Source organism: Anas acuta, chromosome 1, assembly GCF_963932015.1.
Source record: "Anas acuta chromosome 1, bAnaAcu1.1, whole genome shotgun sequence".
Classification (NCBI taxonomy): domain Eukaryota; kingdom Metazoa; phylum Chordata; class Aves; order Anseriformes; family Anatidae; genus Anas; species Anas acuta.
In genome coordinates, this window is record NC_088979.1 from 164,081,808 (window position 1) to 164,658,523 (window position 576,716).

Consider the following 576,716-nt stretch of genomic DNA (forward strand, 5'->3'; position numbering starts at 1 on the left):
AAACAGGAGCAGTTGAACAGTACTGATATTTTTCCAGTATGAAAGACTTCTTCCAGCATGTCCTATAACACATATTGCAGCTTTTCTGTCATCCTTGATGTAGAGAAACCTTTCTATTGTCCTGCAACTACAAACAAGCACTTAGGTTTTATTGCTAGCAGCTGCTCCACTCCAAAAAAGGAAGCTTCCCTCCATTCTGATTCGCAACATAGTCTGAAGGTTTTATTCAACTTCAGAGATCATTAGAACAGGCAATAAGGCATCCTACTAAATGCTGTGCCTAAGCATGCAATTAAATTATAATTCTTGCATGTAATATTCTGCACAGTCTCTACAAACAGCATTTAGCTGAATCTTGTAGCAGTTAGTTGACCATCTTATCCTCTAAAGACAGTGGTTTATGGAAGAATGAGTTGCAGGCACTGAAGTCTGAATTAGGAAAGCACTTAAACACATGCTTAACACTATCCAGGGCTGAAATTAAAGAATGTTGCTCAATTTGAACACATAGTAAGACTAAATTTGTTCTTTAAAGTTAGAGGCACTTAAGCTAGAGATGAAACATACCATCTGGATGTAGCGTGTTAAATAGGCTGGTGATCTGGAACAAGGTATTAACCAACTCTTGAATAAGCAGTATTATTTCAAGTTCAGAAGATAATGTGCTGATGGCAGAAGTTTTTACAAGGAAGCTATTAATAACATATCTGAGACATACTGGCAGTACAAAAGCAGTAATACAGAGACATTAAGTAATAATGAGACTAATCACAGCAATTACTAAGAAGGCAATAAATTTTTCTCAAATAGCTTTTAGATTTCTTATTTCTACTAAATGAGAAATATATCTTCCCTGTAATGTTAGTTCAGTTAAGATGTAAGATTTTGCCTCCAGCCTGACTATCCCCAGACACAATCAGGAGTCAGTACCACTAGTCCAACACTGCCATTAGTTTGACCTGGATAAGCAGAGACGGGGTTCACTGAGATCGTGCCACGTATACAAAGTGTGCAGTAATGATTGAGCTAAATTATTCATTCTGCCAGTCAATTATTTCTTGTAGCTCAGGGACTGCTGTAGTTCTTTATTGTATGTAGCTTAACTGAGGGGAAGAACTAACCTGCACTGAGTTGCACTGAGAAGTTTTGTTGTTGTTGTTGTTGTTTTGTTGTTGTTGTTTCTCAGTCTGTGTATGTGTCTTCATTGCACTTGTAAAGTACAGAACACAGTATCAGAACATATTTTAGATGCACTGAATTATCAGTGCTAAAATAGAGCTCACTAGTCTAAATGACTTACTTTGCTAAGTCCCCAGGGTTTGGTCATAGAGCTAATAAGCATTTTGTCTGTTTCTTTCTTCTTTCAGAGCCATTCATTTATGGTGTGATAAAATCATTACTGCTGGTTATGTGTCATCATGTAAATGTTTTATTTTGTTACATAGCAGTTACCAGGTGCCTTTTCTTTCAGCTTTGGCATTTAATTGTCAAGATGCATTTTAGTTTCCTAAATTATGTAGACTGATTTAATAAAAAACTGCTTACAAAACAAGTAAATACACTGACAAAGACAAAACATTATTTCATTTATAATATTTGTTACTAAAAACAGGGCTCCACTTTGTGTGCTCACTCATTGCTATTTATCAATGTTTGCTTAAGGTTGCAGTTGAACAAAGAACAGTAAATGCAATTTAGTGTAGAAAGGCAAGGTCACATGGCCTGGGTCTTAGTTAATTTATCTTTCATGACAGATCCTATTTTCTGCTACTGGTATTATTACCCAGCAATACATTTCTCCCATGATAGTGCATCTGTAGCTTTTGCATTGCCAAACTTAGTGGTAGCATTTAATTTGTGTGACATTATTCAGCTATCAAGAAAAAGTAGTGCATGCTGAGAAACTCAGTGGCTATTTAATGATAGCTTAAAAAATGAGTTCTTATGAGCAAGAGCAATGTCTCAAGTACTTTGCTAAAAACACTTTCCTCTCCCAGGCTGTGCTATCCTGATTCCACCCTGGGTACCTGGGCATTCACCATCAGATCTTCAGATCAAGTACAGGTAGATGTGCAGACACAGTGGATACAGAAGGTGTCTGACAAATTTCATACCTTCTCCCTTACCTAATGGCAGCTGGGTAACATGCAGACATTGCAACACTGTATTATAGGAAAGTCACACTAAAAGGGGTCCCTGAAGTTGTCTAGTCTGTTCCCCTTCCCTTGTAAGATCAGCTCTGCGTATGTCATTTGCAACAGCAACTAATCGAAATCCATCCTTGGAGTCTAACAGTGGTGGAGAAGCCATGCAACTCATCCAGTAGTTCCTACAGCATTATGCACGCATGGTTTTGTGTGATGTTCTGATATTTATACCCATGTTAACTGGAATACAAATACACCAATGACATGCAACCCAGCGATGTGACTGTAGATCAGAAATTGTCATGGAGATTCCTAATGGGATTCACCAGGGTTTTGTTCTTGACACGATGTTACTTGCTACCTCCATCTGAAAACTGATTGGTTGGGTAGCAGTTTTGGGAAAGCAGGGAAGCTGGACGAGTAGTAAATTATATAGATGACAGTTGTAGATAATGATCTGAATCATTTGGTAGGTTGGGCTGATTTGAATATACTCTTTTAATACAGTTAAATTTGCAATCTTACATCTAAGGAGCAAAGAGCATGGTTTATACAGGCAGGATTGGACAAAGTGATTTTGAAATGATGCAACATGAAAAGAACTCTGGGTCTTGGTAGATAATTAACTGAACATGAGCCTGCAGTAGGATGATACAATTAGAGAGTGAATGTCACCACTGAAGCCTAAGCAGGCAAAATAAGAAGTGGGAGTAGGAAGGTGATATTAGTCCTGTTTATAGCATAAGTAAAGCCATCACAGGAATACCATGTGCAATTCTCATACCCACATGTCAAAAAGGACTCTGACAAAATGAAGTGTTCAAAAAGTCTTGCAAAAATATCTTGGGGTCTGGAAAGCATGTCTTTACATAAAAAGATAAGAATGAGCAAGCTACTTCCTTCTCCAGAAAAAAAGCAAGGAAGACTATTACTTAACATACATTATGGTTTTGATTGTTGTTGGCTTCCTAATACAGAAGGAAAAGGCATAACAGAACGCAATTTGGGTTATTTTTTGTCTTGAAAAGTAGGAACTTTTTAAGATCTATCTAAAATAAAGCACCAAAAAACAAACCAACCCACTGAATAATTAGCTGCATTGACAGTGATGTGCTAGAGCTTCTACTTCGTACTGTTAAGTTTTTCCAAGGATATGACAATTTCAGGGAAATTACAGACCTGCTGCTGAGACTTATAGCTGAGGTGCTACCACTCACTGGAGCATAATGATCTCTTCCAGCCTCAAAATCTATGATTATCTAACTAACATATTTGAACTTGCTTTCATTGAATTCTATTAAATTATATTGATTTATACCTTCTGAGGAAGTGGCCCTAAATCTTTCAGGTTTGAAAATAAGCCATAATAGTGCACCAGTCCTGTACAAGTTTGCCACCACTGAAATAAATATATTTGCATTTGAAGATAATCTCGAAAATGGGGAGCCTTTAAAGTTGTTTCTGAACTCTACAACCTGTTCTCACCATGGAAACAGGCACTCAAAAATAATATCAAAACCCTGGAACTAGAAGGAGTAGCTAATTTTGTTTTTACACAGATTAGTTCTGCCGAATTCAGAAAATTACATCCTTCAGTTTGTCACTTTGTTTATATGTTTTTGTTTGACATAATATCTAACCGTTAAGTGGTCCTGACTGCAAAAACACCAGACTGTGTTTTCAATAAATAATTCCACTTTAATGGCAAAGTAATAATTTAGACAGATACAGTGCGCACACCTGCAAAAAAATATACGCAAGCTGGTTTACAAGCTAGAGGAACAATAAACCAATAGAAAATACATCATCCAGTTAAGTCCGATGACACCAAATACTTATTATTAGGGCTTTACAAAGACTACAAAACTTTTCAGATGATTTATTTCACTGTTTCTGTCTATTTACATGATATGTTACATCAAAAATGTACAAAATATAAAATGTATACAGACAAATGTTTCACAAACAATTTCTGAGTTGTAAACTAGGTGGACTCACTGAGATGTATTGCAGGAAGTTTTGTATATGTGATATTGTGTGTTTGTGTGTTAAATATGGCAGGAAAAGATCTGCAGATTTGCTCAGAGCACAGGTACAGGAAAGAGCAGCTTTCCTTTAGTTCTTTGAGTCAGTCAGGATGTACGCACTGACATTGTACAGCAGAAATGGATCCAGATTTTGGGGGCATGATGTTGGTCTGACTGAATCCTACATGCATAACATCAGTTGGAGTTTTATTAGGGCAATAGCACCGTGTAGGAACCTCTAGATTCAGTGATGCAGCTCAGTGCCATTTGAAAACTGCATTGATTTATCTTTGTTTTACAGCGAGTGACCACGGGGTGGCCACAAAGAGTTAATAGCACCAAATACACATCCTGAAGATAACATCCATGGAGGTGTACAGTACATGTCTACACAATGCCAAAGCCCTTAGGTACCTTCTGGTTTATATGCACCTATTTGAACCGGATGCCTCTTGTGGTAAAGGAGCACTCCCGGATATTCTGAGCAGTTTTAATGCAATCTGGTTGTAGCCTGCCATGACATATGCACTTAAACATTTCCCGATGTTTTGTCCCCCAAAATGTATTGGCTTCATATAGATATTGAAACATGCTCACTGTAGCATTGATAGCTCCTGCATAGTCAGAACAACTGTAAGTACAGGACAAACACACCAGGTAATAACAGCTTTTAAGGTTTGCATTCTGTATTTGTTTGCAACATACAGGAAATCTCAGCAAGTGAAACATCTCTTAACACCAACAGAATAAAATACAATTTTTTGTTTGCTTGTTTTTGATTTGATTTGTGCAAGGCTTTTTTTGTTTGTTTGTTTGTTTTTCTTTTTTCATATTTACATTACCCACCCAGTAGACTGTGCAAAACCAACCCACTTTTACAGTATAAACTCTTCCTCTTCCACAGTGGACATCACTGCTTCAGTGTTCTTTTATGCTGATTTTTCATGTACAACAATAGCAATCAAAACAACATGCTAAAACTAGAAAAAGGAAAACAAAAACCAAAAAACAAAAAACATATATTTGTGCTCATGCTGCATCAAGTGCATCCAGCTCTGCTGGATAAAAATTCAAAACATCTATCCTCCAAAAACTCCATTCCATGGGACCAAATGGATTTGAGCCTATTTTCTCAGCATTTAGGTGGCAGTGAAAGTGGGTTTGGGTTCCTTGTGTTTTTCTGAGGGTAGGCAGAGCAATCTATTCACAAGATAAAAATATTATATAGCAACTGTTCTTTCTCCTATCCATTTCTTTAAAAAATCATGATATACAGATATGAGGCTACTGTGTTAACTGACGTTTTTTCATTAGTAAATGAAGAAAAAAACAGTGTAAATTACCAATGGTTTAGGAACTAAACCAACTGTAAAACTGTTCTAGAAATCTGTTTTAAGGCAGTGAGACAGCACCATAAGAAATGTTCCTTCTTTCACTGAAAAGGCTCAAACAAATGAAGCCCTAAGAAGCCTTTAATCAGTGTTGGTTAATAATTGGTATAAAACTGTTGTTAAGGAGTGGGCAGGTGGTTAAAAAAGACCTTTGTGGTAAAAACAACTTTATAAAATCTGTGACTCGTATACTAAAAACTTGATGGAGCGCATCACCGTGACCATGGCAGTTAGAATTAAATTGGCACTTATCCAGCATATCACAGTCATGTTTTCTGGTGATTGCACAATACTGTTTGTGCTTTCTGAGTTACTATCATCATCTCTGACTCATTTTGGAATGGGCAGTAGCGTACAACACAAACACCACTGCAGTCCTGTGACCAGCACCATGTGGCACAACAGAGGTTAGAAGAGAATTAGAAGACTGCATTGTTCATGCAGTGCCTCAGGGTAAACTAAAGGGAAAAAAAAAAAAAAAAAAAGAAAACCAACAAGAAAAACCCAAGTTGCACTGTAAACTTTTACAGAGAAACAGAGATGCAGAGAGAGAGGCAGAGAAAGAGAGAAAGAGAAAGACAAAAAGAAAAAAATAAATTCCAGTTTGGCTAACACGTGTGCAATCTGCTTAGATGCCCTTGATTTAGGGCATTTTCCAGTTGACAAATGGAGTCTCACTTGGCTCCGTAGGTATCACAACGCCTTGAAATTAAACTAATTCAAGCTTTCCACTTCAATTTTTCTTCCTGACTTTGCAGAGTTAGGTCTCCTGCCTACCTACAACACACCATTCTCATTCAGGGACCTCGGCGTGCTGCTTTAATACTGGCAGTGGTCTAGTGGAAACAGGTTTTACCATAATCCTCCACCAAGGTTTGTCCCTTTCAGAGAGTCGATTCAAGGGACGAATCCAAAATGTCGTCGTGGTGGCTGGTGCTATCGCTGTCACAGCTTTGTGCGCTCGAATAGTTGGCTGCCTCTTGAAGCCTCATTAGCATATTCATCTGAAAGAAGAAAGAAATGTTTACATAATCTTGTCTCATTTAATGCTGCAGTGGCCGTGTTAAAATTTAATTAAGCTGCCTTGCTGTACAAGGTGTGCTGGTATCTAGCTGAGGGGACCATACAAAAGGATTTCGGAAAGGGCAGGGTGTCAGCGGCTCCTCCTGGCACCCTTTTCCCTACCTTCTGGTCTTTAAATAGCAGTGTGCATTTAAAGGTCCAGAGAGCCAGAGGGATATAATGGAGCTGCCTGATAACTCTCTTTCATTCAGGGGTGAGAACGGCTGCAGCTGCACCACCAGCAAGGGAAGGAAGCCATATCACAGCTGGACATCTGGGCCCATATTTGGAGACAGTCAAGCTTCCAGATAATTTTTGGATGGTGTAGATGCACCATATTGAAAATGCAACTGAAAACATAATCACACTAACATATACCCTCTGCAGGAGAGAGATGGGGAGGGAGAGAGCGCAGGGTGGACCAAGGCCAGCTACTTCCAAAAAGGGTCCCATCTGCTGCTGACGGGCTGACTGCAGCAGGGGAACAGCAACCGACCTTCCTTCCTGAGAGAGGGCGAGCCCCCACAAAATTAATTTGGGCACTATTAGGACTTGAAGTCCATCTGAAAAAAAAAAACAACACATCAAAAACAGCATTAAGTCCCAGAAAATTACTTGGATGCTCAATGCCTAACTGTATATAACCATCAGGATTTTATTTGTAAAACATCCACTTCTGCCAGCATACTCAGGGCTGCAAGCACTGTTGACATTGTGAACACAATTTTATTGCTTTTAAAGGAACAAATGATCTGTCTTTAGAAAAACAAAATAAAAAAAAAAAAAAACAGACAAAGAAAGAAACAAACAAACAAACAAAAAGACAATGAAATACCAAAGAGGCAAAGATATCCTTGTGTGTGTGTGTTAAGCACCTTTTCCCTGTTTGCTCATGAATCCTTACATCTCTATGGTTTCAACCCACACAAAGCTTTCTCCTGGAATTGAAGAGTGTTTAATCAGGAAGCTTTTGCTGGAGGTTTATGTAAGTATCCATGCCTGAACATACTGGATATATGCAGTGGGTGTGTAACACAGCCTACTTGTGAAATGCCCTATTTCCTCAAGGATAGTCTTTGGATATGCTTGTGCTCCCCACCTGTCAGTGTCTCTTGCCTGGTGAACTCCACCTCAAGCCCCAAGGCTTCTGATAACTAGTTTGATAGAGGAAGCTGAAAGCAACTGATCACAGTGTGCAGGAAGCAATGGTGGCTGGACGCTGAACTCTGCCTGGCCAAGTATTTTCACCTTAGTGGAAGGGGATGCATGTTTGCTGGAAGCCTGGAAAATAAAACCTCTGGCAGCCTGAATCACAGGGTCAGTTACCCCAAGGCTTATGTTCTGAAAGACGAGAGATCAGATGACTTGATTTCCCACATTTCCTTGGGGTTCAAAGTCTGAGTATGAGTACCAAAAATTTCAGGGAGGCTGAGAAGTCATTGCTTTAGCACCGATAAGAGTTAAATACATTTTCCTCTCAAATATTCCCTTTTTCAAAGGGCTCCCTATGTGCCAGAGGTTCAATTCTCTAAAATAGTATTATGAATTATGATAAACACTGTCTATAGAGAAAGTACTATACAGAAACAGCAGTTCAATATATGCAATTTAATATTCCATTATCAGAGGAGGCAATGGTAAACCCAAGCATCTGGGATCATATTTAAATAAAACAATACATGGCACTTAGGGAAATAAACCTCTTATCTTTTAATGCCACTATACTTGCATTCCTTTTACATTAAGACTGCTATACAGTCATCAGTTATCTTGAAATGTTCTGGGGAATGGGAGGATAACAGTCTAATTTGCATTTCCACTAAATTCTCTATGACAGCAAAGTTAGATAATGTGAGTTTCTCAGTGCTTCATTTATAGAATGTAGAAGACAAACAGTCCAACCTGGAAAGGTGTTTTCAGAATAAGCTGATTAATCAAGTTGCTTAAGAATGGTATCCAAACATTATAAAGATTTCTGGGCAGATGCAAAATGCATATTATTTAGGGACACATTAATGTGATGGTGATACTTGCCCTCTTGCTAGATTTTTCTGTTATTTTCATTACTTCTTATAAACTGTAGTAGGATTTATTCTAAAAGCACACTTTGGAGCAGGTACACAGTACATTTTTTTACTGTACAGTGTAGAATTTAACATGTGACAGTGAAATACATACTGAAAAACATTTTTTCCAAAGTTTAAATCTTACCAAGGGATCCCCCTCCGTATCAGTCTGTGGAACATGCTTTGAGGTTGTTCCTTCTTTTGCTGATGCATAGCCTTCATAACCAACATCTTCTGGTCTTAACTGAAGTAATGATGGCCAGTCATGTTGCAGAGTTGCAGAGCTCCATGGATAGGTATCAGCTACCCACTTGGAAGGATCCTCCCAGGGTGCCCTCTTACCGTACATCTGTAGTATGGATAAAGCACAGGTAAGTATCCTACAGAGCTTCCAGTACCAGTTGTAATAGCAAATAAAAGTCATCAAACACACCTAAACCATTTTAGTAAATGTTTTGTTTTTAGACATGCTCAGCACTCAAATATGATACGACATTCAAAACACCTCATCTCCATTAGTGCTCCTTCAATACCCAGAGTAGCTGCAAGTTGAAAAGCACTCTGTAACTGGTGATACTTGTAGGCAACAGTGAGAGCTACAAGTTTTTGACACAATAAGCAATGAGACCTTTTGGTAACTTGCTTAAGGCATATCAGTGAAATTAACTCAGACCTATCTAAAGCATTCAAGTTAATTGGATTTTGTTTGAAGTGAATTAGGAAGTGCCAGAACTGATTGTTCTCTTCTCCTAGCAAAACAGGATGCAGAAGCAGACATCTGTCCACACCTTGAGATCTTTCATGAGGTTAATGAAAATAAGAAATTCACAAAGGATAGATTTTCCCTACCATGAAGCATGAAAAGGCTTATGCATCTGGAAGGATAGGAGGAAGGAAAATTAAGGAGGCCCAGAAGCTTCCTCACTAAAATGCACGCTCCCTGTAGTGCTGCTCAGAAGCAACATGTTAACTGAGAGACCCTTGGTTGCTGCTTTACAGATTTCCTTTAGCTGTGTTATGTGTGACAATGTGATAGTGACAATGACACATGGGGCTTGGGAGCCTGCTGCCAGAGCTTCCATGATTTCTCCTAGCTCAAGCAGCTTCACACAGTCCAGGAATGAGTGTAACATTGGCAGAGGCATTGAGATGGGCTGTACTCTTCATGGAAGTTAAACAGCGAAGGATTCTAGTGCTAAAGCCGGAGAGATGAGTTGTGCTTATCATTGTAACACCTGCTCCCAGGCACTTGCTGAATCCAGAGCTTCAGTTTAGGCAGTCAAGTTCCCTATATTGTGTACACAGATACTCAGACTCCTTCTGCCCTACACAGAGGTTCAGCTGCTTAGCAGGTACCTGCTTAAATAGGCTGGAAGTGTTTCTCATGGAGGTAGCAAGCTAACTCCTGATTGTAGGCAGCATTTCCCCTCATCTGAGAAGAACAGTAACTAAATCCTTTCTGGAATCTGGGGCAAGGTTTATAAACTCCACGCCTGGCAAGTGAGTTTACGAAGTGCCATACTAGAAAGTCAGTTTCTACCCTTCTCTGGTACCAGGAACATTTAACTATACCATAAAAAAGATTTCTGTTTATTATTAATAATACTATTCTATGGAAGGCATCCAAAGCATATAAAAATTGGAATGGTTCACAAAACAACATATTTTCTTCTGTCTGCTGCCATCTTCTGCTCCAGAATTGAAGTTTCCATTTAAGTACCTACCCTGTATGCTTGGAAAAATGTGAACATGAAGAATATCACCTCATTTTTATAGCTGATCTAAACAAGTGCTGTTAATCTCACTGTGGCTGTTCTATCAGATGTTTGGCAGTTTTTTGCACAAGGCATAAACACACTGTAATTCCCAGAGAGGTAAACAGTTGTAGGAAAGCAAGAGATACTCAACAGGCAAGATTTGAAACCTCCATCTTATCAGTATGTCACTATGTCAATACAAGGCCATAAAGAAACTGCAGCTGTTTACACAGTTCTTTGACTATTCCAAAACAATCCCCTCTGCACTGTGCAGTAATTTTTTCACTGTTATGAGTGGCAAAAATATAGCTTTTCCACAGTGCATATTTTCAGAGGGCAGAGTTGCACTACATGAAAGGAAAGGAAACAGGGAAAAGCAAAAAAAAAAAAAAAAAAGTCTGGATTAATTTCAAAATTTATGTTTACTTGAAAGATGTGCAATGGTCCTAAATCTTAAATTAATTGGGACATCTTATAGTCCTTTATATGGTGAATCTAGTTGTAGCCCTCCTTCTATTAAAATTGCTATTAAACTTTGCTAGTTCAGCAGCAATCAATGGAGAATGTTAAGAGAGTAGAACTAGTGTTAATGCCTGGAGAAGAAAGGATGGAGGGAATGGTGAACTAATAGCACAATGAACTAATATCCACAATGAGAATTACAGTCAGGAGAAAACCTTTGCCCATACAGAGGAAGAAAAAAGGAGAGATCAAAACTTGAGGAAATATAAACGGAAGTGCAAGATACAAGGGTAAAAAGGGACAGACCCTCATGTTCAGTGGGACCAAGGAGTAATCGATCTCAGTCTGGCTGGATATTTGTTCACAAGCTTTTCAATATGCCTGCATGAATATTCATGTACATAGTCGGGGGAGGATCAGGCAGACCAATGCTTTTTTCTTACACCACGGTAAGGGCTATTAACTCTCCCATGTAGAGGCTGGTTGAGACTGCCTTATACAGGGAGGCAATCTGAGCTTTATTAAGCATTGCTATGAACTCTATTTAAACAGAGGAAAAAGAACCCCCCACCTGTCAAAGAGGTGAAACCCTCTCATAAAATATTAGATATGCTACTGCTGGAGCAGAGAAAGACAAATTTTGTACGTCAGGTTATGAGCAAGTCAAAAGGAGCCCAACACTGATTTCTATAATCCCACCACAGATTTCTTGTAAATGCAACAGCATTCACAATTGGATGCGTTGATTAAAAGTAACTTGGAGAAAGACTATGAAACTAAGAAAAAAAAATGCAGGGAAGCAAATGACATACCTGAAGTCCCTCTCTCACTGCTTCCAGAAGATATGGAACCAAGGAGTAGTTCCAGAGGTCTGTGAACCACACTCTGGAGCCATCAACATCCATAGGACAAGGGAGGAAAAGGCGGGGACCTGAGAAGTCAAATTGTGTGTTGAAAGAGAAGAATTAGGGAGCATACTGAAAATAATCCTCACAGAATTAAAAAAGGAACACTGGAGTAAACTCAAACATAGAGAATACTAATGCAGGGCTACAGTATGGGATCTATCAGTAAACTTTTATTAAAAATGAAATAGTGTCACTTTATCCAATTCTAAGGCCTGATTAACACTTGAAAGTTTTAATGGCAAAGTTATGTAAAAAGATGACTTTTTGCTAACATAGCAATTCCACCAGAAGACCTCAGGTACAGATATGTCTCCCACTTGCTAGTTTGCTAAATGATGATAATTTACTTGAAAGTCTTTAGCAACCAAGGCATAAATAACAGGAAATATACACTGTCTTTCCATTTTCATTTCAACCTTGCTGGCAACACAAACCAGTCACATTCCCCACACTTAGGCTGTATTTACCACTGAGAGATGACAACTTTTAAAAAGAGAATTCAACCTTCAACCTTTAGATCTCTAAAATGGTTAGTCTACATCTTTATTTCAAACCACTCCACCAAGACTCACCAATGGTTACATCTGAAGAACTGTGTGTTTCTAGGAAGCTGTTGAGATGATGCCATGTTTTTGGGATCCAGTCAATGATTTTGATGAGCTCATTATTGCGTATGTTCTTTTCTATTTCAGTCTCAATCAGTTTCCTTCTCAGATATCTGCCCAAGAAGCCTTTAACAGGCTCTGTGTGATTAGCACACAGCACCCACCTGTGTAGAAACGATAAATGTCAAGTAGCAATGAATAGCAAGTATATAATTTCCTCTTAAACATACAGATGATGATAATGTCATAAGCTTCGAAGTCTCGTGAGCCAGCACATACAAAACTGCTCTGATAAACCATGTTATTCACTGTTACACTTTCCATCAGGAATTCAAGGCATTGCTGAAAACAAATGGAATGCAAGAATGCCATTATGTTCAGCATCTTTATAGAGATGCTGGAAAGTATCTTATCCCAAACACCATATCAGCACAGAAGAGCCACAGAAGCTAAAACACTTTGCCGTGATGAGACAAAGATCAATGTTTGTTGAAGAACTGGTCTGAGAAGCAGGGAGCTTGAAAGTTCTGTGCAAACATGGCCACAGTAAAAACAGAGTGAATGTACCTGAAATTGTGATGCAGCTCCAGATTTGGTGAAGAAGAAACTCCCTGGTTCATAGTTCCAATAATATAGGGACTGGAAAGAGAAGTAGTATGTTTTGTTGAGGGAGAATCCTTTCAGATATTCAGAGAATATTCTTTATTCTTAGCTGCACTACACTAATTTTGAAGAAAACGTGGATATGTTGTAGTTTTAGATTTAAAATATTTCTGTAGTACCTTTCCTTTTTTTTTAATGTAGTACTTTTTTTTTTTAATGCTTATTCTTGCATGATTTCCCTCTCTGCACATTTGTAGTTTACTAGCACTCACCTGTAATAAAGAAATAAATGAGGCAACCCTGTGTTCATGTACCTCATTATTTTGTAGTAAGCTTAGAGTTTTAATTTCAGAAGGCTGTGAATCTCATGAGTAGGACATAGCATGCAGTGATTTTATGAAGAGAAGTCCCTTTGATGGTGCTTTTACAATAGAAATAGCCAATATATTTGACCAGCAGAAGTCCCAGAAAACATTATTTTTTATTCTTGCTTGGCAATAAAGGACAGTCATCAAGCTTTACACTTCTGCACTACTACAGCTCACAGGAAAACTGTCCACCAGGTATAGAGCTGCTTCTGCATGGGTTCATGGGTTCGTACATGTCCCACATTCTACTATTATAAAGCACATTTCTTTTTACTCTCTCATAAACTGTCTTCAGGGTACTAATGAGCTTGTGTGATCTGACAGGGCAAAAGGGATAAGACCCTGATTCAGTCAAGGATTTAAGTACACTCTTAAATTCAGTGACACATTTACATCTCACTGAGATGCACGTACGTCATATATATAAAGCAGGCACATAAGTACTTGGCTGAAGAGGGTCAAAATTATTCAAGTCGCTAAATTAAAAGACCCACATAGGGTCATAGCCTAAGGGAGTCTAATTTTTCCCTGAGATATATTATTTTGCAAAGTAACAAACAGCTTTTACCATTTTAATTGCAAAATGTGTGTGGAAGGGGAGAAAATAGCTTCTACCTACCATTTATTATATTTACAATTGAGGAAACCATTGAAGATGTCACTTAGTGAACTGATGTGGTGGAGATTATCCAGAATTATGACCACAGGGAGGTCAGCACCATTGTTGTCAGCACTGCATTGTTCAGCTAGGTTAGCTAGGTATTGTCGCAGATCCTTCAGTAGGATTAATGAAAATCAGAAAGATAAAAAAAAAATAACCCAATTAAACCACAGATGCAATTTCAGGGGAAAAGATTTTCAGAAAGATAAAGAGGCTGCTACAGAGTTTCACCACTGTGGACAGTTCAGCTGGATGAGCACATGCAGGAGGACCTGCTTCTTAGACAGGACAACATTGAAGCCACATGCTAAGATGAACAAAGGCACTAAACTCAAGGCAAGTGACTGAAGCATACACATTCCCATTTGGTGGACACAGTCCTTAGAAACCTGCTGGCAAAATATCTCCATTGGAAAACAGGTTGCAGTGAAATATCCTATACATTTCTATGAATGCTACATTTATATGCATATAAATATATGCATATAAATATATGCTACATTTATATGCTTATATATATATAAACAAAACAAAAAGAAACAAAGAAGCAACCCAGCCCCAAATTGTTACACAACCTAGGCATATTGAACTGCTTCCTCAGATATCTCCTTTTACTATTGTCACTGAAAATCTGTTCAACCTCTTGGGGATACTCTATTACACCTCATAATAAAGTTCCTTGTGTAAATATTTTTGTCAGCTATCTGTTTGGCTGCCATATATTGCTGGAGTAAAAGCAAGCTTTCTATAATCAAAACCTTTTATATTTTCCCTGACACTTTGTTGCACTTGAGGGTCTGGGTTAGTCAAGTTTTACAGCTGTATCCCTAGAGGTGTCTAATTTTGTCAGTGTTAGGAATGTTCAGTATTACAGGCAAAGTTCCTATTGCCATTTCACTTCCTGGATCAGGAATAGCAGATTTTTTTTTTCTCTTTGAGGAGAATATGCAACCTTTTTCTTATTTCAAGAAAGACTTGTTTGGCTTTTTATGCTCTGGTGTCTTTAGGGAGCATCATGGTTTTCTTCCAAAAAGTACCATCTGTATTATTCAAGCACACTTGGCATTTTACAATGATGTTTTTTATTTTTTTTACTACAAACTCTATGTAAATTGTCCTAGAAACAAAGGAAAAGGAGAAAAAAACAGCCAACCAAAACTAAAACAAAACAAACAAAAAACAAACAAACAAAAATACACCACGTACAACAAGTAATTTTCCAGCAACTCAGAAGTTTGCTCTTTCACAGGACAATATCTGTTACGAATGTATATATGGTACAGCAATAAAACATGAACGCATTCACTGCCAAAGAAAAAGGCAACACAAATACTCTGCATTAAGGCAGAGAAAAGTGATGTTTTTACTGGAATGGTCCTCTCACCCCTTTGAGATCTGTGTATGCTTCCTTCTTACGCTATGTTAACATTCTTTATTTTCTGTGCAAATCAGAAAGCTCTGGGCAAAACTTTTCCTTTTCTTTCCTAGGGTACCAAGTTAGGAGTATACTCAGTTTAGGATAGCAAGTCATTAGTATAATCTGGGTAGTCATATTAGAAGCTTGATAATCTGAGCTGTGTAAATCACTCTGAGTGTGACATGATGCATGAAGTCATTTTAATATGGTCAGCTTCCTGACCAATTCATGTCAGAAACCATGGCAGCAGTCATATTTATGTACTGTTTATTAAGAAGCAGCACCCAAGAGAGTAGTTCAAAATCCTCATTCTCAAACCTTCACTAACAATAAACTGCTATTACCACTACAGAAAAGCAAGTTAGACCAGCTTTTTTATATATCCAGCCCTTCTGACAAAGGAATTACAGACACTCTAAGAACTAAAGTTACATAGATGTGTGACTCTGCATATATCCTTAAGATGAATTTCCTCAAATAAGGAAAAGTTCTGACTCCCTTTGCAGTGGTTTGTTTACAAGAGAATGATCTGGTCTCTAGTCTTCCCTGGGATTGGAGACTGAATCCTTGTAGAAAAAGATGCTAACTGAGCAATACAACAATATGCCAATTATTAGGGTCTACTCTATATTCTCACTAAAAACAATATGAAGGCAATAGGATATCACTTCAGTTGTAACTTACCTTGCTTGACTTGTGATCTACGTTAAAAGTTGCAATTGCATCCTCAGTTTTTTTCCTGCCAGATTTAGTTATAACATATTCAGCCATCCTATTAGCTAAATAGGTCTTTCCTGTGCCACTGGGTCCCGAAAGAATAATTCTGCGATGCTCCATTAGTAAATTAAAGTAACGCTGGGTAATTGGCTTAGGAATTAATGTGTCAAACACAAAACTGTCCAAACTGTTTTCTTCCACTCCTGGAACAAAAGAAAAGAAAAATGGCTTGTCTTCATCCTTGGTGCCATGCTCTAAAGCAAGGTGAGATGCATCTTCCTAAATCAGACTCCTATCAGGGGGTTCATTACTGTGGAAATGCTTACACCCTTCCACAGGGCCAAAATATTAAATAGTGTCAATGTCAGTGTGACTAGAAAGATGGGAGAAATGAAATCAAGTTAACTGTGCAAAGAAGGCTCAGCAAGGCAAAGGTGTGTGTTTCAGACACTATAGGCAACCAAGATAAAAAAAGAGGTCAATGTGACAGCCTCAAGGGTTGCTGGTTGTCATAACAATATATGGACAGTTCTTCTGAAGGCCCCCCTCCAACAGCAGATCCCTACAGCTTTTTAAATGTCTCCAATTTCTCCTACGGTACTGGGTAATGCATAAATATTTTGATCATAATATCTTTTTTTGTTTTTGTTTTTGGCTACTGTTCAGGAATTTGTATTTTGCTGTGATTTGGCTGTCAGAAAATGAAAGGGATATTCTTGTATTTGCCTCAAAATGCCCCACTTTGTTAGACATTGTAACAATATCCAATAATATTGTACAATATCTAAACTCTACAAAGAGTTTGTGTGATAAATGCATCTTCGAACTGGAGACAAAATACAGAAAGGTTAGGACTTAGGAAAAGAAAAAAGTATTGGGGATTTCAGTGATTGACTGTACAGTGTCTGCAAAAATATTCTTAGGGTTTTACCTTTCAGGTTCACAGTGATGATGTTATTATCTCCAACCAGATATCCACAAGGCAGCAGTTCAGGCACTTCTAGGCTATGGGCTCTAATTACATCCCCTATAGAATAGCTAGCAATGCAGTCAGAGCTTAAACCCAGGCTAGTAGCTGGGTCCACTCGGAAAATATATTCCTGAAATTATATTAAAGTATAAAATATAAACATAGATTAGATACGTGGTTATTGAATGAAAGAAGTTTGAAAAATATTTTGGTACAGGTGAGTTCATTTGGCAAGGAGATTCTTGCAGTCATATTCAATAGAAAATGATTATGATGATGAAAAAAGTATAGCAACATTAATAATAAAGGTTAATACTGGTACTAGCTATATGTTAATAAAACAATCAAACAAACAAACAAACAAAAAAAAAACACTTGTTAAGACAAACCAAAATATAACAGATTTTTCTTAATTGAGAAAGACTATTGAATTAATACTTGAGCTAATTTTTCAATGCCTTACCTTAAAGAGACGTCTGATTACACCATCTAAAACGTCCCATTTTGTTTTTCCACTGACTCCAATTGATCCTATCAGATATGCATGTGTTTTTTGATCCTACAAAGAGAGATTTTGAAAACTGGACTAAAAATGGAGGCAATTAGTTTGCTATAAAGATTCATTGTTTTTCCAATAAGGAAAAATAATATTTGGAATGTGATACTACAGCTTTGTTAATTGTCTCTGTGCTTGAAATATGTATAGATGATATTACTTTGGTATATCTTTATACAGAAGGAAATACAGTATCTTAATCTTCTCTAAAATTTGATCTGTATTTATAGAGAGTTGAATGTAAATAAAAGATGCATAGTATAAGGAGTATTTCTGCAACATAGAACATGAAAATACAACAATGGAATTCCACATTGATTACCTAGCAGCAGATTCATAGTTGCAGACTAAGAAGCAAAGGGCATAAATTTAATTTATAACCACTTTAAAAAAGAGTTAGCAAGTCCCAAAACATCTTACTACTAATTAAACTGAGAATTGGTGGTGTCTGAGCCACCACAAAGGCAGTAAGAGGCCATATGACAGTAGTCTATGGAGAGTGTGTAACTGTACTGAGCATGGATGACACAGGAAATAGCTGCTGTCTTTCCAATATTTACTGAGATCCTGACTGAAAATACTTAAAGGATCTTAGCTACTGTAATGCAAGATTTGTCAGAGAAGTAGTTCTGTGACTAGACCTTTGGATAATGAACTTACCTTGGCTCGGCTATAGCCCTTGCTTATAGTAACCAAAATTTTCACACTGTGGCCTTCTTTGTGGAGTGCTCCATCTGTGACATCATCCAACAAAATATCTGTAATAAAAGAAGAGACAAGATCAACCTGACAAATCACACAGTTATGCTTACCTCATCAGTTCAACACTTGCTCCGAAGGTTTTTTGGTTAAAAGGAAATCTTAACATCACAACTTGAAATCATTTTCATCTGTATTAATTCTTATTTTTCCTCTTCTCTTGAAAATGACAACAATTTCTAATTTCTAATTTTTCTTGAAGCAATATTAGGAGATTTAATCATGCAGAAATGATTTGGGAAACCAGAAAGAAACGAATACTTGCATTACAATTTTGCTTTTGCTTTCTTTCTTGGAATTTGTTCAAAATAAACATACACCCACAAAGTAACGTTGTTTAAAACCTAAATTGAGTTTATACCTTTGGGCACTCATTGTGCCCTTTAGAATGCTGTCAGGAGAAAAACAACAAAGCCTTTCACCAATATGTTTGCTGCTACAGTAAAATAGCATTTTAATTTCTTTCCAGCTGATTTCTTTACCTTCTGTACAAATGCTATGGACAGGCTTTTTTTTTTTTTTTTTTTTTTTTCTTTTTTTCTTTTTCCCCTGCAGTACAGGTTTACAAAGAGAATGTATTAGAAAGTCACACCACATTCCTCCAGAATATGTGACTCTGTATTTAGCCATTCCTCTAAGAAAAGCTTTTCATTTTCTTGGAGGTAAAGAGTAATTCTGATCTGTGTTGTGCCTCTGTTTCTAGCTCCTCTATCTGCTCACTAATCCCTAACATGAGAATTATGGACATATTTTTAACTGAAGACTGAGCCTGCAGCTTTATTGCAAGGGATAAAACTGCTGCCTCTAGAAGTTCTCTCAGCAATTTTACTGTTAGACATTTAAACTAACTAATAAATTAGGAGAGATTACAGATTTGCATTTTCTTCAAAGGTCAGCACAGTAATCCACTACCCTAAATCCTGCTCATGCTTATTGTGGTGACTGAAGAAATGCATTGACTTTGTATCATTGTTTGCACAAGGTTAGATATCATCCCAATTAAAGAAGGTGTCAGTGAGATTTAGTCACGGAAGTACTTGCTCAAAGCAAAACCAAAAAAAGCTCATCAATATGAGTTCAATTAATGTATTATAAGCAAGTAGGTCCTTATACATTTTTTGACAATCTACCATCAGACCTATAAAGCAGAGATCTAAAAAGCAGATTCTGTTGGATTGTTTATTTATTGTTTATTTATTGTTTATTTATTTTTAATGGATCAGATAAAGAAGCATTTCTATTGTGAGTTTAAACAAATCAAATCTATGCCTGTTTTGTTCCAGGAAGTCTGTTCTGTGTCCCCAATGCTAAATGTTTCACTTTACTTGTTTTGCATTTTGGCATATATGACAAACCTTAAGAGTTTCCATAATGTCACAGTTCATCTGAGAGCAATTTACAGTATTTCTGATCCCCCTCTGATACATTTCCAAATGACCCTCAGGTAGCCTTTCAAATGCAGTTTTCTGTAAGTCTATAGGAATGAGGCACCACTTTTTATCTAGAAAAAAAAAATTCCCTCTACTGCTGAGAGTTCTCTCTCACTGACACAAGGGGCTGAGAAGAAATGTCCAAGGGGGTCTAATTCCAGGGGAGTGCCAATTGTTTTAACTACCTCTTGCTCGGCCCCATCCCTAGCTGTGTTATGGTGGCCCCAGGGGAGCTTTTGTTAGAGCTCTGGCAAACTTTTCTTCATACACTACTGAGAAACTCCTGTACTGGTTCTTGTTTGCTGTTCTTTCACCTATCTGGAGGAGCTGGCCATACCTCTGGGAAGCAATGAATAGCTTTGGTCATTTCTAGTTGACACTGGTCTCCCAGGAAGTGCCATGGCATTTGTAGTGTGATGATAAAAAGCCTTTGTTATCTCTCTCAGCTTAGTTCCCAGCATGTTTAACCTCTTCATATCTCAGGGACTTTTGATTAGTAGTACTTCAGCTGCCTCAGAAACCCCACAGGACTTGGTAGGAAGCTGTCACCCTTCCAAGTTCTCTGGCACAGCAGCAAAATGATACTCATGATGACCAAAAAGTCTGGATTCATAATCCTCCACTCCTCATTAGGCACCCTTATTTCTTTAATTTCTTATAACCAAAAGTAATTACTTTGCATGCTAGAAAGACATTTTGAACCTATAACACAGAAAATTAAAGCTTATATTATGTTTATTCCTATATCTAGACAGAGTTAGAGCCAAGAGACAAAGTGCTAATAGCTGTTATTCATAAAAGAGTTTCTACAATTACCATTAAAAAAAATCTACTCTGCTTATTTATTTATTTGTTTTAATGTGTGCACATGTGTGAGCAGGGACAATAGATAAATGTTTTCTCCCTGTTTTTGTGACACTTTATTGTATACCACAGTCCAAGTTGAGTTCATCCATTCTAAAAGCTAAAACTGGTTAAAAAAAAAAAAAAAAAAAAAAGATTGGGATGCAAATAAATACATACTGATTTTCATATAAAATTTGATATTAGCCAGAAGAAATATTCAAATACACATGTAATCAATGACTGGCAAGATAATATAACTAACTGCCAACCCAAATTACAGTCAGGCAGTTTGGCACATTCTCAGCTGTAGTCTTGCCTAGACTCTTTCTACAATTATTACCCACATTTTTATTGCTTCCAGAGACTGCATTATACTTTCTGTGGAGTCTACGTTAATGAGTGCTGCTCTGCTTCTGCTGTGCTCCTGGTTCTAATGTTAGAGGCAGCACTTCTGTTTCTTGGCTACGTTATCAAAACAAGTGTAGAAGGCTTATTATCATAAACTCTATGACATGGAAAATAATGAAATGTTAATGCTCAGGATGTGGATCACAGTTTTGCTTGCTTGGTCTCATTCACAGAAGACAATGAGAGTACTTAATAAAGCAGGCGGGTTTGGCTCCTGTCATGAATGGTGATTTGGTCCAACATAGGCTAACTAGATTTACTGCGTTAAAAAAGTGTAAAGGATAAAGCTGAGAACACCTTCTGCCTCAGATGCAATATGAAAAGAAGTTAAGGGAGCTAACTAAATAATTAAAAATAAAAATAAAAATAAAAATAAAAATAAAAATAAAAATAAAAATAAAAATAAAAATAAAAATAAAAATGAAAATAAAAATAAAAATAAAAATAAAGAAGGAAAATTTCATGTACTATGTTCATTTGTCCCATATGGACAAGAATATATATATATATATATATATATATATACATATACATATATACACACACAGTTGTCATATACTGCAAAATAATACTAGTCTTTTCAAATCATTTGTAAAACAGATGATAAAATAGTATTGTAAACTAGGTAGGTAGAGAGTATCACTGCTAGAAACTGAGTAAATAGAATGAACACTCTGCTGTTAGCATTCAGAGCCTTCTAAAAGTTAAGTTTTCAGAAATGTCTGCCAAGATTGTTCTTCATCTCCATTAGTGAATATATATCTAATGTTCACGAGTGATACGAGGCATTTCACTTTTCAGGCATGCCTCTGGTACATGGCCCCTAAAAGGATTTAAACTAATAAATTCTTACTAATTGCTGAGACATGCATGTGCTCAAATTATGTTTACCTGATGTAACAGATTCTGTGATGTTTAAATTGTTCAGAGAAAGTCCTAGTGACTGCCGTGATGAAGATGATGATGTGCTGCTTGAAGACTCTGAGGACGGCCGAGCAGGCTTTCCAGTATTTCCAGTCTCTGCCTTTAAACGATCATTTTCAGCTTTCAGTATCTCTATTTCATTCTGTATTCACAAGAAATCAACATAAAAGCACAGGAGGTTACTCTTTCAGAAAACCACTGGCAGTGCTTATCCTGGTGCCCGCTGTTCACCTGCAGGAGATAAGTGGGTTAGCAGTTTCATGGCAGCAGGCAGCACTGTATCAGAGAGCGAAAGCCTTCACTTCTGAAGTGAAGGGAAAAAACCCTAAGACTTTGTTCTACCTTTTGCCTTGAGACAGTTCCTAAGCACCACAATCTTCAATTTTCTGTGTTTCTTATACAGTTGACCACAGTACAAGTGTGAGAAATTCCTCAGCTATCCTCAGTTTTAGAAGTTATTTTTAATCACCAAATATCTTAGGTCAGTTAAAGTTATTGTTAAAATATTAGAGCGTCAGTGTTCCTAAGGTCACGGAAATGATTATTGACATTGAATGCAAAATTTAAGCAACAAGTTCACAGAGGAGAAAGAAAAAATATAAAAAATACAAATTCATATTTTAAGTTTCATAACCCTCCTTAGTAGCAGATAAGACTTTTTGATCATTCAAACATGAGATCGTTCATGTAATTGCCAGCAAACCCTCTTTGATGAAAACGTACAGTGACAGATGAATCTGCACAACTAGGAAATTTTTTTAGCTAAATCCTTTGTGGTGCCAAGTGATCACTGGATGTACAATAATAAAATGAAAACAGCCTGGGAACAGCCTGGTACTAGCTAGATCTATCTTTCAGTTGCTTCATGAAGTGCAGCACAAAGCAACTGCTTATTCTTGCAGACCGTTTTGCACACCACATTTAATTCCACATTCATTAACATTCTGCTAAAAGTCCTATTCTTTTATAAAGGCTGTTTGGTTGGCCCATTATAGAAGTAAATCATAACGGATGGCATCACACATACACACAAAATGCAACTGCTACAAAAAGACTAGATCATATAGGCAAAAGTGAGAAGAAGGTGAAAGGGAAGGGCCAAACAAGGAAATATTGACAGAAAAAAGTAGGTGAAAGCCCCAATTTAGTCTTGGGTTCACATCAGGATCTACAATGAAATGTGGTTTGTAATCTTAATCTACTCTGCACTGTATGCTGGTTAACTACACTATTCTTAACAGTATTCCATTCAGCTGTGCTTTAGATTTTTAAGATGCTTTGAATACACACAGTATTCTTTTTTCTTTCTTACCAATCCAAATTTTTCCCCTTCCCAGTCCCCATCAGTTCCCCAAAATGTCACCAAGTCTGTCATATCCAAGGTGGATGTGTCTTTTGGGGAAAACTTGAGAAGTGATTACCAGTGACACCATCTGAAGTAGTCACTTCTGCCCAGTTTTGGTGGAACTTTGGTGGCATGTGACTAGAGCAAACCTCTCTGGAGATTTCACTTGGTTTAGGTCCTTGTAGCCTGGTTTAAGACTGTAGAGCACAGATCTGCTGAAGGACTTATGTCACACTCTGTGTGGATGTTGTGGATACTTTTGGGCACCCTCCCTGACACTAGGTAGTTTTATGTGGGCATGTAGTGGGTTTACGTGGCAAGGTTTTGGTAGCAGGGGGCCATAGTGGTGGTTTCGGTGAGAAGGATCTAGAAGCTGCCCAATGTTTGGGAAGGACCCCATTGTTTTCCATATCTGAGCCAATAAGCGATGTTGTTTTGCGCCTCTGTGACAGCATATTTAAGACAGGGAAAAAAACGCTGTGCCACACAGCAGCCGGGAGAGTGAGAGGAATGAGGAACGGCCTTGCAGGTGCCAAAGTCAGTGAAGAAGGAGGGGGAGAGGTGCTCCAGGCGCCAGAGCAGATGTCCCCTGCGGCCTGTGGTGAGGACCATGGTGAAGCAGGATGTCCCCCTGCAGCCCATGGAGTACCACGGTGGAGCAGGGCTCCACGCTGCAGCCCATGGAGGAGACCACGGTGGAGCAGGTGGCCCTACACCAACGGAGGCTGCTGCCTGTGGAAGACCCCTGCCAGAGCAGATTCCGGGCCGGACCTGTAGCCCGTGGAGAGGAGCCCACACAGGAACAGGTGACCTGGCAGGAGCTGCTGCCCGTGGGGGACCCAGGTTGGAGCAGTTTTCTCCTGAGGGATGGACCCCGTGGTACGGACCCATATCTGGAGCAGCTCTGGAAGAGCTGCTGCCTGTGGAAAGCCCACACCGAATCAGTTCATCAAGGACTGCATCCCGTGGGTGGGACCCCACAGCACAGGGGACGAGAGTGACTGAGAAGGAGCGGCAGAGAAGAAGCGCTGTAGACTGACCATAACCCCCATTCCCTCGTTCCCCTGCGCCGCTTGGGGGGAGGAGGTGGAAGAATGTGGATGGAGGGGAAGGTGCTTTTGGTTTCTTTCCTTTGTTTCTCACTTCTCTAGCTTGTTAGTAATAAGCAATAAATCTTACTGTCTCCCTATGCTGAGTCCGTTTTGCCCGTTACAATAATTACTGTGTGATCTTCTTGTCTTTATCTCAACCTTTGAGCCCTTTTCATTGTATTTTCTCCCCGTTCCATTTTGAGGAGGGGGAGTGAGAGAGCAGTTGTGGTGGAGCTTGGCTGCCCACTCAAGTGGAACCACCACAGGGCAACAGAGCTGAGTCCCATAAAGCTCCATGATACAGAGAAGAACAGTGACATTCTTTCTATATTTTTTCAGCCTCGTGTAGGGGAAAATCTTCTGACAACAAAGTCAGTGATGCTGGATACAATAATTTAATTGCGTTTCATATAGTTTGCTTCTGCAAGCCATGAGTAGGTTAGGAATTAAACATGATGAGAGGGTATGCACATATTTCCTCCATGGCTGAAGCATTAAAGTTCTGTAGAAATTTGCTTGTCTGTCATGTAGATTTCCCCAGCCATAGCGTATAGATAACAAATATCCTCTGGGCAGGGATAATACTTTCTTCTATCACTCTTAAACATTTTATTTATTAATATAAATGCTAAGACCAGTGTTATCATTCTAATAGTGAACACTTATCATACCCATCCGTTGGAAGTATTGTCCAACTGTATTATAGCAGTTTATTTTGTATCAACATTTTTGATAACCAAAACAAAAACAAAGAAAATATACCAAACATTCCTTTGGTGTGTGCCCCTGTGATCACTTAAACTACTGCACTGACCTGCATGCGGTTCATGGCTTCCCGAATCTGATCCAGATGATGTGCAGAGCTGAGGGCTTCAAGACGAATGTCTGTTAATTTTAGCTCTTTCTCCCTCAGCTCACTCTTTAGTTGTAGAATAATTTCAGCCTCTGCCTCTGTGCACTCACAGATCCTAAGGAGGAGCAGGAAACAGGCAAGAGATTAAAGGAAGGTTCTCCCCCCAAAGCAGTGTCATTACTAAGTATCAAAGTACAGAAAATGCTTGCTGCTGGTGAAACCTAAGAGTAAAGAGAGAATCCTATCAAAGAAACATGAGAAGGCTCAAATTGCAAATTAAAAAGAAAAAAAAAAAAAAGAAATTAAATTAAAAAAAAATAATAATAAAAAGGCAAAGAAACACCTCTCCAGATGAAATGATCAGCCTGGTTTATACCTCTTTAGTTTATTGGATAGTTCACTATGGGGAAAAAAAGCTGTTAAATTTTGGTCAGAAGCCCTTCTTTGACTGTGCATCACCCATGGGTTATAACTTGATTTTATATCTGTATTGTTGCTTTGGTGCAAAGGTTATGATTTTCCTATGTAGCAATAGTGAGAACTGAAGTATGCAGTACAGATCATTAGGCAATAACAATATTCTCTGTTTTAAACAGTACACAAAGAGACAGACCTTGACATCGTGATCTAGAAGATTTTATCTGTACTGGTTTTGATTTGCTTTTTGCCTATGGTTTGCCATTTGGAAATGTATGGTGTCTGAAATAACAGGATTTTTTCATTGCTTTTTTTTTTTTTTTCCCACTGAAAGATAGGATTAAAAGCCATCTCCATGTGATTATTTTTGTAAGCATTAATTTTAATGGAAGAAACCACTCAATTCTGAGAAAAGATCAAAACATGACTGGCGTAGGCACCCAGCCTGTCCAATTCCCATTTCAGACTGTTTTGCCTCTATGTGTCTATCAGACCCAAATCTGTTGCATAACAGAACCAGTAGAAAATAAAACACTGAATTTTGAATAAATTGTTATACTATGCAATATTTTCATCCAATTCAAAATGTTACATGTTCTTTATTACTGCCACTGTAAATAGTTAATATTTGCAGAACAATTTAAATATAAAAAACATTTTATAACAATAAGTATTATTATTGTGATTATTACTACTAATATACAAACAAGAAACAGAGCTCAAATTTAATTGCCAGAATGCATGCAAATGTATTTTGGGAAAGAAGATGCAGCACTCTTCAGGTCAGCAGTTGAGTATACAACTCCATGCCCCACACTCAATTTTACCGGGATCTATGCTTGTAGATCACATGGCCGTTATGCCTTTTCTTTGGTGGCCAGCCTAGAGAGGACCTGCATACACACGTATTGGACAGATGCAAAGGTAATGTTTTAGAATATGAGACTCAGGGCAAGAAAAAATATATAAAGAAACTGTAAGCAAGGGGGAGCTGTGGAGTTCATGACAAATGAAAATATGGCAAATTGAAGAAGAAAAATAATATTATTCAAAACGTGTACAAATATTTTAAATGTGAGTAAAAATGAATAAAGGCATTTACTAGGATTTTATTTTCCAAGTATTATGGTACAATTCGTGGTTTGAAGTGCCCAAAACTACACTAACAAAGTAAGAAATGAAAATTTCTTTACAGGCATATTTTAGCTTATATAGCAACTTGGACATCTGGGAAGTCATGTATCTATTTGTTGGCAACTTTTTTCCCCCACTGCATTTTGGGGGTAAAAATGAATGAAAATATAACTTGACAAGCCAGCTTCATAGAATTTCACAGAATTTCACAGTCTACATGAAAGAAGACGAAGCAGAAAGCCTGGCTCTGGTTCTGGAAGAAGCAGGAAGATGATGAGTAGACTGCTAACACAAGCAGAATGGAAGCAGAAAGTATGAATAAAATTTTCTTTTGCAAACTCTGGAGCTTGTCAACACTCAGCTCCTGCTACTGTAAAATTCAACAGGAAGTTCAGATTTCATCAAAAGGAAGAAAACCAAAAAGATAAGGTTGCATTCCTGAGCAGTCACAGAAAGAAGCTCAGAATCCTGATCTGACTTCAGACAATGATTCAGATTAGTACGAAATAAATCATTTTATTTTTTCTACCTTGTGACAGTCTTGGGATTCAGAAATAATTAGGTTATTTTGGGTAAAGGGAGCTAAGCCATGATCTTTAAGCAGAGGTTGCTGTCGATTACAACTCTTGAAATAAACAGAATTTTAAATGATGCAACAGAAAACAGTCTTTCAAAGAAAGTAATGTTATCAGTATAACATACAAAGAAATTAATCTAAATAAATACAACTTATGTGATCTCCCCACGAAAGAGAAGGAACCTATGTTTTACTATGTAGAAAGGTCGCAATAAAAAAAAAGGGGGTGGTATAATAAGATCAGAAAATTTTGTGTTCAGAAATGTTACAGAGGAAGAACTGTAAGTCTATGAACTGTGTGGAGATTAGGAAGTCCAGGCTCAGAGACAACAATGGGAAGAGCTTGGGATAAAAGACTAGTCATGTAGTATTGCCCTTGATAAATGCAAGGGATCTGCACACCTAGAGAGAAAATCCAAGAGACAGAGAAGAAAGCAGGGTTGGAAGAAATAAAACAGTTTCAGGTTATGAAAGCAGTTCTGTGAATCATTATTAGACAATGTTGTTGACGAACAGTGCTCTGTTTAACTTCAGGCACTTTCTATTTAGGCTTTTACTAGTGATTTTAAAGTTGATAACAAATCAGATTTGAGGGTACCAAACATGTAGAAATCCTCCCCCCAAAACATACATATACTTGAAATCATAAAAGTTTCTTATAAAAGACACAATAAAACTAGACAGCTAGATGAGATACTCCCTAGCAGGTTGCACGGAATGTGTGGAAAGAAAAAATTTTACTGTGGAGCAGTTCCTTTTGTAGGAATATTTGCTGTCAAATTCCTAAACCTAGTAATAAAAATCCTTAAGGTCTATCAAAAACTGATCATTAAAGGCACCTACCTAACACAGGGAAATTCTGCTTGAAACCTCAGAAATTAGTCACTACAATAGAATCCCCTGAGTACTTTAAGGAAGAATACTCATGCTCTGATTATGCTCAGTCAGGACAAGAAAAGGAAGGCTGGTACCAGTAAAATGCATTTGAGAGTGCGTTCAAAGAGTCAGATTTCCCCACACTGGAAAAAGTTATGAGTTCATAAAAAATTAAAAAAAAAAAGTGGAAGAATATGAATGAGGACTGAGAAATCTATAAGAATGTATTAGAAAGAAAAAAAATCCACAAACTACAAGCAAACAAAAAAAAACAAAAACAAAAACAAAAAAGATGATTTCATAAAGACAAAATGAGACAGCTTTTGATTGATGACTTGTTCTCAGCCTTGACACAGTAAATGTTGATTTGAATAAAAATAAAAAATAAAATAACATCCTGCAAAGAAATCCAAACTCTAAAAGAAGAAGATTTAAATAAAAAGAAGTTATGAAGTAGAGAAATAAATAACGAAAGGATGAACATTTTGTGAAAATCCAAAGCTAGCAGGAAAATAAAATAACATTTTTTATCATGTTGTGGAGAAAGGCAACTTTAGTATTTGGCTTTTACTAAATGCATATGATCAAGTTGTTAATGGTGCAGGAAGAGTACAACATGAGCTTTTGGATATTCATTTGTACAGAAATTTGTACTGCTAGATAATTTTCGATAAAGGCTGTGAAAGAAAGGAAAATGATAAGAAAACGCTGCCAGTGTCTAAATGGAGTGAAAATCGCAAGAAACCTAGCAAATGAATGAAGCAAGGGAGTAAAAGATCACAGCTGTTGACAATGGTTTCTGATTTGCAACACGTTTGAGGAGGCCTGTCTTACAGTCCATCCCATTTGGGAAGAAACATTTGCTAAGAGAGAGAAACTTACGCAGATGCTGACTGTGATGGTTTCATTGATGTTGCCCCACACTCTCCTGAGCTGTGGGGCAATTTGGGTGATGAAGGAAGAGAGGAATCTGTCAGCTCTTCTATGTCAGAATGTGAGGAAGGAGGCTTGGTGGACTTCTTCTTTCCAAAGGCCTGTTTGAAAGAGCTTCTTAGCTGGAAAACAAACATAGAGCAAGATAATTTTCCTCATTTCAGCAATTTGCATGCAGATAATGTTTCGAAGAGTTAGTTTGCAGATGCCATCCTAGCCACTGCCTGAGGTCAGTATACAGAAGCAAGGTATTAACATATGCAACACAGTATCTCTAAAAATATGATACAGTGTTTTGTTTTTTTTTTTTTTTTCATTTATTAATCCAGCGCAGCGCAAACATAAGTCTATGGAAAAGGTGCAGGACTGAGTGGTGCAGCTATGGCAGAGGGGTGCTCATTTAAAGCCATTAAGCCCCAGTGGAATCCCATTCCCATGGCATTCCCTTCCAGGGCTGGCTTTAAATAACCACTTCACATCTAGAGCAGGCAGAACCTGCTCCTTCTAAATGCTGAAATGAAAAGACAAGTCCAATTTACTGGGTTTGCCAATTAGCTTTCCAGATAAAAATTTGATTGATCAAACTATTTCAATGCTATGTTTTGGATCACAAGCAAAAGGACTTAAGCTGGGACATGAGGCTTGCTTTGCTGTACTACTGAGAAGAATGTTAGCTGAAAGGTATCTACTCTTCACTGCAGTTTCTTTTAGAGTAGTAAGATCTTTGAATGTGAAAGCATTGCCTTTTCTCTCTAGAAGCTCTTACCAGTATTGAAAAGGGACAGAATAGCCAAAGAGCCATTTATTTCAGGAGCCAAGATGACATCAGTTTTGTTTGCAGTGAGTTTTAACTAGCCCATTCTTTGATACATTTGTCTAAATACATAAGTTGGTCATCTTTAGGAAAAATGTGTTGTTTAATTTATTTATTTTCAGAAAGGTGTTCTGATTTAAAATTGAATAGAACTCAATGACAAACCTCTATAAAAATGAGGTACTCAAACATGTTATGTTCATGATATAATTGGAGAGTGGGGAGTGTGACCATTGATCAGAGAAACATTAAGTATTTTCCAGATCATGATATCTAACAAGAAAGAAATGGATTTTGGCTACACTCCCCCTTTCTATAGTCTAAACTTTGAGATTAAAATGAATAGAGGCAAACTGAGAAGACATACAAGATAATCTGTTTTAAGAAGGTGTAAAAGCCTACTGCCAAAATAAATAGCAATCATGCCAAGATAGGGTTCTTTATAGATGCATGCCAAATTTTCCATGGTATATATTCACCTCACTTCCTCTAGAGTTCACCTTGCAGAAACATGAAAGAGTGTGGAATTACAAATCAAGGGAATGAAGGCTGATAAGTATTTTAAAACAAGTGTTTATGCAGGTAATATAAAAACAAACAAACAAACAAACAAAAAAAACACGTATTTTCGTCTTTATTTAATGTAAGTATTTGATTAAACCCTTGGAACTATGTGGTATTTGTGTGTTCCATTTGAGAACCATCTTCCTTTCTTTAAACACTGTACTAATTTTACATGAGAATTCATAACAGATTTCAACTCCCTTCAAAGCTGGGTAAAGTATTTGACTCAAGCTTTTGAATCACTACTGCTGAATTAAAATTAAACAGGTTTTCAATGTGGCCCAGAGATATTTTGGGTCATAACAGCTATTTTAAGGCCATTTGCAGTTTTTATTTTTATTTTAAATTATCCTGATTTATGCAAAGAATTCCCCACTGGTATTCAACAATTTTTAGTTTGCTGATAGTGTCACAGTATGGGTACAAGTGAATTGCTTTGCATCTGTCTGGCCCCACACGAATATTGTAGATGAAATGGGCCATTATGCTACTCAGGCACTAGGAAATGACATAATAGCTAAAAGATAGGTTAAAACCTGCTGAGCACTTACCCAGTTTTTCTTTTTCTTCTTCTTGGAGTCAGCATCATTACCACTGCCAATGCTTGAGTGGCTCGTCGCACTGTTGATGCTGGAAACACTTTCTGAAGAATGTTGCCGTCTTATACGTAAATCTAAAGAAAACAACATACATTGAAAGCTATCTGGCTAGGTGACACAGCCTCTGCTTGAATATAATAACCGTTTTTTATATTTATACTGCATCCCACTCTTCAAATGGAGTCTAAATGCATATAAATGGCATTGATTCTTATTGTGGCTTGGATCCAAGATATTGCAGCCCATGAGAAGCCACATCAGAGTCAATGGGAATCTATACAAAACTCTTATGTGCTCCTCTGGACTGGAAGGCAAGAAAGCAGTGATCCCACACAGCAATCTATGCAGGCATAACCTCAGAGCAAAGTAGCTTCTGTTACAGATGGATTAGTTGAGTTATAACCATCATATGTACTACAGTTTGTTTGTTTTCCCTGAGGAGTATAGGCACTATGTGACTTGTAGCAGGGTTTATCAGCATTCAGATGCTACTTTCTAATATACCATGATGGAAATAAGCAGGCAAGAGTTCGTTAAAAACACATGAAACAAAATAAGAAGCAGAGAATATTTAAAAAGATTGGTGCAGCAATTTCTTAAGTCTCTAATAACTATAAGTTAATCACTGGCAAGTATTCTTGCAAAACATATCCACTATATTCCAAGGAAAATTACATTTTAGGCTATTTTCTACTTCCTAGAAGTTAGCTTTGCTATACTTCAGTCATGCAGTGAAATGACCTCAGGGTGAGCATCTAATTTAAATAATGACCTCTTTAAAGAAAGATCAATGGCACTTTCAGAAATTAAGGCTGTTATTTCTTTTTTTCTTCAAGTAATTCCTTTGCTATTGCTTATCAACAGACACTTTGAAATATATATTTATAATATAACATTTGCTAAACTGCAATGAAAAATTAATTCAGAATCTGGAATTTTAAATGTCTGCTTCCTGTACTGATTTGGCACTTTGTGAAGTGAATAAACTGTAATTAGTCTGTCTCTTAATGATTACAACTTTCAGAGCTACATCTTACACTGGATTTCTAAGGTATAACTATGTTTTGATGTAAGACTTCATTAGTGACTTGGGAGTACTTCAATACCTAACTACGGTGACAGGGTTGACTCTTGACACCCAACAATTCATTCCTGGCCACCCAGTTTTGAGAAGGCAAAGCTCCAGGAACTCGGCGGCAAGTAGGAAGCACATGCAAGGTTTCCAGTTGTGGAAACCCACAAGAATGCCTACCATTCACTCCAGAATGTACTTGCCCTTGCAACAGAGTCATCAAAACAACAGAAAAGTAGTGACTTAGCCTTTTTTTCCTAGGGAGAAACTCTGCACTTATTTTAATAGTGACAAAAGCATACCTTTGTGGGTATGATCAGGACCATTCAAGGCTCCTTGAATAGCAGCTTGTGCAGCAGAATTCTGGGCTTTCAGCATTTCAATGGTTTCCCGTAGCTCTATAAGCTCAGATTCCTGTGGGAAGAACAAAGAGAGCTTGAAATATATGGCACAAGAACAATGTTTGTCTAAGCTAAAGAGATAAGAGTGGTCCAAATGAAGTTCATGGGAATGCTTGGATGAATATAAGGGCAACACTAACTTGAAATTCTACTTCAATCTACATTGAATTTCTATGAAGATATTAAACTCAACTCATATTTACTTTTGTATTTATTCTATGCAAAGTTATCATGATATTTGTATGTAAACCAACTTTTTCTTTTTTTTTTTTTTTAATAAAGGTTACTTTAAAAGGGGTCCCAATTTAATATTCATTATAAAGTTAAGAGAGAGAGAAAAAAAAGTACCAAAAGACAATATAACCATTTGACTTGCATCCTGCAGTATGCAAGGCTACTGTTTAATGTCTGAATCCCAATCTGAATTTGTGTGTGTCTACTTCAAAAAAAATAAATAATAATAATAACATTAACTAATAATTCAATTAAAAACAAAAAAAAAAACAAAAGAAACCCACAACTGTTTAACGACTGTCTTGCAGTTTAAAGAAAAACTACTCCAGTGCAGGGAGTTCTGTACCAGAATACAACATCATTTTAATTTAAAAATAGCTTTTCTTTTACTGAATCATTAAAACTCTCCTTCCAGCCCTTGTTTATATAATGAAGATTAAAGGAATTTAACCTCAACAGTAGAGAAGAGAATGGAAGGGACATGTTCCAAGTCTTTTGGGGAACAAGCTTGCTTATGAGATGATTTATTTCAATGTCACTTTTTAATCTCTTTTGGAAAGAAAATCTTCTGAGGGAAATTATATTTTGTAAAAAGTCAAAAGTCTTTTTTTTTTAAATTCCTCTTCATTTATTTTGCTTGAGATGTAAAACAACAACAACGACAAACAGCAAAAAAACACAAGCAATAAAAATATTTTCTATCCATTTCACAGTTAGTCTTGCCATTTTTCACCTGTTGATGATCAACTACCCTGTGAAATTTTATTTTTATACACAGCTACACTGACTCTAGTGGTGAAATAGCTCACAGATATACAGTTTCTTCCATTGCTTGTCTCAATGAGGCCTTTTTGTTTACAGGATACTACTAAGGGCAGAAAACAGTTACAGTAGTTCAATCCTGGTAGGTGCTAAGCACCCTCTTAATCCTCAGCAGGGTACAAAGCCTGCTGAGGATTAAAGGTACAAAGGTTAATTTTAAGAGGTACAAAGTTAAATTTACTAGCTATCAGGTTTAGATTTTTTCCCCAATGTTCACAACAGCACAGTGAAAACCAAAACTGTTTCTAAGCAAATAGGATACCCAACCTACATTTACACTGAATGGAGGCATTTTTGTCTACTTTAAGTACAATCCTTCCCTTCCTGTACTGTTTTACTGGTGTTATTCTGACAATGTTGTCAGGCTGGAATGAAGTAGTCCAGTAGGTTATGATATGTCTTTGTTACAGGATCTTTCAATATGGATTAAACCTAGAGTCGCATATGTTTAATTAAAATCTTAAGCAAAGATTTTATCTTCGAACAATTCTATGATATTGTCTGGGAAAACCTGATGCTGCAGAGTTTAATTCTACTGGAGCTTTATGAAGATTTGATAGTAATGGCCATGAAAGAAAGATCTGTCTGTCTTATTGTCACAGCTGTCCCTGTTTCCTTTCAGTGTTTTTTAAACAAAACTCTAATATAATCTGCTGACTGCTTTCCATCTGCTTTGGTAAACGTACCTTTTGTTCAGCTGTCATTGTTAGACTTTGCAACCGGCCGGTCATATTTCCCAAGCTTTTTTCAAAAGCTGCTACTAGATGAGCCTGTGAAAGTAACAGAAGACAACATTCGTTGTTAGATTGGGTCTTCAATGCACTGTGAAACTTTCAGGTTTTATACAGGAGGCTTTATACATTTTGACTGGACAAACAATACTCGGCCTTTGTGAAATCCAGCACTTTCACTCTGGGCTTTCTCAAAGATCTATTTTTTTTTTTTTTTAATATTCTCTCCCCTCCAAGCGCATCTTCTCCAACGCTTTTGTATTAATTTTAAACTCAGACTGAACAGATGTGAAGCAGCCAAGTGAGGCCAGTGCTCCTCAGGCTTCTTTAGCCCCCAAGGAGCCTAGCTTAGCCTGGAAATGAATTATGGATTTAAAGTCCTGTTTGGAGTTTACTGATATATCGACCAGAAGAAGACTGCTCCCAAACAGAAGCCCAGGAGTGATTATTTTCAATTACTGAACACTTCAATAGAGGAATTCAGGTACTCTATCTTAAAATATAAGTTTTCAGTTCCCAAATAAGACACTCTAAAGTAATCCTGAGAATAAAACAAAAAACATCACAGTTCTTTTTATAAAAGGCCATTGCTTGGTCTGTTTGTCTTATATTGATTATACATATGTATGTATGTGTGTAGAAAAATAACATAAAACGTATATAAAATATAAATACATTTATACATATACATGCAAATATAAAAGACAATCTTGAGAATTCTAACATCTTTTCCACCTTGCTCTGTATATCCATTCCTCAAATAAAAAATGATTACCATATATACAACAGTGTCTCATTTCCACACCTCCAGTTCAGAGATGTTATGCTGGTATGTGGGTTTTGCGTTTTGAAAATTATTTTTGAGTGCAATAAAGATTTCAATATCTTACTCCTTATTACAAGGAGTTTACATCACGTAAAGGATATTATTGACAAATAATGCATTTATTTACTTAAGGGTAGGCTGGTCAAACCACCTGCTTTCTGCAGGTATGCCTTAGGGATAACTCTTTCGTTAAAGGATACGCACCCTAGGGACTACCTTAAAAAAATAAATATGAGACTAGATAAATACGCAATTTCCTAGGAATTACCTTGTAATTATTTAAATTCCTGTTTTAACATACATAGTTTTGGCTGTATACTTAAAGTTATAATTTTAACAAAATGCACTTGGCATATGTGTCAAATACAAGTCTGAATTCTGTCAGTCAATATCAGTTATTCTAGCTAGCTTGAAAACCATGGCCTTCAGCTCTTACTCTGAGAAGATAAAAGTCACTAGCTTTTAAACTTACTTTTTACTTGAAAAATCAGTTGAATATTAAAAAAGATCCAGACTAATTCATGGTGTTTTAATTCTGAAGTTGATGATCAATGTCCCAGAGCCCAGTCAGAGACACGGTAGATGTACTATCACAGAACTACAGCCAAATGTTCCCTTTTTAACATGTGTTTAACAGGAAACTAACTAATGGAGCTCTCTTCACTGACTCATAAAAAAAATCTGTGTCTCAGTGGATGGCTTTACCAACAATGGGTACTGATGGCTTGAAAAGAAAAATCATTTGCTTAATTATGCATTGCTTTTTCTGATTTCTCACAATTATATTGTGACAACTACAGTTCTTTGGTACATAACTATGCATATTTGTGCAAAGTAATTTCCTGCTCTATAGCTTTAGCTTATGCTGTACATGCATAATCCACAAGGAACTTATAAGAAAAAATAAGAAATAAAAAGCATCATTGAAAATGTCAGCAAAGGTCACTGAAACTATCAAGTTATTGTCTGATAGTCTTTAGAGAAAGATAGCCATGTTAGACTTATGAATTCTTAGTAAAATTCAGCCAGTGAATATATAACCTTGACTATATTATCTTGGAGAAGCACACCATGAGTGTTGCATCCTAAATGTAATTGGATCAAGATGATAATAGATCTTTCCTTAGTCGTTTGATATAAAGACTTTTAGGTCTTCATTTGATAGTAATAAAGAAGCATAATTAAAAGGCCCACTGACTGAAAACTACTCAAGAAAAAAAGTTCAATTACTTTGTTCATCACTTTAAATGTTTATTACAAAATAATATGGTTCTATGGTATTATTTTATAATATAATATATACAAGGTATTATTTTCACATTCAGTGCAATAAGCTGTGCTACTTTTCCCCATAGCAGCAAATATTTATTTATTCAGCAGTCTAGAGAACCCCTATTTGTTGAATTTTTATGCATATTTGTTCCAAAAGACATACTATGTAAAAAAATAATAAATGTTCATTTGAAAAAACAAACAAAAAACAGCAAAAACCATACCAAAGATAAACAAAAAACACACACTGTATATTTATATATGACTGTGGATATTATAAAAGGTGGATACGTATATATGCCCAGTTATTTTGCATATAAACAGTCTTTGCATATAAACAGTGAAATGCAAAGTAACTCAGAAATGAAAGCAATTGAAACAAATAGAAAGAAGTAACCTTAACTTTAAAAATGGAAATGAGAAATTAAATATTCAAATTGTTTGCTTATTTCACTTTTATTAAATTGGTATTTTTTTGATTGAATTGGTAATCCTCTGAATCTGAGCATTGTTAACTTTATCAAAAACATCCATTCTTTCATTCTAGCAAAAAATATTTAGAAGTTTTGTTTGTTTGTTTGTTTTTCATAAATTACAGTCAATTTCTCACACCTCAGAAGTCTATGTTAGATACGGCAGTTGCATTAATGGAATACATAATTTGAATACCATATAATATAGCATTCAGACTAAATGTCCTTTTAATAATACCCATTGCTAAAGGTAAACTTACATCTTCATAACTGAATGTAGCATTTTTACTAGGAGATATACTAGGGTTAGTTATGTAACTAGGCACTACTGGAAGTATGTCTGCAGCAAAATGTATCTGTCTTTAATATTGTATACATCTCAGACAAATAGAGGATATGCAGCTCTTAATCTCCAGGTCCATCATATGTGAATTAATTTTGACTTCTATTAACTTATGAAATTCCCGTTGGAAACAGTTGAATAAATAAATCTCAAGGAATGACTTCAGTGTGAAGATGACAGATTTGATTTAGAACATTTCCCAAATCTCAAATGCCTCAATTCTTAGATTTACAGGCTGTCTTGAACGTTCTACTGACATATCTGAAGACTCTTTACTGATGCACTTTGCCATTTCACTTGCTGCATCCAGGTCTATAAAACAAAGATAAATAAATAAATGTCCTCCCACCTGACACAGCTGAAGGAAAGAAGGTGTCAGAGGCCAGGAGGGGTCTGGCTGACTGCAAGAAGTGACTGTACATCTGCTGACCTTTTCTGTTCGCCGGCTGCTATTATCTTCTTGTTTGGCTGCAGGATAGTGGTTCAGGGCTGGCCAAACAAGAGCATTAGCCAGCAAACTCTCTCTGCTTTCCAGTGGCATCCTGGGTCTACTACAATTCACAAGCATGCACCCTTCAGCTTCATACAGTACAAAGCACTGATCAAAGGCCCTCCACACAGGCTGGGTTCAGGCTGCTCACTGGAATTTGAGCCCTTGTCAGTCACGTTGGAAGTCTGCTGGTTGGACATTTTCAGCACTGAAAACAGCCCTTTCTTAATTAGTATTGAGATTTGCCCTTCAGCAACATCAAAACAGGCACCAGGGAAAAAGCCAGAATCTCAAAAAAAAAAAAAAAAGTAAATTAAGCATCCAAACAACAGCTGGGACCTTCATGGATTTAATCATATGCAGGGAAAACACTTTGGGGTTAATCAAATGAAATAAACTGCTGAAATCAAGCATAGTACTTGAGTCCAGCCAACAACTCCTGAATAATTAATGTATCCAAGTAAGAAAAGTCTCAGCAGAGGTTTCCAAATGCTTAAGAAATGCTATAAATTCCATTTGTCAGATTTTGATAAAAAATAATATAAAATAATACATTGAGGAAAGGCTCGACCAAACAGTTCAAATTTCATTCTGATGGTCTTTTAATGACACTTGTACTACAAAATGTCTTTTATGGCAAAGCAAGGAAAAACACAAATAGTGTGATACTGAGATGAAATAGATGCTCATTTTTATTTTTATTTTTACTTTTATTTTTAATTGCATATAATACTTTCGTTTAGTTTTAAAAAGGGAAATGGTAATAACAGATTCAAGCAGATGAACTCTGAGGTAACGAAACTTCTTGCTATTATTATTATTATTATTATTATTATTAATAATAATAGTTTCTTTCTCCAGACCGCAGTGAGGAAAAAAATGTTGCCTATTTTCAGACAGTGAAAGTACACAAATCTGGGGGAGTTTGGGACTAAGGCTGAGATGATTGCATTAATATCAAAGGCATCAGAAATGATTGAGTAACTTTTTGTTCAGCAAAGACACTGCAGAAGATACCTTGCTCTCTGCCAGAGATGGATGTAGCTATATAAAAGACAGAAAGCAAGTAATTTTTTTTTCCAGAAGAATTACTGTTCGTTCAGGTTTTAGCCTACTGAAACACAAACATCTCAAAATGAAGATCGCAACAGTATTATCCATTGAGAGAGCTGAGAGAGTAAAACATGTTTTCGATTTCTTCTCTGAGAATTTTTATTTTTTTTTAATTAGAACTATTTCTCTTTCAAAAGCCAGGAGTTCATGAAATATGCCTGTTAGATTAGGAGATAAATGATATGCTAGTAAACCAGATCTATTTTATAGACAAAATTGCTAAGACAGAATGAGCTCATGAAAATTAAAAGCCCACCTGGGTTTTTCATGTTTGTCATATTATATCAGATATTTGTTAATTACTTTCATAATTTTTATGAAAAGTATATAATCACTTGCTTTGAAATATCAATTTTGTAATTAGAATTTCATAGGGCATATCACAATTAAAAGGTTGTATATACACTCTGTTTTCAAGCTGGATTTTATTTGTGATGTTTTATTGACACTTCATTGGATTTACTTACATGAAGTGCTCAAAGGACTGACAGAATTAGTACTATCAAATTTATATAGTCTCCTCTGATCCTTTGGACTTACATGAAAGTGTTCTTTATAATGCTTTACATCTTCTGTACCAGAAATAACAGGGAAAGAACTCAGAACTAGGCTTATTGGTTAAAGCTTTTACATTTTTGCTTTTGTAAAGGATGTATCTCATGACTACATCCCCAAAATATTTACATATGATAACTAGCAATACTTACTTTTCTTTAAAGAACGTTTTCATTGTGAAGGTTCTTAAATCCCTTGTTCATGCATGGACAAATTGAAGCCTTGAAGGTTCATGTTCCTGAGTTTAATTTTGAGGGAATTCCACATGCTGTGGTTTCGGAAGAAGGAGAGATTTCTCCACTACTGTTTAAAAACCCCACATGCTAACAGGATCAGATTTAGAGTTGCTTATAGGTTCAGAATTTAAGGACTGTCTCCATGGATATGGATTAGAAGGTGGATGACACATTCAAAAGAACAGCACTAAGTTAACTTGTACACAACATATGGCATGCATGCATGTATATATATACACACAAGCACATTCAGGTTTACAAATGTGGTACTTCTGGATAGGTAAAAATAGATGCACATGCATACAGTTTTTCTAAGTGTCCTGTTGAAAGTTTTACCTTTTAATTTAGATTGGTAGAAAAGCTATGGGCTGTAATCCTCTTACATGTTGGGAAGTCCAGAGTCCATTGGACCACATCCCCACCCAATACAACAGATTGAGCCCATCTTATTTCCTACGTGTGCAGCAGAATTAGTTTGGAAAAATAATCACAACAAAATCCAAAATGTATCCATGTTTCTAGCTTGACTAAGTTTCTCTGAAATGGTATTGTTATTAGAAACCACAGTGTTTACTCCACACAAAGGAATACTAGCCAGAGACATAGGCAATACTTCTAAGTATTACCAGGGAGACTGGACATAAGTGGGCAAAATCAACTGAACAATGGCCTTAGTGGCTCAGCTGCACAGGGGAACATCCTCTTACCCTGTTGCACTTGTTGCTGTATTAAAAGCTACAGCATTGCTGAAGAAGGACATATCCTAAACATCTGACTTCTAAATATCATCTTTCAACTTCAACACAACAGCAACAAAGAATCTGCTGGTGCTTTCTGTTCAGAACTAAAGGAAGGAGAGAAGTGCAATCTGTTTTCTGCCCACACAGTGGAATGAGGTATGGTACCAAGAGCCCTGAGTTACTACCAGCACAGGTGGTACCACTGGTCTGAGGTCCCAGACCAGTCCTAGTAGAGGCACCTGAGCACAGGACCTCCACAGCCCTCTTCCCCATGCTCCCCACCGCATGGCAGAGCTGCTGCAGCCATGTGTTCTCGGTAGAAAGAAAAGTACCCTGTGGAGAGCAAGAGGTTTTCTAGTGACTACACAAGACGTTGGCTAGGCTCTTCTGATTGTTCAGCACTGGCTTTAGTTTGTTCTCAGGATGGGCAAGTGAAGAATTGCCTAGCCTGGCAAAGATTATCAATGTGATCGATGTTTTAGTTCTAAAATATACAAGAGAAAGAACCCCACACCCAGGATATACATGCTGGCTATAAATTCCCAAATGAATAGCCCAGCTCCAAATCTTTTTTTTTTTTTTTTTTTTTTTTTTTTAAATTTACGAATACTGCAGGATTCCAGCATTGTTTGCTTCACTGATTTATCCTCAGAACTCAGAAAAGACTGGAAATCCATAACGCTCCAGACATACAAATGTCCTTTGCAGCAACCTGACCACAGCAAAAAGAGCTAAGATAGCTCTTCTTCACTTTCATGTGTGGCAGTCCAAAGGGATCAAGCAGCTTTCACACAACTAGAAATTATTTTCCCCCAGCATGAACACAGTGCTACAAAGACTGAAATAATTGCTCGAAAATAATGGCAGTATTTATAGAGCTAAATACTCAGTACATCTACATTATGAAGAAAGATGCTCTACAGGTTGCCCAAGACATCAGGGACCTGCTTTCTTGAAATGTATAATGATCCTCTCTTGCAACTGCATCTCTGCTCTCCTTGGGAATGATAACTATAGTTACATCCTGAATCACATTTAAAAATTGCTGTACAACAGTTGATCAGTAACTGGCTGGTAACTTCATCTGAAGCCATAGCAACCAAGCACAACTGTAGATCATATTACCTATCTGGCATTATTTTCTGATAAGTTCAATAACTCATATTACTGATGTATGACAATTGGAAGGAACACCAGGGAACTCTTGGTGAAATAGCCCAGTTTTCATGAGTTCTATATCAGCACAGTTACTGTAGCATGTGAATTCTATATACATTTGTATATTGTTTTTCTTTTCACATCAATCTATATTTTTCAGGGTTTATCTTTGTGAAATGTAACTATAATGAATTCTATCAACATTTTCAATTCATGCCCTTTTGTTTGTTCTTTTGTTGGTTGTGTCTCCTTGCTTTCTTTTTTTTTTTTTTCTTTTTTTTTTAAAAAAAAAACTTGATTCTGAGGAAAGACTGGAACTGAATGGGAGAGAACTACAGAATTATTGTCACATCCAAAGTGACAAAGTGACAAAATTATTCCTTGCTCTTACAGATAGGATAAATGCATTTGTGTGGCCATGCACCCTTTCTTATGCTTCTCGCTTTGTTTTGACAAAGTTTATGTTTATACAAATCATTGACAACTTTGAAAAGTAAAGATAAAATATTAAACTGAGAATTTAAGGAAGTCTAGTAATTTACAGTTCAAAAGGTTAACCAACATTCGAGTCTGTGGACACACTAGATGTGACACAAACTGCAGTTTATCTTGGTGCAATTGTCCAAGTGGAGTTTATGAAAGCTACATGTCCCAGATTCTTATAGCACCATAAACCAAAAAATACTAATGGCACTTCTTTAATATTTTAACAAGGTCTAATCCATAAGTTGTAACATGCTTTACAAAGCAGGTAAGAATTATTGCTCTATTTTATTTTAGATTGGTAACTAGGCTTCTAAATCATCACTGAGGTTTTTCCAGTCTGTTTTGTTAAGATAGAGCTTGAAAAAGTCCTAGATACTACTATTAAAATGTGTAGTTTCCTGCAATAACATGACTATATTCGCTGTCCAATACCTTCTTCTCTAGTCCTCCGTTCCTACTCTACAGGCACAGACAAATCTGCTGCTATCCAGAGTGTGTCTTATTAAGTTATATATAATTTTCTACATTCATCAATATCAGAATGAAACCTTGAAAGTTCATATCTGAGAACATAAATTTCATCTTAGTGGAAATCAAATCAATTAATCTTGAAGACACTGAATAAAAGAAAATTCACACTGAGATTTTTTTCCAGTAGTCTCTTTTTCAATAAGATTTAATAAAGCATTTGTTAGAATATCCTGATTTTTTTTTTTTATTATTTTTTTTTTTGCACAAAACTGCATCACCTTTACTGAAACTGATACAGCTATATTTTTGGTGCTTGTAACATTTCATATGTCAGGGAAAAGTTGCTTTTCAACTTAAAAAATGCAGTACCATACTGGCTGTAGCAGTTTAATACCCACAAAACTGACAGAATTTTTACTGTGACTCAAAATCTGTAATAAGCTTTAGAGTCTTGATAGTTTGGATGACATATAATGGAACAGAGTACTTCACCATTACTGTTCGGTCACAGTGTTTAATTTGTCTCTGATCCACAGTGAGTGCATCTCTATACCTTTCAAAAGGATTTTAAATGACCCAGATAAAAAGGGTTGGTGCTTCTGTCACTAAGCATGAGTCTGTCACTTTTTTACTTGTAAGGAATACAGTGAAAATTGCCACACACCAATTATCACACTTAAAATTCCTCCTTAGAGGACAGGTAATAACAAAAGAAAAAAAAAATTACAACCATTGATCTTTGCAGAACATTATTTTCTATTTCCATTGTGTATATATTAAATCAAATAATTAATTTCAAAAACACCAAAATAAATAAATAGAAGTCTGCCAGCTTACATCTTGATATAAGAATTAAATAAGAGTAATTAACCCATCTGAAAATATTTTTCATCAAAAGCAAAAATACTTACATTTGCTGAAAGTTGAGATGTAAGTGTAGCAACTTTTTCTTGTGATGCAACCAGCTCTCTCCGTAGTTTCTGAATTTGCTAGATAAAAAAATGCTGTTGTCAGTATTTCAGGGATTTCTTTTTGTTGCATTTTTTGTACTGCTAATATGTGATCACTAAACATGTGAAACAATACCTTAGTTCCACATGTTTTAATCACAAAACTTAAAAAAATACTAATTAATAAAAGTAATGACCTAATTCTGCTCCAGCTGTTTTGTTTACATATGCAAATGTCACTCTTTTTTTTTTTTTTTTTTACCAAATCATGTGGGTTCCAAACATATTCTTAGTGCAACCAAAAATAGCAGCACTGGCTGAGGCCTGAAATTGTGAAATATGAAGGAATTTGCAAGAAGTTCACCTTGTCTGACTGTAGACATATTATTCAATAACATACATTAAATGTCTGCATTAGATGCAGATGAAGTGCAAAAGCTACTCCTCCACTGCCTGGCATGAAGATGGTTTCAATGGCAATCTCAGGCAGATTTTTACTTCACAGATCATGGGGTACAGTAATATTTTTCTAACACAATAGTTCCCAAATTACATTTGATTCAAACATGTAGCTTCTTTAAAACTTATGTCTGTTTTGTTTGTTTGTTTTGTTTTTGTTTTGTTTTTCCAAAAACTCTCTGGCCAACTTAAAAAAATACATATATATAGATTTAGATGTACATGATGACAGAAAAATAAACTAAATTCAAAGATCCTGTATCCTTTTATGAACAATAGAATACTTAAGAAAAACATTCATTTGCATTTCAGCCAGGGTAGATATGAAGCATAAACTAGCACATCATTTAAAGTGAATTTAATCCTACTTGAGATCTTACTGGGACTCTGGGCATTGCACTAAACTTAAGTACAGTATAGCGTTTCACTTTGAACCCCTTTCATACTCAGACATAAAAGGAATTACTGCAGACTAGTGAAGTAAAATGTCTAAAGCCAGCCTAACAAAGGGAGCACATGGCATTCTCATACTAATATCTCCACTAATAAGGACTATTTAAGTATTTTGACTTTATGATTCCTGTGAAAATCAACAGGGAATACTTCATACACTTTAAAAGTGAAATAATTCCTGTACATCTGTGATACAAAAATGTCTATGTCATTTGCACTGTCTCAAAGTAAATGAGACATATTTTAGCTGTTCTCTATCCTGGTCTGGCCCCCCCTCCCCCCCCCCCTTTTTTTTTTTCTTCCAAGATTTCTTTTGGTTTTCAATAGCAATTATTTGAGCTGCCTGCTTAGGCTACACTTTCATCACATTCCTCCAAGTATACAAAGTCAGTTCTCAGAAGTGCTATTCAGCATCTCCTGCAAGAGCATTCACAGAGCACATCTAGATACCAGAAAACTCCTCACGTAGGAGAATATGAAAAATAAATGTTCCATGTGTTGTTTCTTTATGAAGGCAAATGAATTAAGGAATTGTTTTTTACACTACCGAGCTATGACACACCTTTTTAGCTCATTTGTTTTAACTTTCAGAGAAAGTAGTTTAAAAAAGTTCAGGAAAAATATATTGAAATAGACTGCTGTAAGGAAGAATATGTTTATTTGTTCAACCTTCTTAAGGTAACTTTTGGTTGACTTTTTATGTGATCAGAATAGTTAAAATAAGAGCAGAATAAATGCAGGAGTCTGAAAGCATATAGCTTGGTAAAGTGGAAGTGCACCACTTGGTGCTGCATTTTATTGTTTCTAATCCTTGGTGCCCTTTTAATATAACCAGTACTTCATTTTGAGAAAGGCTGTAATTGTATCCAGCTGCTGACCCACTCCTGTCACCCATTCTTATACACTGTGAGCTGTTTTCCACGTCAGATTTGATTTATATCTGAAATCAATCTGTGTTTCTCTGAAATACATTGAAGTGGTCAGTTTCAGAAATTTAATATAAAGCAAAATGTAAGTGATAGAAGTTCAAAGTGAACCTTCTAAGTATTTTTCTCCTGAAAGGCAGCACATTACCTTGAACTGCTTAGTCTCTTAGATCCAGTACAGAGTTGATTTAAGTCTTAGATCAGACATATTACAACTCCTCCACTCACCAGCCCAATCCTCATTGATTCTTTTCACCTTTCCAGATCCTCAGCCAAGAAGTATCAGCATAACACTAAGAAAATAACTTCTAGTGCAGCTACATGAGGTGTCCTTTTACCAGCATCTCAGAATTTTAGCCATATCAGATACACAGTAAACTTCTAAGTAACATCATAAAAATACACAACTATAAAAATGAAGAAAATTTCTTACCTCTGAATGTGCCTTTTCTTCTGCCTGCAAGAAAACAAAGAAGAAATGACTTAGAAATAATGTGCAACATTAATTGAGGTAATAGATAATAAATGCGAGCAGCTCTGAAGTGAAATGAATAGCTTCACAGATCTGTTACATTTAAGGAAGGTATGCAGTAAAAACAATAAATGGAATTCCTTTCAACTTACTTGGAGAGGCTCCAGCTGAAAACCCAAAGAGTTTGCCAGCATACTGACAGGACAAAACAGTGGATAAAGGAGGAACAGTAACAGAACTACAACAGAACTACTTAGAACTACATTTCTAAGATAGGAAAGAATATTTGCTATGCTGTCACTCATGTACGTTAGTCTGTACAAGTGAACTTTTATACCGTAATGATTATTACAGCTCCTACAACTATATTTGCTTAACTGTATACCGAACAACAATCCTAACCGACTAATCCCTGCTAAGAGAAGTTGGCAGCATACCAGGAAAACATATACGGAGGAAGGTGGGAGGAGAGGGCTACTTGAACTTTCAAGTAATGTATTCTAGAGTACTGACCAAAATATTAAGATCTCTCAGGGCTCGTTAAAATTTTAACTTAAATTTGCTAATATTATTTTATAATTGTAGATATTTTCCTCTTTGTTATGTAATGTGTCGTATAATGATGCTAAGCTTCTTATTTATTCATTAGTCTTTTTCAACAAGTGAAAAAACAAAATCATTACAAAGCATACCTTTGAAAGTCTGCTAAGATAAAAGTAATTTAATTTGTTAGCAGGGGAGTAGTCTAATTTAGGAGGCATTTTCCAGACAGAAAAAATCTTGCTTTAGTGAAATTCTAGTGGAAAGGAAAGATGTGGCATGAGAGGAAACCATTTGGTAACATAAAATAATTATCAGTGAGTGTACTGAAAATCAATGCACCCCATGACCTGAGGTGGGCCAAGTTCAAAGAAAGAGTCTGACATTGTCTGGAAGATTAGTAATCAATGAAAAAAAAACATGTGTAAAAGAATTAGATGTAAATAATGCTAGAAAGACTTAAAAAAAAAAAAAGGAAAAAAAAAAAAAGAAAAAGATGAGTTCCTCAGAAAATTCACGTTAGTCAGTATCTGTGTTATTACAAATTAAAATAACTATTTTGATGTTTGTTTTTGAGCCAGTGTTAAGCACAATATCTGTGTTGTTAGAATTTTAATAACTGATTACAAAAATATTTAATTTCTTAACCTGATGCAGGGGGAGAAGACTTTTAGAAAATGCCTCTTTCAATAAATGTTTATCTGTTAATAGTTCCTGAAAAGACTGAGATGCTGTGATATTACTGTGCAACACTTAGCTGAAGCTACTCTAGCACCTACAATCACTAAATGGGAACAATTTAGAATCGTGATTATTTGCCAGCACTGATGTGACACACTTACTGACATTAGCTTTCTAATTTATGTTCACAGAAATGGGATCTGCCTACAGAAAATTTTGAAAATCTATTCTCATTACTGTTACTTTAAACATGTAGTGTATGAAAAGTCATCAAAGGATCAAGAAAGACTATGCATCCTTATGAATTCTACTGTGCCAAGAAAAGCAAAAAGTAAAATAAAATAAAATAAAATAAAATAAAATAAAATAAAATAAAATAAAATAAAATAAAATAAAATAAAATAAAATAAAAAGAGTTGGCCTTCTGTTACTGAAACTGCCACATGGAGACCTCGTCCTTCATCCTCAGACCACTGTGGCTCCATTGGTGAAGGAAATGTTGCATGTTTTAGCAGATGGCTTCCTCAGCATACAGAGAAGTGTTGTCACTCTCCCCAGAGGTCAAAGAGAGAGCTGCTACAAGACATCATTTGTGGACAGTGGAGGAAGTAAATGAAAAAGAAATAAGAGGTTGCTGGGTGTATTTTCAACTTAAAAAATAAAATCAGAAAACCAAATGCAAGTGAGAAGTTTTCAGTTAAGAGTTCATGCTGACACCATTGTAATCCAGCACTTAGTCATTGGCTCACAACTTTAGAAATTTGCTCTAAAAGGAAATCATGTTCTTTTCCTCCCTTTACTTCTCTATCATATCTAAGCATCCAATCCTTGCAATATATTTTTCTCTTTTTGAAGTCTTACAGTATTAGCATACAAATGACATGTCCTTACACATCTCCTTTGAGCTTGGCTTAGCACAGCTAATGAATTCTGGGGATTCTAAGTGTAGCTAATGCTGAAAAGCTAGTGTGAGAAATAGAGCAATTAACTGAAGATATGCAAATATCAGTGTCTCACCTACTGAGCAGGAGGAGATTAAAACTGGAGACAACCTATCATAATTTACACTACCACACAGCTTTTTCAACTTCTTGGAGAGCTAGATGGCTGCCAAAATAGGATCAGTATTTCAGTCCTGGAGTCTACTATGTCCAGTTACATAGCATACTTTTATGTGAAATTAAATGTATGTCTCTGTACGTGTATATCTCCACTAGCTAGATTCCTAGTCTATTCAAGTACGTTTAGAAAACCCAAATGCAAACCCCCCAAAAAAGCCAGTACATTCAGAAAATACTAGTGAATGCAGAAGATCTGTCTCATCAGACTTACTCGTTGCAATAGCAGCAAATCATGAAGTGTCTTTTCTGAATCTCATATCCTAATTCTCAAAGAATCAATCTTTTGAGTGTAATTTCAAGTTCTTCAGCCATCCTCTGATAATAATATGTAAAGATCTTTATTTTGTACTTTGTCTGAAACCCTCCAGTGATTAGACTGCAGAAAAACACTAGCATTAAGGCTTAAGGTAATGCTTGAGGAATCTAATAAATGGCTTTGACTGAGACATTTATGGAAAGGCAGCTACTTTGGAGTTCCTGCTGAGTGATGTTGGCCTGTGTAAGCAAAATAAAACACCCAGTTTTTGTATTCTTTCTTGAATCCAATAATAGCTGAATGTGGACACGTGTATGGCTAGGTGTGCCATAACGCTGTGAAGCTATCCCTTCATGGAGGCAATGGGACACTGCACAGCATCACTGAAAAATTAAGTATTTCTCTTATACTTTCAGATGATTTGATACTGATTGCCTACTTCTCATCTTTCTGCTCCACTTCTGCCTCATCTCCTGATTAATTGCTGAAAAGTTTAAACATTTTTCACAGGATCAGAAGGATCAAGCAGGAGAAATTCTGATCAAAAATCATCCCTAGAGAATCAACCGTAGCCATTTTATCATATTAATTCTTTCCTTGTCCTTTAAAGATTTTTCTATAATTTTTATTATCCTGTCTGCATAATCCATAATTTTAGGAGGGAGGCTTAGCTACACTGTGAATTTACAGCCAGAAGTTTCAGAAGCTATTCTGCTGGCTTACAGCATGAAGTTAGATAAACAGTATTAAGTTTATTTTACAGGAAAAGTACCATTCTCTACTATCATGAGGATCATCTAGTTCTACCCCCCTGCCATGGGCAGGGACACCTTCTACTAGACCTGGTCGCTCAAGGCCCCATCCAGCCTGGCCTTGAACAGCTCCCGGGATGGAACATCCACAACTCTGGGCAACATGTTGCAGTGCCTCGCCACCCTCTGAGTTAAGAATTTCTTATGTCTAATCTAAACCTACCCTCTTTTAGTTTACAGTCATTCCTCCTTGTCCTATCACACATTGTGGAAGAAACCACAAGCAAGCATACTCCTCCCAGCAAAGAACTTGGGATGCTGACACCTTGCCATCCCCACTCTTCCCAGACTGGAGCCATTGACCCAGAGGAGCAGTGGAAGCATGAGCAGGACACCAGAGCAAAGGGATAGATCCTAGACATTGCATGCATAACAATTTAAACTGTATTGTTCTTATTGAGGCATTTCCCATATATAGCTATATTCCTATTTTTTTTCATCCTTCCTTTTTTTTTGTTAAAAAAATAAATCTGCATAATTTCTTCCCCTTCCCCTTCCCATTCCCCTTCTCCTTTTCCCCATACTTAATTTATACTAACAAAAAAAAAAAAACTCAGCTTTCCCTGCCCTTCCCCTGTAACAGGATTTTGAGTGTGAAAGGGCTTGCACAAGCATGGGCACACTTAAGCAAAGGATGACAAGGATTGCTGGACTCTGGCTAGAGCTGGAGTTAGATTTTGGTATAAGGTCAGGGTCATATCTCAGGTTTGCAGGGCTCTTTAACAAAGCATAAAGTCTTCTTAAATTTAACAACAAAGCTTGAATTATAATTTTGGATTCTCCCATGGAAACTGTGCATAGTGTCTCATAGATAGGGATATAGTAATACATATTTTTCCCCTACCAAAACATAAGCAAGAAGCTTTGCTTTGTATGCTAGTCGTACCTCATGTGCAGCCACTCTGCATGTACATTCTACCCCTAAAATAATTCAGGCTTCATCTGGACTGGAGTTGTTTGCAACTTGCTGCTAAGGCCTAGGCAAAACTAATGCATGTGTACTGATGTTTTAGACATGCTCTTGTATAGACATTTTTATGATTAAACATAAATAGGAGGGGGACCATTGTGGTAGATGTTAGACTACCCTCTTTCCAGGCTAGCACAAGTTTAGCATTGAGATAGAGCTATCAGTTGTATAAGTGGTACAGTGGCATCAGCTTGCATGGATTGCGTATTCTCAGGCAAGAACTGATTTTGGCCTGGACATGGCAACTGACACTATTCAACACCTAGAAATATGGAGAGGAGAAAACTATTTATGAACACATGGTATAAGAGGGTTGTTCTCTCATGACAAAAGGGTAACTACAGCATGTAATTGTGGTTAGCAAATAGATTGTAAAGCAGCCGTAATGTATTAGCAAGAGAATGGCAAAATGTGTTTAACTCATCCCATCTGGATGTTAGCAGAACAATGGAAGCAAAAAGTTTCACAGAAGATATATATATATATATATATATATATATATATATATAAAGATAATTAAATAAAAAAAGGAAAAAATAGCTTCTGCTTGAGACAGGAGAATACAGTTGACAATTACTTAGTCTAATTACCTAATTAACTAAGGTTAATCATTTTTAAGACATTCTCCTTTTAGAAATAATGCTGTCATTTTCAACAAAGATCAATAGACATTTAAACTGAACATTTTATCTCCCTTATCCTGAAGCAATCTTGTATTTTTAAAGAAATGCACCTCAAGCAGCAGCAAGACAAAAACACGTTGTAAATTGTGCAATTAGAAAAATAGCTGAAAATGAGCAAAAGCACTCAGCATTATTAACTACAATAACATAAGGTCCCCCTTGAAGTGAAAGTCCTAGATTATTACCTTCTTTCTAGCTTTCAAAATATACACTAGGCAATTTTGAGCAGTTTTAAATCAATCACTTAAAAAGATGGAAATAACATTTTAAAATAGAATAACAATAATGCCAAATGTTCTTGCTTTATTGCAGTGCAATTTTAATCCTTCTAAACCTCAAACTATTAAAAGTTTTATGAAAAAACGAACAAGCACAGCACCAGACACAACTTCTTTCTAAAATGTCAATACTCACCGTAGAGTAGAGAGAGGATGTGCTGGAGACAAGTGATAATGAGGACCCGTGTACTTCAAAAAAAAAAAGGAAAATAACATGAAATATTGATGGAAGCATAAAACTTCTTCCATGTAGCTCAATAACTAAACATCTTTTTAAAATGAGAAACAATTTTCCACAAAGAGCAGTTATTATAAGTTATCGGTATGGAAAAGCTATTGACATTTTTTCTTGCACTTGAAAAGATTGTTTATACAGAAAAATCACTTTCATGCATGCTAGGTAGGAGAGTGAGCCAGTGAGATTCAGCATTATTACCAGCAAACCAAACATCTCTTTTGTTGTTTTGACAACAAATCATCTGATAAATACAGTCTTTATAGAAAACAAAAATTGAGTTGTTTATATACCTGTCCAAAGCTCAGCAAACTGCTTTTAGAAAAAGAATATGCTTAGCAAAATCATTCACATTCCCCAGGATGAGCTCCCAGGATTTGCTCAGCAGGTTTCCCTCTTCAGCACAACACAGACCAGTGCATGCTGGCATTCGTAGTTTGTGAAGGGATACTGCAAGATGTGGTGACATACATCCATTAATCACCTGTAGAGTCTGCCTCAAGACCAGAGTGAAGATTGAAGGACTTCACCTTAAAAAGTTGTTCCTGGCCTCTCTGAAAATGTGGAGTGAAGACTAAACTAAGACCAAATTGCCCCTTCTGCTTCTTATGACACTCTAAGGACAGACACACTAATGGAAAACTTTAAATATGATTTATTTCATTACTTCTTTTAATTTTTGTTTCAAAAGAAACTTGTTTAATATTTATACTCTGCCATTGTTTGACAAATATACTATTTTGTTTAGATAGCTCTCTGTCTGTCAAGGTGTCTGTATCCCAATCTGGCAATACAAGAATACTTGGATTAGTCAAAAAGACTTTAAATCTAATTTGGTAACTGGGTAATTATTTACAAAGTTGTGGTCATCCCTGAAATCCTGTTGCTTGCAGTCAAGACCAGGTTTTCATCCTCTGCTTTTAAACTTTCAGCTAAGTTCCCATTCTGCTTTTGTACTCAGTGGTTCTACCCATTACCAGATTTGTTTCACTAAAATTTTCCTTAGAACTAATATCTTAAACAAAATACTTTTGGCCTTCCAACAACATAATTTCATAATCTCTAGTGACTGATGAAGTCCTGAAAACTGTTTATTATTGCTGCACTGACTTCCATTTACCGTGGTTGATTGCGGTTATCCACTCTAGCTGGATATGAGACATGACCAATGAAAAAGCTTTTTTCAAAGTCACTGATGACCCATTACTGAAATTCTACATTTAATACCTCTTTTTTCTATGCCTTTTTATTTCCCTTGTTTTCTCTATTACTCTTTCACTGTTTCTTTTGACAATTCACCTATTCCTCAGCAAAGGGTCTGTAGTCACCTCTGTCCTTGAATTAGGTGATATGCTTTTGTGCAGTCAGCCATCAGAGGATGTGCTGACAACTCACAGCTTGATCTGTCCTGCACCCTACTGCTAGTATTACATACCCAGATGTCTGCCTGACATATCATCTGAAATGAAGAAGGAAAAATTGAAAAGTAAAAGTAAAAGTGTTATTTGTCCGTTATTTCACCTACAACTCATTTTTTTCCTCTTTATCCCATAGCTATGAGCTTTGGAGGTAGCGGAAGATTTATTTTTTATATATATATTTAATTTGCTTGTTTTAAAGACCATTTATATTGTCATCGCTTAGCAGTAAGCAAGACTGGAGAGAATGAATCTCCATGAAATTTTACATTTTATTTTTTTTTAAATTAAAGGATGTGAGAAATTAGTACTTAACAGAATCCTGCAGATGATCAGATTTAACAGAAATGCTAGAAGAAAATGTTACCATGCATTTAGTTAAGACTTGTTAAATGCTCTGGGGTTAAAAAAGAAAATAAACCAACAAACAACAAAATAATTACAATAACAAAACACAAAACAAATCCAAAAAATAATATTCAAATTCCAGGTGTTGTATAGTATTAGAGAAACCAGAAAGACTAATAATCTGCATAAAGGCAGCAGCTTGGTTAGATTAAATGGCGGAATTTAGATGCAGAAATTCATTGTGTTTGCTGTAGAAGGCTGCAGGGAAGTAAGGAAATTAAATGACCACAAAAGAAAAGGGATAGTAAGTGACACGGGCTTAAAAAAAAAAAAAAGGCATAAAAAAGAAGCAGAAGTAGAACTAAAAAAAGCATGGAATCACAGTAGTCAAAGTATGCTAAGACACTTGAAATTTTGGTGCAAACGGAACAAAATAATTTTCCAAGAATGGCTTCCTTTCCCCTCAAATTTCTGGGACACATGAAGTAGTATAGTATGATGTACTCTGTATTGCATATTACTGTGAGAAATAACTATATACCGTGCTGTAGGGTAAGGAAGTACACTGTGGGGTACGCTAAGGAAGTATACTTCTTCTAGCTCAAGAGAATTCAAAGAAGTTTCACAAAATTATCTAAACTTTCACGTTGCAGTAGAAGTATTTGAACATTTTACTACACTTTGGAGATTTTGGGGCCTATTCACTTATCCAAATAATAATTCAGTCTTACCTTCCTCCATGCTGTCCCTGAATGAACCTGAATGACTAATGGCTCGTGGTCTCTCTTCTAGGGATGTAGCACTGCCACACAGTTGGGAGTCATCATACAGATCAAAAGAAGTGTCTTGTGCAGGGATGCTGTTTGAACGCATCATACTTGGTCCAGGAAGGTTAAACTGAGACAGGTTGGTTGGGCTCACTGGAATACAAGGCTTTATTAATGAAGTACATTTCCATTAAATGAACTTTGGTTCAGCACAAAGTTGCAATGTAGGAAGAGCATGGTTAGGCTGACTTTACATGGCTAAGAAAATGAAAGGCTTTTATTCCCATATCCAAAGCTGCCACAGAAAGGTGAAAGAGATGATCTCCAAGGAGCTGGAGTTATATGAGACTAGTCCTGTAAAACATGTGGTAACAGTAATCCTGGTGTCTGAATAAACACTTGTTCGTTTTGACAGCCAAAGACAGAAAAATCAATGGGAGAGATTCAAAAGTTAAAAGTTAAAAAAGGAATAAGAAGTTGTTAGTATTTTTTATAAGCAGCTATTTTAATAAATGAGTATTTGCATTTCAATTTTTCTTGTATGAATATTTTACCAAGTACTCTAAAGACCAAAGCTTTATTGGCATAAGGAGGACATATCTGTCCTTTGATTTTCTGCAGCACCAATAGCCATATTAAGTTAAAATTCTTCACGGGCCAGCTGAATCTCATCAAAATAAATAGGAATAGTCTGGTCACTCATGGTTCAAATCCAGAACAGTATTGATGAATCTACTTTAAGCTTTCACAAAGTCTGTTTGTCATAGGAAGGAAAGCCAGGTTATAGTTCACCTGGACTACAGTGCCAAGAAGAAGCAGCTAATCATCTATCCAAATTCAACCTAAGTATTTGGAGTTTTATTTTAGATCATTCAAGACATGCCTGAAATTGTGCTGTAAGAGACAATTATTCCATGGAGCTACAATAATGGTGAGAAGGAAAGGACGATGACAAAATAAATAATAATTTTAAAAAAGTATATCCTATTTCTCTCTGATGTGAGTGCAAGAACTATGAACAGAAAGAAAAAGAAGGTAGTAATAAGCAGAAAATGATAGAGTGAGAGAATCACTGCTCAAAGACAGCTGTGTCTCCTGCAAGTACATGGAAAAAATCCAAAGCAGTGGCTTGCTTAGACAGCATCCAATTTCATTTTTAAAAGTGGCTTTGTTCAACTTCTTTTTCCCATATGTAATAAAGACCGGCGTTTGTATGGATGATCAAATTGCTTTCAAGTGATTGTAACCTACAAATGCTATAAGCTGCGACAGAAGTGTGAATGCTTCAAAGGTTGCAGCAACTTCCACAGCAAGGACCTAAAACACAATAGCTCTTTGTGAACTTAGGTTTGTGTCCAGTGCTGTGCAAATAAATGTTTTTTTATTAAGCATTAAAGAAAAAATAAAATTATTAATAAAACTAGATTTGGGTTGTATTAACCTGAAGTTAGATCCAGAATAACCAAATCTAAATCTTAACCTGCAATCAAATAAACCTAAAGTGTGACTCACATCCTAGAATATTACATTCTCTTAAAGGACAGGACTTAAACTGGATCTAATGCTATAGCTAGGTCCAGCCACTGAAATGAATTAGAAAAGCCTGCCTCAAAACAAACCTGTACATAAGAAGAAAAACAATGCTTAGCATCTGGGTTGAACTAAAATAACTGGAAAGAATCCTACTGTCTCTGTGAATCCTCAGATTGACTAATAGAGGAGTAGCTTTGAGCTAAAGGCTAATTTGCAACTCTGCCTCAGATTTTTGTCTCCTTGAGCAAATCACAGAAAATCTTTTTTTTCTTTCTTTCTTTTTTATTTTCTTCTTTCTTTTTTTTTCTTTCTTTTTTTTTTTCTTCTGTATACAAAATAGGAGGTACCCTCACCTACTCCATGAAAACTTCTGTGAGTTTCTCTCCGTCACTGGAGTACCAAAATATGGCAGTAGAGATGTTTAAATGAATGATCTAGTTTAACAAACTAGGATATATGAACAGTTGAATTTTATGGTACTATTCTGAAGTGGGAGAAATGGTGAAGGGAAATAGCATTTACCCAGGTTGGAAAAGTGATATTTTCCAGTTGCAGATGAAGACATAGCTGAAGGAGAAACAAGCGGGGACTGACTGCCAGTGTCTTGCAGGCCTCCAGTTGAATGGGAGCGTAGCCACTCCTTTCCTTCCTCCTGACTCGTCTGCCGGGATGATGGAGTGTATCTGAAAAACCACAGCTGACATGCTCAAAACAACGACGAGGTTTGGAAAGAAATGGGTGTGACATAAATATACTTCACTGGTTAGAGAACACATAACCCTTTGAATGTATTGAGTCTAATTAGTGATTATCACCAGGGATTTTACCAAAGTAATGTTTACTGTCTTGTTAGAACAGAAAAATATACAAGACTTGAAACCCCTTCAGTTTCAACCCCCTCCCCAAAACAGTATTCCCTTTCTTTGAAGAGATATGATGATAAACCATAGAAAACAGACAACTGAGCTGGCAGGAGAGAACTGCAAAGCTAGCGGAAGTATATAGGGTGATGCAAAAGCTTAGGAGCTGCATGGCTAGGATGGGCAATGCACAGACTAGAAGCCAAGAAAAGTGAGTAGCTGCTTATGAAATGATACCTGCCACATCAGGTGGGCAGTTGGTTAAATGAAGGGAGTGAAACAGATCAACAGCTCTGAAAAAGCAGTTTGCATTGGTAATGACAAGCACTTGTGTTCATATGCATGGCCTGCTTGACACTGTGTCCTGCCCCAAATTTGGGGGAGGGAAAGGGACAGGAAAAATTTGCAGAAACAAGCTATTGGGAAGGAAGAAATCTGGAAATCAAAGCACTGATTGATTGCTTCCTATGAAAATCTAATAAAACGTGCAACTGCCACATGGGCTAAGAAGGAGAACTGATAACTCATTGCCCCAGACTTTTTTGGCAGGGCTGGAAGAAGGGCAATTCTGGCAGTGGTTAAACAGTAAAATGGGCAGGTAGTGTGGGTATTAACCAAGAGACTGTTTTCAGAAATGTCTGCAATAGCCCATGTCAATTAGCATTATATCCTGCAAAGAAATGAGCACCTTCTTCAACACTGTCATGAGATATCAGTGTTCCCCAAACAGCAGAACAGAAGGGGCTTTTGATATTCTGGCCTCAGGCTCATAAAGCACAAGTATTTCTGCTTAGAAAGCAGATTGAATGAACATTCTAGTTCTCATGTTGTGCTTGGGGTTTTATGCAGTATTCTAAGGCATTAAAACATCTTGTCCTGATTAAATATTTATTTCATTTCTCTTTTCAAAAAGACAGCAATGATCTTTGCTTCTAAATGTGGTGTAGAAGAGTTATCTGGTGGTTATCAGATCAGAGAGATGGGAAAAGGAGAATTCAGGATCTAGGTCTTGGGCTGGGGTCTCTGTACATTAAATCAAACTGACAGTCCTTCTGGAATTACTGATCAGGTTTGTATGCCTATAAACTGTTTCTCCACTCCATTTCACTTTCAGCTTTCAGCCACCATTACAGTCTTATAGCCACAAACCTCAGTCATTCCATTGTACCCTTGTTGGGTCCCCTTTATGCCTTCTTCATATCAACCACTGTTTCCGTTAGTCCAAAGTGATTGTTTAGGGATAATGGGAAAATCAATTAAATTATTTATAAGGAAAGGAAAATGCAGAAGAGCACTACCTTAAATTTTCAAAAAATACTGTTTTTTTTATTTTTTATTTTTTATTTTTTATTTTTTATTTTTTATTTTTTATTTGTTTATTTTAGCCGTGTAATTACAGTGACTGGAAGGCTGCAGAGTGCCTGTGTGCATGCACATATACCTTTGCTTGCCAAGTCTACTTCCTGGATTAAGGACATAAGCTCCCATGCCTGATGAGACAAGATAAATTACCTAATGATTCCCTATTTTAAACATGAAGAACAGAAGTGGGCAGATGACTTCTGTTTTCTGTGTTGAAGATGGCTCTAATTACTGGGGAATTAATAGCAGAATGGGACTCAACATTGCTAGGTAGGAACCAAAATGAGTAATTGGAGTAGGGATCATTTTGTCCTTACAAATCATGGATATAAAAATTATATTTTCTGGATTTATACTTGAGTAGGTCTTCAATTCAAATTGCATGAGTGTTTGCCTTCAGAGTTCAAGTTCAGATCTTCCTGTTAAACTTTGCTTTTCTCAATACTTTCAATAATTACTCACATTGAATTGCAAAGATACCTTGTTCTTTCTTTTAGATCTCCAGGATCAAATGCCTCCTAAGATTCATCCCATAAGAAAAGTGTTCTTAACAGTATTTGCTTTCCAAGATATATCTCAGAAAGAAATTTATTCACTAAGCAGACTTGGAAAGAAAAAGTCCACTGTCAAAATCTATGCTTTTTTGTTTGTTTGTTTGTTTTGTTTTTGATTTGAATCTAAGTATGAAGAACTGTTCTAAATAGAATTAATAAAAGGAGAAAGAAAGTGAAAGTGTAGAAAAAGTTACAGTAAAACAGAGAAGCAGCAGTCATGCTCAAAAAATGTATATACCTTAATCCCTTTTTGGGTAGTGTATTTCTGTCAAGCTGCATGCTGTTAAAACAAAAAAAATCCCTAAGGACATACAGTAAACAGGACTGTTCAGAATTACAAATTTTAAAGGTGTAGATATGTGTGCATAACAGAATGTTATTTAATGCTTTTTAATGTATCTTTCACAATAAATTCCTGACTCATTGAAGGGGACAAGAGGACACGGACTGTCACACGTTCATTTTTTAACTAGACAAGCTCTAAGCTGGGTCAATAGCAATTTGGAGACTGTCCAAGTCAGAAGGAAGTCTTTCCCTACCATTCCTATCCTTCCTGCGGCTTCTCCCCACAATCTGTGCAAGAATCATATGGTCACAGTATGAATCTTTATTTTTCACAGTTTCCTATGATGCACCAGTAGATTTTCAAAAGAGATGAAGGTTGTGGCACCTGCTAGGAGACAGCATGGCCTTGCCAGAAGCCAAATGACAGCTCAGCTTGAAGAAATGAGTGCTAAATATACAGACCCTTGGCTTTCTGTTGTGGAGCTCACAGAGTGAGGTCATGGTCTGGAAAATGAAAAGTGGCACCAAAGCAACATTGTTCCATATTCACGCACAAACAGTGGCAGGGCAGCTGATTACCAGGGATCTACAGCTGGAGTTTTCCTAATTCAAACCCTATCACCATTAAAGAGCTGCCTAAAAGGGCTCCCCCTAGTCTTCGTCATAATTGAATGTAATGTGGGCATTCCCTCAAAGACTTAGCAGATCAGGTTGAATTTGAACTTGTTATCATCAAGTATGTTTGGCAATGTTTTTTTCCTGTAAGAACGTAATGTCATGTCACCATATGGATTAAATAACAAAATGGCTTTATAAAGTTTTTGTATTACATATCATAATCACACCTCTGAGAGCAAGAGTAACTTAAGACCATACTTCCTACCCAAGAAAGTTCTCACACTGTTGCTAAAGGTCAGTTTCTATTGTACCAGGGATGCTGGGTGCCCTGCTTTCATTGGACTGCCTTCACCAGTAGATAACAAGCAGGAGCAAAGAAGGGTTGGTAGAAGGAGAACGTAAATTTCAGTGCATCATTCCTGTATTTTTTAGTTCCTTATAGAGAAGAATAGGGCCTCCTTGATGTTCCTTTATGTACCTTTATGCATCTCTAAATTTCAAAACAAATAAAGATGATTATAAGTGAAAGAGCTCCTTCTGCAAATACTTCAAACATCGAGCCCACTCTATCTCCATTCCCTTGTTTATTTTGCACTGCTGAAACCATCTGCAAGTTCTCTTGGTGGAAATACAGGAAGTCTTACAGTTCTTGGTTCCCTGCCCCTGATGTGGATTTCAACTTGGGAAAGGCAAAGAATGACCATGGTACAATGTCCTTGGGCAGAGAAGCTATGGAATAAAATAAATGAATGCAAGCTAAGGAATACCCAGAGCCAAGGTGATATGGGATGTATAGGTGAGTTTCTGTAAGTGGTTGAGCACACCACAAAATCTGATACATGATGTGCTGTTTCACACCTTAAAAACACAACTATCAACTCTGCCAATAATTTAAAACAATTGAAATTCTTGAAGAACTTAAGTGGATTTCCATGCATATTCATGGTCCTCAAGACTAAACTGCATTCTAATGAAGTAAAACGGAGCCAACCAGTTATGCAATTAGAAACTACTGCCACTCTGTTAATCTTAAAATGCAGGCATTATTGCCAATGAGACCACAGCAAAGTCCTATATTTCTGCATTCTTATGCACCCCTTGCTGTGTCACTTGGACCAAGCAGAAAAAAAGGTACAAATCTGTAATGCTCAATGGCAATTAAGGATCAAAAGAATTAATTAATGATGATGTATCCACATGGAAAATTTTATCAATTAAACCAATTATATTTCACCAGTTAACCCCAGCAGAGAGCTTTATTTTACAGTATGAGGAACTCTGGCTTATTTTAATCCTTCTAAATTGATGTAAACTGAAATACAAGTGTCCTCCCACATAAAGAGTTACATTGCTATAACAATGGAAGTAGAAGTAGACTTCTCTAAATAAATACTGCTGGTGCAAAACTGGCAAAAGTCCTGAAGGACATGCACATTTTGCTGGGAGGAAAAAAAAAAAAAAAAAAAAAGGAATATTTTGCCAATATTTACTGAAACTATTTTCTGCTTATTACAAAGCAATAGATCTTCATGGAATGACGTAAAATTTTTCTGGAACAGACTTTGATGCTATATGGATACAGCATTTGACAGGAGGCCTCTGTTTACTGTGTTTATGCCATAGCATTACTTTGTGGATAGCCTGAAGACCGACATTGTGACATTGTCTGATATCTCTGGAGGGATTGAGATGTGCCAGGTGTGTGTGGGCATGTGGCAGAGAACTTGTAGATTTGCTGTCTCTGTGGCAGGTAATGGCTGTTTTCGAGGTAGCAGGAGACATAGATGTGCCTTGAGATTTTTGGCCTTGTTTCTGTATTCTTTCCAATTGCAACAATTATTTCTTAAAACTTGATGTCCCAAAGTCTTTAACCTAAACCTAGAACCCCTTAGACATTGCCTCATCATTTTCCACTTAGTATATGTGAAAATATATCCTGCCCTATTACATTGCTTCAATCTAATAAACTGTCTCTCACTTCTCTGACAATTCTTTTCCAACCTGTTTAGGCACCTATGAGAATATTATTTGAAATAGCATAAAGCTCTACTAAGTTCGGGATTTCTGACCATTCCTTTCCTTGACTCACAAAATCTCTTTTCCTGCAACTAAGTCAACTTAGTATTATTTAAAATCACATTAATGACAAACCTCATGTCATCTGTTACTTAATCTGTTTTAACATCCTCTGTATTTTTCCAAGAATGTGAGGTCAAGCAAGCCTTGCCCATAATCACCTTGTTCTCTGTCCCAACCTACCTCCTCACTTTCCTTCAAAACTTATTTAGCCCCTGTGACTACGGGGCTAATTCAGACTCTGCCTGAAGCAAATAAGTGAAGAGTTCATCAGGACCAGTGAACTGGAGATGTAAGAAATTTATAAGTAAACTTTAACCTTTTCATTCCCTTTTGGCATGTGAGCTGTTAGTGATGTTTAGCGATCAAAACACAATCCGTGCTTCAACAAAGAAGAAAAAAAAGCAACACATCATTTATTTGTATTATTTATTATCAGATCTCTCTTCTCTTTTCCTAGACTTTTCTCTGCATAGAATATATGTAGCTTGCTAGTTCTGTCTCATTTTGTGCTTTGGTCTTTCTGATCTTGTCTCTATATTATGTTAGTATATCTCACTATATAGAGCACTCATTCAATCTTGTGTATGCTGTAGAGTGACTGAAGAAAAAGACTAAGCCTCTCTGAAGATAATTTCTTATGCCTTTCCAGAATACAAGAATTACCACAGGTATCTAAAATATAATCTGAGTCCCCCCACAAGAGTTTGCAAAGGAAAAAGGACATAACCTTTTGCCAACTATACCTGCTTTTAACATTGCAAAACAATGCTTTTGTTGTGAGAAAATACTTTTCTACGTGGAGGTTTTTCTTTTAAAAAGTTTAGAAATGACATAGCACTTGTACCAGACCTTTGAGAAAAATAAAACTGCAGAACCCTACTGGGGCTATAATTCCAGAAATGACACCATTTTCTCTAGGTACATATATTAGTTTTGAGGCCAGATCAACATGATAAATGGTTCTCTCTGGACTCAATCATTATATCCCCATATGGACAAATCTGAAACTTAAAATATTGCCAAAGGCAAAGTATTTGGAACCACTGGAAATTAAGTCACTGAACAAATACATAAAGTATTAGTAGCAGGGGTTGCTCAGGAGCTAATGCCAAACTGTTAATATTTTAAATGTGATGTTTAACATCCTCTGCATAAATATGATCTTTGGCATAAATTCAACACTTTTCCACATCATCTTATTGACCTCACCATCCATATATGCAATAGTAAAAGGTAGTGGTTGTTTTTCTAAACTAAATATTAAAGATTAACTCTCTAAGAATTATTGTCACATTCAGTTGATGGCACACAATGCAAATTACTATTAAAAAATTAAAGGCACAGTGCAAATTACAAATCATTCTTATCAATGTACTTTTAACTACTGCTGTCATCATAGACTATATTGGTAGACACATTTTATAGTACTGTAATTATGTTAGTTAGAGGTGTGATTTTAGCTGATATAGTAATACTCATGACTGCAACATAAGAGAATGAAATGTGAGGAGTGTTTCCATATAGGTTTGACCAAGAGATGTCTTGCTTTGTTTTGTTTGTTTAATGTTGCTTTACTGAAAGTGAAATCTTTCCATGGAAAGGCTTAGTACTGAATAATCTCTGGTTTAACATAAAGGGGAAAAAGTTCTTAACACTGTCTATTTTCACATGTATGACAAAAACAAATTTTTCTCCTTTAAATACTTATGCATTATCCAAACAACTAATTTTAACCCTAAAATATTGAAAATATTTCTGACTCAGCATAATTTTCTTTTCTCGATCCAAGGCTAATGAAATATTTAATATTGAATTTTCAATCCCCATGTAAGTTAAGAATTTCATTTTTAAATCTTGAAAATTTTCACAGGAAGTAAAAATTACTTACTACCTAACAGAGTTTATTTTTTTCTCCTCTACAAAAGTCAAACAAATGTTCCACAGAAAATACAATGAAAAACTAAAAATAAAAATTTTGGTATTGTTGTGCTTTCTCTCAGGGTAGTTGCACCATTTTATTACATAACTTGAATGGTAAAATGTCTTCATGTCAAAAATGTCTTTAACAGATGGAACAGGGGAAACCCCTTTCTTGCTTTTGTCTGTCTATTCCAGACACTTTCCAGGACTGTGTTTATATCATCTTTCAAACTGTCTCCCTGCAAGTGCAACTGCATTTATATAATCTTATATAATCTCTATATAAGAAAAAATTGTCAGGGCTGATATTTTAAGGCAAGACTGTGTGGTCAGCTGAAGCCAGAGGACCTCCAGCTTTGCTTATGCATTGAGCTAGGGGGAAGAAAACTGGTGAGGTCCCACATCTTGATCAGGTTTGTTAGCTAGAGGGCAGTGAGATAGCTTGGGAGCTACTGAATACTGGGATGGCAGGTAGAGCTAGCGTGCAGGACTCACTGTGTAGCTGTGTAGATGTGCCATGCCTTTAATTAGAGTTAATTAGACAATTTTCCCCTTTTTTTCTGTTTCTTTCCCAGAACAAGGGAACAAAATAAAAAAAAAAAAATAGAAAAAAAAAAAAGACAGAAAAAGCGCTTGTAAAACCTTAGAAGGCAATTGCTTGCATATCCAATGCCTGCATTTACTTTCAGCTTTCTTTTCTTCCTTCCTTTTTTTTTTTTTTTTTTTTTTTTTTTATTGTACACACAGAACTAGGCTGCTAATTAAACAGTGTCCCTTTAGGAAAACAGATGGAGGGTTTATTTCTTTTGGCTCCTGTCCTTTTGCCTCTCACTTGTTTTGTGGTCACTGTATCTATAGGCAAGCTCACCTTTCCGAAAGAGTAGATCTGACGCTTCCAGTCCTCATGAGCAGGCTCTGAACCTCCTGAGTGCTTGTTGTCAGTCCAGACAGAGAGCCATGATGGCTAAGAGGAAGGTCAATAGACTCGGAACTGGTGTGAAGGCTAGTCATGGACTGGTAACTTGGTGTGTCCTTACTGCCCGCTGAAGAGCTGCTCAGGTTTGCAGCCCACACAAGACCACCTGATGTGAAAGAGTGCACTGAGGCGGGACTGGAAGCCAAGGAGTGACTTAAGCTTACAACATCTGCATTTAAGTCCGAAGGTTTACTGAAGAGGGGGCTGCTGCTACCACTTTGCCCACCTGCACTGCCCATGCTGCCTGTGCCCGAGGATGGCGATTCCAGGCTGCCTTGCCGTGCCAAGGTGGTACTAGGGCTGGGCATTGCCGATGTGGGTTTCACACCTTCAGTACTGGGTGCAGAGGCAGCTTTACCACTTGCCTTGGCACCAAACAACCTAAATGTAAAACAAATAGCTTTAGAGAAACTGATAGCCACATCAAACATTCATGGCGTAACATCCTAAGAGCCAAACTACACATTTTTAATTACTGCTACTAAAATCATGCCTACCTAGTTGTTCAATGGCATCTCAAAATTAAATTTTCTTAACCATATCACAAAAATCTTTTTTTTTTTTTTTATTAGCAACAGCTCTTATTTTCTGCTATTCAGATGTGCTCTTTGCACATGCAGACCCTTTTACCCAGAGAGGTAAAATAGGAACATTTTTGTCTTATTGCATAAACAGATCATACTTTCACCCAAATTCAGGAATATAACATTCCCACAGCTAAGTCATTAGCTTTTAAACTCCTCACTTCTCAAATCAGCTAAAACAATTGCAACAAACGCTTGCAAAACTCCACACAGTTTTAAAAAACATATAGTATATGTATAAAATATTCCCCTTTTTCTTTTGTGCAGATACTCATGTGGTCATCAGTCATGTGGTAACCATTGAGACAGAATAAACTGCACCAGAGCTAAATGTGCTCCATTTGTTTCTACGAGCAGTCATGACAGAGGTGTATTTCACATAATTGTTCCCAATAATTCTATAGAAGAAAATTTCTACTCTGATGATGAGAATAAAACCAAATCCCCTAAAACTGTTGAAATAAAGGTCATGGGATGACTTAATGTCTTACTGGAAATGTTTTAAGCTGCAGTTAAAGTGCAGCTCATAAATTAATGAGAAATAAATGCAAAGCTTATCGTGATGCGAAGTAAGCATGCCTAATAATGTAAGAATCCATTTTACTTATAAACAAGCCCATAAAACTCAGTTGCAGCTCTTGCAGCAGATGGTAACTGGAGATGCTGTTTTGGTAGCTAGGCACGAGAGGGCACTCTTGGCTTTTTTTCCAACAGTGGAGCTGCTCCATACAAAAGTGAATGCTGATTTATACGTTCCAAAACTTTACATAGGGCATCTCCAATTGAAATTTAGTCTCGATTAATATATACGAAGAAAGGTGTAACAAAGCTGCTTGGATAATTAAACTTTTCTAGTTGGAGCTGCTGACAACATGAAAGCAAATACTTTATTAACCTACAGAGCTCATCAGTTCTTCGAACAGGCTACACCACCACCTGTTCAGGTGACAGACCACACCTGAATGAGTTTTCTATTTGGGGATTAATCAGAATATTGAGAAAGAACTTCTCATGTGCCTGAAGAGTCAGTAAATAACTTATTCAAGCTTTCAAACTGTTGTTATGGGAATGTACTTAAAATGGTCAAAGCTCAAGCAACAGCCATGTCTTGTCTGGGGAGGTCTTTAGGCCTACAGAAATATTTGTCTTGTGGAAAGACATATTATCCTTTTTGCCTTTTTTATACTCAGATCTCTGCTTGTGGGAAAATACGCCTTGAAAAAGCTTTTTGCCCAGTGGATACTGGTTTGATACATTGAAAATCCCTCCTTTATCTACAGCACCTTCAGGAATTCATAGAAAACACTTACCTTCTAAAAGTGGGTGACGCAATATCTGGGTATTTGGATCCTGGCTGCCTAAGACCCGGTGTGGCAGAGGCGCTTGCAGAAGTTGGGCTGGATTTGGGGGAACTTGATAGTGAGACACTCTCGGAATCAGACACGGCCACTTTCTCCTTCTCCTTGTCTGTCTGATTGATGGTGACAGGACTGGACCTCCCAGACCCGATCTTGCTTGGCTCCCGCAGTTTGGTGGCGGCAGCACCTGCAGACTTGCTGCTGACATTGGAGTCGATGCTGCTGGTGCTGGAGCGGTGTCCGCCTCGGCCGGGGATCCCGCTGCCACTGGACTTTGACGGGCGAGGCAGGCTTCGATACTGCAGTGTTGTCTTTGAGTTCATGTGCAGGACACCATCATCCTGGTTCTGGGAACCATCTAAGCTTGTCTTCCGCCCTGCATTGGACTTCCCACCGATGGCTGAAGATTTTGGCATTTTTCCCAGAGTTGCCGAGCCACTTGTGATTGTGGCGCCACTTGTGGTGATTATGGTAGAAGAGGCCATCCCAGACTTCTTGAACCCAAAGGACCCAGTAGCAGTTGATCTCCCAATGCCAGAGGGAGGCTTCTTTCCTTCATCGCCGCTGCTTTTCCCTGCATCTGATGGAGAGCGCTGAATGGAGGCTCCTTTCAGGGGAGTTTTCACTTTTTCTGAAGCTTTAGCATCATCTGTTTTTCCTAAATAAAAGTATATTTGAAAAGGTCACTTCGGTTGAAGCTGTAACATCTCCATATTTACTATTTCAAAATGAAAAGAATAAACAGAAATACTACCCTAAGAAAACAGACCAGCTTAGGACTCTGTAGTACCCCATAAACAGTCAGTAACAGGTACAATACATTAAAGTAAGCATTAAGTATTACAAGCCTGACATTCTTCTGAGAATTTCCAGTTTCTTGCATAGGAAGAGAGTGCACATGTAGAAAATATTCCAGAATGGACTACAAGGAATTTTATCTGCTGTGGGTTTTGTTGTTGTTGATTGTGATTACTTTTTGTTGTTGTTGTTGTTCATATTAATAGTATTTCTATACGTAAGAAATGCTAAAAAAAATAAATATAGTGTATGTGCGTTGCACTGTGCATTGTGTTGTATTGTGTATATTATTTCTGTATGTAAAAAGAAATGCTATTTGAAAGTAAAACATGAAATATAGTTAACATTTGCAGAAGAATAATTATGCATGTAGAAATTAATGGTACTTATCGAATTCCTTGGTTGTCATTGATTTATTTTTTTTTTTTAGCTTGTAACTAAATTTGTTCTTTTGTTAGTTATAAAAATTGCCAGAGAGAGATTATTTTGTCATGGTATGAATCTTCTTGATCTATAATGATATCAGTTATAGGAGTTAATAGTCTTTGTCATATCCTTGATGTCTTCAAAATTTTTGATTTTCTGAGAGGCTGTCTTCTATATGCCTATATACGTGTACCATACATGTATGTTCTACATAACATATTAATAAGGCATTCAGAAAGGTTTAAATAAGATACTCTCTTCTATCTTAAAAGAAGATGGCAGACAAAAATGCCTTTTCTATCATAGTCTAATTTCTATTTAAGCATCTATTGTATGCTCCAAATAAGGCACAAATACTTAGTACAACAAAGTATTTAATTCATACTTCAAACAATTACAAAGTTTTGGAAGTAAATGGCCTGATTTATCTTAAGGAACTAAACTGTAACGAAGAGCAACACCTACAAGTCAGAAATAAATCCTCTCGTGTATTTATACAGTGCACATTTTATGCCACACAAATACATGCACCTACCAAGATACTGATCAGACATCTACACTGCAAACACACAGACTATTAGGATATGCTTACAAATTTAAGGCTTCAGTTCTGTTGCAAAACTCTACACCGGCTGCTCATCTTCAGTAAAACGGAAGACCTGGAAAACTTAGCTTGGCTTTGGCAACCCTTGTAGGATCTCTTCGTTTAATTGCCAGTATGGGGTGTAACTACTGTAACACTGACCACTGCATTGATCCCTGGAGATCTCTCAGACCAGAGAATAACCAATATTTAGTAGTTCAAAATTTCAAAGAAACAGAAGTGACTTACAAAGGGAGGAGCTCCTGGTCAGTTACTGTTACAACCAGGTGTTAATCCACACTAATGAAGTGTTTGGTCAGACCAAAAAAAAAAAAAAAAGTGCTAGAAAATGTCCTACAAAGGACTGATACTGTCCTAGTAAAATTATGGATTAGAAGGTCTTAAGAACAATGGCTTCCACTAACTTTGGACTTTTGCTGCCAAAGTAGATTACAAGAGTGACTGTTACTTCTGAGAGACCTTTCAGAAGGTAAGAAACCATTTAGTACTAAATAAAGTCTATAAAAAACATATTTTTACAAGTTTTATTTCTTAAAAATGGACTATAAAATACCTACTGTATGTAGAACACAAATCCAAAAATTCTTTTAAGAATTCCATAATAGATGTTGATGTACTTATATGACAAGAAAGCAAAATTGATCACAGTTTATGCTATAGATACATTTGTATTTATTTAATAAATTATTGGTATGCAGTGTAGTAAAAAAAGTGCTTATAAAGATGAATAGTTTAGTACATTCTGGAAATCTTGGCTTGGAATCATTTGTGAGAATAAATACCAATATGCTTATGGTTCCTCATGTCTGTCACATACTTAAAATTTGTTATTTTTAACCCTGTAAAGATTCCTTGCTGTTTATAAATGAAGTCAAAGTTTAAAGCTTAATTTTTAACACAGCAAACTGAACTACGTAAGTTTCCTACCCGGGGTCTTGAGAGCACTGGTTCCTGCTTTGTGCCTGGACTGAGTTGCTCCTACTTGTGCAGTCATGCCTCTCCTCCAGGATCCAGTCTGTGAAACAGAGAGGGATGCTTTCTGACCCCCCTTCTCTGACTCTTCAGACAGCCCCAAGGGAAGGCCTTTCCACTTGCCACTGCTGTCTATGCTGCTGTCAAAATCTTCCTCTGGTTTCTTCAGCTCTTCAGTGCTGCCCCAAGTTTCGCTGTCTGTAACCGAGCGCTTCTCTGAGTCTGTCTTCAGCTAGAAGAGATTTACATGAGAAGTGGTCAGTCTCAGCATCTTCAATACTCGCTGCTTTCTTAAGTCTCAGGAAGGAAGGAGAATAAGCACTTATAATAAGATTTATTTGTACTGAGGGAAATGGAAACTTTCCATCGAAAATGTTAGCATCTTGATCATAAAAATTTTAAAACTCCTACTTTGGAAAGATATTTTCCTTTTTATTTTCAGAAGATTTCTACTCTTCCCTTCGTAGCTAAGCTGCAGTGAAGTAAAACATAACTTATTCTAATCATCAGCAGAAATACCCTATTGTTTGTAAGCCCCCTCTGAATTTCACAAGTGAGTCACTGTGCTGAGAAGTTGTAGTAAAAGTTTCAGTGTGGAAACTCCTAAATATATTACTAAAATCACCACAGTCTGGTCTCTTGCTTTTACCTACCCAAACCTTCCACTGACCAAATTAGAACTATTGCTCCAGCAGTACAGGTTATGTTGTACCACTACTGAAAAATGAAAATATCACCAAAATGATCAGTGTTGCAGTAAATGTCTTTTTCACTGGTTTGTCTCCTCTAAAACCAATCGCTTTTGAACAAGAAAGTGGCTTCTAGTTGAAAGTGGCAGCTTTTGCAAGCACTACCCTACCAGCAGGATGAAGGTAACCAGCTGGGGTCACGCTTTCTCAGAGACTCAGTCCCATGTGGAGGATGCCCCGGGGGACCTAACACCCCTGTGGCATCTGCTTTCCCACAGCCCGTGCTGATAAGGGTGTGCTGCAAGGAACAGCTCAGCAAGATATGGCAACATACCTTAAATAGATACATTAGATATCTAAAATGTGGCTTAAACAGAAATACTAGAGACTGATCCTACCTTTTGTATTGGACAAGACTTGCAGTCTCTGTGCTGACAGCCTGTTTATTGTAACATGTCCTCCTCTGTTTTCCTGCAGCCTCCTTACCTCAACCTCAAGCCTCAAGCCTCACCTGCCATCATCTCATCAGCCCTGTTCCCCTCTTTCCTCTTTCTTCCTTTGTCTTTTCATTTAGTTTACTTACTCCTCTTTAACAATAACAAGTGCTGCCCCAGTCAGGTACTGCTCATTGCTTTTGTCTGATGTAAGGAGAGCTCTGACCCCATACAGACACCCTAAGCAGGTATACAAAATGAATCTTGTTCAGAGGAGAGCTATTTATTATTCTGTTTTGCCACAATTCCTCCACAGAGACCCCTCTGTGGTTGCTTCCTAGGCACTGCTGTCATAAGTAGGATTAATACTGATTAGATGACCGATGGAATAATCAGTTGCTGTCACTTGTGGCATACAAACTGCAAAGGTTATCTATACTCTCAAAATTTCAAATGTGCTTTGGGAAGGCTTGCACAGATTTTGGGTAAGGATTGGTGGGTAAAGAGCCTAAGAAAACATCTACATATATATCACAGGGTCCTTCAGATGAGAGTTTTCATTGCTTCTATTGTTACAACACATGTAATGTTCCCAGAATTTTTCTCATAAATGAATGGTTATAAACACATAGTTATGCATTTTTTAAAGCATCATTGAAAACTGCATCATCTCCAGAAATGACAAGTACAAGACTTTTTAAAAGCCTCTCTTCACCATTATTCAGCCCAAAAAGCAATGTTAATCCTGTTTTAGTATGTAAACAGTAACAAAATATGCAATTTATGCTTCAGGATACAGCCAGCCTGCACTGCTATGATCACTTGAAAGGACTGCAAAAGGGAGCTCTGTTGTTATGTCCTACACCTGGAGAGCAGCTGGCAAAATCCTCATATATTGTGGTCATCTCAGCTTCTGGCTGAGATTCCAGCTAGTATGGAATACTCTGCTTTCTGATTAATCTGCTTGATGTGAAAACTAATAAAAGTCTGTTCATAGCTGTCATAACATAATGCAGCTCTGGCAAAAGAAAGCAATATTTGAACATGTGTTGTATCTCTGTTTATCACAGAACAAATTGCAAATATTATCAGGTTGAGTATCTGGAACATGAGATCACTCAAATGGAAAACGCAGAAAGAGTTAAATAGTCAGCCTGAGATTTCCCATGTGGTGATGGTGATGATGCAGTGGAACAAGTAAGCCAGGACCAGCTGGCCATCACCATTGACATGAAAGGGAAGAGGCAGATCTCCAGTTTAGAAACCATGGGAGACCCTGATAGAGTGGCAAAGGCAATGGTAGGAGCTGAAGAATGCTGGCACTTGTGTGAGTATCACTGCACAAGTACATCGGCCTGAAACTCATCTTGGAGCTTCTATTGCAGATTAATTTTCCTTCCCAAAGTGACTCTACTCATTTTCTGGGGGAAATGATAAAGATGTGTTTTTCTCATATTGACATATTCTGACATAATTTACATCTACAAAACAGTTCTCTGAATTTCTGACACTGCCTGCCTGCAAGAGTCTAAATGGAATTTAGGTTGTCAGTCTTGAATCCTGGATATATAACATCAAATCACTGAAGGCACAAATTCTTCCCCTATGCTGAGTTTTCAGTCTTGCAGTTCCTTGCTAATAAACTGAAGATGCCATGGCAGAGAATACTTTTCTAGTGGGACTCTTTTATTTTCCTTTCTTTCTTTTTCATAAACTGAGTCCTGTAAGCAGTCTACATCATCTTTTTCATCACTTTCAATTTAGAGGGGAGCTGGGAAGAAATATTGGGATGCCTGGCACAAGGGGCAGGTATCTAAGGGACATTACCTATCTATCTATTTACCTATCTATCTATCCATCCATCCATCCATCCACCCATCTTTCTATCTTTCTGCACACATATACAATATATATTACATATATGGCTTGTGGTTCTACTCTTCTCAGAACTCTATTTTGATGCTGTGCAGACCTTGGACTAAAACACTTGGATCGGTGTTCATGATTTGAAAGGGAAAAAAAAAATATGAATCAGTAGTGTCACAGACAATAGGTCATGGGAACATTTTCATTTGTAGTGTTTGCAACAGGGAACCAATCTGTTAAACTTTAAGTAATATTAAAGTACTTAATATTTTATTCGTGGGGTTATGGAAAATATGGTTAGACAAGACTTCAGTAGGTGTGTTAGTCCATGTTCCTGTTTAAAAGACAGGTTAACAGCCAGAGCAGGGGCTGAAATATATTTTAAAGTAAGCAAGTCCATACTACAAGAGCTACAACTCTATATGGGTATGCACAACACCATCTAGAGTCTTTAGCCTGAAATTCCTGCAGAACCAAGCAAACCCAGCAGAAGGATGGGGTTCTTATTTTTTTATGGCAGGCAACCTTAAAGAAAGCAAATTATAGATGACATTCCCATAGGCCATTTCCATTCTTGTACCTAACTGGGGAGAGGAAGCTCTACAAAATATGGACTCCCTACTTCTGGCTTTTATCTCCCAGTGGAGAAAATAGAAATAGGGAAAGAACATCACAGCCTATGCAGTTTGTCTCTGATATGTGTCAGATCATAAAAAATGAAAACTATTTCACTTTACGTTGTGCTGTCTGTTGCAAAAGATACTCACTCCAAATGCAATGAAGTGAGTTGAAATGCACTCATCACAGATTCAGTAATGATGTGGGTTTTTTTGGTGTTAAGGTGCACTAGGGACTCTCCCAGGACAGGCAGGGCAGGGTCTTGCCAGCTGGGGCCCATCCTACAGCTTTCATGGGTGGGACAAGCCCTGGCTGGCTAGATCCTGCCCTGTCTGCCCTCAGCAAGGGAGCAGGGCAGGCCAGAGAAACTGGGACATCAGCCCACAGGTTAGGGTTGGTCCCTACTCAGAGCTTCTCACCTATAACTGTAACAGAGGAACTTATACAATATGAGTATTTCATTTGCTTTGGAATATTGTTTCTAAAGCTTTTTTTTTTTTTTTTTTTCCCTCTCTCTCTCTCTCTTTCTTTTGTCTTTTCCCCCTCTTACTTTTTTCCTGTCATCCCACATGCTTGCGTGTTGTTGCAAGAAATGGCAATGGAAAGCTACTTACCTGGGCATGGGCATTCTTTCTTGAAGAGGCAGTTATATTGGAATAAGAGCTGACAGATGAGGTGGTGTTCAAATCATCTGTGCTGAGGTTGTCAAGAGTGTCACTGAGGCCACTACTTACTGAGCTGCTGTCATCCCAGCTGCAGAGAAAGAAGCACATCTACTTTACGTACTGTGTATCAATAGGAAGAAAGTGTCTCAAAACTTATAGACACAATTATTTATTCTTTGAGAGGTTAACCAGAAAATTTTCAGTACTATTTCCCAATATATGGTGAATATTAGTTTTCAGACTTTTAAATTAATTATTCACTCACAATTAATGAAAGACCCAGTTGTCTTAAAAATTTAACATCAGCTCTAAGCAAGCAGTAGTGTAAGTCATTAAAAATGTTGTTTCATGCTTCATTGCAATCACATTCAGTACACTGGCAGGGAAATCCATTAAACCTACCTGGTATTGCTAGCCAAAGCATTATTAATAGGTTGGAAAACACCTGATGGATTTCCAGGCTACAGAAAAATAAAAGGAGCATTTCTTCTGCAGCCTAATCAACTGTCAGTAGGAAGCCAGTATTTCCAAAAGTTTTATTTTCTTGTCTTAAGCCTTTGTCTCATGGGTGCAATGTCATCAAAATAGGATCCCTGACAATACAGTCGCCAGGGTTGACAGAGAACACGTTATACATCTCTCAAGAAACACAGGCTGTCAACTCTTCTGCTTTGGCAGATTGAGGCAGAGATGTAAATGAGAGAAAAGCTACTTTTACAGAAATGTCATCTACCTAGTCTCACAAAAGTATTGTTTTTTTCCATGGAAGTTGAAGTTGATCAGTGTTTCTCCATAGCGTTACATTATGACTATTAGTTTATTGCAATATAAATCATTATAGCAGTATACTTGTAACACAAGAAAAAGAACACCTTGTTCTGCTGTAACCTACATCATGGGCCATCTTTAAGGTCATATTCTGCAATTCCCCCCTTAAATCTAAAATTCAGTCCTACAGTCTGGTTACAGCTGCGTACTATTACTACCAGTTGTTCAGAGCAAACCAGGAAAATATCTGTGAATATTGTTTTGTGAGGTTAAATTCACTTGTTCATGTAAGGCCTAACAGCAGTGACAGGGAACTGCATGCTACAAAATGTGTGCTGTGTTGCACCAGAAAGTTCAGTGCACTAGTCTTGTATCATAGCAACTGCAGCAAGCATTACTTTGGTTTTGTGAACGGTAGAAAATCACATTACAAGTCACTCCAGTGACAAGGTAAATGTATTTCAGAGGGCAAGAATTTATTACAGTGCTGTGACTTCCTCTGTTGAGTACAATGACTAGAAATAAATACAACTTCTGCAACGTTGCCAGGTAATATACTTTCAAGTGATTTTAAAATGCAATTTCATATCTAAGCAATTAAAATATCAAACCTTATAGATTTCCCACATGCACCTAAAAACCCTCTCTCATTTACTAGTTATTTATACTGTCCACATTTTTCACTGTCTAATGTGATGTGGAATTTCAGTGATGCTAAATGCCAGATTCAAACGGTATGTACCACAAAAGAATATACCTTGTTATAACTATTAAAACCAAGAACCTTAAAGACCGATAAGAAAATAGATATTTTAAAATGCAGGTTGGTTTTAGAAAAGATAATATGACTTCATTAATAAAATAAAAAAGGAAACAATCATAAGCCAGATCCTACGTATTGGGCACTTGCACAAGCAACATGAACTTCTAATGTATGATCATTCATGTTGATTAATACTTGACCATCAGTTTCCTGAGTCTAAGGCCCTGGGAACAAAGATCAACATTTAGTTCTGTTTGCACGTTTGTTCACTATTTTATTTTATATTATTGTTTGCTACTTCATTTATTCTCATTTTTCTCAGTAAGAAGATTCAGATTTTCTAAATTCTGAAATAGTTCATCTGAGTCATAAAATATAAATATGACATTTGTTCTCTACAACTGACGTTGCCAGATAAAAATGACTATGCTTACATTCTATTATATCTTCTCTGTTGTGTTTCACACTCATCACACCTCACTCACCAGTGGCTTATTAGCAGGTTCTGGCAACACTCATGGCCATCTTGTAAGATACATAGAAGATTACTTTGACACTTCCACTACTGACCTTTCAGAGCCATCACTATATTTGTCTGTAATTATTTCTCTGATGATAAGTGGTCAAAATTTTTCTAAATTTGAGTGCTTTCATCCCCCCCAGATTTCTAATAATTTATATATTTAATACAAATGTATAATAATACAATATGCCTGTAAAAATGAGAATATCCCAAATTGCTTTCTTTTCTGTATGTCATTTTTCTAAGGACTATTAGAGGAACTGATTCTTACTTGACACAATCTTTTAAATTGTCCTTTTGATAACATATAGTAAAAAATGAAAACTACAACAAAATATATCATGAAGCAATGAAGATCATTGTACTGTGCTTACTTTAGTGCATTGTCCTGAGTTGTTTTAACGTGGCCATGCAGTTAAATCTCTTTGCTTTTGTCACACACCATTTCCACCTTTACAGAACTCTTTTCCCATCTCTAGATAGTTTAGTTGCTATCAGATAAGTTAATATATTTTTTGAATAATGAAGATGCTTCGTTTATAATTTGGAACACCACATGCATATTAATTTCTCCTTTAAGCTAAAAAATCTGGTAAAATTATACATGCATCACCTTGAGATTGAAAACCCATTTTTGGTAGTCTTCTGCAAATTCTCATCAAAACAATACTGACATTATTTATTGGTGGTATACCTAAGGGACTTAACATAGGCTTTTAATATACTGGCTAAGATTTGTCTTTCACTTACTTGTCTCTTTTTCATGCACCCTACACTGTTTATGACAAGTAAGGCTGTTCACTGCTGTTTATGCTGATGCCGTTTCCCTTGATCAAAACACATTTTAGCTACTTAGAACTTTGGCAAAACCTGTTTTCTGTTATTGTTGGGTATTAGCCTTGGGTTGATTTCTTTAAAAAAAAGTTGTCAGCAAATGCAGTTTTGCTATCTAGGAGACTAAGGCTAAGAGAAAAATGTCTTGTTTGACAAGTTCTGGAAACCTTTTCTTGAGAAACCCTTGGATCTCAAGAGGAACTGGAGAAGAGCCTTGAAATTTAGCAAGCCATAATCTTCACATCAGGGATGCACCTTTTGCTGTTCCTGTGAGGAATCATCTCAAATCTGGCTAATTTATAAATATCTTGCCTGGCAGAGACTTTTCAGCCTTTTTTCAGATAATAGCCCAAAGCCTCTACTCCACCTAGACACATGGCAGCTCAGCTCAGCTCAGCTCACCTCAACCTACTGTGAGCTGCTGAGGTCCAGGGTTCTAATCAGCAAACTGAGAGCAAGCCAGTAATCCAGCAGCCACTACTCTCATTGTGAATGCATGTAACAGTTTATGATAACGTAACCACATCCTAATTTTTGTTCTCTAGAAGTGCTTCTTTAATTTAGTGCTCATAAGAGGTCCGCTCTGTGAACTTAAAATCCAATTTTCACACACTGAAGTACATGAACCAAATAAAGAATATTTTATATGGGATAAGACACTATTTTACACAACAGGTGGATAAGCAATAGATCTCCAGGGCAAAGAAGCAATGACACAATCCAGAAAATACTTTATTTTACACTACATAATGAAGACCCGCAGAAACCAGCAACAATTTTTTCTGGATGTTTTCAGTGATAGCTGAAAGTACAGAATGCAATTAGGTAGGAGATGAATACTGAAGGTAAATGATAAGAAGAAGTAGTACTAACAAACTGTTAGCTCCATGGATACATAAAACTATTCTCCTTTTACAGTATTTGTTGTAGAAAATCAAAGCAGTCTCTTTAATTGCAGACAAGACACGGTGGAGGGCACAACCACAATGACTGTTCCTTTTGCCCTTCCCGTTTCTATTTTCAGCACTTTCCTTAAAATTGCCTGCTCAAAGAAGTCCACCATAATGATAAGCTGAGTCAATGCCTGGAATTTATTTCAACAGTGGCATATTTCATTAATGTTTGAGATTGCCTCCAGTCAAAGTGGCCTTCGTGTGCAAATAAAAGAGCTTTTCACAAGCACATCATCAGACATATGAAGGCAGAAAGACTCCAATCATTGTGCTATCAAGTTTGCTAGGAAAGTCTAGTTGCTTCAGTGCACCTTTGGCACAGTTTGACAAGTTGCTCACATTTTTTCTTTGGTTCATTACTGATTATTGCAAGCAGACGCAGGAGGTGCTGCTTGCCGAATAAAGCTCTGCAAAACAAACCCCCTTTCTCTTAAAGCATTCATTTAAGCCAAAAAAAATGTTCTCTCTAGGGAGGTTTGTAACTCTGAATTAAAAATAACACTTTATTAGTCACGTGCTTTGTACTGCATATAAAGGACTTTAGAGCACAATACTAGACCTAAGATCCTGGCATGTCTTCCTTACGAATGAGAAACCCTTAGTCACACACTTGCTAATGCAAGAGGAATTCACATAACCTCAGAGACTTATGTAGAGGCCATAATATATGGATATGGGATCCAGGGACTCTGAACAAACACAGTTAGCAAAACTACCTCTACTTGATCTTTAGAGCCACTCTGCGCTTTCAAAATGTGGCAGAAGGCCTTTAAACACTTCTAAATTGTTCATTATCATAGTGGGTATAAGTAAAACCGTGCCCATGTGTATTTCTTCAGTTAGGGGAAATGATCTTAGAGGATAAATCAAACATCTGAGATTGTGATAGAAAGGTAAAACTCAGGAATAAAAGGAAACTTAACTCCTGAGTTTAGAGTGTTTCCATTTGTGTGTTTGAGGATCTATGAATCCCCACTAAGAGAGATCGAGGATGAGCAACAGAGTATGAAAGAGTAAAACACTGTATAAGAGAGACATAGATCTACTGGAAAGTCCAGTGGACGACACCAAAGACTATGACTGGAGCATCTCTCCTATAAGGAAAGGATGAGAGAGCTGGGACTGTTCAGTCTGGAGAAAGGGAAGCTCAGGGGGCATCTTACCAATGTGTATAGATTTCTGAATAAAGGGTGAAAAGGGGAAAGATCTGGGTTCTTAGCTGTGTTCAGCAACAGGACAAAAGACAATGGGCACAAAATGGAACACAAGAAGTTCCCTCAATATCAGGAAGCATTTTTTTACGTGAAGGTGCCAGATTACTGGCACAGGTTGTCCTGAGAAGTTATGGAGTCTTCTTCCTTGAAGATCTTCATAAGACACCTTGACAGCATCCTGTAAGCCTGCTTTAGGTGGCCCTGCTTGCACATGGGGTTGGATCAAGTTACCTCCAGAGGACACTTCCAATCTCAGACATCTTGTGATTTTGTGCTTCTGTGAGCAGTAAGGTGTTATACCCTTTCTTTGGCTACACACAGCCGACTGATTTAAGTGACTGCAACCTAAGATGACGGAGGTATCCATGCCTCTCTCTGAGAGCCACTGGATGGTTCTACACAATAATTCATACAAACAGCATAGGTATGATAAATGAAATATGAACTATGAACAATTGCTTTCATTTCTATAGCCTACTTCTGTACTTGCCAAATGGGCTGCTAGTACACTGTTCCACTGCAGCATCTGGGATCAGGACACATTCACTTAAACTGGATAGTTATTTAAATTAGACAATAGTGCCCTAAAAAAAAAAAAAAAAAAAAAAAAAAAAAAAAAGGCAAAAAAAGGCAAAATCTAGCCACCTATGGGGCGAATGGCTACCTATAGTGTAAGAAGATCTGTGTAACTGATGCTCAAGGTATCTACATTGCATGTGACTTAAGGAATCAAAGGTTGGCATTTACTTCACTAATTAGTCAGATACATCCAATGGGTAAGTAGAAAAGTCTGAAAGTATATGAATGATATGACTTAACTCAGATGTCCAGAGAAAATAACTTGAACCTAGTACATCTTTCCCTACCCTACCTGTACAAGTTCAACCTTGCAAAAGGAAGACAGAACTCATTTACCACCAGCCCATGCCATACACTTAAATCCATAAAGCAGGGAAAAAAAATGCATAAATCAGCCTCCACAACACGGAGGCGCATGTTGCTTTTCTACCACATACCAGAAAAAATGGATATTAACATGCAGTCCAGGCTGCTGCCATGAACCATAATTCTTTCTGATGCCCATATTTCAACCCATTTCAGGAGAGTAAGGCAAGATTCAGCCTAAAATAAGGATTTTATAACTACTCCCTTAATAGACTTTTGAGAACAGAAATGATCTCTTAGCTCATTAAGAAGAAAAGATAAGAAAATAATTGGACTGTTTTACTCAAAGCAATTCCTCACTAGCATGCCAATATATCAGCTGGCAAACTTTCTCATTCAAAGTTCAATTCATCATGAATTAATCCATTTTAAATCTTTTACTGTGAACCCAGCTGTTCATTATTCATAAAATAGCTACACTGACCCTTCACTGACAGATTCAAGATGGCACAGAGTTCATAAAATCAATACTTTGTTTCAAGCCACAGGCTGCCAGAGCAAAAACCCAGGCCCTGAATCAAACCAGAAACTTACTGGAGCTATAAATTTCATTAGAGCTATTCTATCTTCATAGCTAAAAAAAAAAAAAAAAAAAAAAAAGGAAAAATGTAGTCAGTTGGACTCATACTTCATTGCCTTTTCCTCAGCAAGTGTAATGCATTACCTGCCATATCCAAACATGGTAACCACTGAAGCATTAATCCTGAATTACTTTGGGTTCAGTGATAGAAAATAGTGTCATGTTCCTTTCAAAATGCATTTATTTAGCATATTCTAAGGAAAATTGTTTACAATTAGAAAGAATAAAAATGCATTTATGGATCTGCTTTCATGCAGCATCACTTTGGGAGGATTTTTATTTCACGTTCAAAAAACTTCTAGAAGATACAGTCAGAAAATTCTATCCCACCATAGCCCAAGAGCACAATTAGAGCGAAATGCATTTTTTTTGCAAGGTCAGTGTATTTCCATATTTCTTCTTCCAAGCATTTAATAAGTGCTATAAGAACTAATTTGGTTTTAAAGCCTGCAGGAAGAAAAATGAATTGATGGAAGATTTATATTTCTCAGGATAATTATATATACCTTGTAGAACCCACAACTTAGGACCTGAATAAGTGCCAGAAACATTGATGGTTTGTACTTATTTCTGAATACAATGCTTAATATGACATGATAGGGACAGCAGAAAATCATTAACTAGTTCCAAATTCATAACAGAATGTATCAACAAAGGAACTTTGCAAAATGGAATTTAGGCAAGTATTACTGCAATAAAATAATAAATATCCAACTTTAAAAAAAAGAAAAAGATATTTTTTTTCCTGGACTGTACAGTCTTTTTTTTTTTTTTTCCTTTTTTGTTTTCATGGGGCAGATAAACAGCATCCATTTTTAATTACATTTCAAACAGCTTATGGAAAATAGTAATATAGGGCCGAAGCAAGATGTAAGGAAATAATTCTAACAAGAACTGTTGACAATATCATAACAAATGAAGGGAGAAAAGCTTTTGATGGTTTTATCTTTCCACTGCTGTTTGTTGTGCTTTTAATACACTGTTTGGATCCAAGATATATTTAAATTTTTAAAATGCAGATTCAGACAAGTTAATTAACATCAGTTGAATGGACATAAATAAACAATTTACAGTGTCTTTGTGGTTCTTCAGAAAATATAAAAGCAACTTTATTCCTTGCTACCTAGTCAAGAAGTAAAAATGTCATTCTTCACTTTGTATATGGTCACTTTGCATCCCCCCCAAAAATTAAGACAAATGAAATCCCACAAGCATAAAGAAATATCTCATGGGATCCATATTAGTATGTGAAGGAAAATCATATTGAAACCTTAAACACCCTGAGACACGCCCAATTTGCCATTCACCTTTGTAAACTGCCAGTCACAGGTTCAGCTGGGTAGGAAAGAAACTACTGAGAAAAAAATCAAATATCTTTACTGAACCTCGTCTTTAAAGTACATGAGCAAACCAAACAGATCCTACTGATAATTGTTCAGAGGATTTACTCTTCCCAGTAATTATTTGGCTGATGTTAAAGTCCTGATTTACCAGTAACCTCCTCTCTGTGCATAGTCTATCATGTTTATCTCTTAGAACTATCTGTTAGAAGTATCTGCTAGAACTATCTATCCTGGTTTTGCTTATGTGCAGAATGGAGGGATTTATTTTTCTTGTTAATAATTGACTAAATTCAATCTGAAGAAAAAACACACGTAACTATGTTAGCAGAATGACGAGACATAAATATCTGTTTATTTTTGTCATGATATTCATCCCATAAAACTCCATGAAATATCAACACTTAAAAACAGCAGTTTTATGCAGATTTGCTGTTGGGGCAAATCAAGGTTGTGAATTATTTCTGGATTGGGACAGGCATTTTTTACCCCACATAGTTCTTTGCAGAGGATGACAAGCATTACATTTTGTTTGTAATTTCTTTCTTTTAAGTAACATCTTAGTGCTGGACATCTCCCTTTGTCACCTCTGTGCAGCACTCCCTGGTAGTCTGCTTTCCTACTGGCATGAGGAAAGCACAGTTGGAAATGCAGCACTTCTGAAAGCATGGGGTGAATTTTACCTGGAAAGTTGGAAGCAATGGGCACCTTCCTACATTCAATGTGATTTCCCCCTACAGTGACATTTTGAAAGGGTGTTGGCTTGTTGAGTTAAGCAACAAATTGTAACTGTGGGAAAAGCTTCTAGGTTGACGCCTAAAGGGGCTTTTGATCCACACAAATGTTTTCAGATAAGAGGGTAAGCCTATTATCTGAAGCCTAATGGGCTTACATGCTTATAGCCAGAATTATGACAACAATCTGCCTAACAAACAACAAGGAAAGCCAAACACAAATCTGTTTCTTTTCCTGTTTTTGTTTGTCAAGCCCGTCTCATACTTGTTGCTCTTTTCCTGGGTTTTGCTGAGTAAAGACCCAGATTACTGTATGAAGGAGAAATGGACTTTCTCTTCTTTCTGCATAACCTGATTTTTAGCATTTTAGCAACAAAGACTTAAATGTTCATGTTCTGTGCACATCTGGTCTTCAGGCCCTTGCTCATCACTGCTGGCTGGTCATAACTGCCGGCTGATTTTAATTAAACTTTGCAGAAAACATAACAGCTCAAAATCACTGTAGTTTGTAATTCACATGAAAACAGGCAGCCATATGAAGACAGAGAGTAAAAGGCTCTCTAAGAGGAAATGTGCAGTGTGAATTAATTATACCAGATGTGCATGATTCTTCACACAAGGAAAACCAGACTGCTTAAAATTTGCTGTTCCCAGAAAAAAAAAATAAATCTATATATAATTAATACATATAATAATTAAAATTATAATAAATAATTATATATAATTTTTATTTATATAAATATATATTTATATATTAATATATTATTTATATAATATATATAATATATAAGATATATATTTATATTTATATATAATTTATATATATATATACAAACACATATATATATATACATATATATACATATATATATATATATATATATATATATAGACATATCAATCCTGTGTAGGCATTTCCTTTTTGTTAATTCTCTTTTTAATAAACTGTTTCATGGAACATTTTTACTCATTTTTGAGATTTGGAGTGTTTTTTTTCTCATGATTTTTATTTCTTTCTAGCCTCTTTTTCCTCCATGAAGGTCAGGCTGCTGTGTTCAGAAAACATAGATTCCAGAAGTAAGATTCTTGTTTGCAGATATTCAGTCATCTCAGCATTTATTTGATATTGTTTCCATTCCCCAATTGTTTAAGATTTTCTCTCTCTGCAGTAAAGAGCTCTTAGGGCATACAGGTTATTGAAATTGGTTAGCTTTAGATAAATTTTATTTGAAGAGTTTAATGTTATCTTTAATTCTGTCATATGCCAGACTTTTGCATCGATTTTAAATATTATTTAGTTGTGCCTCGTGTTATATTGTCACCTTTCACATGACCGTTAACAGCAGCCATTGATCCATAATATCTTTTCTGCTCTGAGATTACAGTTGGGATCAATTATATCTCTGAAAATTTCCAAGCATACATATTTTTTTTACATATGTGAGTGATACCCAATATTTGTTGGTCTTTTAACCTCTTAAAAAGTTCCTGTGTCATGTGCTTATCATCTTGCCAATGAGATTAGAGGGAGCTCATTTATGGAACAGTTACCTCAGGATTCAACCTAATCTCTATCCAATTTTTAGGAGTCTGGAGAAGAGAGAAAGTTAACTGCATACCAGGCTTCTGGAATTTGACAGGGCAAAATATCACTGGTGTATTTAGATATTTAGAAATTTCTAATCAAAACATATTTGATAAAGTACTGCTATGCTAATAGAAATAGAAACATTTCACAATATTTTAAAAAGCCAGATTAGCTCAATTTTGATTCAGAAACTCATTTTGAAATTTCACTCTGTACTTACATTATATTAGTCAGAAATTGTACATCTTTTTCACTGAGAAAACAGGTATAGTAGGAGACTGCAAAAATTCTTATCATATCTTAGATTTCAGACATTTCAATTTATCTTACTGATGTTCCAAATCATTATGGAAAACTTCACTGAACACTGAACAAAACCACCCTTTTCTAAATTCATCTTCAGTGAAATATTTTACCATATACTAGTCTTAGGAAAAAAAAGTATAGATATGAAAATAATGTAGAACATAAGAACAAATGCTTGAAATAAAACTTTAAAAAGATTTTTTTTTTTCTTAAATCAAACATATTTCGATGTATCTTTCAACAATTTAAAAGCAAACCAAACAAACAAACAAAACAAAAGACACTCAATTTAATGTAAAACAAGAGCCAAAATACCAAAAGTTCCCTTAACAGGAAAGGGCAGTTTTTGATGAAATCTATATAGAAGGGCAACCAACAGTAATTGTTTGTGGTATTTCATGAATCCTAAACTTTTCTGCATTCTTTCTAGTTACAGTGTCATGTAGTACAGTGGCAGATGTTTCCTGAAGGCATTTCTGTATTCTGTACTGTAAAAAATTTCCATTTAAAAAATAAGAACCCAAACACTTCGGAAGGTTAAAGTCCTGCTTCTGGATAACAGAATATTTCTCTTGGTTGTTTTCAACCTGAAGTTCAAAGAAACAGCCCATTAAAAGCCATCACTCCCTCCTCCTTCTTTCAGCCGAAAAGGTGATGCACTAATGCATCTCACTATGAGTTCCGTCTTTCACATGGACAAAGTACCAAAATTACTGTTATTGCCAGATAGACTGAAAGAGAAAAATGGTACTCATGATTTCACAGTACTCTTGACACAGCTCATCAGCATGGTTTGGATTGCTGGTTTTAAAAAGGGGACCCCTCTCAGTCTCTGCCTTCTAAGAATCTTCAACAGGAGAAAAATAATTAATGATACTCCTGTAGGTATGTCATAATACATTATTATTATTAAATTACTGCTTGAGAATATTTACTTCCCTAATGTGTCAGGATCTACCAAGTGTTTAATTAATTTGATTGTAGACATTTCTCAGGGATACTGGAGTGACTAGGATGTGCACTGTGATCAGCACCAAGGGGCAAAAAGTGGATTTGGTGATGGAAGAAAATGAGAAGTGGTGATAAAAGCCTTCTGCCTGGCCCTCCACAGCTCACCATAGCTGTATATGTGGTGGCATGGGCAGCTGTGTAAATGGTAGCAGCAGATGCAGACAGTGAATGGAAGAGACTTTGGCACTTGACGTACCTTGTCAACCCACTAGACCATATGTGCCACGCCTACCTCATCTTGCCCAGGACAGAGTTACCTGCAGGGTAACTGCTGGCTGGTCTCCTCCAGCCAGCTCACTTCGCTGTGTAGGACAGATCACATTAGAGCCAGGTTAAAACTCTCTCCAAACTGATAACAACATTGTGGTTGAAATTACAGGGGTTGCAATCAAGACACATCAGTGCAACTTATCCTTGTGATTGTGTGAACCCGTAAATAACTTTAGTAATAAAAAAAGGAAGATTCCTGTGCATTGTTACCACCCTAAAAAAAGCCCAAATAAGTCCAGGAAAGCTATGAAAGTGGAGAAGTGAGTCTAAAATTATCAGGAAAAAAACAAAAAAAAAGCCAACAAACCAATGCACACAGAGTTTTCAGTGCAGTTTTTCCATCTGAAAAAGAGAAAAAAAAATAATGGATGGGCATAAAGCCTGCAGTTCTGCTGGAAACAGAATAAAAAGGACTAGCATCCTCTTTACCTCCTGCTAAGAGAACTGAGAATGAAAATACTTTGTGATGCTGCAGAAATAATTAGAATGCAAGAAAGACATCAAAAAGACCAGACAGCAGAAGATTGTGGAAATATGATGTATTGCAGTGAAGAGGGATGCCAACACTCACATCCTGCACAAAAACAGGATGGATGTTACCTGCAAAGGTCAGAGCTCTTTACATTAGCAAGGAGCAGAGAAATTTGGAGAATCAAATTGCCATGCTGTCTCTACCCTAGGCACAGACAGAAGAGACAAAGGGCACTACAGACAGTGGCATATGGCCCGAAGCAATGAGTGTCTCCCATGTAACTCTAGCAGAGAAAGAGCAGTGTCTTCACACAAGTACTTTGTATGCTTATTTTTCACCTGTATTTGACCTGTTCTCTCCTATTGAACCCAGATTTCAGACAATCTGTGCTCTCTGTCAGACCAGATGAAATTTTCAGAGGCAGGGGATATTAAAGGGCAGAGGCTACTGCAATAGAGAGAAAAGTTTATAGAAGGCTGGAAACTTATTTCTTAAAATCCCCAGCATATACAGTATGTACTGCTACTGATCACAGCTCTTCTAGAGATAATCATTGTGTATATTAGCAACTGTTTTTTTCCCTTATAAGAAGTATTAAATTTCAAGTGTAGGCTCTAAAATTTTAACACCCAGGAAAGGTACAGGTTGACTGGGATAAACACATCACAAAATGGCACAAAATGGTTTTGAAGGAATACAGTAAGGGATAAAGAGACACCTAACCTTATATTTGGTAACAGTCACAACCATTGTGCTAATGTATTTTCTTAAAAATATGAGAGATAGGAATAATTATGAGAGGAGTTATTTTTATTCAAGTATTTAATTGTTAACAAATAAACCAAGACTACCATTTTCCCTCGTCCAGAAGAGACCCTTGCCAAAAACACTGCTCCCTTTTCTTGACTACATTCAGTCACTGCAAAGTTCAGTCAGGTTCAGTCACTGCAAAGGCACAGCAGTATCATGGAGGCAGTTCTTCAATCTTGATGTTTTGTGACTCTTTCCAAAGAAGCAGAAAAACAGAACAGAGTCAGACCTCTGACCTTCCTCCACTTTTTGCTAGCTCACCAGCTTAATAAAGACACTTGCTCTCTCATCCTTCCTTCAAAGCTCTGCTTTTCAGTTGGCACCTCTTAATGTTTCCATTGCATCTAGCAGAGCAGTTTGAATGATTTGCTGTGAACATCAGGTAGTACTCAAGTAACCCCATTCTAATTTTCTGATCATGAGAAATTTGGACACAGGTGACTGTTACAAACCTGGTCATAAAAATGAGTTAAGGATTTATTTTCTATAACTATGTAAAAACTGGAGACTGGAGAGAATGTATACATACTTCTCCAAAGCAAAGTAGCTACAGAATACTCTAAATTCACCAGTTAGGCATGGTATGTGTCTTTTCCCTCGCTTGGTACTGGTGATTTTCCCCTGCTGATGGGCTTGATTCATGCACTGGAGTAAGTATATGCTTGCTTTTGGCCTCAGGTTCTTTCTTCAGAAACATAGGTGTTGAGCCAAAACTTCACCATAATTAGTGCTTGTGAAGAATAAGACAAGATGGTCCTAAACCAAAGCCTAAATCCAAAGCCAGTTGCAGGAGCCTTCAAATAGACTTTTACAAGGTGAAGATGTCAGCAGCTGCTTCCACATACAGAAAAGAGAAAGTCGACTGCTACAGGTATGTGCAAAAAACATCATGGTATTCCTGCTTCTTATGACAAAAAGGCAGACTCCAACACCCTATTGCTTTTTAAATTCACTTATTCAAGCTTTTTCTTTGAAGAAATGTAAAGTTGCTTTGTCCCTCCTTGTATTAAGATATGGCTTGCAGTTGGCCATGGTTTGCCTGTAACACAGCAATGTCTTGGAGCCTCCTGAGACCAAGATGCTGCTTGGCCTCTGCTCTTTTGCTGCAACATTGCTATTAAAAGCATTTGGCATTGTTGAACATGACAGGCTTCTGGTTCAGGCCTCTGGTCATACTCAAATCTGTCAAATGTGATGGCTTACACTTGGGAATTTTGGAGTGTGCAACCATGTAAAATAAACAAGCTATTAAAGGTTCTTCCCTAGATTGTGCAGCATGAGTCCATCTTGTTGCGTCTTTCTTTCCTTCCACTACCAAAATAATCTGCTAGTAGAAGTCAAGACAGACATTTGCTTGTAAATAAATAAATAAATAACAATCTGACATCTAGAGATACTTGATTCTCTATTTTGCATTCTTTTATCTTACCAAGTACTTCAATTTAGTTTTTCCTAACGCATCTTTTTGGCTGACTTTTTGTTTATTTGTTTGTGTGATAGACAAATTTCTACCAGAGTTTGTCTGAAGGAAATCTTCACTATTTTATTTATAGTACTGTTGCTGAAACTCATTTCTTTTAAAATCCTTTGCTTGGGAGGACTTGCAAAAGCACAAATCTCTTTGGGAAGAAATGAAACAAATTGAGATATAAACTGGCTTGACAAAATAAGTATGAAATTAAAAAGCAACAACAGACAGAAAAGAAACATAGTTCATAAAGTTGTGCACAATTAAATGCCAGAGCCTACCTAGTGTTTTTAAAGGAATTAGGGATTTGTAACAATACAGGGAATATTTTTATATTAGAATAAGCATAGGAAACATCATATTCTGAGGTATAAATTACCCTAGACCTCCTAGACCTAATCCTAGGATTAGGATTGTCCTAGGACTTTCCCTTGGAGAAAGGAGATTTCCATTATTATTAAACCATAACTTATAGTGTTTTCAGCATTTACTTCTGAGTGATTCAAAAAAACAAATTAGATGATGTTATGTGGCATTGCTTTTCTTTATGATGTGTAGAATTTGGGTAGAGACCAAAGTTCTCAAGCATAGGTGCTTAAAAATGTGACATCTAGGCAGTTAAGGACATGATTAAATGATCTGATTTTCCCAAGATACTGCACACCCTTCCATCTGTTGAGAGACAGCCTGCCTAAAATTATAGCAAATAATGCAGCTGAGCAGGGAAAGCAGGAAGGACTTCTATTGCTTTTACTTCTATCTAGTACTCCCACACAACAGACAGATGAATTTACCCCTTTACATTAGCTGAATGCATTTTTTTTTTCTTTTTATTTCTGAAGTTTGGAGGAGGAGGAGTTGCTTTACTCCAGAGTACTGTCTCTCTCTTTTACACACTGCTGCTTTTCATTTCTCTGAAATCAATGAACTTTACAAATACTGGGGAAAAAAATATAATAATGGGAAACTGGTAAAATGTTCTGCTTAATGCTGCTTGAAAAGATTCTTCCATCTCAAAGTTAATAATTTCTAAGTCAGGTTATGCATGCACAGTACATCAAACTTGACAGCTTTACCCATAGAAAGGTTGTGCTTGATGATTTTAGGTGAGCTAGATCTGATGAATATTCATATCCCAAACCTAAAATCGTTGCCTCCCAGCTCTTCAAACAAGTCATTTGGTTTTCTTTATCTTTTGTAATAACTATTAAGTGCTCCTTGCAAAAAAATTGGTTGACAAACAACAGGTATAAACACTGGATTACCTTTTCGAAACTGGATCTTCCCACCTGAAATAAGCAGTATTGTTCTGTAGTGAAATATATGTGGATCCACCAAAATGCTTAAATAGACCAGTTCCTAAACTGAGCATATAGTTAAATTGATTCAGAAGCTGTGTATAAGTCCTGAGGACTCCTGTTACAATCTGCAAACTACATATGTGTCATATGTATTTGCAATGCCATTAAAATCAATGATGTTTCAGATACATGTCTTAAACAGGTGTGGGGGCACTCTTTACCCTAAAGTTTAGGTTTGGGACTGGGAGAAACATCTGTAACAAACGCCAGTTACTCTCCAACCTGTTAAGAAAGTTTCTATTTCACATTACAAAGTACTGCAGTAATACAGCAGTATACAGAACTAGTGAAAAATCCAAATTCTGGACTTCCTCAATGATAGAAAAGATAACATAGCATGAAGTTGGTGTAAGAAAAATATAACCCGGACAGAAGAACCTAGCACAGTATTAAATAAAGTTACTCATAATAAGTGGATCCAGACTACCAGTTTACCAAATTCCGCTAGCACCCTTAATGCAGCTGTGGATGAGGCTTGGTAGACTTGGTATTGTAAAATGTAAATAAGAAGCTGTCAATCACTTCTTACTTCTTACAATTTAGTTGCCATTTTGTAAACAGTTACTTTCTCATGCACTGCCATTTACATAAAATATCGTATATATAGGGTTCAATATACAGCCTAGTGATTTTTCAGCATGTAGCACTGTGAAAGATAAATCTTTGAAATGGCGTGACATTTCAGTATGAACTGCTGAGCCATCATTTTGCAGGCAAGCAATATTTCATAGCCAGTATTACCTACTGCAAGTAAGCGAAATTGTCTCAAGACCACTATATGCTACATTTTTCTATGAATCTTTAGAGAACTTGCACCCCAGCACGCAATAATTCACAACTGAAAGCAATTACTCCCATTTAAACAAGATGCAAAATTTACTTGGATTGAACAGGATTTCTCAGTGAGATACAGATACGTGCAGAATACTGCATGCAAATTTAAAAACAGAATAAAGACCTAAAGGAGCTTTCCATAGCGTAAAAACCTCTGTCAGTAGATAAAGGTCTTCCAGTTTCACCTTCTAAACCAGCAGTGCCATGTTTGCTCAAGATTTTCCTTTTGGAAACATTACCAACAAATAACACAGGGAGCAGGCAGGAGAGGAGCTGACAGCCCTGCAGAGGTGACAGCTGCCTGGCAATCGTGATTAGAAGCCCAGCGCAGTGTTGGTAGGCAAAGATAAGCAGGACACAATAAGAAAATCCTACTTATACCTGCCAATGACTAGCTTGCTCAAGTCCAAGCCTCTCTTTGTAGGTTTCACCTCTCCCAGTGACAAACCTCCCCTGTGTACTGCTGCAGTGACCTTTTCCTACAGGGCTCAGCAGCACTAATCCACCCTGTCAGCCATCTCAGCAACCACTGTACAAAAACCTTTGGTCTCGTAGTAAGCAGAATTAGTAGCTGCTGCAAGAACCAAATCATTAAGGCCAAATGAGTTCATTGACATTGTTGTCACTACAATGAATAACCTAATCTCAATTGCTGTAAAAAATATTGATTAAGAGGAAAGATTTTAAAGAAGTGGTGGCAGTTATTTTCAAGAATATGCCTGCAGAAAAATGGAATCTGAAAACAGCACCCTGAAAATTTATCTTGTTTTAATTTAGGTTGAATTATTTTACTGAACTTGAATTTCATTATTTTCAAGTCAGTTTACTGTGAATTGCTCTCATATAATTTGATGTTCAGATATTTGATGGATGAACACATTCTTAAACATTTTCTGCTAATACAGTGAACATTTTTCATTAATAACATTTCCATTAACTTAATGACATATTAATAGTAATATGGATATTAAAAACATTATCAATGAGAACAATCCCTTCAGAATACTGCAGTTCTGCCATTTCCTCTTCTTTTACGTGCCAAAAAGAATGTTGAAATAGGTGAATTTCATTTCAGTTGAATATATATATATATATATATATATATATATAGCATGAGGATTACTAAGGAATAACTTCTGAATTCCCCATGAATCCTATTCTCATGGCATAGTTCTGCATTTAACTTCTCTAATCACCTGATACTGCCTTCCTACCTTCCAGAATTAACTGAGCACTATTTGAAAGTTTTCTCCTTGCTTTTCATTTTAAAATGCTTGGATGCTTTATACTTCACATTATAAAGGTATCAAAGAACATTTCTACCTGTCACTGTTACTAAGTACTAACTGTATATTGATAGCCTAACTGCTGCCTTACAGAAGATTAGTGGAATGCTTTATCAAAATGGACACAAACATTGCTATAAGAGAAGCATCTTTTATAATTCAGTTTTAGAAAGATTATGAAATCTATCACTTTTCTTTTTCTATGGTAATTTTTTTATTATTGGTTTCATCGAATTCAGACTACCTACTTGTTTCCTTTGACTCCCAGTTCAAGAATTATTTTTCTTTTTAGTTTTTTAGTTTCTTGATAGCTATCTCACTTGTATTTCTTTACTTTTCCTCCGTTCTACTATCTACTGTTTTTATTATTTATTTATTTATTTTTATATTACTGCATTTGAGAAAATCTCTATAAAAACCCTACCCAGTAAGAAAAGGCAATTTCCAAGCAATCTGCTATGGAAGACCATAAAATTGTCACTCGGGGAAATAAAATATTCAAGGTAAGAACAGACAGCCAGAAATCACTATCCAGCAACAGTTCAGAATTACACTAGATGTACAGATGGACAACAAAGGTGCTTTCCAATCCAAATCTTTAATTTCACAGCCCCACCTTCTCTGTACAAAACACCTCAATTAACTTTTTCACATTGTTTTATTCATTCATATTTTAAGTAGGATATTTCAAGGAGGAATTCTGTTGGGAAAAGAACAGTATTCTGAAAGAAGAGTGTGACTGAATCATCGAGGAATAGCATTTGGTGATGGTTTTGAATTTGAACAATGGATGTAAAGTTAATTTTGTGAAGGTTGCTTTGGGTGATTACCATAACATTGATTATTGGTATCTCTGAGAAATAATAAAATACTTTGAACATACTGTGCAGTGGAGCAAGATGCAAATAAGTCTTTGCCTCAGGAAGTTTACAATTTCCATGGCATTTAGGACAGGACAGGATGAGAAAACAATCAGGGTGATCATAGAAGAGTCTGTAGTAACCAGATGCAGAACAGAGCAAAGCAGCAGATGAAAAGCCAGCCAGAAGCTAATCAATATCATGAGAAACAGATGCAAAGGGCAGATTTATCACAGTTAATAGGAAGAATACATTTTCCCAGTGCAGAAATAAAGCACAGCAAATATATGGGTGCTTCTGAGGCAAAAGTTGATATAAGGTTTTGGAAAACTTAACACTGAGAGACTAAAAGAGTGGGTAACTAGTCTAGAAACCAGAAGATATAATCATCTGATGATAAAAAATAATCAAACCAACAAAAATAATCTGTTCCCTCTATTTTCCTAACTCCAGAATAAGGAACATCTCATAGTAATGGGATGCTTGGAGTATCAATAAACGTAAGTGAAGACAAAAATAATAAAACTAAATAATTAAATAGTGGATAATTCCTAAAAACGTTGATGACATGGAGTATAGTAATAGAATATTTCCTTCTTTTGTCACTGTAAAAAAAGGAAAAGAAACTGTGCAGATTTTTTCCATTTCTACTTCTGATGTATACAGTAAGATAATGTCAAATAGTTATGACATACAGCACCACACTGTCAAGCAAAAATTAGTAAATAAATAGGAGTTCTGAACTACACTGTCGGGGTAAATTTTTAATTATCTATTTCAACAGACTGTAGTAATCTAAACAGCTTCTGGAGCCTGATGAATATTCACAAAATGTTTTCATAATTTTACCCTATGTGGACTCACTATGAAAATGTTTTCACTGTGTTTTTGTGCCCTTGGCTCATAGTGTCATCCTTTATCTGTTAGCTTCCTAAGACCCTTCTTATGCTCTATCTTCTAAGAGCTAAAAACTTAGCATGTGCCAACCATTTAAGGTCACATCCTCTTAGCTTTTAACTCCCACGATATTACTAGGTGACATTCAAAGTCAAACAGCTTTGAACATGGAACCTGCACAGATGGTGACAGCACAAAGAGGTAGCGCAGCTTTTGAAGCACCATGGTTTCCACCACTAACAACATGCCTGTATACTCTACAGAGGCACTAACATACGTGTCTGTATGTGTGTTCACACTCCCACCACTTGGACAGACTCATGCAGGCAGGATATACACAGGCAGATATCTGTGATCTTCTTGGAAAAATATGTTCTACCTATCCTGGCACCTCCCAGCAGTCCCACTGGCATATAAGAGCATTCCAACAGGTGACTTACCAAGATAGGCTTTCTGCAGAACAGAAAAATAATATTTAAGTTAATTCAAACCTTGTATGGTTTAGGGATGGGACACGGTAAAAAACAAAACAAAACAAAACAAAACAAGATTTCATCTACTGCAAATTTGCCTACTACAAAAAGATATCAATTTCTTTGTCCCTCCTTGGAAAAAATATTTTTTTCCAAAAATCAGTCCCTGCAAATTTTCTGTATTGAGAAAATTAAAAAAAATAAGTGACATAGTATTAAGCAAGGAACTTCAGACTTTTGCCCAACTTGTCTGTTCAATTGGGAGTTAATGTTCGTTTTTATGTTTTATTATTTATTTATAGGTAAAGCAATTAAACCAAGGTAGCGTGAAATAGAGCATACCTACTTAATACCAATTCCATCAATTCTGTATTGTGTTTCGTATAATTATGGGCTGAAAGACAGATGAATGTTTGCTATTTTGTATTAGCTAAACAGTGGAAAGATGTTCTTTTTATGCAGAGGCAAAGACAACCCACATCACAGTAATTTTCTTGCCTTGTTCTCTGATTATTCTGTTAGAAGGTCTCCTATTTATTAAGGCCCAAAGCACCTACACAAAGAATATGTCTTAAACCCAGGAGTGTTCACCATTTTGTAAAAACACTGCAAAACATACATATATATATATATATATATATATATATATATATATTTATTTATTTTTTTTTTTTTTCCCTGAGAAAGCAAAGTTAACTTGTCATTTAAATTACACAAGGGGAAACATGCATCCAAAATGGCTGGTAGCTACGAGGAAGGTACACAGTTTATTTGGAACCTATCACATTTTTATATTAAAAAATGAAATCGTTCTTAAGCTTTGAACTTGAATGTCAAAGTCTATGACTCAGCAAACTTCTGCTGAGAAGGTAATAAGACCTCTGGATAGCTGGGTTTATGCCAAAATCTCAGTCAGGGTGATAAGGGGAGCTGCTTTAATAAATCACTGCCAGAACAGCAGCCAATCACCATGGATCCATCCCCAGGATCCTGAAGCATTCTCATCTCCCGTAAATGTCATCTTGAGTTAAAGCCAGAATGGACCAAAAAGCAGGGCTACTTCTTGGCTGAAGCTACATAAGAAAAGATGAAAACCAAACCAAAATTAATGAAAAAATAAACAAAGGAAAATAAAAGAATCCTTCATCAGCTTGAAAGCTTCAGAAAGATGTAAGAGTGTACATCTCCTCTAGCCTATGACTTACTCCAGTTAGACTCCCAGGATTGTCACTAACCACCATTCCCAGTAGGTCACTAACATAAAGCTGGAGATGGCCTCAAATGGCTTCAACATTTGAAAAACAAACAAAAATAGCCGTTCATTAAAAATAAATCCTTTCCCTCTTTCTATACTAATAGATGATGGCAACACTTAAGCTGGAGAGCAGACTAGCAAGTCAGAGATGAAATACAAACATAACTGCAAACAACTTGAAAGCAAAAACACTTGAAGCCTGTTGCAATTAACAAAACCCCTGGCAGTTTAGGAGATGTTGTCCTCCTCCCATGTCTCAGCCTTCTTGGCTGTCTCATTTGTTACCATCCACATTGCAAAGCTGAAGTAATTTATTTGAATGTTCCACATCAGTAGCATTCATCAGGATGTAAAAGGCTTCTTTCCAAACTGAATACTGGCAACAGCTTTCTATTACTTTTTCTTATTTTTGCCTATTTGTCCTGTCTTCAAACTCCCAGCCAGTGTTCAGCACAGAGTGCAGTATTACACAAGTAAGCATACCAGAATGAATGTGAGTGTGGCAAGCCCAGCATAAGAGGTTGAAAGAGAAGCTGGAAAAAATACAACGCTGTTGAAACCAGTACACTGGACAAACATGAGACCATGAAATCAAACCTAAAAAGGAAGGGCAATTGCATAAGGCTGAATACAAGTTTCATACATGTAACTGGACATCAAAAATACATTCTCATATTTACTGAAGAAAGTGAGGGATGAAACAGTGAACTTCAATTTCAGAATAGTACCATCTCTGAGCTATAATCCTACCATGAAAAATGCAGTGGTGATAAATTTAAAATGAGGTGATGACTATGGGAATACGTAAAAGAAAGCACTAGCTAACTACTGGGTAACTCATGCAATCAAATATATATCAAGGCAAATCAGAGTTTATTTTGAAGTATAATCTATCCTTCAGAAAGGTGGGACTACCTTTATTATTAATAAGATTAATATTCCTTTCTTTTATAAAAAGGGAAAAAAAAACAGCAATGGTGAATATAAGAATAAACATCTTAATGAAAGGAGCAGGAAAAAAAATCTTCAAAAACAAACAAATAAACAAAAACATACAAAAAAAAAAGGAAAAAAAAAACACTACCAGAGTACAGGAAAGCTGGTTAAACCTAAAAGACACCCCGCGAGGTATAATGGAATTCAATACTGCTTCAGAAGAAGAATGCAAGAAGAAAGAAATGACCAGTGTGATTTTAAAGTTCGAAGGTTAAAGATGTCCTTTCTTGTAAAATGAAAAAGGGGAGGAAACCAATTAAATAAGATGGCTTCAGCTGAGTCTTGCAGGAGAGAGATAAGGCCTGAGAAGAAGCATTGTGAAGTAACGCCATCCAAATGGGAATACAGAAGGCTTTTATAAAAATATCAGAGGAAAAAAACTAGCAGTAGAAAGAAGAACCCATTAATGAAGGGTGTATTTTAAATTAGTAGTAACTCAGAAATAATGGAGATAATGCCTTTCCTTTAAGAAATCCCTGTTTAACCAGAGAAATTAAAACTCTGGCAAAAATTTGGCTTTAAAAAATCCTTGCTTTATCAGTGATTTTTTTTTTTTCCTATGATCTTTCTAAACTTTAGAGAAAAACAGCAGACAGAACAACTTCATGGAGAAATATTAATATACGTTAACTTTCAGGAAATATATGAATGATTCCTTGTGTTCTCATCCAACACATTATTTTGTGTTTGCCAAAAAGAAGCCAATTAACAATAAAAATATATATACATACTCAGTAACAAAAAAAAAAAAAAGCCTTATGCTTGTTCAACTGGTGCAAAATTAAAGGAATCTGAGCATATAAAGTGAAACAATGTGTAAAGCACACTGATCCTACAAGTACTAAATCTCACTACATACCTACCACACATTCATTTATTTATTTGTATTCAGTAGTTACTGCTACATATTTCTGTAGTGCCTCAGCTATCAGCTTCATGAAATTTTACTGAAATCATAATATGAAGCCAATTGATTCCTAGGATTTGCACAAAGTCTTGATGGAATTGGCACACAGACTTTGTTACAAATTGGAAACTAAATATTTATTAGAGAACTTAGAAAGTACAGCAGAGAGAAAAACAGTACTTTTTTGCTACTACAAAGAACTATTCTGAAGTACTAGGCTGATAAATATCTTTTCTGACATAATATAGCACTCCTTTATCTAGTATTTAATATAGGTTTTCTTCTATCTCATTTATCTGGCTAAAAATTTGCACATTCATATATTGCAGGTTAAATTCCCTCATTCATCCCAATTGTACCTTGACAACATCAATACCTCCAGGCCACACCAGGATTTTCATAGCCTGAGGGCAAATGGAAGTTACCAGAATGATTTTTGTAATTGATTTAAATTAATCAAATTGTTCTTGAGTGACCGTTTGGCTATGTGCAATATCTGGCAATAGCTAGAGCATGAAGCTGAGAGAACCACACCACCTCTGCTGGGTTTTTAGGTCACTGAGCTGCTGCCAGAATTGCAGGGACTCCTAGGGCTCTCTCTGTACCTGGCCAACCTCCTCTGCAACAAAGGGCCGAGAATATTCCACTAAAATAATCTGTTGCTTCCGTGCCAAAAACAGAGACAACAGAAATACTTGCATTCTTTTCATCCATACAAAATCATTTCAGAGCATCCTGGCTGAATTGGATAAGGATGTTGCGTGCTGCTTCTTTTTCCTGGCATACTAAGAGCCAAGGCAGCCCCATAGGCATATGTGACACTATACTTGTCATGGAACATATGCTCTTGGGAATAGTGTTCTCTTCAGTATCCTTTTAATATCTTGTATGCAGAGCCTCGGGAGTTTTCTTTAGAAGAACTTAGAAGGTGTTAAGGAGACACATGGTAATTTTCCTTTGGTACGTAATTAGCAACACAGTTTGCCTGTTCTTCATGATGAAGTCACTTCTCTGCTGTGCCTTTAGGAGCCTCCTGCTCTGGATTCAGCCAGGCCAACATCTCGCTTTCTGGCTGCCCTTTTCACATATGTTCCTTTTGAAAAATTGCTCAGGAAAGTACTAAGTCATTCTGAATACTCTCTGGCTAACTGTAAAGAAAATTTAGAGTGTGCTAACAATCTTTTTTGGGAAGTTTTTAATGGCAAATAGTCCTGCTTGTATGCACTGGAGACCCACAAGAAAGCCAACTACACGGGGGGCCCAGTGTAGGAGCTGCTCCATCTTTTTTAGGGGAGCCAAGTACTAAAATACGTATAATAAATGTTAGGCTAATTAATTATATCACAGACCCATGATATACTCATGAGACTGTCACAGCAAAAATACACACACATCTTCTAAAATCATAGTGGTTCAACAGACTGGCTTTTATTCTACCAGGAACAGAAAAAGACACAGAAACACAGTACGATTTGTGTCTAATTGAGTTTCCTTAAAGAGTGAAGGCTTTCTTTGACATATATATTAATCTACAAATTTCTCCTGAGGGAATTCTACAGGGTCAAATGAAAAGAGAATTTCATTTTTTCAATTTGCTAAATCTACAGTCTACAATTTAAGCATCCAGATTTTGAATCTAATCATGTACCGTTCAGGAAGACCTGACCACACATATGGCATAACCTCTACATTATGGCACACTGTTGCAAACAGTTTTTTTTGAAACTTTTTTTTTTTTTTTGAAATATATTTGGAGATGACATAGGAAACCACTGGGGAAGATTCATTTGTTTTTAAGATCAGTCAGGTGTATTTCTGTTTGCCTAAAAGATCAACAGCAAACATGTAAAATCCTAACACTGTCCTCTGAAAACTATTTTATTTAGTGTTGTGACCTTCACGGTGCAAGCAATAGTAAAATTACCAGAGTGATTACAGTTCTCATTTTTAAAAATGAAAATGATCTTACTTATTTCTACTAAATTTTCTTGCTTTTTCCTTTTTAGAGCTTATTTGTTTCCTGATGCCTGGGCTCACACGTTAAAATAAAAATCCTACAAATCCAGTTGTGGCATACTTAAGTTGGGTTCACCTTTCCTAGGATTTATAATGGGCTATTACCTAGAAAAATGCAACCGAGACACCAGGAACTATTACCTCAAAAAAACATGAACTGTCATTTTAACAACAAGGTGTTTTCTCAGCAACCAGTAACACAAATGGATGGCAAAATCTCCTAAAAATTGAGGTAGAGTTCCTAATTAATCTCCTCTCAAATATAGGAATTATTTTACATTACCTTTACATTGTCCTTTTTTTCTGTGCTGTACTATATGAGTGAAATCTCTTCATTGCACTGATAATTAATCTTTGTTTTTAAGACATTGTCCTAAAACATCACAGCTGACAGAGATGAAGAAAAGATACTTCATATCCTCTGTGTATTTTCCTCAAGCAGGGGACTGATGGGAGGCAGCCTGGTTAGCTGTGTAGTACAGGGTAGTCACTAAACTTTTCTAGTACATTTTACAGAAGTTCCTTTCAAGGCTTAAATGAATATTTGGATATATGTCATTATGCTTCTTCCTCTAATGGTACCTACTATACAGGCAGGGTGGGGACAGAGGCTGGAAAAGCAAAAGACACACTTCAAAGCCAGCTTTATGAAGAACACTCACTTTGCAAAAAGACCATCAACAAAACAATCTGAGCTCCCTTTGGTTAGATATTTATAAGAAGTTGCAGCTTGAAAAGTGTTGATAGCAATTTGACATCATAATTACCTATGTCATGACCACAGCTGTGAACCCAGAAGTGAATTTCTGATTTCTTGAAAGAGAAGCTCAAAACCCTTACTCCTTAGACAATTCAATTCTTAGTGAAATGAATGCAGTGGTTGGTGTTTTTTTTTTTGTTTGTTTGTTTGTTTGTTTTTTTCTGTTTTCATGGAGGAAAGACAACAGCTAAAGTTTTCAGAATGGGGCATGGCAAAGAAAGTGCTTGCCATGTTTCTGAAGCTTCAGGAGAACAAATATCATTTACAAAGCACTACATTATTCAGTTCCCCCTTCTATCAATGCCACGACCAGTGAGAGAAATAGGGCTTTTGTCTAGGAAGTAGTAATGATTCTGTAAGTGCTAGCCAAGGCCACTAACGACCAATACTGCACAAAGTATTGTTGACCTTCAGTATTGCGCTGGGTTGTACCAGATATCTGCAGCATATCCAAGAAATAACCCCAAAGAAGCAATCCAAAATTAATAAACTCTCTATTGTAAATTGTCTGTGATGGAGGCTGCTACTACTGCCCACACTGGAAATCTGCAGAAATGGAGTCTGATTTCTTGAAGTTCGCTTACCACTACTCAGGAATTCAATGACACACTACAATGACACTCATATACAAAGTCCAGTCTTAAAATTTCCTACACTGCCAATCCAATAGAATCATTCCAAAATAATATTTGATGGGTAATATTTTGGAAAACAGGACTAATGAAAATCTAGTTGGACTTTTTGCTTTCATAATTTATCTGGTAGGCTTTAAATTAACATTGTTGACATATTTTATTTTGAATAAACAAAAAGATTATTTTTCCTACATGGTTTGCCACTGAGTTTATCCATTTTATATTCACCCATTTCTCAAGAGTATTTTTGTATCATTAATTTAAGTAATTAAAGAGAGAGAAAGATGTACAAAACAGGATATCATAAATTTCTATCCTGAACAAAAGGAAAATACTTGTAAAATAAAGCCAATTCAGTGTTTTTGTTTGTTTGTTTGCTTGTCTGTTTGTTTTTATTGTTTGTTTTGTTTTGTTTCTTTTTAAGTTTCAAAAGATTTAGGTCACACATGACATACTAAAGCAATTCTTTTCATGAAGGGGAAGGATTGCAACTCAAAGAGGAAAAAGAATAACTCTTTGAAGTTAAAGAAACATGCTGAATATTTCAATAGCTTTGCTGTACAGAAGCTGGTTTTCCTAACATAGAGCAATTCTAAAACCCCTTGGAAGGCAATTCCTTCCACTACAGGATGACCTCTGGATGACAGTATGTCACATCATCAGCTATGGCTGATGTAAATACGTATAGGTGTGTCACTTCGCTACAGTGATCCAGTAGAATTTCTTTTATGTTAAATGAAAGAAACAAACAAATACAAAACTTAAAATGAAAAAAAAAAATATTCAGAACGAGGGAGTTTCATCTTAACCACATAAACTAAAAGCTATCTGTCTATGCTGCTGGTACAGTCAATAAAAGGAGATAAGAGCCTCCAGATGGTGGTTCACGAGTCATGAAGATTATACACCTTTATTGATCACTTGCCTCTCAAAAAGCATTATATTTCCTCGTTAACCCAGACACAGACCATTCAATACATCTTGTCTACTTTGGCGTTTGAATCTGGCAATAAGTATCTCATAGAAAGACCAAGACTTGATTTGAAAAATTAAGTCAATCCTCATGGCTTTTTTCCTAAAGTTCATGATCTTGCTACTAAAATTGTACCTGAATTTTTAATTTAAATTAACACATTTTTAGATTTCAAGCAATGGCTATCAGTATTAGTCTGTTTACAAATGACCAGTTGGAAGATACGTAATACATAATATTTTCTCTCTCTGCAGTCTCTTTTCAAGAACACTGTTCAAATCCTATCAATTTGAAATATCGTATTTTCACTTTTTAGTTAGTATACTGATGGACTGGTAAAAATTGTACCTTATTATCATATAAAAGAATTTAACATGTATAATTAAGATTTATTCCTAAACAAAACACCTTCAGGAATGAAAAATGCATGATCTGTCAATTATTTTACTTCCCAGGGCAACACAATTATTTTCAAAGCTACATATGCTTTTAAGTTTCAGTAAAGCAATTCTTACTTTCCCGAATTTACCTACACAGTAGTTAATAGGTTTAGCAGCCATTTTACATTCTGTCCTGCAGTGTGAAACAGATCTAAAGCATCATACATCCCAAAGAAATATATAAGAAAATTTAAGACACTGGATATTAAGGTTGATGCACACAGGTACCAGATTAAAAGATTATTTGTTCAGGTAAGTCTTAATTAGGAAAAGCTATTATTTTAATTTCATTAAAATATTTTAGATTATTCAGTCCATTAAGCAGGCTTGAATTATAACTATATTGTATCCTTTTGTACAAAGCTTAATTTGCAAACTGCATTGAGGGTTCCACTCTTCAGTTTATACATCTGATTCTGCTTAAATTGTTATGACAATCTTTTGTTTACAAAGGAAATCTTTGAAGACTTAATATTTTAACAATTAGATACAGATGAGATTAGTGCTGTAACTTCAAAAGAAAACAAACTCCAAGCACATTGCTGCACAAAACACTTCCCTGTAAGCAGCTGAGGCTGTCACCAGGGACTCAAGGAGGGGCAGGAAGGCTCCGCAATGGCACTCAATGAACAGATTGAAAAGGGAGGATAGTCTTTGCCTCTCCCCATCAAAAGAAAACTCAGGGGTGACATAGTTAAGATTTATAAGTAAAATGTTGATACAAGCAAACTGAGGGACTTTTTTTTTTTTTTTTAAGATAAAGGTTAACACATGCTTCACTGTGCAGCAGGCGTTATGCAGCAAGGGGTATTCTCTGTCCTGGCTGGTAGCTTTGCTACCACGATGCATCCTTTCCAGCTTTTCCTTCATGCTCTCTCCTTTTGAACAGACAGCTTACAGGGATGAAAGCCCATTTCTTTCTCTGGAAATTAAAAGGCTCCCACATTTTTATTTTAATTTTTTTAACCTGTCCAACTTTAGACATATCCTTCTTTTCATTTTATGTGATCATAAACAGCCCATGACTAGATTTCAGCTGGATTCCAGTCTCCTTTTCTAGCCACTAATGATGAAGCTACCTTGCAATGCAATTGCCAATACAAAATTAATTTAACATCATACTAGGTCAGAGAGCTTTACTGCTTTGCTCTAAGAGCAGCACACTGAAAGGGAAAGGGTCAAATCCTTGTGTTTTCTCTCTGCTGTACTGTAAGCATCCCCATAACTGAAGTGGCAAATACGCGCTCACATCCTTAAGACGCTATACTTAATTTAACTTTATCCTTCCTTTCACCTGCCTGTTTTGTCCAACTGCCAACCAGGTGGAACAGCAAATGTACAAAAAAACAGCAGAAGTCAGAGCAGATCATTATGTCCCTTTCTCATTACCTCCTCTGGGTGCAAATAGTGCTCTCTTTTTTGTTTCTCATCATTTTAGAGTTCTGCTGAAGCTGCCAAATCCAAATGTGCTTTAAAGTGAACTTACACCTAATAAATTGAAAGCGACTGATTTCTATAATGTTTCAAAAGAATTGGTTTCTATGAAAGTGCTAATGGGAACATTCTCGTAATTCTTATGTTTTGTTTGCCAAACACGCATATATATGCGTACCAAGAAGTACCTCAATCTATTTAAGTAGCTATCATAAAAAACAGTTCTTCAATAAATGACTTAAGTAGTAAAGAAGAATAGCTTACTCCACAAAGAAGGAGGTCTCTCTGAGGCAATTTATAACAAAAGACAACTTATTGATCACAGAACACTGCATTTCCAATACTAAATCCTCAAAATCACAATTTTTATATTCAGTTTCATGAAGCATGCCTAAAACATGCCATGTTTGTTAATGTTAGGACTGTAATATCAATTGCACCTATTTTATTGTACATTTCAGTATGATTTTGATTTTTTAAATAGGTATGCAGGAGAATAAAATTATAATATTATTTCCTCCAGCCATCAACCAAATTAAGACATTTGAAATAACTTCATATGTTTCTCGACTTGAAGACTCTAATATGCATCACACAAGAGATTTTAATTCTTTAATTTTACATTTCAGCCTAGGGTATTTTGGGTAATGATTTAAATCTTGCTACCCATATATTTTTCTAACACAAGGGAGGCTTGTTAGTCTTTGCTGACAGCGGAGAAGTAGTGAACCAAAATGATGCTACTGAAACTGTGAAGTGCATTTTAGGTAGTTGTTTTTAAATATACTGATACTCTCTTCAGAAGTAGATTACAATCAAAATAAACCATCTGCATTTTTCCTGAAGGGAAGTATAGCAATCTGCTACAATATATTAAGTCCAGCCTCACTTCAAATAACTTTGAAGTACGTAAACCAAACTTTGAGATAAGCAGAAATAAAGAATGCAAATAGACTGCATGACATTAATACACAGCTCCACACAGCCCACTTTGAAGAAGTAGATTTGTGAGAAAGTTAAATGCATCACCTGCAAACAGACACCCTTCAGTTTAATGACCCTACAGCAAATTACAATGTAATTCACTTCCATTCCTTCTAAGTCTAAAAACTTACTTCCATGATTTCCTTTTCATAAAACCAAAATAAGTTGATATTGTGTCCTTTTCTGTCACTTGACAAAAAAATGAATAAGATAAAACTTTATTTGTCATTCATTTCACATAATCACTTGCAGCTCATTCTTGTTTTAAAGTAAACATCTGTCATGCACTGTTCTTGCCTTTTCTGAATGTCATTCCTTATGTTTGCTGGATGCAAATAAATATTTCTGCAGACATGATGTTGCAGGATCATGACAGTTTAACATACTAATGACAGCATGCTAACAACGCAGTTTGTTTATGTTACTGATATTAATAAAAATATCTGAACCTAAAAACTTACACAGCTGTTAAATGTTTCTTTGTTTTGGTTTGTGTTTCTGTGAGCAATTTCCATAGATATTTAAAGCAAACAAGGAATGGGGAAACCTTACAAAATTACATCAAAGTCCAGTTGTTCTGCTTACCTTATATTGTCCAAATCCTTACTTTTGGAAGCATGATCAGAAATAAAGTCATACTCAATTCAAATGCAATTCTTTCTATATTAATAACGCTGTACAAAATCATATTACTGAGAATTTAACTTTTCATTATGCCTTATAAAAGACGGAATTTATTCTCAAAGGGTCCTGAATACTTAAAGACATAATGAGCCAAAAAGCCTGGAGCGCTCCTTTTGACATAATTATTCTACTCTGCATGCATGGATACACACATATTTATGCTTTAGGTAGTTAAATTTAGCATCCTTAGTTTGAAGAAAAATAATAAGAAAATCAGATACACATTGAAATAGATACTTCTCACTAGAAACTTTTCTTGATAGTCTAACAGATGCCAAAATGAGGAAGGATTTACATCAGAGATTACAAAAATGCAGGATCATTTGAGAATAATAAAAGTAAATGGTGGGAAATGTTAACAGTAACAGCTGTGAAAAGAAATTATGGAAGATTAAAAGTATAGAAGAGAGCAACAATAGTAAAAACGGAGTTTTAAATTTAAATTGCTCCACAAGAGACATTTTTTAATTATGCTTTCTTGAGATATTTGAGTAATAATTGCAAAAACAGTGAGATATAGACATTTATAATTATTTCACTATCCTAAGAATCTACTAATACCATCAAATACCAGCCAGGAGAATTACAGCAGATCACACGACTGGATGAACCAAGGTAATATTAAGCTTTATAATGACTTTTTTTTTTTTTGAGTTTGAACCCCAGAACAGCAATCCCAGGCATCCTTTGTGCTGAAGACAGGTGCAGCAAAGGTATAGCAAACCTCCCACAGCAAAACTGATTTATAGCAAAACTCCATTTTGACCAAGAAGGTCATAGAGGGCGAGCAGTGTATATATCAATTTTATGTCCTATTATTTATTATTTCATAACTACAGGACAAATATTTGTATAATTGCCATCGACACGTATTCCCAGAGCTGAATACAGCTAAAATGTTGGGAGATGGAGGGCTGAATGTGTGCACACAGTAGCGACCGTTTATAAATATAAGGACTATAGATAGTCCTTTATCTATAGTAAATTCTGGAAGCAGTAAAATGAACAGGTAATGGTTGCAACATAGTAAAACAGTGATCACATCAACACCAAACTGCAGGGACACATAGCAGAGCAAATTGTTAGCACAGTACTGAAACACATGGCATTACACAAAAGTAACAGGAGAGGAAAATAAAGTATGCTGGTCCACTGAACATTATCCCAAAGGGTCCAATTCCAAATACCACCAGCAATTCCACTGTACTGCCAAAACTTTCCAGTACAAGAATAGGCATCTTATTATATTATGATTTTAAGTTTGTCTTCATGATCTCTCTCAGCCTTTTCTGATACTACGATGAAACAGGGCTCTCGGTTCAATATCCCAATGTTCCTTTTCCAGAAGTACTATATTCCAGCTCAAGGTTCATCTACTCAGATAAACACCGGAAGAAGACATATAGTCATTCATGCAGGAAGTTAGTTAATAAATTACAGACAAAATCTGGAATTATTTTATTATAATTATAATTAATAATGTATTATGGTGATTATGGTTTGGCTGAGAACAAACAGGCCATCCTGAGTGAATCTGAGATAACTGCCAAATCTTCTGCACATGTGACAGATGGTAGAAGCATTTTAAAAACTCCCTGTGCACAAGAACTCTGAAACCATACAAATGGAGCTCGGATTCGATGCAAGAGCAAAGCAGCTGAAGCAGGTAATAAAAGCAATAAAAGCACACTAAGCAGCACAAGTACCTGTACAGCTTTGGGCTTTGTCCAAAAAGAAAAAAAAGGTGAAAATAATGGTGTGGTGCAGTCAAGAGGTGTGAAGGGAAAGTGATTGCACGACTTATATTTACTGTTGTGAGAGATACAGTGTGTTAAATTTGACAGGTATAGGGTATGGAAGGACAACCTGGTTGAACTCAGTGGATCTACATTACCTTCTCAAAAGGGCTTCATTAGACTTGCTTAACAGTTTTTATGGACAATGCAGGGTGGTTTGGACTGATTGCAACTAACTTTTCAATAAACTTTACTCTTTCCAAGAACATAATTCATTCTGTGTGCTTATGTTTAATCTCTTTTGGCTCATCTTACTTTGAAAAAGGTTTTGAACTACAAGAATGTTCCTCAAATACTCCCTCTAAGAGTCCCGGAGGGCAAATTCTAGAGTGTAGAGCAGGAAGACAGAACAGTAAATGAAAAGTAATATGCCACTGAGAATTCGCCCAACCACATCTCTGCTGCAAACAATGCATCTTGTTCTATAACTAATTTCTTTTGGTATCTGAAGCAAGGTAACTCACAAGGAAGAGGCATTTATAGACAAAAAGTGTCCAAATTAAAATATATATATATCAAAAGAACGATATAGCCATTGACATCTGATGCCACCAGCATCCCTTCATCCTTTCACTTAACCATTACAATTCTTTCCCCAGAACAAGCAACTATGCTGCATTCCTTTCTATAACAATATGCTTTCCAGAGCAGTATGCAAGCAACACTCAAGCCTTAGCTTATGTTGCATTCACGTATTTAACTTTTTAATGAAGTTGTTCAAAGGGCAATTCAATACTATTATTTGGATGAGCTCTTTCAGGCTACATAAGGAGATCCTTGAACACTTCACTTTCTGACATTCAGCAAAGAAGAAATGCAGGTGCCATCAGAAATTAGTTGAGAGTGGAATGAAGCTGGGGACCTGACTGTCTTTTTACACTGGTACCATGCCCTTAATTTTAACGAATTATTCCTGATTTATCCATGAAATGAGAATCACACTGAAAAACTATATTTTCCAGAAATGGCATTAGAGGTATCATCAGCCCACCCATCTTAAGAGTACTGTACCTCCAGATCACAAAAATAAAAAAAAAAGGTTGTAAAAAAGCTGTAATTTAGGTTGTCAGAGAAAACCTAAGTTTAATTTTCATGAAGAACATGAAGCTGCTGTCAGCAAAAGTTGCTGGCTCTATTGATGGACAGACAGCTTCTCTCCTTGGGTGCCTGTTAATGTAAATCAGATATTTGAGGCTTATAATTTATTTTATCCCTGCACAGAGATGCCATCAGAATCCTTTACAACAGAAAGGCCTGGGAAAATCATGCCAATAACGAAAATGACTTATAATAATGACACTATGGAGAAAATGCATATGTCCTTGTCATATCTACAGGGCTGGCAGAAATGAGAATAATGCTCTTCCACAGAAGTTCATCATGCTAATAGCAAGGAATACCTTGAAACCCTGACAACTCCTTTTTTTTTTTTTTTTTCTTTGAGTAAAAAGCTAATATATAAAATGATACATGGGATAAGATGAAATCTCAGGTACCCACATTGTTGTGAAGGATCAAAACATCTCCTGACAAACAAACAAAGAATCTCAGCAATCTCTGCACTGCTTTTTTTGACACCTGATATCGTATCATAAATTTGACACATTTTGGTGAAGATCAGGATAAACAATTTCCTTCTCTTAAGTGACCTAGAACATTTTTTCTTTGTGACCCATTTTGGCAAAGATGCGTTTTGCTGTCATCAGAACTCATAAAAATTCTTGAGTTTTTCCCACTTCCTAAACACCTTCTTGCTGCTTCAAGGAATAGCATACACTTATACACACACACACACAAAAGTGTCAAGCACCATTAAGGTTGCAAAAATCAAGCACTGAAAAGTCAGAAAATGCTAGAATTCTGTAATCCATAATTTAAATCTGTCAAGCCTGTGCATTATGATAAAGTTTTTAATTACATGATAGCACATAGTATGTTCCATGGCACACAGTTCAGAGGTCCAGAAAAGCACAGGCTTTCATTCTTTGTAGAAAGGAAAACAGTCATTACAAGGTAAATCCCACTTCACGTCCATAATTGACTTTAAGCTCAGAAATGGTGCTGGGGCTCATTCATGCAGTTTGCTAATGTCAAGAGCAGTACGAGAATGTACAGTGAAGATAGCATATATGTAGATTTTAGTTGTTGAGATCAAATAAATAGTTAATGAATACGAATGAATTACAATTTCTAAAAGCCTTGTGTCTTGCATAACATTGGCCAACTTTTCACTAAGGACCCAAAATAGCCCCCTGACAAATTTGAAGTCCCTGCTTCAAAATGTAGCAAGCGACAGACTCAGAGATGATAGACAGAAACACAGTAGCTTTTGGCATAACATTTTTAGCCAATCTGACAAAGCTATAAACAAACCAAAACAGATTTATGTACTGGGAAATGCTGGATAAGCTCATTAATTTAGAGATGATAGCCTATATGTAGCTTCACGTGCAAAACATGTAAGTAGACACACTATAGAACAAATTAACACGTTACTAAATAACACATTGAAGCAAAGCAAACACAAAGGTTTTGAGTGGCACTCAGGGTTTGAGGAATATGAAGAAAATTTTAAAATCTCTAAATTTGGACTTCCTTTTTTTCCAGAGAAAATATGTGTAGTTTGAAATATGTGTGTGAATATTTTAAGGTAGAAAGTGCTCTAACAAATTCACATTTCAGGTGAAAAAAAGGCATACAGAAACAAACAAACAAAAAAACTATATTAACAACATTCCCTGTCTTTAATTATATGATTCCCAAACTCCAAATTTTCTACCATCTCTCCCACTTTAAGCTTAAGGTTCTTGTTCTCACATACAGAGCTCCACAAAGGTCCCTCCTGCCCACATCTCATTTCTCATTTCCTCCTTCTGTTACTGCCTGACTTCCATCCAAATTATTTTCTTAAACGCCTACTAACACTTGCTCTGGTCTTTGCATCATGTCATTACTTACATTTCAAATAACCAACCCAAACTATCTAAAATTGACTTTTTTCTGCAGGTTAACAAATGCTAATAAGTCAGCTAAACTACCACTCTCCTCCCCTTCCCCCCCCCCCCCCCCTTTTTTTTTTTTAAGTAATTGGAATCTCTAGATGAAAATTACCTTCTATGTCCCAATGCACTGCATGTTTGATTAATGATGACTATATCTGACTCACATCACAGGTATGTTTTCACCTTTTTCACTGGAAAACTGTGAGAAATGAAAGTAACATCATACCTAGATTATTATCCCAGAACTTCTTCAAATAATTTGCCAGGTTTGTAAAACCAAAGCTGCTCCACAAACCTTTTGTCCTTTCCTCATTAAACACATTGATTTTAAAAAGATGGGACTGAAATCAAACCCCTAAAACTCAAGAATGCCAAATTTCACAGCTGCTGCTTATTTTTGTGATGGTCTTACCAAAACCTAAGAGCTGACAGCTCTAAATTCTGCAAAAGTAGGGCTATGGATTTGTATTCCTCAGAGATGGACACAAGCCACCAAATATGAATCTACTTTCAGCTCAAGGAAAAGAAACAGAAAACCCTTGTCTAATCTGCAGAAATGGGAGTATATTTTTATGCTCCCACCTACATATACATGTATGAGGGCATGATAGTGTTATCTCTTTTCACACTGCGTAAACAGTGGAATATAAACCCCACTTATCGCTTCCCACTGCTCATGAGCAAAACAGGCAGAAAACAAGGCTCTCGTTCCAACCAATCCCAAACATATGTTCTGACCCACTTCATCAGGCTCTCTGCTGCCTAGGGACTGTGTGTCCCTATGATCATCTACTGACAAGCAACCCATAAAAATCATGAGTCAAGACTGCAGGCAAGGTCTCAGCTCCTCAGTATTTTCTCTCACATATTCAATAATAAATTCTTCCTCTAATTCCCCTTTCTTTGTGAGAAATTTGCTTTTTCCCTGCCCATTGTGGTATTTGGAATATTCAGTGGTCACAAATCTAGCAGTCTTTGAAGCACTTTGAAGTGCTTTCTCTTGCTGTTCCTTATGAACAGAACAGTGATATATTAGCAGGTATGAAGGATGAAAAATATCTAGAAAGCTCAGACAGCTTTTTACTAGGAAAAGCACCGTTACCTGTCTGCATCCACAGTCACGTCATGAACTCCTCTCTGAATGACATCTCGAGAAGCAGCTAGGTCTGGTATTCGGTTCAGACTTCTCGTATATAGGTTGAGTCCTCCATCTGTCATGTACCTGAAAATAAATGTGTGGTCAATCAGTGGGAAATACAGCCATCTGCCAAACATGTTTCACTCTAAAGTTAATGGACTGTGGAATTCAGATGTTTAAAGTAAGGGCTGCCCTGTTGGATGGTAGACTTATATTAAATATTCTCAGCTTATGTACCCAGTGCAGGGAGATCAGGTATATGCTCATTTTCTGGGATCATTTACCTTCTTCTGTGAAGGCTTGTATGGAAACCTGCTTTGCTAAAATATATTTATTATTTGCCAAAATAAATTTATTTACATTTGAGGACTGAAGCCCTCAAATTACCTTCATACATTTTAAGTACATTGTAAGTGCTGCGGTCTTATCAAAGAACAGGACTAGATGAAAAAAAGCGTAACTCTAACAGAACACAAACAAATATATAAAACCATCCATCTAAATGGGAATAGAAATTGAGAACCTAAATCCACAGTCCCTACTGGGATACAATTGCTTATATATGAAGATAGATGCTGCTGAAGCCCTTACAATGGTATTTAAGAATCTGTTTCTACCTGTGTTCCCCTTTCTTGATTCTTACCACTTCACATTACAGTAAATGACTAATGAATTCAACAGTGAGAAGAGTGCTGCTTACTCACTAGAGAACCATTAAAAGATGCTGAATTTCAAGCAGCAGCAATAATTTATGGAATGTCTACCTACAGTTTAGTTAGCTCTGTGAGCTGTTTAAATTGGTGCTTATAACTGAGCAGTACCATGAGCCTGTCCCACTCTCAAGATCTTTCCGTTATTTTCTTAAAGAACCTTGCATTAAACTGTCTTTCCTCATAGGTTCCTGTTTTAGTGTGTTTTTTGTTTGTTTGTTTTTTCCTGCTCTCTTGCTCTTTTTTGATAACTGAAAAATGTTGGCATACCCCAGCAAGCCTACTTTTCATTTGTGAAAAAAGAAAATTTACAGGCTTAGTGAAAAAAGCACGGTCCCATTGCTGGAAGGATGGTGAAAATGATCTACCGGAGTTCATTCCCAACTAAAACAATCTTTAACACAAGTTCTCCTAGAACCACGAAATGATGCCCTTCAAATCCATCCTTCATCCGAAATCTGTGTCCAAGTACACAAACACTTAACTTCAGTAATTCCACACAGAATCTGAAGCACAGGCCAAGGCACACAAGCACTATTGGTGCTCCAGATGTTGTTTTGGCCCTCGCCCTGCAGTTCCTTCTGGAGATGATTTAATTTAAATCAACTGATCTTTCTGTCCAAGAGACTGCAGGACTAATACAGCAGTTCAGGAGCATCCATCACCATACCCACAATGTGGGGCATGTGAACTGGTCCAGATTTGGAGTGCAAAGATGTGGTAGGCAAGATCTGTGAGACAGCAAAAGCCTGGGACTACATTGTGTCCTGGATGGCAATCTGGATGAAGGTAACCTCACATGCATTAAAACACAAAGGGTTGATTTGTTTATTTTTAACTAAACTCTAAGGTATTTTATCTGCTAGTAAAATCTGGCCTGCAGTTCAAAAAGGGATTTCTGAAACTGTGAAATCTGGAGTCTGTAGACAATAACTTCATATTTGTCTTCAAATGTTAAAAAATATATATATATCAATCTTGCACACTAGTTTTATTCTTTTAGTAAAGACAAAATTTATAGCTTTTGAGAGATTATTTAGCAGGGGTGAATTATGCACTAGATTCCAAGGCTCTTAAATTGCATATTAAACTTGGCCATGGTGTGAATGCAATCCAGTCTATACAGATTTTATCCTCTATAAATAAGGCCTGAATGGAGAGACTTAGCAAGTGCAACAGGCATTCCTCACACTAATTTCTAATTACTGCTGCATTCCTGTCCCCAGGTATTTAAAGTACTTAAACTGAAAATGGAAGAGGAATAAAGGAGATAAGACTTTACATGCCTCAATGAATCCCGAATTTTCAGACCTTATTAACTTGTTTTTAACATTTACCACACCTAAGAATGTTAACTGAGCACATTGTAACTTACTGTCTATTGAGTCATCCTTATTACTGATGCAAAGAAAAGTCACACAGCAAGATGACTATATTCATTCTCCAAAGTGATAAGCTAATTAATACAATTCATCAGGCACTGCAAAGGACTCCCCCCTCCCCTTTTTTCTTTCTTTCTTTTTTTTTTTTTTAATAAACCCATGCATCCATTAACAGCAGAATTTATATTTTCTTTATGATTAAAGGTATTCAGACATTAAAGTATTACATTTTCAATATAACTTTTCTCTGTTTCTGCATTGTAGACAAGTGATTCTGACCTCTTACTCCTTGTTTTCTTAATTGCACTGTGTTTTCTAGCACACATGAATATGGCATCCTACTTGACAGCTACTAATGCTGTGCTGAACAGTTGATAAGCTTATCAGCACTCCTTCATTTACAGATCATTGAGACAGTGCACCAAGGAGACAGACGTCTTTGCTTTCTTTATAGTTATGGACTTTCTAGAGATCTGTCTTTGGATGCTGCTTGAGGTGATACAATACTCTAGACAGAGGTTGGAACACAAACTTAGATTTGTTTTTAGGAATGCATCATAATTCATCAACCACCATTCTTTAATCATAGCTATACTTCACATAATTCATCAACCACCATTCTTTAATCATAGCTATACTTCAAAATAAAAGATTAGATTGACAGCAGGAGTCCTAAACATGTACAGAGCCAAGCAGTGCAGTGTGACATAGCCATGGTCTCAGTGGGACTTCTGTTCAAGCCAATGTTACCTCAGACACCTAGGATCCTTGAGATGCCAACACAATCTCCACTCAAATAATGTTTTTGGAAGCACTGAACAGTAATTTAAGTAAATTTTTTTTTTTTTTAATGATCCTTTAGAACTTTTAACTCACATAGGAGTGAATAATCATGTTAATATGATCAACATAAGAATTGTTAAATAGTAATTTGAAACTTTTTTTTTCTGTTATCTCAACATAAAGGGCCTATACTAGATATATATACAGATCAACTGTAAACTTAACCATCAACAAATATAAATAATTAAAACAACAACAACAAAGTTCATTTTACAGAGGAAACTCAACTTCCCCATGAAAAAAGTACTCCCTCTCACTATCACAGGGAATACAGTATGCCAAAGGCAATCAGTAGGCAAATAAAAATGAAAAAAATTGTTACTCTTCCTCCTGGTAAGCTAGGACAGGAACTGATCTATTGTATCAAAAGACATTCCACCAGCTCAGATGTTATGCACAGTTGAAAAACTGAGGTAGCTGTTTAGAACACAGAATATACTAGACAGTGTCTAACGTAGTAACAGTGAAAGTCAGGCCTGTCCCCAACTGCTTTTCATTAGCTGCATCCAATACCATATCTATCATCTCAAATAAAACAAAAATACTGACAGGTGACCCATCTCAGACCAATCGGAGCAAAATGATGGTTTACCAGATAATTATGAAATTCCTAAATGAAATACCTGTGCTCTTATTAAAGTTCATCAGAAAGTCATATTGATGTGAAAGGAGAAGACTTGAATTTGAAGGCAGGCGAGAACATCATTGGCCGTTTAGGGGGTTAATTTTATTATTTTTAATATGTACATTTCTATGTGGCATCCATAATGCTTCGACGTGTGCCATAATTTATCAGGAAAACCCTAATTAACTTGCCAATGACACGTATTTTCAAATGGAAGAAAGTGCTTACCCACTATTGATGTCATCAGTTCTAAGACTCTTCCCAAGAATGTCTCCATCACTCATGTAGCCACCAGCGTCAACTTCAGAGGACATGTCCAAATCACTACCTCCCTTCTCACTCATGTCAATCTGAGAGATATTTCCAAGGCGAGAAACTGCTGCTCGGCGAAGCGGGGTGGTATACATGAATCGAGAAGGGTCTGTGTGTATGAAGCGACTCGCGCTGCTGCGAGGATAACCAGCACCCAAGGATGGGGCATCTCCTGCCTGCAGCCGAGGGCTGGCCTGCCCTAACCTCCAAGTCACTGGGGTGGACCGGCTTGTCAAGCTTGGTATGCTTCTTCCATTCACCTCAGTTGTCACAGTGCTGTCAAAAGTTGTCTCCAACGTGCTGCCAATGCAAAATGGAGAAGTCAGTGAACTGTGCTTTCTCTCTTCCTGAGAAAGAAGGAAAAGCAAAGGCTGGAAAATTGTGTGTGTCTGTCTGTCTGTATGCGCACACATGTTTGGGTATATAACAACCTTCACTTATAAAAGAACCTAAAATAAATTTTAAACGTTTTAAGGAGATGTATAGGAAGCAACATGCATTTTTGTGAATGATTGTATAAGACACTGACAAAAAAAAAGTACATTACAGACATTTTTAAGAGATTGAGGGACTCTAGAAAACAACATGTGTGGTGTCGTAGTTAATTTTCCCTTACAAATCTGTAATTCATACAGCAAGTAATAATGCTCTTCTATAGACCACATTTTTAGCAGTCTACACATAAGCAATATACCTGTGGCTTATCTGGGTCCCTCTAAGGCTGGACATAGTTTCTTCCAAATTCTGTCTCAGGTCTGCTATATTCTTTACAGTTCTCATTCTTCTTGTTTCAGGGTCTTCCCCTGGAAGAAACCAACAAAAGCAGCATACATCTCAGTGCATGCAAACATATAAAGTTGAATACAGTGCATGTATGTGTTCACAGCTGAGAAAACACACATATGACTGTAAATATCTCTGTAATAAAACACATATCCACCTATAAATAGAATTCGGTATGTAAAAAACTACACTGAAGAGAGCCCTAGTAATGAATCCCTGATAGGGCCCAAATCTGTTAATGAAACTCAGATTTATAGTGTTGGGATTTTTATCCGCTGCAATCACGGCACAATGCAGCCTCAGACCACTTGATACATTACACACACCCTTTTTACTCCTTGACATTTTACATGTCTTGGTAAGAAATAAAGCCACAGTAAATCTGTGTCTGGAAAGAACTGGGATGACTGTTACAACAGCTCTTCAGTATGCACTTAACATCCAGGCTATTTCAGAGTACTCTAAGTTGGGCACCTAATAAAGCATCTTTCCTGAACTGAAGGAGGAGATAATGTTTTACTTGAGATAAAACTCAGAACACTCCAAACACATGCATCATTTATACAATTACAGAATTTAGCTTTCTTTGGGAATCCACTGTGACAATTTAGTCTGGTTTTCTGAAAAGAAGAGCCCACAAAACTTCACCTGAGACATCCTGAGTCATGTATATTTCATGCAATCACAAATATATACATGTATATACATATATCATGTTAGAAATTCATAATCCTGAAAGAAGCATACATATATAAAGATTTTGAAGATAAAGAAATGCATCTTTTCTAGCATATTCATATATCAAGGAATATTAATTCAGTCTTCTTTTGTAGAATTAGGGAATTTCAAAACAAAAACTGTGACAAAGTAACTGATTTATTCTAGCTGTGTCCCATATATGTTGCATGAAAGAAGGCTAGCAAGAAGCATTATTATTATAGTTATGTGTACAATGCTCAACATGATGTGTAAATTTCTTTTCAACTCCATCAATGAAACATTTCAAGTCATATCTCACCTTGCTAATCTTACTGCTAATTCTCAAAAGTTATCATTAATAATGATGATGTGCAATCACTAAACATATCTGCAATATTTAACTCTATATTCCAGCACTCCCATCCAGAGCAAGCTTCTAAGTTATTTACAACATTGAGAAATTGTTTCATCTTTGAACACATCTGTCATGAGTGAAATTAAACTCACTTTTTCACCATCACTTGTGAAGTTAAACTCAACATCATACAAAAATCAAGATCAGAATTCCAAGCACAGGCAAAATACCATATAGCACTATAGTATTACACTATTGTAAAACATAAAACACAAATGAAGATATACATCTTCAAGTTACTGTATTTTTTATTCTGTTGCAATCCTTCTTTCTTCCATGTTTGTGTGTAAATTTAAACAAGTATAAATTCAACTAAGGTGATGTCTCTGAGGAAAAGCATTGTTTACCACACAAATGACAGATAGGGAATATCAGGGGACAAGAGAACTGGGGAATAGTCAAGGTATTCTAGAAATGTTAAAAAAAAAAAAAAAGTCCAAAGGTCCTACAGAAACAAATTCTAATAAAACAAAGTATCTAAATGCAATCTCTGTTTGAGGGCAAGGGTTAAACATACTAAGGTTAAATTGCAGCAGAAACACAAGCATTGGTTTAGCATAGGTTTACAATAAGAACGTTTAATATAGACAGTGACATTTATTTCAAATATAAAGGAGAACCTGCAGAAGCAAATGGTATTTGAACAATGGTTCACTTAAGCTTTTTCAATTTTGAATTTTGAGGTCTTTGAGCTCTTTGACAAACTGAATTGCTACTGTACCTTCCCCTCCAGCCCAGCCTTGTGATTGCCTGATCACTGTGCAGGTACTTATAGAAAATCTCAGCTCTTGGCAGTACATGGAAAGAAGTTATTCCATACAGATTCCATATACACTTTCTGTCTTCCTTGATAGGCCAAGGATGCATGGTACTAGTCAACATACTCTGCAGTGGTGGTTCAATGTCAAGCTAGCTTTGGCAGCAATGCTGTTTGAGGTTTTCCCCACCACTGTCTATGCCTCCTGTCCTCCTTGCTGCATCCAGAAGTCCTTCAGGAAATGCTGTTAGACTGTTTTATTGCTCTGAATCAATTATCCTATGGTTTCATGGTCAAACAGTCCATAAAGCTCTGGGTTGGCAGCAATGGAACTGACAGTGTGGGTAGGGACAAATGGTGATACAGCCCCAACCCTGTTGCCAAACTCTCTATCTTGTCAAGGCACACCCTGACAGTATGACCATCCACAAAATTTTGCTCCGTAAAATAAGATGTCTGTGTGCATTTTCACATGTAATACCTCGAAGGAGGCAAATGTTCACAGTCAGACTGAAATTACCCCTCTTGCTCCTGTTTCAAGACAGGCGTGTACTCAGCCAATCACCTTGCCATGCATGTACATGCATGGATCCCATATGCTATTTACAGAAGTTTCTACACCATTCTGGAAACCCCCATGGGGCAGAAGCTTGGTACCAAGGCTGTGCTGGAAACCATTTAATCCTGTTAGATTGAGCCTGCTGTTGGTAACTCACACAGTTCCAAGGCAGACTGTCCATGACTACCTCCATGCAGTTGCCTATGGTGTGCTCAGTTCCTCACTGTCATGGCATTACCCCTCCAACAAATGCACTCAAATTCACTTTCAGGAGAGGTGCACATTATCATCCTGCCACAATACCTGTATGGGGGACACCCAAGACCTACTAACCTGCCCTTCCTCAAACCCGAGGTGAAACAGTAGCTTGCATACAAGGTATAAACCAATATTCTTTTGAAAGACAAGTTTCAGGGTGTTGAGCAGGCAGAATTAAGGCAAAACAACCATTTGCCTCCATACTTATTAGAGGAACTAAATATAATCCATATGTGGAGTGACTTTGCCTTTTCCTTCCTGTTTATCTTTGCCAGTTGTCCTTTGTTGTATGTTAACACTGCAAATTCTTGCAGCAAAAATGACAGCAACTGTCTTTTTTAATATATATTGCACAATAACTAGCATAACAAAGCCTTAAGGTATAATTGCAATACCAATAATAATAATAATAAATAGGTACATATATATGGCAAACTGACAAAATATGTTTTCAGAGAGAATAATGTTTCATCTTTAGACAAATAACACCATAAAAAGTAGCACTCCTCTATCTTAGAAAGGTGGGAATTTTGACGTCTAATCTCTTGATCTCTCAGTAACACAAGGGGTAATTTCAAAACCATTCCACTACATTTTTTTTCCAAAAAATATTACTGGAATTTTATGATCTTGAAATACTATATGGTACTATGTACAAAATACTAATTACCGTAACTATTAAGTGTTTTTCAAAATAACTGTTCTTTTTCCTTTCCCTTTTTCTCTTATTATTTTTCCTTTCCCTTTTTCTCTTAAGGCTATATTGATAGGGTTATGATGTACCACAGATTAATAAGTCAGAAAGTATAAACAATTGAACGTGATGCTTGAGAAATTTTCTGCACTGAGTGCAAGACCCTCAGACCTGACTTGCACCTGATGTTACCTACATTTTCAGGACAGCACTGTGGCTCCTCACATACATCAAGCCTTCTTCAACAGGACTATAGAGATGAAGAATACACACATCATTCTGAAAGCCAGATACATCTTGTCTGCCAGAAGAGACACTATGGTGCTTATTGCAGCAGGATTGAGGCTCATTGTATGGGTTCAAAGGGAACCCAGACTCTCCTCAACACCCTCTTATAGCAAAAAGCACTACCATCATACAGTGTACCCTTATTTGCAGGCACTCATATATCAGAAATGGCTTGTTATCTCAAGTGACTCTGTTTTGCATATTGAAGAAAATTCATTCTATTTGATGCATAGAGAGGATGGGATAAGAAAGACTAAAACTAGGGCACCATGAAACTTTCTTTCAGAATTCCATTCCTCTTACAAGAAAGTCTGATGTAAATATTTTACTGACCCCATGACATATAATCTGCTCAATCACTTGTAGTTTCATCATTTGTGTTAGACATAACCATTCCAAACTATTGTCCCCAAATTCCTTCTTATAAGCAGTGAAACACTACAGGTTCTCTCAGTAAATTTCTAGAGAAGATACTCCTTTTTTTTTTTTTTTTCCTTTTTTTTCTTTTGTGTGAGGTACATACACAGGAAATCAAAAATAAACATCTTACAGAAATCACTAATCACCTAGGTTAAACTTTTACATTCAACATTCTGAAGCTTACCCATAATTGCACATTTAAGAATAACGTTCATGATCATTTTAATACTTTCATGCATGTAATTACAGCCCAAAGCAGAAAATGAGAGGATAATAATTCCATTAATTCTGTGATGTTCACAAAAGAATTTACAAACAATAACCAGCTCCCCAGAGAATTGTTTGCTCTTAGACATTAACTCCACTCACAAAGTAGAGTACCCATATTAGTCTGCATGTGGGGAAACTGAGGCTCACGAGAGAACAGGGATTTGTTCTGTGACACAGCTGATGAGGAGCAGAAGGTGGAGAGCTCAGCTGTCTTTGCTAACAGTAATCTCTACAAGAAACCCTTTCTAGCACAAAACTGTAGCCTAATATAGTTTAAAGGTAGACATAAAAAGAGAATACTTGTTTCTTTGTTATTTAGAGATGATAGCTTTTGAAATTACATGTAGAGCAAAAATTTTATCCTGAATTTAAACACTCTCAGGGCTAACACATCCACCAGAAAAGAACCTCCAGGCTAGACATGCTATATAACCTTGGAAAAGCAAGCAGACACTTCAACCATTTGACTGGCTGAAGAACAAAGCTTTGGAAATGAACACTTTGAGCACTCTTACAAAGGACTGAGAGATGAAAAGTAAAGCCAGTAACACAGAAGCCTTTTGAAGCATCTATGACACTGGACTTCAAATGATCACTGGCATGTACTGATACAGCTGAACTGTGAAACCATGGCACTAACAATTCCACATATATGGATGAAATTATCAGCAGAGGGAAAGGGAAAGCAATAATGGACAGTTTGTAGGTAGGCCAAGACATTTTCTATCTAAACCAAACCTTGAATTTGAGATTACAATTTAAAATTCATGAGGATGAATGTCATGAAAATTAAATTATTTTACAGTGAACTAATAGTACCTAAGTGTTTTACCTTATTTTTTCAAACAGCTTAAGAAAACTCACTCAATTATTCACACACAATTACTGTCCATGCACTCGTCAAAAGTGATTTATGCATTCATCTTAATTTCATGCAGTCTTCAGAGGTAAGAGTAAGCAGGCTAGCAAGAAATTACTAGACCCTATTTTTGCATACTATGGCAAACAAACCCAGTTCTGTCTCATAAAATCACTGTCAAGATCAAAAATCTGCTCCATGCGAATATGTGCACATACTTTGGTCTCCTCCTTCTCTTTCTGATTTCAAGTCAAAGTTAACTTACCTAAAATATCAGTATAAAGGACCTGTTCTAGGTCCCCCAGCATTGTTATTATGACATCTTCATCCAGATGTGCAGTCCCTTCACGCAAGCAGCCTTCCTCCTCCTCCTCTGCCCAGTTCCTGCTGGGGAAAGGGGATGTGCAGGTTGCATTTTCATCATCTGATTTCCCCCTCTCCTCATTATCAGTCCCAAAGCCTTCATCTGTATGCCGATCTCCTGACCTCCTGGATGTGCTGTTTCCAGCTGGTGGTAGCACCTGGAACGCTTGGGGTGTGGTGAGACCAGAGTGGCAGAGAGAGTGCACCGAGCGTGAGAGTGCCTTGGAAAGTGAGCTTTTGTTCCCAGCTTCTGTCTCCCGCTGATGGTAACTCTGGCCGGACTTGGAGGCGTTCCCAAACCAATTCTCCCTATATGAGTATCGCCTCTTCTCCCCTTCACTGGTGAGCGTGAGATTGGTTAGAGACTTCTGCTTCTGAAGACGAACACACCCTCTTCTAACCTCCTTGCCTTTAAACACTGACAGTTCAGCAGATCGCTGCATCTTTCGGGCTGTGGCTTCACCTCAGTCAGATTTCATATTTCTGAGACAGGCAGCAGTTCAGCTCTTCAGCAAGGTCTGGAGGTGACCCTCCCAGTACTGCACACTGCACATCCCAGGAAGAACATCCTTGCACTCATAATGAAAAGCACAGCTCAAACATACAGTGTATGTAGTGTAAATGACGAGACAGACACAGTCATTTTCTTTAAAATTATGCTGCTGTCTCTGCTAAGCCACTTCTCCCCCGTCACATTAATCTGCCGTACTTACAGTCATTTTCACTTGGATTTCTCTCAAGCAGAAGAGAGTTGATCAAACACTCTGCTCCAGCACAGAAGTAATCCCAAAAGCCAACTGTGTTTTCCCCTCTCCATCCAATCACCGGTCTCATCAGAGTGGTGGGCCTGCATCTCTGTCTACAGCTGCTGAGGTCTGAAATCCAAAGTAGGCACAAGTGCTCTCGGGTGTTTTTCCCCCCTCTCACCAGATCATGACTGATCCCGGCGCATGGCTCTTCACTTCAGATGGGCTGACACAGAATTGCAAGTACAGCCTCCACGTCAGAGCTCAATAAAGAGCCAAAATTAACCACTGAAGCAAAGCTCTGCACAAGCTTCCTTGCATTTTAGTATTCAACCTGCATTCCCAGATATATGACTCTTCTCTGCTACTGCAGCGAAAGCTGCTGGCTGCCATGGCAGCAAACATCCTGGTGAATTAAACCGGAGACACAGAATCCTCTGCCCAGTATACAGTGCCACAGGTTTCAAGAAACAGCTCCACCTGAACGGGATACTACAGTCATAGACCTAGCTCACAGTCAAATGATATTTTTCTCCCTGAAAGGTAAGGATGATGAACTATTTCTTCCATATCATTGCTACTCCCTGTGCAGGAAGCTAAAAGCAGATTTGCAAATGGACCTTGAGCCTTGCAATTTCTGTTATAAATAATAAAAAATATATAATTTAAGATAATAAAGAAGTTAATAAATGGAACACAACAGCACCTTCCCGGTAAGGTGATTTATAAATGGAAACATTTTGTTTCTTTCTGCTTGAAATGTACCCTTTTTGCATCTCTGTGAGATTCAGAGGCTAGTATAGAATTAAAAAGCTGTGAAAAAAATAACTGCTTCACAATCTTCTGAATAAAAACATATTAAAAGAAATAGTATTTTTCTTATAAAACAATTCAATATAATGTCTGAACTAAGTTCTCCAGATCTAAATTTTGTTTTTAAATAATATAACAAGATGGAAAGAAGGCTTTATGTTTAAGGATATACCTTTTCTCACAGTGAAAAAGATATTAGTTCCAGAAAAAAGAAAAAAAAAAAAGAAAAAAAAAAGGATAATAAAGAACTACCTGAATTGACTTCTAATTTCTAAATGCAAATATTTTATCTAGGGGCAACTGATTCATAAAATGTTACAGAGAAATCTACAAACATGAAAATTGCTATATAAGAATATACTGCTTTTGTCAGCATTAAAATATGCTTGTCTCAAATCCCTGGGAAACCTTGACAGGGAAGTAACCTTTAAAAATGCCACCCTAAGAATTACAGACAATGCAGATACCCTGAATGAATAAATGGATGTTAACAGAAGCCTCAGTGCACTTCTTGCTTTTCACTAGCTCAGTTTACAGCTTTTTAGACATATAAGAAAAACAAATATAATAAAACATAAGGGAAGCTTCTAAGAAATTTTAAAGGAAATGTATATTTTTTCCTAGAAAACCCTCATAAACACAGAACTAATCTAGAAAAAAAAAATCAGCAGTCTCAAGCAACGATGAGTTTCCATATTGAATCACTGACACATTCCTAGAAAGACAGGGACCAAAACAAGATGTGATACCACTCCTCCTCCCCACCTTGCCCACAAAGTCAAAGTTAGAGGGGAGAAGAAGAAAGCTGTCCTCCTGAGTATAACATAGTCCCAAATATTAAATGTCTGCCACTTTATCAGCAGGGAAACAAAACGTAACACTTGAACGGTTGCACCATTGAATTTACTCCCTGGGTCTGCTGGGCATGGCGGCGTATCATAGAATCATAGAATATCCCGAGTTGGAAGGGACCCATAAGGATCATTGAGTCCAACTCCTGGCACCACACAGGTCTACCCAAAATTTTAGACCATGTGACTAAGTGTACAGACCAAATGCTTCTTAAATTCAGACAGGCTTGGTGCAGTGACTACTTGCCTGTTCCAGTGTGCAGCCACCCTCTCGGTGAAGAACCTCTTCCTGATGTCTAGCCTAAACCTCCCCTGCCTCAGCATGACACCACTGCTGCAGGCCCTATCACTGGTGATTAAGGAGAATTGGTCGGCACCTGCCTCTCCACTCCCCGTCATGAGGAAGTTGTAGGCTGCAATGAGGTCTCCCCTCAGACTCCTCTTTTCCAGGCTGAACAGGCCAAGTGACCTGAGCCGCTCCTCATACGTCTTCCCCTCTAGGCCCTTCACTATCTTCACTGTCCATATGGGCCCTTAAAAGATTTTTTATGACCATGCTTGTGCCTGCAAGCACCTCATGCACTGGAGGGGATGCTCACCCTGCCCAGGCTCTAGCAGCAGGGCTCCAGCACTGCTCGAAAACTCCTGTGCTGAAACACGCTACCTGCACACATCCTGGTGTCGTGGCAGGAAGCCCTGTGGGATGGCTGAGAAGGACACTGAGAATGTCAGAAAGGTCTTGAAAGGCTGTCTTTGGAAGATGGAAATCACACAATGAAAGGCAAGCTCACTTTTCTCCCACTTAATGGTTCTGAAACCTCAGTTTATATTAGACGTAATACACCATTCACAGTCACTATGTTTCAAATGATTTGGAAGGACAATTAAGTGGTCCTGCACAGCACCGCAGAACCAAAGGAATAGGGTCTTTTCCTTCCATAAACAGCAAGGCTGAATCTCCCTGATACTCCAAATAAATGAACAGCAACTTCCTCACCTGCCGTTTCTTGCCCAGACAGCTACCACCCGTGGCTGGTCTCTGTGGCCAGCTGTAGGTGGCCATGTTCTGCCTTCATGCTGAGCGTGCCTGACCACACGAAGCAGTCATGACTTCAGTGCTAGATCTGGCCTCCCTTAGCTCTGCAGACAAGACTAAGCATTTCCCTGCTAAGGAAGTACTGCATGGTGCAGCACTCAGCTCTCAGCATGGACAACCAGACACTAGTCTGCTAGAACTAGCCAGGCATATTTAGTCCTCTTTCTAGCAGGTAGCAGAAAAACTTATGGCAATGAATGAAATACCTTCACCTGGTGAGCTGGACCAAACCCCCTGTACAATGTTGTCACTCCACTCCAGGCTGCCAGGATCTTGGGTAGGGGTGTAGCTGAGTCCTGGGCCATTCAGTGGGCCTCGGTGACTGCTGACCTCTTACTTTCCCCACCTGAGCTATCCTCTGCAGCCCAGCTTCAGCAGGACACAGGTCATGAGCCACTGTCCAGGGACGGGAATGACATTTGAGCTATGTGGGAGCCACACAAGGGTAGCTGGCAGCTACCTTTTCCTTTTGTACATATGTTAAAAACACAATGAGTCACATGCTGGGATCTGGAGGTACTAGGGCTACTCACAAAACCTTCCTTCAGCACTCATGTATACAAACAGTATAAACTACAGCCCTTAATTACAAGATTATATGAACTTTTCTCCCATGAATCCCACTGCCTCACTTGGTATACAGATCGTCATGATCATCCTTCGAGCAGATACATACGTATATTTGGACCAAGTGCTCAGCACAAAGAGCACTGAATTTATCCTCCTGCTTTACCATACCATTTCTGCAGGCTATCATTCAGGAAAGTATAAAATTGCAATGTGGAAAATTCTCAAGTTTCCTTATTAAAAATACTTTTTGCAAAACTCATTCTTCTATTTTAAATGTATGAAGTAGCAATGAACAAATAAATCTTTCTAAACTAACCAGACGGTATAGGAGACCAGAGGAGAGCAAATGTCACAACGGAGCATTATTCCCCAACTACCTTGCAATTCAATGTATTCTTCACTCAGCACACAGAAATACGCCTAAATAAAGAACAGCATGGGAATTTCCCCAACCCATCACAATCAGTGTAATGTATCACATTATTTTTACTGTCTCTTTCATAAAAGGAATTATAACAACTAGCAAACTAGGGACAAATTTTGCTGTCAGATAAAATGTTCTTTGAAGTCTCAGTACATCGTTTGGAGATTTTCAAATGAATTATGTAATAGAACTGCAAATTTATAACATTCTGAGTTTCTTCATCCAAGCGTACTTGAAAACAAATTTGTAAAATATTTCCACGCATTATTTTTTTTCTATTTCTCTATTTTTCTCCGTATTGCTATTTCATAGAGAATATAAGAAGCACAGTAAACATAGAGCTTGAAAAAGAACATTGTTATGCTAATTCTGCCATTGATATTGGCATATAACTCATAAAATTACTCTCATTTCTGCTTCATCCCTCAGATTTTTTATAATTAGTCAATATTTGTAAATTCATGAATAATTATTTAATCAAACACTTTGCTTTAAGCTCTTTGAACATATAAACACTTGTTAAAGCCAAACATTATCACTGATTTCATAAAATCACACTTTGTAGTTACAGACATGTACAGTTTTCAAAGGATTTTTAAACGATTAGCTTCCTGACATCCTTTTCCAATAAATTTGCAGCAGAAACAGAAATACTAGATAAGAAAGTTTAACCACTTTGATCCTAATCATATCGTGAAAATCAAGAGTCAAACTTGATTACTGCTGTTAGCCTTCCTTTTCATTTGTATTTTCAAATCCTGTCTGCAAAAAATATACTCTTGTTTTGCAGAAAATAATAATAGTCTTATTGAGGCAACTGGTACATAAACTACATGCAAGAGTGTTCATACATGACTCCCGAACAGGTCCTTAGTTAGGACTCCAAAACTTCTGTCTGGGATTTCCTGGACAGAAATCTCCACATCTGTGTGCCACATGTGCAATGTGGCAAACACATGCAGAATACACTAAAATTACTGTATGGGTGACCCACGCCTGCAAATCTACAGCAGGCTCAGCTGTGCAAGGATGTCACCAGCACAGTGGCTGCAGAGGGGATCCAAGGTGCGCAGGAGGTTGTTACACCTACTGTGTATGTGCTGTGTTGCTGATTTGCATGCACATCATGGAAACATCTGGGGCTGCTCTGGCTGGACTGTGGAATATTCAGAAAAAAAAAAAAAAAAAGGCAGGAAAAAAAAAGTCTGAAGCACTTCAGATCACAGATGGAACAAATTCCAAGCAGAGATGGAGGAACTGTTGAGAAACCCAGATTTACAGTAGCTCTACCAAGAGGCAGAACTAGCTTTAGGCATAAGCCATGTGGGAAGTTACCTAGGGCAGCAGACTTGTAGGGACAAGCAAACAAGAGACTGTTCAGGTTATCAGGGCAGAAGCTCTGGATCCATGTCTACACTAGCCTTGCTATCTCCCCTACCTTCCAGCACTATCATCCTCCCTCATAGCTTTGCAAGTAAAACCAAGTCATCATGTGCCCAGTAGAAGGCAGTAAATAAATAGAAACAACGAGCTGCACTAGGACTCTGTCCCATCCTTTCATCAGCTCTCAGATGGAAGAAAGGAGTTGCTTTTAATTTAAACAGCTCCCTTAGAAACCATGAGGAAGACAAAGCAGAGGAGAACTAGAAACTAGCCCTATTGCTTCTCACTTTCCCCGTCTACTTCCCCCCATCATTGTTGTTGAGATGGTGGCAAAGAAATGTGAATGGCCTTGCTGGGCACAGAGAACAGAGCCGGTCCACCACTGGAGCAAGGGAATTAGCTTTATTTTAATGTTAAGAATTTTAATAATTTTGTCCCCATCCAAGTTTTGGAGAAATATAAATACAATACATGTGGGACAGCACTTCACAAACTCTCAGCCTTTCAGTGGTTTCCACAGATGCTCAGTCCCTTGCATGATCCTTATTGATCATGTTTGACTACCAATATATTGAGCTAGTATGTTTGACTACAAAGTCACAAAAGAAGCTTCAGATAATGCAAAAATTATGTACATCAGTGCAAAAATTATGCAGCAGTGGAAGATTTCTGAGAAAGATAGTATCAATGTGAAAGAGGTTTTTTTTGTTTGTTTGTTTTGTTATTGTTGTTGTTGTTTTTTCCACAGAAGTTCACCAATGGCAACATCACCAGTGACTTGGTGATAGTTCACCAATGCAGACAACTATCTATTCAGCAAATGTAGTATTTGATCCATTTATTCTTTGTGCTGCTAACAGCCAATTACAGGTGGCACACATGTTTTCCTCTGCATACCACAAAAACTTAACATTTTTTCCAGTGATTCTGCTTTGCTGCCTGTTGTGTCAGTCAACTGCTAATGCCAGAGTCTGAATAATCAGATTAGAAACATCTCTGATGCCTAGTGCCTTTATGCCATTTTTTCCTTTTTGATGCTTTTCCATTTCTGTTTAGAACAGTAAAAAGCCAGGAGACATGATATCCTTTTTGATCATTTCAGCAGGTACTGAACTGATTTTTTTTTTTATCATCTCTTTAGATAATTCCTTGAAGCATCCTTTGAATTGCATAAGTGTTTCAATTTATACTCTTTGTACATTCAAGAACAAAGAATCTGTCTTCTGGATTAGTTCAATTTTTTTTTTTTTTTTTAATTTTACTTTAAGAAATACCATTGTAAAATAACTTTAACAGGCATGTAGCACCTCCAGGGAATACTTCACCAGGTTTCAGTGTGACATTTATCATAAAAGATGGTTGTACAAATATGGGATGTTAGACTTAGGAAACTTTTGAAGCGACTAAGACAAACCAGGACAAAACCTCAATTTCAGTATGAATCAGCTAAATGCCAAGGCAGTCCCACAAAGCTTGGGCAGCTGATTTCCCTTCTGGTGGAGAGATAATTTTAGACTGATGTGTCAAATGAGTGTTTTAAAGCGAGTTATATTCTGTGTAAGAAGAACCGCATGACTCGTTATAAATTTATTTGAACATTAGGGATATGGAGTAAGATGGCAAAACTATAGTTGAATCCAGTGGGACAGGATTTCACTTTTTATTCTTGTAAAAAAGTGATATTAAGAATAAGGATGCTGATTAAGGAAAGAAAAAAAAAATTAAAGGAAAGAACATTTCTGTCTAAAAGACCCTTTGAAAGTACTCCCACACAAGCCTGCCGTGCAATTCAATCCTGATGAGGAAGTCAGCTGTGACACACTTTGCTTTGCGTCTACAGGCAGAGTAGTGGCCAGATCCTCGGCTGATGTAAATCAGCATGCCTCTGTTGACTTCAAAGGAACTATTCTGATATGACTTTAAAGGTTCCCTCACATTTGTAACCTAATAAGGATTTTGCCCCAGTTTTACAAGGCATTGAAGGACAGAGCCTGCAGAAGCTTAGTTTTAGCAGTGACTTCAAAGTCAGCTACAATAGAGAGAACTTGTTCATTTTCCCATTTTTTGAATAAAGATCCATTTACAAAAGCGAAATATGTCTTCTGTCTCTTGTGTCTCAATTCTGATGTTATGACTTAATTTGATGGCCTTAAATGCAAAACAGTATCAAACATCCTGAAGTAGATTTTCCATGGCCCTCCTGGAACATTCAATATGACACTAACAATTACACATCTCGAAACCCTCATTTATGAAAGTGCTGTTTCTGCAAAATGATGAAGAGTATATTCAAAGAGAAGGAACCAGTTCAGATAAGGGAACTGTGCATGTGAAGCACTAACTGTACATGACCCAAATTGTCTGCATATTTAATACCACTCATGAACTGAAGTCAGGAGTATTTCAATACACTGTAATGCTCCTGGTAAGATAAAGATGTAAGCAAAGTACATAATTCCTAAACTTGGGCTTTTCCTGAATTCTTGTTACTTACCAGATATCTCCTCTAGGCACTGTTTGGCAGTCTTACTGAACGACAAATCCATTTTGGTAGGACTGGTGCAGGAGTCAGCAGGTGGTAAAGAGGTACTGTCATTTTCTGAGAGAGTTCTGAAAACAAGCAAGAAGATTGATTATTATTATTATCTGTCATAAAGGTATTAATGGAGACAAACTTTAATTGAAGCTCCAACTAAAATCACATCACTATACACATCTCAGGAAAAGCCATATGGTGAAAATAGCATGAATGTCACATTTTTACTGAGTTAATTTGACTCCAGCTACCCAAATTTGCAAGTGACTAGGAACTCCATCTCTTCATGAACAGCCCAGAGTTTCAGCTGAGAAAATCAGACCCATTTTGTTTCCTTACTTTCTCTCTCCAGAAGAGCAGGAGGTATCAACCAGATATAGTCAGAATCCATTTAAATTGGTTACGTCACATGGCCACAACATATTTAAGGGAAACGAAAACTTGCAATTGGTTCATGAAATACTAGGCGAGAAAGGCCATGTGTGAAGAAGCTTATGCAAGGGTGGAATGGAAATCTGACTCAGATATTTAAATCTATGTGTATCTTCTTTTGATAATGCCCCTTACATAACTCTCAGTAAATGAAATAATAAAAGTGTTTCCATTAACTTACTAATAAATAGCCCGTATTTTCTGTGATGGTATATTTCTGTGGATATCAATGATAAATTATGTTGGGTACACTTTGTTGGATACAGTTATTTGTCATTACATAATGATAAATAGCAAGAAATACACAAAGACATGGGATATTGATATGAAATAGATAATTATTCCCTTCCTGATGAATAGCTGTAGCATCTAACTTACTCAGGAACTGTTCAAACATGATGACATAAAATGCCAACCTGTACCATGTTTATTTACAGTAAAAGAATGTAACTAAAGATATTCTAGCTATTCTAGTCACTTTTCAGAATAAAATGAAAAAAATATTATTCATTTAGAGATGAAGTTTCTCCAGCTTTGATGATATGAATAACACAGTCTTTTGAATTCTTAAAAGACTGTTGAAATATTTATATCCTGATTTTAAAACATTATATATATAGTTTATTTCTTAAAATTCACCATAGTGTTTCCAACCACCGACTAAATTGAAAACAAGCATTTAACTGTGTGATGAATGTGTATTTTATAAGCCAAACCAACAAAAGCAATGACTTATCACTCAAAATAATTTGATAGCAACTTACTTCATGAAATAACTTTTCAGTTAGTATTTTCTTTAGTTACTTATTGGACAGATTTGTGATTCATGACAGTAACTGAGAAAGCAGATATATGCATGTACAACAGAGCAAGTCCTGTCATGGAGGGATCTGCTGATTAGAATCATTAGAATTATTTAACCTGGACTCTAATTAAACAGAAACAGCAATGTTACTCTGATGCACTGTCATCAGATCATGTACTTTGGGGATGCTGGAAACAGAAAACTGTTCTCTGAACACTATTTTTGCTTCTTGTCTACCATTTCTGTCTGGTACGTTCTACTGGAAACACAAGCACAGCACATGCTATAAGGTTAACTATGTCCTACTGTCCTTGAATTTGATTTTACATTCGGTGTTTGAGCACAGCATCATCAGTAACAAACTGAAATCTGTGGTTGCACCTGATTTCATGTATTGCCTGAAATAATCAAAATAAAAAAGGATATGTCTGCTTCCACTGAAAGTAACTTTGAGAGGCCATGAATGCTCATGAGTATTCTTGTCTGAACTTAGTGGTGATATTTAGTGCTGGATCAGCACAGGGCAAAAGGTCAGCCCAAAATCTCTTAGAAAAAGGCTCTTACAGTAATGGTAAAAGGAATTGAAGTGGTCTGCACTCTTTCCATTAAGCCCAAACAACTATGCTGAAAGGGCTGGAGCCAGAGAAAGGCCGGAGCTAGTTACGACGAACACTGGAAACACACATGTTGCTTTTGGTCTTGCAATAAGGGCCCTCAGCTAGGTTGGTACAGTTCAAGTATTCCTAGGTTCCTCCACAAATGTATATGGAGTTTATGTCAGTTTACCTCTGGGTAGAAACAGAAAGGGATCATTTTCACCTGTTGTCCTGACATTATGGAACTGCATTCTTGATTGTGTAATTGTTTAACCATCAATCACTGCATCAGCCGAGACAGGAGATACAAACCCCTCAGTGAGTGACCAAGAGGCTTATATATAAGCTAAGAGAGAATTGAAAGGATTCATCGCTGTTTATTTGTACATGTATCATCAAAAAAGGATTAAGGACCCTCAGTGGACACCGATACCCAACATTTGCACTACTTCTCTATCTAGTGAATGGGGAAAGATAAGCACAAAACTTCAACAATCTGGATTACCCTCTGGCAGTAACTATTGCCTGTACAGTCAACAGAGACAAACACATAACTCACTACTGACTATATGGTACACAACAGCTTATGTTAAAAGGACTGGATCTCCCTACTAGTAAAAGAGTACAGGCAAGTAATGAGTGATCTACAGTAGCAAATAAACTTCAGTAAGATGAGTGAATCTGTTCACCTAAGATAGCAATGAATAAAAGCTTTCACTTGTCCTGGCCTTTGCTTACACATGTCAAATCAAACCTTTTAGAGATGTACCAAATACCACTTAAACCGTAGTTCAATTCTTTGGCATTTATTCGTTTATTTATTTATTTTCATTTTCAAAAATACAGCTTTAATCAGGAAGAGAAGATAAAAAGATAAAAACACTGTGGGAAGACGTACTTGCAAAGGTTCCCATTCAAAATTTTAGAATCTGATTGGTTGGGATAATTGCAGCACAAAAGCCAGTTTTTGGGACATAAAACAGCAAAAGAATCTAAGCCTTAAAGTAAAAAAGATCATATAACACTAATAATTCAAAGATGTTTGCTTTAATTTGTAGAAAGATAACCATGGAAACATAAACCAAATGTAAATGTGATGTGGCTTTCTTAAATTTACAGGCAGCCTGAAATAACTGATCTAAGAAGCATGAAATGTCCCTTTTATCTTGCTTCAAACTTAAACATTTAAATATGATGTAAAATAAATTTGATTTGCTAGCAAAACAAATTACAAAGAAACTGCTTTACTGACTTCATTCAACATTTTTGTTTAATTTGGTAAAAATATCAGTGATTCTCATTATCTGAGGTGACAATAGAAATCTCATAAAGGACTATGGATTTTGCAGCAGTTTAAGTTCTGCTTACATGAGAAAACTGGTTATTTACTGTGGAAGTGTTTGGCCAAAAGGCAAAAGGTACCTGCTCAGCCGTTGGGCAGCTGTGCTTGAGTAACCCAAGGAGAAACCCAGTAACAGGGCCCTCAACAACAGCCCTTCTCTCACCAGGTCTCCACCTGGGTTGCCAACAGCCCTAAAAAAACAACACCTCTGTTTCTGAAGCAGCCCTGCTTTTGGTGCTTGATGGCCCAGGCCTTGCTGTTTTTTTCTGGAGTCAATCTTAGCCCACATGGGGTCAGAATGGTCTAGTGGAAAAACACTACCATGAAAAACCATGTAGGAGCTCCAGCTTTTGAGGAGCAAGGAGGTCCTGCTCCTCTAAGTCTGTCATAGGGATTTATGTTGGATTAAGCATGCAGATGCCTATTTGCTTAGCCCAACAATTTTATTTTATTTTATTAAAAAACAAAAAAAAAAAAGGAAAAAAAAAAAAGAGGAAAATGAAATCGCAAGATTTACCTTACCCTATACTCGGATTTTATATCTTTCTGAGCTGTATTAATCCTATGAATGACTCAAGTGATCTCTGCAGGACTGCAGCACAGATCATGCTCCAGGCAAGCAAGCAGTTAATATCTTCTCATTAACCTTAAATACTGGCCTTAATGAAAGACTCTCTATCCTCTACCTGTTCATAGCCCACTGCCTTAAAAAATAATAATAAAAAAAATCTAAATCCTTGCATCTCTTCTGACATTGGAGAAAGTGAAAAGTATTTCAGTTTTGTAAAAGCTCCCCTGTGGATATTTCTTCCAGTGCTGTGTATCTGTGGTGTAGGTTAATTTAAGCAACTGTCATGAAACAGGACTACCTGCTTTCTATTTTAAAAATGGCTATCAGAGAATATATTTAACCCCAACCCACTTAGTTATATGCTACTTATTTGTAAGAGCATAAGACGTGCTTAATGGGACAAATCCTGCTCTCAAACACACCTGCACAAGATCATTCAGTTTGATTAAAATGAGCTTGTACAAGAGTAATTAAGAACAGAATTTGAAATACTACTTAATAAGCTATCTTTAACACAGTCAGTAATTTCCTGTCTCTAACGAAATAGCCAACCTTTGATAAACAGAGATAACATCAAAGATTTGTTTGGTTATTGCTTGACATTCCACAAGATATCAGATGAATATGCCGCTTTTTTATTTTCCCCAAACAACTCTGAGGTGCAGCTGTCTTGAATATGTATCACTGTCAGTGTAACAGACTGGCAGGACCACATCTGGTATATAAGCATTTTGATCACCCATGTTCAAGACATGTGAGTTAAATTGGGAACAGCTGCAGAAAAAGGCTACTAGGATGATCATGGGAAAGAGGAAACTCTAATGAAAGGAAAGGAGACAATTCAGTTTAGCCTTGCAAAAGAGAAGGATAGGGATTGAATTATTATTTCACATATTTAAAGAGAGATTGAAAAGAGTTAAAAAAAACTTTTTAAGCTAAATGATAATATTAACAAAATAAATGGATATGCTCTGATCATGTAGCTTGTAAATAATTTCTGACAATGAGATGAGTTACTGAAGGAACCTTCCCATTGGAGTAGTGGAGATTAAGATAAAGCTCGATTGCTTTATGACAAGGTCTTACATGGTTGCCAGTGGCAGAAGACTGAACAGGACTTAGAATAATCTTATTGGTCCTCTAGTCAAAGGAACAAAGATACACTTGCCTGTATGACAATTTAAAAGAACAACTTCAACTCATAAACAGGAAGCAATCAAATTATCAGGTTACAGTTTTAACTCAGCACACAAGGCTTAACTCAGCAATCATGTATATGTTTATAATGATTTATGCACTTATTATCCTCCTTCACAACTCTGAAGCCAACACCTCTATACTGGAAGACCTTCTTGCACAATTACTTGAAAATCAAGCATGAGAAAATGGGATAATTTTTTAAAACACTGTATCTTTGTTACAACTGGTGGGTGGCAATGTCTAGTGCTACCTACGATTGCAAAATTTTGGTGGCAACTGCAGTTTTAATTTCACAACAGTAATGTAAATAGCAGCGAAGCACTGCAGTATAACTTTGAGTCACCACATTTTTTAAAGAATGAGTTGCAATACGTTTATCAGTACAATCTATTATTAACAAACAATTAACATAAAATGTCTTCTACTGAAACGTTAGTTTTTACTCCACAGTCTGTGGCTTCTAGTCATTAAAACTAGACACAAATACGGCTTCAACAAGCCCCACAGGTTCCGTGTTTTCAGGATCCTTGAAGACTAGTTCAATTATTACCCTATAAACCAGTATAAAAACATCCTGAACAAACAGCTGGAATTAAATTTCACTGTGCCTCCAGAGGTTCCAGCCAGATTATATCCTCCTTCCCATCTGTCATAGCTCTGCAGGTTGACCCTTGAAGCTATGGTCTAGTAATAGAATTGTTGCAATCACCATATAGAGAAGGAGATAGGAATAATATTTCAGTAGCTGGTAACATTTGTTTATTATACTAATATTTCCATTGGTCTATCTCTATCTGGTGAACACTTTAGTGTTCTCAGAATCATAAAAGTATTTAGATCAGAAAAATGTTCCAGAAGGCATCTCATCCAGCATCCTGCTCAAGCCAAGTCCAGTTACATGAAGTTGCTCAGGATCTCATTTGGTTAAGTCTTGAAAATGTCTGAAAACAGAACTTCCACAATCTCCCTGGGCAACCTGCTCAAGTGTTTCACCACCTTCATGGTGAAAATATTTAATCAGTGTTTCCCCTGCTGTACCCATTACATCTTATCCTGCATTTTGGAGAATAGTCTAGCCCTATCTTCTCTATACCAACCTATTAGGTAGTGAAGTTACCAGTTTCTTTCTCTTGACACTGAAAGAGCATCTCTGAAAGGTTTCAATTCAGACAATAATGAAGCTTATTCCAGATGTCTCTATCATTAAACTACAAATTTACCCAAAGGAGTGAAATGTAACTGATGAACTACATAGATGTACAGCTCAGGATAATAAGCGGTCAGCTAAATCTCTTCAGCAGTTTCCGTACTTTCATCATTTCAGGCAATAAACACTTCCTGAGCACTGCAGCCCCAGGGATTTGGGCATTTCAGATTCTATATTCTAACCATGGGAAAGGGACCCATTAAATTCCTGCAGCAGTTATGGCAGGAGTCAATAAAATAAAACTAAACTAGTTAATGTGTCCGGTTATAACTTAAAGTTCTCTTTTTGAAATATTCCTTTAGTATTTGAACAAGTCCACAGCAAATGTTAATTGCCATCATATCACATACTTCATGTGGGGCTGTGATGATTTATGTCAACTAAGGATTTATCCCATGGAAGTAGATAACACTTCTTGTGTTACTTCTAGAACTATTTGATATGTTTCGCATTTCATGGAAATCTTACACAATTTGGCTAACAAAACAAACAAACAAACAAATAAATAAAAACTATAATTAGATAAAACAGGCTCTTATCTCTGCAATAAAATGTTTGGAAGTACAGGTTATATCATACTTTTTGAGCAATACATTCAAAAGCTAAGAATTCCATATACTGGGCAATTAAGCTTGTTGTTATCCTGCTAGGATTTTAGGAGAAAAATTCAGACTTTTTTTTTCCCACATTATTGTCTCTTCCTTCCTCGTTTTCAGTGTAACCTAGTAAGCACTAAAATTCTGTGTTACTCTTCTCCATCTGAAACTTAAGCACCACTAGGAAGATAACTAAAATCTACAGCCAGTTTTGATTTGAGTCCAAGGAACTCTGGCAGATGGTGTCATTTCTATCTTCCACTAATTTTGTCTGTGTAGAAGAGCGTGTAATTTAAAATAGTGGCTGGTACACTTTAAACAATTATACAGTCTCTTACATACTGCTCTTAGTTGTTTGCCTGCTGCATCTTTCTTAACAACCTTTCTGGCGACCAAATTACATCTACATCAGCCTTTTTTAAATCAGTTGGTCTCTGCAGTCAAGTTCAGAGAGAACATTTAAGGGGCTGTAAATAACTCATTCAAAACCACATTTGAAATAAATAATCACTTGCTGAGGAGGATGGAAAAATTTAAATTATATTCATTTAAATTATGTCAATCTCAGCTTTGATGCTGATCTTTGAAGAGAAATAATAAACCCATCCAAATTTCCATACCATGGTGTTTAAGAGGCATAAATACAATGTGGTATCAGATAGCAACCAAGCACCAAAAGTGCAAAACTGAATAGTGCAATGTATCATTTCAGCACCTGCTAGTGAAACAGTCTTTTCTGCCTATTAGTAAAAACTTACCACTTGTAAACATGAGTGTTGATAGCTGTTATAGCACAGCAGTCTCTTTCTAAGCAAGATTCATACTGGCCTCAAAGAAACTCCTTGAAATAACTCCTTTTACTCACAAATCTACACTAATATCCTCTTAAGTAATAATAAAAAATTGTTAAATACATGGTATCAGCAACAAACCAGAGAAAGCACTTACCCTCATGTTAACAGCCTAAACTGATCACAGTATTATATTGCAGTAAGAAGAATTCTGCAGGATTCTGGATAAAATGTACTGTATTTTTATTGAATTATATTGAATCTTTTTACCAGGACTACAATACCAACTCACAGGGCCTAGACATTCCCACTAGGTATAAAAAATAAACCTGTTAGTCTGAATGATAACTGTTGTTTACTACCTCATTGATCTATAAAGCTGTTTTAGAAGCTAACAAGAATACCTGGAAATTCTGTGTATAAATTGTTGTGACTACTCAAAAGACATTTACGCTTAAGAGCAGAAAAAATGTAAATACAGTACTCTATCTTCCTGTACACTTCTACTTGCCATATATCCACAAAAATAAATCTGCTGACTTTGGAAATATGGATATTTTATCCTTGGTTATGTTTATATTCTTCTGTGAAATCAATGTGTGCTATTACAAAGCCCTTGAGAGCTGTAAGGAATGTATTTACTGTGTATTTGTGGGTCAGATTTGTCTCTCAGTTACAGAGATACAACTTGAAGAAACCTCATCAAAGTCAGCCTATTACCCTGGGTTTATAGCATTCTGAGATCAGACCTTGGCTCTGAGAAATTTACTTTCATGCGAGATTTAACATCAAATACAGTCTCCTTTGCTGCTTGTTTGAAGCAAACAGATGATTATTAATACCAAATTTTGCTGGAAGATGCATGCTTCTAATGCCCTTTAAAATTCCAAATATATTTTGCTTCATGATGAAGCTTAAAAGAGTGATAAGATATCTCCATCATGCAATGAAATGGCATTAATATGTGGTAAAATTGCCATTATATAGCACATGCATCTGAAGGCAAAGCATAGCCTCTTTTTCTCTCTTCTTATCTATGCAACCTAACACATATGTAGGCCATCCTATGTATGACACTGCAAATGGCTGTATAACTGAAAATATTCCAGACAGCTATACAGAAACATACATATTAAACACATTCAGTGATACATTTAACTGAAACTCAAAAGGCTACTCACTGAATGTTAGAATAAATATAACCCATATCATGGCTTTTTCCCTTCCCATACAATTTTCAGAACTGCTTTTGTTCAGAATCAACCTAAACAGTTTATCACTCATCCAGATTGGTTTTGAAGCTATGTTTAGTTGTGTGTAATGATATATATACTCCCTCAGAGCCTACTTCAGCACCTCTTTAATCTTTAGCCAAGATTATCTACAGTACTACTCACTAACAAAAACTGCCAGTATATTTTGCTTAATAACATATTTGTCATTTTATCAGATGTTAAATTTACCCACAAATGTAGCTAAAGCTCTCCAATATCTGACATCTGAAATCATGACTCAGAGCAGCTTGCCAGTCTTTCTACACTTACTCTTCCTTCTGAGTTGTATAACAATGCAATCTCTCAGTTTCTCTTCAGTTGCTTTATCACACAGCAAAATAAATTCAGACAAAGATCAATACGTTTAACTGATCATTCCCCTGTTCTTGGCCATCAGAAGAGTATGCACCATCTGTAAAAATGTGCTGCCTCTATGGAGTTAATTTATACCTACTTCATGTATAAAAACAAACAGAAAAAAAGGACCTGCGGCCAGCATCCTTTTTACTCTGCTCAAAGTATGGAAATACTTTTGAATGCTTGCAAAAGTTTGTATATGACTTTTCTTCTAATATCCTACTAGTGCTGTCACATACTGTGAAAATGTCAGAAGTGTATTTTAGGATTATTTTTTTCTAGAAAGCAGTGTGTTTTAAGCAAATATTATCAAATAATAACAAATAAACATTGAAGGTCTCAAATTGCACACAGGAATATTCTCACTAGAATCCTGATTCTGCCATGACCTTTCAAAAACAGCACAGGGAACATAACACGTGATTTGTATTTCCAATCCAACCAAATCAATCCAAACCTGAATTTTAAATGGCAAATATTTGCAATGGATTGCATTTATATAAGGTAGAGAGTCAGTGTTCCTGAAAGAAATTATTCATGAATATTAATTAAAACATATTATCTGGAAAATATATGTGATGCCGTGACAGAACGTGGAAACTGGGAGATATGAGACACAGTGTGACCACTATTGCTCTGGCTTTTTTTAGCTTTCTCTTTTCTAAATGTAAACACAAACCCAATTTCCCTTGGTGACCTTACCTATAAATGAAAGGAGCTACTGTGGCAGTGTTGGGATGACTGTATTGCTGTTGCTGAGGAAGTTGGACGATGCCGTTCCCCGTGCCTTGGCTGCTGCTTGCTGCCACTGAGCCCGAGAGAGCTGCAGAGGAGCCCGGGGCAAGAGCTGAGCTTGGTTCTTTCCCTTCAGAAGAAGCAAGTCCACAGGAAGGAGAAGCCTTCTCATTGAGTTGAGATTTTGGTGTTGTTTGGGATTGGTTTCCTTTTGTAGTCCTCAGTTTCTCAACCTCCTTACTTCCTGTGCACGCAGATGAAGCACTCTGCTTTGCTGTTGGCACCTTTGATCCAGGTTTTGGGATTCCACTAGAAGACGGTATTAAACTTTCCTTCTTGGCTGTTGCTGCCTTGCTTCCCTTTGGGATTAAGCTTGCAATTTTTGAGCTCTTCTTTGTAGATGTTTCAGTGACTTGGTCCTTCTCTTCCTTGACTGTTTTCTCAGTGCAAACTTTATTTTTGTCCCTGTTCTTTTCCTCTTTGTCCTTTGGCTGTAGCAAAGACTTTTTATTGCTGAGATTTTTGCTTCCAGCTTTCGGAGGAGTTAACTTCGGTGATACTTTAGGACTGCTACTTGTGGAGCCGCCGCTGTTCACCCCACCGCTTAACACATCTGTCTCACCACACTCTGAAAAGGTATCATCTTCTCTCCCACTATCACTGGGTCCTGAGCTCAATGACAAAGGAGGTCTCAGAGCAGTCCTAGCATTAACTAGCTTGAATTTTTCCAGCATAGATTTTTGTCCAGATGAAGGTGGCTTCATGCCTTCAGATGGGGGTGGCTTGAGCCTGTCTGAAGATGGAGTAGGGGAGGTTGCAGGACTAGGCTGCTTCACGGACAGCATGGTCGAGGTCGCGCTGTGTTTGACATTCATGGATTTGCTGCGCCAAGGCTTGCTGGCACTTGGAGAGGGTATGGCAGAGACCTGCTGCTGCCCGGTGCTGGTGGGATGCTGCACGTTTCCATTCATGCCTGCAGATGGGTGAGGGCCTTTTGGTGAATCTGCTTAAAAATAGAAAGAATCACAATGGTACAGTTATTTTCACATCTTCTACTTGAAGATTAACAGCATGCTCCCCCCCCCCACCCCCCTGGCATGAGAAATACAGTTACATATAAACTTCAAAAATCAGTGTAAATGTGATTTATAACATGCTTAATATACACATGTGTGGAATATGCAGAATGCTAATCAAAAATGCCTTTTTTTCCCTTCCATCATGATATTGTGCAATACTTCTTTCTATGAGCTCAAGAGCACATGGAGACACCTTTGTTGCAACCATATCATTATGCAAATTAAACCTTCCAATGTAAAGATTTTATAATTAATAACTCATAAAGAAATTCTTCCAATCAGTTGCTAATAACAAAACACTGAGAGACTAAAAAAAAAAATAAAAAAAGCAACACTAAAACAACACCAGAAGAAAAACAAAACAACAAAACAGAAAAATATTATGGTTTTTACTGTTTAACAAAAGGTACATAAGTCTCATTTACATCTCTCAGGTACCTTCACTACATTTAAATTCTCCAGAAACTTCAGCAAAGCTTCAGAATGAAAGAGAATAAGGCATTCTGCAATAATCAAACTATCTAAATTGACAACCATGATTTTCAAAACATTCATTTTGCCTTGTTAAGCAAAACAGACTGAGGCATGAAAGGGCTGAGCTCTTCTATATGAAGCTCCTGTTTCCAAGACTTATCTGAGTATCTAAACACTATTACTCTGGAGCATCAGAGAAATGAAGTACTAATGGTAATCATATATGTGGTACAAAGCTATTTCAGCAGGTGACATATTTTCTCTCAGTTTATCTGTCTTTTCTTGATACTCAGAGTTCTGTGGCTCCCACTGATTAGGCTTAAGTGTGTCTATGCGACGAAATACGTGCTACTAGAAACATGCAATGGAAATACAGTTCACATAATGGAAAAAAAGAACACTTGATGTGTTACATACACACAAGGCCAATGTCATGCCCTGTGGCTCCCATGTCTAAATAATATAGTAGCTGCGGACATTTCTGCCCTTCAGCACAGAGTTTGAAGTTGTGCGCAATTTCCATTTTTGCAGTCTCAGCCCTAAGGTCCTCGTATGAATTAGACTATTTTCCTGGAAGTCTGAAGGCCATTAATACAAATAAGGAAGGGGAGATTTTAATCATCCTGGAGGGAGAGGTGTTTTTTCTTTAACAAACAAAAATCTGCTTTTTACAAGCAAAATCTACTTCTCTAAATAGATTGTAAGATTTTTTTTGTTTAAAAATAAATAATAAAAAAATCCAAACAAAAATAATACAATAGAAATGTGTTACACAAACAGCCTTAACTTGCTTAACACTATTACCAACTGCACTCCAGAAGCCCAATCACTTCCATCTTCAGCAGATGCTGTAAACTCCATCTGCCCTACATTTTTTTTTGTGTGTTCTCAGCCCAGTGTGCAAACCCCATAGATCTAATGATCTTCACAGAAGTTTCTGAGCATCACTACTGAGTCAAGAAAATACGGGTGGCCTCAGAGTATTTCTGGGGAAAGGCTAGGTGATAGCTTATTCCCCTTGCTCCAGGTAGCATCATTAATGTGGAGCTGCTTCTGTTGGCAGCTGCAGAGCTGTTCCCTCATCTGTGAATGAGGCAGGATTTGTGGCTGGGCCCCTGCTATTTTCTGGTGAGTCTCAGATGCTGGAACAGAGCCTAGGGCCAACAACAGCTGTTGTATATTACTGCAGCCCTCAGGCTTCCTTAATTTATACCAGGGATCAGCCCCATGGCTGATAGCCCAGGACTGGGTGTGCACAAGGACCTTCTTGCGCATATCTTGCTTTGCACTAAACACGCCTTAATTACACAGGAGGATTGGGGTCTTTTGCTATCCCAGTAGTTTTGCAGTTGAAAATTCACCTTAAGAATATGCAAAGTTAATGCAGAATACATGTAACAATCTGTGCACAGCAGGATGCCACTGCACTCTCTTGTATTAATTCTGTTAAATTTGTATGGCTTCAGGCTATTCATTTTACTGAAAGAAAGAAAGGGGGGGGAAGCTTTCTGACTGAAAAGAAGAATGCAATCCTTGCCATATTTCCTGCTATATAATATTAACTCATTTGAAAAAACAAATATAAAAAGGAACATATTCACTATTTCAACAACAGTTTATTCTGCCACATATATAGCAAAATACACAGGTTCCTGGAACCACTGATGCTTATTTGATCCCTATGTCACAAACCATAAACATCAGCAAAAGGTACAAACACAAAATTTGCCTTTAACCTTCAATTTAAAGTGTATCCTTAAAGTTCCCACAAGGAATGTGGATTGCACACTCTCAAGAAATAGTGAGTGTCTGCCTGTATGCTTAAAGATGTGGAATAAAAAGATTTATTCCCCTCCTAGCCCAAATGTACTACTTGAAGCTTCACATCTTTCATTGCTTTTTTCTCATTCAGTTGGATTTAGCTTTAGCTGTTCATTATATGAAATCTGTCCCCACCTTGTGGTGCTTTCGATACAGACTGAATCCAAGCTGTGGATTCAGGATATGACAAGGATGTCATATCTCTATAAACTGAATTTTACAAGGAGACAGGTTTCTCTGTAGGGTCCAATCCCTTTACAGTTGAAAGGCATAATCAACTGCTGGTGAGAAAAATGCTGCATTCTCCTTGAGAGTACTGTGCTTCAGGGTTCAGCCCAATCTGCTTTGGGAAAGCAGAACAACACCCCTGGGTGCGCACCGCAGAAAGAAAAAACGGTATCAGAACCCAATTTACAACAATCCTCTTCAGTCTTCTTGTCCATGACCTTTTCTGTAGTTGGTGCTGTCGGAGAAGACAGCAGTTCTGTGATGACAGCTCCTCAGTTGCAGCATAGTCAGGTAGTGATTTTCTCAGTATTCTGGAGCAGACAAAGTGTTTCCATAAGGCATATTAATACTGTCACACCAGGTGCCCAGATTACAATATCCAATTTTAGTCACTCATACTGAAAGGGTTAACAGAAAAAGGAAGAGTTGTAAGGGATAGCTGTAAGGATGCTTGGAGGAACTGGAAGTCTGTCTGGTAAGATGAACAGAGCACAGCCTGTTCAAATGTCCTCTTCCAACATGAGAATTTATCTACCCCTTGTCAGCACAGGAGAACACCACAAGGGAGCACTGGCAGCAGACTGGCACTAGAACGAACACAAACAAACTGGCACTGGGCACACATACTGCACAAAGATTAATGATCTGCAACCATTAGACAACTGGGATCCACAACAGAGTTTCTCAAAGTCTTTACGGGAAAAATACCAAAGAGAATTGAAACAAACTCTGGACAATATACAAATGACATTAGATACTATAAAATGACATTGAAAGGCGTGCAATTAAACTCTGTGACATAAAGGTCCTTATCAGTGTTCAGAGACAGTGTTTCTAAGCTCTGAAGTGTAAATATTTGTTTGTTTGTTTTTAATTTGGCTGGAGTTAGAACATTATTTCTTTGCTAGTCTCAAAATGCCCTGGGTATCTGTCTTATTAGCAACATGGACAATTAACTTTATTCAAATACTTTCATTTTCACAGTTTTATTTTCCTCTGTATTTTATTAGGTGTGAAAGAGATGGATGTGATATGACCTGGAAAACTCACGTATTCTTTGGAACCCAACCATAGGTCCAAATATATATTAAAAGTATATATTTATATCTCACTAAAGCTCCACAGATTCCACAGATGACTTTCAGCTCATGGCATCTTTACCATTTTGGTATATTCTGTTTTCCTGACTTAATCACTGGCACATCAATTCACCTGTGTCAAGACAATGGAGTGGGTCTATAGGTGAAAACTGTCCTGTACTGAATGAGTAGCAAAACTGTTTTCACTTAGGGGTCCGTGGCTTTCTTGCAGTGTAACCTATTCATTAAGCAACTTTCAAAATAGATAGTATTAAATAGCATTCTAAATAATAAAACACTATATAAAAGACATCTATCACATCTTATTTTGGACCATTTTCAGGTCTCCTTTAAATCTGTGCCTGTATATCCAGGTACAGATTAAAATGTATTTAAATCTGTGCCTGTATTGTGACTGAGTTGAAAAATGTGCTATACAAAAGCAGATTTCAAGTATTACATATAACTGGATTTAAAACAAAACAAAGAAAAAAACTTATAAAAACTTATGCTGTATATCTTTTCTGAGGTCTCTTTTTAGCACATACAGGAAGTTGTACAGTAGCAAAAAAAAAAAAAAAGTACCAAAAGTGGTCTGTCCTTGAGGTTTGGAGATCCCCAGTTCTCATGCCTATTGACATAGTATAAGTCATCCTCTATTCTGATTCAGTTTATGCAGCTTATGCAGCGCTAATGCAAAATTACTAGCTATTTGCTATACTATCCAAGACTCAGAAATTAGTGTATATGGACTGTATGTCCATTCAACACAAGCTGTTAAAGTTCTCTTGCTCCAAGTATCTACATTAGAAGCAAAATTTAAAAGGCATTTATTGCATGTGCTGCTATTTTATTTTATTATTATTATTATTTTTCTTTTAAAAAGGTGTTATTATTACTACTGCTAATGTAAGGGTTGAAGTTTGTTTCAGAACAAATTTTTTAAAAGTCCTCAGGTGATAAAACGCCCACAGGTACATAAAAAAAATAATTCAAAGACTACTTGGAAATTTCATTGTAATATTAAAAAAAAAAACTTACACACTGCTATTCTTGCATGTGTAGTATTCATATTCTCTAACTTCTGCTTTATACATATATTTTAAAATAAACTTGTATTTAGCTTATATTCATAAGTAAAATCAATGTTCTTAAGTCCATTTTGCTGTTTGGAAAGGAAAAAAAATCAAATAGAATAGCCTAAAATACAATACTCAATGTAGTTATGCAACATTACATTTTCTATATCCTGTAAAACGAATTGAATGATAGTATACAAACAAAGCCACCCCTTATACTCTTGTAAGTGATGACTCTACTAAAAATCTCATCAAGTTTCTCATTCTCTGCCGTGAAGAAATGGGTAAGTAAAGAAATCCATCATGCACAAAGCCATGTAAATGTGCAATGCAATGTAAACCTTAGCAGTCCAAAGACAGTTTTCAAGCAATGAGCTAAGAATATTAGTATCTACAAGCATGCCCCACCTTAAATCATTTTGCTCTTTCACATATTTCAATAGAAAACTTATGTCAACATTATGAAGTAATTCTAAAGCCTGAACTGCTGTACATACCTTCACTCAAGCAGTCCCATCTCCTACTTCATAACTTCACTATCAAATTTGTGAACTATACAGTGTCTGCTCAGTTTATATTCTGATCTCTTTTTAGTCTGCGTGTCTTGCCATAAACAAGTCCTTGATAAAATAAAAAGCAGTACGGAACTATCTGAAACATTCAGCTGATAGTAAAAATACAGAAATAACTATTGAAAGGATGGGTTTATATCTTCAGATACAGCTAGGGGCAAAGTGTGTTCATCAGAATTTTGTAAAAAAAAAAAATCTGGATAGCTGCCTGTTGCTTGGATGAAGAACATTCACTGCATACTTGTTCCTCCCACAGACCCCAAGGATGCAAATGGGTACTATGTATATTGTATCATTTTCAACTGTATTCTAACCCAGAGATATGAATAAAATGCTGTTCATTACACAAAGGGAGAAAGAAGGGGAGGGAAGGACTGGATTAGTTACACAACTTGGAAGGCTGATTTTTTATATTATTATTTCTAAGATAAAGCCTGAAGAGGCACATTTTCTGGGAAAACAGAATCAGAGGGTTGGAGAAATAGGAGGACCCAGAGAACCCTTTTTCTGAAACTGAAGATCGTAGTTAAAGGAGGCAATAAAACATGAACACTGAATTCAAATCCCTGCAAAATTTCATTACATTTGACTTAATTTCCAATCCCTTATTCGGATTGATGCATATACTTAGTAAGGTCCTGAAAGAATAAACATATGTAATATTCTCATGCAAATGTAATATCCATCTCCTTTAATATGGCAGTCTTCCTATGGGTATGAGCGGACTTGAACATAGACCAAGACTGTAGGCATGCAATATGGATTCATTTTTACTTCAGAAGTATCAGTCAATGACATTTCCATCAAAGACAGATAAAATACCACTCACTGTAACATCTTGAAAGGTTTCAGTTCTGAAATTTTACCTCAACTCAATTACAAACCCTAATTCACAGGGCTGTCTCCATAGTGCTTTCTCACCAAGTATTACGTTCACTTCTTTGTCTTTTGTGGATAGGTGCCTTTTTTTCTTTTTCCATTTTGTATTACTTCTGTAGAGTAATCTCACTAACTTTTAATCACTTACCTTTTTCATTTCCGTTTGCATATTGTGGAGGCTTGTTTTTGTCAATGCTGTTAAAGCTCTGGCTCCTCCGATTTAAATTAGAAGCTCCCTGGACTTTGGTACTGCTGCCTGCAGCTGGCACCCTTGAGGGTCCTGGAAGCCTAGAATGGTATAATCAGAAACTGGTTCGTTGTATGCAGTGCAACACATAGAAGAGGCAGTATGCAAATGTCAGATTGGAATTTAAAACCAATGACCAAAACCAATGATTTCATGTAAGCAACAATGAACAGGAGGATTCAAGTTAGATAGACTCAACAAATTAAAAGAAAAGCTTATCTTTATTCACACAAGGGGGAAAAAGATGCTTTCTGGGTTCACAAGACATGTAAGAAGATGCTTTGCATTTGCCATTAATGTTGCTAAAACAGATTCACCCTAACCGACCATTAGTGTGTAGTATCAACTTTTATTTAAATAAGTCATTTTTAAGGAGAAAATTTTACAGAAATTGATTAGAAGCACAAAAATATATAGTTGAGAAATATTTCATATTTCTTACTCTACTCTCTACTAACTGTTCCAGAGCTGTGGTCAGCACAAAAGCTGTCTTTATAATTTTGTTCTTTCGTTATTTTCAGAATGCTATTGGTTTAAACAATTCTACTTCTTTAGGCTTGTGAGCTTATTATTTTAAATAAAAATATTGCAAATATGTGGTTTAGATAGATGCTACAGATGAATGTACACCTTTTTGATGCAAGGATACAATGTAAGCTATACAGTTCATTTGTTAGTATTTGCTGCCACCATCTGTACCTTACTGTGTGGCTAAGCTATGAAAAAAATGTGGACCCTGTAGTCCCTGGCATGTATAAGCCTGCATCTTTTTTTCTGCCTGAATTTGTTCCGTTATGAAAGATTCTGTAATACATGCTTGCTTCAAACCTTCTTCAGCATCTTTGTGGGCCACTTCATTTTCCACTTTTGTTCTCTGACAGACAAAATGAAATGCTTAACTCAGCAAGACACTTTTGCCATTGGAGAAGAGTATCTTTATTCTGTTTCTCACTTATGGGGGTGATATAATGGTTTTAATGGTGTCAATGCAAATCATGCATATTGAATTTTGTTAGTTTTACTATATGATGAAAGAACACCATGAGAAAGGAGAAAAAAAAAAACAGGTTACAAAGAATTGCAAAATTCTAGATTTCTTCTGAACTTTTTCTGTTGAAAATGGGTATAACAAAAATGTTCAAATTTTATTTTCATTAGCAAACACATGTAAACAGCTTCACGTTCTCTTGCTTCACCAATTTAAGACTCAGAGAGCTAATCCATTCGTTATTTTCATGGCTCTTTCTGGCCGCAAGCCTGCCCTGCTAGCCTCTGTGCCGAGCCCACAGCAGACTGTCTCTGCTCTGCAGCTGCACGCGTACTAACCTTTACTGTGACCCATGAATTCTAGTGATCTTCTGTTCCCTGAAGAATGCACTAAAACAAACTTAAAAATCCATTTGCTCCTTCTCATTACCCTAATTTGACAGGCAGTGAGAGCCCTGAGATCATTTGTCAAAGGTAATGAAAAAAGCAATGAGAAGGCATGTGCAACGCTGGAAACTCATCTGTTCTGTTAAAATATAAAATAGTTATGCATGCCAGAATTTGAGAACTTGCCACAGTAAGCACATTATACATGAAGCCATTTGCTCTGCACACTTTCCAGTTTACCTCATTTGCTGTCTTTTTTAATTGAATTCAGGTTTTAAATTTCTCTTGCAGAATCATGTTAAGCAGCTAAGGAAATGCAAAGAGGAGAATAACAAATAAGGGACAAGTCACATACCTCTGAACAGGCTTCGGAAACACTGCCACAGATTTAAAGTATTAGACATTAAGACTGTTAACCCGGACATACTGAATGCGGACAAGACAGGAGCATCAGCAATAAGAAAAACTGAAGACCTATAAATGCAGGTGCAAAGCAACTGGAGCGTGGTATAGCTCATTCCAAGCTATCACCAGCAACTCATGTTAGTGCACTACATTGCAAAATGCAATCTTAACTGTAGATTACACAATTTATAGTTCATTGTTCTCACCAATGAACTGTACAGAAAAAAAAAAAAAAAGATTAATGAGCACATTAATTACCCACCACACACACAAAAAAAATATGTTAGAAACAAGAGTAAGCTTTGGATCTCAGCTTCTTTCTTCTGCAACCTGGCTTGTAGATTTTAGTGCTCATAGTGCTAAAAGTATCGATGAAATCTCAAACAGGGCAGCTCCTACACACAGTTCTGTCAAATCACAGCCAAAACAAAGCATCTCTCTAGCAGCGACTGTGTGTGGGCTACTCTTGAAGGAGCAGAACTCTTGAAAGTGCTTCTTTTTTCCACTCTTGTTTTGCTTCTGTGTGATCTTGTCTCTGTGAACTCAACCTCTCAGGTGGGTTTGCAATACATGCAGAAGAACATCTACTGGGAATTGAGATGGGGTCCCAGACTTTTTTTTTGGCTTGTGACTAAACAAAGAATTTGAGCCAGAAAATAGAGAGCACTAAAATCACCAACTAATCCTCCCCACCTGATATTTTACATGCAGGATACCAAGATGCAAGATACATAACAACCAGAAATATTGCTAATATACAGTAAAATCAGCTCCCTCCAGTCCATACGAGGCTTTCCCATTGCAAAGCTCATTGTTGCAAAGCTTGCACGCATAACATAAATACACATTTTTTAATGTCCACTTCTGTCCACAGGATAAAATTCCAATGGACATTGACTTGCTTGATTATCGCTAATAAGCAATAAATTAGAGATGTTTAACTGACCTAGAAGCCTTTTTTTGACTGGTTGCAATTCCACTGTGATTAGACTGAGTTGCATATCTGGCTGTGAGACTGTATGAGAAGAAACAGAGAAATTGAATTAAAGGATTTCTTTGAACATGTATAGAAAGAACACACTTACCACACTTATGAGTTAATGAATGCAAATTGAACATGGAGAGAAAACACAAATTAACTGGCAAAAATATGAAGTAATGTAACATGCAGATTTTTAAGAGAGATGCAATGCACAGATTATGAAATAATGTATATTGTTATATATTTTGTCATCTGCTAGAAATTATTTTAGGAATAAACAATTCAGGCATAGTGACTGAATTCTAGCTCTGTTAGTGCACCTTAAAACTTTGTGCTGGTGTTTTTGCACCCATGAAAAGTACGAAACATGAATATACAGCTAAAAGCACCTCCAGCAAATTGCATGGGTTCACAATCTGCAGATAAGAAGAGGTTTGCTGTACCAGAGCCAGCATGGACTCAGAAGAATCCGTACTAAAGAAAGGTGACCTGTCTGACAGTAGAGCTATACAGAAGGAGAATCCCATCATAGTTTTTATTACTGGTATTGCCCCATAGTTCACATATGTAAGTAATGCCTTACCCAGGCAATCAATCAGAGGCTCCATTAAGGAAGCCATCACACGTGCTTAGATTCATTGTTAAGTTTCATAGGAAAATGCACCTTAGTCTCTTAAGACATCCAAGTAGTATTTCTGCAACATAAAATATGCTGTGCTACAGGGCTAAAAATCTATATGTTCCTTGTAACACCCAGCAATGTGTCATTGCTAAACAGCAAGTTGATGCCTTTATTCTTTTAGTCTTTTGCGTAGGGGATGTGTAAAAGGTATAGCTAAGGTAAGGCCTCCTGCCAAGTAATTTCAGATACAGTAAACAGGTGCATCCTTTGGGATCCACACAGCCTAAGGTCATACTCAGGTGCAATCACAAAATCAAATTCCTTACATTCTTAAGGAAGTGATAGGAAACTGAGTAAGCAGAAGCTCTGACAGTCACATAGTGCTCTTGTCTCTTACAGTTCTGCATCTTCTAATAACTCTTCTGAGCAGTAGCAGGAACCATAATAATTTAGTCCCAACTTTGTAGACTGGCAGCACTTATATGAAAAATATGGTGGTACTGATTCTACCAGAAAAGCATTAAGCAGTTTCTGCTGGCCCACTGAATTGGATAGACTCAGTGTAGAGCAGATGGAAGAAGCTTAAAGGAAAGAAGTCTTCCCATACAGGCATGGCTGTTCTGAAGAGGAGTAGGGCGAAGGCACAAACCAAGGGTCAAAGTGACACTTGAATGCGTTGCATGATTATTGTTACTTTACCAGTTTATTACCTAGTAAGGGGTTCAGCACTGCCTCTGTGCCTGGCAATCATAAATGGCACATGTGCATTCAATGAATAAATAAAAGGGAAGCTACTTTAGTCTTAAGAAGGCAAAACCAAATCAATCATTTAAGAAATAAATGCATCATTCAATCCTGTGACATATATCTTCACAGTAGTGCTGACAAAGTACTCTTTCATATGACTATAACTTCTGTGGAAATTGTAATAAACTGCAATATCATAATAATTGCTATTTATATTTTATTTTTTTTTATATAGCCATTAGTATATTACTTTGTATTTCATTTACAGCTATTTTTCTTAATAACTAGACATGCTACAAATATGAAATAGGATGTTTTACTAAAGTTGCTAAATTTTTGCTTGAATTATTAGCCCATCTCAACATATTTAAAATGAAGGAATCTAGAAAAGGTTATCTGGTTATCTCCATTGACTAAACTAAGAAGTTTGTGAGAAAAAATGGAATGTCAAATAAAACTTTAGTGCATTTATGTTGTAGAAGGTTAAATGATACATAGTACAATCAACACAGACAGTGAGTTGGAAAAGCAGAGAGAATAGGATGCATCTTAACCACTGCCTGAAGAGGATGAAAGATCTGCCTAGTGCCTGGTAGCTTTCCTGCTTCAAACAATGCTACTCCAAAGAGGCAAATTACTTGATCTCAGTGATGAACTCAGTTGCTGAGTTGTTGACAATCTAGCCCATAGACAAACAACACTTTATATATATATATATATATATATATTAATAAGAATTAATATATGAAGAATCTACCTGGAAAAACTTGCTAGAAAAATCTCTTTCCTTCCATGCCTGTTGCCTGGGATGCCATCCACTAGCAAATTCATGAAACATCAGCCTATAAACTGTTTTCAAATTTTACAGACAGCCCTGAAAGGCATTGATGGATGTGTCAAAATAGTATAGCAACATTTCCACCGTGATTGGACAAATTTATTTTTCAAAGTAATTTGATAAATAAAAAAGAGAATTTTGGCAGCTCAGAAATGAGATGCATCAAGCTCCTAATGACTTTGGGTCTTCCTTCACAATTAGCATTTGCTGTGTTGGACCAATTAAAGCTTTGCACAGATGCCTATTTCCCACCTTCTGGCTGCAATGTTACAAATGGGAACTGAACGCATCTAAAGTCCAGTCTCTCTTAGAGCTATTCTAAATGTATGAACAAATATTTACCTGTTGCCCTTTATCCTATCTGATAATTGTTGGTGGGTAACATCTGGCAGTCAGGAAAATAAACCTGTTTTGTTTAAAGTTGTAATTATTTATGCTTACAGATTCATTCAAAAGTACAATGAATATGTTCCTGCACTAAAGCAGCACACATGTATATTAGTAGTCCAGACAGCAGAAATTTGGTGTCACGGCATTTGGGACATGGAAGGCTTTACTTGTCAGAGGGCTGGAAAGGGGGATTTTCAAGCCCCCGGTTCTATTCTTTCTGCTCCCAAGACCCTTTCCATTGCTATAATACTCCTACCAGCATTCTTCCCTGACCCAGTGTCAACTTTGACTCCCAGGAGAAGCCACAGCAGTTGCCTGCAAAGCCCAGCTGTGGCCCATTTTCAGGAAGGGGACATGGGAACTATGGCGGAGACCAACACTGTCTGCAGAGCCCACAGGCAACCAGTTTGCTCCTGGATAGACAGCCCAGCGCTGGGGCTCACTGTTGTGATGCTGGGGCCAGCATGGCCCTGGGCCTGGGCCAGGAACAGGCCTGGAGGCCTCTGGCAACATGCTTAGCTCTCCCCTTCTTTCTAACACAGAAGAAGAGCAGGCAAATACTTCTGTTTAAGCAAATCCTGTTCAAAAGAGGTAAGATTGTATAAATACATCTGATCCAAAATTCTGGACTCTTTAACACCAGCTTCCATGTGGAAATCAAACACCCATATTTTCTCTCACAATCAAGGGAAACTCTAGCCTCCACATCAGAGATGAAATGGTGACACTGGACATTGCTGGTTCCTTGGTGAAAAACCGTGAGAAAAATGGAATAAACATGCTGAGGCTGCCCAGAAAGGCAGCTCAGCACAGAGGTAGCTGGAGAAGTACTGAGAAGGAAGCAGTGCAGATGTTACAGACTGTGGTTACCCTGAGGTGCTAATGGGAAGCCCTAGAGCTATACCACAGCCAGTCTAGTTGCAGGAACCAGGACTCAGCACTGCACCACGAGGCTGTGCAGCACAGTCAGTCACTCTGAGGAGAGATGTACTGTGTTCCATCAAAATGGGGACCTGGATGAGGGCATGCAGTTGCAGGCAGGATAAAACGGTTTAAGAAATGGTCATGAAAGATGTAGGGGAACCTAGGGAGTCAACATAGACTACAATACCAAAGGTTCTTAAATGCCCTCCCACTAAAAGTGAAGTGAAATCTTCAACTTAAATGGGCATATAAGAGCAAACAAGATGAAGAGGGAAGACATGTGACTGCTGGACTCTAGACTAAAATGGCAGAAAAAGTGTCTTTCTGCTATACAAATAGCATGGCATAGCAGGACAGAAGAAGCTCTTTGAAAGTGTCTATAGCATGTAAAAGCTGAAGAATTAAGGTTGTATGAACCCGGATACAAAGCATGAATCAAGCTGAAAATATTTTAACCTCCTTCTTCAAAAAGTAACCCATGTAGTGTCAGCCTGCATATCATCTACTTTTCATTAACAGTCTTTTGAAAGATCAAAAGGATCACATTACATCACACTGTCAGAGCAGTGTAGCTGCTTTCCTCTAATGAGTTGCATGGTGGTTCTAAAATGCCAGCTATGCGATCTCTTAAAAGGCAAAGGGGTCTGCAGTATGTAATCAAAGTTTCACTTTGGCATACTTGAATTTTAACATGCTGTTGATTTTATAAAGTGCATTTGTTTCGGCAGAGTGACCGCACTCCAGAACTGTTTAAGACTTCTATCAGAATGATTTATTGATTTCCAAACAATAATAATAATGAAAAAGAAATCTAGTTTAAATTTTTAATGGGAAAAAAAATCCTACAAGATATTGATTGTGCTGTAAATATTTTATCTTTTTAAAAACAAAACAGAACAAAAAGAAAAACAACAAGAAAAACAGAAAAAGCTCTTTGACTGTATACTTCTCATCAGCCTGCCTGGCAGAAAGCAGAATATTTAATATTCTAAGGTTCACCTGATTCCAAATCCCAAGCCTGCTGAGAGAGAGGCCACAGGATACAAAAGTTTCTAAGCTCCTCACTATAACAAACAATCTGGGCAGCGAAAAGATCTCTGGCTCCTTAAATGAACATTCAAGGAAGACAGGAGGAAACCAAAAAACTGATTTTCCAAAGAGCAATATATTTTTGACACTCCTTTTCCTTTTTTAGCCTAACCCTTGTGCCATAACGTATGTATATATACTATATGTATGCATATAAAAAAAAGGACATATATATAATTATACAATTATTATTTATATACATGTATATATAATTATACATATATATATAATTTAAATACATATTTTTGTATTATGTATACATATAATACTGAGATATATACATGTGACACACAAACATATATTAATTTTTTCATTCATGGGAGGAAATGTCTATGGTTCAGGTTAGAACTCTAGCTCATACCATGTCATCTGTTCTGCATTAAGTGAGCATCTCTCCCTTCCGCTCTTTGAACTTCTGGTATCTTATACAAGAAGTCTATCTGCATCTGATTCAGGCTTGGAGATAGAAGTAAAATTGTGTTTTCAATGTTTGCCTGTAGTTCACAGATCATAAACTGAAACTCAGATAAACCAGTTTTGCATCAACATTTTTGTTCCCACAGAACACAGTGACTTGTAATAAGAACAAGTCATCCATCACAGCAACTACACAATTTCTACCCTGGTCCCAGTATTTGTATTGCAGGAATTCTATGGGATTTATTAAAAGAATATGTGAAATCACAACCTTAAAGAACCTAAAAGCATATCAACAAAGTGGAAAATGTGCTAGTTAGCTACCGTGCTTAACCTGACTGGTAACTCACCTCAGACAGCACAAAAAAAAACTTTAAAAAACAAAAACAAAACAAAACAAAACAAAAATCTGAACAAATCAGCAACAGATGCTACCTGCTACCAGAATTAGGGCTATGTACTTAGGGATCCAGCTTACCTTTTTATGACCTTATCTCCATACCATTTATGATCTTGAACAATAATATGTCAGATGATCTACACAGCAACATATGCCACTATTCTGTATCACAGTTCAACACAATAAAACTGTAACAGAGGTTTCTCTTAAAGAGGATGAAGAAGGGGCTGCCACAAAGCCTGAAACTGTTGTACTTTCAAATCTGCAACCATTGTCTTTTGAAACTTTTCACAGATTTCCAGAAAATCCGCATTCATCAACACATCCTAAAGAATAGTTGGGATTGCTATAAACCTGCATCAATCAACCAATTAACATGTAATTAAGGCTGTTCTTATTTAAGGTATTAAAGTGCACGCAAGAGTATATTTTGTGGGATTTCCCCATTCATTCTAATACAGTTAAGATCTATGCAGTATAAAGAAATTAGAAAAACTTCCACCATATGTATAAATATTTTCAAAAACACATACCAGAAAACAAACACATATACAAGCAATTTTCCTAAGATGATGAAGTTTCTCTTTTAAATGTGGTAAATTTTAAATATAAAGTAAGCTCATTTTTTCACTTCTTTTTTAACCAATTTTCTATGGACACTAATTATATAAACAACACTGCTTTCACTTCTTCACTTCTTACTTCTTTGGAAGTGTATGGACTTGTACTTTTTTTTTTTTTAATTTTATTTTACTTTTTTAACTTTTTTAATTTTTTATTTTTTTATTTTTGGAATGAAGAGAGGAGAGAAACTCATCCATAGCTTAAAAAAAAAAAAGTTAATGTCCTTTCATTAACTGATAACTGCCAAAGAACAATAGCAGAAGATCACAGTTGCAGCACAGTCTGTAAAATATTGAGATAAATTGGACAGAAAGGACTGACAGCAGCAAAGAAAGTAACAGTACAAACGTGAAACTGACTAAAAGGGTTGCGTGAATGCAAGGGAAAGATTAAGTTGTATACTGCCAGCAAGGAATCTGTTGAGGAATAAATAAAAACATGTTGCTTTAAACCTCAAATGTTTGCAAGCCATCAGAATTACAGAGGTGCCAGGAAAAGAAAAAGATTCATGGACAAGATTTCAGCAGAACTCACTTTCAGAGAATGAGGAGAATCAATGGATTTGTAAGGAGAGGGAAGGCAGAGCAACAAAAAATGTTTGAAGAGAAAATATCTATATTCTAAGTCTTTTTTTCCTTACGTGTATATATATATATATTTAAAATGGATTTTTATGCTACAAAGAGGAATGAAAAAACTCCAATTAAGTTCTACAAGATCAGGATTAGCAGCAGTGAAAATTACAGCCAAAGAGAATCAAACTCGAAATATAAAAAGTAATGAGTGATCAGAAGCAAAGGAGAAAAGTGCCAGACAATGTAAATATCTGAAGTGCAGAGAATGGAAATTGTCACTAAACTGAATTAAAACATTATTTTGAAAACTGCAAGAACAGAAAACAAGAAAGGATGACACTTGCATTTTGAAATACAAACAGAACAAGAACAGTGAAAAAAATAAGCAGGTGGCAGAGTTAATTTATTAACAGGAGAAATCAGAATAACTATGTCACAAGTTTCTAACGCAGATATTCAGAAAAACATCAGATACTTTGCAGAGAAGAACTGCAGAACATAATAAATAACATAACCAATAAAGAACAAGATTTTCAGGAACCAGCCCATAGAATTATGTAGGAAGGTAAAAGATCACTTTCTGAGAGATCACTTTAAATAAGTGATGAAAAGTTTAAAGAAATCTTAAAAGCTATTAAGATGATATATAATCCTTTAACATTTACATTTTTATATTTTATATGTTTCCTCTCTACTATGTGCTATATTATCTTATGGCTATAAAAGAGACCGTTTCTTTCAGAAATTGAAAAGCCCTTTCAAATTTGTTTTCTTTCCTTATGTTAAAATTCTTATTTTCTTATCTTAGAGAGGATGGGATACAGGGAAGAAGTATGTGAAAAATACATTGTTGCTATTGCATTGTTCTGCCTTTTCTGTATGAAGGTTATCAGAAAGAACAGTAATATGCTATCACCAGAAAGTATCCCTTTTGAGTACAGTAATTTCTAAGTTGCTCAACTGCAATAGAAGGGTTTATTATGAAACTACAAATGCTGCTCATGCTTCTTTACATTGTGTCAAAACACAGCCATTCTAGAAAAAAAAAATCAAAATAATTGCAAATGAAACTGTGACAAATATTAATATTTAGGAGGCAATGAAGGTGTATGTTTTAGGTGTTGCTCTGCCAACATATCATAGATGTGGCCTAGAGAACTCCTGAAATTGCAATAATCTCCAGCATGCAATGAGTCATATAAAATGTGTAAATTGTTTTGATATTTGTGTGAGGTAAACAAATGGAATATGCAAGAAGAATCACTTTTCACGATAACCTACATAGTGCTTATCACAGGAATAAATCTCAAATTTACACAACTCAACACTGTTACATATAACCTATTTGTTTAGGCACACAGCTAACTGATTTAATTAGTACACAGTGATACTACATAGTTTAGTTACTTGTTATCAGGACAACAAGGATGCAAGAACTTCATGCCCTGGTCTTTTAAAGGCCTCAGAAGTTCCTTTCATTGGAAACTGTAAGGACTGTAATGATTGTGTCTTTAAGGTATGGAATGGGACCAAAACTGATTCTGAAGATAGGAGGATATCTCAGTTAAGGTAAAATAAAAGGCCAAAGGTCCATTTGAAGGTCAGCTGCTGCACATACCTGTGCAATCACACTAAGCAATGAAATTCATTCTGCATTATCTCCCAGATGCATAAAAACACATCAGATTTGGCTAATAGTATGTCTGTTCAGAACCCTACTAGTAAAAGAAGAAATGAACTTTTTCCTGATTTTTCTTCTTTGCAGTCATTGAATAATGATTGTGTAGCTGACAAAGCAGGAACAACATACCTGATTCTCTTCATTAAAACCAAGTGACTAGTAATGACAAGAACTAAGGACAGAGAAGAGACTTGGTTCATTACTTTGCTTTTGATTCATGAGAAATGACTGTTCACACATTTCATTTTTTAGCCTTTGTCAGTGCAATGCACTTTGCACTGACTCTTAAGGTTTCATTTTAAACCTCATGAATACTGAAATAAAGGCCTTTTTCTAATCTGACAGTGGTGGAACCAAGATTGGCATAGGGATTGCTAGTATTCTGGCACGGAGCTATTTAAATTCATAATCATAACCATTAAATTTGCATTACTGTTTCACACAGCACAAGCTGTGTGTCCAATATGCTTCATTTTTTCCCCAGTACTTCTAAGAAGGAGGCAACATGAAACCGAGTTCATTACATTAGTTATATATGCAACTGCCTGTAGAAATCAGCTACCTAACTTTGTTTATGCACTTAGAAAAACCAGGGTGCTCTTTTAATATAACAAATTTAACAAAATCCATCTGGACCTCAAGCTGTGCTCATCATTCCTATACGTGATAAAATAGTTTGTCCGTCTTGTGGAATTTTGCTGACAGCTTACTGAAACCAGTTACTGCCTAATCCATAAATGAGACAGAACTTCTTTCATCCACATGTGTTTTCTCTTAGTATCTGGGTGGTTGAAAGATCATCACTGCAGAAAGTTTAGATGTATTGCTGTGATAATGGAATCCACTAGTAAAGTGAAGCATAAAAATATAATGTAACCATTGTTGTCATGTATCTGTACTGACAGATATAAATAAGGCCACCAGCATGGTATTTTTTTAAAACAAAGTCTCAAAGCAGCAACAAAGTCATAACTAAATAGTGAAGTGCCTACCTCAGATTTTGAAGTATTCAATTTCCACAGTTAGTCATACAAGAATGTAGGAAATTTTAGGATAAAAAGAAATCAGAAATCCTATTTAAAACTGTTCTCTCCCTTGAGTTATCACTTATTATTTACCACAGACTTTTCCACTAATTGTCTAAATCATTTTAAGAGTTATTCTACTTAGCAGTAAAAAATTACAGTTACCAATATATAAAACATATTCTTTGCAATGAAATTCCATTTACCATAAATCAACTTTCTTCTTTCTTTTTACATTTTAATTTGAAATTTAGCTGTTGTGCTTAGAATTACATAGGCCAATGATACTCTTTCACATCCAGAATCTTGCATGCTTCTGTGCATTCTTTTCACAATTCTGAGCTTGGTTTGGGACAGATTACATGGAATTAGGAACACAAAAGTGTTGTCACACTGACCAAATGTAGATACATTTGTTAGGACCTGAGAATAATATAACTTAAAAACATCTGCAATTATAAAGACATGCTTTCAAAGAATTTAATCGTAACATGAAATGTGAAACTGAGAGCTTTAAAAAGTAAGAAGTCTGTAAAATATATAGTGTATTTGTTTTGGTTCTGCCTGTATGTGCATACACATATGAACAGGTATACATTAAGCATATTTAAATTTACATAATGTTTCAAAAATATTTTTTGTCATGTACCCCTAATATAATTTTCACAAAATATTTTAAAATTTAGTCAAAATAGCTTTGAAAAACTAAGCTATTACTAAGTAAACATAAATGTGCCATTGACTACTGTCTTCATTATCTCACTTCTGCCCTACTAATGAAGTGATATTACTTGCTCCTCTGGAAAATCCAAAAGAGTTATTGCTAGGTAATAAAGGACCACAGACCAAATTAATGGGAAATAATTTTCATTATGCGTATTTCCCGAATAATTTTCCCCAAATATATACACCGTATGCTTTTCACATTATGAAATGTAAGAAAACAGAAATTGTTAAGAATTTTCAAAGGCACATTTAGAACTGCAACAGGCTAATAGAGAAAGGGAGTCATTGTTACATTATAAACTTGTAATAAATTGTCTTTAATATGAAATAGCTAGTTTTATCAACACTACTTTAGAAAAAATGGCACAATTACTCTATTATTGATAGAAGTTAGATTATCCATTACTGAGTTAATAATTATGTATAACAACAAAGGAAAAAAAATGTGACTATTACACACCTTAGGTTTTACTACTTCTCATTATTCTTCATTCAATGAAAGAGGAAGTTCCAAGAATCTGTATAACAATACTTTTTTTCTCAAACATATGTAAAAGTCTCTAGTGTCAAATGAAGTCATATGAGTCCACAAGGACCTTCTGGAACTTCTGCCCTTAAATCAATCAGTCATAGAAGCATAGAATGGTTTGGCTTGGAAGAGACCTTTAAAGGTCATCTAGTTACCCCTGTAATTAATGCTGAGATATGGTTGCCATGAAAGCAATCATATTTTAGAAATTAGCCTTGTGAGCCATGTAAGCTGCCTGTCCACAGCAAAAGGCAGGCAAGATGAATCCCATCAAAAGAGTTGTCTTCTATTAATTTCATATTTTGGAAATAATGGAATCTAAATGGAATCCTCTATTTGTTCGTTACCAGCATAAGACTAAAATGGCTGTTTGGAAAATCATTTTGATTTTCCAAAATATGTGCTTTGATGGAAAAAGAAAAAGAGTTAAATTATATGATTGCTATGAAGGGAAGGCTTACTAAGTCTTCTATGTACAGTTTAAATCAAAAGCCACTTGTATATGCACATGTATTTGAGGAGACCATATTTTTCAAATACAGTAATTTCTTCTTAGAAGTGGACATGTAATTGTAATTTCCTATTATCACTTCAAAACAATGGCAAATGAAAGAGAAAATTTATATTAAAAAAAAAAATCCATATTTATCTATATATTTATTATTTCTGTTTGTTTCTAAGTTCTGGAGTTCCTTGTTTTGCTAACTGCTCAGAATACTAGAAGCATTTACAACAGAAAATAAAAATCTTTCATTCAGACACTTTTCAGAGCTAGGGACCTTTTTTATCTTTACATCCTTTATGGAAAATGTATGGGTAGAGAAAATTTTACTCTCTGAGACAGTACAGAAATTTCTGGTGAGAAAAATTCAGTTTATGTATATGTGAAGGGAAACAGACAAAATCTTGTTTTCAGTTTATAGGTAGGAAATAAGAAGGACAGTATTAATCTTGGTATAACAATTTTTTAGATTGAAAAATTTTGTAGCAGAAATATGATTATAAATATCAACAATATGTATATAAATATAAAGGAATGAGGTGATATTAGACTCCCAGCATTAAAGTAGGAAGTCTAAAGCACACTGATGGAAGTAGAAATCCTGTTAAACCATCCTGGGATGTCACTTTATGAAAGTATGAAAACTGAGATTCTGGACACAGAAAGATTGCCTTTCTCCATAATGAAGTATGTTCATAGCAAAGGAGAAGAGGAGAAATAGGCACTGAAGAACCATGAGATCTTGGGAAATTATAATGAAAGAAAAGCTTTATAAAATTCCATCCCCCCTTTGCCAGTCATTCCTGAGCAGACAAAGGACTAGTGTGTAATCGCTGTCTTCCAAATCATAAACAACTGCTTTGCTCCAAGCTTTTTGGACAAACAGAATTCCTTGCAATAGTGGTGATATGCAAAGGAACACGGTAACTATTTTTATTAAAAATACACCATGGCTAAGTTGGAAAAGCAGGAAATGCTTCAGTTTTACTAAATTCTAAACAAAAACCAATAACCAAAGGTATTTGCATACAGCTGGCTAAGCCCTTAATTCCTCTGATTAAAGCAGTGAACACTTCTAGACCCACAATCAAAATATCTTCCTTATGATAGAAAACAACATCTGATTTCTGAATGAAGATGTTATTTCCTCTTGTGCAGTATTAAATGTCTTACAGAAAGCAGAAAATCAACTTCAGAAAATGTTCAGAGTGCTCAGAGTCTTCCCAGATGATGCCATAATTCCCTAGATTACATGTTAATAGCAAACTTCACAGAAAAAGCATTCAAAGAGATTAATTTTTGGAAGCAAAGATAAAAAAAAAAAAAAAACATTTCACATTGTAGTGTCCGAGGCAAATGCAAGTGTTTCTTAATTTTTGTATCAAATGAGGTAATCAGAAATGCTACCAAAACCATTTTGCTATAAATTTATTTTTATAACATTCTTAGTTTCAAGGCAAAGATTCCTATTGGGCCAAAGTGCAAAAGGTTTACTCAACTGAAGAAAAAAATGAAGAGTTCATTCAACTGTTTATTATAAAAAGAAAGGTGTATTTTAGATGTTAAGGACTCAAGAACCAAAATTTAATTATTGTAGTCTGATGTTTTACGCATGGATTTATCACATGCTAGATACGCATGTTAATGAAGTATGCAAAATCTTCTAAACAAGCAAATATTAAATCAAACAAGTACAAACAAGTATTAATACCTACAGAACAATATATAAAGTTCTTCATTAAGAAAATTCACTTTACATAGTCCTATGTGTGAATAGCTTTTTTTTTTTCCTTCCTTCCTCAATAAAGTGTACTTTGATAATACTCTTTTCATTTGAATAGAAACTTGTACTCAGATGATTCTTTTGTCATAGCCAATAGGCAACTACTTTCTGAAAATATTTGTTCAGCTTCAGTCTGAGAGTAATGTAATTCAACGGTTTTCTGATGAATTTCTTGCTTCACTAACTAAATCTTAAACTGTGCTCTTAAAGGAAACAAAAAACTTCTTCAAAATAAAAAAAAAATATATTTTATTGATGAGAATATCAATACATGAATAGAATTAGGCACTCAAAAATAGAATGCATGGGAACAAAAAGATTTTATAATAAATTAAACTATTGTGTCTTTCCTCATGTATTTTGCCTCCCCATGTGAGGAAAACATGAAAATAATCATTATTCTAACCTGAAGATGTGCTTAGCATCTCTTATTCTGCAAAAGACTGTAGAAACAAATATGAAGAATGCCTTGCAATTAACTAAAAATTGAACTAAATTTAATTGAGAAGGTTTTCTACACTCACTGGAGCTTTACTCTCAAGAAATGCAAGCTTAATACCAAATAGACATTTAAATAAATATTGTTTACATACACCTATTGCAAAAATAACTCGTACAAAAATAAGAATTAAAAAAAAGATAGTCTTTTAAGCCTTTTTTTAGGTGAAGGTTTTTTGTTTGTTTCTTTGTTTTGTTTTGTTTTTCCCCACAAGAACACCTCTGTTTTGAACAGACAAATTAAAAGCTTTTACACATAAGAAAATTAACTTCTTAACCTACCTTGACTGCATATCTTGGTGTGTTTTGGACTGGCTGCTTTCAGCTGAAGGTGAAGGGACTTGCTGTTGTAGCTCCACCAAAGACTGATAGTACTGTTGCTGATGATGTTGCTGCTGTTTGTACCGAGACAAACTGAAAAACAGCCCTAAAATGGCTTTCAAATTTCCATTCCTTATTTCTATTTAAAAAAAAAAAAAAAAAAAAGAGAAATGAGTGAAAACTGTGGTTTTACACTTTCAGCTTTGTAACAGTTTTATACTTAAACATTTATGTACATAAACGTATACATGCTTATGCCTTTCTGCATTTATCTCTACAATCAGGGACATGTTAACTGTCACTTATATGTTATTGTTTGTTATCTTTAATTATTTATGTGTCATTGCTGCAAGAAACACATATCTCCATAATGTCCTCATGATGAGTCAAATGTGCATGGTCATAAAGAAGGTTAAACCTAACCTTATATAATGTATATAATCTCAAATGAATACACAGACTCAACAAAGTACAAGGATTCTTGGGAAGCAGAGAACCTTCTTTTACACCTAGTAAAATCTGAATTCTTTCTGGCTTTAGGAACACTCCCCTTCTAACTAGTTGCTTTCAATTCCTCTTCTGGATTCTTGGTAAAATTCTGTGCACAGTGGAAGTAAATAATGACTGCTAAAAAAAATGGAAAGAGATGGTAATAACCTCATTCATAATTGTATATGCATTCCCAAGAATTAGTAAGGAATATAAGAAATGCAGATTAATGGAAAACAACAATAAAAAGAGGTGACCATAAGGTGTGTAATTACATCTCTGAACTTTCCAGTTACATGATTTTCTAGGTTTCTATGTCAGATTGCCAGTACTGATTAATAAAGACTTCAAAACTATGGCTTTCACTTGAGGCTAAAATATCTTCCCATATGAAAATCTGTTGAATCAAAGTAGCATCCTCATGTATCCCATTCCTTTCTCTTCGTCTTTGCCCAGCCTGAGATACAGGTTTTAAAAAAGGCTAATGTTATTCTTTGCTCATAACAGATCTGTATGTCAGAAAAAGACGACTCAGGGGGCTTTAATTAAATTATCTGAAGCACTTAGGTCTGTTCATATCTTCATTATTAATTTTCTTTGGCACTGGGGTTCTTGTGAAAGGTTTTCATTAGGTCAGTAGTCTTGTAACCTAACATTACAATCTTTCTGTCTTTTCTGCAAATCTAAATATTGTGTTGTATGTGCTACATAGCCTTTCTGAGGTAATGTTTAAAACACAGTTTATAAACAAGCACTGTCATATTAATGTATTTTAAACCATATTGATTTCTTTTTAATAAAATTATGTGAAATTTTAATGCATACATGAACAGATCATCAAACATTGGAGCCCTTTGACGCTCAATCTTTTCTCAAAAGCAAACACAATCCTGGACATCACCATGCACTTTACAAAATGAAAATTTGTTCTGAGTACCCATACTTCCTCTTCTTCCCTGTGAAGATGAAAACTCTAATATGTAATAAACTCTTGTGTGGAAGAGGAGGGGAGTATTTTCTTTAGTAGCAACTGGTTTATTATTTTTCATTTGGGTTCTCCAGTACAGATTTTGCAGTCAAGACTGGAAAACAACTTTGGTTCTAGACCTCCTTGCTCAAGTGTCAAAATGAGGTGGGAAACTGGTTGTGAAATCTTTAATCTTTGTTGAGATCATTGTTTACTGTTCCAGAAACTGTCTGAAGCATGCATTAATAAATGACCCAATTTATGTGACAAGACACATTCACCAAAACCTATTATGGGAAACAGCCTTACCTGTTTCTAAACTTAATTTTAAACATAAATGTGCTGACAAAACATTATGAAGGTAACCTGATCATTTAATGATAAAAAGTCATGCCAGCTTTTCTCAATTCCTTCCCCTCAAGCAAATTGTTCAGGACTGTACATGCTAGAAATGGTAGATTTAAAGGAGTCACACTTCTGTGTCAGTTTGCACTAACATCAGTACAAAGACATTAGATTTATACCAGTCACGACCAACTGCAAAACAGCAAAACTTGTTTTAATCTTATGTCAGAACTCAAAGTCTGCCTTATTAAAATTCTGTTTTAAGGATTAATAAAAGTGTTTTTAAATTAGACCTTGCATTTAAAACTATATAGCATTATTGCTTTTGGTAGTATTTGCACTTAATGCCAAACAGTTGAAGCTTCTATCTTTTAAAAAATTATTTTCCAAAGCTAAAAAAAGGGGATGAATGAAGGCATGTATTACAGAATGCAATCCAATTTTAATTTTATGAAGTAGAAAGAAAGTGGGTGTTGTATTGTGTCATGGTATCAAACAATGAAGAGTATTCTCACGTAATAAATTTATGCTCTTCATACATTTGATTCTTATTTTGTGTGCAAGTAAAAATAGTCTTTGCTGAAAAATTGAGTTCTAAACAGCTTTGAGATGAATGGCAACATGTAACTTATTCAGTATTCTCACCCATCGTCATATCTATAGTATAGATTTCCAGAGGTTCCTTTGAATTAGTTAAGGATCTTTCCATAATTTGAGAAGTATAGAAAATGAGACAGTACATATGTTATGGTTATGGTTATGATCCACTTCTGTTAAGATACTAGAAAGGTACTAGATTTTGAAGGATCACAATGGTGAGTTAATTTTAAAATCAAACAGTAGCTATATCATTCAAGATTTTTCTTCTGTGATCTTTTAAAAATCAATGAAATTTACCATCTCTGGAAAAAAAAAAAGAAAAGAAAAAAAAAGTATTTTGCCTTCTATCTTTTAGTTGTACCAAAGGGATTTTGAAGATGCACAGAACCTTGCAGAGCTACTTAATCCTTTACAGGCCAAAATCTTGTATCCATTGTATTAATCTATAAGGTAAAGTATCCACCTGGCTTAATTTTACATTAATACGGCAAATATTACATATTAATTAAAACTATTGGTATTTCAATGGTTTTGATTTTATATATTTATAAGTGTGTCAGGCAAGGACTAATATATTAAAAAGGGTTATAATATAAGCAGCAAGACCATTTGCTCATTCACTTAATGCATTATATCAAAGTAATGCGATAAATTTCATAGGCATCCTTATAACGTTACTACTGGTAATAAATGCTCTTAAAAAAATAGTCTTCCATGAGTTTACACACCTGAGCAAGATTTTTACATCAATGGTTGTGGTTTTGAAACCCATACATGATAAATGTATGCATGGAAAAAACTACCTACCTAATGCTGTGGAGGTAACATGAAAAAAGTAATATATTTGAAAATAAAGATACAATTTTAAAATGTGCCTTAGGTTTCATAAACATACTGAATTTCAAGGGAAAATTAAAGGGAAATCTAAATTTTTCTCTCGCTCTCTCACTGCAATATAGTAATCTACATTTGAATTCCACTCAAGACAGCTGCATTTTGGAATGGAAGTACAAATAATTTGTATTATGAAAATAAATTTTCAGGAAAAAAGAATCCAAGTATTCATTCTGATGATCTGCTTCTCTTACCTTCCGCAGAAAGACCTTGGACATTTACGCCTCTGGCTGCCAGAAAGCTAAGGCAGACATCAACATTCTCAATCTGCAATAGGAACAGAAATAACAAGCTGCATAAGACTATTTGACAAACTGTACTAAAGTGAAAATGGAGAAAAAAAAAAAAAAAAGAAACAGCTCAGGAATGAATACTTTACATTCATTACATACTACAGCTCTTTACCAAAGTTTAGCAAGAACGATTACTCCTAATTGGGGAACTGATATAAAGCTTTCATTGTCCACTTTGGTGCTTAAAAACAATTCATAAATGCCCAATCCAGAATGGCATGCTGGCAAATCAGCAACCCACCTACTTAACATAAAACTGGATTTGATACACTACAAACAAACAGCAATGAAAGCATCCATAAGGGATTAGAGACTGAATATATGTCTGGAGATGTGGGTGACTGAGTGAGTTGAAAAAATTAAAGTAAAAACATCCAACAAATGTTTTAGCAAAAGTATTTCCTTGGAATGATGTAGAATTTTGTGAAAATGATGTCACAGTGGTCACTGATTCTTTATTTTTGTCCTTCAAATCTGATGCCAAAAAATTTTAATTTTATTAAAGTTTATGATACCCTGAAAGGCGTTCACTTAGTAAAGGACATGTTGCACTACTACTGGTGGTTTAGAAGAATTTTACAGTTGCTACAGACAGCTGTAGGGAAGAGAAGAAAAAGCTGTAGACTAAATATAGAGCAATAAAAGGATCACAATTCTGCCTGTACAATGACTAGTCACAGCATTAAATTAACTCTTTTCATGTTTCTATTTTTCAGTTTAGGGAACCAGAATGTTCAAAAAAATTCATTTGAGTCAATGTCTATTCCTGCTTTCCCCCTCCCTCCCACGTTCTATGAAGCAAACAGTAGGTATAAATGTAACATCTCTCAGTTAACAACTTTGTATGTCAAAAAATGTTCTTACCAACACAAAATAATGGTGTGTAAAGAGATGTCCTATGTCAAGTGGCTTCAACAGACATGATTTTAAATTACATTTTTTTAGATTGACAGTTTTTTTAAGGCAATTTGACTACATGCACACATACAAAAATTTAACAATATAATTTAAATGCCTATTGTCATTAAAAAATATTAAAAGAAATAAAGAAAATTCAGCACTAAAACCATAAACCTGGAGTAGATCAAGTCCAAGGACTTAATTTTATTTGAATGTTTACACATTTTACAAAACGTCATATGAGCAGCTTTCGACCCTTATAACATGAGGGGTAAATTCATTCCTGGAATGAAAACTTCTTTATTGTTGACAGTATCTTTTCTAGCCTGAGAGGAGGGCCTAACTATTATTGTCTTTCTATGATTGCAGTTCTGCCTTTATTCTTAGCAAATATTAGTAGCTAAAAGGAAGAAGCATTCTTTTTACTACTGACCCTATAAGTATATATTATGAGTTTACACAGACTTTCTTGACCCACAGCTAGTTTTTATAGACATATAAGCATCTACAAAACTTTTAGATATGAGCTTGTTAAACACAATAAACTCCAAAGCAGTAGTAACAACATCTTTTTAAAAGTCTTCTCCTACACTTATTTAACTGTTTTTAAGAACATGTTACTATATATAGGGAACAATAAACAATCTCCTAAATCAATTAAAAAGTAAGTAAATACAACTCTGCAGCTAACTCTATTAAATTTACTGTTAAGTTGGGGTTCACAATTAAGCTTTCATAAATCAGTTTGGCTGGTATCACCAATTTGTATATCTGTGAAAGTGGTATAACCATTCCTCTAAATCAATTAGATTACTCCATCTCAGCTCTGGCCAAGCCTTGTACTTGCAGATACTCAGGCATTAATTGTAATTTTCTTAAATGTTTATGTAGCTTCACATCACAATAAATAAATAAATAAATAGATATATAAATAAATAAACAGACAAACTAGGTCATTTCATAAGCGATAGTGATGTGGCACAGCCAAATGAGTTGAAAGTTGGCTGCAGCTAAAATGGGATGATCTGCTTCTTCCTCACCTCCTCCTCCCAGGCGTGGGGCCCTGCTGCTGCCACCTTGTCTGGGCTTCAACACTTCTCTGAGCACACTGGGAGCTGGTTCAGTGCAGAAAACTCACCCAGCAAAACAGGCAATTGTATTTTAGTCACTCTGGTTTCCTATGCAGTCAGATGAGCACAGGAGTCAGTGGAGGACAGGGTGTGTCCAAGCCTGAGAAAGGCATGATTTGGGAGAGGATGTGGAAGATGGGGAGGAGGGACAGGGAGATTGAGCCACTCCTGATGGCAACAGCAAGGAATAGGGCTGGCTCTGTTCTGACCTTCACCTACACACCTGGTCAGCCATGAAAATAAAGAACACAATGAGAATATCTCTACTTGACCTTTAAACAACATCAACTACAGAAGAAACCAATTCAAATGGAAATTTTCCTGTCCCGAAGAATTTAACAGAAATTAAGTTTTGCTTGGATATAAACTGTATAACTGAGAGCTTCTGTGAACTTTCAAATCAACCTTAATGTAGAACTTCAAACTATTACTACTACTTTGAAACTACTTCAAAGATGGGAAATTTTGTTCTGACACTAAGTACTAGAAGCTAAAGGGGAAAAAACAAAACAAAACAAAACAAAACAAACTGAAGTAATTAATGCTCACCTCCAAATAACCAAATCAATACTTCCTAGCAGATCTCCTAGGATAACCAAGACATTTTTCATAATGGGCATGTGTTCTCTGCAGTAATTCAGGAGGCCATAACTCTAAAAAATGTGTAATTTGCTAGGGCCCACTTAAATATTTAAGTACTATGAAAACATCTCAATATCTACCTGCAATACTAAATATTTAGAAAATAATAAGCCTAAATCTTAACATACATTCCAGATGAAAAATAATTAAAATTAATTATCTTATAGAAATGGCGCCTGGTTATTTTACATGTATACATCTACTTGTGCATGTCTTTGAAATCACATCTCTTAAACTTGCAGACAAATCAAGTCATTACTATTAACACCAATGACTTAATATACTGCAGAACTACAAAGAAAATCCTGTTTTGCTTCATGGTTCACCAAGAGAACTGTAACACAAACCTTAAGTCCAAAGTCATTCCTGTTGGTGGTGCTGCATGAATTAATAGAGGCCAACTTTCAGACAATAGACTGTGGCTGCAGTGTTAGGTTTATAATAAAGTCTTGTTCTGGCTTGTGAATTGAGCAAGTTTGGTGTGGCAACTCACAGCCACATAATACACAGAAAATGTCAGAACATAACTCTTACAGTCATTTTTCTGATAATAACTGCAGTTACTGTAAAACTCTCAGGAACTGTTAGAAGATTCAATAAGACATCCATTAATACATTTGTGGGTTATTTTCACTTTCTTTCCTTTCCAGTCTAGAAGTTAGCCTTAAAGTTGTCCCATTTTGAAGCTTTCAGTGTGTCTATAAACATTGCTTTAATTACCTACTTCTTGCCTTGGCAAACCACAGTTATTCTTTGAACTCAAACCCTAGCAGCCCCAAACACTTTTTATTCAAACTTACCAACAGATGAGAGTAATTTTTCAATTACAAAAGCTCTAAGAGATTTCAAGCAGTTTCTACTCCTCAATACTGTTTCAATCAAGAGTGGTATGAATCCCTGAAGCCCATGTTTATTTAAGTAGTTAGTGGTGGCATTATTATACACTGGGGTAAACTCTTCCAAGTGCTAACACTGCATATATAGAAATCTACCTGCTTAAACATCAAGGACTAAGGATTTTGCTTTGTAATACTTCATATAGATGCCAGACAATTTTTATGAAATATGCCCACAATTTTGTAATGAATTTTACTTTCAAACAGCACAAGTTCACAACAGAGGTGATATTTCCCATTAACATGAATAGTATCATAAGAAATACAAAGTGTTGTAGCAGATGTAGTTTGCTTCAGTACATAAATCAGGATACACAGATTCCAAATCTTACATATCAAGACACAGAAAGTGAATCAAATTTGCTTGTATTGATAAGAACATTGCTTGTATTGCTTAATTGCTACGAACATACTGCTGCTGAACTCACATCACTGTTACTCACAAATATTATGTTTCAAACCACTTAGTTTATACTAAAGGTTCAAAAGACTGAAGGAAATGTAGTGTGTTGAGTAACAGATTTGCCACATTAAAAATATTAAAACCTAAAAATGGAAAAAATAAATAATGATATAATACAGATTCATTGCCATGTAGGTATTTGTCCACCTAGCTATTCATATAACAATGTTGAAAGCCAATCGATATTACACGAGACTGCCTGTCAGAGGTAAACAAAAACTATCATCTCTAATAATATAACCATTTCCTTATCAAAAATGAAAAATAATTTGTCCTATTCTGAAATGTAGTTCCAGCTTCATTGGTGCAAATAAACTCAGCTAAGAGGATGATAATTTAGGAATTTAGATTTGTAGGCATCATCAGATAACATCATTTGATGCTTCTTAAATTACGCCTACTGAATTATGCTTTTAAAGTATTAAGCTGCTTGTGTAAATCAAATCCTTTTAATGTGCGTACACATAACCTTGTGAAAAATGCATCTGAAATACTTACACCATAAATAGTGAGTCCCAAGATATTTCTACACCCACATTTTAGGGGATTATATTTAAAACAATTATGCACAAATAAGCAGCAATATCACAACTGCAACACTATTATTACATTATATGGCATACAAAGAAGATACATTGCAAAACTACTGTAACATATTACATCCTGTATTTTTGGGTAATCTGCTTTTGACTGGTAGCTTTTTGAATTTTTACTGACTGAAATAAATCACTAAACCAGACTGTGGGACTTGCATGTAGATAAACAGTAGTACTTAATACCCAGCAGTCTGCAGACTTACAGGAAGAGCTCATTTGTGGGATCGTACTCACCAGTGACTCAACATATAGAATATGTCTATTTTTTTAAATAATTATTCTGCTGTTACCAAGACTAGCTTTCATCTCTTTTGTCTGGCAGACAACACTTTCTTCACTTCCAAGCATCAATTTAATTGTGGGCTACTCAGAAGACAAGTAATGATGACTAATACAGTATGTTCTTCTTCTGTATTTGTAAGAAGCTCTGAAAAATATCTTGGCTTGACTAATTTTTTTCTTGTTAACTTTATGACAGCATAGTTTATGAGAACATATAAACGTATATGTGAGTTGAGATTTGTCTAGTTCTGGCAGGATTAGTCCTGAAGAACAGAACACGCTCTACACATATATGCTTCTAAATTTCTCTTGATTATTTTGGAATCAAATGTAAAACTGTAATTTCTGTCAGCACATCATTCTGCACTATCTTCCATAGCTCTGTATGTGTTTTGACATTCTGAACCACAACACAAAGCCCCAAATAAAACCTGGTAAAAGATTTGCTTTGTAAAAATTTCATCAATGTTTGTGATGGCTGTTTATTTATTTATTTAACTAATATTGAATAGATGTCTTTTGGGATTAGAACTATGCTACGAGATATTCTTCAAATCCATGTTGCCAGCAAGATTTATTCTTAAATATTTTCCCCAGAGTATTAACCTGATTTGAGAGCTGTATTTCACTCTTTCGCTTTTGTATGGATGTTCATCACTAAGATGAGCAGGATATGGATTTAATGTTAATGTTAAGTTAATGGATTTAAATGAATTAAAAAGCAGAAAATTATGTATTCTCATTCAAGTTCTGTAGTGGTAGTAGAATCAAAACCAAATAAAAACACAAATCAGGAATTAAAGATAGCATCCTGGACTCTAAATATTCACAATACATAGCCTGTATAAAATGAATAAAATTAAAAATGGAAGAGCAGATCCTATCTGTATTTCTGACTTTCACATGGACACAAGGACAGAGAAATACTACCTTTAGAGTTCTGGCTACTGGTTTAGTTTTAGCTCTGGTCTTAATTGTGGATTCTAAAAAGAACAAAGATTTAGGCAAGCAACCGAGACATGTTCATGTGTGGATAAAAGCATTTCTTGTGCACATTTTGGAGCCAGGAAGAGTATGAAACTGTCCATGTAGACTTAGTTATATGGAATGACTTGGAAGAAATGGAAACATATTTCAAGGTACGTGGCCTAAACTCTCACCCTCACTTGCATATTGGGGAGCAGTATGAGACTAGGTCACGTACATTCTCACATATACTTATTAGAAGCAAAAAGTAAAAATAAACAAACAACAACAGCAACAACAAAAAGCAAAACAAACAAAGAAAAAAAACTCCACTACCTGGAATATCTACTTTTGGCCAAATTTATGATTTTGAATAGCCTGCTACACCTAAAGCTGTTGTGAGAGATGGAGAAAGACAAGTTTATTTCAGTTTCTGTTCATTGTTGATTCACACAGTGCAACTTGGGCCCAAACACACATTCCTGCTAGCCAGTTTACTCCAAGGAGTTTCTGCTGAAGCCAACACATCATCCTAGATTAAAACTGGTATGCCAAAATGGATTACCCAGTCCAATATCTTTATCCATCTGCCTATCTATTCTTTAAATGCCACATTTCCAATAGTGTTTGGAACTCTGGGTGATTCTTAAATGATCACAGAAATAATATTTGGCATTGAGAACTCTCTTTTGTTCTTCACTTGAAAACAGATGTTTAGCACAATTCAAGGTCTTCTCACCTCTTCAGAAAAAGAAAATTAAAAAAAAAAATCCTTCTGTGCCATGCATTCATTATGTTCAATTTGACACTGTTGATGATTTACCTGTATTCTGAGAAAAGTTGTCATTAAATCGTATTTGAAAAATTTGTATAGGATTTTCACTACACTGTCATGTTATGCACAATATGTGAATAGGTGATTCCTATGTGTTCCAAAGGGGAGGGTCTTGTTACAGAAACATTATTATTATTGTTGTTGTTGCTATTATTATTATTATTCAGATGTATCTCTATAAGAACTAGAACTAAAAAATAGGGTCTAAGACTTTCAAAGGGTCCAATGGGAAGTAAACTCCTATGGTCTCATTTTACAAGTATTATAGTCTAGTATAGCATAAGCTATAGTATAAGCATACATAAGCAAACTGGTTTCTTTTGATATTGCACAAGTTAAACTAGTTTAGCACATCTGAATACAAGCCATCTGCTTTCTTGTCTCTTTTGCATTTAAAGTTGGGCATGCTTATCAACATAGTTATGTGTTAATATGTTCATAATAAAAGCTCTTGATTCTTGAGCAGGACTATCTGAAAGTCTTACATTTTAATCAAGATTCCCTGTAAAGAAACTGCATGCACTATTATCTGTAAAGAAAAAGACGGTTTTTACTACTACTACTACTCAGTGTGGGACAGTCTGAAGAGCAGAGAATACACCCAAACACTTCCAAATGGAAATGGGATGGAAATAAATGTGGCCTGCAATAACAGGAAACTTACCTACTGACCCTACTTAGGAACCTCTTTAGTTTCATGTTTGTAGTCTCTGTGCAAGATGCTGGTATGGCAGGCTGAATGTGGCACTGTCACCTTGACCTATGACTACTCAGACTTGATTAAATTTGCCATGAATTCTTGGTTCACATTGGGGGTAAAGCCAAATGAAATGAGGGAAACTTGAAGAAAGGGAAAATTGTGAGATAAGCAAACTCAACAGCAAAATATGCAGAAATGCAAAGAAGAGAAGAGACTAAAAAATTATATTATTTCTTTTTCTGATTGTTTATTTCCCATGAGCATTTAACGTGATAGCTTATTGTAATATTTTTTTTTTTTTTTGTAACTGTACTGCAAGGCAATGTCAAGTTTCACCGGGTGGCGTAAATTTGAAAACCCACCCTAGTAAAACAGGTGTTAGTAGTCCTGCTGGGAGATATTAAGTGTGTTCTGCTGACTTGCTGTTGTACGTGGCTGGTTACCTCACCCAGATGCAAGGGACATTCCATTTTTCTGTGGAAATTATAATACATTTCAGGGTGTTAAGCAAAATCCACTGACACGCACACAGATTTAGCTTAAATTTTCTAACAAACTCGTAATTACTTACAGTACAAAAATCTAAGGATCATTTAATGAAAATAAGTATCAGTGAACTATGTAACAGCAGTCCAAAAACTGTTCCAAACTCAGCATTGACCATATATGCAAATTAAAAAAAGATTTACTGGAGGCATTTGAGGGAAATTTTACCTTGGAGGATAATAACTATCGGTATGTAGAAGGCCTCCCAGGCAAAAAAATTTTTAGGAAATGATGCCGGAGTTATTTAATTATTAGGGTTTTTTTACTTGTTTGTTTTGTTTTGTTTTGTTTTTCAGAAAAGGATTATAGTGTTATTTAAAACTGAAATACCTTCCACTTCCTTTTTCCAACAAGTATGAAGAAACACGCACACCAAATTCTTCCAGCATGCACTCCAAACATGAAATATGAACAGTAAATTCAGAAATGTAAAGCAAGTTAACTTCCCAAATACTTGGAAAATTCAACATACATATGTACTGACATGCTGATAAAAGAATGTATGAGGTCACTATTAAGGTTAGAGTATGAGCTGGGGTGTGTATTGATTTTAAGAAAATGCAGCAGTGGGAAACAGATTCTTTTTGGCACATACTATTGTCAATCCTGTCAGGAACATGAAGGTGACAGCTGGTGTGGCAGGTATTTTACCTTGTCCCTAATCTGGTGCTTGGAAAACTTGGAGCGAAGGAGAGAGAGTCTCTGTAATGTCAAATGCAATTTTTTTGGTGTGTGTTTGTGTATTGTATGTATTTGTATATGCCAACAAAGAACAAAGTCAATGAACAATTCAGTTACTCTCAATAAAAGTTTAAATTCTAATCATAATTTTAGGATAGCCAAACAGATGATTATGAACATCGTCTTGACATCCTCACATTAAAACAAACAAAAACTTAGAGACCCCCAAAAAACACTTAAGAGAATACAGACTTTTACTCTGCTTATCTCCAGTGGTGCATTCTTGCTTTTCTCATCTTTTCTTACCCATTCTTCTTTCTATGTGTTATCTTACATTTGCTCTACAACAGTCTCTAGAGCAGACATTGTAAAGCACAAAATACAACAATGATCATTTCTAACGTGATTATAGGAAGCTATTACAGATTTTTTTAGAAGAAAGTGTTGATTTTTTGATTGGAATACAGTGCTGGACTCGGCCCTGAATAAACTCCTGGCTCTGGATTCAGAAAACCATTAAAGTATTTCAGCATCTTGCATGAAATTCTTAGAGAACTAAAACATGATTCTGCGACAACCTGGATCAAAATAAAAGACTAGGCAAAAAAATCTTTTCTAAAGTCTCAAAGTAGCTCCCTGCTTTAGTGCTTTCATCTCCACAGTCCGTGAACACTGTGAAAGACCCCTACACATGCACTAAGAACACAAAATTGAAGATAAATGCTACCCCTGGAGGACTTTTTTTTTTTTTAAGGTAGCAATAAAAGGGACTCTGTTTAAACAGTGGTTTTTAAAGCAATGCATCACTCTAGTGAGTCTGTCTACCATCCTTTTTTTTTAGTTATGCAATGCTTCTGAGTCAGCAAGGTACCAATGTCTAAATATTTATGGAGTGTGGCAGCTTCAGAAAATTAGAGGGCAACATGAAAATGCACACTTCTTTAAAAAGAGTAGTTTCTCTCCATTAGGTCAAAAGAGAGTCTACAACAGAGCACTCATTTACCAGATTTAATTAAACCTTTGAAAGCATTCCAGTTCTCTCCTTCTGAACAATTTAGTATATAGCAACTTCATTTAGCTCATCAAAAAAAAAAAAAAAAAAAAAGCTTTTAGAAGTAAGGGTAATTACAACCAATGACGGGATGAATTCTTTAAAAGATAAGTAAACAGATAAACTATGGGGTATTTCAATGCATCTCTTGAATTTTGCAAATGGAGTCCATCCTGATGCACTTTATGCTTTCAGACTACACCTCAGTCTTGAGTACAGCAGAAGCCATAATGCTACAGCACGTGTGGGAAAGGCACAAATTTTCTATCCTCCTGGCATTTTGATTTTATAAACATTCTCAAGTTTTTCTTAATTAGATATATTTTGCATATTACCCTGAAAAATATTTATAGAAGATTGATCTCATCAGAATAAAAGTGATAAAAATACTTGTTATTAACAAACTCTAAAAGTGCAGATCTGAAGTTATATAGTCTTACTGCTGGAACTTCAAGTCCTTGGGAAATTACATGCATGTGAGAACATAACATAAGTCACTGATTTTCCTTTATGTTTAGTCTTCATTTTACTGACTCAAATTGATCTAAACCTTATGGAAAATAAAACTCAAAAGAAACAAAATCAAAGATGAATTTTTGTCACAGGTTATTAAAACTATTAGAATTAAATCAGAAATCAATAAAAACTATGTGGTTTTATCTCTATGCTTCCTAGTGTTAAAAAAATAATGATAATTAAAAAAAAAAAAAGCATATGAAGGATTCAGGCGTTCACTTTGGCTAGTACACCTGCACATCATATTTTATACCATACTTAGAATGATATGCAAAGAAGTATTGGGACTGAATATATTTTAATATTATGCTCATAAGCAGCCTACTTAGCTATATACTATATGATTCAGTATATGACCAAACCAAAGAGAAGCATTTTCCAAACTCTTCACAAGATCTTTTGTCTAGATGCTCTGTCAAGGAAAATAAAAGCACCTAGATCCACAAAAGGCAACGGGATATCTGCTCTTACATTCAACAGGACCAAGACTTTTCTTGAATTCTTAGCTAAATGTTATAATACAAACACCAGCTTGACCCTGTAAAATGAGGTCTGAACAGACACTTTGTTTGTCTTTTCACTTCCAGTTGTAGCCAATGAAGTGTCAAGTGTAGGAGGAAGCAGTTTTAAATAGTTATCCAAGTGTTTGCAAGTTCCAAAATGCAGACAATATTATTTGAAAAACAAGCATTTACTGAGCTTTGGAGGAGCCACATAATCTTCTAATAAGTTAATTTATACAATGTAACAATATAAATCTTTCAAAACTATGCTAAGAAATTCAAATGGAAGCCTTACATACACAAGAACAGTGAAGACACCCTGGCACATACGTTTGCTGTGGGCTGTTGCTGCTGATCTGTCTATAAACTGAAAGCTTATACAAAAACCCAATTTAAAGTCATTATTGGGAAGAATTACTGAAAAAGTCTGTGAATGACAGACCAAAGAGCTCATAAGACTGGGATGTTGGTGAGCTGACTATGTGTGCATTTAGAATACATAGAACTGTTGCTGTTTAACTTCATGAGCTATTATTTATTTCACATGCAAATAGGTCTCAGCACTCAAGTGTGGAAACCCTGGGACAAAGAAAATTCTTGTGGTATTTTTTTCCCTAGAGGGAAATGCCATCAGTACGCTCCCATTGTAATTCCAAATAAACTCAGATAAATCAAGAGGTATGAATAATTCAAACAAGGTTCCAATCAGCCAACAATACAAGCCTAAACAAAGCCTATTCTAATTATTATAGAATTAAAGACAGCCAAAAGCTAGAAGCTAAAATAGAAGCACATTTATACTTCAGGAAGACCTCTCAGATTCAACTTTTTGGACTTTACAGGTTTGGTTCTGGTCAGGATACCACCAGAAAGAACTGCTAAGACATGCATATGTAAACATATAATCTAAATTGATATCAACTCTTCAAAAAGCAGAAGTGATTTGAGATCAGTTTGTGAGGTTGAATACAATCAAGTCCTAACAAAAAATGTATTTTGGACTGACTGAAACAGAACACTGCATGGACTAATTCATATCTGGATACACGGCCAACTTAAAATAAATTCAACTTAAAACAAGTATAGCTCTGACTTATGTCATATGATCATCTGTTGATCATATGGTCAGCAGATTCCTCAGCCTGTGTTTTAAATAATTCCTGCACATCAGAAAGCTGCCAAATAGATTACTGTATTTATGCTATTTATTTATACTGAAACAAAACTGGTTGTACTGTATTCTAATGATTTGTGTATTAAGGTTCCGATCACAGTGGATTTAAACAGAGAAGTTACACACACACACACACACACAAAAGATTGTGTTAATGTCTTAATTAAGCTGATCAAGAGCCTTTACATGAAAAGGGATTTGTTAATGCTGCTGACATAAGCAGCCTTTGTGAGCAGCCTGTTCTACTTCTAGCCAACTTAAGCCAATTACTAAAGCCAATTTACCTTTGTGTACCTTAACAGTATTGCCTGTAAGAGGGTCATGAGCTGTAATACTGTAATAGAGTTTGTATTCAGAATTAGCGTAAGTCAAGTTCACTAACAAGTGTTCACCAAACACGGAGATTCACCTTCCTGATGGTATTTCAAGCCATTCCAGACTGGTCACATCCATAGGCTCCTGACAATCAGGGACTGGGTAAAGTGGGTTGACAGAGCACTGAGTGCAGTTAATGAAAGAAATATACCTACTCTGCATCTAGTCCCATGGCTGTGTTCACAACTATAGGAGAAAAATCTTATTTATTTATTTATTTATTTATTTATTTATTTATTTATTTATTTATTTCTGAGAAATCCAGCATGCTTCACTTCATGGAATAAATAGTGATCACGATAGTGCATAAATGCATACTGAAAAAGCAAGCAGAGAATCTCCTGCTTCTAATCTCCATAATACAATTAGCAAAGGTTCTGGGGAAAGAGGATGGGAATGGACCAAACAGATTTGGCAAGGTCACTTGTTCTCCCTAAAATATTTCTCACATTGGCACTGTCAGAAAAGGAACATTGACCCCTGATGGACCACAGCTCTGATGCAGCAGTTCATGTTCATTCCCATGTGCCAGCAATAAGGCATTGGGAAAAGACTTTAGGTGAACAGGATTTGCAACAGAGCTCAAAGAATAGCGCACTCTGAGGGTATAATTACTGCCTAACAAAAAAGCAAAGTTAGATGGCATGGTTAGATGGTTAGTGTGCATAAAGGTCAAGGTGCTCCAAAATAGTGAGTCCGTAAAAGACATCATAAAATCAAGCAGAGTGGGCTTTCTTTCCATGAAACAGACTAGCAGTTAGGTACAGTAGATGTAGGCAGCTCCTGTTCAAGGAAAGTTCAAGAGCAGAGTGAGAAAATACATCTGGACTGTCATATTAGTTTTATTATCCAACTTCTTTCTGTTCTTTCCCCTAAATCTCTAACGTAGTAATCATATTATATTCTGGATGTAATGCAATATTGCCAAAAAAACTTTATCTGGCATCAAGTTTTTGGTGTTTTATTCTCCAGTAGAAGATCAGGAGGATGTTGTCAAGCTTTTTTTGTACAACTGAAAGACAGTGTTGTTTTTATTATCATGTTGATTTGTAATGAACACACTATCTCACTAAGACATTCTGCGGTACTTTATTTACCCTCCTTTCTTGCAGCCTTACTGCTATAGTGTCAAGCTTTGAAATATTGGATATGTGTAGCTTCAACAAGATGATTCAGCATGGTTATCTAGGCATGATATAATACACAATAATTCCAAAAGCATGACTATTTTTGGATAGCGTTTACTGTAATTTTAAGCACGTGAGAAGGTGAGTGTGCTTTCCAACCAAATTCACAATTCAAACTCTTCCACCGAAACAGTGCTAGTTAAAATCCCTAAAAAAATATAATTCCATTAAATTCCATTAAAATGGAAGCCACAACTTGCTTTCTGGTCCACTTCTTTTTTTTTACGCATTACATCACCAACAGCATTTTATGGACAGTTGTGCAGTTCCTATAACTCCATTAAAAAATCTTTCTATTGGTTGGATTTCCCAGTCCAATTGAATAAATGATAACGATATTCATACTTGCTGTGTGCCCTCATGTATTATTTCTGGGTCTTGATGTTTAAATCTCAAAACTGTGTTCAGTACCTCTTTTCTAAATTCAGTCTGGATTCACCCTAGGAGCAGAGAAAGTAGCTCTGGCAACTCCAGAGAAGAATGGCCATCTTAGACTCCCACAGATGTCCAGAAAATATAAAAATCACAGAATGTCAAAGCTCCCACAATCTTCCACTCACCAGTGACAGGCAGGGAGAGCAAGAAAGGCGTAAATGCCTTTCAATAAGCTCGTATTGAATTAAAGAGCTTTATCAGAATTACACAAGGTACTTCCTATGGACCATGTGTGTGCACTACATGCCAAAACATGCACCCACATAGTTTCTTGAGAGTTTTGCATGTTACTGAAACTGCAGACTGCACCACTGATACTATTTGGATATGGTCCTGGGCAGCTTGCTCCAGGTGTCCCTGCTTGAGCAGGGAGCTTGGACCAGATGGGCTCCAGAGGGCCCTGCCAACCTCAGCCATTCTGTGATTCTATGATAGGCAGTGGCAAATTATCTTTGGATGAAAAAAATGAATGAGAGATCTTGAGACTCTTCTTCATAGTTAATAATACTTTCTAATGTAAAAAGTCTACCTCTGATGAAGTTCAAGGCTTCACAGACATTGAAAAATAACCTTTCCTAAAAAACATACAACACAAAAAATTATTAAGCAGAAGTAATGTAAAGGGAGTGGTTAGAAAATCTTTAAATAGAAGGAAGTCCTCAATTATAAACATAACAGAACTGGCACTTTGCCACATTTCCAAAATAACCAGACATTTGATAAAAATCTAGAAAGCTGACAAAATCTCAAAATTACCAAAAAGTCTTGTTTGGATACACTGTAAAAGAAAACCACTTCAGAGACTGTTTATTTTCTTGTAAAGATTAAATATGTATTTTTGCTGTTCAGCTAAACATCATGCACTTTCTTCTCTATTTTTAAATCCAGTAAACATTCTAGACATTCCTAGTATTTATAACATAATCTCCCTATAGAAGATGATAAAAATACACCGTCATGAAGCACACATATTTACTGTAATCCTGCTGCTGCTATCCTGGGAAAAATGTATTGACAAATATAACCAACAGGTGCTTTCTAAAATGCATGTCATAGTCAATTAGTGTGTATGTATTTGAAATAGATGTTTGTGTTAAAATTTTCCAGTTAATTTCTATTAACGGACATCTCTTTGTCTAAGCATCTGTATCACAAGTATATATTTGATCAATTATGATACTTCAGGTAATGTTCACATGACATTTTTGGGGGGAAGAGATTGAAGAGGGGAGTAAGATAACTACAAATGGGAGAAAATGACAAAATTGTCAACTGCATCTCTTCAAACAATAAATACTTCAATGTGTGTCAGCCACTATTCTTCAGGCATAAATTACTCCACTGTTTTATCTTCCTGATACAGTTTAACACAATGATTCTCTGATAAAATTATATTCCTGACAAGCATAGCTGAGGGGCTGGGAGAAGAAATGAGTGCAGATAGATAGTCGTGCATCAGTGGCATGTATGTACTGACAAACAGATTAAAGGAAGGGAGGTTCAAGGAATTCCTAGGAGGAAAAAAAAAAAAAAAGTGTGAGGGGACATTTTTTATTTTAAGGAATGAAAAGATCTCTCTGTTCTCAACAGTCTTTGTCTGCAAAAGCAAATTGTACATAAACTTAATCTTGGCCCTAACCAAGCATCCCTAACTTAGTCTAAATTTTTGTTAGTTTTAATGGAGACTGATACCATCACAATATAACTACGTCTTATGACCTGATTATTACATTAACATCTAGACATCATGTGACTCCATGCATTAATAAGACAGGGAATTTCTAAGCATAAACAAGAAGACATGCTTGCATATGATTTTTTTTTTGTTTTTTTAATGAATAATGTACTTCTTCCAGCACTGTAAAATAATATCCAGGATGTGTTCCTGTGGCATTTTCTTTTATGACTTCAGACAGTCAAATGTGAGCGACTCAGAGGAATATGCAGCTCATTGACTGATGTGAGTGAGTAACTCTGGGCTGTTTTGTGAAGAGAGGTTGTCATCAATCCTGTGGTTCTTTTAATGTTCTCAGATCTTCTCTGGATGTAGAAAGAACTGTTTGTTTCAGTGCAGAATAAAGAGGTCTAATAAAAAGCCAAACCAGAATCAAATCATATTACAAAAGTGATGATTTGGTTGCCTTCTCCTCCCCTTCCTCCCTTCCTTTCCATGTCTGTAACATCCTTAGGCAAGATAGATGAAGCTTCCTATCCTTTATCCTCTACTAGATCTAGAATTTCTACCATCATTTCCTTATCTTCCTCTCTCCCTCACAATAGAAGCATGTTTGGTCTCCCAAACAAGGTCAACTGTTACACTGCTTGTGTGCACAGCTCTCACCACATCTATATTTACTTTCAACTTCTTGGTCTTTTTTTTTTTTTTTTTTAAAGAGCTATTTGCAAAAGCGGTTTGAATTCCCCTTTCTGCCAGGTCTGAGCTAAATGAATTTGCTTCTCATCTAACTCAAATTAGCTATGTTAATGCCATTAATAATCTCTTTTCAGAAAAACTTGGAACCAGACTTCCAACACATTCCTCCTTGAATATCAGTCATCTTTAACATTAATACCTTTAACCTTACCCTTACAGAAATTCTTTCCCCTCTTCTTCCTCGATTTCCACCATTCATATCTGTACCTATAATGTATCCTTAGATGGACCCTCAGGTGGATCACTTTTTAATTTTTCTTTTGGGGTGCCACAGAGCTCTACTTTTAGTGCTCTTATTTTTATTTGTACTCTAGTCTTTATGTCCAGGTAATTGCACCTGCAAGCATAAGATAAGCTTAAATTTCTACTGCTGAAGGAGAGGTTATTTACTGTAATTGATTTTCAATTTGCATTATTTATTTGTATATTTAGACAGTTGATATACCTATATGCATTACTGTTAGCAATACAGGATTACACAAAAAAGCCCTGACCCTCCACTAAGGCATACAAAAGTTCATAGAAAAGGGTTTGTTGATGTCTAAAACAAAAACAAATGAACAACAACAAAAGCAAATTAAAGGCAGTGAGGTATAACTTGATGCTCACTGTGCTGGTTTAGCAGAGTGCCAATTCCCTGCACAGAGGAGAGGGAAGTTTGTTCCTGGCTTGTTCCTGATATCATCTCCGTTATTTCTGGGTGGTGACATGAATACAAGTGTGGAAGTCTTAAAAATCATTTCTTTCTACTTTGAGCTCCCAAAAATGATGTATGAATGGTATGCCATAGAAGTTCTCAGACAGCAGAAATAAGCTTCAGGGACCTATAAACCTGGACAGTATTCCTAAATGGAAATGCATCTTAGTGGCTACATTCCTATCATCAACCAAAGAAATACTGGGGATTTAAATGGGACAGTCAGTTTGAACACTCATTGTATGGAAAACAAATTGTACACACTTGGAAACTATCTTGTACATTGCACACTGCACAGAGCATTACAATTGATGGGATGTGGCAAACGTGTCCAAGAAATTCTTCTCTGGATCAGTGAGGCCAGTCACTGGGGAAGGGATGGGAATGCGGCTGATTCTCAAAGAGGAGATTTACAGTCTGAACGTCTTTGAAATGAGAGGACTTGTCCAGCTGTCTTCAGAAGGACAGTTAAGGCATGCTTCTGGCTGTAACAGTCTTTGGTGCTTCCCTGGGAACTCCAGTGAGGACATACATTTAATGCACACCACCTACCCATTGAAGAATCTCAGAAAGCACTGCTAGTTAAGTTAAAAATCATCTACTTGAAACTACCACCAGGAAATGTTCAGTCTTCAACACTTGCATCAACACATGCAAATGTTCATCAGCTACTATCAGAATCTGGCCAATCCCAGACATAAGTACAGACTGAGAGAAGAAATCATTGAAAGCAGCACTGCAGAGAAGGACTTGGGGGTTCTGGTAGAGGAAAAACTTGACGCAAGCCAGCAGTGCACACTTGCAGCCCAGAAGGTCAACTGCATTCTGGGCTGCATCAAAAAAGGTGTGGCCAGAAAGTCGAGGGAGGTGATTGTCCGCCTGTTTTCTGCCCTTGTGAGGCCCTGCTTGGAGTGCTGCATCCAGTTCTGGGGCCCTCAGCACAAGAAGGATTTAGACCTGTTAGAGCAGGCCCAGAGGAGGGCCATGAAGCTGATCAGAAGGCTGGAGCGCCACTTCTATAAGGTTGAGAGAGCTGGGGATGTTCAGCCTGAAGAAAAGAAGGCTCTGGGGAGACCTCATAGCAGCCTTTCAGTACTTAAAAGAGGTTTATAAAATAGATGGATTTTTAAATGGGCAAATAGTGATAGGATATGGGTAAACAGTTTTAAACTAAAAAAAGGTAGATTTAGATTACATACTAGGAGGAAATTCTTCACTGAGAGTGCTGAAAGGCACTGGAACAGGTTGTCCAGAAAAGTTGTGGATGTCTCATCCCTGGAGACGTTCAAGACCAGGTTGGACATGGCCCCGGGCAGCCTGATCTAGTGGGTGGCATCCCTGGCCATGGCAGAACGGGTTAGAACTAGGTGGTCTTTTATGTCCCTTCCAACCCTAACCATTCTGTGATTCTATGATTCTATGAAAATAGGAAGTCTGAAAATGTATTATGTCATCATTCCTTTGATAAGTATCTGTTAAGAACCTGCTTAGATGTTGGATCAGTCTTGTTTGCTTCAATCCAGAACTGCCACTGTTATAAGGTAAGAGAGAGGAGACTGGGAGAAGTATTTGCCACCAATGTGACTCCAATGGTTTTTTACCCACAATCCTAAAATAAGAATTGCATGAGGCTGTACTCTGCCAAACCACAAGAGCTAGATTCAGAAATGCAGAATTAAGTGGTAAGTAAATCCTTGGTAGGAGGGACGCCAGAGTATGTATAAGCTGTGCATTACCATGACAAATTCTTCCCAGGGAATGGGGAGCATGATACTTCAACCACTGCTTACAAAGACCAGGGAAGAATTGCATGCAGGAACAGGCTTAGCTATACTGAAAGCAAAATGTCCACATACCACCACCACCAGCCTCCCCACCTCCACTTCTTGGTAACACCCCAGCTTGAGGCCACATGAAGGCATGGACAACTTGGGCAGTTATCAAGAGCAACCTAAAGCCCTTTGGTCTATTTCATTGTCCAAACTCTGGTATAATTAATTGGAACAAAAATCAAATGAGGACTTTTAATTATGCAGATCAAGGTGTGCTTGAGACATAACAGATCTCCAAGATGGCAGAAGGTCATGAGAGAATTTCAGTTGTAACATGGACACCACTGCTTATCTTGTGGCCAGGTCGTTTATAGTGCACCTGACAGGTGACAGTAGGAAGGGTAGCAATATTACACGAAGCAAATAGGCAATATAGGGAATACTCCAGACCATTCTTCACTGAGGAGAAGAAAATGAATAAAGTACTGTGAAGACAGTTGGAACCAGCACCAGTATCCTTGTAGACACAGATGAAACCAGAGGAAAAGAGACAGATTCATGAAATATGTCAAGATGAAGGGGTAAACTACATGGTTTCAGATGGAACCTGGAGCACATACACTGTTAATACTTTAGCCAGCACTGACGTTATTGTCTCTTTGCTAAAATTATTTTTACCAGTCAAAAGATGCCTCAAAGATCAGATGGTGCGAGGGAGACCAAAATGGCTATGCTCCCTAGTTGCAGAGGGTGTAGCCAGGGAACCACTGCAAAAGTGACAGCTATTCTTAATTACTGTGGCATTGTACAATACAGGCTTGTTTTGTTAAAGATGCAGGGAGAACAAGGAATCCTCCTATGACACATGGGGACAGTTTGCCACTACAGGCTTCCAAGCTGTGATAAACTTCTGAACTTAGCAGACATCCCTGGAGCTGCGGCTGTCGCTTTCAATCAGCTGGAAATAAGGCTGCACATCCTCATTTCCAGGGTTTTCAACATCCTAGGGAACTATATTTATCTTAAACTGTAGGGATACTACAATGGCTCTATGAGATGAACAACTTCTGTCATTCATTTCTTGAATCCCATGAGGAAAAAGCTATATAACTATACAGAAATACATCTACTCAGTAGGAGAGAAGAAATTTCAGAAGACTTGCAGAGCAGAGGGGAATTCTAAGATGATAAAGGAAATTCCCATGATAATGTTATACAGCATATAATAGAATATACAGTATATATATAATGGTGTTCCCAGAAAGCTGATCAAATGGAGAAGAAATTACGATAACCAGCTTTTTCATGGCTGTATGCAAAGGTAGAGGCCCCTAGGTGCTATTTGTGATATTGTACATTGGAAAACTTCTCTGGCAAAATGAATAACGTATGTATATTCCCAATGTGGTCATGCTAAATAACGAGTGATCTAGAATACACGTATAGTGTCACAGGAAGGAGAATCTTTATTATTATTATTATTGTTGTTGTTGTTGTTGTTGTTGATGTTATTTTTCTTCTATTCCAGATCTGCATAATCTCATGCAAATTAAAGTCACCTTTCTAACAAGTTGCCTATCTGAGCCAAGTTCTTAATATTCCTCTCATCCTTTCTATGCAGTCGTTTACATAACACCTTTGTATATTCTTTGTTTGCTCTCCTTTAAGCATCGCCCCACCTCCCCCTTCCCAAGCTATAGTTTTATCTTATAGATTTTTTCTATGTAACGCAGCTAAAATATGGGCTTTCCTACCTTTAAACACAGGAAACCTCTTGCAGGAGTTCAGAATTTAATTACTCTTTTTTTTTTTTTTTTTAATTTGTTTTTATTTTTGTTGTAGTTGTTGTTTTTGTTTTGTTCCCTCAAGTTTTACTGCGATCGCTTACCTAGACAACATGCTGTGAACTTATCACCTGAAAGTACTTGGTTTTCTACCCTTTTTGAGAGCTACTCTATTGAATCCCAGATTCCCTTTGCCTATCACAGAGGATAGGGAAATAAGGTTTTGAAACCATCCTGACAATATTGCAAGGTGCCATTCCTCTTGGTTATATTTATTTATTTATTTATTTTTAACAGAGATTTGTACCAGCTGAGGCCTTGTCCTTTCTCTTATGCAAACTGCATTTCCCAGTAAAAGAGCCATCAGCTCATTACTGAGAAAACTCTATGTGTATTTGTTAACACCTCTCTGGTAAAGAAGAATAGAAGTTCATCACACCTTTTTATTCTGAATTGCAAGATCCTTTTGCAACTTCACCACTAGATTTAGATTTCATTATCCTGAGTAACAGTTTGAAAGATTTTTCATTTTACTATTCATCCCTTTTCCTTTTTGCACATCATGAGTCACTTACAAGCACAGATCTTTGGGGGAGGTGAATTATAGTCTGTATTTTTAAAAGCTGTTTTTACTCACAATAACTCAGTTTTTCCTTGTTTTTCCTCGATTTTCATTCTTAATGAAAAGTTTTTAATGGATTTTATGGGCTTCTCCAAGAAACAACTTATGAGTGATCCTTGGCCTCTCTGGCCCCCAGTTCCATCTCACAGAAGTGCCATTTGAACCAATGGAAACAAATTACTGAAAATCTGAAAGGAAAATGTTACTCTCCTCTTTTTTTTTTTTTTTTTTTTTTTTAGCATGGAAATATGTTTACTTTTTTTAGACCCGATCACTTGGAGGTATATACACTCTGATTAATACACTTCAGGCTATTCATTTCATTTCTGAAAACTAAGTGCACAAGCAGGCACTGCAGAAATACTTAGAGAAATAATAGAGATTACTAACTTGTGTTCTGTTCATTTAAGCACACCAAATCTGGAAAACACAAAACTTGAGTCTCTCATTCCTTTGTATTTTCAGAAGACTTTTACAGCAGCCAGTCATGAAATCTGTGAAGATGCACTGATAGTCATGGGGCAACAGTCAGAATTTTTAAAAAAGGAGATCACTGGGGGAAGAAACTGGCCCACACAATAAAGGAGCTGGGATTACTTTTTAAAAGTCATACTGAACTTCCATTAGTAATGAAACAATTTCTACACACAGCCAACTTTCAGTATATATTTGTATGTGTTACACTTGTGTGGAACGCTCACCTGGATCTGCTAGAAAGCATAGAATGAATATCTTGGGTCATACATCTTGAGCCTCTATGGCCAATCTTGCCAAAAACTGCTTAGTAAAGCCAGAAGATTCTTGCAGCATTCAGCACTGAGCAGAGAGGAAGAGCTCACATGTGGGCCCACTTGACAGTGAAAATAGGGATGACATTTCCAAGCTTCCCAGTCCTCATAGAGCTCCACATAACAAAACCCACACAATCTCATATAAAATTCCATGGGCCTTAGAACATACCACACTTCTTTTATACCAAACAGTGCTATGCTTTACAAACAATTTTTAGACATAATATGCTAATAACAATATTCTCCTCCTTGTATATTAACATTCCTGGATACTGAGGGATGCTGCTCAGCAGTGTCTGCACAGCACATCCCTGTCTGAGGAAGTGTGACAGCAGGATACTTAAGAATACTAAGGAAAGTGTACATACTGTAGGGCAGGTATACTTTGTGGCACATTTAGCAGTTCCAGTTTCCTGTTCATCAATTTAGCAGTTCCTATTCATCCTGTTCACACTCTGACTCTGCTAAGAAGTGATTTGCGAGCACCTCATCAACCTGTAACCTTGGCTTCCTCTGGTGGAAAACCTAAGCATGTGAGCAAAAAAGGAGCTGGAGGGGTGGAGTTGGTGGCTGGCATGAGAGGGATAGAAGTTGTGGGACTGCAGAAACACTAGGAAGCACCCAATACATCACCAAACAACATTTACCTGTATAGACATGTTCACTTTGTCCTACTTCAGGTTCAGACTTCATACACTTTTTATGTTACAGAAAGTTCTCTCTATCACAAAGATGTTCCCTGCTTAAGCAGGGACCTCCCACCACCTTCCTGCTAAACTACACAATTTTTACATATATTCTTGTAGCTTTTTACTGAAGCATTTTCAATTTATTAACATCTCTTAAAAGGTATTGTTAATGAAATGAAATACAATACTGTAGAAACAATCTTACTTGTGAGGCACATGGTCCCATTGATTCCCATTTGTATCAAATACACTACTACTTCTCCAAAGAAAGTGTCAGCTCTGATAACTACAGATTTTTACTAAAAGTTCATATCCACTTGGCAATGCGCTACAACTCTAACACCTTTTCTAACACTCTGATATCCAGGATGTGGTAAGCAAGACCTGTATTTTCATTGAACACAACTCCCTCTGTTGGACTGCAGCATGTGTGTATCCCAAACTGTAAAAATTATCTTTGAAGCATGGTTTTACAATCTGGTAGGAAACAGTGCCAAAGATAAGATTGACAAAATGAAAAAAAAAAAAAATAGTCTTCATTAAATGCATTAAAGTCTCCTATGTTAGGAGTCTTTTCATAAAAAGGGTCTTTCCTGCCCTTAAATATATATTAGAAAAGCCCTGTTACCAGCTACAATTAAGAATGCCTTTTTACATAGATGTGTACTGGAACACAGTTCCCATGGGAATTAGTAAGAGCTAATTCCAAGGAAGAAAAAATGATAGTAAAACAACATCAATCTTAAGAAAAAATCAATGTGAAAAAAAATATATATGTTCAAAATTTTTGTAACTTTCACTTTATTTTACTATTTGTGCAGCTGAAAGCACCACAGACTGCATGAAGAAAGAACAGCAATATTCAATGTTAGTTTTTCAAAATTGTCAAGGGACAGTACTGTCACCACAAAAAGATTTTCAGTCCAACACTTTAATTCTCTTGCATTTTTCCTAAAATGTATTACAAATGATATTTCATATTCTTGAAACATCTTTGATATGATCTGTTTAGAGAAAAAACACTGGAGATCTTTCAGTACATTTTTTAATATGTTCAGAAGAAATATATATGAATTCTATCTTTTTGAACCATTATAGAAAAGCTTTACAATGTATTTTCTATCCAAAATACTCTCCTGTTTTTTCTAATGATGGCAGGATTTTCAACAGAAATTAAAGAAACAAATTTATTATAAACAAGCAGAAAGGAACTATAATTTTATTTCATCAAAATGTAAATCATTGAAAGACTTTTGTTTTCTTTTAAAAGAAAAAAAAAAAATAATCTAGGTTTCATTAACTGATAGACTTCCAAAAAGATTAATGTGGCATCATTTTTTCCATTGAAGGAAAGAGATTTGAAAAAAAAAAAAAAAAAGTCTCGAGTGACATATTCCTCCTTGAATGAGATAGTTGTGATGAAAAAAAAAAATCTCTAAAAGCTTGTATATGTATATTCTAATAAACAGACTTCTAAATCCTTATTTTTATTTTAACCCTTAATAGTAAATACCAAAATCATTTTACCACAACAGATTTATCCAGCAGAGAAGCAAATCTCAAATCTCACAAGTTAATGACAGCCATGAGGATTCTGGTAAAGCTAACTATATAAAAACTGGATGCTGCCGAAGTTTACAAGTTTTAATTTTTATGAACTTGGACCTGTGGAGCTGGTTCAACTGGTCTACAATTTTTTTCTGTATCACTGCCAATATGAGAGCAGAGTGCAAGACATTACAACAGACTTAACTAGAAGAAAACTAAAAGAGAAACATTTAAAACATTTTAAAAATAAACATGAAAATATGTTTATGAATTTTGCTAACCGCTGAACTGAGATACTTCAAAAATCTTTCGAAAGATGAAGCTAATGGCAAGAGGAAATCCAAATGGTGAGTGAAACAGAACCTGGGACTATTGGTAATGATTAATTATGAATTGATATAGGTATCATCTACAGGGCATATCAAGTATTCCCAGCAGCAGACAATCCATGTCAGTGTTCTCTAACTTAAGCTAATAAAATGTCTTAGACATCACCTCCTGGGAAGGGTATCAAATAGCAAATGAATACAGAAAACATTTCTTCTTAATTGCAAGTTATGAGAGCAAGGATCATGAAAACATATGTGAAAGAGAAGGGTGGTGGGATTCTTGAGGTTTATAAGCTAAAAAGGTTGAAATGAAGGCAGTGGGTGAATGGCTAATATGCATAGGAATACGAATGAATGAATGGCTAACATACTTTCAGGAGTATCATAGCACTGAATGAGTGGATAGCATGTTTATAGGAATAGCTTGATTACTGCTGATTTGATGGCTGATGTTCTGAAAAATCCCAATAGGGCACATTATTACATATTGGCCTATTTCAGATATGTAAACTAGCTTTGAACAGTTACTTTTTTTTTTTTTTACTTTTTTTTTTTTTTTTTTTCCTGAATATTACAAATATGCAGGAGTTCACTGCTACAAGAAGAGATTTGGTTTATCATTGTCTAATAGGCTAACAAAATTGAGAACTGTCATGGGAAATACCTGAAAACGTGATAAAATATTGCTTTCTGCTAGGCCACATCAGTTCACAATCCAAATGAGACAAACGAAGAGCAGACTTAATACCTGGGGTCTCTGAGAGATTTTGGAAGAAAGCTGACAAATTTGAGCTACTTTAACTACTTTAAAGTGTACTCTAGTACACTTTAACTTTCCTATCACAGTTAAAGAAATCAGCGGGATAAAATTGGTATTTCAAAAGGCAGGAAAATGATCTGACTGTAGAGGTAAAAAAGGAAAGTGACTGAATTACTAGAAATTACTATTTCTAGTAGTTGAACTGATGCTTTAGCACTGTGCGAGTACTGATGCATGATGGTGTACAGGAGTGTTCAAAGCACCCCATTTGAGAGGCAGAGCACCTGAGACATATTCTGTGGTCTGGCTGAGTTCAGAGTTCTGCTTGCAGGAGGCAGAATACAGACCAAAGAGAACCCTGCAGGTACTAAGGTACTATTGCAGAACCACGCTTCCCTATACTGCACTAGAGATAGAGATAGAATCAAGAATCCCATATGCCATGTAAAGATTTTCTGGTCAATGAGGAAGGAAGACCCTTAAGACCTTTTTTTTTTTTTTTTTTAGATGCAAACATTGTGCAAACTATTATTGAGAGAATATTTCTCCCTGTACCTTGGCTTTGTCTCATGGAAATGAAGTTAGATATATATCAGAGTGGTGGGTCCCTCAGCAATGCTAGATGGTCACTAACCAGTTACATAACCTGGGGAAATAATATCACTTTTCTGTGCTTTTGTCTCTTCTTGTTTGTCTTGTCTGTCTGGAATGGCAGGTTTTAATGTGATTAGAGTAAGGAGTGATTATCTCTCCATCTGTGTGTGTAATATTAGAGTTCCACACTGGCGTTCCCAAAGTTCTCAGCCAGGGCCACTAGGTGCTGCTGTAATATGAGTAATTAAAATAATAACTATTATTAAGGAAATTGCCTATATTCTTACTGTGGACTTTCAAAAAGCCCAAAAGCAAGAAAAGAAACTTATTCTAAACCTCCACATTCTATAAAAAGTAAGAATGGGAAAAAAAAAAAAAAAAAAAAAAAAAAAAAGACATGCATTTTGCTGGAATTCTATTTTTTTCCTTTCACAGCTTTGCAGAAAACACTGCAAATACCTTCCACTTTTTAAAAACACACTGAATAAATGCAACATTTTTGTATTCCATTCCCACTTTTAAGCCAACCTTCAGCAGTTTGCTATTATGCAAACTCCTCCAAACCATGATACTCTGAAATCCTTGCCAGCTACACTATATTCATAAGCACACCTTATTCATATAGCATTTGGATGTGAACAGACAGGCAAAGTCCACAGCATGGGGGAGAATGTTGTAATTGTAAATGATTCAGTAAATGCATGGTGATGTTACTGATGCTCAGATTTTGTACCTGCCAGTTCTACAGCTTTCCAATGAGGATTTATCTTATTAAATGTAGTTTACTAACCATAAACACAGCACAAGATTAATCAGACTCCATATGAATCACAGTTACAAAATGCTTGTTGCCTGAGCATATTAAAATGTCTTTAAGCAGCTGCCAGCTATATCTCAGAAAGCTATATGACTAAAGTGCTATTTCTGAAAGTCTTGGAGTCAGTGCATCTAACTGGACTTTACAGTGGACAATCCAAAAGGCTATTTATATTCAGAAATAATTTGGCAAGTCTTGTTCATCAAACCAGTTTTCCAGACACAAAGACTCCACTTAGAAATTTGTTCTTGGATTTATTGCCCTTAAAAATGAAGTTAAATGAAATTATCTGGATAATCAGGAGAAGAACAGGTTCACTAAAGCAGTTCTGGATTAATTAGTACTCATGAAGTTTTGCTGCTGAGTTACCTCAGTTCCCAAAGTTAGCTAACACAAAAATGAAGATCCAAACACAAAGTATATGTGTAAAAAACAAGTTCCAGGAATAGTATGTGAGAATTAAGACTGTATGTTAAATATGGGACAGAATATGCACAGCTTAAGTAAATCTTTAAAAAGCATTTTAGAAAACTGTAGAAGTGCCAACACAAACTAAAAATGTATTTTTTTCTTACCATTTGAGACTGGCTCCGGGGACAGCCATTGATATCTTCAACCTTCTCATTTGCTAAACAAAACAGTGAGGTGAGAAAGAAGTAAACCAGGAGATAAAACTTTCTCCTCCACCCCCCAGCAAAACAAAACAAAACAAAAAGCACACACACACACAAAGAAAATAAAAAAGTAATTAAAAAAAAAAAAAAGGAAGAGCAGAAAAGACACAGCAATAAAGTGCACAGGGTTTTGTTGACACAGAGCTCCTTTCTAAGTAAAGCTCGGTCGCACAGTAACAACACTCTTGTTAGCAGCAGTTGCTTCCACATGCCAAATCATGCAAAGTGGGAAGTGCGAAGGAGGTCGCTGCTAATTCTTCAGCCCCTGCAAAATAACTGCTGACATGAAATCTTCCACAATTGTCTTTGCAGGGTCAGGATACAGTTTCAAGACAGCCCAGAAAGTATGAACCACTCCAACTAACAAAATGCACACATGGGAGACATATGGTTTAATGGAGCATTCATTTCTGACAATTCAAAGTGTGTAAGATACAGTTCTGGCCATTTAAAGTATGGTTAAACAGCCACTTCCAAACATGCTCACATAAACATATTTTTTAATTAAGACAAGGATGAACCACACAAATATCAGAGACATATGGACCCAGTCAAATTGTATTATTCAGGGTTCATCTTATTGTTAAATACATTCAACTTGAATTATATATTCCCCCATGCATAGAGTCAGCTCTCAGTGCTTCTCTGAACCCTGAGCTTACCGATGATCTGGATGATTTCTGCTAGCAGAACTCCATCTGCAATGTCCTGTTGCAAATCCTTGATCAACCGCTTGTGGCCAGATTTTGCTAGGTAGTGGTTAGCCCAGTCAGTGTAAATCTGCAGAGCAGAGGGGAGGGCAGGAGGGAGAGAGGGGAGCGGGAAAGAAGACAATAAAAATTCTTAAAACAAATGTTGGCTTGCACACAAGAACTATTCTGGATCACATTCCAATTTAAGAAGCCAGCACCAAAGGAAACAATTTTAACGTTATTTAAAAAAAAAAAAAAAAACAGCCATGCCCCTCCCCCTGCATTTTCTGTTTTATTTTAACATCAAATGATTCACTCTGTTTCATGAGGGTTCAAGCTTGCTGTGACCAAGCAAAATTCCCCTTATGACTGTAAAGGAAACTCCTGCCATAAATCAGTCACGTCTGCTCCAATTCCACCTCCCACCGTGTTCCTACCTACACGCACGCCCCTCCACGCGCTCTACACGCGGAGGCTGCCTAAGAGAAAGTGAGAGCAGAAACGTGCGCCTATGTTTTGGTGGGAGTTCATTGGTTTGTCTCTCATGATCCTGCCTGTGACAGTGCCTCTACGACACTTTCTGCAGTAGTCACACTCTTCTGCTCTGTACGGTTCATTTGTTCCCTTGCCCATGGTTCAGTGTGTCGCAGTGTGCACGGAGACTGAAAGCAACAACTGTCCAGGAGCCTTATTAGAGAGTATATTCTGGCAATATGCTGCGTCCTTTCTTTGCGAAAACAGGAGGGGGGAATGGTGAGACCAAGTAGCACAAAAGCCTTTGCAACAGACAGCACAAAAAACAGCACTCATTGACAGAAATTTAGAAAGTACCATCTGAACTACACCAACCAAAGCAAAGGGGAAAGAGGTTGAAAGCAGAACAAGAGTTAAGAATGGAGATATCTATGTGCCCAAGGAGCATGTTTGCTAACAGAGGAGGGGTGTGCACAACAGGAACCACGGTCACATAGAGTAAGAAGGAGAGGCAGGGACACCATCCCATGTGCACTGCAGGAACAGTGCTCACCAGGAGGTGCTCACACCATCCCTCAATGTTTCCCAGCAGGCAGGGGCGGTGTGGACTAGTGAAACTTCACCCAGTTTTCACACAGTGTCAGGGCATCAGTGCAGCAAGGGGTGACTGCTATCAGTGAGGTGCCTGTGGTCCCTCTCCCTATCCCCCAAGAAAGGACTTGCACAGACCATCCTGCTATCCTTGCATGTGACCACTGAAAGAAAGCATATATGCATGGCAGCATTGCTGTGTAAGTAAATGTAATATCCATACTACACTCTATGCTGAGATTATGTTTGAAATTGTTGAAACTGCACCTCTTCCATAAGAACAATATGAGGTCACTTTATAAACATCCTTTTACTTAACCTCACAGACCCTCGGGAGGAAGGGATCAGAATCCCATTTTGTGAACAGTAAAAACAGAGGCCAAAGCCATTAACTACTTGCTTAGTTCAACAAGGAAATCTGTGGCAGGACTGCGATGGGAAAGTGGATGAAATTCCCAGTCCCAAATCTTACCCAGAGAACCAACATCCACTTTCCAGCCAGTGAAAGTATCACTGCTCGGTCCATGTTCATATCAGAAGGACTCGTTTGCCACGAGTCCCTTTGTCACAGGTTTTCTTCAGTAAAATTCATAGGGAATTGCAACTGGTTTGGTCTTTCCTATTTCTTCACAAATTCCTGTAGGTAGATCACCAACTGTTTTGCCACAGCTTTCTTGACAGTTTTAGGACTTTAAATAACTCCATAGTATTAAACTGGAAGAGGATTCATGTCTCCCATAGCCAAAGGATTCTGCTGCTAGATGGGGATGTAAACTGCCCTATGCAGCTAGAAGTCTTCTTTGGTCATCTCTGTTTTCACTGACTGAAACTGAAACATGAAAGACTCCAGTAAAATGTTTTTCAAAAACCATTGCAGCTAAGAAAGTGTTTCTTCAGTGTTTATAAATAAATATAAGGAATGCTACTGTGAATCTCTAAAGATGGTATTAACAAATTTAGAACAATATGAATTCAAGAGGATAAAAGGCACATACCACACCCATAGCATCATGTATTCCTTACTACTAGTGTTTCAACTTCAGTCATTCTTCTAAAATAAAGTCTCATGAGAATTCTCTGAACTACCATAAGCTGAACTATTTTCTGTACTCCATTGAAACTGACCCACTGGAACATACAGAATTTAATACCCACTGATATTATTTTGGGCTAGTTTTGTACTACAAATAAAAATACCAAGCATTTCCTTTTTCATTTGTCACACCCACACATAATCTGGTGTACCAATCCTAATTTTGACTACAATTTGAACTATCCTCTCACTAAGCAGCCAGGGAAATTTCATTCTAGCAGCTGTTGTGCAAGTATCTAATACTCAAAGAATGGACTTCACCCACCCACCCTTCATATATTTCTTTTTTCGTATATTTAAAAGTGGAAAGTATAAAGAATGTAAATACCAGAGATTAAAGTTAAATGTCATAGATAAGGGTGGTGTGTACACAAAAGTTGATAATCTACATCACATCAGTGGACACAAGAAATTATTGATGGCCTGTACTTTGACAGTTAAGGAATGATGAAAAAAAAAGAGTGGGAGGAAGCAGTGGTAAAAGAGTTTTTCTTCCACTTCAAGCGTATTTTAAAAGAAAAATAAAATGTGAAGAGTTGTTCACAGAGACCATAGAGCAAACCAATACCCAGTTGGCAGGGGAATGTCATGTTTAATTTCCTCTCTTTCCATAGGGTCACCACTTGCTTCAGTTTGCCCCCTTCCCCATAGGACACCCTTTTCATTCATCTCATTTTTCCAGGGACCCAACTGCTCAGGAGTCAGTTGCAAAAAATGAGAAGCATGTAGACAGACACATGAAATTATAAGAATGTATGCACACCACTATATTTTTTTTACATGAAATACTCTGGTGCAAATACCATGGGAAATAGAGAACCGCCTTCACAGTTTTTAAGTATCAATGTAACTGTAATTTTATCTTAAACTCCTCAAGACAACAAAAAGCTCCAGTGTCATGACTGACATTATTCACTTTGCCAAGAGAAGTCACACAGACCACAAGATAAAAAAACAGTAACTTCATGCAACGGTTTGCTTTGTATTAGCGCTCCCCTGTTATTGGGTGCTGAGCACCTTTAAGGAAGAGCTGTGCATGATCCTTTTCCAGAACTAGCAATATATCATTACGTCTTGCACTAATTGTTCAGTAACATTTCCCCAAAATATTATTTTATTTTATTTTATTTTATTTTATTTTATTTTATTTTATTTTATTTTATTTTATTTTATTTTATTTTATTTTATTTTATTTTATTTTATTCTATCCTATTCTATCCTATTCTATTCTATTCTATTTATTTTATTTTATTTATTATTCAGAGCTGTTCCAGAGAAGGCACACAGGAGGGTAAGTTGTTGCAACACTTCCTCCCCGATTCATTGCTTGGCCCAGTGTCCCTGCCTTACAGCTACAGGCTGGGATGGGCTGATGGCTTACTCATTTCCTCCCCAAACTTCCTCCCCTACCACCACGCTTCACAGACACATCCAACTGGGGAGTATTTGACTTCAGTGCTAGGTTCCAGCCACTGGTGACACACAGGAGAGTTGCCGTTATCTGCAATGCAGAGGACTAGTCTCAAAGTTGTGATAACAGAAGAGAGATGATTCTGAGTTTGTGTGGTCCAAGCTGCATCCTGGTATTGGATGATTTAACCACTTGCAACACAAAGCAGAATTCAGTGGGGCAATCTGAGCTTGGGCACAGCCTGCTCGTGTTAACAATGGTTTCCCCTAGCATTCCTCAACTGCATGTCATGCTAACCTTTCAGAAAGTACAGAAAATAAACTCCAATACCCAAATATAGTTATGAACTTCACCTCGATACTTCATACGCTGCTGTAAGGAACACAGGAGAGCTACTTGGCAGGATCAATAATAAAACAAAACACTTGATGATACATTAGTTTAATCTAGTGGGAAAGAGTGGGGAAAGTTACTGACTTTCTTAGAAGATTCTTTAATCATAAAACAGACAATTATACACCAGGCAGAACTACAATGAATCCTCTTGAAAATTAATACAGAAATGTTACCACCCACAATCAATGTTAAGAAGGAAATGTCAAATGGATTTCATACAGTCTGCCTAACACAATAATAATGCATGACACTTGTAAGCATCTTCCACAAATTCATCTCAACATGCTTTCCAGACAAAAATGAGATCACCCCTATTATTTAAGATTCCCTAGACTTTCTGTAAGATGTGGGGAAACTGAAACTGAGTTATAAAGGCTTTCTTGGTGGATTTCTCTTTTATGTCTTTCATTTTATTATTATTTATTTATTGAACGTGGCTTGCTCAAGAGCAAGCAGAGCTGGGAATACAACCCAGATATTCTGAGTTGCAATAATTTCTTATTATATATATATTATTTATTTATCAAGCTCTTTTATAAATAGGCATGGTGCAAAAATGTATATTTCAAGAATCAGGATCCTTCTGCATATTTTTATTTGCTTGCTACAGACTCTAGAATTTCAGATCTGAGAATGGTTTCCTGTTGCTATCAAGAAGACAGCTTTCCATACTTAGTGTGCTCCACTGTCATGCAATTATGTGCCACTGCTGCTGGGAAGAACAGTTGCAGCCAGCTGAGTTATGCCAAGACCTTATGACAGATTTCCATGCCATTTAGAAGGATAGGTTATGTTTGAAGCAATATTTAAATATTTGTCCACTATATGAAAAAGTTTCCTTCCTAGATATCTAGGCATCAATGGAGAGTATCCATTTCTCAGCATTTGTCCTTTAAAATGATGTAGAAGACAACTGTATCCTCATTCATTAGTAAAAAAAGAATTGAAATGCTGTCCATTGACGCTTTCTTCTGTGCACATTATCAGCCTTATGTCTCTGTCATCTGGAAGGGATGTTTTTTAAGAACTCCATTGCCCAAATGGATGCCTTTGGCATCAGCAAGCTTCCCACAGTTTGTCATTTTTTATTCCTTTATCTTGTAGCAAACAAGAACTGGAGAAACGGAAGGAAAAGTTAGCTATTACAAAGAATGTTGCTAGCTGCTGCAGAATACCTGGGTTGCAACGGTTCATAGCAATGTACAATGCTACTTCTTAACACAGCAGGATTCTGCCTTTTATTCTGTTCTCAGATTATATACATATGTTTGATAATCTGTAAAATCTCTAAAAAAATAAAAATAAAAATAAAAATCTGAATAAGATAAGAATTTAAGCAGTCAACCAAAGTAGAAATATGGTATTGTTAACTTAATAAATGTATTATGTGAATTACAAGTGTATCTATTCTGCTTAAAATGTGGTCATCAGAGACAACTGATTGTTGATTGCACTTAGAGCTTTTCACCCACAGACACTTGTTGAAGTCATGCTTGTACAAGAAGAGATTGATGCCTTGTTTTTGCTCTTCTCCAGTATGCTATGAAATGGGCTGCAAAAGCTGTATATTTATTTCCTGGGCTGTTTTCCAGTGTGTGGCCTAAACTGGATGTTGAATACCCAACAGGGCCTACATAACAGTCCCAGAGTCCCTGATGAAGGGGACTTGCCAGGGTAGAGGGCATGACCACAACTCTACTTAGAACTATTCTTGGCCAATAAATTGTGGGTAACAAAACATGTGTTGGAGTGTCCCCAAAGCTGCTTGCATTTATAAAGAGAAGCTGGGCAATGCACTGACTAGTGTTAGAAGAGGGTGAGGAAAACTTTGCAGAGATGCCTTCATTTCATCTCTTCACTAAGGAAAACTTAACTGGAAAGCTGAATCTGAGCTTTAAAATGTTTTCTTACTGAAGGTTATTTCCCTGGGCTGCAAAAGATTGATCTATTAGTTTCATTCCTGCTATTAACAAGGGAAAGGGCTAACTTTGCAAACAATGGCACACAATTAGACTGCCATAAGAGACAGATCAAGCATCTGATTTATGTCAGGATTTAACTTACTATAGAAGACACATTCCAACTCATGTGCTTCAAAGTAAAACTGGGAGGCTGGGGGTGGCACTTTCTGTAACATTGAGCAAATTACATGACAAGGAAAAATATTTACACAATTAAAAATATATGGACAGAAAATATAACTAGAATGACTTAGTTTATAGGCAAGGTGGAAGACAATGCACTTCATTTAACAGAATGAAATGAGTATTAAATGACATTCCAGAAACCCTGTTTCTGAATCCCAGTGAGCAAATGAGAACAATTACAATTTAAGGAATAGAAACCATTTAGAGCAATACATAGAAATTAACTAAAATGCCAGAATCCCTATAGTACAATTCTATGTTGCAAATAGCATCGTATATCCAGTAATCTTCATATAAAAATACAATTAAATGAAATAAAACTTTGCTAATACCAGCAAAGAAAATGAACAGCATATCGTTCAACAATCACTGGCAATCTTTAGATATTTATTCAGCTACTGTGAGGCCATTTTATATTTCTAAGTTTCACTTAGAGTTTGTGATCTAATCACCCAAATGACATTTGCACTGATTACTGTTGTCTCTTTCCTCACATTTCTACCAACTCAGAATTACTCCGAATTAATATGTCTTTGAGGCCAATATTCACCAGTGACATTAAGGCAAGGCTTGTGATGTGTCTGTGCCAGGTGAAAGGTAACAGTGTAGGTCCCTTTGAGTGTGTATTTGTGTGTCTGTGTGCATAAATTTTGCTAAGTGATTTGTATATTGCAAATTAAACAAAATCTATCTCTTTAGAATGAAATAATTTGCTCACCCTTCGAAAAGAATCATACCAATTTGCTTTATAGTTTAGACACATTGTCTAGTTTACTAGCTTATTGCAGCTACTCGTCAGCAATAGCAATGTGCAATAGCAATGAAGTGCCACAGGAAGGAGCCAGATACTCACAGCTGTAGAGGCCCCAGCCAGACGGCTGGGTCTCTGCAGGCATGTGCTGTGGTGAGGAGAGACTTGTTAAGAGAGCAACACCACCACAGTTATTAATATTGGCCTCGAGCTTCCTGAATTAACAGGAGATGATGCTAAGTGCCATGCAGAGCAAGCCTCCAAAACAGCCAATCCTGTGATTAGTACTCCATTTACTTACCTGTAGCCCTTACTTAGCTATATTTTTAAAGTTTAAAGTACATTTTGGCATCATTTTAGTGAAAGTACAACAAAATACAGGACCTGTTATTCAATAGTGCTTTTACATAATACATTGATACAAACTAGTATCTCAGTTAATTTTATTAAAGAGAAGAAGACCAGGATTCCCTACTGGGCCTAAGTATTAGGCCTAGAGACAACACTAAGAAAGTGAGTGTGTCTTAGCATGTCAGTTCAGATACGGAGTGTGCTTCTAAAGGAAATGACTTGCCACTTCTTTTGCTCTCTCAGAGCACTCTCAAAGCACATGAGCAAGGTCCCCTAACCTTGAAACAAAAAAATGAGGTGCACTTCAAGAGCATGCTGGATGCACTCCATTCACTAGCCAGCATTCAGTCCATGTAACAAAACGCCTTCCAACCTCAAATGTGTACCTTGGAGATGCTAGCTTCTTAGAACCAAAGTGTTTTTCCCTCAAGCCAACCCTTCTTGACATATGTGTGTCCCAGAAGGGATGGGGAAGAGGGAGGATGTGATGGAAAACGGAGCTGACTGTCCAGTGTAGTGGGACATACAATGAGATGCTTCTGGAAGATGTTGTAATGCTGTAGAAGCAACAAATACAAGAGGAGGAAATATTTTGGTTTTGATAGTGGTGAAGTGTGAAGACACTATTTTGACCAAAAAGGACATTGCCTTCTCAAATATAAATAAATGAAATCAAACTCCTTTCTCCTGTATATGCACATGCACTTGAAGAGAGAGAAAGAAAAAAAAAATAAATAAAAAATAAAAATAAAATTAAAAAAAAGCACGCCTTATTTCTACTTTTCTGGCTATCCAAGCTAGCAATAATGGCTCTCTGCACCAGAAGACTCATTCTATTGCTGAGTGGGATACTGTTTTTAATAAGCTTGCATCAAACTTGTGTCTGATACATATCTTGTCAGTTCTAGGATAGTTTCATGGCTGGTCCTACACTCACTAAACAAAAGCACAGTAAGAAAAGTTAAGTTTTCTGTAAAGGCAAAAATGAACTGAATTGGCATAGGCTTCCATTGTGGCTCACCAATATCAAGACAACAGAGAAGAGCAGAGAAAAATACTCAGACCTACCTGAAAATCACAAAGTAATTTGCAAATAAAAACATCCTTGCTCTTCCCTATTCAAAAACAATAAGCCACCAGAGCATTCCCAGGGGGAGGGGGCACCTGCCCGAGAGAAGCAGCAGCAGGGCTCCTCACATGGAGCTGAAGAGATTCCACAGTGAAACTCCTCCAGATTTTCCATCAAAGCTCATTTTAAGGATTTATAACTTGGATGGAGACATCCTTTCCACGCTGCGATTTGGCATTAAAGAACTTGGCCCAAGGATCAAAATAACCCTCTTTTCCAGCACTTCTTTTTAAGTGTGGGAAGGCAAATTTCTGATATATAAAAATGCAAAAATATGAAGAAATACTTTTGCTCTTTTGTTGCAAGAAAACAGTGGCAAGTAAGACTGCAACTAATTTTAAATATAATGTCTCCATCCAGCTTGTATTTTTTGAGGCTTAGAAAGTAATTTGAATTGTTTGGTTTTCTCTCATGTGGAAGAATGATTTTGCAAATCAAAATAAACAAAATAAATTCTGCTTTCCAAGCTGCATATTTCATAACAAGACACTTTAACTTCTGCTTAACTTTTCTTTGGTCTTTGACTGTTGCTTCTCACTAACTCCATAATTTTAATATCAATTAAATTTAATATCAAATGTATTATACACATTTAGCACAGTTATCAGATGCTAAAGGTAACAAAACGTTACTATCATCTAAATATGTCAATGGCTTCAGGCGTAAGTGGTCTGGGCCTCTTCTCACTGTCATTCAGTTCTGTTGAAATAGGTCTTTCTGGTGGATGTGTGAGTTGTAATGATCAGTATGCAAGCACTTTGCCTTTTACTGCCTTGCTGAAACTTAGAGAAATGAAAGTATTAATACACAAATGACAGACTACGTGCATATTTCTTCAATTTAAGCAATATAAATCAGTGTTTTATGATTTGAAAGACTAAGGATGCAGCTCAATACAATAGGAATACCTCCACAGTATTTATTTCCCTTTAATCACTTTTGAAAGCATTGCCCAAAATAAAGGTCTGCCCATTCTGATGATAATAATATTTAAATTAGCAATCATCCAGCACAATATGTTTTAGGTATGAAGTAAATTCTGCCAGACAATAATCTTAAATAACAAAGGGAATATAATAATATTATCATAAATTTTACAATAGAAGGCTTTTCATCCTAAGTTGGATTCAACATTATATTCTTCGTCATTTATTTCCAAAAGCCCTGGGTCATATATAGCTTTTGTAACACAACAAGATCTTGCAGAATCATCCTATGGAAAGTAAAAGAGTCTAGGCTCCTAATCAAAACACTGTGAACCCGCTTGTTTTCTTTTATAAAAGGGGAGATTTGCCTAAACACTTTTAGTGAGAATTTTGGCTGCACATCACATGGAAAAAGGCAGTATCTCAAGAAGTGATATCTCTATGGCCTTGTACCTGTTCTTCCTCTATGTTCTACCTGAAATCTCCCATAGAAATCTTCCAACATATACCCACTTTTTGGTGTTCTGCTACACACCATATAGGATTACACTGCCCCCCAAAGCAACATCAACAATTCATGATTCAAAAGATTTTCACCTGCTATTTACTTCTGAAAAAAATGAAAAAAAAAAAATCCCTCTTAGCTCAGTATGAAATTAATCCCTCTTAGCTCAGTATTAAAATAGCAACTTCAGGATACATATATTTATATACATATTTAAAAAATACAAAATAAATCTAGCAACAGATAAATGCACCACTTAAATTAAAGCATTTTTTTAAATGAATAAACTAGCACATTCATATGCTGAATATTACTACTCTGATATATAATTCTGGACACCAAGGAGGTTTCAATAATGGATAATAGTTAAAACGAATAATGATGTGAAGTTTATATGTAACACCTTCTGTCATATTTCAAAGCCATTTATGAAGGATCAAAGCTTAGATATTATGTAAAGATCCACCCTTGCAGAAATGAACACCCAAGTTATTTAATGAGGCTTTGAGGTAGGGAAGGTTTATAGTTATCTGGACAACTCTAGGTAAGCAATGGACACTATTGCTTCAAACTAATATCCAAACTATGATATCTGTATTATTCCTTCTACAAATAAAATACTTTGTTTGTTTGTTTGTTTGTTTGTTTCTTAATGTTACATCTCATTGATATGATGTGAATTTCAAGGCACAAAGAGAAATGACCAGAGGGTGTGAGACTGAAGCTGAAAAATACTTCCAGATCTGGATGTATTTACAAACTGAACGGCAGGATTTTTAGGACTTGTTTTTGCTGACTCCAGGTACACAAGTGTCATATAACTGAATGCAAATCAGATGGTCTATTAGTCTATCACATCTTAAGGATGGCAAGAGGCTATTACGTGAAGAAAACAAGGGTCTTGAGAGAGCTATCTGAAATTGAAGCCCAGCAATTACCTGACATATTTCTTTTTTTTTTTTCTTTTACTATAGGCACCGCCTGATATGTAAGTACAAATTTTAGTTATCTCTACATTTATTTTTATTTTATTTTATTTTATTTTATTTTATTTTATTTTATTTTATTTTATTTTATTTTATTTTATTTATTTTATTTTATTTTATTTTCAACTTCAAAGCCAAGCCAATTTTTCCTATACCACAAAATAGCCGGTATTTTTGAGTTTGAGGTCTGTTCTCCACATCCTCGTGACTGGCCTTACACAGGACACTACCATCATCCTCAAGGGACTTTGCTCCACATCTGCAACTCTTCACTCACTGTCCCATGTTTCTCTTTAAAATATACACTCAAGTGATACCCTTGACTCTTGGATAACAGACTAGAAATTAAGGATAGGGATTGACTGGCTCACTTTAAAGGGTCACTGCCTTTAAATTTAATTAAATCCATAACTTCTACCTCCCACACAATGGTACCCTGGGACTAAAGGCTTCTGTAAGGGATTAGGGAAGGGATATTCACATTGCAGCCACACCACTATGCAGAAAATAATTCACGATTTGGGAAGCTGTGAGCAGGAAGCAGAGGATGAAGAAGAAAGGAACTCTATGAAAACACAAACAAATAACTCTGCTGGCTAGAGATTACAGCATTCATTTTGGAGAAAAGAGATTGTGCTCCAGCCTTTCCTTACAAGACCCCTTCTGTATTTTGTCTCACTAATGTGAGAAACAGAAATGATCCTTGGTGAAAGGAGCATCAGGTCTTCTCCCAAAGGACTGCCTAAACTAGTAGCCTACCATCTTTTGTCCCTTCCCAAGAAATGCTGAGTATTTTTCTTGGACGTAATAGTGCAGGATGGCACTATCAGCACCAATAGCTCCCAAGGTAGCTCTGTCTGTGAGGAGGCTGGCACTGCAGGAGAGCCTACACAGCTGCACAGGGCATGCAGAGTATCACTTTGAGGACTTCTGTGGACTCTGCATTTAGTCTACTGGTAGATAAGCAAAACTGATTTTGCTGACTTTGCCATTAACCTTCCAACACCCTAATAAATTAATATAAAAATAATTTAATCATGCTTGCTTCCTTTTTTTTTTTTTTTTTGAGTGTGTGTATTTTTTTATTATTATTTTTTAAAAATAAACAGTTACTGTCAATGAACAATGAATATTTAATTGTGGCACACTGTCCTTTTTTTTTGGCCAACCGTAACCATTTGTTACAGTAGGCAGGTGCTTATTTCACCTGCCCTTTAAATAAACCTTGCTGGTAAGGTGCTTGACTCTGTCAAGCCAACGCAGGTTGTGAGAATTCTCAGAAGTACAATTTCAAGTCTGTACAGATCTTTAATGTAAAAACCTGGGATGTCTATGGATGGACTATGAGTGTTGCCAAAATAGGCAGCTGCTGAGTGGGAGTTTTGAGAATGAGAATGATGGATGTAGGCACCTAAAATGCAAGTGAGGTGGGTCATAGGAACATAAATTTTTTGGAGGAGGTGGGGAGATCTCATATTTCAGGAATTACTGTGCAAAGGACACCCTTTGTTAGAAGTTCAACTGTTTACTACATTATTTAATGCATAAAATAAGTATGGAACTGAATAGTCTTTAAAACAAAATTTTCCTTCTATTCTCACAGTTGTTCTTGAAAACCACTGGTAACAAAAATGTATCTTGTTTACCATGACCCACTGAATGTCTCTCATTTCTGATGCAAATATGGAAATATAAGGAGAAATGCTTTGAAGGAACTTCCTGAAAACTATTTAGAACTCTAATGTATTTTTTATTATTTCATTTGTATTATTATTATTTATTTATTTTATTTTACAAATTTGTACACTTGGGAACCACACATTAGAGAGGAGAGTGAACTTTGAATTTATTATAAACTGATGTACGTCTTGAGTTGTGCAGTCCCACAGAAAGATTTCTCAAACATTACACCAGATGGCTTTGCTCTCAGCTTCCTTAGGCAGGTTCATGTTACTTCACTATCAGCAATAAAATCCCATACTTATATTACAGTTTCATTTTATGTTACTGTCATAATCTTGTTACAGGTTACAATGGTATTGATATTATCTGTCTAATAATTATTCCTGAGTCACAGCAGTAAAACTCTTAAGTCTCAAGCTCTGATCTAGAATCTGCTGAAGCACTTAAGTTTCATCTATGTCTCTGACTGAAAAAGATGTTCCAAACACTAAAAGAAGAATTAAAGTGGGCAAATTGCTTCTCTAGTCTGTGGTTTTATAGTAAACCAATCCCAACTCAGCTAGAGAGATTTAAGTGAGTCTCTCCCAAAATATTATGTTTCTCTGTATTGTATAGATGAAGGTACTGCATTTCTTCAACTGGGTTACATCCACAGAAGTATTTTCTTAAAAACAGCTATTTATACAAGACTGCAGGACTATGTGACTTTGCTACAAGTCAAACAGTAAGTAAAACAAACTTGCAGGATTTGGATCCCCAAGTAACACTGTAAAATGTCTGAAAATACTGCAGTAAGATACAGAGTATAGTATATGGATAGTAAAGGGTCTTGTCATGTAAGCCATTATAAGATATTATGTCCTAAAAATGGTAATTAAAATGTTCACAATCATACTTAGTGATACAACACAGTCCTGTAAACAATTATCTTAAGAACAGGATATTTCAATTAATTATGGTATCATACTTCAAATTCCAATCACACTAGAACCACAATGATAGAGGGGACATGACAATACTGCACAATCAACTTTGCAATGAAGTTCAATCAAAAAACTGTCTGCAGAATAAAAAGCTCCTCCAAATTTATCTGATATGAAGCAAAGGACACATTTCATCATGACAGCATACACATACAACTGCATGTTGTCAACTTGATGAAAGCCAAAATTGAGAAAATTTCTTAAATTCACAGATAGGTTGCTTTTCATCTGATCGTTTTAAGTGTGTATACTGCAATCATTGCATACACACTATATAAACAGAGTTCATAATGAATCTAACAGCAGAATGAATAGCAATCCCATGTGCAGGGAAATAACAACAATCAGAGAAGGTGTGATGCTGGAGCACAATTCATAGAGTTGTGCAAGTTCTTTGTTGTGTGCACAGCTAACCTATTGCTGCTAGGCATGAAAGAAGCTGTGCTGGAATCTCTCTGCATGTTGGTGGGTGACATTCAGGCAGGACTTTGTTGATATTTGGTTCTCTGCTGTACAGGATAAGCAGGGTGATCTTTTTGCTGAGAAGTTAAATTTAAAAAAAATAATAATACAAAATGTGAAACACTTGACCAAACTTGGAAAAGTATGGTGGCATTCATCAGAATCATTTAAGGATATATATACGTATATTTTTATGTTCAATTACTTTTCACCAAAACCAGAGCATGGATTTTGCTGGTCAAGCCCTGCCACAGATGCATCCTGAAGACACCTCTGCAACTCCTATGCTGTGCCCTTCACAGGAACATGCAGTGCCAGCATCTGAGACTAGTTATGCCCTGCCCAGTTTCTTACATGTTTTATTAAACTGACTGGGCCATCTGAGTTTGGTACAAGCAAGTGTTTTATGTGGAAAGCTGTCAGAATCTAAGCTGCAGGGAAGCCCAAATACTTCTAAACAAACATCATGTATGAGTTCACTCAAAGTCAGGAGGCAGAACAAAGGCTTAGAGAAACAAACAGTTTTCTTTCTCCCATTGCCTAAGTTGTAAATGTTCCTTTAAAGCATTAATGAAGCTATTTTGGGCTCTTCTCTGTTCCTGGATGGAAGGTGCTGGCTCTTTGAATGAGTTTGCATGGCCAATTTGTGACCATGAAGTGGTCACATGGCCCATGAGGAACAATGCAGCCTAGCCTGCTCTGAACCTGCCCACTTGCTCCTCATGAGGGGAACAAGCTGTTAAACCCCAAAGTGGTCCAGGGGGAACCTGGGGCTGCAGGGCTTCGACATTCACCTCTCCTCAGAGGTACTTTCAAGCAAACAGACTGGAAATGCTCTGTCCATTTGAGCACCACATCAAAAAAGCCTCAGCAACCTTTCAAAAATGGTAGTTACCCTCATTGTGTTCTTCTGTATCCACGAGCTTTTACTAATTCTTCTCCTTTCTAATACCATCATCCTCAAGCTTTAGGATACCCCTTGATCTTACTGTCTTCATTCACCTTTGGGAAGAATAAACTGTCTTCCTCCTGGAGAGAACCAAGTTAGAGAGAAAGTATTTCCTAATAAATATTTCTCCTGCTTTATATTTCCTAGTAATTATTTCTCCTGTTTTTGCATAAAAAACTATTTTTGCTATCACTTCACCATTATCACTTGGTTCCTTTAATGTGTTCATGTAATCTGAGGGACAAATATTTTAAAAGTCCCCTTTTTAAATAGAAAGTTTTATAGTCATAAAACTATCTGGCAGTAGATATACCTGCTCACAGTAAAAGCTATAAACTGCACATAGGTATAGAAAGCACCTAAGAGATAAGAAAAAAGCAAGCAAACAAACAAAAGGCAACACTTCTCATTATACTCTTGCATGATGAGAAATTTCAGGAGCTGTGGCATTGCAGTGAGGACAGCACTTGTATTTGGTCTTACCTTTAACCTGAACTAAGAAAAACAAAACCAAAACGAAACCAAAACAACAACAACAACAACAAAAAACACTGCTGATCTCAAAACATCTTCCTGTAGAACTGTTCTATCATTTACATAGTAATGTAATAAACATTTTGTTCAGCTACTTCTCACAGATGCCTTAAAAAGCAGTTCACTGCTTCATGTAGGACTGATGTATGAAGTACAGTAAATCTGAACACAAACAGGGAGTATTTTATATAGCCTTATATGCATATTTATAAATGTACAGTTATTGAATATCAAGAAAGAAAATAATTAGGAAAGAAGATCCTTGAATCAAAAATCCTTGTATCAAAGGTTTCCTCAATGTTTTTTTGTTTGTTTGTTTTTTTTTCCCTTATGAAAGTTGGATGTGTATCATTTCAGATATAACTGAATTATGATATAAGGTATATCTCTAAGAGATGGCTAAGCATATGGTTTTGCATGAAGCAAAGACTGCAAGGCCTCTCAGAAATTCAAATAATTTTGGCAGAATGACTTCGTTAGAATTGTTTTCATTGAGATGGACAAAGAGAAACTAAAAAGAGATGACTAAAAGAAGCAGAAACAAAACCAAGGAACAACCAAAAAAAAAAAAAAACACACAAAAAAAAAAAAAAACCAAGAACAACAACAACAAAAAAATCAAAAACAAAAATAGCAGAATAACCTGAATAACAGCAATGTGCAGAAAAATAGAATAAACACACAGAGATATGGGCAAGGACATTGCTCTGGATTATTAGTTTTTCCCTTGTAAGATAGTAGAGTTTCTCATGTTCATGTAAGATAGAAAATAGCATTAAAATTTCCACTTCTATTTTTTTTTTTGTTTGTTTCCTTCTGCTAGGAATAACATACTAGGATCCGAACTCTTTACTAGCCGTTCAAGTCAAACATGTACATGGGTTTTGACCTCCTCTCACTTGTACCACAAGAAATCAGAAATAGCTCCGATGAAGACAACATATAAACAGAAGGATTTTGGCAGGGAAAGAGCCAGGGCCTGGAGCTAGACAAACAAAGAAACAAACAAACCATACCTTTGTATGTGCCAAACAAACCTTTGGCACTGTTACACAAATGGAAGTGTTCATCACAGCTTATTGTAAGCTTATGGTACTAATGATGTTATGTTTTGTTAATGATGTTATGGTACGATCTGATGATGTCTTGTTTACAGGTGCTTAAAAACGTTATTTGTTTCCACATTGGATCTATTTCTTCCTTAATGCTATTCGGAACTTTGTGCTGCCCTAATCCTTGTTGATATGGAGTTAGGTGGAATTCCTTAACATGTTTATCTTGGTCAGGCATCACCATCAGTTCAAGGCAGGCAAAGCCCAGCACCCCAGAAGTGCAGTAAGAGCTGGAGCAGGGCAGGGGAGCTCTGGAGGTGGCACTGAAGCCACAGGGTGACTCAGGGTGGTCACTGGAGCTGCAGGGACCATGGTGGGGAAGTAAGGTCACTTCCCAGCCCCACTTCATGCAAGACACTCATCCTGGAGCTTAATGACAAAGGAGATAAAGGTGAGCAACAGCAACGGGTCTTCTCACAGAAAGAGAACTCTGGAAAAGCAGGGCTACATCCAGCAGCAGCACATATTCCTAGCTCAGTCTTCTTATACCCTTCACTGCTCCCATACCTGGGTAACTCAGATCAATCAGTATATCAACTACGTGCAATGGAATATGTCAAAGGATATCCAAAATGGAGGCATCTAGCCTGAGGTGTGCATCTAGGCTCCATGAGCAGGCAAGGCACAGAGATCAGGACATTGTAGGCATTTTAATTCATTGTATTAGGATACAAGCAGAACTAATTAATCTCTGAAGATGTCTTTCAGTAACCAGAAAAGCAATGTAGAAAACTAACTTAAATTAAATTTCTACTTTTTGCATGACTAAAGTTAGTGACTCTGTGGTTATATATATACAAGCTGGTCACGCATCCAAATAAGTGTATCAACCCTTAGTAGGAACTGAAGGCTAAGAATAACAGGAAAAAGTTGTTGAGAATAGGATTTCATACCGTGGCAAGTGCTCTGTTTTGGGGCTTATCACACTGAAGGAGGCGGTATGATGATTAATGAAGTGGTAAAACATACCTATCTAACTACATGTCTAACAATTCAGTTCCTAAATAGCCCCCTCCTTTCCTGATGGCAAATCAGCTCTTTGTTATTCTAGCAGAGGCCTCAGGTGCACAGCTGTTCACATCTTTTTCGCCAACCACATAACTACATTAGGTATTACCATGTTCTATTAAAAAGACAAGGTAACAAAGATATAATACATGCTCTCATCTTTACTAAACATCAGAGAGTTTCTAACTAGTGTATTGCTCTTTAAATAAAAAATAAAAATAACAAACGAAAAATGAAAAATAAAAAATAAATAAAAAATAAACATATGCAGTATGAAGTCAATAGTTAAAATGATTTAAAAATTTAGGATTAAAAAAAATATTTGGAAAACAGACATAAAAAAATATCTTACTCTTAATAAGATAAAACATTCAGATTCTTAGATGTTAATAATAAGTTGTTACATGTGCTATGGACACAAAAATATCCTATTCAACTTTCCAGATTTTACTGGAAAAGCCTATTTGCTGTTTCCCTTTTTGACTTTTGGTCAACTCAGTTCTGGACAAACACAAATAAGCTATTCCTATGTATAATTTGTTATAGGCATGCATTAAACTTAGACCATCTTTTTGAGAAACACTGATATTAAATCTTACAGCCAAAACACCACATTGCAGCAAAAGTCAAATAGCACACTGTCAACAGATAGAATTGCTTCTATCAAGATAAATTTGTTCCATCTATGGAAATAATAAACTAAATATGAGAAATAAAGTAACAGCAGTAAATTACTGTAGAGCTATGCATCCTTTCAATACAAAAATATAAACATGTCAAGCAGCATTAATGCATTTATATGACATAAACGGAGGACATACAGATGAATACAATAAATTGCTTGCATTCTCCCCTGATGCTCAGCCAAATCTGCATCAGGCCAATATTTTGGCATTAATTAATATAGCCTTAAAACTGCTCCAGCTAGTGCCAGCTGCCTCTACAGCATTCACAGCAGTTTTCATGAGTAAGTTGGCTGCAAGCAATGCCCAGTTACACCTGCTTTGACGATCCACAGCCCTACCTCACACACCAGCAGGCACAGTGCTCCTATTAGACTGGCTGCCCTCCCCAGGGCAACCTCTGAGCAATAACCACCTTATCTGGTATTAGTGCTGCTCTGGATCATGCAAAGCCCAACTTAAGCTGTATATCATTACTCATTTGGTGACACAATAACGCATTCTTCAGAGTCTGCACTGAGGGAACATATTCAGGGAGAGGGTCATACTTCAATGCAGCATTTTCAGCTCAATTTAAACAGAGTATACATAATACCTAGAGCTGCTGGAAAGATTTATTTCTATTTACATCTTTGGTGAGAGAAAGGGAAGGGAATTATCAGTACAATTACCTGCCATCAGTTCAAATATCAATACCCATTTTTCAAACAAATCGATAATTTGCTGAAAGAAATGTTCCTAGATCAGTTTTCTAGGACATTTGTTTGGGCCTACAAACACATTTTATTTACAGAAGGCAAAACACTTATGAATATGTAAAAAATGCTAGCTTTGTAGACAAACTGGAACTGCACGGTTCTTGCTGTGTGTGTGTTTGTTACACTGTGTAGAAGGAAACAGCATACAACTTGCGGTTGATTCTTGAAAGAATCACTCAAATGCCTAAATGAGAGTGAAAACTGTAATAAACGCCACTATTAAGTGGTATCTTCATGGGAGTGGTTGACTTTCTTGGCTTGGATTTTTGGCAGATGGAAATGTTTATTTGGTAAAATCTGGCCTCCATATATATTTTCAATTGGAAAACATTTCGCATGGAGTAAGAACTATATTCAACTGCTCACAGCCAAGGAGATGTATGTAATGTTGACATCCACTAACACTGACAACTGAAGTGTTTCAGGTTGTGGGAAAGAAAGGTGTTATTATCCCAAGACATACTAAAGAGGTAAATTACTGACATTTGCAGAGGTTTGTTGAAGTGCAGCTGTAGCCTTTTCCTACCCTCAATTTCCTTTCCAAAACAATGGAGTCCTCTGAGCAGCAACAACTCCATTCACCACTGGACTCTCATTCTCCTTACTGCCTGCACACCCTTGTTCACTCTTGGTTCAAGAGCACTTTTGGTTGAATCATTTTGCACTTCAAAGCCACAGATGGAACTATATGTAGGCTATAAAACATTATTAACTCTAAGAACCTCTTTCAAGAGAACCTTTATGTAAATAAAATGTGTGGCATCCACAACCAACTCAGAGCCATAGCACATTCTAAACAGGTGCCTTTAGCCAACAGCATATATTTCCCATTATAACTTAAACAATGTGGAGTTATAATGGCATCCTATATAACAATCATGGCATACCCATGGCATCCTATAAAACAACCTATTTTATTTATGATACCTAATATCCGTCTTTGCATCAAACGAAACTCAAGTGTAAAATGAGATAATCAACTTTGTTTCACAAGGCTAAAGGATTAATAAAAGTACCTAAATAGCATATGAATAGATCCATCCACAAGCCTCCCAGGACAGTCTGTAAGCCAGAATTTCATTAAAGATGGTGTTATAATTTAGCAGAGCACCTGCTTCTCTGATCGGAAAATGTTGATATGAACGCAGAACAGCCAGAGAAAGGAAAAATTGCCCCAAACCAGGTCAGAACTATTTTCCCAGCTCCTGCCTTTTGATTGTGAAGCAGAAAATTAACCTTGCACTATGAGAGGACCACTGTAAATAAACAGGTTTTTCTTTGTTTCTGAAGAGTGTATATAATAAGAAACACATTTCAAGTTTGCTTATTCATAACAGAAATTCAGCAGTGTTGTTGTGCTACATTTTCAACACATGAAGAAACACTAGTGTTATAAGTTAAGCTTTTAAATACATATATATATTTTTTATTTCAAAACCTTTACTGACTTATAGTAAACATTAAATTTCTTACAACCTACACAGCTAACAGGGAAAGGTATTTTACCAGTAGGTAGAGGCAGACCCCTGTCTATTTTGTCTTTTCTGTACTGCTTGTTATTGTGATGCTATTCTGTTTGGTAATATGAAAAACAGCAAGACCTTGCAGATGTATATGACACTGTTCTGCCAGCCAGTGATCTTTTATAAATTAATTTTAAATTAATGTTTCCCTATGCTAGAAATGACCATCAATGGTAGACTGAAACTTAATTCTTAATACCTTGGAATGCAACATCCACTGACAATTATATAGCATACAGGAGTTCAATTCTATATTCCTATACAGATGGGCTTTTACATTGGTTATGCAAGTAACATGATATTATGAAATGAGGAATGTTTCCAACTCCATGACAGAAGTGCTGCAGACAAGGAGATGAAAACCAAAACAAACACAAAATATTAATGTTGATAATGAAACAAAAAAGTGAGATATACTGGTGGAAAAAGTGAAGGAGAAGCATAAACATTGTGAAATGCCTCCTTGGAAAAATCCTGTCAAAACCTGGGTAAAAAAACAATCAATGCTGATCTATCACCTAAACAACACCCACCTCAGTCTTTGAACCTAGGCACAGACAGATCTGCCTGTTTAACTCGCTACCAAAGCAAACAGGGCATGGTGCTTTACAGACCCAAAATATTATGCCATTACCAGATATAGAAAAAAGATAATTTTGTTTTTATTGGGTATGAGGAAATACCTGCTGCACATGTAATAGGTGAACACACTGCTTTTATTCTCTTGCAGTATCATGGAAATTCAAAGTACTACAGTAAAGGTTGAGCTGAAATTCTGCTCTAGAAATACCAGAAATATGTTATACTGATAAAACTAACTTAAGTTAAATCCATGAAACTACAATACTAAAATAACTGTCAAATTAGACAATACATATAATATATATATGTATACTTTCCAAAATACATTAACCAAAGCAGAAAATTTCAAAAATTGCGTGTATACACACGTGCAATAAAAACAACAGTGAGACAGAATTGAACCAGGGAAAAGTAAAACCGCAAATCTTAATTATTCTGCTATTGCCTCTTACCCCACCCACATCACCAGTTTCATAATTTACTAAGAAAACAAATCAGACCAAGGGGAGGAAACAAGGCCACTATGCCAGGAATGTGTTTTTGATGAAAAATTTATTCCTGTTTTAATCCAACAGCAGTGTTCAAACCCCTCTCAAAGCAGGCCAGATGTTGGCTGGAGCAAATTAACAATGTGTTGTATATACTTTTAGTCCATTCTTCCTCTCATTGAACTGGGCATTTTCCCCTATAGCCCTCGCACTGCATCAATCACCTCCCAACTGGAAGAGGTTCCTTGCACAGCTGAACGATATGGCTCCTTAAGCAGCCACTGGCATGACACTGCCCTGAACTCTTTCCATCACAGCACTTAGCATTGGCAGCATACCACCTTGAGTTTAGGGACAGACCCCACATCCTCTACTTGGAAATCACCTGAACATATCCAGTTCTTCCATGCTTTCCCTTTATCATGGAGGCATGGCATTCATTTTAACTGAATGGGAGTTGAAGGCTAATGAAGGCTCTATTGTGAGGAGGTTGTAAGCTTATTTTGGGCAATTCCCATTGTATGCCTTGAGGCAAGGCTGACAGAATAAGGACTAGTGCTGGGGAGGGAGCCTACATGGCAAACAATATCTGGGGAAAGCTCATAACATTCAGGAAAAAGCATCATACTATTTCCAAAGTAAACTCTCTGAAACCTATACTAGAATCACAGCAAAAATAAAGTGGCAGAAAAAAAAAAAAAAAAAAAAAAGTGCTAAATACATTACTTCTACTCTGCCAGAGTACACAGTCTGACATGATACTCAAATTCCTTACTCATCATACTGCACTGTTGATCAAGATTTTCAAGGAGCTGATGAAGATGAAATCTCAGTAATGTATTTCCTGCACGAAGAACATGAGACAGTCCAAAGCCTCTTAGCTCAGCAAGAAGGAAAAAAGTTAATGAAACTTAATGCTCTTCTGACACCTGAAATTTACACAAAAATTTACCTCTGCCCCTTAGTATCCTACCCAATGCCTGCAGTTACACCAGCAAGTCCTTTCCTTTTGGCACCTTGGTTGCGTTTTCCAAATGGCTCCTAGAGCCTGTGCAGCACTCTGATAAGAATGATGAGAAATAACTAGAGGATTTCAACTTCAAACAGCCCTGAAATGCACTTCAGAAACAGCAGCAGCTATAATGATTTAGATTAAGCTATAGCATCCCCCATGCCAAAGATCCCAAAATATTTTGGAAACAGCTAAACAAAGTACTATATGTATTATTAATTAAACTACTAAAGCATCAAGGAGCCCTAGAATATTCTGGGATCCTCCATGCAGCTGTATAAATGGGTAACAAGAGTCATGTCTTGCTTTTAACAATATAAGATGTAGTTACAAGATAAGGCATTGCAGATGGACAGAAAAAAAAATATATATATATATATATATATATTCAGGAGAACAGCAAGTATGTTTACAATTGCAAGTGGAGGCACACTCAGGTAAATCATATTTCCTTGGAAATATGCTGTATACATGTCTTGCCCCTAATGGAATAAACCCTAGTCTCCAGCTGTGGTGTGTTTGTGCTTGTGTGTTTAATTATTAAACCATACAGCAAAGTGCAGCACAAAGTAGGCGTACGGAGTCCTGTCATTGGAACAGGGTTTACAGCACCACTTGGACATGCACGGTGAAGTAACACAGGTCACTTTAGCAGACAACACTCACCGCACGTCTGCAGCACCGGGAACATCAGGTTTACTTTAGGCATCATACTTGACATGTTTTAATGCTCAAGTCATGGAAGCTTAATGAAGACCCTATAGCTTATTTGGCCAGCTTAAAAGGCAGTTTTCAGGGCAACTATGATAAATATAAGAAAACTCCAAATGGCTTACATCTTATTTCCTACACAAGTCCAAGAAGTTCTCCTCTTGTTCCCTGTTGAGATTGGAAGGAAGCTACTGCATACCTATTTTGTTTTGGGACTTAAATGTATAATATATTTCTAGCTAAGAGTCTTATACTTACATTTTTTTTCATATTCCTCACAGGAATAATTACCATGTATCTTTTAGCATATTAATCTTGTCAGCTGATCTGCCAAATCTCATTCACATTTTGTCTCACTTCTTTTGGGTTATTTTTCAACCATTTTTAGATGCTACCCTGCCCTCTTAAGAAAGATTTTCCAGAGTTTTTCTAACCATGTTCCTCATCTTTTCAAATTTCCCTCTTTCAAACTCTCACATCATGAGTGGCCTGGCACTGAACATGCTTTAATTATTATTTTAAAATATTGGCAATTGACACCAGAAAAGGAATTAACACCAATATGTAACTTACTTAGATATAGATATATTATTTTTATAATTTGTTAGCAAAAATCAACACCGTCTGAGCCAATGCCACAAAAGGCAAGGGTGAAAATGCATGAGGAAAATAACTGTGTTCCTCCTTAAACAGTAAATTTAAAGAATAAGAAATTTCTGCAGGTGCTGTACTCTGAGGAAATTCTCCTCTTCCAGTGGCTGTCTTAAATCTAATACACCAACTGGTGCACCATCTGAGAAACCACCACTGCAGATGTTTATCAACAGTGTGGAAAAACAAACAAACAAAACCTTTTTCTTTCTCAAATGGATCATTAGTTGTTTTTTGTATGTTTGTGAGAGGTGAGTGGGTGGGCGTTAGACAGGGAGAAAACTCAAATTGCCTGCAGAATGACTGCCTGAGATGAACTGTTTCAGAAAGCTCTACATTCTTCCATCAATTTGACATCTAAAACATGTTACTGCCCTTCTTCCAATGCAGCTGTTCATCCTTGTAGCTCTTCCATACTTCTGAATTAAGCTGAGACAAACTGTGACTGTGTTCTGAATTTTTGCCAATAGCCAGAAAACTGCAAGACAGCAAGAAGCCTGATTCTCTTCTCCTCTAGCAGGTAGAGGATCTTTAGCGAGTCCAGAAATGGAGGTGAGGCCTCTGAGCATCCAAGTGACTGGACTGTATGTAACGAGCAGGGGAATAAGAAAAATGCAAAACAATATGAAAAGGGAATCCCATGCACTCTTCAACAAGTGTTAGGCACCAGACAGTAGAAAAGGGCATTAAGGGAACAAAGCAAGAAGAAAGGGCAAAAGCAGTGATTTAAATAGCCACGAGGGAGCTTTTATTTTTCTGCAACTCCTCCCTTTTGTTTACAAGATGTAATCCCAGTGGTGTTTTATGCAGAGAGAGCTGTTCAAATTACCCTATTTTTACACTCTTCTGAATCACTAGTCTCTACATACAGCTCCAAATGAATCCCAATAGGGGCCTCAAGATCCTCTCGCAAATGCACAGTTTACAAAAGAAAATGTTTGCAATACTCACCCAGTGAGTGAGGTTAACTGAAAGGCAAATTATTCATGACTCAGTCACAAAATTAAATGCAACAGTCAAAATACACTGCTGTGTAAAATCAATAGATATCTTTTCTGAGGGGAAAATAAAAACCCTTTATAATACAGCAAGGTAGTAAAGAAAGCTTGAATGTGCTTTGCTATCAGTATTGGTCATTAGAGGCTAGTCTCTATAGCCGGATGTGCTGACCATTCACAAGTGAAGGCAATTACTACACAAAGGGGAAAAGTTTTATGGTGTTTTGAACTCTACGGATGTGTGACCAAACTTAATGAAGCACTGGATTATTTAGCGTGTTAATATAGAAACAGCTGGGTGAACTAGATTCATATTTAATAAGGAAACAACGTCAGGACTCTGTGCCTGAAGCCACTGAAAAATTATCTGTACAATGAAGTTTGTTTACATTTTCCTACAATTTTCAGACTTTTCACTCATCAATTTTTAAAGCAACACGACTAAGAAAAAATCCTATGAATTCTAGCAAGGGCTTCAATCAGATGTTGATAGAAATATAGCAGTCCTTTTCATTTGATTGTGGAAGTTTCTTATCAGCTGAGCCGAGAAATTTCTCTGCTTGTGCAGTTAGGGGCAGCAGGTGGCACCGCTGGGGAGAGGCGACCCCAAGGAGCAGACAACCACACGACCAACGCTCTACCCTGAACAGCTCTGCCAGTTCAGCAAACTGGAAGGCTTTCAAGTCCTGCGGTGTCAAAAGGACTTGGAGCTTGGGTGACAGTGAGCAAGCACCACAGGGAGCCACAGGTAATGTCCCCCAGCCGCACTCACCTCAGCCACCCTTCTTGTTTCCATAGATCAGCCTCTCATGCAATAAAACGGACTCCTAGCAATGTCTTAAGTTGCCCCAATATCACAGGCTCTCAGGAGGTTTATTCTACCAAATCTGGTTTCTCAAATGTTAGTTTTGAGTGCTTCCTTTCCCGCATCAGGCACAACACTATTGTAAAGGGCTAAGATCAACATAATATCCCAGTTCTCACCTGTGGCACACCCTCTGTCTTCTCATCCAAGTTTCCAGCCCCTGCCTGTTCCTTTTCTCATTTACCCAACAATTTTGCCTTAGCTTTCTCCCAGCCTCGGCTCTCCCCTGGTTTCCCTCCTCAGCACTGCTCTAAACTACAGCCCCAGACCCCTTCATCTTTTCAGAGCCTGAATGGAAGAGATCCTGTTGCTCATGGCAGAGATTTCATTTTCTCGGTGCCTGTGGCAGGTATCACAGCAATGTCTCATTGCTGGGAAAAGCAAGCCCAAGGGCTGGAGCATGTTCAGTGCAAGTTTATGTGAACTGAGACTTTCCAACACTCACATCCTGTTCAAATTTCAGAAGATTTTTCACAGGGAAGGAGTGAAAAGCACTTTCCTGACCCTCCAGCATTCTCTCGCCAAATTCAAAGATTCTGCTCCAAAATAGAGTTGTCACAGTCATTAGTGAAATAGTCATAAGACTCTTCCTATTTTACCCAGTACACTAGTTCCTCTCTCCACTTCAACTTCCTTCTTAGAAATAAATGTACATAATGTTATAGATATTCTTCTAAAACTTCTACATAAAGCCAACTCCTAAAAAGAGTATTAACCCATAGTTTGAATTTGACAAACCTATAAACAACTGAAGACAAGGCCTTGTGATGGAAAGAGATGATATCCTTACATCTTTCAGTACATCACGGAGATCGGCATTTAATTGCCAATGAATTTCATTGAACCCTAGATGCTAGGTCTCTAAATCACTTTAAAAAATTGCTCACAAACTTCAGGTGAGCTTTATTTCTCTTTGGAGTTCTCATAGCACATACAAGGAGCATAACTATCTCCTTACTGGAAAACAAAGAGACCGATTACAGAATTCACATCTCCTTTCTGCAGCCTACTTTAAAGGGTTGTTATCTTTAAACTGTAAAGTTGGTGAGAGGTACTGGTCTTTTGGAGACTCCTCATCCTACCTTGAAACAGTTGCCTACAAACCCTCAGGGAGCCTCCATCACCAGATGTCTCCCCTCTAGGACAGCAGAACTCACTAAGGAGAGTTAGCACAAGTCCATCATTGATCTCCTTGATCTAGCTTAACCTCCCTGAATCTATTAACTGCAATGTGTGTATCTTCTATCCACAGTTGTAAAAGCTCTGCCTGAAAAATAAATAGAAACCAGAATAAAATCCACAACATACTAACCATCCAGCGTGCTAATTAGCCATCTGAAAGGAGCAGAAATAATAAATAAGCCTTTGAGTCGGAAGCCAGATGTGGCAGAAGCACCCTGAAGCTGCCAGGCAGGCTCAGGGAGGCCGCAGTCCAGGCCCCCAAGCAGGGGTAACAGCATACCCCATTGCTATGGAGTCTCTGGCACTCAGAAATGGAGTGACACAGTCCCAAAGTGCAATCCGTAGTTCAACAGGAGTATTTTATTCACTATGTTTTAAATATATAGTATCTAGTGTTGTTTTTTTTCCATCTGTAATAAAAGATATAATTTTCTCCCAATCCCAGCACACCACAACCCATATTCCAAAAATAGGCCTTCCTTTAGTTTTGCAAAGAACTATAAAATAGGCCTATAAATTAAACGATTGCCTAAGTAGCCTTCTCAGAGAGGTTCCATTCCAAAAAGTATTTATTTTACACGTATTCATTAAAAAAAAAAATCCCCCCAAAAATGTAGTCTCCAGTCCTGTACTGGGACGTTAAAGACATCACAAGATCTGCTTTTTCTATGATGTAGATTGCCTGCAGCATCAAAAACTACATGAAAATTAAAAAGATGTTACAGGCAAGTAAATTGTTGTAATTGTTGTGTGCATACTTCAGATGAACAAAGTGGCCTGAAGAAAAAAGAATGTCACCCTTAAGGAAAATGAATAGAAATTGAAAATGGAAGCAGAGCTGGGCAAGTGTACATTTTGAACTCTTCTGAAAGCACAGGGGAGGAAAAATAGCAGTTAGCAAAAGCCCAAGATATACATTAGAAGTATTTGCTTATTGCTGAGAACTCACTTAAGCCATTTGTCAGCAGACATGAAGCCTGTGAGGATCCTAAAGCACCGTTAGTTATTCTGTGTCATTAACTTTTTACAGGAATTAGGATTTACAAGGAATTAGGAGATGCGAACAGTGAGTGAGAAATATTTCAGAAAAAATATACTGTCACTTCGTTGGTATCATTTGTTTTACAGTACTCACAGTAACCTTGGAGTTTAAACAATACTAAAGCAAAAGCAGGCTTGAGACTGTAGACACAGGAAGGTTTGGGTTTTGTTTTTATTCAAATAGTGGCAGCAGCACTTGGGATCAGAGTATTGGGATCTGTTTTCCTGTTACGCTTTTCCTTCGTAATAACTGCTTTTCAATTTTTAAAATACAGCAATAAAAACGGAAATTCCATAAAAGCTGTCTTCTTTCATACAACAGTAAGAGGGGAGGGGGAGCCACAAAACCATATGGAAGTCAATTAAATGCTTTATTGGTTCATGGAAAAAAAAAAAAAAGAAAAAAAAAAAGACTGTATTTCCTGAATTAAATTTGTTTTCATTGTCCTTATGTGGGTAACTGTTTTAGGGATATCATATACAGTGTCAGTCCTTGTTCAAGACTTTTCAAAATAAAAGACTGTATGTGGGTTCTTCCTTCAGGTATGTGGGTTCAGTGTGGGTTCATAGCTGAGGTTAATTTCTTGAGAGCTTTGCTTCACGTTTACAGTGATGTAACTGATGTAAAAAATTTGCCATGTAGCTCCTATATAATTTTCAATAGTTGCATAATAATAATAATAACAGTTGTATAATCTCTGTCAGTAGCTGAAAACTTTAGAGGTTACTCTTCAAATGTTGTGATGTTCATGGTGGACTACAGGCTGCTAGTTCTCTCTGCATCACAGCACAATGTAAAGATTTTTAATCCTTTCTCTTTCATCCCCAAATTCCCTTTCTCCCAGTGAAGCTAACTTAGATGGAGTTGGTTGGGGAAAAAAGTAAAATAAGTGATTAAGAATATTCAAGAGAAAGGCATCTGTGTGCTTGAGGCATGATCAACTGGCACGAGACCAGCTTCAGGGAATAATCTTGCAAATGTGTCATTGAAATCGTGCATAGCAGATGCTCACAGCTGAGAAAGGTGGAAAAAAAAGAAAAAAAAAGACTACTGAATATCAATTTCATCCTTGCATACTAGGAAAAGGCAAATAAACATGAAAATAGGAGGAAAATGGCCTTAATAAAGGCCCTTTTTGCACACATTATCACCAAGCAATTAGAAAATAGTCTGAGTAATTTTCATAGAAAATAACACTTTCTAATAGTTAAGGACATCATATGACAAATGATAGTCCTTAACAGAAATAGAAAAATAATCCCTTGTTTGTGCGTGTGTGTTTTTAATACTCACAAATGCAATATGCATAAGTGGATAGTACTGGATAGCATTAAATATAGGACCCTGCTGCAGAAAAACATTATTTTCAGCCTGATTTATTATTGGGAATTGTAAGTGATATTGTTATGGAAATTGCACAAATATCAATGCATTAATTCTTTCCAATAATTTTTATTCACTGGATGCTAAACATGCAGTGTTGTATTAAACACTAGGTATTTTTAACTTAAAGGTGATTTAAAAGAGAAATGAGTCAGATTCCCCCAAATCACTCTTTGTTATTGCTTTAGCATTGTCCTTTCTTAATCTTTACATTTTCTGTTCATTAACATTGTTAGGACTGCATATAAGATAAGCTATTAGTCCTCTGGGACTTGAACAGTGAAATTTTATACACAGTCACCTAACACATTGTTAATTGATACAAGAATAGTATGAAAAGTAATTAGTACCTACTAACACTGAGATGTTCATTAGAAAATTCTCTCAGAAATTAACGTATACCTCAGAAAGTACAACATCTAGTGTAATTATATCTTGTCTATAATAAGTATCTAGGTGAAAAGGAGAAATGGCAGATGGAATTGGAATGTGGTTTCCTCTCGGAAGTCTTGAAAAGGAAAGAACAAACGGTAGCCTAGAAGTTTTGACCTGCAGTTTTAACTTACCTGTACAGGCTTGGTATTTTGATGACAACAGCTGTAGATGGTATGTAAGAACAAGCAAGAGACATCATAAGAGAGGGCTACATTTGATGGAAAGTTGGAGGAAGTGATAATATAAGGGATACTGTTTTGAATTAGAAAGACTCGTAGTCAGCTTTTTATACAGCATCTGAAGAGCTCAAAACACATTGCTTTTTATTCTGAACAACAAGTAAAAGGAATCTGTGTTTGATTATTCTCTGAACAAATACTCTGGCAGGTTTTTAAAATACAGAAATAACAGTGTATTACTAATTTCCGAAGTTGGATTCCTTAGCCATTAAATTATTATTATATCCAAGTGGGCTCAGAGATAAGACTTGTGGTTTGCTCCAGTTTTCATATACAATGCTGAAAGAAACGTGAAAGTAAGAAATCAGCATTTTTCGTTAAATACAACATAGCAAACCAAAAAAATTAATTACAGACATTCAAAAACTGAGTTAATGATACAGAAAAAAATAATAATCTAAAGGCATTGAACTCACTAGGTTTATTCACAAGTTATATAAAGTGATAACTTCTTCCCTCATATTGTCTCTCTTAGGATGCAATCATGTAAATGCATATAAAAGGCTTTTTACAAAAAAATGCACAATTTGAATACAAAGCTGGGAACTTCAGACAAGGAGCATAATTCCCTTTATAATATATAAGAATCTGAAAATAGGAAAATTTTAAAGTCTTCTGAAAAGTGAGGCAAGCAGGGCCTTTTAAAATAACAACAACAACAAAAAAATCCAAACTGAACCATTTGCCTACTTAAAGATGCTACACATTTGCAGTATCTAGGTGCACTTGTCACATAATATAAACACAAGTACCAGCAATATTATACACATTTATATTAACTATGAATTACACTGTTGTTTCAAAAATGCTCCATTGCACAGAAAGTTCAGATTAGGCTAACCTGAGCAAGCAGGAAGAGATGCTGCTGGTAAAGGGAGCACATTTAGAGGAATGTATGACCACAGTGAAATTGTTTGATTGAAACCTGATTTAGGATTACTTCTGAACTCCTTTCTGACAGTGTCTACAGCAATTTCAGCTACAAGTTCCCTTTGTATCACCTCCAAGTGGTCAGCTAAATCCACCTGAACAGCAAATGCCCTACTCCCAGATATTCTCACCTTGGTCATTCCTCACATGGATATATATAATTTTATTATGCATGCGTATTTCATTAGTCATCAAACTCTACCTGGGTAAAAGAGCTACATCATACTCAGTACTACAAGCTACCAGTATGAGATCATATGGTGTAGCTCCTCAATCCTGACTTTTTATAGAATCTTTGAGAAAAGCCATCATTTAAGACCTCATTTTCAATATATTCTTGATCTCAGTTTTGTGGAAAGAATTTGTATAAGAAGAGTTTGATGAGCATAAAGACAAAACTGAAATCCCCATAGGAAGAGAAAAATCTCATCTGTATACAAAACCAAGTCTTAAGGAGCCAAGGCACGTGCGTGCCACTGCAATGAGCACACCCCAGCTTGGAGTCCCAGTCCTAAATAGTACGTTTTGACAAAGTGCTGTGGTAGGATTGCTATGTTTAAAGAAGCTTAAAATATCTCATTAAAGCACAATGTATATTCTAAAGCTCTCTTATTCCCCAACATGGGAAATTTACTCCCAGCATACTGTTATTTGTAATATTTTTTTTCAATCGGTCTGAAAGTTCAGTTTAAGTTATTAAAACCATGGTAGTTTTTCAGTTACTTTTCCTTTGTTTTCTTTTAGAAACATTAGATTGAAAAATACTACAATTAATTAATATTAAATTGGCATGTTTATGTACATAAAAGCATAAAATGAAAATATGAATTATTAAATCCATATATATATTGGATTTATGAATAAATTCATAAGTAGTATATCATACACATGTGTATGAACTGTTACTGAGAAAACTCCACGTTTCTTTAGGTTATATGGAAAATAACTAACTTTACATATAGGAAATTAAATTGTGGCTTTTAAACTACATGGATTCATCAAGAAACATCAAGACTGAAGTTATGTGATATGGCTGAAAATGATGTCTTGTTCTATCCATCTCTTATCACATACCCTTACAATCATGTTTGCTAGTACTAGCCTTCTCCAAACTTGGATAACCATTGCTCACCTTGCTGTAACTCAATACTGTGGAAAACAGACTGATAAATAGAGGGTATGTATTATTTAAAATGTGAACAAGTTGAATCAAATCAGCAAAGAATCTGTCATGCCCTGGAACTGGTCCCAGGCAGGAGAACAGGGCATGTGGCCTGGTACAGATATAGAGGGAGCAGGTGACGGGGGAGCAGGAAAATGATTTCTCTGTGTGGAAGCATTGGCTGATTAGCTTTATCATTAAATGCTACTCTGGGATAGTATTGTGTATGTGTTGCCTTTCTTCCTAGCTACAGGATTCCCCTGAAGCAAAATTAAAGGTCAGGACAACAGAGTAAAACACTGTAAAGTAGAAACTTAGGTCTTCAAACAATTTTAAGAAAAGCATTAGCAAATAATGCATTAGCAAGTAAAATAAGAACACAGAAAATAGTATAAAACCTTGTAAGCAGCAAAGAATTCTATGAATAAGATTTAAAATGTTCACATTATATATATGCTCTCAGTTCTTCATTGCCAAATACTTATATACAGGATTTCAGAATACAGAACTATTACTTGTGCACAAGCCTTCAGCCCACACCTACTTTCCAATTAAATGTAGTGAAGATATACAAGACTCACCTTGCTCGGATATTCTATTTTATTTTGTTTAAATGAGAGAAAAATCTAAAACAGCTAACAGAAGCAATTAATGCAACTTCTGTAAAACAATTAGCACCTGGAAGTGACAAAAATGTTACCTTTCCTTTTCTGTTCCTTGCACCGTAACTCGTAGTCATCACAGTTGATTAAATGTTATGAAACATATCACAATGAATGCACACAAGCAAGACGGAACAGCTTCTATGAATATCCAAAAAGCACACACCAATTAAATGGGGAAGCCTCAGGGCCATTTCCAACTCCTTTGTTTATATCTATTCCAACCAATTGTTCTCTCTCTAGCTCGTCCACTAGAAAGCATGAGCTGTAACCCAGTAGATGACTGTGTACAATCAAACACGTTTTGTTGCTTAGCTCTAGCAAATGCCATATCTTATTTCTGAATCTTAAAGACCCTTGTCATTGAGCTATCTTGCTGCAGTGACCCAGAGTATTAAAAAACCCTCTGTATCCTCTTTTTCTTTAATCCAAACAACAACCTGCAGTGAGTGAAACAGAATGAAGATCACTTTCAATATACAAATATTCTCTGCAACAATCTGTCTCCTAAATATAATAGTAGAATTTTGTTCAATGTTTAGATAAAGTCACTCTTTGAAAGCACACTGAGGTTAATAAGAATATTTTCAAGAATTGTAATGAGCTTTGGACCAGAAACAATTGTTTGCATGGGCTTCATTTGATACCCAGAAAGAAATACTAAAAGTTACTTAGTAATCATATACCATGTAAACAGTGATGTACCCTAAAACACAATACTCAGCTGGTTTCCATCTCAAAACTCAGAAGTTTATATTAATGCAAAAGCCAGGTGTATGGCACTTACCCAGACTTACACAGTGTCAGATCTAACTTCAGTAAAACAGCCCAGCATGTATTTTATAACAAGGTTATAAAATTTGATATGAGAAGTGGTAATGGCAATATTCAACATCTAAAATTTATTCTGCAGAGTTTTGAAATTAGTATTTTTTTCCGTTAGATGGTTTTACAGATGAACCTACCATAAAAACAACATTCTTGTACCAGTATGTCCATTGCTATCAGTTTTTCGTAAAGCATTCCATTGGCATGTGAACTGAAGTATTATTTTTGCACTGTTATATATAACACCATATTCAGACTATATGTTTATTCAATGAGCTTGTAAGATCACAGATCTACCAACTGGTACTTCATCTTCACAAACAAACAAATGGGGTTTTAGGCCTCTGTGGGGCTTCCTCACACTTTGCACTAGAAAGAAAACTGAAAGCATCCACCTGTGTTGGATATCTTAACCTGTTTTAAAATTTGATTAAAACTTTAAACACACAGAAAAGTAATGCTTTTATGCCTTCAAATTCTTAAAACAGTTTTATTGTAATTATTTGCATCAAAGAATTGCCTGAGGATTCCTGTGGTTGCTAGGAAAGCAAGGTTTAAAGATAAGATTGTTCATTAGTAGCTGTCCCAGTTTTTCCTTCAGAGAACAAATGTTTTACAGTGGTGATAGAAGTAATTCCAAGAGAATTTAAAAGGGATCTGAACAATAAATATAGTCCATGTCTTAATACAGGTATCTCTCTGTTTTAGAACTTTCTCTCTTCCCACTTACAGAACGTCAAACAGATTACAAGCTTCACTGTCTTTAAAGGATTTTCTAACAGAATTCAAAAGGACTGCCAGCGATCAGCTGGTGCGGTAAGAAACATCATAATGACCTCAGTGGTGGTGGGACCATGGAAGTATTCATATCTCAATATTAGCAGTATAAACCTGTAATAGTGTTTACATACATAGTCTTTAATCACTGTGTGAAAAAAATGCAAAACCACGTTCCCCCATGGACATTTAAAGTCCAAATAACAAAATATTATTAATATTAAAAAACACTTTTTCATGGACAGTTAGAGGGGCTTAAGGACCTAACTCTTAAGGACCTATCTCTTGCAGCTACAACTTTATGATCTTATGACTGAAGAAACATTTCACAGCTGAAGGAAATAAGGTTTAGTGGGTTTATTTATGAAATCAAATAATGTTATAGTTTTGGGCATAATTCATATACAGTGACTGGTATTTTCTCAGCTGATCCTAGAATCCCATTTAAAATGTCAGAACTGAGATTGCTCAAGATTTCAGAAAGTCACTTCAACATACTCCAAACTACTTTTAAGAGTAGTTTTACTCTTTTTACTTTTACTACATTTACTTTTTAAATATACATATCTGCATCTGCTGTCTCATAGAGTTCAGAACTAAATCTCTTACTCTGACAGTCTGTGCAGGTGTACCCATTGTTACCCCATGCCTCTGAAATATTGTAGCTCTGAGAGACAACAAAGACAGTCAATGCCCTAAATGGGGAGAAACCCATAACTCTAAATTTGACATAGAAAACCAGCCCCTCTGCTATCATACGTCTGCTTTCCACTGGCTGACTGTATCTAACATAAATGTAAAACTGAGACAGATTAAGACTTTCTCACCACCCTTCAAATGATACAAATTATTTCAGGTTCCACTGAACAACCTGGAATTTAACATGCTGGCAAGAACAATTAACTATTATCTGTATGTATGCTATATGTAGTGCTTTTTGAAGTGGGTCCAATATAGGGAAGTCACTATGTGGAATTGTATACAAATGGTTCAGTCAAGTGCCTTAATTTCTTCACAATAAAATCTTTCACACGCCTGGAAACTTTTCTCTTAAAAAAGAGCAAGTATTCCACTCATATAATTTCAGCTTTCTCTGTGTCTCGGTAGAAAGAGGTTTCTACTAGGGTTCTGCACTTTACACCTCCGTGTACAGATAAGGGGGGTGAAAAAGTAATGTTCATTTAAAGACAACTGAAGTATTGATGGGACTTTTATCATTATCATTACAAGTAAACATTTATAAGTAATTGGGCTGGCAAGATCCTGCAACACTACTCTAAAGATGCAAACCATTAACCTCAGTGCTACTACATAAAACCAAGGCAAGGACACCAGAGTTTACCAGTTTTACATATTCTGTTTTTAAACAACTCTAACAGTCACCAAAGGTCTCTGACATCTGCAAATGTGGATTTTTTCTGTTTACCCAAAGCATGCATATAATATTTAAAGTAGAAAATTTGTTAATGGTAGCTACGTTAGCTGCCACTGAGAAACTGCCACTTGGGTCAGAGGACAGTTTAGTCTCCAAGCTTATCTCAGTCACTGGCCTCCTTTCTGTGATCTCCAGCAGGGTATTAATTGGTTCCAGTTGTAGTGTGGACTTCTGAAACATCAACATCTGGTCACATGCAAGACCACACACTTATTCTGTGTAGGCCTCATGTAGCTAGTTACTACTGATCTGGACTTAAACTGAATCAGAGCATCTTAGAAGTAAAAGGTCCTATGCAGTTCTCATTAGTTTGTGTTTCCATTAATTACTGCTTTGCATTAATCTAGTAACTTGTATTATTTTCTAACTTCATTTAAAAATCATCCCTTTTTTTATTTTTTATTTTTTGAGATGTCTTTTAAGAGGGATTTTTTTTTTACACATTCTCTGAGAGTGTTTTAAACAAAGTTAGGAAGATAATTAAAGCGCCAGACAAATGAGAAAGATTAAACTGAGCCAAGTCAGACATAAGAATATCTAGAAACATGAAATTGTCATTAATAAATGGGTATATGTTTTCAAACCATATCTGGATACTAACATGAAGTTTTAGACTTTTTAAGACTTTTTTAATGATCATGTTGACTAGAAACTAAAAGACTGTAGAAATCTAACTATATACCCTTTTGTGCTGTTTACATGCTTTGATCTGCATACAGAAATGAATGGATATATGTATAGTAGATGTACAAATTAATACTATGTTCAGCAATATGTTTATGATGATACAGCAGCAGAGATGTTACTGGTGCTTTATAATCTGCTGCAGGAGCAGATGCCTTCTGAGTTAGGAATAAATGTATTCCATCCACTAAATTCTCTTGCAAATCCTGTTTCACTATAGCTTTTAATAGGATATTGTCTAAGTATGGTATTTAGGGAGAGATGAGTTTCACTTCAAAACCACAAAATTGTCACACTTGTCCTGTACAAAGCATATAACCTGAAACTATGGGTTAAATTGTGTCATAAATTAGAATCCAAGCATGATCTTCTTTTGCTTTGTTTGAGACTGTCAGAACTACTAAGATAATCTTTTTGAAAAGGTTATTGTTTTCTTTAAATCATGTAAGAATCTTTTGTTGTTGTTAAAGTAAAAAAAAAATAATAATAAAAAAATACATTCTTATTTATATAAATACTGTGTTTTTTCTTTCTTCAGGACAATTCACCAAAATGAATAGGCCCCAAATTGAATTCTTGTATTATGTGAACATCCACACTTTGTCTGCAGAATTTTTAGAGCTCTGTTTTACTTGGCTTTTGAGATATTTAGCAGGGTCTGAGGTCACTATCAGCTTGATTACAAAAGCAATTCATTAATATGCATTTGCTGATATAACCTAGAACTCCATGCATCAAATTATTTTATTTTTTTTTCCTTTTTCCCTCAAGTGATCACAGCAATTAAATTCAACCCTGATAAATTGGAACGAGGAGAAATTAAATTCAACCCTGATAAATTGGAGTGAGGAGAAAGGAGAACATGATAGTAAAGACTCATTAAGAAGTAAAATGTCCTATTAGAACAGCCTGAGCTGCTCAGATCACAGGATTTTGACTCATTAAGGCAGTTAGGTGGCCTATAGCTGAAATTGCTGCAGACTGTCCAGGAATCACCATAACAGTTGGAAGGCAGAAAACTGCTGCATGTCTGTTTCCACATCATATCCCACTGCAGAAATCTGCTATACCTTCCTTTCCACACCTTATCCTAACACAAATATTTTATGTTCCTGTGTCAACTAGTTTTCTTACATAAACTGAAATATCAACAACTCCTAGTGTCCCAAGCAATTATCATACACTAGGCAACATCCACCAATATGTATGAGGAATTTTAATGATTGTCCTATATGGAGCTCATCAAGGAAATCTGATAACTACAAGCAAAATCTGGATAATTTATTACTGAATTTCCAACTTTCAGTTTTGCTGAACCATACCTTTCATCATATTTACAGGTGTGAACACATCAGTGAGTACAGTATCCTAGAATGCTCATCAAGCAACGCATTAGAAGTGCTTGTGCTGAGATACAGAGTCTCAAAAAAGCATGGAAACAGAAGTTTCAATAAATGACATGACATGACTTGATAAAAATCAATTATTAAACTCTTTGACTTTAAACCTTTTGCTAGAAAGTAGAATTCCTGACTCTTTCTCAGGCATCTAAGCTCTCAGTCTCAGCCTCTTCAACTTGGGAAAAAAACAGACATCACTCAAAGCAATCTAAGTGATCCATGTATCAGACACACACATGAATAGGACTTACTTACAGAAATACTCAAGAGAGGAGCATGTCTGAAGGCTGAATCTCAGATAAATGGCTCAGAGAAACTTCTGTTCTTGAGAAAATTTTGATCTCTGTTCAGATCTTGAGATCCACACGGGATTTGTGTACTAAACAGGACTTACACTCTACTGCCTCAGTTTGAGTGGCCGAGGAAAGACGGTGTATACCTCTGTACTCAGTATGTTGAAAAAAATTGCATATTCCTTTTCCCCGGATGTCTTTGGCTTTGCACATTAAACAGACAGTGAGTAGACCTTAAACCAACACTGGAAGTCAGGACCCACCTTTCTCAATTGAGGGACTGACTCAGTGAAACATTTTTCTCTAAATCTTGCATTACTTATCAGTGAAGTGATTCAAAGTCAATGGAAGAAGATTAACCGTGTTCTACTGTTGGTAGGACAGTATCACCCCAATCACAGTTGGGTGATATCAGCTCTCCTGAATGAAGTCTGAAAGGTGGATTTGACTCCCTAGGTATGAAAGAGAACTTCTTACTCTTCATCTCACGGACATACCAGAGGGGTGCTATAATCACCAGATACTTATAAAAAGGATATATGCCAATTTTAATGCCTTTTTTATTTAAAACAACCTCCACCCAAGGTGGTTGCAAACATTTTAAAAGCCCGTGTTAGTGAAGTGGTGGGGACAGTTTCTGGCCAACAGAAAGTGCACACACTCCTCTGCTCTGACTGAACTCTGGCCAGTCTCAGACAGAAGACTACAACAGCCTGGGCATGTTCCACAGCCACAAGCCACGTTCCTAGTAGACTCTCAAGTTACACTGAGACACATCTGGTAAATTTAAGATACCAAAGGGTAATGTGTCAGGAGATATTGGGCTGAAAGACTTCAGTCACCCTGATGTAAACACTTACATTCTTTATTTGATCTATCCTGGCATGCCTTCCCATTTTCTGTGGAAAAATTCCTTGCCTGACAAAATCAACCCATTGTGTGATGTTTTACTAACAAACTGAAGGCTATTTCCTTGTGTTCATTAAGAATCTGGCTTTGTTGCTCACTCATGCACACTTCAAATTTTCTCATTTGATTTTTCAAGCAAAATCAACCTGTCAATACATGTATGAGTATTGATTCTATGTTCAATTTCAGCAAGGAATTATTGTTTTGCTTTGCAAATTGAGAGATTAAGACAATTTTTCAATGCTAAACTCTGTTAGTCCACATTTTTTCATTTCTGGCGTCTGAAAAACAATTCTTAGGAACTTTTTCATTCATCTTCTCCAGAGCAGAACTCATCTGTAATCCACAAAGCACTAAGGAAGACACAAAATCAATCAACTGAATTTCTTTTCTTTTACTCTGATTCTATTTTGAATTTTAATTAAAGAAAACTTTTACCCAAATGGAATGAAACTTAAAAAAATAAAATCTTATGCTATTAGTCATTCTGATTTCTTTTATAGAATGCTGCAAACATTTCTCAGAGTTGCATCTGTAAAACAGACATTGCAAGGTTCATCTTTACTAAAGTCATTGTCTTTAGAGACAAATGAGCCCCCCCCCCCACCTTTTTTTTTTTTTTCTGGTTGAATACAGAAACTTTGTTCAGTTTTCCCCAGAAGTGTGGGAAAGTGACTGAAAGGCATATACAAAATGCAACTTCCTTAAGATATAACTGATGTTTATTTTCAGCAGGTTCACTAATCAACACAAGAGATGCCTAGACAGACTGAAAATCCTGTATGAAAAACAAACAAATCACCACCAACATAATACACAGAGAAAATTAACTATCCTTGCAGTTGAAATATTTCTTTTTTCTTTTTTTTTTTTTTTTTTTCCCTCAAGAAAAGGAAAGTAGTTTAAAATTCAGTAGGACCATAAGAATGACCATATTCTTCATAGGAGCAGATCTTCTAGTCCAGTTCCAAAAAAAACCAAAAGAGGATACCCAAGAAAGTATGTGGGGAAAAAAAGAAAAAGGAAAAAAAAAAAGGTAAGTATACATGATATCTCTTCCTTATATCTGCAGTTGCCAAACACTCTCAGCTGAAGAATTTTAGCCACATGTATTTTCTATGTATTTAGTAAACTTTACTGAATTCGTCTTCTTTGGTCTTCCTCTTGATCTTGTAAACTTTCAGCATCCACAACGTCCTGCAGTAAGCTGCTCAATAGGTCAAATACCTGTTACATGAAGAATTACCTCGTTTGTTTGTTTTGAGTTCGGCTTTTGTAGCTTAATTTGCTGCCTTCTACTTACTCTATTGGAAGAGAAAGAGAACGGCTGTTGCCTTTCCCTAATGCATTGGCAATCCTGCCAAGCTATTTTTGATTTCACAGACTTAAGCATAAAACAGCACAGATGTTGAGATTACATTTTCTACTTTCTTCTCAATTGCTTTCCCAATTATTTCTAATATTTAGAGGGCCTTTCTGACTATATTGAGCACTGAGCTGACATTTTCATAGCAGTATCTATCATAACCTGAAGGTCTTACTCATGGGCAGTAATGATAGACCCTAATATTTAATGTGTGAAGTTAAGGTGACTCTTCACATTCCTTTAAAAAAAATAATCTGTGAAGAATTTCATCTGTTTTTCCTTTGCTCAATCACTCAGTCTTATGATGTTCTGCAATTTCTTCAATTAACCCTTGTCTGAATAGTGTTGTAGCACACATAAATTCGTCAGGTAACTTCTCATATTTTCTTTGGGTCATTTATGAATATGGTCCTAGTACAAATCCCTTCAGAATTTCACTAATAATAATCATTCATTTCATATATTCCTAACCCCTGTTTTAAACAACTGCATGTTACAAAATGTAAGAATTCCAGCTTTCATGCTATGGCTGCTTAGTTTCTTCAAAAGTTTTTGTTTATTTTATTTGTTTATTTTTGTTTATTTTTTTATTTGTTTGTATTTGTGTGTATTATATTTGTTTATTTGTTTATTTATTTTATGGCATTTTGGAAATCTTCTGGAAATTGAGGTATACTGTCAGCTAGACCTACTTTATCTCCACCTTTTCTGACCACTTCAGAGAACTGCAGAAGGTATGGGAAGCTGGACTTCTTGCTGAGTCCAAATGCATCACATTTCTGCTAATCTTCCCAATACTGATGTCAGAACCTCAGCTCTTCCTGCAACCTTGTTTAGAAACTAGCATCACTACTTAGTGCCCTCCAGTCCTCTCATTCACAAGCACATTTAAGGGAGACACTATATACCATTCCAGGAGATTCTTTAGAACTTTGTCAAGAATCTGAATTTGGGAAGTTTCTACTGTTCTTTTTATGCATTTCATTCATAGTAATCGTTTCTAGAGTCACACCATATTCATATGAGTTCCTCATAGAGAAGGGCTCTGGTATCTCACCAGCATTCTCCACAGAACAGAGGATAATTAGAATCTTCATAGCTTTTCTGCCACATCTCTGAACACTTCTTTTATACCTTGACCATCTGTTGGCTGTACAGAGAGATGTAATTAATATACCTCTAATTTTATTTGCAATTACTTAAATTTTACTTAAAGTGGTGTGTATGCGTGTGACTGTGTGTGCAAATAATGTATTCACGTTTCTCATGAAACCAAATTCAAACCCACTTGGTAAATGGAAGGGAACTTCAGCATTACTTTTCAATTATGACAGAGAAGTCATAACACCTATTAGAACTGCAGATTTATTTTTCTCAGCTGTTAGTACTTATGAACGTTGGCTCATTTGAATCATTATCTAGCATGATTCAAGCAATTTTCAGTGTGAATAAGACTTATAAATTTCACCTAGGATCAACTTCACTTTGTGCAGTTGCCCAAGCAAAATTTAATGAGCTGTGCTTACTATGCTTTTCCAGGTCTTATCTTTATTGTCATATACATATCGTCTGCATGAGGACAATATTCAGCTTAATACTGCAAAAAAATGAAAAGAAAAAAAAAACTGCAAAAAAAAAAAAAACTGCAAAACTACAAAACTGGGAAAAAAAAAAAAAAAAAGGTCAGTAGGCTTAAAAATTCTTTGCATATTAATAATTTAAATTACCATGATACATTAAATAATTATTCGGGTAAAAAATATAGTGCTTTTATCTACATAAGGATAATGCCAAATATTTTGGCTTGGGCTGAACAGTTCTGTTTCCTTAAAGACAGGGGGGTTGCAAAGTTTATTACCAATAGAAATATTCTCCAGAACTTTTGCTCTTAATTTTATGGGAAAAATATTTTGAAGTATCTTATTTGCCACATTGTGCTATTGTACTGAGTGGAAAAAGTATGCTTGACACTAGGAAAGGCCAAACCAATGCAGTTTTACTGTACAAACCACCCAAAATAAAGCTGTGTGTCCCCAGCTATGATGGGCATTTTAACCAGACATGCAAGGATGGAAATGTAGGCCTTGGTGAATAGTATATGAAAGAGCATATGCAGCTCTGACTCAAAAAAGGGAGTAATAACAGCAATGGACATTTCTGTTTCTGTTGGGGCCTGTGTTTCCTGCAGTCATGCCAACAGAGCTAGCCAACATTTATCCTTGACAGCAGAAGACTCATTCTTTGAACATTTTACAAATGAATTTATAACAGCAACTGGTATTCTTCAAGCATATAGTTGTGTTGTTGTTGTTTTTAGTGTTTGTTTGGTTTTAGTTTTGACATGAATTTCCTATCAGTGTTGTCTATTTCTAGCAAAAATTAAGTGTCAGACACGATCCAAGACGGGGCATTCCATTGTGCATCCAAAGATCAAATGCATTTTAAAATCTGTGGTTATTAGCAACTAGAGAGCTCTGTAAAATGAAGACTGCAGTTAAGGATAGTGTGGTTATTATTTGGTATCTTCATTCTAGTATATTTGAAATGTATATTCAAATTCTTTTCCATGCCAAACCTCTGATCTTCCTTTCAAGTATATTAAGCACACTTGAAATCATGAAAGAATAGTATGAATCATGGAGGATTAGCCACTGGTACATCCAATTTTTTTGAGTTCTGAATCATCAACAGAAGCCCCCTTCTCCTTCTCACCAGTAACTATTCACTTTGATTTAAAATATAAAGGAAGAAGCATTACTTAAATCTCAGGATTGGGATTAATCTCAGATGAATGGGATTATAGCAAAATAGAGATATATAGAAAACTGTATGGGAATAAATAAAAGAAATTATATGTTTATATTAGTGGTTAGGCATATGGAGCTGGCAAAACCTATTTAGAATTTTAGTGAATGCAGATGAGATCAGGATTAATCTTGAGATTCACTGGGGACTGAGATGGACAGAAAAGCAAAACAGCTTTTGGAGAGGCTCTCTCTCCAGTGCGATTTTTCTCGGTAAGAAATTAGTCCAATATAGAAGTTTTAACCCTCAAGATCAATTACCATATTTTCTCTGGAAGACAATATAATATTCATAATTCAGATCTTGTTTTTGTTTTATAAGGTGCATAATCTGAGTAGTGTAAAATGCAGATGATGGAAGACGTTATATATTTGTGTCAAGTATTTTAAATCAAAATGAAAAATAAAAATATTAATTTCTGATATTTTCAGAATAAGATATTTTTTAATATTGCTTGACAAGTCTGAAAATCCAAATTTGCATATGCAGAGAATTTCCATGTATATTTGCATTAAAAAGAAACCCAGGATTTATTGAAGAGCAGGACTAACATTTACATTATATCAGGAAAGCCAAATGATTATAAATCTTCACCTTAGCTTCATGGAAGAGCCCAGCTTTGCCTTTCTATGGGAAGTTCATTTAACCAGATGCATCTGTGCTTTTAAAGCAAGACAGTATTGTTTTTCATAAGAATTTAGAATATAATTCTTTATCATCTAAATGATTTGTTGTTATTGTTGTTATCTAGAAGTTACAAAGAGCCCCACAGTCTATTTAGTTACCAAACATCACTATAAAGTATCCAGCCTTATTTGAGGAAGATGAACTACTGTAATTTTCCCTTAGGGGCACAAAAACAGATTGCAAGATTTTAGTCATCAACAGCCCTTCTGTTCACATGACCCCTTGTATGAACTATTTCAAGTTAACACAGCTCATGACGCCTTCCTATCTTCCTGTCTCCGATACTTTGAACTCTCATGGAGATTTCTGGTATAAAACCAACTTATCAAGCAGGGAAAAGAACAGCTGCTATTTATTTCATTTTAGTTCTCTCTTGTGTTCTGCATTTGCAGGTGGTGGAAGGAAGTAGAACAGTTTTGCCAACAGCTCTTAACCCAGTTTACTATAGCTTGGTAATTATCAATATGGACACTTAGTCATTTCAGGAGTCATAAGCACAACCAGACACATACAGCAATGTCTTCTCAATCAGAAATTATACAGGTGCAATATGAGTTAGAAAGATATGATATTTAAAGGAATTCACAGTCCTTATGATTATACAATGACTTTCTTCATACCCAAATTCACACTTTTAAGTGTTTTTAATGCTAGAAACTTTAAGATTTTATGGTGAAACTTATGAGTTCTCTCTCTCTATATATATAAATTTGCAGATGACCTTGCACTGTGCCTGTTACTGAACAGCAATAATCTTCAGTTGCATTTCCTGTCACTTGTTCTGATTTATTTATCATTTGTCATCACATTTGCAAACACTTTCTAAAATTCAACCACGTGTGTTATTACAATAATGATGATGCTATATGGAGTTTGCAATTTCTCAAGTCTCTTTTTTTCCTTATGTCTATGAACTGAATGCTATCCTTTAGATATGCATGTGCTACCCTCTTTTGACTTGTTGAAAGTCATGTATATTTAAGAGCAGATTTTGGTTCTTTTTCTTGAAATGTTTTTAATTAAAGTATTAAACTCTCAAATATTATTTATATTATTTTCTCTTTTTGTCTATGGATATATTTTTTTTCCCCCTATTAAAGTGTAAATATATTTCCCAGCAAATGATTTTTTTTCCTTTTGTTCTGTTTTGTTGTTGTTTGTTTCCAGAAGCCTCAGTAGTGTTTTAGTAGCCTTCACAGTAACCAGCTGAAGAATGATAATTACTCCCCCCATAATGTGGCTTGCATTAAGAGTTCTAATAACTGATTATAACTGAATTTTCTCCTCCCTCATAGACATTCCATTCAGATATTTCCTAACTAAAACAGAACTCATAGGCAGGTGATATAGACATTGTCTGAACAAAATCCTACACTTGCTTAGCTAAAATATGTGTGCTCCAAGCCAATTTAGTTAAACTCATGCAGCCTGTGCTTGCACACATATTTTGCTTTACAGATATATTAGAGGAAACTTTGCAACAGCGGTAAGTTGGATTATAGATTCATATTTAAAGAGTGTAGCCTAGATGAAATTGGATCCAGAAAGAAACATATTTCTAATATTAAATCCATTTTGCCCTATTGAAAAACAAAAGAGAAAACCTGGGAATTGCTTGTGGAAATTTCTGTTCTCAAGAAGAAAGCTGTCCCTTTTTATTCTTTCTTACAAAGTTCACAGTATTATAAAAACTATCACGTCATCTAATCCTGCAGAAGTAATGTTTGCTATAAATCTTCTCAAGATGTTCATTGGTGGTCTTTCTATTTCACTGTTAATAATAAATCAAGTCTACTCCTTCATTTTTGTTGTGCAAAGCCAGCTTTCACAAGGAGTAATATTTAAGGGCACTTATCTTGTAATTTCATATAACTGGCTTTCAGGCACCTCTTTCTCCATAGACATATTTATTATGTTGGGGACTTTTAAAATATATTCAGTCTACAGGAACATGTTTTATCCTCTGTAAAAGCTTGTAACAAAAATATTTAGCAGCTTAGGAATCATATTATTTAAAATTAAGTTCAAATAAACTAATTTCTCCTTTTCATATTGAAGAGAAAATGTAAAAGGGAATGTCTTTATCTTTTAATTATTTACCAAACCCCTCTCCACTTAAGCTGTGCATTGTGTAGTTACCCACAGCAGAAGGCACCTGCTGCACGGTTTGTGTTGTGTCAGTTGCAGCAGCCACCACCTTCCCCTTCCTCAGCCCAGTAAGATACAGCTTGCCTGAAGACTTGTCCCTTCTCTTTCATAACTTTTTCTCATCCAGCAATCTAATAAAATCCAGTTTACTTTACACTTGTCCCTACAGGTGGAGCCTGCCAAAAAAACGTATTCTCATTCACTCACTGAATTGAAACATAGATTTTTTTTTCCAGATGTTGTCAGAAAGATGTTTCCAGTATTCCCTGTTCCTGGCTCTATTGCACTTCAACAGAAAGACTGATGGATATCCCCTTCCAAAGCAGCACGTCTAGGGCACTCTTCACGGAAATGGGGATTTGTGCATTGAGACTGAGAAAAACCTGAAATTCACATCTGCTGTTTCTTTGCGTAAGTATGACATTCAGGCACAATACATCTACTAAGCAAAAAGTATAAAAGTCCTCCTTCTGTCATAGCTTGAAAGAAAAAGAAAATGAAGCTCCACATTGAAGCCACAGTGGCCAGCGTGTTGTAAGCTTGCAGCTTGCTCAAAGTATTGAGACCTCCTGGGGACTAAGGCAAATCCCTGAAAGCCCGAAGCAGAAACAGGGACATATTAAATTCAACCGGAAACGAACCGCTTCAAGACTTCCACAGTTATAGAACTTTTCACTTAAGTAGAACTCTGAGGAAAAACATGCCATTCACTGGCTAAAGAAGTTGTCAAAATTGTTTGGACAGTCTTCTTGTCTTCACCCAGAGGATGATGCAACTTGTCATGTAGTGACAGATGCAACTGCTAATGTAGTGTCTTTCAGCTTCAGCTACTTTTCTTTTTGTATCTACCTCTAGACTTTATTCCAAAATAGTTCTCTTAAGATGAAGCCCACTATTTGAAGGATTAGCTTCTCAGAGAGGTAGTAAATACACTCCTTTACATTATGGCTCCTTCCACTTTACTCATGTCAAGATTTATCACCTCACATTTGCTTATTGTATTAAAATTCATCGTCCCATCAGTTAGTAATCATGTCACTGTTAATCAATACTGTTAGCCAAAGAAATTCCTTGAGTCATATCCAACTTCCATGCACCTGGGACTGAGAACATGGGTCTTGAGCTTAAATCTGGAATCTTGCTCAGTTTTCCCTTTAATAAGTGTGTGCCTAGCTCTGAAAAAAAAAAAAAAAAAAAAGAAAAAAAAAAAAAAAAAAAAAACACTATATGCCCTTTTCCACTGTTCATCTCAAACATTAATTCCTTAAGATTAAATCCCACTCCAGAGAGTTCAGTTTTTCCTAATTTGGCATCATCTTTCCATATTCAGATCAAAATGCACTGAAATCTTTGGTCTGTTCCATTCCAAAATAGTATTTAAAATATGTTCCTCTGAGCTGTTAAAGAAGCTTTCCTTCAGTTGTCCCACTTCATCTCTTGCCAATCTTAGCTAGCAGATGTCTTTCTTTTCCAATACGTTTCTTTGTGTTGTCACTGAATGGGATTAATTCCCTTTCTACAGTGTCTCCTCCACCTCCAGGAAAAAAAAATATCTGTAATTGATTGACTTTCTGCCTTATTCAGTTCCTCTTTCAGACTTTTCTTCTCTCCTTTCTATGATTTCTAATCATACCTCTAATAAAATAAAGTAAGTACATTCTGTTCCCAAACCTCACACAGGGTTTTCATTATTTTTACTACAATCTCAGCAAACATATACATGCAAAAAGCTATATTGATGCATAATTTAATGATATTTCCTCTTGACAGTGCATAATATTTATACTTATATGAACATTACAGAGCATTATTTGGTTCTTCAAAATCCTTGAACAATCTTGGGTTGTATTTTTTAAGTGACAACTATTTTATTATATAAGGCATTTGTCATGCAGTTTCTGTCTCTGTTGAAGGGAGTGGAATAGAATACTTCACGTAGCTAGACAAAAGGGTAGCACATATCAACTACAGGAGACTCCAAACAAACTCAACTGGGAAAAACAAGCCACAGCCCACAATACTCTTGTGCTCTCCTATATTTTTAAAAATGACTTCCAAGTAATTCTTCCTTTACGGCTGACACACTGAACAAATATTAAAGCTCTTATGGAATCAGAAATACTCTATCTCCCTTCAAGGCTTGTGTCTATAAACACTCTCCATCTTTCTTCCTCACTCAGGTACACCATGAAGGTGAGAAAATGGTGAGAAGTGTGAGAGGAGAAAAGAAATGGACATTGTAAATGATGTAGAATGTATACAGAAAATACTTCAGAAACAACAGTGGATGCAAAGAGGGAAGAAAGACAATAAATGAATGAAGTGAATGAAAAATCAAGTAGATTGAAAAATGCAAGGATTTATTGAGAAGAAAACAGACAAGAAAGTTTTGTTAAGCTAAGATGGCCAATAATTAGTCAACCAGACAATAATACAAGAAACCTGAAGAAAATGAGCTGGTCTCTAGTCAGATGACATAAACTCAATATTAATAATAATGGTATTGTCTTTGGAAACATCTCAACTTGATTTAGCAATAAAAGTTCAAAAGAATTATTCAGTTCATAAGTCTGCTTATTAACCCTCATAAAAAAATAAAAATAAATAATAATAAAAGGAAGATTAATTTGATGAGCCAAGGAAATTTCTGATCTGTTCTTAACGATCAGACATAATTCCTCTCATTTTTCCCACACAAAAGCACATACCTGATTTTCATTCTATTTGGTTGAGATTAATTTAAAAGATAAATTGTTAGACAACTAAAATATTTACTTCCTTCTAAATATGTTTTTATTTTTCCTTTAGAGCATCATTATGTTACTTATTTAAAGAAGGCTCTAACATTCATCTTTTCTTCACATGGCTTCCTACGAAAATGTATGAATATTATATTCCTAACTTAAATATGTCAACTCCATAGGCAAATTTAAACTTAATTTCTGAAAGCTAGCACAAGATCAACTCTAGTTAAAAAAAAAAAAAAAGTAATAGAGTTCTTTATTAAGCAGCTTTCCTTCATTATACACCTAAACATTCATTTTAAATCATCTATATTAGCATACTATAAATAGCTTCTTAATATTCGTGTCTAATATTTGAGACATGAATCCCATGTTAAACAGCTCTGCTCATTCTGACTCTGTTACCTTTTAAGGTCCCAATTTTAAAGTTCCTTCTCATGGGTGGACTCCACAGCCACATATAGCAATTTGTATTCTGGAGAAGAAAAATGTTTAGGAAGGTTCATTTTCTCCCTCTTTCTTCTTGGCTACTTTGTACAATTTTTCCTTTAAACTTATGCAGTCTTGAAGTCTGTACTGTCATCAGTCTTTATGCAAAAGTGCATTTGGAACTGGCTAGAGGGACAGAAGACATTTAAAGTAAGCTTAGAGGCTGCCGGAAGGGGAATTAATTATCACACTGGATGCCTCTGGTAAAATGGCAGTTCTGTGGGTAGCTGGTTCAGGGTGAGAACTGAAGTTCTGTAACTATCTCAGTTGATTCAGTATTACTGAAGGATTCATCAAGTGAAGGTTACAATGCTGTCTTGTTCTTTCAGAATGTTTTTACATTCATATCCATCAGACATACTCATATAGCAATTGCAAAGCCCATAAAAAGATATAGAAATTTATTCTAAGAAAAAATCTAACTGGATTGGTTTGAAAGAGGGCAAAAATGCCATTCTTCAAATACAACAAATATGGGTGATCTAAGCCATTTCATTATTAATGATCCCTAAGTGATTTCATGACCATGAATGTATGTGCATATGAATAAAGGATAGTAGTTCAGCTATAGAGGTAATCCAAACTGGTGCAACTCTCATCTGCATGGCAAATGTCATCCATAATTGGGCTGACTACAGAGGGTCTGCAGGTGATAGGAAGTTATCAATGAGTGCAATTCCCTAAAAGATCTTCAGCCCAATCACTAATATATATGTAGAAAAATGTATTTTTGGTGTGTTCATATACATATATGAAAATATGTATGCCATCCCAAGAAAAAACATACAAAGGTGGCTTTGGCTACTTAGATATGCTGATAGGTAAATCAGTACAGATAGAATTAACTCCTGACACTTTAGATTTGGCAATCATTTTGTGAAAAACTTGTGATGCTCAGTATCCTGCATCATATGGCTTCCCTCTCCAATGGCTTGATTTTGTGTAAATCTCATGCTTAATTTTATCAAGGGCATATGGATTCAGACTGTCTGATTAGCAGCTAAAAGAAAGGCACTGATTAGCAGACAGTCTCCTAATAATTCCAGATAAATTCAAGAAATAATACTAGAGTAATTAAAAGTCTAGCCACAGTACTTTCAAAAAGTAGAACTTTCTATCCATCCGTGACATAAATAAGCCTCCCATATTTACCTTTGGTGTTTTCATTTTTAATCTGAACCTATTGAGTCTTAGCCTCAGTAATGTTTTAAATTGATACAAAATAACAACTCTTTTAAAAGTGCCATCGAATTTGTACACCCACTGCTTACTCTTCTCTTCATCTCCTGTTGCAAAAGCCTGTGAACAGTATCAGAGAACATATCCAGATTAAGTCTACTTATTTATTTATTTATTTAATATTCTAGTAGAAGTCTATGAATTCTAATCTGTTTATCTTCATGGCTACACAAGCAAGCACAAAACAGCAGGCACGAGGAGTTGGGGAAGAGTAAGAGTCATGTTTAAGTGTTTGCAAAAGATGGGCTGAAGGCTAATCATTACCCAGAAAACGCAGGTGGAACAGCACTACCACATTATTCATTGCACATGACTTCAGTAAAGATTCAAAGCAATATTGATGCTAGGTTGTCTTTGAGAGATGTGTTTTGTAGGCTGATGATGAAACAATTTTGCCAATGTTTACATGTAAAATAAATGTTACTGAGGACAGCACCATGTTAATTTTAGAAATAAAAATACGATGCCCTTTCTTGATAACATTAGATGTGCTATATAACCAGGATAATCTGGTAGTTAAAAACCATACTGAGTCACACATAGTCTAGGGTAGGAATACCCTAGATTAATGTTTATAAAACTGTTAGGTTTAATGTCAGTCAGATTTCTAGAACATACACAGACTGTTCAATCTTTTTAAAAGTTTTGGTAGTATTGTCAAGAGTAGAACAATCCAAAATTTTAATCTTCTGTTCCTGTCTTTGTGATTTTCATATGTGCAGAAGAAATCCTGACAGTGACTTCAGTGAGACCATAGGGTGTAAAACACCTGTGGGGCTGAAAAGAGTTTTGGGAAGCTCCTCGATAAATCTTGTTGAGCATCAGCACAGTATGGTTAAAATCAGATGGACCCATCAGTTTTAAAAAATATGATAATGCCTGAGTGGTTTTCCACATCAAACCCTAAAACTAGAACTATCAGTAATGTTTAGATGAGGCCAGTCTATAAGCATCCTTTCCATATATATAACAGCAGTATGAGACAAGCAGTACATATCGAGTAGAAAATGTCAGTTGACCAAAATGGTCAAACCCATATATTCCTCAGCTGTTACATCTGAACAAATACTATAATGACAGATACTAATGGAAGGTTTAGCATAACCAGTTGGTGTCTATTACATCATCTTTTTTACCTGCCCATTTAAGAAAATGAAGAGCATAATCATTCAGGAAGACTGTCCATAACTCGGTATCATTTGTGTTAAAAAACTGGAACAAGGAAATTTGGAATCTGGGATTAATAATCATGCTTCCCTGTGTCCTGTTAAATATTTTAGCTGTGTTTCTGTGTTTTATCTACATTACACTTTAAACAGCTTACAGTTTAGCTAAACAGCATGTAAAAAACAACACTAAGGGTCTATAGTTCTGCAATGGACAGCGTTATGTCCCATTCTATGTAAGAAAAAGATGTAAAATAATAATGTATTAAATGGAAGCATGACTTTATTGATCTAATAGTAAATACTTCACATAAAAAGAGACATCCAGACTCAACCCAAAGCATACCAGCTTGCTTGTTTTAGACAGTATTACCATGCTGTTTATAATCCGTAATGATGCCTTGTACTGCTTTTCAGGAATTCTCCTTTAGAAAGTTTAAATTAGGGTTAGTGACCCAAACAACCAGCTTCCACTCAAAGATCAACACCAGCTTCCCCAGAGGCTCTCAGCATGTTTCACACAAAAGCCAGAAAAAGCAGCCAACACCTCTATTGAGGCCTCTTGTATTTCCTGATGAGTGGGGAGCAAGTGTAGGAGGTGCCAAAGTAACTCTTTCTAGCTCACAAGACACCATGAAGGGGAGGTCGGAAGAGTCTCCGGAGTTGTGATGATATATGGAATTATACCAAATCTTTAAACAGATGTGAGTGGGTGGTAGGGAAGAGGGATTCATGTCATAAGCACACAGGAACTCTGAAATGCCTGATGCCTGCTAAGGTCATTCATCTTCCCATCTGCATTGAGGTGAGGTAGACCATCTTTTAATTTGGCCTGAAGTAATAAGAATCTAAATTACTGCTCCATCCCAAGGCTACTACAGGGATCAAAGAGCATCAGTCCTTCTACTTTTCCTGCAACTGCAATCTGTGAAATTTTCAGTTTTCCTTCTGTTCAAAAGGAAAGGATGCAAAAACTGTGCTAAGAATAAAGTTTTATTCTTTGGCTCAGGAAAGGAAGATTTTTAGGAAGGGTTATGAGTTATTAAGAGAACATAATTTGCAGTACCCTGTTCATGTATACCAGGGCCTCATAGAAATGACCATGTTCTAAGAGTGCCATTCAACACAGAAACCTGCATTTCCTGACATCCTGATGCACATCCACATGCAAAATTGATGCCTGCAAAGACATGTTCCAACACTTTCTCCATAAAAATAAGTAGAGAATCATGGAGATGTAGAGATTTCTGTAGAAAAGTAGTATATCCTTAAAGTAGATGCCATACACTGACAGTAAAGGTAAATATATATATATAATGATAAATCAAAGCTAATATGAGAGGTAAAATCTGAAAAGAAACATTAGCAAGATATGACATAAACATTTTCAACAGTACTCAAGGAAGAATAATAGATGCCATAAAGAATACACATTTGGCTAATGAAAGTTGTGTGCTGATCCAAACATCATGCCCTTAAAAGAACACCTGAAGAGCTAAAATTTCAGTCTTAGGCACTGCAGAAATACAGTGCTTTTACAAGAAGAAACAGAGGTGAATGTAACAGTATGAAGATAATATTTGAATATTTATCAACAACAACAAAAAAATGCTCATCCAAAGCAAGAAAGAAAGTTTTCCAAGAAAATAAGGCTGCAAGGAAGTTATATCTTCTAAATAGATCTATAAAGGGTATATTCATGCTCAGGTCTTTTCTGTTAAGATGTTTCATGTGTTTTGAAATATAAGTTTGTTTTTTTTTCTGTTTGTTTGTTTTTAATAGTAATACAATAAGGATTTAAAACACAAGTGCATACAACAATCAGTACTGTCAAATCAGGCTTCAAAAACTGTCTTTATCCATTTGATATAGATTTTCTCTGCTGTCTGAAAACAAAAGAACTTGTCCAACCAGATGGCAAGCATGAGTATAATCTTTCCCTGTGCTGGAATTTCAAATGAAAAAGCAAGTTTGATGCTTGAGTGAGGCAAGGATACCTGCCAACCACCATAAGACTGCTGCTGTGCACATGTGCAGCTTTCTGAGGAAAAAAAGACAACTCCTAATATATGTTACAAATAAATTCTCTCAGTGCTAGGATAGTTTCATTAGAATGAATAACAACCATAAGGCCACTGGGACTTTCAAATCCTTACCTTCTGGCAAAGAGTTAAAGGACCAGATTCTGTCCTTGGACAAGCATGTGCATGGCTCACAGATGTACTCACAGATAAAACACTCAACCCAAAGTGATGTCAGGTGTGGTGTGAATTTAGCACCAATTCACTTCTGCTTTAACCCAGCCACCCCACCCAACCCTCCAAAGTCACTGCAAAAATACCTTTGATATCAGTGACAGCTACATGAAAACAGTGGTTCTAGTCCACTCTATGTGTACCCCGGTAAAAACAAAGTAATACTTGTAAGTAGGGTTGGGAAAAAGAAACAGTTATTGTAAAGTAAGAGTGTAAAGTAAGGCAATGGTAAATGTTCCTTGCATTTCTTTTGGAACAAAAGATCACAGAATCACAGAATTTCTAGGTTGGAAGAGACCTCAAGATCATCGAGTCCAATCTCTAACCTAACACTAACAGTCCCCACTAAACCATATCCCTAAGCTCTACATCTAAACGTCTTTTGAAGACTTCCAGGGATGGTGACTGCACCACCTCCCTGGGCAGCCTGTTCCAGTGCCTAACAACCCTTTCAGTAAAGAAGTTAACGTGCAGATGTGCACATGGAATTCGACAGAACTATAAAGTGCAAATCAGAACCCTTGGATTTGTGGTAATTTATTCGCATAGATAAATGTTTAGAGTCTTTCAGGTCTAATGCATACAGGCCTTAAGAATTTATCACAGATTTCACTGAGAAATCAAACAATTTCCCCAGTAAACCATGAAAATGTGGTAAGCTATAGGAAAGCTCTTTTCAAACCACATTTTCAAGCTTAAAGCTATATGTCTTTATTTTAGGTGGCTTTGTCATACTGTCTTTTTATGTTGTTTAAGTGTAATTGTTTTCAGTTCAATAATTTATTTTTCTTCTGTACACATTCCAACTTTCTTTGTGCCAAATAGGCCTTTAAAAGTGTCCTCAAATGCTGCCTATAGTCATCCAGCCAGAAGCATCTTGTATATTTCATTTCAAGAGAATTTGTATTTTTTCTCAATAAGTAAATCCAAAGGTTCTTCTTTCAATGGAATTAGGCCAAGATAAATAAATAAATAAATAAATAATATATATATATATAATGAAATAAGATTTAGCATATTAGAAGATGTAAGAAATAAAGATATACTTACTATCCAGAATACCACAGCTACAATAACAAATGTCTTAGTGAGCAAAGATAAACAAACTGCCTTGGTAAAATTCAGTAATTAAAGGAAAAAAAAAAATCCTTCATGACTATTTCCAGTTGATGGAAATAGCACTACAAATCTGTCATGCTTTACTTCTATGCTGTAGAAGCTTGCCTTGACACTGTTGTGGTCTCACTAAGATAATAGGAACTACTTTGTTTTAATAGGCAGAAAAAACATCGAGGTTAAAAATAAAGCTGTTTACTGGAGTCCCAATCCAACCTGCTAATCCAAAAATTATACACCCAATTAACAGTACATGCTTAAGGTAAAAAATATAGTTGCAGTTAGCAATCAAATCTGAAAAATGTAATTATTTATCTTCCCGTTGTCCCGTTGCGGGGAGGGGGGGAGGGGGGGGATGACTATCCACTATCCCATATCCACTTCTTTAGAACAGTCTATTAAATTACTGTGTACTGGTGTAAAAAGCAGAGGAAGTAGGATATAACCTCTGTGTTCTTGAATTTACTTCCTTCCATTGTAACATGTTCTTTATGTGGGATTACCCTGATCTTAAAATTAATTTAAAAATTGACTCTTGTTCTCTTTTTGCCTTCTCCCAAACATAAAAACAAGCCATTCTAAACATGCTCAAATTACTCAGCAGACTCAGCAAAGTTTGGTTATATTGTTGTTTCTAACCTCTTTCACCAATGGCAGAAAACTCAATCTTGTCATTATGGACTTAAAAGCAATTTGTCATTGGTGCATCAGATTCACAGGACAATGACTGAAGGAAACAATGAGCACCCTTTATCTTCCCTCCCCCCCCCCCCAAAAAAAAAAAAAAAGTAAATTTGCAATAGCACATAAAAGCCTTCTGTGGCCACAAGCACTGAGAAATGAGCTAACAGCTGCACATTTTAACTTGTTGAACTTAAGTACATGAAATGAACCCAATACTGAGTCTAATATGAGGGAATCAATGGACTGTTGCCTTACTCGGTGCTTCTCCAAAGACTTTTGAACTGGAACAGAATTCATTTTAATGAGCATCCAACATCTGGAGAAGCCCCTTAAGAGTTACAGAAAGCCAAGTTAAAAAAAAAAAAAAAAAAAAAACCTGCAGGAATACCAAATCTCTACTGAGAAAATACCAGAAAGAAGACTAAAAAAAAAAAAAAAGTAATGAAAATAAATAAATAAAAATCTTCAAGTCATATAAATGTATTTGGGAATTAAGAGTGAATTACTTTATAATTTCCAGTAAGAGATATTTATTTTAATGTCATTTCACACCTAGATGCTTCTTTGATCATCTCGTAAACCTGGTCCACCCACAATTTGCAATAAATATTTGGTCTATGCCCAAGTAACCATTTTTTCTAATGGCTTGGAGGAATGCAGTTTTACTCTGTTTTGTAAGAACAAAATAATATATCTAGATGATACAGTAAACAACCATGAGGAAAAGCACTTCAAATCTCTGAGGGCTTTTCTTATTGCCTCCTTTCTGTTTCCCGCTCAGTTTTCAAAAATTGGCTGAAATGCTTTTCTGTCTGGAAAGTAAAAAGAACAGGATGCTTCTGCAACTGTATTTTACTCATCCTATTGCTTATGCAGCAGGTGGCTGATGTAGGAAGAGTTCAAGTCAGACAGTCTCTGTGCACTTGCAGACATCCGCAGTCTTTTCTAACTCAGAGGTACATACCTATATATATAAGTATGCATATATATTTGACTTCTGGCCTCAGTTCACCGACAATTTAAATTAGGCCCTGAAAAGCTGGATCTGCTGGTTAACCTTCAGAGTAACTCCAGATTTTAAGTAGGCATTGAATGTTGTCTTCTCTATGCTATTCTGAGGAAGGACAACTGACAAAATTTCCCAGACTCTTCCTTTTAATCTTCCAGAATTTACCTTCACCACTATGCTCCCTTTCCTCACACCCCCACCAAGAAAAAAAAAAAAATCATCATTGAAGAGTCTGACAGAGATGAATCATCTTAAGATCTACTATAATTTTTCCTCTTTGGATCTATAACAAATAGATAGTAATTGCTGGATAAATAGGAGAAAGGTTACAGGGAGGAGAAATAAGATAATATTTTCTAAAGAGCTTTCCTCTTCTGTTTGCTATGATTTTAATAAACTGTGACCCTATTAAAACCACCACTCCATACACTTTTGTAATCAGTTCCTTTTTTGTAATTGTGCCAGTGTTGTATCCACTGTATATGAATTCGTGCCAGATAAATATGGCTGGGCTTCAAGAAGCACTATTTTTCAAAGCTTTACCCTGAACTCTGGCTCAAGTACACAAATTTGAGGGACAAATGTCTCTGAAAAGAACAGTCTACAGTACTTTCCAACCCCTCTCTCCTACATGACTCTTCTGCAGTTGTACAAAGGCCAACAAACATCAAATGAGACATGTAGACTGAAGCCAAATAATTCAGACTAAACTGATCAAGTTTACCCACTCAGTGCAAGATGTTTTTAGTTCATAAGATCTTTTTTCTTTTGTAGCCTAATTAAAACAGTTTGACTAAGACTTACTGAAATATTATGTTCCTTGCCATTCAAAAATTGTATGAGCCAATGCCAGCACTCCTCCCTGCTTGCTTTTAAAGCCATATGACCTCCTCTTAAAGTTTTAAACCTGCTTTAGGTATCCACAGCTGCTTCTAATATTCTGACCGTTAAATTCTCTTCTTCCTCCCCAAATGAATTTCTAAGAAGTATGCCAGACAGTTAATGTTGTTTTGTTTTCTTGGCTTCTTGCATAATGCTGCTGTATTCAAACACAGGAACTGTGTGACTGAACAACTAAAACTTGTATTCCTAAATTCAGAATCTCATGCTTGTCCTTAAAAGCTGTTCTCTGACTATTTAGATAAGTATGTAAAACATCATGTAAAACTTTTTACTATGTGTAGGAAAAATAATTAATACTTAAAAAAAAGTGTATCTATGTTGGAAAACACAAAAATAAAATGCTTGCTTGGTATTTATCCTGGTAACAGAAAAGAGAAATTAAACAGGTTTGCCTAGCCACCTTTTCTGTCTCACTTGTCCTGTCTGGGTTTCAGACTGCATAAGGAATTTGCTATTGAATTAGACAAATAAAACAGAAAGAAGGAGGCTTGTAGGTCAGTGTTGTACACTTTACAGATAAGAGTTTTCTCTTGTTATTTTTCTGGAAAATATTCTACTTTCCATAAGCCAGATACTTTCTTAACTTTTATGAAGTGTAGCTAAATTTAGAGTGTGATCTTTCCCTCAATGAAGTCTAAGATCTTTGAGATTCACTAAATAAAATTTACTCTATGACATGCACATAAATAAGAAAATACACAAAGCCTTTGAAAGACATTTTCAGGAAACCTGAAAAATAGCAAGCTAATAAAAAAAGCAGCTGAGAGGAAGAGAGAAAAAAAATGAACAGTAAAAGCTGAGGATACTATATATATAACCTATATGTATATGGTTACACAATGGTTATACAGATACATGCATATACATCTCCATATATAGTGTGGATACTGTGGTGTATAGACAAGACAGCCTACTTATGAAGGCAAAGGATAATATAGCTTTTTTTCTTCTACTTTCACACAGACTACACTGATTTCTGACACCACATTTTAAATTGATTTTCTAATGTAAATAGGATTATGGTATTTTATATATATATATATATATATATATATATATATATATATATATATATATATATAATTTATTTATTTAATTATTTATTTAAGCCAGCCATGAAGAAGGAGACCCTCGATGAAGGCTGCAACGCTGTGGTGTGAGCTCACCTCTGGTTCAGCATTAAAGGATCTTAGCAGGTCATCACCAAAAGCCAAAAAATATTAACAGTATAAACTCCTCTGCTGTTTTGATGAGCAATATATCTTATAAAAATATCACTGTTAGAGAAACCACGACAATTTGCAACAGAAATGAGTAGTGGGGATAAGGTGCTAACTAGCATCATAGTCTTCAGACATACTTCGTGAGCTTTAGAAAATCTCGAGCTTCTGCTAGTTTAACTGTTCACAGTTAAGTTAGTCTGTAGCTGAAACTGTGTTTTAAAAATGTACATGGAAACTATATTCTCTGACTACTGTTTCGAACACAGCATGTCACTGATGCTGCTATGGCAGTACTTAGAACAATGGCAATGAGTACTTATGTACTGATCTGTTAATCACAGAATCACAGAATTTCTAGGTTGGAAGAGACCTCAAGATCATCGAGTCCAACCTCTGACCTAACACTAACAGTCCCCACTAAACCATATTCCTAAGCTCTACATCTAAACGTCTTTTAAAGACTTCCAGGGATGGTGACTCCACCACTTCCCTGGGCAGCCTGTTCCAGTGTCTAACAACCCTTTCAGTAAAGAAGTTCTTCCTAACATCTAACCTAAAACTCCCCTGGCGCAACTTTAGCCCATTCCCCCTCGTCCTGTCACCAGGCACGTGGGAGAACAGACCAACCCCCACCTCACTACAGCCTCCTTTAAGGTATCTGTAAAGAGCGATAAGGTCACCCCTGAGCCTCCTCTTCTCCAGGCTGAACAAGCCCAGCTCCCTCAGCCGCTCCTCGTAGGACTTGTTCTCCAGGCCCCTCACCAGCTTCGTCACCCTTCTCTGGACCCACTCAAGCACCTCGATGTCCTTCTTGTAGCGAGGGGCCCAAAACTGAACACAGTACTCGAGGTGCGGCCTCATCAGAGCCGAGTACAGGGGGACGATCACCTCCCTAGCCCTGCTGGTCACACTGTTTCTTATGCAAGCCAGGATGTTGTTGGCCTTCTTGGCCACCTGAGCACACTGCTGGCTCATATTCAGCCGACTATCAACCATCACTGCCTTCTCTGCCTGGCAGCTCTCCAACCACTCATCTCCCAGCCTGTAGCTCTGCTTGGGGTTATTGCACCCCAGGTGGAGGACCCGGCACTTGGCCTTGTTGAACTTCATGCAGTTTAATGACACAAATTACTAAGATTTGGAGGCAGTCATCTTCTCATATGATAAAGACCCCACAGATACAGGTTATACTGATGGAGAAATTTTCTCTAGCCTCAGGAAAAGGAATCTATTCTGACAGCATTCCTGGTCTTCCAAAAGATACAAATCCAGGAGGATCCCATGCCAGCAATGCTTCCCAGTGCCCTACTTGTCAGGAGAAACCTAACAGGGACTGGAAGTGCTGTGTAAGGAAAATGTTTAGCCCCTGAAGGCAGGGAGGGAGGATGACTCATCTGATGCTGTTCCCAAGCCATCCTACCAGCCAAACCAAGAGTTTGCTGATGTGCTTCAGAAACCGCCCCATCAAGCTTTTCCAGAGTGGTAGAGATGGCACCACAATCTGTTTTTTTTTTTTTGTAAGGATAAATGAACAGCCAGAAAAGGCATCAAAGACAGAATGGCTAGTTCCAGTGCTGCTTTGTACCTCATTTTTCATTACTCTGCATGTTATAGCACAGCTCCTTAACATATCAAGAAAGTAGCAAGTTTTTGTCATCTCATATCCCAAAGATCACGCAGAAGAAAAAAAAAAAGTTTTTTTTTTTCTTTGTTTTGGTGCTATATTTTGATAAGTGTTTCATAGTGTCTTTCTGAGAAAGTGTTTGATAAGAATCTTTTAAGAAAGATGGAGGAGCAGAATCAGCAAAAGATCAAAAGATACGGTGTTAGTCTCCTTGTTAAGTTAGGTCTTGACTCTAATTTGGTCGGTTATACAAGTGTAAAACACTCCACTAAATGATCTGATCCACAATCAGATAAGAGTCAAGCTCTAATTTCCTTTTCAGATGTCTACACTGCATTTTTCAAGATTAACATCATAAGGTCTGTAAGTAGTCATATAGAAAGGGTGGAATCTTATATACACGTGGAATCACTAAAAAAGTTGCTGGATTGTGTCTATGCATAGTCTCATGGCACAGACTATGCATGTGAGCCTTTCTGTTTAGCACTGGGACACACAGTCCTATCCTCTAGAGCTGTGATCCTCTTCTGTTTCTTCAGGGTCCCCATAGCACCTCTTTTATTGGTTTGAGTCCTACAGGTTGTCAGCTAAGTGTTTTGGAGCAACATGGTAACTTTAAGCACAATGAGCCACAGCACAGAATATTTGGATATGTGATTATTGTTTCTGAAAAGACACAGGATAGGAGAGTTTATACTATTTTTCTCCTTTCTTTGCTTCTTCCCTCCTAGGAAGAAAAGCTCTCTTTCAATGACAAAATAAAATTGCTGGCTTCCTGGTCAAGAAAGTGAATGCAGTGACTATAGCATTTATGTTGCAACCATTTTCATAGAAGCAGCTCCAGATAGTTTTTCAGTATCAGCCTCAATGTGTACTTTGTTTGGAAAACATTTCCCTAATCATCAAAGTGCTGTTTTATCAAACAATCATAGCAATTAGTGCATGCCAGATAGAGACAGCTGTGAAGGTTTTTTTTTACCCATTTCTCTGAACATCCTTTCTTTGATTCGTTGAACTGACTTCAAATTTCTAGCCTTTAACTTGAAGCTCTTTCAAACAGACACAGCCCTTACATATCTATCAACTACTAACACTGATGTACTGTCTGTAGAGCAATAGCAGGGCCTCTCTGCTCACAAATCCACTCCTCTCCCGAACACTCATGCTTTCTTCACCCCCATCCTCAGGATGGTGAAGGTCTATAAGACTCTCATTGCTCCTTTCAAGGAGCAATTTCTACTGTAATGTCTGACTAGAAAAACGTTAGCATAGTAAGTTAGCATAACAAGGCCACGAGAAGTTCAAAATTTAAACATTTATGTAATAACATAAACACAGATAAAAAGCTCTATTTATCTATGAGCTGCTTCCCTCTCTCCTCACTTATTTGAGGATGTTTTCACATCACAAGTTTTTTTAGAATGGAATCCATATTGTTGTCCCACTTCTACAACATCTAGTATCACTGGGCCCCAATCCTCATTTGAGCACTTGGACTTAATGGCTGGTAAATCATAAGAATGGTAGAACGTGTAAGTTTATGTTTAATCAAACCGTTGACTACAATATGTCATTTTTTTATTATTATTATTTTTTTTTTTTCTGAGACAGTCTCAAATGAAGCTAAAAGAGAAAGAGCTGTTCTTTAGCCTTAAGTGAGTTTGGAAGAACAATTAAGAAAGCCCCTCAAAAGAGATCCAATACAAGAATACTTAATCCAAGAGGATGAGTCCTATAAGAATATACTGTGATGTACGTTGGCTATACCACAGCTGTTACAGTACAGGAAGTGAAGTTTCACATCACTAGTTTCACATCAACAAATCAGCAAATTAGTAGAAAGCACTGAGCTCAGCCTGTATCAGTTTAAATTAAGTTTGTGGTTTAAAACTGATTCCAAAGAGCACTAGAATAGTATTGAACTGTTGAAACTACTGTTAAAATACTGTTAAAACACTATTGTACTGTTTTATTCTCACTTTTAATGTAATGGGAGAGACGAAAGAATATTTGCATAGTATTAAGCACTTTCTTTAGGATGATTAACAGTGTTTTGTGGGATTAAAAATCTACAAGTGGAAGCTTGTTGGATACAAATGGTGATTATCCTTCACCTACTGCCAGGTAAGATATTAAAAATATTAATATTAAAAGTATGGATTATTCTATCAAAACTGACACTGGTACTTTGGGCATACAAAGTACCCCTAAATTAAATTATTTTCATGAGATATTTCATATTTGACTCTTCAGCAATAGTTTGATGGCACTGAATGGAAGCATAAATAATCCTTAAAAAAAAGGTGAGTTGCATGAGCTGCTAGAAACAAATGTTATGTTTAGGAACAAAGCTCCAAATTTATTTCACCTAACTGTAAGTATGGTGAATGAAATTCACCTTGGGAATGAAATTACCACAGGTAATTCAGATGCACAATGGAGAGGAAAGGACCTCCTGGAGATTGAAGTTTAGGGGCATCTTTTGTGGTATCTTTCTCTACTGTCTGTGGATGAGTTTGAAGTGAGAGCTATTGCATGAAGTTCATCAGAAAAGCACCTGGTCCATTTCATTGGTAGCATGAACCAAGGCTCATGTTCAGACCTAGAAATCGGGAGTTTCAGAGGAAATGAATAAGCTGAGGATGAGAAGAAAGAAACAGGCAGAACCCCTAAAATAAATAAGCAAATATATATATATATGTATATATATATAAAAGGTTGGGATTTAGATTTTTAGATGTATCTATTGAACTCGACAGTCCCACATTTTTGGTTGTCCAACTTAAAAGGAAAACAATTTCTGTGAAAAACATGGTACTTTGTAAGGACCTTAAACACCGAGATGTGCAAATCAGTCACTGTTTTACCAGCCCTGTTTCCCATATACCTGAAATGCTGACACACCAAAGTGTTTATATTTTTGGATGGCATGCATTTAGCCATCTTTTGCCATATTTTGCAGAATATTCTTCTAATTTGTCTGAAGTCTCTTTCAGACTTACTATAAGGTTCTACATCTGCCTTATTTGAAACATGAAGGTCAGCAATCAAGTTGTCACCATCAACACATAGCTGCTGGGCATATTCAGAACAATCTGCAAATCTAGCTGAGACATCAGTCATCGTCAAAGTAAACAGACATCAGTCAAAGTAAAAATAAGCAGACTGGTTGGACAGGTTACAGCTCCAGTGCTTTCCAACCATCTTTAGTACAAGACAGTTTGCTAAACAAAGTAGATCACAGATCAAGAGAGGATTTACCAGAGAGGTTTCAGTGAATACAGCCAACAAGCAACACCCTTTCACAGAGTACATATCCAATTTGATTAAGGCTGCATGTAGACCTCTCATTTGCTATAAGCCTTCCCACTTATGTCAAGTTATTAAGCAGCAACCAAAATTCCTCAGTGTTGTCTGTCCCTATAAACAATGGCTGTAGTTGTTACAGCCATATCATTCAACTCCTAAAACAAAGAAAAGTAACACATGGGCAGGTTGCAATACTCAAGACAAACTTTCCCAAAATGATGTATGAAATACTCAACATAAGTATGAGAATACTTTATTGAACATCTCTTTTTTATAACTTGCTTTCAGAAATCTTGTATCTTTAAGTATATATATAGTCTCTGGATTGTCACCCTTCTCTTCAGAAAAAAAAAAAAAAAAAAAAAAGAGAACAAATTAAGAAGGAGGGAGTCTAATGTTGGGGCTGAATGTGAATGCTGTATAAATCTGTGGTGAGATGCTGCTGAGATAGTGGAATATTTTCAATATATGTGCAAATACATCAATTGCCCACCGACTTTTTAAATATCTCTCCTTGTGTGTACATGTAAGTCCTATGTGTGTGTGCACTAACTGCTATATATTTAATAAACTAATTTATTGCAATAGGTCAGGGCAATGATTCATTTCAGTATCTCTACTATCTGTAACACTGAGCTGAAAGATAGCTGCAAGAATATATCAAAGTGAAACATGTCTTCTTCATAGAGATATCTCTATTTCCTATGTATATGGCTCATTTTAGTATTATCTTTGCATGCCCATCACTCCTCCTCAGCACTTCTCAGGGTCTTTCAATAATTGTATCACCAAACCATTTCAAAAATCAAAAAAGGATGCTCCCCCCCAACAAAGCAGGCTGACATCCATCAGCCTTATCAGGACTATGTCTGTACTAGCTTTCAAAGTAGCCTCATAAGATTTAAATAATGTAGTTTGGAACACAGACATATAATCTGTAATAATAATAATAACATTAATAATAAGTACTTGAGATCAGAGTATCTTCCCAATAAAAGTTCAATACTACAGTAAATTTAATCTCAACTAATATTAGGCATCTGAAAATTAGGTGTTTAAAAAACTAGATGGTTCATCTCTCCTTAATTAAGGAATAAATGTATGTACCTCTACAGGGTGAGTCATTTTACATAAACACCTCAGAAAAGTGAAAGAAAGTGCCCTCAAGAAGTATTTATCTCTACCATCTGGCTACCGTAGAAGCTCAGGCAGCTGGCTCAGATGAGACTTGTAACTGGCTATAATAAGGTAAGATGAATTCTATTGTAATCAGAGGCTCCATACGGTTGCTGAGAGTATCTGACACTAACTCCTCACTTGTGTTTTGTCTGTTTTCTACCTACACCAGAGACCTCCACAGATTCCTAGTTTGAAAGCTATCATTCATGTTGCATCATTTTTCAATAACAGCAAATATTACAGGACAGAATTAACAGATTTTTCTCAAATACTCCTTGTTCTATACTCCCCACTTTATGTTGACACCAGACTTCACTGATCTGTGATGCAGCAAAAATAGCTACAGACACTCTTGAACTTCACCAATATTTTCTTGACTCCTAAGTTATCTGCAGACAGGAAAAAGCAGTCCTAAACAGCCTATCCCCTGTGCTCCCCATCTTCTCATGCTGAACGTTTATCACATGCACTTAATCCTGACTTAATAGCAGTATTCAGCTATTAGGACCTGATATTATTAAACTTGAAAAGAAAGGTTTCATTGAAGAAATACAACATTTCAGAACAATGACCTACAAGGACTGGAATCTTCTGGTACGTCCTATAACAGGACAGAGGAGACAAATACAGATTGGCAATTAGGATTGTGAGCAGATTTTTACTGTGCACATTTCTACTGCCAAAAGTCATTTATGGGTGGGACAGAAGGAGCCTCAATTTTAATCTTTGGAGCCATGAATTTGAACAATTCTCTATGCTGAATTTATGAGCTGTTTTACTTATCAGTATTTCCTCAGAGTTTTCATGCAGTCAGATTGATTACCCTTTCCTCATACTGTTTGTGCATGTTTCAGTTCAGCTATACAGTGCAGAAATGGACATGAGCTGCATACTGTACCATACAAGGAAAGTAAAGGCAGTGACATGCCAATCATACTTTTTATTTTTTTTTTTATGAAAACACAAAATGATATCACTCATAATAAAAATCTGTATTTCCAAATACTTAAGCAACAAACATAGCCTAAATATTTGTGGATTTTTTAATAACCTAAATGCAACAGATCATCTAAACAGACAGAATAAAAGAAAAAAAAAAAAAAAAAAAACAGAGAGATGGGAAGAGTTATTTTTTCTTGTAACATGCTCGTTTTTCATTAAAAAAAAATCATACTGAATGGCTTCAGTGCATAAATATCTCTCTATATTTATTCATTTATGTATCCACAATTTATATATCCATAATTTATATATCGATAATTTCAATGAATATAAATTTCAGATTACCTGATTACAAGAAAATGCTAGTCACATGGCATAAAATAGCTCAGGGTAACAAAATAGCTCAGTGTAACAAAATAACCACTCTTTGCCAAAAATGAGGCCTTTGTCCTGGACCTACAATGCACTACTGCATTTTATTATATGAATATCCTTCCCCACATAGTACTAGGGACACGGGCATAGACTGCAGCTCTGCACACAGGCACCGAGATGCTCACGGAATAATGGCTATATAAGAGGCTACATTGATACATCTACTGACAGACAAACCAATTCCCCCAATTAGCAGCACTAGCAATGGAGATTTGCTCAAGTTTACCTGTAAGACCTCTTTAAAGAAAGATATTAATCAGATTTCTCTAAAAATAACTTCACTAAAAATAACTTCAGTTACTAACCAACTGCTGTATGGATTTCTCAAAAGAAAGCTAGGAAGAAAACTGAGTGTAAAGATGTTAATCATGTATATTTTGAAGTTTTGGTTTTGATTGAGCCTGGAGTACTCCAAGAACATCTATGAAGCATTTCAAAATGAACAAATATAAAAACATGAAAGCAAGATTTTTTATTTTCTTCACAATAACAGAATATGCTATCTCACTATTATATTTTACTTTCCTAAAGTACATAATCATGATATTAACTACACTTTAGTACGGCATGAGTAATGAGAATCGGTTACAGACATAACACCCTCCAAGACAGGATGCAGTTTGTTTGTTTAAAAAATACCATGCTGGTTTGTGGAAGAAGCAAACAGTATCCAAGCCTGGATGGCTTGAAATTCTATCTTGCGATAATGTAAGAAATTAGGAATTTTCTAGATACAGTGAAATGGGATGATATCCTGACTCCAGTAAGTAAATGGAGAAACTCACGCTGATGTCAACAAAACACAGTGAGTTCTGATTTTGGAGGGCACATTTGTAAAATGGGACATTTAGAAATGATCAAGCTAACAAAGTGCATCTCCCTAAAGGACATTGGGGAGATGATAAAAGCAGAGAGCTGCTGAAGCGTGTGAATACTGGATAACGAATTGTAGTCTGTTCAGAAGCTGACTCCTCAATAGCTTAAACATCTTATCTACCTTCTCTGCATTCACCTACAGATATGATACAATACAGTGGCTTCAAAGGAGCTGTAACAACATAGAGATTTGCAGTATTAACATTTTTAGTCATCTGAAAAGTATCCTAAAAGCAATGGCGAAATGAAATTAAGTAGTGGAGCACAGAAGCAATAAAACACTTGTGAAGGATAGAAACCTTTATATAACCATTAAGGGGAAAAGCCCTGCAACTGCACTCAAATGAAGATATCAGTATGATCTCTAAAACTGAAAAGAATTGTGAAGTAATTGTAAAGTAATGTTGTCTTAAATCAACACCTAATATTTTATCAAAAAAAAAAATTAAAATATCATTCTTACAAGCCTTACTAAGACAATCAGCCTAATTAAGAGCTTAAATTCTGTCTTCAGTTCATCAGAATGGGTTAACTACTGGATCTACATAGAATTTTGCAAGAAATGGACTGAATTACAAAGATAGTTTGATAGCAGAAAGCAGTATTTACCACCCAAAAGTCAAATTTTTGGATATGCCATTGATTTATGGCTTGATGAGGATACATGTTATTTCTTTCTAATCCATTAAGACAAAACACTTGTTTATGTTGTAATCATGTTGTGAATCACAGGTTACTGTGTGCAAAGGGTGTTGAGATCCTTAAAGACATGTATATATCCAAGTGAAAATTACTGTTGAAAATCCCAACTTTATTGTCAACCAAGCTGAAATTTTTAATGTGAAATGAAGGAAACATTTGTCCCTTCGGACTGAAATGTGACCACTATCACTCTGCCTTTGTTGGCATCTATATCAGTATTTCACAATGAGATCTTACATTTTCTCTCATTAAATGAGATCATCTCTAGTGTTCAGGAGAGAAGGGATCAAATTTTCCGTACATGCAAATATGTCCTTAATCCCCTTGCTTTTAGGGAGTCTGAGTTATCCAGTATCTCTTTTGCTGATCTGAAGCTCCTGTATTATATTCTTTCTCTGTTGCCAAATTCCCTTTAATTATTTATATATATATATATATATATATATATATATATATATATATTTTTAATAACAGTGTTTGTTCTGACACACTAGTTCCAAATATGCTCACTCTTGTGCACTTCCTTCTCTGAAACTCCTTGGTTTGTTTTTTCATCTTTCCTTGGGACTCTGCACCTCCTCTGCACCATGCCCACAGAGGAGGGAGCATAACCCAGACAAATTCCACATTGACACTACAGCACCCTGGGAGGCAATCCATGTTTTATTTTCCACAAAGTTTTCTTTTATTCTCCACTCCCCTCTGCTAGTATCTTATCTTATAGGCCCAAATTCTTGAAGACTGTGACTGAGGTAGCTGGCCTAGACTGGGAGTCTTCTTTGCCTTCACTCTTTGCTTATTCAAACACCAACCCATTGTGGACACCAAGCTGAAGAAACCTTGTTCTTGCTCAAGAGCAGTCAGTACATGAAAGTTTTCCTAATTAGATTGTATTCAAAGAAAAAGAAGCAATGGTGATATTGTCCATGACTGACTGTCAGTTACACATAGTTTCTCTGCTGAGTACCCTGCTTCTTAGGTTACAGCTAATAATACAGAACTTTAGGTGAGGTACAAAACAGCAAAGTTATTGGAGTTATTATTATTCTCTTCTTCCTTTGTCAGGATTACATATTTCCACAGGACAAATGCAAGTTTTATATTAAATGTCTTCTACTTATGTCTTCTTATTACAAGCAAGAACAAAGAATATATGCATTATTAAATTGTCAGACAGGAAGCTGTTAACATCAGTAACAGATTAGGTGGAAAAAAAAATATTTAAGGTCATTCAAGTAACATCAGTAACACTCTAAAAAATAGGTAATTATTCCTTTTATATTAAAAAAAAAAAAAAAAAAAAAAAAAAAAAAAAACTTAAAATGAAATAGTGCTTAGCCACCAAAACATATTATTCTCTAATAATGGCATTTGTACCATTTTACACGTAAAATGATTTCAAGGAGATACTTGATAGAAACCAGAAGTGAAAGTAGTTTGTGGTTTCTCATGCTAGTTGCTAGGCCCTGCTCCTGCTCAGAAGCATTTCAAAAGCAAACCTGAACCTCCAGCTTTCAAGCTTTCAGATCTGTGCTGCTCCTTCATGAGAAACAGATTCCCTCAATTCTTCCTTCCAGCACACTGTCTGTGGCTGTTGAGCTGGCCAGCAATGACTAAAGCAGGCAGACCGATCAGCTGAGGATATTTCTAAACTCCTTTTGAACTTTTATTTGTTATTTCACATTCTTATTTAATGCCTATTTATTTCCACTACAGAGACAGCTTCCAAAAAAAAAAAAAAAAGTTTAGAAAAAGAAGGAAAACAGCCTGTTTACTGCATAGATGTGGTGCCAGGAAATCCCATTATTGTAGTGGTGAGTAAAAGTCCTGCACCCTGACTTATGTCTTAGTCACCCTAAATCATGTATGAGCCAAGCAGCCTTTTGTGATTAATGAAAGTGGTCAAATGTTTTACAACACTTGCTAGGAAGTCATCTTTCTGTGCATGACCACTCGATTACTAAGTCGTGCTGGTTTTACACATGCCCTCTAAATCAAATCCTGATGCACAACAGGAAGCCTTCACTGCCAAATCTTTTGGAGTTTAACACAGCATCAACATGATACAAAGCCAGGTGTTAAAATTGTCAAAGGCAGATATTTTGAAATGGAATAAACAAGAGAGGGGTCAACATCTATTTTTGTTCTACCTTTTCTAACTTGCTGCAATTCACTCATGTTTTGGGGAGTTTCACCTCAATAAAATATTTTAAACTAGTGTTGAGAGATACATAGAATGATGAAATACTTTCCACTGTATTATGATCAGAGGGGCAAGGCAGTAAAGGAAGATTTACAGGAAAATAAACATAACTAAATAGATAAGTCAGACCAAATGTCACACTGAAAATAGGTTAGGACAATGCTAATATTGTACTTGCTTAACTTTTCTTATGTTTTATGCAGAGTTAGTACAGACATTTAGTGGCTGGCACCTTCTCAGTTTATATACCCCAAAATACTATGATCCTGTCCTAACCACTTTTAAATTATTCTTCCCTTTGATTTTCTTATTTTCCAAGTTCTCTCAGCCTGGTTTACACAGAACATACAAAAGAGCCATCAGAAATCTGCACATCTTACACTGGGGAATTATCCCTTTGCATTTACCAGACAAAACACTCTGCATTCCTTTTCTGAATTTTAAGTAAGTTATGCTGTCTTTCAGCCAACGTTCTACTGCCAGTAAAAACAAAAAAGTGAAGTTTGTGACCTTAAAAACATCACGGGCAAGTGAAGATTCACACAAAATATTCCACTAGTAGGTTTGAGAATAGATAGATGCTCCCTCCTCTCCCAGCTTAATCCCCAAACACCCTAGCTGTCAAAAGGCTATTGTTAAAGCATGGGCTTCCTCCAAGACCACATCCTGTGAATCAGGTCAAAGTGAAACAGAACTGCTTTAAATGAACTACTCTTTGCATGCTTTGTATGCAAGTGTAAGAAAAGCTGTGCAACTAAAATAATTAATGTACTAGAGAAAAAAAGACTTGACCTAGGCTAGAATTAACAAAAAGTAAAAAAAGCTAGTGGTTTTCTTTTGCAACTGATGCCCTTATTATTTTGTAAATAGATTTTCTGTTACAAAGGAACCAGACAGTGCATACAAAAGAAGAAATTAGGAACCCCCAAAATCTCCTCTCCTTAAAAAAGGGCCTGGTTTTATTCCATAACTATTTATACTTTCAACACCATGTTTAGCAAGTGAAAAGCCTATGAAGAGCATTACACACAGGCCTTTTGATGAGTGTTATACCGCTCTACAAAGGGGACAACATAATTTGCATCTCCAATAAATTGTGTCAAAACCTGTGTTGATCAAATATATCAAAATCAAAAACTGTGGTTAGAGTAAAATTCCAGCTCCAGCTCGGAAATGGGCCCAAGCTGATGCTTGCCACTGAGTTCAGGATAAAGAGAGCCAAAACTCTCCTTGTGAGGTAAGCAGGAAAAATAACTCATTATCTGGTTGTGTCATTCTTAACTGATTCCTCTGAAAAGACAAAGATTGCTCTTGTGGTTATAATGTGAAGGCTGGGACTCAAGATATATATGACTTGAGATTCAAAGTCCTGCCACACAGTCCTAGCTCGAGTGTGGGAAAATCATCCATTTCTCCTTTAATCTTCTCTCTACCTCTGTACCATGGGGATAACATTTTTCCCTTTCTCACGCAATCTAACACAGCCATATGTCCTATAGGGCTGCGACTAACTTCTACTGTGTGCATCACTACCTGTTACAATAAGGACTAACCAATATTGTAAACGTTTCCAGGTTCAAGGTCTGGTTGAAACTGAAAAAAATATCACAGAGGACATAAGAATATGTTTTTACTTGAAGAAAAATGTGTGTTTCAAATGAATTGAACTTCATAGTTTTAGTGGAACCCCTAATTCTGCTGTGTGCTTTGGGATGCTTCTGGATCCTAGGTAGCAGTTGGAACAGCCCCTGTGAAATGCAACAGGCTGAAAAATTCACTGAAGTGATTTTGAAAGGTCTCAGAGCTCTAAATTGAATTGTGTACACAAGCCTTCTAGGATACCTGTTATAGAATTGAGTCTCTGAGCCCCTCTACTGCCAGACCTTGCAGGATCTTGAGGCTTGAGGGCTATGAGGGCTTGAGGGCACTCCAATGCTAACATCCTATATGCCACGGAAACAAGTGTTTCTGAGGAAGCAACTAGCTCACTGGTCTCTAATGATACCTATCCATGCTTTTGGGAAACTTAACAGGAACCATAGTATTTCAGTGGAATGCCTCTGGAAACACCCGTACTATACACTGGCATTTTTTGTAAGCTAGCAAAGCTGTTTTCAAACAGAATCCTTACATCTTGATGGCACTGTGGGCCACAGGGCTGTCCCCTCAGATTTGCAGAGTAGCAGTTTCGCTACCCCAGACCTGCATTCAGCTAAACTAATGAATGAGAAAAGAAAAAGAGAAGACCTTCAGGATAGCCATATAGCCTTTTGCACAGTGGAGGGTCAGTGCTAATAATGCTATGAATGGCAGGTGTACACGTGTTTGTTTTTTAAAATCCTCCAGTGACAGAGATGGTATACCTTCTGAATGTAAAGTGTTCCTCTGTTTAACTACTATTACTGCTGGAAAGTTTTACTAAAGCCTAAGTAAAACCTCCTGGGGTATAATATAAGCCCATTATTTTTATCTAGAGATGGAGACCACTTATCTCCATTTATGGTCACAGAGAACAGATTACCCTGAGAGGCCACATTTATTAGCTCTAGTGTTGCACCAAGCTAATGCTGCTGGGTTGCTTCAGGTTCTGGAGCTCTGCTGGTTTCACACATTCTGAGGTCTGTGCATAGACACTCAGACACACTCCCATTTTCAAGAAAAGAAGATGTTTTTATTGCATTTTTATTTTTGATCAGGAAATCCCCAAGCAGCTTCCCTAGGCACAGACGCAATATAAAAGAGTAAAAGCAATTGTTTTTCTGCTGATGCGTAGTATCTACTCTCAGCACACAAACTTTTATGAAATATGCTGAGTTCTTAGCTCTTATTTTGTGTAAGAAATAAAACAAAAGCAGTAGTAAGGTAGGCAAAGGTCTTAAACGTGGGTCAGTAAATAACCTCCTATACATAATCCCAATTGCAAATTACAAACAAAATGCCTCTTTCAACCCATAGTCAGCACAATCTTCTCATAAATACAAAATCTTAGAGTTACTTAGTAGTTAGAGAGTTACTTAGTAGTCTTACTGTACGTTTATATCAACTATGTGAAAACGTGATTGGTGCAGATGATTAGAGAATAAACGTAATACTAAAGTTGTTTCCAAGCTCTTGCAGTGTGAGGCTCTTAAATCAGTTATAATAGAGCATAGACAGATGGTTCTGGATGCACAAAGCACATTGAAGATGCTGTTATCTGTTTGATAAAGAAATAATTCAGAGAACAAGGCAAGAAGCTGAAACTGCTGACAATCTGAACTCCTGCCAATTGTCCTGGCTTCACTGGGCCAATTGTGAATTTCAAACACACATAGTCCCAGGTGTCAGCAGTGCCGATTGAAATTTCTGGCAGCTAGTTCAGTGCTTTTGAAACAATGCTGGCTTCCCAGCACTAGCGGTCACTATGGGGAGAAGAAGGGCAGTCTCTGGCTGCTTCTGCTGTCCTCTTTGTTGCTTTGGCTGTAGTGCTATAAATGAAATACTCGGCACAATGTGCAGCCTCCTTTCTTGCCAACCCACAAGACAGACATCTCCAGTGTACTAGCACTGGGAAAAGGAAGGGTATGACAAAGTGGAGAAATAAACTCATTTATTTATGTTCCCTAGACTCAGTATGTCAAGAAACTTGGTAAAGCTTGGCCCTGTGAGACCAGACAAAAAGGTATCCAAGAAATTGAAAGGTCAAAGAGATGTGGGATTGCAACATATGCCGTGCTTCAGAGAGTTGGAGAGTGGTGGGAAAGGGTCTCACAGAACCTAAGTAAATGGTGTGGAAGGGTTAGCTGAGGAAAGACAGAGATATCAGAGTTGTTCATGGCACACATCTGGTTTTCCAATGTGCACAGTACTCCCGTTGGCATGAACAGGAGCTCCACCCTTGTGTGGAAAGCAAAAATATTTTTCTTAAGATCTGTCTGGATAGAGAAGCCTAGTCATCCTCCAAATCTGGTATCTGGCAATGGGCAGGAGTTACCACATCACTGAAAAACTGCTGACAGTTGATGAGGGAAAAATGGGAGGTTTCCATGCTCATTCAAATGTCCTACTGCAACAGTGTTGGCTGGAATGACTCTGGAAGCCCTCAGATCAGACTAAGACTATGATACTAAATGGAATTGGCCTCAGAAGTCACCTTAATAGCAGCAGTATGTGTTTTTGCCTAATCACACCAAAGCATTTAGCTTTGTTTTGTGGCACGGACTTCAAATTTTATTTTAGATTATTTTAATGAAGTTTTCTTGGTACAACTAAGAATTTCAGACCCCAGTCTTTGTTGGCCATATTCCCCACATAGAGTACATCTAATCTTCTCTGTTCTGCTGCTATAAAGACCACTTCCCCAACCCAACTGCTCAGGTTCCATGCTCTACAGAAGAAACCACTCATGTGTCTTTACTCAGATGGACACATCATATCCTTTGGCATTTCTTTCAGAAGACCTTGCAGCAGATCCATTTCCTGTCTCAAAATTAGACTGTTTTGTGATGAGCTTGGTGGGGCCAGACCCCTTTAAGAAAGATGACAAATTACTAACCATATATTTTCTGGATGCCAGTATCTCCATGTTACAAGAATCTTTATACAAACCCTAAAAACTGATGCATCTAGAAAAGTTTTAGGTTTACATACGTGCATTGGATCAGTTGTAGAACCTGACTAACACTTTCCAGTAAGGAATAATGATACAAAAAATGTCACAGTGACAGAAGAACCTGATTTGTGGATACAGAGAAAAATTAGTCATATGCAGAAGCCTGTAAAGATGTCTGCCAAGAGGAAGGAAGAAGCAGATAAAGCAGACAGCAAAAGAGAGAGCACAGACAAAGAGAAACTGAAAACATGAAAAAAATATATATATAAGTAATTATTACAGTACGGGAATTAATTAATTCATGAAAGAAAGCTAAAATCTTATCTTTGAAGTTTTATAACCAAAACACTACAATTAATATATCAGATTCAGCTCAGAGAAAATTCAGTTCACAAACTTAATTGATGCTGCAGTGCTCTTGAAAGAAGAAAAGTTTGATGATGGGAGGAAAACCTGGGGCATGTGTAGCAGAGCACTACAATGAACAGCCCTGGGCAGCCAGAAGACCAGAGTGATTAGCAGGGGTATCAGCTCCCATCAGGTGTGCCAGCTCCCATCAGGGGTGCCAGCTGAATATCTGCACAGCTTTATGCCAGAGTGGATTTGTGACAGTGTCCTTGTAACCACAGTATGTGAGGGCAGCTGAAAGCAACTATGTTCACCTGGAGTGAAATGCTATTGGCACTATGCTACAGGTAGGCATAGTACAAAATTATCATTTGGTGACCAAAAAAAGTAGTATTTGCAAATAAAGTCTTTCTACATACCTTTGTTTTTAAGCCATTGCTTAACTTACTTTTTTTTTTTTTTTTTTTTTTTACAATATAATTGTTACTTTTTTCATTTTGTTACTTTTTAATAAAACATCCTAAAACAATAAGAGTATCACAAGGCAGCCTGGCATGATCTGATAATTTTGGTCTCATTAATTTAGCAAGCAATATAAAAGTATGGGCACAGAAATATAAAATAATACCCTACATACATTTAGAAAAATATTATATAATGCATTGGTATTTTCAGAAGTGGGTTTGCATTAAAAAAAAAACACACACACACACAAAAAAAAACAACCTTTGGTTGAAATGAACAGCAAAACTCCATCTGCTTCAAGGAGAGCTAGCATTTCACCTCATGAATCCAGCAGCTGGATTCCTTTCCTGTGTACATATATAGGAATAAACTTTTGTCTATATGATACTCAGGGAAGAAGAATGTGCTCTGAATGCTTGTGTTCAAATATTTTGCATGACTATTCATATCATAAGTGTTCTTGCAGTCAGTTTAAACGTTAGCAGGCTTAGCAAGAAAGCAGATGGACTTGTATTTGACTTACATATCAAAGCACAAATTAGGAGAATTGTGAACAAAAGTGTATTTGAATTAACTATACATAAAGTTATTTGAATTATTAGTACTTTATTTGCTTTCCTAGGTTTAACTATATTCTAACCAATTAAAAAAATATATAGTTGAATATAATCACCTCAAAACTTTTTTATCACACAATTTTTATTAAAATAATATCACTTTATCAAACTTCAAACTGTATCACATCCACAGAAAGACACCAAGACTACATGTGCAAAAGCAGCAAAATCATGTGAGAAGGGAGAAATACCTAGGGAAAGCAGAACTGATGTTTGCAGCTGTATTCTTAGCCAGCCCTGGCAATGTAGCTGTGTGAGAAAGCCAACACAAGTGTCAAAAGTCTCAAACAATCAGGTGTGGTGAGACTCAACGCCATAGAGGAAACAGCTGGGTGGCAGTGACCTACTGTATTGACTTGTATAACCCAAATTTATCTTGGAATCCTTAGCACTTATAGATAGCAACAGGATGTGTCACAGAGGCTACATGTGTCAATCTATATGCCTTCCAGACAGGATGAGAAAGCTGGCGGTCCGCAGTGTAGCATGTGTAAAATATAGAAGAAAGCAAAGTCAATGCCTGTAATCCAGCAGCCAAGGGCAAATGTTAACCAGATGATTAATTCATATGTTCCATTGTCTTTTGCAGATAGATATTCATCATTTTTCTCTCAAAAAGCAGTGATGCCTTATATCTAGTGATATAAAACAAGCATATAAGCAGTATAAAACAGAAGCAGATTTTACTCTCATTTAGAAATTCTGACTAGGTATTCATTACATTTTGATTGAAAGACCTTTTTATCTGATCACCATTATAATAGAAACATTCCTAATATACAGCACAGTATACCACAGAGCCATGTAGGGATATCATCTTTGATTAATATCTTTGCTAATCAGCCAGAGTTCTATGGACACTCACATATGGTTAAGCTTTAGGACAACATGAGCAGATGCAGAAGCTGCATCTGCTCAGCAAACCTGATGGGACATCAACACTAACAACTCATTCAAATTTGTGCTTAGAACTACTTAAATAATCTAGACAAACTACTGAGGGGAACAGGCAATGGGAATCAGGGAGGCATGTATCTCTATCACTGATGAAAGAAAATATCATTCGGTAATTTAGGCTGATAATTTGAAGTTTATTAGTGACAAAAGACTAAAAATAGATTTCTTCACCAACCACCCACCTCATAGCCCAAATTACTTTTCAAAAAAAAATGTTTTCATGAAATGTGCTTTAAAGGTGAATAAAAGAGCATCCTTCAAAAAAGTATGCCTGGAAGGAAACTGGTCAAGGGCCTCCACTAAACTTTGCTGGGAGCGTCAAGACTTATAAAAGGGAATACAGAAAAGCTGCAGAGGTTAGTAAGTTATTGAATGGTCAACACTTCTATAAGTCCAGGTGACCAGGGGAGGTTTTCAGACCACTTTGTGCACAAACTGACCTTAATCTTTATGGATCATCTTTTAAATGTACTCAACTGCCTCCATTGAGAAGAAAGAGACAGGTCTAACGTCTAGTATTTATTATTATTATTATTATTATTATTGTTATTATTATTATTAAAAACAAACAAACAAACAACAACAACAACAACAACAAAACAGCCTCTAAGTTTAAAAGAATTGGCAAACCCATGAAACATGACATTGTCAAATTGAGATCACCTTTTGGGTCCATCCAGACTGTTACTTTATTCACTAGTACTTCAGTAGTACTCAGGACCAGATGCCTTGGAAGGAAATGTGGAACATGAGAGGAATTGACTCCCATTAGGAGCTATTAGCTAATCACTAATAGCTCCTAAGTGGTTTAAACACTGAAGCAAGATGTTATAACTTCCTCTACAACTTTTTTAAAGAATCAAGAAATCTCTCAGAAGGCAGTGTAAGCTGTATTTTTTTTCTTCTGAAAATAGTACTTTCAAATCTAAAATACATGCCATTTAATATCCACTGAAGAAATTTTATTAAAAATAAACAAGTAAGCAGGAATTATATTGTGTTAAAAAGTTCTATTCTTATCTTCCTGTTGCACTCATGTCATAAAAGAGGGTTGTTCATCACTTTTGGTAATCAAGAGATGAACAGTCTGTTCATTCTCTATGTTTCTATAGAGCACCTTTGAGACCTCCAATTCATCATCTTTGAAAGGCAGAGAGAGGTGATAAAGAAAACTCTGAGAGAAAAATTAAGTGACATGACCAACATCCTATGGGAAATATGTGGCAGGGATTAAAATGGAGACCAAATGTTCAGGATCTCAACCCTATGCTTTCCCCCCAAAACCCAAAAAATCAACTTTCTTCACTAATACTGAATTAACCCAGTAACTAAAAACAAAGGAAAACCAAGTACATATATATTATATCTATCTTGACACTCTTACAGCTCTGATTACACTTAAATGTCCTTAGATTAAATATGAAGCAACTACAAATATATGTTTAATGACAGTTTGGAAATCAGTTCCACAAACCAAAAGTACTAGAAAAGCAAGGGGAGGCAACCTCACATAACACTGCTTGCTGAAGCTGCAAAACTACACATGCAGCCATAATGTACTGAAAGATCTACGGGAATATACATGAATGACAAGAAAGGACTTAATACTCATGTTCAAAACATGAAAAATGTTTTCAACTACAGCAGAAAGACTAAAAGAAAATCAAACAGAAGTTTTTTTTTAATGATTATGAGTCAAAAAGTACCCCCTTACAAAAGGAAAATAATCAAAACCTTAAGCAGTCTAAAAGTGTCTTGGCATCCTACTTCAGACTTTTTTTTTAATTTTATTTTTATAATTTAATCACAATTGAGTCAGAGCTAAATGGGGGCTAGCAAGAAGCTACTTTGCAGAAGAGAAAACACAGGGACTTTTCACTGGGAAGCTGTTTTTCTTGTTCAGCAGTTCTGCAAGTGTAGCCAGCTAATTTGAAAAGTGAAAAGAAAATCAATTAGTTGTTTTTATTTTAAAAGAGCCTCCCTGTGGGAATAGGTGTGGGCGTGAGAGCTCTTTTTAAACTTCATAATATAACATGAAGCAGCCAATTCTTTTTTTTTTTTTTTTTTTTTCTTTTTATGCTGTCATTTCATTGCTCTGTTTATTGGGTGCTGGGATGATTATTTTCTACTTGTGATTCTACTGATCCTTATCAAAATGTTCTGTGAAGTTTATACTATCAGTAGCTTAGCATTAATATTTAAAAAACAGAAAATTTATTCAAACAACAACACTGAGCAACCCCAAATTTACAAAGCTGCTATGTAAGTTCACTGGTGAGAGCAAAAGTGTATCATTTACCCAATTACACCCGAGCTCCACATGCAGCAGGTTTCTGTAAGATTTTGTCTAAGCAAATCAACATTTTCTGAGAATTCAGATCTGCAGGTAAAGTTTACAACTAACCTTGCTATCTTCAATCTCCTGGGTTTTTCCTTGAAGTGCTCTCCTCTCTCCAAAATCACAGGTTGACTTTAACGTGAGCTGACAAGAAAGCATCGAGCTCTCTGCCCCAGTAAGCTCCAAGGACTTTGGTGAGTACTGCTGCGAGCCGGTGGGGCCAAGGTTTGGTATCGGGAGGGCAGTATGAACAGGCTTTGACCCTACGGCTGGTTGTCTTAGCTTGGATGCAACCCCAAGCACAGGCATGGCTTCTATAAATGTATCTTCTTTCTGCCAAAGAAAATGCTCCTGACTTCAGTCTGGTAGACTCCAGCTTCAGCAGTTCCAGAACAAATACTTTAAACAAAAGTAGCAGTCATCTTTTCAAAAACTCCTTAAAACAATAATATTACAAGTTTCACGAGGAAGCAAAACTTCTCCTTCATCTCTGCCCTTCTTCCTCACAGACACTCACACGCGCTGCTCAGTGAGTCAGTGACTCCGTAAGACTAAACACTCCTTTGGGGCGTGAACTTTTCTTGAAGGTAACTGCCACAAAGCTGCCTGTCTGGGATTAAAGAACTCATAAATTTGCTTTCTCTTCTTCCTACAGCATTCCAGGTCTGCGTGTTAAGTGAATGAAGGATGGGAGAGAAGGAAGGAGAGAGGAGATGAAATCTCTCCGTACTCCAACTGTCAAAACAGCTCTGAGACCACAACACTGGAAGCAGAGACCTCTTCCTGACTACATAAATAACCAGCCCACATCTTAAAAAAAAAAAAAAAAAAAAAAAAAAAAGCCTCGTTTTTTTCTGATTAAAAAAAAAAAAAAAGGACCTGAGCAGTGGCCAAAGCAAACAGCTGTTGGAAGACTTTTTATCCCGGAAATAATCTCAGCAATGAAGCTGTTTGTCTGATTCCTGGCTATTTTTCACTGCTGACAACCATGAGCTACGGTGTTTCATTCCCTGTTCCTCCCGTGAAATCAGGTTAAAATCGTGCAAGACCGTGGCTAGGAACAGACGCTGAATCACCGCGTGGGTAACGTCTGCCTGTGCTATGAAAAATCCATACAAAAACACAGAGCAGGATATAGGAAAATCACGAGCATTGTTAGGAGATTTAGTCAATACAGCGTTTCAGGGCACTTCTTTCTTTCTTTCTTAGTGGTGGTGCTAACGTCATCTATTCAGTTTTAACACTTCCCTTTCTAAAAACATTTAAAGCTCCATGAAGTCCATGTCCAAAGCATCATTTCTGCTTCTTGTTCACAGAAATATTCTTGCTAGCAACTTTAAATCCTTCTACATGGAAACACAAGGCATATAGGCAGACAGAGGAAGCTATAAAATGAGCCACAATGGACAGTCCAAACTGCTAAGCAACATAAATGCTTACTTAAAAGGACAATTGTAAATTCCTTGGAGTACCTATGGGAGGGAAACCTGTTTTAAACTGTGATATAAGGAAAAAAAAATGTGCAAAAATGCCACACCATTAAACTTCTATGGGATTTTATTGCTTAGTATTGTGGACAAAAATGCTACATGTTTTTCTTGTTATTTTTTACCATAATAAAACAGAGAGAGGATAATCTGATTGCTACTATGCCACTACTATCCTACATGATATTAACTATGCTCTACCTGAAAAGTACATACTCTTCACCCTAAGATGTAAGTCCAAGGGGAAATAAGAGTCTTCTGGACTTTTAAGTTTTCAAGTTGAGGATGGTAAGAGTTACACAAAGCATTTAAAAGAAAACAGTGTAAATGAGAAGCTGACTAAAAAAAATCTCCTAAGACACCATTTGAGATTATTTTGCAGAATAAAACTGTTACACAGTATTGCCATCTACCTTTCATTTACAAAGATCATGATGACTTATCAGTTACAAATTCAACTCTCTGCATTGACTATGCTATTCTTGTTTGTAGTTCATAGGAGTGAATCTGACCTAGTTTAAGAATCTTCTGCATTTTGAAGTATGTGTACAGAGGATCAGCAAACCCATTTCAGCATCCTCTGGTTATCTTCACCTGGGTTTTGCCACCACTAACAGTGGGAACAGTGGGCTTTATGCAAGACTGTACATAGGTAACGGCTCTGCCATTTAGACAAGATGAGCCCACTGGATCCACCACTCTGCTCCAATGGGAGGAATATTTGTGTTCAGTGCAATGTTTCAAGTCTTGTGCAGAGCGAAGGGGAAGAAAGCTCCTTGTGCGGTCTGCATTTGTTCTCCAGCACCATAAAGCACTGTGCCTGTGTAAGGAATTTAGGTTTCTGAGACACAACTGTTAACAGTTAACACTTTAGAAAGTGCACATATGCAAAGGCTGAAGCGGACCACAGGAAAAGAGGGATTTATCTCTTGCAAGGTTTGAGGAGATGAAAAATCCTCATGAGGATTGCTGACCAACAATCAAGACAAAGAGTAAACTAGAGTCATGAGACAGATACTTTCTTAAACAGAACTTTGCCAAAAAAAGTGTAATTGAATCTTATTACTTCTCAGGGTTATAATTTTACAAAGTAATGTATTATGGTAATCTTGCTGTTCTTCTTTTGAATACGAATGATGAGGTCATGATACCCACAGTCTCTTTTGCAACCCATTTTCCCAGCACAGAAACCCTAAAAGTAATAAGTAAGCAAGCTTACCAGGAGAAAGTCATCTGCAATGCATAACCAAAAGGGTTTGGAAACAATGATGCAAAGCTGGTGTTACTCCTTCAAGATAATTATTACTCTTTCAAAATAATTATTAATTATGACTACCAGCTCACTGCTGTCAACTTCAGAATCCCATTTTTCTAGATCTTTGCAACAATAAAACCCAGAAGCACTTCTGGGCTGCTGAAGATACAAAGAAAAATCTACAAAATCGACTATCTGCAGGAATCAGTACAGGTAATAGAGGAAAACAATAATGATACTCTATAGGTAAGAATGTGGTTATGAGTCTAGTTTTCCTTTTTTTTGTTCTCTCTCATTCTAATTCATAGCAAAAGATAAATAAACAAACTTCTGCTCTCCTTAGAAATCACTTACCTACATTTTTCATCCTTAAAGCTCTTGCATGCCTGAATGTAGGTTTTATGAAGGATATCAGGGGAAAAGAATATTTAAGAGTTATATTTCACTAATGGTTTCCATGTGAACAAGAAAGCACAGCATAAAACGTCTGTGGACAAAGTATACGAACTTGCACCATGTGTAGGTATTGCCAGGGGAGATGGCTAGGCAGGGCACAGCACCTCAGATACAAGGTGTCTGCAGCACACAGGGAAGTGTCCTTGAATTCATGAATTTATTGGGATTGTTCTTGGTATCTCTGAGGGAGGGAGCTAAGTGACCATCAGTCAAGGCTGCCACCGAGAATGCAAAAAAGAGATGAAGTTAATTTAGATATGTGTGAATAGCACTCAAAGAGAAAGAAGGCCTATCTGTGAGAAACCAGAGGTGGAGAAGTTGCTAGAAGTACCTGTGACCTGGGCTTACATGAAGTCAAGGACAGCACCAGATTATTGGACTGCCTGGTATGAAGAACGGTAGCGTTGTTGGCAGGATAGAGAAAGAAGTTAATAGAAAGATTTGGCAGATAGAAACAAGGGACACATACCTTCACTTGGCTGTGTGAAGCTGATAGAGACATTTCTAGAAAGGGATGGCAAAGAAACGAGTCAAGCTAACCACACTGTACACAGAGAGGACCTGTAGGCTTCTCATTTACCCTGTTAGGTATTTATCCTCAGACATACTCAAGCCAGGCAGGTAGAGGACATTACCCAGATTCAGGATGCAGGATGGACACAGATCATGGCTGAAGCCCTGTCATGAGGGAAATGATGAACTTTTGCAGGCAAGGTTAGAGGGTTATGAGGAAACTGGACGACATCTGAGGTTTGGAAACAGAGAGAGGACAATGTTTCAAGTGGGATGTCAGGTAAGACGCTAAAACAGGAAAGAGAGACCAAAAAATGGAAAAACAGAACAAAGGTCATGACACAATTCTTAGAAGCCTCGTCAACTGCAGTGACAGTTCCACTGAGAAGTTGAAGGCAGAACTATTTCTTTCTCTAATAAAGATTGAAAATGATGACAAACTGGCCATAAAGCATGACTCTGAAAGCATCAGGCAATCAATGTTTTAACAGAAATATGAGTTAGATAAATTATCTATACATCAAAGTAAGATAGTATGCATGCATTAAGGATTATTCCTACATTCCAGAAAAAGTTGTAGTATTTATTTCATAAAACAAGAATAAACACACCTGAAATTCAACTAACAATAAAAAATGGCATCTGTTAGTTGTACTATTAAGGTGAATTTTAGTTCTAAAGACTTAACAGGAATAATCATTCACAGTGGAACACCCCAGAATAAATTTCCTTTGCTTCGTCACATCTGATACCAGAGCGAGTCCCATGAAGGCTGCTCCCTTCTCTAACCCCATCCCTCAGATAAACTGCTTGCATGAACTGAACAGACAGCTGGCAATGTCTCCCAGACCACAGGAAATATCAAGAGAGGGGACACCTGCCTCAAAAGTGGAGCCAAGAGATTTGTTTGCTCCTTCTGGTCTATGATCTTCGACAAGGAAGCTGTTGCATGTGTCCTGGGTCAAACAGGAAATGTCAGGGGTCCAGAGACTGCAGAGGTCTGTTCTGAGCTGTTTCCCTGCTTCATCCCACTGCTGTAACAGCTGTGTCTATAGCTTACATGAGCCAGGCCAACTTCTGAAGGAGTCTGAATGCGCCGATATGATCACACTATTTTGTGTGCAATGATTTCAGGTTGAGCAGAAAGTTCTTCACCAAATAGAAACAGCTGGCGACAAAGAACTCTTGGAATCAATTACTGTACCTTTGAAACAGCAACCAATGATACTAAACTAGTGAAGGTATCTGAAACAGCTTTGTTATGATTTATTTAAAATACCAGATAACTCAGGTTTAAACATTTTTAATATATTAGTGCTGACTTAAAACAAGAAGCATGCCATGTTTGGTGTAATAAAATATGTTACATCTAACACATAATGATGAGACAAATTGTTCAGCTCTTACTCATGTTCACAGTGTAATCCTACCTACACTATTTTTGTTAATACAAAAGTTAGGTGATTCTATTAGTGTCGAGGTAACACACGTAACTAGTATTTAATCTTACCCACAGTGTGTAATGCTACTGAGTAAGCTGCTATTGTTTTTCTTAACAGTTTGGAATTCAAAAGGTATATAATCCGAAGCCCTGTTACAGTCACAGAAAAAGGTGCATCCGGCTTCCTAAAGGAAATCCTTCTGCTCTGGCTGAATGTTTGGGGAAGTTTTTCAAAGAAGACAACATTTAAATAAGGATATCGTTTTATCCTCTGAGCAACTTGGCCCTTCAAAGCTCAGCCAGAAGTTTATGGGTTTGAATGCTGATGTGACCAGATCTTTTGAAACTTATGCTTTACATTTGCATCATCTTCCATCGGATGGTATCAAACCTTTACACATCCTTGCAAAATATGTTAGATACATTAAAATCTAGTCAAGTGGAAGCATTAGGCTAGATGACCTTCCAAAGTCTACATGGGAACTCAATACCTTCTCTCTTAAGTAAAGATTTTTTTCACTTATACATCTGTGTGAGTTAAAAATGATAATTATTTATCTGTTGCTATGCACTGTATTTAATCATGGAGTGTTTGGCTCAAAGGAATCAAGCTTAAATACTATCGGATTGGGTAGTGTAAACAAAAATGTTGTAAGAATAAGAAAGGACTAATAGCAACTGAATACACTATGTAAGTATTTACATACTGACCTACTGACTATTCCATATGGCCAGCTGGTAAAGCTTAATGAAAGCATCAGCTTCCCTCTATGGGAGGTGAAAGAGGAAAGGAAAAAGAAAAAAAAAAAAAAGAAGAAGAAAAAAAAAAGGTAAACCATTTGTTACCTTCTAAGTACATGAACCGAATAACAAAAGCAGCAGACTCAGACTCCCAAAGCTGCTGTTAAGTACAGCTAACAAAGAAACCCTCCAGTAACTTCATTATGCATAACTAGTCTGAAAGATTACATTCATCCTAAGAATCGAAGTATTATGTTTTTGTTTTTCTTTTTCTTTTTCCTTTCTTCCTTGTATCCTCAATTTCCCATTTACACACTCTCTCCAGGCAGCAGTGTCCATAGCAGGCACACTGGCTTCTCCAGCATCCTTCTGGTCACTGGCTTTTTCTGTCTCTCCACTCTCCTAAATTTCCGGTCTTCTCCATCCAGCTTGCTATCTCTGAAGGGGCTTTGTATCATCTTTGTTTTGCCATAGTGACTCACTGATTTCAACTCTTACATGCCCTATATCTTTGTGTCTTAGAATGTATTACATGACTTCACTGCCACATTACCAAAGAAGCATTTCCATCACTTCTGAGGGCATTTAGGAGTGTTCCAGCTCTCTTTAGAATTACTGGAGAAATATCTAAGGTAGACAACACAAAAGCAGACACTTTTTTTAGAACTCATGATTAAGTTCTTATTTTTTAACATTAGTTTCAGTGAAAATGGTGAGGAACAGAACTCCTGACCTATTTCTATCAATGTTATCAATGGGAGTAGTTTTGCTCTATTAGACATTTTGAAGGAGGTCATAATGATCTTTCTTTTCCCCCCAAACTGGTCCATATAAATTCTCTCAAATCACTACTGATCTCAACAGAACAGTAGAACAACATTCTTCCACTGCATATACACCCTAAAATCTCAGTGGAATATTTTATGACTCTAAAGAGACACTTATAAGTCCCAATTGGATGAGAAGGAAACTGGCAATGTTTGCGAGTTAATCAAAGCTGTTCTGACTCTTAATAAGAAGTGTGAACTGCTCAGTACTTTCATCCAAAATTTCTTCACACAATAAACTTACTGTGAAATTTTCTAAGAAACTGTGAAAAATAACCCATTAAGATAAACCAACTAAGACTAAACAGCAATCTGATGATTAGCTACCATCAGGTAGCTGGCAGGAGTGCCAACCTATGCTTTTATCTGGGAAACTTTACAAGCACTGTTGTTCTGATAGAGGGTTTCAAAATCATAGCTATGCTGGCATTCACTTCAGGACTGAAGTAAAAAAAATGCTCCATAAGGTTCTCATTGGTCTATTAAAAAAAAAAAAAAAGAAAGAAACATCTGCTACAGTCATGAGCAGACTCTTGGCCAAGTGCGGCAACAACACTGAGAGACTTTGAAGTCAATCAGCTTCACTATCACTAGCAGATACCCCTGCAGTCAGTGGAAATTACTGCACAGAGAGTTTCAGAAAGATATGAAGCACAGTTGCTCTGCTAGAAGTGAATATAGACAGCAGTGAAGAAAAGAACAATTTTTTAATAATCATGAAAATGGTTGGGAGCAAAAGGTTAGGAATAGGTATTAAAAAAAAAAAAAGAAAGAAAGAAAAAAAAAAGACTACATTAATACATAAAGAATACTTCTTGAAAACAAAGATAGATTTTCAGGGACTAGCTTTGATATTTGACCTTAAACAAGTGTGAGCTGCACTGCAGCTGGAGGAGCACTTCTGACTCACAGCCTACTGTCTACTTCCTTCTTACTTTGAGCCTGTAGTAATTTAATGCTGGCTTGCATCACCCATAATTTATAATACCTACTGTGCTAGCTTCTACCCTTCTAACTCCCCATACCTTGATCAAGGTGCAATTATTGTATAATATTACCTGTTAGTCCTCACTGTTTATCACTAAAGCTGAATGATCCAAGTCATGGTTTTGATTTCCTGTTACTAGTTTTGTTCTCCTGGCAAATAGTCATCATTATTTTGTTATCAAATAAGACTCCTTACAATACCAACTTAATTTTATTTAACCGCATAAATGTTTCATATTTACATGTATATTGCATTTCGTAAACTCATAGAATCACAGAATCATTTAGGTTGGAAAAGTCCTCTATCATTTGCCCTAATTCTGAAGATACCAGCTGGCATTTTACAGGCAAGAGTGCTAGTATAGGCAAACATTATTGTTCTTAGTGGAGACATACAAGACCACCATTACATTACCTTCCTTGCCACACTTCCAATTGAAATCTAGCATTGGCTTTACTCTGATGCTGGATGGATATTCTGGGAGAAGCATTACTCCCCATATGCCTGTTTCCATACACTTTTCTTGCACGTCTTCTACTTCCAATGGTGAAAAGCAATATACTTAGTAATGGATCCTTGCTATTGTCAGTACTGTCATTTTAGATCTCATGTTCTTAGGTGAATATCAAATATCATAAAGTATTTGGAAGTCACACTAGGATGATTTTTTTATTTTTTTTTTGGAAACAGACGTGATCTCTCTGCTTGTGACTTTGGGCTGTAGGCCTGTTATGATCGAGAAATTATGATAAAGGTACACAGTTTTTAGCAACATTTCTTTACCAGGGCCCATCACCACACTTGCTGTGGCTTGTGTCTTGCTTGGCCAACTTGGAGCTCCGGCAGATAGGTCACTCATCTCTACCCACAAAATATTCATATGAATTAAAAATCTTGACCATGTACTATTTGGCTATAAGTGAATGTTCTTGCACTAAATACAGGTCCTATGCATATACTAAAAATCTCAGCTGTCTGATTCTATCTCCTGTTGGCCATATGTGAACATTTCCTACATTTATCCTTGAAAGCTCATGCCTTACTCTGTTCTTCTGTGATCAGAGCGTGCTCCAGGCCAAATGTTGAAATGGATCCTGCATGTCTCTAGACCAAACCTGCCAGTTTTTTGATCAATAGGTGTCAAGGATGAACTGCTGTTTCTCATTACCAAACAACTCCCATCTATAGTATACCATATACCTTGTTCCAACTTAACAGAAATCTGATTGTACATTAAAATAGCAGCTTTTCAGGTCATCAAAATATATTTTCTCACCACCACTCTGTATATAGATACATAATTTTATCTTTTGTGTATATCTTTATCTACATATGAGTACATGTGTTTAACATGTCTGACAGACGTTAATGTCCTTTGAGCAATTCACCTGGGTTGTTTTATCTTTCTCCCCCAAAAGTAATACTGAATAACACACAGCTGTCAAAAATAACTTCAAATCCTGCAGATGTTAGATGCTTCCTTCCTGATTCTCAACATACTGGGGAGAAATAAATATTACCTTACAGATGTGACATGTTAAAAAAAAAAAAAAGGCTTTGGTTATTTATTATATTGGACTTACCTTCAAGTGCAAGAAAAGTGCTAGATGGGAGACAAATGATAAAACTCCTCTCCCAGCTTTCATACATCAGCAGGGCTTTTAGAACTGACATATGTAACAAGCATATGGCAGCCATAAAAGCAATATCAGCATTCACAAATTAAATTAAAAAAAAAAAAAAAAAAAAAAGCCAAAATAATTTTGTTCCACCTACAATAAGCTGAGGATGAGCTATGAACAAAGAACAGCTTTATCAAAAACAGAAGGGAGACTAAACTGGTCACTTAGCTGGAGCATTCAGTTAAACATACTGCCAGCTGAAACTTGGTAAACACTAAGTTAACAGCCACTAGTGAAAATGCCAACAGTGGCATGCAAACATTCAATGGTGACAAAGTCAGAGACCATTATCAACAGAAAATGTCTTCTTTATAAATGTGTGTATCATCACAGACTATAATTCAATAACTGTTGATAGACCCAGAAAGATTTTCAGCTGGTACAAAACTGCATTATTCTAGCTATCTCAGTCAGCCAAGCATAAGTCACACCTACACAGTCTCACTCACTACATTTAGAAAAGGCATAATTAGATTCCATACATTATTCCTTCATTGTTTTCTTTTACTCTCTTTCAAAGACTTATTTTTCATTCCATTCCCTTCACTGCACCCAGTGAAAGAATCTTCTCCAGAATAAGAACAAGATGTGTAGGCAGTATTTATTTTCTTTTCAGAAAACTTCATAGCACAGCATTACAATTTCTGCAGGATAAACCACCTGAGCAATACTGGGATCTGTCACTAGCAAATATTCAAAAGTGGACTCTGACAACCTGTCAAAGGATTCATGTCTTTTCTGCAACTTACTTCAAATTGGGAAAGACCTCTTCCTTTCCTAATATCACATAATATGGGATTTTGATTCTAACTGTCTTTTCCCTCTTATTATTCTCCTGTGGTTTCCTGAGCACTAACCTTTTGCAAGTCTACATCTTCAACCTTTTGCACTCTATGCTTCAAGCTATGAGAGAAAATACTTCTTGTAGTCCCGATTCCTTTTGGTCTTCTGTGAAGCTTCTCGATTCTACTATATCTGAGCACTTCACTGCCTTAGACAATAAAAAGCAGTCCAATACCTAGTGTCATGGGATGCTACTGCAAGGAATAGGGTTACATGCTTGCCTCCATATCTTAGCTAAAGAGTAAGAAAAAGAGAGATACATAACGCACAATCTGGTATTTGACCTGGAAAAGGTTTCTTTCTGTGATTAGAGTTTGAGTTTCAGGCTATTTTAACTCTGGCCAAATTGATTTTCCCACCCTTACAGAATTGAACTCTGTTCCTTGTTATATGGGTGTAAATCTGCAGCAAAAACTTTGAACTTCCAATGAGTAATTCTAGATTTATGCCAGGGTAATTGAGAGCAGAATGTAGCCTCTTGCTTGCTCATAAATATTACACTGTTTAAGATTTCTATCCTCCAACACACTTGTGAACATTCCAGTTCTTTACCCTAACCCTCTTTTTCCCTTCAGGCTATTCTACAAGTTGACATCATAAATATTTGGTATTTTCAACATGAATCCTATTTGGAAATATTTTACTTCCAAATCAAGGGAAAATGTAACTACTGAGAATGTAAATATCAAGAGAAAAACATTTTTAAGATTTTTTTTCCCCTCCCAGAGAAAATCTTTAAGAACAGTACAGAAAAAGATTTTTTTTCAGTGCTGACACAGGCAGCAGGCATGACTACCCAGCTCTTATTCAAGACTTCAGAACATTTTATTAGTTTATTAATTTATTTCTAGACTGCTGTGAATTTGATTAGCAGACAGCTCAAAATTTCTCTAAACACGTGTCTTTAAAACTGCTCCACAACTATTTTGTAATCATCCAACTCATTACAAATAATAATCATTTCAATAACATATACTTTCTACTAATTAAGTAAACTTTATCCCTGCTATAATTATTTCCAGTGTGTTTTTCTCCAGCAGAAAATATTTCTTTATTTCATTTGTTTTGCATTATATACCAACTCTTTTTTTTGATTAAACAAAATACAAATCCTTCTTATGAACTTCTGTTTGATTATTTCTGTTTAAAAATATATCCTGATAGTTGGTTTTTTTTTTGAAATAATTTTGCTAAAAGCTACCTTTAAGTCAACTGTACAAAGAAGCCAGTAGAGTAACAGAGGTATTCCTGAGCATACTAGTGGTTTCAACCCGCCCAGCCTGTCCACATAACACAGCAGTACCTGGAGCTCAGAAGAATCTACATTGTCCAACTGGGACTAGAGGATTGCTTTTCTTTGATCTGTGATTTCAAGAATCGCACACTTCCCGCTGCTTTGATGAAAGACAGTTGGTTTCAATTAAAAAAATAAAAACATTCAATAGGAGACTTTAGGAGACTTACCCAACAGGAAACAGAGTTAAAATGAGTCAGACCTTAGCATCATACCTTTTGGATCATACCCTCAGCTGGCTGTGAATATCCCCAGTCATTTCAGACTTCAGCTTAGGCCACCTCTAGTTCTCACTAATTATATTTGGATTTACATTGTACACATGAAAGCAAAATCTTACAGACTTTAACTATTCCTTAACAAGAGTTTGAGCAAAGCTGTTGAAAGGACAGAATTTTAAAGGTCTCTGAGTACCTAATTCTCACTTCTTTCAATGAAAGGGAGGGGAAAAAAACATCCCAAATTGCAATGGTCTCACGGAACCCAAGAAGCAAGCCCAATTTCCACAAAAATCTTTCCACAGATAGAAATAGTTCCATACATTTCAATGGCCACATGTGCTCAATAGTTCTCACTCAAGTATTCTGAGGTTGGGATTATATTATTCATTTATGTAAATCAGTTCAAAGAAAATGTATAAATTAGTGGGGATGGTAGAAACTTTAGGACCATTATAAGATTTGCTTAAATTGGCAGGCTGAACTATTCGGCTTCACTTCTCTGAACTCTTTGAAACAAATCCGGCTTATGCAGAAGTTCTTATGAACTGATTAAAAAAAAATTATCAAGGTAGGTTTTAAAAATTTATTCATTCAAATTCTCTTCTTCTACTGGCAAGAGAATTGGCAGCCAGGTTGAAGTCAAAATTCATCTGTGAATGGAATAAAATCATTTGAAGGGGAGTGGGTTGTGTAAAGACTAAGACTTCTTGCCCAGAACTAAATCTGTGAATGTTATATTGAAAGTGCTGGTCTAAGAAATGAGCAAATAATTTAGAATCTGAAAGCCTCAGATGATTTTTAAATTATTTTGAATTGATATAAACATGTTGTTTTTAACCTTTACTGAAAGTCACAGAGAACAGCAATTTATGTTTGCCATGACATTCAATATAAGCAGAACTCCTATTGTCAAAAGTCTCTCAACTTATAACTCCCAATATCCCAGTGTTTTGACCATAAAAGTAGGAGTCCAAGGGCCTTTCTGAAGTCTACTATAAACCTTCTTACCACTATTGATTTTATACAGATGAGACTGTATAATAGCAATGGAAAACAGTAGCAAACCTGGATTCTCTTTTTCAGTGTGTTTCTGTATTACCTAAGAGTCATAGCCATGGACCAGGACCCCAAGGACTGTATAGAGAGCAAAAAAGATTCTGGCCTTTCCTAGGAATGGGGGCAGGGCAGGGGTGAGAAGGACCATCCTTTTTTTTTTTTTGGTGATTCCTCACCATCACCTACTATGCTAGTCTGTTAGAAGAAATCTCAGTTATGAAACAGCAGATCAGTAAGCCTCTACAACTGCAATGCAAAGAAAATGATTGTGAGTCATTATGACCTTTCAGGCAGTAGAAAGAAAAAAAAATCAGTCACTTTCAAGTTGTGGATAACAGTTATAAAGATTCTGACATAGCAAAAATGCAGATGGAGCTGAGTAGATACTCAGAAAAAGTATCTATAGTAGGAAAATCAAAATGGTAGATTATTTGTCCATCTGTCCATCCGTCCATCCATCCATCCATACATAGCAAAAATGGTATGAGACTCTGGCCAATGTCTAAAATATTTGGGAAAAGATTACATAGTAGTTATTATGTTTGTGATCATTTTATTCCTATACTTCTGTACTGAAGAAGCAAACAGTACCACTGTATTCTTTTGCTTACAGTAAGGAACATTTATGAGTCACACTTGGATTCTATAATAGTTTCATCATTACCAATTCTACTATCCTTCAGCTGATCAGCGTAGGAAAAAATCCAGATTATTATGCATAGCCCATGACTACACTTCAGTTAAAAATCCTGTGACTTAAGCTGCCTTCTAATCCTTCTAAAGCCCTTAATTATATAGATTTGAAAATGCACCCTATAACTATTATGTGCCCAGATTGAAATTAATACTTAGATTTCTTTCCCTTTTTAAAAAATTCCATACTTGCCATCATTTTTTTTTTAACTTTTAAATATTCTATACTAAATCCAAAGTTCTATTAACAAGCTGCTCTTAAAGAGGTAAGCTGAAAGTCACCAGACATATTTCTGCTTGTAATGCAACTTATTTTTAAACATAGTCAGTGTGTCTATATAGCTTGTTGGATGTATGCATAAATTACTGTATTTAATGAGCTACTTTTAATTTTCTTCCTCACATTAAGTCAAAGAAGACGACATACAGATTAAAATACATGAATGCAATTACAGTCAAAGAAGCCAGGGCAGTCAAGCAGCCTTCAGCTGTACTCTAATGTACCCCTAAAGGGTTTGATCCTGCAGCTTGCTCAGTTCTCAATGCCACCAGAAAGAGCTCAATTGTCAGATGCAGATTTGGGCCTATAAGGACATATCCGTTTCAAGCCATTAGGCAGAGTTTGTAAACTGAAGCTGGTGGGAGTAGTGGAGGTACAGGACAGAAGCTGGCTCTGAAGTTTTTGCTGATTTGTTCACCACTCTTTGAAGCACAAAAGCAGGAAAGGAAGCCACATGAAATATTAAATCATCCCATATTACCAGGAAGGTTCTGAAACAATTAAAAACTGCTACTGCTATAACTTGTGTACGCTAATTTGTTCTCCCAGAAAGCTAGGAAAGTTGTGACAGAAGGAATAAATTTTCCACTTTCAATTCTAACAACAGAGTGCATGTCCAGTTCTTATCCACTGGACTATAAAATACATATTGGTCGCTAAAAACACCTATATAAGCATGGGCCGTTATACTTCAGGCAATGGCAATTTCCATGGGAAATTGATTTAAATATTTATTGTATTTTGAAACCACAGAGACATCATAGTTTAAAATTTAGAGTGGGGTGCAACAAGGAGAATTTGTAGAAATATGAGTAGAAAGATGGCAACAAAATAAATGTTTAAATAAAAGCTAGTTAAAATATATGTAGAAAATCTACATTTCAGCCTGAAAACTATGAAGACTAAATTATTCCTACTTTACTTCTTAAAGTATTTTTACTGTCTCATCTAAACAATATTGTTCTTTTTCAAAATTCTCTTTCAAACTGGCCTGTTTAAATTAGTTTCTAAATTAAACAGTGATCAGTTTCAGTGATTCATTTCAGCCAAAAATGTACTGAAAAACTTATCTACATTATGTTTCTTCTAAATAAATATTTAACTCTTAACTTTGAAAGTGTTTCACTTCAAAATTTCCAGATGTTTTATTTCAGAATGTTAAAAAGACTAAAGAAAAAAAGGGGAAAAAAAAAAGGCATCTAAAATATAATATATAACAAAATACTTTTGTCATTCTAAAACAATTTAAAAATTTTAAAATAAATTTACACAGCTGTAGGGCATGAGAAGAATAGCTGATATTGGCAAGCAGCTGTTGTGCAACAAGCATGTTTTGCAAGAGTCATAATTGTCTCTCTTGAAACTTGTGCTCCCCCATCTGTCTGTTGTATCCGTTACAGAAAGGAACATGTCTCTCTCTATCAAATTATGAACTACATTTTGTATTATGTTAAACACATGTCTAAACTTGCCCAAAGCAAACCTATTGAATTACTTCCCAGACAGCTGCCCTTCCTGCAAAATATGCTTGACATGTTAGTGGAAGAGTAACATTGAAAAACCATTGAGGCTGCAGTTCAAAGCCTCTCTCTTCAAATTTTCACCAGTGTTAGCCCATGAAATAGGTATTCAGTTTTAGGCAGGCCAACAGTAGGAAGACAACTGAATGCAAGGGAGAGTTTGAGAAGATCAGCAAAAGTCACAGTTATAACCTGGTCCATACTGAGAGAAAGGAATCACTCCAGGCAGTAAGAGGATGAAGATGGTAGAGGGGATTTTGCCTACTCTAGAACACATGACAGCAGGGATTAATTCCATTCATCTTTATAGATAATTTTTTTAAGTCTAGGCAAACCAGCCTCAACTGTTGTGATGGTTTTACCTTGCTAGGCAGCTAAACTACACCACAACCGCTCTTTCACTTTCCCTCGGAAGAGGAAGGGAAGAAGAAAAGGAAAGAAACAGCTCACAGGTTGAAATAAGGATAACAATTAAAGGAAAAATAAAATTATTAATTAATTAAAATTATAAAAACTATTAAGGGAAATTTAAATAATTTAACTAAAGTGAAAAGGGGGAGGGAAAAAGGAAAACAACAACAACAAACAAAAATACAAGCAAAGGCCATGTGAAAGCACAGAGGAAAGAAATTACTCTCTACTTTCCACAAATGAGCAATGCTTCCCACAAACAAGCAATGCTTGACCACATCCTTGAAGCAGGGCCTCAACACACATAGTCATTGTTTGGGAGGACAGAAATTTTCACAATGAGAGCCCACCCCTCCCCTCTCCTTCCTTTTCCCACCTTTCATTGCTGAGTGTGACACCATAATGACATGGAATATTCCTTTGGTTGGATTAGGTCAGCTGTCCTTGTGATATTCCCTTCAAATGAAAGCAAACTGCGTCCTGCATGCTGCTGCCAATGGGATGGAGAAAAAAGCGTTATAAATACCAATTGGGTGTACCATTTGTCTGCCTTTGACTCTAGTTTTTTTTGAAGTTCTAGCATGTCCAGCACTGCAGCACTTAGTGGTGGAGTGACTTCATTCAGGCCACGATAGTCCACTGTTAGTCTCCACTCTCCGTTAGACCTTCGCACTGGCCATATGGGACTAGTAAAGGGTGAGTGAATCTTGCTGATCACTTCTTGGCTCTCCAGCCAATGAACCAACTCATGGATGGGAATCAGGGAGTCAGTTGGTGTGACATTGCTGTCAGTGCATCATTGTGGTAGAAATTGGCACCTGCTGTTCTTCAACATTGAGCAATCCTACAACAGAATAGTCTTCTGAGAGATCAGGCAAGGTAGACAGCTGCTTAATCTTCCCGGTGCTCAAAGTAGCTATGCGAAAAGCCCACCGGTACCCTTTTGGATCCTTGAAGTATCCTCTCTTGCTTTAGTCTATGCCAAGGATGCACGGAGTATCCGAGCCAGTCACAATATGTTGCTTTTGCCACTCTTTCCCAGTTAGACTCACTTCAGCCTCCAGTACAGTTAGCTGTTGGGATCCCCCTATCACTCCAGAGATACAGGTGAGTTCTGTCCCTTGGTAGCCTGATGGCATTAGGCTACACTGTGTGCTGGTGTCCACTACAGCTTTGTATTCCTGAGGTTCCGGTATGCCAGACCATTGGATGCACGCAGTCCAATAATTCCAGTTATTTCTTTCTTGTCCACCCCAGCCTGCTGGCTTTGAGAGGGTTAGAGGGAGTCCTGATGTTGTGCCAGTATTGCTCAGCAGTAGACACAACACTGGTGAGATACCAGGGCTGTTCTAGCTACACGTGCAGAGCACAGCACTGTATGGGCTGCTATGGGGAAAGTTAACTCCATGCCAGCCAGACCCAGTACAGTTGTAAATATGCTCAACAGATAGAAACTAGAGGTTAGTTCAAGGATGAGAATAATCAGCTTTTTGAGATGCTGTTTCCTTCCACTCACCACACTGTGGTTCTCTCTTAGATATGACCAGATTTCAGTCACTCAAGGTTTCTGTTTCCAGTTACAAAGAATGCAGCAGAAACACCAAATTACACTATTCATGACTTTGTCCTTCTGCCCCTGACCTCATACTTATCTCCATGTAACAACCCTCTACCCCTTGGTAGTGCTAATTATGTTTATAAATTGAATTGATTTGGTTTTAAACAAAATAAAACCTTTTTATCCAAGTGTTGGTTTGTTTGTTGTTGTTGTTTGTTTGTTTTTGGTTTTTGGTTTAGTTTTGTTTTATTTTGTTTGTTTTTGTAAGGATAGAAAAAATTACTTAATCTGATTCCAGCATAGCCCACAAATTTTTTCTGAAGAACTGGGAGATGTGAGTAGCTCAAGGCATTATTGACACTGAACATTTTGTATTGTGAGACCATGACCTCTGTTAAAGCTGCCAAAGCTTACCCTGACTGGCATGAGACTTGTAAAGAGCTCTTTAACAACAAAGTTTCCAGGGTTAATGAATTCCCCTGAAGCTGAGTTCAGCAGAGGGCTAACATGGCAGTCAGGGAATGGAGTACTTGCCTGTTGAGGAAAGGCTGAGGGACCAAGATAACCCGAGTTTAAGCTGAAGACTAAGAAAATGACTAAGCTAATGGCAGTCAGACAGAATGTGCAAAGACATCATCAGAAGAAGTAGCCAAGAGTTTCACAGTGGTATGTGACTGAAGAACAATAGACAACAGACATAAGTTGAAACAGCTATGTTCAGACTGGACATAAGGGGGAAGCTTTTCAACATGAGGAATGTCAAGAACTACAACAAAGGTGCAAAGAAGCTGTCCCATCACCATCCATGGAAGTTTTCAAGACCAGAATGGAAAAAGTCCTTGGAACCTGGTCTGACTGGACTCTTAACCTTGCTTTGGAATAAATCACTTCTTCAAGTCCCTTCAAACCCGCACTTTTCCATGGTGTTATGATCTGATTTCACTATTGGAGAATCAACATCTGAGTTAGCAGTCTACAGTGCATTCTGCAATGGATTTATTTTAGTTTACTTGATTCTACTTTGTTTGAAATACTGAAATATATTAGGCAGAGGGACAGAGAGAGAGAGTAGGAATTACTGGCAGACGGTATCTGTCAGTGAGTGTTTCATATTTTGCACACAGTGTAATAGTATCACTGAGAAAGAACCACATCTCATCATAACTGCTAGCAGGCTGATGAGGGAGTTATACTGGATGACAAGTGATGTGGCTTCAGATCGTGTAGAAGACAGAATTAAATATGGACTAACCAGAACTAGAACAAAAATCCCAAGCCCTGGGATCTACCTAGAAAAGAGTTCCCATGCCACTGGCTATTTGATGAACCTAATTATAATTATTATTTTTTTCTTTTAATTATCCATGTCCAAACCAAAAGTTTTATTCCTGGGACTGAGCATTTCTAACATAGAAAAAGGTTGTGGTTTTTTTTTTTTTTTTTTTTTTTTTTCACTTGTGGTTTTGTTGTTTTCTTCCTCTTGCATTGGGGAAAAAAATAATAATAAAAAAGACTTTAAGTATATTCTGATTTAATATGAAATGGCATTTTACCTAATAAGCTCCATTTTACTTTCTAGTTATCCAGCAAAGTCTTAATTTTGGTGCCCCAAGCAGGAGCATGCCATATGACCAGTCATCACAGAGGCTGTGACTGCACACTGGTCCCAGATGTACAGACAGAGACTATACTTCATTTAAAGCCAGCTGAGATGGGAGCAATTGGTCCCCTTTGCCACAGACAGGGGATCCCTTACATACCCTTGTACTGCCAATTCTTTAGGTCTATAGCTCATATTATACACCTCCAAACTGATGCCCCCAAAACTTTCTGAATAATTCTTGGTCTACAGTACTGCCCCAGACTTCCATGTACTTCCATGTACTTATGAAACTAAGAATCAGAACACAATAAGTGTATTAAAGGCCAGTGCTGAACATCACCCTGGTTTTGCTGGAACCTCTGGGGTAGTTAAGAATTGTAGCTCTATATCGTGATGAGATCTGTTTCACTTAAGCACAATAGTAAGCCTAAACAGCAATAAAAAAAGACAGTGATATTATTTAATTCTTCATCATAGATTTAGGACCATTCAAAAGCTGAATACCACTGGAAATAACAGTAGTCGAATAACAGAATTGTACATTGTAAAATTCTGAAGGAGGAAAAACTAGTCTCATAGAGTATAAAATCATCCTCAGGTCTCAACAACTTCTGTGTGCACCCACAAATTTGAATGTGGTTTTTGGCAGGTAAATAATTGGTCCCAGTGCAGCTTGAAACAAAGTCCCACATTTCATCACTGACATCTGTCTCCAATTCTCATCTTCACTGATACAGAAAATTGTTCCCCAAGTGCTTCCAATCCAACCCTTTATGCCTTTGATAATCTACTGCTAAGTACATAGTAACAGGGTATGCACATCCAAAACAGTTTCAAAATTTCTCAAAGAAATAAGGTAGCAAAAGGAGTATCTGTACAAAAGGAATATCTGAGCAAACTCAACAATAGGTATTTGCACTTAAACACTCTGTAAAATCTTTAAGATTTCTTTAGAGTACTTCAGCTCTGAGGTATTAGAGCAGAATGACATCTGCATTTTATGTTTGTACTTTATTATACTGAAGTACACCAGTTTATAGGAAAATATCATTACAGCACTTTCAAAGGTATTTATATACAAAACCAGAAACTTCATTTTATCTTGGGGATAACTTATACGTATTTAGCAGGAAAAATAAAAAGCCTTTTAATAATCAATCAAATGACTGTTTTTCTACTTGTGGTTGTGCTTTAGTCATTTAATTCTTTCTGCCCACATCCCACTCATTAAAAACTCTCGCCTGTGCAGGCATATAGGATGATATTACAAAGTCTCTCACCACACATTTATCTTTCAGAGTGCTTGATGGTAAGGACCATCCATAAATATGGTGTTTTGGCTCAGTCCTGCAAACTCACTCTAATTTCCTCTCTGATTTATTCTCTGCCCTCAAGATACAAGTAGTACAAGAATATTAGTCCAGAAGTAGCATAGAGCAATCTGAAATATGTGTTGCACTACAACTGCAATTCATATGCCCTCAGCCAGCTTGGCATAACTGGTGGCAAAACTTGCTGATAGGATATACCCATATTTGTCTAGCCAAAGGATTGAAATTCCTTTCTCTAACTAGAAGGATATTTTCTCTTCATGTCACCCCAAGTATTTAAGGACCATAGGACTTAAAATGTTTATCGATTTACAAGTCAAACTAGGTTTACATTAAGGGCTCTAGGGGAATTTCTCAATTAACACAAGTATTGGTTCAGCTCCGCTGACACTAATAATCCACAGGTCAATCAGAGCTCTGTAGATGTCAGTCTGTTTACCATCACAAACATGTAGCCTAGAAGGGCTTCCCAGAGGGTATCACACCAACCCCAAGCATGGAGAGGAAAAAGTACCTGGGCCACACACACCAGATTACTGCCTGAGAATTTCTTCAGCATCTCCCATACAGCTTTACCTGTATAGAATGACCCATTCCAGTATTTTGACTTCAAAGCATAGAGAAAGCTCTTCCTGGCACCTTGTGTTTTGGTACCAGCATGATTCTGGCACTGAGAGGGGTTGGATGACAAGGCAGTCAGTGTACTAGGGTGGCCTTTGGCAGCAAGAAATATCAGGGTTGTTGCTCTTGTAACTTGGGAAGGTGCCCTAAAATATTTCTTGTGAGAAACAGCCCAGTAAAATTAGTCAAATTTTATTCTGTCACTGATTTTATTTTTGAAAAATCTAAATCTTTGGCTACTGATTTATCACATCTCATGCTGCATTATTTTTTTCCAAAGGATTAAAAAACAAACAAACAAAAACAACAACAACAACAACAAAACCTACAGTAATCACTTTCCATTTTATCCAATCATTACCTTCCCTTCAACAGATTATTTCCCCATACCCACATACAGGGAAAGCACACCAAAAGAAAAATATTTTTAATATGATACATTAAATATGATTCAAATACAAAAACACATGCTTTAAAATATACATACATTTTAAAAACAAAGTCCCTGGTTTTGTAAACATATTTAACTTTAATAATCTGAAAGTGGCAAATTTTAGCAAAATCAATTAATTAGTGAGAATTGAATAACTACATCTTTTCAAGGGCTCTTAAAATCCCCTTTAAATTTCTCCTAAAGGTTCATATCAAAGAAAAAAATAATAATTTGATGAGGCTAATATTTTGAGATACAATTGCATCAGTTTTACACAGTGAGGTAGGCTGTCTTCAATAAATAAATAAACTTCCATGACTATTAAATAACACCACGTACATTGTTAATTGTTTTATAATATTTGAGTTGGACTTGATGATCCTTAAGGGTCCCTTCCAACTCAGGATATTCTATGATTCTATGATTTCAAAGCTCAGAACCTTGGTTTTAAAATAAATAAATAAATAAACTTTAAAAGTTAATTTTATTAATTAAAAATAATTTATAAAATAGAAATTACTTTATTGGCAGCCCTGGCAGCTTACTACTACGAAACATCTATGTGCCATAGTAGCTCAGATAGATCCCTCATTGGTTTCACACAAGGCAGGCACAGCCCTCACGATACCCTTCACTTCTTGGCAGGCCTGAGCACAAGTGGAAGTGTTAGTTTATAACCACTTTCTATATACAGATAAAGTATACCTTTCCTGATTTCCTGTGAAGGAGCAGACATTTCCAAATGCAGATCTGGGGACAGCGGTTGCATGTAGCTAAACATGGAGTCCTTGGGAACAACCATATCCACTGCCATGTCCTACACAACGCCACACTGTCCTAGGTTCCTATCAACTTTCTGCTTCTCTCTTGACCTTCCCACCTTTCCCTCAGATGCACTTTGAACAAATCCCACTTCCTGATATCAATAGAAGCAAAATCCTGGGAAATAGCACATCACACACCCACAGGTAGGTTAGGATGTTACCTAAAAAGCAAGTTGTGGCACTTTTATCCTCTGTACTGATCAGGCACTATGTAGGGTGTCATTCCAGTTACAAATAAAAAGGGAGCAATGGCTTTCTGGGCACACCTTTCCATGGAGTAGAGAGGCAATACAGATGGCAGACCTGAAGAAAGATTTTCTGATCATTTAATGATATGAGATTATTCAGCTTCTTCTAATGTGTTCCAAAGTTAATCCACACCAGTCCCTTCTGCTACAGAAATCATACCTAACAATTTTTGGTTGTGTTTGGCTTCCCATCAATATCAAATTAAATGGATTTGGCTTATAAGCAAGAAGCTCATTGTGTTTCTTAAATCTGTATTTCAGCAAGAGATTGAATGTATGTATGCATTTTTATATGGATTGGTTTCATTTTCTACTTTAAAATAAAATAAAATAAAATAAAATAAAATAAAATAAAATAAAATAAAATAAAATAAAATAAATAAAATAAAATAAAATAAAAATAAAATAAAATAAAATAAAATAAAATAAATAAAATAAAATAAGCCTCTAATGCTCACTCAGATTTAGTTTTCCTCTTATTTAAGTCCTGGGCAGTTCAGTCTTGATTTTGACTACACAAGTATACCCAGGCACTCCAAAGTAATGCACACATTTGAACAGTGATTAGAATTGAACAAGTGTAAAACTGGCATGAGTTAGAAAAGATACTGGGTAGAAAACTATAATTTTAGTATAGTTTAGTATAGTTAGTAGTGGGATATTTACCCAACAAAAAAGGTAACATTAATTGAAGCCCAAATCTGATGTGTGTCAGTTCATAGGTAAGTGCAAAATCCATGAAGACTGACTTTCTAAATCTACAAGTCAGTCCTTCTTACACCACTCATAAATAGTTGATAATGCTGTGTCATTGCATTGTTTCAAAACTCAGAAAAATTAACCATTCAAAGAAATATTCCTTTAAAAAAAAAAAAAGATAAATATGGATTTCAACAGTATTCCTAAGAAACGCATATTTTGCATCGTACAAAACTGATTTTCAATGGCTTTGTATGGCTTCTTGTCTGTTTTCCAGTGCATGCCAGATTTTGAGGAAAACTCTTAGATGTATATACATGTTTTTGTTTTTTTTTTGCATGTGGAAACAGAAGGAAAAAATGGATAACCATGGTGCAACTCAGTATTTCTAAATGTAAAGTATTCCAAAAGAAACAAAATTAGAAAACAAGGCTGTAAAGAAGGACCAGAGGTGCAGTTTGTAGTCTAGTCCAAGAATTAATGTTGTTTTTTTTTAAAACTCTTCATTTTATTATTTTTCCATATACAACATCTTGGACATTGAATACATTGCAAACAGAAGTGCATGCATCTGGTTTCATGAAATTATTATCAGAACATCTCATGCAGTCATGAGCCATTTTAAAAGAAGAACAATAAATCTAAAGACTTGTATGAAGCAATAAAAGATAAGTGCAGGTCAAGGCTGATGAATCACTTTATAGCAAATACAGTAAGCAGATACATAGAAAAAAGGTTCTGGAGGCCTAAAGATCGTTCCATGGCAGGAAGGAAGAAAAAGCACTACTAACAACTCTGCATAGGTGTAACAGCATATCCTATTTAATCTATCCATTATTACAAAGTGCTTTAAATGAGAGTATTGCAAATCAAAATTCACTTCTATTTTCCAAAGGCACAATTTTAATATACTGTATATGCCTTAAATGTTTTGGCAAACTTATCCCAAGCTATTATAAATGGTGATAACTTCTCCAAAACTTTACGAAGCCCTACATGCCACAGAAAATACAAAGATGTCTCATATTTTTGCACATTTGTTTCAGTAACTTCCATCTCAATTCAAATGAGTCAGATTTTTGCTGCTCCTTAGAATTGTGTTCCCATGCTGAAATTCTGAACTAGTCTTCCACCAAATGCATTGAACTCTAGATGGCACATCTGACTATCTTGCTCCAAGGACAGTTTTTCCTTCGGTGTCCTCCCCTGACATTTTAGAGAGAAAATTTAGCTGAAACTTTTCATGGATTTCAGACTAATTATCCAATTCCCCTGTGAAACAATGAAAGGCAGTATTTAAAGTGCCTAAGGAACTTCTAAATCAGGCAAGCTCATTTTGAGAATTCAAAAAAATTAATGAAGAATCAGACATTCACTAAAATGACCCCATACACATTACTGCAATACATATTTAAGATTTTCAGGCATTTTAAAATCTGGTTTTAATAGATTCTCTACTTCATGTTTTTATAACAGCAAAGGTGACAAGCCAATAAAAATATTTGGCAAGTCAGTTTTTGCTATAGTGGAACATAAGGAACCCAACTTAAGACAGATACAACAATCTAACCAAGTCTGTGTCTGTCATCCTTGAAAGCAAAACCGATCTGTAATTCACCATGGAAAAAGCTACAAAACTGTGGTTTTGCTATAAAATGGGACTGAACATTTCAATCCAATTTGGTCAATAGAGTCCAAAAAGAGAAAAAAAAAAAAAAAGTTAGAGCAAAGAAACTTTGTTTGATTTGGATTTCATTTATTTCATAAGCTAAAGAATGGAACGCAGCACACTCAGGCTCATGAGAGCAAGAATGTGTGAATTCAGGCATGAGAAGGGAGAGAAAAAGAATTTTTGCCCCTTCTTTAAGCTATAAGTTAGTACAGAGCTTCTGTATCTACCCATAACAGTTTTCAAGATGCTACCTGGGCAAAGGAATGATGTGGTTCCTGAAAAGTTTATTAAAGTGTGCACACCAAAGCACCATGGAGCAGATACACATTTGGACTACCCCTACGTATTTTCTCCAGAGGAGCACTTTGTCTCTATAAACACAGCAGCAACAGTGCTCAATGGTGCTGTGCTTCATTTCAAGATTTTCCAGCAGAATACAGAACGACCTCTTTGGTTATCTCATTCAGGATGTTTGCATTTTTTCAAAAGCATACACATGTCCAGAACTCTCCCTCTGGTCAAATTTTGCTGAAGATTATTTGGCATATGTTCAGAAAAAGAATAATTATTGATATTTTTGTCTTCTAAAATTGTGTTATTCATGCAGGAAGAAAGTAGAAGCTATACGGGCATCCTTTCTTCCAATTAGAATATGGCATGAACACTAGAACTTACTGTTCCAACACAGACACACACACACACACACACACACACACAAAGAGAATTTATTTCAAGACAACAGAATCACCATATTCCTCTAAATATATATAAAATGTATATGTAAAGAACATGTATGTTATCTCCAAAAAAATATGTAGAGAAGCAAAGCAATGGATCATCTGAAATAGCATAGTCTGAAATACACAGTTTATAATTGGAGAACTTACTCCAAAACAAATGTCACGGATTTGGTGCTTTCATATGTGCCAGCTAGGCTTAAAAGAACTAGAATTTTGCCTACTATCATTCAGTACCTTCTGCCATCTGGACAAAACCGTAGTTCACTGGCACTACACAGAACTGAGAGTGCCATTCTAGTGAAGAAGAATGAAGACAAGAAGACTCTTATTCCTTTGAGGGAGATATTCAGGATAGATATTATGAAATGTTTATTTAAGAATAAAAGTAGTCAAGGATTACCCAACAAAAAATGCAAACACAAGGAGACAGCCTTATATAACTTCTACTAAGAAGGTCAAATAGGCAAAGCAGCTTTTATAACACAGAAGTTGTGGAAAACCCCTAGGAAATGAGATCAAAGAAAAATAAATCTCAAAAATAGGCTGAATTTTTCCCAGTATTAAGGTCTAGATCACCAGACATGCCATTTCCAACATATAACGAACCAAAGCAAACCACATCTCCTTTCTTAATGTCATAATTTTTATCATTCGTAAAGTAATAGAGATGCTTTGGATATATATATATCTATAAAATTAATAAAACAAACAAACAAACAAACAACATTAAAAAAAGAAATAAAAAAAAAAGAAAAAGGAAAAAAAAACATCTTTTCCTTGGGCCACACTTATCTCTACAAAAGTCAAATAAGTGGGCAACTGAAGGTACTAGCACAAATTCTTCTGGAGATAGCAGTACTGCAAAGTAGAAAAAAGGTGTAGGATGGTTGAAAGCTGAAGCCCTCCAAATTAAGACTAGAAAAGAGGTGTACATTTCTTAATTCTCACAACAATTAACCAATGGAAAAGTGTAACAGTCAACAGTTGTGGTGATTTCTCTATCACTGAGAATTTTTGAATTAATACTAAATCTTTCCCTACAGGACAGAATATAATAGGGGTTGTTGGAGATTATTTGACTCAGAAATGCAGAATGGCAGAGTATTTGCATCATCTAATGAATCAGGTAACCTCTGGGGGGAAAAAAAAAAAGAAAGAAAAAGAAAAAAAAAAAAAAAAACACTTTCTATAAAGTGCTATGAAGAAAATCAACACATCTAAAGGTAAAGGAGAGCTATTGGGAACTAAGCATGCATTCAGCATTTTTCTCAGACAGAAATAAAGCCAACAATGCAGACCTTTCTGAACTCAAATGCAGCCTCAGTTTTTTCATAGTAAGAAAAAAAAAAAAAAGGCATTTTATACAATATAGCTAGACCAGGCAGAATAGAAAAAGATGATTTGACAATGAAATATTCCCCCAAAGTACCACGGAGTAGAAATAAAGACAGGAGCTCCTCCCCTCAAAAACAGGTATTTTCTTTTCTTAATCCTCTGAACATGGTAGACAATATCCTAAGCTGGTTATTCATTGGTTTGGATGACTGGAGATAGACAGGCAGGCAACAATATCCACCTCCAGCTTTGAACACAGCGGAGATCTGGATTGATTCAAGGAAGGGCCACTTCCGTTACAAAGAGATGTCTGAGTATTTCTAGCATGGGTAGAGGTGCCATAGGGCTGACTTCCATCCCAGGACTCAGTGGTTTTATTGGCAAGACCAATCTGTTCATGCTCTTCCCAGCAATGCCCAGTGCCAGGACAAGAGTCAATGAGCACAGACTGGAACACAAGAGGTTCCTTCTGAACATCAGGAAGAACTTTATGTGTGAGTGACTGACCTCTAACACAGGCTGCCTGGAGAGGCTGTGGAGTCTCCTTCTTGGAGATCTTCAAAAGGTTGCCTAGACGTGGCCCTGGGCAGCCTGCTCTGGGTGGCCCTGCTTGGGCAGGGCTTGGGCCTGGTGGGTTCCAGAGGACCCTGCCAGCCTCAGCCACTTTGGGACTCTGTGAGGTGTGACAGACAAATCTTTGCCTGAGGAGGCTGCTTTTTCTAAATGTTGAAGATGGCCACCAAAGCCACATCATTTACACATCTATATATTACACCTCTCTCTTTATCTAAACAATATGCATAACATTAAAATTTATTTATTTATTTATTTATTTATTTATTTATTTATAGAGAGGTTGCTCTATATAGAAAGTTTGGAGAAGTGGAAGGGAAATAAGTAACTATAAGTGAACACAGCAAGATTACCACTTCTCATATCACCTGTTAAAAGCAAGAAGGCTAGACTGAAATAATATTTGTATATAGAACTACTACAAAAGATTGTCCTAGCTTATAGTCATCCACATCTTATTCAATATGGATCAGGCACTAAGTTTTGCATACAAACTTATTCTTGACTAGGGCTGTGTGCCTGAAAGCTTGCTTTTTCCTTCATCTGTATCAGCTGTTATGATAAAAGATAACACATCTCCTTACAAATGATAAGCTCTCCTTTCATCAATGGAAGCTGAAATATCTGCAGCTGAAAGCACCATTTTCCCCCTGACAAAGGCAAACGTTGGATTCAAAAGGCTGAAAAGAACCATGTGTCGGGTATTCAACATCTCTATGAGATCTCATGGAACAACAACAGCAAACTAAAAAGCAAGAAGACTGCAGATGCCTCTTACAGTGGAAGCAAAATGAAAGAGAAAGCTGTAACAAAGGAAAATATGTTCAAGTGGAACTCAGGCTGACATCTGACTGTCTGCTTTGATTTGTCTGGTCCCAGCTTCTGCTTGCTTTGAGCTGGATGCAGTCTGGCCCTGGGCAAATAGAGGGTGTAGTGGCTAACAACATGCTGCTGGAGGAATGAAGGCTTTCCTGTGATGTTTTCTCCCCTTACAAATGCAACAGTGTTTGCAGAGTGAAGTACTCAGTACAGATTGAGACACCAGGCCACAAAGGCCTGTCAAGCCAGGAAACACAGCATATTAACAACACTGTTTCTGATGCTTTACTTGGACCTAAGCCACACACATATTAAAATGTGTGAAAAATATGATGTGTAGTCAGTGTGTGATTCTGTGGCCAATTCATCTCTCCACAGTCTGTAGAGGGAGGGACTCAACTCCCATCTGGCACAAGTCAGACTTGCTCCCCGTTGATAATGGCTTGAGATTGCCTTCCAGCAGCAAAGCACCTTTCCACCACTTCCAAAGTAGTCTCTGAAACATCACTTCAGCCATCTGATTGAAGGACGAGAAGATGGAGACCAGGAGTACCATCACAGCCTTACACCCATCTCTGTAGGCTATTTTTAGGGAGCAAAATAAGATGGAGAAGCAAACGTTCTTCTATGTCTCATGGAGTTCACCAGAAAGAAAATAAATTAGATTATTGACAAATTATTTGGGGATTCCTGTGAAATAGTGGGGGCAGTGAAGAATTGCTATTATGGCACCAAATGGTAGAAGCTGAGTAAATGCTATCCCCTGTGATGGCTCTGGTTTCCTGTTAATCCCATCAAATTTAGGTGGTTTGACAGTATGTTTTCTGAAAGGATTAGAAGTTGTGCATTTGCATAGTGAGATGAAAGAAAATTTACATATTTTTTTAAGAGATGGGGGATATAAGATTAGTGGAAGGAGGAAGCAGACAGAATTGCCTCTCTGAGGTTGCTCATAAATATATGTAAATATACATCTTCCTTTGACCTAGTACAAAACCTAGCATTGCAGTTTTGTTCTACTCTGACACATGTATTACTGCCGTTTATTTTAGCTTTTACTTATCTGAGAAGTTTATTCCAAACACTAACTGTGATATAAGGTCACCAAAAGAAAATGGCGCCATGTGTGAACACAAGGATGAACACATGAAAGGTCGCTGATATGTGACTACCCTGTTTTGTACAACACACAGCTGGGCACTACAGTGACACAGCTGCCTCAAGACACAACAGGCATTAGAGATAATGTATCACTGCTTTTGTTTTAAATTCCTGCTTTCAGAGGTTTGTAAATTTTGGCAGATGGATTACTATGGTTGAGTAAAATGGCACCTCCTGAAACATTAATCTGGTTATGCTATTGAATTGGTAATTACCTGAGCCTTGAAAATACACTGACAACAGAAAAAAAGGTACTTTCAGAATATTATGGTTTAATAGGCTACCAATTTGTCTTTAATCATTAAAGTATAAGGGATTACCACACATTACATGCATCACAGGATATTGACGCAGCTGCAAATTTACAATACAAGGAATTTCACAACATAAAGAATTTCAAAAAGCATCCATTACACGACTATGCCTGTACCTTCTTATTTATTACTTAATGTGGTAGTCTAGTGGTCAAAGATCATGGCTTTTTCAGGGCCATTTCAACCTCTGTGAAGGAGCTAGAGAGTAAGTGTATTTCATACCCACATATAGACATTTTACACAGTATTTGTAAAACATGGAAAGAAAAGTTTTACACTACTTTTTGCATTGAGGTGAATTCAAAATAATCCCAAAGCTAGGAGTTTTTTAATGCCACAAAGTGTCTTCCTGCATACAGATTTCCTGACAAACAGCTGCATGCATTGATTTAAATGTATGGCATCCTTGCAGGATAAAAATAACTTACTTTGAAACAAAACAAAACAAAACAAAACAAAAAAACACTTGAGGCAGAGTTTACTATTGCTTAGATAAATGTTTACATTAAGATTTCTAACTTCCATAAAGTCAAGTTACATTTCAATATTTGAAAGCAAAGCAGATGCATACCTTTCCTGCATGAGACTGTCCTCATAAAATTACAGACCTAATCTTCAGAGTTCAACAGTAAGATTGTTTGCATATGTACTACAGAATAAGACTGTATTAATACAGCTCTTTTTTTTTTTTTTTTCCCTGAAATCTGTACAAATTGTATATATTGAAACAATGTCTGAATCTGGCTCTAAGAATATACAAAAGAGTAACCTAAGTTAATATCGACTGAATTATTAATAAATGTCTGATGCCAAAACAAAAACAAGAAAAACATTACAAATATCTGTGGTCTTTGCATCTATTGGTATCTTGGAAAGAATCCCAGATATCTTTGGATAAAATTAAATTTAATTTAGCATCTATCTTTACAAAGTCGTATTTACCAATAAATTATGCTTGAATAGGAAGATAAATTGCAAATGCAAAGACACATGCACATACAAACACATCATACACATACATAGATGAATAATTAAAAACAGTAACTGTCTGGCTGAATACATTAAACATCAAAAAATAAAAGTGAAAACAAATATATTATGTTCTGACTGTATTACTGAAAACAATTATATTTCTTTTGATAATAATAATATACAAATGATTTCAAACCACACAAATCCAAACTTCCCTCTGAGGTCCTTTCAGTGCAGACTACTTTACTTACACAAGACCTAAAAAAATTGATGAAAAGGCAAATTGCCTTCAAACAATACAGATGTTTTTCAGAGGTTCTAAATCAGTAAAGAAGCATTAGAAAAATAATGTTAAAAGAAAGATTAGCCATGTTATCACCATTTATAGTTTGTTGTATTAAAGAGAAACCATATTTCTCCCATTAACATTTAGAAATCTGATACTTAAAATGTTTAAATGATTGAATTGACAGTTCATTAGACTGAAAATACAGTTCACAAACATGGCTAATGGTGAAACAGTGACAAAATTTGCAGCCACAAGTTGCAATGAACAGTATATCACACATATAAAATGCTCTTATAAAATAAATAATGTCAGTAATTATCAGGTGCTGTACCACAAACTACACAGCTGATGGAGAAAAAATCCAGTTATGTTCCAAACATTGCCAAACATATTTTTTTTCATGTGGTTTAGTTCATAAATGTTAAGCACTTGTTCTGGACTATAGCATTTGAAAAGTATCAGTGGATTTCTTAGCATTTGAGTAATGCATTAAAGCAAAGTGCTGATTTAAATTCAAGCAATATAATAACTTTCTGATAAAAACTGCCCTCAATGTTTGACTTAAAGGTGGTGCTTTGCTGTCTGAAAACACCATTTGAAAAACGCACTGTTCGGAATTGGGCACAGTGACTGCAGAAAATAAACAAAATAAGTAAAAGACCCTTATTCATTCCGGATGAAATTCACCCCTGTGCAGAGTGCTGGCACAAGAGTTGTGTACTCTTTATGTCTCACTTAGTCCCATTTTTGGAATAAGAGCATATAAATTTGCTCTGTCATAAATATTTCTCAAACTGTTAACTGTATATTTCCTGTTTCCAAGCATGTAATTTTTTTTTATTTTTTTTTTCCTTCAGTACTCTGACCCTGATGGAGAACCAATAAGTAATTATTTCTCTTCAATCTGAACTAACATAGTTATATCCCTCATTTTCCATGAATATGGGCACAAGTTTCAGTCACTGTTAGAATCATTCATGGTTACTCTATTGGTCTCTTATCTTTTCCTAATCTGTGACTATTACTGGAATACTGAACAACATCCTGTGTTTTTTCATTTTAGCCTTCTCTTGCAGTAGAGTAGAATGAAAATAAAATGAATATTTTTATTTTAGAATTCATGCAGGAGTTTATTCACGCATTACAAAAATACTTATTTTTCCACTCTTTTACTACTGAGATGCAGAATTTAGGGACATGCTGTTTTTAATTTTTTTTTATTATTTTTTTTTCCAATTGGAAACACTCTGTTCAAATGCCTTCCGGAAGGCATGCTCCCCAAAAAATTGACTTTCCATGGAATAGTGCAGCTTTGATGATTTAGAAAAGTATGTTGCAATGACATAGAGATAAAATGTTGTTTCTCTGGTTCAGCTCTAGTGCACTGAATTACACCAAAATCCACTGAGCTGCACCTTCCAAGAGCATGGAGAAGGTCGAACTGCTACTTTCTCAAGAGACATGTTTTGCTGCAGCACTGCATTTCCAGGATGCAGCACATGAGACATGTGCATCAGCATCAGGGCTAACATTACATATGGGCAGAAGAGGCAGATGGTGAGATCAAGGGATCTGGGAGCTCTAGGGAAGCAGCAACAAAAAACACTGCAAAAGTTATTTGTGGTAATGTTGCCTGTGAGCCTTACTTGCACAGTGTGTATGTTCCTACTGAGAAAACACTGTGTTTTATACTAGGAGCAGAAAATTAAATTTCACCTAGATTTCTGAGTGCACCATGGAAACATTATTCCTTATGGGAGTCTGCCCCAAAGACAAGAGTGTTTTTCTCTGTGACAACCTCCCTTACAAACAAGAACATTACAGAACAGAGCTGAAAGCAAGGCTTTATATCAACAAAAGTACAAGGAATATTTTGTTATCTTTACAGTTATGTATGATGCACCCATTACAAAAATCAGAATGCACTTTGGCATTTTCAAATCAAAATTTGTTAAGAATTTGCACTCCCCACACCTATGCATACAGACAAGACCCAAAATTCAAAATTTTATCTCACGCAAGCATTAAAATACACTTCCTAAAATTTATTATAGGCCACTCATTCCTAAGACAACCATTCTTTCATTCCTAAGATAGCCAAGAATATAGTTCTCCCAGGTTTTATTAGATAGATGATCTACTAAAGGACTATGAAGAGGTAGCACCATGAATAACACATAGGCGACACAGCTCTAAGGACTTGCCTAACTTAACCATTGCAAATAAATCCTTGTGACACCTGTGTTCAACATCTCAGAGAATGTATAGGAAAAGGCAGGAATGTATATGGTCATCTGGACTGAAATATGAAATTGGCAATGAAATAGCATTGCTCCCATTTACACAAAATGGGAGTCAGAAGAAAAGGTTATCAAAAGCAATAAAAGGGGGAAATATGAAAACACAAACCTCAAAATAGGGAAATATAGATGGAGTTGAAAGTTAATTAAGAAAAATAAGCAGTAAAAGCAATCTTAAAACACTTATTTTCCTGCACTTTCCTGTCTCATCTAGGGTGACATTTCCACGTGTACATTTCCACTTTCTCTCTACATGGGCAATCACAACATCTTTTGGATTGAAATCCCAGAATTAGTGACATCAATGACAGAACTCCTATTAACTTCAAGAATGTCAGGATTTCAGTATTCATTGGTGATGTACTTTATCATCCCAGAAGCACCTTTCATGTTGGCACTTTGGAAGTTCATTCTTGTGCTGCAGTGAAGTTAAGCAATCTAAATTATGCTCTGAGATAAGGACTGAATTCCTGCTACAACTCTGACAACTCTGTGACAATTTAAACAAATTACATTCCATCTATGCCACTACTAGGCATTTTACCAATGCCTCAAATGTTAGCTGCATTTTCTGGAGTCTGAATACTTACCAGCGAACAGGACTGTGCTATATTCCACTGGGCTGAGCCCAGGGCAGCACAGTGCAGTATGGGCATAAAAGCAGCCCAACAGGCAACTCAGTGGTGCCCTTTTTCTCTCTGGCAGCCCCAGAGCACCACTGTCTGTCCGTTCTCTCTTCTGGTATTTCCTGATGAGCTGCTCATGGTCACTCATGGGGAAGATGTCTCCCCAGTAGCTCTTGCTGCTAAGAAACCTCTGCATGAGCAACCAGGCCTGCTCTTGGGTTGTAAAAATGGCACAAGCAGAGTCAGTGATAAAATCCCCACTACTTTCAAAAGGTTCAGGATTTCAGTCCCGACAACTGGAATAGTGGTATGGTCCCCATGTCAACCTAATGTTCTCTTTGCTCTAGTTGAGAAAAGTATTCCTCAGTATTCACTTTCTAGTCACTAGGAGCTTCTTGGTTTCCCCATGATACCCACTTTCTCCTTGGCTTGGCACTGATGTAAGGATTCCTCGTTTGCATCTCCCAGGTTTTCCTCTCCCTGGAGGTGTCTGCAGAGATGACACATCCTCCCTGGGATGACAAACTGTCCTTTACTTGTACTTCCACATGTAAATGAACTTTCTTATTATACCTTCACCCACTTGAAACACTTCAGTTGAACTAATGAAAAGACTGGAGGACACTTCTGCATGTAAGGACTGCAGCATTTTCTCAGATATTCAGTAAAGGCATCCATGTCTCCTGTGTATTTAGTTACGACACAGCCTGAAATGTTCCTGTCTTTACAACTTTTTATAGGGATAAAAATACATTTATAACTGAGCACCTGAACACTGCTAGAAACAGTTTTTGATGAAACAGAAACATGTTTTTACAGAATAGAAAACAAATTACCTCAGTCTTCAAACTGCAGGAACATGATGCGAAAACACAGAGCAAAGAGCAGACCAAAGCTTTGAAGACTGCCAGATGTTTATTTGCTACTGCTACCACTAGCATTCAGATAAAAATCACGCACACGTCACCCTAGTGCCACCATATGCCAAGCCCGACTGACAGCAGCTCCATATGGTTACAGCAATTCTGTTTATTATCATATTTACTCAGGCAGACTACAGAAAAACATTCCCTATTATGACACTGATTAAATTATTAGATATCTTGATACTACTGAAATGCCCAGAAGGATCAGTTTGAGGTTTCTTTTATGAAAGGAGATTCTTAGAGCAAAACTGAAAACAATGAATTGATGATAGCAACAGCTGGTAGGAAAGAGGACTACTCCAGTCAAATGAGAATCAAGACTGAGAGCTATCATGTAACATTGCTTCATCTCAATGTCACAAAAGATCATTTTAGCCATCAAAAGTAATCCTAAAAACCCAGGAAGAATGCAGCTTTGTTTCTGGTTGTTTGAACTGACTCAGGCAATTTAACTTTAACCCAGCTTCTCAAATGACTTTATCCATCTAACTTTAATCTCATAATAGTAGTCAAAAGGGACAGAAAATTAAGATAAAAATATAACATTTGAACATAAAATATAGTTCTCCTTTCAAAACCCTCCTGGCAAGATTTCAGCCAAACTTTGCCCATGTCCAGCTTTGATTCATAATAAGCAGCAGTGCAGCCCTGTCAGCAGTTTAGAAACCTTGCTAATTATGGAAAATGGAACTCAACTCTTTTCTAAAAAGAGTTGCTTCTGAATTAACATGGTTATCTACCCCTTCCACATCCCTTTCCTTCTCCCTAATGTAAAAAGTCCGTATAAAATAAATTGCAGTATGAACCCAGCTGGGAGGAAGGCTTTCTTCAAAACCCAAAAGAAACATAACTGAATGGTTTTGGATGCTTTTATTGGGTTTCAACAAATCAGAAACAACTTGGTTTTGTTTTGAGGAAATAGAAGCTGTTCATTCCAAAATAGGCATTTAGGGTGAAATTCATTGTAGCACAGAAGGTCAGTGTAAGATGCAGTCTCTACTTAGGTCCCACCGACAGCTTCAAAAAATGAAATAAGATGTGCAGGGACCCTCAAGATATCCCTCGTGTTCTAAGACCAAAAAAACCTACTGAAGCAAGGTGAAGAAATATTAATATTTCAATTAACCCAAAATGTTTTTGGAATTTAAAATATTACAAATGGAGCCAAAAGAGATTTGAACACTTCCTTTGCTAACACGGCATCTTTATGGACCACCTAGAAGTATATTGTAGATTTACTGGTAGCATATTGGAGGCCACCTCAAGAAACCACGGCCCACAGAAGAAAATCACTTATCTGCAACAATTAAACATTGTCATGTAAAATGTTCAAAGAATTAAGTTCTCTGTACGACAGCTGTTCCAGTTAATATACAGAAATTATATCACACTTTCTATTAAAAAGGAGGCCTTTAAAGTACATTAAGATTGTTGCAACAGCTCCACTGTGAGATAAACATCAGGAGTAAAAACCTGGCTCTACAAAAGGACAACTTTTCACCTATTTTACCCAAGTAGAATTATTTGCTGTTCTATGGAATGGGGAAACAAGTACAGAAGCTTTAAGCAAGTCAAGAAACGTGCTCCTAAGTAATTCAGTAATTCAAAGTTTCCCATCTGTCCTATCACCACTGGACTAGACTAAATCTCTTTCCCAACAGACCATCTATGACAACAAATTACTGTCCACTGATAACAACAATGAGCCAGAAAAAATATGCAATTAGCCAACTGAGCAATTATGGTTTTTATTTTGTATACTTAAAATGTTAAGCAAAAAAGAAAAGACAATTACATTTTCTCCACTTTCAACTACTGCCCCCTAAAACCAAAATAAATACACTCAAAAACCTATCTAAAACAAAGCAAGGTTTTGAGAAGGGCCAACAGAAACAAAAAACTTCACATATAAATTGAGTTTACATAGAGATACTGGAGAGCCACATCATTTACTTTTCCATGTCCTTATCCTACAAGTCTTTGTACACTCACTCACATACATAGTCTGTGTGATTCTCCAGAGTATTGCTTGATATTGCTTTCATTAGCTCTTTTCCAAGAACAGGAATTTCTTCTATCCAGTACTTCAAGCATGTATGATCTAGCAGCATAAAACCCATTTGCAAGCCCATTAACCCCAACAGGACTTTTCACTTACATTAAGTTAAGCTTATGCATAAATATGTGCAGAATCTGGACCCTCTGATATATTTGTATTGTCTTAACAAGGCTGAGTTTCATGTTTTATATCAATTTTTTCCTTAGTAAGAAATTCTGGAGCAGCATCAATTCTTCATTTTTAATATGACTTTGGATTTTAGGTCCCTCCTGTGTTGTTGGGGCATTTTTTTTTTTGGTTCCTGAAATAGAAAAGTCTTTGTTCAGAACACCTAATAGTCTTCCTTAATGAGACAGTAATAGTTTCCTCTCTTGGTCACATTTCTAGTTTTTGAGGACAAATCTCTACCATTTTAGGTTGTTAACACATCCTTGGTGATGCAGGTACAGATGGTGTTTGCCCTCTTCGTTTTAGCCAGAATAAGAACAAAAAATACTCAGCCAATACTTTAGCTACCCCAGAAGTGACAAATAATTATTTCCATTTACAATGGCATAAAACTGATTTGGGAGTGATTCTACTAATTGTGTAATATTTTAATATTTACATCACATTCACCACTGTAGTGCATAAGCAATATGAAAAAAAAGAAAACACTGAAATCTCTTCCAAAAAAAAGACTTCAGAAGCTGTAGGTGATCCAGAGCAGTATGTCTGTTTATGGGTTAACATATTTTGCAAAGCAAAGGAGCTCCTGTAGAATTTGGTATTGTTGCAGCTTGCCCACTCCCAACTTGTTAACTACATTGCTCAGTTACCTGCATTGATCATTTACCTCTGATACATGCTGCAATCCAGATTGAAACAGAACAACAATTAGATAAAGGTTTCAAACATCTTTTGGCATCTAATATCCCTTAAAGTACTAGAAGCTAGAAATCTAAATGCAGCTTAAAATTTAGCCCAAACGAATCCATTGAATACACATGGGATGAAGTACACAGATTTCTTAGGGACAGATAATTACATGCCTATGTACAGGCACGTTGATCCAGACTCAGACATGTAAAGCACTCTTACATCCCAATGGCAAAATCTGGAAAGGTACTTAAGTACCTACCTCCCATTGACGTAAACAGGACTGAGTCATCTCAGCAACTTTGAACATCTGTGTTTAATCCTAGATTTGAAGTCACTAGTGTCTAGTTTTAAAAGACATTACTTGCTGAATATGCTGATAAGTGCCTAAGTATTTTAAAAAGTTCCCGTGTACTGACTTTTAAAGAAAAACTCAATGATTTCCTGCTTATAGTTATTAGACACCTTGGAACATCTAGCCTTGACTTGTAAATTGGGCTATCGATATACCAATTAAACCCAATTTCGCCAAAACATTAAGGTGTATAAAAACCACTAAAAGGAGGGAAGCAGAAGGCCTTGACAGTTGTGAGGATCTTTTCTGTAGGGACTCCTGAAAGTTTCACACATTTTATTGATTTTTACCAAGTGGTTAAGTACAGTCTTTGATTTCAGATTTGCAATTTAGCTATCTTTTTAACTTAGGATCCTCACTAACCTCCACTGAAGCAGAGTCGAAAATAGTTGCACTAACATTCCTGCTAATGAGAACTGTATTTGGTCTTTAGAGAGTGAACTACAGTAGAGGAGTTTTACATTACCAAGTAACTATTTGAATGAATGCAGCAGGCAGAATAAATGCATTCAAACATAACTACCAATATGTTTTTACAGAAAATGTTTAAGACATCATTTAATATTCACAGCTCTGGAAGCCATTTACTTCTCTATAAATTGATTATTTTTGGCAAACAAGCACCCTTTATGTGCCAAAGAATAAAAAAAAAAAAAAAAAAAAAAAGTAAATTAAAGCCAATATACAGCAGCATTATGTCAGGAATAATTTTTAAAAGAGAGATAATTGAATATCACTGTATTTTAATTTTGGTGGGACTTTCAATATATATATTAAATATATATTTATATTTATATATAAATATATAAATATTAAATATATAAATATTATATATGTATATATTTCATTTCATTCAGCATAGGAACTCTTTTTTAAAACCAATTGATTTCACACTCCTGCCTGTCACTGCAGCATTATTCCCACTGCAGATATGTGGAAATTGGGCACAGAGAAAACTGTTTCTCTGAAACCAAACATGACACTTTATGTCAGAGCCAGAAATTTTAAAGCCCTACAGTTCATTTCATGATTTTAACAACAGGATCATCACTGTTTTCTGTATATTTAAGATGAGATACTCAAACCACCTCAAGAGTTTGGGTTTTTAATTGGATTTCTACTTTCAGTCACCTAGGAGTTCTAATTCCCACACATAATTTGCAATAGGATTGTGCTACTCCTGCTTCTTAAATAATAATACAGGTTCTAATAATAGAGTAGCATTTTATGTCCTAGTTTCTAGGGCTAAAGCTTACTGATTGCCCTATACAGTGACTTTACATAATAAAGAGACACATTGTGGACTCACTTAAATTTTTACTAGAAAGAAAGAGTTTGGAAAATCAGCATCCCTTTATAGTTCTTACAATACTGCTAAGGAAGTTTAATACAAGCACTGTTCAACAGAGACAGAACTATCTATTACCTGTGACTATACTTATATTAAACTATTTCATAAAACAATTTGAAATACTTTGTATAACATAAGTCCTGCTTAAGAAGTAAAACACTTTGGAAAAATAAAATTTCAATAACACCACTGTTCCTCGAGTAATGGAAAAATGTTCCCAAATGCCTTGACACATACACACTTCCACTGCTTGGAGTTTGAACACCTTTTCTTCAATGTATGTTATAAACATGCAGTAAGTGCAGGCTGCATCAATGCGGAACCACACCAGCTCTGTACTGCTCTATACTACACTAATACTAGAAAATTTTCACTAACTCTCCCCAGCAACTATAGGACTACTACACATATTTTGATAACCAGAAAATGATCTTGTTTTTAAATGTCTGTAATTGGGTAAATACGTCAATACTCTTCAAAAGCAGAAAGTATCACCCAGAAGTTTGATGTTAGATATTTCAGTGTAATCACTGCTAAACTGTAGCGGAAAAAACAGGATGGGATTGAGGAAATCAGAGCCTTGTTTCTGAGAAGCAGACTGGAAATAAAGAAATGTATCCTTAAAGACAGTTCCTGTCCTGCCCACCCACACACCCTATTAGCTCTGTTCCCTGCAGTCTGCTTTTGGCAAGAAAATCCTCTCTAAAATTCCCATTCAAACTATAAAATAAGTGAAAATCATTTTGTCTGCCTTCTAGCATTTTCTAGCTATTTATTTCAACCTGAGACATCACCTCAGTGAAGGAGTATTTTATATCAAAGTTCTTTCTTTTATGGGTAATAATAGAAATAATATCCATGAATGGGTCAAAAGGACCCTGAATTACTTTTCCAAGTCCAAGTGATGGTCCCATTGCTCTCAAAAGCAGCAGGATAAGTTTTTGTATGCATAGTATTGTCTGAAGTTCACACAATGATCATCTTAGTCCTTGACTAAAATGTCATTTTACGTGTAAAATATTGGGTGGGGTTTTGTTTTGTTTTGCTTTGTCTTGCTTTGTTTTGATATGACAGCAACTATTTCATGGGATAAGAATAATGCAGTGTTTTCTGCAATGCCCCAGATATTTATTTTTTTCATAATTATGATGTGAAAAACTAGAACAGAATGAGGACAGAACTTCAGTAATTTGCTCATTAATGAACTAACTATACCTGAGCATCTAATGACTGTCAACAAACAGACTGTGTAAAGTGAAAATAAATGATTTATTCATCTACTTAATCACAGTAGGTTGAAACAACAATTTTCCTTACACACATGAACTTACCTTGCAATGCTTGGGCCTAACTTCACATGAAAAAAAAAAAAAAATATATATATATATATATATATATATATATATATATATATATATATATAATATATACATATTTAAATGCTAAATGTCTTATATCCTAATTTTACACAGGAGAATTCTTATGGCTTTTTCAGAGTTCAGGAGTCTAGAAGACTCAGCTACTCAGTTCACTATTAAAATGATTGTGAGAATCAATTTCTGACACCTGGTTTATTTAGTTGGTTCTTATACTCTACGTTTAGGAAACCAACCTCCAGAGAAATAAGTTTGTCCAAAGCAAAGGAAAACTATAATTACTTCTGCGCCCTCAGCTGTATCAGAATGCATCTCCTGCAGGTTTAAAATTCATGAGAAGAAGAAAGATCAGAAGAATGATCTGCAGCCTGAAGTTATTTTCAAGTGGGAATTTCCTGGAAAATTGTACTATTCCGTGCACATGAAAATAATAAAAAAGTGTGTGAACATATATATGCATGGATGCAAAGGGCTCTGAGTATTGTTTATGTGCAAAAGGGAGTTAAATTAACACCTGAATTTTGCTTAAGTTTAAATCAAGTAACACCTGTTACAGACTGGCCTCTACAGATAGCTATAATCCCATGGGTAAAGCTTAAACCTAGGAAATAGGACATTCCCTTATTTCCTAACCTGAGTCTGAACCTTCCTGGCTCCATGATTGATGACCTTTTGAAAACATGCTATGGCTGTCAGTAGGTCCAGTAGGAGAACTCCAACTGAAAGACAGTAAGGATGTCCCAGCTTTGTTCCTTCCTTGCAATTATCAAGAAAATACTTAAGTGTTTTATTAGTGTTATTTAGTAGGAGTTTGAATTTAGCTAGGCAAGCACCTTACAGCATGGTGTTCTACAACAGAATATATTATTGCAACTGGTGTAAGTTTTTGTTCAGGGAGAACTTTCAGGGACTTGAGACTGCTTTCCAAAAGATCTGTGCTTGCCTAATTTAAACTTTACCCTCATCTTCACCATCTCTCTTTTAAATTCCATCTTGCAAACCCTCAAGGTGTCAATTTAGAAGTTGTAAAAGCCTGCTTTAATAGCTGACAGTATCATCGTGCATGGTTATAGCAGGAAACATAAGTCACACAAAAAGGAGAAGTAGAATTGTACTCAAGAGTACATGAGATCACATTTAGTTTATTAGTGAAACCAATACAGTGACATACTGGCCACAGTAAAGGATAGTAAAGGGCCAGTGTTTTACCAACACTGCTTACCAGATCAGGCTCTTCACTAAATGATAGGTTACTTATGTATAATTCCTATTTAAAAAAAAAACGTATGAAACCTCCACTCACATTTCCTGGATGTTGATACACAGGCTGAGTTTGGATTAATCACATTTGTCTAAATCATGCAGTTAGGTTTACACAGACACACCCACACAACTGGCTTGAAGTGGCTGGCTCATCTCTACTGTATAGTAGATGATTTCCACCAGGGGCTTTTAATTTGGGTACCTACTTGCTCTTTGTGATTTTGAAACTCTTCACTTTAGTTGCAAAAACCTTCAGGTAAACTCAAAGTTCTTGACAGTTTATAGACTTAGGCTTATAGACTGTTAAAATTGTCTGGTCTTACAATGATTATCTCAAGCTTTGAAAGAGTAAAAGAAAAAAAAAAAGAGTTGTTAGAGAAACTTATTTTATAAAATCCTCTACTAAATACACTTGTCATGATGTGTCACTGATACTTAAACATTAGATGCTCTTCTTTCTCCACATAAAAAAATATAAATAATAATTTAAATTAAATTTAAAAAAAAAAAAAAAAGGATAAAAAAAAAAAGAGAGAAAGAGAGAGAAAAATAAATTCTCCCATGTTTGGTGATTTATCATTGGCAAGAGACTGGAGGAAATATTTTTCTCTCCTAACTAAAAATAAAAAAGAGTTTGTTCATCAAGTGGTATTTGGCTGTGTTTATATGTTGCTGACAAAACACATAGAATATGTAGATAGGATAATGCACTGCTCAGTTTGTGTTACTTGATGGAAGACGTGGTAGCTAACTTGTTTATGGATAACCTCCACTAGGAAATTCTTTTCCTGCTATTTAGTGTGGCCAGATCTGTAATATTTTTCATTTAGAGAAAATGTTATGAGCCAAGAGACATGTCAGCTGTGGAAGGGATGCTTGCAGCATCTAGAGATGGAGAACTCTGTGAGAGACAAATAAATCATACTGATAAACAGTGAATACAAAATTTTAACAATGGACCTCAGGGAGATACCCATATTCCTTGAGCATATCATTAGTTTTCATGGTTTAGCAGCAAAATGTGAGCCAATACTCTAGGGAGACTTGGTTTTTAATGTATTAGTATATTTTTATTTGACCAAACAGAAAGAGAATGGAAGAGAAAAGAAATGAAGGGAAGGGACTGGGAAAGGGAAGAAAAAGGTTGAATACTTAATTCAATCACCTGCACATCATTGCCTTACTAAATGGTAGAGCAGTGCAAATTATATTGATTTTGACCAAGAACTTTTTGCAGTTTTGCTTTCTCCACTTTTGAGAAACATTTATTTTTCACAATACTAAAATACTGAACTGTAATATTCATTCAAAAATGAACCCTCCGAGAAAGAGTTATTTTTTATGAAAATGAGACTAGCTTTTCTTTTGCAACAGGATATATTATTAAAGAGTCTGTGTTGCAAACTGATTTGAAAGGTTTGCGCAATTCTTTCAGAAATCATCTTCCATTGTAAGAATAAAGTATCTAAGAAGGTGTTCAAGGACACTTGAAGAGGGAATTGACTGTGGACTTATATTCACTTATTTGTAGGGCCAGGAAAAAGCCTTTGCATTAGCAACTACATACGTCCTGCTAACAATGAGAAACAAATGGCTTAATTTGAAGAACACTGAATGTCAAACACCAAGAGTGGAAAATGGAATGGAGCAATCAGAAACAAAAGTCTAAGATAACAGTCCAGCATTTGATGTTTTAGATCTTTTAGAAATTCTGATTGACAGAACTTGAACATTCTTAGAAAATCAAGCTGCAGCTAAAATTACCAATAGTATTAAGAATTTTGGCTGATGAAGACATTTTGATTTTGTGGTATCCCTAGAAGCATTTGTCTGTCCTTTTTCTAACAAAAAATGTGAAATGTGCTCAGCACAAAGTAATGCGACACAGTTCTCACGATATAGTCTGGGGAAAGGGGAATAAAGGAGTCACCATAATGAATGTGACATAGTGTGAGGGCTGAGCATGACAGGATCCTAACGAAGCTAAAGCAAAGGAGGACACAATATAAACACAATCTAGTTATTTTTGGATGAAAGCCCAGTGATGCAGGCAAGGAGAAAGGAATGTGTTTCAGGAAAAAAAAAAAAAAAAAAAAGAGTCTAAAGCCAAGGCCATCACAGCTGCACTCCTATTTCTCAACTAAGCCCTGAGAACAGCATAAAAACAAAAGTTCATTTCATATAGCTGATCATCTTGGATGGGATTAGGAGAAAGAAAAAACAAGGAACTTGAGAGCAACTAAGCAGACATCTAATACACAAGGGGTTCACTTGACTTCAGCATCATCTGACTTGTGCTTAAAGCCTTATCCTTTTTATTTTTTTAATTGATCCTTGTTAAACAAAATTCAATTATATTTTTCTTCTAAGTGAGTATGGAAATGACTAATGATATAACATGACTGTAATAAATCTGCTTTATAAGTCATATGGAAACCTTGCAGAAATGGATATGTCAAAAAAGCAAATGCTTTAATAAGTTATGTTACACAACTGTGGCTTATATGTGATTTTTGCAATGAACTACAGCTGCTAATCCCACACAAACTGAAGTAGCAAAGCATTTGTGGGACTTTTTTAAAAATCTAAATTGCTATTTAATATATGTCGCTCTGTATTGTAACATTAGACTAATAATATCAGCATCGGCATCAGTAGTCTTTTATTGAAGGGTATCATTACAAAAATGAGCTATTTCAGTATTTTGTGATGTAGGCAATAAAGCACCACTTTTAGAGATGAAAACCCCAAAGTAACAGAAATTAGTGACACCAAATGTGAGACTTTCCAAGCCAGAGTTATAATTAACAGAACACTGCATTCTGTGTCTCTTTCCTCAGGCATGCTCCTCTAGCTGTCGTGCATTGAAAGGAGGATTTTGAATTCTATGTTTGTATTCTTTATCATCTTGATCCAAACACTGGAAAATCAGACCCAGAATGTTGTAAGCACTATTTAGAAGTGTCCTTACTTAAATGGGAGATCTCTTCCTTTTAGTTATAGTGCAAACTGTAGCTGTCCGAAAATTTTTGTACAAGTATGAAAAAATCAGTACATTACAAAATGAAGTTTTACATTTCTAGCAGATACAATTTGGTTGTTACATGTAGATCCAGATATTAAATCTGGTGCAGCTAGTACTGGGATATCCTATGCATTTTGCTTTGAAAATTGTAGAAAAGCACTAGATCAGTATCAATAGGAATTACGTTGGTATGACATTCATCATCAAACTTCACAATAATAAGGATATAGACATACCTGGAGACCCACATTTACATGTCAAGAACAAACAGCAGAGTACTTGAGCTACCTTTTGGGAAAGGGGGAATTAGGTGAGTTGTTCAAATTATTTGACCGAAGTACTATTTTTTTTTTTAATTTGCAAAATATAGAACTATCTGTCTTAAATCCCTTAAAGCTGACACTATTAATCACCTTCTGAACTGACCTGCTCTAACAAATAGGAAGACAAGCTCTTTTTTTTTTTTCTTTTTTTTTTTTTCTTCCTTATCTGAAGGCTGAAACAGCAACATTTGCCACTTCAGATCCAGGTAAAGAAGAGCCACTGCGAAGAGCCACAATTGCACAGCCATGACCAGGTATCACTTCCCCATTGCCCACAGTAGGTCAGCGAGCTCAGTTTCACCCACTGAATTTGTGGTATGTTTTCTTCACACACTGCTTTGGATCTCATTGGTTAAAAGTGTATAATGCAACATAGCATACAATAATTTCCTTTCTCTGCAGGGTGAATAAAAAAATAAATATCGTTTACAATACTTGGTGAAACACAGGGAGCTTTTTTGTGCTTCCATTTCTATCAGTTGCCTGTGATGCAGTCTTTCAAAGCTTTCAGATCAGCTTCACACTGATTTGGCATCCTAAGTTTGTTAGAAGAAGGAAGGAAAGAAGGGAGGAAGGGAGGAAGGGAGAAAGGAAAGGAAAAAAGCAGAGAGAGCAAAAGAATCCTCCACAATTGCCATCATCTTAATCTAACAATTATTTTTCATCAGAACTCACTATTACAACTCCTACTGGGCAGACCCACATGTGATACGTTTTAGCAACTGAAACTTATTTTTCCACTTTCACAAATTTCCATTTTGCTCAAAGACAATGAAGTAATTCAGATTAGGAAAAAAAGAAAAAAAGGGTTGGTATTGTTCTCTGATGAAACACCCTCTTCAAGATAAATAGTTGCTTCCCTGACTTCTAGCTTTTTTATTCAATGACGGGCACCCCTGTACTTTCCATAAGGACTGACCCCAGTAAATATTCATCCATCAGGTAGCCTCATCCTTGATCTGTTCCCCACCCCTGTACAAGGAAAGAACAAAAGCTCACAACAGAGTCCATACTAAATATCAAACAAAGGAATTACCTCCTCGCTTTTATATCAGAATGGATTTTGTTTCATGTTTTACACTAGAGGGAGACAGCATGCCAAATTTAAATTAAGAACAAAAGTCCAAGTAATGGTGCATCACTTGTGGTTTTGGCAGTGGTAAAAAAAAAAAAAAAAAAAAAAAAAAAAAAAAGATAGCCTCAAAGAAAACATACCTTTCATGAAAACCAAATATAGACCACAATTGGCATAGAGAAAACTGCATGGACAAACAAAACTGCTGGATAAACAAATCAAAATTACACAGGAAGCTGACACCCACTTTTTACAGTGGAAAACCAAAGATAAGAATGAGTCATCTATATTTTATATTTTTTGGACAACACAAATATCCATCTGTCTGGCAGTATATGATTTATATTCTCAAAGAAGTCTAATATTTCCAATATTACTCCTAAATAACCAACCAAATAATCAAGCAGAAGAATCATTTAAAATAATTGATGTCATGGAACAGCTGACTGCTTTGTGAATAGGAGGGAAATGGCTGCCCTTGAGATGTAATATGTGTTTGAGATCAAATGATTAGAATATATATAGAAAGTGGGAGAGGGAGGAAAGGAGAGGGGAGAAAAGGGAGGGAAGAAGATAGAGAGATAGAAAGGGAGGGAGAGGAGAAAGGGGAGAGGAAGAAAGAGGAAGGGAAGAGAGGGAGAGAGAGAAGAAAGACAGGGAGTATAGGGAGAAGGAGAAAGGGACAAAGGAAAAGAGGTCTCAACTCTGAGCAGAAGTGTAATAACAGTTCTAAAGGAAAATACATTTTCCAGAGGTTTCATGTTATTTATTTATTTATTGTTAATATATGTCTGATTTTATTTCTCGCCCTGTTTTCTTCCTATTTTATTTTTATTGTTATTATTGTTATTGTTGTTGTTATTATTATTATTATTATTATTTAATTTGCATATAGGGTGCTATTTGTAAACACTATTACTCATTTACCTGGAAGCAAGGTAAAAATATCAAATTCAATAAAATTAGTAAGAAACTCAGTACCATGAACCAGGTCAGGAAAAGGGAAACAGTCCAGCACCAACACATCCCTCCTCACTTCTCTGACAGTCTTTACACCTCTGACAGCCCCGGTAATTTTGTAGTAGTTTGTTTTTATGTAACCCCAACACCTCCTGTTATCTCGCTGTTGTCTTCCTCATCCCTTTGCCATAAGCTGTCACACCAGCCGGACAGAAGCAAACATGCAGATCCATGTCAGCAACTGTAGTTCACAGATAGGTGTAGCAGTTGAACCACAAGTGAAAGGGGGCAATAAATTGCAAGGGTTTGTGGCAGAAACACAGCAGTTTTTCACAGCTCTGCTGTGAGCACAGTGATGCCCTTGGGGACAGAAGGATACCATGTCCATTTGAATTGTGAGAGGGCAATAAACATAGCTTCTGCAACTCATGAGTTATGCCCCTACATGCCCAGTAATAACACTTTTCCTTTCAGGAGATGACTCTTGATCCTTTCTTCCCTGCACACCCAAAAACAAAACAAAACAAAAAACCTACGCAGATGACTCAGGAATTTTGTCACTGTAAAAAGTTTAGAGTGTATGCTGGATGCGTTCTGATAGGAGAACAACCACTCTAAAGTGTTAGCTAATGTTTCTCTTTCAAAGAATGCAAGAAGTAGATTATGTCTGAACGGTATTTACAATTCCTATGCTCTCTTCTACCTCAGTAAACTCAAGGCTATATAGAAGAGTCTTCTAACTTGGAGGATTCTTCTCACTGGACTAAATTTAGAGCTGAAGTACAATGTGCTGTGAAATATAGTCCTGTATATTTAAGTAAGGACAATTTTAAACAAACTTCTACTCATCTAGTGATATGTTGGTGCTATGTTTCACTGAAACATGCTGAGAAGCCTTTGTGATTCTGCAAACGTCTAAACAAAACCAGGTAAGATTTATCCATAAACATCGCTTATAGAGCCAAAGTAATTTCATCACTATGTTCTTCGACAGAGAACAAATCATGTTTTCCCATCCACCAGCACACAGAAAAATAATGATTACTAAATGTATTTTACTGTTGAATAAAACAAGTACAGTTACATAACATACACAGCTACCAAATGAAATAGAGATACTTTGCAATACACTTTAAACTTGCTTGTGACAGAAGCTCTGTCACCTTTTAATAAGGGAAATATGATTCATAGTAGCTGAGACTGTCGGTCTCAGCTGAACATGTGAGTAATAGTATATTTTGGTATGAAATGGGCTGAGTAAGATCTTTGTACTCTAGGAAGCAGAAATAAATGTAATGATTCATAACATTTTTGTACACTGCAGTGAACATTCATACATCAAAGTTCCTTCTCACTACTGTAGCAACAAAGCAGGACAGAATAAGTATCATCTCCTAAATAGTTCGGAATGGTTTAGGAAGAAAAATGGGTCTAAAGATTTTTAAAAAGCCTTGCCATAAACACTTGTATTTCCACAACTTTGGCTGTGGAAGAAAGAAAAAGAGAGTCAAAATGTCTCATTTCCTTTTAGTTCCCCAAATCCATCAGTGCCATGCTGGTATTGCAGTAGTTCCCTCTACTGCACATGCCCGCCCCATCTCCTGGACTCCAACTTAACCAAAGGCTCCCACAGAGCCACAGAAATACCCAACACATAGCCACACATCATGGCCACAATTTCTGATCTGCCTTACTGGTCTGAGGCACTTTGATCTGCATGCACCACATTTGGAAACAGCTGGCTGCTGCAGTGTGTCCAGAGACTTGCCAACCACTGGGACGCTGACCCCAAAGCCTCATGCTGATGCCTCTGGCTTGGCTACCTCTTGTGTACAGCAGAAGTATCCCCTGTCAGGTTGCAGGGCCCACACCAATTCACACATTGGAGAAGAAGAAACTTGATGTATGAAAATCTCTCAGCCAAACACAACCTCCTCCCTGGTCAGGAGATGATAGGAAACAAAATAGAGACTACTAAATACACTTTGGATATGATATTCCATGATGTCCACTTTTATTTTATCCAGAAGTCATTTCCTGAGACATAAAATAACCATAGTCACCTGTAGTCATCTATTCTCGGTTTAAGATTTGCTCTTATTTTTGTAGTTTTGGGGATTTGTTTATTTATTTATTTATTTTCCACCAGTATTTAAGAATGGAAGTACTAAATCTTTAAGTGTCAGGATAGTCACAGCCAAATTTCTTGAATTTTGTCTGTTGATGCTCAGCCTGAACAGGGAGAGATGTAGACTTCACGGTACAAGCACACTGTGACTCTTACTTTCACAAATACTGGCCTGACCATGCACACATTTGGCTTTAAATGGGCAGCTTATAACAATAAAAACTGGAGGTCAGAGGTCCATTCAAACTTTGATGGCTCATCAAAAGGCTGTGGTTAGGGAAACATATTTTGTAAATATTTGTGCCCTAAAGTTCATTTACCACTGAGCAAAATTTCAATACAAGTTGCAGGGATGGACTGAAGCTGCAGCACACAGTGGAGAACACTCTATTATTCTCTGTCAGAAGTTTAAAGTTAATATATTATTGTAAAAATGGCTCAAGTTTTAACACCAGGTATATCAGAAACTGAGCTCCTGGTTGATAATTAAGCATCCAAGGCCATTGCCTCTGAGATTAATAACTTGGTGTTATACCTGGACATGTAGAAAATCTCCTCATCTCCTACATAACTACCAAAAAATATTTATATACGCATGTGGAGAGTTATTATTCAAGACAATATCCAAGGACAACTAGATGCTCTTTCTCCACTGACTCCCCTTTCTTCCAGAGGGACATACAGAGCACATCTAAGATGAAAGGCAGATTAGACAACATACATTTTAATTAGGTAACTCATAGATAACATACAATATGCATCTAAATACCTGTGGGAAATCTGCCATGTTGTCCTCTGAAATCTGCTTCATTTTGAAGAAATAATTTTATATCCATTTCTGGACTACAGTCATTCTGTTCATGTCATGGCCCCATGAATATTGAATTATGACTATAAAGGAGGAAAAACACTAGCAGAAGGAACAGACCAACCTTTCTGATAGTTCAACCTTAACCTCAGTTTTCTTCCTGAAGGCTGCTATCATTTGCTTTTATATTCTGAGACAGTAAAATTGAAGTCTAAAGCCGCAAGAAGACAAGAGGGAACTTCACATTTTGCCCTCTTCTCTACTGAATTTAATTTCTATATATCTTAAATACTCTTCTGATTCTCTGCTTACATACTTGCTCATGCATTGCACATGTGTAAACTGGGGGTAAGGACTAATCCTACCAAGGTCAATAGCCAATCCTCTTACAAAATATTGCAATGAAAGTTTTCTGAGCTATTGCTCAGAAAGGAAAACGGTGCCTACATAGACATGTGCACTCCAGCAACTGAAGTAGCACACTGCCACCCAAATGGCCGATAACATTTAGGGTCTCAAAGGCCTCACCACCCTCTTACAGAAAGGTCATTCAGAATGCACAGATGGATTCATATTTAATACAGGAATAAATGTATTCCTTTATGTATTCCTAAATGTAAACCTCCTGAAAAAGTAAAAAGAGTTGGGGAATAAGTCCTTCTTATCACTCCTATGGAGACTACCAAATCAAGTAGCGACTTTGTGCATTCTCCAGCAATATTTTTCTAACTTTGTGCAGACTCTTTTTTTTTTTTTTTTTTTTTTTCTAAGATATACAGAGAAAATGCAATTTAATCTTCAGGCTTCATGGATGATAGAAATGAGAAATGAAAATTCATTCTCAAGCCTCCACTGATCATTAAAACAGAGGTGGAAGAACAGAGGAGGAACAACAGTATAATGGGCAGCCTGCCATGCCCAAGTCATCTTGTGTAATATAGTATGCATATATATCCTTCATCACATTTGGCTTGTAAACTCATTGCCAATTTTCTCTCTGTTTTTAATCAGCTCCTCCCACTGGGATCTAGACAGTGCAGTAAGAGTTAACAGATGCAGCTGATTTTAGTGTTCTTATATTCTTCAAATGACAGGAATGGAACAATATATTTTTATAAAGATGGATAAGTTGGAAATCACATTCTTGTCATGTCAACCTTGAGGGAGACTCTCAAAAATACAAGGACACATCAACATACTATTAGAACTGCAAGGAAAGGGAGCATGGCTGATTCTTTCACTCTCCTTTGAATTGTCACTAGTCTGTGACAGCCTTGACGTTTACCAGATGGAGTCAGATTTGTCTCATGCACATGCATAAGCAGAGTCAGGCTTCACTTAAGCCAATATTTTTCCTTTCAAAATATTGGCATTAACACCTTAGTTTTAAGTAAATATAAACATGAACTAAAAAGAGAAATTTGAAGCTTCTCTGAAGCCGAGCAACACTGCTAAAACTTTCTTGTGTGCAAGGGGACATGGAGTGATTTGTAATATTTACCAAAAAAAATTCATTTAAAGTCTGTGATAGACATCAAAAAGCTGCTGCAATAAAGATGAAAGAAATGATGGTTTTAGCAGGTGAATGACTAGTTTTTAATCATCTTTTCAAACTATGACCATAATTAGCAAATTATTTCTGCTAAAATATTGCATCTAAATTATGTTGAGATTAAAAAAAAAAAATTCTTACTGGAATCTGTTTCCCTAATATTTATAGGTAGTCAAATATACTAAGTACTTAACAGTTTTTTTCACAGAAAAATAAAAATACAAAATTGCCTGATCAGTGTGTTTCACTTTCATGTATATAAAACACCTACAGTTTTGTTCTATAATATTACTTCCAACAATAATTTAAGTGAGTTTATTGAAATATCTTACTGAATTTATTTTACCTTCCACAATTACTGTCTGAGTCAAGAAAAGCACAGAACTCTGTATCCAGATCAGTAATTACGCATATGTACACATATTGGTGTTTGTCCCAAGGAACTTACTAGATAGATGCTTAAGCAAAGAAATTAGATTGTATATTTGTTTAAAGATATTTGTTTAAAAATACTAAATTTAAGTTTTCACATGAGAAATTTTAGAGTAGATCTGACTGCTTTGGCCTAATAAACTGATTTTAAGAGTGTTAAAAAAATCTGTACTTTCTGTTCATAACTGGACATCAAAGATCTGAAAAGCAAATACATACTATTTTTTTTTTTTTGTAAGGAAAAGAAAATGGATACAGATTTTCTGGAAAAAAAATATCTATGCCTCTTAATGTCAACAGTTATTAAAAATAATATTGCTCTGTTCTTCAACTGTGTTTGTTGATTTTAATATGGTAGGAATCCAAGCTAATTCTATTTGACTTTCCCTATTTGAATTAGTATCCCAAAAATAAAAATAAAAAATATATACGGATATTCTAAAAAAATAACGGATATTCTAAGAAATCAGGATGTCTGAGTGACCTTTGTTAGCTCTTAAAATTTCCTCACTTTAGGGAATGATGGCTTCACTGCCATTTTTTTTTAGAATAACTATTCTTGGTGGAGTAGAAAGGGATGTAATGAGTAATACTGCATATTAATGATGCAGAACCATCTATAAAGATCTTGCTAAAACTGTTCTTCAATCACATCAGACTCTGACTTTAATTGCTGCTACTGGAAATTACCAGTAATATAAATTCTTAATATAAAGCTAGAACTTAAGAAACTTCTTTGAGGACATTGCCTACATGTATTTCTATTGTATCTAAAATGTAATTCTCTGGAATAAAGAGATACCCAGGAAAAGGCAAGACAGGTATTTATTTGTACAGCTAAAAACAGAAGGAAAAAGTCTATTATTTTGAATAGTAGGTCTACAATGTTGATCACTCACTAAGGGGGCTAATTTGTTATTGCTGGAATTTGTTTGAGAAAGCTGCAGGGGACCTAAAATATATTTTAACAGAATCATTTAAAACGGTAGTGATTGCCTCAGCAAAGTAGTGACATTTTAAAGATTCATCACTAAAACAAGTACCCATAAAAATCACACCAAACATACAAATCTCACCTTGCAGAAATATTGCCACAGAGTTATCTACAAGAAAGAATAGACAGAGACCTGAAAAAGCCGGCAGTGGTGAAAAGGATTTAGTATTACTTTCTGGTTTGCTTGATCCCCCCCCCCATATACAAAAAGAATATATTTTCAACCTAAAATTGCTCACTATTGAGCAAACAATGATTAAAAAAAAAAAAAAAAAAAAAAAAAAAAAAAAAAAAAGCACACTGCAATTCTGAAAACAAGAATGTACACGTGCATTCTTGTGCATGTGCAACTGTAAATGTACATGTGCAATGCAAAGGAAGGAAAGGCAGCCTAGGTACCTACAATCTAGGTACCTACAAAAGACTCTGGGGACTTTTAATAACTATATATACAATGTACAGTGAAGTAGGGAGTAAGAAAGAAACACATTATTGCTGTAAAAGAATATTTCAAGCATAGCTAACTTCATCACTTCTGCCTTTTTGTGTAGCCCGTCTCTGCTTCACCTTCCACTAGTTTGCTGATCTCCATGCCTATCAGCAGTGGCTGGCTTGCAAGTCCCTCCTCTCTGCTCCATGTTGAAACCAGGCCTCATGTTGAAACTCCAACAACCTTTTCTGATTCCCAAAGCCTCCCCTCAATTTCCCAACACAGTTGTTTTTTTTTTTTTTTTTTTGTTTTGTTTTGTTTTGTTTGTTTGTTTGTTTTAATGTCTGTTTGCTTGTGGTTTTTGTTGTGTTTTGTTGTGTGCTTTTTTTTTTTCCATTTGTCCACTCCACCAGTCCCAGTCTCTTCGTTCTTCCCTACCCAAGTATGCTTTCTTACCTTATCCACCCATTCAGCCTTGTAGCTAAAGTTAACTTCTCTTTCGGCAGGGGAAGAATGGAGCGATTGTCAAGAATTCAGGAATAATGGGTTGCCTGGTCTTGGATAGTGCTTTGTCCTACATGGCCCACAAAACGAAGTTCCACCCACCTAGACTGAAAAATCTGCAATCACTCTTGGCAAGCAGTTCATATGCAACCTGGACACATGCAAATTTTTCAGAGAACATGTACCAGCAAAGAATAGGCCATGGAAGTCATTACTGAACATGCCTGACTGCTAACAATCTTCAAAGGCTTATTAATCTGCCATACTTGGACAGATTTTAAAAAGGACAAAAATTTCATATATTTGATACAGAGGTCACATGGCTACCATATTTTAAATTACTTAAAATGAAACGATACCAGGATTATTTCAGCAGTACAAAACAATATGATTTTCCCTTGTTTCTTCTAAACACATGAGCTGTTTTGACTAAAACTTTAAAAAACAACTTCAGATAAAAGATCAGCAGGTCAGATTTCATTCAAATTAAGCAGAATTTGGCTAAATTCTCTCGCTGCTTCAGTGTTCTCTGAGTACCTGGATGTCTGGTGGCTTGATAACATGTAGTGTTGCCTGCCTCACTGCTCTAATGAAGAATATTCTGCCATCGGTGTCTGTCATTTTTTTCCCTCTTTTTCTCCCCTCAACTCATTAAAAGTTCAAAAGAGAAGATATGCTGTCATCAGCAGACATGTTAAACCTGCTATTATATTCTAAGTAGGAATGTAAAGATGTTATGCTAGTTCCACACATTCTTTTATCAATGTCTGTCTAGAAGCAATAGCTGCAAGAGAAGAACACCAATATCACCAGTTTAAAAAGCAGTAATCTTACTATTAAAAAATAAAAATAAAATAAGTGCTGTATATATCATTCACATTAACAAACTTGGAAATGAAGACCTTGAGTTTTGGTGTATTTAAAATGTATACACCTTTCAGAATACTGCAAATCAAAAGGACAAGTGAGATACTCTATTGAACAAACAAAAACCCAACAACAAATCAATCAATCAAACAAACAAACAAATAAAACACACACAAAATACACCACAAATTAAGGACATCTGAGTACTTGATTCCCAAAGGATTTCCCATTTTAACAGACTGGCATACTGAAAGTTTAATAATTCAGTATCTATAAAGGGCATTAAAAAAAAAATTCCATTCTGTGGGATATTTATGTGAAGAACAACCTTAAGATGAGTATATAGCCAAACAAATAGAAAACAGAACTTAAAGGTGCTATATTGTAGCACCAAGTAATAAATCAAGCTATTAAAAAATTAGATTGAACTGACTAAACATGCTGAGACAGTCATGAAGAGGAGATAGTGCATGAAATTACTGAGCTAAGAAATGCACAGATTTTATTCTGCTGGTTATCTAATTTGTAGTTTTCATCACGAAAAAAAAAATCATATTAACAAGTGAAATGAAAGAGGCAATGGCTTACAGTTGTTCTAAAATTTCACTACATCACCAAATGATTGAGGTAGATCACCTAGCCCACTGCAATTCATCTAGCCCATTCCCCTGCCCAAAGCAGAGTGGGTTGTTCAGGACCAGGTCCAGCTGGGTGTTGAGTCCAAGGACGGAGACTTCACAACTACTCTGGACAACCTGTTCCAGTGCTTGACCACCATCACAGTATAAAATGTTATTTTATATTTAAATAGAATTAAAAGATGTGTAAATGATACAAGTTGTAGTGGTTATTGATCACATTTTGGACACCATCATATCTACCGTAAAAGAAGACTTAAACACAGCAAAACTGCAGACAATTACTGGGTAGTGTAAAAAACTACTGTAGACATATCATAAGATAGAATAGGTGCACACAGCCAATACAATTAGCAGCAACTAATCTTCTGGACTTGGATCATACCCATGAAAATGAAGAATTTCAGAATAAATTTTATTGTGTTAAAAGGATGAGGATTTGTTTTTAGCAGCAGAAATCCAATACTTTCTCACCGGAAATAGCTTCCTTTTTGCTATGAATTAATTTGTTTTAGCAGTCCAATGAACTTCGCAGGTTCCATTCTAGTCTGTATAGAAGTGAATTTAATTTACTGCATAACAGTAAAACAAACAAACCTACAAGCCTGTGAATTTTAAAAAAAGAATATCCTCTGATTTCAGTGCAGGAATTGAATTTTAACTGAATTCTGTAGATAAATAAAACAAGAAGGTAACATTTTGTTAACATCCAGAGAATACACTGTGGCTGAACTTCATTCTTCCTTATCCAAAGACAAGTAATTGGTCTACAATTACATGTAACTATAAGGCCACAATTTCAGTTCAGTCTCTTTCTGCCTCTGGACTGTAGTAGTGCCCCTTAGTAGGCAAATTGTATCAACATATTCCTGTTAACAACTTGGCACATCTGTAATCTTCCTCAGCATGCTGGCTAAATCAAAGCCAGCATGGACTGACAGGTTGCCATACCCCATGTGGATGCAGATGTTCCTTTCAGAGTAAATCACGCTCCGTTCTTCAGAAAGTTCTGTGCACAGGGAAAGCTGATGAAAACATTTTCTCTACAAAAGCTTTCATGACTAATAATATGGTTTAATTTAAGTCAAAATTCTAAGAAAAAAATGGATTGTTGCTGAAAACATTTGATTTTGTTAGGTGGTATGCAGCTTTATTTCAGCGTTTTGGTTAAAATGAAAAATAAAACTATTAAATGTACATTCAAAATAACTATTTATTCTCTTACTGAAAATGTCGTAAGCTTTGTTTTGAAAAAATAAAACAAAATCCACAATAGTTTGAATGGAAAAGGTCTTTTCAAGTAATTGCTCTGAGACAGAGAAACACAACCCTGCAGTTAAAAATCAAGGTTACGAAGAGCACTGTGTAACAGGTGAAGAAAAAAAAAAAAATGAATAACCCTTCCAACATGATCTGTATATTAGATTAGTCAAAGTTGCTGGCTGGAAGTGTCCTTGGAAAGACTGTTTCCTGACCCACAACCCACTAGGTTCTCCAAGAATGAATGTTTCCCAGATTCACTTCTAAGGTATCAGAGACCTTTCACCAGCACGTTGGATGTGCACTAGTCAGGCAACATAGCATAGACAAGTCCTCTCCTCTGATAAACAAGTATCATCCTGATGACCGGAGACCACTTTTAGGTCCAAAACAGAGATCTGCCTGGTCAGGTATTGGGGAGGAATATAATTGTGTGAAATTAAAAGAAAAGGGGTACCAGAACCAGGAGATCAGGACTCGTCCCCTTCCAATGGCTGCAGGGCCTCTCCCAAAGAAGTATTGCAGTGAACTGGATCCAATCTGCAAGTTAGGAGATCAGAGCTTCTGGCTGATTTTGCAGTTAGGCTGCCTTGGGAGTCCAGGCATTAATGTTCTCCTACCACTTGTTTGCTGGGTTTTATTGGGATTTTATTTTATTTTTTAAATATATAATTTGTTTTTGATTCTTATTCTAGATACAAGATTGGGCTACAGTTTTCTCCCCATGGGACAACACTGTATCTGGTACAAGTAGCACTGATGAACTAGAGCTTCATGTGCCACTGTAATATCGAATAATAAAAACACTAAAAAGTGAGGCTTGAGACAAAAGAAAAATCAGAAGGATTTTAGCAAAACCCTTGATGAAGGCTTTGAATCCTAAAGCAGGCACTAGAAACATTCCTTACAAAAATGAGGAAAAAGCTTCAGGGCAACCCATTAAACACAATGTGTTAATTAGAATTCACAGAGAAACGTGGCTGAAACCTGTGATATCTGACAAACATTTCTAATTTCAAAGGAATGAGATGATATTCTGCCAGTAATGACAATGTATGTGGCTGCATATAAGAACAGTTCTGATAGTTCTTTTATTTAAACCATATCCTTATAAAAATAAGTGTGGAAACAGTTTGGATGTTCTTCAAAGAACTCAGTGGGCTGCATAATAATATAAATTAAGGCCATTTCAACCAAATTGAAAGAGAGTATTTTCATTTTATTCCGTTTCTGTAATTTTTGATGTAACTTGAGCACTGTTGGAAACTTAAAGTAAATCTCATTAAGCCTAATCGAAACCTAATGTAATGCATCATTAATATGAAGTATATATCAGATATTTATCTGTTTAGTGTAATCAGCAAAAAGTTTGTTACAGACTGTCATATAAGATTCCTACATCTTCTCACGTAAATTCCATTAATTAGAGGTTTTTATTTCTTTACAACCTAATCACATATCAATTGTATTAACATATGCAATAAACTAAAACGCAATAGTGTTCACATAGGTGAGGTCAAGAATTAGATGTGAAATAATTTCCTTAGGGAGAGTCCATCTGTTTTTTATCTAAAAGTGATTGAAAATACATTTGGAGGAAAATACATCTTATTTCTTCATAATTTACCCTCTGGCTCTTCCCAAACTGTAGGAAGAGTTCTTGGTACTAGTAATGGCATCACTGAAACTGTCTGAGCTACACAGTGTAAACTGTTGTGAATCAAAGATTGTCTTGACATCCTAAAGAGTAAATTAGATTTCTACAAATATCTTCAGCAATTTTCAAAGAACAAAATGATTTCAAAAGGCTAGGTGAAAACATTCTACTAGTCAGGGTGCTCTGGTCAAAGTCATCAAATAAATACTGCTATGGAAATTATTTGTTCAAAAGCAAATTAGAAGGAAAAATTATGAAGCTCAACACAGATCTTCTCTGGAGGGATGGTCTACAGTCAAAATGCTGGAGATGTCTGGAGATGTAAACCTCAAATGGAATAGCTGTCACAGCAATTGGTAAGTGCATAACAGGTACCTGAAGGTATCCTTTCTGTTAAATCACTGCAAGCCAGGCTTCTGTATAATCTGTTAGAAAGTTCAAAAGTTGAGGGGTCTCAAAACATGTAGTGTAATTTCTCCACCAACTTTATAGGAATTTACAGCAGAGTTCTTATTTGCAAATCCCACCACTGATAAAAGCATTAAAAAATGCATTAAAAAAAAAAAAAAAAAAGTGAGTTTCTCACCATGTTTCTCAGTCAAACACTTCTCAGCACATTCAGCACATGACGTCCATGAGGTCACATCGCACGGACTTCAACCCATCTGACTGTATAGGTTGTTTGCTACCACACTTTGCAACTGTCACATAAATAAGCAACTTATTACATCTTCAAAGATGCAAATGAAATATATTTTGCAATTGTGATATTTATTTGTTTGCTAATTTGCTCATCTGTAATTAGTCTTGCAGTCATTTATGGAATTGCTGTGATTCAGCAATACAACAGACATACACCTTTTGCCTTATCTATCAATTTGTTGTCTAAGGGAAAACTGACCCCCACTTTTTTTTTTTTTTTTTTAATATTTTCTCTTTTTGAAGCTCTACACCATTGGGTGTTTGAGACTGAATCTGGTCATAATAATGCAGGTCACTTTAAAATCCCTTTTTTAAGCCTCAATATTTTGATGTGATCATATAAATTGAGAATAAAACCTTCTTTTGCTTTTGTCATTATATAAATACAAATATTACCAGTGCTATTATACAGAGAATGATTTTAGTTCCTGGCAGACATCTTTTCTTCCTAAATGGTTTGGCTTAGTTTTCTAAGCAGTGGCTTTCAACAGCAAGTCCATGAAACTCAGGGGAACTCTGCATTGCTTCTAAAGGGCTTTGAAGAGGCAACAAAGAAAAGTAAGATAAATATATTGCATGGAGGTTTGTATCACCACAGAAAAGTGTTTCAAAATGCAGTAAGTTTAAGATCAGCGTTTTAAATCTGAACTATAAAACACTATTAAATTTTGCTATATTTTGTGAATACACAAAACTTTATTTTCCCTTCATAAACTCTGCACTACTTTCTTACTGATATTCTGCCTTATAGGGGTCGAAATAGGTCCTGTAAAACAAAAGTTGTTTGGCATAACTGTGCACTGTCAGGATGTAAACAAACTGAGGCTTCCAGGAACATCGACTGAGCTTTATCATAATTCATTTCTTCATTCTCAGCAGAATTGACACATGGGTGTTAACAGAAATACTTGAAATGAATATAACCGTGTCAGCAAATATAGGATATTCAGACCATATGTTCTGAGCTTGGTTAATGATATACCCTGGTGAAGGTTAACAAAAGCTAATGGAAAAAATGAATGTCATCTCATTACTCATCTATAATTTGTAAATAAATAAATAAATAAATCCTTTATTGACAGTGGCAGGTTTTGTTTCACTTATTAAAACATTCTTATTTTTCTATACAGCAATAATTTCTTTCAATTTTACTAAAGAAAAAAGGCATGGCTCATTATACTCTGTTATTCAACACTTGATCAAGGCAGGGTTGTGATGCTTCCATGACAACAGGTCATATTCATTAAAGCGCTCATCAGCTTTAACTAAGCAGTACAGAGAAGTAGTTGATGTCATGATCTGTTGCACGTTGATACATTCATATGCATCTGGGCATAAGCCTTATTTATTTATTTACTTAAAGTTTATGACATTTCTCTCTATGCTTGCTGTTGTGACACGCTAACTGCAACATAAATCTTTGCTATGCTTTATTTTTTATTCATTATGACCTATGTGGTTATTTACATTTAGAGAAATACTATAGAATAGCTGCACCTTGCCCTTACTGCGTATCAGTCATCTTGCCCTTATTCTGCCTCATTGTTGGTGAGTGTGGTAAAAGTCAATTCATTAATTATACTTTTATGATGCCTAATTTCTTCTGCTGCCTTTGATTACCTCTAAAATGATAGCTGCTGCCTGAAATTTATACTCTCTCTTACCACTAACATTCATAAATTTCATAAATATGAAGAGCTGCAAGTGAATGATAAGTGATGAGAAATACAGTTGTTCTGTATCCTTCCCCAAGCATACTGACCTGTGTGACAGTGACAAAGGCATTGATCAAATGGTTATAGAAAAATCATGTAAACTCTGTCCCAGAAGAGAAGAGTACATCTGATTCTAAGCTATATGTTAAGATGAAAGATTATGTTATTTGAGATACCTAAACTAATACCACACTTGGTGAAGCTTTCAGGTCACATTTGCTTTCATTTTCTGCCAGATTTTCTTTTTTTTTTTTGGGGGGGGGGGGGGGGGCAGGGGAAGGGGAGAATTTACACAGGCACAGGGAAGCATAAGCAACATGAAGGATGAAGGAGAAAAATATCTGATGGCAACATAAATGTCAATGAACTCACAACCATCTGGGCATTAAAAAGAAATATGTTTATATTAAAGCAGCATATTTAAAAATGAACAAAGAGGTAAAGTGCAAGCATACAAAATATTTGTACCATAACTGCCACATTTTACCTTTTCTTGTTATAGAATCATAGAATATCCTGAGTTGGAAGGGACCCATAAGGATCATCAAGTCCAACTCCTGGCACCGCACAGGTCTATCCAAAAATTTTGACCATGTTACCAAGTGCACAATCCAATCGCTTTTTAAATTCAGACAGGCTTGGTGCAGTGACTACTTCCCTGAGGAGCCTGTTCCAGTGTGCGGCCACCCTCTTGATGCAGAACCTCTTCCTGATGTCAAGCGTAAACTTCCCCTGCCTCAGCTTAACACCATTCCCATGGGTCTTATCACTGGTGTTTACAGAGAATAGGTCACCTGCCTCTCCACTCCCCCTCGTGAGGAAGTTGTAGACAGCGATGAGGTCCCCCCTCAGCCTCCTCTTCTCCAGGCTGAACAGGCCCAGTGCCCTCAGCTGTCTTCCCCTCTAGGCCCTTCACCATCTTCATCACTCTCTTCTGGACACTCTCCAACAGTTTAATGTCCTTTGTGTACTGTGGTGCCCAGAACTGCGTACAGTACTCGAGGTGAGTACTGTATTATCCTTCACTGTAATTCCCATAATGCTCTAAGAAAGACATATGATACTGTAAAACTGCTTAGCATTTTTAAGGTAAATTGGCTTTTTTAAAATTGAAAAAAAAAAAAAGGTCTATAATAGCTATTCATAGGTGTGGGGTTTTGTTGTTTTGATGTTGTTTTTAAAAATGCCAATTTCATTTTCTGTCAAATTCTTGAGGATACATATCTCAAGACTGCTAGATGTTGGCTAGCCCATATGCATTCTGCAGAGCTTTATGCCCATATTTAACATTAAAGATACCAATAGTTTCGCTATTTTCAAAATATGCATATACTTAGGACATAAAATGCTTTGTTGCATTAGTTAATAGTTTATGGATGGGGAGAGGAAAAGATATTTATATGCATTTTTAAAATTTTCAACTACAACGCAGTTTGACTTCTTTTTGACAAACACCAGGAAAACATTCAAAGTGATTTTAGTGGCAAGACATCCCTGTTCACTAGGCATGAGAGTATAGGGCTGCATTATTTCTTAACTGAAATTAATGAAAATAAAAGTAGAAATAAAAGTAGAAATAAAAATAAAAATAAAAATTAAAAAAATAAATAAACAGAGAAACAGTTTAGGCCAGTTAGATAATGTAGGCATAAGAAGTGGTATACATGTATATGGCCTGTCTCATGATCTAGGGACCTAAGATCAACGCTGTTCTTTTCCTGCAGCAAACTTCTGTTTTCTGGGACTGTTTACTAGTGTGGAAACTCTCCACCTGTAATTATACTGCAGTTAATTTTGTATTCCACCCTTTATATATCTGATGATAATTCTTCTGAGAGGACAAGGGCCTCTCTCCAACTTAAGCTCTTGCTTGTCAATGTCTACTCAGACAAGCACGAGTTGTATCTCAGTTGCACAGAAAGGTCCCTCCAAAGCAGATATGGTCAATACTGTGGCTAAAGGACTCATCCCTGAAGTAGATCTAGGATTTATATGTACTCTGTTTTCATAGCAATAAAATTAGATCTCCAGCAACACAGAGGACTACCCTCAACAACTAGGCCACCAGCAAATGCAGTAGCTGACAGCACTCTTTTTCCAGTGCAGCTGTGCTTCTGTGCAGTCAAAACCTGCATCATCAGCTGAAGAGCAGATAAAATAAGGTGAGATGAGAACAGTCAACTGTGAGAACAGATCCAGCTACCTGGAAAGTGCATGTATTTTACCTTAGATTTTGGTCAGAAGAAAACATTAAAAAAAAAAAATAACATATAAAGGGCCCAGAGAGCAAAGGCCAGCACTTCTGCACCTCTCTGCAGAGTGCCCTATCTGCATGGCATTGTTCAGGCTCTTTCTTCTCTATACTGTAGTTTCTCTTGCTGGGATTTGGATGAGTGCTGAGATGGAAGTGAACTGCTAGTATTGGCTATTTTGAGCTTTTTGCTTAAATTGTTAAGAAGCAATAATATTCAGATATTCATAACATACTTTGATGGGAAGAACACTGACGACTTCTAGGCTCTTCTGAAACAGTCTCATTGGGAACACCCATGCAATCAGATACCAGAGCTTTCCTTCCAAACCAGAATAACCCCAGGAAGCTGAGGTTGCTGCCATACAAGTTTCCTTTTGATAGGCGATGCTAAGTTAAAAACATCTAGTGTTCCAATAATTTTACTTTGCTTTATAATAATTACAGTGAAAAAAACAAATAAATCCAAAAATAAAGGAGTTTTCAGAAATGGTAATTATGCTCATTTTAAATTTCATTGTGGAGTACAAAGTAGTGCAGAATTAAAAGAGTATTTTACTTTGGTTATTTCATAAGCCATTTCATTTGGAAATCAGCTAACCAGTATAATAGTATTATATTCATGCCAAGACAGAAAATCCAAATAAGAATGAAGCCAAGATATTTCAAATAAGATGGAAATAGCTGCCAGAAGTATCCACATCAATACAAAACAAAAGTCCACTAAGCTTATGTTTATCCATTCATTCTGAATTAGGCCAGGAAAGGAAATGGAGCAGAATAGAAGGACAGGACAGTGTACAGACAGGAGCAAAGCAACAGTGGCATGCAGTAGCATTGGAATGCAGTACTAATGGCCCTGAAAAATAAGTAATGAAGGTTTAGGGGTAAAACAAACAACTGATGACTTTTTATTGGACCCATGTACTCAAAGATTTTAAGGAAAAATATCAGTTTCATTTATAGCTTAATGCTTCAAATATGTTTCAGCACAAACAGGGTGGTCGAAACAGTAAGCCTGATTGTAGCTTAACTGATGACCTTACACTATGATTCCCCCCTTCCTGCCACATTTTGTTATGAGTCACTTGTGTTTAGTCATCTTAGTGCTTACATTGTTATGTACATTCACTGTGTGGAAATGTGCTCTGTAATACCATAAAAATGCATGGATAAGAGAAAGGAAGAAGATGGTGTGGAAAAAAATCAGGATTATATTGAAACATAAGGTGGTGTTTTTTCACCTCCATAGGATTAACTGTTTCTTCTTAGCATTTTATGTTAGGTATTTTTCTAGTGGAGTTTTACATGGTTCAATGATGGGGGTTTCTCTGCTTTCTGGTATTCACCTCTGTTGCTTTGCCTAGCTTCCTCCTGCTATTGTCAGTTTTTTCCTAGGGCAACACAAAATAACTGCAGCCTCTTCTTGGTGTTTACACACCTCCAATGTCAGAGTTTTAGATAGTTTTTCTGTTAGAGTATCTGAAGTTGTACACACTTAAACAACAGAAATGGAGCTTCCAGAAACAGACAGAATTATGGACATATGTAGGATTCCAGAAACAGAAAGATTTCTGAGTTTTTCAGAAAATCGGACATTTTAATACTCCCAGCAGAATCTCATTTATAAAAGCAGCAGCAACAAAAGAGGTTGCATATGTTGGCACAGAGTTCTACTGAAATAATCAATTTATTTATTTATTTATTTATTTATTTTTCTGAAGTGCATCGAACAATGACTTAACAGAATAGATATTTGATTTTCTTTTCTGTTAGGTGAGTAGCATATAGGACCTAGGTCATTACATTCAGTCTTCTACTATTATAGTAAATTACATGATATAATTCTTGTCATAAGTTTCTACCATACTCTATTTTGAAATACATCATTTTTCCCCAAGTACTTGAATTTGAAAACTGTTCCGTGACACCACTTCTCTGATGGTTCTAATTTCAGTCCTTAATGTTTTTCATGGTCATTTTATGTATATATATATTTTTTTCTTCTTCTTCCCTGCTGTTCATTCCTCCCCATCATACCCAATGCATTCATAAACATAAATTAGATCCTCTCTCAACTTCTGATTCACGTGGCTAGGCAAGCTCTCCTGTAACATATAAGGTAAACTCAGCATTCTCTTCACCATCCTAGAAAGTCTGTATTTGTATTCCAACATGTTTAGTTATTTTCCTGTACTACAGAGTCCAGAACTGAGAACACAATTCCAGACAGCATGTTACCAATAACTATAGATAGTGATATGAAAAATTCCCTTCCCTGGATGTACTCTGTCCAACACCTACAAGATCACATTTGGCTTTTCAAACCACTTAAGAGCTCATCGTATTCAACTTGTGATGGACAAATATAATTTTCTCTTCTGTTATTTCTAGATTAAGCATCCCTTATTTTATAAGCAAGCTGATTTACAGTATCTTTTCCACTTTTTTTTTTTTTTTTTTACTCTATAGACTTCAAAGATACTTTTTCATGCATCTCAGCTTCCTGATCTACAAATGCCATTGGCAAAAACCTTGTTGTGCTGCAGTCATTAATATGTGTTAAACAAGATCCACTCCCAAACTAATCCTAGAGCGAGTCTTCCAGCAACTTGCCTCCAACCCTAGTTCAGGATTTCCTCATTCATGTTCTGTACACATCTTTCTAGTCATGTTACAATTCAGATTTTTTTTTTCTGCCTTAATAAATAGTTTCCCTGGTTGAATATTATCAAATTAACATCTTTGTTGGTGATATGGACAGTGGGATCAAGTGCACCCTCAGCAAGTTTGCCAATGCCACCAAGCTGTGTGGTGCAGTCAACACACAAGAGGGAAGGGATGCCATCCAGAGGGACCCGGATAGGCTTGAGAGATTGGCCTGTGTGAACCTCATGAGGTTCAACAAAGCCAAGTGCAAGGTCCTGGGACAAACTGGGATAATCCCAAACACAAATGCTGGCTGGGCAGAGAATGGATTGAGAACAACATTGAGAAGAAGTGCCTGGAGGTGTTGGTTAAAAGAAGATTGACATGAGCCAGCAATGTGCACTTGCAGCCTGTGAAGAATCTTGCATCAAAAGCAGTGTGACCATCAGGTTAAAGGAGGTGATTCTCCCACTCTACACCACTCTGATGAGACCCCACCTGGAGTGCTGCATTCAGCTTTGGGACCCCCAGCATAATAAGTATATTGGTTCTGTTAGAGCAGAACCAGGGTCATGAGGATGATCAGAGGAGCTCCTATGAAGGAAGTCTGAGAAAGTTGGGGTTGTTTCTTCTAGAGAAGACTTCAGAGAGACATTATAGCAGCCTTCCAATTTTTAAAGGGAACCTACAGGAAAGAGGGAGAGAATCTTTACCTCTTTACCAGGGAGGGTAGTGACAGGAGAAGGGATAACAGTTTTAAACTAAAAGAGGTTAGTTTTAGATTAGATATAAGGAATAAATACTTCACTGTGAGGGTGATGAGGCCCTGGCGCAGGTTGCCCACAGAAGCTATGGATTCCACATCCCTGAAATTGTTCAAGGCCAGATTGAATGGGGCTTTGAGCAACCTTGTCTCATGGAAGGTGTCTCTGCCCATGGCAGGGAAATTGGACTAGATGATCCTAAAGGTCCCTTCCAACCCAAACAATTTTATGATCCTATATGATTTTGTTCTATTATATTTTCTTTAGCAAGAAGGGAAACTGTCTCGTCAAAACAATATTATAAACTACTATATCATTTTCTATCTCGTTCACCTCCACATTCTTTATTTCAAAGTATATCATGAACCATTTTAAAAAGTTTTATAGCTCCTTGGATTACTTTTTTTTCTTTAAACATTTATAAAATGCTTGCTACTCTGTTCCTCCAATCCCTAACTTAATACTCATTAAAATATCTAACCTTAGTTTCACATACTAGACTTTTTTCCCCATTCAGTACCCTAGGACCAAGAAAAACTAATCCCCATTTACTAAGAATTAATTACTAATATAATTAGTAAATTGTTGCCTCATGGATATGGTAATTTCCATTGTATGCACTCATTCTAACTATTTAGTCAGCAAACCTCTGACCCCATACTGAACATCAATATCTTTACTGAATACTCAATACCAGATACTCTTTAGTCAATGCCAAACTATTCATTTAGTTGTGAGGTCACCCCAACTTTACCTTTAATCTTTATGTTACAGTCATGTTATAACAATCTCCCTTCTCTCCTCCCTTACCCCCTGTTTATTTTCTTTTCATACTTATAAAGAACTTACTGCAATGTCTGAAATATTTTTGAAAAATAAGATTAATACAGCTTCACTTTAGGAAGCTCTCTTTTTCACTATACTTACTGACTTTTAAAACAAACTTACATTACTGCCTACTCAATTAGATATTCTCTACATGTCTAAATATCAATTCTGAAATATAAAATTATCCACTTAAGACTTTTTTTTTTTTTTTAAGGGGGTGGGGAGTACTAGTTCTGAATCTTTACACATTTTTGACTTAAAATAATCCCAAGTTCTCCAAGTCTCAAGTCTAGCTGAGCTTTCTAACAAGTTTCCTTAATTCCTCAAAATTTGCTTTTTTTTTTTTTTAAAAAAATGAAAGCTGCTATAAATCTACACTTCATTTAAATGAAAAGCTTGTGTGACCACATTAACCAAGGACTTTTTCTGCAAACAGCTCTCATATATCTTCATGACTTACCAAAATCAAATATAAAACATTTCTTCTTGTTTATTGCTCTGTGGTGAAATAATGTTCTCATTTCAGAGAAAATTAGGCTCTACCTTTGTTGGTAACATTTTTCTCAGGTCTGTAACTGGCGACTGGTCTCCTATAATGACCCATTTATCAGAAGTATTTTCTCTCTACAAACTCTGAAGATACCAGATTCTACATTAAAACCTGTATCTCAGCATTATCTCAATTCAATCCCTTTCCTGAAAGTGATATTGATCCAAATAAAATTGTTTTATCTACAGTCTTTGTTGTCTGTAACATAGTATATATGTAACCCTTCAGAATCTGTGCCACTTGTATTAGTTCCTCAACTACATTCCTGTTAACACAATACCCAGTTTCAGTAATTCACACACACATTTTTTCACATTTAGGTACAATTCTTTGAGCTGTGATTTGTGGAACACAGTCAGTCCCAGGCCATGTTCACTATGGTCCTTTCATTATCTGTATCATTTACCAGGAGAGCCCCCCAAAAAATTGTTTTCTTTACCTTTGCCACTTGTTGTCAAACCTACTGCTCGTTCATCTGATTGTCACCTTTCTACTTAGAAAAACAAGGTAAGGAGACTACATGAGTTCATTCCTCCACTTTGTTTTAAAACTCTTATTCATGCCAAACCCAGTATTCTAGTCAAACCACTGTGAAGAGACACATTTCTGTGAGTGTAGTGTAAGCTTATATAATTGGTAATTGTGTATGTACCACATTTTTTACATAAATTGTAATTGACATTACCTTGCCTTTTTTTTTTTTTAATCTGAGCGACATCAGATACAATCTACTTCTCTGAAGTTAGATCTAATTCAGATGAAACAAAACTAAATATCCAGTTTTAGCAACTCCTGCTTGCACTTTTTCACTGCTCCAATTCAAGGCTTTATCATTGACTTCTCTCTTAGTGCACGTTTCAACAGGTAAAATCACAACAGCCCCTTCTATCAAGCCATCTAATAAGAAAGACTTATTTCATAAAGGTTTGCTACACCAAAGTTAATTGCAAATGTCTCTCTATATGATATTGGAGTCTGAATCAAACCTCATTTGGTCATTGTGTTTGTTGCTTACAACATGGAGAAAGAGTTGAAGTGGAGACAAGTATGAACTCCTTTAACTTTTACAGGGTAAGTGAGAAAACATTCCCATTAAAGCAAATACTGGTTAAATATAACATGAAAGTGAACCTAATTCCATATGTTTGCTTTGATGTGGTACATCAAAAGTGTTAATGGCAAGTGAGTTGACTATATAAAAATATATTTACTGGCTACTCCTCTGAAAACAGGTTTTGTGTGTGTGTTTGTTTTTTTTCTGAAGTTGCTTTCTTATTCCTGAGGATTTCAAAATATAACTGAGTGATCTTTTCACCCCCCTCAGATGGAAAGACTATTTATGTGGTTTGGGAATTGACATGTTGCTAGTTTCTCCCCCTAACTTATGTGTTTTAAAATGTTTGGATTTCATGGTTGTGCATTTCTTGTCTAACAGTGCTTTGTATTAATTCTGTTTTGCATTTGAGTGAAGAATACAACTGTACCTCCTGGAAAATTTACACCCAACCAGCTCTAGCATCTGAGAAGCAGACACATGAAGGAATTGCATGTTAGAAAAAGGGGATGTACTGCAGATTTTTCTATTTGATTGAGGAAGAATGTTTTACCTTCTAGTTATTGAAGTGTAAGGACTCCACCCAAAGAATAAGAAGGGAAGGTCTCTGGAGACCACACCCTTGAAGTCGTGCTGCAAAAACTGAAAGGAATATTTGGCCTGGGAAGTGCTTTGTAACCTGACCTGAATACTGTTTGCTGTATATTTACTTTAGTTCTGGGCTCATGGAACAATGCTTAATTTTCTTCTTGATTCCACTTATAACCTCTTTAACTGCAGCAACACTGCCTGCATGCCCTGAAATGAACTGCCGAGTATTGAGAGAGGCTTTTCATATAGTTTACTTGTTCTGCTCCAATTACACACCAATCATTTTAAAGCTACTATTCTCTAGAATACATTTTTTTCAAATTTCTTCTTCCATTTCATGCTTCATACAGAATGCATATCTATAAGTTTTAAAAGGTTAAACTAACAGAGACACACATTGCTTGGCTTCAAGGCACTTGCTCTTTCATTAGCATTTTGCATTTAAAACAATAATAATAATAATAATCTGAGTTCACTTAGACAAATCTCAAGGGCAGATTTTTTTTTTCTTCTGTTGCAGTTAATAGGGTGTAAAAATCCTTCATCTCATCAGCCAGAACACTGCCACCAGAGAATTCAGAAAAAAAAAAAATAAATAAAATTTTAAAATTGCCTTTCTGAACTGGAAGCTGAAATTCCCCAGGGAAGACATATTTTGGAAAAGATTTAAAAGAAGTAATTTCTGGCTGCCATGAGGACTTTGACAGCCTGCACAGAGCATCTCTTGAAGAGAAACAGCAGTTGCAGAAAGAATATCTGAAAGGACAGCTTTGAGATTTGATATAATTTTCATGCATTTCCGCTTGAAATTTCTGCTGTGTCATGTCAAAATGCAAGCTTTGCTATAACCTTCAGCCTTCCTCAGCATCATCAGATCTGAAGAAGATCATTTGCCAATTATCTTGAAGCTTGTATATAATTCACATATAAAATCTAAAGTTCTGTTGCAAACTCAAATCTTATTAAAGAGAACAGCTCATAATGTAAAACAGACAAAAGACAAAAATAAGCCTGTTAATAATAACAAACAAAAATAACCAAAAAGCTGAAATAACAAGAGATCACATTTACATACAGTGAAATACTGATGGAGTTCAGTGGACTAGGAAAACTGGGATTGTAATTTCTTTACTGCAAGCTCTAATTAAGCAGTAGCTTAATTTCAAAACAAGGTCCAAGTATTCTTGCATGTCTGAAATCATTCTTATTTGCCATTTTAAGCCAACAAAACAGCATGTGGTGATTTTGTAGGTATGAGACTGAGCTGCAGAGTGAGAATGGTAAGACTTCAAAGACAACAGAAGATTGTGAGTCAAGGGCAGTGTACAAGGCTAGACATATTTCTATTTGGGAAAAGGTTGTTGCAAATTAATACATGTAGAAGAGAGGCTGACTTGTGACAGGGACTAAAGGGCACTGAAATTATAGGGCACGTAACTCATTTTAAACTTAATAAATCAAACTCCTCTTCCCTTCATGCCACCGGAAACCCATAATATTCAAGAACTCTTTCCAGAATATTTAAGTAGATGAAATTACCTAGTTTAAAAAACATTTCACCACACTTCCTTGATTCTTCTGTAACATGTACATTTCTTCCATCTGAACAGCTCTGTGCGTATTTCTCTCTCTTTTTTTTTTTTTCTCTCTCTTTTTTGTTTTTGTTTTTGTTTTTTTCCTTTTGATAGTTTACTTCTTTTATTTGCTGTGCTTCATGGCCTGGTAAAATGTAAAGCTGTTTCAGGGAAAGAATAAATTTGTGAGAACAGTGCAGGGTATAGAAACACTGCCTAAAACTTCACCAGACTCCAGAATAAAAGCATTGTACACCACTAAAATGACTGGCCAAAAAATGTGGGCTACTACTTCCTCTGATACATTAACCTGTGCATGGATACCAGTTGTATACATTTTCTGTAACATATATAGATGAAGAAACCACTCTCCATTACTTTCAAGTTCATTCAAACAGCTGGCAATTCCGACAATATCCAGAAGATGGCAGGTGCCACATGCAATACAAAGGACTCGCAGAAATTCACAAAGGCCGCATGAAAAATACTGGCAATGTTTGCAAAAAGTTAACATGTCCTCATACATAATTCTTAATTGTGTAAATTACTGAAGGACAAATCTCAATGTTGTTATCATGCAAACCTGAAACACAAAACTAAAGTTGTTTCAAACAATAGAAGCCACCTTTTTTGCATTCTTAAACATGAATTGCCTCCAATGCGTCACAATTCATGTGTCTTCTTTATATCGAAGAATTATTTAATTAAGAAAATATTGTATGTGCTGTATGTAATGTAAGAAAATATATTATGTAATGCTTTTATAAAGCCTGATATTAATTTTCAGGACCTTGTAATATTTTAAAAATGTAATGAAATACACCAATTTTTGTAAGAGTTGAAATTTCATTAAAATTATAAATTCATTTATTTTCAAGTATAAATAGGTATAAAGGTTATCATTGCTACTATATGCAGCTGTCTCTGTAAAAATAGGTACACTGACCTTATGGAATGTACCAAAATGTGATATCTGTCACGATTTTTTTCCATATGAAGTGGAAACATTTCATTCTTTAATAGCTGGAGATGTAGCCTCTGCTAACGTGGGCGGAAGTAACTGATGAAATTAACAGGGGAAGGTCACAGGCAGTAACTGAATTGTCCAACCATGACTCATGACATTAATTGAGTTTTTAATGGCCTTGTGTGATCAGGCTTCATAACTCTCAAATCCCACTTGACTCTCCTTACCACCTGTCCCTGTTCACAACTGAACAGATAGGATAAATCCTCTCTTTCTAAATTTAAGAACCTTCCAAAAGCTCTGTTGAATCATGAATTTCTGGCAGTGTATCTAAGTATCTGTAATACTAAAAAGAATCTTTAATAAATTAACTGATTTGCCAATGTTTCTTATTTTCTATTAATGTAATAAAAATTATTATTGAGGAAAAAAATATCTAAGTACTAAGAAAAGTCCGTTTTCCTACCTTATTTCAGCTAATGTGGTTAATGGCTTCTATTTACACTAATCCAATTATTTCAGTATAATGTATTTTATTTTACTTTGTTATTGTCCATCACAATAACAAAATTGCTCTTTAAGGTATGAATCTGCATAGATCAGATTACAAGTTAGGTTTCTAATATCATCTATATCAAGATTCTTCAAAGATCTACTTTTATGTATCACATACAAAATTCATAGCACTTAACAAGGCCTGAAATCAGAAATTATGTGCTATTCCAGAAGCTCACCTCTTGTCCTGTTCATGAAATGGAAACACAGCTGTGGGTACAGGTGATGAGAATAAAACACGTTTGACTCGCCTAAGCGTTTTTGAAGGGAAGGCCTTAAAATAATTGTCTGTATCTTTTTTCCCCCTTCTTTCTGCTTCTAAATATTCTTTCAGCCCTACATGAAGTTATATTTTTAAAGAAACAGCTGTTCCAGTTTCATGGAAAGAGCTTTGATGTTTCTTAGCTGCTACAGGGTAATAAAAATCAAGTTTGAATAAAGCATGTTTTCTTCAGTGAAAAATACAATGTTATGATCTCTCAGCAAACAGAAATCAGTGATAAATCTGTTTTATTTTTAATAAGTAAGACTCCTTGTTTTCAACATGACTAAATAATTAGCCCAGAAACAAAGTATCATAGCATCTTCTGGGGATGCTGACATTTCATAAACATCTATTATGGCATACAAAAAAAAACAATATATATATATATATATTTTATTATTATTTTTTTTTGAATAAATGTGAGCAGTCAAGGAATAGAATAAAAATTGTTTAAGAAATTAGGAAAACTAGGAAGCTCTTCACTGATCAGTTCAAAGACAGCAACAGCCCAATCCTCTACATCTTGTACTTTCCATGCTGAATACAGATGACAAAACTATAGTGCTGTCCTTAAGTCAGTTCTTTACCTGTTTCCTCTCCTCTGAAAATCCAAACTATATTGACAATTTGTACACACTGTCATCACAATATGCTTCTTATGGGGATACCTGGCCACTGAGAACTGAAGTGCAATCGCCAACTATTTTCTACAGGGCAAACCATTGGCAAGGTATATTAATTTCCAATTGCTAACAGCTTGGTGTTCCTTCCAATAAGAGGTGACAATCGCAATTAAATTACAGTTCTCCAAGCCTTACACCTCCTCTCTGAGCTCTGTGAGCTGTGAAAGGAATGACATGTAACATTTTTAAAGTAAATATCAGATGAATGTCATTCCTTTGAAAATGCAGCACCCAGCTCATTACCTATCAGTAACATCAATCTCAGACACAATACGCAAGCATATTCTTTCCCCATGTCAGGCTCTTTCTAACATTGTCTTACAAAGTGCAGCTCAGGCTGATAGCTGTGTATGCTCCTCTTGAAAATAAAGAAATTAATTTAAATCTTGTGTACTGCTGCTTTTGCTACAGTAATCCTCAAGCTATCTAACTGAAAATGGGCAGTACAGGCTAGGCAAAATGCAGGTAAAATGATAAAAATACTAGATAAAAACATTAGGGGCACATCCTGTTTGCCAGCACAGGGCCACTACATGACTCCAGCACCCCCATGGAAGCTGAGCCCCAAAGGGCTCCTTCCTCCCTGTGAGGAGGAGCTGCTCCTATGTCATGGCTCTGTGTGCCACCAGGAGTTCAAAATGAAGGGGTTGTGACTCAAGGCACTCAATGGACAGAAGGACTCTGATTCTGCTACAGGAAAAGGAACTTAAATACACACAGAAATACTCTGGGGATGTGTCTGGGCAGTACATAATGTAGACATACCTCATACTTCTCTTGCACCCTACAGTCTGACAAATAAACGGAATGCAGGTGCTATACTTCACCAGCTCAGTGGACCATGAATTCAACTCCTTCCTAGCAATGTAGGAGCCCCACTGGCCAGAACAAAGTATTTGGGTAACAACCCAGAGTAACTAGACACAGGGATTGCACCCATTCCTTTTATTTGATTACCATGACATTTCAGTCCTCACAAGTGAAGGCTGTAGCGCTGTCATCCTTTTCTCACAGCATACCGCATGGCAGTCTGCACTGAATGTGCAGAAAGAGTTTAAGGTATTGGTTACTCCTGCTATTAGCAATGATGAATAATAACAATGTGCAAATTATGAGCACACATATAACGGATTGAGAGAGAAAAATTGGCAGGTGCACTTAATTCTACATTGTTTGTAGTCATCCCAATTAAAAGAAACATAATTTATATGCTGGTAATGTAACACATGTAAATTATTACTGTGAAATAGATTAATGAAAAAAAAAATACATTTGGTGCTTTGAAAACAAGAAATGCTGAATTATTTCAAAATATTTCCAAAATACCAACACGAACTATAGAAATGTCATGGACTAATTACCTGCAAAAGTATCACTTGCACAATCAGCTCTTTTATTGTAGATGAAACATCCTCAATAAAAGCAAACAAAAAACTCCTGCATCTGTTCTGAAAATTAATGTGATTTTAAAATTCCCCAAATTCTCCTTTATCTTTCTTCCTTTTCATGCCTACTTCAGCATATTTGAAACACTGAAAAGGTTTGTGTATGTATAAGCTCTCTCTTGGCAGTACTTCTGATTAGCTTTATATACAGTAATCAAAACTAATTATAATTGTACCTTAAATAATTTTTTTTTTTTTTTTTGGTAGGCTGTGGTGCCCCACATGTTTTAAATGACCTAGAAGACAGAAAGACACAATTTTCTTCATCCTAAAGGTCTTAATTCTGGTAAAAGTTGGGACACAATGACAAAGTTAAGGACATTTTCTTCTTGGCAGAGAGTAAGTCTGACTAAAAATGCCCTTTTTACACATGGCCAAATTACCCACAGTTTCCAGGCAGATTTGGCAAAGAATTCTGTCTGGATGAAAATCCTGGAATAGGTTTTAGAGTTTTTTTTTAAAACTTAAAAAAAAAAAAAAGTTTCAACCTTTTGTTTTGAAAAGAGACTTTCATTTCAGGATTGATCTTATTTTTTTTTTTTTTTTAAAAAAAGCTGTAGGAAAACTGACATCATTTTTGTTCAACTAAAGCAAATGTTACTCTCTTTTTCTTCACACAGCCTCAAACCAGAACACTCATAACTTGTACTGTTCTATACAGTACAAGTATAGACAAAAAACTTTTGCAATGGCTGAAATAATAGGAACAGAGAAAAAAAAGATGTCTGGTCACACAGTTACATTATACCAGTGTAGTTTCAAGTATATTCCTCCAAAAGGAGCAATTTTCCTCGGTATGATCATTACATTTTATCTTTATGGCAAAACATCACCTTAACTCCATTATAGTTCTCCTTTCCAATCCAGTTCTTACTGAAGTCTTTGATTTATTACTATACCAACAATAATTTTGTATATAGTGTTATAAAAGAAAGCGATGACTCCTTATGGTCAGAGATAAATCTTGTTCCTGTTTACATTAACCTTTATTATGCTTATATAAATCAATGATCTCCAATATAACACTTCCAAGGAAAAAGTTAAATATAATCCTGTTTATATAGCTACATGATAAATTTTACTTGAAAAGCATTTTTTTTTTAATTGGAATTATAATAGAAAGTAACGAATTAGGAAATTCCTGAATAAAGATGAAACTTAACACCTGTTCTCAAGCTGAACACAATGGATCTATTATAGAAAAAGAAAGACTTAACTGAGTGTCAACAGACATACGGTTCATTTTACTCAAATCACTATTTACATATCAAAATTAAGAACAAATTTGGCTCTTGTAATTTGAGTTCCCATACATATTGAAAGTTCATACCTGACACGCAGAAGTGTTTTCTAACAGTTTCCAATGATTTTCACTTAAGATTCTTTTTATTTTGAGTTATTCATGATACGACATACCAAAGGCTAATATAATACAAAGTATTGTAGTTGCAAAGCCAAACACTAAAAGTTTTGGGAAATGTCAAAATTATGACTTTTTGCTTCTCATTAATTCACTTTTTCATGTGTGTACTCCTAGCAATACCCTGGATAAACTGGATAACATTCTGTTTCTCTGCGAGTTGGTAATCTACTTTATTGGTAAAAGCCAATGCAATAGAGAAATTAAACTAGATTTCAGAGTGCCAAATCTGGGATATTCATGTCCTACTTCTCTTTTAAATCTTAAGACTTAAGTGTCTACAAGATCTCTTGGCAACTTAATTTGTAGATTTAAGTGTTCAGCACTTTTACAAGAAAGTCTTGTCTGTATCAAGTGGATTTGTTAGAATAGGATAAAAACTTGACATCAAAGATAAAAATAAAAGCCATATACAGTGAGGCAGTGGACAGTCCTAATATGCAATCCACCAGCTGAGAGGTGCAAAGGAAGTTTCCTTCTTATGATTTTCTGTCTAGTGGCTGTGGTCTACCCCAGATGCATCATCTCAATGGGGGTAAGGCTTATGCAGTGGCTGCTTTCCATTCTCTGTCTTATATAGACTTTCCATTATTAATATCTGCATATGTCAACAGGCAGGATGGTCTCTGTTCCTGTTGTGCTGCAAAATAAATAAATAAATAAATAATAAATAAATAATAAATAAATAAAATAGAGTATCTGAGTATCAAGGTATTTGAATAAGAAAGGGAGAGAAGATGATAAATAAGTCCTACTGAACCAACTTCTAAGGATCTCTCTATAGTCAGAGGCAAAAATAGAGGCAGAGGAGGAAATACTTCTGCAGGTTGCCTAACAGAGCTGCAGTCCGCCTGAAGCTGGTATCTCTGCTGTTTGTACAGCAATATAATGGGTCTGGAAACTAAGGATCTGTGTCTTCTACTGAAGATCCAACTAATTTTTCCCTCTTCAGATAGCAGATGCCTAAATTGGACAGCTGGACAGGTTGTTTTGTTTTGCTTTGCTTTGGTTTTGCCCTGACAGTGCCCTTGTTTCCCATAATAGACTTGAGGGTAGAGCAGCACCCATGGAGGCCAGCCCTTCTCGGGCTCCATGCTGGGAGAGTGCTTGACCACTATGCTCTAGGTAATTCAGGATGAAGCTGAAGCCAGAAAAGAGCAGGAAAGGGAAGTTCAGCCTTAAGCTAGATACTAAAATGAAATTCCTGCACCATGAATACTTTTTCATGCTTTTTTCTTAGTATTAAATTGTTAATATGAAACAGTCCTGGAAGCAGCACCCAGAACTGTGGGATTGCCCACCTCTCCTAGTGGCAGCAGCCCTCTTACCTTCTCAGTCTACCTGCTTTACAAGAGAGGAAGCAAACTATATCTAGTTGTCTGCTGTTAAAAACAAGCATGCAGCCTGATGAGTGTGTGCATTACACTCTGTGCACAAAACAGTTAACACTTCTCATTGTTTGCAGAAGGAGTTGATGCAGTCATGAATTAGAGCAAGATCTTCCAAACCATACGCCACGGGCACAATGCTTATTACCAGATGTAGTCCCACTAACAACCCCCTACACATTGGCATTATCACAAGGACTAAAACAGCACTTATAATCAAGTAAAACTTCAGTGAGAGTCATGTGGAACAGGACTTCTGTGAAACTGTCATCTCTACCTACAGGCCAACTTTCCACAGGCAGAAGAAGGGAGTTGTACTTCTTGACATGTGTACGTTCTCCATGCTGTTTTTTCAGAAGCTTGGAAAAATTGTTTGCCAGATTTTCTGCCCTCTTCATATCTGTGCAGGATGTTATACACCAGAGGTAGGCATGTATGTGTCAGAATCATTTATGCACCCATTTCAGCACATTATGCTTGCAAAGCATTCTGCGATGCTATGGCATTAAAAGAACTATAAAAATGCAAACTAGGATTGTTCTGAATGGTGGATATTTATGGGACTACAACAATAGCAATATATATGAATATATATTGTTGCCACATAGTACTGTAGACAGAGGTTCAATGTGCTCTGCAGTGAAAGGCATGCTAAGCAATTTTGAAGTACTATTTTACTCAAGGTAAATCAAGGTTACTTTATCATTTCAGTTACAGACAAGTATAGATAAAACTTTCTGACACCAGAGGAAATCAGCATTAAATTTTAGAATAATGCACCTTGTCTCCATACCTTTTGGTCTGCTACACTCAGTAACTTCTAAAGTAACTTTTAAACTCTCTGTCTCTCAGTAAAATAACGTGTGTCTTATGATGCTGATCATTGGAGACCAAATGTGATTCTGAGTGCCCAGCAGCTCCGCTGCATGCAGCTCTTTCCTCAGCTGAGTGGTGAGGGGTTACTGGTCCTCCATCTCAAATGTTAAAGAGAAACAGGACTCTCATACTTAATTTATATTGCAATCATTCTGAGTAACAAATGAGCAAAAGGTAAGCAAGTAGTTATACTGACACTCTGAAGATTTAGTATATAATTATCCACCCTTTGATTTGGAGCGTTATGGCCTGTGTATTCAGTTACTATCATAATAATGCTATAAAACAATCATAGTTGAAAGAGTTTAATGGAAACATCAAAATACTATATTATATTAAAACCTACTGGATTCTTTCTTAGTGTCATATACCTTTCTGAAATAAATGAAACTATTAAAAGTTGCCTGTATCAGTATTTTTATAAGCTGAAAATAAAAAGGAAGATTGTAAGTACAAGCAAAAGATGGAAAGTGCAACTATGCAGCTTAATGAAGCTTTTGAATGTGAAGATATTTATTCTCTTTTTTTTTTTTCAAATGGAACTGAATTTAAATAAGTTCCTTTCAAGGAACAATGGCATTCTTCATTCATAATTAAAACATTCATGGGAACAATAATTAAGAAGAAAGCACTCCACTTGCTTACTGCTGAATTAAGAGCTATTTAAAAGTCCTTGGGACATAAAGTTTACAAAACATCAACCTCCCTTAATAATTATTATTTCTATGAGCTATTTTGATTCCTCCAAATGCTATTAAAAATATTTGTCTTCCTAGAAATTCAGAACTACCATACATAATAAGTGAGTACAATATAAGAAAAGCTTTGCATGGAAGCCAAAGGTGCATTTATATCATTTACATTTGGTCCATGGCGTATGGCACTATTTGTGAGCTGGCAACCACACTGCACTGTGGGTGCTGCACTGACATGCTATCCAGATCAGTTGCATAAAGGGAAAAAATCAAGTACTCTCTTCTTTAAGCAGAATAAATCTAAGATGCAACATACAACTTTTCATCTGACAGCTACACACAGATTTTGGTACATATGAAACACAATTTCATGAAAAATGTGCTTAGTAGTTACCACTAATGTTTACTAATGTGATCTCTTTCAATGATTCATAAGAAATTACTAAGGTAGCTATTAAGATCTACTGAATCATTCATGGAACATGCTAAGCACAATTCTCTGGTAATGCAAGCTGATTTGAACAGATTAAATTTTAAATTCAAAGTGCATGTGAGCTGTAAAATAAATTACTCAATGTCATCGAAGCTTAACTTTCTATAGAAAACACCAGAAAGCACCAGAAGCTCATCCTTTATTTATTTTTACTGTTTGAGGGAGGAGGGATGGGAGGGAAAAAAACAAGCAAAGAGGGCAAGAGAAAATTAAGACACTAGTAAGCTGATGAACATGTTTTCAATAATTAAATACTGCTTGCAGAATGAAATTCAGAATGAGATCCATCTGTGTATAGAAAAAATATATTACATTTCATCTACGTATCAGATCTTCAGATAGAACCTAACTTACTCAAATTTGTGTAATGGCAAACATTTGTGTAACATTACAAAGGCCATTATCCTGTACATGTATATTTAATTTACTAACAACTTTTTAGATTTTGTTTTAATTCTTAGTATAGAATGAAGGATTGTATATTATACACATATCTAATATGCAGGAAAAATTATATTTAATTGAGATGTTCCCAAAAGATGGGAAAAAACTCAGCATCATATCTGGGTTGATCATATCTGACTGATTAAGAAATCTTAAATTAGAATAAGAAGAAAGGAAACTATATGCTACTAAATTTCTTAGCCTTAGCAGTGTATTCTTAAATCTAAGGTTACTCTTGAGATGTTGAATTCATCTGTGACCTTACAATGTTGTACTTCAAAGACATAAAATGTTGAATTCATCTAGGCAATACCTCCAGTATGCAGAATTCCTGCTCCCCAACCATAACAGGATTTTATTTCATAATTCCAGATAATACTCTAAGCAGTAAATGTAAAGGCTTATACATTGACAAGTTAATTACACTACAGTCTTAAGAATTCATTTGCAAGAGCATATTAAATTGTGACTATCATCAAAGTCTTCCTGTGGGCCATTTTATCTAATTAGTAATATGTCAGATGCTTGACTCAGATTTTTATAGCCATCAGGTCAAACTACAGCATTCACATCTTTACATTAAGCAAGAATCCCTCCCATTCTCTCCCCCCTGTTCAATCGATGCTAGTGGTTAACGACTGTTACACAGCAAATGATGTGTTTCCAGCAGTGCCATGCATTCTAGAGTGGAAATGTGCATTGCTTGGTGTATTATGGTAGAAAAAAAAAAAAAATTCTCAAAAAAAGAACGGAAATTGCATATGAAGAGCAATAACAACCCAGAAAAGAAGAACATTAAAGAACATGGAAAAGAGACAAAAGCGATTTTTATTTCCTGGTAGCCTGTTCTTAATCTTTAACATTATGTTTATGTACCTTGAGGATATATCTTCACATATTCTCTTGGAAAAATAAAATAGTGAACAAGATAGATTTAAACCCATATAGTCTTTGAGTTTTCAACCTCTATTTTTATTTCTGATGCCCTGCAGGAGGGGTGGGTAGTTATTCAACAAGACCATGCACTGAGAACCTGAGGAAAAAAAAAAAAAAAAAAAAAAAAAGCAAAGAAAAGCAAAATCTATGACAAGCATAGGACAGATGTTTGTTAGCTAAATTATAGGCTGAAAGAAAAGCCTGTTGATTTATGTTCAGCCTGGATCAGACTCAGACTATATTGGTTGTACGAAGGAAAGCGCCTGGCAGATTACTTTTGTTCTATCTACTTTTTTGTGTTGTGGTTCCCTCTAACTCCTCCCTCCCTTTCAAGGCCTTCAAGGTTATGGCCTGGAATGCCTTTTCTGCTCCCAGAGCTGTTTGTCTTGAGCCTTGTCACCTATTTCTCTTGATTATGGATCTTCCAAACTAACACACCACTCCCTTGTTTTCAGATTGGATTTCTGTCTTCTGTCAAGGCTCTCCTACAATTTTGATTTCCCAATTTGATTCTAACTTGGAATGTGAATTTGTGGATCAATATCAAAAGATATTATCAGCGCATTACATAGATTAACACTTTCTTACTGTGAATCAGTATTTTAGTTTTGTCCATATTTACCACAGTAACTAGGAAACCACAAGCTATGTATAACCTGATTTTCTTCACATACATAGGTGTCTACTGTCATGAGGGATATAACTAAACTTTCATGAAGAACTATTTTACAGAAACACAGAACTTAGGAATTTATTTGGTCTTAGACAATAACATCAATGGGTTTTCTGTCTTAGTGATACTTATGAGGCCAATATCTGCTCATAAAAACTGTAACTTCTGCTATTTATTTAGTTTTCAGTACTTTGTGTGGTTCTGCACTTATCCAAGTACAGCTCTGCAGATTAGGCTGGAAATTGCAGGTAACAAAACTCACTTCAGCGGACTGGATTCTGCCATATCCCCATGTAATGTCCATCAGGAAGAACGAGATTTATCAGTCTCTCCAAGTTCAATGAAGAAAAAAAAAATATCGCCAGAGGAAAATGAATATTTTTGGTCTATATTGCTCTTTCTCAGCTCTGTTTTATCTTCACAAGACAACCTACTTGGTTCTTAAGTGTGAATCTGCACAGGATATTTAGAGTATGTGGAATGGACGTACAAGCAATGACATTTCTAACACCTGCAAGGCCTGAAGAATTATCTGTTATTTTTTTTCTCCTCCCCTGTTACATGTATATTGGTTCACACTGATTGTAGGTAAGATGTCAAAGATTTTATCTAATATAAACACTTAACTATTTGTTAGGAAATGGAGAGTGGAGGACAGCCTGGCTGAGCACTCCTTGTACAACTCAAAAATGCAGACACTGGCAACAGCAAAGTAAAGCACTTCTTTGCCCAGAGGTTTGTATTTGAATGCTACGACAGTTTCAGTTTAGAGTTGTTGATAAGTCTAGTTCATTAAAATGTCTCAACCTCTGAAAGAGAAAATTACCACTCAAAGAGAAGTAAGCTAGGAAGACATATAGAGCTAATATGCTAAGAAGCTACACATTTACAAATTAATCAATGCACTCTTCATAAAAGGAAAGACACTATAGCAACTCTGCCTCTGTGAGATCTTTTACATTAGAATAATGGAATGGGCTTGGAGAGGGGGGAGAATTTTATCCTAATTATCCATATTTAGGAAGGACAATTTCCACACTGCCACATCTATAATCTAAAGCCACAGTTACAGAGAACTGTTGTTTATTTAATTTCAACATTACATATAGCTGAAAAGATATAACAAAATAAATAAATAAATAAATGGGTAGAAAGACAGATAGATAAATAAATAAATAAATAAGGCTTACTACCCTGCTTTTTCAAGTATGCCATATAACCATCATTTGTTTTCTGCTTTTACCATATTCAGCACTGTTAGTTTGTGATCTGAGATGAGGCCTACTCAATAAAAAAAATCATGTTACCTCCTCTCTTCCATATTAGGACACTAGGCAATAATAAGAGACTGCCCAAATTTTGCAGTGGAAGAAGTTAAATTAAGCCCTTTAATGCTAGAAGAGAAGATAGTACTACTGAACTTCTTAACGCGGTATATCCACTGGCCAGCTAGAACTGACTCTTCCAGTTGTAGCTCAAAATGAATGTGGTGACTGTGGACCATCAATCCACACCTGAAGTGGACAAGGACCCATCACAATAGTAAACTGTGACAGATGTTGGAACAACATGTAAGAAGAAGAAAGGGAAATGAAAAGACTACCAACTTAAGTAAATTAATGAATGGAGGAAGGAACTAAAATAAGCTAGTACTCAAGTTCTGTCTCATTTTAAACATTCAAATATTATGCTGGAGATTTGTTGAGAGTTGCTGGAATTGTTTCTTAAAATATAAAGGGACAGATTGAATAGCAGTGAAAATAAAGGGCAAAGAATATAAATACAGAGTTAACAGTATACAGTAAAAATGGAAGAAGGGAGCAACTGTGTAAGTAAAATACAGTGGGTACCTGATAAACAAGCAAAGTCTTCAGAGAGAGGAAGCATTTAAAATTCACGCTCAGCTGAACAAATTTAACAGATCTAAGCATTATTTCTATGCCTGCCAAGCATATCCTACGAATGAAGTTCTTTAATGACAGTCATACAAGGGTGCCATGTCTCACTATGTGCTGTGGTGAAATGCAAAAAAATTCTGCATCAGCTAAATACATAGGCTAAGAAGCACCAATACAGAGCACCAATATCAGAGCATCTTAACTATATGTCACTACCAGCTTGAACATATGAAATCCATTTTTAATGTGGATCCCTATATGATTCTGGTAAATGAAGAAGAGAAAGTCTGACCCAAGGATTAAGTCTGACCCAGATTTAAAGGTCTGTGAGGGCTGGAAGCAGCTCTGAGGCATATATTTATTTAAAGAATCAGCTGTTAGTCCTGAAAGGAGGGTGAGAAGATGTCACTGGAAAAACAAGGCAGCTGAATCACTGCGCAAGAAAAGTCAGGAACTTCCCTGTGGCAGTTTCTCACAGAAGAGATTATAGGTTATAGAGATGGCCAGAGGAGAGGTTACAAAAATCTCCAAGTTTTTAAAATATGTCACATACAAAGCTAAATTATTTTATCCTTAACTCCACATAGGGACTTTTTCAGAGGATACAACATGCACTGCACAGAACTTCCATTTGGCATTAGCTTTCCTGCTATTTAGTGTTGTAAGTCCCTGAAAAACAAGCTGTTTCATTAGCCTGCACTGCCAACTACATCTTCACATTCTGTAGTTATGATCTCTAGGATTAGATGCTGGACTTGTAAATTCCCTTATTTTTTGTTGTGACCTTAGCTTTCCAGTATTATTCTTTTTTAAATAAAACTGTCTAACATAATGATATTGAAAGCTTACTGACAGCAAAGGCTACAGTGTTTTTCACATCACTTTTATTTCATTTTTAAATTTGAAGGCCATTAAAACAATATTCATCTTCTATGGCTTAGCAACACATTCTAGCTAGGTCAAATGATCTCTTTTATCATACAAAGCAGACAGTGTAGATAGATCAAGTCATCCCTGTCTGTTTAAGATGCAGCTCACATTGACAGCTAGGCACTGATCTGGAGATCTAAAGACTCAGAAACCCAGATTAGTTAGTTTCTCCCTCTCTCACAAAGTGAATTAGATATTAAGGTTTTAATCAGGTGTATTGTCAGTGCTGCTAGATTGTTTGATTTGTAGGAGGGTGCTTCTTTGTCTTTGGAAAACTGTAAGAGGGAGAAGGGAAGCAAGTCTTCAAGTGTGATTTATGATTTCTCTTTGATTCATCTCTCCCAAACACTACTTCAAATCACAGACATATGGTTTTTCATATCTATATATTGACAAAACCGTTTTCGGAGCTTGGAACAAACCCCCTTTCTGAATCACTGTACAATTTGAGTATATAGTTAATGATTTCCAAAGATACTGGTAGCATCAGTGACTACCATAACAGACAGAAAATTCAAAATTCAGAGTAGCTTGCAGCAGCTCCATATGAAAAAAAAAATGTCAAAAACATCATGACTAACCTTTTTATTTAAATTGGCTTTGACATTATTTTAACTGCAATTTGGTGAGGACTTGCTGACTGGATTATCTTGGTCAGATTAAACAAAATATTACAGTAAACCATGTTAAGCAGAAGGATTTTTAAAGGTTATTTCTTTTGTTGTTTGAACTATTCAAACACTTAGCCCACTCATCACTGTTAGCATTCTAAAATATTCTTTGCTATTTCATGCACGTCTGTCACCTTATTATAGTTTCATCTCCCTCTGTCATGCTTTAACTCACTTAACTAGTAAAAACTGGATTGTTCCATGCTCCTGTAATAGCTCTTCATTGGCTTTTGTTTTGCAGTCATGGCTGTTTTCATGGGCATCTGCAGTGCTCAAGAGGGAATTTGGTATGTGTATGCCGAGTTATGCTATTCCTAATATGCTTCTGAAAATCTCTGTAAAACCACCAGGAAGCTTATTACTGTGTTCTTTCTTCATTGCATTTTTCCCCTTTAAAATCATTTTTTAGTTCTATCATCAAATGCAACATTGAAATTTTTCACTTCCCCATGCTGTTTTATTATCATTTTCTTACACAACTTGCTTCACATTTAACAAGAGAAAACATAAGACTTTCCTTCTCACCAAACAGCCAAAGTACCCTGCCCACAGTGCTGACTTGAGGCACGTGTCTAAAAAGTGTACACTAAGCATATGACTAAGAATTTCATACTGTATGAGATTCCATCTGAAATAACAAAATAATCTGTCAATCAAATAAATAATTTGATCAAAGTAATCAAAATAAGTCTGTCTACATGCATGAGATGAACCCCAGCCCCTGAGACGAACCCCAGCTTTTGGGCCTCAGCATCTCTGTAAGAATTTGTCTCAATAAAGCAGTAGTCTAGAATCAGAAATAGAGAGACTTCCATTACTATCCTGGCAGGAGGTATAAAAAACAAGCTCAGAAAAGTTATTATACTAAATATTGGAAACAATGGCATTTATGGATTTATTAGTAATCCAAAATACTAATTTCACCAGATATTTTGTGTTGGATGATAAGAATGCTCACTTGCATGGCAACTGGAACAATATGTTCCTGCCTGATATTTTGGTGATTTCAAAACCAAAGTATGACTGTGATGATTAAAATCACATCTTGAACACGCAATATTCTGCTATCATTCTCCTTCTGCATATACCAGAAAGCACACAGAAATTTTTTCCACTTCTTAAAGCAAGTCTATTTTATTTGCTTATTATTGGACCAATTCTCAAGGGTCAAAGTAATGCTGGTCAGACCAAAGGAGGATTAGTGGAGACAGGAGGGAAGAATGAAAATCGGAAGTCCCTGAGAAATCATTCAGCTGTCTAATATTTTTTCTGCCCAGGAGTCAATCACGTATTCAATCAGAACACAGATCCAAGTATGAGCAATGTAATTGTGCTGTTTTTTCTGCACCTCTGAGCAACTACACATGACATTAAATCTGTGATACCACTTGCTTGTGCAGGACATCTTAACAGAATTGACTCACAGTGAAAGAGGCTAGGAAACACAATTCATGGCTCAGCAATTTCAAAGAGTGCTAAACAGAAATAAAGATCCACATTCCTAATAGGACCACTAGAGGTAGATGGCTGGATGTAAACCAACCTGGAGTACAAGCTTGTAAATCTTACTTCACACACAGATGCACTGCCTTAATTTTCAATGACAGCTGCTAACAGTAGCACATGATACTACCTCATCAAAGCTAAGACTTGTTATTTTTGCCACATTTTGCATCAACAAAGACATCTAAGCTAATGATCCATCCTCATCACCCATCTTTTATTCGCTACGTTCCATGACACTGTCTTCTTAAAGAGAATAAATAAATAAATGAACAGATACCTGATCCTGATTAGGACTTGTGATCAGCACTGTAATATAAACTTTAAAAAGAGTTATCCCTTGAGAAGTGGATCTGCATATCCACACAAATGTGGAATGAGCTCTCTCAAGGGCATATCAGTGCAAGTTTTTCCACAGCTCTGAGATATTAAAATGCATCCACATATATCCACACAGAAAACAAACCAAAAAAACCTTCTTAGAAATTAAAACAAGGATGTCATTTTTGATTAAGTAGTATAGAACAAACAACTTATGTGCTGAATGGGTCCACACACCTATCCTGGAATTCTGGTGGAGAACCCCTCAGAGGAGTGGGAAAAGCCCTAGACTTAAAGCACAGGATGTCAACAGGGGAAAAAAAAAAAACAAAACAAAACAAAAAAAGCCTTGGTTTGTAAGAGCAAAACCCATAGGATATTCTATCTGTTTTCTGCAGGCTCTTCCTGTGAAAACCAGATATCATTCAGAGTGTGTGATTACACTATTACACTATTACTTTCAAGATCCCACGTGGTTAGGTTAATCCACCAAAATAGAGCACAAGCACTCAATATTTCTGAGTGTTCAGACACCTAATCAGAATCAAGTCCTATTATGATAGAGATGTTTAATACTGCACAGGGTCATTCTTTTCTTTTTTTACCTGAATGAAAGTTGCAATGTTCAAGGTATACCAACTTCCACATTCCCACTGATTGCTTAAAACTGTACTAAATGAAGTGTCAGGTTGTGTGATGGGCAATCGCAGTGTATGCTGACTGGCCAATCTACCATCAGCTTCACTCTCAGAATTTGTGAGAGAAGTGTAAAACAGCAACTGGCATGAGAACACAACTATAAATTAAGTAACATTAAGCCAATCATATAAAGTAACGTAGACAAGGGTCACCTACAAATCATACCACCCTCTAGCATGTATTTTCTGTATAGTGGCCAAGCAAAGGTCAAGTACATAGTACTTTTTTTTTCTTTTTTCTTTTTTTACTTTGAGGAATATCGATCCTCTCTTCTTCATTATCTTGTTCCTGTGAGAATAATTCTTCACTGACATGTTGCTATTTCATCACTTAGACAAATTCTATATAATTAGTTTTTAATATGTCTTCATGAAATCTAAATCTTTAATCATCACTGATGGGTGTCTCTGAATTCCTTCCAGCTTTCTGGTGCCAGCTTGTCCAGAACTCAAACCTACTCCTCAGAGAGCTGCAAAACAACAGGACAAATTTCTCCTGAGATCTCTGTGTATAGTAATATAGTGTGATATAGTGGGAAAGACGTTGGCTTGGGTATAATTTCTGAAGAAATGGGATTCCAAACATGGACTGAAACAAATTTGTATTCTGATGCGTAGAATCATAGAATTAGAATATGAGACCTTTCCAGGCTTCAATCAAATTCATACTCATAAAGGACACTTACTGTCCAGAAAGGCTAACATTACTGCTAGTAAGAATATGCCTGATGCATTCAAATGCGCCTCTTATGCCAATGGTAAATAAAAAGAAGAAAATAAGCTAGCAGCAAGGGCTCACACTATGTAATGTTGTATCACATATAGACTTTGTGAACTGAATGTTATTTCCCATTTACAGACCTAGCTAACACACGAGCAGCAGAGACATCGGAATCAGGTGGTGGCCCATGTCTATTATAAAAATGGCTATGTGCTTCCATCCCAGCTACTAATCTCTCAGCAGATCTGTCCTAAACCTCTCCTACCCTAACTTCTTTTGGAAGCTTTAATGAAATATCTTGTCAGAAATCTATAGAATATGGACTCCCATGCTCTGTGGGGAGCTGACTAAAGCAGCATCTCAGGTGGATCCTAAGCACAAATGTGGCAGTTGAGCTAGATTAGCATTAGACTGTAAATCAGCAGAGGTTGGCTCTTGTTAATTTGGGTGTTGTGGTAATGAATGAAGCAGTAGGTGCTATCCTACAAAGGTCAATAAGAGAAATGGACAGGCACCAGGTGAACATCTGGGAAGCTGCGATGGAAAAGAGATGGATGCAACATGGGGACCTCACATTTTCCAAGGGAAGAACAGACAGGAGGTGATTCGTGCAGCAGGACAGGTGGGTCATTACAGCCTTCCTTCCACAGATTATTCTTTCCTCCCCACCTATCTTCAGCAACATCAAGGGAAAAGAAACATCGGCCAATATAGCAAGGATCATGTCTGAATGCCAGCTACTTTGTGGGAGCTGGGTGGGGGCTGAAGGGCAGCTCCAAGTGCCCTTCCTTGTCCTGATGGAGCAGCCAGGATGTGGACTGATATGGACTATTTTCAGAGAGAGGCAAGAGCTTTCTTTCTTTCCTTTGCTAACCACATCATTGGAAAGGAAGCATTGTGGTTTTGATGTGAGTGCTTCTGAGCTGAAAAAAATATCCCTTTGATGTCAGTATAGATGCAGGCATCCACAGGTATCTACCTCATCAGGAGAATCTGTCTTTCCTTCCTGTAATCCTAATCGAGCGAACCACTCTTGCCGATAATGGCAAGCAAGTGTTGGAGTTAAGTATGTGTATAAGTCCTGCTGAATTTAATGTTAGGCACACAATTAAATGCCTTGCTGAAACTAGATGTAAGCATTCCTGCAAGCCTTTGGGTGACCTGAGGCCACAGCAAGGGGTGCAGAAACTCCTGAAGCATAATAGCAACTACAGAACGGATTTTCTTGCTGCAGACAGCATTTGGGAGTAATCTTGTCCCTTTATCTGCAAAGCAAAGAAATGCTGAAAGCCAGTTTACTGCAGCTTTTCAAAGGAGAGAGGAATAGGTCCTGTATCTGTAACTTAGCTAACCCTTTTTTTTTTTTTCAGCAGTGGGTATAAGATTAAATTTAAAGTAACAAGGAAAAGCTATGTTATGCTGAGATGTTTGGGAAGGAAAGTAAATCTCCCCTCTGGTAAACAAAATCAAAAGCCATAAACATAAGTCAGTCTCCTCTAAAAGAGCAGAAATAAATAAGAACTGTGAATTGATCTCCCATAAGTACAGCAAGTGAAGACAATTAATATGAGCTGCAACTTGTTATTCCACACATGAACATAACTTGTCTCAGGCTATAGGATAGATGTCATGCTGTATCTGCCTAATCACATAACTGTGACTAAACATCTCCATCATCATAAAAAACTGTTTAAATATCACCACTACACCATGAGAGTAACCATAACAGCTGTTTTTTAAGAGAATGAATAAAACATACGACTTACTTAAGTGACATAGGGGCAGACTGTCTCAGGCACTCAAGTGAAAAGATGACCAGCAGAAGAGCAATGGACTCACATTAATGGATTATTAACTCCCCCATGAGGACTTTGCTAGCAGTCATTCAAAACTCCCCATTGTTAATTCAGAATTTTTCTTCTAATCCTCCCAAAACAGAACAACAACTAATGGTCGTGTTTTTCTTACTTCATTATTAGTGCTTACTATTTCTTTAGAACAGATTTAAACAATTCTCATTTCTGACATGTATTCTTACCATATCACGCTAGCTACAGTAGTGAAGCTCGCTTTCTTTACAAATATGCAACTAGGTATAACCAACACATCATATAAATGTAAGATGATTTATGCAAGGCTTCTTTTTCTCTCTCTTTTTTTTTTTTTCTTTTTGTACTTGTATTATGTTATTTGATTCTGTAGAATGTGAATACAGATTATTAACATGATTTAACTAAATTCAGAACCTTTTCATATTACAATACATTTTTAAACCAAATGAGGCAATTTCAAAGGATGTAAAAAAAGTGTGTAAAAACCACATCTGTTTTTCTTGTTGGTGGTGTTGTTTGTTTGTTTGTTTTTGGTTTTGCTTTTGTTTTTTCCAGAGCTGTTGAGGAGAAAGCATTAGTACACTGAGAAGAAAGGTGTTTATTTTTTCCTTTTTTAGAGGCATTTAGTATGTTTCATTAGACATCTGACCTTTAACATTTCATTTTTTCCCCAACTACATCAGGTGTCCCTCTCATAATTTCTTTTCCCTGCAGAAAGCTCATCTAATGTCTCTGACCATTCACATTCAACTACAACCAGAGTAGTGTGAGCAGTGAGTGGTAAGACAAGATGCATGCAAAAATTAGATGAACTAAACCAACAAAGTTGCTTTGATGCTTCAACCTCTTCAGCATAGGATAGAGGTGACGCACTCCTTTCCAGCCCAGTCACATATAGGTTTTTTGGCAGAGAAAGAGGGAGGAGCTTTTCCTTATTTTTCCCTTGTCCTCTCAGTAACTAGAGATACAGTAGCATTTGTTCCCTTAGCTACTAAGGTATTTTCACAGGACATAATTTAGAGTATATCAAATCATCATCATCCCGGGATCTTGATGTGGTAACCTACTTTGTTGTTTTTTTCAGTACATGTAATGAACACACAAATATATCATCCAAAGTCAAATAAATTAGTAGAAAACAGTATAAGAAAGGGCATATGTTGGACAGCTCATCTCAAAAAGAGATTTTTTTTTTTTTTGTATGTTGAAACTGTAGTCTCAAGCATCAGATTTTGGAAAGCATCAGGTTACACTCACATATATACATACCATTTGCTGTATGTAACATCAAATCATGAAATCTGATGGCAAACAAGCTACCTGTGTGTAACAAGGTAAGGTTCTTAATCAATAAAACATCAGATTATAGAAGGTTACTATAATCTTAAATTATAGAGATACTGGGGAAAAATAATCTATTAGAATTGCTTTGTAGGCCTCCAATGAGGAGCAATTTTCTGAAGTTACCATAAATTATCGAGAAGAAACCATTAAAGTAAGAATAAGAAAATCTCATTGTAATGAGTCATAATTCAGCTATCTGTGAGAAAGGCTAAATCTCTGTGTTTGAGAAGAAACATCGGGGGGTTGGGTCTCCCTATCCTAAAGTAACATGCAGCTCTCCAGTGTAAGAAAACATTCTTGGCAGAACTTTCTCCTTGTGCTTTTACAGTGTTGGAGCCCAAGGTGGCAGTGTTACCTTCAGGGATTGCCCTCTGCATCCCAGAAAGGAGGCAGAAGCACCAGAGTGCTCAGAGAACTGCTTCAGACAAGCCTTTTCAATGAATCCCTCCCATAGAGCAAGAGGAATATTGTCTCAGGAAGAACTTCAGTCTTACTAATACTTGTTTCAAAGGACATGCTCATTAGAAAACATCTCAAACTAATTATTAGGCCACCTAAAATCTTCCCCTGTTTGAGGTCTTAATGACAGTAGTGTGGAACTTTCTATTCTAAAGAGTCATACATACACTTCTGGGTAACATTTTGAACCAGGGAGGGGGGATGGGAGGGGGGTTAAAAACCCATTTTCTAAATGTCATATTCACAGAGAGTAAAGCAGTATTAAAAAATGTGTTACAATTCACCATGAGCTACAACAGCAAAGCAGCAGGCTCAGGTATTTAAAAAAAAAAAAAAAAAAAGGCACAGACAAGCAAACCTGCCTGAACCGTGTCATTTTTCCAGAACAGAGAGACAGAGAGAGGAAAAAAAAAAAAAAAAAAAAAAAAAAAGAGAGAGAAAAATCTGAATCCTTAGGCACTATTTTCTTGTTCTTGTTGAGTCAACAGTGTTGTTCAAAGTGGTTCTAATAACACAGCATCCTTTTTTCCTTTTTTATGGTGTTCACATTGATTCAGGATGAAGAAAGAACGGAAAACTGCAGTCTGTAAACCACCCCAGCATATGTCTTCAGCTCCACTACATAAGCAAAAACAGACCAAGCAAAATTCAAAGTAAGGCTTAACATCATAAGAAATCTTGAAAACAGAACTTCGAAACTGTTCTGTTTGCCCTGAAATCCTCATGGGAAGTGGTCTGCTCTGAAAAGATAAAGTGCATCATGTTACTTCTACTCAGTGTTCATTTAGACTGAGTAGGAAAAGCAGAAAATATCAATGTGGGGAGCTCAGCACTAATGACAGAATCTTTTAATCAAATTTCAGCCAACTAAAAATTAGCATTTATGCTTTAGCTTTTCTTACAATTAATGGAAAGAGGGAGGTGGAGCAAATCTCCCTCCTAGGATTTCCATCTTTCTGTTTGCCATATGGAAATCCTAGGCAACTAACATGGACTAGAAGCCTAATTTTTACACAGCTAACTTGAAATTAGTTATATCTACAGCTAGATACAAAAAATAATAATATAATAAACCTGAATAAACTCAAGATTTAAGAGGACTGTTCTCCACTGCACAATAAAATGCCCACTGATGTATCCACTGCATTAGTAACAATTAATTTTATAAAAGATTGAGATTTAATTAAGGACAACAAAACTGCTGTTTATAAATATTCCTTCCCTTATTACTGACAACCAAGAGCAGTATTGTCAAATTAAAAAGAATTTAAATTATAATCTATGTTTTGATTGGAAATGTAAAGGTTATTTTCTTCAAGAGTGCTTCTTTAAAAAATAAATTTTCTGATCAGCATTAACAGGTAAAAAACAACTCTGAAATTTCTCATTTCTAATTGTATTTTTTAGTATGTATCTGTTTTAACCCACTAAGTTTTGAACATAAGAGGACCAACAGAGATCATTTAGCACAGCTGCTATCCTGTATGATATGAGGGAGGAATCTCTGAGAATACCTTGTTAGCAAAACTGGTCCTCCAATAGCTCAGAGAAATGGACAACTGCTGCTATGAAAGCAGGCTTCAGAAGAAAAAAAAACTAATTTTTGCTGCTTGCAGTGCATATGGATCTTATAATTACCTAAACTTTATAATAAAATTCCCTTTGGTTTATGCATTACTTATGAGAGTAATATTTTTTTCCCTGAAATCCTTGAATTTCTGCATTTCTCTAATCCACTAAGAAGGACTGATTATTTAATTGAATTAGCTCTGTAAATACCAGTTTCTGCTACTTCAGTTAAAAAGAAAATTGCAAAGAGTACATTAAATCAAATAATAGAAATAAAATAATTTATTGTCTCAGTTGCAAGAAAACCTTCTTTATATTATCCATAATAAGAAGCTCCTAGAATAGCTATACAAGAAAGGAAATTAGTATTTGTCTTTTTTTTTTTTTTTCCTTTCAAGCACATATTTGTGTGTCAAAAATGTTCAATTTAATATATGGTGCTGTTAGGGCTATGGGAAAGTTAACAAATGACTCTGCTTAGAATTTTTTCTAAGAACATTTTTGGGTTTGTTTTTGTTTTTAAAATCAGGTGCTTTTAGAGAATGCTACTGTTATGTCTGAAGTCAAAATTAGAAATAAATGTCTCCGTTTTCAATAGTAATAACAGATACTATGATTCCAAGACCATATTTCTAACCTAGGTGTCTGGAAACAAACTGGAGAAGAGAGTTCACAACATTTGAATTCCATCCTCAATGCTGAAAACTTGAGCACACACCTACATTGTATTTGTCAAATTATGAACATCTGTGTCGCCAGCATGGGTTGACTCGATAGTGACAGTGACTTTGGCATCAGCCGCATAGGAGCCAAAGGCTGGTGTGCTCTATTTTTCTAAAGTGTTACTAATAGTGACAGACATAAAGGAGAGGTAATATTCCAAAGCCCTAGACACCCACAAAATTGATGGAGAAAAGCATAATTGCCAGGAGTACGTTATCAGCAAAAATGCATTCCAGCTTGAAAAGGCACAAACAGTGCCTTCAGCAGGCCACACTCTAATGAGATTGCCCCTCGCAGTTGCAGTTGATATGGGAGCAGAATAACCCTCTAATTAGGTTTACTGACTGGGGGCCCATATTGTCTTCTGACTGGCAAGGTGGGAATGCGACAATCTTTTACAGTGAAAAGAAATTAGATATCTTCCTTACTCCCACAAAATCAAAACCATTTTATGTCAAGAGCACCATGGTCACTTCTCATTCATGGAGAAAAGGCAGTTATGTCAGTTCCATTTTTTTTTACAAGCCTTGAAGTTATTGAAAGTAAGGCGTAGGTAAGTCATATTGACATTATTGGTAATAGTAATCTACTTGATAATATTTTACTAATTTTTCCTCTTGGAAGTGGTACAAATCCTCCTTGTTACAGGGTCAAAAAGTGTTATACATAAGCAAAACTACCTCCTATTGCAACCTGCAAACAGATAAAATATTTCCAGAGACCACATTTTCCACTTTTATTTCAGCCTCTTCTCTAGAAAAGCATAATAAAATCAGAAAGACAATTTCTATATGTTTTAATCTATGAACAAAGCTGGCAGTGTATAGTGTTATATCATATCATCACTACAGCCTGTGACCAGATTGATGTATATTAATACTTGAACTTAAGTGGAAAATCTCCGGTTTCCAGGTGCTTCTGTGCAGGCAACAGCACACACCAGTAAGGAGCTAATTGTGGGTTCTTCCTTCTGCCTCTGATTCAAAGGGCACAGCGTTACTTTTTAGGTCAATATAACATCTAGTTATAATGACCCAAATAGTCTTGCTCACAGAAGTTTCTGGTTGAAATTGAACTTGATAAAAACCATGGGTATGGTAGTAATAATAATGCATAATATTAATAATATGCATAATATTAGTAATTAATATGCATAATATTAGTATTGCCTGAACTTTGTTAACAAATATGTATTTCATAAGTTTCTACTTTTTCCAAAATTCATTTATATGGCTTGAAAATTTCCTTTTTTATTTTCTGCATTAAATGACAGGGTTGTTTTTCCCAATAAAAATAATTCGAAATGTCGTGAAGAAAAAATCTAATTTCAGGAAAAATCTCCGTAGCATTAATAATTGTGAGCATGAATATAAAATCTGACTTTTATTTGTACATTTTCTGTGTGTAAATTTGCCCAAATTTGTTATTCAAAGTCAATGAGGTAAATTAGTGGTTTTTTTTGTGCACCAACAACAATGTTGACACACCCAGTAACACTCTTAAATTCTCACTGAACATCCTCACACCTGCTCCAAACATTGCAAGAATTTTATATTAAGCTCTCATCCTTTCTGGAACATACCAGCCCTACCAAGACTCACTTCTTCATAACACCAGCACAGAAGAAATTTATGCACTGCCTACTAAACAACAGCATGCTGTACATTAGGACGTTAGAGGTTAAAATTGACTCTCCACTGAAATCAGCTTTGAAATATATGGAGAAGAAGATGAGGGAAAAAGGGTTGTACTTTCATGTCGTCATAAGCTGCTGTGTACAAACTAATTAATGGTGACTGAAGTGTGTGGAGGGTATGTGGGAAGTCCAAGAAAAGCAAGAACTCTGACAAGATTGAAATTCCTGAATGTAGGTCAAGGATGAAGTGCACAGCACACACATGCTCTGACATAAACTGATTTTCACTTTCCTTGGCATCATCCAATGACTGAATTATATTCTGGTAGCAAATAATGCAAGGAGTTGCAAGAAGAGAAAATGCAGTGTTGTGGTTACAGGAGTTCAGTGTTGTCTGGACAATAGACTTTTACTCTTCCTTGTGCCATAAGGTTTCTGTATGTTGCTAGTCATGTAAGACGTTGCCTGTCCCTTGTCTTCTGGATGCACACATGAAGTCCTGAGGTCTGCTGTGCAGAAGCGTCCAGCTGGTACAACAGTAGTGGAAGCCAGTGAGGTCTGTGCTCTGAATCTCCTATATAATTCTAAATATTGAGAAAAATCAGGGCCAAAGTATCTCTGATTGGACTTCTAAAATTACCCCACACTGACCTTAGAGGCCCTTGGGTACTGATGCATAACATATTAAAAAACAAATAAAAAACAACAACAAAAACGTTGCCTCACTAGAAATATTACGAAGGTAGGTTGCAAGGGCAAATACTCAGCTGCTGTAATGATAAATGTCAGAGAATAAGTCATGAGAAAAGTAAGTGCATCTTGTGCCTTGAGGGATACAGGATACTGGAGAAAACAGTATAATTCCTCATTTCAGAGGAATCATCAGCTTTTACTGTTTTCTTTTCTAACTTCTGACTATTTGATAATGCTGTTTTGACACAAGTCTTTTAATGTGACAGCATATGTGTAAACATATGATTTTATATAAAAAATGTAGGGCAATTTGTATATGTATATAGATTGCTACTGGTTTATACATATACTGCATACCACCAAAAAAAGTCAGTTTTGTTGGTTTGTCATCTGCAAGGTTCTAAAGAGCAGACATCTGACACTGTACTGAAGACTTAATCCACACATACAGTATTGGAGTATGCATACAGCACAGCATCTGAGACATTCAAAAATGTGACAGAAGAAAGAGAAATTACTGCAGTTCATTTTTACAAAATAATGACGTGCCTATGAACAGTTTCAGGATACCATCTCTCCCTACAGATTTTAGAGGGAGCCTCCTAGATCCTAGATACACTACTCACTTCCTATAATGGATATATCCAAGATGACTCTAGATTTAATTCCACATATGTGTGAAAGAGAAAAAGGAAGTTTCAATTAAAACAGAATAAGAACTAAGCCAACCAGTTTCAGGAAGAGTTTTGCTGGGATGGAAAATTACCGAGGACGGTTTTATAGTCTTTGTAAAGCTTGTGATGCAGTATGACCACAAAGAACTATATTATTCTTCTATTTTAATTAAGATAAAATAATTTGTTTTTTTAAAAATCAAGAATGTGACAATATAATTAATAAAAAAAAATCCAAAACTTACATTTAAAAATAAATCTAAAATATGTGTTCTTAATGAAATTGGTCATGTATGACTTCATCGAAACCAAGAGATTAATTTCACTCACAGGGATTATCTGAAATGAGTTTTTCAATTAATGGTCACTAGCTGAATAAACCCCTGAGGAGATCTTAGTCTATGTTACACTATACTACACAAATAAACTTGACAAAAGCTGAAAAAGCAGTGAGACAAAGGTTCTCCTTGGTTTATCACAGGAAACCTATTATGTGTGAAAACCTCTTATTTACTAATTTTAAATTAAAATTACTGTACAATCTTTTAAATAAGAAGATAATTATCTATAGGACACATGCTACTCCCTAGTATATTGATTTAAAATATTACAGGCTCATCTTTCAACTTCAAGCTGAAAATAAGAGCCACTCAGAGCTCTCACAACAACATCATACTAGCGTCAGTGACTTACAGAAGTATCAGAAGGGCTGAACACAATTGACCAGCTGTGAGCCTCCTTTCTGCAGCCCCATACCGAGCACAAAGAGGACTCAGATATCCACCGACTTTCCAGTACATCTTGCCTGGGCATAATTTCAATTTGGTAATGTTGAGCTGTATTCCTGGTCTCTGCAAGGACTGACATGTTTATAATTTATTTTTATTATTATTTTTATCATTATGTCATTATATCATTAATGTTATCATTATTTTAGCATAACCTCCCAAGCAATCCTATTTCTTCTAGTTATTTGTAGCATCAACGGGGCTCCCAACAGGCAAATTTTAAAATTATGTTTCCCCCTTTAAAAAGGGAGCTCAAGTGCAACAGGCAGCCAGGGAAGAGCTATGAGAGCTAGCTGATGGAGGAGGTGCTTATATGATTTCACAGCTTCAGAGAAACCCAAGTGAAAACACTTCCCACTTTTCTCCTTTACAGCCTCACGTTCACCAAGTCTAACACTTTAGATTTAACGTTCCTCAAAGCAGGTATTGGTTGGGATGTCTTTATTGCTAGCTCATATAAAAACCTTCAGGATTAGTCCTCATATATCATATTGAGTATGTAATTTATTGGATTGCATGTGAAGTGCTTTTTGAAACTTTCATGCTGACAATTCCTCGCTGTCTTATCTTATCTCCCAGTCCTGACCTCTACATTGTCCTATCTTGCTGTCTCCTTCTCTCCTTATCCCCCTGTGTACCATTTACAGCAGATAGGTTTTTAAGTTCTTAGAATTAACTGTAAGATTTTTTTCTATCATTTTTGTTGATGGTGTAAAATATCTTCCTCAAGAGCAGGAGAAAAATAATGTTCTATTTAAAATAACAGAGAATACTCCATTTAAAATTGCTGAAAGGTGCAGATGTTCTTGATGGGCATAAAGGTAATTTGGAAAAAATTTCATGAAAAATAACTGCCATTTTCAAAAGCACTGTTACTGTTTCCTAAAGATGACATAAATCCACTGAACACACTGACTGATGAGAACAGTCCCCAGAAGAGGTCATGGATTTTTATTGCACTCATCTATGCAACCTCACTTAGTTCTACTGAAGATGTCATCTATATTACAAAAAGAATGGGTGAGAAAATAATCCTGATAAAAATTCTATATATGTAAGCAATTTGTTAACCATCAGAAACATACTTCAATGGGAATATGCATGATATGTGTCATTCCATCATTATTTGGAACAATATATATATATTGTTCCATACATACATATATGTATGTACTATTTCTTCAGTTCTATTGTTTGTTTTTAAGATACAGAACTAAATATTTATTTTAAATTGCATAAAATAGAAACACTTAATTTTCATCTTTTGTCAAAAGGCAAGCATGTGCAGCAAAGGAAACATTATCTGTGTGAAAGAAATGATGAACAGAATATGAATCCTGTGTAAAACCCAGTTCGGCCTATGAATCTCTAAACTGAAATTCCCTTATTTGGTAGTATTCATAGCTTTTTTAAAAAATAAGCAGTTGTGCTTTTCAAAGATACATAAATAGATGTACTTTTCAAAGTGGGAAAAAAATAAAAACAAATGGTGTTTCTTTTAACTGGCATGCTTCTAATACAAACTTGATAATTGTCATTGACAAATTATTACAATATTGTATTACAATCTCTAAGCAGAGTACTTAGGTATGTATTTTCCTAGTCAGAATAGTATTTAACATAACCGTAAATTTTAAAATATTGTAGAATTTTTTAAGTAACTGATATTTAGGTATAGTTAAGTTTTACTAATTCAGAGCCTCAAACATCCAGCTTCAAATTCATAATTATTCAGATCATGTACAAAATCTCCTGACAATTTTTCCATATGCTGTAAATAGTTTTCTAAACTTTTGTCAGTCAACTGCTGTATTTTTCATGAGTTTTTACATTGTGTATATGTACACAACAGCACTTAGCGGAAAATACACTCTCTAAAACTTGTCAATTCATCACTCTTCGGCAGCATCAGCACTAGCAGGTATTTAAATGTGTGTTTTTTTCCATGATGTCAATTCAAATAACTAAAATTAATAAAACCCACACAAAACATATATTCCTAGACATTGTTATTAACCAACTCTAGATAATTTCCAGTAACTGAAATTCAGGAAATTCTCTGACATTTCTTACAGTGTACCCTACTTCCTTACCCTCCCACCTTTTGAACTCCAATATACTTTCAACAACTCCTCGTGTTGCTGTATTATAAACTGGCTTCAGTCAAGATGTTAGTTATGGGGTCAACACATTGCAAAAGGCCACCCAGCTAGCACTAAAAGTATGTGTTTTCTTTGTATGAATAGTGGGTTTCTCTTTAATGTCTTCAATCACCTTTGAAGTATTTTGAACGTCCACTTGTGCTCATGGATTAAACTTTACATTTCGCATTCCAAAGTCAATAAACTTACATAAATTAATTGTTCTTTCTTTGTTAAAAAGAGACCAGTATTAATCCCCTGTCAGCAATCATATGTTAATCGCTATACACATTAATGTATGTGGTGTAACATGCCATATATGTTTGTGTTCTGGTAATATAATGGCTTTTGTGCAGCAGGTTTCCAAAGTTATAAACACTCTTTCCTAATTATCATATGTAAATCCGTACAGCCACTTAAGACCCCGTGACTTTCTAATCCTGTAAGCAATGATACGTTTTCACTGCATATCCTGACAAGAGGTGGTTTCAAAGCACTTGCTGCAACTCCTAGCTTATGAGTTAAAGAAAATGAGACCTTTCCTATATAACAGAAAACGGCTTCCCAAGGCACCACTTTTGAAATGAGCTGAACTTGCAGTAACTGCATCTCTTCTCATGCAGTCCCTCCCACCCTTTGTACCACCAGGGAACAAATCCTTCAAAGTCCTTTTCACTGACAATGCCCACTACATGTTTGCCAAAGCTGATCACAAGGTATATGATGACATGACAGATGGCAATTATATATGTGTATTTGTAAATTATATATTTGGGAAAACAGTTTATTTTTGATTTGTGAACATTGTTCACTTGTGATACACCCTAGGTATGTAATTCAAGAAGTAGGTGAAAGCAGTCTGTAAGCACAGAGAAATATCAGAGCTGAAATGAGGAGCTGCAAGAGCCAGAGCTGTAGTGAACACCAGGCAGGCTTCAGAGATGGGGAAATAACTTCCTGCACCCACAGGGAACTGGGGTGAGTTTGCTGAATCTCAGAAAGGCACAAAGGAAACTGAAAGTAAGTTTGGAAGCTGAACCCTGTAACAACAAGATGACCAGATGGAGAGAATATTATTACTCTTTTCACTTCAATTTTCTGACACACTGACTTTGAACTTTATTTTAAAATTACAATTTTAATTTATATTCTATTTAAACTTGTCTTTTGTCCCACTCTGTAGGCACCTAGGAATACCTACATCAAAGCTCTAGCTGATTCAGGATGTTGACATAAAGGGCAAAGCAAAACACATATCATTTTCATTCAATGGTTAAACCAGTAAATAAGAGTTAAAGACTCGTGCGTCAAACTGATTTCAGCTAGGGTTTCTTCGAAACGGATATGTTCCTGTGTTTATTTTACTGGTAAATGGAAAACCCCCCAAACTAGGGCAGATTCTATTTCTAGAATGACTTGGAGCCAATTATTCTCTTATTTTTTTTTTAAGCAGAACTATACTTCCAAAAACAAACAAAAAAAAAAAAAAAAAAAAAAAAGTTTAAAAGCCTTGTTAAAAGTATATATGAATCATTAAGCCATTCCTGAAATAAAATGCTTTGACTTTTTCAAAGTGAATAAATTAAAAGAAAGCCTCAACTTTAAAAAAAAAAAAAAAAGCTATCAACTTTAAACTTTTGACCAAAATCCAAGCCAAAATTTCAGTTTTCTCTTACCTTACTGCTCAACGAAATAAATCTCACCTGGTTTTCTCTATAAGTACTGTTAGGGCATCACTTATTCTGACTAGCCCAGAACGCAGTATTTCATACCTAGAAAGCACTTTGTAAGCCCCAAACATCTGCCTGTTTTAAGTGACTTTGCTAGTTCCCAGAATACAGACCAACATGCAGACATAACCATGTTTTGTGAGAATCAGGAGACTGTCCAGTATCATACATGGAAGTGAGAAGTCTCCCTCAATTGCAATGTTAAGTGGTACCATGAGAAAATAGTTGAGTAGTTTGCTATTAACATGTTCTTCCTCCCTTTATGAATTAAGGCAACTATTTTCATATGTCTATTTTTTATATTCTCTGGCAACTGGATGATTTTTTCACTAGGCTCAGTCAGCCAGCATAGAGAACTGTTGTTTGTTTTTTTTCTAATAATTTATTGCTGCTACTGATTCCAAGGTACTTTTTTCTTCTCTTTCTCTGTCAAATGATTCCATAAAGAGAAATGTTCCTTGTTTTTCAATTTACAGGTTCCCACTCGAATGAACAAAAGACCTATAGGCAGTTATCTTTCAAGGCAGAAAAATAATTACCAGATCAGCTGGAGATCTGAGCTCATTTGTCGTGTTTTTGTCTGTTTGTTGTGTTTGTTGTTGTTTTTGAAGACACAGAAGAAATAATCAAGTTTCAGCAGAAGAGGAGATAACATTAGAAAAAATGGATCTTCTTGTCTTTCATATTCCTTTCTGCATTGAGCTGAACATCAGCCAACATCCATCCCCTGCCTACCACACCCCTGCTTATTCCTACGTAAGAAGACCAAGTTTTGTTGCTGCAATTAACTCTCTCACATTCATTAATTTACTGGATGGGCATCTGTTCTGATAAAAATCCACTACTGCTAGTATATTATGAATTTACAAGCACATTTCATATCAGATTTTAAATGATTATGTAGGTTGTGTCTTTAACCTCCATGTAAGCATTTTAGATTGTTTTTAAAAGTTTAGTTTGTTTTGGTTTTAATGTTTTTTGTTTGTTTATTTGTTTTAACCACACATTTATTACACCATGTGTCACCATCAGCTCCCAAAAGGTCTTTATTCCTTCCGATACAGGTACTATTAACTTCAAAATAAGGTTCTCCTTTACTGCTTTATGAGCAAAATCTTCCTTTCTGTCTAGAAGACATGTAATGTTGGGGAGATCATCCTCAACAGCAAGTGTTATGACCAGCCTGTGGTGTTTGGAAGAGCTGATACACACAGGAGCAGTGCAACAACCATGAAACTTCATCATGGAAACTGGCAAGAAGAAGGGAGAGGAAGGAAGATGTATCCAACCAAATGTGTTCATGACATGATAGCACACATAATGCGTCTTCCACTGCCTCACAGAATAGCCCTGAAAAGTGAACTTCTGAATTACAATAGAGCAGAAATCTTCTTCTGGACTGAATATCTCCATGCAATGTAACACTACACAGGAAAGCAAAACATGAAAATGAAGGCTGGAGTCTGACTCCACTTCTGCATTACTCAAAATAGATTGAGCATATATTGCTGCAGTATTAATTTAATTCTGAAAGGTAGCCACATAAAAAGAAGTGTACTTCTTTTATTCCAAGAAGACTTAAACAGTTATTCTTGTTCCTTTATACTTGTCAATGAATAGGTTAACAGGGCTTTTCAAAGAAAGACCTATAGCACATCTTTAACTCCAAACAACTTGCTAAAAATAGTATGTAGTCATGTAATAAAGGACTGTACCATAATGCAAATGCACGGATGCAAAATAGAATCGCATGAGCTGCCTTAATTCTGACTCTAAATCATTGGCATTATATTTGTGATTCCATTCCCTTAATGCAATTCTTCAGCATTCAGTACTTCTCCTTCTAAAATAGGCATCAGTGTCCCAGCTAATGATTGGTACAGCCTCCTTGTGTTGGACATGGAGCAGACAGGCTGTAAGTAGAGACATTTTCTATTTTAGATAGAAGACTACTCCTACACCACTGCTGATACTTCTGTTAAGACTCATCACAGGTGTGAAAATTGTGAGTAGACACAGGAATCAAGACTAAATAACTGTGAACCAGAAAATAAAAATTAAAAATGTTTAGTTGTTGTTTTTGTTTGTTTCTTTCTGCTTATTTTACAGGAGCCAAGCATGTACTGAAACAGATCTAAATGTTTATACAAAAACCACATAGGAAGTCTACAAGAACTGGAGGATTTGAACCCATTATATCTCTGGATTCAGAAGCATATCCAATATTAGCAACCTAACTCAAAACGCATGCACTTTTGAAATGTCTCATATCTCAATAAAATCGTTATGATAGAGCCAGTATCCACCAAAATGTCAATTAAAAAAAAAAAAAAAAAAAAGAAATTAATGTTGCAATACAGCACCAAACATCCCCAAATTAAAACAGCTATTTAACCATTACACAACAGTATACCACTTTAAGGCTGAAAACCAAATCAAATGGCCCTGACTTAGCGTGCAACTCAGCTGTCTGTGTTGTACATGATGAATCACTCCTTATTTTGAGCCGCTTTCCACACGTTGAAACTTGCATTCATAAATTCACATTAGGCAGCTAATGGGACAGAATCGGGGTTGCTATGGCAACAGTGTGACGTGCCCTATCACTTAAGTGAGAAAATGAACACTAGTAATTATCACCAAGCAAATGGTATTTTTTGCCTTTTGTATATGGTATCTTTGGACGTTTGGTTTAGTTAATGACTGGATTTGTGCCATTTTACAAAGGTGAAAATTCTGACAAAAATGACAATTACCTGATCGCATACTAGGAGAGAGTTAGAACATCTCAGTGAGCAAAGCCCATAGGACTGATGTATTTGCAAATATTTATTTATTTATTTGTAAATAGTAGGATATTAGGAAACTACAGGTCTGATTTCACAGTACAGTGCCTCACAGATGCAATTGATAGGGTGAAAAAAAAAGGTGTCCCAATATTGATTTCAATATGAAATTAAGATCTTTAGATGCATGAAGCCCAGATAGTAATAAGGAGAATGTATCTTCCTTTCCCATTAGGGTTGCAACAGACAATATTCTGTCTTGCAGCAGAACACCCTGTCAGTGTTATTAGCTGTTTTTGTGCACTTGCTTTCTCCTCTTTGAAGGTCAGTCAGCCCTAACAACGTCTCTTGCATTTAAAGGCACAGCAGCAAGCAGAATGCAGCTGGATTGCTGTTTGACAAATATTGAGTCATGATCTTATTGCTTAATGTTTCATCCTATCATTTATTACATGCATAGTTTATTTGTTTCAAGCTAATGTGCTAATAAAAAGACATCCATTTACATTTAACTCTCTACCTTCCACCTTTTGTTTGACTTTCCTTTAACCTCCAGGAGCCTGAAAACCTGCTCTTTTATAAGCTTTCAACATGTTGGCAGATAATTTGAAACTGTTCCTTGTTTCATGGATGCTGAGCACAGCAGCTGCCATTTTTATCTAAAATGGGCTAAAAGAATTGACTGCCACCCACTGAAACTGACAGTGTCCAATATGTGGTCTGCCTTATAGCTTAAATAAGCATAGCGGTGTAACCTGCCTTCTGCTTGAACAGAAGTTAAGGTGTGATTATTTAAAGAATTTTTGAAGGGTCGATCATCAAAGTACTCAAAACCTACTCAATGATATAGCACATCTTTAAAATTATGAATCCACTTGATTATATCCTAAATTTCCTTACCCTTTTAGGAATAATAACTGTGGGGAAAAGTCTAAAGAAAGGCTGAGACTGACTGAACTTTTCAACTACTGCCACACCAACAAGTAGATCTGCCTCTCACCACTGGGACAGACCATAAAGCATGTGTGAAATTCTTTTTTCTCCTGCTACAGAATCCCACTCTTCAAACAGCTTCAAGAGACTGGATTAAGTATTCCTGTCCATCAGGAATATAAGGTATTCCCGATGGTAACATCAGCATTCTGAAATTATGTGTACAGTTTAGAAGAGTCTGAAGAAAATAAATAAATAAATAAATAAATAAAAGGAAAAAAGAAAAGTGCTTGACTGATAAGTAGTATCCAAAGAAGTAAGGATGGCACAAAATGAGCAAGACTCAATGGATGCAACCATTACCTGCTATGTACAGCACCATAAAACAATAATACTTAGAAAGTTGATAAAGTGTTTTATTTTAGCTATTACATTCTTTATATATCTTAAAATAACAGACTTCTAGACGGTATAAGGTTCTGGATGTTGGTAAGTGTGCAGTACAGGAATAAGGGTTTTTTGACTATATCTCAAGATGCTGAGAAACAAACGGACAAACAGACACCAAAAAACAGAAGCATGGTCAGGTAGTCAGAGATAAACACATTTCCCAACTTTTCCCAATATCTAGTTTACTAAACATTCTTATCAAGTTCAGTTTTGTATACATACATTTTTATATCCAATGATGATTTTCCATCTAAACTGGGACTTGTTGGGTTTATTAAGTAGAGCTTAGCTGCAGTTGCTCTTTTTTCCTTACCCAAAATTTTTATCTGCAGGCTTGCAGGAAATTTTTTTTTCAGATTTTAAAGCAAAATAATGTAATTTGCAGTTATAAAGCTGACTGGGGAGTTAAGGAGATTTAAGGGCTACATTTCAGATAAGTAATCTCTATTACGTGACCTTATGATCAGTGGCATTTTGTAGCCTAGACTGCAATTCCCACGATGTCAGTACAGACAGTTTTTGGCTCTAAACACTCCTCATTGCAGAGTCCTTCCTCAGGCAAATTATTATAGTTGGTTGCTGTTCTTCTGTGTATTTAATGATTATACCACAGCCACTCAGAAAAGCAGATGACACCAATTGAATTTTAATGTAGAACATAAGCAACATTTTGTAAACAAGCAAGATATAATTTAAAATAAAGACTTAGACTCCTATGCTTCTACCTCGATGTAATCATCTCTTAGTATACATCTACATTCTGCATTTCACTCCCTTCATGAAGATACCTTTATCTCAATACTTCTGTGAAAACTTCTGTATTAATATCTTGACAGAATCAGCTGCCCCGTGCCTGCCAGTGTTTGAGGGGCATTTGGACAATGCCCTCAATAACAGGCTTCAACTTTTGGCTAGCCCTGAAGTAGTCAGGCAGCCAGAAATGATGGTCCTTTCCAACTCAACTATTCTATTCTGTCCTAAACAGTGCTACAAGCAGACAAGCATATGCAAGCATATGCCTACAGTATACCTGAATTTCAGTAAATGCATATCCTGCAAATTGCATCTCTATCTGCTTAGAAAAAGTCAAATATTTTCAGTGTAGAGACCAAAATAAGAGATGCGAAAAGTAAATTCTAACCCTGCATTAGAGCCAATGAGACTACAGAAGAGAAAGAAAGAACTTATTATCCTCTCTCCATGATAACATTATCACCGCATGCAAGACAAGCAGCAATAGAAACTTAAGTTCCTGATGCCAATACATGCACACAACTTTAAAGATAGTTCCTTAATACCTTTCATGGTTTCATGAAATATGCTTCCATGAAGCATAAGCAAAATTATGAATACAACCAAAAGAGAAATTATACCTTTTCTAATATGGGCACAAACGGTCTGCATTTCAGTGTTTTCTACATTTCACTTTCATAACTAAGGATAAGAAGTATTAAAATAAAAATTTCTGGGATCAGGAGGTCTTGATCTGCAAGCTATTTAAGCTATTATAGGTTTTCAGTACTACAGTACGCTTAGCAGAAGATGAATGCAGGAACAAGGAAAATAGATGAATTTTTAGTCTTTCCTTGCTTGTATTCAATGAGGAAGGGAGTTATTTGTTTGTGGACCTTCTCTGTGGGATTTCATAAATCCCCTATGTGCTATGCATTTGCTTCTTGTCAAGGAGACTGCTGTATGAAAACATGGGGCCATTTCAATATAATGCTAAGTGCATTTAAACAGAAAAATAAATGTTAGCTACAGCTAGCACAGTAGCTTACTCTTCAGAAACAGTAAGATGCCTTTTGCCGTAAGATCCTGCCTTTGAAACAACATTGAGCCCACTGATATTGTCAAAGTCTCTAAATACAAGAGAACGAGAACAGCTAGAAAGTGAGACAAAAGTCTCACTTTTAGTATTGAAAAGAACAATGTTGTTGGGTTTTGTTTGTTTGTTTTTTAAAGGGATGATTGATTCACCAAGAATGCAACCGCTCAGATCAAACTAATATTTGGAGAATATTTTTGTGTAAATATATATATATATGGCTTTTTTTTTTCCAAAATAAAAGTTAGAATTAAATGCTACCTTATTCTGAGAAAGTTGTCCCTGAATGTACAGAGTGCAGGACATAGCTCTGAAAAAGAACTGTGTGGTTTAGGGAATCCGTTCATCTGTAAGGATGGAAGGACATTTAGGAGAACATGTCTGAGGAGAACTATCTGGGAGGACAGAGAGAAGAAGGACAGAGTACAAAGACTGGGATCCCTGGAGCCTTGACTACAAACCTGTAGTACAAAAGCAATACCGACCTTCCAGAACAAAATCTGTAACAAGGGAGGGAGAATGAAAAAGTACCTTAGATTTCCATCCATCAGGTATGAGTGGGAGAGTCTGCCCTGGAGCTCTGACTGGCTGGTTTGCTCCTGGAGCAGACTGCAGGAATAGCACTGCTGTCACGCCTGTCCATATCTGATTCAGCACAGGGAATGTCCAGGGCAGCCTAGGAAGTCTTACCAAAGTGTCTTTGCGATTCACACAAAAAAAAATCCTGTACAGGTACCCCTCCATCTTGCTGTTGCTTGTGATTTTGAAAGAACCAGTCACCCAGAGACACTGTGGGGACACTGGAAAAAATGCTTGTGGAAAATAAATAAATAAATAAATAAATAAATATAAGACAGCATCTAGGCAGTACTGGGCTGCAAGACATTTTGGGTAAAGTCTGGAGCACCCCCAAATCAATATTCAAATATTCACAATTTTGCAGGTCATTTTCTTGACTGCAAGCCCACAATGAGCCTGTGCCCCAAGACTATTATTATTGCACTGTACCAGTGCATGCTGTTTTCACAGTGAGCTGCAAAATACGGCCTTTGTGATTTATGGTCATTAAAGAATGGTATTTCTGAAGAAGGGCATTAACCGCATTGCCATAACTGCTTTCCTGCTTTTCCACAATTGCTTTATGTATTAAAGGATGTAATAACCAGATTTGGTTAAAAGCTCTTCACTTTCCCACACAGGTAAATCCTTCACTAGAAAGACTGTATCATTTTCTTCTCGCACACGTGAGTCCCACTTGGGTGCTCTTCTTCCACCCCAGTCACCTACTAAAGATTGCCAATCTCGCACAGAAAATTAAATTAGCTCTGGACACAGCCCCATGTATCTGCAGCTCTATAGGCTGGAATTTGCCTGTCCCTGGTGCCTCTCCCCAGAAGGCTGACCATCCGGCAGAGATTGACGTCAAGTGACTGGTTATCGAAAGAAGCATGTACGCTTGAGGTGATCTCAGACATGACAGCTCTCAGCATCCTCTCCTAGTGAGATCCCATCCTCCTGCCAGGGGCAGCACAGCACAGCCCATGGGTTCTGTGCCCATTGTCAGTGGCAGAGACTTCTACAGAGGGCCTACCACTGCTACATGTTCTGTTTGTGCTGCCTGATTACCAGCCCAGCCATGGCAAGCACAGTGGGTAATTGCTCCTTTGTTTATGTGCATGAGGCAGTCATCCCCTTTGCATTACACATGGATTGATACCATGGATTCCAGTGATCTGTATGTTTCCTTAGTCTGTACAAGATTCAGAGCTCCTCAATACTAGATAGGGATGTTAACTGTGCACATGAAAAGAAACAAGCTCTGTATCTTTCTCCATATAGCAGAACATGTTTCAATGACATTCTCTCCCCTATAAGGGAATATCCCTGTATAAGCGAATTTCAGAAGTAAAACCAGAAAAATCTGAAATACCAAAAACTGTGTTAGAGTTGTGCTTGATAATATTCCGTCTATGCAAACATAAGTGAACAATTTTAAAACTGTTTGATATCCTACATGAAGTCCATGCTTTCTTGCATTGTAGAAATGAAAACTGTGGAAAACAACAGGATAAACTGTAATTCGAGAGATTACATCTAGCTGAAAAGGCAAATGAGAGCACCCATGTGAAAAGAAACATGGTTACTGGATCATAATTTGGCTAAGAAATGTGATCCTCATGCAGGTGCAATGAAAGCTTTCCACATAACTTTAAAATGTGCTCACAAACTGGTATACCAATAGCTACAAAACATCACCCTGCAAATCAGGCACTACGCCTGCAAAATGCCAGAGGACGTGACTAGCTGTCTAAGAAGTTTATGAAAATGTGTATATTCAAAATTAAATAAAATCTGCATACTTCTACCTTTATATAGATATACTTACAGCTTCTATTCTCAGACTACTTAATGTTAATTATTATTACCTCTATATTTATCTATATTATTATTACCTCTATACTAAAAAAAAAAAAAAGTACATCTGAAACATTCAGTACATCTGTTGGAAGTTTCATCAAAAAGCAGTTGACAGTTTTGGAATTCCTACAGTTCTAATATAACCTTAATAATATTCAAAGAAAATAATATCTAATAAAGAGCTTTTTTATGTGGTTGAAAGGCTAATTTAAGCACATGTATTTAATTAATTTAAAACACAGAAGCTCTTTTCTAGAAGAAAGTCCAATAAAAAAAAATCAAGGAAAATCCCAATTAGAAGACTTCAAACTAAAGGTAATAGCTTTGCAACAACTCAAATGAAACCTTTGTAAGTTATTTGCATTAAAATATATATATATATCAATAGAAGCCTTGGGAAATAGAGCATAAAAAGTAGTACAGGAGATAAAATGATCCTTTCATGTTCTGATTAAGGGTTTGTGGATAATGATGTATTTTCGAGGTGAATACGAGAGCAATCTAGACAAAGAAAATATTTAACATATTAAAAATGAAATTTGCAAAAATATACAAAATGTACGAACCAAACCTTTTGGCTGTGCCTTTTTTTTTTAAATAAATAAATAAATAAATAAATAAATAAAAGCTGAGTTTTTTAAGATTCGTGTAAAGACAGAACAGCAATATTTGTATTTTAGTACCTGAAAATGCTTTCCTCGGGTTACAAACTCCAGACATAAATTACAGGGGACACACTAGTCTCCTTGGGACTTAGGGGCAGAAATCATTCTTTCAATGACAAATAGGAATGACATGATATATATGAAATTTCTTTTGGTAGAAAGATATTTTTTCAGTGTTTGGAAAACACTGTAATGTTTTTTGCTCACAGTAATCCATTTAAGAGAATTCTCTCCTGATGCAGAATGCAAATTTACATAATTAAACCAAATAATTACTTGGGTATCAATTCTGGATAAACATTTTTTTACAGGGGTTGGTTATATCAGTGGGCTTTATTAATCAAAGAGATAAATCCATATACAATGCACTACTCACCATGTTATGCTCTACAGAACTGTTAAAATGGGACTTGAATAGCTATTCATTTCCTAATCAGAGGATGTAATTAAGAGTCTCAATGAGGTACGTAAAATGTTAGTAACATAGAAAAGAAAGGATGTCTGCCATAAACGTTGTATATTGGTCAGTATCGGGTGAGCTATATGAGATTTTGACGAATGTGTGTGAGTAACATAGAACCAGTTAGTAGAACCTCATTCTGGTGACATGACCTTTTTACCTGAATATTGACAGTACAAAACTTATACCTGGCAGAAAGAAAAGCATACATTCAATTTATATTGGGAAATGACCTTCATCCATAGTGGGATCTATGTTATTGAATTGATGGCTTAACTTTGGACCTAGCCTGAGAAAAATTCCCAGTTGGAAAATCTCATCTGCGTGTAGATGGTGCTATCAAAGAGCAGTTGCTCATTTGTTTTGAATGTGTTTTGCAATAGCAACTTTTCCCAACAAAATGAAAAGGCCTGAACATGTGATTTGCATTCTCCTTATGTTCTGTAAACTGCTTAAGATCAGTACAAAATGTATGCAGGCAAAATATATACATGTCATCCAAAAAAATTATCACAGGATCATCCATCAATTTGTATTCTCAGTGATGATGGCTAGAGAAGGCCACAAGGTACTCTATTGTCATTGCCATATGGAAAGAAACTATAAAAATTACTTATGAGGAAATGAGGAAAATTTCAGGTGCAGATTTAGTTACAATTCAATATGTAGCTACCTGTGTTTATCACATAGCTGACAAACCAGGCACAGTAATGAAGAATTTAGTTCTATCCAGACAAGAAGTGTTTGGGATTTTTTTGTTTCTTGCTTGAGAAATCTGATCATACCCTTTCTACATTACTAATGCATGTCTCTTAACCATCTTTACCAGGGCAAAGCTGCAACTCCTAATAAAGAATGCCCTGCATTGCAGAAAGCACTGCACATGTTGTTCTCTCTTAACTGGTACTCTGCCCCTGCAATTCTCATTAGCACCTCTATCACCCCAGCTGCACCATGCACAGCAAGCTTCTGGCAGAATAGTTGCTTTCCCTCATTCACCAATACAGGGATCTCCTGGGTTTGCATTTACCAGGCTACAAGCACAGGAGATGGAGTCCTGGCCTTGCCAACAGATGTAATGTTTTAAGCTACACAAGGGGTAGCAGAAAAACCAAGGAGGGCTGTATGGGAACATTGGTTCAATAACACATGACTGCATATGAGATCAGCATTCCCAATATGCTTCACAAAGAGCTGGATCTTGGAAGGACATTCCTTGTCTTCTCTTATGGTCATCTTCATTTAACATTCTTTTGCAATGAGATGAGATTGAACATGCATCTTTGGTGGAGGCCATGACCAACTTCCCTAGAACTGTCTCTCTTATTCACAGATCCAGTAACTACATCACTATATCACTCTTCCTTCTTCTTCCCCCCCCCCCCCCCCCCCAAACTTGCAGAGCCCCAGTCGGGAAAAAAAAAAAAAAAAAAAGTCCAGAAGGTAATACACAAATTTCCTTCTTCACTACGGCTGACATTAATACACTATCATGGTCCTGGAAAAGGCCCAGAGGGAGCTCTTGTCAGATAGATCAAATGGTAATGATCAAAGTTATTAAAGAAATAAAATAGGAGTTAAAAACCAAAGGGTGGAAAAACAAAAAACATCTATGCAGAGCAAGGGACATGCCTGTGGAATATCTTCAGATGTTGCAAACAGAGCTCTTCTGTGTTAGCTTCTCATTGTGCAAGGCTGGCAACAGGATGGAGAACTGCCCTTGAGGGGGAATAGGCTCCCCACTGCTCTGGGGATGTATGGTTCTATTCATGTCCCTGCCTTCCAGTTGTGATTGGTGGTTTTGTTTCTTTTTTTTATTTTTATAGTGGGAAAAGGATTCATCTGTTCCATTAGTTGCTTTAATTGTTCCTTCCAGATAATCAAAGAATAATTCAAGGTGGTAGAGACCTCAGGAGTGCTGTAGTGCAACCTACTTCTCAGAGCAGGGTGTGCTCAGATCAGGTTGCTCAGGGCTGTTCCAAGGTGGGTCTAGAAAATCTCCAAGAATAGCAACTGCACAATCTGTATGGGCAACATCTTCTAGTACTCGACTATCCTGGTTTAAAAATGCATATATAAATAAATAACACACACTTCCTTGCATCAACACAACTTCTTTTCTCAGATTATTCACGCTTTCTCTATTTCTTCCAATATGTACAAAGAGCCTGGCTCCATCTCCTTCGTGCCCTCCTGGTAGGTGCTAGGGGATTGCTTCTGGTTCCTCCCCAAACTGTCCCTTTCCTTGACCAAACAAGCCCCCACTCCTCACAGGGCAAATGCTCCAGCATCAGTCATCATGGTGGCCATCTGTTGAACTCACTCCAGTTTACTGATACCTTTCCTGGACAGAGGGGCCCCAAACCAGGTGCAGTATTTTATATGGGATCTCAAGAGTGCTGAGTGAAGAAGAAAATCACAGTCACAGAATTGTAGGAGTTGGAAGGGACCTCAAGAGACCATCAAGTCCAACCCCCCTGTCAAAGCAGGTTCCCTAGAGCAGGTTGCCCACATAGATATCCAGACGGGTCTTTATCACTTCACTTCAGTTGGCCTAGGTATGTACCCATTCATACAAATGAGGATGTTGCCAGAGCACACTGCTGGCTCATGCTTGCCTGGCTTGCCTACCACAGCCCTAGTGATTTCTCCAGAGAGCTGCTCCCCAGACAGACAACCTCTAGCATGTATCCTTACTGTGGTTCATTTCTTCACAGGAGCAAGACTTGACATTTATCATCCCTGAATTTCATAAAGCTCTTATTGGCCCATTACTTTGATTTGAAGATCCCCTTGGACAGCAACCCTCTCCTTGACTGTTTTGACTCGTGCCACTTAATTTGGTGCAAACCTTATGAGCAAGCACTTTGTCACCTCTTCCAAGTTAAGATATTGAACACAACAAGAATGAACCCTGAAATGCTTCCCTTGATACTGGCCTCCAGGCAGAATCTAACTGATGAACTACTGCTCCCCAGATAAAAATCCAAACCATCTTTTCATCCACCAGATCACAACCATCCTCACACAAGAATGCTGAATGAGACATCTTAAAAGCCTTGCTAAAAACAGAAGTAAGTGGCATCTACCACTCCCCTCATCCGCAAATCCAGATATTTTGTCATAGACTGTAATAAGTTTAATCAGTCATAATTTACCTCTGATAAATCAGTGCTGACTGTTCCCATGGATCACCACCACCTTCATGTGACCTGAACTCTGTTCGAATATGACTTACACTATGATTTTCTCTAGCATCAAAAAACTCCATCTATAGCATTCCTACTAAAACTACAGATAACCTTTTTCTCCCAAACTGAGACTGGGAAAAATCACAAGTCTTATTCTGAACCCTACATGAAGTAGTACTGTGACAACCAAAGACAGCTGTTGACTCTGTGCCCTGGATTTCTTCCAGCTGTGACTTGCAAAGTAGCATTTTCTGTTGTGCTATTTCAGCTGGTGCTGTGGTCCAGTTTCTTTTCAGTAATTCCTCCTGGCAAGTTCGAGAACACTGAATAACCTTGGCTTTTCACAAAACTGTTTTATGTGTTATTAAGAGAAATAAAAATAAATTTCCCTAAATATCTAATCTCAGTGAGGAAGGGTCCCTGAAGAAATAAATAAAATTGTTCCAATCTCATCAGTCAAAGCAATTTTAGCTTGAGAGAAATCATATTTGTAGTGTTATAGTGTCAGTGCTGAGTATGGATTTGTCTGAATCAAAATATATTTGCACTGATTTTTGCATTGGTGTGATGTCTGCATGTCCAAATGGCCTGAACTTCCCAAAGAGCAGAGTAGTTGGCTTCAGCTGTGTTTCTGGCAATCTGAATTTACTGCCTAATGGAAGACCCCCTTGGGTTGAAAACATGTTTCGTTCAAAGACAGTTTTTTCTCTTCATGTAAATTATGCAGCTGGACATACACATACCCATACAAAATAACTTCTGCTTCTCTCCACTGAACATCAGAAAAGTCCCCAAGATAAATTTTACAAAAGCTTCATGAGGAACTAACTTCTATCTTTATGGATAGATTTGTTATATAAATAGAAAGATTTAATTTTAAATAATCGTGAAAAAGATGTTTAAAATTTCTAAAGATTAATGCCATTGTCAGTTCATTCCCTCCTTGTCTCTTTGGTAAACTTTCTGCAACAGATATCTGTGTGTGTGAAAGATAGTGGCTCCAATACTGTAGAAAAACAGCTGATAAATTCAGAGATTGCCCATTTAAAATATTCTTTTTCTTGAAACATACCATCTTTCCAAAATATAGCCAGGCAATTAATTACATAGCACTTCCCAAATTAAGATGTTAAGCTGCCTATCTTTTAGTTCTACATTCTGAAAATAGCAGTTCTGTAGCACTTGGCCCCAAGATCATATGCATAAGCAATGTGCAGAACATTAACTTCTGTGGATTTCAAGCTTCTATTAATAAAGATTTTATACTGGCAACTGTAAAGGCCTAATGCTGGTAGCCAGTAGGGTTCACCTAAGCTCTGCCTCCAAAGCAACAGAAGCACATTAATAACTACCATGAAATCAGACCAAAATGAAAGTCACAACCTGCCATGTTGCAAAGATGATGAGGAAGAGGAAGTTCACTGTCTCTTCTCTGCCTTGGAGAATTGCTGAGCTCACTCAGTGATACCTCCAGATGTTCAGGTGCCATTCCTTGGGCGTTCCTGCTTCACCTCAGGTATAAACTCTCCTGAGCCCTGCTGGGATGGTGAGGATCTAGAGAGGAAGGCACTTGTTATGGGTGGTGGGTCTGGTGTGCTCATTCTGAGAGCATGGGCAGATTAAGAGCAGAGCAAGAATAACCCACTTTCTCTTAATTTTCACCTCTAAACTGAGATTCCATTTTTCCTCTTCAAACCATAAAACAGCAGTGAACTGCAATAGCCCTCTACCCTTTGAAGTAGATTTGGAGCACAGATGCTGATTTTGCACCCTACTTAAAGACACGGCAAAGGCAATTAACGTCTGAGTCTCCCTCCGCCCCCTTCCTCTAGACCTTTTCAGAAACATTTTATCTGTCTGAGATACAACAGTTGCTGAGAGATGATTAATTTAGACAGCTCCTTCACATTTCCCCGCAGACTTAGCTTGAAGTCACAGACGTATATGCATGCATATACATGTTCCCTAGCAATCAGAGCTATGGCTGCTTCTAGCAAATGATGTTCAATAAGCAAAGAAGCTACCATAACCTGACATAATACCAGATAACTATGTCAAAGCTCAGAAAAGTTATGAATACTGTTAAATATTGAACTTGATTAATCTACACAGAATAAAAGAATTAACATCTCAGCAAGACATATTGAAGTAGAGCAATTACAGCTTTAATCATTCCTTTTCTCCAAATTCTGAAACTTTGCATAAAGCATAAGGCTCTTTTTAAAATAGAACTGAAATTCACCCTAAAAAAAAATCTCCTACAACTCGATTTTTTTTTAAATTTTTTTTAATCTGATATTTACTCTGTGTATCCTAAAGCATATCTACAGGACTGCTCGGATTTTGTATTGCAAAGCCAGTATATTGGTTGAACAGCAAACAATAGCAACATTAATTGTGGCTATGATCGAAGCATCTGAAGAACACATTAAATTAGATTACATACTAAATCAAAAATATTACAGAAAAGATTCGAGTCTAACTCTTTAACATCCTTTACCTTTCAGTTTTACATTATTTGCAGCATCTAACAAATAAGTAGACTGTGGGTGATTTTAAACAGGATTAAAATAAAACCAACTTGCATGATCTGCCTGTTAATGCAAGTCAAAGAAGTTTGTAATGTAAGAATAGCCTTAATAGGAAAACCAGAATTCCTTTAGTACCTTATAACAGATATTAGAACAACTGTAGTTAAAATAGAAGTAGAGAGCAAAAACTGCAGTTAAAACAAGAATTTTGGTTATGCACATCTCTGTATGAGATACAAGTAACTTTTGTACTGAGTGCAAGTAGTCATCGGCAGACTGTGGTTAAACCAAAACAGATGTGAAATATAGCCAATTTTCAATTAGTCATGGAAAAAAATATCCAGGTTGCAGACTAATCGTAATACAAGCAGAAAAGACAGGAGACTTTTTCCTTTTCCTCTTTAACCTTACATATCTTCATTTCAAGTTCAAATATAAATTATGTACAGAATGTTCTTGTAGCTGTTTTACATATGTTTTAAATTTGTGGGTTTGCTTTATCTTCCTTATCCCACCTCATTTATTACCCAGAATAGCACAGTCAGTTGTAAATAAATACATGCCAAGTGTACTTCTCATTTTCTTTTCTTTTCAGTGGTTTTAGTTGCTGTTATAATGAATCTCAGAAGATCAGATTTCTCTCTCTTTTACCAGAAGATTGGAAAGGCTGTAAATGAATTATCAGTTGCATTACCTACAGAACATGGATCTATATGAGACATGATTAAGCAAGAAAGATGACTTACTCTTTTTTAAACAGAATTTCTGAATGGTCTTTAGATGTTGCTAAACTCAGGCTACAACATTATAATCCAATCTGTCTGTGACAAATATTGAGATAAACATTGTAAAGGCTGATCAGGAAGAAAGGTCACCCTTACAGATAAAGTACAATTAAGGACATACTTTAAGTATCTATCTTGGAAAAAAAATATGGGGAGTGTTCATCAAGACTTCTAAGCTGCTCAGCTTACTGAAAATGGTTGATCAAAATCTTTCAAGAGAACAAACACAATTCTTGTCATTTGCAAATTTCTGTAACCTGTCAAAATACTTCCATGTGATTTAGAGTAAGTATCAATCTTCATCTCCGTCTTAATTTACTTAGATGACAGTAAACATATATTCTGGGAAGTCTGTTTTGGCAGAAGGGGATTTGAACTTTAACAGACTCTTGATCATACCTTAAATCTTTCCAATATGTATAATTTTAAATGTGTAATCATGGCAGAAACACGCTTGGCCTAATGGTGTCACTAGAAGACATTAAAATTTAAATCCTGAATTGGTATAATAGTGCTTGTAGAACATTAACTCCTTCAAAGGGAAGACGATAGAAAAATGTAATCACCATTCTGGTACCCCTTGCTAAAACTCAGAACCACAATAAAAACCTGAATAATAATAATAATAAAGGTCACTGTCATTTCAAAGGCAGCTGACAGAGTTAGTAGAGGAGAGATATTTAGTAGAGGAGACATATTGAACCTATGGAGGTATTCATAAACTGCAGTAATAATGAACTACAAGTTGGCATCACTCCTATCTTGCTCCTGAAGAAAGTATCTGAGTGCACAGCCAAGCCTTATAATGTTAACATCCCCAACTCTACAACATAAGGTTTATTCTGAATGTATATATTCTCAGATTTTTGGTACTGGATCTTTCCTCAAAGAAATCTATGTCTCAGAGAGAGGTCTGAATCCTCTAGTTGGACTTGGATTCCATGGAGCACACTTGACAAACCTGGATGTATGAAAGAGCATGAAACAGCAAAAGAACATGTTAAAACTCAATGCCAGAATGAACTAGTAAATAATAATAATAATAATAATAATAATAATAAATGATAACCCAACTATTTAATCAAGCCAACAAATTCTCTGCATCTCTATGGGAAATCCAGAGAGCAGGGGTGCATACCTACATACCTACTCACAGCTAGTATTTTGATACCATCCGTGAGCTAAATTATCAAGTCACTAATATATATATGTATATTAAAAAAAAGTGCTCTGCTCAATTTTCAATACAATTATAGAAACAAACAATCTAAATCACCACATGAAAATGTTAAAAATTTGTACCCACGTTTGCTTAGGAGCATAAAATGATCCAAATCTTTGATATTGTAAGTCAAAGTGTAATACATCACACTGAATAGGATCCATATTTCTGTCTAGTAAACTATGTATATTAAGGTGGAAATATGCATTACATAGCTTGTATGGAGCAACTCGGACAAACCCTGACGTGTTGGACTCACTGCAATAGAATCTATCCATGTGCAAGAGCTGTTTGTCCAAGGTTTCCAGATGTTTGGCAGCCCAGCAAAGACCTGTCCAGGAGCAGCATTTTCATGTGATAAAAAAGGAAAAAAAAAAAAAAAAAAGTCTAGAAGACACAGACATGTAACAGCTCTATTGTTGAACAACGTACAGCATTTTGTCCTAAGGAACTGAACTGAAAATTCCCCCAAAATATTTATATCTCAGTAAAGAAAAAAAAAATAAATAATAATAATAATAAATATATATTTTATCAAGCATTACAAGTTACAGGTTTTAGGAACTCACAAGAGCAATGCAATACAAATGAAATCATGACTGCCATGTGGATCTAACACATAAAAAAAGAAAAAAAAAAAGCAGAATAATTGTGGATCCAAAATGATAGGACTTACAAAATAAAAGTATCTATCCATGTAAAATGTGTATATCCACCAATTTATGCTTTTCCAATGCCCAAAGATTTCCTTTGTGAGCAGTAACACAGGGATTACACATGATTAGCTGCTGCAGTCATTGTGAGAAAAAAGGCAGCAGCCCTCCAGCACAGGCTGTCTGTGAGCAGAATAGGAAAGTGTTTCCTTTCCCTCTGAAGTAGACAGAGCTCAAACGACAGCTATATGCAGTTCAAAGACTTCAAAAAGCACATGCCATGGCTCAGGTTTTCGATGAATCTGAAAGTACCAGCTTCAGTAGAGACAGGAGGTTTTAGGTCTTCAGGCATACAGTACTTTCAAAAATAATTAGGAATTAAATGAATAAATCCATGTAACAGCAACATTAAATTGTGAATTTAATCTCAGAAGTGAGCATATCTAAAGCTAAAGGTTACACCGGCAGGCTTACCGGCTCACCATGCACCTACATGTGATGCTTATGTTCAGGCTGGACAATCTATGTGGAGTTTCCACACACGGCACACAAAAACCAGGTGAAGCAAGTTTACTGTGCAACCTCTTCCTTGGCTCAATGCTCTGATACAGCCGGCCCCCTAGTACTGCCAGATGGCATTTAGGAGCCTGCTTCTACCTGCAGGACATAATTGCACAGGCACAGTGCCATGCTCATCCAGAGCTGTATCTTGCCCGGTACAAGCATAAACAAAAATGTAGTTATGCCTTTGGAAAGCTGGTGGCCACGATACAGGGAGGCTGTGCCACTGCTCACAACACAAGTGTGTGTGGCTGTAGACATCAACAAGCTGCCAGCACCGATATGTGACACTGTCTTCAACTGCTGAAGACCTTAAAACTTGAAAGTGAAAATTTCTTGGCTTCATGGAGGTGCACAGTGCTAACAGCAAACTAATGCCTTACTGCAATAATGATACTAAGCTGACTGTACTCATGTTATGTGCTTGGGCCCAGCTGATGAACTTCAGCAATGCTTCTCGCACTGTAAACATCGAAATATGGTGGCAGAGATGGAAAGGGAAAAGGAAAAGAGAGTGTAAGAACTTCTAACTAAACATGAGATCAACTAAAAGAACAATATAATCAAAGGTAACTTTTTAGAAAGATTAGAAGGTTCAAAAGTAGACTGAAAATGTGGAAATCCCTCTTTTTTAAGCTGATTGCACTGAAAATAATGTATATTTAAATCATATGCTTTTCTAGATAAGGGATATGCTTTACAATATTATACAATACTTCACAATGCTTGCATGCATATTTGGCATTTGATAATGAAAAATTAGCTATTTTTAGAATTTAAACAGCAAACCTATGATTTAACTATACTGTCTAAATCAACCCCTGACTCAGAAAAATTATCTCTGGTCAAACATCCATTCCAGGGCTAGAGGCTGCCAAACCTTAGCTTAGAATAAATCAATATGAAGGTTCATTCACTTCTGAAAATGACTTGCAAGAAAAATGCTAAACAATCTTAAGTAGAGCAATTTTATATCAAAGGAATGATTTTTTTCCAACCTAAGAATTGGTACCTAAGAGCATCATATCAGCTCTTGTAGAAAGCATGGAACTTCTACATGGGTTGATTAGATCTTCCTCTAACAAAGCGCAGCCAGTTAGAAAGAGTTTTGATTTTTACCTCTCATTCCCTGATTGCAATCATTTTTCTCATAGAAAAATCAGAGTGATCCAGAAGGCATGTTACACTAACACAATCCATTTCCTACAGTGCTTACAATTATTTGGAAACCAAGGCTACAACAAAATAACCCCTTTCTCTTGAGGATTCACATCTGGAGTTTAAAGGCATAAGGATTAGCTACAACGCTTCCCTTGGTTTCTTCCTCAACCCCTTTCTAATTGCCTTCCCAACCTATATGGCCCAAATTAAACATCTTTCAGTTTAAAACAAACAAACAAGCTTCTCTACCCCTTTAAAGGACCCAATGACTCAAATTTAGTGGCACCATGTTACAATTCACTCCAGCAAGGTCTTTCTCTAAAGGCTCCAGGCAGGAGACAGCCTGACACAGTCTCAGGACAGGCAAGGATGCTACCACTTATCTACTGCAGTTCATGGGTTTTAAACAGTAATGATCCTGAACACCTCCAATCCTATTTGCATGTCTATTAAAATACTGTATATTGTCTGAATGGCATAATTCTCAAGTCTTATCTTATCATTTGTGAATTTTATGAGTACATTGTGAATAAGCCTAATATGATATGCCTGTATAAATTTCCCACAGTATCAGCTACTTGCTTGAAAGTCATTAAAAAAACAAGATCAGAATAGAAATAATGCATCAGCAAATTGATTCATTCTCCTTCAGTGCCTTCCAAATGTCTCTTTTCCTGTCAATTCTTGTTCTTTATAGGCACTTATTTATTTTTGAGGTCTGATAGAATTGTTTCCAAAGAGTACATTTAAATTAAATTATAAAACTTGTGTTGTATTAACCACATCATCCCCCAGCAGTGGAAGCATGATTACATTGAAAGACTTTGACTTCCATACCTTACTGCAGTATTAACAATAATAATAAAAGAAATATTACATAGATTTATATTTATATATGAAAACAGGTACACTGCTAACAGAATAAGGTAAGAAATGACACAAACATTGACAGTGCTACAGCAATCGCTGCATTTACAAAGCATTTTAAAGCTATAAGTGAATTTTCCAGAAAGATTAAATTAATAGTTGCATGGTTGCAATTTTAATCTATATTTCCTCAGTTACTATTAGCTTAAAAATGAGATAAATTTTAAAATATCAGATCAAAAAGGCTATCAGCAGAGACCAAAAAAAGAGAAAGACAATCATTCCTTTTCATTGAGACTCCAGCCACACATAACTAGATTAGGAGTACGGGAAAGAGATTGTTAACATAGTATCTTTTTAGAAAGAGACATTCTAGAGTAATGCTCATTGAAAATACAGACAAGTTTCAAATATAGTGTAAAGCATGGAAAATTGAAAGTAGATAGCTAAATTCATCTAAGAAACACAATTTGGACTATAGCTATCAAGCCCTAGGGAAAAAAATAAACTGAGAAACACAAACCTCTGTAATTCGAAAGACTGAATTTTGTGATGAAAAATGAAAATAACATCTCTAGCTTAAAAATACCAAGTAAACTTTTAATTTAAATGCATGGAGCCTGCTCTCACTGCTATTTCATAAATTCACTGGGATCAAAAGCAAATCCTATTAAAATACATGAGTGTGCATACATATCAATACTGTTTCTTTTGCTCAAAGGTCAAACACTATTCAAAATACTAGGGTCTTATACTAGAAGGGTAAGTGCTTCCATTTTCTTTTTATTCTTTCCTTTCTTGGGATAGGAATAGGAGGCAATTATAAATTTATTTATTCCTGAAGCTATTTGATAGATGATAATACGTAATCTTTATACATGCATATGTATATACCTTCCTGGTTGTGAGGGTGGGGATTACTTGAGAAACAAGACAAAACATCCTTCAAAAATGCTCTCCCTTGGACTTTTATATGTTATATGGACAACTTTTTAACCACCAATGCCATTATGGTAGTTCAAGATGGCAGACCATATCTATTTGGAAAGGCTAGAAATGAAAAATATTGCATGTAAAACAATGCATAGCTATATTCATTCATAGTGCTTCTTTACCAACTGTTTTGAATATTAAATATAAAGCATTTTGTACTTTTACTATGATATCCACACCAAATGTACTTGGGTGTGGAAACATTTTACACTCCCCCTTGAAGCTGAAAAGTGGGCGCTTTTTTTATGTTAGCTTGAGAAACACCAACTGCAGAAAATAACTTCCGCAGATCAAATTTTATTCTCTGAGGCATATGTGTGACTTAAAGGTCTTTACATTTTGATTTCAGCTGTTCTCGGACAGCAGCCTCTTATCTTCCAATGTAATTGCAGAGATTTAGCTAAAGGCAAAGTTTTATCAAAGCTGCACCAATAATTCTATAGAGCAAATTGATTTAGGAGCCACTAAGTATAACACTTAAGCCCCAAACAGTAAAGATAGTTTAATTTGTATTTGTACAACCATAAATAGTCACACAAACTGTAGTAGCACACTGCAGTGGCAAAGATGCAGCCACTTGCAAGCAAGGATAACTATAATGGCTTCTCTGTCTTCTGTTACCGGGGCAGATTCTCTCACAATCATCCAAACCACACTGTGATCTAACCTACACAAGATCCTTTTGTCATAATCAGCGCTGGATTCAACTGCACATGACTTGTTACTCAACATTATGACTTCATTTGCCAGTCTTCAGAATAGTGAGAAGGAAACATGGCAAGAATGGTGTAAGAAATATTTGTCAACCAAAGTTGCTGCAAGTCCAAAAACCACCAAAATTCTTCCTTTAAAAAAAAAAAAAAAAAAAAAAAAAAAAAAGTAAAATGCCGTTTACCAAATTAAATTAAGGGTTTTAAGGGTTTTGAGACTATATGCACCATAAAATGATAAGGAATCAGAAATCTTCACTAGAAACACCTATACGATAATAATATAACTGATGTCAAGATGGTTCTCTCTTGCTATATAAACTATTATGCTGAGAACACATAACATCACTGCATGTTCCTATTAATTGCATGTTCTATTAACTATAGAACTTTGATTTCACTTGAACTTTTATCCTTGCATCTAACTCAGGGCTCATCTCACTTCAGACATAAGAACTGCCTATTTGTGCAGAGAGAAGTTCATCAAACCTGCTGATATTCTAACAGATGTCACTTTAATTGTGAGAAAATGTCATGAGGATGAGGTCCAGACATCAAACAATACCCTGTACTACATTAAAAGAAAAGGTAATTTTTGGTAGATTCAAATATGTTGTCTTTTCATGGCATCTAGAAGTTTTCCTTCCCTCCCTTCCCTCTTAGCTCAAGAATCTCATGGTTACTGTTTGCAAAGCCAGGAATGCCCAAAAGTCCCATGCATTTTCACTTATCAGACAAATTCTGACTATGGCCACCCTTTTGAATCATGACTAAGACAATCCATTAACTGAAGACAAAAAAAAAAATAAAAACAACATGAATTTTGTCTTTACAATCTGCCCACACAGATTTTGTCCTGATGCACTGATTTCAGTGCAGAAATCATTTCTCCATATAATTTTGTATGGTGGAAAGCACAATGTGGTCTGGCTTTAGATAGAGGCTGCTAGATATCAGTGTAAGACAAACACTACTGGTGAAATACAAATAATAAAAAGGCAGATAAGCCTTCCTGGGTTTACCATTTTCTCTTTCAAGAAGTCTGTTCCTGTATCATCACCACCTATCCTCACTTAAATCAGGGGAAAAGGAAGAGAAATAATACTTTTTATGACATCTTAAAATGAACTAAGAGCACTACAGTTAGCAAACATGAAAGAGGATATTTAAGATAGACATGACACCTCAGTACAGTTATTTCTTTGGAAGCAAAACCAAAAAAAATCTATTCTGTAACTAAATAGGCTATCTAATGTTAAATACTCACAGGAAATGTCATTACATTTTTTGTGCAACATAAAACAAAAAGTAGATACTAAGGAGTTCCTCAAAAAAAAAAAAACATGAAAAAAAAAAAACAAACAAACACATTAATTGCCACTCATTAAGCACTTGTTTTATTTAAAACAAGTAGAGAAAGTACTAAAAACATGCAGGCAAGCCTTTGAAATAACCATATCAGTGAAAACGAATCTGGTAAGATCAAGTCTTGAACATGACATCTTTTCTTCCCCAGAGAAAACTGACTTTTCTGCTACATTACTTTGACCATGTCTCTAAAAGAAAGCACAGCTACACATGCACTAACACCATCAAATTATGTCATTCTGTAGCATTCTAAATCTCTGACATAATTTTAATTGTCAAGTTGTTCTAACACTAAAAATACTCTAGAGCATATCCACTTTACTGTTAGATTTACAGCCTTCAAATACCACATTTTATTCAGGACACTTACAAGCATGTAAGCCTGTGTTTAGTGAGGGCAAATGAAATGAAGATGCCTGGTATTGGAAAGCTCTTCCAGATTAACCACTCAGAAATATGCCGCTCACTTTTGTGTAGACTGCATTTTTTTCATTTCAGACTAGGATTTGTATGTATACAAAAAGTATCTACCACCATGGGACTTCCTAGCCCTGACTATAACTCCAAAAGAGCTTCCTGAATATAAGTTACTATGGGGAAAAATAATAAGAAGAAGAATGCTAATAATTACTTAGTCTTCCCTTGGGCAGCTGCTGGCAAGGCCAGGCCAAAGAGAAGTATTTGCATATGGCACACAAACATCTAGTGGTGCCTGCCTGCAAAATGACAGCACTAAGGTAGGAGGATCGCCACCGAGTTATAGCAATGAATGGGCTAGATCCACCTGTACACTCTTAGCAGCATTAGAAAAAAAAACTAGAACAACAACCACCACCACCAACACGACAAAAAAACCCTCTATTCTCTAAACTTTAACAAAACTAGGATAAATAACCTAGACGTGAAACATTATGTTGAATGCTTAGTTTAAACAAGCACTGCATGGATGTGCTGTAAAAATGAAGTCACCATCCCAAAGAGCTTGCAGCTTGAGTTTGTGATAAAATACCATGGGGAGGAAGAGGATGGGAGGGGCTACAGGAAAAAGAAGAACATAATAATAATAATAATAATAATAATAATAATAATAATAATAATAATAATAAAGAGTGAGAGAAAGAATATAGAATGTGGGAAAAAAAAAAAAAAAAGAAAAGACATACTCCTGAAATGAGCAAGAGTCAGCCAAATATGTATATTTGACAAGCTTAGGTCACAACTATTATCACAATTACAGCAATTTTAAGGTATTTGGGCTATCGTGGGAGCATACAGGCATTTCTAGCTTTTCCCTTTCTATCTGTGTCCTAAGTCAAACAAGATACTTCACTTGCACAGACTCACAGGTGCTACTTTTATCCCTATTACTTTAACTTTTCATTTATAGAGTCTCAGAGTCCAAAATCTAACTCTTCCTCTATTATATACGTCTTCCTCTGGGTAAGGATCAAGGGAAGAACGAATAAAGGGGATATCGTTGTGGGAGTCTATTACAGACCGCCTGGCCAGGACGATAGTGCGGATAACTTATTCTTTACAGAACTAAGAGAGGCCTCGAGATTAACTCCCCTTGTCCTTATGGGGGACTTCAACTTGCCAGACGTTAACTGGGAGTGCCACACGGCTGACACGAGCAAGTCCAGGAGGTTCATGAAGCACCTAGATGATAACTTCTTGGTGCAGGTGCTAACGGAGCCAACTAGGAAAGGTGCCCTCCTAGACCTGTTGCTAGAAAACAGAGAGGGTCTGGTGGGAGATGTGGTGATTGGTGGCCGCCTCGGTCATAGCGACCATGAAGTGGTTGAGTTCAAAATTTACGGTGACAGAAGGAAAAGTGCCACCAAAACCTCATCCCTAGATATGGGGAAGGCGGACTTCAGGCTGCTCGGGGAACTAGTCAGCAAGGTCCCCTGGGAAGCTGCTCTTGAAGGCCTTGATGTCCACCAGTGCTGGTCACTCTTTAAGCGATGCCTCCTAGAAGCACAAGATCAGGCAATTCCTAAATATCGCAAGTCAGGCAGGCGGGGCAGGAGGCCGTCGTGGCTGACCAGGAACATTCTTATGGAGATTAGGCGGAAACAGAGAGTGTTTCGCTACTGGAAGGAGGGCCAGGTGACATGGAAAGAATACAGGGATGCTGCTCGTGTCTGTAGGAAGAGAATTCGTGTGGCTAAAGCACACCTAGAGTTGAAGCTGGCTGTGTCTGTGAGAGAAAATAAAAAGGGTTTTTTTAGATATGTGAATGGAAAAAGGAGAACTAAAGAATACATAGGGCCGCTCCTTGATAGGGATGGTCTTCTCACAGACGATGACATAGGCAAAGCAGAGACGCTTAACGCCTTCTTTGCCTCTGTCTTCAATGCCGATGATGGGCTTCGGGACCCAGGGTGCCCCGAGCTGGAGGACCGGGACGGTGGGGATGACAAACTCCCAACCGACCCTGAACGTGTGCGGGATCTGCTACTCCACCTGGATCCCTACAAGTCCATGGGTCCGGATGGGATTCATCCCCGGGTGCTGAAGGAGCTGGCGGACGTCATCGCGGAACCTTTCTCAATTATTTTTCAACGATCCTGGGAGTCTGGAGAGGTCCCGGTAGACTGGAAGCTGGCAAATGTTGTGCCGATTTTCAAGAAGGGTCAGAAAGAAGACCCTAGCAATTACAGGCCTGTCAGTCTCACATCAGTGCCTGGTAAAATCATGGAGAAGATGGTTCTCGAACGTATTGAGGCGCACCTGGGGGACAAAGCAGTCATTGGTCCCAGCCAGCATGGGTTTGTGAAGGGTAGGTCCTGCCTAACTAACCTGATTTCCTTTTATGATAAGATCACCCGTATGGTAGACCAAGGGAAACCAGCTGATGTGATTTTTTTGGACTTCAGCAAGGCTTTTGACACGGTTTCCCATAGGATCCTACTGGACAAAATGTCCACCATACAGCTAAATAAAAACATCATACGATGGGTGAGCAATTGGCTAACGGGCAGGGCCCAAAGGGTTATGGTGAATGGGGCTGCGTCAGGCTGGCGGGCGGTCACCAGTGGGGTCCCTCAAGGCTCCATTTTAGGGCCGGTACTTTTCAATATTTTTATAAACGATCTGGATGTAGGAATAGAAGGCATTTTGAGCAAGTTTGCTGATGACACCAAACTTGGAGGAGTTGTGGACTCGAATGAGGGTGGAAAGGCCTTGCAGAGGGATCTGGATAGGTTGGAGAGCTGGGCGATCGCCAACCGCATGAAGTTCAATAAGAGCAAGTGCCGGGTCCTGCACCTGGGACGGGGAAACCCTGGCTGCACGTACAGACTGGGCGACGAGACGCTGGAGAGCAGCCTAGAAGAGAGGGATCTGGGGGTCGTGGTAGACAACAAGTTGAATATGAGCCGGCAGTGTGCCCTGGCAGCCAGGAGGGCCAACCGTGTCCTGGGGTGCATCAAGCACGGCATTGCTAGTAGGTCAAGGGAGGTGATTGTCCCGCTCTACTCTGCGCTGGTGCGGCCTCACCTCGAGTACTGTGTGCAGTTCTGGGCACCACAGTATAAAAAGGACATGAAACTGTTGGAGAGTGTCCAGAGGAGGGCTACGAAGATGGTGAAAGGCCTGGAGGGGAAGACGTACGAGGAACGGCTGAGGGCACTGGGCCTGTTCAGCCTGGAGAAGAGGAGGCTAAGGGGAGACCTCATCGCAGTCTACAACTTCCTCGTAAGGGGGTGTCGAGAGGCAGGAGACCTTTTCTCCATTAACACCAGCGACAGGACCCGCGGGAATGGAGTTAAGCTGAGGCAGGGGAAGTTTAGGCTGGACATCAGGAAGGGGTTCTTCACAGAGAGAGTGGTTGCACACTGGAACAGGCTCCCCAGGGAAGTGGTCACTGCACCGAGCCTGACTGAATTTAAGAAGAGATTGGACTGTGCACTTAGTCACATGGTCTGAACTTGGGTAGACCTGTGCGGTGTCAAGAGTTGGACTTGATGATCCTTAAGGGTCCCTTCCAACTCAGGATATTCTATGATTCTATGATTCTATGATTCCTATCCTTTGGAAGAAATGTCACACATTTTATTTGTCAAATCATGTCTGTCAAAGTAATGAACAATGGGGATACTGGATACCAAAAATTTTCAACAATATCATCATTACTGGTTAAAATCAATACTGCAATACTGCAAGCTTTTCTCTTTTCGTCCTTTTTTTTTTTTTTTTTTTTTTTAAGCTTATTTGTAGACTTTAGTTATTAAAAAATAAGAAAGGCAAAGATAAGCTGCAAGGAAAAGCAAGTATCCATTGCATCTTAAAACAAATTTATTTTCATGATCCTGCCTTAAAAATTTTATTCAAACCAGATAATAGATACTTCTTTATTTGTGCCAAGAATATAAAGAAAATGGTAAAAGCTAATTTGAAAATTCCAGGATGTAGATAAACACATTAAATACAAATTAAATGACACTTTTTGCAGAATTTCATTCAAGGATGACAATCTGTTATTTTTTCCTGATAATCCAGTTCTTCATTTTCTTTTCAGTAACGTTTAGAGCTACACTGTCTGAAGAATCTAATTTAATCCTCACTGGAAGTCAGCCTTGTGAAACTGTAGAATGATATTCTCATCTTCTGCATATATTTCCATATGAAAGAAAGACTGGACACATAACTTTCAAAAAATACCGAACTCCATGAAAGCAGAAAAAAATAACCCAACATTTGCATTTATCTGAAACTGACAGAAATATTAACATATCAGTGTAATTTCATTCTGAGAACAACTTACAGTACCAGAGGTTTACTGCAGCTGGGTTTTTAGACTAGCATGTAATTAATGCATGTGCATGTGAAAACTAAGCACCTGATTCTGTGCTGGTGACATGAACTGGTTCAAGAAGTAAATTTCCATACTACTCAGAAGCGAAGTTTCTATACTGCTCAAAGTCAATATATTTATTAAAAGCTAATACGACATACAGCAAGCACAAAAATTTAAGTAGCGTGGAGAGAGGGGACCACATAAAAATACTGTGCAAATAAAGCTCCAATATTAAGAAATTCAAGAATGATTGCAGTTGTCTCTAAGGAAGTAAGTCTCATTATGCTACATGCAATCCCCAGAATTCCCTTAATAGTTTTCCAGTGGTCTTTCCACATAAATTGTGAAAGCAAACAGAAAACTCATCTGCATGAACTTTTCATCCATCTTCCTCATCCTCCACCTACAAGGCTGAGCTGCCCTTGACTATGAAGAAAACAGTTGGGTTTTTTAAGAGAAGGAATGACTAGGAAAACTGCTCCTCTTCTACCCTGCTGCCATCTCCTCCTTAGGGAGACATCGGTCTCACCTCCCGAAGACACTGGGCTAGGCAGACAGCCAGTAGGGCAACAACCAGTTGGAGCACCCCAGAACATGCAGAGCACAGGTACCTTGCAAGCACTGACCTCCCCCAGCTCACATCACTTCACAGAATCAGAAGATCATTAAGGTTGGAAAAAAACAAGATCATCTTGTCCAACCATGCCCCTACCACCAATGTCACCCACTAAACCATGTCCCTAAGCACCACGTCCAACATTTCCTTAAACACTTCCAGGGATGGTGACTCCACCACTCTTTCTGAGAAGAAATTTCTCCTAATTTCCGAGTAAAATTTTTGCAACAAGATGTTACATCAAAAAATAGAGCAACCCTCAAAAAATTTAAAGCCTTTGCAGAAAGACTGCCAAGATCACTGGAAAGATTCCCACTTCTATTTAAGAAGTCTGGATTATGATAGCTTAGAGTATTATCATGAAGTATATAGTATAAATCTGAACACAACCTTAACCATGACACTGCCACCAATACTACACCTCTTTAAAGAGTCCATACAGAGCTGCTTATCTGATTTTGAGAACTGGGTCACAGCATAATTTACTAGAAGAAATATGTTGTGACAAACATTCATGACACATGCCTGGAACATTTACAGGATGTGTTTATAGGTACAGTACTAAGACAGTCACATAGTACTTTGCAAACATAAAGAATCCTTCCCTGTGCATGCAATCACCACACATGGTATTAAAAGCTAAAAACACCAGAGAAATAAATATTCAAATACAAGAAGGCTTTTGCCATGCACAACTCCCACCCCTTCATTCTTTTTTTCCTTATTTCAACTCCTTAAATTCAAGTGCTGCACTTGTAGGAATATTATCTTCACAACATTCCTAAACATATACTGCATTAAAGAAAGGAAAAAAATGGAGCTTAACATACTCAGGTTACATCTTCTTAAACAGTATCCCATGAAAAGAACAAATGAGTATATTTTGCAAATATTAAATAGCAGTAAGGGATTCACCCCACCTCCCCTTCCCAGTGAGGTTTAATTTGTTTTTTGTTTTTGTTTTTGTTTTTTTGTTTGTTTTTTTTTTTTTGTTAAGAAAAATCCTGCTAAGAAAGAGAATAAAATAAATGAGACAAACTAAAAAAATATATAGCATACACATTCTGATTCCCATACAGGAGAGTCTCTGGTTTCCTTGGGCAGCTGTCAGAGCAATCAACCTCAGTCTGAGAACCCTCCTTTACAGGGGAAGAAAATAAAAATTAAAAAAGGAACCCCACCCCCACCCCCAACATATGTTCCATGGTTTTCCTTTTACCTCTTCAGAAACAGTACTGTTATGCAGGCAAGCAGCACAGCCTGAGCTGTAAAATTAACAGTTTAAAACCAGTGACTGAACTTACCTTGGTAAAAATTTAATTCCTGGAGAACACAACTTCCAGTCTGTTACGCCAGCTGTTCTGCTAACAAATGACAACTCCGCCTTTCTTTCTAGCTATGCCATGAACTGACATATCGAGATAACACAACAAGATTTTTGACAGATCAAATTTGTATTGGCTACAGTTATTAGACACACATTGTGGAAGAATGACTTTATTTCCTTTCATCATCTTATTTATATAAACAAATAAGTAAAGAGCAACAACAACAACAAAAAAGGCTAACTACTGTTAAAGGTGTTTTGCAACTCTTTTTCTGCTTAATGGTTTATTTATAACAACACAAACCGAAAGTGAACAAAAAACACTAGTGAGGAGGGGGTGGGAGCAAAGCAGAAGATATTCAGTATTTCTACTATTTCTGCTTATGATGGGCTAAAATCAGCTCTGATATCTCCATAGTCACTCTTTGGCACTTTTGAAATACAGACCCACTCAGGAATTTTGCTCTTGGGATCATCTTTGTTTATAATGTTTACATACCATTTTAGCTCATTACTGTCAAGCATGGGATAGCGTAGAATATTGAAGTCTTTTTTTCCAAGAGATGTCAGTTAATCACCAAAGTAAACTCCTTAACAGACAGCTTTGACTTTTGAGTGCTGTTTTTATGCATCGTTTATTTCTTCTTTGTGGGTTGCACAATTCTGCAAATCAGCTTGCATTACTGGTACATATTTAAGGGATTTCCTGGAGATTTTGAGCCAGAAAGCTCTTTTTACACCCAGACTAATGCTACTCCAAAGCACGCTGTTACCAGCTCCTTCTGCTTTCAGAAAAGAACAAAATCCCAGTTGTCTAGACTGACATAGGAAAACATTTGGAAAATTCTGTAATTTTCTTCTATTAACCTCTTTCTTCCATCTCCCCTACTGATCCATTTAAATCTCTTCCTCTTATATGGTTTGTTTAAATGGTCATTTGGAAATAAATAGAATGAGTAACTGGCATTGTAAGAAGTAGTCATGTGACAGTTGACAATGACAGGAAAGTGACATCTACTTTAGTTATGTACTGAATGAATTAAGAACACAGTCCCTGCTTAATGCACAGCCAAACAGACCGTTGAAATTCTGAGATGACATTTAGATGACTACAGTGGAGAAAATAAGGAAATTAGAAGAAAATATAGATATAATGTATTAACAGCCAAGGCACTATTTTTTTATATATTTTTTTTGGGGGGGGGGGAGCATATCAGAAAGACAAAGCCTGTGTAGGTCTTTCTTTGTGTACACAAACCTCTCCCTTCTGTTCCACTCATAGTACAACCTAATGCCTCGATGATGGATGATTTTGTTCAGACAACATATTGAATCCATAAAAAGGTGTATTCTGATGTTGGGTACTAAAACCAAGAGTGGAATCAAGGGGAGTGACCAGCAAACTGTAAGGTCTTTAAGCCAGACAAAGCCTTTTTGTTCTGTGTTCATACAGCACCAGCACAAGTCTATTCATGACCAGTATTCCTTTCTTCTGCCGCAAAGCAAATAAATAGCTCTAACTGCAGTGTATTTATTTTAAATACTAGCCAAGGATATTTGGCCTTCAATATGAGGATCTTAATGCTCTGAGAAAAATCAATGGTCAATGATTCAGATCTTTTAATTTTACAGATGGGTAAAACCAAGTTTAAGCAACTTCCCTGAGGGTATGAAGAAAACCAATGAAGCTAGAAGAGAAGCAGACCTTTAGCCTTTCTGCCTCAAGCGTTACTTACTAAAGAGATCCTTCCTAAAGGGATACAGCAGCAACTGTAATATAGCAACAGACATATTTAAATTATTAATAAACCATTGCATAACACAGACAGAGATGGTGTTTCACAAAGAAGCAATTGTTCTACTCCAAACACAGTAGATTCAAGCAATCAAAATAACCATCTTATGGAATTTTTAACTTCAATAGTGATCTGTTACCTTAAAGTTAAAAGTGACAGTTGTTTAAAGTAATTTTTGTTTAAGTCAGCACACTTAGGGAAAAAATAAAAAAATAAAAAAAGGAGAAAGATCATCATCCATCAAGAAGTCAGTATGTACCTCAATCACCATACATCAAGTAAGAAATATCTTCAAGATATCAAAGCAAATTTTGTAGTAACCATAGCAGAATCTGTTTAAAATCATGCCCATCACAGGGTACAACACATATTAGTGCTTTGCAGATACTCATTGGAGTTCTAGAGGTTATTACATTTGTGTGTTGTACTCTCCTTTGGTTCTCATTTATGATGCCAACAATAAATACAAAGTCATCTGACCCTCTTTTTGGTAATTGAGCCAAAAAGAGCACTTGATGAAAATCAGCCCTTCCAAATGACAAATTATAGACACAGTGTTTACACCAGACAATTATATATATGTGTGTATGTGTGTGTGTGTGTGTATAGGGTTACATATGTGTTACAAAACTTCTGACCTAAGGACACTATTTTCCAGAAATAAAATTGATAAAAAAATAATCAAGAAACAGATGGGATAAAGAGGAAACAAAACATTTTAATGTATGATTACACTAGAGATTGTCCAATACCTGATTGTTCATATTACATGTTTATATTCTCATGTGTTTATATACTCACTCAAAATACTCATATATGTAATTATGAGTGTGTACACATATACATTCATGCTTCTGTATATGTATGTGTGCATGCATGCTGAAAACAAAATGATAAGCAGAGTTAACTTGAGCAAGGGGAGAGGGAAAATGATGACAAAGAGATAGAGGGCAAAAAACATGTGGCAAGGATAGCAGGAAGATGACAGGTAAGGAGAATACACCTGACAGGAAGGAGAAAACAACAGCAGTAGCAACAACAAAAAGAAAGGAGCAGACAAAATAAAACAAAACAAAACAAAACAAAACCATCAAGAGCCCAACCTATAAAGACAGCCTGCTGACTTGCATTTCGACCACAGGCCTATTTTCCCTTCCAGAAGGATAACGTTAAATTGGAACCATAGCTGCTCTGCACCACAGCTTCAGGTAATGCCTGTCAGGGGTTCAGAATGTCAGGGGCTGTCCCTGTTCAGTCACTCAAGTGAAAGTGCCATTAATGGAAGTAGCTCTGCCTGATCCTGACCATTCTAGAAGATATCAAGAAATTTTAATGTTAAAAACTGTATGGGTTTTCCATGCAGCAGTGCCTCATGAGACAAAAATTTATTACATCTAAAGATACTACAGACAAACAAAGTAACACTCTAAGGTTCAGTTTACTAACATGGAAGTACCCTGAAAGATTGTTCTGTGTGTGGGAGGGTTTGCTTTGCTTTGTTCCCCCTCCTCCCAAAATGCAGCTGTCACATAGAGTGCTATTAAACTCAGTAGCTCTATCAACTTTTTTTTTTCTTTCAGCAAAGAAGCTTTGTTCATTTACTGCATCAAACATAGAGTAGGACTATGCTAGTTTGTATATATACACATGCTTATATTTAAATCAACATGGATATGCTTGTGCTTGCTGGTAACCAGCTGTGAGAGGAAAAAATAAATAAAATAAAATAAAATACAAAATAAAATGAATTTTGCACTAACAATAAATTTCTAACCATTTCCAAAGTTCCTTCCTACCTTTGCAACCTTTTGTACTTCAGCACAGGAGAAAAGATAATACCAGTACCTAAGCACTGAAAAATAAAAAACAGAACCAGAAAATCTCCCAGCAGTATCCTTTAATTGGGATGCAGCAGGACTGCACCCTTAAGTTCAAGGTATAACAAAGTATAGCCTTCTACTCTGTGACAACATCTAGACTCTCTTCTCAAGACTCTTCTCAAGAGATTCTGGATGTTGAGTATGGGCTGCCCACATTATTACAAATGTGGCTTCAGCAATGTACCACTCTGCAGGTTGCTTTTTGTTTTCTCTGTGCATCACTTCTGCATTTGTACCAAGCTTTGTCAATCTTTTCTCATTCTCTCTATTCATAGTGTATATTTATATACTGCATCCAGGAAAACAAGATCTGGTTTGATGTGAGACTACTAATTGTTGTCGGTGATCAGTCAGTAATTCTACCATATGTTTCTAGTCAGGAGCTAAAAAAACACAACAGCAGATAGAGGTGTCCTCTCACACGTTGCTTAAGGCTAGACCTATCTAGAACAAATGTAAAAGGCTTTTAAAGCTCTGCTTTACAAGCAGGCACACAACAGTCTCGCAAGAGACATTTGCTTTAGCACATATCAAATGCAGTCTAAAAAAAGTCTCTATATCCCACAAAGGCAGATTGCAGTACACTGCTTTATTTCTTCTGATACAGCAACAGTAGAAGATGCTGCTTCTTGCAATTTCAACAATAACAGTTTTGGGGGAATTAGAGAAGAAAGTAGATGAGACTGCAATCCAGAAGACCCAAATTCTACGGCATTTGCAATGCTTCAATTGCACTGCAAGAATGAAGAGATACCAGACAGGGTGCAGAATCCATGACCTGCACTGGATCCTAGGTCCAGTTAAAATCTCAAGGTAACAGCACAGAATGATTTAGATAAAGTAGCCAAACAAACATGGTGACAGCAACTATTTTTCCCAACCCCTTGATAAGCACAGCGGTAACCTTCACTTAATTTATAACTAGAACAATTATCAAACAAACAAAAAAGTGTTGTTAGTTACATTCAGACCAAAATTGCTCTGGCGATTTATTTATTTACTTAATTTCCCCTTCTTGGTCATTCAGACATTCAAACATTAGTCTGGAACTGGGGTAAGAAGAAAGTCGAACTTATTTCTACTTACTCTTTCCAATGTTTTGTGAGGAATTCTGGCTCTTAGTTTTTAGTCTTTGTTGTAAAGAGCCTGTTTAAAGTAGAAAACAATCCCATGGAAAGTTTGAAATTCATGGAAAGGGGAACATGAAAATAGGTTTTTATTCTGAATATCCACTTTGATACAGGACCATCCACAAGATTTAATAAAATACTTAAAATTAAATAAATAAATAAAGTTGGCAAGCAGGATAGTTCACACCTTAACACATATTATAGGACCATCCCTACTTTTAAGCTCTTGCTTCAGACTGCAAAAGCCTCAAAAGAAGTTTTTGAAGGTATGATCTCCATGCAGTTCTATGATAAAAATCTCCAGTGTCACAGTGCAAGACAAGGTATCACATAGCAGCCTCAGCAATGGTAGAGAACCTCTCTGCAACTGCTTCTCAAGCTCATGCTCCTTCTTCAGAAGGAAAACACAGGACTGGGTCACACACTATTTCAGCAGCCCAACCCTTTCCTAATTGTCATTTCACGCTCAAAGAGAAACAGACAATTTCAAAACAAATATTGCTTGCAACCAACCATTATCAGCTAAGCAAATATCATTCAATAACACTTCTTAAAAATAATAACAGGAAGAACAATAAAATACTAACTACTACAGTGATTTCTTTATTTTGCAATGAAACAGTACAAAAAAAAAAAAAAAAAGCCATGTGATTTTATTTACCATCTTATTTACTAGCTTAGCTGTTTAGTAGCACTTCAACTGTTTTGTCCTGAGGCTAAGAGCTTTCTTTAGAAAACGCAGGGGGAACAGCAATTAAAAACAAGGATTTATGGTGGAAAGCCTCTAGCATTTTTATTTATTTATTTATTTATTATATATACTTGACAAATAAAAACATTACAGGTAATTTGTAACCATCAAGGTTTCCCACAGCAAACAGTGTAATCACAAGATATTGCCTCCACAAATTTCATTGTTTTCTGCTTCCTAGCCCTTGTATCTCACTCTGGATTAGGCAAATCAGTTTGAAACAAAATGTTTAAATCTATATTGTTATTAGTACGTATACAAGAGGAACTGGTAGAAACAGTAAATTTTGCCTTTAGTAGTACTAGCAGACCCGTAAGCCAGTAAGTAATTTTATCACTTTTAGGAAAAAAAAAAAAAAAAAAAGTAACTAAGCCAAAGGAAAAAGCCACTTTCCTCCTCTCACTCCGTAGTGCATGTCAAAATTTATGTGGTATGTGTACGTACAAAATAGTATTCATTTCAGCTATCTGATTACGCAAAAATCTGCCAGCACAACCAACTGCAAAGCAGCTGAGCTTCTTCCAGCCAGGTGGTGGGGATACCCTGGTACAGCCTTTACCTGGTATTCCTAAACAAGTTTTTATCAGCTATCAGTCATTCATTAAAAGTAACAGCTTACAGATAATAACGGTGAGTGAAAAGCAGCCGACTAAGAAACCAAGACATACTCTTAAAATATAAAATACAATCAGTCGGTATCTAATAAAAACAACGAACCAGTACTTAATATCTTATCTATTTTCAGCATTGGGTCAAAATACTGCTCTGCAATTGAGACTTTCTTGCAGATAGTGGGTTAGGGAAGGCAAAGAATAAGGGAAAGGAAAAAAAAAAAAAAAGAGCAGAAAAAGAAATGGGTACTCATATTTACATCATAGTTCTCTAATAAGAAAAACAAAACCTGTAAACAGAGGGTGTGAACTTTAAGAATTATTAAATATCAGTTTCATATTCCATAAAATGATATTTAATACAATGTACTTAGCCTGTGAAGATTATTTTTTAAATTGGAACAACTGCACCAGCAGAGTGCATGGAACAATTTGAGAGAGCAAGAGTCAGGTGGTGGGGCCCCAGGGAGGTTTGACAGTGAAGGAAATAATTCACGTCTTTATAGCATAAATTTTGAAACAGAAAACTCATGGTGTGTGGAGGGAGACAGTTTAAAGGAAAGAAGGATGTAATATGTGACAGGCTGCTCTAGCAACGAATTTGGAAACCAACCACAGTTTTATTCCCACAGCCTATTTTTCCTTATCAGCTGGGTGGGTTCTTCCTATCTCTGCCTAATTCAGAAGTATTAAAGAAAACACAACAGCAAAACTAGAAGAGAACAATCCTCTCCTTCCAACCCTGAAGAGTTCTCCCTATCCACTTACCCTATTCTTGGTTAAAACCCTGAATGTATATCCTGAAAAATAAAACCCACCAGCTGTTTTGAGATAAGGGATAACAGTGAACATTGAGCTTAATGGTTCTCTGACTCTTTGCTAGATTTTCTGACTTGCAGTTGTTTGCAAAGCATCTCCTGACATAGACATGGATGGGCAGATGGACAAAACAACATAGAAGACACAAATATGTATATATATGTATACGTTTAAGAGGGACTGGGTAAGGAAAAGGGGGTGGGAGAGAAAACTCAGAGCTGTCTTGGAGGCAGAAGTAAAATCAGCAAGGAAGAAATCAACTTTTTCAGGGAGAGAAGCAACACCATCCAGATCCTAGGTTCTCAGACAGAAGTGAGCTACTGAGCAACAAAAGCAATAAACCTGGCCTACCCAATATTTAATGCTTTTATTGTTGAAAAACAGTTGTTGGCTGACTACATTAGTCATAAAAATGAGAACAGAGACATGAAAATGGGGAGTGCAGACACAGCAGTGTGAGCATGTTTGCGAGAACAAATTGTACTGGTGGCCCAACTGTCTCATGATGACAACATCCAATTTTCCAGAAATGTTGAATATTGACAATGATAAAGTAGGCAGGGCATAGAGGAAGAGTTGTTGTACATGCTGATTACTCCCATTTCATCTGTCCCTTCTAAACCTCTCGATTTGATCTTTAAAGGCCTGCATAACAAGACTGCCTAATGTTTTTGATGGTAAAATCCTTTTTTATGCCATCAGCCAAAAGCTCTATGATTATTAGACATTTAGTTAATCTGAAAGTGGCTACTGGGGAAAACAACAGGGCTGTGCACACACTCGGTCCAAAACCTCCAATAGTAGACAAGGCTTACTCAGTATTCCTGTTTATTAATTATGTTTGACTACTGCCCAGTAACAGAGGCATGGTATCTCTTAAAAAATCCTCTGAGCTCAGTGGCTCATCTGCATACAGAAAGACTGATGGAAATAATGTAACCAAGATTGCTATACTTTCTGTTATTTAACTTTAAAGTATATATTCGGGTGGTGATTAGGAATTGCTAAACTTCCTTTCACTTTAATTCAGTTTGGATCAGCCTCTAAACAGAAGAACCAAGGCCTCAGAATTCACCTGTCCTAAAAATACATCAAGAGCAAAAACCAAATATACAAGACAAACGGACTTTACTTTCTCATTGCTTAGGCTTTGGTTGAGAGATGTTACAAGAAAACATGAGGGGAAAATAAATAAATAAATAAATACCCCTTTGAGAAGTAAGCATCCTGGATGTGCAACAGTGCAGGCTGTGTATCCATGGCTTGAGTGGTGTAAACTGAGATGCAAAGATTCCTGGTTTGTGAACTATCAGTATTGCAATATTGTTACTGCTGTATTCTGCATGATGGGCTACGAATCTAGACACACGTCATCTGGTGTGAGTTAGGATAGAAGCACGGAGGGTTTGTATTTCCTAAAACACTTTAGACAATGTAGAACATCAGAAAGCAGTAAATTAGTCAGCCCATGAAGCAGATGTGCCAAATCTTTAAGAGATGAAGTACTATTTTCACCAGGAACCATTTTGTATGTTGCTGTAGTTCTGAAAAAAATTTACAGATTTAAACAAGGTCAAGTAGATAAATGATACTTGAAGGTATCGCAACCTGTGTTATTTGCCTGTTTGTTGCTTCACACATATCTGTATGCTCACGGTGAAGTGCACTCTCAGGCTCCCACCGTCAGGCTCCAGAGTTAAACAAGGCCACAGCTGCAGCATTGTTCAAAGGCTTGGCTTTGCCTGCCTAAAGCAAGCAGGTGTTTTTCCAAGATACCGAATAACCTGGATAGTCTGTCAAAGAAATGCCCATGATGGGACTTTCTTTGGGGGGGAAAATATTAAAATTAAATGACTAGAGTAGACAGGAAATTCTGGAAATGTATTTTACAGATTTGGCTAGCATAGACTATGCACGTATCAGCAGACTACAAATTTTTCCATGGATTTTGAAAACAGAATAATGCCACTGGATGATGAAATACAGATTAAGCAGTCTTCTCTGGATTTTAAAATGATTATTTACAGCAAGTTGGATATTGAAACCTGTTATTTGAACTAGTAGTTCATAGCTCTCTCTGTCATTTACCGTGCACTGAAATCATGTATCTGCACATCCCACTGTAAACAGTGATAAATGCATTTGCTTCTTAATGGCATTCATGTCCCAAAGCCTTGAATATTATCATACCTTCAAAATAAGAAATTACAGTACACTGTAGGAATGACAATTAGATGTAGAAGCACTGCATTTAACCTGAAATGTCCATCTTGGAGCATGGGAGGAAGGAAGGACATGTTTTGGACTGAGATACAATGGACACATGGTCTTCAAGCAGATAAGGGTGATGGACATCCCAGACATACACATTCAAGCCCATTACCAGTTCCCCTGAGGTTTCACTCTCAGGTAGAAAATTTTGCAGATGGAAGCCCTGTGCTGTATTGAAATCAGTTGATTTGAATTCCTATGATGTTCCTGAAGTCTTTTTCCCCTCTGAACTGCCCACTGTTAGCCTGCCTCCCTTATTTCCTCAACTATTCAGCCACAGAAATTGGACTACTGCTTCCACTCAGGCACCAAAAGCTCTCACTCTCTGGCTGAGTCTTGTGTTATTCATAATGGCTCATACGCATGAGTAGGATCCCAGAGACACCTGCCAGGCCCACAAAAACAAGCATAATATTGACAGAAATCAATAAAACATTATGTCTTGGAACTATGGAAAGACTAAGGAGCTTGATAGTTCTGCAGCCATAAAATTAGTATGCACCTCTTTAAAATGCAAGTGATAGCATTTGATGTGTTTTGAGATAAGACACATATCTGAGTGCCCTATAAACTTGACAGTTCATAAGTTAACAAAATGAAAGTTACATGTAGTTCTCTAAACCCAATTACAGATGTAAGAAAAACAGCAATATAGCTTGTACTATCTTTTGAAATTATTAGAAAAGCTAAATGCCAAATGCCTACACTTTCTAAACCACCTGCAAAGTTTTACATCCTTAATTAGCACAAAGTGTTTTTTCTTTTCTAAATTCCCCATAAAACATAAATAAATAAATAAATAAATACATTCCAGAGTCAGTACTTTCTGCAGCAACAAAACAGTTGAGTCTTTCCAGAACACGGTATCTTTCCTTTATTTATGAGAACACAAGCTAAGAGATTTAGCTTGACTTCTGCCTGGCCTGATCCAGGTAGACCAGCAGTAGGGCATCTATTTCAGACAATGAATCAGCCAATATTTTCCAAAACGGTATGGTTTTATTTCACTTATTCCTGTCTAATTTATTTCTAAATACACTTTACACACAATTTAATGGAAAGAAATAGCCAAATTACAACAATGCCTTGTGTTTCTTGTTTGTTTTGAAGCCTCATTTTATTAAAATATAACAGTAACCTTCTTTAAAAAAAAGCAGACACTGGCACACCAAAGGTATGACATTACTAGTTAGAATTATTACTAAATTACTACTAGTATATAATTTTCATTACATACTAACTAGTATGTAATGAAAACTAACCAGACTTCTGTTTATGATCATGAAATTCAGTTCTTCAGCATGAACTGTACCACAGGACCAGATATTTTTAGCAGCTACAAAGTCTTCAGTCGTTATTTCATAGTTCTACAGCTGGATAAAATATCCTTGCTCAAAGAAAAAATTGACCTCAAGGTACCACAGATCCTCTTTGAAATAATCTTTCTCCTCCTAAGCAATCTGAAGAATCAGCCTCTATACATGAATCTGCAAAATGCACTTAGAGATGAAAAAACATCTTTCTTTTAAGAAAAAGAAAGAAAAATAGAAAAACACACCCCCTAGAGCATAATCAATTTCAGGTCAGATAACCGTGGTTCAGAAAGCAGTCCAATGGATGTTGAGATTAACCCTAATATTTCACAGCTTTTCTTTTATGCAACAAAAGGGTGGGAATTATGAATTGGAGAAAGTCCCATGCTCTAAACCAGTTATCTCCTATCATGTACCTCTGTGTCTTTTCCATTACCAAGAGCCTGCTCAAAGTCTGAATATATTTTCCCAATAATTTCATTGTATGTGTTATCATGGTATATTTCCAGCAATTCACTCTTTAAAAGGCTATCAGATATGACTGAATGACTTAGACTAACAAATACAAATTTCAAAGGCATGAAAAACAAGTATTTAATTTTCCAGGACTTAAAACAATTTCATTTATGCTGCTCATAAATTTCCCCAATTTGTATTTTTCCCAAATAATATCAAAATTATTTGAAACATTGGACAGTGGCTTTCATACCAATATTCCATGCCAAAACCAGCAGCACTTACTGTAACAAGCCTGTGTAATAATAAAGTACATAATATGTACTTTAATACATTATTTTGATGTTAACAGCCTCATTCAACCTATGCAGTAATTCAAAGGCCGCTAAATCTCATTTTAAGGCCCAGTATTAAGTGCACAACAGCCACAAATGCTGCCCCAGAGTGACCTCTCTGCTGGCTGCAGAGCTCCCATTAGAGGCCAGGCACACCAGGAAGAACATGTTCCAAGTCTGTAACCCCTCAGCTGGCACATCAAAAGACTAATAAAGCATGGGGAAATAGAAGAAAGACCTGAAGATGTTAAGAACCATCAGATTGCGATTATGAAATAATTGTTATAAAAAAGTTTCCAGACCATACTCTGAGTAAAACAGATGAACCAGGAAAGTGAATCTTTTTTTTTGTCCATTACGGAAGCGGGATTTCCAAAAGGATTTCCCATAATATGGAAATGTGAATTTACATGTGTAAATTGCCTTGGGTACTGAAGGATGAAACTTGAACAAGTAAGTATCTGAAAACCAAAATATATAAAACTACCAATAGGACACAACAAAAAGTGTCTATCCACACACTCAAAGGACAAAGACCTCAAACAGTGTCAGGCTGATGTCAGACACTTATTTCAGCAGGTCTCTGGCACTATCACAGCACTGATAGATAGCAACTGAGTAACAGTTTTGCCAAACAATTTGACAGACAAATTCAGGGAGCTTTTGACACAAATTACCATGCAATCAGGCAGTATTAGAAACAAAATTTCCAGACAATAAAGAAATTAATTCCCCTAACAGCAGTTCACTTTCTGTATGATGGCATGCTTTTTCCTCAAAAGCACATTAATTTTCAGTTTACTAAAAACCAAAGAGTTTGCAAGCAGTTGCAATATAATTAAGTCCAATTAAAAACAATCTTACCTTCTTTTGATCTTCTAGTTTGTGACTTACTGGATTCCTTCCATGTTTGTTCATCTCTGAAGATAAATCCATCACATTCACTCCTTGCCCTCGAAACAAAATCGGTTCAGCAACACAGCAAACTAATCCAAAAATCAGGGGCTATAAACACACAGACAGGGTGTTTTTTCCATCACACATCATCTCTGAACATCAATGATTTCGAGAAATGCTTAAGAAACCCATTGATTGAGATGAAGAAAACTTCACAGTTCACTCTCGGGACTTTCCAAATCACCATAGTGTTTTAAAGAGCTGATGCTTAAGAAGGGAAATAATTCATCCACGACTGCTATCTGTGCCTTTCTTCACAGGTTTCCATTTTACATAACGTCACATTCTGACTGAGAACCTGTTGAGGAAAAAAATAAAAAAAGAATAAGATTTATTTGCAATTTGTTGTCATTTTTGTAGATGACTCTCTTCCTCAGGTATGGGGTTTTGTTTGTTAGCCTTTTCATTTATTTAGTGAAGTTTTTTGTTGGTTGGTTAGTTGCTTGTTGGTTTGTTTGTTTGTTTTTGAAAGGAACTAATACTGTTATGTGATATAATACTTGGCAGGCTGAACTGATACACGATCCCACTTGACCCCCTTCACATCACAGATGGCATACAGAATATTCACTGCAAATAGATGATGAATTCGCCTATAGCTATGCAAGAAAAGTTCGAGGAAAGAGAAGAGCAAAAACTATTTGAATAAAGACAGCGTTGATGAAAATTTTGCATCGTTATCACCTGATACATCCTCAGTGCATTCAAAAAGCAACAGTCAATATAAAACTGATAAGGTCACATGGGGAAAACCTGCAGTCAAAATAATAAATCCTAGTCCATAAGAAGACTTAAAGGAAAAAAGAAAAAAAAATGAAAAATGAACAAAAAGCCCCTCCCTGTCCCCAGAAGTTCTCTTGAAGGCTGCAACCAGAGGGGGGAGAAAAAAAAGAAAAAAAAAAAAAAAAAGGGTCATTACAAACAAGATTTATCTGCCAGAAAGTTAAACTTTTACTAGCAACAATTAGAGAAAGCAGCAAAGTACCTTTTCTGTAATTTTTGGTAATAAAAGCAGAGAATATTCATGCCCTCAGTGCAATTGAAAACCAATTGTGTTTGAACTGAATTAACTGAGTAGATGAAGTCTACATAAAAAATAATTTGAATTCCATTTCAATTCATTTTAAATGCATATATGCTCACAATGCCTTCAATATTGCATATGGAATAAGAAATGTGTAGATAGTGTATTAAATGGTACACACTAGGTCATGCAATCTGTCTCTAATAAAATTACATTAAAAGGAGATTTTCTCTTAACGAGAAAAATAAATCCAAAATTCAGTGGGGTCGTTGCCAATAGCACTATCAGCTTAAACTACCTTTTAGTAAGACCTAAAGTGCAAGTTTTGCTCCACTGTAACTGATATACTCAGGCCAAAAAATGTTAACCTGACAGCTGAAGTCTGCTCCCAAAGAAATCTATATATAAGCATCTATGATTTTTTTTTTTTTTTCCCAGCAAGGTGCATAAATATGAGATTCAGAAACAAAGACTGAAGTGACAGTCAAGTCTGAAAGCAGTTTCTAGGAGGATCTGAACCAACCTTCTGTACTTGCAAAGGTGAGCACTGTATGGCAAGTACACTTGACAAAGTAGGCTGAAATGCTTGGGCAGTACCTTTCTATTCATTTTTTAGAGCACCCTGGGGAAGTCAGTGAAATAAATGACAAAACTGCTACTGACAAGCAGTCAATAAACTTCCCGTGATTTAGAATTTGTATTAGATGATCAGCAGCTTAGTTGCAGCAGTGTGTTACAACCCTCCCCAGCATGTGCACCCAGCTTTTCTCACCCTGTTTCTGCAGAGATTGAGGTGCAGCAGCAAAGAGCCAAGGGGCCGATCACTCGCAGACTCAGACCCTTCCCACTGCTACACCGGGCCTCTCAGGCACAAGATGCATGTCCTCCCTGTTTGACTGTTTGAGGGACCCAAAAAATCCACAGGTCTGTAATGCCAGGATGCAGGAAGATGCAACACGAGGTACTGCTGCAGCCACCAGCACAGGGATTTAAAACTGTAATGATTCTGAAGCTCAGATAAGTCAAAACCAAGCTGTTAAAACCAAGCAGTTTCCCTGGTTCATTGCGTGGTCAGACATGTAAATTATATTACTCCCCATGCCTGGCAATTATGCTATACTAGGCAATTAAGCTATTCTGTGGAACTGTATGGTGCTTTCAAGCCAAAGTTGGACAGAATGCAAATAATTTTGTTTGGACTGCCCTCATTACTTTTAACATGCAAAGCACAGGGTGGCAATTCTTACTCATTCCATTCAGCACATTGTTCAGTGGTCTTCAGCCTTTTCAAAATAAACAGCTGTAATTAAATGATCTTGGCTAGCATTTTTTTTTTCCAGTGGCACTCAATTTCTTATTCACCATGTTACATGGATACTTAACATACACACAATCACAGAATAAAATATCCAGAGTCCTAGAAACCCTGATGATCACATGCTAGATAACATAGATAGCATAATAGGTAATCTACAGATATAGAAGACAAGAAGAATTACAGCTTTTTAATAATTCTATTCCCTTAACAGACACATAACAGTCATTCAATGATAATCTCTAATCGTTTGCAGATACTCATAATAAAATAGTCTGGCAAAATAAGCATTTTGCACTGCAAACACAGACCTAAAGTAAGCAAGCAAGCTATGCAAGGCTTAGGTCCATTAAGCAACACAAGGAGGAAAATATTTTGCAGGAGTATTTGACTGTGGGTTACTGAATCACTCTTCCAGAGACATGCCATGGAAGGCATTCAGGATGATTAAGCTTCTGGTTTAGGTACCCCTATTGCATGCTTAAATTCAGATGGACTTAATTCAGATGAAACACACCTGAAAAAAACTTTTTGTTTTACTTTACTACAAGCCATAAGTTACTTTAGACTAGGGGGGGAACAACCCTAGATAATATTCTGAGATATAGCCAGAGCTATTCCTTCTATACTCCCCTTATTACCAACACAGGTAGTTCTTGAATTTACACTGACTGGATTTTCAGGAAGCAGTTAGAATCATAAGGCTCTCTAAAGGCTTCTTTCATTTTTATGTCCTATCCTGTCCATCCTCCCCCCTCTCTCTCCCCTCCCCCCCAATAAATAGGTTGCACACTGAGACACCGTTCTGTGGTACTCATTGCTGGCAAGGACCCCCCACATATTATTATTTTTCCATAATCTGATTTTATGCCCTACGTGGACATTCTCAGTTTTTGCCATGGTATTTAAACTACTTTGCTGTGAGCTTGAGGCAGGTGCAGGTATGAAAACGTGGCTGCAATTTGTGCTTTTTCTTCATTTTTTCTTGTTTGTGTACAGGATAAACCACGGAGATGCATACTGAGCACTATCAGCTGCATTGATTGGACTTTATTGTTAAAAGCACTTGAGAGGTGTGATTTTATTAAAGTATTTCTGGAAATACTGATGCAGAAATATTTTTTCTGAGTATGCTGACAGAAAGGGCCATACACATTTTAGAGGGAAAGCATGTCCATTTCCTGTGTTAATAACTCATTATCAAAATGGAGCTTCTACTTTACATGCAGATATTAATGGCGTTGGTGTTCAAAGAACTTGCTCTATTTTTACTTATTTTTTTAGTATTTCTTTTCCACTCAGAAAATGAACTGAGGCCACAATGACCAGCATGTAAATGTAGAGAAGCACAGAGCTTGAGTTAGGAGTGAGGAAACTTCAGGCCAAGTAGTGGAAACAGATGGACTTACAGATAAGTAAAGCATACATGGGCATGCAATTTGTAAGGTGAGGGGGGACACCAGCAAGACAGGCACCTTCACTGATCATAGTGAGTAGCCCTTGTTTTCATGCAAAATTTGGGAGCTGGGATGGAGCAGAAATTTAATATTATGTCTCTTCGTATCTTTCAAACCTGACATCATCTATTTGCATAAGCAAATGTCAGCTGCAAATCACAGTATATAGACTAAATACAAGATACAGCCCAGGTTAGTTCCTACCCATCGGTGTTGCCAGGGTTGGCAGCCGGGATGCTAGAGCACAGGTCAAGCTGGCATGGCTCCATGACTCTTGTGAGATGAGCACTGGGGCACGTTCTCATGCAGAAAGTCCTCTGCCCCACTGTCTCCAGGACTGTTTCTTCAGTGCTATAAAATGAGACTCACCACTAACATTTTACAGTGTTTTATAAAAGTTGCTCAGCTCTGTAGAGCAGACAGTCAGTTCAGGGATACCAGACATAACTTCCATCCTTGCTTGACACACTTTCATGAAACCTCCATAGGCAATGTGGCACCCAAATACAGCCCTAATAATTTATCCACAGCAATAGCTTCATAATGGTATCAAAAATTATTTCTATTCATGAAAGCTTCTTAATTGTCTTGTTGTTCTTTTCCCACAGAGAGAAAGCATTTAGGACCTCTGTACGGGTCTAACTGCAAGCATAATGATCAGGCACACAAAGAATTATCAGGAGAAGATGATGATGTTGACTCTTGGTGTATTTGAGAGCAGTACTGAAGAACCCTGCTTTCAGCCAGCATTCAGAATGAGAAGCCAGTATCTGTTCTGTGCAAACACGGATGATAGAAGTGCCATGGAAAGGCTTGTCTGCACCAGATAAAAGCCGTCTAGGAAAGCAGCTGGTAAGCCAACAAAATATCTCTAAGCAGTGAAGCCTGCCTACAAAATTATTTCTTCTAATGCAAAATCAGTTCTGGTTCCAACAGCAGTAAAACTGGTCCAAATATACTGATTCAGAGCAGAACAAAAAGCTGCAGTGTATACAGCTCTTCCCAATCAATGCAGCCCTGTTTATTCAGATGAAAAGCAACCACAAAAAGACAAGTCCGGAGATGATACTTAACTTCCTTTGTTAAGTTCACATGAGGATGAAACATGTTTTATTTCTGTTAGTGGTATCATTCTATCTGATGTATTTCTGTTACTGGTATCATCCTATCCTCTGCATTTCTTTATAAGGCAAAATTTTCTCTTCAACACAAAATGCTATGGCGGAATCATTACAGTACCAGCAAGGATAGGAAAACAATTGTCTGCATTGCTCCTGGCTCAAGGCAATGCAAACTGAAATATATATCCTCACATTTGTACATATTAAAGAAAAGAAAAGAAGAAAAAAATACAAGAGGAACCTAATACTTAATTTCTTGCACTGCTGTTCTGCAAAGCAGGGCGCTGATTACTTCTACTTCAGACTAAATGTACAAGTTAACACTGGTTCACATAGCAATTTAGCTAGCAAAGTTTAATAAATAGATAGATAGATGGACAGACAGAGAACATCCCCTAGCAATATCTGGGAACAGCCAGGTTCCAATATTCTCAGAAACTGTTACTACAGCTGGTGCAGAAATTCCTGCTCCTTGTTTTTACATATAGCAGTTGCAGATCCATTTGAAAATGGAGTTGGCTTGGATTTGATAACAGTCTTATAACAAGAGTCAAATTAATTTATTTTGGATTTCTCATATCCTTTTTATCTTTCATAGCAGCCTCCATCAAACAGGATGAATGCTATGCACAGAACTTAGAACTGCTGTTATGCATCAATTTTATTTCAATCTTGGAATCAGCACCAGACAGAAATGTCTTATCTCTTCCATCACCCAATTCTTCGGCCACTGAGTATCAGAGATAAAGAAACAAAGTATATATTTTTTTTGAGAGAGAGTCTACTCCAGCCTTTTATGATGATCTTCAATAGATTTGATGTGAGGGATGACTGCTGTATGCACAGTACTCTGTGCCAAGATAGATGACCGAGCATAAGGCCTAAGTGAAATTTGGTTATTTTACCAAGCACTGTCCTGCTACAGATGTAGTAGTTTTAAGTGATATCTAAAACATCTACGTTTCACTGTGCATCTTACAGCACTTCTGTTGAACTGCTGCACTAGCCAAATTCCAGCTTGAGTAGGTATTTCAATTCCTTATGTACAGTTTCTAATTTCAGTGAGTCTTTTTGCATTTTTATCCACACACACACAAAAAGTGTTCCTCTATCCTATTAAAATAGTCAATAGCTCTTCATAAAAAGAGTACAATTTCATTTTTGCATACATAACATTTGCGAAAAATTGGAAGAATTAATATTCATTATTTGTGTACATGCTCAATAGCTTATCATATTGTTATTTGTAACACAGCATGCACCACAAAAAGCTACCCTGAAAAAGCAGGAAGAGGCATACTCTGTAGAATCTACCAACAATCTAGGTGAGATCTAAAAAAAAGATCATACTGAGCTAGAAGGGGAAGATAGGAAGTATCTAGTTATATTATGGAAAGAGTGGGCAAGACAATATAATTTAATCAAAAATTACTAAATAATAGTATACCTGTATAGATCTTAAATAGCTTTCTCATATAAGGAGACTTTCAGTGTATGGGATAGAGAATTTTATGAGGCTTGCAAGAAAAAGAAAGGCTAATCAAAAATAGTAGAGCTTTCATACCTTTGAAATTGTGTTTTTAGGGAGTGATTAAACCTTCTTTTCTGTGAAAAAAAGACACAGATGATCTGTGCATGAGCAGTGGTCATCCTTCTGGACCTTCTACCATCTACAGCTATCGATCCAAATGGATTACCAGGACACCAGAAATTACAGACAAATTACTAAACATTTCTTTTTGCCCCCACTTTACACAATCTCCAGGAAGAAAAAGGCAATATGCTTTGGGAAATACCTAGATATATGGTAGGTTTATGGAAACTAATACATCTGGTATTTCTTGATACCCCACGTATTTCAAAATTCTGCTACCACCCCATGAACAGCAATGCTGTCCAACAGGAAGCGTGTTCTTTCTGGTTCCTAGGCTGCAAATAAAAGAAACAGGACAGACTAAAGATTCACATATATCACTGTTTTGAGCACTTTATATACTCAACGACAGAAATAGCCTTCTGAAGCTTCTCCCGTTACTCTTTTGTATAATAGCTAAGTCCACTTCACCTACACTACTGAAAATGAGAACATACAGTCCCAATTTTGATAAATCTTAATCCTTACATCTTAAAAAATACCATTAAGCCACACAGCCTCTGCTGGTCTACCATGACTTGCTAAATAACTCTACTGTATCAAAGCTAGCTGCTTTTTCAGAATATGTTTAACTCTATGCCTGTTGCAAGTGATCATACCTATCTTTGCAGAACATGTCTCTGACAATTTCATGGGTACTTCAAAAGCTGACAATTAATTCCTTCAGTATCTCTTTAGTGGCAGCCTTTTCAAGTGAACCCCATGCTTACCCCAAGAAATTACATATGGGTGCTGGTCAAACATTGGAAGCAATGCTCCACTGTTCTATTCTTTGTACTTCAGTATTCTATACATGGCCAGACTAGTCTGCTGCAGTTAATTTGATTGATTCAAACAAATAAGCGGCCGAATCAACAAACAGCTCCTAGGGATGGCTGAGCAGAAAGACAGCTGAGCAAGTGAAATGGTTGGGGGGGGGGGACATGCAAAAGGATTTTATATATATATTTTATTTCTATATATACATATATATATATTTACAGAAATAGAACCAAATGACTTTTTTTTTTTTTAAAGGGAAAAAAAAAAAAAGCAGTAGCCGGTCCATCTTAGCTACAAGCTAAAAAGATGACTCTTAATGGTAGAGGTTTACTCATCTTCAAAAGTACAGGACAATAATCTTGTTTAAATTGGAGCTCAAAAAGACCTTCTATGTACATTAGCTTCCTGATCTGACAGTGCAGAATACATTTCTACAGTGTATTTTCTAATGCTTTATTCTGGCATGACTTTAAATTCCCCAGTGATGCAGCTCAAGGTATTTCTCACAGGAAAATACTGAACAACCCAATAGATCTGAACACTCTAGGAAGTTTCTTAAAAGCTAGGCATACAGAGTTAAATTTTAAGCTGAACTTTACATTTTTCAAGCATTCTATATCACTCCTCACCGATGCAGACAATTGCTCACTCCGTGAATTTTTACATACCATTTTTCTCCTCACAGTTTTAGACTAAACCCACATTCAAGTTTCTTCTGTTATCATGAGTATCTCAGAAAACTCTTACTTAGGATTGAGTTTGGCTTACCTAGTTCTCAGTCCATTCCAACAAAACTTAATAGACCTTGAGAACATCAAATATACAGCTGCATTTTAGTATGTCAAGGCACTTGGTCAGTTGTACCTGAGCACCTCAAAGCTGAAAATCCATTACCTTAAAAAAAGCTTAAAAGCCTTAATAGCTGGAGGCAACATGGGACTGGAAACATAGGAATATCCATACATTCCAAAGCTTCATAGAAAATGTGGAATGACAAAGATTTAAGGTAAATCACGGAAAATAATCTTTAAATTTTAATACCTGCCTGGCATGTGCTTACCACCAACTACATAGTAGCACTTTGTTGTTATGGAAAGGATATGGCTTTGTGTCTGCTTAGAGCAGAGCACACCTCCACTCCCAGATATCCTGAAACATGCCTAAAGAGAGTAAGGTAGCCAAACTAAGTACTCGGTATCTGTGAGACCATCTTGGGTGGGATTCATCCGAAAACACACATCTGCACAAGTCACTCGGTGTCTCTGGAAAAAAATAGGCATTTTTGGAATGTGATTCCTCTCATCTAAAAACATCTCAGATGAATCATTATCAAAAATTCCTACCTCTTTCCACTGACTGCAGAAAGACAATAAGGTAACTGTATAAAGCACAGATCTTTGATGACTGGTGTATAAAGTCAGGTGAGGAGAATCTCTTCCATGAGACCACACTTCTTAAAGGACAGAATACATGAAGTTAACACATTCAAACAAATTCCAAGATTAGGAAGTTGTACAAAAAGAAGATGGGGAAAAATAATAATAATAAAAAAGCCTAAACCCACCAAAACATCCAATAAAGCCCCACTGAAATAATTCCACATGAGTAATCTACTAGCAATTAGCATCTCTTAACTCAAAACAGAGAGCAGTGTGTTTCACTGCAGGAACATCTGATTTTTACTTATTTGTCACAGCTGAGGAGTTTAGTTGCTCCATTAAGTGAGCTACTCTGGGGAAACTATGGATCTCCTCCTTTCACACTCAAGTTGTCTCCTATAATCTGAGTTCTATCCTTCTTCCTTATGAGTTGAAGTTAGACTTGGAAAACGGTCTCTCAGGAGTCTCACAAAATTTTTTTGTCCCTCAGACAAGTTACCTGCCCTGAAAAGTAGCAATAACAACTGTGCCAATCTATGACTTCTAACTGTGTAGGTAAGTACTATTACTGTCCTAAGCTATCAGTAACACAGACCCAGCTGTCTCCTAACCCCTATCCTCTTTTTATATTTAGAGGTTCATTGCCACACAATGAGATTATAGAAGCTTAAGTAAAAGAAACTGTGAAACATGTATTATAGCACTTGCAATGTGCTATTTAATGCATACATTATGTTATCTTTGTGGTGTTTGTTTGTTTTTTTGTTTTGTTTTCATTTTGTTCCCCATTTCTAAGTACTTTTTAACATCCTGTTAGCATATAGTACCACAGAGTTTGCTCAGAGCCTGCAAGTGGACCTGTAAGTGAATTGCTGCTGGTTGTTATCCACCTTCATCAAAGTTAACTGTAGGTTGTCTTGTTTAGAAAGTATTACTTTACCCATGTTTTGTTTCCCCCGTTTCCCCTTCCCCCCCCCCCACACACACATACAAAAAAATATATATACATATAACCAGACTTGAAAAATACACATTTTTTCCACAGCTCTTAAAAGTTAGAACTACTGTCAAAAGGGACTCAGGAACTGCTTTAGGCTGAAATTCAGCCTGTGAAAAGGAGTAGTGCAAGACCTCCGCATCAATGATGAGGAGTTTAGTTAATCCAATCACTTTTGATTTCAAGAAACACCTTTACGCAGTCTATAGTTGGTTATTTCAGTGTTTCCATTGGCTTTGGTAATATTCAGCATTCTAGGAATAATGTCTTAGTCTTCCCTTAAAAATATCATAAACAGCCTTTCCCAGAAGATTCATATTATCAAATGACTACAGTTTAGTCTTAAGCCTATAAAAACATCTAGAAACATAAGCGCTAAAACGTACAGAGCAGTAAACAGTACCCTTAGCAGCTTTTCCTTGAGGAGTACGATAACTCAGAACAATACCATTAAATTTCCCTTCACTCTTAGTACCACAATGGCTACATGTATAGTGCTGATCTCAAACTCACCCAGTCGGAAAGCTTTACAGTGAGTATGTTCCTCTTTTTTGGACAAACACGTTCTAGCCCTTTGAAAATTGCCAAAAAATTAACTAAGTATGTTTGAAATGTGCCATAATTAAATAGAAAAAGAAATGCTAATTAACAATGCAAACAATCCTTATTTCCTCTGTTGAGACAGCTGTCAAGTAATTTGCCCTCCCAATTATTAAAACGTGACTCATGTCACAAACATGCTGCTGAATGAGACCACAGACCTACACTGCTTGCACTGATGTATTTACATCTAAATATTGTCGGTCTCGCAGAGATGATTAGTAATCACCACACATAACATGTTTCACTCAAAAGATATACAAATGTGAAGGTCAGAGATCATCTGCATTGACAAAATAAGCACAATTACTTCATGTGATCAAACACACATACAGAGTCTAACAAAGGCTGTGAACAGTGTTAAGCTGCATCTCATCTGTATAATGGTCTGATTTTACCATTAGCATTACTATTAATTACAAAGCATGTGTGAAAAAAAACAGAAAGAGAGATTTAGCAGCTGGGATGAATATGTATTTTAAGAAAATCTGGTTTCTGAAATTATAAACTCGAGTTTAATTAATTTGTTCACCAGATGCTCAGATTGGCAAAAAGACTGAAACAATCCTGTAAAATGCACTACATACTTTAATAAAGACACGTTACCTACCTGAATAACTTCCTGCAATTATTTGCATTAGACAATTGTCTATGAATATAAAGGCTTCCCTATAAAAAAGATCCCCAGCTCTTTTAATTTTCTACAGCCAAAACCACCTTAGACTACAGGAGTAATTCTGAACATATTATTTATTTTAAAAATATAGACAGTATATGCACATTATTATTGTTATGCATAAAAATTCTCCAAATTTTTAATGTAGTCACAAATAAGTAGATCATGCACACAGACTTCAGATGCATATAACTTAATGTTTAAATTTATTTCAATTGCTTTTCAACAACTAAAAACAACTTTTTTTTTTTAATTGTTAAAATCAATCAGCCCAAACAACCTCAACCAAAATATAGACTGTCACAGTTCTTACCATGTAATACTACCAACTACCTTGAAATATTGGCACAATATTGATGTATTTTTAATAGAACACTGCATCCAAAATCCAACAAATGTACACAAAACAGCATGATATGAATGATGTCTCATTTTATAAAGTCTAATACATACCAGATATTGCAGTAAGAATGCATAATTTGTTTCATCTTGTCACTGTAAGATTCTGCATGAAAATATTTATTATAGCATTATTTATTATAGCATTATTACTACTTACATATTTCTACATTCTTCCTGATTGTAGATTTAGGAAAAAAAATAACATCACAGAAGTGGAGATTAGGATAGAAGAAAAGGTTCAGAAAACAATATCTCTACCCAAGGAGTGGATCACATTGCACTGATAGAAATTTAATGGTTCTTCAGGAAGCATAATGAACAACCTTATCTCAGGAGACCTCTGTTCTCTACACACATCAAGAGTGGTGACAGCTCATCCTTCCCAGAAACCAATACCAGGAAGAAAGTGCGCTGCCTGAGAACGTTAAACCTACAGCAATGTTAGATGCCTGCTGTCATCAGGGACAAGTATTACCATGCAGCCTACCAAGCTAAGCTCAGATGCAGCGATTCACACACAGAGACCTCTCTCTCATTTCTTAGCAACATGAATTGAGAGCATATCTGTTTAATTCGAGTGTGTTTGCCTCTGTGAGCCTGGCAGCCCACTGCCTAACTCCCCACAGCACTGTACACAGAGCCAAGTCGGGTCTGTCCTTGGCAGGTGGTGGGGAGTCGCCGAGGCAGCCCCCTGCAGTGGAGGGGACTACAGGGCATTATCCTGCTAGATGAGGAGTGGCATTGACTGCCTGCAAGGATATTTTTTGGAGACATCCTCCTTCAGGAGCTGGGTCTCTAATGTTGAACCCTTGAGTACAGAAATAAAAGGAGTGAGAGAAAGCTGTGAAATATTTAGGGTTACAGAAGCGTTTGAATAAGCTTTCTCTGAAACAAGAGCAGAAAATAAAACAGCCTAACTCAGCAGCTATGCATTTGCACACATAACATTCCCAGATAATGGAAAGCAGAACATGGGATTTTGCGTGAGAATCATCATGAAAATTCATGGCCTGGTCAGTCAACATAACTGAAGCGAGCAAAAGGCTATGTGCTTCATAGGAGCTTGAGGATGAGAGAGGTTAGCAAGTTCAAAAGCAGTAAGACATACTCCACTAGACTGTAAATAAATATTCACACACACACACACACACAAAAAAAAAAAAAGCCTCAAATTGTAGTCTAGTATTTACAGTCTGGAGGAACTGATTCCTGTTGCTAGAAGATCAGCATTTTGCTCAAGTCAATATACTGTACTATACTGCACAAGATGCTACTAACACTACCGTGAGGCACTAGACACCTAAGCTAAACAACAGTACCTTAGCTGGAAGTTATCTCCTGCTTTTACTTTATCTGAATCAGTACATCAAGCAAACATCACTAAGAGCAGTATCAGACTTTCTCCTCATGAGCCACAAAAGTAACTGCTATTCACAAGATTAAATAAATAAATAAAATTTTTAATTATTATTATTACATGTATAAAATCAGGTTAAACTGGCAGGGTCTCTGTAATATGAATGCACTTATTTACCCCACTCTTTTGTAAGAGCGAAAGAAAGTGTCGTGACTCCTCTCCACCATCCCTTTTCCTTCTTAACCTCTATGAAATTAAAATTATTAAAAATAGCCCATTTTCATGGCTGCCTCATAATAGTAGCAATAACTTATCTTTATAGTTTGGCACAGGTGTTAGTAGCATAGCGAAGTCAAAATGTAGGGACCCATATTATAATATATGACTTGAAATGGTTTTCATTAGGTAGTGACATTTCTCTGCATAATATTTTCGAAAATAAAACAACACAAGTAATGCCAATGTTTTTATAAGCAAGCCACTTTCTGTTCCAGCTTTATAATCAGGCTAAGAATCATCTTAGCAGCCATTTGCACTTACAAGAGCACAATTTTCTGTCTCCACATCAAACGGTGAAGGATTTGTAGTGGTGCCCATCAGATTCACATTTTAGCACCTTCATTTGTGGGTTTTTCCTTTCTTTTACATAAAGGACTTGTCCAGCTCAACAAAAGTTTTTTAAAATATCACCGTGCTCAACATAAGCACAGAATGAAAAATGAAATGGAGAAAGTCTCCATCCCATTCACAGCAGGCAACCATCCACATCAAAAAAACTTCCATCACGGAAGCCGGCAGTCACTGGGAGCCTGAGCAGAGCCAAGAGGCAAGCTGGAAGCTGGAGGCCAGCCATCTAGGACAGGGCAGAAGCACCGGTGGGATAATTTGCAGTGCTACTGCCCACGGTGCGTATATTCTGTGGGGAGCAGAGCAGCCAGTGCTGTCAATCTGGCACCTCAGCTGAGCCCGAAGTTCTCTCGCACAAACGTGTAAAAATAGCTTGCTGTTTTCGTGATGACTTTCCCCATATATTCCACTTCTATTGTGCCTTCCACCAGGCAATTTTCAAGCAGCTAATATTAATTAATTCTCAATAGGCTCCTATATAGCATTTCAATAATAGAGACGATCATTTCACCCACACTTCTATCCTCTGTAGCACAATGTGACAGCGTCTTAAAGAGCAAAATATAATAATAGATTGCCTAAAGCTTGTTAGGGTAAGTTGTCTTAAGCTCAGATTTTCAAAGCTTCATTCAAGGCCTCAATGGACTCCCATGGGCTCCTTTGATTCTAGCTTTGCTAGTGAATCCAAAGTGCTTTTTTTCAAAGAGAAAACAAAAAAATCTCAGTTTTATTAAACCCTATTATTAAGTGCACATCTTTGCACCATCCCTGTGCTGTCTTTTTTTTTTTCTTCTTCTTCTTTTGATATTTTCTTTGCTCTGCTATGAATATTTGGCAGTCTTCTACATTCTAGAATGATAACCTACTACCACGCCTCAGACTTGGCAGTATTTTTTTTTGTTTGTTTTCCTTCATGTAAAATTCAAAATTTGAAATTAGTATCATACATAAAAACAGGATGGATTAGGAACAATGAAGGAAAATACTTCAAAGCTTTATTTAAAATTTCTGAAAAATCACCTGGCAGGTAGACTGTAAGTAATACAAAGCTGGTTTGTGCTTAAAATACTTAACATGCTAACAGTGATAATTCATTTAAAGTTATTTGCTGTTAAGACATTTTTCTTATTCTCTGTGATATTAGATATACTGTGTCTACTTTTGTAAATGGCAAACACTGCTGCTAAATGTCTATTAGCATGTGCACCAGAAAGTGCATTGGAGGAGCAATAGAAAAGGATTTCAGATTTTCCTAAACAACCAGAAAGAAAATATCTGGTATGGATATGGAAATGCATATAAAATTATCAATGATGAAAGGAATAGCTAATGCTAATAACCAAGTTAAGTTGGTAAAATAGCCAATTAAAATGTCATATTTAATTAAAAGGCCAATTAAGGCAAAGGGATATTAAGATACAAGTAAGTTGCAAAAGAATTAAGATGTATAATGTTTAGCACGATGCCTTTTCTTAAAGCATCCGCCAACAGCAAAAGAGTTTTACCAGAAATAAAAACTGGCTCTCATTGCCTTACTTTTAGACATTTGACATTCAAATTATTCCAAAAGGTACAAATTAATAATGGTACAGCAGAAAAATAAATTAATCAGGTTCTAAGAAAGAAAGAAAGGTAGGTAGGTAGGTAGATGGATATCTCATGCACACATTAAAAAAGAGCAAATATGCTGGCCTGAGGCAAGCTTGGTAGGGCAGAGGATAAGAAATGCAGTTCCTCCTCTCCCTGCCCCCTCACCAGCCTGCCTTTGGAAGGAAGTCTTCCTCAGATTTCAAAGCTTGTCTAATGAGGAGCCAATAAAACATTATAATCTGTTAATGCTTATTACCACTGATTCACAAGACTTCCTCTCCCTTCAATTATCCCACATCACATAGATCACCATGGTTTACTAGATGATGCATGAGAATAGGGGATTATACCACAATTGACATATGATAATAACACATGCAATAGAAACAGAGCAATAACACTTCCAACAACCCCTGTAATTGTTGCTGAGATATTGTAATGACAGATATGTTAGCACTAGGTCAGTGGAAAATATCTGGGTTTCAAGCTAGCAAGGCACAGACTTCTGGCCTGACCAGGAGTTCATAATTCTAGGATTTATTTTTTTTTCCTGTTGCCCTCAGTGGGCTTTTAATCAAGTGAGAGTGTCATCATTTTGATATGTTAGTATTTCTGCCTTCAATCAACAATAAATCCATGCATATAAACTAGCCCACCAGTCTGATATTATGTTATCTTCCTCCTCTTTCCTTAAAACCAAAATTTAGCAAAAGTAAACATAACCTAGAGAAACTTCACTCACAAGTCTGAGAACAGGTTTCCAAAATCTAAAAAGTAACAGCTAATGAAAGAATGTTCAAATATGCATAATACTTTTGTTTCAACAAGTCCACTTTGGTTTCATCTCATCCTGGCCTTCTCCTGCTCTGCTACCAAGCTCTCTTATGCCGTTTCAGGTAACGATCTCACCAACAAATGTAATTTATTTCCTGAATATCTGAGGCAGCTAATCTGTTCATGGCCTCATCAGCCTACCTCCTACAGTTTTACCTTCCAGAAAGAAGGCTACTATAAATGAGGTAAAATTACTAAAATGAAGGATTAGATGACTCAGGCTGTCTCCACCGTTTTCTGATAAACCGTGAAAAACAAACAAATGAAATCCCTCAGTGCCTATTCATTACATTTAGTTACAGCTTATTTCTCTTCTGCAAGTTCATTTTATCACTATGCTAAATTTCTAATGCATAACATTAGCTATTACATAAATCTCACATCACTTTTTATCCTTTTTTTTTTTTTTTTTTTTTTTTCTAAACAACTGTTGGGATGCCTCTACATTGCTATATTTCTGCTCAAGGAGAACCAACTGTATTCCAGCCTGTTGTGAACTACTACGAGAGGCTTTACCACTCTGCATCAAAATCTGCAGACCATCACTAGCAATGCTGCATCCACTTATTACGCCTTCTTCCATATTGTTTGTTGGCACTTAGTCTGACCTTTGGCAATGAAAGATGTAAAATGAACACAGACCCATGAGGTTTACATTCCGCTTAAGAGTTTTGTTAAAGTTCAGCCACAGGGACAAAATCCTTGCAATGCATTCCTGCACACCAGCCAGGCCATCAACTATCAGACAGGTTGGGAGAAGAAGGAAAATTAGAAAGCCGCCTGCACTCTAATTGTTAAAGCTTCAGAAAAATGTTTTCTGAATTGCTCATAAATTGAATACTAATGTGTAGGTCACTTTCATAGCTCTTTCAAAGTTGGGTTGACAACTGAGAAGAGAACTCAATTGTTTTATCTTTACAGTTGACTTTGTTTAGCAGATGTTTTTGGAGCACCGTAATAGCTGGCTTAATTTGTCTTTACATTTGCTCAGCAGTGCTATTGTACTTTATCTGTGTTTCATGTAGTTTGAATAAATGTTCGGAAGTTGGCTTAAAATATCCTAACCATGCTGGCCAGTTTGCAGTACTGAATATGTCTCTTTTAAAACTGCTCACTTCAAAACAGATGCTTAGAAATTCTGGCATCCTTAAATCAGAGGCTAAATCTGCCAATGTAGTCCAGCAGAAACAGAAGAAAAGGGGTAAATTCACATTTATACCCGGTGCATTGGCCACAAAAGATCCTTACTGCAAATTTAGGCAGCCTAGAGGCTGTTTTAACTTACAGTCATCTCTGTGCAAATCCAAGAGACATGCTTATCAGCCAAGGAACTGCAAAGTATAGGTACAGTCTCACCAGAAGTCCCATTCTGCTAAAACTTCTCTCCAAATCTTGTCCTGGCTGGAGATGAGATGAATCTACAAGGCTAGAGAACTCCTAAGGGATCTCCCATCTCTGGAAAGCAGAACAGAACTGGGCTTGCAAGCAACCATATGCTATCATACATAATGCTAAGTCTAAAATGTATATTAAAAAGTGAAAGTCTCATGGTACTGTGTTTCTTTAGATGATAAAGTGCAATGACTAACAATGATGACTAAACTGTTGCCAACTGTAAATTGTGTGTATATATGTATAGAAAAGCTAACATCCGACTAAAGCAAGGTGGCATTACTGTGTTGCAGGAAGCACGGCTGGAAGCACGACAGGCACCAGCAGAGTCAGATCATGCTTCATTTTATTGCCCAAATAGCCTAACTTTTATAGAGAACTTAACAGGGGTGGACAGTGTTTCATACAAGATTATTGGTCAAAAGCACTCAGACAAACAACTATAAGAAAACAACCCCACCTGCAAGAAAAGAACCCCCCTTGTGATTAGCAGTCACGTAGACCTTGTCCTTGAGGCCAGCTGCTGGTAACAATATTTTTCTGAGTTCCTTAATTGGGCGGTGGGAGTCATTGCCATGGGAGCTTCTCACAGTTACTCTGGTAGCTTGGTTTGCTCAGCTACAGCAGGCCATGGGATTTTTGCTCTTTCAAGAAATCCCTCAACATTACTGTGAGTATACACGGGACTATTTTTGGAGTACTCTGTATCAAAAATTGGCAGGACAAGACTCATCTGAGATCAGAAAGGTTTAAGTATCTATGGTTGAAGAAAGTGTATCAAAGCAGGCTGCAACTGCTGAAGACTTCAGTACATCAGAAACCTCCCAAGAGAAGAAAACAAACAAGCTATACTAGCACAAATAAAAGATCAAGTAGAATAGAGCCATCTAGTAGTAGGGTATACAGAAGAAAATAATAATAATAATAATAATAATAATAATAATAATAATAATAATAATAATAATAATAAAGAGGAAAAGTCAGTTACAAAAAATGTGTCTAACCAAAAGCCCTGTCTCTTCTCTATCAGACACCTGTTCTTTCCCTGCTTTTAGAAATTTCTTTTTAACTTAGCTGTCCTTGGTTTCTACTAAATCAACTGACAGATCATTTGCTGAGGCATTACAAAATCTTTACTAGCAGAAGATCATCAATTCTGAGTAAGAAAGGAAGCGAGAATTGTTCCAAAGGAGGTTTAAGGTACTTGATTAGTAAATCCATGACCAGCAGGTTTGCATTATTGCTTTAAATATAGATTCTATATGTTATACTAAATAAGACTATATTAACTAATAACATACTGCCTCTCTGGATTACTACGTTTTCTGCTAGTAAGACAGCAGAGGAATTGGAACTGACAAATGAGTTACTGTCTAAACAAGGCCAAACGAAACAAATCAGTGATGGGATAAAAAAGAAAATACAGCTTCAGACAGTGAAATGATGACTGCACCAAAGCACATGAAATGAAGAGAATTAGAGATAATGGAAGACTGGGATTTTTGGACTAGTGTCTTTTACTACACGTACAGAATCCCAGGCTACATATAAATCATATATGTGCTTAACATGCTTTGTTTCATTCTCAGATGTTGCTTCTTCAGAAAAGGTGGGAAAATACACCATTATGATAATTCAACAATCATGTTTACTGCTGCATGCAGAACTTATTCAATTCTGACTTCATGAATTCCAGGCTGTCCTGGGGATCAAGCTTTTCCCCATTCTTTGCTTTGTAGTTTGGTCATGCTCTACACTTCCACATTGTTCTGTCACTGGAGCTCTGTTCAATGGCACAGAGCAGACTACTTTTCCAGCTCGCTCTTTTGGCTCACTACCCTCCTGCATACTGTCCTGGCCTTTTATCCTGGTCAAGCCATTTTATTTGCATCATGTACATATGCTCACTGAATATCTGTTAACATATTTTTAGTGGCTTATATGTATGTAATGAGGCATTACTCCATTCATCTCTCTTATAAAACATGAGGATAGTACCCTATTTGAGACACTTTCAAGAAATGCTGAAATCTTCACCCAGTTTGAGTTACTGTTTGAACTTCTTTATACCTGTCCCTTACCAGCTTGTGCTGTGCACTGTGTTAGCATGGGACAGATTATTTTAAAGCACACAAATTTATTTTCACAACAACATACTGATACCACCACTGCTAGGTAACATGCACTTGATTTGCAGTGTCCCTACTTTTCTCTTCCCATCCAAGGGCATCCAAGGATGGTTCCTTGCTGCCTCCACCAGCATGAGTGACAGCACCATGACAGCACTGATAGATTATAGGTTGTCTTCTCAGGTACAACACCTATTGCCTGGCCACTAGCTGCGGTAGGTATGAATTGAGTCTGCTTTTTTGACAGAGTAGCCAGCCCCAGGCTGAAATAAGAATGTTTTGTATATTTGTGTTCTTGGCTCTAGCAAACTCAAAATTCAGCTACCAAAAAGTAGCTCACCCCTAACAAAAGACTTCAATATTTGTTTGCAGGTTGTAAGTTCAGCACTATATTCCCCTGAGTCAGGAATGGGGCCATTAGCAGCATTTCTCTTCCATTCTTTTTGCAATATCCTTCTCATGGGAAATTAATTAAAAGCCTACCCTTTTCTACGCTAAGACTTGCTGAATTTCAGTCTGTCCCTCCCACCTCCTCCCCCCCCCATCTCCACTGGGGAAGGATAATAAAATTAAAGAAAATTATTTTCAAGAAAAGTCAGATGTGATGCAGCATCGCAGATGTTCATAGTTTTGTAAATATAATAGCAGAACAATTTATATTACTGCAAGTAGTGAAGAATATAATATAAGAGACACACTACACCTACCTGATGCTTCTCAAGTAAAAATAGCAAAATTAAGAAGATGACAGCTCTTTATTGTCTTGGATGTTCAGAAAATTACTCCTAGCAATGAAGTCATGTGTTGCCAGGACAGAGTTGTGTCTTCTCATAATGTATATGCACGTAATAGACAAAGACTAATTTTTCAAAGGCAGCCTGTGACAGTTTACTGGGGAATCAGTAACATGTAGTGCATGACAAAGTTGTTGAGAATGGCATTGTCCTACAGGCTGACAAAGACGTTATTCATTTACTGTGCATTACACACTGGCTGGATGAGTCTTCATAGTTCTAAAGGAGAATATCTGTTTATGTTCTTACAAGACATTAATAGTTCACTGCACAACTAATAAGAATTTTTAAACAGAGTATAATGCTGAGTTGTTCCTTTAATTTCTGATAAGATAAAGCTGCATTTATGTACTCAGCGGTTTTCATCCTAGGGTAAAACAGTGCATTTTCCCATGATCTCTACTAGAGAAAAATCCAAGAACAAAAACGAAAACAAAATCACTAGAGAAATCCATTCGTTCACAAGAGGTTCTTTATAAATCTTCAGATTTATTAATAACACGTTACTTGTAGATATTACTGCATTTTCATACCAACTATATGCTTCAACTACAAACTAAAACCTGAAAACACTTTTCAACATTTTACTTCTATATAATTACACATATAAACTGAAAACTTATTTCTTAGGCTTTCATAAATAACTATACATAGCAATTACTGTCAGAAATGATCATTTTTTTTGTTTTTTTTTTTGTTTTGGTTTTTTTTTTTGAAATCACTACAGGTTTGCACAGGTATTTGCAGGAAAGATAAACTGAAGTTGGTGCTTTGGGAGGACTCCTTTTACTGTTCACATAGGATATGAGGCATGCAAAGTAACAGGTCCAGCAATCAGCTAAAAATATGGGCATAAACAAATTTCCACATTCTTCTGCATTGCCATCTGCAGTTCATGTATCTAAAGTGCCCCAAGGCATGACAATTGTTTTCAAACGCTCAAAGCTTGTACATATGTTGTGTACACCTGAAGGCCTAAGCCCATAAAAAGTTAAATATGTAATGAAAAATACCATAAATGTCAGGAATACATTGCCATTTTTCCTATTAATTTTGCTTAAACAAACAACAAAAAAGTACTTTATTATTATTATTATTTTTAATACTACAGAATTTCTTTTGTTTAAGAGTTTTGGAAACATCAGAAAGATGTTTCCAGGACCAAGTAGTTCCAACAAAAGAGACAGACCCATAATCAAATGCGTATGTCCTGAAATGAGAATAGATCCCATGTAGATTTAACATGTAAATTAGCATTTGCAAATATACATACATACATAAATAGGTAACAGTTAAGTGGAAAGAGAGTATATTTCTCCCGAGCACTCATCACAGACACAGACTAAAAGCTCAAAACTGAAATGTCTTTAACCTCTTTGTCATACAGTATAGCATTTAATTGTCAGCTAATTAATTTTGTATGAGGTCCCTGAAAAGAGTATGTGCATTTCTGACAGATTATTTATGGAAATCTACATTGTCCGTGTGTAATAATAATAATAATATTAAAAAAAAAAAAAAAAAGCAGTGCCACACACCGCCACTGGCATCTAATCTAATTATGAAGATAAGATTCCAGAGCTGTGAATTGCTCCCAAAGTAATAACATGCAAAGACATAAAATTCAAGAACATGTAACAGCAGTTACAATGCAAACATCCGAAATATACATGTATGCAACTGGCAACTAAACCCACAAAGTAACATCTAAATATTTTAATTCAAATTTTAAGAGATATCAAAATAATTATACTTTAAAAAAAAAAAAAAGACCTGTCAAATTGCTAATAAATGCAAACACATTGTTACTGAGGCAAAAAATTAGAGACGTATTACCACCTGGCAGGCTGGAGACTTTTATAAGAAGCTGTTAATATATGGAAGTCAGTCATACAAGAAGAGGTCATGAATAAGGAATATTAGCAGTTGAAAAATGGAGAACCATAAGTGAGAGAACCAAATGGAGAACCAAACTATTAGAAGACTACAAATACACTATATTATATACCCACAACATTACATTAAAGAATAAAAGAACTCTTAAAGTATTAAATGAAGTATGCTTGAGTACCTAACCACACTGCATGAAAATACAAAGAAAACACAACATCCAAAATAACATTGTTAGAAGCAAAAAATAAGTGCTGCAACCACAAACCTGGCCTCCACATGATAAAGCTAGGTTGTAAATGCGAGTTTAAGTGATGATAAAGGAAGTATCCACTCAACAAGAATAGTATTGAGCAACAGAAATATAAAAAATAAGCGTGCACGTTAACATAATATACTTTGTCCGCTTCTAGTATTTTTAGCTTTCTGAAAGAATTCATTTTGCCTTGAAATGAAACTCAGTTTTAAGCTGATATTAGTAAGAAATACTGGAAGAGTGCTAACATGAGCACTGATGAGTGGGCTGCTAAGCAGGAAGCCAACTGTATTTCTGGGCTATGAAACAAACATGAGAGCAACGTCTGGGCTGGTACATCAAGGGGAGATCTGAGGCTCTCAGAAAGCCATGGTACTGCAGATCTATGGCTTGCTTTGGGAAAGGAAAGCAGAAAAATCCACACAAAAAGAATATCAGCAAATCTCACTTATCTTTCTACCTCAGAAGTGATAATACAAGCAGTCATGGACAAATAAATCTTACACTTGCAGGAAGATCCAATCTGCAGAAAGGACAATTATCAGAAGCTGCTGCAGAAAGCATTAACACCCCAATAACTGCATTTGTCTGGGGGAAAGGGCATGAGTCTGAAACAGTTCTTAACATCACATCCTCAAATACATAGGTTAGGAGGGAAAGCCAGGTGGAGAAGAGGGTGGTAACAGAGTGGCACTGCAAGGACCACATCACAACAGCTCCCTTTCTCCTCACCGAGAAGATGGTACTGAATCCTCTGCAGCTGGCAAGAGGACACTGACCAAGTGACAAAGGCAAATAAGTAAAGAAAGGGGACTCTTCTTTCTGTAGAAGAGTTTGATAGACCACATTGTTGAGTCACCTCTGCTCTTCAGGCTGGCTAGACAGAGCAGTGACTCCCAGTGACTAGCCTCATTTCTGTAGACTGAAGGAAAAGACAGAACTTTCTCAAAGATATTCCACTAAGCCTAGAGCAGCCATGGAAGCCTTCCCAACCCACCTCACAGGTTTACCACCCACACCCCAGATTTGCAGGTTTCTAACCTGCAGGTGCAGAACAAACCACTGTACGGGATTCACTCAGCACAGTATTGCAATAGCCTACAGAAACTGGGACTGGTGCTCATAGGATGACACTGCTTGGCAGGGGCCACTGCTGCCACCTTATATTCATGTATACCTTATATCTCCTATTACCTGACGCTTGATTCCTCTCATTTCCTCATTGGCTGAGTGCTACAGGTTCACAAACTACTCAACACTTATTACTATACATATATGTACAATTTTATTTCAACAACTGTTAATTTCTCCTTTTTCTTCTTTTTCCTTCTTCTCTTGTGACTAGAGGGCCCATGATTTTTTTTGTTTTTGCTGACTTCACACTGCTTGTCTTGTTTTCCCTAGTTATCCTCCTTATTTTGTGACAGTGGGACCTTTCCCTTATCTGCTTAGCTTACTCCCCACTGTAATGCCTGCACAATCACTTTTGAATATGCAAGGTTAGTGGAATTTTACATTGCAAAAACACAACTTTGTTTCTCACGGTATTGAGCTTTCCCCAAATCTAGATCAGTGCTCTCATTTGTGAACAAGCTAAAAGAAAATCAATTAGGCAACATGAGAATTAATTACAGTTAACACGGGTCAACAGTTCCTGACTGGGTTTTGAATCATCACTCTGCACCTTTCCTTCACCAGAAGATGTGAAACAGAACAAGTCTAGTAATTAAACTGAATAAGAATTTAAAAAGCCATTAAAGTTGAACTTCAAGAATTCAGTCTAAAGATTGTCATTATTTTCTACATTTAGGAACTTGGATCTAAACTACAAAGTGAGTATTCACTCAAAGAGTTGGTAGGCTTTTTGTATGCTTTTGTATTACATTTTATAACACTGGTTCTCTGATGATTCAACACTTTATTCACCACCAAGATTTTTGAGTATACTTGATCTTATAAGCCATTTTTTATGATAATATTTATTTGGAATCAATTGCATATGTGCTAGAAGCAACAAGGACTTTTATATAACCGAAGAAAAACAGCTACATCATTAACAAGAAATATTAAAGGATTGAGAAAACAGCATATAATATTACTTTTGTTATAAGAATAAAAGTAAACCAAGCCCCATTTGGCAAATGACCCTGTAAGGATTAAGAAGTTGAAACCCTTATTTGTCATATACACATATGACAGACTATTTGCTCTTTTCTTCTAATTAAAAGCTTTAAAATATTACATTTTACTGCAAAATATGTATTTGCACTTGAAGTCATCATTGTTACATTACACAGAGCTTCTGTACATGTAAAAGGTGAGCTGAGAAGTCAAAAGAGGATTTATAAACTCAAAAAAAAAAACAAAAAACTGTAGGTTTAAGAAACCAGACATACTGAAAGACCAAGAAAATATTTTGATAAGATATTTTAACTGAGATAATCATTTTCTATTGCAATAGAATTTCATTACATGATTTTGAAGACGTTTAACTACATTAAAAAAATCAACAGTTTGGGAGAAAAGAAAAACTCTCACAAGAAGAAAAGAGTAAATATTATGCAGCCTAAAACTGAAAAAAAAAATAGCAAAAAATATTTTTTTAAATGTGGTTTGAGAAATCAACTTAATTGTGTTTATACTGCATCTAAACATTTGATAGACTGAAAAAAATTACAAAGCACACTTCTCAATGAATGTTACAGGAAAATAGCCAACTTCTAAGTATGTGGCAGCTGCATAACTAACTTTACAGATGAGCTCACAATCCAAAGCAATTACCTACTTCACTCTGAGTTTAAATGCTCAATATTTACAGACTTCAGAGTATATTTATAGGCTTCTTGGTTTTGTAGGACTTAGTATGGCTGAATTCCTTCATTCCCCTAACTCCACAGATGGAAGCTGCTTGCAGTAAACCAGATTTTCACCTCAATCATGATGTGCTAGTTCACTTTCTGCAAAACCTCCAGCAGAGGTTTAAATGAATCTGTGGACACAGCAATATTGCTGACAGAAGTACTTCCTAGCAATTATTCCTCACAAAAATGCGTAACACCACTGCAGTAAATATGGGATTCACAATCAATTCCATATTTTGTTTAGCTACAATGTTTTTCCTCAAAAACAAATCAAGGAGAGACGGAATGGCTATCAGTTTCCTGGTGTACCATGCCACAAGCAGTTTAGCAAAGCCTGCTTCTCCTACATTTTATCAGTAGATTTCTTTGAAGGCACAGTAGTTCACTATTAATCCCTACCAAAGAGAAGAATCAGCACCGAAAATTTAAAAGATTGTTTAAATAGAAAATGCCCACAATAAAAGACAGACATAAAGCACGTAGAGCAGCTTCTCAGCCCAGATTGGTACAACAGTTGATACCTGCTTCAGCATAAAACACCAGGGTTACCCAACCCAAGTAACCATAGGTGTATGTAAAAGCAGAATTTCTCTTTGTGCTTCTGTACTCAGATACTGTATGGCATTGCAGTACTGACTCCATCTGAGTAGAAACTCCCAGGATAAACATATAGCAGATGGCTGGAACCGCAACATACATGCTGCATTCATTCACTTCTTTATTATTCATTCTGAAGTCCCTCATGACTAAACTGTAATTTCCAGGAAATTGCAATGATAATTGTAGGTAAGTGAACAAAAATTAAACCTAATGCAAATCAACTTCACCCATAAAATATGATTCATATTGGAGCCCTTTTTTTTTTAATTTTTAAATAAGTGATCCACTTCTACAATCAGGTATAAACAGATACACATAAATAAATACAATTGCACAAACAAAAAGCTCAGGATGGTGGCTCTGCACACAATAGGGTCCACTGCTTGCATCCTACTCCTCTCAAAATCACCCCTTCGACTGATAGAACTATAATTAGGACCTGGAGGTTTGGTACTGTGTCACTTGAATGAATTGATCTGCCAAGAAGCTAACAAAACAGAACGTGACTTGTAGCGTAAAAAAGGCCTTAAGAGACCAATCTCCAGTGGACTTTGCAGCCAGCAAAATACTGTTTCACAGGACTGAAGCATCGTGACACCTGAAAACAGAAACTCGTTTAAAACTAAGCACAGGCTAAAGTGAATTGGAAGTAATTTTATATGTAAGAAAAAAAAAGTTTCAAGGTAGTTTGAAAGTTTCTCTTTGTGGAACAGGGAGACAAACAGATTTTTACGTGGATATTAAGTCACTTAAAATTTGAATGATTTACAACAAGGGAAATTTAAAAGCAGAATTATTGTTCAAAGGGGAAGAAAATATATTAAGAAATGTAAATATAGTCTAGTAGCTGGAAAACAAGAGCTGTAAGAACCAAATAGCAGCATTTCATAATGATAATTGTTGCAATGCAGACATATATAAAAGGGTTCTTCTCTTGTAAGTAATTTTTCTTGGGCCGGCACACTGTAGTGGCTTATTTTGACAGTAATGCTACATACATATAGGGCAATCACAGTCTAATAAAAACAGCAATAGAAAGAGGTTAATAACTCATCAAGTCCATCATTCTGCCTGTGTGCAGAGTGCCTGTTCTTTCTGGCACATTTTGAAGTGCCCTATTTATTCAGGAAAAGATTATGCAAGAGTCTGACATGTATCAAATACTATGATAGATAGACACATACACACCAGATACTAAGCATACAAAGCCTCAATTTGTGCCAGAACTCAATGCTTATCTAACCTTCATCATTTTAGCAGGAACAGAAATTGATCACAATTGTTACTGCAGATAACTTCGTTTTTGCTCATTTTGCTTCCCACCAAAAAGTTTAATCTTTTCTTTGCAATGGAACTGGTTCTTTAAACAGTTGTTTGAATTTACACAGCAAGACTGAAGAAAATATAGCTCTCCTTTCAAATGAGATTGATAGGATCATGAAGCAGCATATTCAGAAAACAAACAACACTTAACTTACTACAGAGTTATCTTCCAAATGAAATAATCAATCAAAAACAGAAAAGGAGAAAAGCACTCTGCAACACTGCTGATTCACTTTTAATGTGTTTTATGTCATAGACAGAATACGACATGCAGTACTAAAACAATGTTATTTTTTCAAGATCACAACATAATTACCTTCTGTTTTTAGCAAACATTACTTTTATTCTAACTGTGGTTACCTGTACAGAAGAGAAATAAAGGTCTAGAACCAGTCTGACTAAAAGCAGTCATACTCAAATAGGAGCTGTACCACTGCAAGGACAGAAAAAAAAATAAAATGAAACAAAAAATCTAAAACTAGAACCCACTTTCAAATTTTCGTTATGTACATAGGATGAATTTTTAATAACAGGAAAGATACAAGAAAGATATCATCATAAGTACAGAAGAGTTACCTGTATATGATCAAGGTCTAGTAATACTGTGAAAGATCAGAGTATCATAGAATGAATCACTTCTGTTGGAAAAGACCTCTAAGATCATCAAATCTAACCATGAGTCTAGCACTGCCAAGTCTACCACTAAAACATGTTCCTGAGCACCACAGCTACGTGTCTTTTGAAGGCCTCCGGAGATGATAACTTAACCCTTCCAGTGAAGACTTTTTTCCCAATATCCAACCTAAATCTCCCCTGGTGCAGGGGCCATTTCCTCTTGTCCTCATCCTCTTGCTTGTTGCTCAGGAGAAGGGACGGAACCCCCCACACCACTACAACCTCCTTTGCAGTAGTTGTAGAGCATGATAAGGTCTCCCCCAAGCATCCTTTTTTTTAGGCTAAACAACCCCAGCTCCCTCAGGCACTCCTCATAAGACTGGTTCTCTAGACCCTTCACCAGCTTTGTTGCCCTTCTTTGGGTATGCTCTAGTACTTTGATGTCCTTCTTGTAGTAAGAAGCCCAAAACTGAACACAGTATTTGAGGCATAGCCTCATCAGAGCCAAGTACGGGGGTACAATCACTTCCCCAGTCCTGCTGGCCACATGATTTCTGATACAAACCATGATGCCATTGGCCTTTCTGGCCACCTGGGCACACTGCTGGCTAATATTCAGCCAGTTATCAACCAATAGCCCCAGGTCCGTTTCCACTGGGCAGCTTTCCAGCCTCTCTTCCTCTGGCCTGTAGCACTGCATGAGGTGGTTGTGCACCAAGTGCTGGAGCCAGCACTTAGCCATGACGCATGTCTGGTCATGAATTCATCCTGTCAGATACTTGGACAACAGTTTTATAAACACTCGAAATAGAAACCTGTACTCAAAAGACTCAAAAAGCATACACTTACAGTTCCAGTAATTCCTACCACAATAAACAGTAATAGTGAAGCAGAGTCCCCTTTTAGAATTCAGGATCTGGATTTGCATCATTCCCTTAGGACAACACTGGCCAAGAAAACTGAAACTACATCTCCAACAGATCCAAGTGTATGCTGAGATTTGTGAACGATTTCTGATATGAAGGAGGTTTCACTATGATGAATATTAGTTCCCCCAGTTATTTGAGCCCTTTCAAAATACCTTCCTATAGCTCAGAGGTTGACTGATGAATGTTTTGGAAGCCCAAGTGACTACTCATTTAATTGGCCACAGCAAGGGCCAGAAAATAATTTGCTGTCCAACAGTTTTGCAAGTGCCCAGGCACAAAGAACTCCCATTAATAAAAGTTAAAACTGTATCTATACAACTTGATTCAAAGGAGCTGTCAGTCTGTAGTTCTCAGTGGCATTGGCGAGAAATGTCTCTTTCTGGAAACACCAAAATTTCTCTGCCTCATTTTGGGATTTCATTTTCTGCAGTGGTCTGGAAAGCATCTAGTACAACGCTTCTCTGGTAGAGAGTTCTTATTTAAAACTTATTCTGTGGTATTGCCATGAAGCTCCAGCCAAGACCACAATTCCTGTGCTAAATGCTGCTTAACAAAGAGAAAAGTCCCTTTCCTGAAAATTTTAGCAGTATCCAATAAGAGTCATGGCAAAATCCACTCAACGTACAGGGATCTTATCAATGCTCATATTCATCACCACATGCTACTTAAAGACACTCATTTACAAGTAGATCTAGATTTGCAAAGACCTACAAGTACCTAATCAGACTCGACACATCATCCAAATTTTGGTGCAGATCCTGCCCTGTTACTGCTCAAGTTCCCAGAGCTTTTCAGTTTTCCCATCAACATTTTCAAGGCCTCCCACATTTTGATAATTTCTGCTGCTTTCTGGGATTAAAAAATAATAATAATAAATAAAATAAAATAAAATAAAATAAAATAAAATAAAATAAAATAAAATAAAATAAAATAAAATAAAATAAAATAAAATAAAATAATAAAATAAAATAAAATAAAATAAAATAAAATAAAATAAAATAAAATAAAATAAAATAAAATAAAATAAAATAAAATAAAAATGTAACACACCTCTTTAAGATAGCCTCAGCTCTGAAGAAAGTGCTCAGAACATAGCTAAGTCTCCACGCTTCTCAGATTCTGAAGCAGGCTATATTCACCCAACACCTATGTTCAAAGGTGGCTGGGGAAATAAGGAAATAATATGCATGTCCTGCTGAGCTAAACTTTCTGTTTGAATATAGTAGGCAAAGGTACAATTCCCTGTTCTGCCTGACTTGGAGCATATGCACTGGAAATGCTACAGAATTTCTGATTCTGCATAGAAATGAGGGTTCTGCTTGTTGCATCTCCCACAGAGCAGGAAGTGATCTAAAAATAGAGCAACCAAGTAAATCATACAGATTAATCTTGGCAAGTATAGACTTAACCCCACCAAGCCTCTTTATAAGAACTATATGAAAGAAGAAAACGGTTTTCACAGTAACAAACACCAATGGAAAGAATCAGAAAGAAAGGTCAGGCAAGGGCAGAAAGTTGAACAGACTGTAAAATTTAACACCATTCCACCCCCCAAAGAAAGGTCTTGTCCACAAAAGCATGCAAAGAGTGATATTAAAGCATTTTTCTTTTCTTTTCTTTTTAGGAAAAGTACTCCAAAGTTGAAGTACTTGAGTAGCCCTGTGTCTCAAATAACAACCACACATCTACACTGCAACCAGTGCTTGATACAAGCCAGTTCACTTCTTAAAACAAAAATGCAGGATATTTAGAAGATGTCCATTCAACTGTCGTTAGTTGCATGACTGACACTAGTGGTAGACAATGTTACTCTTTCACAATCACAATCTGGTTTCAACAAATACACATTTCTATTGCTAACAAAGAGAATAAAGAACATGGGAAAATACATAGTTTAACTACTTCTCATTAAGATTGCTTTTTACAGAAGGCAGGAAGTAAAGCTAGACATTTGTTAAGCTCTCATTATCAAAAATCCATGAATCTTATAAGTGTCAGTACCCCATCATTGCCAACTGACATCCCCTTACCAAGACATGCTCCAAGACAGCAAAAGAAAGCAAAATGGAAGACACTTATCTTTGCAGCTGCTGTGGGTGCCTCTTCTATGCCAAAATCCACTCCTAGTGCTGCCTACACAAAAGCTGCTTCATCTTAAATGGTTTCCATCAATGGCTTATTTCATAAAATCTTCTGACCTCATAGCGTCATTTTTTAAATTATGGGCATAGTCCCCAAAATAAACTCAAAAGAAAAAAAAAAAAAAAAAAAAAGAGTAAAAGAAACAGATGCTTAAATATTGTATTTACCCAAATCCAGGACAACCCCAAATTTAAAAACAATTCCATAGGCCCTTACAGGTTGCTTAGAAAAATACTTCCTAAAGCTAAAGACTAACAATATAGCTCTTGTATTTTATAATATGGGACGCACTTAAAGAGAAGGAACAAAATGTTCAGTTCTCAAAGATCTTTTTCTGTAGTCACGTAATTTTAACAAAGCGAGTCACTAAATATGTTTTTGTTTAACAACAGTACATTACTGGGAAGGGCTACTTTTCCTCTTACCATACCTCTTTACAGCAGCTAATTTTCTTCCCTTTTAGTGTTACTGTCCACAAGCAACAAGAATATAAATTAAATTTTACTGGATTTACTCTGTTTCGTATGTAGATCCATTTTGAATTAAATGAGAAGAAATGGTTTCCATAATTATTGTACTACTTGAACTCCAGAGCAGATACAACAGCTCAGAAACAGAGATGAAACTTATAAAAATCTCAAATAATAAAAATGTTTGATTGGGCAGATAACTACCTCAAATTTCGTTGCATTCATTTGCTATCACGAAAGAGTGTGTATGAAAGCACTCAACTGCAACAAACAGTATCTAAGAGAACAGCAAACACTTATTTCTGTGTCAAAGTCTAAAATGACCCTCAGTTTTTAAATATCCAGAAATAAATACCAAAAATAAATAAATAAATAAATCAAAATAAAGAGATGGATAAATAAGGTACATGCAATACGTAAGCCAGCTGATTAACAGTCTGCAACATGGTTTCACGATCCATCCGTTCAAAGGTTACAAATAATCTATTTCGCTTAAGATTACAGCAGTGAGTTAGAAGGTAAGATGCAAAAGTATGAGTTGTAAAATGGAAGAGAAAATAATTCCTGCTGCCATTAGGCAATAGAGTCATTTCTACTGATGGCAGGCTGACCGTCACATTTTCCTAGGGATAGCACTGCTATGACTGTCTTGGAGTTTCATCACACAAGAAAGATGAATAATTTGCCAGAAGGAGAAATTAAGCTATAGATATACATTACATTACCATCGTGTCTTTTACAAAGAAGTTCCAAATCTGCCATCTCTCCCATCTCTATTGCTACCTGGCGAAATACAAGCCGAATGCACTCCATGACAGCAAGAGCAGGGACATGGAGCAGGGCCAAGCCGGGCACAATCACCCGGCAGCCTGGGCCCGCTGCCTCTAAGCAGGACCACACCAGTGTCAGCCCTATCAAGCCCCAGGGATGGATGAAGGCAAGGAGAGAAGGCATCAGGGCCAGGCCTTCCCTGGGGAGCTGCTGCCAGTGACACTGCCTCAGCCAGGCCCTCATTCCCTGCTTGCACTGAGCTACTTGGCCTGCCTTGCATTGCGCCCCATGCCCAGCCATGTTGGCTTTCCAAGACCTGTTCTTTTGCTGTTGTTTTATCAGAGCCAGCTTCAGAGGAACAGGAGATGCAGATGGTCCATAGGGTGGAGGAGAGGTCTGACCACCACCTGCCGCTACTTGTGTGGGGAAGATATGCAACAAGACAACACACCTCATTGACAAAATGGCTTTTCCCCCTAATTGCCACCGCCAGCCATCAATGGGCCTGCTGTGGCAAAATGAAAAGCGTCATTACTGAAGTATGTTTGACAGTGGGAGTAGAGAATTGTAGAGAATTACAGGTGATGATTTTCTTTGAAAGCTTTTCTGCAAGCCAAGTGGGCAGTGACAGTGGGATCTCTTCAGTTCTGTTTCATCCCTGGAGGTCTTCAAGAAATATGTAGATGTAGAATGTATTAGCATGGTTTAGTGGTGGACTTGTCAGTACTAGGTGAAATGTTGGACTAGATGATCTTAGAGGTCTTTTCCAACCTGAATGATTTTATGATTCTGATTTCCTCCAGCAGCTTGTGGAGAGCCTGCTGGCCCCCACATCCACTACCACTTTGTCTTTCATTTCTTTGTGCCCTTTATTAGCCTCTTGCTTGTTTGTTTGTGTCCAACAGAATAAGACCTAGATTGAAGTTTCTAGCTTTGAGCTCTTTTTTTTTTTTTTTCCTGTTGTGCAGCATTGTGAAAAGTGCTGTCCTGCTGGAATTGGCTTTTCCTTTTCTCTGTGGCTGCAAGGAATTAGACACACTGCTTCCCCACTAGTCCAAAAAAGGAGCAACGGGAATTAATTTAGTTCATTTTGTTGGGGCCTAATTTTTATCCTATTAATGAGATCACAGTAAAGTCACACCTTACTGTGACAGCTTGGTGCTTATAACTAATGAAATTTTTGCTTTTGAAATGCTGCATTGTAATACCAAATTAATACCTCAAGTGACCAAATTCAAAAAAACTTTTTTCTTTTTTAAAGGAACTGATCCTTCTGATAGTCAACATGTGAATCATTTAAATTAGAAACATAAGAATAATGGAATGAGAAATAAATGAAAAAAACAGCATTCATTCCTAATATAAACATCTCCCCAGAAGGAAGTGTTTCAGATCATTTACATTCATATGCTGATTGAAACTAAAACAAAGTTGCAGGAGGTTGGGGTGGTGTTTTATTGTTTTGTGTGTGAGTTTTGTTGTTCTGTTTTCTTTAAATCAAACTATCCCTGCTTTTAATTTTGTTTACTTATTTTTCTTGTGGTTAGACATTCAGCCAAATACAGGCTACAAAGCTAACCTAGGTGTACCCAATGCCAGTTCAGCTTTATCATTTCATTACCACGAGGAACTAAATAACAATATAGCCTTTATAGTACAAGTTATTCAATGGTATTTGTTAAGACTGGCAAATCCCACAAAACTAAGAACATTTGTTTACTCTGACCATATAGGAACCTGTACAAATTCTGTGATCAAAAACAAAGATTCAGACAAAGATTTTAATTACATAGGTTTAGCTTACAATATGTGGACTAGATGTTTGCTACATAAACATTTGTAATTCCATGTAAACCAGGTTAATCACATGCTGACAGAAATATCTGCTGATTTCTCATTTGTGTTCCCCACCCAACCCCGCCCCTCCAACAAGTGTTTAAAATGAGTATGTTAAGAAGCCTAACTTTTAATTACTGTAAGGAAATGCCATGTAATTATAGATCAGAAAATGAATTATAGATTTAAAAACAAACAACAACAACAACAAAAAAAAAACTAGCCACCCAGCCCCAAAAGGCTGAAAAACAAGAAGGCATTTCTAATGCAAATTACAGATAGAACACAGAAAGTGTTTGATTTCTACAAATATATGTCACCTTGGTAGCTGTGACTTACTAAAAGAAAAACATGCAATAACGTGTTCTTGTAGATACATCTGAAGACATTTGAGCATCTCACAGCACTTAAAGCAGACACATTGGATTGGGCAATCATGTTTTGTTGTCTGCCCCAAGTCACCTGCTCTTACTTCCTTTTGCAAAAACACTAAAGAGACAGCCACATCATTCCTTCCTCAGCTCCTCTGTCAAGCAAAATCCCAAACGATTCTATAAGAAAGTGGTTCATGAAAAGCTGATAATTCAATATGCAAAAGGAAGGTAAATTCCAATTTTTTCTTCAGCAAGTTATTCAGTTAGGTACAGAAACTCTCAAGCACCTGGGCAAATAGAGGTGGGACCATCAAGCTATCCAGCCAATATTCATTGAAATTCCACATAGGCAATTAGTATTCTACAATTAACAGCTATCAATTATCAACAGTAACAATAGTGACAAATACTCTAATTTATGCATCAGGTGTTTTAATGAACCTGTGGTCATTGAAACAGTAGAAATTGTGTTTTACCATAAAAACAGAAGAGACCAAATTCCACCATGAAGAGTTCACAAATTCTGTAATCCTCAAATAAGAAATATGAAAAAAAAAAAAAAAAGAAAAAAAAAAAAACACCACAGGAGAGGGAGAAAAGCCAAACAAATTTTAAATCCTTGAATTTGCAGACTGCATGCACATTTAGTAATTGAATTTAAGGAGAGTTCCTGCTTATTTAAAGATAAGACATCATACAATACACCACTCAGTACAGATATAATAACCTGTAGCTGCTAAATCCATATTTTATTTTTTTTTTACATTTAGCTTCAAACTTTGATATCATAGATTACTATTCATTTAATTACAATGTTTGGATTGTTTTTGTGATGCGTAAACCTTTTTGTAAAATTTCAATGGTGGGCATCTGTTCTGTGATAGATAAGCATGTATTATCTCTCTTGCAATATTAAAGGGAATATGTAAAAATATAGTAAGTCTGTATTAGTCTTTGAATTGAAATCAAAAATTACAAAAAATTACATGGATGAATTATCTGTTACCACAGTCACCTGGACCAATAATTGGCCCATTACTATTTCCACTGCACAAAATGGAGAACTAAACTTTATTGTTCTCTGTTAAGATCTTTCATAGAGATTTTGCAATCTAGTGTGCAAAAGGAAGATTTTGTATTTGAAAGACACTGATCACAGAACATATTTTTTTCATTACAAAAAATTTGCTGCTTAATTGATCTTCCATAGTTTACATGAAACTTAAGAAATGGAATCCCGTGTCCCTGAAACATCTGCATTGCTTTAAAATTTGAAGTTGGTATGCAGTCTAGTGAGTCATTAAGTCACAAATGAAGTTGAACTTTATTCACTATATATAACTGCATCCAGACCATGTTTGTTCTGCCCATTCACATTTCATTCCAATTATCTTTAATTTTGAAAACAGGCATGTTATCATTGGTTGAGGTACTTTCCTTTACCCCACATCAGGCATCATAAGTCTTCCCAACAGAGGGAAAGAAAGTGGGTAATGTCATTTGTCACTGATCAGTCAATGGATTATTTAGTGCCTCATATTTTTCTGAAGTTTTTGCAATGCTCTGTAACTGTCTGGTAGTGGAAGTAGGAATGATGCCACTGCCAAAAACATAATAATGCCAGGAGAAAAAATAAGCCTGAATATAATGATCCACAGATGAAGTCCATGCCAACTTCTAAAGAGATTGTGTGAGACATCTTGTGCAGTAGATTGTGCAGTAGAGAGGAAATGTCTGTCTCTTGCTGAGCTCGGTATCACACTTCTGGTGGAAAAAAAAATATCAAGGCTCATTCTGTAGCTGAGATGGGCAAAGGTAGCATCTCCCTGAAGGATATGGATCTTCAGTCCAGGGGAGTAGAGTAAATATATCATTAGAGAAAAATATATTGTTAACTACCTTTCAAAGACAACATATTTGTGGATAAATCCTCTTACATCAATTCCACTCACAACAGAGGTTTGGAAAATAAAAAAGATTAGTCCAAATTACAGGAGATCGAGATTTTACAGCTCTTCTGACCAGAACAGCATTAGCTGTTCCTAATAAGTTCCTTGGCATATATTTTTTAAGCTTCATATCTTGTTTTGATAAAGCCAAAAATTGTCTGCCCCTTCATTTCAAGTAACCCTTGATATGTTTTTCACCTTTCTGACAATGACATGAAAACTCCTGTGATAATATTGAACTTATTTCTGAATAAGCCTGCCCAAGAAGACTTCTTGGACCTTTCATGTCCTATTCAATTAACAGAAATCACTCCTAAGTGAGTAAATGACCCTCCCTTTGGGGAGTGGGGGAGGGGTAGTTTATTTTATTATTTAAGAAATTCAGATTTACATTATGAATTAAGGATGTTGGTTACAAATGTGACATTTTAAGAAACCTGAAAAGTTACTTCAGACACTTTTTCAGCCTAGCAGTCAGACTTAAATTGTCAGAAACATATATGATTTTCTACACCAAGCAGTTTTTAGTCCCCTGGCTTATTATTTGATGCTTAAGTATATGATTGTGAGTGACTTACAGGTACTTATTAAATCTTGACAGTTTTACAGAAATTCCTCGATAAGACAATGATCTCCTAAGGAAGTTTATTGAGAAATGAAAATAAATAAATAAATAAATAAATAATAATAATAATAATAAACCATCCTTTTCTCTGAACATTTATAAAATTTAATTGTTTTTGATCAGTGGACAAAATCCAAATTTTAGCAGAAGGTTACAAGAAAAACACCAAAAACAATGAGCATTAAATGTCAAAGCATTTAGTTTCTTCTCTACCTTCATGATGAAGAGATCTACAGAGTAGAATGGTGGAGTATCCCTAGATCTGGGCCTTTTGCTGCACTGTAGCAAAGAAATAAGAATTTGAGCAATGAGAGCTGATCCCTCTAATAACTATAGAAACTGATTGTTAAGAGATAAAGACTAAATTCTTCTATCGATTAATTATAATTTGATAGTCTATCCTATGCCCTTCCTTCACATTGGACAGATTCATACATGTATTACTCAAGACTGAAAGGCCAGGTCAGGTCCACTAGTTTGGCTTACTGTATGGCAGCCCTACAGAAAGGGCCACCACATTTGGGACTGAAAACAGTAACTTGTGATGCACAGACCTTTGAGATATGTATCCCACCTTGATCCAGCCCAGACACATTGACACAGTTCATTGCAGTCCCACAGTTTCAGACTCCATTGGCAAAGGCACAATTTAAATAAAATGTAGAAATCATAAGAATTCAGTCCTTAGGCAGTGAAAAGAAATCTAGAAACTCTTCGGGAAACCATCCTCCAGAAACAAATGCATCTTTTCCTGAGACAAACATCAGAAGATGGTATTTGCTATTAGAAACTTTATTAGTCCTGCCCTTATCCTCACAATACAATAAATAAATAAATAAATAAAATAAAGAATTATAGAATGATTATAATAATTATAATAATTATAGAAATTAAGGAATTATAGAATGGTTTGGGTTGGAAGGGACCTTAAAGATTCTCTAGTGCCAGCCCACTGCCAATGGGGAGGGGCGCCTTCCGCTAGGTTAGACTTCCCAAAACCCTATCCAACCTGGCCTTAAACATTTCCAGGGATAGAGCATCCACAGATTCTCTGGGCAACCTGTTCCAGTGCCTCACCACCCTCATAGTAAAGAATCTGTTCCGAATATCTAATCGGAACCTACCTTCTTTTAGTTTAAAGCTGTTATCCCTTGTCCTGTCAGCACCCTCCCTGATTAAGAGTCTCTCCCCATCTTTTCTGTAGGTACCCTTTAGATACTGGAAAGTCACTATAGGTCTCCCCGAAGCCTTTTCTTCTCCAAGATGAACAACCTCAACTCACAGAATCACAGAATTTCTAGGTTGGAAAAGACCTCAAGATCATCGAGTCCAACCTCTGACCTAACACTAACAAGTCCTCCACTAAACCATATCACTAAGCTTTCTCAACCTCTCATTATAGGACAGGTGCTCCAGCCCTTTGATAATCTTCATGGCTCTCCTCTAGACTAGCTCTAACAGGTCCATGTCTTTCTTATGTTTTTACACCCCAGAGCCGAATGCAGCACTCCAGATGGGGTCTCAAGAGAGCGGACTAGATAAGGAGAATCACCTCCCTAGACCTGCTGGCCACACTTCTTAAGATGCAGCCCAGTTTGGCTTTCTGGGCTGCATGAGCACACCGCTGGCTCATGTGGAGTTTTTCGTCCACCAGAGCCCCCAAGTCCTTTGCAGGGCTGCTCTCAAGTCCAGCCTGTATTTGTGCTTGGGATTGCCCCAACTCAAATGCAGGACCTTGCACTTGGCCTTGTTGAACTGCCTGAGGTTCACACAGGCTGACCACTCAAGCCTATCAAGATCCCTCTGGATTGTATTCTTTCCCTTCAGCATGTCAACCACACAACTCAGCTTGATGTCATCTGCAAACTTGCTGTCCACGTCCAAAGATGTTAAATAGTGATGGTCCCAATACCGACCCCTGAGGAACATCACTCATCACTGGACTCCAGCTGGATATTTTGCCATTGACCACAGCTCTTTGAGTGCAACCATTTAGCCAATTCCTTACCCACTGAGTGGTCCATCTATCAGATTAATGTCTCTCCAATTTAGAGACAAGGATGTTGTCCAGGACAGTGTCAAATGCTTTGTACAAGTCCAGGTAGACAACAACACTTGCTCTTCCCCTATCCACCAATGCTGCAACCCCACTGTAGACGGCCACCAGATTTGTCAAACTCAATTTGCCCTTAGTGAAGCCACGTTGGCTGTCACCAATCACTTCTCTGTTCTACGTGTGCCTTAGCATAGTTTCCAGAAGGACCTGCTCCATGATCTTGCACAGGAGTAAAACTGGCCAACAGACACATTGAACCAACAGAATCCTCAACTTCAGACACTGGAGTAAAAAATGTTACAGAACATTTCCAAAACAACATTCTAAAGCAACTCAGTGATTTCTCTCTTGGAAAATATCATCTCTGAAGCATAAGCGGACATTTTCAGTTCAGATCACAATATCAGACTTACTCTTTTTCATATCTTAGGCAATAATCATTGTGAACAATGCCTATCCACACAGAGATTAATAAATTACAATTATTTATTAATTTTCCATATTGCTTCAAATAAAGAGTGAATACATTTTGTATTAATCTATGTCTGAAAAATATTTCATTAGTAATTCATTCAATGATAACTCCTCCAATCAATCACAGAATGATTTAAAGACATTTTATTAGTGTTGGACTAACTCTGCTCATTATTGCTCCACTGAATTCCACATGAAAAGTGCCCAAATTGCTCCAAACTCTACTATTATTAGCAACTAAAATTATTCTTGCACCAGAGTGGAACAAAAGGGACAAAAATTAACAGTGCCTATCTAAAAATTCCCTACTGCTATCCAGATACATACAAAAATAAATAAATAAGTATTTCTGGGGAGGAATGGGAGGTCTGTTGACAGACTTAGGGATGCAAACCCAGTAGGAGAGAGGTGCATTCCAAATCTATCATCATCCAAACAAACCCCAGCTTTTTTGTGTATCTTGCAGTTGTGGGTTTGAAAGTCTACCCCTCAGAGCATACCTGGCAGCTGAAAATGGTAAGTGCTCCAAATCCACTTCATGTAATCACAACCATGACCTCCCTGCCTCTGTCCTCAAGCTATGATTCTGAGACACACGCCATGTGAGGAAAACTAAAACTAAATTGATTATTCATTTGTGTTATCATCATCCTCTCCTGCATTAAATGAGAGGTTTCTATTACATGGCAGACTTCTGCTTCACTAAATCCTTTTTTAAAACTTTGCTTTTTCAGATTCTGTTTTATCCTTCTTTTTCCCTCTTGTACAAGCCTTATTGTCTTCCCTTTCAACTGCAATTATCACTTTTCAATACTAATCCTTTCCCAAGAAGCCTAGATTTTCACCCCTTTGTACTGAACCAGATTCCTCCCTATTTGATCCAGTAACTAGCTTATTTCACTCTCTAATCCCTTATTTGCCACCTCTGCATACAACCTCAGTCTTTCCCAACCTAAGAACACCATTTTCCACACACTCATTACCTCTTCTTTTGTGCTTTTCACCTCATTCTCTCTCTAGTGCATAGAATTACAAGTTCCTTTTCTGCCCAATAAACCTTGTTCTTTTCATGTTTTGCCTCTAATCTTATTTTCTTCAAATATATTTCAAGTCTTCTTTTACATTTAATTCATGTTTAATGCTTAGGCTTTAGATGAGTCTTTTGAGCTGTCACTTTGTGTGGTATAACAAAGAAAAACAACGATAATTACAAAGTGTACAAAAATACATAAAACAGAAATAGAAATGATTTGTTTCAGTTGGTTGTATGCATATATAGCATAGTAACATATAGTATATGTTAATCTATATTACCTCCCTGTTGCACCCTGATGAACCTCCATCTGTAGCAGAACACAAAAATAGAAAAGCCTATTGTACTGTATGGGAATGCAAAGAAGGAGTGGAGCTTTTAAGTTTGTGACATTCAGGTAAAACTACCAGCCATTTTTAAGGGTAGAACCATTTTTATAACAACTACTTTCGGATTAGACTGCCAGTATCACCAAAGACAGACAGTCTGAATCCTACCATAGTCAAATTTATTAAATCCCAAGACAATGTGATGTATTCATCTAGACTTCACTGACTCCCCTCTTTTGCTGCCCCAAATATAGCTTTTCTTTGAATGGAAAAGATGCAAAGAGAGAAGACAGAGAGCACAGAGAGCAGCTAAACAAGACACAGAAGAATTTCTTTATTTAATTGCAATAAAGATTTTATACATGGATTCATATATCAGAAGAGCCCCACTTTTTTCTTCCCAGTTACCAATAGCTCTAATTAGATGGCAGAAGACTATCCACCTTTAGGGACAAGAGCCACAGGCAGGATATGCCAAGGCACTCCCACCCCAGATCCCACATTTAGTATGATATCTCATGGGTACCACCTTTGTGATTGCACCTGGGGCACAATAACCCCAAGCAGAGCTACAGGCTGGGAGAGGAATGGTTGGAGAGCTGCCAGGCAGAGAAGGACCTGGGAGTGATGGTGGACAGTCGGCTGAATATGAGCCAGCAGTGTGCTCAGGTGGCCAAGAAGGCCAACGGCATCCTGGCTTGTATCAGAAACAGTGCGACCAGCAGGGCTAGGGAGGTGATCGTGCCCCTGTACTCGGCTCTGGTGAGGCCGCACCTCGAGTGCTGTGTTCAGTTTTGGGCCCCTCACTACAAGAAGGACATCGAGGTGCTTGAGTGGGTCCAAAGAAGGGCGACGAAGCTGCTGAGGGGCCTGGAGAACAAGTCCTACGAGGAGCGGCTGAGGGAGCTGGGCTTGTTCAGCCTGGAGAAGAGGAGGCTCGGGGGCGACCTTATCGCTCTCTACAGATACCTTAAAGGAGGCTGTAGTGAGGTGGGGGTTGGCCTGTTCTCCCACGTGCCTGGTGACAGGATGAGGGGGAATGGGCTTAAGTTGCGCCAGGGGAGTTTTAGGTTAGATGTTAGGAAGAACTTCTTTACCGAAAGGGTTGTTAGGCACTGGAACAGGCTGCCCAGGGAGGTGGTGGAGTCACCATCCCTGGAAGTCTTCAAAAGACGTTTAGATGTAGAGCTTAGTGATATGGTTTAGTGGGGACTGTTAGCGTTAGGTTAGAGGTTGGACTCGATGATCTTGAGGTCTCTTCCAACCTAGAAATTCTGTGATTCTGTGATATAAAGAGGCAAGGGTATGGAACTGGTTCATCTTAAGGTTTGTGACATCTAACTCAATCAAAAGTATATACCATTGAACAGATATTTCCTCAAAGACAAAGCTTTGAAAATGAGCCATCCTCCCCCACACACACACCCCGAACACATCGTACCTTGGATTGCATTATTTCAGAACATCTGCACTGATACAAACATCATACTGGAAGTGGAATACACTGCAAGTATTTAAACATGCACTACTGTTAGTTATATGCTTTTTACAGTTTCACACAAAAAGCCAGGAATAACCAAAGCCATTGGGGTAAGAGAGGTTAATGGGATTAATTTGCTAGACTACATACATTTCCATAATCATATGATAGAAATTATAGATTTTTCCTCAAATGTAAGGATTACCATCGGATGTCTAGAGGGCAAGCACCAAGGAATAGAAGCATGAGAGCCCTTATCAGGTTATCTTTAATGTGCAGTATTGTTAAAAATAACGTAATTAAGGATAGTAATATGGATTTCTCAAATAAATTATGCTAATTATATTATCATTTTAAAATTATAATTAAATATTCAATTATAAGAAGCACAAAAGACATTCAACAATTACATGGCATGTCTTTGTCATGGTGAATATGTTTTAAATTAACATAGCAGCTCATTAAAACAGATGATTTTATGGAACTACATTTGACAGTTTTACTATGTACTCCCACTGACATTGAAGTCAGAATCAATGTATAGTAATATGAATGGAGACACTTCCATCCTTCTTGCTTAAGCTGATGTGTTTTGTTAAATTGATGCAACTTTGTTCAAATAGATGAAAATGGGGACATATGCCACATTTTTACCCAGCTTTTTTCCACTGAGATCATTTATAGTGCAACTCCACAAATACTCCTACCATGCCAATCAATAAATAGCAAAATTTTATGCAGGAGGGAACCAGGGTGAACAGGAATTTCTTAAAATGACTTTTCCATCAAATCCAGAGTCTCCAATGCTGCTTAAACTGTAAGCCTTAATGCTCAGGCAAACTTCCTGAAATCTGCTTTGACATAGTTATACAAAGATTGCTCTACTGTTAATAATTACTTGGGTACTTGGCACATACACTAATTGGTTTCAGGATAAATAGGCATTATGCATATAATTCAATTTAGACTCAACAAAAACCCTTTTGCTTTCCCACTTTGAAATAGGCGTCCAAGCAAGGTGCAAGTGGTTGGAAGATTATCCCATTAATTTCCTTCCCTTCCATACTCAATATATTGTAAATAAGCATGTCACTGTGTGCTTTTGAAAATATACTAAGTAGAATAAAAGGAAAACAAAGCTTTTCTTAATTCTGCTCAGGTACTTAAGGGCATTATTTCTTAATAAATTTCTCTTTTTTTTTTTTTCTTTTTTCTTTTTATAGTAGGAGAAAATTGATATAAAAAGTAGTAGGGTCAAATGTAAGCATTTGATTTTTGACTAGCTTCTCAACAATTTAGCTAATTTCTAAAAATCATTCAAAGTATTGCATTTAAGAAAAGCCCTAAAGCCTCAGTTCAAACAGAATTTGCAGCCTAACTCTGAAAATAAAGAGAAGCTGAAACCAGTAATAAAATCTGTGTTTACTTTGGATAAGGTCATCCACAAATACTGCAGATTTTGCTCACTCAAGCATCTTCTTTTGTCCCTGAAAATTATGCACATATCTGTTTAATGTTCTTGAGCGGAGGTTACATTCCACTTAAATGCATGTGAATTCTATGTACAAGATGAAACAAAACATGAAAATCATGTAATTTGTACAACTTGTGAAACAGGTTGTGAGACAGCCTCTAAGAACCATCAGTTCAGATGCTTCCTGATAGGTAGGACTTCGGTCATTTTAAGTAGACTGTGGTATTCCAATTATATATATTGCCTTCAGCAAGGTTTTTGACACCGTTTCCCACAGCATTCTCCTCAAGAAAATGGCTGCTCGTGGCTTGGACTGGCATACGCTTTGATGGGTTAAAAACTGGCTGGATAGCCGGGCCCAAAGAGTCGTGGTGAATGGAGTCAAATCCAGTTGGAGGCCGGTCACTAGTGGCGTTCCCCAGGGCTCAGTGCTAGGGCCGGTCCTCTTTAATATCTTTATCGATGATCTGGATGAGGGGATCGAGTGCACCCTCAGTAAGTTCGCAGATGACACCAAGTTAGGTGCGTGTGTTGATCTGCTCGAGGGTAGGAAGGCTTTGCAGGAGGATCTGGATAGGCTGCACCGATGGGCTGAGGTCAACTGCATGAAGTTCAACAAGGCCAAGTGCCGGGTCCTGCACCTGGGGCGCAATAACCCCAAGCAGAGCTACAGGCTGGGAGAGGAATGGTTGGAGAGCTGCCAGGCAGAGAAGGACCTGGGAGTGATGGTGGACAGTCGGCTGAATATGAGCCAGCAGTGTGCTCAGGTGGCCAAGAAGGCCAACGGTATCCTGGCTTGTATCAGAAACAGATCAGAAACAGTGTGGCCAGCAGGGCTAGGGAGGTGATCGTCCCCTGTACTCGGCTCTGGTGAGGCCGCACCTCGAGTACTGTGTTCAGTTTTGGGCCCCTCACTACAAGAAGGACATCGAGGTGCTTGAGGAGGTCCAGAGAAGGGCGACGAAGCTGCTGAGGGGCCTGGAGAACAAGTCCTACGAGGAGCGGCTGAGGGAGCTGGGCTTGTTCAGCCTGGAGAAGAGGAGGCTCAGGGGCGACCTTATCGCTCTCTACAGATACCTTAAAGGAGGCTGTAGTGAGGTGGGGGTTGGCCTGTTCTCCCACGTGCCTGGTGACAGGATGAGGGGGAATGGGCTTAAGTTGCGCCAGGGGAGTTTTAGGTTAGATGTTAGGAAGAACTTCTTTACCGAAAGGGTTGTTAGGCACTGGAACAGGCTGCCCCAGATAGTGGTGGAGTCACCATCCCTGGAGGTCTTTAAAAGACGTTTAGATTGAACTTAGTGATATAGTTTAGCAGAGGACTTGTTAGCGTTAGGTCAGCGGTTGGACTCGATGATCTTGAGGTCTCTTCCAACCTAGAAATTCTGTGATTCCGTGAAATAAAGATCAAATGCCCCTCATACCCATTATTGTCACTTTCAAAAAAAGCACCACAGTTAGTAATATGATAACCAAAATACATGATATTGTATACAAAGATAAGATCACAGTCATATTGTGGAATGAAAAAAAGGACGTGTGTATGCACTACAAGAACAACATCAGCTTTCCACGGCTCTCAGAGTGCTTCCAGTTACATCTGGCTATGTTGCTCAACATCATTAGCCATTTCCTATACTTCTTTAAGAACAGAAGCTTTCAACTTAAAAGACTACAAACAAACAACATTGACTATAACTTCTGCACCATTCAAGCTGTTGCTGCTCTCACAGTACCTTCCTTAACTGCCTACCAAATATACTATTTCACCTAATCTTAAGTGGCTATAAAGCAAACTGCCACTAAATTCTCATAAACTGGAATATTGTGCAAAAACCTGGCAAGCATTTTCACACTGCATAGTTAATGCAGGCAATACTGTCTTTCTGTCTCTTACATGGAGAGCCATAAGCTGACACAGCTCAGTTTCCCCCACATTCTCAAATTTTGAGTGCTGCTTTGAGTGCCTGAGAATATATCTTATAGTTTTGTTCACAGACAAGTTTGGTGGTTTTGTTTTGTTTTTCCCCAGTCATATTATCTGTTTCTGAACTTATCAGATAATTTTATGTGAAATAAAAATTAAGCATACTGGTGAAAAGTGATTTTACCTTTCTTAATACTACTGAGTGGGTTCCTTTGTGGTTAAAATCTTAAACTACAGTAAAATCCAACATCTAATCAGTAGCTCTAGGGGTTATCTTAAGCCAAACTTTAAAGAAACTCTAAACCTCCTGTGAAACTGCTTAGAGAAATCTGGAGGAAGATCTAGACAAAGCCCTTGTAAGAGCCAGGCCATCAGTCTGAAAAAGGAAAATCCATCTGGTGAAGGTGCCCCAGAAGTTTGAAATGAGATAATTCCCTTTTCCAGGATCAAAGATGATGTATTTATTTCTCCCACACTCTTTTTTTTTTTTTTTTTTTTTTTTTTTTTTTTTTAACTGTTTTTGCTAGCCTTCCTCATGCAAGTAACAGAAGAGGAGGTTAAAGAATTGCCCCTTTCCCAAATTTACCACTGCATTTTATACACTTAATAAAAAAAAAAAAAAGAAAAAAAAAGTCAAATAGCACAAGCAAAATCTTTACAAGGAAAGTTATTTAACAAATCTGTTATCAGGCCCAATCAGGTATTTTTGTCCATCATTTAATATTTATCATTTGTTCCTAACACACCCTGATAGAAACATTTGCTAGTCAACACACAAAATTTGGTTAATCACAATGGATCATTTTCCAGGACTGGCCTCTTCACAGCTGCTATCTCTCCTCCTACGAACATGTTTGTAAGTCAAATGTGAAGCTGTTAGTAGAAACTCAGTTACAGTATCACATGTTCTTGATTGTGACTTTTCCAAAAAGCAAAAAGAAATATCCAGGCCTCAACAAGAAAAGAAGGGAAAGGCTCACTAAGATCCCTGGAGTAAGAAACAGGAACTTTCAAGCACTGTCTTATTCACAGAGCTGTCCAGCAATATTCATTAAATCATTTGCTGAAATTTGTTGCTTCCCCTCCTTCTCCCTGTAATTAATTTACAGCATAAGAAAACCTTACGGAAAATCAGTCTGTTGAGTTGTGACTTAAAAAGCAGCATGCAGAGAAGGTCAAGAATGAGCACTTATTTTCACCCAGCAAAGGCACTCGCCCTTCCCAATTCTTTCTAGGTACAATATCTGCAAATAGCTCAGTATCTTGCAGATGAACGAGATCAGACACATGGCCCATGAAACCATCTAATTTTACCTCTGGCAACAGACAAAGTCTGCTATGGCTCAGGCTCATACTGAGCACCAGCTACTGCGTTGCCCAGGGAACGATAAGACTCAGTGCTCTCGGCCCTGGGCCAGCGAAGACTGGGACTCTGATGAACCAGAAGGTCTCACACAAGTATGTCTATTCTCTGCTTAAGAAACACAAGTGCTAACAACAATGCCAGACATTTTTTATTCTGAGGCTGAGAGCTTTCCTCACCCACCTGCCTGGTGCTGACCTACTAATGACACCAAACAGAAAGCACACCTTTTGCCCTCCCCTTCATCCTCGTTGCTTTCTCTAGGAATGTATTATTCACAGCAATGAAAAGTAAAGTCAAAAAGGACAGCTACATTTTTTCTGGCTTTTGTACTCCCTTTCTGCTTTTTTCAGATAATGATATCTGGGAATAGCTCAACAGCTTGTTGACAAACTAGATCTCGATTGCCCAGCCTGTGCCTAGCCCAATACAGACAAGCATTCATCCTGCTCCACCTCATCCTTCATCTCAGAGATGTGAAATTATGCTGCATTTTAAAGCAGCGTAAACATACACTTGAAATAGCTATCCAGCCAGCAGTCCACAACATTTTCAGGCCTGAATTACTCAACTAGGAAGACAATAGTAGGTTTTTTATCCACTGTACGAAGTGCCATATTCCTGACAATGAAGGATTTTATTTGCTCCTAGCTTTATTACATGAAGGCACAACAATACATTTTCAGACAATTAACAGCACCTTCAGTCCCCTTAATTCTACCTATATTCCATTCTATAGAATGGAATGACTATACTCTTCCTCAACAAAGTTAGAACTAGCAGATCCAAATCTAGTCTTAAGCCATATATATATTATTTTTTTTATTTTTTATTTTTAGAGAAAATATACAGTTTATGCAAACATTAGCCCTGGTGAGGTCACACCTGGAGTGCCGGGCTCCCCAGTACAGGAGGGGCATGGTACTACTCGGGAGAGTCTAGATGATATAAAGCTACAAAACTGATAAGGGACTGGAGCATCCCTAATTCAAGGAGAGGCTGAGAGAGCTGGGCCTATTTAGCTTAGAAAATAGAATTTTGGGAGGGGATCTTATCAATGTCTATAAATATCTGAAGGGAAGGTGTCAAGATGATGGGGCTGGACTGGTTTTGGTGGTGCCTGGTGATAGGAAAAGAAGCACAGGCACAAACTGAGACACAGGAAAGTACATCTGAATATAAAGGAAAAACTTCTTTACTGTGAGGGTGACAGAGCTCTGGCACAGGTTGCCCAGAGAGGCTGAGTCTCCTTGCCTGGAGATACTCAAAACCCACCTGGATGTGATCCTGTGCAATGTGCTCTAGGGGACCCTGCTTGGCAGGGGTTTGGAACAAATCATAGGATATCCAAGTTAGAAGGGACCCACAAGGATCATCAAGTCCAAATCCTGGGTCCCTGGAGAACCACCCCAAAATAAAAAGGGGGGGAGAGGGGGGAAGAGGGCTCCCCCCTCTTCCCCAGAGCTCCCTTCCAACCTCAAACTTTCTGTGTTTGTGTAATTACTTTCTCCTGCATAACAACTTGAATAAGGCCATTTCATCTAAACAGAGCAGAGTCACCCCTCAGATAAAGTGGGGATATGTTGCGTCATCAGACTTGCAAGGAAAAAAAAAAAAAAGCCATCAAAACCAGATTTTCAGTAAGCAGAAGAAGGAAGGAGTAGTATGACAAAAGTTACTGCTCTCTGAAGAAAATTAGAGCATGGAAATGCTTAATCAGTCTGAGTTAAGTTTGAAAAGGAAAAGTCAATAGCTTTGCTTCCCATTAGCTGCATTTTTCATCCACCTTTTAAAATCCAGGAAAGCTGGACTCTTTCTACAGACTTCATGAAGAAGAGCTAGAGCAAAGTTTTTCCTACTGTAAGGATTCTTCCATCCTTCCCAGTTCACTAGGACATTTACACATGCACATGCCACAAGGAAGTATGTGGGAATATTTAACTTAGCAATGCATATTTTACCCACACAAAAATGTAATTTCTGAAGACTAAGGCAACCATGTTTCATTATTGGTTTATCTGTTATGTCTTCAGTTAAAAACAAAGTCCTCCCACTTTATGACTAAAAAGGTACTAAACAGCTATGTACCTTAATCAAGTTTCTATGATTTTGCATTACTGGTAGCAAGAAAATAAGGTAGTACAATACCCAGTGACACAGAAGATGGTGTATTATATTGCTTTGCTTACTATATTACTACAGCTATTCCAATGCCACTTGCAACAGCAATTAGGAATTACAGCTTCAGCACCCTCCTTATCTCCTACCTGCTCTCACATCCACACCCCATTCTGAAGTAGACGGTCATTTCCTGGGTTATAAAATGACAGACTAGATCACTTCTACACATTTTGGTGGAGCTCAGTGAGACACAAATCTGTGTAACAGAGACTAGAGACAGGACTGAGACATGGCCTTTTATTCTGTCCCTTTTCATACACTAGAAACTTATATGGGAAACAAAGCTATCTTAACTCCATGTACATACTGAAGTCCTGATGGTTTGCTATTACTAGCGTAAATTAGAGCTGTCTTCAGCCACTCCATGCTGTGTGAAAGTTGAACAAATCCCTCTTTGCCCCAAGTAGGGTGAGGTATCATCCCAAAACACTTGCATTTAGTACAGTTTACATGCATCTGAAAACTTGGCCCAAATACTTGTATTTGAATTCTTTCTTAGTGACACAAACATGAAGAAAAATGAATATTTAATATTGAATATTTAAGCCCTTCCTGGTCTTTATACAATCTGAATAAGCTCCTATTGAGACTGATTTTTTTCCCCACGTGACTCTTACCATATCATACTTTGAAGCAGTAGAATTACATACAGATGGTGTGTTCCTCATCACAGCTGAATTTGATCTCTGTTGTGATATTTTAATAACAAGGTAAAAACAGCATGCATATAATAGCAGGCTGAGCAGTTTAAAAATAAGTCTTCTCTTCAAAAGTAATAATAGCAGCAAATTCTCTTCTCTGCTTCTTCTTTAGGTAATGACTTTATTTGGATACCAACTGTCAGATTCATGGAAATATTTTGAAGACTGAGAACGTTGAAATACTTTCGATAACAGTGATCACAACAGCCATGAAAATGACAGCAAATGACTTCTCAAGTGAAGCACAAGACAGAAAAGACATTTCATAAATGTTAGTCTCAGATGTTACCTGCACAACTCACTCCCCCTAGGTAAAAGCTTCTATCCATTTGAATTCAACTTTTTTATCGATTACAAGGAATAAAATATCGCTTTTATATATACACACACACACATATATATATATATATATATGTAAAGCCCCATGTCAACTATTAGCAGAATATTAAAGTGAACTCTGACACTGAACTATAGCTATGATTCTTTTCGCTACTGTAGAACTTTCAAAGTGGTAACAGTCAAAGAAAGAGGTTATGTGTACAAAGTTAACTATAATTATCATGTATTTCACAACAGTAAAAGAGTTCAATACTTTTTAATTAAAATTCTTTCTTCTTCAAATTTCTTCATTAAATTTTCGTATATGAATGAGGTTGCAATGGACTTTGGTCAATAAAACACAGATAACCTCACACATAAGGATATTTTAATACATATTAAGTATTATATACAGCTATTACCAACTTTTTGATGCCTTCTGTTTATAAACAGTTTCAAGGCTATTTATTTTCCAATTCATAGACTTCATTTTCAAAGCAAGGCCCAAATTCAAGTAGTACAGAAGAAATACAATCTAAACTAAGCCAATGTCATGAGGAATCAGTAATACTTGGAACATATATTGTTCTGATGACATGCAGTAATATCTAATCTCTGTCTTGTGTGCATAGTGCATATTACCACCTCAAGGAGTAATCTATGGGTAACCTTGAAAAATATCCACTTTCACACATATTGAAATTTTTAAAAGAATAAGCAGAAGGAAAAAAAAAAAAAGCTTCTTTGTTAATGAGCAGTCTCATTTCTAATAAGCGTCTTACATGATACATAATCATAACGAGCTGCACAAACAATTTGCTAGGAAAATCAGTTAGAACTCGTCAGACACAATCACAGAGAAACTGTGTAAAATCCCTGAAAGTATTTGAAAGTTATGCTTCGATAACATGAAGGTGTAGAGATCTCAATAATAACAGAAGAACCCATAAACATTAAAAACTTCTTTTTTTTTTTTTTCCCAGAGAGACCAAAATTCTTCTATGCTTAATATATGCAACCCTCTCCTTCAAACAAACATAACAGAATTGAAATGTAAATGACCAGCAAGAAAAACAAGGGTTGACAAGATGCCATTAACATTTTGGGACTGGGAAGCAATAACCTCTCAATTTAAAGATCCCCTTCCTGGGCTCTCACCAGGTAGTTCAGACTCCAGCCTCAACCCCACCAGCAGCTATATTGGAGCACCTGTTTAAAGTATAGTTATCACCTCTGCTTCTGGGACTAGCCACCTTTCAGGGGTGTAGATTTCAGGTTAGGATCATCTCTAAGACCTGAAGCCTACTCTCCAGCCAGCCATAACATGCCATCAGCTATCCAGAGACCAATTTTTAAGCAAACTCTTATCTAAAACTCCAGTCTTATGGGTATGACCTACCTCTGTACCATTACCTACCTCTTCACAATACATAAGAGTTAAAATTCATCAGTCAAGGCTTCTGTCACAGCTGTAATTTGGAGATAACACACACTCAGACAAAAAAGAAAATATTTTTATTCCTTATTTCATTTCTCTTGACACACTTAAGCATTCTGGAACGTGCTCACACATCATCTTTGTCATTAGCCTCCTTCCTCCTGTCCTCCATGGCTACAGAAAGACTGAAAATTTTCCTTTCGTAATGTTAAGAATTTGTGTTTTTGGCCTGCCAGTGTGTTTAGTACTGTTCAGGTGCATGAATTCAAAAATAAATTAGTTCTGACAGCAAAAACACCCAACCCAGACACATTCAGTGACTCAAAGTCTGGGACACCGATTGCCTAGTCTCATTCACAGTAGGTGTTTCTAGGAAGAAATAAAGCCATTCAGGTTGGATAAAATGATTCTAAATTAAATTGATAAGTTGAATGAAATAATATTTCATAAAACTAAAGCAGATGTCTCCCATATTTTCCCAAATCATCTTTTTCTGGTGATCTGCTTTCCCACTTAATGCAAATTGATATCATGCATTTCTTTAGTCTGACTGCTCAAATGAGCTAAATGGGGAAAAAGTCTTCTGAGAATCTTATGAAAGATCCCATTTTTCATTTTAGGTACATGTAAATGGATTCACATTTGAATAATTCTCACAGGAATTGGTAATCATTTAAAGATCTCCAGCCCAACTTGTTGGTGATCCCTAGTATGTCTCAAATAATTTAATCTTTTTACTCTAAAGTAAGTTTTCACTTGAAATTTTTATTCCCTACTTTTTTTTTTTTTTTTTCATTTTTCCTCCATTTTTTACTTTTTTCTCTTCTTTCTTTTTTTCTTTTCTCTTTTTCTTTTCTTTCTTTTTTTTTTTGTTATTTTTTTTTATTTTTTTTCCCTGTTAGGAAGTTAAAATGAATTACAATGACTTTTTCTTGGCTCTGTGAAAGAAGGCTTTTTTTTCATCGTCATCATAAAGGAACCAGATTTTTACAAAGGCAAAAAAGGCAAAGCTTTTCATTTTCTATCAGAGGCATCGACTTTGAATAAGTGCATTCCTTTATAGAACATCAACCAGAATGAATAATTATTCCCCTCTCATTTGACAAAACTAAAATGGTTGGCTGGCTTATATATGAGATTTTTTAATATGGGGACATAAATCTCCCCTGCTTCCTTTACATCCAAGTGACAAATCTTTGTCTTTTATTATTATCATTATTATTTATTTTACTATGTCTGAGAGCTCTGAATTCTACTTATACACAGAAATAAAACTGTTCTTCATTTTCCACCCAAAGGTCTCCTCTTAACAGTCCACTTAGCTTTTCTTTTGAAAAAGTGGATGTATTTTATCTTTCCTATCCTTTTCCATTTTCCCAAGTATCAGTCTTTATATAATATCACATATCTTCACTCAGCTGTATTCCATTAGCCATTAAAAACATCTCTGTATATCCTTTCACAATGCTGAAACAGCATTCATTGAAAAACTAATTGAGACAACTAAGAGTTATACATTTACTTGAAGTCTATGGGCTTTGATGTACATTCTTTTCTTGCAAGGAAAAGATGGTAAGAAATATACAGAAAGATAGGGCAGGGAAATAGAAAGAGTGGGGAAAGTATGTTCTAGGCCAAACTATAGGATTATGAAAAGCCTGAGATTGCAGAGACCTCCAGAGGCCATTTAGTCCAATTGCTAATGTCAAAGTCAGACCACGCTGCTCAGGTCCTGCCCAGTTGTGTTTCAAGGACCTCTGGAGGTTTCCAGCCTGCTTGCTTCAGGCTCAGAAACATTCATGCACTGTGGCAGCCACCAGCTCCTGAGGAGCTGCATGGCAGTACCATCTAAAGAGAACACTGAGAGAGTCTCCTGTCATCATGGCACTCTACACATTACATTTGTGTGGTTAATGGCTGTGGAAATTACAAGTAGCAAGTACAATGTCTGCCACATTATTTAACATTCAAGTGAAGCAGAAGCCTAGGAGGGCCACTAAATTCCCAAAGATTTCATTTCCCATGACCCTGTGATTAAAATACTAAAATTTAGTAATAACCTTTTCTATTCATATATCGTAGCCATTCATCAGAGGTGCTCAAAATACTAAAAGCATCAAGCAACCCTCCCTATTTTTCTAGTGGGAAAATATTTTTATTGCTAAATCAAGGATGAGTAAAGCAGGGCAGAAAGCTGACCAACCACTCCTGCTGCAGTCTTGCACTGGAGACAGCAAAAGAGCTGCAGGAGCTCTCATACATCTGTATCTGGAACATTCACTAGTCCAGTTCTTCCTATCCCAACAAAACAGATGAAATTCACATAAACACCCAGTGTTGATCTACCAGTGCTCACAGCAAAGCCAGTGGATCTCTCAGTGGCTTTCCTTGGGCAGCCAAATTCCCAGGCAGCATTTTCTCCATTAAAATTTCTAACTACTAGCATCAGTGCTACTAAAACTGCACAGAGATTTGTCTTCACTGTGACCTGCAAGTATCTAATTTGACAGAACAGACTGTCACCTCATTTGATAATAGTTCAGTCCTCAATAATTTCCCCAGTGCTTGTTCACACAAAGAAAATTTATTCCTCTGACCTTTGCTTCCAAAAATTAAGCAGAATAATTGGAGGAATTGTTCTATAATTGAAACCCTCAGCATGATTATTGGCAGCTCAACTCCAGAGATTTTTACCTTTAATCTACACCTCATCATATCTGTAATGAACATCACAATTTAATACACCAGGCAACAACAACAATAATAACAATAATATGGTGCTGCTTAAGAAGGGCAGTAATGTTATTCCGTGCTGCCAGTACCATAAACAGAATGCACAGGAGAATAATCTGATAATGATGAATTCATGACTAGCGTTCATATTTTTGAACTTCCTTTCCATGAATATTTCGAGTAAAAAAAAAAAAACTATATATGACTGAGTTACCAATTCTCCTTTGAACATCAGGAGACTAAACAGACAAGTGAGACACATGGAGCATATTTAACATGGCTGACACTACTGTATTAGAAATTAATCAGGCTTTTGAGAATAGGGGAGAAAAAAAAATGCCTATGGAATATTTTTTTCCATTTCCATTTCCTTTTCCTCGTGCACTGCAGACATGCAAACAAGAGACCACAGGTAAACACTTTCTAGAGTCTCCTACCACTACCATAACCTCAAATGTAATTAACTATTTTGTCTTTTCCCACCTCAGTTTAGCTTCCGTTACACACGCAGATTTCTAATACGAATTCTCAAACACATTTTATTTTTTTCCTGTTTAGACAAACCTGTTATAGCAGAAGAAAAAAAAAATACAAAGCAGAAAATCCATACTAGGACAATAAATAAATAAAGGTTGCTTCCTGATGCATTTTTTTTAGTGACTTTCTAGAGAAATAATTTATACAGCAGCAAAATCAAAATATGATTTCAATTGACTGTCCACTGACAGCACGATACCTATAGTTACTAATGTCACCACCACTTGCAAATGTTTTGGGACTGACTTTAGATGGAACATGTAAACTGCACACCATCAGCTCTCCAAAATAAGGAGCCTTTGTCTGATGGGTGCTCATGACCTATTTGTCTTACTCTCAACACCCCAAAGAAAACCAAAAGGGCTTTAAGTCTTGTGTTGTTTGTTTGCTGGTGTGTTTTTGTTGTTTGTTTGTTTGTTTTCATCCTCCCACACATTCACATTCCCCCTCTGGGAACAAACCTTCATCCTCTTTCCACAACCAGGACAAGGCAAACAGGTCTTCTTCCCTGCAGCCCCAACAGAGCCAAGAGAACAAAGAAAGGAATAAGTAGCTATATGTCCATGACTCTTTAACAGACTTACTCCTTTACCAGTGAATGATTTAACTAGGACGGGAGAACTTTAGAGTTAATATATTATCCCAGCATTCGTTGCCAGTTTTAACAGGTCCATGCTCTTTGCTATCAATCTGCAATTCCCCCTACACGTATACAGCCTTCAAGACAGTTCACAAAGGCTGAATTAAGCAGGCAGACAAGCCAAGTCATTTGCATTTATTCTTTTGTCTTATTTTCCAGGGCAGTTAAATCTACAAAAGATTGCCAGGCTTACAATGCATGTTGTTTCACGTCCACTAGATATTTCCAAACCACATACACACAGGAGGGGGAGGAAAATGAAAAAAAAAAGGATCATAAACTGGTAGAATTCAAGTGACAAAAAAACACCACAGAGACAACTAGTCCCCTGATGGCAGAAAGCCAGGCACAGGCTATTCTTACAGTTTTAGTGCTTACATTTGGGCTGGCAATCTGCAAGAGTGGATACAGTGGAGAGGGATGGCTGAGCAGTAGCCCTCTCCCCCCAGTGATGAACAGTAACTAGCAACTCTTCACTCCAAGACCACTATCTAAACAACAGCACACATGGATTTGACCCTGAGAATATGTATATACTGTAGAGTCACAAAACAAGCAGTGAAATCTCACACTAAGTCAGTCCCATATATGAGGCCTGCCTTTTTTTCCTGGTTTTTCCATGTCCTGGCTAAAAAAGAAACAAACTATTCATGAACCACCATATTTCAAGACATAGAACATGCCCACTCCCATATTTGCTTTTGCCGGATTCTCTCTTTTTTTTTTTTTTTTTTTTTTTTTTTTTATTTCACTCCCTCTTCCAGGAGGTTCTTCTCTTATCTCTACATAGAAAGGCATCTGAACATCTGGTTCAGCTACTTGGCAAGTTCACAGACCTTCATGCAGTTTCAAACTACTCCTTCTCTCCTTGTAAAAAGGAAGGGTGATGTATTATAGGCTTTAAGTTCTTTACAAAAAAAGTCACAAAATCTCAATAGCCTGATCTTGCCCAGTATCTCCAAAACTCCCTGCCTAAACTTTAAATTTACAGGAAATAAAGACATGGATAGCAGCCAGCTGATGTATATTATTACAGTTATGTGCTAGAATATGGATTCAATTTCCAGATCTGATACCAGTTTCCTCTGGGATTTTGCACAAGCCTCAAATTCTCTTCATCTTCAAGTCTGTTTACTTAAGAATATTAGTATTTCCCTGCATCCTGCAGAGGTTACAGGTAAGTTTTCAGAAACTTAGGCTATAGGCTACTACAGAGACAAGGGCAATATCAAAATCTCTGTGAAAAAGAATATCCAAATCAAGATTTATCATTGATAAAAAGTATGTTTCTTAAACTTGTTTATGTGATACAGAAGCTGTAGGAGAGATCTACAAGAGAGAGAGGAAAAAAAGCATTTGAATTGCAGTATCTGAAGTGACCAGAAAACACGTAATGGTCTCATTTTCAGATCACAAACTTCAGCTTTTCATATATAAATGAAATGTGGTCCACACTGAACAGGAGGAAAATTTTAAAGAAATCTAATGGGCAGCCGTAAACTTTGTATTTGAAGATGCAAACTTAATTTACTTAAAGATTTGATCTCTGAGACCAATTTTTAAACTGTAGCAGATATGCAAGTTAAAAAGTGGAAAGTCACTTTACAGTGCACCTTTAAGTCAAGGTTTAGAAACCCAAATAAGAACATGACTCCAGATTTCGACAAAGCACAATACAATTCCATTTATTATTAAAAATAAAATAATCCTTATATAATAATCCTTGAATGACAACCAAGCTTTTTTGTTCTATTATTCTGTTTTGTTTTGATAGAATGAAGAATATTACCATTTTTTCCTCCTGTTTTTAGAGAATACTACCATTGTCTGCGACTAGACACTGGTAAAGCTAACAATAACTAAGTGGTGCTAAGTATTCACAGTTTTTCTGATCCCTTGAAATCAGAATTCATTCTTAAGAAAAATACTTTCACCACCTGCTTAGGTTAAAACTAATCTTACCCCACCATTATTTTTAAATCCTAAAACACGAAAATAAATTCAGAGAAAAACAGAACATGAAAATGTGAAAAATACTATATCAAACTTTATATTCATAACAAGAATAAAATAGCATTTCCGCAAAAGTCCAGAGCATGCACTTCAGATTTTTCTTCAAGCTTAAATATAAGTAATCTCATTATTTTTATTCCTTGACAGAGCTAGGAATCTTGCCACTGATTTTGGTACTGTTATCACTATCAGTTCATTTGAAGCCAAATTTGCACCTGGTTTCTGATTGCTAGCATCCATTTACAAGTTTAAATCAATGAAACCTATTAGCATGTTCTCTGTGATGCAGTTTAATTTTTATAGTAATGTATTATTAATGTAATCATCTCAATAAGCCTTATACTGTATAAAAAGCAAGGATTCAAGCTACAGAAATTTAATAAGCTAGGAAGTTATTTCACTGTATATTACTTTAATACTAAAAGTTAAGTAATTTGCTGAATATTCACTGAAACTTAAATAATTGATTTACTGGAAGAAATGTAAGTAAAGCTAACAGAAAAGTAACAAAGAAAGCATCAGACAAAATCAGAACCTCATGCAATCTATGTATATAGATTATTCTATGTGACTAGATCATCAGATTTTATTGTTATGGGATTTCTGTGCTGAAACAAAACTAGGCTTCCTCCAGAGGCAAGCATATACAGTGCATGTATTAGATACTCAAATAGCTTTCTGTTACCTAGATTTGACAATGGGGAATTCTGGAAAAATAAAAATAGGTAGGTTGCTGATGAAATGCCCTTAGCAGCATCATTGCCTAAGCAAAAGTGAGGAAGTAATTTTAAATTCAAAAGTGCATTTTCTGAAAGGCAGGGGACTGAATGCTGAGTGTCACTCAAACCACAGTATTGAAATCCTGCAAACCTGTCAGTATTGGAAACTTTGCTCAGTGCTAAGGATTTTGTCCAAGATTAAGCTCATTGTCTCAAATTCTGACAAACAAATTATCACAATGATCTATTTCTTCTAAGTCTATTAAAATATCATTCTGTTAAAATCAGCCAACTAAAAGCCAGAATTCATTACTTTTTCTTTGTATTTGCTTATGGGTATATCTTCCAGCTACTGCAGACCCTCAGTTCTTCCCATCTTTCTGAAGAGGTGGTTGTTTAAATACATCCCTTATATTGCCTATGTTCAGCTAATGATCACCTTTAAGTAATCTCATTTTAAATAAAGGTCAAAAATTGATATTCTCTAGTGTAAGCAGGACTGCAGAAAATTGAACTAAGCCATATGATTTATTAATGCACCAGATTCCAAATTATTCTTAAGCCTGTTTTTCACTTTTAGAATTAATTAGCTTTAGAATTTTATAAGACATTGCTAGTTGAACTTATTGTTAATTGGCTGCAGTTCAACAAGGGGGATATCTTTGGAAATGCCAATTTATGAAATGCAGTTATTTGTTTATCATCCCATTAGAGCAATAAGAAGGATACACCATCTGATACCTGTAGCACAGAAAGCAAATGCTATTTCATGTTTCACAGGGTTTAATAATTATAGCAGAGGCTAAGATCCTCTCATAGGCTGCATCACATCCTTGGATCAGTACCAGTGGGAGATTTTACCCTCACTCCATATCAGTACAAGAGCAGGTGGTGCTGGCAATTTAAAAATATGCTTAGCGGTGGGAGTGTGCTCAAGTCAGCTGAATCCTGTGCATAAGAGATTCTGTGACAGGACCCAAATGGAATTGCAAAGGACCCAGGGCTGCCATCTCCATGGCTTCCCTGCTACAGGCCAGCACACCCTTTCTTTTCTCCTCTACGCATGCAAAGATCTGTGGTTGGCACACAGGGGCCCAATACAAAAAGATCTAGTACTCTTTGAGAGGCAAGGGACCCTCACTTTTTTTCAAAGGTACTAGCAAACAAGCAAGCATGATCAGCATTGCATACCAGTGCTTACAGAGAACACGATGATCAAGAATTGTATGCATCATAGTCAGTCAATCAGCTACACCTTCACCCACAGAAGCTCTGAATACAAAATTCACTCTGTTAAGAGGAGTTGGTCGATTGATCGATTGGTTGATAGACACTGGCAGCTTGAAGTGCGTGCTGAATCACATCAGAGCATCTTGTGCAACCTCTAGCTCGTGTTATCCAGCACAGCCATAGAACACGAAAGACTAAAATTTTGGAAAGCCAGACCCACTAACTGTTCATATTTCGTGAAAGTCAGATTGACCAATATTTTACCCAGTGCTGCCAACTCTCCTGTTTTCTCCTAAATCCCAGGATCTGTGATGGGAATTAGTCCACCTCATAGGCACATGGAAAACTACAGATATGGAAGGGAAAGCTTCTGTGTCATCTTGCAGCCTACAAAAACAGGCTCATCAATATATTTTAACCACCAGATACACCACATACAATGGCTGAAGAACAGTTCATTGAAATTTAGAGTCCCATAGCAGATGTTCACAAAATAAAGAACAGTGCAAGTATAAAGCTATCCAACTCACCCTGCCAGCTTCAAGTAACCTCCAGCTAAGTAAAACCTCCATTTGAGCAATTGTAACAGCATCCATTTTAAATTTTGGTTGGTAAGTCAAAATCCCCTTGAAGCCATTTATATTTCTGATCTGTCCAGTATGCTGGAGCAACTAATTACACAAGTATGAAATGCCTGAGAATTCAAAATAAAAATCACAGATTTTGGTTCAATTGCCTAACTTTGAGTCTCACATGATTTTAAATCCTGGAAATATATTATTCTGAATGAACAGACTTAGATTTAGACTATGCAAGTACACACACTAAAATATAATTCTATCAAAAGAAAAAAAAATTACCTCTTCTTCCATGCTCACTGGGATTACAAAGGAGATAAGTCATTGAGAGGACATACACGGGGCTAAGTAGATATGGAAGTCAAACATGAATTATTGTGTTATATTATATACATGTGAATATCTGAAGGTCTTGCTCATTCAAAGCAGCTCATAAGGCTAGAAAAAAAATGAAGTTAATCATTGGTCAAGTATTGTCTCAGTAGCAAACAGGATTTTATTCATCCTCTTTTTTAATGTCTACCCAATCTCACTTCTTCTAACCTTTTTTCCTTTGTTCTGATTTATTCAAGAACTATTACCAGAGGAAGCCAAAAAGGTTAGATATAATTTCAAAGTCAGAGGTGGAAAAAAGAGCTCCCCTCCCCCAATCCTTCAATCCTCAATATGCATCTGATTTGCTGTTTGAATCAGAATGTGCACAGGAGTATTAGCCATCTGTGTCGCTCGATGCAATTCCACAGATGCACACAGTGCCCATGCTAGTAGAAGCTACTGTTGGTTTAAAATCAGCCCTGAAAGAATTGCATTTTTTTCCCCATCTCTTTAGATGCACCTGGAAGCATATTGGAAAGCTGCAGAGAAGAGAGGAATAACAAAGTTCATTGAGAGGGGACAGGAAAGATTGGATGCAGTGAGAACAGGTGAACATCTTGACAAGGAGAGAAAATGCAGGAATGAGGAGGAAGAATTTAAAGATGCAAGAAGACAAATAAAGAAGAGGTTAAGAAGGGATTGAAAGGAAAAGAAGGATTAAAAGTCACTAGAGACTGAAAGGAGAATGTAATGAAGGAACATGATTTTTTTTTTCTTCTTTCCTTTTAGTAGCTATGAAGAAATGAAGGATAGAGGGAAAGAAAGGAGGGAGGACAGAGTATGTGAGAACTCCAGTCTTTGCAACGGAGATGAAAGGACAGGGTGAGAAAGAGTAGAGGGTGAGTAGAGATAAATGGAAACAAAAATAAACATTAACATCTGTTGTGTTTTGTATAACACAGAGAGAAAGCAACCACTTCTGATTCACGACAAGTCTACTAGCTAGTAGTCCTAGAGACAATTATTTAAAAGTCCAAAGAAGAAAAACTCCTCCTTTTCTAAACCAGTGTTCCTGACTATTCTCTGATCCCATCAGCCATTTACCAATCAGCGAATCAGTCAAAAGGTATTTCCCAGGTGACTTGTTATTGTCTGTGTTCTGGGCACAATACACACTTTTTACTTTCATTATTTCTTTAGATTTATAGATGATGTCAGCCATTCCAGAGGGGCCTTTTCTATGCTCTAACATCTTTTGCAACATCCAATTCCACAATCTTATCAATATCATTGCAGTAAACAGAATTGCTTAGTGCTCACTAAACAATTCTTATAATGGTCTACAGGCAAAATAAAATACTGGAGGAACATAAACACTCCCATGTCTTTTCTGGTAATTTTTGAGAGGCTTTCACAAAGATACTACAATAACTACCCTATCTCATCCAAAATTACAAGTCCCCTCATCTTTGCTACTACTATCAGAAACAGCCCTCTTAACCAAGTCACAAACCCTCTTAACCAAGTCACAAACCCCTTATAGCTTTCAAATTGTTAATAATAATGAAATACAGTAAATTAAACCACACAAGGATCTTACTTTAACATGCAGATTTCGAGCACAACTCCTCAGGCACAGGCGCTGCTGATTTTGGCAGACTTTCCTTGTGACCACTGGGAAACTGCTGCCCTTACCTAGCACATCAGAGCAGCAGGTCTGTGAGGTGGCAGACACATGTGGGAGCAGTGTACAGTCAACCTGCTGAACAGATGACAGCACTTAACTTTCTGTCTTACGCAGACAAAAGATACACAGCCCTTGTTCCCGTAGTTATCCAAAAGTCTGCCAATGCAAATAGTAAACTAGTGGATGAAACCAAGGATGCTAATAGCAGGTTTGTTGCAGGTGTCCTTAACATACTATGGTTGTCTAAATTTTTTGCCCATTCAGAAGACTGACCCATCCCTCCTTGGAAATTGATAATACTACACTGCACCCCAATATTTGCATTGCTCCATCAGTTTTATGACTGTGCTGTGTACATGGAGTCCTGATTGTGGATAGATGACATATTTCTGCACTGGACTATCATTTAGGAATTTGAATTCATATTTTATTATTGCTTTAAGCCATATAAATACCTCCTCTTTTTATCTAGACATGTTGAGAAAAGGCTGTTTGGGTATTTTTTTAGTTTTAAGTCTCTTGCATGTTCATTTATGGCAGCTTTGATGTTCAGCTACTTGGTCGCTTGCATGTTTTACCTCATTAACATAGAATGCAGAAGGCCTAGTGAATAATTAGCTGGGGTAGGATCCTTGACTTCCATACATGTATATACATTCTTAATTTGACATTTAAATTAACATCAGATTATGGTGGCTTCATTCAGAAGTAATACAAGGGAGAAAAAAAAGTGACAACCTACACAAGAATACATCCACTCAAAAAAAAAAAAAAAAGTCTGCTAGATATGACACACAAAAGCTCTGAGTTATTTATGGAATTAATTCTATTGCAATGTTCATGAAAAAACAGACTGAGGCTGTGCCAAAAATAAATCAAGAGGAGGGAAACCTGTCACAAGGCAGCAAACAACTGTTATTAAAATATTTTTTCCAACTGTGGATAGCAATGGGTGATCCACTTTGCATAAAGAGCAGCTCTGAAGAAAATATCCCAGGCTGACTCTGGAAGCATTGAGGCGATTATGTCACTCCAGTGAAGAATCCTTCAGCAATTCACTTATGTACTGACAAGGAACCAGTTCTTAACTTACCTTCACAGCTAAAAAGCTTGTTACCTTTCTCAGACTATTCAATCTACTTACCATGGTCAAATAAGCATACAGTGTTACTCGGGTATCTCTTTCTAGAAATAACTAAAAGGAGGCATGGATATCTTAGATCTTATTTGGTATCTACAACTTCAGCATTGCTTTTTCCAATTTCTGTTGAGAAGCCACAGATACAGATAAAAAGGCAAGGGTGGCTGCAGAGCTGTGTCTGCTACTTCTTTATCAAACTGAATTTCTACAGTTGAATTTGACAAATTAGGCTATATAAATCCTGGATTATTAGCATGGACAACTAGTTTCAACAGATAATGAAACCTATTACCTTCATGATAATAAAGACCATGTGCTGCACACCAGGTGACGCTCCAACTTGTTAGCCTACAGCAAAATAGAGTTGCAAAGTTGTGAAGAACTCTGGCTCAGGCTCTAAGCCGAAGTTGCCTATATCCTGTCATGGCTGTTCCAGAACTTTGAATTGGATAGTAAATCTGACTTTAATGCCTGGACCCAAACTGCATGGACTGCCTGACACAAATCACTGATCTAATCTAAGCTCAAACAATTCTGACAGTTCAACTTGTACAGCTGCTTTACACCAGATAAGGTATCATCGTATCTGTAATACTCTAACTTTATCAGGTACTGTATCTGGCATAAAACCGTGAAGCTAAAATAAACCTCAGTCATATTTTCTGACTAATACAATAGGAACGTGTCTGCATGAACACAATTGTCACTGAAACATCTGAGATACAAGCAGGCAGGCAAAATACCTTGTCTTGCAAACTCCTGATTTTCTTCGAATCACTACAACACACATGGTCTTTTTTTTGTTGTTGTTTTTTGTTTTTTCCTGGATTTGTTATACAAATGGCATTTTGGTGTACTGGGTCGACTACTGACTGGTGATGGTTTACAAACGCAAGGACCCTGAAAAAGCTTTCTGCCACTGTACTTGGTAACAAATCATAAAGTATTTCTCTCCTGGCCGCAGTAATTGTATATTTGTACAAAACCTCACAATAAACTGCTCCACCAAATGTCACAGCCAGTTCTTGTATTTACTCAGCTCAAGCACTCCAACAGAAATTCTGCTTTGGTGAGCCAAGAGCCAAGAAGCACAACGTGCCATCAGGTCACACAAGAGAAAGGCCTTTCTCAGGTGTGGCAGCAAGAACATTCCTGAATCCTAGCAGATTTTCTTAAATACTCATTTTAAAATGCTAATTAATATTATTGATATTATCTAGAAGCTAACCTAAGGCTGAAAACAGGAGGGGGAGCTCTCACTGCACCATGTAGGAAGGAAAACAGGGCAGAAGTGGTGCTTTTGCCCATCAGGAGAACCCAGGCAACTCCTGCTGTTTCCCAGTGCCATCCTTTCAGCAAGCCTGGTGGCAGTGGGAAGGGTATATAACTCTTCCAGCTAGCTCCTTATCTTTAAAGTATTTCCCATTTGCTGTAACCACAATTTTTAATTTATGGTTTTTAATCTAATCTTTTAACTCATTTCCTCTCCCAGGAGTAAGAAAATAATCACATTTTGCCATACAGAAGTCTATTCCTCTCCTCCTTCCCTGTATTTTGTCTGGCTGCTGAGGGAGAAAATCTGCACACATTTTGCTCTGTTACAGTTATATGTTCTCATTTTCCATTATTTGTCTTTAGTGACACTTGTTTCTATGACTGTTGCAAAGAAGTGAATTCAATACCAAAATAAATCAAAATGCTCTATCATCTCTGGCACTCTGCAATAGACTTACATCTCAAAACCCCCACAACTTTGGTTCCCACAGTTACTCAGCTACACTGCATGTATATATTAACACATCAGAGCTCAGCAGTGCTGATAAGTATACAGCACTACTACAGTACAAGTGGGAAAGAATCATAGTTGCTTTGGTAACCATCACTTTGAATTTACTGACTTTTTTTTTTTTTTTTTTTTACCCCTGCCCCCTCCTCCTCCTTGCATTCACATTCTTGGCCATAACTCTACACCAGCTTAGGTGCATGCATTGATATTCATAAGACCTAAATAAAATATAGTTTACCCGACATTGCAGCCTGACAATTGAAATGTTCTCATTTGAAGCATATTACCCCATAATATTTGGAATTATTTTCAAGCAGGGCTCATGCTGAGCTGAGGCAAAACTGCATATAAAGGTGGTTTCTACTTTGGAGGTTTTTCTGTGCAGGTGCTCACAAATAACTACCAGCTACAACTCCAGATTTGGTTGAACACTCTCCTTCCATTTCCCTAATACATAAGATACAGCAGTGGTACAGGGAGCACCTAGGCAACTGCCTCCTAAAAATTCCCCTTGTCAATCCAAATACCAGTGCTAATCACACATACACAACCAAGCTTTACTACTGATCCTACCAATCTGGATAAGTTTGCTACGGAAATACATGCACTGCTAATAAAAGCAATATCTACCACCTTTAGAGGAATTCCGGCTCTTTTTTCATAATTATTCTTATGTTTAATTTTAATAATTACCTATTTGACTGGCATATGAAAAAAATATATGTTTTATGAAATTAATCATGAATCCTTTTAACCAGTATTTCCTTTATCTGTGTAACATCAGTATTCCACTGCTGAAGAAGATATTTAAATGTTCAGAGCAATAATGAGGGGGAAAAATGAAAAAAAAAAAAGCAGCTATCACAGAATGAAGACAGCAAATCCAAGGCAAGAGCTTTCAGACTCAACACAACTCAGAAATACTATTTATAGCTGATCTTGACTAAGGAGAATGATGTCAAATTAACTATTTACAGAACTTCTGCCTCCAAGAAAGATTTCACAGGAATGGATGAAATTGCACAATGATTCTAGAATACAGTATGTGAATTGTATTAAACGGGGAACCTGATTTTCTCTTAACAGACTGGAATAAATCCTGCTGGGTGGAAGCGGGGGCAGAGTGCACACATACACACAGCAAGTGACAATTTTTCTCAATTGCTCAAGACTACTTACACTCTTAGACAAAAATCATTGAGGCGGTGTTTTCATGAAGCCTACATATTGCCTGCATCACATTTAACTCTATGTAGGTTTTTAGAGGACTTAATTATAGTCAGGAACAAAAGTACCCACAAGCTGCAAGGACCCCACACTGTTAAGACACAATGATAAGAACACAGAGGAAGCAATGGGCAAAGCAGAACCAGTTGAGTGAAGCACTCCAGCATGCTGGTGGTGGTGGTGTAACTGGAAATGCAGGGAGATGCCAGACCTCTCAAGGCACATCTCCCCGCTGAGACATCAGCTCTAAGAACAAGCCAGCCATGAGGAAAACAAGCTCCACACATTCTATCATCATTCTAAAGGTTATGCTAACCTTCAATCAGGTGCAGCTAGTTTGGATTTGCAAAAGGAATAACTTGAGTTTACAGAAAAGATGGAGGAAAATCAAGACCCTGTGGTCTTGGTGATACACAGACACTGATCCTTTCCCCAATGCATACATGCTTCAAATAGCACATAAAGCCCATTGGAATGGAACTTACAACATTTTGCTGGTTCAAATTACCCACAAAATGACAGAAAACAAAGAGAATCACCTTAAACCATAGTTACACTCAAGGAGCAGAGAGAGAAGAGCTGGTTTGCACCCTTTTCTCCATAGGAACGTCACGGGGAATAGGTAACATTCACCTACCTCCTTACCAAAAGACTGAACGAAAGTCCATGTCCCATGCCTGGGTCCCTCGCAGGCAGGGTTGCAAGTGGCCTGAGGACAGAAAACTTGGATCATCACAGATCATCCAAAGGATCTACCTTTTGGATGAAAAGATGATGCCGGAAAGCCACCCTGAATCACCTTGGCATTCAAACTAAGCATCTCAAACCTACTTACAAAACTGTAAGGATTATACTATATCTGAAACAGTGCAACTACTGAGCAAATGAAAAATCCAGACCCTACACTTCAAGAAGGAATTTATTTTTAAACCCTGCCCATTTTACATATCATTTAACTTTTTTATTATTATTTTATTTTTAAAAAAAGAAACCTCCTGACAAGTGGAACCAAATACTAATGGTTCAAGTCTTGCTTTTACTGCCTTGCTGTTACAATAAGACATATCAAAACAGATTAAGGAGGCTAATGCAGAATTATGCAGAATTCAGTAAGATAGAATTACAGTGGGAAAACCAAGTACTTTGTCAAACTGCCTATAGAGAACTTGGAAGTATCTGGGGCATTTGCCAGACAATAACCACCGAGTATTTCTTTCAACAGAACCATCTGTCATCCCAAATTTTTTAGGATCTCGGAAGTCACTAACATTGAATGTTTCCACAGAAATTTTTCTTCACTTAAAAATAACATTATGGTGGACAAATGTCACATTTTCAATTTATGCTTGGGGAATAACTTTGGACTGTTGATCGTTTAAAAGAAATCTGCAATGACCCATTTGCAACCCTTTTATTTTTCAGGTTGTTTTCCCAACAGGACAAAGCACCCCTCCCCAGAAATGAGTTTGAAGTGCAGTTCCACAGTCTGCAAAAACATGACACTCAGGTTGAAAGTCAGTAGTTGAACAGCTCTACCTGAAGCATCTGGGAAATTCTTCACCTCCTCTTCTCTAGCCTAAATAAATCAAAACTCAAACAGTTTAGGCCAAATTACAGAACATGCAGAGCCAAAGGTAGATGTACAACAGGTACAGGCCAAGCAACATGATTTCCACTTCTGGGATTTCAGAGATTGTAGCCCTAGTTCCTGAGAGGTACCTGGACAAGCAAGGCCATGGGAAGCAATTCCCAAGCCTTCCTGGTTCTCTGGCCAGACCCTCACTGACTCCATCCTGCTGTTCCCACTGTGGGCACCACCACTGCTCTGATTGCCTCTTGGCTCCAGTCAAACCACATTTGTTTTCCACTAGCAAAACTCCTTTCCTCCCTTCCTTCCTTCACTACCAGAGGCTTCCATGAAAGTTGATGCTGGCACTCTCTCTGCATAAATCTCCCCATCTATCTGATTTGTACCGCATTTTGCATGTGGATACATTTTGCATGACACCCTCTGCCCACGGCAGTTACTTTACCCAGTCAGGTTTTGCTTTACCGACTGAATTAGGTTTCCATAACGAAATAACAGATTGGCATTCTTAGAGAGTTTTATCAGAAATATTCCCCAGGCACTTAGGTATATCAAGCTTGATAGATAGGAACAGTTCTTATAACTGCATGACACAGAGTAGCTCTATAGGTAGCTCAAGAGCAGGAATGAATCTGGTCTATCACATCTTCCTTATATAGTCCAAAAAGCCAAGCTCCTACTGACTTCTTTTGCTGATGTGCTATTTATGAGTGATTTATGAGTGCAGCTGCTGCTTAAATTAGCAAGTTAAGTAAATCAGTTGAGGCTAAGCTGACTATTCAATCTCAGTATGGAGTTCCAGTTCACAAGCATAGGGTAGCTGTCTTTGGTATTTGCTGAAACTGTCATTTTAATAACTAATCTTTTTTTTTCCTATGAAAATACGAATGATATTCCTATGTCACCAAACCACCAAACTTTCTTCATACTAGTAAAAATACTTCAGATAAAAGCTGTTATTTCTCTGGAAACTGAACATGCTATTACTTAGTTAAAAAAAAATATATATATATATACACACACACACACATATATGTACACTTTCTTATTCATTACATTAAAACAGAGTTACCAAACCTAATTTATCAATTACCTGCAAAATTACAGTACCCTTCAGAAATCTATCCTCTAAATCTCCAGTGATTTCTTCCTACCCAACTCCCTGTGAGCAAAAAGCTTAATGTAATTAAGCTAGTACTTCTTCTGGCTACCATGCTAACTCAGAGGTGGTGTTCCAGCCGGCAAACTGCAAAAAGCCCTCCCCATGGGCAGCAGAGGTCACACACAGGAGATTCCCCCCAGGCAGCCACACCTGGGCCACCTCAGCCACTGAACGTTGGCATCCTTCACCTGCCACATAACAGAAGAGCAGGCAAAGGATTAACACAGGATCCAAAGATTTCACATTGGCAGCAACTGGAGAACCCCAAAAGACACATGTAGAGTTGAGATACCCTCTTGCTAGTTGAAGAGAAAGCAAAAGATTATCTTGTGCTATAAATCACATCCTTGCAACTCCATAATATGTTTTGGTTATTTTCAAGTTACTAGAAATAGTCAAGAACAGATTTTGTCCCTAATTAATCCCTGGTGCCACTGAGGCATTTATTTTAGCATTCAGCCATTAGGCAGTGATGTAATGAAACTAATTTCTATGCATCAAAGTTGTAACTCCTTGCTTTAGATACTTAAAATTAGACATTATTTTTGTATTTGATTTGGGCTTTGTTATAGATAAACTGTATTAGTTGAACAACCATTCTTTTTTGTACATATGCATAGATTACATCGTGTGTATCGAGACAAGTTAAACTGATGATGCCTGTTAATACACACATGCTCACAAATTATCTTTGCAAACCCTCCTTTCTGCAGGCCAATAAATGGAACAATACTGAGGAACAACTTTGTTTCTCCATGTTAAAGGTTCCCTACTCAACATAAGAACACCCAGGAAGAATCAATATGATCTTTTTGTAAATTTGTACACAGCTGATCTTTATGAGATACAGAAATATCAAATTTAAGATTTGCCCTTTTTCCATAATCCAAATACCAATAAGGAACAGATGAAACATTTCTCAGTGCTCCATTTCACAGGAGATTTTGAACATTTCAGACCATGCAACTTAAGTAATGACTCATGAATATATCAAAGAAAATGTGGGACTTCCTTATTATCTCCTTATACCCTTCCAACCCACATCTTCATTTCACAGAACGTTTCACATTGAGAGGAAATCCAATTTCTAGTCGTGGAATTGGGGGGGGGGGACACACAACACGAACACGACTCTTCACAGAATCACACAGAATCACAGAATTTCTAGGTTGGAAGAGACCTCAAGATCATCGAATCCAACCTCTGACCTAACACTAACAGATATGCTGATGTGAATCTCAGAGCACCACTCAGGACCTTCAAGAGCCAGGAGCATCCTCATTTACACCCTGTGCTCTCAGAGCAGTGTCATCCTCTGTGGACATACAGAGCTCTTCAGTAGAACTGTTGTCACACAACTTGATGCCTGGGGACTGCCCAAGATCTCTAAGGTGCAGTGGGATGGAGGTACCACACATTTATCCCATGCTGCAATGGGAATGTACAGACTTCAGCCTGCTGGTTCAGAAGGGTTCATCCCCCTTCTACATGTAAACCATAGACCTAAAGGTACTCTCCTCCAAGAAAGCATGTAAGCTTGTAGATTTTGCTTCCAGACTGTAACTGTCTTCTACAGCAATACATCTGAGCTGAGGCAGCAAGCACATAGTCACAGACACCTCACCAATGATCTCTCTGTACAGTTAAAGAGAATGACTTTTGTTATGCCGGTATAGCCCAAATGTAATTCATTCATACCACCCGCATGCATGCATTTCTCCATAATACACATTGCTTCAACCGTGTCTGAATAGTCCTTTAGGGCATTGTGAGAAAACAGTGGCTTCTTTCCCTAAGATTCTTAACTTAAACAAATAAATAAGTATAAATTTTGTTGGCCTTCCTCTTAATAAACAAACAGGATGGCAAGCATATTAGCAAAATAGGTCAGCAGAATCAGGAAATAAAAATAAAATAAAAATACAAATACAAATACAAATGCTTTGAAGGACTAAATTAAAAATAAATGAATAACAAGGATACATTTTAATTTATATTACATTTTCATTTGTGGTCAAAACAGCAGTAGACATTAAGAACTCTGTCAGATTTTAACACTAAGTAAGAATATCTAACCCTTCCACTATTCCCACCTCCAAGAAAACCCCAAGCAAGCAGCTGCTATGAGGCGAATTTATTTATGACTTTAATAACTTCAGAGTGTATTAGTAAGCATGGTCCAAAGCCCACTAAAGTGCCAATAACTGGTCCCACTTCAAGAAGTCTCTCCTCAGGTTTCATTCTTGGCAATGTTATGTGTGTACCTCAATTGTTTCTAGACTGGGTCTCCCTAATTTAAGAGGGATTTGTGTAGGGATGCAAACCTAACATTGGAAAACTCAGCCTGGTGAGTTGTAAAGGAGAAGCTAATTCTTCTCTGTCTTTGGCAGACAGAGTTCTTTCAATAGAGAAGCTGTCACGAAGAAATATATATATATGCATATATTAAATTTATGTATATAGATATAAGCAGTACAGCAGTAATCTTCAACATTATAAATCATTTATGCTGTGGAATTTGGCTAAATTTGGACAATTTATTCCCAGTTGTGGGGCCAGATATCAAGTTTAATAATTAAGTATAAGGCAAAACAAAATACATTCTTTGCAGTGTGAAGGTTTTTCTAACCAACTGGAATAAAAAACAGTGAAAGATGACTTTTTGTCATTAAAATTAATGAATGAAACAGACTAAAAATATAGAGATCAGATCTCCTGAGTAGAAAGGTATAATTTTATAGTCATGTTTCAGTTCAGAACCAAAGTACATTTATCTTCTCAGATAAAGCTACCTTACCATTTTTTCCCTACAATTCTCCTGACAAATTAAAGAAAAAAGACCAATAGCTTTGCAAAATCTACAAGGATTAAATAAAAACAAAAATAAAAGATAATAACATGTAAAATATATTTAATTTTGTGCTCACAATGTAGTATGTGTTACAGATCCCCCATTCCGTAACATATGTGTTTCATAGTAATTCAACAATAGGATATATTCATGGTTTATTGCTATATGTCCCCAAGTATCTTTGGTTTTGTTTTCTTTTCTATTCTTCCTTTTTTTTTTTTTAAACACATTTCTATTGTTCTGAACATCTGAATGTCTCACAGTACTTTAGCCCTTCATTAGATACAAAAATATTTTTCAAATCGTTGATCCTCTAAACATACATCTTGTTCTGTCCTTTTAAACTATCTTTATCTCAACCCATGAGTTTTAGCTTTTTTTCCTCAAATCTCTCCCTCATGCTACTGGTGGGGAGTGAGCAAACGGCTGTACTTAGCTGCCTGCTGGGCTAAACCCCAACACTACCCCATAACAAGTCAATTAATATATACTTTAAAATAGGGTGAGTTTTTGTTTGGCTGTAGTTTTTTCTTTGGTTGGTTGTTGTTTTGTGTTTTTTGTTGTTGTTGTTTGTTTGTTTGTTTTTTTAACATTTAAAGTCCTTAACAAACTAGATAAAAACATCTAAATTTCTATGCACATCTTTCTGATTTCACACACTTCTGCCTCCCCTTTCTAATCAGAAAATGATATTTAAGGTAATAACAGCTGAAAAGCTGCTGGATGTCTCAAAAGAAGAACCAGGCTTTCATAAAAGAAAGGTGTCTGGAACTGAAATGCTAGAATTACAAGCAAAAATGAAAGTGCTCTTAGGTAAGTCCACATCACAGCACAAAGGAATCATAGTTAAATATTTAATATGATTTATAACATGAAGAACAATGCCCTACTCACGATAGGGTTAATATTAATACCCATTAATACCATGGGTATCAATACTGTCATGTTTTGACTTGTTACCTTTGCAAGCATCACCTAACTTTCCTGTAGAATCCTACAGTACTTATATACACCCACCTACACAAAACATTTTTTCAAAAGGACAGAAACTGTGAGCCTCCAAGCTGAGGAGGTAATTTCTACCTACTCCTCTAAATCTTTGTACATATGAAAATCTTGCTTTCATCCTCAAAGCTAGTAAAGAGGTAAAACTTACATGATAATGCCTTATTTTTTGTTAGCATTCAGAAGCAAAATGCTCATATGCCAAGTCATTCCAAGGGAACAGATGAATTTTGGTAATTGGACCTCTACATCTAAATCTGAGAAGAGGAAACAGGAGGAAACAAAGGAAAAAAAAATCCATACATTGGGGTAAGGGGAGGAAGCTGTAATCTGGTAGAAGAGAAGGAGAAGAGGGGGGGCAAGTGAGCAAACAGATAAAAAACAGAGAACTTCAAAATCTTTGGGAGCAACACAAATGAACACAAGCTCAGCAAGAGTGCACACATTCTCTGGTTTACTGTGCTGTGCATGAGGTTTAGAGCTATCTGCTCTATAAAACAAAAATCCCAGGCAAGTAGACAGCCAGGTCAGTGATGCCAGTGAGGCTCACACAGGGCTGTATGCTGGATGCAGAGGTGGCACCTCACAATACATCTGGACAACCTGTCCAGGAGAGCTGGGATGCAGACAGTGGTTCTGCCCATGTTCCATAACAAAAGGAGAGATCAAAGACAAGGGTTTGAAGGAAAGGAAAAAAAGGCAAAACAAGATGCCTAAAAACAGCCCAATAAAACCACCCCAAAATAATCATTTTGTATGTGTGCTTGATTAAAAAATAGAAGCAACTATGACGGAACTTACATGCAAATAACACACCCTCAATTCCGGCAACTTAAATCACAGAACCACAGAATTGTCTAGGTTGGAAGAGACCTCAAGATCATCAGGTCCAACCTCTGACCTAACACTAACAAGTCCTCCACTAAACCATATCGCTAAGTTCAAAATCAAAATATTTTTTAAAGACTTCCAGGGATGGTGACTCCACCACTTCCCTGGGCAGCCCATTCCAATGCCTCACAACCCTCTCAGTAAAGAAGTTCTTCCTAATATTCAACCTAAAATGCCCCTGGTGCAACTTTAGCCTGTTCCACCTTGTCCTGTCATTAGGCACATGGGAGAATAGACCAACCCCCACCTCTACAGCCTCCTTTAATGTACTTATAAAGAGCGATAAGGTCGCCCCTGAGCCTCCTTTTCTCCAAGCTGAACAAACTCAGCTCCCTCAGCTGCTCCTCGTGGGACTTGTTCTCCAGGCCCCTCACCAGCTTCGTCACCTTCCTCTGGACTCACTTGAGCACCTCGATGTCCTTCTTGTAGCGAGGGGCCCAAAACTGAACATAGTACTTGAGGTGCAGCCTCACCAGAGCCGAGTACAGGGGGACAATCACTTCCCTAGACCTGCTGGCCACACTGCTTCTTATGCAAGCCAGGATGGCATTGGCCTTCTTGGCCACCTGAGCACACTGCTGGCTCATATCCAGCCAACTATCCACCAATACTCCCAAATGTAAAATAAAATGTTAAATGTAAAATAAAGATTAATCTGTAAAGAATTTGAAGAACAGTTTCTAAGGGCGTATCAGCAATAATAAGTTTTAGTTATTTTAAAATAAATTAATAAAAAGCTTACAAAAGAGCTTGCATGGCCAGCAACAGATAGTAAATAGGCTGTAAGATTATTTTTTTTTACACCAGGAGATAATGAAAGATGCCATATCAAGTCTTTCTTTCTATAGAAAGAGAAACTGTCATAAATTAAAGTGTTAGTAGAGTAGCTGTAGAACAGATCGATAAAAAATGGTAACAAATTGCCAAGACAGATGGTGTTCATCAAGGAGATATGAAAGAGTTCTTACATGAAATTGCCAAAGTATTGTCGTGACTATTGTACAATATCCCATTTGTACAATCTATCCCTTAAATGAGTTTAATTGCTGAAAAATACAATAAAGCATCAGTACATAAATGAGTATCTGTGGTATGCAAGAGAAGGACCAGCATGGCTTTAGTGAAAGAATTGATAGCAGACAAAAATATTAAAAGTTCTTTCAATTAATTAGCTAGCAGGTGAATGAAAGGCCATCTTCTGAATTTACAAAATGCCTTTGATCAGGAAGCAGGACAGCAGTCACAAAAGCAGTAATGTTCCATATAAAAAGCTCTGAGAAACATAGCTATCTTGAAATAGGAGGAAAGATCAATTCACAGATTAATACATTTTTAAGACAGAAGGATTATGAATGAAAAGCATGTTCAGTAACCCTGAGTGATTCTTAAAAAAAAAAAAAGCTATAAAGAGTTACAGAAAAGTCTTACAATACTGAGCAAATGGACAATAAAATGGCAAGTGAGATTGAAATGTCAAAGTCAGTCACATAGCCAAAACTAACATTGGTTGTCATTAGCTAGTAATGGACTCTAAATTTATCATCACCATTTAGGAATGGTAGTTTAGATTCACCAAAAGTTCATTTTGAGAGGGAAAAACATTACTTAGTTTTGGATGACTGTCCAGAGTACCATATAGAATATTAGGAAGGATTACAATGAAAAACAAAATTTCAGTATGTAACTTTTTATATTCATCACATGTTCCCACAGTTGAGTAACTTCATGGGCTCTGGTGTCTTCAAAAACTATTGTCAAAAAAGCCTCAGCATAAAAACAGATGAAGAGAGAGTTAGTCAACTAATGAATGGAAAATACTTTCCTATTAGCAGCATTGTGTGTTAATACTGTTCAGTCTGAGTCTTGGAAGGAAGACAATAGTGATGTAAAATTCTGTAAAATCATGAATGATTGAGAGAAGTACATAAAAAATAATAGTCTACAATTCCAATAAGACATGAAGCATCAAAATTAAATTAGCAAGCAGAAGTTTGAAACAGAACCACTGGGTCTGGAAAAAAAAAAAAGTATATTTTTAAAAATAATTACACATGAATTAAAATATGTTAAAAGCTTAAAATAGGTGCAAGAACTTAGGCAAACACATTGACTAAAATTAAGCATCCATTCAAGTAAGTGACTTTGGTTCAGGAAACCTGTAAACTGAGCTGGGAGAGCATACTATAAAATAGTTTCTATTTTATATATAGAATATATATATATATTTATATATAATAGTTTCTATTTTGAGTTTCTAACTAAAAATAGTTCAATAGTTTCAACTGTTGTGGTCATGTATCTCTTCTTTACACCTTTTCTTATTGTCCATTAGTGAACACTGTCACTTGCAAAACGTAGAACATGGATCAAATGCCAGTTCTTATGTTCTTAATAACTATTGCAATAGTCCCTAACTGTCCCTAACCCAGAAAAGCCTCATTATATCCTCAAGATACTTATCCTCATGATATCCATCAGTACCTGTCTGAGGTAATTCCACATTTGCCATCAGTTACCTATGGGAACTCTTGGAGAACAAATTTCCAGATGCCTGGAAAGGACGTATTTAGCATCTATATGGGATAGGGTAGGAAATGCACTTACAGGCAAAAACTGTATACCACTCTGTTAAAATCCCGTTCCCGTGAAGTTACTCAATGTTGAGCTACTTTTAAGTATTTAGAAGAAAACAATGACATTAGTTACAGCCAATATGAAGGCAAGGTCAATCTAATTGCTGTCTATCAAGAGGGAACCAGGCACTTAGACTAGTGAAGAAAGCATAAATATTACATACCAAGGTATGTAATAAAGGTCTTCAATAAAGATTATTGACATTAATTTCTACCTAACCAAACTAAGGATTACATGACTGACTCACTCAGTAATATGTGGTCCACTAGGAAAATGGAGAACATATATTCTTATTTTAAAAGTAAATGAATAAATAAATAAATCACTTGGTATCCTACATATAGCACGACTCAATTCTTTTTTGATAGGTAACAAATCCTTACCATTATTGAAATGCACAACACATATCAAGCATGCCAGTGCTTTTAAACACTGAAAATATGAAAGTCATGAAGTAATCCTGCACTATTCAGCACCCAGTCTTATATACTTCATTTCAATAAAGATGTGGACCCTCCAAAAAAAAGCCCATTTAATGGCTGGGAAGATATTCAGGGATCTAAAAAACAGATCTCATAAGGAAACACCAAAAAAAAAAACAACCCACAGGATTCTTATCCAGGAAAAAAAAAAAAGAAAAAAAAAAGAAAAACAAAAAAGAAAAAAAAAAAAGCAAGCTTCAGGAAATTTTTCCATGACTAAGGATAATCATCCAGAAGTGGACAACAGAAATGTAGTAATTGATTGATCTGCTACTAAAACAAGCAAAGAAACATACAAACAAAAACCCACCTTCAGACAGCAGAAGAAAGCAATTTAGGCTGATCATGTGCTAAGACACAATGGTCATAAAGCTAGATCCCTTGCCATCCCAGTTTCCCCGGCTTCTTAGGATTTAATTCAGTAATAGCTAATATACCACACTTTATGAAAAAATAGTTCTCAACATTTGATGTCTGACACCAAAACAATTGAAGTAAAATATGTAGTACTACCTCAAACACAAATATACATTCAAATCGGAAGTGAAGCAGGCAGGTGAAATTATATATCAACTTCTCCCCTTTGCTTAAATTTACCATCATTGTAAAATTCTTTTAATATTATTCCTTGGAAGCAGTAACCATAGAAGTTAAACTTGCAAGTTTTATAATCTTTCAACAGTATTTAATATGAGATGGTATTTCAAATTAAAACATAGAAAAATATCAAAACATAAGTCATTATGTTTTTTATGTAAAAAAATTAGACTTGTTATTAACAGGTAAACAAAAATACTTTCTGGGAAAAATAAGTAACTTTTTTCAATTATATTTGCTGCAAATAGAGAGATTGTACAACATATTTCTCTAAATTATTTTAATATTGGAGTCAAATTCTATCCCTAGACCACAGAGAAATCAATCCATGACAGTGCTGTGAATAATTAAACAAACAATTAGCTTTAATAATAAATGATACATAGTTATAGATCTCTAGACTAGAATTGTTCACTTAAGGTCTATGGTGATTAATGAAAGTTGAACTTTGACCACTTTAGAATAATGGAATTTTAATAATATTTCCTATTAAAACTACTGGACTTAAACCTTTTTGAAATATAGATTTTAGATGGTCATTATTCAAGTTATAAAATACTGAGTATTTCTGGAAAGAAAAAAAAATATTGATTTCTGAGCTCTTCTCCCTTGGAAAGCTCTGAAGGAAAACAGAAAGAATATCATTCAATTACATACATGTAAGGCGAAAAAAATATTATATATATATATATATATAATAAAAATATAATATATAATATTATAATATATATAATAAAAAATATAATATATATATATAGTAAGCATAATTCTATACCAAGCTAACTCTGAAAACAATGTTGTGTTTTGTTTTTTTTTTTTTAATTAATCTTCAGTAATTTTTCTCTAAATCTAACTTAATTTAAGCATGCATAAAAAAAATTGGCTTTATGTTAAAGCAGAATGTACCAAAAAGTAAGAGCATCGATTGAGTAAGGTCAGACCGTTACTCTGGACAGCTTACTGTCAATCACCCTGGTTCACAGAACATAGTAAAAGACAAAAAAAAATTAACTATATTCAGCAAACCTGTTACCTTACTATTGAAGACATATGTTCCATGCTTCTGTTCCAACAAATCTATTACTGTAGTTTTGATACCTCCCAAAATGCTTGAAATGTATCAACATACCCCAAAAACATGGTACGTTGAGACTAATTGTTTAATAATCTTGTTGCAGCTGTTCTTCTTGAACCAGGATGCTCACATCCTGTTACCCTTTCAGGGATATTGCTCATGGCAGAGTGATTAAACACTGAGGCACAGCCAGAGCAATGAATACTCATAAAAGCTGTTCTTGCCATACCACCATAAATACTATTCTACTATACATCAGGGAAAATATGAATCAAACTATAATAGTATTTAAATTGTACATATTCATACCGCAGGAGAATTAAAGTGAAAAGCTGTTGCTGCCACAGACAATGCATAACTGTCTGAAATAGGTGAGTAATTGTAAAGAAGTAACTGTTCAATGACTATCCCTTTGGACTGCTTCCACTGGACACAATGAATTAGTTTCTTAGAACTGAGCAAGACCACAGACTTGAAGCATCATCAGTGTCTTTGCCAGTAAAGGAAGAAAGATGGTTCTAGTTTCAAAAGATGTTTCTCCAGTGGTCATAGGCCACAGTATATTTTAAAATAATACACTTACTGGAAGAAACTAGTTTGGGAATAATCCAACAGCACTGTGATCATCATTTAGCTTTCCTGCACTGACAAGCACTGAAGAAACAAACTCTGGTAGAGCAGGGGAGGAGGCATCATTGTATCTTGTAACACCCAGAGCTTAAACAAAACCAGGGGGCTTTTCTTTCCTCAACAAAATTATAAGATTTGCTTCTCTTGTTTAAAAGCAAAAAAAAAAAACCTTCAATATCAAAACCACAAATCAGAGTATTTCCCCCCACATTCTTTCAAAAAGTTTTAATAAACATTTATACAAAGCATTGTCAGCACTTTTACCTACATTTCCAGTTCTATCTCCTTCATGGAAACAGCAGCATGGTGGTCACTGAGTATTCCACTTCATTTAATATACAGGTATTAAAATATTTTTTCTATTTGATAAGCAGTTCAAGAGCCCCGGTAACATTATTTTTATTGCTGTCTCAAGAGGAAATTTCAGTTTAATATGTTCATTGCAGTAATACACAAAGGTTCTTATGTGATCAAGATTTTGTGGTGCTAATGAGGTACTGGGCTTATAGTACTTAAAGTACAAATTGAAACAAGATTCAATTAACAGGTTGTATTATGACAAATATAACAGGTAAGAGAATATGAGATTAGCAGTGGCACAGATTCACAGTGTTATTTACCAAAAAAATCCACAAGCAAAGCAAAAAATAAATAAATAATTTTAAAAAAAAAGGTAATGCACGATTATGTAAATCGTTATTCTTCTGTAATATAAAAAGGGATATGGCTTTGAATAGATCAATATTATTTCTACATTAGCTGTGGAAATTGTACTTTCAGAGAACCTACAAAATCTGATAGGGATCAGGGAGTTACCACTGGATGCAGTACAAACCAGAGCAGTAGTGAGGCACGGGGGGATGACAGTTACCAGACCAGTAACATGGCAACAAGAGAAAAGGAAAAAGCAGTATTAGGAAATGGCATTACTGTTTCCTTCTCCCACTCTGGAGCTACCCATCGTTGTTCATATGGCATTCACAAAGGTGAGAGCTCAACCAAGCAACAGCACCCAGGATTAACAGGTGGGGTGTTTGCAAGCATGGCTGGAGGTGTGCCACAGTCGTCAGAAGTCATCTGAGCATCTTCGCACTTCAGCTCCGTTTAATATGTAAACATATCTCTCAACAGCAGAGAAGCCATTCCTCCTTGGAACAAGGACATTCATGGCCCTGGCATTTTGGAAGTAAATATCTTAATAATTAAATAAATAAATAATTTTAGTTTTAAATCACAGTGCTTCTCAACAGTGGTGGTAAGAGGAAAAGATCTCATTCGACTTTTCTTTGATCTCAAGAAACACAGCACTGGAAAGAGGGAACAAGTACATTTTGCAGCATCATAAAGATTTCCAATACCTAAATAAAAGCTGATTGAATTAGGGTCTTGTTGCCACCATAATTTCTTCTTGATAAATACACATTTTTTTCTCTAAGTACAAAAAGAGAGAAAGAATAAGAGGAGCATGGGTACTTTATACACATGATTTTGCATGGCACACTGGTGAGTCACCCCTACACATGGACTACACAGAGGAACTCAACTGTGATATGCACAAGTATAATAAGAAAAAGGTCACAAAACAGTTCTACAAACTTGAAACCCAGTTATTATCTACCTGAGCATGCAATACAGCTTTGTTAGGTTCTCAAGCCTGCAAGCATTTTACATGGAGCATTTTCTCTGAAACATTATGGCGAGGACCAGATGTGCTGCAAGCCACAGGTCTTACAAGTGCTACTCTTATGATTATTAATATGGATAATGCAATTTCACTGCTATTTAGACACATATTTGCATATAGCAGTTCTGAGGCAAAAGGATCTCTAAGCTGCTAAGGCACAAAAGTATAAGCTGCTGACCTTAGCTAATGGCTTTCACAAGGTGTTTTAGATATGAACAGACTATTCATTGCAGACCTCACTGTGTGATTATCACTTGCACTCGTGACAAAGCAAGACCTCTACCTCTACAAGGAGAGGGATGTTTTATTAGTTTAGACCCCAAAATTGAACCAAACTGCACCCCCTAGATGAGCCATTTTTTTGGCTTATCTAGGCATTTCCCCTTCTATTGTCCCCTGAGTCTGGAGGAACCCTCAGTGTTCTTCTTGGCAGTGCTTTCAGGCTGCACCAGGAAGCAGCAGTACACATATAGCATCAGAGATAAACTATTTCTAAATAAATTCATAGACTGAATATACATGGATGGTTGGAGTACTTCATCTGGTTTTGTTTCCTCCATGTATGGCATGGTCCAATACTGTTCTGTGAACCAAAGTGGAAATATCGATTTCAAATGTGTATCCATAACCCAAACCCAAACATTAACAAAGACATATGCTAAACATGGAGTCAGCCAAAAGGCTATCAACACAAGCCTCACAATCAAAAGGTATATCTCCTGTTCTTCACAACTATTTTCTTTTTCAATGTGTGAAGCATTAGATAATTTCATTATAGAACAGAAGAACCTATCCACTACCCATTCAAAATCCAGGCAAGGACCATTAAACAAATGTCAGGTTCATATGAGTTTATAATCCGTTCCTAATATGCCACAGTTGATGGCTTAATTGCTTCTTGAGAAGGGCACGTTTGTGTTTGGGAAGAAGGTGAAAGCATGCAGATATGAACTCCACAAGAAGCAATACCATTTCCAGAGTCCGTGGTACACCTCAGTCCCACCTTGAGTGACCCTGGATTTTAGTTCATTCTAATTTGCATGTGTTGCTATCTACATAGTACAATCTATACACCACCTGCTCTGTGACTACACATGCAGAAGATGACATGGGGACAGATTCCCAAGCATGAATTGTCTTTTCACACCAAGATAGCAAAGAGAAGCTCTTATCCTGCCAAACTTCAGGAAATCTCTGGGAAGAAGATTTTGGCTGGTGCTAGCACACATCTGCCAATGCCAAGTCTTGGTCTCAACATTTTTCTGCCCTGCATTGTGAACACTTTTGGAGTTAACAAAGAACATATTTGTTCTCCACCCCATGAAAGAAACTACTAAAAGATCAGACTCCACTGACCTAGAGCTATGTGAAGAGTTAAAGTTGAAATGAATTCCCACTGTGTAAAACCTGGCTCTTGTCAGAGAAAATCTGTACTTGCAGTAGTATCCCCCATTCAGAAGTGGTAATTTTAGCCATTGTGGATACTGGTTGATGTGCCATCTGGCTCTGAGGGGCAACGCTTCCAACATGAAACTCTTTCTGCCATCTAAAAGGTTTCAAAGAGATTGGGAAATGGAGATTGGTCACAGCTGTTTCAATTAAAATAAAGCAGATAGGGTTTTCAGGGCAAAATGAAATGCTTTGTCCTGTCACAGGTCCTTGGACTGCAGTCTACCTCCTGTAGTAACCAGAGAATAAGAGGCTTTAGCTTTCTTGTTATATATAAATTTCCATGAAACATCTTGAAAACTGTGAAAAATGCACAGTTAAATACTGTTACTTGAATGCCATCAACAAGATGCTATTTTTGAGAGCATGTGTGACATGATGTAATTCTTGTATGCTATGCTGAATTTTAATATTGTCTTATAAGTTCTACACAGATAGATTCAAAAAAAAAAAAAAAAAACAGAAAATAAAGTCAGTATTTTTGGTGAACTGCCTCAGAGAATTTTCTTCATGACTCATCTGGGACATGTGGGCTCCAATGTTTATATAAAACTAACTAGCTTTAGCTTTACTCTGCTAGAATGACTGACTGGGGTAGAGAGGTATTGAAAAAGCCTCGTCGGTACAGAACTAGCTGTATTGCAAGATGTCCAAAAGTGGTCATATGGATAACTTCAGAGTTACCAAGAACAATGGAAATTTATGATTAATATGCTTTTAATGGTACTGGTGCAGAAGTGATTTTTTTTATGAAGTTACCAGGCCTCAGCTGAAGAAGCACACAGAGAAGTAATGATGATTTTGTACATATACACGCCATGCAGTCCAATGCACAAAGAGATAGACCATAAACAACCTTCATTCATTACACTTTTAGAAATTAGCTGTATGCAAGCTTGGATCTCGTCTTTGTGGACAATGTCTATTTTCCATTTCCAGTGATAATAAAGAAAGCACAAAGGAAACATGCATCCTTATCACTTACGTGTCCAAATCCATGGCTTGCAAGCAATGCTACTCAGAGATCTCAGACATTGTAACCAGGATTAATAGCTGATTCATATCAGCTTAACAAGATTGGGCTATAAAATTGTCCTCCCCATAGTCCTTCCTTGATTCTGTAACTTATCAGGTAGAATCAGTATCCCACATGGTCATTATCCCCACTATGGAAGAGTGCGACAAGTCTGGCGATATAAAGTCACCATGTCAGTAATTACCACCATATTATTTCTTCACAGTTAGGGCCTTTTTGGCACTCTGACTCCTTAAGCCCATCATTATTGACCTACAGCACAATTGCACTATGCTAACCAAATATCAGAGATGATTCATGTGGAAAACTTAGAAACATGGTTATAATTGCTAAGCATGAAAATAAAACCATCCTGATTTATAAGCAACCTAACAGTATATTTTCCTTGCCTTCTGCACCTCCTTTGGAAAAATTCTGGTTTTCTGGGTTGTGTTATTTGTTTTTTCCTTCCTATGGTAGCTCTTTGCTGGTAATTTTATCTCCAAGTCAACGTTTTCTGGGGTATCAAAAGCAAAACAAAACAGAATTTGGGTAGAAGAGAATGAGGTTTCTGCTCATGAATTGAACAGGCATATTCCAGGCCCTAAAAATATATTTGACACCTAATTTATCTGAGATGATAAACCCTGAGGAGGTGAAAATATTGAAAGGGAAATCTACTTTAAAAAAAAAATAAGAAATAACAATAAAACCAAAAATCAGCCATGGACCATCATCAACATCACTTAGACAACTACATGAAACACTGAATGTGTGATGGGTTATGGATACTGAATGAATTTGATACAGTACCATAATGGAGAGTTTATTTACTCAAATATTTGTTGTGCAGCTAGACTGTGCTTCTAATCACAGCCTTTGCCAAGAAAGGTATATGAAAGCATCCCAGAGCATCCTGCTCATTTAGGGTTCAACATTGATCAGCATGCCTGCTCTCACAGAGCTGCTTTGAACAGTAATCAAGGGAGAACTGGTCATGTCAGACAATAGAGCACAAACTTTAATTAGCATCTGTATGAAGACAAACAATTTTGAACTATGCACTTGTAAAGTCTAGGACAATAATCTTTCTTTGTGGAATGAGATGTTAGCAAAATTTTGAATGAATGTGTATTTCTCCTAAATAGAACCATATCTGTATAGGTGCTGAATCCTGGAAAAGAAAGAGGAAAAATAAACAACCACACAGCATGAGAGACTCGGAAAAAGGCTGCACGTGGAAAACAGTTAACAAATCTAAGGTGAAGGAAGTCTGCTTCCCTCTGTGAGGGAAGAGAGCAATCTACAAAAAAATCAGACAATCTGCAAAAAATCTAGAAAGAAAATCTTAGAAGATTCTGGCCCAGTTTCCAAAGAGTCCTTCAGAGAGGTGGGGATGGAAAAAACATCTAGGACTTTCTAAAATGAGAAGTGCTGAACCCTTTGCAAGGAATACATCTGTTTGCTTTCCTCACTGTGTGATCATAAAGACACATCCTGCCATCACACACTTTTCCAGATCCAATTCTTGATCTACTTAGGAGTTTGGAGAAGTGAGTAATGGTCACAGAGCTTTGCTGAGGAGGTCAAAAGTTCTCATCTTTCTCAGCTCTCCAGAGAGGGTTTAAAACGTGGAAGCTAATGAGACAAGTGACTGGAGTTTACCACCTTAATATTTATCATACAAACAGCTCTTTCTGCACACTACCTTGCATTTGGTTTGGGCTACGGTCGTCAGTTAGCCCACAACAAAATGGGGTTATACCAGCTACATTTGCCCCGCACCAACTGAAGGTTAAACACACATATTGCACTTCAGACTTCTGCATGTCAGCTGTGCTACAATAACATCAGGCCTGAGCCCTGACACCCTGACTCTTGCTAAGAAATCAATAGCCAGTGACAACACCTTATGTCTCAGGAAGTCCAGAAATACACATTCAGGGTTCATAGGATCTAAATACAGAAGGCTAATGAATGATCCGTAACTGTTGTGATAAATGTTACCTTCCTGCTTGTCACATTTCAACACAGTGTGATAACATGGAATGTTCTGTAAAGTGTTTTAATGGTTTTCCTACAGAATCACAGAATCACAGAATTTTCTAGGTTGGAAGAGACCTCAAGATCATCGAGTCCAACCTCTGACCTAAAACTAACAGTCCTAACAGCACTTGATCAGTTTTCTTTCCAGTATTTATCTTTAATTCTTTATTGTGCTTTGCCTTGTATATTTAAATGAAAATGCATCCTTCCCCCTAGATCTTGAAAGAACACTATAATCTTATAAACTATAACATTTAAACACAAACAAAGCATGCGTGACAAATTCTAGCAAGAAAAAGCTACTTCATACATTGCTACATGAAACAGCAAAAAAAAAAAAAAAAAAAACCCAAACCCCAGAAGTTTACATATCGCATCAATTTAATCTTTGGTGAAGTAAAGGTCTGCTTAGCAGAACATAAGTATAGTCTAATCCATAAATCTTGATTTACACACCAAACATTCTCATTTGGTGCAATGGGACAGTCAGGCCCCAGCAAGTTCTATAAATGCCTTCATGCTGTGTTGGAGTTTCCAAAGCTAAACAATGTGAAAAAGCTGAAAGGGTAAAAACAACTTCAGATTTGTACCATTATTCTACCATTTAATTCTTTCATCCACAGAAGAAATACTGGAAGCTCATGAAGCATGCTGTTTTTTTGTGTTTTTTTTTTTTTTGTTTGTTTGTTTTTTTGTTTTTCTTTAAACAACAACAACAAAAACACCCCCCAAAATCACCTGCAAACAAAACAAAACAAAACAAAACAAAAAACTTTGTTCTCCCCAAGGTCAGGTGATAGCTGAGCATCCGAAATTTCAGGTTTTGAGCTTAGGTGGAAAGAAAATTCTTATTTTCTTGGAGTACATTGCATGTTGAACATGCAATTAAATATGTTGCTCAACATCACCACTACAGAAATAATTTTACCCATTCTCCCAGGTATTTTTGAATTCCTCACACAAATTAGGTTTTATGAATTTCATAAGGAAATCCTAGTATTCTACTTGAATTCAGTCCTTCCTTCTCCAAGGGTTAATCAACAACAAAAACACTTCAGGTTGTATTACTATCACATATTGGGAAAAACTGAAATACCTTTTGTTACAGTTGTAGGTCTAATTGTGTCAATATTTAATTTTTTTCTCCTCTTTCTTAATAAAACTGATTTCAGTTATTTGATAGTGAATATACAACCAAACATTGCAAGTTAGCAGGTTTTCAGATTCTATTGTTACAATTTTAAATCTCAATTTTCTGGTCAAATGCCACAACTGCCAATTTAGCATAACCTCTCCATCAAATTGAGACAACATACTCAAGTTCTTTTGTTCATATCACTGCATTAGAGTAATACAAACAGGAAATAAAATGTTTTACATATTTATGCATCTATTGGGATTCTGTTATTTTATCTTTGATTGTTATGATGTTACTGTTTGAGACATTAGGAACATGATTCACAACTATCCAGGCAATACTTGGTGTCCAGCCTAGGAAATAGCAGCATGCCTTATCTACCACTTGGAAGTTATGAAGAGATTAAGGGACCCTTCCTGGATAGATTTTTAGAGTTACATGCACTCTTTTAAGCAAGTCTGGATAAAAACAAGTCATCAATAAGTAGTTTTCAGCATAATTTATTCTGTAGAAACACTTTAAAATAATGCAAGCTGCTGCAGGGATCATTTAAAATTAAGTCAAATTGTATAAGAAATCTGCTCATGGTTCGTATTTGCATGGAGAGAGTGGATGCATGCCTGTATACAAATTATTCCCAGCAAACCACTTTCAGCTCAAACAAATACGGAACTAAGTATTCTCCAGCTACATATTCACATCCATATATAGGTCTTCTAGCCATGACATTATGTACAAAATAATGAAGGCGGCCAGCATTAAACTGAACAAGCTTATTAAAGGTTTATTATTAAAGAAAACTGCTGTTGTACAAAAATTAAATTCTCATGATGTAAATTAACAACTAAGGCTGCCAAAATCCCAAACTGTTATCAGAGGCAAGGTAATTCCTCTGACTGGGATCTATCCAAGATTTAAACATCTGCATTTAGGTGTGTCTCTGTAAAGCATTCAAGCTCCCATCATAGTGACTAGTCAAGGCAACAAACTTAAGTGCCTACTTCAGGGAAAGCTGAATCACTCCCTAGAAGCCAGTAGCCTGACCTGTAGCTCAATTCAGTTATCTTTACATAGGCATTCGATGTCACCTAAAGTGCCCAAGGGATGGCATATATGAGACGAGCAATGGAAGACTCATCTGCCTCTGGACTGACAGATGGAAGCCACGTGCAATTCCCGAAGTTAACTCATTTGGCACTAGCTGCCTATTAAGGAAAAATAATTTTCTAGATTTTCACCAATTATAACGGGAGTTAGACACATTGTTCACAAGTAAAATAAATGCTTTAATATAGGTACCATTCACAAACTGCAGTCAACCCTGAGATACATGAATTTGAGGCATCATCTTGGCACAGACCTAAGCTTGGCACAGAAAAAGAGAGAAAGAAAAAGAGAAAGGAGGGGTGGTTGTTTGGTAGTTAAAAATCAAACAATACCCTTTCTTTAGAAGCTTATACCCTTTCTCCCACCTTTCCTTCTGGCCAGCATCCAGTGATGTGCACCAGCTGCTAAGCAGGAGAATAATGACAAATTGCATTCAAATTCTGTGGAAATGCAAAGCTACTTCACATGCAAACAATAGAAAAATAGAGCCCTAACTACCACGTATTTCAATAACAAAGGGTTTGCTAGTACATGTATAAAATTCTATTTTTCAACTTGAAGATTTGGAGGGCTTGAAGAAGGGAGTGGAAAACACTGTCGCAGCATATTTACTATGCATTGTTCATAACCATGCCTAGGAGCTTTACACTTCGTAATCCAGTTGAAAAATGCTGATAAATCTTAATTAAAAATAGCCTAGGGTATAATGATTCTAGAGCTCCGTGTAGTTCAAGGTTTACTTCCAAGAGATTATTTCAGCACCCTTTGAACAAAGTTTTTGTAGCTTTCGTGTAGAAAAACACCATTTTGCCTTTCAAAAAATCTTAGATACAAACCTGAATTCAAGTAAGAAAACATATCTACAACCTACCAAGATTACACTGCCACTGTAATCTTGTATTTAGTTCTTATCTTAATATTATGGAAAAAATTTATTATTAGCCTCATTTGCAGTTTCATTTAGATAACTGACTTACGAATACATCTCGTCTCTCAATACTAATGAGATAGAGGATTTTGAATTATATTCCAACAAGCTTTATTTTTGTCTTGCACATTATTTTTTCCTCTTCTTCCTCCAAATTATTTTCAGCAATTTTTTCAGAAGGTGAACCAAAGATTTGCCTGATTTCTGTAGTTTATAGAATACCAGCACTGACTGCCATAGTCGACATCCATCCAGAAACAGCCACTGAATCCCTTTTGTGGCTTTTACCAAGGAATCTGGTCAACAACAGAATATCTATTTGAAGAATATGATAGCTAAGAAGGAAAAGAATTGCAGTTGTATCTTGGATATCACTACTCTCTTCTTCAAAGCCTCTATAAGCCCAGGGAATTCTTTGTCCATGACTCCTTCAAACAAGCAGGACCATGGGATCTCACTGACTCTTGCCATAAATACTGCAGGAAATTCAAGTCAACCACAGGGATGCTGTTGTCTCCCTGGATTTCTTCTAGAAGATAGGGTGAATTTGGCAAAACAAATCCATATTTATATAACAGGAAAAAATAATTCTTTTTCCTTCACCAGTTAGTGAATGCTGCATGAAAGTAAAAGTAAATGCAAATGTCAACTTGAGGAAAATAAGAGAATAATAATGCATTTAACAAATACTCTATATTCAAACATTGCTGTTAACATTTTAAGATTGAAGTTAAACACTATTTGTAAGAGCACTCTGCCAAACATGGTAAGAGTCACTATTAACATTACTAACAAAATGATAAACTTAATAGTGGCAAAACTGGGGAACAAAATAAATAAATAAAAATAAACAAGCAGTCATGACCACTACTCATTTTAGATGTGCAAAACTGGAAACTTCTTTAAAATAATAATAATAATAATAATAATAATATAGAAGTTCTGTGGAACTGAATCTACAGTAAAAGAAGAACAGAGCCCCTGTGTCTGGGCTGCCAAATTATTTTCAAAATAAAATCTGTGACCCACAGAGCCCTAATACCTTAGTGACCTTCAACAAAGCTCTGAAGTTCAACGGGCAGGCTGTTGCCACCCCCAATAAATTCCATTCCACCATAGCTAAGAATGGAACATCTCAGAAAAATGCATACTTTTAGAAAAATCACTATTTCTGCATTCAAGAGTATTAATGGCACCCAAATAAGAAGCAAATGGGAACATAGTAAGCTTCCTACCTAACCAGTTGCAAGAACCTTCCTGTTATCACTTCTGACGCAGGCATGACTACAGTCATTAACATACCTCTTTAATGGTATACCTCCTTTACCTCCTTTAAGGACCATACTCATAGTGTTGACCCATCAAGTATCCTTGGAAAGACCTCCTTACACAGGCATCCCTTTACAACTGCTAGGGCAAGGGTAAGAGAGTGTGAGGCAGGTTTTCTTGTCTCCGTTTCAAGATAAGAAAAATCCTGGCTTAAGAACAAAACCACTGTCCTTAATGTTAATTTGCTCTTGTTGGTACATTCTATAGATTAAATGCCAAATGTCCATGCTTGTAATTCAGAAATGTCAGCTTTGAAACCCTCTGATAAAGTGAAATAGAAATTCTCACATTTCTCTAACTTTAAAAAATAAAAAAATAAAACAAATAAATAAACAAAACTAGTTACAAAGCTAAGTATTCAATTTTAATTAGCATTTCTCATGTGCAAGTATTATGTTATTTTGTGAATGCCTGCTAATTTTTTTGATCTGATCCATTAACAGAACCGCTGGAGGAGACAATTCACTCTATACAGGCAGTTTCAAGTGTGACTTTACATTACTAATGACATCAGCTTACTGATTTATCAACTCTTAATGCCATATTTATAGCTTTTCAGGTCCTTAAAAAACATACATTAACCAAAAAAAGAAAAAAAAAATATTGCACAAAACTGAGACCAACCATTTCTGACAAGGAAGAAGATGTACAGACCCTGGCTCCAGCAGTACTTAACATTTAGAGAGCTAAACAGAAGTCAAGCATTTGTTGAATGATTTTTTCCTTAGGAGCCCTACAGCTTCTGTTAGCTTGTAGTTTTGTTTGTTTGTTTTTGTTTTATATTTGAGCCAGAGACTATGGTGAGCTCCTCCACTATGTTGCTTTGGTCCCTCTCAAATCCTGCACAGTTTTGTCCTCTAAAATATCAACTGGCACCAAATTCTACACTGTATTACATAATGAAGGCTCATCTTTTATTTGCTTGACATTTTACTGTTCTGTAGTTTCCAAGTATCTCACTGTTTTTTTGTAGGTAGCTCAATACCCATTCCTTATTTACCTTCACTAAGGTAGAACATGAGCAGAGACAATAGATAGACCCTATTGCTCTGCATGCTGATTTTGCAAAAATACTCCTCTCGCAGGGGAGACAAAAGGGAAGTAAAGCGTAATTTCTCAACAGATTTTACTATTTCTGTTGATAGCAGGACAGAGGACAAACCCAGGGTTTCCACTGACATCATGACACCTGCTCACAGCTCCTCAACCTTACCTTGTCCAATTATCTCTTGGCTTCTAGTTTATTTACTCTGTATTTAAGTTGATGCTTTCTCCATTTCCAGCTCTCCTAACGCACTCTAAACCTTCACAACCATACTGTTAAATTCTCTCCTGCTGCCCAGGCACGAATAGCAAAGGACAGAAGTGAATGAAGATCTAAAGACAGTGTTCTTTGTTTCCGTCAATTACAGAGGTCTCAGTCAGCCTCCATTGCTCCAGCACTGAAACTGCTTCACAATGCTGAAATTCTAAGTTATTTTCTGAACACTAACAAAGTTTGACTGGGTTCAGAAGGAATGGTGGAAACTGCTATTCAGAGCAAACTGGAAGCTAGAGAGTTCATTTTCAGCATTTCAATAAAATAATACAAACAAAAACAAGAAGAAAATGATAGGATTCAAAACATCTTTTTTTTTTTTTAATTTATTTTTAAAAGCCATGTTTCTTTCTAAGACATTTCATTTAGAATGTTATTTCCTATTACATGGAACAATTATATGAGTCAAAAGCCAAATACAATGTTTTGATTTCCTTGAAATAGTTCCTCAATGAAGCTGAAATAATGTTTTTTGAAAAATCAGTTTTATGGACAAATTAATGTTTGTTTTCATCCTCATTCAAAAGAGGAAAATTCAGTGTTGGCATTTCACTGAAAACAGACATGCCAAGTTTCAGCCAGCTGTAATATCGAGCAGTTGCGGAAGCAAGATTCCAGAGGTTCATAAACAAATTTGAGCTACTATTAGAAATGACACCCACACCCCCCATAAAGCACTCACAAAATGGCAGAAATATATGGTTTAACGAAAGTTTCTGAACAAAAAAAAAACTCTGTGAAAGTACAGATATGCCCAAACTTCTCACATGAGTCTAACATGGACAAAGCAATTAATTTTTCATAGATAGATTCTGAGCAATGACCAAGTTGTTTTTGCTAATTTCTGTATAACCCTCTCTCAAAGATAATTTGATACCTATATGAGACAGAGAAGACTTCTACTCAAAAAGTTGAATATTCAGGAAAGCTTGAAACAACCTAAGACATGATAATAACAGGTAACAGTTTTGTAATAGAAAGGATTTGGGAAATAAGTACATCTATTTGTGATGCCTAAGATTATTTACCTTTGTGCCACACAATGGCAGCTAATTCATATGAATAGATGTAAATCTTTTCAGGAAAGATATGATTGCATACCTTACTGTTCTCCAAGCGTTCTATTCATACATTCTTTCTGGAATTTTGATTTTGAAGGTCCAAGTCCCTTTTATCACAACATAACTGTGGTTAGACACTGCACTCACATCAACACATCAGTGTTGGTTTCTTGGTTAGTTTGTTTTAAATTCAGTTCAGCAGTCAAAACCACTTGTCTTCAAAGCTGAAACTGTCCGAGTGATTTTTGTTGTTTGGAGAAGATTAAATCTTCTGTTGGGTAGAGCCATGAAATTGCCTGTGAAGTACCTGCCTCATCATGTGTTACTATAATCAAAGGTTATCTGATGAACTGTGGTGGTTGAATGTCCAGAAATAACACATACTGTGGATTATCATCGTAAAGCAAAGGCAAAAAAGGAATGGAAAGAAATTAACTCTCATGCAGTTCTCCATCTAGTGACCAAAGGCACTCAAAAAAATCATACACTGAATTGTGAAATCAAAGTCATAATAAGTCCTCTTTGGAAATTCTCTATGAAGTCAGGCCTGTCATGTGTATAACAAAAAATATGACAAAACATATAAGCTTTAACAGGAAAAACAAAATTTCCATTAGAAACTTGCATTAAGCCCAGAAACTCCTCTACCTCAGACAGAAACTATGCTGTAGGGTCTCCAACAAAGAATGAGAAATATCAGAATTCAAAGAGGGATTCCACTTCTGGCTGGCATTGTTCCCAGCAACTCATGAGAGGATGGAGCAAAACCCATAGGGATTTCTGCAGAGACATTTCCAACACAGGTCAGGGCACCTCTGACTTTTACTCCCAAACATAACAGCCTGATGCAGCACAGCCAGTTCTTTTGGACAGGTGTCTTCACTTGAAGAATCTGCTCAGAGTGAGAAAGGCCACAAGAGACAGGACAAGGGCTGGACACTGTCCAGGTTATTGCACAGAGACTGAGTTCACGGAGAATTGGCTGAGCTAACTCAACTAATGGACTTTCTCCAGATGACACATGACTAAACTGATCTAAATTTTGCCTGTGGATGACTTTCAGTTAGTGGCAGCACTGACATCCGAAACTGAAGTAGCAATACAGATGATCCCCCTGGACCCATCCACCTGAGAGCTTAGGGACTTGCAGAAGCAAACCTGGATTTCCCTCAGGGACCTTAAATCTCCAGTGTTCCAAAGACATTTTTAGCTCATTTTTTCCTGCACTCTCATGGGCAATAGAGAAAAGATAACACTAGGAAATATTTAAACAAGGAATGTTTTATAGGAGCAAGAAATAAGACCTTCCTTAGTCTTCAGGTTTTAAAGAACCTGAATTTTCTTCTTTTAAATTTAGTAGGGCACAAAAAAAGGGGGGGGGGGGGGGCACGACACGACACGACACATAGTAGTGACAAGTTTGACCTCAAGTATATCGTGTGTTCAGAACAAGCTCTGTATGAATAAAAGAATTTTTAAACAAGTGATAAAAACAGAAATATGTTTTTCACACCATAGTGTATGCAGATATTAAGTGATTTAAAAAAAAATGAAACTAAAAAAGGCAAAACATTTGGAGCATGGTAAAATGCACTACCAGGAATAAATAGAAAGTATATCCCACTCACACTTCTATCAGAATAGAAGGAAACTCCCTGCCAACACAGGTAACTTTACAACGCACAATGTCTAACCAATGTTCTTTCGGTGCTGGTTTAGGCTTTATTCTTCCAAAAGATAATAAAAAGCTTAATAAAAACACCAGTAATCACACAAGAAATACTCTAGGCTGAAATCCAAGCAGGTGACCATATGAAGTTTCTGATAATGCCTACATCTCATTTGGAAACAAGCACCAAGTTTTACACAGGAAACTAGATTAAAAGCACCACCCACGGTAAGAAGCAAAGCTTTCTATGAGTAGCTTCACACTTCTAAGTACTGTTAGTTTGCAGGCAGCTGCTTACAGCCCTGTACTTTCCACTTTTGCACACACCATCCCGCAAGTCCTGCGGTCCCCGAGAGTTTTAATGCAAAGTGGAGCGTGACCCTCCTCTTCCAGATGCTGCTGGCTGGCAGAGCAACACCTCGTGCAAGTCAGAGCAGCCTCTTGAGAGGCTGGGCTCACCAAGGGATTTACAGCTGAAAGTTATCAGACAGCATGTCTTGTTAAAAGTACATGACAAGAACATTTGGCTAAGCCACATTAGCTGCCTTCATAAGCTAACTCCTGCGCTTGAGTACGTATCCAACCGGCTCTCCACACACAGTTTACTTGCTGCAGAACAAAAGCAGTCTCAAGTGTTTCAGGATCAACAGAAAACAGATGATAGGGGGTCTAGACAAATTAATGGATCTGGGAGAAAGCTAGACAACGTAATATTAGATATAAAACAGTAGTCAACTATCAAATTATCCACCACCTCTAATTATAAAAATACAAGTAGCTTAAAACATTCCTGAAATTCCATTAAAAAAAAAAAAAAAAAGAGAGAGAAAAAAAAGAAAGAAAGAGAGAGAGAGAGAAAGAAATGGCAAGATGTCATAGTTTAAGAAAACAGAATTACAGAGGCATAAATCTAGTGTACCCTAAAGGCCTAAGAACCAAAATGCCAACAAAAAGAATAACATCAAGTTTGCTATTCTCTCAACAGCTTGGATTTGCTTTTATGTTTATTTTTTATTTTATTTTTTACTCAGCCATGTGGTTTCTGCAATGTTTACTTTTTTCTGCTGCTCTTTTGCCACCGTAATAACTTTCCCCAAACAGTAGTCTTACAAAATTTTTCTGTAGGGGCAAAAAAAAAAAAAAAAAAAAAAAAAAAAAAAAAAGGTGCCAAATGAAAAGCAGATTAACAATTTACCTAGTTATTTTTCCACATAGCAACAAAATGAGAGCTTCAATATTCATCGTTTCCTTTGGAAGACAGGAGCCTAGGTGACAGATGACTCATATACCCAAAGTACTCAGATCACCAACCCTAGCAGGCAGCCTATCATCCTAAGAGACCACTTTGAAAGAGCCTTAAGGTTTCCAGGATGGTTACATTTGACCTGTAGTTTAAAACCCACATCTATTAAGCAACCAATTTCTGCTCCTTCATTTCACAGTTGTTTAAGACATTTCTACCTTATTCCCTTTCTCTGAAGATTATGCCTTATGCCAACTCACACGGTTATTATTAACAGGATATTGTTTTCTGGCCTGCTACCTTAAAGAGAGATATAAAGGACCAAGGTTGTCAGTATAATTCAACTCAAAACTTCAGCCTGTCAAATTTCAGAGTACTACTGCTGCACCTTGAAGGTGCAGTGGCACAGTATCTGCAGTCATCTTTGAAAATGTAAAGAAACAAAGAAAAATGTTACTTTAAAGGGGCAGCACTTTCACTTCCAAGCTCAAGCGAAGCCTTTCATTCCAATTTTTATGCAGCAATTTGTAGACATAGGTTCCCAGGTTATTTAATTTTAAAATGCTTTCTTTTTCCTCACTAGACATTTGCATTATGTTGAAAAATCTCATATTCCTGAAGCTTTGGCTTATTTTCAATAAAATGAAATTGACTATTAATTTTTTTTCATTGCAAATATGATCTTTTGGACAGCCACATAGCCATTGTTTAACCTTATACAAAGAGTTTTCTGATCTATAAGCTGTTCTAACTTCCATTTTAATGCGCTTTCAAGTATTATGTAGAAAAAAAAAAAAGGCACAAAATATAGTCAATACCAATAGAAAAATATTGCATGCCAATATGAAAGTTCTTAAACATATTCTTCATATTTTCAGCTCAGTCTCAGTACACCTTATCTCTGATTTACAAGCCTCTACTTGCCAACCAAAGCATTAGGGTCACAAAGTCAGGTAAATGCTATCTACATTTACACACACACAGACAAAATAATAGTTCCCAACACTAACAAACAGCAGTAGATTTTCACAAAGGAAATATAAGAAGCATCCCCAGCAGTACTAGCATTGGAATAAATAAATAAATACAAAAATAAATAAATAAAATGCAAAAAGGTGCTGAAATAGCCCTTTGAAAAGCAAGTATGCATTTTTGAGCATTTCTTCACAGAACAAGAGCCCACATCCACCTGGACACTTGCCACACACCCTCTATTGTTACAAATGCATGCATTCAAGCAGAGCTCCAGGCATGCCACAATCCTTACAGCAGTCGATATGAATGCATGTACACATGCAGTGGCATTAAATTACAGCAGCAACAACTTTCATTTCACAAGGATGGAAGGTAACAGTGCCTTAATTATTAGATAGCTCTAACGAAGCAGAGAAGCCATCCCACCTCTGACCAGAGAGGCTTGCTCACCTCTGGTGAATCCCAGGTGCTTGCAATCCCAGCTGCCCGTCTTTGAGAAAGAGGCCACACTACAAGTGAATTTAGACACTTATGCTTGCAGTCTCCTATCTCTATCAAAAGCATAGGCTTTTCTAAAGAGATGTCCTTCCACTACTGTGATAGATGACAACTTAACTATGCTGTGCAGGCTCTGGAGCAAACTGACTGCTAGGCTCCTCCCTTCTTCATGCTGGGTGACCAACACAGGTGTTGCCCATGATTGAGACAACCAGGTATCACAAAATCCCAGTCCTTCAACTCCCTCAAGCTGACTGAGAAGCAAGAAGGTGGTCCCAGCCAAACAGCAGCAATTAACTTGCTCCTACACGTGATGTGTAAAATGGGGTGTTCATTATCTGCACAAATGCCATGCTGCGGGTGAGATGGGGGATGAAAAGAAGAAATTAAAGTCATAGTTTGGATTAGAGAGCCAGCACACATTCTGCAGGCTTAATGAGAAGGACTGACAGGGTTCAATTAGAGAAAAGTCTGCTGCCTCATTACTACTGCCAGTTGTCACTTAGGGCACTAGTACAGACAACCTACGCAGCAAGAAGCAAAGGAAATAATGAATAAATGGAGACAAGAAACTTTCTTAAAACACTTTTTGTACTGGAGCTCATCACTCTGTCAAGTTTTGTCCTTCAGGAAGAAATAGAAATGCAGACATCAGTGTTCTGAAAGGACTGCTATGAGAAAAAATCCAAGTCAAGCATGTTTTTTTCCCTTCCTCCTGCCTCCCAAGAGCTGCCCACGTGCTATGGAATGAGTAATTCTTTATAACCAGGTACAAACCTACAGGTATTGGTATTAAATAAATCTTCAGCAGTTAAGAGAGATTTCCAGCTTCTACCTACAGATGTCAATAGATCAAGCAAGAGTGTTACTCCTGAAAGTCAGGCAAACTAAGCTGACCTGCCCCTGCAAACTCATAGGGCTTACTAATCATCTTCATGAAAGTTTATTTGTTGTGTTTTCTTTTTTTATTGTTGTTGTTTGTTTTAAATAAAGAATAAAAAAAAATAAAAATAGAAAGCCTACCTAAGGTTTTCCTAACCAAAATGCAATTTAGACAAGTATCCTGATTCCAGTAGCAACCCTCATTCTCATCCTATTTCTGAGGGTCATTTGGAGGGATTTAATCATTATATTTTTCCTCAAGATTCATCTCTTTCTTCCTGTTCTCTTCCCCTTTTTAGGAAAAGCTTTAGTTTTGGAGGGATGGAGGAGGAATGTTACAAAAACAGCAAGTACAGAAAGCATCTTTTAGCAGGTCCTGGCATTAGTTTAGTGATATTTTGAGCTTGAGTCTGCATCCAGACCACTTTGCTTAACAGTAACCAGTGGACCTTTCTATCAGCATCAGGCATTAAATCAGTTTCTCTGGCACTAACTAAGCACTCCTGCCTACTCTCAATAAGGTAATTTATTTTTTTTTTTTTATAGAATATAGAAAAGAAAGATAGTCAGCATGTCTGGTTAAGATTCAGGCCTAAGACTCAGAAAATCTAATTTCCTTTTTTTGTTCTTCACCACGTGACTTCGAACAAGTCCATGAGGAAGGGGAAGTTCTCAATAAAAATCAGACATTTGACTCACCTTTGCAGCAGGAAGATCTCACATTTCACTTTACTGAGATTCAATTTACTTATAATTAGGAGAATATATTTTTTTTCTTTCTACCCTTACTTAAATTGTAAGCGCCTTAGAGCATGGATGGTCTTTATTGTGCATTCAGCTAACTTATGGAGGCCCATGTTGGTAGCTACAAATTATAACAGTACTATTTAAAGGTTGAAAGAGCCAAAATAAGCAACCTACTGTTCTTCAAAAATACTTGATAGCTCCAAGATGAAAATTTTTCAAAAAGTCCAGGAAGTCAGAGTAACAAATGCCAATAAAAATCTTACGGAGCCTCACTTTCCTAGTCTACTGAAATTCTCAGCTTCAACAGCTAGAGTAAAGCAGAGAATAAAGACTGAGATTTGCTATCTAGCTCAGTACACATGCCTCTTGTCAACAAGAGGCTATAACTTTTCCTCTCCACATTCCTCACCTTGACAGTAAGGTCCCTCCTCCCCCCTGCACTTGGTATAGCAATGAGGAAGGTACAAGAGGAGTTTGTTGAATAAGCAGATCTAATGGGTATCTATTTTGTTTGGTTGGATTTCCACAGACTTGGCCCATGATCAGTAGGAAAGCACTAGGGATGGAGACAGAGCAGGACTACCCTTTGCTGGCAGCCTGCAGTTACTGTGGGTTAAACATGGCAAGAAGTACTCAGCAAACACCTTCATCATCACAGCTGCCAAAAGCAGCAGTCCTGTGCTCTCTTCATTCTCCTTCTCCTTGGCTATTAATTTCAATCCCTACATGCTCTTCCTGTGTGTAGCCAGTTATACAGGCACATGATGAATCAGATCAGAGAAATATGGTGTTTTTCCCCTAGCTGGATCAACCCCTTGATCTGGCTAATGGAACTGCCATGCAAACACATGTGCTAACAAAGGAAGGCAGCTGGTAAGGACAACACATTATCAAATGTGTTCAGATTACATCTTAATTTTATGCTGTTTCAGGATCCTTTTTTTTTTTTTTTTTTTAAAGGCAACAAAGTGTTGATATCAAGTTATAATGTTCAAATCTTCAAAAAGTGCCCAAGTCCTATTGACTTTTACAAGAAATAAATACTTTAACATCTCTTCAGAATTGGGGATGTCGTTTCAACAGTTTATTAGCAATAGAAAACACCTATTTATTTTATAATTAAATATGATACAAAGGACATAAAGCCCCTCCTGATTAGTTCTCAAGGAGACTCATTCATAGCATGCTTTCGAGAGACTAAAATGCCTACTTAAATTCATATACTGCTACTTGATCACGTCTTAAGCATTTGTATGGTGGCTCCCAATTACAATCCTTTTGCAGGTAAATTAACATTTTCTGCTATTCACACAATTCTGTGTTCTGATTTCTCTTTCACTTTTGATTTCAAGAGCCAGGTGTTGCCCTTTAAAGAAAACAAAACAACAACAATGAAAAGGATAAGATGAAAACCTCTCTGCATAATATACAAACACTAAGCCTCTGTCATTTGCACGTGCTATTCAGTACTGTTTCAGCAGTGGGAGCAATTAAGAATATCTTAGTTTTCCTAGTGTACACCACCTAAACAGCTGGAAGTAAGTACTTTTGAGAAATGCTCACTCAAAGCATTTCATCAAACATGGGGTGCATGAAGCACACATTCAAGAAAAGGTTATATGGCGTTAAGCTTGCATTACCTTTTCAACCCCTGTATGCCTCTAAACTGAACATTCAAAAATAGAGAGGCATCAAAAACAGATAGAAATTTAAGCTTAATTTCTTGTAAATAAACTAATGGACATTTACACCAAAATGACACAGAGAGTTCCTGAAAGACGTTAAAAGTTTATAGGGAAAAATACAGTTAATGATTAAAAAGATAGGTATAATATATATTTAGTACGCTTAGATCATATGCATATAGGAAAAAATACAGAAAAAAAAAAAAAAAAAAAAAAAAACAGATTAGAAATATAAATATTCTATGATTTGGAAAGTTTAAGAATGTATACTCTGGATTGATTGACCATCTAGGGGGGTGCGGGGATGCAAAATATTTTTTTCCATGTTTCATACAATTCATTATATATGTCACAGGATCACAGAATAGCAGAATCAGAATGGTTTGGGTTGGAAGAGACTTTAAAGCCCACCCAATTCCATCCCCCTGCCATGTGCAGGGACACCTTCCACCAGACCAGGTTGCACAAAGCCTCATCCAGCCTGGTCTTGAACACCTCCAGGGATGGGGCATCCACAGATTCTCTGGGCAGCCTGTGCCAGTGCCTCACCACCCTCTGAGTCAAGAATTTCTTCCTAGTATATACACCTACCCTGTTACGGTTTAAAACAGTTACCTCTTGGAGAAAACACAATGGAAAAAAGCAAATATTAGAGAAAATATAATCACATCCTTAGTTCAATAAAACCTCATAGCTTTGAGTCAGTGTACTTATCATCAGAGACTTCAGTATTTGATTCAAGGAGCCAAAACAGTCCCTGGGAAAGCTTGCTGGAGCTAGAACTTGGGTTGGATGTCAGATTGCAACCACAAAGTTAATATACTATATTAACATAGGCATAGGCAAAAAAGACATTGCAACCAGCTCCTTACTTGTCAGTACAACATTTTCCATCAGTGGTATATACTACCAGGTGGAGGTTTGAGGTGAGCCTAATTAGATCAAAGCTGAAGTTCAAAACAAAATCACAGAGTGTTTCAGACTGTTGCTAAACTAACAGACATACATTTTAATTTATTAATGAGTGAAGGTATTCATCATTTATTATTATTTTAATTTTTATTTTTATGGAAGGTATTAGCTTCTGTAATTAACACGAAAGACAATTTAATTTGGCAGAGAAGGTAATTTCTTGCCTACCTAATCATAGCTTACTTGTCCATAAGAATTTAGATAATGCCATAAATCCACAATATTTCTAAATTAAAAAATAATAATAATAATAGAATTTGACTGGCAGATGTAGACAGTACATAATTCAGTTTAAACTTCAGTGATAATGGAAGCTTGGATAAAAGAATACTTGAATTATTCTTGCTAAAATTGTAATTAAATTAAATTAAAATTTATGCCTTTATCCCTTTCCAGTAGTATAAGTTTGATTTAAATCATTGTTGTGATTGTTTCATTATGTCATTCTTACTATACAAAAATTAGAAATTTTATAAATCCCAAACCAGGTGGAAAGAATGAAGAGCAAGTTCTTTTGATGTGTAGACTGATATCTCCTCCTTTATGTACAAAAACAAAGCCTTTTTTTCAACATGAACCTGACACATCACACAGCTCTAACACTTTGTGTTTTATTTCTACAAAGTCTTTCTCAGAATTTGTGAATAAAAAACTAACAGTAGATCCTTATTTCTATGACTGATTGTTTCAAAATAGAAATCCTCCTCCATTACCTATAGCCCTAGGATTTCACTAGGTGGTAAGTTCTACAGATACCGTTCTATAATCTTCCACCCTTTGCACCTTTGTATTCCCAAATTGTTGCAAAACACCCTGTCCCAGTATGACATCTATTTGTTTGTAATAAGCAATTTCCCATTATGTCCAGCCACTTTTCGTGGCCAAAGTCCTAGGCATCGTGCTCACCTTCTGGAAAGCCTACCTGAGTTTCTGGCGTACCAACATGGGAGAGGAATATTTCCTTTTACAAAGAGATACATACTGGTTGAACAGTCCGATAAAAAGGAGGAAAAAATTCCCACCTGAAAAGGTCTGCAGTGGTCAGACAGTTTTCACAAATCAGGTGGAGAGTATAAGGGGACAGGAAACATGGTTAAGATGTTAAAGTTTCAAGTTGCTATATGTGAAAGTAGAGAGTGAGCAGCAAGAATCATTTTTAATTAGTCCCAGCGAGTCATTTAATTGTTGCTTATTTAGCAAGCTGCAAGATGGATAATAGAGTTCCTGCATTACAATCTGGTATAAAAATAGGAAAGTAAACTTACTCAAATGCACACAAACCCAGACATATTGCTAGTAAAATTTTTATTGGTGTTATGCAATATATTCCAAATGCATCTCAAATATTCGTTAAGGAAAAAAAAAAAATGAACACAACAAATAAACATTTTTCCAATTAAGTGAATGCTCTTTAAAAGTTTACGCTGTGTTCATTAAAATTGGATTACATTCTGACGTTAACTAAAAGTGACTTTGTGGGGTTCCACATTTATCTTTTCCAGTAATTTACATATAAAATGCAGCCATTTGCAAATCAAAGTACGCTTTTTGTGCTGCCAGCACTGCAAATCCAACATGGATTCTCAAAACAATTTCAGCTTGCTTAAGGACGGTAAGACTCCTCCATGCCCTCAGTGATGCTTTGGGAGATGGAAGGCTGCCCCATTGCCCTTGCTGCCCTCCTGCTGCTGAGATCCCTCCCCTTCTAACATCCTAGCCTCGCCCTCCTCACCATCACACTGTTTCCTCCTCAGCTGTAGAGACATGAGCACCTCCATGCCCTTCTTCAAATACACACCAAAAAAAAGCTACTGCTTGTACTCGATGTTCAAGGAAGGAGGGAAGAGTTAGGAAGGGGTACAACCTGTCACAGTGCAAGGCACACAGGAGACCCTAGAACCTCCTGCCATTTCAGTGGATTAAATAGCCTTCTAGGAGAGTCAAATTGCAGCACAGCCAATGCAGAAGGGTCAGATAGCGTAACTATGGGAAGAGGACAGGACAGTGCAGGAGCAAGGCTGTCAGTCCAGGCAGTGGCAAGTCACCAGAGTGGTTCAGCTGCTCATGAAAGAACAGAGACAGCTGTAATGAACTGGAAGCTCATTATAGTGGAAGCGAAAGATGTAAGGTAGTTACATAGAAAAAAATAAATCATTAATATCACTTTGTTTCAGCTGTGGGATGGGGGTTAAGTCTGTGTGAAAAGTGTTGCTGAAGAGCTAATATGCGTACGAAGACTTTCCTACAGCATATGAAGAAGGACGAACAGTGGCAGTCTTTGAAGCCTGCCACATCCCCACTGTACCAGGACCACAGGGCAATGGCAGGAGTATCTTCTTTTCTTCCACAGACAGGAGGAAATACAATCCAGCACTCTGGGGTGTTGGTAGGCAAGGCAAGGTTATACTGTTCTCTCTGAGCTATTTTTTCTGTCTATAATCATACTCTAATCTAGTTCATCTTCATCAACCTTTATGGGGGGAAAAATGAAAGTGCATTTGTCTCCACTGCCCCTGTGAAATGGGTATTGCTGGAATCCACACGAGCTGCATCTCACTACCTGTTACTTGCATCAATTTTAATTCATTTTTAAAAGCTATTTCTTGCACAAATTGCACGAATGACAGGGTAGAAATGAATGGCTGCACGCTATCTTGTAAGGGCAGCTGGTTTTGTCAGCTCTGTCCGCTGGTGTGATTAACAAACAATCAATCAAAGTTCACCAATTTCATCTCAGTATTTCGCCTGAAGATACTGCGAATGAGGTACTATATCTACCTTGAACTTGTTGTAATTTTAAACTGCTTCACTTTATCATGGCTCTTCATCTGAATGACTGGTGCCAGGAACCTGCCACTGGAGAATTAATAACATATTGACACTTTCAGCCCCTCCGTCTATCTTTGAAGTTCGAAAGCAATAACAAGGAATAGAGTATTTTACTTGGAAGGGATGACAATTTGTCTAAGACCACTTTTCTCCAAATGCAGAAAATACATATTTTGTAAAAAACAGCAAATACACATTTTTGGCAGTAATAAATAGATTCAATTTGCTTGGGCAAGTGTTGAGGGACAGATGATATTTCTGGCCTCTCCAAGAGGGCTGTAGGGTACAGAGTAAAAATATTAATGGGTCTCTTCCTTTCACAATTAAAATCTGTGGAGATAGACTGCTTGCTCCCAGGGAACAGGTGAGGGGTAAGTGGGGCCACCAGTCCAATTCCTTCTTGGAGAACATAAGCTGTGATCCTTTCTTCCTGCTTGTGCGTGCATGAATGGAGCCCCCTGCAGCCCCAGAGGGGTCAACACTGCTTGTAGAAAAAAAGTGCCAGAGGAGGACCACAGGGAAACCCAAGCAGAACAGAGATAGCAGCTGTGAACTTCACAGTGTACCTGCTGCTGCTCGGTTACAGCAAAACACGGACTGCATGTCCAATTCCTTACTCACCACTGCCCTCAGCAGGGTTGCTTCCCCTTGCCAAATGTACATCCTGATAGCTCTCATCACAAAAATGAATGTGTTGTGTTTTGTTTTGTTTTGTTTTGTTTTTCCTGGGTTTAAGCCAAGACACCTTAACCTTAAGCCAAGACACCTTAACCTTAACCTTGTCTACTGAGCAAGGATCAGTGGTGCTCCATGTCTGAGATGGGCTGCATCACTGAAACCACAGCGCTCAAACTGCCCCAATTTCAGTGAAGCTGCAGAACAAAGCCACATGAATGCACCTAGTACTCTAGTGTCCTTCCCAAAGTGTTCTCCAAAGGACAAAAAGATTATTCCCACAACTGACAGAAATGACTGACTTAGCTCACAAAGCCATTGGGCATGTCCCTAGTTGCCTCATCACATATGTTTGAGCCCAGCTGCTCCCAGGGACAGCTACATGACTAAGCCTTCACTGTCAACACCCTTACACCCAAGTAAAGCTTATACATCCACCAACTTGGGGATGCTGACACATCAGGAGCACATGTGTACAGAAATGTTTTACTATTAAAAGAACTCTTCAATCTATGACCACTTCACATGCCACACTTTCACCAAATCCATTAAAATTATTTCCCAAATTACTTATCTCTATACCAATATTTTAGCAAGTGCTTTGCACAAGGCTTTGACTTTTCCAATAGGTTTGCACCAACGAGAACACAGCAGTAACAGTGGAGAACATGAAGAGTCAGAAGGGCAGTACTCTTATGACAATGACCTGCAAGTGTTGGAAACCACTGCTAATACAGTTCGAGCATCCCCATGAAGATGTTATCATATAAGGATGATTATTCTTGGACAGCAATATACTGTTTCCTCTGTAATTTATTCATTGCAAAGTCTAATCCTGATGCTGAAAAGTCAATATCCAATCAGCAGAAAAACATAATCATGTTTGAGGACAAGAGTAAGAAAGCATATCCAAGCCATTTCCTGCTTTGTCACAAATAATTCCAACACTGTTTTGTTTTGTTTCTCCCTGGAAGCTAAATGTCAGTGTCTAACATTTCAACCAGAAAAATGTATTAAATATAGTCTTTTCTCTATCGGTATTATTAGTCAGGAGTGAATTTCATAGGTTATGAACATGGATAAACTGCATTAAAGATGAAGGAAATGGTGGGAAGAGCTCTGCTTTGCAGAGGTGATGCTAGAAAAGGGATTACAGTTGTCTTGGCCATGACTGAAGTCTCTACTAACATAAACCACAATTAGAGCTACATTGAATGATGATGAACATTTTGCTGGAGAGGTTTTGCACTTTAAGAACCATTCTGAAAACTTTCTCTGCACTTCAACACGTGCTTTTTGGGGTGCCCAGTGGAATAAAGCACCCACACACATACAAGATTTTGAAATTTTGCTATTATTTGGTAACCATCATTTTCAGCCCAAAAACTATACCAATGATGTCTGTGTCAGGAGGGAGAGAAATGGTCTCGGTTAGAGTCAATGTTTGGTTAGAAGGTTAGTGGCAGTTTTTCAACACAGATGTTAGACATGGGTGCCCCACTGGCATAAAGTTCATAAAGAAAATGTCATACATATATCACCCACCCAGCACTGTACATACTAAAAACCCAGAGTGATATACCCATTGTTGTTCTTTTCAAAAAAATGCTTGGTTTTGGTGATTTGTGTAGATGTATGGAATTCTCTTTACAAGCAACTGCCTAAGTACAATGAAAAATAGCATGAGGCAGCTATCTCAACATTTTGATCCAAGAACTTCAAGGAATCATTTAAATACTGTGTTTGAATGAACTTTCAGATTAACGACCAATCTTCAGCCCTTTGATCTGGTATACATCAGTTAATTACCTATCTCAAGCAGCTGCTATTTCACAGAGGAAAAGAAGGGCTTTATAAAAACCAGAAAAGGAAGGAAGAAACAAATAGAACAAGGAGATCAGTAAAAAGAAGTAAATAGTACTGGGCAGTGAAACAGATACCATTACATAGAGAGAGCATACAACATCAGGGAATAGCAGGCAACACATCAGAAAGGCCTTTGGAAATCTTTGAAAAGCAGAGAATGTTTCATTTACATTGTGCCAAAAAAAAAAATAGCAAAAGCAATACCATATTGCACAAAAGAATGGAATCATCATTGCATGCATCCACAGTTTATTTTATCATCCTGATTCAACTGAGACATTACAAGAAGAAAGCAAAAATAAAAATAAAAATAGCCCAAAGGATTCTAAACTGTCCATACAGTCTTGAAAAGGAAAAGGAATAGAAAATACACATGTGTATAGGAATCTTTAGCAAATACTATCTTTGTAAAACAAGCTTAAGTGCCCTAGGAAATCAACTTAGGTATCTCACAGATAGTAGGTCATCTTGTAATGATTCATTGTCTCGGTTATATGATCAGTATTTTGGCATTATCTGATATTGTCCAGAAGTACTTCTAAATGCAGCAGTATACTTTGCATAGATGTAGAATTACATTTTTATACATTTTTATACATTTTTATCAGTTAAATACAAACAGCTTTATTACTGAGATTTTCTTATGTAACTGCTTTAGGTTAAATATGGGATTTTTCAAGGTTCAGAATCTAGCCAGCACTCACTGAAAAAAAAAATCATTCTGTACTTGTTTAAGGCAAATAGCATAACTGTGGTGAAACATGGTCTGTTGTTTTTGTTGCATTCAAAAGAAAAGATTGTGCTTTATTACTTTTTGTTTTCTAGAAACAAAATTGTTCCTATTTTAAGAACTGAGTTCTGGTCTCTATTACACACATGCAAATTAGAATTTTTTTCTTATTTTAATAAAAAATTTTTGAGTTAAAACGATCCTTAAAATTTTACAAAGAGCAATGCTGTCAATCTCTAGTAGATGTTTAGCCATAAGGTGTTATTTTTTCCCTATGTTTTTAGCAACTGCATTAAAAACCAACATATTAGGAAAAACAAACAAACAAACAAACAACAACAACAAAAATAAAACCATCCCTTGAGTTGTTTGGCACAGGTTTTGCTAAATAGCAATGAACATTTAAAAACAGTCCATTTGGAACTTTAGAAAAATATTAGCATAGAGTTGCAGCCTATTAAAGCTAAGAGAAGGGCAAGAATATTACTGTCTTATTATGGAGCATAACAAGATCATGAAAATTAATAGCAAGACTTATTTTTTTGAGAGATAAACCTGCCATCCCAAGAATGAGAGATGTAATGTATCCAACAGGATTATTCAAACGAAGTCAACTAGCTTCAAAATTCTGCTTCTAAGGTCTAAAGCAAGTTTTTCATACTCAGGGATTATGCACTTGTATTTATCACAGCAAATACATGTAGTAAACATCATATGCCAGAGCTTCTAATCAGAATAACTATAATTAAGTTATCATTGCTAATTAAAATTATAAGGAAACAAGAACAAACAAGAAACTTGACTTTTGTTTAACAAATTCACACAGCACATTTTGGGTGAGATCATTAGTCTTTTTTAACCTGTGAGTGTTTTCCAAAATGATATAAATGAGAAAGTAAATAGATGTTAGATTAAGGGTAAAAAAAGATACTGGAAGGGACAAAAAAAAAAAAATCTTAAGTCTGAGAAACAAAGAAAGATGCCAGAGATAAAGTTTCCAGGGGCTAGAAATAACCACATAAGAGTTAGAAGCACACGTATAAGTCACTAAGAGGTCTTGGTTGAGGACCAAGCCCCATTGGACTTCACTATCCTCAAAACAAATCAAAATCAATGTGTCTGTCTTAGAGACCTTACATGTGGGAAGAGGTGAGAGAGAAGGAGGAGAAAGAAAGAGTGAAACCACAAGAAAGGAAAAGACATAGCAATGATCATGCTGAAAGCTCAGCACATGATCAAGCCATTGATTTTATAGCATTATATAGCAGGTTTTACAGTGGGATCTGAGCAATAACAAAACAACAACAACAAAAATAGCTTTGCAGATCCTAATAGCACACTGTTGCCAAATGAGGGCTGGAAAAAAACATCTGAGTGCTAATCTGAAAAATTCTGCAAGGGGGTCTTGCAGCTAGCATGATACAGGTTATAATCCATAGACCCAAACAAATATTATTTGAAGAGACTATGAAGGCTTTGGGGAGCAAAGTGAAGCATCTTAAAATTAAATTAAATAAATTAATATCAATACAAATAAGGAAATTGGATTGCAAGAGATGCTACAACAAACGATAAAAGCATTAATGGAAGAGAAAATCAAAATTGCAAAGACAGAGAGAGAAAATAATTAATTTCCAAAGGAGGTAAATGTCATAAAGCAAAGTAAATTACCAGCCCTCTCAGGAGAGAAGAAAGGATACCTTCTCCTCTAACAAGTCCTAACAAGGTGGCTGTAGAACAGAACCAATGATTAAAGTAATTTTCCCCGTTAGTTTGAGGCATCATCCATCCTGCAGCGAAAGCATTGTAGTCTACAGACCAGGCCCTGAACAGTGGCCTTGGGACTTCCTAAAGATGAGAAGGAAAGTGCTGGGCTGGGCTAAGGAGCTGCCCTGAGTGAACAGCCATTTCACCTTGGTGCTTTATGCAGTGCCTCTTGGTGATGTTATTCTGGGACTGCTGCTCTGGAAAGGGCTGCACAAGAGCTTATGCAGGTGTGGACTGCACAAATTTCTCTCCTCTCACATAATACAAATTGCTGCCTGCTTATATTAGTTCTGATAACATAAAATAAAAATAAAAATGAAAATGAAAATTAAAATTAAAATTAAAATTAAAAAAAAAGCCAGAAACATATAAGCGCACACACACACACACACAAAATCAATAATATCCAAGAGAAATCAGGAGAAATATATCAACCTTTAGGAGATCTACCAGAATAAAAGAAAGAAATCCTTAGTGACAGACAAACAAGCTTTTCTGATTCTGATACTTAGAACATGCACAGAGAATCTAGGACACTTTGGACTTGTAAAGTTTACATTAGAACCATGGGAAAAGGTACATTGCTACAGGTAGCAATGAAAAAAAGCAAACAGTTAGACTAACAGCAGTCATCTTTAGCTCATAATAACACAAAACATGTGAAGACAAAACCCCTTTCATAAAGATTTATGCAATTTCAAAGCTGGTTGGTGGTTACAGTTCAGTGTTTCTGGAGACTGAAAACCAGTGCAGCATGGATTGCATAACAAATAAATGCATAAAATCCATTCACCGGACCTCAAAATCCAGGCACCCATCCTGAAATTCAGCGTAAAGTTACACGCAGCCTGATGAAGCTGGGAGATGCCCCGGGAAGCAGCACCCTCACCTTCCACCAGGCTCCTCCCCAGCATCAGAAGGGGCAACCACACGACTGCAGCGCCAGCTGGCGCAGTGACCTGCCTGACAGAAGATGGATCTGCCAAAACAAGGTTCTCTATCAGATCAGTTGGCTGAACTGACTCACTGTGGGCTCACAGATTGCTCAACCCAGCACACGAGCTGAGGAAACAGACGAGGCGGAGGAAGCGTAGGACTGCCCCTCCAACCACACTATGTGCAAAGCCAAGCCGCATGCTGAGAGACTCATAGGGCTAGGGGGCAATAAGGCAGTCTTTGCAACTATTTAACAACGGAGCTTTATATCAAAGAAAGTGCCATTTTCTTACTGCAACCATGACTGAGAGTCCGCAGTCTAACAGCTGTTAGAAAGCAAGGACTTCAGATCAATATGGAGCTCCTGAAATCTCAGCCCCAATGCAAAGCAAATATACACTTCAACCCAAAAAATTTGGTAGACTATGTCTAAGAAACTAATTACACTTTAGGAGACTGCTCTGGCAAAATTCTGTACATTAATTCACAAGGTCAGCATATTTTGCTCAGTGTAAACTAGGAGCCTCCCATGTTTCCAAGGACAAGAAATGTTCAACAGCTGCATGGGTTTGAATGGAAAAGATGCCTGCAGCACCCACAGGACACAGTGATGCCACTCAGCCAAATGCCATTGGAAATCCTTCTGAAAGTACCACCCTGTGAACTTGCTACACAGAACAAATCTCAAGAAAAACCCAGGGGAAATACTAAGTATTTAAAAGTACTCATCAGAGATGGAGACATGCTAAAACAAGAGACCAAAACCAGTAAAAGACAAACATGCATTAGAACAGCCCAAGCACATACAAAGACCAAAGTAACAAAAATGAACAAGATCTAAAAGAAACCAATAGCATTTGTTCAGGCAAGAGATAAACCTTCACTGTGCATGTTACTTGTGAAATGGTCACCTTAATTTTCACTTTTGGAACATCTGAAAAATGTATATCGTTAAGGGACTTCTATTAACAGACACCAGAGGTGGTTTGAATCAGTCACAAGGTTAATTACTTCTGATAAAAGGAATGGGGTGTATGAGTGAGTATAAATTTCAGTTATCAAGCAGCAGAGTTTTATGAGTGAGCAGAGTTCATACTGGATGTACGTAGTTGGGTATAAAACCACACAAATCGATGTTCAAGATTTATTTTTTTTCTTATACCAGCCAATATGTTATTGAAATATTTTGGATTTTCTTTATCAGCAGAATCCATCTGTGATTCAGGTACAAATCAAATACTTTGTTTTTCAGTCCACAAAAATACATCAATTGGAGAAATATATAGATGACTATAACAGGTAATTAAAATAACACAAAAAATCAATTCAGTAACAAATTCAAAATTTGCAGTACTGCATACCTCTGACCACTAACAATACATTAACTTAATGAAAATCTATGCAAATGAGTGATAAAGACCTTCGAAAGTAAAAAGATTTATAAAACTATTGTTTGTGAATATATAGATAGATACATGTAGTATAATATGTACCATTTCTCTGTCCCTTCTTGGGTGTAAAGGGAATCTTTCTGCCACTTGCCAACCACGCCTCCCAAATGGAAAATGGCTGCTAACATATAAAATGTTACAGCTGACAGCATGCAAGTTTTCTCATTTATTCCCCTGGGAAAGTTATCACATAAGCATTTGCCTCTGGCAATTTATTCCATTGCACACTGTGATAATGTCTCATTTTGATACAGGCTGGCAAAAATTATGCACGGTTTACATAGCCACTATCTCATTTTTTCAAGGTCTGATCATGGACATGGTTAATTGAAAACATGGGTTCCTTTATTCCTCTCGCCTTGGTTGTCAGTCACCATCGTATATTTCTCTACTGCAAACCCTGCCTCCACCTTCTCTAAATCTCATTACCGCATGTTTGCTGAAGGGAAAGAGCCACAGAACAACGACCTGCTTGTACTTGATTTATGCCACTGTCCACCTTTTCTTAAAACAATATATTTCACTCCAGAGCTTAGGTCTGCATGATGTGGAAAGTTGATGACACGATTTGCAAATGAAGTAAATTATAAAGAGGACTTCAAATTAGCATACTCAACGTGATACTCTCCCTTCTCTAGCAGAGGGGGATTAATTTTGTTTTCCTGGAAAAGGTTGCTACTGGCTTATTTTGAAATCTCCTGCAGATGACAGCAAGAGCATGCTGGATCTTATCCATTCCCAGACAACCTTTGCATTTTTCCCCACTTTTCCAATTATATAGACAGCCGCTTGTGCTTCAGCCATGGGGAATCCACCATGGTGTCCCTGTAATCACCTCCCCAAAACAAAACTCTTCCAGCCTTGTTGATCCTTCACAAGGAACCAATGTCAGCACTTTGCGGCATGCCCACTTTGCAAAATGTTTCAGCATCATACATGCTGCCTGCCAGAAGCATCCTTCACCACACAGCAGTGAGTCCCATCCACAGCAGGAAGGGAACCAGTTCATTTTTGCATGTCCTATGAAACATCTGTCCCATTTCTCCTCCCTTCAGACCTCCTTCTCTAAAACCTCATCCTATCTGTTAGTAGCCTAAGCTATTTATGCCTCAATTTCGCTTTCCAACCCTTCCTAGGCTCTGCACTTTTGATGCAGAGCTGTCATTGATTTGCTTTGTGAATGATAATTTCTCTCAACTCTATCATCAGGAGACAGTGTTCTTTTTAACTGAAAATAAATATATTTAAACAAAAGAAAAATTCTTTCAGCATTTCAGTACGTTTGGATTTTATTATAGCATTTTAAAGCCATATTTTATTTTAAAACTGAAGCACTGAGATATTATTGACTACTCAGTGACACATGTATAAATAGCACTAGTGAATGCATCACAGAGCTCTGTAACTGCAAAAACATGGATAATAATTATGTTCTCTGCCCTTTATCACTGTTTATCCATTTTATCATATACACTGATGCATAGTCTTAATAGAGCACCAATGCAGTGAAAACTCCTATAGTCACAGGCTTCCTTTTATTGTAATATTGCTGGAATCTGATGGAGTAGAGCTAATAATACTGTGGAAACAAAAAATCTTCCTGGCAGCAACATGTAGAGATGTAGGGAAAGAACAAAATTCAGAAGCTATCCAAATGACAGCATGTAAAATATGTCAGAAGTGTCGAGAAGATGAGGATGACTCATGCAATAAAGAGGAAGGAAAGGTCCCTTGCATTTTATAGCTTCCTTCTTCCAACTTCCAATTGAGTGCACTAAGATTTCTGGATTATGTAACCTCTTTGGTGGTTGCACTTTTGCAATGAATTAAATATAACAATGGATGACCGAATCAATACAGCTATTAATGATGATATTACAGGCTAGCAAAGAAGCTACATCTGCTAAAAAGGACAGCACTCAAGGAGTTGAGCAAGCCTTAGAATTATCAAAGCACTGTGCTTCAGAGTTAATAACCTCTCAAATGAGGTTTTCATATTTCACATTGTCATGATCATGAAGGAAGACACACTTCCCTTCACGCTTTTTAAGTTTTTCTTTGCAGCAATAAGAGTTAGGGATAAATTTCTCTTTAAATGAAAGCTCAGATTCCAGAACCAAATTTTATGGCAAAATTTATGAATTTTGAAGATGCAGAATTCTAGAAAATAGAAGACTTTTATTAAATTGTTGACCATGTTCATGTTAGAAAGTCAGCTTTTTTTTCAGTCTTAGCACCTTTCAAGAAAAGATTATTTGAACATAGCTCCTAGTATAAAATGATACCAAGTTTTATTAGGCACGTTTCTGATTTGTGATATGCATAAATTACCCAGAGAAAATTATAAGCAGCTTTCCAATGAGAACTGGATCCATCTGTGTTTGTCCAGAAAGATACATACATCTACTCAAATCTCAGTCCAGATATAGCTTTAGGATTGTGAAAATACGGATAGTTAATAAGTTTCTGCTTAACAACATAGCCAAGAACCAATGTTTCAAACAAGGCTCTAGCTATGACCTGCCAGAAAAAAAAAAGTGAACTTTACTGCCTTCAAGCAACTGTGGTCTGGAAAGCAACACTAACCCACATCTATCACCGTCAAATGTTTAAACAAAACCAGACTTTTTTCTTTCTCAGATTTTCCTTCTCACCATTCCTTATAACATGAAAAGTCCCCTTTCTTCTGTCCTTTCCCCATAAGCCCATGGCCCTGCATGACAATCTTCTACTGATCCTTTGAAGATGAGACTAAGTCATCATATGGAATGGAGTAATCATTTTAATGAACACAAGAAATATATCACATTTTTGAGTATCAGACTTCTCAAATAAAAACATTTCTATGTAATTTCATTAGATGAAATACTACTGTGGTGCCAGCATAAAGCCAGAAGCTAACAGCTTCTTTTGCCCACAACCTCACTTATATATTAGTCATTATCCTGTCGGGAAATGCAGAATAGAGTCTTCATTTCTGTGCTGGTCACTATAAATTTTGAGTAGTAATAGCTCTGTTTTCAAAGGAAGCCTCACTGAAATCAGATGAATAATTTCCATACATGCAGTCTGTAACAAATGGTAAAAGAAAAAGAAGTAGGTCTTGGCAAGATCTTGTTCAGTGCAAAAATAACATGTTTTAGAGAGAAATCTTAAATACCGGGTGTATCGGTCTTCACCATTCAGTTAAAAATTCATGAATGAATTTTTTCTTCTGCAGGACACTGCCAAGCCCATCAATGGTGTTGGTGGTGCCTCAGTGGTAACATCTTTGAGAAAGGGTAAAAAACACTGCAAGTCGGGTCTGTTTTGCCCATGATGGTAACTAGCAAGCAATCTCCCTGTCCTTATTTTGAGCCATGACCTTTTTCAACTCTTTTTTTCCCTGTCATGTTGAGGAGGAGGACTGAGAGAGCAGCTAGATGTGCATCAGGCAGCCAGCCAAGGCCAATCTACCACAACAGCAGGGAAGAAAACCCACCAATGGGAAACGGCCCAAAGAAACTCTATAGCATAATGCCCCTTATTCCAACATCCCATACAAACTCCACACTCAACATCAGCCTGTTTGGGACTGGGGATCTGTAATGGTCTCCCTCGTTAAGTTTGACAGGTCAAGGCTGGCCCTGTAGCAGTATTTTCCATGAAATCTCCTTCTACCTGCCTGGAATAATACTGGAAGAAAACAACTTGATATAGCAGTGAGCAGAGAATGGGAGCAAGCAAATGTGCCAAACCACTGCCTGTCTGATGGGGCCCCACTCCCACCTCTGCCTTTGCCATCTGGAAGAAAACCCAAACTTATGCTGTGAGAAGGGATGATGAACAGCACACTTCCACTTTCAGAGTTTTTAATGTCTCAAAGATTAACAACATTTTTTCCAGGTAACCAAATACAAACATTTTTCAGCAGATAACTATGCCTGAAGAAGGGTAAAATTTCTGGCCAGATATACTGTTACAAATCCGTAGTACCATCAGCAATGCTTTGGCTCTTTTTGTAACATGACATATACAGTGTTTTCAGGAGGATTTTAGGGACTATTTTAGGGAAAGGAAGGCAGGGATACCTACAGATCTTTCAAGATGCAGATCTTTAAAGGCTTCTTGCAGTAGAAGATGGGATGAGTGACACCACTATCAGGCATCAACTGTCTTGGTAGAAGAAACTATTTCAAACTAAGCAACACTCTTTCTGGTCAAAAAGCTGTACTTTAAAAGGCACCAGACCAACAACATACTAGTTGCTCCTTGCAGGGTTTTTTCTCCATTGTTTTTTCCGAGGAAAAAAAAAAAATTATATACTAGTTCTTTGGCATGTGTGAGACGTGACAAACTCCCTCCCATAACTGCTGCCTTTAGCAACAACCAGTCAGTTTCCATCAGATTTGACAGAAAGTGGAATTCAAAAAAATACTAAGTTCCTACAGTGTTTTTTAAGAAAGGTATCAGAGTAGAGAAGTTATATTTGATCAACACCCCATCTGAGAGAAAAACTAAGTGCTGATTTTGGCTTTCAACACACAGAGTAATCCACTCCTAACAGAGATATTATGACTGATTGCTTTTATCTACCCCTAAGGCAATCAGATTTCACACCTAACTGGATACCAGAGGATCCAACCACACTCCAAGTGACACATGCACACACATGCAAATCCTCTAGTAACTCATGTTTCAAAAGTTACATTGTTCCCAAGCCTACTCAAATTTTAAAAACTGGCATGGATTTCTTTCCTTTCTTCAACATCAAAAACATTTTAAGCTTATATAGCATTCATACTTGGATTGACCTCAGAAAGCAGAGAGACAGCTTCAAAAAAATGCAATGCTAGTCAGCAATCCCTGATTTATTTGGCCCACCTGATACAGCTTCAGCCTGCCTTGGGCAGAAAGTAAGTGGGTGTGTAAATGCAAAACGTAACATTTCAAGTAATCTGTTTGAGGCGTAACAGCATTTGCTGTACTCATTCAGAAACACAGATCATTTCCATAGAGAATTCTCCAGGACAAAAAAGACAAAGCACCATATAGCGTGCCAAAATCGTCTCAGTCTCTCCAGCAAAGAATGGAAGAACGTTGCAAACGCAGTGATACACACACTGCGATGACCTGCATGTATCCCCTACTTTAAATGTTTAAGCAAATACAGGATTTCCATCTCAATTCCAAATTCATACTTCATGCTCCTGTATAAAGAAGGTCTGCTCTTCTATACAAAGTTACAGCAGCTTAAAAATAGGAATTGAAATCTGGTAATTTATGCCACTTTATGCATTTGCTGACAGAAATACAATTCTACAATTTTAAATGATTTCCTGAGGTCGCTACAGAACAACATCTTATAAAAAGGGGTGTCAGTACTAGTCCCTTGCGATGCAAGAGGGCATTAACACTACTATATCAAACGTGCAGTGTCAACAAGTAAATCACCAGGAAGAGTTGATGAGCTGAAAATTGAACCTACCTTTCAGTACGGCTGGAAGCCCGACAGGCTTGATGGTTACCATAGTAATCATGTGACAGTTTGGGATTTATTGCCTTGTACTGCACGGTTATAAAGGTTCTTCAGCTACCTTCTGCACTGTTTCTTGAGTCAAGAGGAATGCTATGATAAATGTCCACTATCCAAAAGATATATTTAAGGGGATGTAATGCAGGAAAGCAGTGCTTTAAATGCAAATTACATGCTTTTTGCCCTTTTTAGAATATTAAAGAGTGATTTCAAAGGAATGAAAACAAAGAACTCTGACCTCTGACACCATGATTCTTTGCTGTACAGATCACAATTTTCTGTGGGACTGGTTACTGCATATTTAAGTAGCGTGAAACTGAAAATGAGGTAATAAATTCCACTGAAGATAGTCTGAGTAATGCATTGATTATGAAAATAAGCATGCAACTGAGCAATTACTGGAGTATGCAGTCATGGGGTCTTGTTCAGTATATTTAGATCATTCTGTAATCATTAGAAATTAAATTATTTCATTATATGTAATTTACATCCCTTTACATTTTCAGTAACTCAGAAAAATATTGTTACATTGAATAAATATGATGAACCATCAGTATTGCAATATTCACATACTATGCCGTAAACAGTGTGCATTAATATTACAGATTGTATTAGATTTTAGTTTACCTCTGTGATGGGTTTTAAAGGAAAACACTGATAATTTGCCTTTTATTACTACAGTAAATATTGTTTGCTACGCTGTTCAGCCATGTCTTGAAAAAAGCAACTTCTACTCCTGTTAGTAAACATCACAATTCATGAAATATTCCATTATATTTTACTGGATTGTTTGTGTCCACAATTCTCTTTGATTGTACAACAATAAAGGACTGAGAGAATACAGGCTATCTTTCTTACCAAGCGCAGAAGCACCATGCACTAATTTGTGTATTAGCAATCCCCATGTGGATACTACATTATTGATTCTGCCATCTAAATTCCACTGTTTGACAGGAAGGATATTGTGTGTAGGATTAATAAAATGATTTCCTCAAGCAATATTTTTTAAAGCATTGGTTATGTGCTTTTACTTCAGAAAAGCTTCAAATATACTTTACAATGTGAACACAAAACAATTCTGTAGAGCAACATACTATATATGAAGGAATACAAGATATATGCCAACAATACTGTAGCACACCAGTTAAAATATCAGGCTAAGATTGCTTTTAAAACTCAGGGGAAGATGCATACCTGATAGATAGTTAGCTCATGCAAAAGGACACAACACTCATCTGATTAATCAAATGCATTCTCTGTTCATACTGTAAGGTAGGACATCACAAAGACAAACAACACAAGGTTCACAGTCTTCTGTTACTAAAAACTCAGGTGAAGTCCAAATCTCATGGGCTTTCTACTGCAGAAACGTAGTCGTGTTCCCCCTCTCTCCCCTCCTCCCCTCCTTCAGTATTTGCTTTTAAAGGCAAATTTAAAAGGCATTACCAAAAGGATCATCTCATTCTATTTAAGAAAAATAAACCGGAAATTTTGGCTGGCTTGCTGTATCACAGAAACACCAAGACACCCTTACACAGTGTTTACCATAAGAGGTGGTTACACACGAACAGATGTAATTTATTTTAATTAAATCTGGGCTGCCCATACAGGCTGCTGGGCCTTCACAGACACATCCACAGAAAACCCCATAGCTTTTAGTTTTAAATCAAGTATCTCTTGAAACAAGTATAAACTGAAATGGAAGGACTTACCCCTGACCCCCTCAAAAAATAAAAAATAAAAAAAATAAAGACAAAAAAATAAAAATAAAAGAAGTATATATTATATATTTAGGTTTAATAAAACACCGTAAAATATATGCAACCCCTCTCTGCCATGCCTAACCTGGGTGTAGCTAAAGCAGTCATTAAAATGAAAGGCTTGTCAGGTCAGGCTGTAGTATCTGCCTGCACATTTCTTTTCCTAACAGCATAGCTTTAATGACGCTACATAGACAAGAATGACTGAAGCAGGTACTGCATCCTGCAACTGGGGCTCTGCCTCTTGCACAGCTCCAAACTGCTGCATGGCTGTGGGCAGGACAGCAGGTGTGCCCATTTGTGTGCTGACTTTTGGAAGCAGTGTCCTCTGCTCTACCAGTAGCAAGCCCTATTCCTGGAATCAGGGAGGCCACATCCTGGGTCCGCACAAGACATCTAAAAATCAGACCATGTGTCTGAAAGCATTGTCCAAATGCTGCTTGAACTCCAGCAGGCTCGGTACCATGACCCCTGCCCTGCGGAGCCTCTCCCAGTGCCTGACCACCCTCTGGGTGCAGAGCCTTTCCCTAACCCCCAGCCTGACCCTCCCCTGTCCCAGCTCCATGCCGTTTCCTTGGGTCCTGTCGCTGTCCCCAGAGAGCAGAGCTCAGCGCCTGCCCCTCCGCTCCCCTCGTGAGGGAGCTGCAGGCCACCATGAGGCCTCCCCTCAGCCTGCTCTGCTCTGGGCTGAACAAACCAAGGGAACTCATCTTGTCCTCTAGACCCTTCACCATCTTCTTAGCCCTCCTCTGAACACTCTCTTAACAGTTTTATGTCCTTCTAATAATGCGGTACCCAAAAACAAACACAGTGCTCAAGATGAGGCTGCACGGCGCAGAGCAGAGTGGGACAATCCCTTCCCTAGCCTGGCTGGCAGTGCTCTGGGCCTGATGCACCCCAGAATCCCATAGTCTTGCCTGCAACCCTAAAGACCTTCTCCTTCCAGATTTCAATGCAGCAAAATATAAAGCTACAGAGCTCACAGAATATATTTTTTTTCTGTCTGTTATTATCCTTATAAAATGTGTATTGCATGGAAGGATCTAAAAGAGTTCTCTGAACACCAAAGCGTGGTTAATACTCCGCAGAAATGACAGGCTCAGTTCTACGTCCTTTCTTCCTTAAGAACGAGCCCCAGAAATTTCATTTCTCAGAAGTTGACTGAGAAGCATAGAATCAGGACTTATTAAAACTGAAGTTTGACATTAATAAAACATAAAGTTTAGAAGCAGATCAAATATGTAAGATTCAACAGTTGGTAGTCAATGAATTCATGTTGCTAGTCAGACACCATTACATGCTGTTCTAATCACCCTCACCAGGAAACATTGCAATGCACTGTATTTTGTCACAAAAATATTTATTTCTGTTGTCTATAAAAAATAATAACAAACATAAATGCAACTATTTATTTATTTTTCTATCCTTACTTCTGGCCAACAGCACCTCTCTTCTGCAAAGAGCAAGAAAGGATCCAGGATCAATTCACCATATTGATTGTATACAGCAGCAAATATTGGGTCCTATTATCTCAGTGCAATGACAGCGATGTGACATTTCCAGGCAGCAATGCTTGCTGATATCATGAGTCATTTTAATGTCATTTTCTGTACCTCATTTATCAGCAACCATTTAAATAATGAGGTTGTGAAGGAAAACAGAACTCAGTAGACCCCAGTCTTTGTCCATAACTTTGCCCACCCTTCACAGACTTGGGAAAACCCTGTGCTAGGCTTGATTCAGAGCTTGCTATAGATCAGCAATCTCATTGAAACATTATTTATCATACTGCAGATAATAAAAAATAATACTTTTTTGAATTGCACTGAAAAAAAAAAAAGTCACAAGACGCAATGTGGATTGAAATTAACTGACAGTGGAACACAGCCTCTGCACTGAATCAGAAACTATACAGAAACCATTAGCTTTCTTCTCTACAGAAAAAAAATGCTGAGATAAGTGAAAAATGCTAGCTTGTGGGTATCATGTTGCTGACTAGTTAAATGTTTTGGTTAGCTTGGTACATGTCAGCACTGACATCAGATGTGGACAGTGAGAAACTGTCAGTAATAAAAGAACTGGGCAACAAAATGATACCAGCTGCCAGTTCGAGAAATCCTTCATAAACTTTTCTGGAATTATTGCTCCCTCACAGGAGAGGAGGTTGCTGCTGAAGAAGATGACCCAAGAAGCAAAGAGAAAGGCAGAGAGGTCTCTTCACACACACACATCTACCAAGAAGGATCTCAATCTCCTCTCAAGGTCTGTTTCTGCAGAAAGCTTTGTAGTATGGAAAATGGCCACGAGACCCATCTCCATTGCAAGACTTTCTCCAGAAGGAGAAGAGAATCAAAAACCTTATCCTGTCTAGCAATTTAGAGGTAAGTGGAAGGGGTAGGAAAAAAACAGCAATAAATATGTAAACACCAGCAAGTCAATGAAAATTGGTAGGCTAACAGTGACAGGCTGAGGTGTTACTTGCTGGTCTAGCTCATGACCAAATACTGACTCAGTATTTTGTTTCAACCTTAAAAAAATAGCAAAAAGTGTTTTCTAATTTATAATTGAATGTACATATAGTTTCAGGAGACAACATAAATAGAATAGGATCTATTTGGAAAAACTGAAGTTGTCCAGCTTGGAACTCAATGTAAAAAATGTGTTTGTTTGTTTGTTTGTTTAATATTAAAACTTTAAACTATTATTGGTTTATCAATGACTGTTTTATAAATAGCTATTAAGCTAATATTATTAATAAAGAGACCTGAAATACTTCTATTTCTTTCAAAATGTGAATCAGCATAAGTAGAGGTCTTCCCTGCCAGACCTTCCTTACAAGAAGTTGGACTATGTGGACCTCATGTAAAAATGGCACTGCATAGGGCTTTGGATCATACTCAAAAGACAAATGTTTAAGGACAAGGTGTTATCCAGTTCACTCATTATTCCAATGAAATGGGAACTCTAAAAAGTCAAAAATGTGTCAGTGATTCATAAGCAGTTGCTGTAAAATGTGACACAAGTAATTCTTTCTTCCCAGGTGAGAGGTGGTGCAGGTGTACTCAGTTCTATCCAAATATTATTTGTAATTCGTTTTAGAGAGAGGTAATGGTTTACATCAGGGGGGTGAGGTAGTAGGATTTGAGAAGCAACTGTCAGTGAGTGGAGGGAACAAAATCTTTTAGCATAGCTAAAATTCTTGGATTATTCGTAATTCAACAGCTAAAATACCAGCCAAGGTACAGAGCAATTTGCATTTTTGTTTTGTTTCTGCTCCTGTTTTAGATGATGGTGTTATCTGTGAGGGAGCTATAACGTTTGCAATAAGGAAGAGCAGTACAGGCAAGGTGCCTTCATTTCCACCACGCTGCAGCCAGTGTGGGATCTTTGATCAGACTTCAAAAGCCTTAACCTGTGCTGCTACAAGCTGAATCAGTATGTGGAGGATAAGGGGTGAGGGAATGAATGGGATACGACTAACTGAAAACCTGCTCAGCTCTGTCTGATTCTGAAAAGATTTTCTAGTAGCTGGAGAGTTCAACTCATTCACATTCAAGCCCTGAAAGAGTCTATTTTTCACAGCTTCTTAGCTGTAGTGGGAGAGCAGCCTGGAGGAGTGTAACCACTCTCCTTGTTCCCAGGGCTGGAACCTAGCTAAATTTTCTCATGAAAATAAACTGATGAGTCACTTTTTCTTTCCTTCTGCCCACCTTTTTTTCTTTTTACCAAGAGTAACTTTGTTACTCCATGCCACCCTTAAACAACAAATGATTATGTAAATATTAAAGAAAATATACACTGCATTTTCAAGTATATGGCCTTTATCTGATGCTTACCACAAAACAAGGACTTGGTACTTATATTTCATTCAGTGTTCAAAACACTCAAGCACCTCATAATAGCATAGTTTCAATGTTGGAAAGCATATTCCTGTGTAACTGATAATGTTATGTTTATTGAAAGAAAGATGAGAGTCAGCATTTGGAAACTTGGATAAGTGAGCAGCTGATTTTTGGACTGTTTATGGCAGCAGAATTACTTGAGGAGTCTTCAAAACTCAGTTACTTTATTGTCTATTGATTTTAACAGACTACAATTCGGTCATGGAGGAGAAAGAGAGAGTTTCCCGTTATGGAAAATTTATACTTGTTTTGGTTATGGCCTCAAATACTGTCTTGTGCAATTCCCCCTGCTAATAATAAAGGCAGCATTTGACAAGTACAACGTGATGTAGAGGGCATCCCTTTGCTACTCTACCATGAATGTAAACACTAAAACTATTGTTTCAGAAAGTCACAAAATATTGAATACCTGAAATGCATTACAAGAATAAAATCCATGCAGTTCCTCAAAGTGGGTCATTCATAAAATTCCCTCAAAATGTATTTGGAGGCCATTCTTATTTGTTAGGATAATTTGAACCAGGATTAACTTAATGGCACAGAGAAAACCCCCGGTGGACTATGAAACCAACTGGAGGAGGTGCAGATTGAGCTGAACTGTAAACTAATATGCTGACCATCTGCACTCAAGGGACTGTGGTTAAATTCCTGATGCCAATGCTTGAGTTAGGAATCACAAGTGGGTGAAAAATGTGTGGAGAGAGAGAAAATTTCTTGACTCCAGTATATCTAGACAGGGAGATAGTTCTGTGCAGCTACTGGCCTATGGGTTTGACAGAGAAGGTGCAATTACAGTGATTTAACTCTACAAAGCAGACTTATTCAAATGGATTATGATTTTGATTAGGATTTACAAAGATTGCTGTTGCTATTCCAGCTTCTCATTGTGTATAAAATCATTCCTGAAAAAGAATTGTCCTTCAGAAGTGTCAACACAAACATATTTTACCTGTCCAGTTGAGGAAAGTGTAGTAAAATATTATTGTCTCAGTCTTATTATTTTGAAAAATAAATCTTTTATTAGGCTTTCTGTGCAATAACCCTCAGATCACTTTAGGACAAGGTGTTAAGCCATGATTGGAGTCACCTTAAAAGGAGTTGGATCTTTTTGAGAGTTAGGGTGAAAATTACCTCAGAAATTACCTTACATGTCTACTAAATATCAAAGTAGTAAACAGATATAAAACAATAGTTTGGGACTTACTGATAAAGATCTGTGCACATGAAAGTTCTCCTGAATGCTAAGGGATGAGTCAAGCAGTGGGAATGACAAAACTTCTTTCGCACTTCGTTGTGCCATGGCCTAAACCCTTTAATGTCAGCAGAACAAGAGAGCATAGAGAGGAAAAAAGGCTCTTTTTTTGTTTGTTTACATTATTTCTGATCATGAATTTCCAATGTACAACTGTTTTTGCTGGTTAGGTTGTTTGTTTTTAAGTTTGTAGTGAAGAATGGTCAACACTAACAGTCTACATCACATTACTGATAGATCATACCAACTTGCTGATACTTCATATGATGGGAACACCATGCCATTAAAATCACAGTAATATTTTTCATAGCTAATGGTGAATAAAAGTCCAAATGAAACTCACTGTGACATTCAACTCTCAGGTATGTTAAATCTTTTTTGCAAGTGTTTTCTGTTTATATATATATATATATGCTATGTACTTATTTTTAAGTTTTCAAAATTAGAATGCAAAATGATGCCACCTGGACTTCCACTTTCCTTGTACCCATGAGTTTTAGGACAAGCTGGAAGAAAAAAAAAAAAGTCATAAAGCACAGTGGCTATGAGCTGCTGCTCCTCCTCTATCCAAAACAATAGATGTTACAAGAATGAAATAAAAGCCGATCTTAGCTTGTTAAAGCAGCCGCCAAACATCGTACACCAGGCGTGGAGTGCCCAGACTACAAAGGATGTGCCCTGTTGTTATGGCAACTAAATTACAACTTTGATGCACACAACCATCGCTGTCACCTTGGGTACAGAAACCCAGCCAGGCAGGGGATCCGCGCCCTGAGTTGCCCCAGCACCTGCTGCTGGGAGGGCCTGGCAGTGGCTGCCCCACGGCGAAGGCCAGACCCCTCAGGATGCTGGTTTGCCACTCTCCCTGGGTTCCTCACACCCTTTCTGAGCTCCCCAGAGCCTGCAGAAAGACATGCTGCAGCTGCCGGGTGATTAATGGCCTGGTGGAAAGGACAAGAGCGTGACGTCTCCAAGTCATTGTTGCCAGAGAGAGCTGTGACTCCCATAGGCATTTTGGCTGAACTGGATAGCCAGATCGAATCCGTCATTTCAAGCAGAAATAAAGACGTGCTCTCCTTCTCTTGTGCAAAAGATGCAGAAGGTATTTTCTTTCTGCTAAAAATAGACACCATTCACTCCATCAAGTATTTTGTCTCTTTTCCTGATGTGACAAAGACTCTATCCCCTGCCAGCACAGGGGAGTATATGGTGCTCCCCTTTCTTCCTCCTGTCTCCCAGCTAAACTTCTTTCCCTTTCCCACATCACCTGCCTAGTTCATTATTCATTTTATGCTGTTCTGGTGGCCCTGCTAGAGTTTGGACAGAGGGTTCCCTGGGGCACAGCAGTGCTGTGCTGAGGGAAGCTGATGTGACCTCTTTGCTTCAGGTATTAATTACTACAGATGATAGCTTCCAGAATGTAGTTTGGCACGCCTTAAGGATAAAGTATTTTCCTCAGACTTCTCCACTGACTTCTCCTCAGACTTCCCCCCACTTTTTCCACTGCCACACAGAAAGCTACAACAAGTGGCAAAAGTGGGCCTTGACTGATGGCAGCCAAGAGCACTCACACACCCTTCCGGGTGGGTTTCTAGGAAGATTGCATTCGGAAGCTGTTACACTGCCCATAATCAGTGCAACTGCTTGCAACAGGAAAATCCACTTCCCATGATAGCACCATTTTGGCACCACAGCCCTGGAGCTAGCAGGTGACCCCCAGAGAGCCTTTCCAACCTAAACTGTACCGTGACTGTCAGACGACCAGAGGGCAAAGCTGCAGCACATATCCTCATGATGTGGCTGGTGCTCAGTAGGGAAAAGACGTTGAGAGATGAGCAGAAAGGATGGAGCAGGATGGGGATGAAAGACATCTTGTGAACTCCTGCTTTGACATATATTTTTAATATGATGTATTGGCCCTGCCTTTATTTGTGTGGGTAGAGAAAGAAATTCCTTGAAGTAAACGAGTAAGAGATTTTCATTTAAAGATTAAATGAGTAAGACATTTTCATTTTAAAGATTATGAATACCTTGTGACCTTCCCTCTCAATATAGCCTTACAAACCCTCAAAACATTACATTTTTTTACCATAAAGATGTTTTGGATGCCCTGAACCCGTATTCTATGGGAGAAGCACACACTGCACAAATGTACAGCAGTAAAAACACTTGCTTTTCACAGTGTCATCTATAATAAAATGGGCTGAATTATAGGGGAAAAAAATAAAAACAAACCAACCCCCCCAAAATTTGCACTGTAAACATGTTTCTTTGAGTATGAGTATAGGTAATATTTCAGAAACTCAAAGTGCTTTCAAGACACATGTCCCACTGACCTGACACTGAAAGCAGAACAATTTGGGCAGTTTTGTCCACCATCTTTTGCTGAGTTCCTTGAGCCTAAAGCAGCAGATAGCAAAGATTTGTTTACGTGGACTTTAACCCACTAAATGTTTACCTAACCCAATCTTTTTTGGACTATAGATATATAGTAGAAGCATAGTATGAAGTGTTCTAGCTGTGGCACAGAGAATTAAAACATACATACTAAGAGTTTGGATGAGCTGACCTGCTTAGAGCACCAGCAATCTCTGCCTATAGGATATTCTGACTTCTGGTATGCAGCTGTTTTTTCCCCTTCAAGCTTCCTTTGGTAGCAGAGATACCACTCTGCTCTAAGCAAACTTAAGTGACAGCCCTTGAAATAGCCAGGGGCTTGCACTTGTTTTTTTTGTGAGAGTGCAGAAACCTGATATTTGAACCTGAGACAACACAGAAGTCTCATCTTAAAATAAACAAACAAAAGCGATTAAATCAAAGATGTTTTCTTTCCTTTTTATTTTTTAATAGACAGATATGAAAGATATCTATTTTTAAGCTTGTTTGGATTTGTATTATTTTAGTTAATAGCAGGAAGTTTTATTTTTTTTAGATCAACCTTCTTTCCAGAACAACACATGCTTATTACATTCCCCTGCATTTTTTTGATTCGCATGTTCTCTTCTATCCTACTACTCCACCCTTTTCCTCTTCCCACTTCTTTCCTGCTATGAGAATTAAATTAATTTGGATCTCTCTGCTGAGGGAAGATTTATAGGGAAAAACTTTGGTCTTCACAGCATGCTGTAAGCAGGTCCAGGCTCACTCTGACCTTTGCTGCTTGCTCAATCCATGCTTGAAGCACTCTGTCTCCGAATCCCTGCTTCACACAGGGCTATAAGTGCAGCATCTTCGTTAAACCTGTGTATCCTGGGTGAAAATGGAAAGGCAGTCTCTAAGACAGGCCCCAGTCCATTAAGAACAGTAGGATCAGGACCTTGAAGCGTATTCAGAATTGAATAGGAACCACTGGAGTGTGCCGAGCTTTAATGTTAAACACTCCTGTCGGTACTCCTTCCTCCCCAAAAGACACAGCATGGCAGACCGTCTGTAAAGAAGTTTCAGCAGTGGCTTTCACCTTCTGTGTGCTCTTATGTCACTGACACACTGACCTAAATCTAAAGTTATATGAAAGTGGGAGAGATTTGCAGATTTTGTTTCATCAACTACATTACCTTTAATTGCCTTGAAGAATTCATTTGTCTTCACTCCAGTAACCTTTGGCAGCAATCAGCAGTTCAAACACCAGTACGCCCACACACTGCAGCTCTTTTCACAGTCACATACCATTTACTCAAAGCTCCATAATAAACAAAAATACACTCATTCTGTTAGCTTTTTCGATATATCTATTTAAATTCCACCTCTGATAAAATTAGACAATTAAGTGTGCTTCTGAAAAGCAAGAAAACGCTTCATCATCACCACGAATGGGCATTAAATTCTTGTCTGTGTTTTACAAACAGCATAATCAAATTTCAATAGAGAATATGCAAGGATTGCAAATCTATAACAGACATAGAAATTTACATAAATAACAGATATGAATATCTGATGTTTATGGATATAAAACTGCATGCTATGCAAACAAAGTAAAGTCTACAAAATTAAACAACATTTTATTATGCTGATTTTTCCAACTCAAAGCTCTTTGTAGGTGAATATGTATGAGGCATTTCACTCCTATAATGCAAGGGAAAACATCTATAAAAAAGACAATAGGCATATTGTTATGCTACATTGTTTATAGAAATTTGGACTCAGAATCTGAGGCAAAGAGGGACTGTTTCCCTCTAAGACCGTGAGGGTTAGAATTGCCCAGCTACAAAAGGGACCTATACAATTAGATGGGAACTAGGTACCCAAAGACATTAAACAGCCTTAAAAGAATCCGATCCATAATATCTCACTTACACTGAAGAGAAAGAGTTTGAGGTTTTTTTGGTTTTGTGTAAAATATTCACACCATGTAAATTGCACTGATCAAACTGATTCTGCTTGGTCATATACAAATTTGACAATTTACTAGTCTGTGATTTAAAACGTGAAATATAGTAATAGTGGAATAGTACTCAGCCCACTTGTCTCATACTAGAGCTAGCCTGTCTCAATGCATGACCATAGATTTATAAGCCTGATTCTGCTCTTGCAAGCACATTCATGGCTCCTACTGGGAGTCAAGGGGGACCCTACACTTGAGGCAGAGGCAGAATTTTGCTCATACTCATATAAGTACTCACTCAAAAACAGAAAAGGGAACTTGGACAAGTCAGCATACAAACCTCTGAGATATTAATAAAAATAATAATAAATAAATAAAATAAAAAAAAATAAAAACACCTCCCCCAAAATCAAGGAGAACCTGTACATAGGCAAACACATTTTGTTCACCAAGGTCACCCCCCTAATGCAGAGAATTCAGTTAATCCTCTGGATGAATGCAGCATGTGTAGCACTCCAAATGAAACTGCATAGGCTCCAAATAAGAGGCCATCAACAACTGCTATAAATGTAATAAACTGGCTGCGAGGCTGAATAATACAATTCGATTTTCCTCTTTCCAATAAGCAAACAAAACAAAGAGAAGTGTTTCACTGAAGGTGTGCATTGTTTAAAAGGCCAAAAGGTGCCTTTCCTCCTAAATTTTAAAACTATTAATCAAGCATGAAATAAACAACATGTGCAAGTCAAAGGTTAATATCCCAGGGTCTTTAATGTACGATTACCACCCACTTCTTTTCCATTAACACCATTACTTCCCTCATGTCTTTCAAACCCCCAACTATCCTTGCCCTGTGTCCCACTGATTCACACAACTGAAAAGTAGTAATTATTTTGCACTTAATCTTCAGGAAACCGCTCCACAGAACACAGGATTTGCCTTCTGTTGCAAAGTCTGAAGGGAATGACCACTAAAGAGAAGCAATTGTTTCATTTCTTCTCTGAAGTTTGCCTAGGTGTTTTTGTTTTGTTTTGTTTTGTTTTGTTTTTAAGGGACAAAGAACTAGTTTCACTAGTACCTTGAAGACACGCATGCTGTGTTAAAAATATTGTAAGCAAGAGGATAATCAAGCACTATGGAGCAGATTTAGATTTCAGAGATAATAGCATTTGTCCAACATAGATTCAAATGATTTAAATAATGTGACTGTAGACATTCAGTAGTGCTTTTGAGCAGAGAGCATGACTCTAATTACATCTGTACAATTAATCTTTAGAATTGCATTGTTTAGCACATTCCTCTGAGTGGGTATATTCTTAATAACTGGGAAATTAAATACAATTACCATCTAAGGGGGTATAAGAAAAAAATGGTTGGGGGTAAAAACAACACAGAATAGCTCATCTCAGATGGATGTTGTATGATATTCACATGGAAAAAACAAACAAACAAACAAAAAAAACTGCAAAGCAAGCAAAGTAAAACAGAATTCACACCTGCTCTTCAACAATAACAACTTATACCAAGTTTCTTTCATTTTTGCAGGTAGATATGAATGGATCCCACTGTCTGACTAATTTCCATACAAGCATGCTGGGGAATATTCTCAGGTGACAAGTCATATTCTTGACCTCAGATGAGTCTACAATATGCTAGCTGGGAACATATTTCCTTAGCACTTCTGGACTTACTTAACCACCATACTAGTAACAGTTGTTAACTTTATTGCTAAAATGTGTTCTGTTGTGGAGCTGCTCTGGATGTAAAGGCCTATAGCAAAGGCACTGCATGTGTACTGGTTTTAGTCCAGCAGCATGTACAGTTTATGATTACAGTGGCCAAATCCTTAAGTCTTTAGAGGGGTCAGTGGAAGATGCTTCTGCTACATATGGCAGGAATGCTGTGTGCTCTGGTGCTCTGCAAAGAGATTGCTGCTGCTGCCCTACACTCTAGTGCCCCTATATCAGCTACTTGTTCTCCTCCACACTTCAGGCAATGGGTCGTAGGGCACAGACAGGATTTTCACTTGTCAGGGACAAGAAAAATCTATTTCAGGCCCTCAAAGTCGAAAGCAGTGGTATGGGTCATGGAACACTATCAGCCACTTAATCTCATAGGGGCTGTGAATGAGAAGGATGGGAGGACTGGGTACAAGAAGGACAAAGCTCCAAGCAATACAATGCTGGAAATGTCCCTTGTCTGCTCCCCAGGACAGCACGGGCACAGCTACAAACCATCACTCACATGTGCAGCTAGGCATGGACATTCATATTTTATAAAACAAACACCAGATCTTTCAGCAATTTGTGGAAGGGAGTTAAAATATATATATATATATATATATAAACTAATCTAGGGCCCCTTCTTTTGCATGTTGGTATGGAACTTCCTGTGCTCTATCTTGTGGCCATTACCCCTTGTCCTGTCCCCACAAACCACTGAAAGAAGGTTGGCCAAATCCCTCTGTCTCCCACCCCTCAGGTATTTATACACACTGATGAGATCCCCTCTCAGTCTTCTTTTCTCCAGGCTGAACAGACCCAGGTCTCTCAGCCTTTCCTCATAAGGAAGACGCTCCAGGCCCCGTATCATCTTTGTGGCCCTCTGCTGGACTCTTTCCAGATGATCACTGTCTTTTTTGTACCAGGGAGACCAGAACTGGACACAGTACTCCAGGTGAGGCCTGACCAGGGCAGAGTAAACAGGGAGGATCACCTCCCTTGACCTGCTGGCTACGCTCCTTTTAATGCACACCAGGATCCCATTGACCCTCTTGGCTATGAGGGCACACTGCTGGTTTATAGTCAACTTGTCGTCTACCAGGACCCTCAGGTCCTTCTCCTCAGAGCTCCTCTCCAGCCTGTACTGATACATCCAGTTGTTCCTTCCCAGGTGCAGGACTCTACACTTGCTCTTATTAAACCTCATTTGGTCTCTTCCTGCCCATATCTCCAGCCTGTCCACGTCTTGCTGAATGGCAGCATAGCCTTCTGGCATGTCAGCCACTCCTCCAAAAGAGCAGCTTTTAAGAGCAGCTCTCACACCACAGCTACACAGAAACTGTTAGATAGTTCAAATCTTGCAAGAAAAATGAATTAAGCTAAGAGTTAATGTTGAGGTCAACATCATATCAGTCTAGAACCACTCCTGTCTGTAATGTAGTGTGTTAGACCTCTGGAGGCTGTCTCCATCTCCCTCCTGAGAAAAAGTCAACTTGCCCCATTTGCTCTGTGCTCTGGAAAGGAGACTCTGGTCCTGTGGCTCCCAGTGTGTGAAGATCCTGGTGTGCAAGCTGGAGCATCAGAAAAGTTGTCTGCTTCTGGAATAATGTATTGCTTGCAGTCCAGATATCCAAGAATCTTTGCCACCTAATGGCTGGAATAAATTAAGACTTGACTTGCACGCATTGACTGATCATCATAAAATGAAGACGGTTGGAACTCAGTACCTCAAAATCTCTGCATGAAAAAAGTAATGTGATATTACTAGTGAGAGTAGCAGTTTGAAAATGGCAGCAACATGCAAGTATTCTGCAGGTAAATCTCAGTTATATTCAGGTCATGAACTCAACTCCCTTGTTACTTCTGAGCCTGGAATTTATTTAATAGAAAGAAATAAAATGTGAGAGGGAAAGGAATGAATTATCCTATTTTAACATCATTGAATTATGTGCCATGAAGTTACTGCACTGAAGAGAAGTTTTCATCAGCATGAGGAAAGGCTGGGTAAGTTAGGGAAGAGTGGATCTTCCAACAGCAGACTGTAGCTATATCATACACAACATTTTAAAAAGTTCTTATAAGTTTGTACGCTTGAGAATTTAATGAGCCCACACCTGGTCTAAATCAGGTCTTTAAACATGTTACTGATGTTAGCAAAATCTTACAGAGAGCCTCAAAAACTAGGGAAACTGATCTTACTTTACTGTTTAGAAGTTTCACATTAAAGGGCTAAGTACAAATCTTCTAGCACATAGGAAAAGAAAATTTTTCAGAATATGGGGACAAATATTTCTGTTTCTAATATACATATTTATTCTATTGGCTTAAAAATTATAATGTACAACAGAGTTAAGAGAACATACGAAAACAAGGTAATAATCTGTTGACACTTCCACAGATAGGTGACTGAAGTGCATCTCTTCATAGGACAAGAAATGACAGAAGCACTCTAGTCATTCATAAAACCACAGAATTCTTAGAGTTGGAAGGGATCTTAAAGACCACCCAGTTCCAACCCCCTGCCATGGGCAGGGACACCTCCCACCACACCAGGTTGCCCAAAGCCCCATCCAGCCTGGCCTTGAACACCTCCAGGGATGGGGCATCCACAGCTTCTCTGGGCAACCTGTGCCAGGGCCTCACCACCCTCTGAGAGAAGAATTTCCTCCTAACATCCAATCTAAACCTACCCTCTTTTAGCTTAAAGCTGTTATCCTTTGTCTTGTCACCACACTCCATAACAGAGTCCCTCCCCAGCTTTCTTGCAGGCCCCTTTAGTCTGCTGTAAGGTCTCCCCGGATCTTCTCCAGGATGAACGATCCCAACTTCCTCAGCCTGTCTTCATAGGAGAGGTGCTCCAGCCCCACGATCATCCTCTGGACTCATTCTAATAGCTCCATGCCCTTCTTGTGCTGGGGACCCCAGAGCTGAACATAGTACTCCAGGTTTATTCAGAAATAAAGTGACCAAGGACTATGTAAGAGATACTGTGGTAGTGCTGTCAGTGCACTTTGTTTCCAGTCAGCAAACCACTTAGACACCTGATTTCAGGAGGAAAAGAATCAAGTTAAATGGTAACAATGAAAAATACACAGCAGGAGAAAAGCAAAGTAATTCTGACTCCAAATGCCAGCCTGCGCTGAGACAGCTTTTTCCATCTTTTACTTTATCTTGTGGATGATGTTTTGACACAGCAGGTGCCTGTAGCATAAAATAGGAAAAATATCTTAAGAAGCATAGGCTTACAACAGCCTCATAGAGCTGGCTTGCCAGTCTAGGCAAGGGAAATCCAAAGTTTTTGCTTATTTTACCCTGCTCTGACTGTGACCATAAAACAAGCTTTTGAAGGAATGACTGGATAAATTCATTCTCTCTGGAGTCTACCAGTGGTCAGTTCACAGGTGACTAGTATAAAAATTGGAAACTAATATGAATTGATGGTTGGACCAGATGATCTTGGAGTTCTTTTTCAACCTTAATGATTCCACGATTCTATGAAATGTAATATGTCTAACTGAATCCAAGGCCATGTGATCAGTAATTTTTGTTATTTCCACAGACTTCTTTATATTTCTTTCTCTTAAAAAAAAAAAAATAAAATAAAATGAGACGTTCTATGGTAATAAACTCAGTAGAAGCAATCAGAATAGAAATAATATGCCTGGCAGAATCAGTAGTAGTTAATCCTTTTAATCGTGAATGCAGCCAGTCAAACCTGAATCAGCCTTGTGTTTTCTTCTTCAGTGTGGCAACAGATAATAGTGACAATAGCTTCAAGAGACTAATTTGGCTTTTTCCCTTACTTCAGTGGAGCATTGACTCTGAAAAGGGTTGATAAAACATGAATTCAAAGCTGTTAACTACTTTTTGCTAGTCAGCATTCAAGCCTTCACTCAGCCAAGGTTTTATCCAGTGTGGCTGCCTACCTTCCTAAAACAGGTTGAACACAATAGAAAAGAAATGAAAAAACAAAGCAAAGAAATTCCTAGAACAGCCAGAGTATGACAGTGTTCCATAGGATTTCCCAGGTAGTCTGTCAGAATACCCTAAATTAGCTACTTGACGCCCACAAGATCACTTAAGAAACTTCATCTTATACACATAATAATGTGAACAATTTGCAATATGCTATAGAAGAAAAAGATATGTAATGGTATGGATTAAAAAAGATCTCTTACAAAAGAGGCATTTATAAACTACCACCCTACTCCCCCCCCCAAAAAAAAAAAAAATCAAATGTGTTCAAGCTTGATCTTCTATCAAAATACACTGAATGAATAGGAAGAGAACAGGTTAGTAAGTAGCAAGAGTTCTTAATTGATTCATCTATGGATGAGATCACAGAAAATTATCCTGCAGCCAAGCTACTGTAAATAAAAGAAAATTGTTTTGGTTTCTAATGCAGTAAACCTTTTAAAAACAAATTACGGAGCTTTAGTCAAAACTGACTCAGTGTTAAAGTCAGTGTTTTAAAACTGACTCTTGCTGAAAATGAGCAGTTACAGAGAGGTAACAAAATGACCACAAGGACATGAGCATCATTTAAACTGCAATGTGGAAAATGTGAATTTAAATGTCATCAGTACACAGGCATCTAAACTAATTGTGCATCTGTGTTACAATCAAACTATCACTTACATCTTTTTTAGCACCACTATCATATTCAAGACTTCCATAACACTATACCATTTACCAGCAAAATCCAGTCCAAGAGTGGCAATGATGCAGACTGTCATTTTGCCTTAATCTGTTCATTAATAAAATGTGACAGAAAACAACTTGAATCAAAGAGCATATGCAATTCTTGTATTCCACTTATAGTAAGTAAAGTTACGTAAGTCCTTCCATTCAAATCCTTTTAGCTACTTATTAGAAGTAACTAAAATGCTCATCCAAACAGATGTCTTTTCAGTTCAAAATGTGCCAAAAAGGAGCACTTAGTGATTTGTGTGGTAGAGCACAGCTCTCCCAGGTCTCTTTACTAGAGTAAGAGAGAGGTTAGGCTATGTAGGTTATGTAGCACAAAGAAATATGGTCAAGATCACTGTTGATTATTCATATTGGCAGGAGTGCTGTGAGAAAAGTGAGATTACTCAGGTGGAAGCAATGTCCATAAAATTATATCTATGCCAGTGGGATGCATTATCAGTCTTTAGCTCTTGACAAGGAAAACAAAAGCTTGGCTTTAAACAACAAAATGAAAATTTCACCCAGAAACAAATCATTTTCCTGTTCTATCTCAGCTTCTTCTAATCAAACAAAACAAAGCAAAACAAACAAACTACAAAAACCCCAAGGAAAATATTTTAGATTTCCAATGCTCCAGTCATCCTATATCCTATGATGGTATCCTCTTCTCAGCACTGTTGGAATGTAAAAAAATAAAAATCAAAAATTCAATGGAACATTTTAGTATTCGGAATCAGGCAAGCTTCATTTAATTGGCTTAGCTTCAATTTCATTCACATCTGTTGACAAGGTTTCTGCCTTCTCTTCCATTTGTCCTCTTTCTTTTCTCAAAGACAGCCTTTGGCTGGACTAAAGCAAGAAAGGGGGGAAAAACACTTTATTATCATGTTGTGTGTAACCCATTTGCAGAACTTTCTCAGTTAAGAAGAAAAAGAGGAAGAAGCTGCACCAAATACAGGCAGTAAATGGGAATATTGGACATTTCAGAGAATCATCAAAGCATGACCCTTTGAGTGACTGGATTGTCTTGCCATCATTCCCTGCTGACACCTCATCAATGTACCTATGGAGCATCAATCAGGCAATGATGGTCTTGAAAGGAGACTGAACCAGAGTTAAAACTAAATTTTATTAAATATTTTACTTTGATTGCTGGGCAGAGGGAAGAAGGAAAATGCATAAAAAGTTATTGTTCTTATTTAGAAGTCATTCATGGTCCTTATGCAAATGACAGAAATCTCAGCAGGGTGGTTTTAAACTGGTATCTGTTTATTTCTGCCCAGCTGTTGAACCTGAAACCTGCTTATCAATGCAGAGCTTCTTTGCCTCAATGCTGAAATTATCTCCAGTGCACTGCCAAAATATTGAGAATGTTGTGACACTCTGTGAAGGTTTGCTTTCATTACCTCTGCATCACAGTGACATAGAACCACAGGACTGCATTGATATTCAAGGGAAGGGGCAACAGGTTACATAAACAAAGTGTTAGCAAAAGAAGAAAAAAGTCTTCCCATACCCTCCAAAATAATGGTCTCATTTACTTATTACTTCTTCCTCTGAGGTGTCTTAAAGAAATCATGCCCCAAAACATATGAGCACTACAGGAGTTTGTATTTGTGATATGCAGATAAAGTTTCAAAATTAAATAATACTGATTTTACTGGAGTTTTATATTGCTTAATAACTCTTAATGTAACTCAATGCCTTATGCATATTGATATGCTTTTAAATAACTAAAGCAATTATGTAGTGTGTATTCCAAAATAAGATATGTTGACTCTTACATTAACTCTTTTGGCTGTTTGGATGACTAATCAGCTTTTTCTGTTACAAGCTAAGACTTTCAGTAAAGGATATTTGGATTTGCTACTTCCAGAAGTGTGACGAATTTGCAGTGCCCTTAAATAGATCATAGGAATCCGTATCTTCTAAGGTGCTTCTAAAAACTCATCAACTGTCCCTTCACCACTTTTTAGCTGCTGGTTTGTCAAGGTTATTGTAAGTATTTCCAATTTTATCCATTTCCCCCTGCTTTACTAATTTTTAAGACATAATAACTATGCATTAAGACGTCCATCCAAAGACCAAGGATGAAAGTTTTATAGTCTGGCTGGAGTTAGACTATAAAATCTGATCATCTACAGTAAACAAAATTTATCATAATGAACTATTAGACCATTTAGTTTCAACATCCTCTTCCAAATTGCCATGTTACCTAGGATCAGTTTTCTAACTGACCTGATGCTATATAAAACAGAGGAAGATATGGACCTATACTTAAAAGCCAGGTGGAAGTGAGCCTACTGGCCAAAATATCTAGATGTTACATTTATGCTTGAGAAAAAGTAACATTTCACCGTATAAAGTAATTGACAGCATTGAGAAATATAGCCAAAGATGAGCAAAACAGAATCCTTTGATACAGCACCTATTTCTGAAAAAGGTAATTGCTCCATAAATTCAGATTTGTAACCGTAAACTTGATTAATGCATAATTTACAGATCAACCCATAATCCTTGCTGAAAATATTTCTTCCCAAATCTAAAACAAGTAATTCTCCTAGTCTTCAGCAAACCATTTTGTTTTAAACAGCATCCATCAACTTGCCAATGAAAATGTCAATAGCACAGAGAGAAGAGGCACATTTATCTAATTTTTCCACAAAGAAGAAGGTATATATGTAATAAATCTAATATGAAAAATATCTCGTGTTGTTTTTATGACATGTAAACACATTTGATCTATTTTCCCTCAGAATCAAATTATTTAGAACACTGTAGGATATCCCACTTAAAAGGCATCTACTATTAACTTTTATCTCTCTACGAGCATGGTTCCGAATAATCAAAAAATCTCAAGTTTTCTGTTACCGACAGAAGATTCATTAAAATCTGGTGAGAAAACAACTGCTTCTATTTCTGTAAGCTCTCAGTCAAGCATTCTTTTTTATCATCTTTCATAGCCCTTAGGCATTTTTTAACTTTACGCAAATGTTTGTCTGGTTCAGTATAAATCTTAACTTTCTTTACTAACACTATTACTTTACCGGCTTTCAGTTACTACTCAATTATTTGCAGTGTTTTCATCTGAAAGTATTAAGAGAGGGGTAACTTTCAAACACCTCCAGGGACTACTTCTGTTTTAAAGCCCAGGTAAGTACCCAGTGCTGAAATACGATGCATACAAGTACATCAACCACTGATGATTATATTGCCGCATAACAAATAACAGTTATTATCATTTTAGAAATTAAGTTTAGAGATGGAAAGTCACCAACAGATTAGCAGACATAATGACATGAGTTTATTTTTCCTACTTACATTCTTCTCCTGTCTATTGGCTGGTCAGTTGTGATGTGTTGAATTAATCTGAAAGAACCTTGCTGTCCCATTTGAAGTAGGCCTAATGATTGAAGCATCTCCAAGTGGAGTACATTTGCTCTGAGCTCTGAGCCTGGCTGAGGTCTCTAGACTCCACTTAAATACAAATACTGTAAACCAGTCACTCTAGTAAATAATGCTCACTGACCTATTCCTTACAAACCTGGACATCTTCTCCTTCCACAGAAGTTAACAAAATTATAGCTCATTGGGCCTTAGGATCAGATGGATCTCTTTCATGATTCCCACTGGAAGAAGCCACTTTTGCATGCATTTTACTGATTTGCACGTCTATAGTTACACAGACAGAAACATTGATGCTCTTACCATCCAACATGGAGCTCCTCACAGGACAACTGACACACATGCAGACAGCAATCAGCAGTTCAAGTAGCTGGTGAGGACCAAGGAATTGTCAGAGGAAGGACTGGCTTTTTAAATGCTTTTACCCTATGCAGAGTTTCAGTGAGGCCTTGTGATAGCCCAGCTCCAGAGGACTTGGAAGTGCAGGGCACCAGGACTGGCAAGCCTTGAGGATGGGACCCTAAGCTGAATTCTGGTCCACCAATGTGCAGTCAAGAGAGAGCAGCTCCCACACCCATTATCCTATCTGCCTTTTCTGGGTTAACAAAAGTAAGATGTCTTATTTGTCAGACAATGAAATAGATATTATTCTAAATATAGATGGGAGAGGGGGAAAACAACAGAGTAAAGAGGTGCTATTTTGCATGCGGTCATTTTGAAGAGTAGAACACAAAAATTAAAGCATACAGTACTTTACCATTACATACTTCTGCAAAATGTTTCTGCAGAGTTTTGTCATAGTTTTTCCTTCAACAACTGTCAGGCAAATGCTGAACATCTGGGTAAGGCTCTGGTTTTATACTGACAAAATCTTAAGTATTTTAATGGCAAGCATAGTGTTGGGTCCTTGCAAATGTATATTATACTGACTAGCATAACCTGGATGCAGAACATAATCAAAAACACAGTAGTATTTTTGCCTCTGACTAGCTTGTTTTGCTGATGCATTACATGAAAGTTTATCTTAAAGTAATGGGGCAGTTTTCAGAAGCCAGCATCCTTCTTTGTTAACAACTTTCCATGCACACACTCATCCTTGCAGTAGTAACTGATCTACATATAGACATAACAGTTCTGTACATGCAAATTTTAACAGCTCTCAGGCAGATTGCTTCATGAACACGTGCAGGCAATACCACAGGCGGCTAGTATAAAAAGATGCACAGGCATAGATGCAAGTCCCTATTAAAAATAAACACATCCCAACCATGTACCCCTGATCGACGTGGAAACTAGCTGTAAAATTTATCATGAAGTAGATAGCACTTCTCTAAGAAAAAGAGAAAATCTGTATTATTACATCTCTGCACAAGCAATCAAACATAATGAATTTTTGATCCTCTGTAGTATAAACCACATTAATGCTAGCCATCTAAAGCAAACATTCCCAGACTCAGAAAAAGCAGAGAGGAATCAATGCCAGAAACTGCCACCAAGATCAGCACCCTGTGCAATAATATTTACATCTGTATTTCTAAGTCCATACCAGTCCAATCTGGGTGAAACAATAGCTTTATGCAGGATTCAGTCAATTTCTTAGAATTATTACAGCTGGCTGCTCAAGCAACATGCTACTCAAATTATTTTTACAGTCCTCTCAAGCTGGAATTTAAACTAATTTCAGATATTCTCTTATAGTATTTTTAATTGGATCAATAGCATTCAGCCATTTTGAAAACTGTTACAGCACACATTAACTAATACATACATGAGCATTCTCTTAAATATAGGGGTAATGCTGCAACCCTTTCTTACATACATGTAACATCAAAGTATTTGCTAGACAAGACCAAGAGGGCTGTAGTTTCCCTCATTGTGCTGTGTTTTATATGGGATGCATGCTCCCTGCAAGGTAAGAGCCACACATCTCCTGCACTCTAGCCCACACTGTGACTGACGGTGACCCCTCCTCACAATGCACTGCAACGTTCACTGGGGAAGATGCCCTACAACCACTCTGAATTTGGCTCCCTGGGGTCATATTACCATTGGGGTTTTTGATTTTAACTGTGGGAGTCTATATGCTATATAGGAGGCGAACTCAGGAAAGTGAGTATATTAAAAGGCTCCTCAATTCTCAGATCTGATTTTTGTTCATATTTAAAGCCCCCAGTAGGGGAAAGAGGAGAGATTTCTTTTTTCCTTGCAGCACTTCAGAGTCAATACATTTACCAAGATATGATCTGAATTCCATTCTGATTTGCAGAATGGTTAGCTAATTGGCAGGCACACACAATTTAAGAACTAGATTTCGTAGATTAAACTCATTACTTCAAGCTTTTTATGTCAGCCTCCAAGTCCCTGCATAACCTCTTCCCCTGCTGGTTATCTGCCCTGCTCTCTTTTCGCATTGCTTTCCCCAGCTCCAGCGCTGTACCTGGCTCCTTCTCCGGCAGAGGTTTCCTCACCTGCCCCCCGTGCCTCCTCCTGTTCGGGCTCCCTCTCTCAGAGCTCTGGCTCCTCATCCCGCTGCCACCGGAGGCTTGACCAGCAGGTTACAGCCGTCCTCTCTGAGCCACCGGCACCCCAGCACGCATTGCTCGTCCCTCTCGCCTGCCGCATCTCCCGAAACGAGGCTAGTTATTAGTTGGCGGCAGAGCTGTTTGTTGATCGGCTTTCCCCTCCAGCTGACTGCCTTTTTAGCATGCACGCTCTTCAGGCCACAGACTACGCCTTTCTTTTGTGTCTGGAAAGCCTGTAGCAGTTGCTGGGCACGAGGAACAAACCAAGCTCTGTACTGGCAGCTACAAAAACTATTCCCACCTAAGAGCACTGCAATCCTCCTCCACCTTGTCTAAACGAAGACTGTAAAAGGTCCGGGGGTGTTTTAGGATAGGCAACCTTCTGCAAAACAAGGATGGTTTCCTGTCTTAACCAAACGCTCATTATTTATATCAGAAATAATGCTCATCAAAAGCTTGAAGTTGCCTTTACTTTGAAAGGAATACGTCATCTTCTAATATGCAAAGCAGGCTTAACGTTGATAACACATGAGTTATTGACCTTGTATTTCAGCTGTTTTCAGTGTGCACTTTGGCTTTTTCTGTAATAAGATCATCTTACCACCAGATGATTATTGATCACTTATGACAGAAACAAAAAGCCATGACCAGACTCATCTATTCATTGCGCTCAGTAAAAACCGGTATAAAAATGACAAACTCCCCCTCCCCATCCCCAACTGAGTCACAGTCTGGAAGCCCATCTAGGGATGAAACCCGGAGGAGCAGGGAAGGCGGCGAGACTTCCCTAAGTAAGTTTCAGCAGAGACCTGATGGTGCACATCCACCACCTGGCAATAGTGACCAGCCAGGTATGATGGAAACTGGGAGAAGCCCCCAACCACCAAACCTATACCTGTGGGGCCTGCCCCGTGCAGCCCACCCGAGTGGGGGCAATGCTGGGCTCTGGAGGCAAGGGGAGGCAGAGAGGAGAAGGGCTGGGACCTTAGGGCAGCCCAGTTGGCAGCCCAGCACCCATGGGACCATCGGTGCCGTTGCCAACCCAAGGCCAAGGCGACACATCCCTCATCCTCAACTTCTCTGGACGGGCCCAGGCGGGTGGGCAAGGAGCGGGTTTTGGGGGGAGGAGAAGCTTCTAGACTGACCTGCCTACAGGTTTCCGCGATGTGCATCCCCCCGGGGGCTGCTTTGGGCCGCTGCCCCTCGACGAGGGCCGGCCCCTGGGCGCCCCGAGGTGCCCCGGGAGCTCCCCCCGGGGCCGGGGGGAGGCGAGGAGCGGAGATGCGGCGGGTGCCGGCCGCACCGGGAGCGGGCAGCCGGGTGGCTGCGTCCTCGCTCGCTGCAGGTTTGAAGGTAAAGTGCGTGCGATTTGTCACCCGCACAAAAGGGAGGAGGAAGGAAAGACGAGCAAGGAAACAAACCAGGCAGGGGAGGGTTGGGGGGGGGGGAGGAAGAAAAGGAGGGAGAAACAAAGGGAAGAATAAAACCCTCTCCGGGAACAAGCAAACAAAGAGGGTAAGAGGAGCTCGGCGCTCTCCCCTGGGGGTAACCCCGGGAGGGGGCTCCCTGGCCCCGCTGCACCCCGCCCCGACGTGCCGCCCCCCCCGGCGGGGATCCGGCCCCGGCCCCGGGCTGCAGCCCCCGGGCAGGACCCCGCTGCTGGCCGCTGCCGCCCGGGGAAGTTGGCGGCGCAGAAATGCCCCCGCGGGGCAGGGGCACCTTACCTGCCGGCTGTCACTCCTCGGAGGGGGGCGCGGGTGTCGGGCTGGGGGGGGGTGGTGAAGGAAGAAGCGGAGAAAAACGTGAGCGGGGAGAGAGAAGAAGGAAAAAAAAAAAAAAAAAGCGGAAAAATAATAATAAAGCCACCCCAGTTTCCGAAATTGCACCGCTCGATCAGGTTACTATGGAAATCATCTCGAGGAGGCAAAAAAAGAAGGCAGAAGCCACCCGCATCCTCGCCGCCTCCGCGAGGGACCGCGGCGCCGGCAGCAGCCGCCGCCTCCCCCCGGGCTCCGCTGGGCTCCGAGCGGCTCCGAGCGGCTCCGTGGGGCTCCCCGGGGCTCCGCAGGGCTCCGCGCCCCCGCCGCCGAGCACCGGCAGCCGGCCCCGGCCCCAGCCCCGCGCCGCGCCGCCAGCGGTGCTGCCCCCCCCCCGCCGCACAGCTGGAATTTAAAGGGGCCGTGCGCCGCTGCCCCCGCCGCCCGCCGCCGCCCCGGTGTGCCGGGCCGGCCAAAGTTTGCCTTGGGGGGGGTGGCACGGGACGGGGAGAGCGGCTGGGGTGCGCTGCTCGGGGCGTTGGGGATGGTGTGAGTGGGGAACCGCAGGAGACGAAAGACGAAGGCCTCGGCAGGGCTCGGCTGCGCGGGTGGGGATGAGGAGAGGCAGCCCCTGCCTCAGGGAGCTGGTGCTGTAAGCGGTCAGGGCATAGAAATGGGGAGGAAGAATGTGTAATCGGCGGGGATGAAAACTTCCTACCCCTCCACATTTTTAATGGCAATTAAAAGACTCAAAAAAAAAATTAAATCCAAGAGTTCTGAAACGTGCCATCCTCCCTGCTCTCCCCACTCACAATGCGAAACGCTCCTCAGCCCCACGTGTCCCAACAAGTGAGCCCATCCTGAAGAAGTCCTCTTCATCCTTAAGGCTGGAAACCCAGATAAAGACAGAGCTGTGCCAAAAGCTGCCGCTCACAGGTCTGGGTGGACTTTGGAGCAGGTCGATGGATGGAGCCTGGCAGCTGTTGCTACCTCTTCAGTCTCCACCCTGACCCCTCATGTGCTGGCTGTCTCCGTCCCACCAGTGTGTCACGTACCTCTCCACACTCCTGCAGTGTCGGGTCCACCGCTGGGTCTGGCTCAGCCCCCAAGGGCGCAGTTTTCCCCCAGATTCAAGTTTGCACTGATGGGGGACACAACTTCCAAGTTATTTCAGCTCGGAAACCCAGCCGGGCGGCAGAGCACAGAGCAGGCCCCTCACTGCTCTGTCACTGCAGGCAACACCCTATGTGCTCCAACTCCTGAGAAAGAGAAATGTGGAGAAAAAAGTCATCAGATGGTTTCCTTAAAGAGAAGGAGCCCTGCTCTATTGCAGAACAGCAGGCAAGATAAGGAGGGACAGAAGAGAATTCCTCCTCCAGAATAAAAATTGTTATTTTTTCTCTTTGCTGTTTTCTTGCAGGAGCTAGAGGAGGGAGAACACGTTGCAAGCGGTAGGTTTAGGGAAGATGGTTTGCAGTTAGCGGCCCCCATGACACCTGTGGGTCTTTGAAAATGCTTCCTTTTACAGACTATCAGCTGGTTAGGCCTCACAGCTCTTTATTTTTGCACCGCTGCTTGGCGTAGCTGAGGCTGAAACTGTACTTTCCAGCAAAGCTTAAATTGTTAGCGGGGCTGGAGGTGAAGGAATCAGCCAGTGGAGCTGTGTTTGGATGCAGGAGGAAAAAATAAAATGAAAAAAAAAATGAAAGAAACAAAAAACTCTCCCACTGAGCTGTGTGGTATTTCCCCATTCCAAATAATTCCTGGCATTTCAGCTAGCCATTTCTATTTAAGAAAACAAGAGGCGTAAAAAATCCAGCTGCTAGCAGTCTAGCAAGAGCTTAGTGTTAAGAAATAATGAAGGCTATTTGAAAGGGCTAAACAAAAGGCAGGAATGGACAATCACTGTGTCCGAGAGGCCACTTTTCCAAATCCTGCCATAATTTGCACAGAATAAAACACAAAAGAATTTGATCATAGTTTGAAAAACATTATAAAACATAAGGGGACATTCGAGGCCATCTTTCCTTAAAGTTCAGGACATGAAGGAGGCTGACTGTCTCCCAGTTTGAGTAAAGCAGAGGTAGTTCTGTGAGAGAAGATGCCAGGTGAGACACCTTTTGGAAAACCCTGCCCATGGGCTGCAAATCTCTGAGTTATTTCTGTCCACGTGTAGAAGGCACAGGGCAGAGAGCTATCCAGGCAGCGTCTCTGCTGCAAGACTTTTACCCAAAAGGTCAATTGGGTGAGAGATGCATTTTTTATGGAGTAGAGAAGTGTCAGCTGAGGCCTCCAATGTCGATGTGGCTCGTATTGACAGAACCACAGCTTTGTTAGTAGAAGGTTTTTCACCGTGGTGTGAGGTATTGCCATTATCCCAGTCAGGAGATCAGCCCCAACGGTCTACCCACATCTGCTCTGCACCCTCAATGCCATACTCTGTCCCCTGCAGCAAAACCAGCAGCAGTGCCCATAACTCTCCCACCTCATTTTCACTCACAATAGGTCTGTGATGGCTGGCTTTTCCAAAAAGTTTTGCACTTTTCTCCTGGATAGCACTGTTTCTTAGGCTCCACCACTCCATCTCATGCCTCAAGCAGTTTTAGGAGCCTGTGGCTGACAGTGCAACAGTAACCAGGCCTCTAGTCCTCCAGAAAGACATATTCCACATCAAAGAAAGTATCCAGAGGCAGTTTATTTATTAGCAAGACTTTTCTACAATGACTTTTGCAGTTTTGTAGAGAAAATATTCATTAATTCTTTATTTTAGCTTTTATTGCAATATGACTAACAAAGGATAGTGAAAAAAATAAAAAAAAAACAATACTCAGCTTTAGAATAAACTGCATAGTTATACCTTTTATAAGTAAAACTCCACAGTTTCTTATTTAACAGTGTATAAAAGTAGTTTTAAGTATCCTCAAGCTGTCTGTGAATTAATTTGCAAAATTTGGGAAATAAAAAAAAAAAATAATAAAAAACTATATTAGTTATGTTTTAGTTTTTCTCTATATGAGACAAAAAGAAGCGTGTTGGTGTCACTTACATGAAATTAAAAATAAATTTATTTTGATGATATTTAAGATAACTGCAGTGATACATGCTAGTTTGAAATTGCAACATCTTGTCTTGTGTGTTTGAATGAGATCAATTATCTTAGCTACCATACGCTCACGTAAGTGGAATGGCAAAACAATTAAAACCTCACAAAGACAAACTAATATATTATCCCTGAGGACTGGGTACTTTCAGTCCTTTCAAAATTACATCACTGTATGTGACGTGACCTTGTCACAAAGAATAAAGGACTCTCCTACCAACCATAAAGATTTATACAGCATTGTGAGCCCAATACATTAGCACCTTTTGCATGCTAAATCCCCATCTCAGGCAAAAAACTGCTATAAGACTCTGGAGTCAAGTGGTAGCAAAAGAGTACTTAATCCAAAAAGTATGCTGTATTAAAAACAAAAGTTTATTGTTATGGCAGTATTTGAAAGTTTGAAGTGTTTTAACATTAATATTTCTCTCAAAATGGTAACCGAGCCATGCTGCAAACTCTGTATTTTGTGGGGTCAAGTAAAATGCAAAACCCTTTTTTTAATCTACATGGGAAGTTCTGTAATCTGATGTCATGGGCTTCAGATGTTTTTATGTCTAATCAGAAACCTTTAATATGTGGGGGGAAAAAAATGAGATACTCTATTAAAGCTTAGGAATTTGACATTTAGCTACTGAACTTTGAGGGAGACTCTGTTGTCCCTCTTACAGAGCCACAGACACTTGAATGGGAGCTCAAGACTACATCCCCAGGGGACCATGTGCACAGCAGGAGAAGAAAGTCTGAGTTGAAACACCACATGTATCACAAAACCACGGGCATAACATGCTCAGGAGATATAACACCCTTAAGACACATCCAGGAAAAGCCCAAACTCCAAACAACAAAAGAAGGCATCTTTCCCAGGAACAGAAAATTCCTGACTCCATCAGGAGAATGAAAACCAGGGGTTGCACTGGTTGCTGGATAAGCCATTTCAGATCACTTGCTCATCATTTGGGTTGCCTTACCCCTCTTACAGTAACTCATTAGATATGGTGAACTTGTTGGAAGATGCTCAGTTAATGAAGCACCATCCTCAGTTATATGCTTTACCCTAATTGCTCGTGATACGGTCTTAATACTGTGCATATCATGCATTTAGGCACAAGCATTAATTTCTATGCCCCTCATTACTGTGCCCTCTTCTCTCGCAGGGAAGGCACAGACTGGCTGCCAGCCCACAGAGGTGGGAGCTGCTCTGGAGAGACTGAGTCTTCTCTTCAGAAAGCAGAGCTGCTAAAATTCAAGACATCCTTGTAGCATCCGTGCAAATGTGATTTTCCAAAATCCAGTAACTTGAGCAAATTCGGAAGTGAATTTTCTCATGGAAGATGAAAACTCTCAGCCTAACTCTTGCCCTGACTCTTAGCTGTCAGCACTGAAGGCACTCTGCTGTGCAGCTGGGGTTTACAAAAGGGCTCAAACTGGACAGGTTTCTGTAGAATGGTGAGAGACATGTCTCTGATGGAAAGACCACTTTCCTGCTCATTTCCAAAAGCGTGTTCTAAAGGTAAAGTTATTCAAAGGACAACAAATTTTAATGCTGTATTAGTTTCTCAAGCCTCGTTTTCACTTGTAGATGAATTTTCAAACAAAATTTTGTTTTCATTATACCATGGTTGTAAGACAACTTAAATGGTCAGAAATGGACAATTTAAGTGCCTGAAAACAGTATTTTCACAGGAAAAAGTGGTGAAACATCCAGTTCCTCTTATATCAGCAACTGAACTGCAATCTGACTCTGAAGAAGGGGAAAACTCACCAGTCCCCTGATCTAAATTCACAGCTTCTTCAACTGCATGCTCAGCACTTTTTATAGTTTTAGCATTTGTAAAAAATTCACCTTCTCGATTGTTGCTGTTTTTCTGTTAGACCCAGACCCTGTATTCTTTAAACCACTTACATTCTGCTGAAGGGATACCCAACCCACGATACAAGTTGGCCACTGAATAGCACGCCCTGACTCCATGCTGTTACTTTCGACTTCAGATGGCATAGAAAATGCTCTCTAGTTTACTTGTTTCCAAATAGAAGCAAATAAATAAATAAAACAAAACAAACAAACAAAAAACCCCACGCACAAAACCAACATAAAACACAAGAACATAAAGTTTTCTAAACATAAAACAGAAGGAAAACCAAATTATTTAGGTTTAAATAACACTGCAAAACCATTATAACCCAAACAAAGCAATCAGACGGCATTATAAAATATACGCTTCTTGTAACAAAGACCAAAAGTACCCTGAAGAGTGATTTTGTGATGCTTAAATAAGAGCTTACATGCATTAGAAATGAGCTTCTATAGCTTTTGTACTGGCAAAATAGCTTTCATAGGCATTTTTTTTTCTTATAACTGGATCTGCCCCACAGACATAAACACGTTTCTGTCAGATTCACCAGTCTGCCATGGATATAAGAAAATATCTTGAGGAGACATGGATATGTTTTTACTTCATTAATCCTCAAGTTCTTAAGTTCTCAGATGACTGAGATCTCTTGTAATATTCTATATTTTTAATATTCTGGCAAAAATTTCTGAGCACCTCTCAGGTCTATTGCTCCTACCTGCAGGATGGAGCCTGCATCCTTTTAGATATTAACATCTCTGGAAATGTGACTTGCAACTAGAGAAGGATTATGGAGTAGCCTATAGTTTATAATTCCAGCAAGCATCTGCCTTGTGGTATTCCTGGCACTCACACAAGATGTAAGTTCTTGACTCTATTTCAGAAGCCCCATCCTGTATGGAGGGAAAAGCTACCTGCAGTCAGTGGTAACTCACAGCAAATAAGGACGAATCATGCATTCATGAAACATGTATAAGCACAATCATATGGGATTTGTTCCAGAACTTGGGCATCTAGTATGAGATTTCTGTCACCCAAACCATGAGAAGGGAATTGAAGAAGCTGAAGCAGCAAAAGAAGCCAAGGAATATTCATTTGGCAGCTACTGAGGTTTTGGTACTGGTGAAGAGCAGAATGGTTTCCAAGAGTGACTTCTAGCAGGCTATACCTGGAGGAAATCCCCTTGGTATAGATAGCCATACCTCCAGTCATTAAGACAGCTTCTGCATTAAATTTAGGAAAGTGGATAATTTGTTAGCAGTGTGACCCTGCATCATTTTAAGCACTTGATATTCCAGCTTTGTCAGCTTATTGGGCATCAAACCCTACTTTCCACTTCACCTGCCTCTTGCAACTGTGTTTATTCGTAGTTACAATGAAAGATGGCAGTCATTTCTTCCTTAATTTGGGACAGAATTTATTTTTTTTCAGAAACTGAAAACAAATGGCAAACATCACCTTCCTTGTTTTATTACAGTTATGTCTGGGTTCTGTCTGCAAACATTCAGAGATGTGTACATACAGGAGTATTTTCTGCTCCCTCTGTTCTTGCTGCATCCTCAGCTGTAGAAGTGGGTCCAGATTTGGGTACTGATTTAAAAAGTGATGCAAACCACTTAGTCACTCTGATATAAAGCGATGACCAGAGACTTAGATCACAGACTGTGATGAAGGGCTTTTTCTAAAAAGCTTGTGAGAGACATAGGAGCACACAAATCAGAAACCTTGTCTCTCTCTTAGAGCAAAATGGCTCCCACCTAATGTTTTAGGGGACGATATACCAAATTCAAAAGATGAATTAGTCAAAATAAAGCCAATAATCAGTGGCAGAATTCCTTGCCCCAGTTAAACAAGTGAAAAGTGCAAACTGAGTGTCCAAAACTATTGAAAGAAAATAAGAAGTAAAAAGATCTTAACAGAGGGTCCTGAGGTTGTCACTTCACCTGCTGAAGGTAAAATGCTAACAGAGTTTGATCTGATTATTGATGTTTCCTCATCATGTCATTTGTGAGGAAGGAAGGAAGGAAGGAAGGAAGGAAGGAAGGAAGGAAGGAAGGAAGGAAGGAAGGAAGGAAGGAAGGAAGGAAGGAAGGAAGGAAGGAAGGAAGGAAGGAAGGAAGGAAGGAAGGAAGGAAGGAACAAATGAACAATTTCTATCCAAAACTGTAATCAGGTTAAGTTATTGTGCCCAAGCTGAAAAACTATACCTTAACACAACCTCCAAAGAGGATCACACAGGATCTCAAAGAGGATCTCTCTCTCAGGGTGTAATTGGAGTAGATACATATATTTAATTGCCACCAGGCTGGAAGTCTGTGCTTCTGTATTTATGCCACAGCAATTATTTTCCTAGGAATGAAGCATTTGAATTTTAATATCTCATAAATTCAGTGCTACACAGCATATTACAATATCTTGACCTTTTCAGTGTTCCATAAATTGATTGTCTGGTTGTTCCTTTTCTCCCTTGCTTATAGCCCTTGAAATCTTGGAAGAAGAGGTAACATGGACGTCTCTGAGTCATATCTTCAATGTTTACCAGCCCTTTCTGAATCACACTTCTGGTCTCTTGAAGGCTTGACAGAAGCTACATACTGTGTGCCTGAGGTGCAGTAGCATATAAAATCATGCCAGAAAAGGCAGGGATAAGAGCTACAGTCTGGCTCATAAGGTCCACCACAGGTGGTCCTGTGGTAGGTCACATTGGTTGACCAGTATTGTTATCAAATTGTGATGTCTCCAGTGAGTTATTCTGACAGCCAGATAAACCTCCAGCTAAATAAGTAACATGCATAACCTTCAGCCAACCAAATGCAACCGTTTAATTAATGTGCTTATTCTAAGTAAATATAAAAAAAAAAAAAAAAAAAAAAAAAGGAGGGGTGGAGGGAGGCCTTCTGGTCTCTTCTGGTCTTCTAAGGATGAATAAAACAGAAAATGCAATACCAGATCTAAATATGAAAGGGAATGAATCCTCTTAAAGCTGAGGATGCCGCAGTAATGCAAAGCAGGGAAATGGGAAATGGCTTTCATTTTCAGCCAGAGAATCAACCTGTTGGATTAATAAAAAGAAGATACAAATTGTAATAATCTGTGAATTCTGGGGGAAGACTTCAACATCAAACCAAAGAAAGAGCAATTGCCACTTTCTCACTGCTTGTCTTATATCAGTCAAAGAAGGCAGAAATAACAGTGTAGAACCAAATCTGGTTATAACAAAGAATATATTGGGATTATGACCAAGAACATTTTTTACTTGCTGTGAGACAGCTAGGAACCTTTCCTCAGATGCCTTTTAAAGGTTATAGTTTGGGTGCCTCTCTGTCTAGAGTATAGTACAGACATAACATTGGCTCTTTTCCTGTCTGCTGAGCAGGGAAAATACCAACTTGGTAGTATTAATTAAAAGCATTATACACACACATAAACACACACAAAAGTGGAATTAAGTAGAAATGCCCTGAAGTGTCTCAAGTTCTTCCTCTGAGACTAAATGTAAAAGGTTGTTCTGGGGCAGCTCTTCCACCTCCAGGTCCTTGTTCACGTGAGTGTAGATGTGAAGAGACCAGAACTACTTTAGTAGCTTCCTACAGGCATACTTCCAAACCTCAAATTTGCCCCTTCAAACAGTGGCAAGATCAGCAGAAAGGCCTGTTTTGTCTCAAAATATTTAACAGAGCAGGAGGAGCATGCAGCTACCTGCACGACTGAAAGGTGGTAGTGCAGGTAGGCAGGACATACAGCTCACCTCTGTTAGACCGACCATTATTTGAAAACTGTTGGCACCATGTTATTATCCCTTTTCTACAACAGCTGTTCCCAATTTTTTCTATTTTCAGGTGCAGAGCACCATTTGAAGTCCCACATCCAATCTGGGGTGTGAGAGTATGAGACAAACCATGTGAGAGCATACCTGAAGCATATAGTGGCCTTTGGTCTCCATCTCCTCTGTACCCCATGGAGAACAGTGCTGCCTTCCCAGTCTTCTGCTGAAAGCAGTATCAAGATGAAAAATAATCACACTAGGGTGAATCCAGACACAACAGAGCAGTCAGTTCTGGGATGAGGAAAGCATGTTTAAGAATCTTCCTCCTTTTTCAAATGCATAAATCTTAAGATTGTTAAAAAACCTCTCAGCCTCAAGTTTTTGGACAGCTTGTTGTTTTTGGCTGCTCATTTACCTATCATAGCAACATTCATACATTTTTGTCTTCAATTAATGAGAACATTTTGGACAATACAAATAGAACCAAGCCTGGTTGCTGCCATGATGATGTGACCTCCTATGGGTTTGCTGCCAAAATTTGAGCTTCGTGAGCACTGACCAGCACAATATGCACCAGCATTTTACCCAACAATAAAGATAATCGTAAGCTGATAACTAACATAATGTTCTGCACTTTGTCCTCCTTCTTTATTCAATATAGACTTAATCATGACAATTGTTCTGGTAATCAAAAGCTTTACCTATGGATATGTTACCAGCTGCAATTTGTGCCTTAACAGAGACTGTACATTATCTTACCAACATAATGGAAGAAGCATCAATGTCAGGAGGCAAAGACTATCTATTACCCATGTCATCCACAGAAGAAAAAAATATATAATTTGATTGACAACCAAGAAGCCTGCAGTAGCACCATGCTGGGACTGATTGTGAGAAAGGCAAGAAAGGAGGGGCAGATGCCTTCCACAACAGCAGATGTGAGAAGTGTGGGGCAAGAAAGGATGGAAATCTATAGCAAGAAAGTAACTTTCTGCAATGGTGGAGGTAAATTTCATCTCACACAACCCCCAACTCCCCCTCTCTCACCAATGAAAAATGAAAAATCATAGAATTGTAGAATCGTAGAATCATAGAATCACAGAATCGTAGAACAGCTTGGGTTGGAAAGGACTTTAAAGAATGTCAAGTTCAAACCCTCCTCCCATGGGCAGGGATGCCACCCATTAGATAAGGTACTCCAGGGCCTCGTCCATCCCAATCTTGAGCACTTCCAGGGATGGGGCATCCATAGCTTCTCTGGACAACATGTTTCAGTGCCTTACCACCCTCTGAGTCAAGAATTTTCTCCTAATGTCAAAAGTTTAAAGTCATTTCCCTTGTCTAATCACTATCTGACCAAGTAAAAAGCTGCTCACCATCTTTTTGATAACCCCCCTTTACATATTGAAAGGCTGCAATGGTCTCACCAGTCTTCTCTTCAGGCTGAAAATCCCCAGCTCTCTCAGTAGTTCTTTGTAGGAGAGCCGCTCCAGCCCTCAGATCATCTCTGTGGTTCTCCTGCTTTAACAGACCTACATCCTTCTTGTGCTTGTGGCCCCAAATCTGGATACAACACTCCAAGTGGGGCCTCACAAGGACAGAGTAGAGGGGCAAAATCCCCTCCCTCGACCTGCTGGCCACTCCTCTGTAAGTGCAGCTCAGGATGCAGTTGGCTTTCTGGGCTGCAAGCTTGCACTGAAGACTCACGTGGAGCTTTTTGTCCACCAGAACCCTCAAGTCCCTCTCTGCAGGTCTACTCTCAAAGATTTCTTCTCCCAGTCTGTACTCATGTCTGGGATTGCACCGACCCAGGTTCAGCACTTGTCAAAGGAGACACTGATCAGTCTTCCCTGGTTGACAGATACAGACACTCCATCATATAAGGCCACCAGACAGCTCAGGCACTATTTCCCCTTGGTGAATCCACAGTGGCTGTCTTGGCTCACCTCCTTTTCCTGCATGCTTGACATTTCCTTGACATTGCTTCCAGAATGTTCCATGATCTTGCCAGGAACAGAGGTAGGGCTAACCGGTCTTAGTTCCCTGTGTCCTCTTTTCTACTCTTTTTAAAAATGGGAGTAATGTTTCCCTTTTACCACTCACCAGAGACTTCACCTGACTGACACAACCTTTCAAATATGATGGAGAGGGCTTGGTGACTGCATCAGCCATTTCCCTCAGGAACCTGTTATGCATGTCATCATGCCCCACATACTTGTACCTACTCAGTTTCATTAGGCAGTCTTGAACCTGTTCTTCATTTACAGTTGGGAGGGACTTTTTGTAAATGTAAAAAATACAAAAATAATATCTGCAGGCCACACGATGAAATTGTTTGGAGTGGGATGAGACTACCATTAAGTGTATTATTGTGATGTGTTACTTGTTTACATAATTTATGTTACTCCAACTATTGGGCAGATCTGAAGTAGACACATTGTCAGGAGGAAACACTGCCTTGCAAAGTTTGCTATCCAAGTGGGTTGTATATGAGTTGAAGAGAGGCAGAAAGTGAAGGGGCTTACCCATATTCACATGACAGATCTGTGCCAGAGCCTGAAAATGGACAATAAATTCCCAGTACTTGCATCTTATACTTGGCAGACGTGCTATGTAATTTATGGTTCTTGAAAAGAGACACAATGAAATATTCCTCTGGCTGTCCAAATACTCTAACACATCAAAATCAGGTTAGTATGATTGCAAAAATAAAAATAAAAATAAAAAAAATAAAAAGGCTTGTGTATCTGAAATATTACTTAGAGGTCGTTTCATAAATACAATTGATGTTTTGTTTGTTGATGTGAGGTGTGAGCCCTTCTATACCTCTACCCAAAGCCTATCAAAAGTTGTGTGCAGCCTAAATATCTCACTGGCTGATTTTAAGCTAAGCAAAGAAGACACAGAGGGGCAAAGAAAAATGGTATTTCTATCTTCAGGATGCACTGTGTCTTATTTTACTTGCCTTGTCAAGGTTTTTCATTGATTTCTGAGAGATTTGGCCAGAAATAGAGGATGGTGGCTTTGAATTTGTGCATATTTTATTGCTCAGGATACATTGCCAATACATGACACATTTCAAGATCTCTCAAATAGTCTGTGCTGAACACACAGTCAGAAGGGTTCTACTCATAAAACTTAGTTAAAGGGAAGCATACAGTTTTCTTTCAGGAAAATAAGAATGAGTCATCCATGCAAGCATTTGATTTCCAGATCCAAGAGTTTGCTGTCTAGACTTATGGTTTTCATTTTTCTAAACACTTAATCAGTGTCTCTGTGGGCTGTTATAACCTGATGTCAATAGGAGGTTCATGAGGATATGAAAAGCAGAGCAAGATGTACCAGAGTTTTCTTCAAGGTAGGAAGATGAAATAGTTCTCTGGAGTGACTACCTTCAAAAATATCCTAAGATATCTAAGTTGAGGGACCCATCACTTCTCTCCAAACCTGATCCACAGAAGAGTGATTGCCTATCTGTATTAAAGTCTGTATAAATTCATTTATGGCTCCTCAGGGTAAGTAGATTTGTAAAACTCTAGTGTACTCTTGAGTAACAAATGCAATTTCCCTCTGAGTTCTGTGAGACCACCAAAGGACTGGGGGATGGTTTTTGAGGGAGACTGGATGTGTTGACAGGTGGAATGAGGGAGGATCTTAGCAGATGAGAAAGCAGTGATGATAAATGGCATAGCTTCACATGGAGGAGCCTCAGAGAAATGAGGCTCTCTTCTTTGACTCCACGTGTGCAAGATGGAAATCTGCAACAGAGCTCAGTACATGCTTTCTCTTTCTCCATGGGCAGTGGGTTAAATTAGCCATCATCAAGCTGGGGAACAGAAAGGAGGCTTGTAGATGGAAATACTCTGTAACCCTAGAGCTGCAAACAGCTGTTTTAAAAGTAAATGGAGAAGCCCCTGGATGGGAGGAAAGGAGTTGGGTTCCTGCATTCCTCCTGCAGAAACAAACATCTTTCAACTCAGGTCCTGGTGGATGCAGTTGATTAGAAGAAGACATTTTGGCTTCTAAGTAAAAACTACATATGGGTACTGTACTAGCAGATGGGGTTCACATCCAAGGGTTTGGTAGCAAGGGGGCTCAGGGCTGGCCCCTGTAAGTAGAGCCCAGCAGTTGTCCCATGTCAGATCAGAGCCAGCTCCAGACAGCTCCAAAAGGGACCCTCTACTGGCCAGAGCCAAACCAGTGAGCAATGTTGGTTGGGCCTGTGTGAACGCTAGAAGATGTTCCCCTGCGGCCTGTGGAGAGGTCCCTGGTGGAGCAGGCTGTCCGCCTGCAGTCCATGGGTCCCACATGGAGCAGATCTCCACGCTGCAGCACATGGAGGAGCCCCCGGTGGAGCAGGTGGATGTGGCCTGGAGGAGGCTGCAGCCCATGGAGAGCCCCCACAGGAGAAGGCTCCGGGCCGGAGCTGCAGCCCATGGAGAGGAGCCCACACAGAGGGGGGAGCTGCCGCCCACCCATGGGGGACCCGTGCTGGAGCAGATTGCTCCTAGGGGATGGACCCCATGGTATGGAGCCGTGTGGGAGCAGTTCTTGGAGAGCTGCTGCCTGTGGGCAGCCAATGTGGGATCAGTTTGGGAAGGACGGCATCCCGTGGGAGAAACCCCATGGGGAGCAGGGACAGAGAGTGACTGTGAGGGAGGGGTGGAGGAGAAGTGTTACAGTCTGACTGCAGCCCCCATTGCCTCAGTGTACTAGTCTGTTATTGATAGGCAATAAATTACATTAATCTCCCAACGAGTCTGTTTTGCCCATAATGGTAATAGGTGAGAAATTTTCCTGTCCTTATTGCAACCCTTCCCCTGCACAGTGAGAGGAGGTGGAAGAGTGTGGATGGGGGGAAGATGTTTATAATTTGTTTTGTTTCTCGCTTCTCTAGCTTGTTTGTAATAGGTAATAAACAAGCTTCTCTAACCTCCCTATGCTGAGTCTGTTTTGCCTGTCACAGGAATTGTTGAGTGATCTCCCTGTCCTTATCTTAACCCTTGGGCCCTTTTTATCATATTTTCTCCCACTTGTGCCATAACCCTCCGGACAATCTGGTGTGGCAAGTTTGAGCAGAGTAGCTGTGTCTCCTAGAAGGCAATCCACTTTCCATCTGTAGCCAAACAAAAGCTGTCATTGTATCTGCCATTAAAGCAGTCATGTGCATGGGGCTGCAGGTGCAAAACATTGCTTGTTTACCCAAGTCTCCCACAATTGGTTCCTGTGGTATTAAAATAAGTCGTGAGAAGATATATATAAACTGTCTTCATCAAATCAGTTGATATTTAGCTTCAACTAGCATATGGATTTATTCTTAGCAAGGAACAAAGAAGGAGCAAAAAGAGAAGAAATAGCAAGCAATGGAAATATATATACATGTGTGGGAAAAGAAAGGTGGCTCATGAAGCTGTCTTTCCAGCACGTGAAGATCTGCTCCAGGAAAAGGCAGCAGTCAACTCAGCTTAGCTGTCAGAGGCACAACACCACTGCCACCAGGAGAAACTCCCGCTCAGGACTTCCCACCTCCCCCTGCCCAGACAGCAAAACTTGGCAATACCTACTTAAAAACCAAGCCTCTCAGTCCCCAAACATAAATTAGTTAGTGTCTCAAAGTAACAGGCCACATTTAATCCCCAGCATGTGACCTGATTTTACCTTCAGTGTGCTGAATTTGATGGAGCAAGGTGTACTTGGCAGGAATGCACTGGCAACTTTCAGAAATGACATGAGGTTTGAATGCCAGCACGGGCTGTCAATCTTCCCTTTGTTTTCTGGAAAACAAGGCCAGCAGGCGGCTATTTAATCGGTTCAGTTGCCCCTGGTAAAGCACACTCTTGTTAGCTCTCTTTTTGTCTCTCAAGGTCTTCCAAAGCAGAAGTGGGGCAGCTGGAGGTGAGCACCCCCTGCCTGCGCACATCCACAAGCAGCAGGCTTCAGGAACCAGGGCCTTGCTGTGGCTAACACAGTGACACAGAATAGCACTTTTCTGCCTTTACCATGCTCATCAGAATATTCAAAAATAGCCAGAAAGCTTGCAGTTTCAAAGCTGTAAAGAATTGAAAATATTTTTTCCTTGCATGTAGTATTGACACCACTTGCCATTTCACAAGCTGTTTTTCTTGTACAGTAAGTTTTCTAGCTCAGAATTTGGTTTCTGTTGTTAGTGCTTAGTACCTCAGTATGGTGATATCACAAGGTATGGACCCAAGGAAGGTGGGGTTTGCAGGGATATGCCATTTCCTTTATTAGGGCAGCTGAAACACTTAGGGAAAGTGGACAAGCTCCCTGAGACCCAATCTCTGCAGGTCTGGTGGTATTTATTACTGTATCAAAGACAGAGAATGTATGAGCTTAGAGAAAAATATCTAAAGTATCGTTGTCACCATCTTTAAAAAGCAATTTAGGGTCATTACCATTCAACTCAAGCTCTTTAAAATGCTGGTTTACAAATTTTAATAGTTATTGCCAAGGAAAGCTAGTGCTCACGCTCTTTAAGTAAGGCTGCACCCTGGCCACAGCTCATAGAATCAATTTGCAGGCTCCTAATAATGCTTTCTTGAAGTATTCAAAGGGAAAAATGCACCTCATATGGACATGATGTAAAGTACAATCTGATATAGCAATGACCTGAGGTACAGTTGTTTCCTAGAAATAAAATAAAGTACTGGA

At 37.0% G+C, this 576,716-nt stretch overlaps 1 protein-coding gene across 9 annotated transcripts; it reads right to left on the minus strand.

Moving 5' to 3' along the window:
• Nucleotides 1-3,824: 3,824 nt before the first annotated feature.
• On the minus strand, nucleotides 3,825-275,050 carry NAV3 (neuron navigator 3). Of its 9 annotated transcripts, XM_068669117.1 has the most exons (41): nucleotides 274,341-275,050; nucleotides 194,702-194,819; nucleotides 193,941-193,993; nucleotides 166,552-166,624; nucleotides 163,024-163,201; nucleotides 149,336-149,404; nucleotides 146,512-146,651; nucleotides 139,120-140,155; nucleotides 129,205-129,320; nucleotides 115,157-115,265; nucleotides 114,379-114,762; nucleotides 110,555-110,674; nucleotides 104,556-104,576; nucleotides 73,230-73,368; nucleotides 68,964-69,240; nucleotides 66,161-66,866; nucleotides 64,159-64,647; nucleotides 58,627-58,668; nucleotides 56,135-56,295; nucleotides 54,044-54,232; nucleotides 51,448-51,500; nucleotides 45,932-45,955; nucleotides 43,622-43,699; nucleotides 34,503-34,586; nucleotides 32,662-32,773; nucleotides 31,240-31,361; nucleotides 30,604-30,624; nucleotides 29,260-29,432; nucleotides 26,618-26,683; nucleotides 25,335-25,488; nucleotides 22,052-22,226; nucleotides 18,378-18,475; nucleotides 17,625-17,720; nucleotides 17,123-17,291; nucleotides 16,159-16,394; nucleotides 14,016-14,170; nucleotides 12,993-13,064; nucleotides 12,393-12,589; nucleotides 11,725-11,843; nucleotides 8,839-9,042; nucleotides 3,825-6,569 (listed from the first exon to the last, which is right to left on the minus strand). In XM_068669117.1, exons 1-41 carry the CDS (start codon nucleotides 274,581-274,583, stop codon nucleotides 6,450-6,452), a joined length of 7,191 nt encoding a protein of 2,396 aa, XP_068525218.1. In that variant the 5' UTR covers nucleotides 274,584-275,050; the 3' UTR covers nucleotides 3,825-6,449. The 9 variants fall into 9 exon arrangements, with proteins under 9 accessions (XP_068525218.1, XP_068525220.1, XP_068525219.1 ...); XM_068669119.1 differs by lacking the exon at nucleotides 104,556-104,576 and having other exon boundaries at nucleotides 274,341-275,049; XM_068669118.1 differs by lacking the exon at nucleotides 104,556-104,576 and having other exon boundaries at nucleotides 139,120-140,158; nucleotides 274,341-275,049.
• Nucleotides 275,051-576,716: the final 301,666 nt, after the last annotated feature.

What these genes read in the sequence shown, in the direction of transcription:
- NAV3 (XM_068669117.1), bottom strand. Translation starts at nt 274,583, where the DNA reads ATGCCTGTGCTTGGGGTTGCATCCAAGCTAAGACAACCAGCCGTAGGG. An exon ending in ATATCACTTTTCCAACCTGG is followed by an intron (nt 54,233 to 56,134) that starts GTAAATGCTATT and finishes CTTGTATTCCAG; the next exon opens with TGAGCCCAACCAACCTGTCT. An exon ending in CATCTCAACTTTCAGCAAAT is followed by an intron (nt 34,587 to 43,621) that starts GTAAGTATTTTT and finishes TTACTTTCACAG; the next exon opens with GCTCATCTAGTAGCAGCTTT.